We start from the raw sequence: 567671 nt of genomic DNA on the forward strand, positions 1-567671 counted from the left end.
AAGAAAGAAAGGCCAGCTATCGCGGCTGCAAATCCTATAAAGATGCCTGCAGGCTAAAATCATCTGCAGCCAAGGGCCATCAGTTGGCCAGCAAAATGGTGGCAGATTTGGCACGTAACAGAAGTGACAATGCTGCCTCTATGGCTATGACCATTAAACAACATCTATGCAACGCCAATGCTGTCAAACAGCCACAAATGCCACTGCAACAGCAACAGCAACAGCAGCAACGGAAACAGCCACAAATGCCAAGGCAACAACAACAGCCAATTAAAGTAAACAAATTGTCTAAACAGCAGCTACCACAGCAGCCATTAAAAAATATAAAGCCATATCCTAAAAAACAAAGCCAATCAACATTACTTAGTTATGCTGACGCTCTGAAAGCAAATCATCATCCTGTCCAATTGAATCAACCAATTGCTAGGCAGCAACCTCAGCCACAAGAGGCACTGCGCCAAAAACTGCCATATGATGACGTCAGTACTGATGCTGCCACTAATTACAAATATGAATCTCGTCAACGTGGAGATGTCAATACTAGCACAGACCTGAAGCTAGACATTCTTATTAGTTTGATGCTGGAGGAGCGTAAGCGTCCTGCCGCCCCAGTAGTCAACAGCAACAACTCCAGTAGTAACCTGGAAGAGAAGATCGACAAGCTGATCAATATGATTGGATTGTTGGCCACTCACCTGATGAAAGACAAACGAATATAATTGCTCTAATGCACATGATTGTGCCCAAATTGCATATGAAGATGCAAATGCGTAAGCAAATGCAAATTCATATGTAATCAACAATTACAAATATATACACTATATTTGTATAGTCCGAATTGAGAAACACACTGCCCGTACAGATGCCCCGTCTCCTTGATGTCCGATGCCAGAAGTCCGATGCCAGAAGTCCTATACCTGCAATTAAACGAAGTCAATACCAATATCATTACACACTTACCTATGTCCGATGCCAGAAGTCCGATGCCAGAAGTCCGATGCCAGAAGTCCAATACCTGCAATTAAACGAAGTCAATACCAATATCATTACACACTTACCTATGTTCCGTCCCTGGATGTCCAAGATGGAGCAGTTGATTTGCTGAATCTATAATTAACAGATTTCAGTGAATTGCCAATGATGTTACACACTTACCTGCTTTCTGCCACTTGAGGATCTGGTGATGCTGAGTAAATTGCCAATGATGTCCACTTACCTGCTTACTGCCACTTGAGGATCTGGTGATGTCTATTCTACCAGTTGACTTGTCCAAATCCTGGATGCCCCAGATGATGCTGATGGATGCAGTCGATTTGCTGAATCTGTAATTAACAGATTTCAGTGAATTGCCAATAATGATGACCACATACCTGCTTTGCCGATGGATGCAATTGATTTGCTGAATCTGTAATTGAACAGATTTCAGTAAATTGTCAATAATGATGTCAACTTACCTGCTTCCTGCCACTAGAGGATCTGGTGATGCTGGTGCTGGTATGCCAGACAGCCAGTGTATCCTACCAGTTGACTTGTCCAAAGCCTGGATGCCCCAGATGATGCCGATGGATGCAGTCGATTTGCTGAATCTGTAATTAACAGATTTCAGTGAATTGTCAATAATGATGTCAACTTACCAGCTTCCTGCCACTTGAGGACCTGGTGATGCTGAGTAAATTGCCAATAATGATGTCCACTTACTTGCTTTGCCGATGGATGCAGTTGATTTGCTGAATCTGTAATTGAACAGATTTCAGTAAATTGCCAATAATGATGACCACATACCTGCTTTGCCGATGGATGCAGTCGATTTGCTGAATCTGTAATTGAATAGATTTCAGTAAATTGTCAATAATGATGTCAACTTACCTGCTTCCTGCCACTTGAGGATCTGGTGATGCTGGTGTAGTCTCCAGCAAACTCGAGATGCCTAATATCTACCATGTGTCGCTGGTCCACATTGCGGTGCCAGCAGCCATTCATCTTGTCCTGCATAATTTCCACCGATTGTGCTGCCACTGACGGAAGCCGTCCGCCCCTGATGGTCCTGATGGTTTCCTCGCCTAGATGTCTCCTCACCTGTAAATAAAAAGAAAATAATTAGTATGATTAGCTAAGTTAATTTAAGTTTTCCTATTGTTATTTGTAAATATAGTTCTAAGTCACAATAGCTCTAAGTTCGCCATTCAAAATGATCGCACATCGATAACATTCATATATTACGATAGTAATGTCAATAAGCTTCTCAGCCCTGGCTGAGCAGCTACCCAGCAACTCGAGCCCTGACTGCTCTGCGTAGCATGTTTTCAGGCGCCATTTAATTTCTAGACAAATGATACTAGGTATCGATTGAGATATTCACAGCCCGCGCCCTGCCATGCCTGGTGGTGGTGAGTGACAGGAGTGGGCAGCCCAGCCAATTGCTAGTTGGACGGCAGCGAGATCGGTCGCGAGAGCGCAGCCGCCAGCAGGCACCTCACCTAGAAAAAACTTAATAAATTAAATATTTAAATTAAATATTCAAATTAAATATTAAAATTAAATTAAATGCAAACATAATTGTGTATTAATTGGAAAAAGTGGTTAATAAACGAAAAAGGACGTTAAACTGAAACTGAATAAGAAAATAAAATCAAGAATATAGAAAAAATTAACAAAGTTCCTCCAGTGTGTGAGAGTGTGTGTGCGTGCGCTTCATAATGTACAACGCACTCTCGGGCAGCGTCATCATTGATGAAACTAGCGACGACGAGGAGGAACTCTATGTGGACGAAGACCCAGCGCTGGATGAAGACCTGGCTGGACCTGGCTCTCATACTGACCCAGATCAAGTAGGTACCAACAAACGCCAAAGTGCTGCTACTGTGCTAAAACTTGCCATGGAGGCAATGATGGAGCAGGAGCAGCAAATGCGTGCCCACAAGCTGCAACATCAGCAGCATCAATTAAATATAAAATCCAAATCAAAGCCAAATAAATATAAGCGGCCCGCCAAAAAGGGCATCAGCCCTAAGTCGAAGAAGCAAATGGCGGAAGATATCGACGCCATCTCAAATAGCAACTCGCCATGCCAATCTAAAGCTGATTGCTGTAGCTCAGATGCAGCGAATGAGGAGGATATAGCGACTAGCAATAGTCCACTGTCCACAACTCCGCCATCTATTGGCAAATCAATAAAACCGTCAACGAAATCTGTTACATCAACAGCGTCAACTGTTAACAAAAATCGCACAAATGCAGCCATGGACTTGACTGAATTAGATGCTGCAAGCTCAGCAGAAATATCTGAAATTCTAAATCATTTATTTAGTGGACATGAATTGAACAAATCAATCCCCCCTCCACCTCCATTGTCAGCTGAGGCTAAAGAAGCATGCCATAGAATGGCAGCTTCTAGCTCGCCAACAAATCAATCACTCTATTCAATGATTGTTAAAAATAAGCTAATAGCTGAAGATGATGTTTTGGCTATTGATGACGATACGCCAACAACATCCAAAAAAGCGGCTGCCATTGCTGCGGCACGCAAAGCCACTACAGCCACGGCCACGGCCACGGCCACGGCTGATGTTAACAACAACACCAATGTTATTGACAACAGCAAGCTAGGTGCTGTTAATGCCAACCACTCACCACCAGTAGATGGCGCTAATTTCTATGCTAATGATATAGAAATTGACGACGACGACGAAGATGACGACGATCATGATCAGAACGAGGGCTTTCTTGATAGGCTCAAGAAGAAGCCAACTCCATTATACTTACACAATGTGCCAGAAATTATGCCAGTACTGCTGGACATAAATAAAGTCATTGGTGAAAATAACTACTATACGAAGCCGACTGCTGGACATGGCTTACGTATTCAATGCGCAAATATAGCTGTATATCGCCAGCTGGCGCACCACTTCAAACAAAACAATATTGAATCGCATACGTACCAATTGCAAGCTGATCGTGGCTTTCGGTTCATGATTCGTCATCTACATCATTCGACGCCAGATGCCTGGATTCGTCAACAACTGACGAATCTGGGGCACAAAGTGCGATATGTGAGTGTAATCAAGAAGCGATTCACTCGCCAGCCACTCAACATGTTTGAAGTTGAGATCGCTGCCGAGTCATCTAGTTTGAATGTGCTGGACATTACCTGCTTGGGCGGACAGAAGGTGCAAGTAGAAAAGATTCTGCGCAACGCTGATGCCGTCCAATGCCATCGCTGCCAAAAATTTGGCCATACTAAAAATTATTGCAGACGCCCTTTTGTATGCGTTAAATGCAGTGGCAGCCACCCATCCACCGAGTGCGAAAGAAAGAAAGGCGCTAGCAGCCAGCCACCACCAAAGTGTGCAAACTGCCAAGGGGAACATGCTGCCAGCTATCGCGGCTGCAAATCCTATAAAGATGCCTGCAGGCTAAAATCATCTGCAGCCAAGGGCCATCAGTTGGCCAGCAAAATGGTGGCAGATTTGGCACGTAACAGAAGTGACAATGCTGCCTCTATGGCTATGACCATTAAACAACATCTATGCAACGCCAATGCTGTCAAACAGCCACAAATGCCACTGCAACAGCAACAGCAACAGCAGCAACGGAAACAGCCACAAATGCCAAGGCAACAACAACAGCCAATTAAAGTAAACAAATTGTCTAAACAGCAGCTACCACAGCAGCCGTTAAAAAATATAAAGCCATATCCTAAAAAACAAAGCCAATCAACATTACTTAGTTATGCTGACGCTCTGAAAGCAAATCATCATCCTGTCCAATTGAATCAACCAATTGCTAGGCAGCAACCTCAGCCACAAGAGGCACTGCGCCAAAAACTGCCATATGATGACGTCAGTACTGATGCTGCCACTAATTACAAATATGAATCTCGTCAACGTGGAGATGTCAATACTAGCACAGACCAGAAGCTAGACATTCTTATTAGTTTGATGCTGGAGGAGCGTAAGCGTCCTGCCGCCCCAGTAGTCAACAGCAACAACTCCAGTAGTAACCTGGAAGAGAAGATCGACAAGCTGATCAATATGATTGGATTGTTGGCCACTCACCTGATGAAAGACAAACGAATATAATTGCTCTAATGCACATGATTGTGCCCAAATTGCATATGAAGATGCAAATGCGTAAGCAAATGCAAATTCATATGTAATCAACAATTACAAATATATACACTATATTTGTATAGTCCGAATTGAGAAACACACTGCCCGTACAGATTGCCCCGTCTCCTTGATGTCCGATGCCAGAAGTCCGATGCCAGAAGTCCTATACCTGCAATTAAACGAAGTCAATACCAATATCATTACACACTTACCTAGTCCGATGCCAGAAGTCCGATGCCAGAAGTCCGATGCCAGAAGTCCAATACCTGCAATTAAACGAAGTCAATACCAATATCATTACACACTTACCTATGTTCCGTCCCTGGATGTCCAAGATGGAGCAGTTGATTTGCTGAATCTATAATTAACAGATTTCACTTGAGGATCTGGTGATGCTGAGTAAATTGCCAATGATGTCCACTTACCTGCTTACTGCCACTTGAGGATCTGGTGATGTCTATTCTACCAGTTGACTTGTCCAAATCCTGGATGCCCCAGATGATGCTGATGGATGCAGTCGATTTGCTGAATCTGTAATTGAATAGATTTCGGTAAATTGTCAATAATGATGTCAACTTACCTGCTTTGCTGAAGGATGCAGTTGATTTGCTGAATCTATAATTAACAGATTTCAGTAAATTGCCAATAATGATGACCACATACCTGCTTTGCCGATGGATGCAGTTGATTTGCTGAATCTGTAATTAACAGATTTCAGTGAATTGCCAATGATGTTACACACTTACCTGCTTTCTGCCACTTGAGGATCTGGTGATGCTGAGTAAATTGCCAATGATGTCCACTTACCTGCTTTCTGCCACTTGAGGATCTGGTGATGTCTATTCTACCAGTTGACTTGTCCAAATCCTGGATGCCCCAGATGATGCCGATGGATGCAGTTGATTTGCTGAATCTGTAATTTAACAGATTTCAGTAAATAGCCAATAATGATGTCTGGTGATGCTGGTGTTAGTATGCCAGACAGCCAGTGTATCCTACCAGTTGACTTGTCCAAATCCTGGATGCCCCAGATGATGCCGATGGATGCAATCGATTTGCTGAATCTGTAATTGAATAGATTTCAGTAAATTGTCAATAATGATGTCAACTTACCAGCTTCCTGCCACCTGAGGACCTGGTGATGCTGAGTAAATTGCCAATAATGATGTCCACATACCTGCTTTGCCGATGGATGCAGTCGATTTGCTGAATCTATAATTAACAGATTTCAGTGAATTGCCAATAATGATGTCTGGTGATGCTGGTGTTAGTATGCCAGACAGCCAGTGTATCCTACCAGTTGACTTGTCCAAATCCTGGATGCCCCAGATGATGCCGATGGATGCAATCGATTTGCTGAATCTGTAATTGAATAGATTTCAGTAAATTGTCAATAATGATGTCAACTTACCAGCTTCCTGCCACCTGAGGACCTGGTGATGCTGAGTAAATTGCCAATAATGATGTCCACATACCTGCTTTGCCGATGGATGCAGTCGATTTGCTGAATCTGTAATTGAATAGATGTCAGTAAATTGTCAATAATGATGTCAACTTACCTGCTTCTGCCACTAGAGGATCTGGTGATGCTGGTGCTAGTCTCCAGCAAACTCGAGATGCCTAATATCTACCATGTGTCGCTGGTCCAAATTGCGGTGCCAGCAGCCATTCATCTTGTCCTGCATAATTTCCACCGATTGTGCTGCCACTGACGGAAGCCGTCCGCCCCTGATGGTCCTGATGGTTTCCTCGCCTAGATGTCTCCTCACCTGTAAATAAAAAGAAAATAATTAGTATGATTAGCTAAGTTAATTTAAGTTTTCCTATTGTTATTTGTAAATATAGTTCTAAGTCACAATAGCTCTAAGTTCGCCATTCAAAATGATCGCACATCGATAACATTCATATATTACGATAGTAATGTCAATAAGCTTCTCAGCCCTGGCTGAGCAGCTACCCAGCAACTCGAGCCCTGACTGCTCTGCGTAGCATGTTTTCAGGCGCCATTTAATTTCTAGACAAATGATACTAGGTATCGATTGAGATATTCACAGCCCGCGCCCTGCCATGCCTGGTGGTGGTGAGTGACAGGAGTGGGCAGCCCAGCCAATTGCTAGTTGGACGGCAGCGAGATCGGTCGCGAGAGCGCAGCCGCCAGCAGGCACCTCACCTAGAAAAAACTTAATAAATTAAATATTTAAATTAAATATTCAAATTAAATATTAAAATTAAATTAAATGCAAACATAATTGTGTATTAATTGGAAAAAGTGGTTAATAAACGAAAAAGGACGTTAAACTGAAACTGAATAAGAAAATAAAATCAAGAATATAGAAAAAATTAACAAAGTTCCTCCAGTGTGTGAGAGTGTGTGTGCGTGCGCTTCATAATGTACAACGCACTCTCGGGCAGCGTCATCATTGATGAAACTAGCGACGACGAGGAGGAACTCTATGTGGACGAAGACCCAGCGCTGGATGAAGACCTGGCTGGACCTGGCTCTCATACTGACCCAGATCAAGTAGGTACCAACAAACGCCAAAGTGCTGCTACTGTGCTAAAACTTGCCATGGAGGCAATGATGGAGCAGGAGCAGCAAATGCGTGCCCACAAGCTGCAACATCAGCAGCATCAATTAAATATAAAATCCAAATCAAAGCCAAATAAATATAAGCGGCCCGCCAAAAAGGGCATCAGCCCTAAGTCGAAGAAGCAAATGGCGGAAGATATCGACGCCATCTCAAATAGCAACTCGCCATGCCAATCTAAAGCTGATTGCTGTAGCTCAGATGCAGCGAATGAGGAGGATATAGCGACTAGCAATAGTCCACTGTCCACAACTCCGCCATCTATTGGCAAATCAATAAAACCGTCAACGAAATCTGTTACATCAACAGCGTCAACTGTTAACAAAAATCGCACAAATGCAGCCATGGACTTGACTGAATTAGATGCTGCAAGCTCAGCAGAAATATCTGAAATTCTAAATCATTTATTTAGTGGACATGAATTGAACAAATCAATCCCCCCTCCACCTCCATTGTCAGCTGAGGCTAAAGAAGCATGCCATAGAATGGCAGCTTCTAGCTCGCCAACAAATCAATCACTCTATTCAATGATTGTTAAAAATAAGCTAATAGCTGAAGATGATGTTTTGGCTATTGATGACGATACGCCAACAACATCCAAAAAAGCGGCTGCCATTGCTGCGGCACGCAAAGCCACTACAGCCACGGCCACGGCCACGGCCACGGCTGATGTTAACAACAACACCAATGTTATTGACAACAGCAAGCTAGGTGCTGTTAATGCCAACCACTCACCACCAGTAGATGGCGCTAATTTCTATGCTAATGATATAGAAATTGACAACGACGACGAAGATGACGACGATCATGATCAGAACGAGGGCTTTCTTGATAGGCTCAAGAAGAAGCCAACTCCATTATACTTACACAATGTGCCAGAAATTATGCCAGTACTGCTGGACATAAATAAAGTCATTGGTGAAAATAACTACTATACGAAGCCGACTGCTGGACATGGCTTACGTATTCAATGCGCAAATATAGCTGTATATCGCCAGCTGGCGCACCACTTCAAACAAAACAATATTGAATCGCATACGTACCAATTGCAAGCTGATCGTGGCTTTCGGTTCATGATTCGTCATCTACATCATTCGACGCCAGATGCCTGGATTCGCCAACAACTGACGAATCTGGGGCACAAAGTGCGATATGTGAGTGTAATCAAGAAGCGATTCACTCGCCAGCCACTCAACATGTTTGAAGTTGAGATCGCTGCCGAGTCATCTAGTTTGAATGTGCTGGACATTACCTGCTTGGGCGGACAGAAGGTGCAAGTAGAAAAGATTCTGCGCAACGTTGATGCCGTCCAATGCCATCGCTGCCAAAAATTTGGCCATACTAAAAACTATTGCAGACGCCCTTTTGTATGCGTTAAATGCAGTGGCAGCCACCCATCCACCGAGTGCGAAAGAAAGAAAGGCGCTAGCAGCCAGCCACCACCAAAGTGTGCAAACTGCCAAGGGGAACATGCTGCCAGCTATCGCGGCTGCAAATCCTATAAAGATGCCTGCAGGCTAAAATCATCTGCAGCCAAGGGCCATCAGTTGGCCAGCAAAATGGTGGCAGATTTGGCACGTAACAGAAGTGACAATGCTGCCTCTATGGCTATGACCATTAAACAACATCTATGCAACGCCAATGCTGTCAAACAGCCACAAATGCCACTGCAACAGCAACAGCAACAGCAGCAACGGAAACAGCCACAAATGCCAAGGCAACAACAACAGCCAATTAAAGTAAACAAATTGTCTAAACAGCAGCTACCACAGCAGCCATTAAAAAATATAAAGCCATATCCTAAAAAACAAAGCCAATCAACATTACTTAGTTATGCTGACGCTCTGAAAGCAAATCATCATCCTGTCCAATTGAATCAACCAATTGCTAGGCAGCAACCTCAGCCACAAGAGGCACTGCGCCAAAAACTGCCATATGATGACGTCAGTACTGATGCTGCCACTAATTACAAATATGAATCTCGTCAACGTGGAGATGTCAATACTAGCACAGACCTGAAGCTAGACATTCTTATTAGTTTGATGCTGGAGGAGCGTAAGCGTCCTGCCGCCCCAGTAGTCAACAGCAACAACTCCAGTAGTAACCTGGAAGAGAAGATCGACAAGCTGATCAATATGATTGGATTGTTGGCCACTCACCTGATGAAAGACAAACGAATATAATTGCTCTAATGCACATGATTGTGCCCAAATTGCATATGAAGATGCAAATGCGTAAGCAAATGCAAATTCATATGTAATCAACAATTACAAATATATACACTATATTTGTATAGTCCGAATTGAGAAACACACTGCCCGTACAGATGCCCCGTCTCCTTGATGTCCGATGCCAGAAGTCCGATGCCAGAAGTCCTATACCTGCAATTAAACGAAGTCAATACCAATATCATTACACACTTACCTATGTCCGATGCCAGAAGTCCGATGCCAGAAGTCCGATGCCAGAAGTCCAATACCTGCAATTAAACGAAGTCAATACCAATATCATTACACACTTACCTATGTTCCGTCCCTGGATGTCCAAGATGGAGCAGTTGATTTGCTGAATCTATAATTAACAGATTTCAGTGAATTGCCAATGATGTTACACACTTACCTGCTTTCTGCCACTTGAGGATCTGGTGATGCTGAGTAAATTGCCAATGATGTCCACTTACCTGCTTACTGCCACTTGAGGATCTGGTGATGTCTATTCTACCAGTTGACTTGTCCAAATCCTGGATGCCCCAGATGATGCTGATGGATGCAGTCGATTTGCTGAATCTGTAATTAACAGATTTCAGTGAATTGCCAATAATGATGACCACATACCTGCTTTGCCGATGGATGCAATTGATTTGCTGAATCTGTAATTGAACAGATTTCAGTAAATTGTCAATAATGATGTCAACTTACCTGCTTCCTGCCACTAGAGGATCTGGTGATGCTGGTGCTGGTATGCCAGACAGCCAGTGTATCCTACCAGTTGACTTGTCCAAAGCCTGGATGCCCCAGATGATGCCGATGGATGCAGTCGATTTGCTGAATCTGTAATTAACAGATTTCAGTGAATTGTCAATAATGATGTCAACTTACCAGCTTCCTGCCACTTGAGGACCTGGTGATGCTGAGTAAATTGCCAATAATGATGTCCACTTACTTGCTTTGCCGATGGATGCAGTTGATTTGCTGAATCTGTAATTGAACAGATTTCAGTAAATTGCCAATAATGATGACCACATACCTGCTTTGCCGATGGATGCAGTCGATTTGCTGAATCTGTAATTGAATAGATTTCAGTAAATTGTCAATAATGATGTCAACTTACCTGCTTCCTGCCACTTGAGGATCTGGTGATGCTGGTGCTAGTCTCCAGCAAACTCGAGATGCCTAATATCTACCATGTGTCGCTGGTCCACATTGCGGTGCCAGCAGCCATTCATCTTGTCCTGCATAATTTCCACCGATTGTGCTGCCACTGACGGAAGCCGTCCGCCCCTGATGGTCCTGATGGTTTCCTCGCCTAGATGTCTCCTCACCTGTAAATAAAAAGAAAATAATTAGTATGATTAGCTAAGTTAATTTAAGTTTTCCTATTGTTATTTGTAAATATAGTTCTAAGTCACAATAGCTCTAAGTTCGCCATTCAAAATGATCGCACATCGATAACATTCATATATTACGATAGTAATGTCAATAAGCTTCTCAGCCCTGGCTGAGCAGCTACCCAGCAACTCGAGCCCTGACTGCTCTGCGTAGCATGTTTTCAGGCGCCATTTAATTTCTAGACAAATGATACTAGGTATCGATTGAGATATTCACAGCCCGCGCCCTGCCATGCCTGGTGGTGGTGAGTGACAGGAGTGGGCAGCCCAGCCAATTGCTAGTTGGACGGCAGCGAGATCGGTCGCGAGAGCGCAGCCGCCAGCAGGCACCTCACCTAGAAAAAACTTAATAAATTAAATATTTAAATTAAATATTCAAATTAAATATTAAAATTAAATTAAATGCAAACATAATTGTGTATTAATTGGAAAAAGTGGTTAATAAACGAAAAAGGACGTTAAACTGAAACTGAATAAGAAAATAAAATCAAGAATATAGAAAAAATTAACAAAGTTCCTCCAGTGTGTGAGAGTGTGTGTGCGTGCGCTTCATAATGTACAACGCACTCTCGGGCAGCGTCATCATTGATGAAACTAGCGACGACGAGGAGGAACTCTATGTGGACGAAGACCCAGCGCTGGATGAAGACCTGGCTGGACCTGGCTCTCATACTGACCCAGATCAAGTAGGTACCAACAAACGCCAAAGTGCTGCTACTGTGCTAAAACTTGCCATGGAGGCAATGATGGAGCAGGAGCAGCAAATGCGTGCCCACAAGCTGCAACATCAGCAGCATCAATTAAATATAAAATCCAAATCAAAGCCAAATAAATATAAGCGGCCCGCCAAAAAGGGCATCAGCCCTAAGTCGAAGAAGCAAATGGCGGAAGATATCGACGCCATCTCAAATAGCAACTCGCCATGCCAATCTAAAGCTGATTGCTGTAGCTCAGATGCAGCGAATGAGGAGGATATAGCGACTAGCAATAGTCCACTGTCCACAACTCCGCCATCTATTGGCAAATCAATAAAACCGTCAACGAAATCTGTTACATCAACAGCGTCAACTGTTAACAAAAATCGCACAAATGCAGCCATGGACTTGACTGAATTAGATGCTGCAAGCTCAGCAGAAATATCTGAAATTCTAAATCATTTATTTAGTGGACATGAATTGAACAAATCAATCCCCCCTCCACCTCCATTGTCAGCTGAGGCTAAAGAAGCATGCCATAGAATGGCAGCTTCTAGCTCGCCAACAAATCAATCACTCTATTCAATGATTGTTAAAAATAAGCTAATAGCTGAAGATGATGTTTTGGCTATTGATGACGATACGCCAACAACATCCAAAAAAGCGGCTGCCATTGCTGCGGCACGCAAAGCCACTACAGCCACGGCCACGGCCACGGCCACGGCTGATGTTAACAACAACACCAATGTTATTGACAACAGCAAGCTAGGTGCTGTTAATGCCAACCACTCACCACCAGTAGATGGCGCTAATTTCTATGCTAATGATATAGAAATTGACAACGACGACGAAGATGACGACGATCATGATCAGAACGAGGGCTTTCTTGATAGGCTCAAGAAGAAGCCAACTCCATTATACTTACACAATGTGCCAGAAATTATGCCAGTACTGCTGGACATAAATAAAGTCATTGGTGAAAATAACTACTATACGAAGCCGACTGCTGGACATGGCTTACGTATTCAATGCGCAAATATAGCTGTATATCGCCAGCTGGCGCACCACTTCAAACAAAACAATATTGAATCGCATACGTACCAATTGCAAGCTGATCGTGGCTTTCGGTTCATGATTCGTCATCTACATCATTCGACGCCAGATGCCTGGATTCGCCAACAACTGACGAATCTGGGGCACAAAGTGCGATATGTGAGTGTAATCAAGAAGCGATTCACTCGCCAGCCACTCAACATGTTTGAAGTTGAGATCGCTGCCGAGTCATCTAGTTTGAATGTGCTGGACATTACCTGCTTGGGCGGACAGAAGGTGCAAGTAGAAAAGATTCTGCGCAACGTTGATGCCGTCCAATGCCATCGCTGCCAAAAATTTGGCCATACTAAAAACTATTGCAGACGCCCTTTTGTATGCGTTAAATGCAGTGGCAGCCACCCATCCACCGAGTGCGAAAGAAAGAAAGGCGCTAGCAGCCAGCCACCACCAAAGTGTGCAAACTGCCAAGGGGAACATGCTGCCAGCTATCGCGGCTGCAAATCCTATAAAGATGCCTGCAGGCTAAAATCATCTGCAGCCAAGGGCCATCAGTTGGCCAGCAAAATGGTGGCAGATTTGGCACGTAACAGAAGTGACAATGCTGCCTCTATGGCTATGACCATTAAACAACATCTATGCAACGCCAATGCTGTCAAACAGCCACAAATGCCACTGCAACAGCAACAGCAACAGCAGCAACGGAAACAGCCACAAATGCCAAGGCAACAACAACAGCCAATTAAAGTAAACAAATTGTCTAAACAGCAGCTACCACAGCAGCCATTAAAAAATATAAAGCCATATCCTAAAAAACAAAGCCAATCAACATTACTTAGTTATGCTGACGCTCTGAAAGCAAATCATCATCCTGTCCAATTGAATCAACCAATTGCTAGGCAGCAACCTCAGCCACAAGAGGCACTGCGCCAAAAACTGCCATATGATGACGTCAGTACTGATGCTGCCACTAATTACAAATATGAATCTCGTCAACGTGGAGATGTCAATACTAGCACAGACCTGAAGCTAGACATTCTTATTAGTTTGATGCTGGAGGAGCGTAAGCGTCCTGCCGCCCCAGTAGTCAACAGCAACAACTCCAGTAGTAACCTGGAAGAGAAGATCGACAAGCTGATCAATATGATTGGATTGTTGGCCACTCACCTGATGAAAGACAAACGAATATAATTGCTCTAATGCACATGATTGTGCCCAAATTGCATATGAAGATGCAAATGCGTAAGCAAATGCAAATTCATATGTAATCAACAATTACAAATATATACACTATATTTGTATAGTCCGAATTGAGAAACACACTGCCCGTACAGATGCCCCGTCTCCTTGATGTCCGATGCCAGAAGTCCGATGCCAGAAGTCCTATACCTGCAATTAAACGAAGTCAATACCAATATCATTACACACTTACCTATGTCCGATGCCAGAAGTCCGATGCCAGAAGTCCGATGCCAGAAGTCCAATACCTGCAATTAAACGAAGTCAATACCAATATCATTACACACTTACCTATGTTCCGTCCCTGGATGTCCAAGATGGAGCAGTTGATTTGCTGAATCTATAATTAACAGATTTCAGTGAATTGCCAATGATGTTACACACTTACCTGCTTTCTGCCACTTGAGGATCTGGTGATGCTGAGTAAATTGCCAATGATGTCCACTTACCTGCTTACTGCCACTTGAGGATCTGGTGATGTCTATTCTACCAGTTGACTTGTCCAAATCCTGGATGCCCCAGATGATGCTGATGGATGCAGTCGATTTGCTGAATCTGTAATTAACAGATTTCAGTGAATTGCCAATAATGATGACCACATACCTGCTTTGCCGATGGATGCAATTGATTTGCTGAATCTGTAATTGAACAGATTTCAGTAAATTGTCAATAATGATGTCAACTTACCTGCTTCCTGCCACTAGAGGATCTGGTGATGCTGGTGCTGGTATGCCAGACAGCCAGTGTATCCTACCAGTTGACTTGTCCAAAGCCTGGATGCCCCAGATGATGCCGATGGATGCAGTCGATTTGCTGAATCTGTAATTAACAGATTTCAGTGAATTGTCAATAATGATGTCAACTTACCAGCTTCCTGCCACTTGAGGACCTGGTGATGCTGAGTAAATTGCCAATAATGATGTCCACTTACTTGCTTTGCCGATGGATGCAGTTGATTTGCTGAATCTGTAATTGAACAGATTTCAGTAAATTGCCAATAATGATGACCACATACCTGCTTTGCCGATGGATGCAGTCGATTTGCTGAATCTGTAATTGAATAGATTTCAGTAAATTGTCAATAATGATGTCAACTTACCTGCTTCCTGCCACTTGAGGATCTGGTGATGCTGGTGTAGTCTCCAGCAAACTCGAGATGCCTAATATCTACCATGTGTCGCTGGTCCACATTGCGGTGCCAGCAGCCATTCATCTTGTCCTGCATAATTTCCACCGATTGTGCTGCCACTGACGGAAGCCGTCCGCCCCTGATGGTCCTGATGGTTTCCTCGCCTAGATGTCTCCTCACCTGTAAATAAAAAGAAAATAATTAGTATGATTAGCTAAGTTAATTTAAGTTTTCCTATTGTTATTTGTAAATATAGTTCTAAGTCACAATAGCTCTAAGTTCGCCATTCAAAATGATCGCACATCGATAACATTCATATATTACGATAGTAATGTCAATAAGCTTCTCAGCCCTGGCTGAGCAGCTACCCAGCAACTCGAGCCCTGACTGCTCTGCGTAGCATGTTTTCAGGCGCCATTTAATTTCTAGACAAATGATACTAGGTATCGATTGAGATATTCACAGCCCGCGCCCTGCCATGCCTGGTGGTGGTGAGTGACAGGAGTGGGCAGCCCAGCCAATTGCTAGTTGGACGGCAGCGAGATCGGTCGCGAGAGCGCAGCCGCCAGCAGGCACCTCACCTAGAAAAACTATCTTCCCCTCGCCATGCAGCTGCTGGTCAGCTGATCATGTATGAGATGGGAAGAAGCGGAGATCATTAATGTGTGTTCTTCATAGACATACGAACAGGAAAAGAATGCAAATGTGCCAAGCATGCCAGTGCAAGTTAGCTTTAGATTAGAGGCTAAAATAGACAAACTCATTGAGATGATGACCACCCTCACGGCCTGCCTGTTGGCCCAATTTGGTCCCAATGAGCGCTTAAATGTCTAACAATGTATCCACTTCCCCAAATGCCAGTAGACGCAGCGCTGCACTGCAGCCTGCTGTATCTCAACGTGTCAACAACATCAAGATATCTTTTTGGAATGCTGCAGGTGTCAAGAAAAAGCTTAATGAGCTCAATCTGTATCTCGTCAAGCACGATATAGACATAATGCTAGTGTCTGAGACGCATCTGACTGATAGCGATAGCATTGCTATTAATGGCTATATTGTTTATTTAGCAAATCACCCCTCAAACAGGCGCAGAGGAGGTGCAGCCTTTATAATTAAACAACATATATGTCATTATGCTATGCGCTTTACATCTTACGACTCGCATCAATCTGTCGAAGTTTCAGTCAGCCTGCAAAATGGCCGTCATATCAATATTGTCTCAATCTACTGCCCGCCTCAAGTCATCTGGTCTGGGCAAGATTTCAACAACCTGCTTTTATCCTTGGGTGACACTTTTATAGTCGGTGGTGACTGGAATGCGAAAAGTCAGTGGTGGGGCAACGCCAGATCTTGTCTCCGTGGCCGAATGCTAGTCAATAGTATTCTACAAGTGAATTGCAACATTCTGGCAACTGGGTCGCCCACCCATTTTCCGTTTAATTCACGCCAAACTCCGTCTGCCATTGACTTTGCGATATTTAAAGGTATCAGGCGAGATTTGCTGACCATCACTGACTCTTTCGAGCTCAGCTCTGATCATCTCCCGCTGCAAGTTCAGCTGGTTGAGAAGCCTGTCACCAGCAGAGCAAAAGGCCACCTGCTTGATTTGAATGCCAACATCAACAAATTTCAGAGCTATCTAAACGACAAAATCTTGCTCAACACTGAGATCAACAGTGCTGACGATATTGATGATGCGGTCAATATTTTTGTAAAAAACATTGAAGATGCTGCAAACTATGCGAATGCACAGAACCCACGCAAGATAACGAGGACTAGATTTCGTGTAGATAGACAGACTCTGCAACTTATCGAGGCCCATAAGCAAGTCAAGCGCTATCTCGCTCGAAATCGCAATCCGATGCTTAAGATGCTCTGCAACAGGCTGTCGAATCGCATACGCAAAGAGCTCATATATGCTAGGCAGAAGTATGAGGAAGAGCTATTTAGATCTATCGATCCAACTGATAGATATAGTATGCAGAAGCTCTGGCGGCTGACCAACGAGATCAAGCGGCAGCCTGCTCCAAATCTACCGCTGTTGAAGTCCTCCAGTGGCAATGGCTCTAATGCGCAAAATGTCTGGTGCAAGACAACAGCCGAGAAGGCCGAAACATTTGCTGCGAGTCTTGAGCAGCGTTTTCAGCCAATCGTGACTACGCCGCCCAGTGATCTGGCCGAGATCGAGGCTCAAGTTAGCCAGCCATCTTTGACTGCTTCAGTCTCATTTCGGCCAGTCACTGCGGCTGAGGTCATCAGTCACATCAGCACGCTAGAGAACAAAAAAGCGGCTGGATTGGACCAAATTGATAATCACACCATTAAAGCGCTGCCGATGAAGGCTATTCTGTATCTCGTCTTGATATGCAATAACTCTTTTAGACTGGGTCATTTCCCCTCTTGCTGGAAGTTAGCGATGGTGAAGATGGTGCATAAGCCTGGCAAGCCTACGCAACACGTCGCATCATACAGGCCAATAAGTCTGCTGTCTGGCCTCTCAAAGATACTCGAGTATCTTATTTTGAGCCGTATGCTGGAGCAAGATACTCTTGTAAATGCGATTCCAAATCATCAATTTGGATTCCGCAAGGCGCATTCAGCTGAGCAGCAATTGGGTCGAGTTACTCAATTTATTATTAAAGCGTTTGATGACCGCAAATACTGCTCTGCTGTCTATATGGATATCAAGGAAGCCTTTGATCGAGTGTGGCATACAGGCTTGAAATATAAGCTCAAGATGCTATTGCCGGATGCTCTCTACCGCATCCTCTGCTGCTATTTAGTTGATCGGACGTTTATTGTTGAGTGTCACGGTGGCTGTCGCTCAGGAATCAAGCAAATTCACGCTGGTGTGCCACAAGGTAGCTTGCTCGGGCCTATCTTGTACAATGTGTACACCAGCGATATACCGAGGCCAGCTTATCCGCGAGGGACTTTGATTGCCACTTATGCTGACGACGTCATCGTTCTGTCGGCAGACTTTCGTCAAGCAGATGCGCTTATTCAACAGCAAGCTTATATGGATAGATTGGCTGAATGGGCGAGCAAGTGGTGCATTACAATTAATGCAAGCAAGACTATGCATATCATGCATACGCTTCGAGTTATAGCGCCATATCAGGCTATTCGTATTGGCAACGAAACTATTGAAAATGGCACCTCACATTCGTATTTGGGCGTTACTCTAGACACAAAACTACGATTCTCACAACATGTCACTACGGTCGTTACTAGGGTCAGGGCTAGGCTTAAAAAGATAGATTGGCTCATTAACAAGGATAGCAAATTGACGCTTAGAACAAAAGTCATTATTTATAGGCAGCTAGTTGCTCCACTTTGGCAATACTCGCTGCCTGTATGGGGCGCTCTGCTATCTGAGGCGCAATTCAACCGCATTCGAGTCGTACACAACAAAGCTCTGAGAGCCATTTCTGGTGCTCAGTACTTTGTTTCGAACGCGCGCATCAGAGCTGATTTGGAAGTTCCATCTGCGGATGATATATTCAACAATCTCTGCGCCAAATACTATGATCGACTCCGGGTCCATACCAACAACTTGGCCAAAAACATTGCCTACGACCCGTTCATCCCACAGCGGATAACATTGGCTAGATACACGAGTCTCGTTAACACGCATTTAGCCAACGATATTGCTTTACGCACTCAGCGGCAACTGCAAAGAGAAGCCGACGAAGTAGCTGAAAGCAGAGAGCGATTCCTTCGCCGACGGGAGGCTCAGCAACGCAACGAAGCCGCACAAGCAGCAGCCCACCAGCCGCAACGACTACCTGTTTTCGAGGGTATTGCGCCAATGCCGCGGCCACTACCACCACCATCACCACTTGCTGCCTATAGGGTCGTATTTGGATCACATAGAGATCTAAGTTAAGTATTAACACTAATTGACAATTCAAAAATTTTATTTTCGGCACATATATATGTGCAGCGAACATATGCGACGGCGCTTGCGCCTAAAATGCACATTTTAAGCCTACTTAAAACTAACTTAAATACGCGCCCTATTGGCTATGCAGCCCATATGGCTAAGTCTCCTTGCTGTACTTCATGTATTCTGCAAAGAAAAAATCAACATTAATAATCTTTGAATGTTCTTATTAACTTCTGCAAAATTCACTTACCTGCTAGTCAACTTGCAATCAATGAAGTTCGGCCATTTCCAGCTTTGCGCCCCTCTGCACTTTGTATGGTAGCAGCTGTTTTTTATATAAAGATAATAATCAATCAATATTAATTATCAACTTTATTAATATCACGTTTACAATTTCTAATTTTTATTTTGCAAAACTCACCTGCTAGTCAGCTTGCACTTAATGCAATTCCGCTGTCTACAGTATTGCGCCCGTCTGTATTTCGTATAATAGCAGCCACATATATATAAAAATATGATAATTAATTAATATTAATTATTCATATAATTAATTTCAATTAATTATTAATATTTAAACTTACCAATTAGCAGCATAAAATTTGCATTTAATGCAATTTTCAATCAGCTGTTTTTTGTTTTTGTTTTGATTATGCACTCCGATAGGCACAAAGCCAGGGGTGCATCGTCACTTTCCAATTGCATTTGCGATACATCGAACGAAAATTAAGTAAATCAAAACTGCTAAAATGAATTGTTAAACTATTTCTATTTAATTATCTATACTAATTGTCATAAACTTTTTGTAATTTAAGTTAATTTTAGCTTAAGCCCATATTTGAGAAAATGACCAGACTTTGTCTCGACTTTTCTCTATTATTCCAATTGGCCACTTTGGGCTATTTTCTCTGTGCATCTTGTAGATGCTTATTAATGAAATAATTGAATTATATTAATTAATGCCATCTATTACTATTGTTAAACTTAAATCTTACTTATCTATTTAGTCGTTAATCAGTTACTCAAGCACTTTATTGTTAATTTGTATTATCTTTAAATTGCTCTTATATAAGTATTTTGTAAAATTAAGCTGCACTGTTATTTTTGTGCACTTATGGCTATTTAAATTGAATCATTCTATGATAAGTTTCGACAAATATTGTCCTTTTTAGATTTTAATTATCTCATAGGCGCTATTTATATTTACATAAAATGCTATTGTGAAGTATTAAATAAATAAAGAGTATCCCCGTACTCTTCCCCTCATCATGCAGCTGCAGGTCAGCTGTTCATGTACGAGAATGGGAAGAGGCGGAGATCACTAATGTGTGTTCTTTTTAGACATACGAACAGAAAAATCTGCAACATACCAACAGAAAAAATTATAGCACCTCTCGTACGGCCAACCATGGTATTAGAGTGCAGTGCAAGGACGTCGCTACTTATCGCAAACTGGTAAAGTACCTTGAAGTAAATAAAGTTGAAAACTATACCTTCCAGTTGAAAAGCGAGCGCGGCTTCAGAGCCATTATTCGTGATTTGCACTACTCCACTCCGGACCACTATATCCGTGAGAAACTAGCCAACTTAGGGCATCAAGTTCGCTTCTTAAGAGGCATTAAATCTCGCTTTACTAAGGAGCCACTTGATCTCTTTGAAGTCGAGTTAGTACCCAGTGCCAATAATGCTGAATTCTTGCAAATCACTGCCATCGGCAATCAGCGCGTTAAAATTGAGAAGCCGTACAAATCTAGCGAAGTCGCTCAGTGCCATAGGTGCCAGAAATTTGGGCATACAAAAAATTACTGCCGTCGCCCATTTGCCTGCGTCAAGTGCGGCGAAAATCATGCTTCCACGGACTGTGGCAGGCAGAAAGGTGACCAAACACCAGCGAAGTGTGCCAACTGCTCTGGCCCCCACGCCGCGAGCTACAAAGGTTGCCCTTCTTATAAAGAAGCGTGCAAGAAGCGCGAAAACGAAGGCGCCAAGCAGCTAGCAAAGATTATTAACAATCTAGCCAAGCCTGCTCCCACTGCAACTGCTCAGAGCAGTCGCCCAAATATGCCCAATTTGTTAAATATGCCAAATCTTTTACAGCAAGTCTCCCCTCAGTCACGACCGCAAACAGTTAGTGGGCCCAGCTATTCGGCTGCCCTTCGGGCGGGTTTAGAGTTTGCTCAGCCTATCGGGCCGGCAGCAATTAGCAGCAAACAGCGTCAGTCCAGACAAAAAGCCACCAAACGTAGCCAACAACAACAACAACTCATGCATCAACAACAGCAGCAGCAACAAGTACGTTTGCCTAGGCAGACAAGCGCACAGCGGCCGCTGCAGCAAATGCGTAGCCGCAGCCTGAGCACGCGCCGTAGGCGTCCACAACACATAGATGGGGGTGCGCATCCTAATAGTGGGGGTGTTTATCCTCAACGTTTCGAGCAGCCAACGAATGCGAATATGCCAAGTATGTCAGTGCAAGCTGGCCCCAGATTAGTGCCCAATCAGAATCGCGACAAATCGGATAAAATTATTGATTTGCTGACCAACCTCATAGCCTTCCTGTTGGCCAAATTTGGTCCCATTGAGAGCTCTAATGTCTAACAACATATCCACTTCCCCAAATGCCAGTAGACGCAGCGCTGCACTGCAGCCTCGCGTATCTCAACGTGTCAACAACATCAAGATATCTTTCTGGAATGCTGCTGGTGTCAAGAAAAAACTTAATGAGCTCAATCTGTATCTCGTCAAGCACGATATAGACATTATGCTTGTGTCTGAGACGCATCTGATTGATAGCGATAGCATTGCTATCAATGGCTATATCGTTTATTTAGCAAACCACCCCTCAAACAGGAGGAGAGGAGGTGCAGCTTTCATAATTAAACAAAATATATGCCATTATGCGATGCGTTGTACATCAAATGACTCGCATCAATCTGTTGAAGTTTCAGTCAGCTTGCAAAACGGCAGACACATCAACATCGTAGCTATCTACTGCCCGCCGCAACTCATTTGGTCTGGACAAGATTTCAACAACCTGCTATTAGCTCTGGGTGACACTTTTATAGTCGGTGGTGACTGGAACGCGAAAAGTCAGTGGTGGGGCAACGCCAGATCCTGTATCCGTGGCCGCACACTAGTCAACAGTATCCTGCAAGTGAACTGCAACATCTTGGCAACTGGATCGCCCACCCATTATCCATTTAATGCACGCCAAACTCCGTCTGCCATTGACTTTGCGCTTTTTAAAGGCATCAGGCGTGAATTGCTGGCCATCTCTGACTCATTTGAGCTCAGCTCTGACCATCTTCCGTTGCAAGTTCAGCTGGTCGAGAAGCCAATCACTAGCAAAGCAAAAGGCCATCTTCTGCATCTGAATGCAAACATTAACAGATTCCAGAGCTATCTAAACGACAGAATCTTGCTCAACACTGAGATCAACAGTGAGGACGACGTCGATGATGCTGTTAATATTTTCGTCAAAAACATTGAAGATGCTGCAAACTATGCGAATCCACAGAGCCCACGCAAGATAACGAGAGCTAGATTTCGAGTTAATAGACAGACTCTGCAACTTGTCGAGGCCCACAAGCAAATCAAGCGCTATCTCGTTCGAAATCGCAATCCTTTGGCGAAGCAGCTCTGCAACAGGCTGTCGAATCGCATTCGCAAAGAGCTCATAGATGCTAGGCAGAAGTATGAGGAAGAGCTATTTAGATCTATCGATCCAACTGATAGATATAGTATGCAGAAACTCTGGCGACTGACCAACGAAATTAAGCGACAGCCTGCCCCAAATCTACCGCTATTGAAGTCCTCCAGTGGCAATGGCTCTAACGCTCATAACGTTTGGTGCAAGACTACTGCCGAGAAGGCTGAAACATTTGCTGCAAGTCTTGAACAGCGATTCCATCCCATCGTGACCACGTCGCCCAGTGATCTGGCTGAGATTGAGGCTCAAGTTAGCCAGCCATCTTTGACTCCTTCAGTCTCTTTTCGGCCAGTCACTGCGGCTGAAGTCATCAGTCACATCAGCACGCTTGAGAACAAGAAAGCGGCTGGATTGGATCAAATTGATAACCACACCATCAAAGCGCTGCCAATGAAGGCTATTTTGTATCTTGTTTTGATCTGCAACAACTCCTTTAGACTGGGTCATTTCCCCTCTTGCTGGAAGCTAGCGATGGTGAAGATGGTGCACAAGCCTGGCAAGCCTACGCAACATGTTTCATCATACAGGCCAATAAGTCTTCTATCTGGCCTCTCGAAGATACTGGAGCACTTAATATTGAGCCGTATGCTTGAGCAAGATGCTCTTATAAATGCGATTCCAAGCCATCAATTCGGATTCCGCAAAGCTCACTCAGCTGAACAGCAATTGGGTCGAGTCACCCAGTACATTATTAAAGCATTTGATGACCATAAATACTGCTCTGCTGTCTATATGGACATTAAAGAAGCTTTTGATCGAGTGTGGCATACAGGCTTGAAATACAAACTCAAGTCACTACTGCCGATCGCTCTCTATCGCATTCTCTGTTGCTATCTAACAGATCGCTCTTTTATTGTTGAGTGCCACGGTGGATGTCGCTCAGGAATCAGGCAGATTCACGCTGGTGTGCCACAAGGCAGCCTGCTTGGGCCAGTGCTGTATAATATATACACCAGCGATATACCAGCTACAACTTGTCTTCATGGAGTTCGTATTGCCACCTATGCTGATGACGTCATTGTTCTTGCAGCAGACTATCGACAAGCAGATGCGCTTAACTCACAGCAAGCTTACATGGATAGACTGGCTGAATGGGCGCGCAAGTGGTGCATTACAATTAATGCGAATAAAACTATGCACATCATGCATACACTCAGGCCTATAGCACCATATCAGGCTATTCGCATTGGCAACGAAACTATTGAAAATGGCACCTCGCATCCATATCTGGGCGTTACGTTAGATTCTAGACTGCGCCTCACTCAACATGTCACTACGGTCGTTACTAGGGTTAGGGCTAGGCTTAAAAAGATAGATTGGCTCATTAATAAAGATAGTAAACTATCTCTAAAAACTAAAACTATCATATACAAGCAGCTTGTTGCCCCACTATGGCAATACTCGCTACCTGTATGGGGTGCTCTTCTATCCGAGACCCAATTCAGCCGCATCAGAGTTATTCACGATAAAGCTTTAAGAGCCATATCTGGTGCTCAGTACTTTGTCTCTAATGCACGCATCAGATCTGCACTGGATGTCTTGTCTGCTGATGAAATATTCAATAATCTCTGCACAAAGTACTTCGACAGACTACGTGTACACAGCAACAACGATGCTAGAAAGATTGTCTATGATCCGTTCATCCCACAGCGGCTAACTATGCCCAGATACACGAATCTCATTAACACTCTGCTGGCTGATGATATTGCTCTGCGCAGTCAGCGACAGCGGCAAAGAGAAGCTGATGAAAATGCTGAGTTTAGAGAAAGATACCGTCGCCTACATCCGCCAGAGTATGGCCCGATCACCTTTCGCGAGCACAGCCGACGACTAATAGCGGAGCGATTCACGAGATCGTATCCAGATCCTCCTCGCAACTCCAGTGAGAATCGACGCAACAATGCTCCACCGATCGGCCTGGCTGCACACACACCTGCTTCTGGAGTGGCTCATAATATAGGTGACGCAGCTGCTTTGCAGCCGCGCCTGCCTATATTCCAGCAGTTGGCGCCGTTACCACCCACCATGGCCCCCATGCGCCCACCCATCATCGACCTAGATGACCTACCGGACTGATTAAATCTACTCTTCTCAAGAGGCTTCTAGCCAGACACACAAATAAGTATCAAATCTAATTGTCATTCAAATTGATCATTTGTATATACAAATATCACAATTAGCAACAGGCTATTGCACTATTTACTTAGAAGAGTAACTAAACCAACAAATAACATACAATTTAGATGTCTATTTTCAGCTCAAAAGTTTATTTTCAGCACATATATACATATGTGCAGCGAACATATATAGTGGTGCTTGCGCCTACAACATATGTACAATTTGAATGAGCCTGAAACTAACTTAAATAAATGCCCTATTGGCCGCGGAGCCCACTTGGCTAGTTCTCCTTGCTCTAGTGATTGTACTCTGCAAAGAAAAATCAACATTAGAAATCTTTTAACACTTTTATTAAATTTTGCAAAACTCACATACCAGCCAGTCTGATCGCAATCTATGCAATTCCTCTGTCTTCAGTTTCTGAGCTCCCTTGCATTTTGCACTGCAGCAGCTATATATATAAAAAGACAGCAATTAATCAGTATACATTTTTAATATTATTAATTTCACTTACTTACTTATTAATATTTATACATATGTATCAATTAGCAGCATCAAATTTGCATTTAATGCAATTTGCAATCAGCTGACTTTGTTTTGTTTTGATTGTGCACTCCGATAGGTATTTACATATAACCAGGGATGCATCGTCACATGTACAATTGCACTTGCAATATATTGAATTAATACTTTCGAAATCAAAACTACTAAAACGAATTGAAAAGCTAATTTTTATTCAAATTATTAAATCCTATAAACTTATAACTATATATAATTAAATTAAAAACAATTATATTATAGCAGCAACTAAATTAAAATATATGTATGCATATGCGATACATTGCACTATTATTGCTATATATGCATTGTAAATATGTAAACTAAACTTAATAATAATTAAAAATACTAGTAAATTAATTAATTACACTAACTCTAGATCCTATCGCCAATAATTATTATCTATTGCTAATTCTTATTGTTCATAGTCTTTTACTTGCCATATATTCATGTTATTACATTCGATAACTCGCCGATAATTACATATGTAACAACTTTGCACTTTGTGTTGACAGTTGTGCAGATTCTTATAGCCATTGAAACTTAAATGTAAATATGTAAAGTATATTATTATTCTTATCAATTTTTATTAACTTTATGCAATTAAAACTATTTTTTAACTTATACATGTAATGGAGAAAATGACCAGACCTTGTCTCGACTTTTCTCTATAACTCCAATTGGCCACTTTGAGCTGATTTCTCACTGCATCTTGCAGATGCTTATAAATGAAATATCTGAATTATATTAAATAATGCTACTTCTTACTATTGTAAAATATTAATCTTAATTAACTACTTAGTCTATTATCAGCTATTCAAGCACTCTTTTGTATCTTATTACCTTAAATTTGCTCTTTATCTTTATATTTTGTAAAATTAAGCTGCACTGTTATTTTTGTGCACTTATTGCTATTTAAATTAATTCATATTATGAAAAGTTACGACAAATATCGACCTTTTGTATACTTTTAAGTATCTATAGGCGCTAATCATATTCTTAAGAAATGCTATTGTAAAGTATTGTTTGAATAAAAAGTATCTCCACTCTCTCTTCCCCTCGCCATGCAGCTGCAGGACAGCTGATCATGTTTGAGATGGGAAGAAGGGGAGATCATTATTGTGTGTTCTCTTGTAACATACGAACAGAAAAAAAAAAAGAGTTGTAATTTAAATCTATTTAAATCGGTGTTTTTGCAATTGAATTTTGCAAATTAAATTGCTGCAATGCCTAGGGGCTATACTGCAGATGACGGTGACGAGGATATGGACGTGGAAGTCGAATTATTAATCGACTCGCAGCCACTAGCGCCTGCGCCCACGCCATTAAAAGTGCCGGTGAAGAAAAGTGTGGTTACGGCACGACCAACAACTTCTCGAGCTGCGGCTCAGCAATTAAAGGCAAAACCATCCACTTCTGCGGAATCTATGGTCGCCGAATATCTTGCTGCAAAAAATGCAATTCAAAGTGCTACAAAGCCGCTCTCTAGTGAGAGAGCAGCAAAGAGGACTGCTGAAAAAGGCGACAGCCCAAAGAAGAAGACTGCGCAGCTGGACGCAGTTGATCTGGATGGCAGCGATGAGGACTGCCTGCAACTTGACGACTCTGCGCGGACCACCAGGACTGAGGACACACAGCAAGTGGCAACTGGCCTCGTTAATAAAGCTCGCACAGCTGCAAAAGTGCAAGCTATGCCACCTAATGCTGCCGCTGCAGCTGCTATTAGTGCTGCCGCCGTTACTGCTGCTGCCGCTGCCACTACAACTGGAGCCAGCCATGCGCAACCGAGTGCAAAGCCAGCGCCGCTATTTCTTGCCAACGTCACGGACATAATGCCGCTTCTAATTCGCCTGGATGATGCTATCGGCCAGGAGAGCTACACCACCAAGCCGGCTGCTAACCACGGCATTCGGGTCCAGTGCAAGGACGTCGCCACGCACCGCAAATTGGTAAAGTACCTCGATGCTAATGCAATTGAAAATTACACATTTCAATTAAAATGCGAGCGCGGCTATAGAGCTGTTATTCGGCATCTGCACTTTTCCACTCCGGATCACTATATCCGTGAGCAGTTGGCCAAATTAGGCCACGAAGTTCGCTTCTTAAGAGGCATTAAATCACGCTTCTCTAAAGAGCCGCTTGACCTCTTTGAGGTTGAGTTGGCCGTCAGCGCAAACAACGCAGAATTGCTGCAAATTACGGCCATTGGCAACCAGCGTGTCAAAATTGAGCGGCCGTATAAAACAAATGAAATTGCTCAATGCCATAGGTGCCAAAAATTCGGGCACACAAAGAATTATTGCCGTCGCCCCTTCGCCTGCGTCAAGTGCGGCGCCAATCATGCTTCCACGGACTGTGGCAAGCAAAAAGGCGACCAAACTCCAGCAAAGTGTGCCAATTGCTCCGGCCCACATGCCGCGAGCTACAAAGGCTGCCCTTCTTATAAAGAAGCGTGCAAGAAGCGCGAAAATGAAAGTGCCACGCAACTAGCTAAAGTCATTAGCAACTTAGCCAAGCCAGCTGCCACTACTGCTGCTCAGAGCAGTCGAGCAAGTATACCAAACATGTCTAATATGCCAAATCTTTTACAGCAAGCCCCCCCTCAGTCACGACCGCAAACTGTTAGTGCAGGGCCCAGTTATTCGGCTGCTCTTCGGGCTGGCCTTCAATTTGCTCAGCCTGTCGGACCGGCAGCTATTAGCAGCAAACAGCGTCAGTCGAGGCAAAAAGCCACCAAAGTTAACCAGCAACAACAACAGCAGCAGCAACAAGTCCGTTTGCCTAGGCAGGCAAGCGCACAGCGGCCGCTGCAGCCAAAACGCAGCCGTAGCCTAAGTACGCGCCGTAGGCATCAGCAACCTTTGGATGGGAGTGCGCATCCTATTAGTGGGGGTGTTCATTTTCAACGCTTCGAGCAGCCAATAAATGCGAATATGCCAAGCATGCCAGTACAAGTTAGCTCTAGATTAGAGGCTAAATTAGATAAACTCATTGAGATGATGACCACTGTCTTTGCCTTCTTGATGGCCAGAGTTGGTCCCAATGAGCCTTCAAATGTCTAGTAATGTATCCACTTCCCCAAATGCCAGTAGACGCAGCGCTGCACTGCAGCATGCTGTAACTCAACGTGTCAACAACATCAAGATATCTTTTTGGAATGCTGCCGGTGTCAAGAAAAAGCTTAATGAGCTCAATCTATATCTCGTCAAGCATGATGTAGACATAATGCTAGTGTCTGAGACGCATCTGACTGATAGCGATAGCATTGCTATTAATGGCTATATTGTTTATTTAGCAAACCACCCTTCAAACAGGCGTAGAGGAGGTGCAGCTTTCATAATTAAACAACATATATGCCATTATGCTATGCGCTTTACATCTAACGACTCGCATCAATCTGTCGAAGTTTCAGTCAGCCTGCAAAATGGCCGTCATATCAATATTGTCTCAATCTACTGCCCGCCGCAAGTCATCTGGTCTGGGCAAGATTTCAACAACCTGCTATCTTCTCTGGGTGACACTTTTATAGTCGGTGGTGACTGGAATGCGAAAAGTCAGTGGTGGGGCAACGCCAGATCTTGTCTCCGTGGCCGAATGCTAGTCAATAGTATTCTACAAGTGAATTGCAACATTCTGGCAACTGGGTCGCCCACCCATTTTCCGTTTAATTCGCGCCAAACTCCGTCTGCCATTGACTTTGCGCTATTTAAAGGCATCAGGCGAGATTTGCTGACCATCACTGACTCTTTCGAGCTTAGCTCTGATCATCTCCCGTTGCAAGTTCAGCTGGTTGAGAAGCCTGTCACCAGCAGAGCAAAAGGCCATCTACTTGATCTGAACGCTAACATCAACAAATTTCAGAGCTATCTAAACGACAAAATCTTGCTCAACACTGAGATCAACAGTGCTGACGATATTGATGATGCGGTCAATATTTTTGTAAAAAACATTGAAGATGCTGCAAACTATGCGAATGCACAGCACCCACGCACGATAAAGAGGACTAGATATCGCGTAAATAGACAGACTCTGCAACTTATCGAGGCCCATAAGCAAATCAAGCGCTATCTGACTCGAAGTCGCAATCCGATGCTTAAGATGCTCTGCAACAGGCTATCGAATCGCATACGCAAAGAGCTTATAAATGCTAGGCAGAAGTATGAGGAAGAGCTATTTAGATCTATCGATCCAACTGATAGATATAGTATGCAGAAGCTCTGGCGACTGACCAACGAGATCAAGCGGCAGCCTGCTCCAAATCTACCGCTGTTGAAGTCCTCCAGTGGCAATGGCTCTAATGCGCAAAATGTCTGGTGCAAGACAACAGCCGAGAAGGCCGAAACATTTGCTGCAAGTCTTGAGCAGCGTTTTCAGCCAATCGTGTCTACGCCGCCCAGTGATCTGGCCGAGATCGAGGCTCAAGTTAGCCAGCCATCTTTGACTGCTTCAGTCTCATTTCGGCCAGTCACTGCGGCTGAGGTCATCAGTCACATCAGCACGCTAGAGAACAAAAAAGCTGCTGGATTGGATCAAATTGATAATCACACTATTAAAGCGCTGCCATTGAAGGCCGTGTTGTATCTTGTGCTCATTTGCAACAACTCACTACGACTGAGTCATTTCCCCTCGAGCTGGAAGCTAGCTGTGGTGAAGATGGTGCATAAGCCTGGCAAGCCTACGCACCATGTTGCATCATACAGGCCAATAAGTCTGCTGTCTGGCCTCTCTAAGATACTTGAGTATCTAATTTTGAGCCGTATGCTGGAGCAAGATACTCTTGTAAATGCGATTCCAAATCATCAATTTGGATTCCGCAAGGCGCATTCAGCTGAGCAGCAATTGGGTCGAGTTACTCAATTTATTATTAAAGCGTTTGATGACCGCAAATACTGCTCTGCTGTCTATATGGATATCAAGGAAGCCTTTGATCGAGTGTGGCATACAGGCTTGAAATATAAGCTCAAGATGCTATTGCCGGATGCTCTCTACCGCATCCTCTGCTGCTACTTAGTTGATCGGACGTTTATTGTTGAGTGTCACGGTGGCTGTCGCTCAGGTATTAAGCAAATTCACGCTGGTGTGCCTCAAGGTAGCTTGCTCGGGCCTATCTTGTATAATATATACACCAGCGACATACCAAGGCCAACTCGCCTACGTGGGATATTGATTGCCACTTATGCTGACGACGTCATCGTTCTTTCGGCTGACTCTCGTCAATCAGTCGCGCTCAGTCAGCAGCAGGCGTATATGGATAGTTTGGCTGAATGGGCAAGCAAGTGGTGCATTACAATTAATGCAAACAAGACTATGCATATCATGCATACGCTTAGAGTTATAGCGCCATATCAGGCTATTCGCATTGGCAACGAAACCATTGAAAATGACACTTCTCATTCATATTTGGGTGTTACTCTAGATACGAAACTGCGCTTCTCACAACATGTCACTACGGTCGTTACTAGGGTTAGGGCTAGGCTTAAAAAGATAGATTGGCTCATCAATAAAGACAGTAAATTGACTCTAAGGACTAAAGTCATCATATACAAGCAGCTAGTTGCTCCACTTTGGCAATACTCGCTGCCTGTATGGGGTGCTTTGCTATCTGAGGCGCAATTCAGCCGCATTCGAGTCGTACACAACAAAGCTCTGAGAGCCATTTCTGGTGCTCAGTACTTTGTTTCGAACGCGCGCATCAGAGCTGATCTAGAAGTTTTATCTGCGGATGATATACTCAACAATCTCTGCGCCAAATACTATGATCGACTCCGGGTCCATACCAACAACTTGGCCAAAAACATTGCCTACGACCCGTTCATCCCACAGCGGATAACATTGGCAAGATACACGAGTCTCGTAAGCATGCATTTGGCCAATGACATTGCTCTACGCACCCAGCGACAACTACAACGGGAAGCCGACGAAATTGCTGAAAGTAGGGAGCGATTCCTTCGCCGACGTGAGGCTCAGCAACGCAACGAAGCTGCACAAACAGCAGCCCACCAGCCGCAACGACTACCTGTTTTCGAGAGTATTGCGCCAATGCCGCGGCCACTACCACCACCATCACCACTTGCTGCCTATAGGGTCGTATTTGGATCACATAGAGATCAAAGCTAATTTTAGCTTAAGCCCGTATTGGAGAAAATGACCAGACTTTGTCTCGACTTTTCTCTATTATTCCAATTGGCCACTTGGGGCTATTTTTCTCTGTGCATCTTGTAGATGCTTATAAATGAAAAAATTGAATTATATTAATTAATGCTATCTATTACTATTGTTAAACTTTTATCTTACTCATCTAATTAGTCTATGTAAGCTACTCAAGCACTTTATTGTTATTTTGAATTATCTTTAATTTGCTCTTTTTATTAGTATTTTGTAACATTAAGCTGCACTGTTATTTTTGTGCACTTATGGCCATTTAAATTTAATCATTTAATGAAAAGTTTCGACAAATATAGTCCTTTTTAGATTTTAGTTATCTCATAGGCGCTATTTATATTTATAAAAAAATGCTATTGTGAAGTATTAAATAAATAAAGAGTATCCCCGTACTCTTCCCCTCATCATGCAGCTGCAGGTCAGCTGTTCATGTACGAGAATGGGAAGAGGCGGAGATCATTAATGTGTGTTCTTCATAGGCATACGAACAGAAAAATTCAACCGCATTCGAGTCGTACACAACAAAGCTCTAAGAGCCATTTCTGGTGCTCAGTACTTTGTTTCGAACGCGCGCATCAGAGCTGATTTGGAAGTTTCATCTGCGGATGATATATTCAACACTCTCTGCGCCAAATACTATGATCGACTCCGGGTCCATAGCAACAACTTGGCCAAAAACATTGCCTACGACCCGTTCATCCCACAGCGGATAACATTGGCAAGATACACGAGTCTCGTAAGCATGCATTTGGCCAATGACATTGCTCTACGCACCCAGCGACAACTACAACGGGAAGCCGACGAAATTGCTGAAAGTAGGGAGCGATTCCTTCGCCGACGTGAGGCTCAGCAACGCAACGAAGCTGCACAAACAGCAGCCCACCAGCCGCAACGACTACCTGTTTTCGAGGGTATTGCGCCAATGCCGCGGCCACTACCACCATCATCACCACTTGCTGCCTATAGGGTCGTATTTGGATCACATAGAGATCAAAGCTAATTTTAGCTTAAGCCCGTATTGGAGAAAATGACCAGACTTTGTCTCGACTTTTCTCTATTATTCCAATTGGCCACTTGGGGCTATTTTTCTCTGTGCATCTTGTAGATGCTTATAAATGAAAAAATTGAATTATATTAATTAATGCCATCTATTACTATTGTTAAACTTATATCTTACTCATCTAATTAGTCTATTGTAAGCTACTCAAGCACTTTATTGTTATTTTGAATTATCTTTAATTTGCTCTTTTTATTAGTATTTTGTAGCATTAAGCTGCACTGTTATTTTTGTGCACTTATGGCCATTTAAATTTAATCATTTAATGAAAAGTTTCGACAAATATAGTCCTTTTTAGATTTTAATTATCTCATAGGCGCTATTTATATTTATAAAAAAAATGCTATTGTGAAGTATTAAATAAATAAAGAGTATCCCCGTACTCTTCCCCTCATCATGCAGCTGCAGGTCAGCTGTTCATGTACGAGAATGGGAAGAGGCGGAGATCACTAATGTGTGTAAAAAAAAAAAAAAAAAAAAAGGACCGCCAGGACTGAGGACACGCAGCGAGAGGCAACTTGCCTCGCCAATAAAGCTTGCACAGCCGCAAAAGTGCAAGTTATGCCACCTAATGCTGCCACTGCAGCTGCTATTAGTGCTGCCGCCGTTACTGCTGCTGCCGCCGCCACTACAACTGGAGCCAGCCATGCGCAACCGAGTGCAAAGCCAGCGCCGCTATTTATCGCCAACGTGACGGATATTATGCCTCTGCTATTACGCCTGGATGACGCTGTTGGCCAGGACAATTACTCCACCAAGCCTGCTGCTAACCACGGCATTCGTGTCCAGTGCAAGGACGTTGCCACGCACCGCAAGTTGGTAAGATATCTCGACGCAAATTCAATTGAGAATTACACATTTCAATTGAAATGCGAGCGCGGCTATAGAGCTGTTATTCGGCATCTGCACTTCTCCACTCCGGATCACTATATCCGTGAGCAGTTGGCCAAATTAGGGCACGAAGTTCGCTTCTTAAGAGGCATTAAATCACGCTTCTCTAAAGAGCCGCTTGACCTCTTTGAGGTTGAGTTGGCCGCCAGTGCAAACAATGCCGATTTGCTGCAAATAACTGCCATTGGCAATCAGCGTGTAAAAATTGAGCGGCCGTACAAATCAAGTGAAATTGCCCAATGCCATAGGTGCCAGAAATTTGGGCACACAAAAAATTATTGCCGTCGCCCCTTCGCCTGCGTCAAGTGCGGCGCCAATCATGCTTCCACGGACTGTGGCAAGCAAAAAGGCGACCAAACTCCAGCGAAGTGTGCCAATTGCTCCGGCCCACATGCCGCGAGCTACAAAGGCTGCCCTTCTTATAAAGAAGCGTGCAAGAAGCGCGAAAATGAAAGTGCCACGCAGCTAGCAAAGGTCATAAACAGTTTAGCCAAGCCTGCTCCCACTGCAGCTGCTCAGAGCAATCGAGCAAATATGCCAAATTTGTCAAATATGCCAAATCTTTTTCAGCAAGCCCCCCCTCAGTCACGACCGCAAACTGTTAGTGCAGGGCCCAGTTATTCGGCTGCTCTTCGGGCGGGCCTTCAATTTGCTCAGCCTGTCGGGCCGGCAGCTATTAGCAGCAAACAGCGTCAATCGAGGCAAAATGTCACCAAACGTAGCCAACAACAACAACTTTTGCAACAGCAACAACAGCAACAGCAGCAGCAACAAGTCCGCTTGCCTAGTCAGGCAAGCGCGCAGCGGCCGCCGCAGCCAAAACGTAGCCGTAGTCTGAGTACGCGCCGTAGGCATCCGCAACCAATAGATGGGGGTGCGCATCCTGTTAGTGGGGGTGTTTATTTTCAACGTTTCGAGCAGCCAATAAATGCGAATATGCCAAGCATGCCAGTACAAGTTAGCTCTAGATTAGAGGCTAAATTAGATAAACTCATTGAGATGATGACCACTGTCTTTGCCTTCTTGATGGCCAGAGTTGGTCCCAATGAGCCTTCAAATGTCTAGTAATGTATCCACTTCCCCAAATGCCAGTAGACGCAGCGCTGCACTGCAGCATGCTGTAACTCAACGTGTCAACAACATCAAGATATCTTTTTGGAATGCTGCCGGTGTCAAGAAAAAGCTTAATGAGCTCAATCTATATCTCGTCAAGCACGATATAGACATAATGCTAGTGTCTGAGACGCATCTGACTGATAGCGATAGCATTGCTATTAATGGCTATATTGTTTATTTAGCAAATCACCCCTCAAACAGGCGCAGAGGAGGTGCAGCCTTTATAATTAAACAACATATATGCCATTATGCTATGCGCTTTACATCTTACGACTCGCATCAATCTGTCGAAGTTTCAGTCAGCCTGCAAAATGGCCGTCATATCAATATTGTCTCAATCTACTGCCCGCCGCAAGTCATCTGGTCTGGGCAAGATTTCAACAACCTGCTATCTTCTCTGGGTGACACTTTTATAGTCGGTGGTGACTGGAATGCGAAAAGTCAGTGGTGGGGCAACGCCAGATCTTGTCTCCGTGGCCGAATGCTAGTCAATAGTATTCTACAAGTGAATTGCAACATTCTGGCAACTGGGTCGCCCACCCATTTTCCGTTTAATTCAGCGCCAAACTCCGTCTGCCATTGACTTTGCGCTATTTAAAGGTATCAGGCGAGATTTGCTGACCATCACTGACTCTTTCGAGCTTAGCTCTGATCATCTCCCGTTGCAAGTTCAGCTGGTTGAGAAGCCTGTCACCAGCAGAGCAAAAGGCCATCTACTTGATCTGAACGCTAACATCAACAAATTTCAGAGCTATCTAAACGACAAAATCTTGCTCAACACTGAGATCAACAGTGCTGACGATATTGATGATGCGGTCAATATTTTTGTAAAAAACATTGAAGATGCTGCAAACTATGCGAATGCACAGCACCCACGCACGATAAAGAGGACTAGATATCGAGTAAATAGACAGACTCTGCAACTTATCGAGGCCCATAAGCAAGTCAAGCGCTATCTTACTCGAAGTCGCAATCCGATGCTTAAGATGCTCTGCAACAGGCTATCGAATCGCATACGCAAAGAGCTCATATATGCTAGGCAGAAGTATGAGGAAGAGCTATTTAGATCTATCGATCCAACTGATAGATATAGTATGCAGAAGCTCTGGCGGCTGACCAACGAGATCAAGCGGCAGCCTGCTCCAAATCTACCGCTGTTGAAGTCCTCCAGTGGCAATGGCTCTAATGCGCAAAATGTCTGGTGCAAGACAACAGCCGAGAAGGCCGAAACATTTGCTGCGAGTCTTGAGCAGCGTTTTCAGCCAATCGTGACTACGCCGCCCAGTGATCTGGCCGAGATCGAGGCTCAAGTTAGCCAGCCATCTTTGACTGCTTCAGTCTCATTTCGGCCAGTCACTGCGGCTGAGGTCATCAGTCACATCAGCACGCTAGAGAACAAAAAAGCGGCTGGATTGGATCAAATTGATAATCACACCATTAAAGCGCTGCCGATGAAGGCTATTCTGTATCTCGTCTTGATATGCAATAACTCTTTTAGACTGGGTCATTTCCCCTCTTGCTGGAAGTTAGCGATGGTGAAGATGGTGCATAAGCCTGGCAAGCCTACGCAACACGTCGCATCATACAGGCCAATAAGTCTGCTGTCTGGCCTCTCAAAGATACTCGAGTATCTTATTTTGAGCCGTATGCTGGAGCAAGATACTCTTGTAAATGCGATTCCCAGCCACCAGTTTGGATTCCGCAAGGCGCACTCAGCTGAACAGCAATTGGGTCGAGTCACCCAATTTATTATTAAAGCGTTTGATGACCATAAATACTGCTCTGCTGTGTACATGGATATCAAAGAAGCCTTTGATCGAGTGTGGCATACAGGCTTGAAGTATAAGCTCAAGATGCTATTGCCGGATGCTCTCTACCGCATCCTCTGCTGCTATCTAACAGATCGCACTTTTATTATTGAGTGTCACGGTGGCTGTCGCTCAGGTATTAAGCAAATTCACGCTGGTGTGCCACAAGGTAGCTTGCTCGGGCCTATCTTGTACAATGTGTACACCAGCGATATACCGAGGCCAGCTTATCCGCGAGGGACTTTGATTGCCACTTATGCTGACGACGTCATCGTTCTTTCGGCTGACTCTCGTCAAGCAGTCGCGCTCAGTCAGCAGCAGGCGTATATGGATAGTTTGGCTGAATGGGCGAGCAAGTGGTGCATTACAATTAATGCAAACAAGACTATGCATATCATGCATACGCTAAGAGTTATAGCGCCATATCAGGCTATTCGCATTGGCAACGAAACCATTGAAAATGGCACTTCTCATTCATATTTGGGTGTTACTCTAGATACGAAACTGCGCTTCTCACAACATGTCACTACGGTCGTTACTAGGGTTAGGGCTAGGCTTAAAAAGATAGATTGGCTCATCAATAAAGACAGTAAATTGAGTCTAAGGACTAAAGTCATCATATACAAGCAGCTAGTTGCTCCACTTTGGCAATACTCGCTGCCTGTATGGGGCGCTCTGCTATCTGAGGCGCAATTCAGCCGCATTCGAGTCGTTCACAATAAAGCTCTGAGAGCCATTTCTGGTGCTCAGTACTTCATCTCGAACACTCGCATCAGAACTGAACTGGACGTCTTGTCTGCAGATGAGATACTCAATAATCTTTGCGCTAAATACTACGACAGACTTCGCGCTCATAGCAACAATCTGGCCAAAAACATAGCCTATGACCCGTTTATCCCACAGCGGATAACTTTGGCTAGATACACGAGTCTCGTTAACACGCATTTAGCCAACGATATTGCATTACGCACTCAGCGGCAACTGCAAAGAGAAGCCGACGAAATAGCTGAAAGCAGAGAACGATTCCTTCGCCGACGGGAGGCCCAGCAACGCAACGAAGCCGCACAAGCAGCAGCCCACCAGCCGCAACGACTACCTGTTTTCGAGGGTATTGCGCCAATGCCGCGGCCACTACCACCACCATCACCACTTGCTGCCTATAGGGTCGTATTTGGATCACATAGAGATCTAAGTTAAGTATTAACACTAATTGACAATTCAAAAATTTTATTTTCGGCACATATATATGTGCAGCGAACATATGCGATGGCGCTTGCGCCTAAAATGCACATTTTAAGCCTACTTAAAACTAACTTAAATACGCGCCCTATTGGCTATGCAGCCCATATGGCTAAGTCTCCTTGCTGTACTTCATGTATTCTGCAAAGAAAAAATCAACATTAATAATCTTTGAATGTTTTTATTCACTTCTGCAAAATTCACTTACCTGCTAGTCAACTTGCAATTAATGAAGTTCGGCTATTTCCAGCTTTGCGCCCCTCTGCACTTTGTATGGTAGCAGCTATTTTTTATATAAAGATAATAATCAATTAATATTAATTATCATCTTTATTAATATCACGTTTACAATTTCTAATTTTTATTTTGCAAAACTCACCTGCTAGTCAGCTTGCACTTAATGCAATTCCGCTGTCTACAGTATTGCGCCCGTCTGTATTTCGTATAATAGCAGCCACATTTATATAAAAATATGATAATTAATTAATATTAATTATTCATATAATTAATTTCAATTAATTATTTGTTAATATTTAAACTTACCAATTAGCAGCATAAAATTTGCATTTAATGCAATTTTCAATCAGCTGTTTTTGTTTGTTTTGATTATGCACTCCGATAGGCACAAAGCCAGGGGTGCATCGTCACTTTCCAAATTGCATTTGCGATACATCGAACGAAAATTAATTAAATCAAAACTGCTAAAATGAATTGTTAAACTATTTCTATTTAATTATCTATATTAATTGTCATAAACTTTTTGTAATTTAAGTTAATTTTAGCTTAAGCCCATATTTGAGAAAATGACCAGACTTTGTCTCGACTTTTCTCTATTATTCCAATTGGCCACTTTGGGCTATTTTCTCTGTGCATCTTGTAGATGCTTATAATGAAATAATTGAATTATATTAATTAATGCCATCTATTACTATTGTTAAACTTAAATCTTACTTATCTATTTAGTCGTTAATCAGTTACTCAAGCACTTTATTGTTAATTTGTATTATCTTTAAATTGCTCTTATATAAGTATTTTGTAAAATTAAGCTGCACTGTTATTTTTGTGCACTTATGGCTATTTAAATTGAATCATTATATGATAAGTTTCGACAAATATTGTCCTTTTTAGATTTTAATTATCTCATAGGCGCTATTTATATTTACATAAAATGCTATTGTGAAGTATTAAATAAATAAAGACTATCCCCGTACTCTTCCCCTCTTCATGCAGCTGCAGGTCAGCTGTTCATGTACGAGAATGGGAAGAGGCGGAGATCATTAATGTGTGTTCTTCATAGACATACGAACAGAAAATGCGCCAAATACTATGATCGACTCCGGGTCCATACCAACAACTTGGCCAAAAACATTGCCTACGACCCGTTCATCCCACAGCGGATAACATTGGCAAGATACACGAGTCTCGTAAGCATGCATTTGGCCAATGACATTGCTCTACGCACCCAGCGACAACTACAACGGGAAGCCGACGAAATTGCTGAAAGTAGGGAGCGATTCCTTCGCCGACGTGAGGCTCAGCAACGCAACGAAGCTGCACAAACAGCAGCCCACCAGCCGCAACGACTACCTGTTTTCGAGGGTATTGCGCCAATGCCGCGGCCACTACCACCACCATCACCACTTGCTGCCTATAGGGTCGTATTTGGATCACATAGAGATCAAAGCTAATTTTAGCTTAAGCCCGTATTGGAGAAAATGACCAGACTTTGTCTCGACTTTTCTCTATTATTCCAATTGGCCACTTGGGGCTATTTTTCTCTGTGCATCTTGTAGATGCTTATAAATGAAAAAATTGAATTATATTAATTAATGCTATCTATTACTATTGTAAAACTTTTATCTTACTCATCTAATTAGTCTATTGTAAGCTACTCAAGCACTTTATTGTTATTTTGAATTATCTTTAATTTGCTCTTTATATTAGTATTTTGTAACATTAAGCTGCACTGTTATTTTTGTGCACTTATGGCCATTTAAATTTAATCATTTAATGAAAAGTTTCGACAAATATAGTCCTTTTTAGATTTTAGTTATCTCATAGGCGCTATTTATATTTATAAAAAAATGCTATTGTGAAGTATTAAATAAATAAAGAGTATCCCCGTACTCTTCCCCTCATCATGCAGCTGCAGGTCAGCTGTTCATGTACGAGAATGGGAAGAGGCGGAGATCATTAATGTGTGTTCTTCATAGACATACGAACAGAAAAATTTATTATTAAAGCGTTTGATGACCATAAATACTGCTCTGCTGTGTACATGGATATCAAAGAAGCCTTTGATCGAGTGTGGCATACAGGCTTGAAGTATAAGCTCAAGATGCTATTGCCGGATGCTCTCTACCGCATCCTCTGCTGCTATCTAACAGATCGCACTTTTATTATTGAGTGTCACGGTGGCTGTCGCTCAGGTATTAAGCAAATTCACGCTGGTGTGCCACAAGGTAGCTTGCTCGGGCCTATCTTGTACAATGTGTACACCAGCGATATACCGAGGCCAGCTTATCCGCGAGGGACTTTGATTGCCACTTATGCTGACGACGTCATCGTTCTTTCGGCTGACTCTCGTCAAGCAGTCGCGCTCAGTCAGCAGCAGGCGTATATGGATAGTTTGGCTGAATGGGCGAGCAAGTGGTGCATTACAATTAATGCAAACAAGACTATGCATATCATGCATACGCTAAGAGTTATAGCGCCATATCAGGCTATTCGCATTGGCAACGAAACCATTGAAAATGGCACTTCTCATTCATATTTGGGTGTTACTCTAGATACGAAACTGCGCTTCTCACAACATGTCACTACGGTCGTTACTAGGGTTAGGGCTAGGCTTAAAAAGATAGATTGGCTCATCAATAAAGACAGTAAATTGACTCTAAGGACTAAAGTCATCATATACAAGCAGCTAGTTGCTCCACTTTGGCAATACTCGCTGCCTGTATGGGGCGCTCTGTTATCTGAGGCGCAATTCAGCCGCATTCGAGTCGTTCACAATAAAGCTCTGAGAGCCATTTCTGGTGCTCAGTACTTCATCTCGAACACTCGCATCAGAACTGAACTGGACGTCTTGTCTGCAGATGAGATACTCAATAATCTTTGCGCTAAATACTACGACAGACTTCGCGCTCATAGCAACAATCTGGCCAAAAACATAGCCTATGACCCGTTTATCCCACAGCGGATAACTTTGGCTAGATACACGAGTCTCGTTAACACGCATTTAGCCAACGATATTGCATTACGCACTCAGCGGCAACTGCAAAGAGAAGCCGACGAAATAGCTGAAAGCAGAGAACGATTCCTTCGCCGACGGGAGGCCCAGCAACGCAACGAAGCCGCACAAGCAGCAGCCCACCAGCCGCAACGACTACCTGTTTTCGAGGGTATTGCGCCAATGCCGCGGCCACTACCACCACCATCACCACTTGCTGCCTATAGGGTCGTATTTGGATCACATAGAGATCTAAGTTAAGTATTAACACTAATTGACAATTCAAAAATTTTATTTTCGGCACATATATATGTGCAGCGAACATATGCGACGGCGCTTGCGCCTAAAATGCACATTTTAAGCCTACTTAAAACTAACTTAAATACGCGCCCTATTGGCTATGCAGCCCATATGGCTAAGTCTCCTTGCTGTACTTCATGTATTCTGCAAAGAAAAAATCAACATTAATAATCTTTGAATGTTTTTATTAACTTCTGCAAAATTCACTTACCTGCTAGTCAACTTGCAATTAATGAAGTTCGGCTATTTCCAGCTTTGCGCCCCTCTGCACTTTGTATGGTAGCAGCTATTTTTTATATAAAGATAATAATCAATTAATATTAATTATCATCTTTATTAATATCACGTTTACAATTTCTAATTTTTATTTTGCAAAACTCACCTGCTAGTCAGCTTGCACTTAATGCAATTCCGCTGTCTACAGTATTGCGCCCGTCTGTATTTCGTATAATAGCAGCCACATTTATAAAAAAAATATGATAATTAATTAATATTAATTATTCATATAATTAATTTCAATTAATTATTTGTTAATATTTAAACTTACCAATTAGCAGCATAAAATTTGCATTTAATGCAATTTTCAATCAGCTGTTTTTTGTTTTTGTTTTGATTATGCACTCCGATAGGCACAAAGCCAGGGGTGCATCGTCACTTTCCAAATTGCATTTGCGATACATCGAACGAAAATTAATTAAATCAAAACTGCTAAAATGAATTGTTAAACTATTTCTATTTAATTATCTATATTAATTGTCATAAACTTTTTGTAATTTAAGTTAATTTTAGCTTAAGCCCATATTTGAGAAAATGACCAGACTTTGTCTCGACTTTTCTCTATTATTCCAATTGGCCACTTTGGGCTATTTTCTCTGTGCATCTTGTAGATGCTTATTAATGAAATAATTGAATTATATTAATTAATGCCATCTATTACTATTGTTAAACTTAAATCTTAATTATCTATTTAGTCGTTAATCAGTTACTCAAGCACTTTATTGTTAATTTGTATTATCTTTAAATTGCTCTTATATAAGTATTTTGTAAAATTAAGCTGCACTGTTATTTTTGTGCACTTATGGCTATTTAAATTGAATCATTATATGATAAGTTTCGACAAATATTGTCCTTTTTAGATTTTAATTATCTCATAGGCGCTATTTATATTTACATAAAATGCTATTGTGAAGTATTAAATAAATAAAGACTATCCCCGTACTCTTCCCCTCATCATGCAGCTGCAGGTCAGCTGTTCATGTACGAGAATGGGAAGAGGCGGAGATCATTAATGTGTGTTCTTCATAGACATACGAACAGAAAAAAAAAGATCGCACTTTCATTGTTGAGTGCCACGGTGGCTGTCGCTCAGGTATCAAACAGATTCACGCTGGTGTGCCACAAGGTAGTTTGCTCGGGCCAATATTGTATAATATATACACCAGCGATATGCCAAGGCCAACTTGTCTGCGTGGGATTCTTATAGCTACTTATGCTGACGACGTCATCGTTCTTTCGGCAGACTTTCGTCAAGCAGATGCGCTTAATCAGCAGCAAGCTTACATGGATAGATTGGCTGAATGGGCGAGCAAGTGGTGCATTACGATTAATGCAAACAAGACTATGCATATCATGCATACGCTTCGAGTTATAGCGCCATATCAGGCTATTCGTATTGGCAACGAAACTATTGAAAATGGCACCTCACATTCGTATTTGGGCGTTACTCTAGACACAAAACTACGATTCTCACAACATGTCACTACGGTCGTTACTAGGGTCAGGGCTAGGCTTAAAAAGATAGATTGGCTCATCAATAAAGACAGTAAATTGACTCTAAGGACTAAAGTCATCATATACAAGCAGCTAGTTGCTCCACTTTGGCAATACTCGCTGCCTGTATGGGGTGCTTTGCTATCTGAGGCGCAATTCAGCCGCATTCGAGTCGTACACAACAAAGCTCTGAGAGCCATTTCTGGTGCTCAGTACTTTGTTTCGAACGCGCGCATCAGAGCTGATCTAGAAGTTTTATCTGCGGATGATATATTCAACAATCTCTGCGCCAAATACTATGATCGACTCCGGGTCCATACCAACAACTTGGCCAAAAACATTGCCTACGACCCGTTCATCCCACAGCGGATAACATTGGCAAGATACACGAGTCTCGTAAGCATGCATTTAGCCAATGACATTGCTCTACGCACCCAGCGACAACTACAACGGGAAGCCGATGAAATTGCTGAAAGTAGGGAGCGATTCCTTCGCCGACGGGAGGCTCAGCAACGCAACGAAGCTGCACAAACAGCAGCCCACCAGCCGCAACGACTACCTGTTTTCGAGGGTATTGCGCCAATGCCGCGGCCACTACCACCACCATCACCACTTGCTGCCTATAGGGTCGTATTTGGATCACATAGGGATCAGAGTTAAGTAATTACACTATTTAAACACAAATTAAACACTCAGTTACAATTTCAAAATTTTATTTTCGGCACATACATATATATGTGCACGGAACATATGTGACGGCGCTTGCGCCTTAAATGCACATTTTGTAATTAACTAAAAACTAACTTAAATATACGCCCTATTGGCTGTGCAGCCCACTTGGCTAAGTCTCCTTGCCGTAGTTGATGTGCTCTGCAAAGAAAAAATCAACATTAATAATCTTTTAATGTTTTTATTAACTTCTGCAAAATTCACTTACCTGCTAATCAGCTCGCAATTAATGAAATTCGGCTATTTCCAGCTTTGCGCCCCTCTGCACTTTGTATGGTAGCAGCTGTTTATATATAAAGATAATAATTAATTAATATTAATGGTTAACTTTATTAATATCACTTTTTCAATTGTTAATTTTTTATATTGCAAAACTCACCTGCTAGTCAGCTTGCAATTAATGCAATCCTGCTATATTCAGTATTGCGCCCGTCTGTATTCCGTATTACAGCAGCCACATATATATAAAAAGATAATAATTAATTAATATTAATTATTAATATCATTAATTTCAATTATTTACTTGTTATTATTTAAACTTACCAATTAGCAGCATAAAATTTGCATTTAATGCAATTTTCAATCAGCTGTTTTTGTTTTGTTTTGATTATGCACCCCGATAGGCACAACGCCAGGGGTGCATCGTCACTTACTCAATTGCACTTGCGATATATCGAATGAATGTTAATGAAATCAAAACTGCTAAAATGAATTGTTAAACTATTTTTAATTAATTATCTATATTAATTATCATTTACTTTTTGTAATTTAAGCTAATTTTAGCTTAAGCCCGCATTGGAGAAAATGACCAGACTTTGTCTCGACTTTTCTCTATTATTCCAATTGGCCACTTCGGGCTATTTTTCTCTGTGCATCTTGTAGATGCTTATAAATGAAAAAATTGAATTATATTAATTAATGCCATCTATTACTATTGTTAAACTTATATCTTACTCATCTAATTAGTCTATTGTAAGCTACTCAAGCACTTTATTGTTATTTTGAATTATCTTTAATTTGCTCTTTTATTAGTATTTTGTAACATTAAGCTGCACTGTTATTTTTGTGCACTTATGGCCATTTAAATTTATTCATTTAATGAAAAGTTTCGACAAATATAGTCCTTTTTAGATTTTAATTATCTCATAGGCGCTATTTATATTTATATAAAAATGCTATTGTGAAGTATTAAATAAATAAAGAGTATCCCCGTACTCTTCCCCTCATCATGCAGCTGCAGGTCAGCTGTTCATGTACGAGAATGGGAAGAGGCGGAGATCACTAATGTGTGTTCTTTTTAGACATACGAACAGAAACACCAGTGCCTCATGGATGCACACTGGCCACGCACTAACGCTTAATGGCTGCCAATCCGGACGACGAGCTGCGCGGGACGCACGCATTCCACTGATGACAACGTATGCAGCCGCACACTGAAATATAAATGAACCACAAGCCATAATCAGCGTTAGATGACAACAAGAGGGCTACTTATCTGACGAGCTGCGACCATTCCAGCGACGAAGAAGGATGTCCACGATGACTGCCACCAATGTACCTGCAAATAGAATAAGTTAGATTAATATTAATGTTTAATGTTTATGTTAAATGTTAAATGTTAATTTATTTCTCACTTATTGTCACTGATTGTAATTGTCTTTGTACCACAAATGTCATTACGAGTTAAGTTTTACATGTGTTGTAATAGTGATGTAAGAATATGTTAATTGTAAGTAATCACTATCGGTAACGATCAAATTGTTAATGTTAGTCAATAAGATAGTTACCGATGACAAGATAGCGGCCAATAATTACAAAAACACCAACAACCAACAAGTGCCTGAAGATGCTGTGACTCCCACTCACAAAATGTTGCTCTCGAATGAGTAATGAGGTTGAGTACGTGAGCGCGTTCGGACGTGCACACCGCAGAGCGCGAGGCCGGCGGGCAATTAGTAGTCAGACTATGTAAAGTTTATATCATAAGTCAAGACTACGGTGAATAATAAAAAGAGAGGCAACTTGCCTCGCCAATAAAGCTTGCACAGCCGCAAAAGTGCAAGTTATGCCACCTAATGCTGCCGCTGCAGCTGCTATTAGTGCTGCCGCCGTTACTGCTGCTGCCGCCGCCACTACAACTGGAGCCAGCCATGCGCAACCGAGTGCAAAGCCAGCGCCGCTATTTATCGCCAACGTGACGGATATTATGCCTCTGCTAATACGCCTGGATGACGCTATTGGCCAGGACAATTACTCCACCAAGCCTGCTGCTAACCACGGCATTCGTGTCCAGTGCAAGGACGTCGCCACGCACCGCAAATTGGTAAAGTACCTCGATGCTAATGCAATTGAAAATTACACATTTCAATTAAAATGCGAGCGCGGCTATAGAGCTGTTATTCGGCATCTGCACTTCTCCACTCCGGATCACTATATCCGTGAGCAGTTGGCCAAATTAGGGCACGAAGTTCGCTTCTTAAGAGGCATTAAATCACGCTTCTCTAAGGAGCCGCTTGACCTCTTTGAGGTTGAGTTGGCCGCCAGCGCAAACAACGCAGAATTGCTGCAAATTACTGCCATCGGCAATCAGCGCGTCAAAATTGAGAAGGCCGTACAAATCCAGCGAAGTTGCTCAATGCCATAGGATGCCAGAAATTTGGGCATACTAAAAATTATTGCCGTCGCCCCTTTGCCTGCGTCAAGTGCGGCGCCAATCATGCTTCCACGGACTGTGGCAAGCAAAAAGGCGACCAAACTCCAGCAAAGTGTGCCAATTGCTCCGGCCCACATGCCGCGAGCTACAAAGGCTGCCCTTCTTATAAAGAAGCGTGCAAGAAGCGCGAAAATGAAAGTGCCACGCAACTAGCTAAAGTCATTAGCAATTTAGCCAAGCCAGCTGCCACTACTGCTGCTCAGAGCAGTCGAGCAAATATGCCAAACATGTCTAATATGCCAAATCTTTTACAGCAAGCCCCCCCTCAGTCACGACCGCAAACTGTTAGTGCAGGGCCCAGCTATTCGGCTGCTCTTCGGGCGGGCCTTCAATTTGCTCAGCCTGTCGGACCGGCAGCTATTAGCAGCAAACAGCGTCAGTCTAGGCAAAAAGCCACCAAAGTTAGCCAGCAACAACAACAACAGCAGCAACAACAACAACAGCAACAAGTTCGTTTGCCTAGGCAGGCAAGCGCGCAGCGGCCGCCGCAGCCAAAACGTAGCCGTAGTCTGAGTACGCGCCGTAGGCATCCGCAACCAATAGATGGGGGTGCGCATCCTGTTAGTGGGGGTGTTCATTTTCAACGTTTCGAGCAGCCAATGAATGCGAATGTGCCAAGTATGCCAGTGCAAGTTAGCTTTAGATTAGAGGCTAAAATAGACAAACTCATTGAGATGATGACCACCCTCACGGCCTGCCTGTTGGCCCAATTTGGTCCCAATGAGCGCTTAAATGTCTAACAATGTATCCACTTCCCCAAATGCCAGTAGACGCAGCGCTGCACTGCAGCCTGCTGTATCTCAACGTGTCAACAACATGAACATATCTTTTTGGAATGCTGCCGGTGTCAAGAAAAAGCTTAATGAGCTCAATCTTATCTCGTCAAGCACGATGTAGACATAATGCTAGTGTCTGAGACGCATCTGACTGATAGCGATAGCATTGCTATTAATGGTTATATTGTTTATTTAGCAAATCACCCCTCAAACAGGCGCAGAGGAGGTGCAGCCTTTATAATTAAACAACAGATATGCCATTATGCTATGCGCTTTACATCTAACGACTCGCATCAATCTGTCGAAGTCTCAGTCAGCCTGCAAAATGGCCGTCACATTAATATTGTCTCAATCTACTGCCCGCCGCAAGTTATCTGGTCTGGGCAAGATTTCAACAACCTGCTATCTTCTCTGGGTGACACTTTTATAGTCGGTGGTGACTGGAATGCGAAAAGTCAGTGGTGGGGCAACGCCAGATCTTGTCTCCGTGGCCGAATGCTAGTCAATAGTATTCTACAAGTGAATTGCAACATTCTGGCAACTGGGTCGCCCACCCATTTTCCGTTTAATTCACGCCAAACTCCGTCTGCCATTGACTTTGCGCTATTTAAAGGTATCAGGCGAGATTTGCTTGCCATCACTGACTCTTTCGAGCTTAGCTCTGATCATCTCCCGTTGCAAGTTCAGCTGGTTGAGAAGCCTGTCACCAGCAGAGCAAAAGGCCATCTACTTGATCTGAACGCTAACATCAACAAATTTCAGAGCTATCTAAACGACAAAATCTTGCTCAACACTGAGATCAACAGTGCTGACGATATTGATGATGCGGTCAATATTTTTGTAAAAAACATTGAAGATGCTGCAAACTATGCGAATGCACAGAACCCACGCAAGATAACGAGGACTAGATTTCGTGTAGATAGACAGACTCTGCAACTTATCGAGGCCCATAAGCAAGTCAAGCGCTATCTCGCTCGAAATCGCAATCCGATGCTTAAGATGCTCTGCAACAGGCTGTCGAATCGCATACGCAAAGAGCTCATATATGCTAGGCAGAAGTATGAGGAAGAGCTATTTAGATCTATCGATCCAACTGATAGATATAGTATGCAGAAGCTCTGGCGGCTGACCAACGAGATCAAGCGGCAGCCTGCTCCAAATCTACCGCTGTTGAAGTCCTCCAGTGGCAATGGCTCTAATGCGCAAAATGTCTGGTGCAAGACAACAGCCGAGAAGGCCGAAACATTTGCTGCGAGTCTTGAGCAGCGTTTTCAGCCAATCGTGACTACGCCGCCCAGTGATCTGGCCGAGATCGAGGCTCAAGTTAGCCAGCCATCTTTGACTGCTTCAGTCTCATTTCGGCCAGTCACTGCGGCTGAGGTCATCAGTCACATCAGCACGCTAGAGAACAAAAAAGCGGCTGGATTGGATCAAATTGATAATCACACCATTAAAGCGCTGCCGATGAAGGCTATTCTGTATCTCGTCTTGATATGCAATAACTCTTTTAGACTGGGTCATTTCCCCTCTTGCTGGAAGTTAGCGATGGTGAAGATGGTGCATAAGCCTGGCAAGCCTACGCAACACGTCGCATCATACAGGCCAATAAGTCTGCTGTCTGGCCTCTCAAAGATACTCGAGTATCTTATTTTGAGCCGTATGCTGGAGCAAGATACTCTTGTAAATGCGATTCCCAGCCACCAGTTTGGATTCCGCAAAGCGCACTCAGCTGAACAGCAATTGGGTCGAGTCACCCAATTATTATTAAAGCGTTTGATGACCATAAATACTGCTCTGCTGTGTACATGGATATCAAAGAAGCTTTTGATCGAGTGTGGCATACAGGCTTGAAGTATAAGCTCAAGATGCTATTGCCGGATGCTCTCTACCGCATCCTCTGCTGCTATCTAGTAGATCGGCACGTTTATTGTTGAGTGTCACGGTGGCTGTCGCTCAGGTATTAAGCAAATTCACGCTGGTGTGCCACAAGGTAGCTTGCTCGGGCCTATCTTGTACAATGTGTACACCAGCGATATACCGAGGCCAGCTTATCCGCGAGGGACTTTGATTGCCACTTATGCTGACGACGTCATCGTTCTTTCGGCAGACTTTCGTCAAGCAGATGCGCTCAGTCAGCAGCAAGCTTATATGGATAGATTGGCTGAATGGGCGAGCAAGTGGTGCATTACAATTAATGCAAGCAAGACTATGCATATCATGCATACACTTCGAGTTATAGCGCCATATCAGGCTATTCGTATTGGCAACGAAACTATTGAAAATGGCACCTCACATTCGTATTTGGGCGTTACTCTAGACACAAAACTACGATTCTCACAACATGTCACTACGGTCGTTACTAGGGTCAGGGCTAGGCTTAAAAAGATAGATTGGCTCATTAACAAGGATAGCAAATTGACGCTTAGAACAAAAGTCATTATTTATAGGCAGCTAGTTGCTCCACTTTGGCAATACTCGCTGCCTGTTTGGGGCGCTCTGCTATCTGAGGCGCAATTCAACCGCATTCGAGTCGTACACAACAAAGCTCTGAGAGCCATTTCTGGTGCTCAGTACTTTGTTTCGAACGCGCGCATCAGAGCTGATTTGGAAGTTTCATCTGCGGATGATATATTCAACACTCTCTGCGCCAAATACTATGATCGACTCCGGGTCCATAGCAACAACTTGGCCAAAAACATTGCCTACGACCCGTTCATCCCACAGCGGATAACATTGGCAAGATACACGAGTCTCGTAAGCATGCATTTGGCCAATGACATTGCTCTACGCACCCAGCGACAACTACAACGGGAAGCCGACGAAATTGCTGAAAGTAGGGAGCGATTCCTTCGCCGACGTGAGGCTCAGCAACGCAACGAAGCTGCACAAACAGCAGCCCACCAGCCGCAACGACTACCTGTTTTCGAGGGTATTGCGCCAATGCCGCGGCCACTACCACCATCATCACCACTTGCTGCCTATAGGGTCGTATTTGGATCACATAGAGATCAAAGCTAATTTTAGCTTAAGCCCGTATTGGAGAAAATGACCAGACTTTGTCTCGACTTTTCTCTATTATTCCAATTGGCCACTTGGGGCTATTTTTCTCTGTGCATCTTGTAGATGCTTATAAATGAAAAAATTGAATTATATTAATTAATGCCATCTATTACTATTGTTAAACTTATATCTTACTCATCTAATTAGTCTATTGTAAGCTACTCAAGCACTTTATTGTTATTTTGAATTATCTTTAATTTGCTCTTTTTATTAGTATTTTGTAGCATTAAGCTGCACTGTTATTTTTGTGCACTTATGGCCATTTAAATTTAATCATTTAATGAAAAGTTTCGACAAATATAGTCCTTTTTAGATTTTAATTATCTCATAGGCGCTATTTATATTTATAAAAAATGCTATTGTGAAGTATTAAATAAATAAAGAGTATCCCCGTACTCTTCCCCTCATCATGCAGCTGCAGGTCAGCTGTTCATGTACGAGAATGGGAAGAGGCGGAGATCACTAATGTGTGTTAAAAAAATCTTCAAAGATGCCAATTCGGACCTGCGCACTCACTGACAGCTAACACATCAATTGACGAGTAATACTACATACATCAAATATGTACAAAATTACTTGACAATTGACTAATTAACCACAATGGACGCCAGTAGAACGCAGACGAACTGAAATAAAACGAAGAAAATTAATAAACAATGCAAAAAATACATATAACATATATGTAAATACTCACCTGCCACCTTGGGATAACACCAATACACGGAAGAGGCCACTAATTGGCATATAAAATGCAAAAATATACATATTGTATGCAATGTCAATGTCAAGCCAAAACAAACTGACTGTCAATAAATTAGCTGAAAAAATAAGAAAAAAGGCTGAAAATAAGAAAAAAGTTAAAAAAATATGCTTAAAAAGGCTTAAAAAATAATAACTAGTTGCCAATAACATGCTAAAAAAGATAAAATAGCTAAAAAAAAAAAAAAAAAATAAAAATAAAAATAAAAAAAATAAAAAACAATTAAATCTGAAAAGAAAATAGCTGAAAAAATAATAAATATGCTGCCAATAAATAAAAAAAAAAAAAAAAAAAAAAAAAATAATATATACTTACCTGATTGCCATTGGGGGTCCACAAATCTGAAAAAAAAAAAAAAAAAAAAAATTACCAAAAATATTTCATTAAAATACTTACCTGATTGCCGATGCCATTGGGGGTCCTCTAATCTGAAAAGAAAAAGAAGAAAAATATTAATATTCAAAATTTCCACTTACCTCTGACATAGTTGGAAAGGGTATGCGCCAGCCGGCGCATGCCAGTGATTAACACCAGTGCCTCATGGATGCACACTGGCCACGCACTAACGCTTAATGGCTGCCAATCCGGACGACGAGCTGCGCGGGACGCACGCATTCCACTGATGACAACGTATGCAGCCGCACACTGAAATATAAATGAACCACAAGCCATAATCAGCGTTAGATGACAACAAGAGGGCTACTTATCTGACGAGCTGCGACCATTCCAGCGACGAAGAAGGATGTCCACGATGACTGCCACCAATGTACCTGCAAATAGAATAAGTTAGATTAATATTAATGTTTAATGTTTTATGTTAAATGTTAAATGTTAATTTATTTCTCACTTATTGTCACTGATTGTAATTGTCTTTGTACCACAAATGTCATTACGAGTTAAGTTTTACATGTGTTGTAATAGTGATGTAAGAATATGTTAATTGTAAGTAATCACTATCGGTAACGATCAAATTGTTAATGTTAGTCAATAAGATAGTTACCGATGACAAGATAGCGGCCAATAATTACAAAAACACCAACAACCAACAAGTGCCTGAAGATGCTGTGACTCCCACTCACAAAATGTTGCTCTCGAATGAGTAATGAGGTTGAGTACGTGAGCGCGTTCGGACGTGCACACCGCAGAGCGCGAGGCCGGCGGGCAATTAGTAGTCAGACTATGTAAAGTTTATATCATAAGTCAAGACTACGGTGAATAATAAAAAAAGAGGCAACTTGCCTCGCCAATAAAGCTTGCACAGCCGCAAAAGTGCAAGTTATGCCACCTAATGCTGCCGCTGCAGCTGCTATTAGTGCTGCCGCCGTTACTGCTGCTGCCGCCGCCACTACAACTGGAGCCAGCCATGCGCAACCGAGTGCAAAGCCAGCGCCGCTATTTATCGCCAACGTGACGGATATTATGCCTCTGCTAATACGCCTGGATGACGCTATTGGCCAGGACAATTACTCCACCAAGCCTGCTGCTAACCACGGCATTCGTGTCCAGTGCAAGGACGTCGCCACGCACCGCAAATTGGTAAAGTACCTCGATGCTAATGCAATTGAAAATTACACATTTCAATTAAAATGCGAGCGCGGCTATAGAGCTGTTATTCGGCATCTGCACTTCTCCACTCCGGATCACTATATCCGTGAGCAGTTGGCCAAATTAGGGCACGAAGTTCGCTTCTTAAGAGGCATTAAATCACGCTTCTCTAAGGAGCCGCTTGACCTCTTTGAGGTTGAGTTGGCCGCCAGCGCAAACAACGCAGAATTGCTGCAAATTACTGCCATCGGCAATCAGCGCGTCAAAATTGAGAAGCCGTACAAATCCAGCGAAGTTGCTCAATGCCATAGATGCCAGAAATTTGGGCATACTAAAAATTATTGCCGTCGCCCCTTTGCCTGCGTCAAGTGCGGCGCCAATCATGCTTCCACGGACTGTGGCAAGCAAAAAGGCGACCAAACTCCAGCAAAGTGTGCCAATTGCTCCGGCCCACATGCCGCGAGCTACAAAGGCTGCCCTTCTTATAAAGAAGCGTGCAAGAAGCGCGAAAATGAAAGTGCCACGCAACTAGCTAAAGTCATTAGCAATTTAGCCAAGCCAGCTGCCACTACTGCTGCTCAGAGCAGTCGAGCAAATATGCCAAACATGTCTAATATGCCAAATCTTTTACAGCAAGCCCCCCCTCAGTCACGACCGCAAACTGTTAGTGCAGGGCCCAGCTATTCGGCTGCTCTTCGGGCGGGCCTTCAATTTGCTCAGCCTGTCGGACCGGCAGCTATTAGCAGCAAACAGCGTCAGTCTAGGCAAAAAGCCACCAAAGTTAGCCAGCAACAACAACAACAGCAGCAACAACAACAACAGCAACAAGTTCGTTTGCCTAGGCAGGCAAGCGCGCAGCGGCCGCCGCAGCCAAAACGTAGCCGTAGTCTGAGTACGCGCCGTAGGCATCCGCAACCAATAGATGGGGGTGCGCATCCTGTTAGTGGGGGTGTTCATTTTCAACGTTTCGAGCAGCCAATGAATGCGAATGTGCCAAGTATGCCAGTGCAAGTTAGCTTTAGATTAGAGGCTAAAATAGACAAACTCATTGAGATGATGACCACCCTCACGGCCTGCCTGTTGGCCCAATTTGGTCCCAATGAGCGCTTAAATGTCTAACAATGTATCCACTTCCCCAAATGCCAGTAGACGCAGCGCTGCACTGCAGCCTGCTGTATCTCAACGTGTCAACAACATGAACATATCTTTTTGGAATGCTGCCGGTGTCAAGAAAAAGCTTAATGAGCTCAATCTTTATCTCGTCAAGCACGATGTAGACATAATGCTAGTGTCTGAGACGCATCTGACTGATAGCGATAGCATTGCTATTAATGGTTATATTGTTTATTTAGCAAATCACCCCTCAAACAGGCGCAGAGGAGGTGCAGCCTTTATAATTAAACAACAGATATGCCATTATGCTATGCGCTTTACATCTAACGACTCGCATCAATCTGTCGAAGTCTCAGTCAGCCTGCAAAATGGCCGTCACATTAATATTGTCTCAATCTACTGCCCGCCGCAAGTTATCTGGTCTGGGCAAGATTTCAACAACCTGCTATCTTCTCTGGGTGACACTTTTATAGTCGGTGGTGACTGGAATGCGAAAAGTCAGTGGTGGGGCAACGCCAGATCTTGTCTCCGTGGCCGAATGCTAGTCAATAGTATTCTACAAGTGAATTGCAACATTCTGGCAACTGGGTCGCCCACCCATTTTCCGTTTAATTCACGCCAAACTCCGTCTGCCATTGACTTTGCGCTATTTAAAGGTATCAGGCGAGATTTGCTTGACCATCACTGACTCTTTCGAGCTTAGCTCTGATCATCTCCCGTTGCAAGTTCAGCTGGTTGAGAAGCCTGTCACCAGCAGAGCAAAAGGCCATCTACTTGATCTGAACGCTAACATCAACAAATTTCAGAGCTATCTAAACGACAAAATCTTGCTCAACACTGAGATCAACAGTGCTGACGATATTGATGATGCGGTCAATATTTTTGTAAAAAACATTGAAGATGCTGCAAACTATGCGAATGCACAGAACCCACGCAAGATAACGAGGACTAGATTATCGTGTAGATAGACAGACTCTGCAACTTATCGAGGCCCATAAGCAAGTCAAGCGCTATCTCGCTCGAAAGTCGCAATCCGATGCTTAAGATGCTCTGCAACAGGCTGTCGAATCGCATACGCAAAGAGCTCATATATGCTAGGCAGAAGTATGAGGAAGAGCTATTTAGATCTATCGATCCAACTGATAGATATAGTATGCAGAAGCTCTGGCGGCTGACCAACGAGATCAAGCGGCAGCCTGCTCCAAATCTACCGCTGTTGAAGTCCTCCAGTGGCAATGGCTCTAATGCGCAAAATGTCTGGTGCAAGACAACAGCCGAGAAGGCCGAAACATTTGCTGCGAGTCTTGAGCAGCGTTTTCAGCCAATCGTGACTACGCCGCCCAGTGATCTGGCCGAGATCGAGGCTCAAGTTAGCCAGCCATCTTTGACTGCTTCAGTCTCATTTCGGCCAGTCACTGCGGCTGAGGTCATCAGTCACATCAGCACGCTAGAGAACAAAAAAGCGGCTGGATTGGATCAAATTGATAATCACACCATTAAAGCGCTGCCGATGAAGGCTATTCTGTATCTCGTCTTGATATGCAATAACTCTTTTAGACTGGGTCATTTCCCCTCTTGCTGGAAGTTAGCGATGGTGAAGATGGTGCATAAGCCTGGCAAGCCTACGCAACACGTCGCATCATACAGGCCAATAAGTCTGCTGTCTGGCCTCTCAAAGATACTCGAGTATCTTATTTTGAGCCGTATGCTGGAGCAAGATACTCTTGTAAATGCGATTCCCAGCCACCAGTTTGGATTCCGCAAAGCGCACTCAGCTGAACAGCAATTGGGTCGAGTCACCCAATTATTATTAAAGCGTTTGATGACCATAAATACTGCTCTGCTGTGTACATGGATATCAAAGAAGCCTTTGATCGAGTGTGGCATACAGGCTTGAAGTATAAGCTCAAGATGCTATTGCCGGATGCTCTCTACCGCATCCTCTGCTGCTATCTAGCAGATCGCACTTTATTGTTGAGTGTCACGGTGGCTGTCGCTCAGGTATTAAGCAAATTCACGCTGGTGTGCCACAAGGTAGCTTGCTCGGGCCTATCTTGTACAATGTGTACACCAGCGATATACCGAGGCCAGCTTATCCGCGAGGGACTTTGATTGCCACTTATGCTGACGACGTCATCGTTCTTTCGGCAGACTTTCGTCAAGCAGATGCGCTCAGTCAGCAGCAAGCTTATATGGATAGATTGGCTGAATGGGCGAGCAAGTGGTGCATTACAATTAATGCAAGCAAGACTATGCATATCATGCATACACTTCGAGTTATAGCGCCATATCAGGCTATTCGTATTGGCAACGAAACTATTGAAAATGGCACCTCACATTCGTATTTGGGCGTTACTCTAGACACAAAACTACGATTCTCACAACATGTCACTACGGTCGTTACTAGGGTCAGGGCTAGGCTTAAAAAGATAGATTGGCTCATTAACAAGGATAGCAAATTGACGCTTAGAACAAAAGTCATTATTTATAGGCAGCTAGTTGCTCCACTTTGGCAATACTCGCTGCCTGTTTGGGGCGCTCTGCTATCTGAGGCGCAATTCAACCGCATTCGAGTCGTACACAACAAAGCTCTGAGAGCCATTTCTGGTGCTCAGTACTTTGTTTCGAACGCGCGCATCAGAGCTGATTTGGAAGTTTCATCTGCGGATGATATATTCAACACTCTCTGCGCCAAATACTATGATCGACTCCGGGTCCATAGCAACAACTTGGCCAAAAACATTGCCTACGACCCGTTCATCCCACAGCGGATAACATTGGCAAGATACACGAGTCTCGTAAGCATGCATTTGGCCAATGACATTGCTCTACGCACCCAGCGACAACTACAACGGGAAGCCGACGAAATTGCTGAAAGTAGGGAGCGATTCCTTCGCCGACGTGAGGCTCAGCAACGCAACGAAGCTGCACAAACAGCAGCCCACCAGCCGCAACGACTACCTGTTTTCGAGGGTATTGCGCCAATGCCGCGGCCACTACCACCATCATCACCACTTGCTGCCTATAGGGTCGTATTTGGATCACATAGAGATCAAAGCTAATTTTAGCTTAAGCCCGTATTGGAGAAAATGACCAGACTTTGTCTCGACTTTTCTCTATTATTCCAATTGGCCACTTGGGGCTATTTTTCTCTGTGCATCTTGTAGATGCTTATAAATGAAAAAATTGAATTATATTAATTAATGCCATCTATTACTATTGTTAAACTTATATCTTACTCATCTAATTAGTCTATTGTAAGCTACTCAAGCACTTTATTGTTATTTTGAATTATCTTTAATTTGCTCTTTTTATTAGTATTTTGTAGCATTAAGCTGCACTGTTATTTTTGTGCACTTATGGCCATTTAAATTTAATCATTTAATGAAAAGTTTCGACAAATATAGTCCTTTTTAGATTTTAATTATCTCATAGGCGCTATTTATATTTATAAAAAAATGCTATTGTGAAGTATTAAATAAATAAAGAGTATCCCCGTACTCTTCCCCTCATCATGCAGCTGCAGGTCAGCTGTTCATGTACGAGAATGGGAAGAGGCGGAGATCACTAATGTGTGTTAAAAAAAATCTTCAAAGATGCCAATTCGGACCTGCGCCACTCACTGACAGCTAACACATCAATTGACGAGTAATACTACATACATCAAATATGTACAAAATTACTTGACAATTGACTAATTAACCACAATGGACGCCAGTAGAACGCAGACGAACTGAAATAAAACGAAGAAAATTAATAAACAATGCAAAAAATACATATAACATATATGTAAATACTCACCTGCCACCTTGGGATAACACCAATACACGGAAGAGCCACTAATTGCATATAAAATGCAAAAATATACATATTTGTATGCAATGTCAATGTCAAGCCAAAACAAACTGACTGTCAATAAATTAGCTGAAAAAATAAGAAAAAAGGCTGAAAATAAAGAAAAAAGTTAAAAAAATATGCTTAAAAAGGCTTAAAAAATAATAACTAGTTGCCAATAAAATGCTAAAAAAGATAAAAATAGCTAAAAAAAAAAAAAAAATAAAAATAAAAATAAAAAATAAAAAACAATTAAATCTGAAAAGAAAATAGCTGAAAAAATAATAAATATGCTGCCAATAAATAAAAAAAAAAAAAAAAAAAAAAAAAATCATATATACTTACCTGATTGCCATTGGGGGTCCACAAATCTGAAAAAAAAAAAAAAAAACAAGTAAGAAAGCTCTAGTCGAGACTGCTCGACTACGAGATCCCCTGAACCCTTGGAGCAATAGATATTTCAATAACTTTTCGCGTCTTTCAGCTTACACAAGAAACACGCACACACACACGCACGTACGCACACACAGGCATACATACACACACACGCATACAGACACACACACACGCATACACACACACACATACACACACACATACACAAACACATACACACACATACAAAAACATTTACATACATATACACACACAAGCATAAACACGCATGGGCGGCAGTGAGCGCTTACTATGAGAACTTAATTGTTTAATAACTTTTTTTGTGGACGTACGATCTTCATAAAACTTTTAGATTATGATTATAACATGGATATGCATGTAATTGCCAAAGCACAAGTCTCTAGTATTTGAAATACGCTTTTTACAAAAGTGAAGGTGAGGGGGTGAATTTAAGGCTGGGGGGTAAATTTTCACAAAAACCGAAATTGTATAAATTGCATATAAGCATACATTAAAAATTTGTAGACTCTAGCAATAAAGGTATAGAAGATATAATTTTATAACTGGTTTTCGATAAGGTTTTTTATCGATAAAAAAGATCGGGATGAGTTATCGATTTTTAATGATAAACTTGATATGCGCGCTGTAATTACGGACATTTAAAAAAAAAAAATTTGAAGTCTCTAGCTCTTATATCTTCTGAAATCGACGCGTTCATACATTCGGACAGACGGACAGACGGACAGACAGACGGACAGGGCCAAATCAACTCAGCTCGTCATCCTGATCAAGAATATATATACTTTGTGGGGTCTGCCACGCCTCCTTCTCCCTGTTACATACATTTCAACAAAACCATTATACCCTGATTTCCCATTGAAAATGGGTTCAGGGTATAAAAATTACCAAAAATATTTCATTAAAATACTTACCTGATTGCCGATGCCATTGGGGGTCCTCTAATCTGAAAAGAAAAAGAAGAAAAATATTAATATTCAAAATTTCCACTTACCTCTGACATAGTTGGAAAGGGTATGCGCCAGCCGGCGCATGCCAGTGATTAACACCAGTGCCTCATGGATGCACACTGGCCACGCACTAACGCTTAATGGCTGCCAATCCGGACGACGAGCTGCGCGGGACGCACGCATTCCACTGATGACAACGTATGCAGCCGCACACTGAAATATAAATGAACCACAAGCCATAATCAGCGTTAGATGACAACAAGAGGGCTACTTATCTGACGAGCTGCGACCATTCCAGCGACGAAGAAGGATGTCCACGATGACTGCCACCAATGTACCTGCAAATAGAATAAGTTAGATTAATATTAATGTTTAATGTTTTATGTTAAATGTTAAATGTTAATTTATTTCTCACTTATTGTCACTGATTGTAATTGTCTTTGTACCACAAATGTCATTACGAGTTAAGTTTTACATGTGTTGTAATAGTGATGTAAGAATATGTTAATTGTAAGTAATCACTATCGGTAACGATCAAATTGTTAATGTTAGTCAATAAGATAGTTACCGATGACAAGATAGCGGCCAATAATTACAAAAACACCAACAACCAACAAGTGCCTGAAGATGCTGTGACTCCCACTCACAAAATGTTGCTCTCGAATGAGTAATGAGGTTGAGTACGTGAGCGCGTTCGGACGTGCACACCGCAGAGCGCGAGGCCGGCGGGCAATTAGTAGTCAGACTATGTAAAGTTTATATCATAAGTCAAGACTACGGTGAATAATAAAAAAAGAGGCAACTTGCCTCGCCAATAAAGCTTGCACAGCCGCAAAAGTGCAAGTTATGCCACCTAATGCTGCCGCTGCAGCTGCTATTAGTGCTGCCGCCGTTACTGCTGCTGCCGCCGCCACTAAAACTGGAGCCAGCCATGCGCAACCGAGTGCAAAGCCAGCGCCGCTATTTATCGCCAACGTGACGGATATTATGCCTCTGCTAATACGCCTGGATGACGCTATTGGCCAGGACAATTACTCCACCAAGCCTGCTGCTAACCACGGCATTCGTGTCCAGTGCAAGGACGTCGCCACGCACCGCAAATTGGTAAAGTACCTCGATGCTAATGCAATTGAAAATTACACATTTCAATTAAAATGCGAGCGCGGCTATAGAGCTGTTATTCGGCATCTGCACTTCTCCACTCCGGATCACTATATCCGTGAGCAGTTGGCCAAATTAGGGCACGAAGTTCGCTTCTTAAGAGGCATTAAATCACGCTTCTCTAAGGAGCCGCTTGACCTCTTTGAGGTTGAGTTGGCCGCCAGCGCAAACAACGCAGAATTGCTGCAAATTACTGCCATCGGCAATCAGCGCGTCAAAATTGAGAAGCCGTACAAATCCAGCGAAGTTGCTCAATGCCATAGATGCCAGAAATTTGGGCATACTAAAAATTATTGCCGTCGCCCCTTTGCCTGCGTCAAGTGCGGCGCCAATCATGCTTCCACGGACTGTGGCAAGCAAAAAGGCGACCAAACTCCAGCAAAGTGTGCCAATTGCTCCGGCCCACATGCCGCGAGCTACAAAGGCTGCCCTTCTTATAAAGAAGCGTGCAAGAAGCGCGAAAATGAAAGTGCCACGCAACTAGCTAAAGTCATTAGCAATTTAGCCAAGCCAGCTGCCACTACTGCTGCTCAGAGCAGTCGAGCAAATATGCCAAACATGTCTAATATGCCAAATCTTTTACAGCAAGCCCCCCCTCAGTCACGACCGCAAACTGTTAGTGCAGGGCCCAGCTATTCGGCTGCTCTTCGGGCGGGCCTTCAATTTGCTCAGCCTGTCGGACCGGCAGCTATTAGCAGCAAACAGCGTCAGTCTAGGCAAAAAGCCACCAAAGTTAGCCAGCAACAACAACAACAGCAGCAACAACAACAACAGCAACAAGTTCGTTTGCCTAGGCAGGCAAGCGCGCAGCGGCCGCCGCAGCCAAAACGTAGCCGTAGTCTGAGTACGCGCCGTAGGCATCCGCAACCAATAGATGGGGGTGCGCATCCTGTTAGTGGGGGTGTTCATTTTCAACGTTTCGAGCAGCCAATGAATGCGAATGTGCCAAGTATGCCAGTGCAAGTTAGCTTTAGATTAGAGGCTAAAATAGACAAACTCATTGAGATGATGACCACCCTCACGGCCTGCCTGTTGGCCCAATTTGGTCCCAATGAGCGCTTAAATGTCTAACAATGTATCTACTTCCCCAAATGCCAGTAGACGCAGCGCTGCACTGCAGCCTGCTGTATCTCAACGTGTCAACAACATGAACATATCTTTTTGGAATGCTGCCGGTGTCAAGAAAAAGCTTAATGAGCTCAATCTTTATCTCGTCAAGCACGATGTAGACATAATGCTAGTGTCTGAGACGCATCTAACTGATAGCGATAGCATTGCTATTAATGGTTATATTGTTTATTTAGCAAATCACCCCTCAAACAGGCGCAGAGGAGGTGCAGCCTTCATAATTAAACAACAGATATGCCATTATGCTATGCGCTTTACATCTAACGACTCGCATCAATCTGTCGAAGTCTCAGTCAGCCTGCAAAATGGCCGTCACATTAATATTGTCTCAATCTACTGCCCGCCGCAAGTTATCTGGTCTGGGCAAGATTTCAACAACCTGCTATCTTCTCTGGGTGACACTTTTATAGTCGGTGGTGACTGGAATGCGAAAAGTCAGTGGTGGGGCAACGCCAGATCTTGTCTCCGTGGCCGAACGCTAGTCAATAGTATTCTACAAGTGAATTGCAACATTCTGGCAACTGGGTCGCCCACCCATTTTCCGTTTAATTCACGCCAAACTCCGTCTGCCATTGACTTTGCGCTATTTAAAGGTATCAGGCGAGATTTGCTTGCCATCACTGACTCTTTCGAGCTTAGCTCTGATCATCTCCCGTTGCAAGTTCAGCTGGTTGAGAAGCCTGTCACCAGCAGAGCAAAAGGCCATCTACTTGATCTGAACGCTAACATCAACAAATTTCAGAGCTATCTAAACGACAAAATCTTGCTCAACACTGAGATCAACAGTGCTGACGATATTGATGATGCGGTCAATATTTTTGTAAAAAACATTGAAGATGCTGCAAACTATGCGAATGCACAGAACCCACGCAAGATAACGAGGACTAGATTTCGTGTAGATAGACAGACTCTGCAACTTATCGAGGCCCATAAGCAAGTCAAGCGCTATCTCGCTCGAAATCGCAATCCGATGCTTAAGATGCTCTGCAACAGGCTGTCGAATCGCATACGCAAAGAGCTCATATATGCTAGGCAGAAGTATGAGGAAGAGCTATTTAGATCTATCGATCCAACTGATAGATATAGTATGCAGAAGCTCTGGCGGCTGACCAACGAGATCAAGCGGCAGCCTGCTCCAAATCTACCGCTGTTGAAGTCCTCCAGTGGCAATGGCTCTAATGCGCAAAATGTCTGGTGCAAGACAACAGCCGAGAAGGCCGAAACATTTGCTGCAAGTCTTGAGCAGCGTTTTCAGCCAATCGTGACTACGCCGCCCAGTGATCTGGCCGAGATCGAGGCTAAAGTTAGCCAGCCATCTTTGACTGCTTCAGTCTCATTTCGGCCAGTCACTGCGGCTGAGGTCACCAGTCACATCAGCACGCTAGAGAACAAAAAAGCGGCTGGATTGGATCAAATTGACAATCACACCATTAAAGCGCTGCCAATGAAGGCTATTCTGTATCTTGTTTTGATATGCAATAACTCTTTTAGACTGGGTCATTTCCCCTCTTGCTGGAAGTTAGCGATGGTGAAGATGGTGCATAAGCCTGGCAAGCCTACACAGCACGTCGCATCATACAGGCCAATAAGTCTGCTGTCTGGCCTCTCAAAGATACTCGAGTATCTTATTTTGAGCCGTATGCTGGAGCAAGATACTCTTGTAAATGCGATTCCCAGCCACCAGTTTGGATTCCGCAAAGCGCACTCAGCTGAACAGCAATTGGGTCGAGTCACCCAATTTATTATTAAAGCGTTTGATGACCATAAATACTGCTCTGCTGTGTACATGGACATCAAGGAAGCCTTTGATCGAGTGTGGCATACAGGCTTGAAGTATAAGCTCAAGATGCTATTGCCGGATGCTCTCTACCGCATCCTCTGCTGCTATCTAACAGATCGCACTTTTATTGTTGAGTGTCACGGTGGCTGTCGCTCAGGTATTAAGCAAATTCACGCTGGTGTGCCACAAGGTAGCTTGCTCGGGCCTATCTTGTACAATGTGTACACCAGCGATATACCGAGGCCAGCTTATCCGCGAGGGACTTTGATTGCCACTTATGCTGACGACGTCATCGTTCTTTCGGCAGACTTTCGTCAAGCAGATGCGCTCAGTCAGCAGCAAGCTTATATGGATAGATTGGCTGAATGGGCGAGCAAGTGGTGCATTACAATTAATGCAAGCAAGACTATGCATATCATGCATACTCTTAGAGTTATAGCGCCATATCAGGCGATTCGCATTGGCAACGAAACTATTGAGAATGGCACCTCACATTCGTATTTGGGCGTTACTCTAGACACAAAACTACGATTCTCACAACATGTCACTACGGTCGTTACTAGGGTCAGGGCTAGGCTTAAAAAGATAGATTGGCTCATTAACAAGGATAGCAAATTGACGCTTAGAACAAAAGTCATTATTTATAGGCAGCTAGTTGCTCCACTTTGGCAATACTCGCTGCCTGTATGGGGCGCTCTGCTATCTGAGGCGCAATTCAACCGCATTCGAGTCGTACACAACAAAGCTCTGAGAGCCATTTCTGGTGCTCAGTACTTTGTTTCGAACGCGCGCATCAGAGCTGATTTGGAAGTTTCATCTGCGGATGATATATTCAACAATCTCTGCGCCAAATACTATGATCGACTCCGGGTCCATAGCAACAACTTGGCCAAAAACATTGCCTACGACCCGTTCATCCCACAGCGGATAACATTGGCAAGATACACGAGTCTCGTAAGCATGCATTTGGCCAATGACATTGCTCTACGCACCCAGCGACAAATACAACGGGAAGCCGACGAAATTGCTGAAAGTAGGGAGCGATTCCTTCGCCGACGTGAGGCTCAGCAACGCAACGAAGCTGCACAAACAGCAGCCCACCAGCCGCAACGACTACCTGTTTTCGAGGGTATTGCGCCAATGCCGCGGCCACTACCACCACCATCACCACTTGCTGCCTATAGGGTCGTATTTGGATCACATAGAGATCAAAGCTAATTTTAGCTTAAGCCCGTATTGGAGAAAATGACCAGACTTTGTCTCGACTTTTCTCTATTATTCCAATTGTCTACTTGGGGCTATTTTTCTCTGTGCATCTTGTAGGTGCTTATAAATGAAAAAATTGAATTATATTAATTAATGCCATCTATTACTATTGTTAAACTTATATCTTACTCATCTAATTAGTCTATTGTAAGCTACTCAAGCACTTTATTGTTATTTTGAATTATCTTTAATTTGCTCTTTTTATTAGTATTTTGTAGCATTAAGCTGCACTGTTATTTTTGTGCACTTATGGCCATTTAAATTTAATCATTTAATGAAAAGTTTCGACAAATATAGTCCTTTTTAGATTTTAATTATCTCATAGGCGCTATTTATATTTATAAAAAAATGCTATTGTGAAGTATTAAATAAATAAAGAGTATCCCCGTACTCTTCCCCTCATCATGCAGCTGCAGGTCAGCTGTTCATGTACGAGAATGGGAAGAGGCGGAGATCACTAATGTGTGTTATTTTTAGACATACGAACAGAAAACTGTCAGTCAAGGCAAAGAAACTGCCAAGTCAGCAAAAACAACAGCAAGAACAACCACAGCAATAACAACAACCACAGCTACAGCAGCAGCAGCAGCTGCCACAAATGCAAAAATAAAAGCTAAAGAAACAGAGTCAATCAATATTGTTTAGCAATGCTGATGCTCTAAAAATTGGCATAGGTTCCACGCTATTGAGTCAACCGATTGGTAGGCAGCAACAGCATCTACAAATATATACATATATGTATATATGTATATATATATAAATAAGTCTCAAATGTAAAAAAAATAAATAAATCGAATGTAAAATAAATAATTTATAGAATGTAAATAATGCCTGAAGGCCTTTGTCGCTCTGGCTTAACTAATTGTTATTTAGGATTAATTCTTGATAACAATAAATAAATAAATAAATAACTTACCACATAAGTGAATTGTAAATAAGCTGCCAACTAATTTCTGGAAAGTACTAACGCAAAGAACTGAGAAATGAATAAAGACACCCTGTTTCCTCTTCTCTCACCTTTACGCTGCTGGGCAGCCTAAAGCTTGAGGCGAAAAGAAAAGCAGGGCAATTGTGTATGTGATTCCCTCGCATGCAGGCTGAAAAAGCACATTATTGTTAGTTTGTATTATCTTTAATTTGCTCTTTTTATTAGTATTTTGTAATATTAAGCTGCACTGTTATTTTTGTGCACTTATGGCCATTTAAATTGATTCATTTTATGAAAAGTTTCGGTAAATATTGACCTTTTGTATATTTCTAAGTATCTTATAGGCGCTAATCATATTCATAAGAAATGCTATTGTGAAGTATTGGTTGAATAAAAAGTATCTCCGTACCCTCTTCCCCTCGTCATGCAGCTGCAGGTCAGCTGTTCATGAATGAGATAGGAAGGGATGGGGATCATCATTGTGTGTTCTCTTGTGGACATACCAACAGAAAAAAAAAAAAAAAAACTGATGGTTGATGTCTCGGCTTTCGGCTGCTACTGAGGCTGCTTTTAAGGCCACTACAGCTGCTGTTGCTGTTAATAACAGTGGCAATGCAGCTGCTAAAAAAAAAAAAATATTTTACTATCCACTTTTAGTATTTATTCAAAATTCTTCCTCATTTAACAGCCTGGGAGGGTCCCGACCTTGTGACAAATAGTTGGCTTTTAATTTGTTATTACTAAATAAACCTAGTTGTAATATTTCATATTAAAATTTCAACTCAAAGAATTTTGGCCACCATTTCCATATAGCAATGTCCACTGTGTGACACTAATAAGATTCACAATCATTTATTTAGTGGTCATGAGTTGAATAAATTAATCTCGCTTCCACCTCCATTCTTTGCCAAGGAAGTTAAAACATGCCGCAAAATGGCTGCTACGGGCACAACAGCCAATCAGAACCTTTTGGCACTATTTGCAAAAAAAAAAAACTGATGGTTGATGTCTCGGCTTTTGGCTGCTATTGAGGCTGCTTGTAAGGCTACTACAGCTGCTGTTGCTGTTAATAACAGTGGCAGTGCACCTGCTAAAGCCAGCGCTGCTGTTGGTGCTGGTCACTCGCCAATAGATGGCGCCTATTCCAAGAAAATGACAAATCGATGTTGATGAGAATGGCGTCAATGATGTCAATGTCAACAATGACGGCAATCTTGAAAGGCTTAAGAAGAGGCCTACTCTATTGTATCTGCCCAATGTCACCGTTGCCAGAACTATTGCCGCCGCCCGTTTGTGTGCGTGAAATGCGTAGGCAGACGCCCATCCACTGAATGTGAGAGAAGGAAAGGCGATAGCTGCCAGCCGCCACTAAAGCGTGCCAACTGACAGGGGGAGCATGCTGCCAGTTATTGTGGCTGTAAATGTTTCAAAGATGCTTACAGGCTGAAAACAACTTCAGCTACGGGCTATCAGTTGGGCAACAAAATGGTGGTTGAATTGGCACGCAGCAAGAGTGACAATGGTCAAGCAAGCAACAAGTGGTCAAGCAGTGGTCCAAACAGCAGCTGTAGCAGTTATTCCAACTGTCAGTCAAGGCAAAGAAACTGCCAAGTCAGCAAAAACAACAGCAAGAACAACCACAGCAATAACAACAACCACAGCTACAGCAGCAGCAGCAGCTGCCACAAATGCAAAAATAAAAGCTAAAGAAACAGAGTCAATCAATATTGTTTAGCAATGCTGATGCTCTAAAAATTGGCATAGGTTCCACGCTATTGAGTCAACCGATTGGTAGGCAGCAACAGCATCTACAAATATATACATATATGTATATATGTATATATATATAAATAAGTCTCAGATGTAAAAAAATAAATAAATCGAATGTAAAATAAATAATTTATAGAATGTAAATAATGCCTGAAGGCCTTTGTCGCTCTGGCTTAACTAATTGTTATTTAGGATTAATTCTTGATAACAATAAATAAATAAATAAATAACTTACCACATAAGTGAATTGTAAATAAGCTGCCAACTAATTTCTGGAAAGTACTAACGCAAAGAACTGAGAAATGAATAAAGACACCCTGTTTCCTCTTCTCTCACCTTTACGCTGCTGGGCAGCCTAAAGCTTGAGGCGAAAAGAAAAGCAGGGCAATTGTGTATGTGATTCCCTCGCATGCAGGCTGAAAAAGCACATTATTGTTAGTTTGTATTATCTTTAATTTGCTCTTTTTATTAGTATTTTGTAATATTAAGCTGCACTGTTATTTTTGTGCACTTATGGCCATTTAAATTGATTCATTTTATGAAAAGTTTCGGTAAATATTGACCTTTTGTATATTTCTAAGTATCTTATAGGCGCTAATCATATTCATAAGAAATGCTATTGTGAAGTATTGGTTGAATAAAAAGTATCTCCGTACCCTCTTCCCCTCGTCATGCAGCTGCAGGTCAGCTGTTCATGAATGAGATAGGAAGGGATGGGGATCATCATTGTGTGTTCTCTTGTGGACATACCAACAGAAAAAAAAAAAAAAAAACTGATGGTTGATGTCTCGGCTTTCGGCTGCTACTGAGGCTGCTTTTAAGGCCACTACAGCTGCTGTTGCTGTTAATAACAGTGGCAATGCAGCTGCTAAAAAAAAAAAAATATTTTACTATCCACTTTTAGTATTTATTCAAAATTCTTCCTCATTTAACAGCCTGGGAGGGTCCCGACCTTGTGACAAATAGTTGGCTTTTAATTTGTTATTACTAAATAAACCTAGTTGTAATATTTCATATTAAAATTTCAACTCAAAGAATTTTGGCCACCATTTCCATATAGCAATGTCCACTGTGTGACACTAATAAGATTCACAATCATTTATTTAGTGGTCATGAGTTGAATAAATTAATCTCGCTTCCACCTCCATTCTTTGCCAAGGAAGTTAAAACATGCCGCAAAATGGCTGCTACGGGCACAACAGCCAATCAGAACCTTTTGGCACTATTTGCAAAAAAAAAAAACTGATGGTTGATGTCTCGGCTTTTGGCTGCTATTGAGGCTGCTTGTAAGGCTACTACAGCTGCTGTTGCTGTTAATAACAGTGGCAGTGCACCTGCTAAAGCCAGCGCTGCTGTTGGTGCTGGTCACTCGCCAATAGATGGCGCCTATTCCAAGAAAATGACAAATCGATGTTGATGAGAATGGCGTCAATGATGTCAATGTCAACAATGACGGCAATCTTGAAAGGCTTAAGAAGAGGCCTACTCTATTGTATCTGCCCAATGTCACCGTTGCCAGAACTATTGCCGCCGCCCGTTTGTGTGCGTGAAATGCGTAGGCAGACGCCCATCCACTGAATGTGAGAGAAGGAAAGGCGATAGCTGCCAGCCGCCACTAAAGCGTGCCAACTGACAGGGGGAGCATGCTGCCAGTTATTGTGGCTGTAAATGTTTCAAAGATGCTTACAGGCTGAAAACAACTTCAGCTACGGGCTATCAGTTGGGCAACAAAATGGTGGTTGAATTGGCACGCAGCAAGAGTGACAATGGTCAAGCAAGCAACAAGTGGTCAAGCAGTGGTCCAAACAGCAGCTGTAGCAGTTATTCCAACTGTCAGTCAAGGCAAAGAAACTGCCAAGTCAGCAAAAACAACAGCAAGAACAACCACAGCAATAACAACAACCACAGCTACAGCAGCAGCAGCAGCTGCCACAAATGCAAAAATAAAAGCTAAAGAAACAGAGCCAATCAATATTGTTTAGCAATGCTGATGCTCTAAAAATTGGCATAGGTTCCACGCCATTGAGTCAACCGATTGGTAGGCAGCAACAGCATCTACAAATATATACATATATGTATATATGTATATATATATAAATAAGTCTCAAATGTAAAAAAATAAATAAATCGAATGTAAAATAAATAATTTATAGAATGTAAATAATGCCTGAAGGCCTTTGTCGCTCTGGCTTAACTAATTGTTAACTAATTGTTATTTAGGATTAATTCTTGATAACAATAAATAAATAAATAAATAACTTACCACATAAGTGAATTGTAAATAAGCTGCCAACTAATTTCTGGAAAGTACTAACGCAAAGAACTGAGAAATGAATAAAGACACCCTGTTTCCTCTTCTCTCACCTTTACGCTGCTGGGCAGCCTAAAGCTTGAGGCGAAAAGAAAAGCAGGGCAATTGTGTATGTGATTCCCTCGCATGCAGGCTGAAAAAGCACATTATTGTTAGTTTGTATTATCTTTAATTTGCTCTTTTTATTAGTATTTTGTAATATTAAGCTGCACTGTTATTTTTGTGCACTTATGGCCATTTAAATTGATTCATTTTATGAAAAGTTTCGGTAAATATTGACCTTTTGTATATTTCTAAGTATCTTATAGGCGCTAATCATATTCATAAGAAATGCTATTGTGAAGTATTGGTTGAATGAAAAGTATCTCCGTACCCTCTTCCCCTCGTCATGCAGCTGCAGGTCAGCTGTTCATGAATGAGATAGGAAGGGATGGGGATCATCATTGTGTGTTCTCTTGTGGACATACCAACAGAAAAAAAAAAAAAAAAAAACTGATGGTTGATGTCTCGGCTTTCGGCTGCTACTGAGGCTGCTTTTAAGGCCACTACAGCTGCTGTTGCTGTTAATAACAGTGGCAATGCAGCTGCTAAAAAAAAAAAAAATATTTTACTATCCACTTTTAGTATTTATTCAAAATTCTTCCTCATTTAGCAGCCTGGGAGGGTCCCGACCTTGTGACAAATAGTTGGCTTTTAATTTGTTATTACTAAATAAACCTAGTTGTAATATTTCATATTAAAATTTCAACTCAAAGAATTTTGGCCACCATTTCCATATAGCAATGTCCACTGTGTGACACTAATAAGATTCACAATCATTTATTTAGTGGTCATGAGTTGAATAAATTAATCTCGCTTCCACCTCCATTCTTTGCCAAGGAAGTTAAAACATGCCGCAAAATGGCTGCTACGGGCACAACAGCCAATCAGAACCTTTTGGCACTATTTGCAAAAAAAAAAAAAACTGATGGTTGATGTCTCGGCTTTTGGCTGCTATTGAGGCTGCTTGTAAGGCTACTACAGCTGCTGTTGCTGTTAATAACAGTGGCAGTGCACCTGCTAAAGCCAGCGCTGCTGTTGGTGCTGGTCACTCGCCAATAGATGGCGCCTATTCCAAGAAAATGACAAATCGATGTTGATGAGAATGGCGTCAATGATGTCAATGTCAACAATGACGGCAATCTTGAAAGGCTTAAGAAGAGGCCTACTCTATTGTATCTGCCCAATGTCACCGTTGCCAGAACTATTGCCGCCGCCCGTTTGTGTGCGTGAAATGCGTAGGCAGACGCCCATCCACTGAATGTGAGAGAAGGAAAGGCGATAGCTGCCAGCCGCCACCAAAGCGTGCCAACTGACAGGGGGAGCATGCTGCCAGTTATTGTGGCTGTAAATGTTTCAAAGATGCTTACAGGCTGAAAACAACTTCAGCTACGGGCTATCAGTTGGGCAACAAAATGGTGGTTGAATTGGCACGCAGCAAGAGTGACAATGGTCAAGCAAGCAACAAGTGGTCAAGCAGTGGTCCAAACAGCAGCTGTAGCAGTTATTCCAACTGTCAGTCAAGGCAAAGAAACTGCCAAGTCAGCAAAAACAACAGCAAGAACAACCACAGCAATAACAACAACCACAGCTACAGCAGCAGCAGCAGCTGCCACAAATGCAAAAATAAAAGCTAAAGAAACAGAGCCAATCAATATTGTTTAGCAATGCTGATGCTCTAAAAATTGGCATAGGTTCCACGCCATTGAGTCAACCGATTGGTAGGCAGCAACAGCATCTACAAATATATACATATATGTATATATGTATATATATATAAATAAGTCTCAAATGTAAAAAAATAAATAAATCGAATGTAAAATAAATAATTTATAGAATGTAAATAATGCCTGAAGGCCTTTGTCGCTCTGGCTTAACTAATTGTTATTTAGGATTAATTCTTGATAACAATAAATAAATAAATAAATAACTTACCACATAAGTGAATTGTAAATAAGCTGCCAACTAATTTCTGGAAAGTACTAACGCAAAGAACTGAGAAATGAATAAAGACACCCTGTTTCCTCTTCTCTCACCTTTACGCTGCTGGGCAGCCTAAAGCTTGAGGCGAAAAGAAAAGCAGGGCAATTGTGTATGTGATTCCCTCGCATGCAGGCTGAAAAAGCACATTATTGTTAGTTTGTATTATCTTTAATTTGCTCTTTTTATTAGTATTTTGTAATATTAAGCTGCACTGTTATTTTTGTGCACTTATGGCCATTTAAATTGATTCATTTTATGAAAAGTTTCGGTAAATATTGACCTTTTGTATATTTCTAAGTATCTTATAGGCGCTAATCATATTCATAAGAAATGCTATTGTGAAGTATTGGTTGAATGAAAAGTATCTCCGTACCCTCTTCCCCTCGTCATGCAGCTGCAGGTCAGCTGTTCATGAATGAGATAGGAAGGGATGGGGATCATCATTGTGTGTTCTCTTGTGGACATACCAACAGAAAAAAAAAAAAAAAAAACTGATGGTTGATGTCTCGGCTTTCGGCTGCTACTGAGGCTGCTTTTAAGGCCACTACAGCTGCTGTTGCTGTTAATAACAGTGGCAATGCAGCTGCTAAAAAAAAAAAAAATATTTTACTATCCACTTTTAGTATTTATTCAAAATTCTTCCTCATTTAGCAGCCTGGGAGGGTCCCGACCTTGTGACAAATAGTTGGCTTTTAATTTGTTATTACTAAATAAACCTAGTTGTAATATTTCATATTAAAATTTCAACTCAAAGAATTTTGGCCACCATTTCCATATAGCAATGTCCACTGTGTGACACTAATAAGATTCACAATCATTTATTTAGTGGTCATGAGTTGAATAAATTAATCTCGCTTCCACCTCCATTCTTTGCCAAGGAAGTTAAAACATGCCGCAAAATGGCTGCTACGGGCACAACAGCCAATCAGAACCTTTTGGCACTATTTGCAAAAAAAAAAAACTGATGGTTGATGTCTCGGCTTTTGGCTGCTATTGAGGCTGCTTGTAAGGCTACTACAGCTGCTGTTGCTGTTAATAACAGTGGCAGTGCACCTGCTAAAGCCAGCGCTGCTGTTGGTGCTGGTCACTCGCCAATAGATGGCGCCTATTCCAAGAAAATGACAAATCGATGTTGATGAGAATGGCGTCAATGATGTCAATGTCAACAATGACGGCAATCTTGAAAGGCTTAAGAAGAGGCCTACTCTATTGTATCTGCCCAATGTCACCGTTGCCAGAACTATTGCCGCCGCCCGTTTGTGTGCGTGAAATGCGTAGGCAGACGCCCATCCACTGAATGTGAGAGAAGGAAAGGCGATAGCTGCCAGCCGCCACTAAAGCGTGCCAACTGACAGGGGGAGCATGCTGCCAGTTATTGTGGCTGTAAATGTTTCAAAGATGCTTACAGGCTGAAAACAACTTCAGCTACGGGCTATCAGTTGGGCAACAAAATGGTGGTTGAATTGGCACGCAGCAAGAGTGACAATGGTCAAGCAAGCAACAAGTGGTCAAGCAGTGGTCCAAACAGCAGCTGTAGCAGTTATTCCAACTGTCAGTCAAGGCAAAGAAACTGCCAAGTCAGCAAAAACAACAGCAAGAACAACCACAGCAATAACAACAACCACAGCTACAGCAGCAGCAGCAGCTGCCACAAATGCAAAAATAAAAGCTAAAGAAACAGAGCCAATCAATATTGTTTAGCAATGCTGATGCTCTAAAAATTGGCATAGGTTCCACGCCATTGAGTCAACCGATTGGTAGGCAGCAACAGCATCTACAAATATATACATATATGTATATATGTATATATATATAAATAAGTCTCAAATGTAAAAAAATAAATAAATCGAATGTAAAATAAATAATTTATAGAATGTAAATAATGCCTGAAGGCCTTTGTCGCTCTGGCTTAACTAATTGTTAACTAATTGTTATTTAGGATTAATTCTTGATAACAATAAATAAATAAATAAATAACTTACCACATAAGTGAATTGTAAATAAGCTGCCAACTAATTTCTGGAAAGTACTAACGCAAAGAACTGAGAAATGAATAAAGACACCCTGTTTCCTCTTCTCTCACCTTTACGCTGCTGGGCAGCCTAAAGCTTGAGGCGAAAAGAAAAGCAGGGCAATTGTGTATGTGATTCCCTCGCATGCAGGCTGAAAAAGCACATTATTGTTAGTTTGTATTATCTTTAATTTGCTCTTTTTATTAGTATTTTGTAATATTAAGCTGCACTGTTATTTTTGTGCACTTATGGCCATTTAAATTGATTCATTTTATGAAAAGTTTCGGTAAATATTGACCTTTTGTATATTTCTAAGTATCTTATAGGCGCTAATCATATTCATAAGAAATGCTATTGTGAAGTATTGGTTGAATAAAAAGTATCTCCGTACCCTCTTCCCCTCGTCATGCAGCTGCAGGTCAGCTGTTCATGAATGAGATAGGAAGGGATGGGGATCATCATTGTGTGTTCTCTTGTGGACATACCAACAGAAAAAAAAAAAAAAAACTGATGGTTGATGTCTCGGCTTTCGGCTGCTACTGAGGCTGCTTTTAAGGCCACTACAGCTGCTGTTGCTGTTAATAACAGTGGCAATGCAGCTGCTAAAAAAAAAAAAATATTTTACTATCCACTTTTAGTATTTATTCAAAATTCTTCCTCATTTAACAGCCTGGGAGGGTCCCGACCTTGTGACAAATAGTTGGCTTTTAATTTGTTATTACTAAATAAACCTAGTTGTAATATTTCATATTAAAATTTCAACTCAAAGAATTTTGGCCACCATTTCCATATAGCAATGTCCACTGTGTGACACTAATAAGATTCACAATCATTTATTTAGTGGTCATGAGTTGAATAAATTAATCTCGCTTCCACCTCCATTCTTTGCCAAGGAAGTTAAAACATGCCGCAAAATGGCTGCTACGGGCACAACAGCCAATCAGAACCTTTTGGCACTATTTGCAAAAAAAAAAAACTGATGGTTGATGTCTCGGCTTTTGGCTGCTATTGAGGCTGCTTGTAAGGCTACTACAGCTGCTGTTGCTGTTAATAACAGTGGCAGTGCACCTGCTAAAGCCAGCGCTGCTGTTGGTGCTGGTCACTCGCCAATAGATGGCGCCTATTCCAAGAAAATGACAAATCGATGTTGATGAGAATGGCGTCAATGATGTCAATGTCAACAATGACGGCAATCTTGAAAGGCTTAAGAAGAGGCCTACTCTATTGTATCTGCCCAATGTCACCGTTGCCAGAACTATTGCCGCCGCCCGTTTGTGTGCGTGAAATGCGTAGGCAGACGCCCATCCACTGAATGTGAGAGAAGGAAAGGCGATAGCTGCCAGCCGCCACTAAAGCGTGCCAACTGACAGGGGGAGCATGCTGCCAGTTATTGTGGCTGTAAATGTTTCAAAGATGCTTACAGGCTGAAAACAACTTCAGCTACGGGCTATCAGTTGGGCAACAAAATGGTGGTTGAATTGGCACGCAGCAAGAGTGACAATGGTCAAGCAAGCAACAAGTGGTCAAGCAGTGGTCCAAACAGCAGCTGTAGCAGTTATTCCAACTGTCAGTCAAGGCAAAGAAACTGCCAAGTCAGCAAAAACAACAGCAAGAACAACCACAGCAATAACAACAACCACAGCTACAGCAGCAGCAGCAGCTGCCACAAATGCAAAAATAAAAGCTAAAGAAACAGAGCCAATCAATATTGTTTAGCAATGCTGATGCTCTAAAAATTGGCATAGGTTCCACGCCATTGAGTCAACCGATTGGTAGGCAGCAACAGCATCTACAAATATATACATATATGTATATATGTATATATATATAAATAAGTCTCAAATGTAAAAAAATAAATAAATCGAATGTAAAATAAATAATTTATAGAATGTAAATAATGCCTGAAGGCCTTTGTCGCTCTGGCTTAACTAATTGTTAACTAATTGTTATTTAGGATTAATTCTTGATAACAATAAATAAATAAATAAATAACTTACCACATAAGTGAATTGTAAATAAGCTGCCAACTAATTTCTGGAAAGTACTAACGCAAAGAACTGAGAAATGAATAAAGACACCCTGTTTCCTCTTCTCTCACCTTTACGCTGCTGGGCAGCCTAAAGCTTGAGGCGAAAAGAAAAGCAGGGCAATTGTGTATGTGATTCCCTCGCATGCAGGCTGAAAAAGCACATTATTGTTAGTTTGTATTATCTTTAATTTGCTCTTTTTATTAGTATTTTGTAATATTAAGCTGCACTGTTATTTTTGTGCTCTTATGGCCATTTAAATTGATTCATTTTATGAAAAGTTTCGGTAAATATTGACCTTTTGTATATTTCTAAGTATCTTATAGGCGCTAATCATATTCATAAGAAATGCTATTGTGAAGTATTGGTTGAATGAAAAGTATCTCCGTACCCTCTTCCCCTCGTCATGCAGCTGCAGGTCAGCTGTTCATGAATGAGATAGGAAGGGATGGGGATCATCATTGTGTGTTCTCTTGTGGACATACCAACAGAAAAAAAAAAAAAAAAAACTGATGGTTGATGTCTCGGCTTTCGGCTGCTACTGAGGCTGCTTTTAAGGCCACTACAGCTGCTGTTGCTGTTAATAACAGTGGCAATGCAGCTGCTAAAAAAAAAAAAAAATATTTTACTATCCACTTTTAGTATTTATTCAAAATTCTTCCTCATTTAGCAGCCTGGGAGGGTCCCGACCTTGTGACAAATAGTTGGCTTTTAATTTGTTATTACTAAATAAACCTAGTTGTAATATTTCATATTAAAATTTCAACTCAAAGAATTTTGGCCACCATTTCCATATAGCAATGTCCACTGTGTGACACTAATAAGATTCACAATCATTTATTTAGTGGTCATGAGTTGAATAAATTAATCTCGCTTCCACCTCCATTCTTTGCCAAGGAAGTTAAAACATGCCGCAAAATGGCTGCTACGGGCACAACAGCCAATCAGAACCTTTTGGCACTATTTGCAAAAAAAAAAAAACTGATGGTTGATGTCTCGGCTTTTGGCTGCTATTGAGGCTGCTTGTAAGGCTACTACAGCTGCTGTTGCTGTTAATAACAGTGGCAGTGCACCTGCTAAAGCCAGCGCTGCTGTTGGTGCTGGTCACTCGCCAATAGATGGCGCCTATTCCAAGAAAATGACAAATCGATGTTGATGAGAATGGCGTCAATGATGTCAATGTCAACAATGACGGCAATCTTGAAAGGCTTAAGAAGAGGCCTACTCTATTGTATCTGCCCAATGTCACCGTTGCCAGAACTATTGCCGCCGCCCGTTTGTGTGCGTGAAATGCGTAGGCAGACGCCCATCCACTGAATGTGAGAGAAGGAAAGGCGATAGCTGCCAGCCGCCACCAAAGCGTGCCAACTGACAGGGGGAGCATGCTGCCAGTTATTGTGGCTGTAAATGTTTCAAAGATGCTTACAGGCTGAAAACAACTTCAGCTACGGGCTATCAGTTGGGCAACAAAATGGTGGTTGAATTGGCACGCAGCAAGAGTGACAATGGTCAAGCAAGCAACAAGTGGTCAAGCAGTGGTCCAAACAGCAGCTGTAGCAGTTATTCCAACTGTCAGTCAAGGCAAAGAAACTGCCAAGTCAGCAAAAACAACAGCAAGAACAACCACAGCAATAACAACAACCACAGCTACAGCAGCAGCAGCAGCTGCCACAAATGCAAAAATAAAAGCTAAAGAAACAGAGCCAATCAATATTGTTTAGCAATGCTGATGCTCTAAAAATTGGCATAGGTTCCACGCCATTGAGTCAACCGATTGGTAGGCAGCAACAGCATCTACAAATATATACATATATGTATATATGTATATATATATAAATAAGTCTCAAATGTAAAAAAATAAATAAATCGAATGTAAAATAAATAATTTATAGAATGTAAATAATGCCTGAAGGCCTTTGTCGCTCTGGCTTAACTAATTGTTATTTAGGATTAATTCTTGATAACAATAAATAAATAAATAAATAACTTACCACATAAGTGAATTGTAAATAAGCTGCCAACTAATTTCTGGAAAGTACTAACGCAAAGAACTGAGAAATGAATAAAGACACCCTGTTTCCTCTTCTCTCACCTTTACGCTGCTGGGCAGCCTAAAGCTTGAGGCGAAAAGAAAAGCAGGGCAATTGTGTATGTGATTCCCTCGCATGCAGGCTGAAAAAGCACATTATTGTTAGTTTGTATTATCTTTAATTTGCTCTTTTTATTAGTATTTTGTAATATTAAGCTGCACTGTTATTTTTGTGCACTTATGGCCATTTAAATTGATTCATTTTATGAAAAGTTTCGGTAAATATTGACCTTTTGTATATTTCTAAGTATCTTATAGGCGCTAATCATATTCATAAGAAATGCTATTGTGAAGTATTGGTTGAATAAAAAGTATCTCCGTACCCTCTTCCCCTCGTCATGCAGCTGCAGGTCAGCTGTTCATGAATGAGATAGGAAGGGATGGGGATCATCATTGTGTGTTCTCTTGTGGACATACCAACAGAAAAAAAAAAAAAAAAAAACTGATGGTTGATGTCTCGGCTTTCGGCTGCTACTGAGGCTGCTTTTAAGGCCACTACAGCTGCTGTTGCTGTTAATAACAGTGGCAATGCAGCTGCTAAAAAAAAAAAAATATTTTACTATCCACTTTTAGTATTTATTCAAAATTCTTCATCATTTAACAGCCTGGGAGGGTCCCGACCTTGTGACAAATAGTTGGCTTTTAATTTGTTATTACTAAATAAACCTAGTTGTAATATTTCATATTAAAATTTCAACTCAAAGAATTTTGGCCACCATTTCCATATAGCAATGTCCACTGTGTGACACTAATAAGATTCACAATCATTTATTTAGTGGTCATGAGTTGAATAAATTAATCTCGCTTCCACCTCCATTCTTTGCCAAGGAAGTTAAAACATGCCGCAAAATGGCTGCTACGGGCACAACAGCCAATCAGAACCTTTTGGCACTATTTGCAAAAAAAAAAAACTGATGGTTGATGTCTCGGCTTTTGGCTGCTATTGAGGCTGCTTGTAAGGCTACTACAGCTGCTGTTGCTGTTAATAACAGTGGCAGTGCACCTGCTAAAGCCAGCGCTGCTGTTGGTGCTGGTCACTCGCCAATAGATGGCGCCTATTCCAAGAAAATGACAAATCGATGTTGATGAGAATGGCGTCAATGATGTCAATGTCAACAATGACGGCAATCTTGAAAGGCTTAAGAAGAGGCCTACTCTATTGTATCTGCCCAATGTCACCGTTGCCAGAACTATTGCCGCCGCCCGTTTGTGTGCGTGAAATGCGTTGGCAGACGCCCATCCACTGAATGTGAGAGAAGGAAAGGCGATAGCTGCCAGCCGCCACCAAAGCGTGCCAACTGACAGGGGGAGCATGCTGCCAGTTATTGTGGCTGTAAATGTTTCAAAGATGCTTACAGGCTGAAAACAACTTCAGCTACGGGCTATCAGTTGGGCAACAAAATGGTGGTTGAATTGGCACGCAGCAAGAGTGACAATGGTCAAGTGGTCAAGCAGTCGTCCAAACAGCAGCTGTAGCAGTTATTCCAACTGCCAGTCAAGGCAAAGAAACTGCCAAGTCAGCAAAAACAACAGCAATAACAACAACCACAGCTACAGCAGCAGCAGCAGCTGCCACAAATGCAAAAATAAAAGCTAAAGAAACAGAGCCAATCAATATTGTTTAGCTATGCTGATGCTCTAAAAATTGGCATAGGTTCCAAGCCATTGAGTCAACCGATTGGTAGGCAGCAACAGCATCTACAAAAGGGACAGCGTCAACAGCACTAATTGCAGCAACAGCTCGAACAGCAACTAAAACAGCAGCAACGACAGCACTTAGCTGATGATGATAACGATGTAGTATTGATGATACCATTGAGTATAAATCTCGGCGACATGGAGATGCCAATACTAGCGCAAATCAGAAACTGGGCATGCTTATTAGCTTCATGCTGGAGGAGCGCCAGTGTCCAGTAGTCAGAAACGCCAATACATATTTGTAAACTGCAGGAGAAGATTGACAAGTTAATCAATATGATTGGTCTATCATCTCTATTTTAAATGTTTAGGTTACAGTAGCTATTAGATATTATTCACAATTAATGTCTGTCATTTTAATTTGTTTAAGCACTCTTGTAATATATACATGTAATGTTAACAATTTGCTCAGCCCTGACTCAGTAACTCCTCCGCAAATCGAACTCTGATATGCTCTGCGTAGCATATTTTTAGGAGGGATTCGCTAATCTGCTACACATGGACAAAGTACGCGAGTTTCTTTTTTACCTAAGCTAAAAGTAGCACTAACGGTAAATTTGGGACGCTGTGCCAACGAATAGAAAGGGGAGTGCGACAAACTACATTCGTTGCGTTATTACCGCTCTCCGTGCGCGACACTGCTCAAGAGCAGTGTTGCCAGATTAGCTATTTAATAGCATTTTTAGCTATTTTTGAACCCTTGAACGAATACACTTGACTTTGTTGGTGTTTAGTTTCGTATTGATTCTTTATTCTGCTGGGCCCGGGTTTTTATACCCAGACTCATGTATAATTTTAACCATTAAATCTAGTGCTTCTATTGCTGAGTGTGTAAGGCTCAGCATTGGTCTATTACATATTATTAACTTATCGCGTAGTTTGTAAGACTCCGCATTGGTTTATTAGCTATTATTATTTTATTGCTGAGTTTATAAGACTCCGCGTTGGCTTATTAACTATTCTTATGCTATCGCTGAGTTTGTAATGCTGAGCGCTCGCCTCTTACGTATTCTAATCGCTAAGGGTCAGGGTCATAATTTTGACAGTTCACACTTGAAACATATGTTATTTATTTTATGCTAGCTGTCGAGTGCATAGCGCGTACGTTCCCCTACTTATCATATTTTTATGTTCATGCATGTTCATGAACAACCCTAAATGCTATGAAAATTTTGAAAATGCTATTAGCTATAAATTTACCTATTTTACAAACGAATATTTTGAATTTGATTTTAGTATTTCAAGCCAAAAAAAAAAAAACATTTTTCGATTAAGTCCCAAATTGTACGTAATGATCTGCGCGATACTACCACCACGACTTTATCGTACTTATACTATCAGTTGTGAATTTACTCCATCGCTAATTCTTCTTGGCGCGCTTCTTGGCATTAATTGTATGTGATGAATAAAAAATATAATCAGAAATTTCGTGATTCCTGGAAAACAATCACCGAATTTAAGAATTGGATTATTGTATATACTGCAAATGCAGTGTTTTTGCCAAATTGCACGATATTAAAATGCATGCCGCGACAAAAAAGCATAACACATTTTCCATGATTACATTTAAACATGATTCCAGTTAATCAAAAATATAATTCTGATGATGATTTGGATGTGGACCAAATTGTAACATTATTAAATAACATTTAAAAATAAAATTTTAAGTAAATGCATAATGCATAAAGGTTTTAGCTATTTTGTAAGCTATTTTAAAATTTGTTTAGCTATTTAGCTATTTTTTAGAGACGATTTTGCTATTTTTATGTCTCAAAACCTGGCAACACTGCTCAAGAGGGGCAATAAACGCCGCGCTTATCAGTTCAACTGATGTTTTGCTGCGCAAATATGTATATAAAACAATAATAAGTAAAACATTCTCGGTTTATAAGTGCAACTTCAACTTTAAAGTTGCTAGACTAAAGTTGCTAAACTACCGTTAGATCTCGCAGATTATGCATGAACCTTTTTATATACATATATATATATATGTACATACTTATATTGATTTTTCTAGACCGTGAACGAGAATTATACAGTACAGTACATTACAGTATAGTAACAATATTATTTTTGTATCATTGAATTGTTTGTTTTATTGAAGCATGTCAATAAACAAGAGGGTCACAGATTATCATTATCAGCGTCGGAATGTAAATTATAAAAATTGTTCCATTAGTCTGTTGGGGACGTTGGACTTTGATAGATCGCGAACATAATTTAAAGCTTACTGAAATGTTGATTGCATTGCTTGTAAATGCAGTATTACTGGCAGTAGTGTGGGCGCTACTTCGATACATTAACAGAAGATACTATATTCTTTCTCTAGCTAAGCGCATTAAGACAGTGGATGGCAGTCCTTTAAAAGGCAAGGTAGTTGTACTACCGGGTAAAACAAGATTTGGTAATAACTTTGATGTACTGAAGATGACGCCGGGTAAGTCCGGCCTATTTAATGATTTAATTTGAATAAAATCGGTATATGCTTACCACAGCAATGTTATTTCGTTTTGTCCGTGATGCGTATACTAAGGCCAACGGACAGAGCTATCTTTGGTATTTTCTATTTGCCCCGATGTACAATGTAGTATCCGCTGAGGATGCCGAAGAAATCTTTCAAAGTACAAAGTTGATAACAAAAAATGTTGTTTACGAATTGCTAAGGCCCTTTATGGGAGATGGATTGCTTATTAGTACAGGTAAGGGATTTCACGTCATATAATTATGTTTAATTTATTTGCCTTTAACTTTTAAGATCGGAAGTGGCACATAAGACGAAAAATGTTGACACCTGCATTTCATTTTAATATCCTACAGGAGTTTTTAGATATTTTCAAGTACATGCATACCGCTTAAAAAGATTTCAGTGCACTAATTGGTAAGAATATTTTAGGGAAGAATGCAATAAATTTGTCGATGTTCTATATCGAAATGTGGATAACGAAGTGGATCTCAGTAAGCTTATTCCGCAGTTTACATTAAATAATGTTTGCGGTTCGTATATATACATATATCCCAATTCAATTAATATACATAATTATTGTGTTTGCTTTTAACAGAAACTGCTCTTGGTGTAAAGCTTGATGATATGATCGAGGGCGCACAATATCGTGAAGCAATACATGCCTTAGAGACTGTCATGGTAGAACGAGCTTGTAATCCTTTAATGTACTATTTGCCAATATTTTATCTCTATGGTAGTTATAAAAAGCACACAACAAATCTAAAGTTGGCACACGACTTTGCTAGCCGCATTATCAAGCGTAAACGAAGTCAAAGCAAACAACAGACTGAATTCAAAAGTGATATTGGCAAAAAGCAACGATATGCGATGCTAGATACCCTATTGGAAGCAGAGAATGAGGGCTTAATTGACCATCAAGGCATTTGTGATGAAGTAAACACATTTATGTGTTGGATGGAGACTCTTCTCTATCCGAGTTGCTGGAAGTTATCTATGTTTGAAATATAGAAATAATAAAATGCCGCGCTTGTGTGCTTTCGTAGCAAAGGTTTATTTGTGACTAACTTACTTAGAGGTGGTACCTATCAGCTAGATATGGTACACACGTTTATCGATATATCGTGTCGCATTGTAACAGATGATATTCATTAACACCCTTCCTCAATGCGATCATGATTACAAATTCAGTTTACATAATCCATTTCAAATTAACTTAACATTTAACATAATTCATTTCAAACTTAACATTTCAGTAAGTTTAACATGCTTGTTCTTACAAAGATTCTTTGTCATGATATCCGCAATCATATCTGTTGTACAAGCATACTTTAAGTTAATTTGACCCTCGTCAACCACTTGACGTACAAAATGATACCTAATATCAATATGCTTAGTCCGCGAATGGTGAACTGGATTTCTGGCCAACTCCTGTGCGCTAAGATTATCGCCATACAGAGTAGTTGACGTAGCTTCATCTCCACAACCAATCTCGATTATTAGTCGTCGTAAGAATAACGATTCCTTACAAGCCGCAGACAGTGCCATATATTCCGCCTCTGTGCTGCTTAGTGCCACGCTACGTTGTTTTTCGGACCGCCAAGAAATCGGTCCACCTGCCAGAAAGTATACATAGCCAGTATACGACTTTCGGTCAGTTCGGTCTCCACCCCAATCAGCATCTACATATCCAGTGAGAGGCTGATGACTTCCTGTGTAGTGCAATTTGAAATTTAGCGTCGCTGCCAAATACCTCAAAATGTGCTTTACGCCAGCCAAATGCTCGGCGTGCGGATCTTGATTCCTCTGGGACAACTTTGCAACTGAATGCAAAATATCTGGCCTGGTCGTGAGTGCCAGCCACATCAGCTCACCAATCATCGATTGATATTTGACAGGATCAACCTTTTGACACTGTCCACTGGCACAATTTACTTGGAATCCCGCATCCAACGGAGTTGCTACTGGTCTACAATTGTCCATACCATGAGTTTGCAATAATTCCTTGATATATTGCGAATGGCCTATGGTGATAGGCCCAAGCTCATCTTCACGCATCACCTCCATGCCCAAGAACAATTCAGGCACGCCTTTATCGACACATTCAAATGAATTCGAAATCGCCGATTTGATGCTGACCAGGTCCTCTTTGGATTGACATGCTATCAGTAAATCATCAACATATACCAGGATTAAAGACAAATTATCCTTCCCTATATGTTGGTAGAGACAGGGCTCGTTTTCGCAGCCCACGAAACCCAAACCAATCAGGACATCATTTAGTTTTGTGTTCCACTCCCTTCCTGATTGTTTCAATCCATATATCGCCTTCTTCAGCAATAAAACCTTATCTGGTTGAGCCCGATCAATGTACCCTTGTGGTTGCTTCATGTACACTGTATCGCTCAGGTCGCTGTTGAGGTATGCCGTGCATACATCCATTTGGTGTACATACAATCTTAATTTCGCTGCCAGTGCAAAGATGAATCGCACGCTCTCTAGTCTGCATACTGGAGAAAAAGTTTCTGCATAGTTTATGCCATACTGCTGGGAGCAACCTTTTGCCACCAATCGTGCCTTAAATCTGTCTACTTGACCATCTTTGTCACGCTTCAGACTGTATACCCATTTACAGCCAACAGCTCGCTGCCCTTTCGGCAACTCTGCCAACTGCCATGTCCGGTTGGCCATCAGTGCGTCATATTCCCGTTTCATCGCATCGCACCACTCTGATGCATGAGCACTCTTCATCGCCTCCTCATAGGATGATGGAACCTTTACGTCGCTGGCAACTAGAGCCCCAAGTACGTTGTGCTGCTTTCGAGGTCGGCCTGGCTTGCCGGTTCGAATCAGCCTTGGTCTGCCAGGACCAATGCGAGGAACATTTACAGATTCGTCCACGTTTACTTTGTCTTTGTCGCTGCTACGCCCATGGCTGCTGTCTCGATCGCTGCTGCGTCCACTGCTGCCAGAGTCATCATTCCCGCTACCACGCTGACTGGTAGCATTCGAAATTGGCAACACACATACAAATGAATCGTCGTCGTCTTGAGTCTCGTCGAAAAGAACATCTCGCCTCTCAACCACCTGGTGAGTTATTGGGTCGTACAAACGATAGCCCTTGCTTGCTACCGAATACCCAACCATCCGGTATTCCTTGCCTTTTGGTTGCAGTTTGCTCTTTCTTGGACCCTTGTCCAAAGCCAATCTTGACATCTCCACCAGAGTGCGGTTTGCTCTCTCAGCTACGCCATTTTGCTGTGGAGTGTATGCTACTGCCAGCTGCCTCTCGATCCCTTGACCCTTCAGGTATTCATCAAACGGCTTATTGACGAATTCACCTCCCTTGTCGCTCCGGATACATTTGAGACGCTTGCCTGTTTGCCGTTCAACCAACGTTTTGAACTCGACGAACTTCTTGAAGACTTCATCCTTCCTCCGAAGGAAATATACGAAGATACGCCTTGACTTGTCATCAATAAAGGTTAAGAAGTACCTCGATCCAGCCAGAGACTGTGTGCTAAAAGGCCCGCACACATCTGCATGAACCAACTCCAATATGCCTTGTGCTCTATTGGCAGTTGCATCCGGAAACGGCTGCACATGAATTTTGCATAGCATGCAAGTTTTACAATTCATGTTCTCATTGAAAACCATATTTTCAATACCGCGCACCATTCCTTTCTTGATCAGGTCTTTCAAGCTATTTACATTCAAATGGCCATATCGTTTATGCCATAGCACACCATCTGCCTTGACCGCAGAATTACAGCCATTTAGCTTTCCTTGAAACATGTACAAGTCGCCAACTTTATTTGCTTTCACAATGCAATCACCCTTTTGCATTACTTTTGCATACGTTTGCCCAAACGTAATAAAGCAATCATATTTCACAGCGCTGCTCACTGAGAAAAAATTGCCGTTCATTTTCGGCACATAGAGAACATCTTTTAACAGCAACGTGCATAATTCCGTCTCTAGCTTTATTTCTCCTCTTCCCTCTGCTCTCAGCAGACCAGAGTCAGCCAGACTGATCATTTCTGTGTGTTTTTCAAACTTTGTGAATAACCTTTTATCACAACACATGTGGCTTGTCGCGCCACTATCCAAACACCACATACTCTTTTTCAAATGATCTGCGCTCACCGCATTAAATAAACTGCACTGCTTGTTCTCTCTTCTTCCTGCCTTTTTCTCACTTGCGCTCTCTTTCTTACACTCAGCCTTCATATGCCCGCGCTCGCCACACTTGAAACATACCACATTTTTGTTTCTCTGCTTTTGCGCTCTCTGCGCGGCTGGCTTGTAAGTTGCACTATACGCTTTTTCGCATTCGTTCTTTTCTTCTGCGTTCTCCCTCCGCTCGCTCTCCTCCTTCACTTTGATGCATAGAGCGTTGAAGGCCGGCAGACTGTCGCGCGTCTCTATGGCGACAACGAAATTTTCGAAACTTTCTGGAAGACTCGACAGCAAAATAATACTGCGCAATTCGTCGCATAGCTCAATTCCTACTGTCCCAAGGGCATCCAGAATTCCCACGAATTCATTTATGTAATTCGAAATGCTTTGCCCTTGCTCCATGCGCTTGAAAAGCAATTTCTTGTAGAGCTGTACCTTACGTGTTGCTCCAGTTGGCTGATGGACATCTTTCAACCGATTCCATGCCTCGGACGACGTCTTGCAATCCTTCAAATAGCCCAATTGTGAAGCATTCACACTCAATGTGATCACTGCCAGCGCCTTCTCATCTTTGGCCTGCCGATTCACATTCTCCGGGGCATCCGTTGGTAGCACTTCACCTGATGCTACACTCCATAGCTCCTGGTGTACCAACACACTTCGCATTTGCACGCGCCAAGTGTCATAATTGCCTTCGTCCAACTTTTCTATTTGATAAATCCCGCTCATAGCTTATTATCAATTAGTCCTGAGTCACACCAATGTTAATAGTTCATAACTAAAAACAAACACTATATTTCAAATACATAGATCTGCAACTGGGCCCATAACCTGTTGGATGGAGACTCTTCTCTATCCGAGTTGCTGGAAGTTATCTATGTTTGAAATATAGAAATAATAAAATGCCGCGCTTGTGTGCTTTCGTAGCAAAGGTTTATTTGTGACTAACTTACTTAGAGGTGGTACCTATCAGCTAGATATGGTACACACGTTTATCGATATATCGTGTCGCATTGTAACAGATGATATTCATTAACATTATGTTTGAAGGATATGACACAACTTCCACCTGTCTTATCTTTACCTTGCTTATGTTAGCTCTCCATGAAGATGTTCAAAATCGTTGTGTTGAGGAGCTGCAGCATATATCCAGAGATCATAATGAACTACATGTTTTCAATTTCAATGAGCTCGATTATCTGGAATGTGTTATTAAGGAATCATTACGTCTTTTTCCACCAGTTCCTTTTTTAGGACGCGTCTGTACTGAAGATACAGTTATTAACGGTTTAATTATGCCAAAGGGGACTCAAATCAATATACACGTGTTTGATGTAATGAGAGATCCTCGACATTTTTCAAATCCCTTCCAATTTCAACCAGAACGTTTCTTGAAAGAAAATTCGTTGAGTCTGCATCCATTTTCCTTTGTTCCATTTAGTGCTGGACAACGCAATTGCATCGGGCAAAAGTTTGCTATTTTAGAGATTAAAGTTCTACTAGTCTCTATATTGCGAAACTTCAAACTCTTTCCTGTGACCCAGCTAGAGGACATAAGTTTGGAATATGGTATTGTTTTACGTTCCCAACAAAACGTGAGAATCAAATTAAAAAAACGTGAAGTATAAAATATTACTAACATGTGGCTTTGTGAAATAATTGTTGTGGAAAAATTTTTAACCAAATATATTTTTACGTTTGTAAACAAATCGACTTAAAAAAGTATAATAGCAAGAAATTGTTTTTATACCCTGAACCCATTTTCAATGGGAAATCAGGGTATAATGGTTTTGTTGAAATGTATGTAACAGGGAGAAGGAGGCGTGGCAGACCCCACAAAGTATATATATTCTTGATCAGGGTGACGAGCTGAGTTGATTCGTCCCTGTCCGTCTATCCGTATGTATGAACGCGTCGATTTCCGAAGATATAAGAGCTAGAGACTTGAATTTTTAAAATGACCGTATATACAGCGCGGACGTCGAGTTTGCTTTTAAAATTCGATAAATCATCCCGTTATGTTTTTATCGAGTAAAAACATTCAAGTTCAAATCAGATGCCACTATAGCTAATTGTGAATGATTTTTATTTTTTTTTGTGGAAAAATTTTTAACCAAATATATTTCTACGTTTGTAAACAAATCGACTTAAAAAAGTATAATAGCAAGAAATTGTTTTTATACCCTGAACCCATTTTCAATGGGAAATCAGGGTATAATGGTTTTGTTGAAATGTATGTAACAGGGAGAAGGAGGCGTGGCAGACCCCACAAAGTATATATATTCTTGATCAGGGTGACGAGCTGAGTTGATTTGTCCCTGTCCGTCTATCCGTATGTATGAACGCGTCGATTTCCCGTTATGTTTTTATCGAGTAAAAACATTCAAGTTCAAATCAGATGCCACTATAGCTAATTGTGAATGATTTTTATTTTTTTTTAAATTTCTCAAATATTCAATATAATATGTAGATCATATGCTGAAAGTTTCATTAAATTCCGTTCAGTCAAAAATTAATAAAAAATAATCAAATATTTGGCCAATTAACAAACGCACGTGCAGCAGCTACAACAGCATCGTATGCGTGTGCACACATACACTCAAACTTCTTCTGTTAGTTTCGTTTAGTTTTGGTAGATGGCGCAGCAGCAGTGAATCTATTTGAGTTTTGCCAGCGCCACTAGCAGGAGTGGGGTGGCCTAGTGTGTTAGCTGCATGACGCTCGATCGAGAAGTCGCGGTTCGAATACTGATCGATGCAACTGGTGTTAATTTTTTTAATTGTTTCAAACTATTTTTATATTTTCATAAATGAGTTTTCTATTTTATATTTTTAAATACACCGAAATTGAAATTTTAACTATACTTTATGTGCGTTTTTAATAGTTTGGTTATTCTAGCAGATTCTTAGAATCACATCCGCAGTTAGTTTCGTTTAGTTTTGGTAGATGGCGCTGCAGCAGTGAATCTATTTTAGTTTTGCCAGCGCCACTAGCAGGAGTGGGGTGGCCTAGTGTGTTAGCTGCATGACGCTCGATCGAGAAGTTGTGGTTTGAATCCCGATCGGTGCAAATGATGGTTTTTTAATTGTTTCAAAATATTTTTATATTTTATTAAATGAGTTTGGTATTTTATTTATATTTTTAAATACATCGAAATTGAAATTTCAGCCATACTAAATGGGCATTTTTATTTGTTGGGTTCAGGGTAGTATCTAGTCGAGCACTCTCGACTAGAGTTTTCTTACTTGTTAGCAAGTACTCTTTTGCGAATTTTACCCTAAACGCCTTGTTCTTAGGGCTAATATTGGGCTAAAGTATATATATTCTTGATCAGGGCGACGAGCTGAGTTGATTTAGCCCTGTCCGTCTGTCCGTATGTTTAAACGTGTCGATCTCAGAAGATACAAGAGCTAGAGACTTGAAATTTTTTTCTAGGTCCGTGTATAGCACGCGCATATTGAGTTTTGGTTTAAATATCGATAAATTGCCCCGTTATTTTGTTATCGATTAAAAACATTACCGAAAACCAGTAATAACTTTATATCTCCTACATGTTTAAAGCTAGAGTCTCCAAATTTGTCATGTATACTTATATGCATTTTATACAATTTCGGTTTTTGTCAAAATTCACCCACCACCTCTAATTCACCCCCTCATCCTCACATTTGTAAAAGGCGTATTTCAAATTCTAGAGACTTGTGCTTTGGCAAATACATACATATCTATGATATAATCACAATCTGAAAGTTTCATGAAGAAACTACATCCACAAGAAAAGATATTGAACAAGTAAGTTCCCTTAGTAAGCCACAACTGCAGCCAATGCGTAGTTATGCGTGCGTGCGTATCTCTCTGTGTGTGTGTGTATATGCCTGTATGTGTATGCGTGTGTGTGTGTGGGTGTGTGTGCGTGTGTGTGTCTTGTGTAAGCAGAAAGACGCGAAAAATGATTGAAACAGCTATTACTCGAAGGGTTCAGGGGATCTCGTAGTCGGGCACTCTAGACTAGAGCTTTCTTACTTGTTCCCTCCTGGCTTTTGTTAATTAATCTTCCATCTTCCCGAAACTTTTTATGATATCATGGACGGTATATTTGCTTCTTCCGACCAGCTCTGCTATTTCCCTAACAGTTTTGCCATCAAAATGCAGTTTTAATATTATTTGGCGTGCCTCAACACCAGTTTGCTTCCTACGTGGAGCCATTTCGCAAAAATAATTTGTGTTACTGTACTCTTATGAGCTTGAGAATATAACGAAATGCAATAAGCAAAACAAAAACGAAAATCTCTGCCAAATAACGGATCTTTTTCTTGCAGTTTTCTTTTGTCCGATTTGGCGTTGGACCCACTGTATACATATGTGCATATATAAAGTATGCTTCTCTTCGAGGGCCAGATGGACATGAAATATATCGACAGGCGTCAGCAAAAGACGGCGTTGATATCTCAAAAGAATTTATATGCCAATTCATTCAAATATGAAAATTTTGTATATAAAAATTATTTTCTCATTTTTGCGCTTAGACCGTGTATTACTAAACAGCTAAAGGAATACATTGCAGTAGAGGGTCGTTCGCAGGTGTATTGATCTGGTGCGCAAACTGATCTGGTGTGCTGCAAGGGATGAGCAATAATAATGAGCGACGACATTGTAATCTACGACGCAAATGACGACGCCAATCTATCGGACGAGAAAAGCAGCGACTATGAGCCTGAGCCTTTGGAAGATGGTATAACCATTGGCGTCTTCACATTACTCTGCACTCTCGGTTCATTAATCTAGACGTTACTTTGCTTGTCATTGATGTATGTTGAGTGCACATGTTGTCGATGTTCAGCTACATTCTGGGCGTAATGCTGTAGTCTACACGTCGCACGCTATCATTTATCTACGGCGTCATCCCTCGCTACCACAGGTGTACTGGTATTTCCATATATGACGTCCAGTTTTAAGATTAATCTTCGTTTTAATCCCATAAACAATGTAATATCTAGTTCAATCGTGGGGATAACCGAGTGTCCGATTTGCCGTGCCTGTTTACCAGGTGGGACAACTGCTGTGTACATGGCGAAAGCATTTAAAAAGTAATCCTGAGCGCTAGATTTACAGCATTAAGTGGCAGCGCGTGATTAAGACGCTCAATACAGATACAGGTCACTTCACACTGAAGAGTTGGAATTGGTATGAGTACAAGCTGCTCGTTCAGCAGGCATCGACAAGTCTGTTAGGAAGTGCCACCTTTACATCTGATGTAGAGCTGCGTGCTCATCATGACTCAAGGCGATCGGATCTCGTTCCATGGCAGTCTCCACAATTTACGCCCGCTGGCTAAGAATGCACGCGATCACTTCATTCTTGGTTCTCCGCCGCAAAGTGGATCCGAAAACCATAGTTCTTGGACAATAAGTCTTCGTATGCCAGATATGATGCGTTAAAATACTTGTTGCATTGCCTTTGGAGTCTATTGATAACATTTAGATAGATACACAAATAGAAAAATAAAATTGTTTATATTAATTAAGAGTAATGTTTATTGTCACTTGCAGTAACAGTTATTACATTAGCTCATTAGTGGGACAAGCGAATTACCTGTAGTCAAAATTTTAATAGTATCAACAAAGTTATCGCTATGCCGATGTGTAATTAACTTTATGGAACTAGTTCCAGTGTTGGGCAAAATACAATAAAAAAAAAATACATATATAGAGACAATAAAATGGAAATGGAACTAGTTCCAGTGTTGGTCAAAATACTATTAAAAAAAATACATTTTTAGAGACAATAAAATATACCAATATGTATTTAATCTTATTGATATAAATATCCATATGCTGATTGATATTTATTTACTAAAATTGAATGAAATATGCAGTAAATATTGTTAACCACATTAAATAAATAAAAATATATGAAATTTCATTGTTTGGTATAAAGATATAAACAGTAATTGTGCAAATGACTTGTGCAATTGTCAGTAATCGATTTGAAAATATATATCGATATTTCGTGGTAACATCGCTAGTGCAAAGTGTATTTAAAAGCCGATGCACACGGTGTTCGGGGCTAAATAGTAACAGAGACTGGCAAGTGCGATAGTCGGGGCAGTTGCAGGCAATCACTTATCAACAAACGAGATTATTAGCTTGAGAAAAAGGAGCAGCAATATCAATATGATACCAACAATAACGAAAAACTACCAGAACGTGGTCATCAGCACGGGCAACATTATCAATAACGAGCTGGGACAGCGCAAGTCTAACGAGGAGCTGTACGATGGGTTGAAAATCACCCTGCACAACAATCCAAATTCAGAGAGCGTGGTGGTTGAGATTGACAAGCGGCATGGGCGCGTGCTCTGTGCTACGCAGGAACTGAACAGTCGATTGACAGAAAATGGACGCAATGAGATTAGCATTGGTGCAAAGATATTCCTCAACAAATATTCGACGGAGTGCATCAATCAGGCCGTTGAAGCGTTACTCAACATACTCAATGTGACGCATGTAGACAACGTGGTGCTCGCTTACCATCCGAATGCTTCGACCGTTGCCAGCGCAACAACATTAGCCACAACAGCTCAAAGTCCCTGCTCTGAGGTGAACGAAAGCGGAAGCAGCACCAGCGTTAGCGATGCGGCCAACAGCTGGAGTGCACGTAATGGTGAGCAGGGTATAGAAGAACTGAAGTTACTCTATAAATGCTTGGAGAAATACGCACTTAAAGAGCAAATCAAACAGTTGGGCATTGCCGATCTCGATGCAAAGACTTTGGCTGAGTTATACAAATCGGCTGAGGTGGTGCCCACCATAGCGCAGGTAAATCTGGCCACCTGCTGCGTAGTACCAGCCGAACTGCATGAATTCTGTCGCGATCATGAGTTGGTACTTAATACACACAGCGATCCGGAGCTTCTTTTAGCTGAGGAGCAATTCGCATGCTTGGCCCCCGGCTATACAATCGATTGGTCTCTGCGTTACCAAGTGCATGTCCGCTGTCGCAGCGTCCTCACAGCCAAGGGCTATATAGTGGGTGCCTCCCAGTCGAGCAATGATAATTAGAAGTGGAACGAAAGGCTGACAATACCTAAATTTAAGCCGAACTTCTGATATATATATATATATATGTATCATTGTATGTATGTATTCATGAAATACTGTTTTTTATTGTTTGTTATACAAAACTCAAAATCGAGATGAGAACAGAAGTGAGTGATAGTCTAGCAGTGAGTGAATACTTCAAACGATTTGATTGTGAACAGTTTTTCTTGTTTTTCTTGTTTTTTTTTTTTTTTTTTTATAAACAGTTATTGAAACCATTAAATTGCTGTATTGTTTCTGTAACTGGTAACAGGTTTGTGTAATTGTAATACAATATAAATATAAATATATACATACATACATGAGTGTTATTCAAATCTTTTCAACAGTAATCATCAATTGTTATCGTCAGCGTAATACGAGACTTGAGGCAGACTTTCCGCATTTGTTTTCTTTGTCTAGGCTTATGTCTAGTCTGTAGTCCCGTATTGATCACGTGACTTCGCTGCTTGTCATTTAGTTTTTTAGTTTAGATCATCATGGAAAGGTATTTTAAATATATTGTTGTTGAGATGCTATCTGATAGGAAGTCGAATAAGTGCCACCGGCCGACACTTCAATATGCCATAAGAGTTAAAAAATAAACAAATAGCGAAATACTTACAATTAATAATAACTCTAATAATTTATGCCGAGCTAAACTAGCAATCAGTTGAGCATTATGGCGGTCATAAATTATAATGCCATATGAGGTGTAGCGCATGTATTCGGTCGATCTGACTACATACTGGGTGTATGGGAAGGCGCAGATGAACATGAGGCACATGTATATATGTATTGTGTGTTCATACAATGTACTATGTATGTACATACTATGTACCTCCTATTACACACGCATACACACAATCTTACATGAATGTACATTCTTAAGTATACATACATTCATATGCCTATATATATATATGTACATACAATTATAGATTTAATAATTTCGCAACAACTTCAAGTGTCTAAAACAATATCATTATAATAAAATTACTGCTGCGCTGTTTGTAGCGACTGCGATGTCGTCATGACTTGCGATTCCAACTTATAAGTTGAAGGGAGTCCGCTATATAATGAGCGCGTGAGTCAGGCAAATATTAATGATCTTCGTGGGCGCTTTTGTGTGTTAGTGTAGTGCAGCTCCAGGCAAAGGGCCTGAAAGTAATGCAACTAATTTCAGAGGTTGTAAGTGACAAGTGAGTATAACAGTGGCATTGGCCATTTTTGCATATACATGCATACGAATGTATATACTAATGTATGTATATTTAGCTATAAAATGAGGAGTTTGTGTAAATTTTTTTAACCTGAACTCATTGAAAATGGGAAATCAGGGTATAATGGTTTTCTTAAAAGTATGTAACAGGCAAAAGGAAGCGAAAGCTAGTTATTTAATTATATCTCCTACACCTTTGAAGCTAGAGCTTCCAAATTTAAAATGTAGACATACATATGTATTTTATCCAATTTCGATTTGTGTTAAAATTTACCCCCAGCCCTGTATTCACCCTATCACCCTCACATTTGTAAAAGGCGTATTTCAAATACTAGATACTTATGCTTTGGCAAATGCATGCATGTTATAATCATAATCTGAAAGTTTCATGAAGAAAGTACATCCACAAAAAAAGTTATTGAACAATTAAGTTCCCATAGTAATCCACCACTGCAGTGCACTGCAGCCAATGCGTGTTTATGCGTGCGTGTGTATGTCTGTGTGTGTGCGTGTATGTGTGCATATGCGAATAATTATTGAAATATCAGTTGCTCGAAGGGTTCAGGGGATCTCGTAGTCGAGCAGTCTCGACTAGAGCGTTCTTACTTGTTCATAGACACATATGTATGTATATGTATACTCATGTATAATTAACTACATATAAATCAATGACTTTGTGTTAGTGCAGAATCATCCGAAGGGTAAGGAAAATTATTTTGATAGTTTTGCGGTCTGGAGTACGCATAGTCAAATAAATTAGCAAGGCATGTAAACTTCATTGATACAGTGAAAATTTGAATCAGCTTGGGCAGACGACAGCTTGGTTGTGCTTACTCAATAGTTGCATAAATTCTTTTTGTTTAATGTTTAACTGAATGATCATGGTTATACACATATATGCATGTATGTATATGCTGTTTCTTTATTCATGTTTGCAATGTTAAATAATAATTAGATTTTACTCTCTTGGATCGAAGATTCAGAGCTTTCACTGTATAAACAAACAATTTACGGTAAATCTCGAAATTAAAGAAAAAGCAACCATTGATAGATAAATTGCATAATTGAAGTATACATATCTTGATAATCAAATAAAAAAAATAAAAAAATAGGAGGGTATATTTTTTGATCGCCAGATAAAAACAAGTAAGAAATCATTAGTCGAGATTTTTACCAGATATAACGGACATTTAAAAAATTTACCAATATACCCTGATTTCCCATTTTCAATGGATTCAGGGTATAAAAACAATATGCTTAAGTCAAAGCCCACCAGGTAAATCAAATATATGTACATATATAGTTATTTTTATTTTAATACATAATAATTTAATAACACCATTAACAGTTGTGAAGTCTTTATTTAAATTAATTGAATCATTTCTCTTCATCATCTTCCTCGCCTTTACACTACTCTTCTTAGGTTCTTCTAGTACATTTATTTGTTCAATATGTCTGAATTTTTTATTAAAAATTATATTGTATATAGTTAACGGACACCAAAAGTGTACATGGAGTAGTATAGAATATATACATCTTTTTTAATTTTAAACCATCATTTCATATAGAGTTTTACTTGATTAGACCTTTTGCTAGGCTGCCTTTATTTAGCAACGTTTACTGAACACTAGATATATTATATATTTATTTATGTTTATGTATATAATATATGTTTATATAAATATAAGTATATGTGCTACATAATCGTATCCGACATTTAAAACCTTAATCAATTTACAATTAGATTGCGTAATAAACAGCTATTCTACTCTGTAAACAATCTTTTGGGGAACGGACGGCGGTTTTTATACTCATTTTTGTTGAAGTACTTTAATAATTCTTTACTAAATAACAAATACAATTAATTTTAGCTAACACAATTCGTTGCAATTTTTTTTTTCTTTTTACTCTATTGGAGCGTTGGGCATTTGGGATTTCAATTTCAAGTTATGTTCGTTGATTTGGGGCTTTTGGTTAATCCAAAAATAAAAAGTTTATCAAAAAATGTTTAATAAATATTTACAAAAAATGTTGTACATAATTCTCTCTCTGTTTTGTTCTTGTTGGTCTCATCTTAAGTGATTCAGGATTATCATATCTATGTTTTTATAACGAGATATATATGTATGTATATACGTAAGTATATTATTACATTATGATGGACTCTTGTTTAGGAATTTGTTCCGTAGCTGTGTATAACTATGTTGGACAATTTGGATATGTGAGTGTATTCAAATCTAGAGTAAATAGAATAAGCTAATACACTCACACCTAGAATATTTGAATAACATATATTTATGTATTTATTATTTGTATAATACTCCTGTCTATAAACACATACCACGGGAATGAAAAGTAACAAAGGCCAACAGAACTTTAACCTGTTTATTTTAACTTTCATTTTATAAACACAATGCAATTGCTAATATCTTTTCAATTATCTTTTTCTGAAAAACACTAAAAAATATATATTTGCGTTTATCAGCTTTACAATCTATAAAGTAATCTTAATGTTATATTAATATTGTTTAATTAAAATTGGAAATGACTTATTATAATTATTTAACACATACAATACGCACATTGGGGGAGTCTACAATTTTATGGTATATATATTTGTTAATATTTTTAAAAATTATTTTTGCTTCCTTCAACATTTAGATTTATATATTAAAAAAATGTGTGCACCTAAAAAATTGCCACAAAAATACAATCAAAACATTTAGCTTGCTAACCTACAAAAATTGATTATATCAAGTATATGTATAATATTGGTGTAATCTGTTTCACTTATATCTAAAACAGCTCTAACACAACTAACAACAATTTTTCGCTTTATTTACATATTTATGTGTGAATAGGTGTTCGTGGCTGTCTGTGCTAAGCTGCTTAATATATAATACCATTTTATTACAGTTTCTTAGATATACATATACATATGGGAATTTCTCCGGAAAACTTTTTTTTTTGAAGCGTGCGAGCCCCTTGGTTTTTTTTTTTTTTAATATCTTGAAAATTTACCAAATATATTGCTAATAAAAAACTATAAAAGTCATTATTATTAAAAAAAATATATATATATATTTTGGCATTTGTTTAGCACATTGTTTGCTGCGTTTTCAAGATGATGAAAAAACTAAAGGGTTGGCATGCTTCAGATTTTCTGTAGAAATAACCAATAGACACAATCTTATCTTTTTTCTCATTTAGCATACATATGTAAGTGATTCAGTCTAATTTGGGGAATTGGTCGTCAAACTTGTTTGGGCACAGTGAGCACCCATTAAAGCAAACACCAAAAAAAAGCCAACAATAATACTCATGTGGGTAAATTGGCGTGTGTACAAGTACACATTTTGGTCGGTATACCAATATCTGTTAGCTAATTATGTTAAAATAATCTACAACGAGCCAATTGCTTTCGTTTTTAATAGAAGATCGAGTTCTTGAATCCTGTGATTCAATAGGAAATATTTCATGTAACGCATTCTTCATTCAAAGATAGAAGTAGTTAGAAAGTAGTATTTTAAAATAGTTTTTTGATTTTCGCATTGTTTGCTTTGTAACGTAATGTTATTTTTGGGTAGTAGGTTATTATTAGTTTAGTAGGGATAAGAAGTGTTATATGTTGAGCCACGAAGCTATATATTTTTAAATTATTCCTTTCAATTCAATCTATGGAAAAATCAAATTGAATACTGTGCAAACGATATTGTGGTAATATGTACGTATAATTGTAGTGTCTCTAACTGATCATAGAATATACATACATATAAATTTTATATACAAACTTGAAGGTATACCAAGCTCGCACTTTTGGTGGACAGTTACACTTCTACGGACGCTTTTTTACCTCTTAAATCAAATGGGATTTACGATTAGAGTGCTCAATGGCTGCGAGTAGCTCATGCTTTTGTCTCACATATAAGCGACCCTTCTTCCAGGGACTCTGCAGCTGGAGAGGCTTAAAGTCATCACGAAGGCATCGCTCTCGAGCACCAATAACTGCTACAAGGCAGAAGTTGTCGAGCATATCAGTATTATAAATGGGTCCTTTACTTCCCTTTAGCACGGCGGCCATGTTAAGCTGCTTGACAACCAAATTGATCACCTCTCTAGCTGTTGTCTTCGGCGTTACATGAAGCTTGAGGCTTGTTCCGCTGGCCAATCCTGTGTTGTAGGCGGTATACACCTGAATGATGCCCGCCCCTGTAGTACCGACTGCCTGCTCGGCGTTTAAGCTGGAACAGCTGGCGGTATCCTCCTCGCTGCTTTGATGGGTCAGACTCTTGGTTGAGGATGCTTTCGAGGTGCTGGGAGCTATGGAATTTAATTCATTGCTGCTTAGTGGCTTCAAATCGGGTTGAAGGGCAGACAGAGAGCTTTTCAAATAGAGTGCACTCTCACGCAAATTGGCACTGGATGCAGCCTTCAGCCTGTACTCCGCGCCTGACGGCTTCAGCGCCTTGTGTTCCAAATCTCCAGAAAAGGCAGAGATGCTTCCCGCTAGATACGGTACTGAGCTGGAGCAGTGCACGGTGATGAGGGGTGTGGGAAGAGGTCCAATGTGGGAACTGGTGCGCTTACGCTGTGCCGCTGCAGCTGCTTGTGAATGACGAAGTGCATCCGCCAGCGTATCATCGGATCGGGAGGGGGGCAAAGCAAACACACAGTTACTGCCATCGGAGGCAGAGCTGCGTGCCGTATACGCAGAGCTCACAGAGTCGCCGCTGTTCTTACGTAGCGAAACATCTGAACAGGTTGAAGCAGTATATTCGCTGACTCCCACGTGGAGCAACTGTGACTGCTGTTGTTGCTGCTGTTCAGTTGATGGCTGCTTGTCAGCTGCCTCGAGAGATGTAGTCTGTGCGGAGGTGGGTGTCAGTGCGCTCTGCCCCAGATTCGTTTCGGACTTGGAATGCTCTGGATTGCTGTTTGGCTTGTCACCATCCTCATTAACACCAGGACCTGGCCAGCTCCCGCGACCTGTCTTGCTGAATCTGGAGTCGCGAAGCGGTAGTTGCAACAATTGCTTATCCTGCTCCTCAACAAACTTCAGTATTTCACGCATGGCTAATGCTGGCTGAGCATGCTTATTCCGAGCATATGCAACCACATCCATTAACCAGCGCACGCTTTTCCATACGAGCGAGAGGTTTGAGTTGAGGTTCTGCAGTGTTGCTAGTCGTTCCTTGGCCGCCTGCAATTCACTGCTAGAGAAGGCCTCGCGATGCGAATGGGTGGCCAAGGCAGTATCCAGATCCAGGATGCAGGAGAGTCGCGCATATTTCTGCACTATGGCCGGCTGGTAGGTACGTAGATGGATCATCTCGAAGGCCTGGATGCTAAGGCTGACGAACTCATTGCGCTGTAAGAGCAACTCCGATTGACCTGGTACGGCGCAAGATGCCTCCACCGAGGGGCAGACAATAAGAAAGCTAATGTCGCGACTAAGCTCGATTATTTCCACATCGTAGAGGCGATGCGTTGCAGCTTCCGTTGGCTTAATGCTCATACCATCCAGCAGCTTATGCATTGCTGTGCTGAGATCGTGTAGGAAAAGACACTGCACCTCGTTAGCTTGGCCATCGCCATTGCCATTCCTATCGCTAGGTGCATTGAAGTCGAGATGTAGTCGAATTGATTTACTATTTTTAATGCGATGCAATACTTGCCACTCATCGGCGGTAACGTGGCTATTCTCGCGCACCTTGCAATGGGGCAGTACATTGGGCGTCTTCACCGGCACAACCACCTGTATCTGATCCATTGAGCACTGCATCTTCAGATAGCCCAAATAGAGCCCTGGATCAAGTCGTTGTAGCGCTGCCTGTTGATAATCTATCTGCTCCCCAATGCTTGATATCAGCAGCTCATTAATTGTGTAATCCTCATGCAAAGCGCCCAGTTTTTTTTGCAACTTGCTAACGGGTAGCCAGCGTGAGTTTATAATAGATACAGCCTTCTGACTCTTCACCGACTGTATGCAGGTGAGCACCACTGTGCCCTGTGTGTCTCGAAGGGGTTTATAATACAATTGGCCGAGATCCGTAATTCCTAGCGCAGATTGCATCTGACAAACGGCTGACAGCAGCTTGGTGCGAAAGTGCACGGGTGAACTGAGATTCCGTTCCATGTCTGTACGAAGGGACTTCACATCCTCCCATGTGCACGCGACCTTCATCAGCCAGTAGTAGTCCATGTGTAGGGCACTCGGATAAGACTCATCGATTTCGATAACAGGCGGAAAATCCTCGCTGGTGACTAGCACTTTGTCATCACAGTGAACGATGCACGAGAAGTAGATGCCACTATTAAATATATTTAAGTTAGTTAGTGGCTCCTGGTATTACAAATGCGTGTTATCTTACCGTCGCAACGTCTTTTGAAACTTAGAGGTGACAGAGAATAGTTGCTTAATAGCAGTCTTCTTTTTGGGATTGCGTCGTTGTACGTTGCTGGGATCCAGGGTAAGTTCAGACACATCTGCAGGCCGAGCTAAGCGCACAGCCGTAAACAGATTGTCTAGCATGCATTGTCGACCATAAAATCGATCCTCCCGATTTTCTAGGTCACGCCATGCTATTCGAAAGATAATAAGCATGAAATTAAGAGATTAGAGATTAGATCTACATATAAGTCCAAACTTCAGCCAATACGTGTTTATGTGTGCGTGCGTATACCTGTGTGTGTGCTTGTGTGTGTGTATGTGGTGTTTTTGGTGTGAGTAGAAAGGAACGAATAATTTTTGAAATATCTGTTGCTCGATGGACTCAGGGGATCTCGTAGTCGAACAGTCTCGATTAGAGCTGTCTTACTTGTTATTATACCCTGAACTCATTTTCAATGGGAAATCAGGGTATAATGGTTTTGTTGAAATGTATGTAACAGGCAGAACGAGGCGTGGCAGACCCAACAAAGTATATATATTCTTGATCAGGGCTGAGTCGATTTGGCCCTGTCCGTCTATCTGTCCGTCCGTCCGTCCGTATGTATGAACGAGTGAGCTTTGCTTTAAATATCGATAAATTGCCCCGTTATTTTGTTATCGATTAAAAACATCGAAAACCAGTAATAAATTTATATCTGCCACGTCTTTTAAGCTAGACTTACCAAATTTTTTATGTATACTTATATGCATTTTATACAATTTCGATTTTTGTCAAAATTTACCCCCACCCCTAATTCACCCCCTCACCCTTACATTTGTAAAAGACGTATTTCAAATACTAGGGACTTGTGCTTTGGAAAATACATGTATATCCATGTTATAATCATAATCTGAAAGTTTCATGAAGAAACTATATCCACAAGAAAATTTATTGAACAATTAGTTTCCTATAGTAAGCCACCACTGCAGCCAATGTGTGTTTATGCGTGCGTGCGCATCTCTGTGTGTGTGCGTGTGTTTTCACAGTAAAGAAAAACAATAGTATAAAGTGGACCCTCGGTTATCAAGCTCCTCGGATACGGAATATTTTGCATAACAAACAGATATTTTTGGGAAAATAAGTTTCGCTTAATGTAATTAATGATCAATGTTTCACATAATGATCAACAAAATTTGAAAACATTTATTGTTCAATCTGTGCTCAACAACAAAATAGGGGAAACCCCAAATACACATTATAGTGCTGTCCATTGACCGTAGGTTTTTTGCATGAAATTTAGCTACAAAATTTGTGGTTTGGGTTAACGAACGTTTTTATCTAAGAACTTCTATATGATGTTTATTCTTTTGATACTAAGAATATGTAATAAGATTGATACTCACTTGACGGCACAACGCTTGCAGGTACCGAATTGCGGTAATTACCCCAACCTTTGACATTACCGCAGGCACCACGTAGAAAGTAGCGACGTCCTTGGGTAAGTCCTGTTATGGGGCAGTGAGCGCCCATGGTGCCGTGAAAGCTAATCCACTCGAGAAGCTCGCGCTCGCCAACAATGTTACTAAAGTCGGCACGGGTTGACCATTGAACTGGTTGAATAACGAACGAATAAATGGGGAGCAAAATTAAATCTAAAATAAAGCCCCCTGTGGACCTTTTGCTACTTACCTTTAAATTTGGTAGCTATGGCTCCCTCGTAGGGCTCGAGTATTTGCAAGCTGATGGAATTGTCACCGGTAACATCGACAACAACTGAGGCAGGAGCATCTGGTGGTCGGGCCTGGTCCCAGCCGAGCAGCAAGCGACGTAGTCCCTTGACCTTACGTTCCCAAATGCCAATCTGTTTATCCACCTCGTTGCCCGTACATCCGGTGACTGAGGAGCCCGTATTGCCTGAAATCAAAGCCAAAATTAAAGTAAAACATGTAAGAAAGCTCTAGTCGAGACTGCTCGACTACGAGATCCCCTGAATCCTTTGAGCAATAGCTATTACAATAATTTTTCGCGTCTTTCAGCTTGCACAAGAAACACGCACACACATACACACATACACATATACACACATACACACACACACGCACGCAGGCACACACAGGCATACATACACACACACGCATACACAGCCACACACACATACACAAACATTTACATATACACGTACACAAACACATACCCACACAAGCACCCACGCATAAACACGCATGTCTGCAGTGTGCGTGTACTATGAGAAATTAATTGTTTAATAACTTTTTTTGTGGACAAACGATCTTCATACAACTTTAGATTATGATTATAACATGAATATACATGTATTTACCAAAGCACAAGTCTCTAGTATTTGAAATACGCCTTTTACAAAAGTGAGGGCGAGGGGGTGGATATAGAGGTGGGGGGTAAATTTTAACAAAAGCTGAAATTGCATAATAAGCTCGATATCCGCGCTGTAAATACGTAAAAATTTGAAGTCTCTAGCTCTTATATCTTCGGAAATCGACGCGTTCATACATACGGACAGACGGACATACATTTCAACAAAACCATTATACCCTGATTTCCCATTGAAAATGGGTCCAGGGTATAATAATTACGACTGACGTCGAAAGTAGGCTATAATTACCAATTATAATGCTAGATATTGAAGGGCGCGAGCTAAAGACGGGTGTACAAAGACCTTCTGGTCCACTGAGATCATGAATACGACACTCCGCGTCTTTGAGCAGGCCGTTCAGCTTGGTGCCAATGCTATCCACGGAAACTGTTCATGTTATAATAGGAACAGGTTAGTCAATAATAAATATGGTTTGTTTATCTAATCTTACATTGTGAGCCATCTAGAGCGCCATGCTGCAGCAGCATCTTGGTCATGGAGCGATTGTTGCTTAGGACTGCCACATCGAGTGCTGAGAGGCCATCTATATTGATGCTGTAGGGTAGAGATATAATATACATTGATTATCGGAAGAAAAACAAGTAAGAAAGCTCTAGTCGAGACTGCTCGACTACGAGATCCCCTGAACCCTTGGAGTAATAGCTATTTCAATGATTTTTCGCGTCTTTCAGCTTACACAAGAAACACGCACACACACGCACACACATGCATACATACATACACACACACACCCACACACACATACACATAAACATTTACACACACACACACACAAGCATAAACACGTATGGGCGGCAGTGTGCGCTTACTATGAGAACTCAATTGTTTAATAACTTTTTTTTGTGGACATACGATCTTCATGAAACTTTCAGATTATGATTATAACATGGATATGCATGTATATGCCAAAGCACAAGTCTCTAGTATTTGAAATACGGCTTTTACAAATGTGTGGGTGAGGAGTGAATATAGGGGTGGAGGGTAAATTTGAACAAAAACCGAAATTGTATAAATTGCATATAAGCATACATTAAAAATTTGGAGACTAGCAATAAAGATGTAGAAGATATAATTTTATAACTTTTTTTATCGATAAAAAAAGATCAGGATGAGTTATCGATTTTTAATGATAAACTCAATATCCGCGCTGTAATTACGAAATTAAAATTAAAAAATTTGAATTAAAAAAAAAAATTTGAAGTCTCTAGCTTTTATATCTTCGGAAATCGACGCGTTCAAGCATACGGACAGACGGACAGACAGACAGACGGACAGGGCCAAATCAACTCAGCTCGTCGCCCTGATCAAGAATATATATACTTTGTGGGGTCTGCCACGCCTCCTTCTCCCTGTTACATACATTTCAACAAAACCATTATACCCTGATTACCCATTGAAAATGGGTTCAGGGTATAAAAACAAGTAAGAGGACTCTAGTCGAGACTGCTCGTCTAGGAGATACCCTGAACCCTCTAATCTGATATTCACTTTGCACTTTTCGGCACACATACACACGCACGTACTAGAACGCGCTCTGCTAACTGCGCAGTAAACAGCGACTTCGCTTGGGCTGCGCTGTAGTGTGGGCAACAATTTAAGAATTTATTTGTTTAATAATTTAATTTCTACACGTAATGAAACTTTCAGAACATAATCATAATGTTGTAATGTATGTACATTCCAAAGCACAAGTCTCCAGTACTTGAAATACGCCTTTTACAAAGGTGTGGGTGAGGGGGTGGATATAGGAGTGGGGGGTAAATTACAACAAACACCGAAACTATATAAAATACATATAAGTCTACATATAAAATTTGCAAGCTCTAGCTCCAAAGGTGTAGGAGATATAATTAATAATAATTCGGTAAGGTTTTTGATCGATAATAAAATATCGGGAGTAGTTATCGATATTTATGCGCGTGATATACACGGACCTAGGAAAAAAATTTCAAGTCTCTAGCTCTTATATCTTCTGAAATCGACGCGTTCATACATACGGACATACGGACGGACGGACGGACAGGGCCAAATCGACTTAGCTCGTCGCCCTGATCAAGAATATATATACTTTGTGGGGTCTGCCACACCTCCTTCTGCCTGTTACATACTTTTAACAAACCCATTATACCCTGATTTCCCATTTTCAATGGGTTCAGGGTATAAAAAAAAAAAAGAAATAATACATATAATGAAAACCAAGAATGTACTTCGTTCTAAAGATTGGAGCTCAATAATATATTCTTAAAGGACAAAAGTTACTTGCTCAGGTCCTACTGAGCAGGTTAAAAATCGGTGTTAATTGATTTGTATTTACTGATTTACATATATAATCTTAAGCTGCGTTTCAGAAAAAAAGGTTTGGCAGGTCATTGTTGACAAACTTCGCTTCATTATTATTCCATCTTCATATTTTTTTCCGGACATACCTATTCACATCTACATCGGTGGATTCTAGTATGGTTCGTGCTTTCTCCAAATGTCCATGCTCCACCGCTGAGAAGAGAGCTGTCAAAAATCAAAGTGTGAATAATTATGTTGGATATGCAACAAGCTAAGAATCTTCGTATTTGAGCTAGTAATTAGTTGGGAGTGCAAAGAGCGAGCAGAGCAGAACTGTGTTTACCGTGCAAATGAAGATTGCTTTGAGTGAGCTTGTCTAGCTGCGCCTGGGCAAGCTTCACTTGTTTCTTAGACATTTTGCTGACACGCGGATGTGGTGTATTGCCAGCAATTCTATTGCGCAGCTGTACAGGAAGCCGATGTATCGATAATTGTTGCTGTTGTCCATTTGTTGAGGAGTTCTCATCAATGTCTTGTCTCTGATCCTCATCGTGCTGGTCCCGGAGCTTCGCACTCTTCACACTCTTCTGGGAGTGACGAGAGATTAGCAGCTGTGGACTGGACTGTGGTTGAGTCTGCTGTTGCTGTTGAGGCAGCAGGAATTCCATTTCGCGCAGATCTTGGCCGTGACATGTAATGGCGGTTCGGAGTTTGGCTACAGTTCCATGCTGGTTAAGTTGCTCCGACCAACGAAAACTGGCAGTAGGATGATAGACGTGATAGCTATCCTGGTTATTGTTAACCTGACAATCAAAGGACTGCTTCAAGCGTAGTTTGACAGCCTCTTCTTCACTAGAGTTTTGCAAAATGTTGTCTATGTGCACAAATTAAGAATTGAAGATTGGGGTTTGGAATAAAAATTATAAGTTTCAAATTAAATGAACATCTTATCAATTGTGAAATGAAAGACTAATTAGAAATTATGCTTAAATAAATGAATATATATAAAGGTAAATAATCCAAACCAATGCGAGTGATATATATAAATACACATGTCTGTTTTGAATGCAATTTTCATTGATGAATTAATAAACCGAAATATTTGCTTTCGTTTTTATATTTTTTGTTGAATGACTAGAAGCCAATTTTAATTAATTTTGCAGCACTCTGAATGTATTTATGTGTATGAGAATGTGTTCTAGATGTGCGAGTGTTTGAGATTGTGTTATGTATATGTATGTGTGTGTTGCATGTACTCAAGCACCGCTGGATTAGATCGCCTTGGCCGTCAAGCAGCGTAAGTATCACCCGAGCAACCACCGGTAGCCACCCAACGACCCACTCAATAAAAAACCCATCAAATTATATATAAGACTTGAACTGCTTGAGAAGACTATGTGACTTAATCTACAAAGAGACTGGACGGATTTACATGGATGTACTGTTATTCCGTAGTATACGATTTTGTATATAGCCATATACTGCTATATATGTGGGTGGGCTGAGTGAATCGCCGGTGCTACTTGCTTACCATCGTTGGCAGAATGACCGCGTTGTGCTATGCACGTCGACGTCGCTACTGCCGTCGCAGTCGGCGTTTTGAGCTGGCAAAACTTGGTGAGCTCGTTGAGCGTATGAAACGATTTTTGGCGTATGAAATGCGCAGGCGAACGCAAACAGCTGCCCATCTGAAGCTTCTGGGGAACGTGGTTATTATCATTGAAGTTGCTATCATTGTGGCTTTGGTGGCATCTGCAACATCAGACAACACATCCACAAAATTGTTTGTATTTAAAACTTAATTATGTAATTGTAACAGGACGTTTCTCTATTATGACCATTTAGGAGCAGCCTTAGTCCAGATGGATTCAATAGTATTAATATTGCCCTTTTGAAGCCACATATTTCATACATATATACTCGCTATACTCAATATTGAATACAGTCATACAAAGCTTGAGACTAGTTATATATATATATATATATATATATATATATATATATATATATATATATATATATATATATATATATATATATATATATATATATATATATAGTATAGTACAGTATAGTAATATTGTTTAGTATATTCACAATGATTATCACAGCAACAATATTTACTGAAAAACTATATATAAAGGTAACTTTTTTTTATACCCTGAACCCCGTCCGTCCGTCTCGACTAGAGTCTTCTTACTTGTTTCAAATTAAAAAGAAGACTTATCCTTTCCCACTTCCCTCGTTCTCACTTATGAATATTCACAGCCTAAAGTTAGACACCTACGAATGTTTAGGTGAGGCATCGGCTTTCGGATTGTAGCCGTGCGCATCCGTGTAGTTCCATAGATGCCCTGTGAGGCGTAGCACGTGAGGTCGGTCTGTACTGGATCTGAGTGAGATTTCTCCGCCGTATTAGTTGTGGCTTCTGAGTAGCTCTCAGGTATTTGCAGCAGCTTACAGGCTTTGCGAGGGAGTGCTGCGCCAACAGGCAGTGTGGACATGAGGTGGTTAATGCCTAGAACGTCATCCTCATGTAAACGCTCTTGCAACATGATTTTGTTTTTGCTTTTGGTCAGCACGGCCACTTTGTCAATTTCATGCCACATGGACAGAGCTTGGACTGCCATCGATTTGCTGACGGTTCTGCAGCTGCGACTTCGCGGATGCAAATGCGGGCGAAGTTTAAAGGGTGATTGTAGCGGTAGGGCTGGGCTATGCAGCTTATTTTTGAGGCGTCGCAACGAGGCGCGCACCGAATGCGAGCGACGCAATGCTGACGGTTGATCAGGATTTTCATCGTGCTCTCTGTCGTTTTCTTCTAGTTCTTCCTCTTTATTTTGCCGCTGCTGCTCTTTAAGTTTGGCATAGGAGCTCATTGCACGCCGTCGTTCCATTCCTTACCACTTCTCTTTAAAGTTTTTATTTCATCATATACAAAGTAAACTATTTTAATATTTTTTTTTTTCGTTAGTTAGACGAGATTCTGTAGCGTTCGTCGCGGTTACAAAATGAAAACTGAGATGTTTTTCGATTTGATTTCATTTTACTCCACGTTCAGATATTGTTATCTCTTTCTCATATCCACGTATACATATGTATATTTCTCTTTTTCACTGTCTCACTCACTTAGGTAGTGAGTTGTACACAACGTTGTTGTTATACATCGGGGTTGATATACATATATGTAGTTAGGTAGTTCGCTTTACTCTCTGCATGGCTCTCTCGTTCTATTCCCCTCTCTTTCATTCTCTCTGTCTAACCCCTATATGAGTTCAGCGGAATTGTCTTGGAAATATTTCCGACTGATCCACGGGATTTTTCTTATATATATATAATTGTTCACAAACAGCTAACATTTTTATCAAAGCGAATCGAAGAAAAGTGTAAAAGATATTCGAAATACATTTATCATTTAAATATTCATAGAATACAATTGGCAAGCTGATCTTTTTAACATTTAAAATAAACTTATTGATAGTGGCCGCGAATATTCGCCTTGCAAATATGGTTCTTTGAACCACTGAAAACACATTTATATTAGAGGGAAGTATTCATAATTGTACCTGCGGCAGGGCATGTGCCTTTTCAAAGAAATTCCTCATCTTTTGTTTGTGATTGCCTGTCGTTATCATTGTCTTTATCTGTCTCTTTCTTAACGCTAATGGATAAATAAGCAAATATATGAAAATTTTGAAAATATACGAAGCTAGTTACTATAAATATTAATGCTCTTAAACTTTAAAGCTTAAATTAAATCTTTTTGGTATCTACAGTAAATACATAAATCTTTAGTGTTCCCTAAGTATCCTGTGGCTCAGCTGCATATCGTTGCCTAGTTTAAAATGCACACATCGCAAAATTGGCATTGCTCGACATAAATCAGAGTACATAGTCAGCATAAAGGTCAGTTTTTTCGCTCTCCCAGAAAAATAACTTAATTAAGGTGACAGCAGACAACATTGTTGATAGGATAGGACTCATTTCCAGAACTCTTTAGAAAATGTATTCTGTCATAATTGCCAATTATAAAACACATTAAATCCAAGACAAGCGACGATTTCATTTAAATAAATATGTCGCTTCCTCAATAAAAAGGCAGTTTTTGAAAATTCACTGTAGACTTCTAAAGAAATTGATTAACAGTGTTCAAATTGTCTCTGTGGGTCACCCTATTGCTACTCCAAGAACAAAAAGCATATTTTCTGTCTGTCCAATATGAAATCGCATTGTAAGTGCGGAGACCCTCTACAGGCTCTGTCTTGTGTGAGCTTTAGCGGAAACGCCAATTGAATTTAAGTAACCCGACATTATGAATATAAATATGAATATATCTCTATGTATATGTGTATATATAAAGAGTTATATAAGGAAGTGGAGCAGAGATTGCGGTATAATAAATTTGTGTTTGGCGTGTCCCTTGACTGAGGTTTTATTGAATGCAGTTATGCTATTATATTTATCGTTATCGTTATCCATTCTATTTGTTTAATTCTGTCAAATCAAGAAACTTCTGTATTCATATTAATCAGAAATGCAAATTATTGTAGCGTCCTTTTTATACCCTAAACTCATTCAAAATGGGAAAAGTTATTTAACAAATAAAATCCCGTAGTCAGCCCACACTGCATCCCATGCGTGTATTTGCGTGCGTGCCTATGTGTGTCTGTGTGTGTATGCATGTATTTGTATTCTTCCTTCCAGTTATATATATGGTTATATAAGTTAAGCTTCCACACTAGAGCACTAGTGATTGGGGACGCTGTGTTGGGTTCTTGTGAATATTAACAACTTTGTGTTCAATGAAATAATATATTTTATATAATTTCATTTATGTTATAGAATTGTCTAGTGCACCAACACTTGCTAGAAATTATGTCATTATTTATTTTATTATATTATGGCGTGGACTTTAATCCCATTATTTTGCAAATCACAGAAGTACTTTTTTTATATTTTATATAATTTAGTAGTTTAGTATTTTATATAATTTAGTAACAATAGATCTAAACTCTCTCTCTAGTCCGAATATGAACTGCCCCAAATCATTTTTACTGGTTGGGTTCTCCCCTTGAATGTCTGACTGGACTTTCCAGCCTCCTTAGATTGTCGATAGTCTTAACTTATATACATATATATTTATTTACACAATTATGTGTATAATAATATACCTTACCGGAAATAGTTTAAATGTGTTTAATTAAAAGTTTTATTCCATCTTTTTCTTTTGTGTTTGCCTGTAATCTAATTCCAATCCAACATTTATATGTCTACCACCTAGCCATCCTCTAAAACCAATAGGCTGACATTAAAAATGATATAAGTAGCAGCCGATTTGTAAAAAATTTTTTTGTCGCTTCCAGGGCAAAAAAGGGCAAAAGTGAACGGGAAGGGGAATATTTGTGGCTTGTTCTCTTACCTTTGCGACCATTATTTGCAAACACGAAGTTAATTTTGTTTGTGCTACTTTTGACATACATATGAAGCAATGACTATTGTACATTCGCCCAAATTTGTGTGGGTGTGTGTGCATGTGCACACAAAATTGTGTGTGTAAATAAAAAGCCTACCATGTGGGTGCTTAATATAATGCTATTCGGCAATATGATAAGTTCAAACATTAATGGCTAAATGAAGCCATGGAAGAAAAAGCTGAAAAATGAGGCAGCTAGTAACTAAGTACATAGACTTACTAATGCATTTCACTATGATAGTATTTTATTGGTAATTGATTTAAAAACTAGTACAATTTATACATTTTTCAGTACACCCATTTTTCTATGAATAACTGATTGAATTTTTCATTGCAGTGACATTCATTTTAAGAACCCGTATTTTAAAATAAAATGCCTCAAAATTTTACGTGATAAATACGTCCATAAGTCCATTTTTATCACGCAGGATTTTTAAAGCAATTGTTTCGTTTAAAATTCAGTCTGGAATGTGTTTGTTTTGGAATCGTTTTGCAAAACTACACTGCTAATGGTTGCCCTGAAAGCCCTATGGAATGTGGCCAAGGGTAGTAAGTTCAAAGCCGCCAGTCAGCGCTGAAGAAATGCAATTGTAAAGGATGTTGAGATAGACAGTAATTTGCTAACAAAATATCGATGCGGTTTCGTGGAAATGTGAATAAACTGGTTGAGGGTAAAAAACGCATCTGCGAAGGCGTCTTGCAACAGAGTCATACAAATTTTGCAATAGTTCAACTTTTTCATAGCGTTGCATATTTTAGCCAGAAAGCTGAACACAGCCTGTGTGTGTATCTGTGTGTGCCTGTTATGGTTTTGCTTACCTGTTCATCGTGCGACGTACTTCAAATTGCAACACAAACAACTTTAATAAAACCGAAGACGCGATGGCTACAAAACTGCTGCAAAAACAACAATCACGCAGAACATCAAGAAAAGCGAAAAAAACACGGTGAGCAACGCGCAAAGATTTTTACAGCTATAAGTACATGTATGTATATGTGCATGTGGTGAGAGAAACAGATGCCACTGTATGGAATCCCTTGAGAATTGCTACGTTGTCTTTTCTGCAGTAAGTCACTTAGATCATTCACTTGTTTCAATTGTTGACTATAACATTATCACATAATCGAAAAACTCTCTTTGTCGGTAATTACATGCATAATGCTTTTTCATTTTCATTACTGATTATTAATATTACATTTTCGATGTCCACTTCGTAACGTTTTATCTTTGCGAATAATTTCATTAAACATTAAAGAAGATCACTGCTTGGGAAGCCGATGATGATGCGGCGCATCTCTTAATGCTTCCGCTGGTGTTGTTGCCCGCGCTAGCCGTGTGAGAGAGCCGCGAGTAAATTAGTTGCGCCAAGTTTATGTCTCGCACAATGGAAAAACAAAAAAGTTACTAAACAAAAGATACAAAAATAAAGAAGCAAAAGTTAACTTTCGCTGCAACTTGCAGTTGTGAACATTGTACATTTTACTCAAGATCCTCGCGTAAATAATAACAATTGGACACGAAACGCAATTACAGTAAAATTTGTGAGGCTGCATACACTGCTGTTTTTCTGGCACGTAAATTTAAATTAACATTGCATTTGCAAGCTAGCGCCAGTAGCAGAAGCCGAGCAGCAGCAGAGACAGCAGTTAGTTAATTTATGTAGTCCCGCGGGTGTTTGTTGTTGTAGGTTGTTGGCTCAACGTTACTTTTTAAAACGAAAGCGGCACGTTCAGTTTTTGACACCACCAACTTCAATAATAACGAATGCACAACGATCATTCGTTAAATTTCACTCTCAGCTTTTCAGTAACACTCTCTTTGTTAACAGCGCTCTCTATATCGTCTGCAAGTAACTTAGTTGTTGCGTGCTCTTTTTCATTCTCTCTCTCTCTCTATCTCTACCTGCCTCATAGCACACACATATACGCTCACAAATACGCGTCTGCAAACAGGTAGTTGGAGATACTCACACAAACACAACGAAGCAGAAATAAATGTGCGAATACGCGTCGGGTTTTTTATAATTTCTTTTTCGTTTTTAAGCAACTTTTTATTTAGCAAAAATTTTATTAATCAAAGGCCTGATTCATATCTAACAATTTTTTGCAGATCACCTTACACTGCACAGCGTGTTTAACACAATTTGAATTTACCAATGGATTGGGTTTTTATTTGTTGCTATTGTAATTTCGATCCGAAGATGGCGTACCGCGCGCTGCGCTTCCAAGAGAAGTCGTTAGTCAACTGAAACCGAAGTCGCAGCGACAGCGACTGAGATAGCGCCAGAGCGTAACGTCTTGGACGACTAAACGTCGTATTCGTTAGCGCTTCGCTCACATTGCTCAGTTGACGCTCTCAGCTGACAATAACGTTGATGTCGCAGTTGCCATTTCGTAGCGTTGTGCAGCGAGCAAAAAATGCTGACGATCGTTGCTCTTAAGCTTATTATATTTTTCTCTGATATCAGCGGATCAAACGAGCTTTGGATACCAAAGCGGCAGAGCTAGCCTTCAAAACAAAATAAATATACAAAGGAAAAATATTGCAATCAAAACCGCTTTTTTGCGGAAGTCGTTGATAAGCCTAAAGCAAATGGCTATCAGCGTAGGAGTGGAGGAGTGGAATAAGCTTGAATGTAATGATATGAATTATTGAACACTAAGAGAAAAACTAACGGACAAGTTAACTACTAAAATAATTTTTCGAATACTCCATTTTAAAACCAAAAAGACAATTTAATTTAATACGAAAGCTTCCTTTCTGATATTAAATTATTAAATAAAAATATGAATAACGTAACAACTTAAATATATAAGTATTAGTTCTTTGTGTGCATTGTTATCATAGAATTAACCAAACAAATTGATCTGATCAACTGATTTTTTAATATTGTTTGGCAAGGGTTGCTATTTTTTGGGCATTTTGATTTCTTTTTGGTTCATTAAAATTCCTTTTGCAGTCTTTTTGCCCTATAGAGAGTTACTTCTTTTCTCACTTAATTTTCTGAACATCCAGGAGTTTCAGCAGCTTGAGCTTAAGTACACAATTGAATTTTAAATAGGCTGCCAGCTTCGTTGCCGAATGCTGTGTTTTTCTGCATAATAAATAAGCCGTTCGTCCGTCCCGTGAGCTACTGCTACTTCTGCATCAGATACTATCAATCTAATGTGACTTAACTGCTGCCCTATCAATAGGGCACGTAAATAACAGTGCATTACGATAATTTATGATAGGCGTGACACGACTAACTGTGATGTGCTCGGCTCACATAGTATTGTAATAAATCAAAAAGAGTAAGCTTATATATATATGATATATTAGTAGTTTAGCTAGATATCCAGCAAGTGCTCCGCTCAAGATGTACTCGTTCTATTTACATTTTCTTTGCTCTTTCTTTTCACATCCTTCACTTACCATTTATAATGCGGGATTGCTTGTTGCGTCGCGTTGATGAGGGACTCAACATGCTCTCGCGCCGGCTGTTGGCGGTGCTGGTGCTACCGCTGCTGCAGTTACCTGGATGCTGTGCAAGTTGATGCTGATGCGAATATGCTGTTAGGTCGCCATAATTAACATTCAGCTGAGCATGCACCTGTGCGGAGGCGGCCGTAGCGGCCGCAATGCTACTGCATGTTGAATACAGGCTACTTGCCGATGGACGCTTACTGAAGGGTGTTGGCGTGGCGACCACACTGCGTGGTACATCCAGCGATGACCGTGGCAGGTCGCTAAACACAATTTCCGCAAACGAATCAATGCTGGCCGAGCGCTGCAACGCACTGCTGTCCTTACGCCTATGATAGAGGGAGATTGAGGCAACTGTCAAAGACTGGGACGAATAATTGTTCCTTTTGCAAGTTGTAAACTATTTGCAATTACTTTAGCTACACGGCGTATTAGATACAATTTACTCAGGTTGTGCCAAGTTTCGCGGTCAGTGTCCCGCCCTAGTTACCATTGGCATTATCATTAACATAATACAACACAAAGTTTTCTTAGTTAAAGGTATGTGCCTTCATTGGCTGCAACATCTGTCGAAGCTTCTGCTAGCATTAAAAGAATATATGATAAAGTTTTTTGGACGTGTAGCTATTTTTAAACGAGGATCAGAAACTTTATGCTACAGATGAACGGGTAAATTTTGTGATCCGCCTTTTGCAACGTACGCATCTAAAAGATTTAAGCACTAACATGTAAGAAGGCTTCAGTCGAGCTGCTCGACTGGGAGATACCCTGAACCCTTCAAGCTGATATTCGATTAATTTGCTCTTCTTTTATGCACACATACATACCCATGCATCCACACGTGCGTAACTACGCATAAGCAAACACTGCGCTTGGGCTGCAGTGTGGGCAATATTAGGAGAATTTATTAGTTGAATAATTTCTTTTGTAGAGGGTTAATATGTGTGAACATTCTAAAGCACAAGTCTCTAGTACTTGAAATACGTTGTTTACAAATTGGAAGCGAAGGGGGCGTGGTATCCAAAATCTTAAATAAACAAATCTTTGTATTCATCAAATGTATATACACAGTAAATCTAAAGTTTCCAGGTTTAAAAATGTTCAAATTGGGCTGAAAAAAAACAAAATCAATTTTTCGATTATTCTAGGCTTGTACTACGTATAGTATACACGAGTCTATATGCAAAAGTTCAGCTCTCTAGCTCGTATAACTTCCGAGATCTAGGCGTTCATACGGCCGGATGGACGAACAAAAGGACAGGGCTATATCGACTCAGCTCGTCGACCTGATCAAGAATATATATACTTTATCAGCAATTTAGTAATTAAGCTTCGTTCTAATACTGTAGAAAATCCAGTTTTTCACGATTTGTCACGCCCCTTCTGGGCGTAGACACCTAATTTTTTGTCAGTTCTTAAAACGAGCTAACGGTACTCTAACTGCAAAATTTAAATGCTTACGCTAAAAAAATTTGAAAATTACAGCGTATTTTTCGATATGCCCCTTAAGGGGCGAAACAATTATGTTTGGGTCATCGATAGAGGAGGTTACTAGTAACTTAACTATCCAAATTTGAAGTTTCTAGCTATTATACTTTAGGACATATTAGCTTTTGCGGTCTTCCACGCACCCTGTGGGCGGACATATATCCGACAAAGCTTTTTGGTCTTGGGTGGTCAGCCCGAGTATATACACAAAATTTAGCAGAATCTAAAAAAATCACTTTATCTTCAGGTCCGCTTTTGGCACGCGCCTAATGGGCGTAGACATATAAATTTGTCATTCGACTTTATAGAATCATAACATTAGCCTACTTGCAAAAATTCAGTGTTCTAGCTGAAAAATTTTAACACTTTATAAATTTATATAGATATACACGAGTATGTGTTTGAAATTTCAAGTCTCTAGCTTCTATAGTGCCGAAATAAACTGTGTTCATACAGATAGACGGACGGACAGCAAGACGAATATTGCACAAAACCAATATACTAATTCACTTCCGTGAATGAGTATATTAATTCACTTTCGTGAATGAGTATAAAAATTAACGGTATGTGTATACATACAAGCTTATGCTCCAAATTTAAATGATAAAGACAGACGGAAACATTAAAAAATTATATGGCTCGCCCTTGGAGGAATGCCTTCAAATGAACGATTGTTTTATGAACGGCCACTGAATATACAACAATTATTAACAGTGTGAGCAAAAGAGCAAAGAGATCGAAAGATGATTATTTACTGTTGGACCTGTAAAAACTAAAAGTAAATAGTTGACAAATAGAAATATCTAGAGCTCTGCTTTAATATACCGTTACTTTGAATAAATCCGTTTGAGCCTTGCCAGAAACTCAAATGCCCGTTTTTATTAGCTGCTAGCCTACGAGAACAAATGAGTCAATTCTCAATTATAAGCACGCGCATACACAGCTACACTCCCACACATAAACATGCATAGTTTGCTAAGAGCAAAATACGCTTAATCAACGTCTTCGAATATCCTATAGTATTCGCACTGGTTTTAGTTGTGCCCCTATAAAACGAGCCCAACATGACAGATAATATTTTAAATGCAAGTCAAAGGGCGCAAGCTACGTAGCTCGCTGACGTTGGCATTGAGCCATTGTTATGCCCATAGTCATACGTTGTCAGACTGGTTTTTGTATTACACATGCCGTATACGCAATTTTTCTTTATACTGACCTGTCTGTCAGTTTTTTCGTCTGTTTGCAACAGCAGCCCACAATTGCACAAAACTTAAGTTTGCACGATACTTTGGCTGTCGCCGTATAGAGACTGATTACACTAAACCGCCAAGTTGTAGTAGTCCCAGTTTTATTGGATGGATTCGCTTGTTCTTTGCCGTGTAAAAACATATGCACAATACAACGTGGATTATAAAACAGTGGAGTCTCGATAATTCGCACCCCGCTAAAGCGAAAACCTCAATAATTCGTAAAAAACTGCTGGTCCCTTGAAAAAACTTCGCTAATTCGTAAAAGTCCCATACATGTTTCCCTCGTTAATTCGTAATTTTTCTTCCTACTCGGCCATGATCTTGCCTCTTATAAATCGTTTCGAAACCTCTTATAATTCGTAATTTCGTTTCGTAACCTCTTGTAATTCGTAATTCTTGATTTTTCTGTTAAACTACCATTAGGCTGCAAACAGTGCACGCCAAAACGCTGCTGTTTGGACAACCAATCCTTTTTGCACTATGCAACTTGTCTTGTCTCGTCTCAGCGCGCACTATGTTTGCAGCCTTACATATGTAGATCTCGCAGACTATTATGCATGGCGTCTTTATGTCACGAAATTCCGTTGTTCCCTCTAATGGATTTACATTAGTTTGCTCATTTTATTTCAAGCGTGCAGACGATTCGTAAAAATAGCAAACACCGTTCGCATAAAACACTATCAATTTCACAAAAACAAGACATAATAGCAGCCATTGATATTGGAGCCAAAAAAATTCCGAATAATGTATTTGATCGTTTAATAAGTTTGGAAAACGCAATAGAAACAAGTAAGAAAGATGTAGTCGAGACTGCTCGACTACGAGATCCCCTGAACCCTTCGAGCAATAGATATTTCAATCAATCATTTTTCGCGTCTTTCTGCTTACACAAGACACTCACACACACACACAAACACACACACGCATACACACACACACACACAGATTACATTAGTAGCCATTGCCCACTACAGGCTTCACGCCGTGGTAGTCGGAGCAGAAATGGATGCCATGATGGAGGACGAGCTGCAAGCTTTTGCGCGTCGTTCCTCGTTGCAGCGATCGCCGCAGCAACAACAGAGGGCGTTGGCGCAGCCGTCGACTTCTAACCAGGTTCCAGTGGCTGAGTGCCAGGCACCCAAGTCACTAAAAGAAGCGTTAGCTCAAATAGGAGCTACACTAGAGGGTTTGTCTGCCTTATTTGGGGGTCAGCGGCATATAAATGCCTTAATGAGAGAGGAGCTGGCTAGGCTGGTCAGCCTTCACAAAACGGCCGAAGCGTTCTGCAACCGTTCGGTTAAAAACTGTGAGGTGCAGACCACGCCACTCAAAAAAGTAGGCGAAAACATTAAGGCAGCGAGCATTAGTGCTACAGTAGGTAGCAATACTCCCAAGCGGTCGAGGGAAGTTGCCTCCGAACAGAGGAAAACTCCCTCAAAAAAGCCGAGGCCCAATAGAAGTGCAGCGAACCCAAAAGAACCAATGGCTCTACGGGCTACAGCTGAAACTGAAACTTCAAACCAGGCCGCTCGACAGACAAACCAGAGCAGCTGGACAGTCGTCAAAGGGCGAAAGCCTATGCAAAAACGTCCCAGGACTGACGCGATTGCGATTTCAGGCGTAGGGGGTTGCAGCTATGCGGACATGCTTCGTGTAGTTAAAAGCGACCCAAATTTGAAGCATCTGAGCAGCGACGTTCAAGGCATTAGGAAGACAGCTAAGGGGGACCTTCTATTGCAACTGAGTAGGAAGCCGGAGCATAGCGCTGAGGCTCTGCACGAAGCTGTAGGCAAGGCCTTGGGAGACCGAGCGGTAGTGAAAACACTTACCGAATCGGCTCAAGTTGAGATTCGCGATCTAGATGAGTTAGCGACCAAAGAGGAGATCTTGGAAGCAATTAGGGTGGAGTTGAAGGATAGCTCACTCCCCATTGAGGCTATCAAATCGCTTCGGCCAGCTTTTGGTGGACAGCAAAGAGCTACGGTTGCTCTTCCAATTGGGAAAGCTAAAACTCTGCTCGAGCTGTCCAAAATTAGAATAGGATGGGTAGTTTGCCGTATCCGAGCCGTGGAGCAGCCTAAACGCTGTTTCAAGTGCCTCGATTACGGTCATATGGCAGCAAACTGCGGTAGCGACTGTGACTTAAAGGGCGCCTGTTTCAGGTGTGGAGAGATGGGTCACAGTGCCAAAGCATGCACCAAGCCACCAAAATGTAGCCTCTGCATCCGGAAAGGTGAAAAGCAGACGGACCATTCAGCAGGCAGCTTCAAGTGCCCATCTTACCGTGAAGCTGCTCGTAAAATGAAATGTTAAGGTTTTTGCAGCTTAACTTAAATCATTGTGTTGCTGCCCAAGATCTTCTAGAGCAGACCATTAGGGAAAAATGTATAGATGTAGCTTTTCTCAGTGAGCCTCACCACTGTAGAACCAGCTGCCCTAGGACATGGTCAACAGACGTTAATGGCAAAGCTGCGTTGTGGGTATGCGGCAACTCAACGAACGTACTTTCGAATGTTAAGTCATTCAATGGGTTCGTACGTGGCCGATATGGTAGCTTATGGCTTTACAGTTGCTATCTGGCCCCCAGCATGCAGCTCAGTGAATTCACGACGGTGCTCGACGAGCTTGCCGAGGATGCTAGGGGTCGGAAGGCCATTATAGCTGGAGATTTTAACTCCTGGGCGCTAGAATGGGGTAGCCCCACAACAAATGCCAGAGGTCGTATCCTACTGGAGATCTTCGCGACACTAGATGTCGCACTGCTCAACACTGGCCATGAGTACACCTTCAGTCGGGCGGGATACGGGTCTGTTATCGACATTACTTTTGTCACTTCATCCCTCTTTCGGGGAGCAACATGGAGCCATTGCGATAGCTATACAGGCAGCGATCATACGGCACTTCTGTTCACAATAGGTGAGCCACCTGCCAGGGCGTCAACATTGTGGAGGGAGTCGTATCGGCTAGATACTTTTGATCCCGCGGTCTTTTCAGAGGCCATTCAGTCTCTGGGTACAATTGGTAATGCTGAGGCCAGAGCATGCCAAATGGTAGCCCAAATACAGTGTGCCTGCAATAGCAGCATGTTACGTCGCAAGCAGTTCACGCGACAACATGAGCCTACGTATTGGTGGAATACGCAAATAGGTGACATTCGTCGCAAATGCATCCAGGCGAGAAGAAGCTACCAACGGGCTCGCGGTAGGTCAACGTTTTTTGAGAAACAGTTAGCTTACCAGGCAGCTAGAAGACAGCTGAAGAAGGCCATTCGGGCAAGCAAAAGAGAATGTTTTTTACAGTTGTGCGACTCAGCCGAATATGACCCTTGGGGCAGGGCATATAAGATAGTAGTTAAAAGACTATACGCAGGTAGGCAGGTGCAGCCTACGGATCGTCTGGAGCTTAAATCGATTGTGGAAACACTCTTTCCAGAAAGTCTAAGCTCCATTCACGCCCCTGAGCCCGAGTCTGCTGATCAGGGCTCAACGAGCACTGAAATTGTTTTAGTTACAGATGAAGAAATATCAGTAGTTCTCCGAGGTCTTAGAACCAACACAGCTCCAGGGCCGGACGGGATCCCAAATCGTGCGCTAAAGCTAGCCCTCGCCTTGCACCCAAGTACGTTCGCCGAACTATTTAATGAATGCCTGATCCAAGAGACGTTCCCGGCAAAATGGAAAGCCCAGAATCTGGTATTGCTACCCAAGGCTGGCAAACCACTAGATGAGCCATCTTCGTACAGACCGATCTGCCTCTTAGACACCATGGGAAAGGTGTTTGAGAAACTGATCTGCTCTAGGCTGGAGACTGCGATTGCAAGCGCCGGAGGCCTGTCACCAAACCAATTTGGATTCCGGAAGGCCCGGTCAACAACGGACGCGCTTAACAAAGTTGTCGGTCTGGCCACTTCCGCTATTCAAGGCACCAGATGGAGGCACGGGACGAAGGAATACTGCATCATCGCGACCCTGGATGTAAGGAATGCCTTCAACACAGCTAGTTGGGATATGATACTGAATGCGCTGTAACAATATAATATCCCTAAATATCTAAGAGAGATAATAAAGAGCTACTTCAGAGGAAGAACACTGGTATACAACACGAGTGAGGGTCCCCAAACTCATACAGTGTCAGCTGGAGTACCCCAAGGCTCAGTGCTGGGGCCTCTCCTATGGAACATCATGTACGACGGCGTACTGCGCTTGGAACTACCAGCAGGCGCGCACACCATTGGCTTTGCTGATGATGTAGCTGTCGTAGCCATAGGAAAGGAGCTAAAAGATACAGAGGATATGTGCAGCGAAAGTATCAATCGCATACGAAGCTGGTTGACAGGAGCTGGGCTCGAGCTTGCGGCACACAAGACCGAAGTTGTACTAGTCAGCAGTCGCAAAAGAGTGGAAACTGCCAATATAAAGATCGGCAGCGTCACCATTGCGTCCAAGAGGGCGATAAGATATCTTGGTGTCATGATAGACACAAGATTAACTTTCCGCGAGCACTTAGAATATGTGCATAAAAAGGCAGCTGATTCTTGTAGAGCTCTCTCGAGAATCATGCTTAACACGCGGGGACCTAAACAGCAACGACGTCTCCTCCTAACGAGCGTCATTAGGTCTGTCATCCTCTATGCTGCGCCAATATGGGCAAGAGCGATGGCAACGCCGAGCTACAGCCGAGGCATTTGCGCGATCTACAGGCTGAGCGCAATCAGAGTCAGCTGCGCTTTCAGGACTATCTCCGATGACGCGGCGCTCGTCATAGCCGGTATGGTGCCACTGGAGTATTTGGTCGCCGAAGCCGTGGAGCGGAATTCGCACGGGCCTACGCGACTCAACGTTGTCAGGGCGAACAGCATCGCACGTTGGCAAAGAAGGTGGAATAGCTCAGCTAAAGGGCGGTGGACGCACAAGCTCATCCCGGAGCTTGAACCATGGGTTAACCGCAAACATGGCGAGGTTAACTTCTACCTTACGCAGATCCTCTCGGGTCATGGATGCTTTCGGAGCTATTTGAAGCGCTTTGGCCACGAGGAATCTGACGAGTGCCCCTGGTGCGAGCGAGGGCATGTGGAAGACGCCAACCACATTCTTTTCGAATGTGGACGGTTCCTGGAGGAGAGGCGTCGTCTGGAAGAGGCAGTGGGCCGCTCCATCAGAGCGGACAACTTAGTCAACGCCATGCTGGAATCGGAGGAAGCTTGGGAACTAACAAGCACCTTCGCGGCCACGGTGATGATGGAGCTCCGCAGAGTCGAGCGATCGAGAAGACGAGCTGTCCCAGGCTAAGGTAGCGCATAGTGCTTGCGAAGCAATGCTTTACGGCCGTCCCGCAAGCACCGCGCGCTATCCTAGCCACCACGCAACTTGTAATTTGCTATATAATTTTGTTAATAAATGAATATAAAAAAAAAAAAAAAACACACACACACAGACGCATACACACACACAAGCACCCACGCCTTAACAAGCATGGTCTGCAGTGTGTACGTGCCATGAGAACTTAATTGTTTAATAACTTTTCTTGTGCACATACGATCTTCATGAAACTTTTAGATGAAACTTTAGATTATTATAATATGGATATGCATGTATTTGCCAAAGCACAAGTCTCTAGTATTTGAAATACGCCTTTTACAAATGGGAGGGTGACGGGGTGAATTAGGGGTGGAGGGTAAATTTTGACAAAACCCGAAATTGTATAAAATGCATATAAGAATACATTTAAAATTTGGAGACTAGCGTTATATACGCGCTAAACACGGACCTAGGAAAAAAATTGCAAGTCTCTAGCTCTCATATCTTCTGAGACCGACGCGTTCATACATACGGACGGACGGACGGACGGATGGACAGACAGACGGACAGGGCCAAATCGACTTATCTCGTCACCCTGATCAAGAATATATGTATATACTTAATGGGATCTGAAACGCCTCCTTCTGCCTGTTACATAAATTTAACAAAACCATTATACCTTGATTTCCCATTGAAAATGGGTCCAGGGTATAAAAATAAGTATCACGAACATGAAATAATAAAAAATTACAAGCTTTTTTAAATCTTTATAAATTTTTCGTCAATATAATTTTGTTTATGTTTAATTTTGTTTTTAATTACATAATATTGAAATGAATGTGTATTTTATTTATTTTAAATAAGTCAAAATTGTTGAAATGAAGTTAAATATAAAAACCCCTTCAATTTGTATTTTGATTTCTTACACCCCATTAAATGTAAACCTCGGTAAATCGAAAACCTCTATAATTGTTAAAAGCATCGGTTCCCTTGCCATTATGAATTATCGAGACTCGGCTGTATATTTAAAACTGATCTTATAAATTGATTATACAATTATCTCATTAATTAGTCGATTGGATCGATTCAATATATCATATATGCAAAACATATTCGTCTTTTAGAGTATTTTAAGTGCCGCTAGGCTTATGTTTCTTTTCGGACTGCTTTCATTGTTTGTATTTAAGAAATTTGTTGTTAGTCTTTGTGGCTTATGAATAATGCATTCACAATTAAAATCGTCTGGGTCAGGCGAAATACTGCTCAACTTTTTTATCTTTTGCTTTCAGCTCTTGCAGCTAACTAAATTGTTGTTATTTCTACTGTGGCTATTGTTGTGCTGTTTTCTCCTTGCAAGCGCAGAAACATTGTCTAAATTTAGCAGCAAACACAGCAAAAACAAGCAACAAAAAATTTATTACATTGCACACATACACGCACACACAGACATACGCACGCATACTATGCTTACTATGGAACTTTATTGTTTAATAACTTTTCTTCTGGATGGACTATCTTCAGATTATAAATATAACATAGATATGCATGTAGTTGCCAAAGCACAAGTCTCTAGTATTTGAAATACGCCTTTTACAAATGTGAGGGTAAGGGGAGAATTAAGGATGGTGGTAAATTTTGACAAAAACCGAAATTGTATAAAAGGCACATAAGTATACATTTAAAATTTGGAGACTCTAGCTTTAAAAATGAAGGTTATATAAATTTATTACATTTAACAAAACCATTATACCCTGATTTCCCATTGCGTGCGTATCTCTGTGTGTGTGCGTGTGTGTGTGTGTGTGTGTGTGTGTGTGTGTGTGTGTATGATGTGTGAATATATGCATGTGTGTGTGTGTGTGAGTGTGTGTGTGCGTGTGTGTGCGTGTGCGTGTCTTGTGTAAGCAGAAAGACGCGAAAAATGATTGAAGCAGCTATTGCTCGAAGGGTTCAGGGGATTTCGTAGTCGGGCACTCTCGACTAGAGCTTTCTTACTTGTTCTTAGTTGGGTTCAGGGACTAGAGTTTTCTTACTTGTTTTTTATTTTATAGATGCTATTTATAGATGCTCTGTTTTTGACTACTTTTCCTACCCTTTCCCAGGAAATACTTTTAATGGGAAGTCTCCTAACAAACAAAGCGTAAACTAAACTAAAATGACGCGCACGCAAATTAAACCCAGAGCAGCCTCTCCATCCATCATTCTTCCCTCTCCTGCTCCTGTTTTGTGCCTTAACAACGACAAAGTCCTTTAAGAGTCAAACTTCTCGTCCCCTCTTGTGGTTTTGTTGTAGATAAACTGGCTGTGAAGGCAAGTTTAGCAGCGTGCTTCTAAATATAATATAGAGATAAATTGTGTTGGTGCTAAGTCATCAGCAAATCATACATGCAAAGCAGGAACTGATTTGCATATAAAAATAATCGCAATTTGATAACCATATTCATTACTTCACAAGTCGAAAAAAGAATAATTCAGGTTATTAATTTTATTCATTTTATCTGAGTAAAAATTCAGTCGCATTAGCTCTGTGAATCCTGAGAAGCTGGCGAAATCGTTAACTAAACTACAACGCAAAGCGTAGCTAATTAGATGGTCAAGTTGGACATGTGTCTAAATTTGTTGTAGAGGGGAAATGAGACAAATTAAATGAAGATAAATGCGGGGCACTCGAGTATGTAGCGTCATCGGATCCCGGCGTACCAATCTCACGTATTCGCATGCAGCCAGCAATTAAGTGGACACACACGTGCACGTTGCACGCAACGTTGCTGCCACCTGGCTAAAATATGGAGCAACTTTGTCGCCAGAAATGAAATTAACTAATTGCCAAAGCCAAGGAAAGGTAAGCTGACACGCTGGCAGAGCTAATGGCTAACAGCTGGGTGGATAGATAGCGCCCTGCATGCTGCAAGTGCCATGTAAATTGCATACGAACCTTTCCCAAGACAAACGACGCGGTGCATCCTCGCCGAGGCCCAATACAGATTTTCTGTTCACCTGTTGTGCCCCTGGTCCCGCTTCGATACCGAAATTGTCGCCGTGCATCATCGGCGGCTGTGGCAATAGATTGGATCTTGATTGATGCAGCAATTTGGCCAACCGTGTGAAGGTCGTATGCGCACCCGAGCCACTGCTCTCGGCCGTGGAAAAATCGTGCAGATGATGGTGCTCTCTAGTCATAGGTGTTGTTGCCTCTGAGCATGCTGTGGCACGCTTCTTCCCACCCAGACGATACGGATAGCCGCGTAATGCTGCCGCGGAATGCGGCGAGGGTATCCTGTGGTAAAGAGTCAAATGAAGTGATTACAGTACACAGTTAAAGTTCACTGGAATAAAAATTGAGTGTCTTGTATAGTCGGTGAACAGAAGTCTCCAGATAAGGATGTATCATTTCAGTACTCCTTTTTAATCATTGGGGAGCTACCGATGTACTCCCATGATGATTCTTTCTGTTTAAAAATCTTGGCTTCACATTTATTTTAGTCTTAACTCACCGAAGCAGAAGCGACCCATCCGCATGACATTCAAAATCATCGCATAAATGATAAGTCGAACTATCAGGAATATGTTGCTGATAGAGGTGCAAATGTTGTTGTGGCGCATGCTGTTGTATAGCCGCATGTGCGGCATGAGCGTGTGGCGAGCTGCCCGACGATTTCCGCCGATAAATCAGACTGCAATCATCTTTTGGTAAATTCAATGACTTCACAATTTGCGTGTTGTTATTGTTGTTGCTTAAATTGGTATTGTTGTTGTTATGGCTGCCACCACCACCAGCTGCACCACCAGCACCAGCTCCACTAGTTCCTCCACACGCACCGCGTGTGAGCAAAGACCAACGATGACCACTCGCGCTGCCACTGCGGCTTTTACAATCTATGGATACAAATTTAGAAATATAACAAATATTATTTATGACTGTTTCATTATGCATGAGCGGTGTGTGTGTGTGCTGCAAATACGCTGCGCTCAAATGTTATTGACTTAAAATTCAAAATTGAAAGCTTGATACAGTGATTGAATTAATTTTCTCACAAATGAAAACATTTATGGTTCGTAACCACACACCCAAAATGTTTGTATGTAATCTAAGTTTAGTTTCTTGAATTTATGGTCCCCGATATTGCCACCTCAAAAAGCGTCTAATGAGAAAAAATCCATAGCATACTTTTATGCCCACACTTATGGTATTAAATAACTGGTTTAAGTGTTTGTAGTATTCAATTCTAGTTGTATTATGGATTGTGTCAGTGTAGACTTACAATCATTTTTTAGAGGTATCTTATGTTAAGACAAAAAGCTTGCAGAGAACTTGCTTATAAATATTTCTCTATAACTTTTAAATAGATTACACACCCAAGTGAAATGGTTTTTTATCTGTGTGCAGTGAGACAACCGGAAGCCCTGGTACAATGATGGCGGGCAGGGTGCGTGACCGTAACAATGGCGGCGGGAATTTGCGGCTGCCGCCTTGCGATTGTTGTCCATTGCTACCCAAGACCATGCATCCGCTGCCACTCTGCTGTGCCCTGCAATGAGAGAGAGAGAGAGAGAGGGATAGAGAGATAGAAATAGATTGAGAGAGAGTATAGAGGCAGAGAAGAAGAGAGTGTGAATGATTGTAAGAGAGTAAAATAAAAATTAACTCAATGCAATTATTTATTGATGACAATTAAAGCAGCAGCAAGAAGATGTAATTACTTGGGGTGGGCTAGGCTATCTGCTTTATTTCCGTTGCATTTGCATGATGCTTGCAGAAAAGTAAGATGAGGGAAATGAAGTTTGTCAGCTTCGAGTTACATTTGATTGCGTACAATAAAATCTGATTTTTTAATCCTTTTTCCGCCTCCCATATTCAATTCCCATTTGAAACGTTTACATAAGGCCATCAGTCTCCTTCTAACCTCCGCTTTCTCTCCTCGATTTTTAACAGCTGTACGCTGTCAACCCAATCACAAATTGCTCAACTTGACGTATGATTGAATTTCTGGCACTCGATGCTGGCTTTGCCTCTATCTCTGACACTGCCTTTGAGTTGCATGTATACGATCGCTATAATTACTAACTACCAGTAAAATGGTTTAACTCTTATTTACATCATGCATTATTAATTAGCCTAAGTATATATAATATTTCGATATTGCAATAACTTCAATGACATTCTTCATACAAACAGACAGCATCACTACGGAGTGAGACAAGAAATGAAATAGAGAGAGCAAACTTGATCACCCGCGAGCTTGATGTAGCTGCACGGCTTACAGTGACGCCCCGGAGAGGCAACAGCCCTACTGCAGTAAGTTCGCCTGTCAGAGTCCCTTAAAACACTCTCAACCCAATTTTATCACCGCGGGCGCTGTGCATTTCGTCGACTTTTTCGCAATTTGTGCTCGTCCTTGTCACAGCAGTAGCGGAAACAAAAATGTGAAAAAAACTGCTGTCGCACATACACTAACAAGCACGCAGACACACAACACATATTGTTCACAGAAGTTCACACAGTGCCTAAAATATCACCACATGTAAGCATGGCACACGATGTGTACATCGAATCTTAAGCAAGCCCTTCACGCTCAATGAGTCAAGATCGCATAGCGCAAAACTAGCTAAATGCGTATTCCTACAGAGCTCAGCAGGTCTCAGGACGTAAAATAACTTAATAGGCGTTAGGCTGTCGGGCCGCCTGTTTCTTGAAAGTATGCTCAATTGCTGTGGCTTTTAGAGCTGGCTAAAATTATACACCATCGCCTCTCTTCAGCCTTTTCTCTTAGCCCGCCCTCGCATAGCTTAAAACGGATCTACATAATTGACTCACAAACATAACAACGTGGCACTTGGCAACAATTTGTATTAGAAATAAATTACTTAAAAATACTTTGAATAGAAAGTGACAAACTATTAGATAATATATATGTGGGTAAATAAGGAATTTTGTGTGGGGACGAGTATAGGCGAGTATAGTAAACTGAACCATAGTTCAAAGTAAGTCTTAGGCTCGAAACGAAGTTCCAGTATTCAACATAATACCATTAATAAATTGATATGAATAAAATATAGGCTTCTCGGGAATTCCCATATCTCATATCATAGATTCCAGCATTCAGAAAATTTTTGTTGTTTGTTACCCAGACGTTTTTCGAATGGAATATAACTTTTTCCAGTATAAACTCATACATATGTACATATAAAGGCGAACACATAATCACACGCATTTCAAATAAGCAAGTTACAAGAAGGGTGAAGGTTATGCCTCGTATGTCCAATTACGCATACGCATTGTGTGCTCAACAATCTATCCGCTGCGAGTGAGTCGCTCTCTGTCGATGTGGGTGTGTGTTGGTGGTTGTGTAATTGCATTTGAATCTGTGTTTACGTGCGCGTACATAATTAGAGCAAATGCTGCCCATGTAATCAAATCAAGAAGAGCTGCCTTAGCGGCAGCATGAAAATCCAAAAATGCTGCGCTAAAAAAATGTCAATTATTCTCGAATAGGTGATATGTACCTTCTAAGTAAGTACTCCAGTTAATCAAGGTATAATCAGAATATATGTACTAATTTGAATTCTCATAACATTCTATGATCGGCTAAAAACTGGAAGCTGAAAATACGTTTATCGATATTTATTAATTTAACAAATAAAAATAAAACAAATATTTCAAAAATATATTGTAATGTATAATATATAAAAGGTAAATTATATCACGGCTGTGGTAATTGACATGTCTTAAGAATAGATATACAACTAAAGAGTATTAACTCACAAACTCCATGCCCATTTTGAGGTTAATTTGTGTTTAAGCTCTATAATGAACACAAGTCGCGTCTTTTAAGAAAGAGCTTGTGGGTACAGATGCAGGCAAGATCGGAAACGTTCTACTTTAATGAGTTTGTCAAAAACTTTAGTATTTTAACAAGCGTCACGCTCAGTCGCCGCATAAGCTCCACATTTTCTTGCTTTTCCTTGTGCCTAATTGAGTTTTTCCTCGACTGCAGTAATTTTTTACAGTCTGCTCTCCATTCTCCATCTCTCACTTCTCACCCACCACTCTCAACCTCGTTTTTCTTTCACTTCAGCTCTAGAAAAAGCTACGAAATTGCTAAGCATGTAAATACCCAAGCACAAAAAGCATATTCATTGCGAGGAAGCAGTGAGGAAAATAAAATTCGCTTTACAGCAAACTTTTAAGCGAAGTGAAAGCAAAATCAAATAAAACCTGTATAATATAATATATTGTGTACCGGTTGCTCCAATGGTCTTTTTATGAAGTTTTCATTTTTCTTCATTTCAACAGTGTTGTATGAAAATATTCACATGTGTATAAGTGCAAAATCATAAGCTCATATAGTGTGTAGATGTGTATGCTAGTATATGTACGTGAGTAACGCAGCGCACGCTCATGCTGCAGCAACTGCCCCTGTGTTATTGCAAGCCCATAAAATTTCCATCGCATTTACCACAATCTGCTTAACAAACATTTTGAGTGAGAACGCCACTAGCAGAAAGCCGTTTCTAACAGCTATCGGATAGACGCTATTAAATCAAAATCAAAAGAACTTGATAAATGCGATAAATTCAATACACTTGGAATTACGGCGGCCTAATAGGGAAATCTTTGTTAAGTCTCAAGTTAAAACAAGTTTTAAAAAACGAAAAGGCCAAACAAAAAAGTGCTGCGGAAAATGCTATTCAGACAAAACAGAAAATGAAAAACCAATTCGAAAGCTTAAACATGAAAGGAAAAGAATGTATGGGACGAGGGAATTTGAAGAAAGGCGTGGCAAACGGACGGTTTTAACTTACTGTCGATCCTTGCGTTGTTGTCTCTTTTTCTTGAATGCTTTTTTCACGCGCAGCAGAAGAAATGCGGCACGATCTACTGACAATGTACTCTTTTTTGCTGCTGGAGTTGTTCCGCTAACGTCCTCCATAGTGTGGCTTAAATTGCTGCAGTCGCTGTTAGGGTAGCTCTTGCTGTTTCGCTGTATTTAAATTGAAATGTCAATGGACGCAACGCGCTCATACAGCTGATAGCAGCGGGTTGACGTTGCAAGCATAATGCTCTCTACCCTCTATTTCTGCCGACAATGCAGTCAGTGTTGTCCGTGGCTGACATTTGTATGCACTAAGCGCCGTCGTTGTTGTTGTAGTCGTTGTTTAATTTTGCCCTTTAGCTTCTTGTGCGTGCTTTGGGTTGTCATTCTTGCTCATGCTATTTTCGCCTTTAATGCTACACTTTCTTTTTATTTGAGGTGGCGTAGTATGTTAGCGGCATAACGCTCGATCCAAAGGTCGCGGTTGAAATCCCGATCGGTACAACTGATGATAATTTTTTTAATTGTTTCAAAATATTTTTATATTTTCATAAATGAGTTTTCTATTTAATTTACACTTTTAAATACACCGAAATTGAAATTTTAACCATACAAAATGTGCGTTTTTAAAAGTTTGGTTATTCTAGCAGATTCTTAGAATCACATCAGCAGTTTGGTTTAGTTTTGCTAGATGGCGCTGCAGCAGTGAATCTATTTCAGTTTTGCCAAAACGGCTTTCGAAAGTGAGGTGGCGTAGTCAGTAGCTGCGTGACACTTGATCGAAAGGTCGCGATTCGAATCCCGAGCTGTGCAACTTATATTAATTTTTTTAATTGGTTCAAATTATTTTTATATTATATTAAGTGAGTTTTGTATTTCATTTATATTTTTAAATACATCAAAATTGAAATTTTAGCCATACTAAATGGGCATTTTTATTAGTTGGGTTCAGGGTAGTATCTAGTCGAGCACTCTCGACTAGAGCTTTCTTATATACTCCAAATTTTAAATGTATACTTATATGCATTTTATGCAATTTCGGTTTTTATCAAAATTTACCCCCACCCCTAATTCACTCCCTCACCCTCACATTTGTAAAAGGCGTATTTCAAGTACTAGAGACTTGTGCTTTGGCAAATACATACATTATTAAACAATTAAGTTCGTTGCAAATTTACGATTTTATGCATTAGAAGAAGCAGTTTTGTGTGGCTGGCGAGACCATTATGCTCACCGTGTTTGGAACTTGAGACTTAAAAATCAGGCACAGATCCAAAGGCATTTGTCGTGTGGCACATTTTACTATGGCAGAAATTGAAATTCATGCAGTTAGGTTACCCTACTCACTTAGACTGACAAATTCATGAAAAGCTCAATTGCTACGTTGACACTTTGCTTCTGATACCCTGCATATGGTAAGGTAATGGGCATGTGGATACATAGACAATGTTATATAATGTTTAACAGGATGTCTGTCAGCTGTAAACTTCCTGTCCTCATGGCAGATTAACTCTCCCGACTCAGCTAAAGCTGCATCGGGCCCTGCTCAGCAGATCAATTACGGATTAGCTGTCAATTTCATTTGTGTGTCAAATGTAAGCTATATCAAGTTATATTCACTACCGAAACACACGCCAAGATACTTTCTCCTCACCTTACCTCACCTTTCTCTTTCCGATACCTTCACATTCATAGCCCGCAACATTCTTTGTCTATTTTCATTCTGTCAGCTTAATTAAAACAAGTAAGAAAGCTCCAGTCGAGACTGCTCGACTAGGAGATACCCTGAACCCTCTAATCTGATATTCTAATCATTCTGCACTTCTTTTATGCACACATACATACAGATGCATCCACACGCACGCATAAGCCTGCGCTCTGCTAACTGCGCAGTAAGCAGCGACTGCGCTTGGGCTGCGCTGCAGTGTGGGCACTATTATGAGAATTCATTTGTTGAATAATTCCTTTTGTAGACTTACGATCTTAATGAAACTTTCAGAGCGTAATCATATGATTAATATGTGTGTACATTCCAAAGCACAAGTCTCTAGTACTTGAAATGCGTTTTTTACAAATTGGGGGAGAAGGGGGCGTGGTATTTTAGCCTAATTTTAACATTTTTAGACCTGGAGTCTTCAAATTTGTGTTGTATATAAAGTTAATCGATACAAAGATTTGTAATTTACAGATTTTTGTAAATTACAAAATCTTTGTATCGATTAACTTTATATACAACACAAATTTGAAGACTCCGGGTCTAAAAATGTTAAAATTAGGCTAAAAAAACAAAATCAATTTTTCGATTATTCTCGATAAAAAAGTTATCGGACGATTTATCGAAAAAAATAAATCAAACTCGTACTGCGTATGGTACACACGAGTATGCATGCCAAATTTCAGCTCTCTGGCTCTTATAACTTCTGAGATCGACATATATATATATATATATATATATATATATATATATATATATATATATATATATATATATATATATGTATATAGGGTCTTCGATTTATTAATTTATATATGAATTGATTTTTGTATTTATCAATTTATATAGTTACATCCTTTTGTAAGCAATTCAATTATTTCAACGAGTATTTTTATACCCTGAACCCATTGAAAATGGGAAATCAGGGTATAATGGTTTTGTTAAAAGTATGTAACAGGCAGAAGGAGGCGTGGCAGACCCCACAAAGTATATATATTCTTGATCAGGGCGACGAGCTGAGTTGATTTGGCCCTGTCCGTCTGTCTGTCCGTCCGTCCGTCCGTCCGTCCGTCCGTCCGTCCGTCCGTCCGTCCGTCCGTCCGTCCGTCCGTATGTATGAACGCGTCGATTTCAGAAGATATAAGAGCTAGAGACTTCAAATTTTTTTTAAAATGTCCGTAATTACAGCGCGCATATCAAGTTTATCATTAAAAATCGATAACTCATCCCGATCTTTTTTTTATCGATAAAAAACCTTATCGAAAACCAGTTATAAAATTATATCTTCTACACCCTTTTTGCTAGAGTCTCCAAATTTTTAATGTATGCTTATATGCAATTTATACAATTTCGGTTTTTGTTAAAATTTACCCCCCACCCTTAAATTCACCCCCTCACCCTCACTTTTGTAAAAAGCGTATTTCAAATACTAGAGACTTGGGCTTTGGAATATACACACATATTCACCATATGATTACGCTCTAAAAGTTTCATTAAGATCGTATGTCTGCAAAAGAAATTATTTAACTAATAAGTTATCATAGTATTGCCCACACTGCAGCGCAGCCCAAGCGCAGTCGCTGCTTACTGCGCAGTTAGCAGAGCGCAGGCTTATGCGTGCGTGTGGATGCATGTGTATGTATGTGTGCATAAAAGAAGTGCAGAATGATTAGAATATCAGCTTGGAGGGTTCAGGGTATCTCCTAGTCGAGCAGTCTCGACTGGAGCTTTCTTACTTGTTTATTTATCAATTTATATAGTTACATCCTTTTGTAAGCAATTCAATTATTTCAACGAGTATCTACACCCATAAATCAATATTATCTAATTATTTGACATGTTCTTCAATTCACATTTCATAATTCGATGTTCAGTTTTGTGAGTCGCATTTAATTAGAGGAATTTCCATTCTGTAGCCGAACTAATTGCGATAAGGCATCGAGGCGAGTCCTTTGATCTTGTGTGTGACTGCCACCATCAACAAAGGCATGATAAAGCTTAAGCTGGGCTGGGACATTTAGTTGATTGAATGGAATACCACTGTCACATATATCCTATACCCCAACTGCGTGTCAGGCCATATGACTGTCAATTTCAGCTTTATACTTTTGGTGGGTCTCTTGCTAGTCATTTGCAGCACTCGGTCACGCCTAGCCCCATAAATTGTGCAATATGACATTAGAGTCAATCATTGTAGACAAACAATCAGCCCCGGCACCGCACACACACCACCACCTATTTTCAGAATTTTTAGATGTGATGTATTTTATTTTTTGCCATTATACTACTCGTGAACATTTGGGGTCAGCAGAGAAGAGGATGCCACAATTAACCACAATTGGGAAAAAAGGAGAGGAGTATATAGCAGAATAGAAAAGGACCTGCCCAAAACTCACACAACCAATTCATTTGACTTTTGTCTTATTGCAGCTAAAACTTGTCAGAGTGCAGTCAACTGTAAACATTACGTGATTTTATTAAGGATATCTCAGAGTACGCACATAGGCTTAATCCTTGTTGTATCGTTCTCCTTTTTAAAGCGGCGTAGATTTTGGTTCAACGTAATTCTTGGAAACTGCTTTGCATAATTTTGTTAAGTTAGTGAAATCTCTCACGTTTCTAAAAAAATTTTGTCATTTCCGAGACTCAACTAGAACTTACCCTAAATATACGCATAGCCTGAGATCTTTCATGTCATATCAAAAAAAAAAGGACATAAAACAGGAGGAATGCTATAGATTCAACTAGAACTTACCCAATAGGTATAGGTAGGTAAAATATACGAATAACCTGAGATCTTTCCTGTCATATTTTCATACACCGAAATTGTGTGGTATTAAGCGAGAAATCTGACCGGCCTGTCAACTGACCCAAGTTAAGATCGACTTAGAAAAAAAGGAAATAAGTGCAAATTTATGCAGCAAGTAATTAAAAGTAGCTTTGTCCTCGACCGCTGCTATCACGCCTCCTTTTCTCTCATCTCGTCCTTTGACCGACCCATCTTGTACTTTTGGCTTTTGTTTCGCTTTATCCGCCTTACCTCATTCACAACGGAGAAGTGACTTTTTGAGATGACTTCACGATTGCCATAAAAACCACCTTTGGCATTCGCTACACCGCCAGCACTCCAACCTCTAACAATCGCCTCAGTGATTTCTGTTTGCATAGGAATAATTGAGGCCTTAATCTACCTATCTCCATTTGGCTTCAGTTGCCTGTTGGTAAATCTTGACAAACACCTTGAACCAACGGGCTGTCTAGCTGGACAGGAAGATAACCTGTGCACTATGCCTTCAAAAGAGCTGATATACCTCACAGCACATTATAAATGAATATGAACAGCACAATCACTTTTATAATTGTCCAATAATTTGCTAGTGGTCCACTTTCAGTTTCAGCATGAGCTTAAAAGCATCAAACAAAAACTGCATCAGGTCTTAATTCTCGACATGCAGAGCCCTGTCTGTCGGTAATCCCGACTAGCCGGTACGCTGATTGTTGCGTTAAGCTGATTTTTTATGAAACTTAAGAATGAGACAATAGCTACAATACGGACGGAGAGATGGTCGTGACTATATACACCTGTTGTTCTGATCTGCTATTTGTTCTGCCATACATTATAACTAGAATTTACATTTGCAAAAGATTCGGTAATTTTTAGCCGTTGGGTTACATTCGTCACTGCACAGATATTTTCACAACGGACGCACGGACAGACGGTCAGAGCTAAATCGACTCAGCTCGTCGCCCTGATCAAGAATATATATACTTTATGGGGTCTGCCACGCCCCCTTCTGTCTTTTTCATACATTTAACAAAACCATTATATCCAGATTTCCCATTGAAAATGGGTTCAGGGTATAAAAAGGCACATATACACCCATCCGCACACACATTTCTATTATGAGATTTTTTTTGGGTCTGGTTGGCAACATTTATGGCTTAAGCTGTCAAGCTTTGTTTTCATTAGCATCTTTTTGTTCAGTGCGCGACGCACTGGAAATTTCATGTCGCCATTGACTGGCATACAAGTACACACACACACTGAAGCACTCCCAGTCGCAAGCAATGTATATGCATGTATATTAAAGTTTATTTTGCTAGTTGGTCGTTTGTTTTTGGCTGACTGGCTGACTGCCAGCCTTGGCCGTTTGGCTAATGCCAAATAGCTTTCGGGCGAGAGACAATTGAGACAGCCACACACATCAACACTCGCAGATACACACATACATAGCGATATTTCTGAAATGAGTAGGGGATAGTTATTCAACTAAGCGAGGCACACACAAAAGGTTACAGAAATTGCATGCCCAAAAGCATGTAGCAGAAAAACTAGCGCCATTGAACATCACACACACACGCACGTATATGTACATCTGTTGTTTTGATGAAATGGAGCAACAATCGCGTAATACCAATAGCCAGCCCTGATCTAATGAAATTTCCCAAGTGCAACATGCAAAAATCAACTCTGACAATTGTACCTACAGTTTTGGTTTTGTTTTTTTCTGGGAGCAATATGAGTTTGCATATTTTATATAAATAGTATTAAAGTACTTTAAATTGTTTTTAATTTTCTATATATTAGCTATTTGTCCCTCGATTTTGAATACTTTAATCGCCGCACAAACTAATCCTATGGCAGTGCCTCAGGAAACTTGATCCAACAGCTCGTTCGATGCGAACCTGGAAATATTGAATCCCGAAAGTTGAAAAGTAACCAATAAGCCTGCTCTCGCCCAAATTTGTTTAACCTAGATTTTTTTTCCGAATGGAACAAGGTAAAAAATAGCTATTGTATTTGTGAAAAGCAGGAATAAGCAGCATAATTGGTCATTGTTCAAAAGAAGCAGGCGTCTGCATATATTTGCATAACGGCCTAAATTGGTTTGCTGCAAGTTGTGCAAATAATTTAAGCCTCTGCTTCATGTTGGTGGGCATTTATTTCTGACCTAATATAATTCAAATAAATAAACTAATACGAATATATTTATAAAAGTGAAGGCTCAACTGTTTGTCGAGTTTTACTTTTATGGCTAAGAAATTCTAGTCTAGAACTGAGCCACAAATCTGTGATCTGTGTCGAACCGATTCTTTGACCTGGCACATAGATAGACTAACCATTCACATATATCGCACATACGTACTCCTACTAAATGGCAGGCAAAATGCTTTGCGTGTGTGAGCTTTACGATCGCCGAAACACCACTTCGCCATAAATATTTATATCACGTGTATTGCGCGCCTAAAAGCACGCAATACACAAATTAGTGAGCTAAACTGCAATAAGCCCTCCGAAGTTATGACTTCATTTAGACAAAAATTTCGTCAAATCTTATTATTATAGTTAGTAAAAATAAAGAATCAGTGATACCCCCGGAACAGTTAATGAGGACTACGGCAAAGGTAGATTACTTTACCGAAGATATCTATGAGATTCAAATCCGTCCGACTTGATAAGTTAATGTGGTAATTGAGATGCTGTTATATTTATTCTTCATTCTTCTTTGATGATAAAATCTTTATAAGTCTCAGCCAGTGATCTTGATTTGCTATTATTAGTCGAGTAGAAACGTAAATCAAGGAAATCGAATTCGAACATTAAACCATTTCAAAGCCAAGAGAGCATACATATATATATATATATATATATATATATATATCTATATATATAAAAGAAAGTTGTGTAAAAGTGAAGACTGCTTATAACTTGATTTAGGCTGAACCAATTTTCATGGTTTTTGATTTGTTGGATTTGTCTCCGCAACGAGTTTAGTATAGGGTCTTAAAAATACTGAAAAAATTTGCCGAATACTTGAAAAACGCGGTTTTTTCCCCAAATGTTCAAATTTTTTTTATACCCAGTAGGCTTGGTAACAGTGACAGTTTTGACAATAGTGTAGAAGTAAATAAACAAATGTAGTCAGTCAGTCTACGGTCCCCTGACCTCGAGCAGACCTGACTATTCAAAAAAAAAAAAAAAAAAAATTTTCAAATCAAAAGGAAAAATATTTCAAATCAAAAATCTGCAAAAAATCAAAAGATTAAAACCTGACTGTTCAAAAAATAAATAAAAAATTAAAAATTCGAAATTAAAAAAAAAAAAAAAGGTAATTATTAAAAAGTGTATTTTTGGCTTTTTATATTTTCGGACTTTTAAACTTTATAAATATTTCAAATCAAAAATCTGCAAAAATTAAAAAAAAAATCAAAAGATTAAAACCTAACAATAAAAAATAAATAAAAAATTCAAAATTCAAAATTCGAAATTAAAAAAAAAAAAGTTAATTATTAAAAATTGCATTTTTGGACTTTTACAAAAGCTAAATATCTCGAAAGTTCAGGTATTTGTTTGTCTCAAACATAAATTTGTGTAAATTATTTATATTTATATTTCTCGATTGTTTTATATGGTTTTGTGCGAGGGCAGTATTACTATTAATAAAAATGCCGCGTCCTAGAAGATCTAATCTTTCCCGGCGGACCCATAATGCAATTAGGCATAGCGCGAGTCAATTATCTGACGAAGAGCGAGAAATCGCCCGAGAAAGGCTCCGCGTTAGTACCCAGGGAAGAAGGGTCTTAATTCGTGCTTCTCAAAGAGAGGCAGCCCGTGAAATGGCAATAAGAAATGGTTCAAGGATTGATTTGAATCGAGCAGCGTTTCGATATGATTGCACCATTGATTACAGCTTGAATCGTTTAGTTTGCATTGGTCCAATGGACGTTGTTTGCTAGCATTGTGGCGCATTGAAGTTTGCTGGTGAAACGCCCGGTTTGTGCTGCCTTAGTGGTAAAGTGACATTGCCATTAGCGGTCACCATAGCCATTGCGTTCCCTGCTTTATGGCGAAACACTAGAATCACGACATTTTCTAGCGAACACTCAAAAATACAATGCCTGTTTCCAAATGACATAATTTGGGGCGGAAAATATTGGAGACGGATATTTAAGGTAATTTACGTTAAAAATTTTATTTTCTATGACTGCCAAAAAAAAATTTTTGAATAATGTAGTTTGTTAGATTTCTGTAAATAGTGTTTGTAAATATAACTATAACTATGGCTTTGAATTTAAAGATTCAAGGCCAGATTTGCCATCGCATTGGATCATTGCAACCTATTGAAGATGCACAGCAAAAATTCTTGCAAATATACTTCATGGGCAATATGGAAGAACAACTTGACCGGCGTCAAGAAATGAACACAGCTATGAAAAGAGCAATTCTCCATGATTTGCATGCTTAGAAATTTAAACCAACCAAAACTGTGCAATGGAACGCGTTTGGTGATAAGAAAACTGATGAGCAATGTGATTCACGCGTTGATACTCAAAGGAAAATTTAAAGATGAGGAAGTTCTTATTCCTAGGATTCCGATGAGCTCAACAGATATGCCCTTTGAATTTAAACGAATTCAATTCCCGCTTCGTCTTGCCTTCGCCATGACGATCAACAAGTCACAGGGCCAATCTTTGACTATTTGTGGCCTCAATCTAGAAAATGCGTGTTTTTCTCATGGTCAATTGTACGTGGCATGCTCACGTGTTGGCAAACGATCCGCATTATTTGTTCTTGCACCCGACCAAAAAACGAAGAATGTCGTTTACAACAAGGTGCTTGAATGAAAATCCGATTAATAAATTTATCAGTGTATCCCAGCCTGAACAACATAGCTTTCAACAATTTTTTACCTAGAAATAATATAGAGGGCAATGCAACGTTTGCCGGGCCAGCTAGTATATATATATTTGAAGATGTATATATAAACAAGTAAGAAAGCTCTAGTCGAGACTGCTCGACTACGAGATCCCCTGAACCCTTGGAGCAATAGATATTTCAATTATTTTTCGCGTCTTTCAGCTTACACAAGAAACACGCACACACACACACACACATACACACACACACAAACACACACACACACAAACACATACACACACAAGCACCCACGCATAAACACGCATGGGCTGCAGTGTGCGCTTACTATGAGAACTTAATTGTTTAATAACTTTTTTTATGGACGTACGATCTTCATGAAACTTTCAGATTATGATTATAATATGAATATGCATGTAATTGCCAAAGCACGCATTTTACAAAAGTGAGGTTAAGGGGTGAATTTAGAGGTGGGGGGTTAATTTTAATAAAAACCGAAATTGTATAAATTGCATGTTAGCATACATTAAAAATTTGGAGACTCTAGCAATAAAGGTGTAGAAGATATAATTTTATAACTGGTTTTCGATAAGGTTTTTTATCGATAAAAAAAGATCGGGATGAGTTATCGATTTTTAATGTTAAACTCGATATGCGCGCTGTAATTACGGACATTTAAAAAAAAATTGAAGTCTCTCGCTCTTATATCTTCTGAAATCGACGCGTTCATACATACGGACAGACAGACGGACAGGGCCAAATCAACTCAGCTCGTCACCCTGATCAAGAATATATATACTTTGTGGGGTCTGCCATGCCTCCTTCTCCCTGTTACATACATTTCAACAAAACCATTATACCCTGATTTCCCATTGAAAATGGGTTCAGGGTATAATAATAGATGAGTGGAGCAGCCGAAAAGTTAAAGCAAAATGCAAATCGAAACAAGAAAAATCAGAGTCCAGTCAGACATTCAAGGGGAGAACCCAACCAGTAGAACTGATTTGGGGCAGTTCATATTCGGACTAGAGAGAGTTTAGATCTATTGTTACTAAATTATATAAAATATATTATTTCATTGAACCCAAAGTTGTTTATATTCACAAGAACCCAACACAGCGTCCCCAATCACTTGTGCTCTAGTGTTAATACCAATCCGGCACATTCAACAGAATATAGACAAGAGCACACCCACGCACAGTCATAACACAGAGTTACACATACAGCCCACCGAATTGGCTCTAATTGCAATTGAGATACACCCTGAAATCGAATAGATCGATATAACATTGAGCATTAAATTACGCGACAATGTTGGAACAGAACAGATATTTTTGCCACAAAGGAGTGCACGCTCTAAAGATAGGGCAAGGGTCTGGTAGGGTAGGGCGTGGCTGCTCTCAGGCGCCTGTCACTTGGACGCTGCACAGAGCGAGAAAAAAAACAAGTAAGAAAGCTCTAGTCGAGACTGCTCGACTACGAGATCCCCTGAACCCTTGGAGCATTAGATATTTCAATAATTTTTCGCGTCTTTCAGCTTACACAAGAAACACGCACATACACACACACAGGCACGTACGCACACACAGGCATACATACACACACACGCATACAGACACACATACACACACACACACGCATACATACACAAACGCATACACACACACATACACATAACTACACACATATACACACACATACACACACATACACAAACACATACACACACAAGCACCCACGCATAAACACGCATGGAGCATGCAGTGTGCGCTTACTATGAGAACTTAATTGCTTAATACTTTTTTTGTAGACGTACGATCTACATGAAACTTTCAGATTATGATTATAACATGGATATGCATGTAATTGCCAAAGCACAAGTCTCTAGTATTTGAAATACGCTTTTTACGAAAGTGAGGGTGAGGGGGTGAATTTAAGGGTGGGGGATAAATTTTAACAAAAACCGAAATTGTATAAATTGCATATAAGCATACATTAAAAATTTGGAGACTCTAGCAATAAAGGTGTAGAAGATATAATTTTATAACTGGTTTTCGATAAGGTTTTTTATCGATAAAAAAAGATCGGGATGAGTTATCGATTTTTAATGATAAACTTGATATGCGCGCTGTAATTACGAACATTTTAAAAAAAATTTGAAGTCTCTCTTATATCTTCTGAAATCGACGCGTTCATACATACGGACAGACGGACGGACGGACAGACGGACAGACGGACAGGGCCAAATCAACTCAGCTCGTCGCCCTGATCAAGAATATATATACTTTGTGGGGTCTGCCACGCCTCCTTCTCCCTGTTACATACATTTCAACAAAACCATTATACCCTGATTTCCCATTGAAAATGGGTTCAGGGTATAAAAAAGAGACACTCGACTATTCGGATGGCTATTCGAGTACCATTCATATAGTCATCAGCAGAGCACACATATGTGCACGAACTCAATCATAAACACACATGTACACGCACAGACACCCACGTATACTTCTATTTGTTTTGTCTTGCTGCGCTGCGAAAATGCAAACAGCGTTTGCCGCCGCTTATTAAGCTATTTTTAAAGCAGTCACACACACATACATATACCCATACGCTTGGCTTAAGTTGGTCAAGGTCACACGCACACACAATTCGCAAAGGAGATCATTGAACTGAATTTGGGCCACATTTTCAGCACTTCATTTGTTTATATTTTTTTCAAGTCTCCGATTAAGATAAATAATATTAGCACGCACAGTGTCCAAAGAAAAAGTATGCACTATAAAAAAAACTTATTTTCGGAGAGTTCAATTTTAAACGCCAATGCAAAATACAACAAGTAAGAAGGCTCCAGTCGAGAGTTCTCGACTAGGAGATACCCTGAACCCTCCAAGCTGATATTCCAATCATTCTGCACTTCTTTTATGCACACATACATACACATGCATCCACATGTACGTATAAGCACGTGCTCTGCTATGAGAATTAATTGAATAATTTCTCTTGTAGTAAGATAATATTTATGAAACTTTCGAGGCGTGATCATATGATTGAATGTATGTACATTCTAAAGCACAAGTCTCTAGTACTTGACATACGTTTTTTAAAAATTGGGGGCGTGGTATCCAAAATCTGTAAATTTCAAAATTTTTGTATTCATCATATGTATATAAATCTGAAGTCCGCAGGTATAGAAGTGCTAAAATTAGGCTGAAACAAGTAAGAAGGCTCCAGTCGAGACTGCTCGACTAGGAGATACCCTGAACCCTCTAAGCTGATATTCTAATCATTCTGCACTTCTTTTTTGCACACATACATACACATGCATCCACACTCACGCATATGCCTGTGCTCTGCTAACTGCGCAGTAAGCAGCGACTGCGCTTGGGCTGCGCTGCAGTGTGGGCACTATTATGAGAATTCATTTGTTGAATAATTCCTTTTGTAGACATACGATCTTAATGAAACTTTCAGAGCGTAATCATATGATTAATATGTGTGTACATTCCAAAGCACAAGTCTCTACTAATTGAAATGCGTTTTTTATAAATTGGGGGAGAAGGGGGCGTGGTATCCATAATCTGTAAACTACAAAATTGTTGTATCGATTAACTTTATATACAACGCAAATTTAAGACTCCAGGTCTAAAAGTGTTCAAATAGGCAAAAAAAAAAAAAAAAAATCAATTTTTCGATTATTCTCGATAAAAAAGTTATCGGATGATTTATCGAAAAAATAAAGCAAACTCGTACTGCGCATGGTACACACGAGTATGCATGCCAAATTTCAGCTCTCTAGCTCTCATAACTTCTGAGATCGACGCACATATACGGACGGGCGGACGGACGGACAGGGCTATATCGACTCAGCTCGCTGCGCTGATCAAGAATATATATACTTTTTGGGGTCTGCCACGCCTCCTTCTGCCCGTTACATACTTTTTCACAAAACCATTATACCCTGATTTCCCATTTTGAATGGGTTCAGGGTATAAAAAACCAAATAAATTTTGAGAAACTCGTACTGCGTATGGTATACACGATTATATGAGTAGATTTCAGCTTTCTAGCTCTTATATCTTCTTAGATCTCGGCGTTCATACTGGCAGACGGACGGACAGAGCTATATCGACTCAGCTCATCGCCCTGATCAAGCATATACATATATATACTTTATGGAGTCTGTGATGCTTCCTTCTGCCTGTTACATACTTTTTCACAACATTTCCCATTTTCAATGGGTTCAGGGTATAATTAATTAAGCAACAAATTGCTAAATTCACATAGTAGAAGAGAAACGCTGGAGAGCTTCAATTTAAATTTAGGCAGTGGATGCTGCCCATTGTATACCGACTCTGTATATATTTTATTTCGATGGTTCTTTGCGTGTCCAAAGCTATATATTATAAATGTTAAGCGTATTTTTTTCTGTACTTCGTCTGCTTTAATGTGTAACAAATTGTAGACGAATATTAACATTCTCTTGCATTTATGGTATATACAATGTAGAAGGTACGAAAGTCCAACTTTTACGACTTACTTATGACAGACAGGGCCAAATTAAAGTTGAGAAAAAAAAAATAATAATAAAACAAGTAAGAAAGCTCTAGTCGAGACTGCTCGACTACGAGATCCCCTGAACCCTTGGAGCAATAGATATTTCAATAATTTTTCGCGTCTTTCAGCTTACACAAGAAACACGCACACACACACGCACGTACGCACACACAGGCATACATACACACACACGCATACAGACTCACATACACACACACACACGCATACACACACAAACGCATACACACACAAACGCATACACAGACACACATACACACACACATACACACACACATACACAAACACATACACACACATACACAAACATTTACATACATATACACACACAAGCATAAACACGCATGGGCGGCAGTGAGCGCTTACTATGAGAACTTAATTGCTTAATAACTTTTTTTGTGGACGTACGATCTTTATGAAACTTTCAGATTATGATTATAACATGGATATGCAAGTAATTGCCAAAGCACAAGTCTCTAGTGTTTGAAATACGCATTTTACAAAAGTGAGGGTGAGGGGGTGAATTTAAGGGTGGGGGGTAAATTTTAACAAAAACCGAAATTGTATAAATTGCATATAAGTATACATTAAAAATTTGGAGGCTCTAGCAATAAAGGTGTAGAAGATACAATTTTATAACTGGTTTTCGATAAGGTTTTTTATCGATAAAAAAGATCGGGATGAGTTATCGATTTTTAATGATAAACTTGATATGCGCGCTGTAAGTCTCTAGCTCTTATATCTTCTGAAATCGACGCGTTCATACATACGGACAGACGGACAGGGCCAAATCAACTCAGCTCGTCGCCCTGATCAAGAATATATATACTTTGTGGGGTCTGCCACGCCTCCTTCTCCCTGTTACATACATTTCAACAAAACCATTATACCCTGATTTCCCATTGAAAATGGGTTCAGGGTATAAAAATCAGAGAAAAGAAGGCAGCGCCATTCGCAAAGTTGCCGGGCACTTTTCGATTGGAAAATGCTTTCAGATCGATTTTGGCCGAACAGGGACATAGGGATACGAGTGAAGACTTTTATATTCATGATTTACGATTCATGTGCCGTCCTAACTCTATTCCTTCTGCATCAGATGAAAACAAGTAAGAAAGCTCTAGTCGAGACTGCCCGACTACGAGATCCCCTGAACCCTTCGAGCAACTGATATTTGAATATGAGATTGATTTGGAGAGTCTAGCTTAAAAGATGTAGCAGATATAAATTTATTACTGGTTTTCGATAACGTTTTTAATCGATAACAAAATAACGTGGTAAGTTATCGATACTTAAAGCAAAACTCGATATGCGCGTGCTATACACGGACCTAGGAAAAAAAATTTCAAGTCTCTAGCTCTTGTATCTTCTGAGATCGACACGTTTAAACATACGGACAGACGGTCGGACGGACGGACAAACAGACAGGGCTAAATCGACTCAGCTCGTCGCCCTGATCATGAATATATATACTTTGTGGGGTCTGCCACGCCTCCTTCTGCCTGTTACATACATTTAACAAAACCATTATACCCTGATTTCCCATTGAAAATGGGTTCAGGGTATAAAAATCGGAAAAAAAACCGATATGATATGATGGTCCTCAAACAAAAGTGTTAAATTAACTGATCAATTATATTTTATTAAAAGATTGCGTTAGAAAAGTTATATGGGGATTTCTTGAATAAATTTACTCATATAAGATGGATATAATATAAAAATTAATATTTGAAATTAACTCATACTCTCAAATTAATTAATTAGATGGCAAAATACGTTCATTTATATTATTTCGATTCTTGATAGTAGTAAAAAAAATTTGATACCTTCTTATACAACTTGAAAGAGAATATTGTAATTATTTGTGTATTAATTAAAAATCAATGATTTTTCATCATATATATTTAATGATTTTACTGCAGTTAATGACTTAGCTCCTTTGACTTTTCTAAGCAACCACCAATTTGTACGCTTCATATACTCGTATATACGGTTCAACGCTCAGGGGGGAGAAAAAGTACGTATTCTTAGTTTTACAAGCTGCCGTTCAGAAATTTGTGACCTAGTTGTTGAAAAATCGGTAAATCATATGTATTCACTCATATATTCTGAGCGAAAAGTCAAAGCTGAATCCGCTAAGAGTTGGCAACTAATTCGTACAATGTTTTAATCCTACGGCAAATCCTTTGTCCAGAAATATAAAAATATGAAGGAAACAGAGAAACGAAATCAATGAGAGAGTGAGAAAGAAAGGGAATAAGGGTCTCTTGAAGCTCCACAGGGAAACTTAAGTCGAAGTAAGTGCAATAGCTGACAAATTAACGTCATCCAGGAGCCAGGAAAAAATTTCATGTTGATATTAGAGTCAATATTTAATAATTAGTTAAATATAATTGTTGCACACTAGTTATTGAACGGAATTGAATTAATGATTCATTCTCATTATTCATAATTAATTAATTTAATGCATAGTTAAGAACATTTGATATTTGTCGTTTTCAATCGAATTGTAACAGTTTAATTTTAGTTTGGCCTGGCTTAAGCTTCGCTAAATCTCAGGTTGAATATACATATACAATGGTAACCACTTTCCGTTAGCATGTATCGGAAATACATACATACATATATGTACATACTATAAATATGCATAATATTTTGATGGATATTGTGCTTGGTGTTCCAGTTTAATGAGCGATAAATTAATTAATGCTCGATAAAGTTATTGTCGCTATTAATTACTTTACACGATGCCACCTCGAACGGTCTTTTAATAGTATTTCGCATGGTCCCACACACTGGCAATTAGCTGCAGCACGCACAGGACATCATGTCACGCCCTCGGGTATTCTCCAGCGACTGACTGCCGAAGAGTCTTTACGACAATGTTTGCTGCCTGAATAACGAACTGATTCTGGGCCATGAATTTAATATGTTGCAACAGTTAATGGTTTTAGTGGCACTTGACGTGGCATCAACACCACCCACCCCACCCCATTACCCCAAAGCATGGCCATACATTAGCCACGCGTCGAACGAGAATTTATGATTCAAGCTCATGAATATTGTCAATACCTTTAAAACAGTAGCCACAGTCATTTACTCGGCAGCAACGACACCAAGATGGAAATTCGATGGTCAAAACATGCTGTAAGTGAAATCTTTTTAATGGTTCGCTCATCTTAAATGCCATTTCAATTTGGGAACTTCCGTTTCCGCCCGACACTGCACCCCCGCCACTCGCCACGCCCCGCCCACCATACGTCACTTGCTGGTGTTACTCTTTGTCCGTAATGTCCTTGCCCAACGCAGAGCACTTCTTCATTTACATCACGGACACATACATGAACATATCCACACACAGAGACAAGACAAAACCTCACATTTCTACAGTTTAGAAACGCTTTTGGTATTTACATCATTTAACAATCAATAAATTTGTAATTGGAGTCCTATACAGCTTCACAGTTCACTTGGTGCGACTTAAATAATATAATTCGATTTAAAAAATATCAATCAGCAATCAAGTGATTCCGCTGATTTACTTTCTGCCGAGCGCGTCCAATAGGTTTGAAAGTTCCGCTGTAACTGAAGCAGTTAACGACATCTGCCGAATGTATTTATGTTAGCCAGCTCGCAAAAGCTTTGTAAAGGACTTTATAAGGACGTTAAAGCTCGCACATACTTGAGTTTTAACCAAATGCGCCAACATTTCTATGGCACAAAAGATAGATGCTATGGCACTCAATTTCACTCACGAACTAAGTAGTTCCGACAGCTAAATAATATTGAACTACTGTTCAATAACAGCTGGCACTCTCGACGAGTGAAGGAGTGAAACGGCTTTCATTAGGCGAAAATAAATATTAATATAAATTAATATTGTATTTTATTTAAATAAAGGAGTTTCAACAATAATTGATGGCCCACTACAAGGGTGCCGCCAGCGAGGCTGGGCGCGCTGCTCAACTAATGAAAAAGCGCGAGATCCAGCAGCAAGAAATTGAGTTCCGGAAAAAAAAAATCGAGGAGGAGCTGAAGCTGGATAAGATTGAGAACAAGTTTGCGACACACTACGATGCTGTTGAGCAACAGCTCAAGTCGTCGACCATTGGCCTGGTCACTCTCGATGAGATGAAGGCTAAGCAAGAAGACATAGTGCGAGAGAGAGAAAAGAAATTGGCGCAAAAGAAGGATGAAAAGGATCGAGAGAAGCAGCGTGTTTTAGAAGCCATACAAGCAGAGAAGAACAAACAGAAGCGTCAAATACAAGCGTTATCCTTCAATATAGATGATGACGAAGAAGAGGAAAAAGACGAAGACGATGGAGCGACAGAGGAAAAGTTTGTCAAACCCAAGCCAGCCAAGTGGATCGATCAGTTAGATGTGCAGATGCCAGTCAAAAGAAAGAAAATTTGTAAGAATCCTGATGTGGACACGTCCTTTCTGCCAGATCGCGAGCGTGAGGAACAGGAGAATCGCTTGCGGGAACAATTACGACAAGAGTGGGTTATGCAGCAGGCGGAACTCAAAGACGAGGACATCTCCATTACGTTTAGCTACTGGGATGGCTCCGGGCACAGGCGAAATGTGCTGATGAAAAAGGGTAATTCCATATATCAGTTCCTTCAAAAATGCCTGGAGCTGCTACGCAAAGAGTTCATCGAGCTGAAGACTGTGATGGCCGATCAGCTAATGTATGTGAAGGAGGATTTGATATTGCCGCATCACTACTCCTTTTATGACTTCATCGTTACTAAGGCTCGCGGCAAATCCGGCCCACTATTCCAGTTCGATGTGCACGACGATGTTCGTATGATAAGTGACGCCTCCGTCGAGAAGGAGGAATCACATGCTGGCAAAGTGCTGTTGCGTTCGTGGTATGAGCGCAACAAGCACATCTTCCCGGCCAGCCGCTGGGAGCCATATGATCCCACCAAGTCGTACGACAAATATACAATCAAGGATAACGACAAAGACAAAAACAAAAAATAGAACTTCGATTTTATATACTTTAAATGCTGGTTTAAAACTGATTAAATTCATTTAAATTCAAAACTATCTTCTGTTTATGGCGAACGCTTTGGCTATGAAAAAAAAAGATCGAATACTAAAAAAGTAATATATATTTTTAAAATAGAGCAATAATAATAGCACTTACCATATAGCATCTTGTATGGTTAGTGATAATAGTCAGTGAGTCAGCGGTAGGTCGGCGCAGCTAAAAGTTAAACAGTTTTCTGTTACTTTCAACGTAGCGTTTTGCAGCACTATTGCTGTTACAACATCTGTTTACTGAGGCGGACGACAATCTTTAAATAACAATACAAGTGTCTGAAAACAATATTTGGTGCGTGGGTTTCAAAGTGCTTGGACGTGAGCGACTCCATTGGTGGGTGAGAATAGAACTGGCATTAAGTGCGCATATTACTAATATAAACTGACTATTTGCGTGTACAATATATACATCAGTGCGTGTGCAAATAGTAAATATTAACGGCTTTTGAGTAAAGGCCATAGATTGAGTGCAATAATTGTATTTCTTTTTAAATAAGGCATAAATCCGACTACGTTTACAAAATGCTAAAAAGTGACTGGAATTTATTTTGAAAACTGGTTTGTTTTTTTTTTTCGCTTTCACTCTCACCAGCTGAACTGCTTTGTGCTGTCACTGCAGTAATTGTTTGTTTTGCTTCCAATAGGAATTAGCAAAACTGCTGCACATGCATCCAACTCGGATTTCGTTTTTATTTTTGTGCTTAGATTAGCAAATTCTAATGACTAGATAAGATTGTGTATGATGGGTATACGTTTACCATAGTATTTGTTATTTAATTGCAGGTTTTATACAAGTTCCCCGTTACACGGCTCAAAACTAAAGTATTAAAAATTAAAATGAGATATTTTGGCGGCATTGAAGGGTAAGTAAGGTTGTTCGTAGTTGCTACTAATAGGTTAACTTCAGTATATATATTATATATATTAAATTCATGTATCTGTAAAATGCGCAAATGTTTAATAATGAGATAGATTATGTGTTTTTTTTATTTTTTTTTTTTATTATTATTGTTGCGCACGACAATTACTTATTGATCCCCTTTAATACAAGCAATCTTATATTAATATATTATTTATACATACCTATACATTTTTTAGGTGCATTGGATGCAAAAATATTTGCATATGATAAAAATCCTAACAACTCTACTTAAATATGCAAAATTAATGAATGGTAACATATTACTCACTATATAGTGTGTGTATTTTATGCACGTACGTATTTATTTAATTAGGGAAACTCGTGTATTATTTATTTATTTCATATCTCTTAAATGCAGAGCCTAAGCTGTTTTGATAAACTTTACCAGCTTAGTCTCAGGGACCTTTTTATTCTTTGTTATCGTACGCTGTTCATTCATAAAGGGTACTAATACCTCTGGTATCTGTATGTGATCTCCGCTCTGATATGACTCAGTTAGAGCGATCAGTAGCCGTGGAATTGCCGTGGCGGTACCATTGAGAGTATGAGCATATACGACCGCTCCATCACAGGCGCGTTTATACGTGATATTCAGGCGCTTGGCCTGGTAGTCCGTGCAGTTACTGCAGCTTGATATTTCACCCCACATCTGGCGACCTGGCATCCACGCTTCTATATCATATTTCTGATATGCGGGCGCACCCAGCTCACAAGGCGGCATGTCGAGCAGTCGAAAGTTAATGCCCAATCGCTTAAACAAATCTATTTCAATGTTCTTGAGCTCCTCGAGCGTGGGCTCCGATTGATCGGCCGTCGCAATGGCAAACATTTCTACCTTGGTAAACTGATGCACCCGGTAGATGCCCTTCTCCTCGTGCAGTCCTGAGGTCTCTGCTCGATAGCAACGACTGACGGCAGCTACTTTTAAAGGCAACTCGTGTTCCGTCAACTGCCGGTTTGCAAAGTAACCAGCGAGAGCCATTTCGGAAGTGCCCGACAGGCATTCTCCTATGTCCAACTTATAGACCTGTGTCCGTTCGCCTTCGGTACGCATGCCACAGCTCTCGATAATCCCTCGGGGCAGTACGTCAGGCACTGAGATAAGAATAAATTTATTTCGAGTCAGCGATTTCAGTGCGTATTGTATGATAGCCTGCTCCAGCATGGCCAGCTGACCCATCAGGTAGTAGCTCTTGTGCCCCGTATAATTGCCCAGATGCTCCATGCGGTACAGGTTAAGTGTACGCGCCAGTTCCGAGAACTCTTTGGCTCGCTCAGGCTGAAGACGATGTTCAAACTTAGCCAGCTCCATTGCCTCATTGTCGTATGTGAGCAGGCGCGGATGAGTTGCGTTCGGTAGTTGCTGGAGCTCAGCAGCCAATTCCTGGCGTGTGTCCTCCGCTCCTTGCCCTCTGTTCACCTGCATGCTTTCCACAAGCTGCCGAATTCGTGGTATATTGTTCTTGTGATGCCGCATGAGTACATTTCGTTCCAGCTCATCCAGCTGTGCACTGGTTATTGCCGGTTGATCATGCGCCGCCTCCTTTGTTGTTGTTTTTATTAGTCGGTGGTTCATGCTATTGCGGCAATTAAGCAACAGCAGTTTTTGTACATTTGTTAAAAGCTTCATGTCAATTAAAATTACGTTTCTATTCTTCTTTTGTTGCGTGAAATTTTTGTTAATTAGCACGCACTTTTCGACTTCTCGTCATCTATTAAATTATCAATTAAAAATTTTCATTGTGCAATATGAACAAATTCTGTGCGATGATATGGCAGCGCCATTTAGTTTAGTGCTGCCACTAAGCGAAGAGAGTCTTGACGTCACAAATGTCATGCTCCAATACACAGCACTATGCAACATATATTTTTTCAACTCATACAAATCTAGCTAATAATTCAGATTACAGATAACACAATGGCACATAAACTGTTTTTCCTCATTTCATCAGGCTTTTATTTGAATTGAATTGCGTTTAAATTGCTGATAAACAAGCTTGCATCCAGCGCGCTCTATAACGGCAATTGTCGCAATAAATATACATAAATGCAGCCTAAGGCGTAAATACCCACACACATATACATATGTAAATATATTTAGAGAATGTATACATATGTATGAATGTAGATAAATGGTAAATGTATGTATGTATGTTAAAGTTATCCGTATTTAACTCTATTTAATGTTAGATACATACAATGTATAAATTAAGACAATTGATCTAAAAATATATCAAAATCTAGGTCATGTAATTCAAGCTCAATAATATTCTGAAAATAATTCCTGTAATTCAATTCACTACATTCAAAATTGATGGGGCTTGTGATAGCAGCTAAAATATGTTTATGTACATACATATGTATATCTTTCAGAATTTTGATCAATTGAATAAACTTCACTAAATAAAGAATTTTATTAATTAAATTAAGTCAATTGCTTTAATTGAATAACCATTGATAAAAGCATTCTTAAATAGGTCTTAATAGTCGAACAATACAATCAAACCGATTATACAGATAGGAGATATTCATATGTACATACATATATACTTTTTTTGTTTGTGTATTGCAGTGGAGCGACGCACTCCCATTTGATCATCTGTGATGAAAGCGGTGCCTCAGTGGGCACGACAAGTGGTCTGGGCACAAATCATTGGGGCATCGGAATACCGACATGTGCGCGTCGCATCGCTGATATGGTGGAACGGTGCAAGGATGAATGTAACATACCAAGAGATATCCCATTGGCGAGCCTTGGTCTCAGCCTGAGTGGCTGCGAACAGGTAACTTGTAATAAAAGTTGAAGCCCTTGGTTTATCCTCTTGTACACAATAGGAAGCTACCAATCGCGAGCTGGAACTGGAGCTGCGACGTACTTTCCCCACTCTGGCAGAGAACTATGCCGTCTCGAGCGACACAATGGGCAGTATGTTCACGGCCTCCTCTATTGGTGGGATCGTCCTTATCTCGGGAACCGGCTCCAATTGCTTGCTGCGAAATCCTGATGGCAGCATGGCTAATTGCGGTGGTTGGGGTCATTTTCTGGGGGACGAAGGCAGCGGTGAGTGCTCTTACATGAAAAATGCATTAATCATTATCAGCTTTATTAATCCATTAACATCAGCTGATAGCAATATGGATAGCAATATAATTGAAGATGAGTTTTTGGTTGCTTTTTCAGCCTGGTTTATATCTTATCGTGCAACTAAGGTGGTCTTTGATCATATGGACAACTTGGTCAAGTCACCTTTTCCCATTGATCGGACCTGGGCGCTTATTCGTGAGCATTTCAGCATAGAGACACGCTACGATTTACTACCTTATTGTTATGCCAAATTCGATAAGCCCTTCTTTGCCAATTTGTGCGAGAAGCTAGCGAGGAATGCCGAAGCCGGCGACAAACTGGCCTTATCGCTTTTCCACGAAGCTGCTATCCATCTTGCGCATATGATCAAGGCAGTGCTGCCTCAGGTGCACGAGGACCTGGTCAAGTCCGGTAATCTGAATATTGTGTGCGTCGGATCGGTGTGGAGCAGCTGGAATCTGCTGCAGGAGGCTTTCATCAATGAGATCTCGAAAACGAGCATCGATTATAATCTCAAGCTGGTGCGTATCACCAAAAGCAGCGCTTATGGCGCCTGTTACCTGGGTGCCGATAGTGCTAAATTCGAGTTGCCCCGCAACTATGCTGACAACTTTGTCGTGTTGCACGTCCATCCAACAAGCACTCCGATTAAAAATGTGGTCACAGCGAGAGCTTCTGGCTATTAACTAAATAAAATGTATTTTTCAGTCATTCCAAGAATTATCAGTAAATAAAACAATATTACCGTATCTAGTAGCTAATGTATTCCAAATCGAACTATTATGTAAAAACATATCTATAAATGTCCATATGGTCATTCCCGAAGTTACATGAGTATATTGGTTGTGCATAATGTACGTATTTCTGTCCTGTCTGTCCCGATATACTGTTAGTAAGTTCTAATTAAGTAGTTTTGTGTCGGAACATCTATTCGTAAGTGGGGCTTACCACAAAGCTGTATTATAGTTCAAAATTGGTTTAAGTTAAAATAAATATGCAATATATAAAAGAACTATTCGACTTATGTGTATAAACTGAAAAAACGGAGTTTTCTAAAGTTTATTAGAAATACGTATGAAAATTTTATTCGATAAAGTTCATTGTATTAAGTTTGTATGTGTATAAACATATTTATATTTATATGCGCGCTGGCTAATTGTCTGATTTATTTTTATTTAATACACTTTCCATTTAAATTCTTTAAGCTTTTTTTTTACCGTTAAAACCAATGTAATTCATTGCCCAATTGTCGATTCTTTGGCTAATTTTGCTTTTGCTACTATTTTTGATTGTTTTGAATATAGTACTCAGCTCAGAAATTACAATGTTTAAAATTAGGCTTGCATAGAAACTGTCTAAATATCCGAATATATTGTGTGTGAGTAGCTAGTTGCGTTATGATTAAATATATGTTATGTTATATGTTACGAGTCTATGATTAGCTTAAACACTGTATAATTCTTAATTGTTCATGCTCTGGCGTAGCTTTTGTGGATCTTGATAGTGTGACGATGAGGATATGACCGATGGATGCTGTGGTGGCGGGAAACAACGCACATGCTCCACATTTGAGCCTTCACCGTCGCCTCCCTTCAGATATTTGTTAAGTATTGAAAAGATTTGTGAATTTAATACTTGAAAGCGTCTTATGCGATCGACCATTCGTTTCAATTGCTGCATTAGGAAGATATTACTAAAATTTGTAATTTAGTTAGGGGAATGCCCACTTACAATGCCCTTCACATCCTCGTCCTTGCCATCAACGCGTTGCACACGTAATATGTGATAACAAAAGTCGAGCGCTTCAAAACGTCGTTGCTGACCAAGCAGTACGATCATAACGCAACCAGCCCAATTGAGACCCTCGCCAAAGAGCTCCTCAATGGTGTACTCGGTGCCGCGCACTGGTATACAATAGACAAATTGCAATGCAGACCAGAGACGATGAAATTCAGAGCATTCGTCAACATGGATGATACCATTAGCAGGCGGTGGGCCACACCAGACAGGATCATCCAAATAACTTTTTACTCGATTTAAAATGACTTCAAATATGCTCAGGCCGCAGCAAAGTCGCTCGCGTGTCAGCAGATCTCCTTCACGTGCTATCATTGCTTGCTGCGTATTATAATTATTTTAAAAAATCAGAAAAAGTATAAGCATTTATTTATCTATTTACTAGATATTTACCTTGGCAGTACCAATTTTCTCTACATTAGACACAATTTGCAGATTGGCAAACTGAGCTTCCAGACGTTTTTGCTTAGCCTCCGGCTTTTCGTTCTCTATAAAAATATATGGTAAACATATAAATATAAAAATTGTATCAAATTGAAAGACTAAAGCGCACCTTTGCAAAAGGGACGCGGGAAGATGTTTTGAAAGAGTGCTGCATGGAGCAGATCGCACACCTCCTCTTGCGACAAAGCTTGCTCGATTAAGAGGCAAAAGATTATGCAGTTGCCAAATTCTCTAAACGATTGAAATAATTCCGTTTTAGTATCTGGATATTGCACAATGTCAGTAAGATGTGCCTGATAATAGCTGAGCACACCGGGCGAGCCATATTCGCAACGGGGCAATTTGCAAGATTTGGGCATAGCAATCATCAGCGTTTTAGTGAACTGTAGCAACGAGCCTTGTATCAGTGGCTTAACAATGTCCTTTAGTATTATGTCCATTACTACGGCGATGCCCTGGTAGCCTAATAGACGGCACATAGCATGGAAATGTGGTGAGCCAACAAACCCCGTATACTGGCCGTACTGTGTGGTATATGCAGCATTCAGCTGCTTTGAGCCCCATAGATAATAATGCGACATCTGGGGCGGCTTCTCGCGCTGTATGGCCTGTGAAGACGATAAATTGACCTTCGTACGAATAAAGCTGTAAATTAAATAACACAAATTTTATAGAATTCTGATGCAATGTAGTTGACCAGAACATACCGATTCGTAGCTGCATTGTAACAGTAATTAACCAGAAAGTCATAATTTAATTCCACAAAAACATGTAAAGTGATGCGGCCATACGGAGCCAGGACATTATGATTTGCCTCCTTGACCATGCCTTCAAAATTATCTAAGGCCAAATATTTGCTTAGCATTTTGTGACAAATACGGTTGGCTTCCAAAAGTCCCTCGAGTTCCTTCAATTGACAGTACATGTTCAATTTCTCATTTATTTTCTTGTGGTGCATCTCTCAGATTTTGCTTACCACAATCCCAGTTATATCATTGCCCTCGAAACGACTGATGGCCAATTCTATACTCTTGTGCATATTTGCATTGATACGTTGTGTAATTAGTTTGTTTAGATCAATGGAACGACCTGGTAAGCGGCAAAATGTGTTTAAGTATATGTTTTATGCGCAACACTATTATCTTTACCTAAGAGCTGCACGTGCCTTTGCTTCAGTAATGTTTCATAGCGATTGTTGCGTGGATATGATTGGAAATTGAAACCTAAAACTTCGCACTCCAGACGAAAACGTTTATCTAAGAAAATGCTAGAAGCAAAATACGATCACAGAGTTAAAAGTATGCACTTAAAGGCTTGAAGGGTGCAAATCATCTAAGTACATATATCAAACTTACCTCCCAGCCAGTTGCTTGTAGTGAGCAAATATTTGCTCACTTAGTTTATATACAAACTGATCAAAGCATAAATTGACTTCGGCCTCCACCTCGTCATAGAGGAATTGCTTGCGGAACACTGTAAGAGCATAATGTGCTGAATCGTTGTACAAGTCCAACGGATACAGCACAAACCTAAAGCAATAAACACGAATTATAATAATACTATACGGCTCAATGGACAGAAACTTACTCCATCATAGATGGCTCCTTGGTTTGGAGTATGTGATCGGTTAATATCCATGGCATGGACATTTCAATAGGAAACTGAATACGTTTCTCCATTGTAATTAAATCTTTGCATTCTTCATTGTGTTGATGTCGAACCATGCACTTGTTTACTTTGCGGCCCATAGTCATTTCCAAGTAGAATTCGCGATACCACAACTGGGACAGGTCGCAGCACTTTTGCAGTGTATCGCTCAGATTTAGCAAGTAACTCCAATAAAAAGATGTCTTATGAAAAGTATCAATCTGCATTAAATAGTTGCCATCAATATCTTTGCGTAGAGTACGCTTTCCGCCGCTTTTGTCAGCAATCAGGGACTCGAGCATTGTGCGCACCATGTACAGCTGTGTAGAGGAGGGCCCCACATTCAAGCGGGGCACATGTATACGAAAGCCACCATCGGGATCCTTCTTGCCCTTGGACACTGGATCATCAGTGGGCTCATAGCCTTTTTGCCAATCCGCGGAAGTTTCACGCACCGACATAATAATGCTCCGAATCAAATCCTTTTTGTTTTTGACTGCCTTGCGAAGAGGTTCACGTAGCGTTAGCTGCACAAAGTCCTGCAACTCAGCATAGATATTGCGTCTGATTGCCTCGCAAAGTACTGTTTCAATACGTGCCATTAGAACCTGCAGTCCCTTGATCATGGCAATCACCTCGATCAGTGCAAACTTCTCTTCGGATGTGTAATTGTAGCGAGTAGCACGCTCATATTCCTCCGCTTCCACGGGACAATCTTTGTTCTGATGATGATCAGTGGGATGCAGCAGTTTCCACGAGTAGAGCTCGGTGACGACGCTGGTCCACTCAGATAACAGCTGCAGACCGCGCAATGCCAGATCTGCCGTAATTCGATTCTCAGCATCCGTTGGATTCTCTTTGACGGTGGTGGTCACCTCATTTGTGTATCGTGCCAGCTCGGATATGTATTTCACATGGTCCTCGCGTATCTGAGGCAAATGCACCATCAAATCTGCCTGCGGGCTGATGGCATTGGAGCTAGACAAGGGCCACTTGCTAGAATCAAAATGTTTGCTCCGTTTTATATAGTTAAATGGAGCTATTTGCATATCGCCAAAGAGAGGCACCACCTCTAGATTCTTGAAGATGCGATCAATGCGATCCAGACGTATTTTTTTTTTCTGATCTAGTTTGTTGATATTGCACGCGTCACTGTCCATGAGGAATAAACCGAAGCCCATGACTTTCACCAGCATGTGCTTCTCCTCGGGCGTCAAATACATTTTCGTTTCAAACATATGCACGCAAATGTTGACAACGTCAGATAGCAAATCCTCGTAGCCAACGATTTTTTCCAACGTATCCTTGACAGTGTCACGTATTTTGTTTTGAGTGGCCAAGAACATTGAAAGATTTTGTGATTCTTGAAGCGTATGCGAATCCGACATAACTTTAAGGAACTGTGCTGCGCGTCTATATGTCGAATAGTCGTTCTTTACGCTTGACTTCATATTCTTCAATTCGTCCAGCACGGCAAACATATTAATAAATTTTCCGAGTGTAAGGAGATATGCCTCCGATACGAAGTCCTTGCGTTTCTCAGTATGACATAGACGTTTTATTTCTCCCGAAAATGCTTCGATAGCTTTGCGTTGGAAATACATAAAGTTAAGCAATTTATTTACCTCCGGTGCTAGAACTTCCACGGTTTTTTCATAAATTTCCACACGATTTGGCTGCTCGTTTGATTTTGGCTGCGGTATGGCCCGGGAGCAGCAGCGCCAGGTATACAGCATAACAGCATGCTTTTGACCCTCGTCAAGTAAAACGTTCTGGAGCGAATATAAAATCACATTCAATTATCATTTTCTAAAATACTATACCAATCGATTCTCAAGAACTTACCAAGTTTGCGTGTGTTGTCGCTTCTTCGATGTACTTGGCAATGCCCGTAACGAAACCATTACGATCCTCGAAATTCGTATCAAAATTTGCTTTGTAAATAATGGAACAGGGTTGGGCTTCAATACACGGCTGCTCATCGGGCAGAGGTATTTCGTCCAGCACCTCTACATTAGACAGGGCATCAGCTAGCGTTATCTTTTCGGTCATTTTACTATTTTCATCACTTTTAACTTAGTGACGGAAATTAACAGATAAACTCGCACTGAAAGGCGGGGCTATGGCGGTCTGTTTCTCTGACAGACGATTTTTTCGTCACAAATACACAAACATAATTTTATGTGCGTGAGTCACAGCGAGGCGCGTGCATGCAGTGTTGCAAGTTCCAAAATGTGTGTGAATGTCACTATAATATCGATATGTAGTAATCGTTGGCGCCGGAATGCCATTACACCTTTTCCAGCACTTGCAACTTACCGGCGTCAGACGTTTATTTGAGAACGGTTTCTTCTGTCGTGCACGTTTTTTTTATATCTCTCTATTGCGCTAAATAAAATACAATCTACAAAATGTCGATGTTCTGGGGTAAGTTTTAATTGTTTGTTAAATGTTTTAATATTTTTAGATGCGTCAATTCATAAATACTTGTGTGCAAGCTGACGCTCCAGCAGTTCGTGGAATTTTGCGTATACCACGTGCTTGCGGCCGTCACAGCGTGGACTTGTTTTAGGGCCTTGTATTTTTTTTTTTTTAATAAATAATAAATATTTATTTGTGTTTGCCTTATATACTCTTGTAGGATTAAGTATGAAACCCAACCGGAAATACACACAAACCATTGTGAAATCGTTCCATATTTCGGGCGTAGCACTTGATGAGGGCGACTCCGCTAAGGTTTACATTACCGCAGATAAAACCAAGTTCATTGTTGCAACTTTATCTAAAAGCTTGCCCCAAATGACACTCGATTTGAACTTCTGCAAGGGCGATAAGATTATGTTTCAAACAACTGGTGAGGCTCTATTTAATACATATATATTTATATACTACGTATACATATACATACATATATTTATATTGTAATATTTTTCAGGAAATGCTGTGGTTTCATTGATTGGCTACTTGCATGATACTGATGAATCTGATGATGAGTTCGAAGACGAAGAGGAATATGAGAAAGTTGTGAACGCTTTGAAGAAGGGTCAAAAGGCTAAAGGAGGTACCGACGCCATTCAATCTGATGAAGATGGTGGAGAGGAGGATGAAGACGAGGACGATGATGATGATATGGATGATAGCAAGCTCGCTGCTGAGTATTCATCATTGCTCGAGGATGAATCTGGTGATGAAGACGACGAAGAGGATGACTCTGACGAGGACGAGGACGAGGATGACTCTGATGAAGAGGATGAGGAGGAAAATAACGCAGCTCCCAAGGCAAAAAAAGCCAAAATAAATGAGACTGCCAAAAAGCCAGCTAAGGATCAGAATGGAGTGACCAAAAAACAGGAGAAGCAACAGCAGCAGCAAAAATCGAAGAAGGAAAACAAAGTGGTAGCTGGATCTGAGTCGAAGAAAGAGCAGGTCAAGGCAAAGGAGGGTAAACAAAATATCGCTGCTTCTACTGTACCTGGTGGGGAGCGCACCATAGCGGGTGGTGTTAAGGTCCAGGATATACAGGCAGGCAACGGGCCAGAGGCCAAGCAGGGTAAACGCGTGTCCGTTTACTATGTTGGACGCCTTAAATCCAATAACAAAACATTCGACAGCATGCAGAAAGGAAATGGATTTAAGTTCGCCTTAGGCGCTGGAGAAGTTATTAAAGGCTGGGATGTAGGCGTTAGTGGTATGAAGGTGGGCGGTAAACGTCGCATTACTTGCCCAGCTCACATGGCATATGGTGCACGCGGCCATCCGCCCACTATTCCGCCAAACTCGACGCTCGTCTTCGATGTGGAGCTGAAGGCTGTACACTAAGGAAGCTTAAAGAAGAAATTAGGCATCTAAATATAGAATTAAATATTACTATGGATTATCAATATCAGCAGATCGTTCGGTTAAGAATGCATACACCATTCATGGATATATATAACATATGTGCTCATATTATTTTCTTATAAATTTATAAAATCCACTTTTCGTGCGATTTAATGTTGATTTCAAATAAAGCAGATTTATAGGAAAGACTATATGACTTATATGTATATGTATATAAGATATATTCATTTAACAGTTGGTTTTTGAACATTGCTTGTTGGTGCCTCGATTTGGCTTGATTCGAGCAGTGGCTCTGCTGGCAGCTTCCAGTGTTCGAAGACATAGGGCAAGCGTTCGCTCGGGTCAGTGCTCCAGTGATGAATGCGACATTTGAGTGTGGCCTGTTCCAGCTTGTTAATTGTTATGATACAGCTGAATTCCTTATTCTCCTTTCTTAGGTCGGGTCCTTCAATGCGTTCTGTGGGTAGCTTTATGCATTCCTCTTTGCAGTGAAAGCCCGCCTTGCGTAAGGAAGCTTTAATGTGCCATGGTTCTAATACCCAGGGCTCATCCTTGTTCATTATAACCGCTAGAACGATTGACTCTAGCATGTTGACAGTGCGTTGTGCATATGCCGAACTATGCTGCACAGCCGACTTTTCGGCTTCCGTCTTCGAATATTTGACAATGTTTTCGGGTGTTTTATAAGTCGCCAAGCCGGGCAACAACAACTTGTTGTACACGAAATATGGCTTCATTGAGACCACATCGCCCTTGTCGCCAACACCCTCTACGAAGGTTTTCAGCACCACTTCCATGTTAGGGCGTTTTTTTACTTGTGTATCCTCCACAAGCTCATAGATGAAGTGTTTTGCGCGTAGGCGACGGGGCTTCTCGTTCGTCTTGTGTAACAGCGGCTCATATTTGCGCTTCAAGACGAAAGTGGTCTGCAGATGTTGGGATATATTATTCGATTTGCACTCACTCTATAAGACATCAGACAGCTTACCCGCACTTGTTGCTTCAAATTGTTTGCACCTTTTAATAGATATAATTGTGTTGTACATAGGTTTTTCAACATCTTATTTATTTAGCACGGATAAGTAACCTTAGATTATTATTCGTAAAAATATCGATGTTTAATTGGTAATTCTATTTAATGCAAACCACTCTGGTTAGTGTGCAAACTCAACATTCATCGCATGCTAACGCAACAAAGAGATTCCAGCAGTTGCTGCTAATATCGATAGCAAGTGACAGAAGCAGCCCTGTCGATAATACAAATACTAAAATCTCAAAAAAGTATTTTGCTATTTATTTTTAATATTTTTTTTATTTATTTATTTATTTTATTTATTTATTATTTTTTTTTTTTTTTTGTAATTTTAGGCTAAAAGCTATAGCGCTGATATTCCAGTATAAAATATATATACGAAAAATTGATCAACAATCGGTTTATAAAATCTAAAGCATCAATTTTCCGTTTTTATGCTCTTATCGTTGCCTCAATCCAATCAATGTAGGCAGATACAAGTGTGTATACGCCTGGCCAGCCGGCAAGACCGCAAGGTGTGGGTCCATATGAGACAACGCCAGTCAAATAAAAATTGCTGTAACCGTTATTGGACTCCTCCATGACTAAAATGGGAAAGCATTGAAAGATATTATTGATATTGATGGTTATATATGTTACCCAATGGTCCGCCGGAGTCACCTCGGCAAGAATCGATGCCTTCTACTCCACCAGCGCACATTTGATTCGATGTCAGAGTACGTCGCTGGGACTGATATCGGCGATTACAGTCCTCTGTAGGCACAGGTTGCAGTTCAGCCTTAAGCTTGATATTCGATGTGTTATTCGTTTCGGTACGACCCCAGCCAGCGACAAACATTTTACGTCCCAGGAAAATCGTATTCCTTTGCTGCGGCAGTATCGGCAGACAAACAGGCGAAATGAAATTCGTGAAGGCCACTTCCCGACTCAAACGCAGCAGCGCAATATCATGAAATTGATCCCGCGTGTTTCCGGGGTACTGAGGATGTGGTATTCTCTCCGAAACACCCACATCGACATACGGATCATTGCAGTCCGTTTTGCCATTTCGCCCGGTGATACAGTCTGGATTGGATGTGGTGTCCCAATCACCTAAACGGACGCCCGTCAGCCGCCAATCACTTGGTATGGCGGAAACGCAATGCGCCGCTGTTAGAACATAACGGTTGTTGATCAGCGATCCCCCACAGTGGTGTCCAATATCATTGTTGGCTGCGAAAGCAAACGCATTAGTGCAGTTTCGGCTGGACGACGTTCCACTTACGTTTTGTATACTCGATTAGAGCCAACCAGGTAAATTCATTAATGGCAGTATTGATACCACCCACCACCCGATCGGCGAAGTTATCGCCACAATTTGGAGCCTGGGGTAGAAGCCCAGAGCGACTAATGGGCATGCTTGGTTGCGGCTGGGGCTGGGATTGTGGTTGCTTTTGGCCCCAAATGGGCTGTTCGCTTAGTTGGCGACTATTTGCGCAGCAAATCTGCAAATAATTTCAAATGTACAGTATAACTTCAGCTAGCCTACTACCCACCATTTTTCTTTGTGGATGGGGTAAAATAATAGTTAAAAACAAGTAAGAACGTTACAGTCGGGCGATACCGATTGCAGAAGACTCATTCACAGCCCAAACGCTGTCAACCAGAGTATATAGTGCAATTTTCAAGTCTAGTGCGCAACAAAAAACACGGCATGATGCCATTAAAATTGGAAAATCATCGATAGCTATTGCATTCAAATTACATACATAAATAATTTATACAATTTTGATTTTTATTACATATTTATTCTATGCATTCAGACAGAAGCGCGCCTTTTCTCACATTCTTAGAATTTCGATTGATTTCTGGACTTTCTAGCCCTTACTGTAGTTTTGCCTGATGACGCTCTCTTAATAAGCTATTCTATTTTAGCAACTAGCTGGTTAAGCAAAGCAGTGGTGCGGGTGCTAAAGGCGACGCAAGTAATGTTAGAGTAGGGGAGGTTCGGACCTCTACTATTTAATTTTTTTGTTTTTTGTTTTCATACATATTTCGTTTTTTATAAAAGAGATATTTTATTAGAAAGGTGCGAATTTGAATGAATGGCACTTAATACTCTTCCTTTTCTTAGTCGCATAATTTTATTTTATAAGTTTAAATTTGTTTCTTCTTATACACGCGCTCATTTGTATGTGTGTATGTATGCTCACATAAATGCGTACTTTAGCATATTCTAAGAATCTCGTTGCGATTGATTTGTCTTTGCATTGTTTTTGAATTTCCAGCCACCATTCTGGCTTTTCTTTGCTATGTGGCATCATAACAATAATGTGATTTCGTTTTAACTGCTGTTGATCGAAACGCGCCGGCGATCTTTATTTCAGATATTTTGACATGAACATGCTATTTGGCTTGGGTGCGAGTTCAAATACCGCGGAAAACACTTTTGTAAATTGCAAATTTTTGTTATTTTAAAAATAAAATTATTTTTGGGGAATCGATAGAGGAGGCTACCAGTAACTCAACTGTCCAAATTTGAAGCTTCTAGCTCCTAAACTGCAAGATATATAAACTTTTGTGGTTTGCCACGCCCCCTATGGGAGGACATATATCTGCCATAGCGTGTTGGACTTGGGTGGTCAATCCGCGTATATATACCAAACTTCAGGTCTCTAGTATCAATAGTGTCCAAATTATAGCCGATATAGATATAAAATGACCCATCTTTATAGAATTAAAACATCAGCTTACGTGCAAAATTTCAGCATTTTAGGTTTATAACTTTAGGAGATACAGTTTTTTCCGATTTGTCACGCCACCAATAGGCGCATATATATCCGCCATAGCTCCTGATCTTAGGTGGTCGACGCGGACCTACATACCAAATTTCAGCTTTCTAGCTCTTCAACAAACATGATTTCTGGTATATCGGAAAATGCATTTTCCGATTTGCCACACCCCTAGTGGGCGGATCGGGAAAACTTTAACACTATAAATCGGAGATATACACGAGTATGTGTTCCAAGTCTCTAGCTTCAATAGCGCCGAAATAGACTGCGTTCATACGGACAGACGGACAGCAAGACGGGCATTGCACAAAACCAATATACTCTTTCACTTTCGTGAATGAGTCTAAAAAACGCTTTAAAAAACAAATAAGAAAGCTCTAGTCGAGACTGCTCGACTACGAGATTTTCTGAACCCTTCGAGCAACTGATATTTCAATAATTATTATTCAGATTATGATTATAACATGGATATGCATGCATTTGCCAAAGGAGTAGGAGATATAATTAAAAACCTAGCTTTCGATAAGGTTTTTAATCGATAATCAAATATCGGCGGTAACTATCGATATTTAGAGAAAAACTCGATATGTGCGTGATATACACGGACCTAGGAAAAAAAGCAAGTCCCTAGCTTTTATATCTTCTGAGATCGACGCGTTTATACATACGGACGGACGGACAGACAGACAGACCATCAAAGTCAAGTGTATTCGTTCACCCACCAGGTGGGTTTCACGAGTTTTCATTGCTGTCACACATATATAAATATCTCTATTTATTGATTCATACTCACCAATACCTGACCATTCCGATAGCCGCATTGGCTATTTTGTAGGAGGCTGCGTTCAGACGACGATAAAGTCCTCTTCTGGATCAGCTCGAATAGATAGGTGCAATCTCTGAGATAAATACAGGTGCCACTTTGCTCAGTAGGCGTAGTACAATATCCGAAGGTTTCTGTAGAGAAAATAGTAATAAAATTAAATATAAATTAAGTACAAAGTTAAATTAAAAAAAAAAAAAAAATAAATAAATAAATAAATAAAAAAAAAAAAAAAAAAAAAAAAATAGGAATGAACACAAAATAAATGAAAAATGACAATGCCGAATATTTGAAAATGTAAACGACGCGTCGTTTCACAGATTTCATTGGGTCGAGTTCATAGCTGATAACCAGTTGATTACTTCTTGTTTTTTATTCTTGTTAGTCGTTCTCTGAATCAATTCTGGGAATCTACCCAATGATTGTGTGAGCGGCCATTGTCTTTGCTCACCTTGCGCGTAGCTATAAAGTAACCTTTGTAGCATCATCAAAACCAGAAGGATTTTCATTTTGAAATTATAAAAATGTAAATTAAATTTTAAATACAAAGCCAATTTATTCGATAACAAGATTTTAAATATAGCGTTGCAACGTGTTCTTCCCGTTGCCAGCTCAATCGCACTGAACGCGCCTTATGAAGATCAACCTGATTCTACTTATAGCTGTCAGCGAAGCCTCTGAGAGATAGAGGGCAGATAGCAGATCGAGAGAGAGAGAGAAAGAGTGAGAGAGAGAGGTAGAGAAAGAAAGAGAGACAGAGAGCTTGAGATATAGGAGAAGGGATAGGGAGTGTGAGAGTGATTAGTTGTATAAGTAAAGAGCTCATAAGTTAATACGTATAAGACGATTGTGAAGTCTCTGCTATCTATGTATAAAGATTTTCCTTCTTTTATATTTATTTTTCCCCATCTACCGCGTCATCAATGCAATTTTTAGTTGAATGGCGAGTTTATTTCTCTTCTACTTCACTTTGACAGTTCTTGGCCGGTTTTAATAGCCACTTCCACTCGAAAGCGCTTGCAGTAACTGCAGCAGACAACTCGATTGAGCGAAAAACTGAAGTTCACTTCTAAAATTTTTTTCTTTATTTTCTGTACGAAGATGTATACATATGTATGTATATGTTTACAATGCGTATTTATGTTTTCGCTTGAGTGCGCTCACTTTATAATATGTACATATGGGCAATTTTCTAGTGGCGAATATGACATTCGTACGTTCTTGAGTTAAAAAAAAAAAAAAAAAACGAATGCCAAAATATTTATTTATTTTGACGAATAGTGAATCCTTTAGCTCTTGATTAGCTCTATATTTGGTGCTAAATCTGATTTTAGGCAAATGTTAGTTTTCAAGATAATCACAAAAAACCAGGAGGTTCGCAGCCTACAAAAACGTAAGTCGCTTTTTAAATGAACAATTCAACCTGAGATTTTAGCGAAACCTTAAGTGACAATTTATTACGAATAGTTTTAAAATTTTAGAAATTGGCACATCTTTACAATGTTTTTTATTTGACTCAAAAATATAGAGTATTTTTATTTTTATTTTTTAGTTTTAATTAGGGTCGAACAAGATATTTTTTCCACCATACATTTTGTTTTTCTTTTCTTTTAATTTTTTTTTTGTTTAGCAATTTCACATGAATAAAAGTATTACAAATGATTTTCAATATATTCAATTTATTAATTATAATAAAATAGAGAAAATTCGAAGTATCATATTTAATTGCATAGTGTCTCAATTATAAGAACAAAATGTGCAATAGAAATGCTCATAACAGAACATTTGCACTTATTTGGCTTTGTGTCGAAATGTATTATGATAAAATGTAAAATTGGTTTATATTAGTTAGATTTGATGGATTGGTTAAAAAAAATATGTTAGAAGAACATGCTTTCATTGACTTTGAATGTTTTGGCTGCGGTTGACCTTTCTGGAGAAATGCCCATATTCATTCATTTCGAGTGTTGGGAAATTTTTTAGTATTGAAGTATCCACTGTCTAGGATTCTGCATATAATTTGATATATTGTATTTTATAGGAATTGTATCAGTAGCCTTTTTTTGTTTTAAAGGCTGTTACAAACATATATCTGAACTGGAAATTAAGGGAACTGAATTTTTGATTTATTTAATTCGTTATAGCATTTTATATGTTATTAATCTATCATCCTTTGTTTTAAAAGCTGTTACATATATGTATCTGAACTGGAAATTAAGGGATCTGAAATTTTTATTTATTTAATTCGTTAAAGCATTTTATATGTTATTAATCTATCACTCGGTCAATTAGTTTCTTAATCGAAAAAAAAATAAATATATTTTTGGGAAATGGTTTACTTTGAAGATATTTACATTTGTATCCCAGTAGAACTGTCTACGTGTTATAGAAATTTATACAGAATGAGCAACGCTTCCAGTAGAGATAAGCTTTGTCTCACTCTATAAATTAACAGTAAATACAAGGTGGTTTTACCTGTGCACAGAAATGCCCAAATCCCAACTACTTATTGGCTATTCGCTGACCAGGCGAATTTGAAAGACCCACATTAATGTGGACGACGGGGCTTGGCACATGTACACCTGTGTGTGTGTGTGTGTGCGGGTGGGTATGCAGGAGTGTGTAGATGTGAGTGCAAATGAATGCGAAAAGTAAGATGAATGATTTCAATTTGTTACAAGTGCTTTTAACTTTAGATCCTGGTCGAGGCAGCAACCAACATTTGCTGCTTACGTGTGTGTGCTTGTGTGAGTGTTTATTTAGTGGCGGTTAGTTTGCTGATTTAATGCGGTTGGGCACTTTAGGAAAGAGTGGACGTCGTCAATTTTACCATTTCATTTGACAATGCATTTCATTAGGGCATTCCCTTGCTGCTTCGTATTACATTAAAGTGTAACTTTTGCCAGAATATACAAGCATATACAGACCAACACTGGGCTTGCTTGCGTTTGTTTTGGCTAATAAACACGACTCTTTACACTTGGGTGAAAACAAAGTGTGTGTCCATTTATTGGTGCTTGGGGAGGGGACACCTGGTATGTTTGTATAATTAAAAGGTATTTGATGCATTATTTATGAGCAAAGTTCGCAAAGAAAAACAAGTAGGAAGGCTCCAGTCGACTGCTCGACTAGGAGATACCCTTAACCCTCTAAGCTGATATTCTACTCATTCTGAACTTCTTTTATGCACACACGCATACACACGCACGTATAATCCCGCGCTCTGCTGACTGCGCAGTTAGCAGCGACACAGCTTAGGCTGCGCAGTGTGGACAATATTATGAGAATTTATTTGTTGAATAATTTCTTTTGTAGACATACAATCTAAATGAATCTTTCAGAGCGCAGTCATATGTGAAATGTGTGAAAATGTGTGTACATTCCAAACCACAAGTCTCTAGTACTTGAAATGCGTTTTTTACAAATTGTGGGCGAAGGGGGCGTGGTATCTAAAATCTGTAAATTACTAAATTTTCGTATCTACTATATATACACAGTAAATCTGAAGTCTCTAGGTCTAAAAGTGTTCAAAATAGGCTAAATAAACAAAATCAATTTTTCGCTCATTTTCAATAAAGAAGTTATCGGACGAGTTGTTGAAAAAATATGATAACCTTGTACTACGTATGTTATACACAAGTATGCATACCAAGTTTCAGCTCTCTAGCTTTTATAACTTCTCAGATCGACGCACTCATACGGACGGACGGACAGACGAACAGGGCTATATCGACTCAGCTCGTCGAGCTAATCAAGAATATATATACTTTATGGGGTCTGCGATGATTCCTTCTGCCCGTTTTATACTTTTTCACAAAACCATTATACCCTGATTTCCCATTTTCAATGGGTTCAGGGTATAACAAGTAAGAAGGCTCCAGTCGAGACTGCTCGACTAGGAGATACCCTGAACCCTCCAAGTTGATATTCTAATCATTCTGGACTTCTTTTATGCACACATACATACACATGCACTTATAAGCACGCGCTCTGCCAACTGCGCAATAAGCAGCGACTGCGCTTGAGCTGCGCTGCAGTGTGGGCAATATTATGAGAATTTATGTGTTGAATAATTTCTTTTGCACAAGTTCCAAAGCACAAGTCTCTAGTACTTGAAATGCGTTTTTTACAAATCTTTGTATCCATTAACTTTATATACAACGCGAATTTGAAGTCTCCAGGTCTAAAAGTGTTCAAATTAGGCTGAAAAAACAATGTCGATTTTTCGATCATTCTCGATAAAAAAGTTATCGGATGAGTTATCGAAAAAATATGATAAACTTGTACTGCCTATGGTATACACGAGTATGCATGCCAAATTTCAGCTCTCTAGCTCGTATATCTTCTGAGATCCTTTTGCTTATACGGACGGACGGACAGACGGACTATATCGACTCAGCTCGTCGTCCTGATCAAGAATATATATACTTTATAGGGTCTGCGATGATTCCTTTTGCCTGTTACATACTTTTCACAAAACCATTATACCCTGATTTCCCATTTTCAATGGGTTCAGGGTATAAAAACGTGTAATAACCCTGCGCAGACTGCTATTCGAAATATTATTCGTTTCTTGTACATATCCAGCAGTTAAGCTTTGTGTTTCATCATGTGCAGTTTATGTACATATATTCGAAATTCATAAGAAAATATATGAACTATATCCACACATTCGCACAAAACGTATATCCTTTCTGCACTGAGAAAAATGAGCTGGCACATTAATGTCGTATTTGACTGCTAAGCAGCCCTGTCGATATGTATGTTAATAGTGCGGATAAAGCTCGCATTAAGTGACAAGCGGAACTAAACGCATTAAAATGTCAACGATGTCAACTTAGGAATCAATTGTTTGGAAACATTGCGGAACTTTTTTAATTAAAGGAAATATGCCAGAAGCAAAAGGGAGATAGCGATAAGTATGAGCACATTCTGTATTGATTTGTAGTACGTGCAATAGTCAACTGCCACCCCCAATCGAATTCCTTACGCCTCGTTGTCGAACAGCACAAGGATGAGTGCGAAGCAGAACCAGGACCAGCCATGTCAGAAGGCAGGACGAGCAGTTTCATAAATTCCAAACACTTTGGCATTTGATCTTTAAACAATGCGGCCTCGCATAATGACAGCATCATGAAATGCCAAACCAAGAGTCTTACCAAATACCAAATACCATTAAAAATATCCTGGATGCTTAAAAGCAAGCCTTATTTATGTTTGAGTGGTGGGCTGTAATAAATAAGTCACAAAATAATATTTACAGTTTATCTTGTTGAGCCGAGACCCGTTGAAGTCTGCTTTAATCGTTTTTGCAAGACTGCTCGACTACGAGATCCCCTCAACCCTTCGAGCAACAGCTATTTCAATCACTTATCGCGTCTTTCTGCTTACATAAGAAACATACACACACACACACACGTATAAACACGCATGGACTGCAGTGTGCGCTTACTATGCGAATTTAATTGTTTAACAGCTTTTCTTGTGGATTGACTATCTTCAAGAAACTTTCAGATTATGATTATAACATAAATATGCATGCATTTGCCAAAGCACAAGTTTGTAGTACTTGAAATACGTAATTTACAAATATGTGGGTGAGGGGGTGGAAAATGGGGGGAGGGTAAATTTTAACAAAAACCGAAATTATATAAAATGCATATAATGCATGGAGACTCTAGCTTTAAAGGTGTAGGAGATATAATTTTATAACTGATTTTCGATAAGGTTTTTTTTATCGATGCAAAATAACGGGATGAGTTATCGATTTTTTGTGATAAACTCGATATCCGCGCTGTAATACGGACATTAAAAAAATTTTAGTCCCTAGCTCTTATATATTCTGAAATCGACGCGTTCATACATACGGACAGATGGACAGGGCCAAATCGACTCAGCTCGCCGCCCTGATCAAGAATATATAAACTTTGTGGGGTCTGTCACGCCTCCTTCTGCCTGTTACATACATTTCAGCAAAACCATTATAACCTGATTTCCCATTTTCAATGGAATCAGGGTATAAAAATCTAACAAAAATTTTAACAAATATGCCTTATTATATCAGCTATCCAAATATAGAACGGTAAAGTGGTTAGAGAGAAGTTGGCTGCAACAAAATTCATTAAAATCATCTGATCTTATTAAACGAAATTATTTAGTGGCCGACCTATTTTATATGTGCATATGTACGATTTAAACCAATACGATTACGAAATGAGTCTCAAGACAAATGCCTCACGGAAACAGAACATTGACCAACGAACACATATGAATTTTTTAATTTTGATCAATATCGAGGGACACTCTGTCTTGAAGCACTGACTCCTCAGTGTAGCCAAGATATATACGAGTATTTTCTATTTATTACTGATCGTAGATATTTATGCTGCAATAGCTAATAAAGGAGCAATTGAAAAGCAGGAGTTTTAGTTGTATTTAAAAACTTTTTATTGGAAATTAACACTGTCTATATATATTAAAATACAATTCAACAATAAATACAACACAACATATTAAAACGCAATGCAGTATAATATATAAACGAATGCAATACAATGCAGTATGCATATGTACCTTTGTATATATATGCATGGGCGCCTATGTAGAACGAGGGTCTTAAGTATCATTATAAAAATGCCTGAATATATTTATTTATTAGTATCATAATCGCTATTATAATAATTATTAGTTCGATTTCTTCTTCTTTCCTTTTATAAACCGCTGAAGTTTTTCTCTTATTTATTTTTTTTAAACTAGTCTTCGATTTAGTTTGCATTTTGACATTCACGAGCATCAGGATATAGATATAGATTTTCAAAGTTAACTAAGATAAGCTGACAAACACTCGTTTGCAATTTTATATAGTTGACAAACACTCGTTTGGTATTTTATAAAAGTAAATAACAGCTTTATCTTAATTGACTTATTTTTTATACTTCCTTACGATTTCATTTTAATTTTAATGAATTTTTAGATGCTTATTCGAAAAGTATTGTTAGAATCGTAAATTTTTGTAAATGACAATACAATAAATTATTTTTAGGATTTGCTCAACTATCGCAATATATATATGTATATGTATGTATATATTGTATATATTGAATCGCAAATTTCTGATTGATAAAGGTATAGAAACTTTAATATATATTTCGTTTTCATATTATATATATATATATATATATATATATATATATATATATATATATATATATATATATATATATATATATATATATGTATATATATATGTATATATATCTGTATATATCAAACTTTTAACAATAATTTCAGTCGGTCGTTATATATATATATATATATATATATATATATATATATATATATATATATATATATATATATATATATATATATATATATATAAATGATACTTAGACTACATTCGATATCAACTACGTTTACATTTTTGAAACTTTTTTGTATTATAATATAAAAATCATTTAATATTTTTAAATTAAGACACGAAATTTTATAGGTTTTAGATATGATTGTTGCTCTTCTAAATGATTGATGTGAAAAGTTTCACTAGCATGCCTCTAAAAAACTAAAAGAAAATATGCCATTTTGTTCATCATTACCAATCATTATAACGTATTATATATGTATAGGCTTGAATAATCTGTCTGCTTCGGCTGACCGAAGTACGGAAAATTGTTTTTTAACTTTCTTGAAATAGTTATTAACTAGCTTCTATTCCTGAAAATATAGAAGATATAACTATGTATATCTGAATAATTATGTAAATATTTTGAAGAAGCTTAACCTAATTTTTTAGACTTGCATTAGCATATTTGGAATTTCAGGTACATTAAAAATCTTATGAATTATCTAGGCAATGAACGAAAACATTTTAAACCGTCTACAAGCTAAATTGAACATAATCGAAACGTTTTGAATATTACCAAATCAAATCGAATCTTAAGAACCGCGCACACGGTAAAATATAAAAGACGATTTTTTTTATTCTGGTTGAACTTGTTTGCTCTAATTGCTTTTAACTAATGTCTTTGTTTATTAAATTTCGAGTTCTGAAATGCTATAATCTATTCTTTCTAATGCTTCATCGTTGTACTTATTCGATAAATAAAATATTTCTATCGATAAACAGAACTTCAAAAACAATTCACCAATTTGCTCAATACTGAACTCTAATTAAAATTTAGTGCAGCAGCTTATGCGTTCCAAGGGCACATCGTAAGGTTGTACAATTATTTATATAATATTTATCGATATACATAGTTACTTAAGTATATCAACCGCTTCTTCACATTTATACGCAAATAGGAGTTTTTCTTGGCACTATGAATAAAGTTTAGAAATTCTAAACATAGGCATGTGTATAACTGTTGATAGAGCATGTCGGCTTATAGCCAGCTTGAAACCGAAATTATGCAATGCTAATACATCTTCTGTGGAATCGGGGATAGACTGGTGTTTCAAAACAAGTTTCTCAGTGGACAATGCTTAAAAGCATCGCTGAGACGTTTTCTTAATTTCGCTGAAAGTACAAAAATGAAAAGAAATTAATTTTTATTGAAAAATTGTTACAAGTTCGTCAAATTGGCTACGAAAAGAAAAATAATAAATTAAAAGAATATATCACATAAGATAAAGAAAAATGTTACAAAATGAAAGAGTTTTTGTGGACAGTTTTTGATAGTTTTTTGTTCAGCCTAGAACACACAAGACACAATAATGAGAAATTGTCTCAACCTTTTTTTTTTTCATTTGCTTAAATTTTTTTTTTTTTTTTTTTTTTTTTTTTTTTTTTGCGTCCGTATTGCTTACATTAATTTTGTATTTGGGAGATACCTACCGAGCGGTGGTGCTGACTTTAAATGAGTATTAAGAGTGCAACGGAAATTAAGAGAAAAACGTTGGTACTCACGTTTTTAAAGTGGCATCTCGTTTCAAAGATTTTTAAAGACACAACTCACCTTCTACCTTTGACTTAGTGTACAACAAATATATCTGAGTGTCAGCTCAGAATGTATGGAGATGCAGATGCAGAGATGCATGGTATACGAGTATGTGCTTAATACTTAGTAGAAAACGCAGCACATTCCATTAGACAACGTTTTTAGGGATTAGGTATACTTAGCGTTTATAATAGTTAAGATAGACAATAGACAGTAGCACCTGCGTTTTTTTCAATTAAAAAAGGAACAGGAAATTATAGGGAGTAAAAGGAGGTACAGGGATAGAGAGACAGAGACAGATAAAGAAAGAGAGAGATGGGCACGAACAGATACACATATAAGGAATTTAAGGTAAATGGAGAAACATTTAGACTAACATTCATGCCAAATCAAGAAGGCTAAACGTAGACAGAGAGAGAGAGAGAGAGAGAGAGAGAATATAAGAGATATAGTGTACTTGGTTTGTTGGGACGAGAGAGAAACTCAGAGAAAACGAGTTCGAGATTATTTGCCCAGACGTACACAAAAAAAAAAAAACCCATTGTATTATTTGTGTTTTTTCTCATATAAGTATATATTATACATATATATCTTGTTTTTATTATTCATTTTTTTTTTTTTTTTTTTTTTATTATATTTTGTCTTTTCAAATGTTTAAAGTAACAATATAATTAATCAACTATTAACGATTTCTTATGTTTTTTATTAACTTTTTAATTTTTGTTTTTTTTTTCTATTTTTTTTTTTTTTGTTTTTTTTTATAGAGCTGCTTTCACATCTAATAATGACGAATGATATAATTTTCAACATTATATTGCATTTTTTGTTTGGTTTGATGTTTTCTTTTTTTTTTTTTAATACGTTTTTTTAAATTCATTTCCCTATTTAGTTACACAAATACCCAAATATTTATATATATATAAATATATATATATATATATATATATATATAGCGATATATAGATATATATACATATATGTGGGAATATATATAAATGGGTATATGTATTTAATAATATTCAATAATAATTTGGTATCTCTAAACTTTTCGATATACATATACATATATATTATATCATAACTATCTGTAATATTAAACGTCAAAACTAAAAAAAATTCATCTGAACCATTTTAAACATTTGCAACATTAATGATTTACATTAAAATCTTTCGTTATGATTAAATATAATGTTCTTCCTTTGTTGTGTATATACTTGGTATAAATTTTGTCTTTTTTTTCTTTTAATTTTTAGTAATCAATACAAGTAAACTTCAATATCATATATATGTTTTGAAAGAACGCAATAGATATATATTTCCTTTATTAGAATCTAGTTAAACATGTTGTTATATTTTGAAAGCATTTTCCATTTACTTGTAAGAGCTAAGAGGAAAGAGCATAAGAATTGGGTTCGGTAAAACTAGAAAAATTAAATTTGGACATAAATAAATAAATATATATAGTTATGCTAATTGTAGTAGTTTTTGAGTAGAGTTTAGAAGTTAAAGATATTTTAAGCAATTGGATAGTATCTTGAAGCGACTTTAAGGCAATATTATCGTTTATAATTTTATCGAGCGAGGGTCACTAGGGAATTGTTTTTTTGGGATTGACAGCGAGTAAGGTTTAGTTGTTGCCTTCGAAGTCAAAATATGTAAAACACAGTGTTAGGCAATTATAGAAAGAAAAAGGTAGTTATACTACGAAAAATTCCTGACTTTCGTCAGGATCAGAATGGGCTATTGTTGATGCCCAAAAGTGTTTAACAACACACAAGCTTCCGGTTAGTCACAAGCTTTTGTAACTCGTTTAATTTTTTGATTTCATAAATATTCACTAATTTATATATATCTCATATATTAAGTATTGAATACACTTTTTCCACTATTCGGTATTTTTGACTGTGTATGTAAGTTGAACATTTGTTTGTTTTGGTATTTCGGTCTGTTTTTGTTGAATCTGTACATATAACTTTTAACATTTACAACACCGTATATATTTCTTTGTCTATATGCATGTTACTATGTATGAGTGTGTGTAAGGGAGTGTGTGTAGGTGTATATAGATATGCACTATACTAAAGAAGGAAAAATAAAAAGAAACACAACAATTAGAGATACTGTTGAACTATTTTTTGGTTTTGTGATATAATGATTAGTTGTTTCATTTAGTATTGTACATATAAGATAACTTCTGTAGATGTTGTTGTTGTACTTGTTTTCTTGTTGTGCTGTTGTTGTTGTAGATGATGATACGGGTGGTGTACCATATATTTTAACACCGAAAGTACATATGTCTGAAAGAGACCAGCGAGTCGTTGTTGTAGATGTTGTGGTGAAGATTGTTGTTGTTTCGTGTGGTTGTTGTTGTATTTTTAGGCAGAGTAGTAGTAGTGGCGCAAGTTAAAGATTCAAAATAGTGTTTCAAATCAAAAGAAGAGAGAGAGAGAGAGAAAGAGAGAGAAAAGAGACACCAGAGAAAGAGAGAGAGAAATATAGAGAATGCAGTGTGATTAAAACATTTATTCATATGTATTTATATTCATAATATATATATATAATATATAATATATATATATATATATATATATAGATATATATATATATATATATATATATATATATATATATATATATATATATATATATATGTAAAGTATATATATGTAAAGTATATTGCATAAACTTAAAAACAAAAAGTGAAAATGCGAGCTTCGGTTGGCCGAAGCTGAAATGTCCTTTCCAAATAGTAATCTTGGATGTGTATTAATTTTTTTTAAGGTTATCTCTATAAGGCATTCTACAGGCAGATATAAAGACGAATCTAAATTCGGATTTGGAAAGGGCACATAATGAAGGGAAAATGTGATATATATACATACATATATATATATATTTATATATATATATATATATATATATATATATATATATATTGTTAGCAGACATACGAGTGTTGAATCGCTTATTAATCGATTAACAATATACTACAATTTCACATGTAATTGATATATACTTGACTCCTTTATGTGCATAGCTCAAATATGTACATTCATGCATAGCATTCTGTACCAGGGTATTGTTTTGTTATTGCGTGAAACATCGTATTATGTACAATTCAAATGTTTTTTTTTGTATATATATTTGTAGTATATATGTTTGTGGATATTGAATGGGATGTACCCAAGTACCTACCCTTGAGACCCAAATATTAGAGAGTCAGATCAGACAACAGAGTTATATGTATATAAAATATATAAGTTTATATAAATTTCCGTCTTTAATCGCTAGCATTGTCTGCATGTATTATGTAATTACGTATTAAGTATGTGGTTATATTAAGGTTTGCGCTTTAAAGCATGCATCATTTTTTAATATTTATTATTATTACTTTTTTAAAAGGGGACGTGACAAAATGGATGCTAAATGTATCACAGCATTATGCTCTCGAACTGCCTAGCGTTTTCTTAAGAACTATTGTCCTGGGCTAAATGCCTACAATATAAAGTTTTATCTAATTTTCTATTTTTTGTTTTCTGTTTATCATACAGTATGTCCTATTTGATTATTTTGTAACTTAATAAATATATATAAGTTTTAGTTAAGAAACTGAAAGTTTAAAAAATATTTAATGTATAGTTTTAATTCTAGGTATAGGAGTTGGTTTTACTTACATTTTAGAAGCTTCAATCAGTATGTTCAGTAAGTATCTCAAATAGCTTAGAATGTTCTCAGTTTGTTGTGTGTATGTATTTATCATTTGTATAGAAAAGAAACAAAATGTTACAGTTGTTAAAGGAGACTTTTAAAAAACAAAACGATCATGAGATCTTGGGTTTGGTTCATCATTCTCATTTCTTCAATCAGTTCAAAAACCAACGTTGATTTTGTAGTCCACATTTGGGAAAGTTTAATTTTAATTTCTTTGGAAGTATATATCTAAATATATCATTTATCGCCGACAGAAAAAGTTCGAGAGTGTTAAAAATGTATGCTAGATCATATCCAGTTTCCATAGAGATTCGTGTATATATAGGGATGCATGTTTATGTAATTATGTTTCATTTAAGTCCAAAAAAAGATTCTTCAGCAACGTATTTCGACGGTTCGACATGATTCAGCAACCTCTCCATTATAACTGTTTTCTGACTCTGTCTCTGTCGCACCAATCGCAGTTATGTTTTAGTTACGATAACGACTATATATCGATATCGTTTCTGTTATTTTTATCGCTATCAACTAAACAACGGTTATGTATTCTTTTTGTTTCTCTTACTTTTTTTTGTTTGTTTTTCTTTTTCTTTTTTATAGTTTTGGGGGCATTGAGTATATTACATTATCATCGAAGCAAAAGTGATTTGAATTAAAGGCGTTTACTATATATTTCATTTATACATAATTTAGTTTATGTTTTAACTACTTTTAAAATTCAATAGGATTTCACCGTCCTGTTTTTCATACATTCAAACGAATGTATATTGTTTTAGTCATTATCATTTCGGTACTTTTATTTTGTTATTAAAATTTTTGTATTATTTTGCAGTTTATATAATTTTTTCCGAGTTACTGTGTTATATATATATATATATTCAAATATTACGCAGAACGTTTTTGGAACATAATATTTATATTATTTGCATTATCAACAAATTCAAGTGTTAGAAATCAATTGTATTTTATAAATGTTTCGTTTTAACTCGTTCAGTTATTATTATTTGAATAATTTTTTATTATTATTGATATAAATATCTTTCATGATGACTGACATATCACTGCATGACACATTTTCCCTCTATTTGAGTTTTTAGCTCATTTACTTGCGTTTCTATTTGATTTTTCAGTTCTGTAAAAAGAAATTGAGTATGGAAACAGCAATAAATAAGCATACTTTGTAGAGTAGACTACAAATTTTATATGTATTTTTACTGGTATATGTATATGTATTTTGCATAGATGCGTATGTTAACTAACATAGCGCAATTTTCGTAAAGTTACGTTTTTGAGTGCAACTGATAACTGTACGGTAGCCAAATATATATGTATACATATGTATATGTAATTGTTCTAAATGAATATTGTAAAATTTGTTTGATCAAGTTATTGCTAAAAATGCGTCACTCAAAATGCAATGCAGCAGGTGAAGGCAGAGGGGTTTGGGCGGCAGTTAGAACATAAAACATAATTCTTCTGCTCGCGGCATGAAGCATTCAATGAAAATACCAAAACAAAAAATTTTTATTGAGGTCTGTAATGCAGTTCGTATACGAGTATTCATGTAACAGTAAGTACTAATATAATTAGAAAATAGAGATGTAAACAGATAGAGAGCGAGAGAAAGAGTCATAGTAAGTCGTGTATGTGCGAAGCGTGTGATAGTGAGATTTCAAATGGTGTGTAGAGTAAGAGAAATACACATACATAGACAGCATATGCACTATATATATTTTACACAGATTATGTAAAATACATATATTACATAAGGCGTAAAGGAGAAAAAGAGTAAACAATTGCAAGAGGGAAAAAGTTTAAAGGAGCGTTTAGTTAGTTTTGTTATGTTTTTGTTTTCGTTTTTGGATTGTTTTTTTTAGTACATTAGTTTAGCATAAAAAAAAAATCAGTAGAAAGTTTCCTTCGGGCTTTATAAATATATATTTGTGGTTGTTATGCGTGTTTAGTTTTCATAGATGGAAAGAGCGTTTTTTTAGGTTAGTTTTTGTTATAGTTTGAAAAGAAATCATACAAAGTTATTAGTTAGTTAGTGCACTTGGTGAGTATTTCTTAATTTATGTTGTTTAACAGAAAAAATAATTTTCTTGTAAAAGATAAGTTTAATGTAAGTATAACTAAATAAACTATCTAGCCTTAAAAATAAAAAAACCCAACTAGAAATAGGTTCATCCTAAACAATTTTCTAGACTTGTGGGTTGTTTTACTTATTTATTTATTTATTTTTATTTATTTTTTTTTTTTTTTTTTGATTTTGTGGAAATACTTGAAACATTGTAGACATTCTGACTAAGCTGTCATTGGATTGTACGGTTTCATAGTTTTAACAATATTCAGAAACAGAGCGAGAGAGAGAGAGAGAGAGTCACAGAGATAGTTAAAAGGGTAAAGAATAAGACAGGTAGAATGGATGAGTTTGAAATGCAAAAATCTTTGCAATTAGATTAAAACACACAGAAATTATAATAAGACATTTGTCGCACTTACCTTAGTCTAATATACTTTAACCCAAGAATAAAACAATCTTTTGCCAACTAAGGTCAATTATTTAATTATTTCAACCCATTTTTCGAATACAACACATATTTTCCATAGTTAGATACCGTTAAAAATAAATTAAAAACAGGAAATGAATTAATAATAAAAAAATTCTAAATAATAGTTAAATGAGATCGAATGGGGGTGCACACTTCATAGATTCTTTCAAACGTTGCTTTAAAATTATATTAATTTATAGATTTAGAGTTTAGTTGAGCAGAGTTTACATTAGCTTATATTTGATAGTAAGAAGATACGATACGATCTTACGCACAGGAAACATAGCATACAGATAGATACACACATATAGCAGTGAAAATAGTCGTGGTAGTCGTAGTAGCAGTGGATAGAGATAGTTAGGTTAAGTTGGACAGTTTCATAGGCACTTCTGTATAATGTTTTGAACAAGTAACGATACAAATATACACACAAACACACACATAGTACTACTTCTGAGTGTGGCTTTGTTGTTAAAAATTTTGTTCTTTATATATATATATATATATATATATATATATATATATATATATATATATATATATATATATATATATATATATATATATATATATATATATATATATATATATATATATATATATATATATATGACAGCTGCTTGAAAAAACGTTCAATACACTTAAAAAATAAAAAATTTAAATATGCAATGTACATAATGAAAGTGCTCATATAAATATATATGTATATAAAGAAAAAGGAGCGATACTGATAGACACTTGTTATCCGCGACATTAGGTATTTTGGCACTGCATATTGAATACAGCGAATATAGATGAAGGGCCAGTTATATACATATACTAGATACATATGAGTACGAGTACTATATACACACAAACATAAGATATTTTGTAGAGGTATGTGGCTATGGAAGGGATAATCTCTGACTTACTTGTAAAATCGTCGAGCTCCTCCTGCTCAGCCTCGGCGGCCAACTCTTCAGGGGTCTTTTTTTTCCGCATTAACGGGTTGGGCTCCTCCTGCGGCGCAGCCTCCACAATTTCTTCCTTTTTCTTGATATTGTACTGCAAGATAGGTTATATATAGATATATATATATATATATTTATATATATATATATGATCGACTATGCTTAAGAAATTAGCCTGAAACTAAAAATATAACGAACGTGTATTCAGTTATATTAACCACTGTAAATTGGATTCACTTATAAATTTTGTATTCCACTGTATACCATTATTTGCGTTTGTGCTCGCGCTTCTTCGTTGTCTGGGTCCTCTGAAATTCAATCTGACTCCGTTAGGGAGTCGCTCAAAAAAAGGACTCCCTACTAGAGTCAATTTGAACTGCAGGAGGAAACTCGTAGCGTATATGTTTGTATATATATATATATATATATATATATATATATATATATAAGATATATATATATATATAGAAAAAAGATTTTTTACCTTATCGCGTATGTCCTGTCTCATTTTCTCGCGTTCCTCTTCCATTTTGCGGTGTTTCTCCTTGCGCCGCTCCTCGGCCTCACGTATGGCCTCCTGACGCTCCCTCTCCTCCTCCTCTGCCTTTTCCTTATCGTCACCATCATCGCCGCCATCACCTCCTACCGCGCCTGCACAAAGATCAATTGAAATCCGTATTAGCCTACCGCAAGATAATCTTTACTCTATTTATGTAGACTAAAGCGTATATTTACTGTACTATAGGCACTAGTTGTCTAGACTTTCAATGCTGCTCTGTGTTCTGTCTGTTTCAATCAAAATAGGTCATGACCAATTTAGCTTGACACTTTGACACAAAATCAGAGATTACCAGCTCTACACAGTAATTGTGTGTGTGTTTTTTTTTTTTTTTTTTTTTTTAATTTAAATGTTTAAGCTTTAAAGTTTATAAATTTATAATTAATTATGAAACTCATTGTAGACAGAAAATTCTTACATTAAATTTATGAGGATTTAGTTTTTTTTTTCAAATTTCGCTTCTAAATTATATTATTTATTTATTTTCATGTATATTAGCTAAACACATTTTACTTGAATTGAGAGTCCGGACTTATTTTTTTTTGTTAAGTGTTGCCGTGCTCATCGAAGTAGGTTTGAGACTGATGTCTACGGCTTATCTGGGCTATATAGAAAATAAGATTAGTTGGCCGGTAGCATTGAATGCGGCATGACGTGCCACAAAAATAGAAAACTGTCGCGGAAGAAGAAGAAGAATTGCTAGCAATTTCCGGTAATTTGTATGCACTGCAACCTTTCAATCTCCTAGCCTCTAATCGTCTAAGGTCAGTTACAGTGCGAGCCAAGTTTACAGTTGGCAAAAGCATTCCAAATTTATAGCTCGTGGCAAGCAGATCGCTGAAATGTTGGTGCCATTGTTTTGCGTGTTATGGTTAGTTGGCGCTTGCCACAGCATATCGATTGTGGAACAGGATGTTTTGCGCTTTGGCCAAGAGCTCGAACAGCTGCTGAACACAACATATTCGCCTTGCCAAGACTTCTTTGGCTATGTATGCGGACGCACCGCGAATCAGACACTGCGCCTTCAACAGGAACAGCTGCGCTTTCAGCAGCTACTGCGCTTTAACAATCCCGATAAACTTCTGGCCATGGAGCAAAAGCTGCTCAACTTTTACAAATCGTGCCAGAGCGGTCGCAGCCTGGACTCGCTCAAATCCACGCAGCTGTACAAGAGCAGCGGTGGCTGGCCTGCACTTGAATCCAGCAGCATTAATCAAACTGGACTCGGTTGGTTGGGACTGCTCAGCCAGTTCCATGAGATGGGAGCCCCGTATTTCTTCGTGACTCGCATCAGCATGCAGTCGAACAAACGGCTGGTCACATTGCAGCCAGATGTCACCAGGCGCCACACGTTGCGAAAGTTTGAGCAGCGTGTGGGCGAGCTGCTCCAGAGCTTTGGTGTCGAGCAGAGTCGGGCCCATATCGTATCGCTGGAGGTGCTCAGCCTGGAGCGCAATCGCCGCGATATCGTTAAGACGGAGCGTATTGATGATCAGGTGCAGTTCAGCTATGCGAATTTCAAGCGAAGCTCGTTCGGCAACTTCTCGATGTCTCGCCTTGATTGGGATGCCTATTTTCGCAACCTGCTCGGTGGCAAGATGTTGAAGCCCACAGACGCAATTGTTGTTAGGCAGTTGCCCCGCCTTGTAGACTATATTCAGCTATTGCAGAATACGAGCATGCATCGACTGCTTAATTGGATTTGGATTGATTATTTGATAGGTACGTATACCTAATGTCTTAATATATAGTGCAATGCTAGTCTTAAAAGAGTTAAATTCTTTACTGAAATTTTGCTAGTTGCCAACTGTAAGCTGTAGCTTTCTTAAATTCAACTCAATTTTTTACTTATACTAATATTTTGTTGTTGTAGACATTGTAGCCGCCGACTGTCAGCAGTTGGCCGACATCTATGCCGGCGATGTCTATGCGCATCTGCTGCAGCGCTTGAGCACGGATCGAGTACAATTGACACAGATGTATGCGAGCATTGGAAGAGCCTACAAGGCGCAGTTGGTTGGCAGTGTATGGATAGACGAGATCTCCGAGCAGTCGTCAAAGCGGTTTCTGAGCCAGGTGATGCACATAATGCTCAATGGAGATGAGTACTTAGATGCTGCCTACCAGGACCTACAGCTGGGTCGTCGAAACTTCTATAGGAATATGGAGAAGCTGCGGCGCTTCCAACACAAGCGACCGCCACCTTCACCAGCTGCGTTGCAGCTCCGCCAATATGCGCGAGGCTTTGAGACCATCTATGGATTGTTGCCAAAACAGCAACACCAGAACTTGACAGCGCCGCTTGGCTATGTGCTGCTTGCGGAACGCTTTGCGCGTCATCTGGTGGCTGCCGGGAGTAGCAGTCGCACACCCGGCGCCTGGCGCAGCATGGACTCAGATCGCCAGTTCGCCCAGTTTGTGAACTGCAGCAAGACGGCGACCAACACAAATGCCCACGAACTGTTACTGAATACGCTGGCTCAGCGCCTGGCCGGCAGCAGCTACAGAGAGTGGTTGGGTCAGCAGCCTACAGCGAACAGAGTGAATGTGCTGCTGGCTGCCGGTAAACCGCAGTTATCGCTGCAGCGCCTGTACTTCATTGGCAATCTGCTCATGGAGTGCCCAGAAGGACAGCAGGAGCATAAACGTCTGCTGCAGCACACGCTCTTGCGTAACACTGCCGAATTTAGCGAGGCGTTCAACTGTCGCTTCGGCGATGCACTTTATGTGCAGCCGCAGCGTTGCCACCTCGCTGAAAATCTTGAGCTCAGCGTTGGTGCATAACAAAAATGAATCGAAACAGATAAATGTGAGTGTATCAACCTTGAACTTTGTTTTTTTTTCCTGTGACAGGAAATCAATAAACTGCAAGCACATGGGGTTGTTGGGGATTAAGTCAATTGATTTTTGCTTTGTTCGCTTCTTGTTTTTGTGGTAAAGAGCACATGTGTGCTTGCATTTAAATTGTTTGAATGTATATCTATGTAAAACAAAGTTAATTTTTATGACTTACATTTAGCAGAGTACAGTTGTGTTAGTATAAACAGCGAAACACACACAGAGAGCGAGAGTGAGAAAGAGTTAGTTAGATAGATAGTGAGAGCGAGAGAGAAAGAGAGAGAGCGAAGAGTTAAAATGAATTTAAAGTGCACACAACAGTAAATTCTCTTTTAGATTTATGATTTTTGTTATTGGTTTAACTGTTGTTTCCATACCAATGAAATTCATGATTTCGTGACGCTTTTAGGCCAATGCTATCTCTCCGTGCTGCTGGCTTTTGTATAAAACAAGCGACTACGTCAAATGCAGGCACTGCTGTCCCTGCCGTTGTGGTTACGACTGGCCAGTTAGTAGCGTAGCCGCATCGCCGCTTCGCACTGAGAATGGCCAGGCCCCAGTCGTCCGCTGCAACTGTGACACACTGACGCTGCGCTTTCGTCTTCGTGTTCGCCGTCGTTTTGTTCGGTTTCGTGCCCAATCGTATTTGGCATCGTTTGCTGTGGTCCGTGTGTCCGTTTCCATGTCTATCAAATCGATTTGCACACACAGCGGCATAGAAAACGAACTGCGTACCCGGCCACGAGCGCACACGAACTGAATGCACAAAAATTTAACTTGACTGTTGCCGACTTTTGAGCGGCGACGCACTCGGTTACGTCAGCAGCGTGGCTACGTGAGTGAACTTTATTCGCAGAAGTGCAAAGATGGAGTAGGAGTCAATCCAGCAGTTGCTGGGCTTTTTATGCCAAAACGCCACTGTCGCTGTCGCAGTCGCTGCCGCAGTCGAAGTCGCTGTCGCAGCGCTGGACCATATCGTATTTGACCCAAGTGCTTGGGGTTGACTCTGTTAACTGTTAACTTGTGCAGCGCCTGCGCAGGTTCAGCTTTGATTGTGGTTGAGACATTACCTCTGGTAACAGAAGCAGCAGCAGAATCTATCTTCGCAGTCTCGCTCTAATTATTGTTGTCGCACTCGGGCAGCGCTGCCGACGTTAACGGCACTATTTGCACAGCCTCCAATGTGCCGGCGCAAACGCAATAGAAAATTCCCACGCGTTGCTCTTGAGCGTTTTTCCTAGCTACTATAGGGGGTTAGCTGCTAGCTGTTGACCACATTTTTCTACTGCTGCGTTGACAGCGCTGCCGCAGCCGGTACATGCCTCTGCTGATGCTGCTGCTAAAAGCAACGCACATTAAATTGAATTTATAGTCATCAATTTGCTGAATAGCTTCGTGTATTAACTTTTTCTTATTTTGATTGTAGGGTATTCGCATTGAGTTGGACGCCCATTTATTGTTTTCTTAAATCAGTTCAATGTATTTTATAATAAAAACTGATTGACCCCGCTCAAGCAAAATGATGTCAAATTGTTTTGAGCTAAGCAATCCATATACGCCGAATCAACCCTTAGTCCAATTTCACCCTAACTCCATCCAACCTCTCTACGTTTGTTGCGCTTTTATGAGACTTTTGTAATTTGCTTTATGAACTTTATAAACTTCCTTTTATGCCATTTGACGCTTTCAGTTATTCTCCAGCACCTCCTACTGCCACTTTACGTCTCTCTTTTATTTGTGCCTGTAATTGACGCTTAGGAGCACCTCTACATATATATGTATGTATATACCACTATATATATGTACTGTACGCAAAATATGAATCGACTCCCCAAAGAAATAGCACATATATACATATATTCCTGCAATTTAATAGCTATATTCAGATTGAGGAATACATTCAGATTAAATATATCAAATACAATTGAGAGAACAATTTATTGAAATCCTAAACCCTTAAACAAGCTTATTTTTTAAATAAAAATCTAAATGAAGCTTTGGAATTTTAAATCAAATAAGCTTCTTAAACTTGGAAATTCGCTCACAATGTTGGCTTAACAAAGTTTATTTTCCATTTAAGCTTCAAAACTCATTCATATTTTCTTTGAGTGTCTTTTATGTATGCGCGCTCTCCTCTCTCACTTTCTTTCTCTTATGTTTGAAGTTGTTCGCAACTCGTCGCAACTCAATTAAAAACTAATCAAGCCTATTGTAATATAATTATCGTGACAGCCTAATTAACAGTGCTTGTGCATGTAGCTGCAATCTTCTCTTGGTCAGCCGGCTTTTCTTCATTTTCGTCAGCTTCTCTTCTTCATACATATATATAGATGGTCCAGGCCGATGGCCATTGGTTTGTCCATTACAAAATAAACGAAATAAACAAAATAACCAATATATGTAAAACCGACCCCTCGGAAGTCCTCAATGGCGTGCAAAATTTGCTTGACAGCTCCACCCACATTTTTGTTGTTGTTGTAAGAAATCAATTTACATCTAACACTGGGTATACAAATTGGTTGTTCTTGGCAACAATTTTTTCTTTTTTATTGTTTCTTTTTTCCTGCGTGTCCTAGCCGTAATGAGGGTACTTAATACCTAGCCCTGCGGCCAAGCTCTCTCGTTTTATACATTCCCGCTTTCTCTCTCTCTTTCCATATATATATATATATATATATATTATCATCCCTTTTTTGATTCCGCCTAAGTGTTGGGGTCCCAGTCATAAGTCTGATATACGATCCAAAGACCGGATAAATAAGACACTCGCTGCGTTTTATTGCTTCGAATGCTATTTTGAATACTAACACGTCAGGCGTCAGGAAGGGAGTTGATAGGTGGCTGAATGGGACAGTGGGGGTGCCCCCTTGGAATTGTCTTAGGCTTTGCTGAGGCATCTGTATATGGATGAGTGGATAAGGATGACTGCGAGCTGGTGACATTTATGCGACTTACTACGCGCATGCTGGGGGAATACTACATTAGAGTTCCATTTCCATTCTTATTGGCAGCACACATACGCAGTTCCATATCCACACAAATGAGAAGTAAGTGCTAAGAGAAACCTAAAGGAAGCGCAAGCCATTTGTGCGAGTGTCTCACACACCCATCTCTCCACTACACACTCTCCATCCTCTCTTCGTCTTCCACTTCGTCTCTTTATTAGTGTGTGTGTGTAATTTTTTCTGTTCTTTTTTTATTGCAAGGAGTTGCTGAAAAGGCACGAACGTCAAATTATTTTCTTTCTTAATCCGGTTCAAGACCGCCGAGCTTTGTTGCCCTCTGCCACCACACACGCTTCTATCGGGCTTTGCATCCGCATCTGGGTCAGAACTGGAGAAGACGGCGGCATTTACAAATGACAGGAAGTGGGTGTCTCGCAATGCTGTAACTTTTCTAAGATGCTGGCTTAAGCAGCTGAAACGTTGCCCCCCACTACGGCCCAGCTCAACGTTGCCACAGTCCTAAGTCGCTGGTTCCCCTAGAGCAAATGATTTCATTGTCATAGTCACTAATAGCAACTACCATATTCCCGACGTAATTATATTTTAACAGCCTCAAAGAGTCCTGGATATTTACTTATGGCCACACACCCATTTGCACACACTCGTACACACACCCCCTTCACAATTTGGCCATGTACCTTTAAGTTATACAGATGTATATTTTGGCTTTAATTGTACACTTCACGAAATGATATCGAATGAATTCAAAAATGAATCATTTTTCGTGAATTTGTATAGGCAATGAATTTGTAATGACCATGGTAATGAAAAAGCCGGTTATTGAACTTATTAGTAATCGTAGGAGGAACAGTATTTAAACAAGCCATTTATTTAATAACTTTGTAAGCTGAATGAAAAATGATTTTAGGTTCTCTATTTCGTTGAGTGTATTTTCGGCTCGGGCCCTAGTATCCCTTTGAGCAGATGCTGTATCTTTGAGCTGTGTCGCTGTGGCCATATGCGTGTGCATAAGTAAGTCGAAAAGTGGGCGTGTGCAAGTGTTATAATGTTGTCCTGTACTTGTGGCAAAGAGTGTCTCGTTCTTTTCTGTGTGGGCCCCGTTTGGCCAAGCCTTGGCTTATGGCTCTTCATAATGACGCAAGTAAATCTCATTGCCATTTCGCTGGCTGTACACTCAATTCTTTTCTCAGTTCTTGAGCTATAGCAATTAGTTGTTAGCCAACAGCACTTGCACACACTCATACATCCACGCACGCACACACACACACTAGCACACCCACTCACACCTCTAGCCTCTTGCGCAACCAGCGTTGTCTCTGCTGGGAATGTGCCTTCCATGTCGGTAAATGTTGGAAATTTGACAAAAATGTGGCCGCGTCTACAGCTCTGACAGCTGATAAACTGCATGCAAATATTCTTCGCAGTACAGATATTTAAAGAATTTTTAATATGCAGCATTTATGTGAGAGCTGCGAGCTTTACCCCGCTCTTTAACCACTCGCCTCGCCCATTAAATGCGTCATTTAGCACTTAGTTTTCTGGTCTTTTGCGCCCACAGAATTAGTTATGCTGCGCGCCTGCCAGAATGTGCTGGTATGTCGGCTCCAGGCTCATTTTATTCGATGACTGAGCTTGAGCGAATCAAATTGACAGCTGTTTAGAGGATTTCGAATCTGTCGTCTTTAGAATTAAATTTTCTTTATTGGGAAGCAAACTAAATTAATTGCTTAAAAGACGGAAATCAGATTATTTATTTCATTGTAGTCAACAACATACGTCTGAAATCACCATAAGTCTAATTCTAATTCTCTTAATATATTGAAAGGATCTCAAATGGTTCAAATAAAGTTATACTTTTCCGCCTTTTGACATTTGTTACCAATTGGAGCATAGAAATCAATTGATCTGTTTAAATAATGAATAGATTGGAAAGAAAATTGAAGATCCGCACCGTAATATCAGGTGGAGTTAAGTTCCAATTTTCCTTTGTGCTCGTCACAAATGTGTCAGACAAATTGAGAAAAACGAGCGACATTTGCATTTGGACGCTAAGTATATCAATTGCAAACGTTGTGGACAGCTGCAGCTATCTGTGTCCGTGTCTGTATCAGTATCTGCATGTGTATCTGTATCTTTAGCCGGAGCTATAGCTGTCATGTAGGTGGTGTTGTCTTGCTTGTTTGTGGCATGTGTCGCATGTGCCAAAATGTTTACTCGTCAAAATACGAATTGAAAATGGCAACCTGGAAGGTCATATCCTACATCTATTGAAAATAGGTTAATCAATATTTTATTTTTTATAAAATGGACGAGGTATATTATGCCTTACAAATATTTCTCTATTATACGTAGTTTACATGAGCTAATGACATTAAGTTCTCAAAGGGTATAGTATAGAGAGATTTTAAGTACTTATCTTTTAAGTACTTAATTTTCGGTCACTTCCGTCAAGAACATGTTTGGTTATGTTTGGTTTTATTGTGTTATTGACAGGATTGGCTAAATCAAGTGCAGGGCCACAGTAGTATAGAGTTAACAAAATATAGATATGGATAAGGGTATAGACAGAGATAGAGATATCTGTGTATATAGATAATATATATGGTCATAGATATAGATACAGATATGGATATAGATATATATAGATATACATAAAGAGAGCGTATAAAGATAGTTCAGATAGCTCTGTGTTATATACATAGCGTTAATAATTACTTATACTTTACCTCATTGTAAATACGTTGTATAATAGTTGTAGAAATTGTTGTTGTTGTAGTTAAGAGTGGTTTTATAGTAGTAGTAGAAAATAGATGATGTAAGTTGTTTTATTGTAGTTAGTATGGTTCCATATATGGTTGTAAGTACAGAGTAGAGTACGAGAGGTTGTTGTAGTTTTCATTTTTGTTGTTGTTGTTTTAGTAATAGAAATTAGTAGTAGTTAGAGAAGAAGTAGAAGTAGTAGTAGATATAGAAGCAATAGGTAACCAAAGATAATAAAATAGATAACATTTTAAAATACGAAAAATAGTTCGATGCAAAATCAATATTCATATAGTTAGTATTTACTTTTTTTTTGTCTTGACTTAGAAGAAACAAAAACTTCGAATGCAATGCTAACTATGCAAATTCTTATACGTTTTTCTCAATTTTGGTAATCATATATAGTTAGTATAAAGTACAAATGCTGGACAACTAAAAAATGTTCAGGTATTTTTGGTGGGCTAATTACAAAATTAACCAAAAATTGATAATTTTCGTTGTAAATTATTTGCCTTTTTAGTTCAAAAAGTTCATCGGACCAAAGTTTTGTTATGCATAGTTATTGGTACTAACGAAAGCTGTTTTTTCTTGTGCAAACTTTTATTCGATTTGTATTTTAGAAAGAGAGAGAGAGAGCGGGAGTTAGGTTCGTGCGCCAAGTTAAATAACTAAATTATTTATTTTATTCAATTAAAAACTATGGAAATTTAGCCTAATAAATCGAGTAGAAACCGTTCTCTATAATCAAAATACCCATATATGTATATATGTATATATTAGGAGTTTTATAGAGTACGATTGTATATGATAATAAATTCAGATTTTATGTGGGATCTAATTTGAAATTTCGCAAAATTCGAATCCAAAATGCGTGTAATTCATACAAAACTTTGATTGGGAAATATAAAGAAACGAGATTATACTTTATTTATATATATAAATATATAAATAAATAAATGTAAATATAAATATATATATATATATATATATATATATATATATATATATATATATATATATATATATATATATATATATATATATATATATATAGTAGTGTTATATATAGGTATTATTTCTTGACAAATTACCGCCTGCAGCATCTGTTCAGCGTGTGGGGTCGAGGAGAGTAAAGGGTAAATATTCATTAATACGCCTGCCTGTTTGTTGTCTTTTTAAATTTAGTATTGTATTGCAATAGATATAGTCACTAGATGGCTACATTTCTAATGATATGAGGCATTAAGCAAGTCATGAGAGTATGAGATTATAGTGAATAGCTTGGCAAAATATGTATATATCAAAAAAAGAGGGAGAAAGAGCGAGGGGGTTGGAGAAGTATAATAGTTGAATAAGTTAAAAATTATAGTTGATAGAAAATAGTAGTAGTTAGTAAATAGTTTTGCTTGTGTAATTGTGAGATATTAAATGAGTATTATTATATTGAAGTTTGTTTCATTGCCGTTGAGTTTGAAAAATTAACTGCCAATCCGCGATATACGTATATATAGATAAAAATTAACTATTGAAAAAGGTGTATTGAGTTGTGTTTGCAACTTAAGAAAATGAGTAAAGTTAGAGATCTTAGAAAATATCTGTTAGTCAGCAAAATATGCGTAGCTTTATTTATATTACTTATTTTACTTATGTATGGCTGATCTAACGTTGAGAGCTTAAGTACTAATCGCTTCTGGATCTATTTAAGATTGAGAAGGGGGAATTCGTGTGAGATAAGGTTGAAAATCAAATATTTGTGTTCGTAGTGTTAAAAAATAGGCGTTTATTGCGAAGCTTAGTATTGATACTGAAGACTATTTTTTTAGAAAGTCAGCCTAGAGAAATATTCGATACTGAAAGTATTAAATTTCCGGCATCGTCTTACAATACGGATCATGACGAGGCGTGAAATTCATGTTAATATCAGAGAAAACAAAATAAATAAAAGCATGTAAAAAAAAAAAAAAAATTAAATGAAATGAAAGAGCCTTATCAGAAGAAGGCAGGAAGAGATTGTAATAGAAAAAATTGAATTGTGTTTTTTCTTTATATTTCGTATAAAGGCGTTGGCAGCTGTGTTCATTCTTGCCGGCCGTGGAGGCGTGGAAAGTAGGGCGTTTGGGTATTGTTGTATGTTTTTTGTGTGAAGTGCATGGAAATTTCTAAGGATTGCTGTGCACTTGGGTATCGTTTTGAAGGTGGTTGTGGGTTTGGCTGTTTGTGAGTGTGTGTTTTTTTTCGAGTTTTGTATTTTATATCTTCCTGTTACTGGTGTTTGTCAAGCTCTTGTGTTTAGTATGTGTTTTACAATGAGGTAAAGTTCGGCCGTGAATAGGTGCAGAGGGAGGAGTGTACAAATATGTACATTTTATTTCATCTTTAAGTTAGTTGTGGGCGGTGTTCATGATTTGTGTGTGCGCTTAAGCTTAAATAGATTTGTATATAATATAATACGTAGTTATCAATTGACTTGTTAATGAAAACTGCGAGCCAAAAATTATTTCTGATGAAAGTGTGTGTGTTAGTAATTAGAGTAGTTTACCGAAATCAAAGAAATAAACTCAAAGGTGGGTATTCTTGAAGTGCAACGCTATGCTTAGGAGTAATAATATTTGTTTGATCTTAACTTCAATTTTGAACGAATCCATGACGCAAAATGATCAAATCGATAAATATAGTCTAATGGTTTTTTATTTTTAATCATGCTTTAAGGCCAATTAATAACAATTTTCTGTTTCCTCATTCAAAACTGAAAGTCAGGCTCAAATCATAATCGAAATATGTGCCGCATATATATATTTATATATATATATAATAATGTTCGATATGGTATTGATATTCACTTATTTATATATATGCTTATTTTCATGTATGCAACTTACGCGCAGAGTACGAGCTCGACTAACTTGCACAAACAAAACGCTTACCTGCAAGAGAAGAGGAATTAAATTTGATTACAATACAGTATGGCTACTTGTTCTTGGATTACATTGTGCTCCATATATCATGGAGTTATTAGCTATCTACACGTTTGATACATTTATTACGCTTATTTCCTCCCAACTGGATAAATCCATATATATTATCCTCGCATAAGACAGGCAATAGTAATAAAGACTAACACGACAGCAACTCAAATAAATTCAACGACAATGGAAACGCATTAGCTGTCCATGCTCTGAAAGCACACACACATACACCCACACCCTCTGTTATTGCTTTTGTCTAACAGGGAGGAAAATGTTTTACAGATTGAAAACTGTAAAGCTGAATTTCGAAACAATGTTCCATTGCAGGAAAACATTCAGTTTCAGCTATTGGCCGGACGTTGCAAAAAATATTTTATGATTTGCTCCTTACTTTTATTATGCCCAATTGAAAGTGTGTTAAGAAATATATGACATTTTAGAGGTCATAAAACCTTATCGATTCCAAATCAGTCAAGTTCTGTCCTTCAAAAGCAGTATACTAGATACTCTATACAAAACGAAATTGAATTGAGGCTGGGCTTATCTTGTTTTTCAGCAAGTGTTGCACCTAATTGAGAGTTTATAAAAACTGCTAAGCTTCTTATCTCGACACCAATAAATTAAGATTGATATAATCTTATATTATAATATAGAGCAAACTCTATGCTGCGTACAGGATATCTTGTAGTCAGTCAACCATTGCTTATACAATTTTTATATAATTTCTTTCCCAATTGGAGCAACCGTAAGTGGCTGGCGACAAAAAAGGAGGATACAGAGAATCTGAAGTTTTGTGGCTGGGTATACAAATATATACATATATATATATGGCACTTCGATTTGATTTCTCAATTTTTATGGTCATGCTAATAGCATTTTCATGTTTTTCGACCAGTCAATCAATGCCGACTTGCAGAGCCGCAGTCGACAGCTGAGCAGTGCGAAGAGGCAAGTGGCGTGTGGCATGTGGCAAGTGCCTGTGGCAGGTGGGTGGACAAGTGGGTTGGCTAATGATTGAGCGCGTTCATTCTCACTCTATCTATCTAACTAGACGTCTATGCTCTGCATGCTCCCATTCTTTGTAAGTGGTATTATGGCTGGGCCAAGTCATTGCCAGAGCTCTGTAAATTTAGCATCAATCTACGCAATTAACTGTATCAATTTGTTAGAACCACTTGGCGACGCATTCGTGCAGAATTTCTGCGCTTGATAAGAGGAAACCATTCGATCCGGGGGCCCGTCCCACTTCGGGTCGCAAATGGAAATGGGGTTGGGACGCGGCATAACCACTCGGCCTTTCGGGCAGTAGCACCAGACGCTAGCGAATTGTGAGAGCCTGCTTCATACCTAAAGCGACACAAATACAGACGCCTAGATACACAGATACACATTATATAGTGGCTATGTAAATGCTTGCCACATGCCATATGCTGCATTGTGGTATGTCGCATGCTTTCAGTTGATAAGCGTTTTAAATAAAATATTCTAGCGCCGCGTTTTTGAAAGCATTCAATGATTTTCCAAGCGATTGCGCAGCCAATGATTAAACAAAAGCAGCAACAACAGTTGAAAGGGTTAAGACGAAGAGACGCCGGAGGTGCGGGTATGGTAGCTAAAAGCGTTAGCCACTTTCATGTGTGGCATGTTACTTGTACTTGCCTCCATCTGCTGCGATGTGCAGTAGCTTGAAAATGAATTATGTATGTTTATCGATCGGGTATGCCAAAAATATATGTATGTATATATGTGTGTATGTGTGGGTACGTATTCACCCCTATTAGTTACCTATATTCATGTATACATGAGCATAATCATATAAGATCAAGGTAAAGTCGCATATTAAGTCCGTTTGCCTGGTGATTTCAGTTTCTATTTACCTGCGAATCAGTTACAGATTACAGAAATAGAAAACAGCAAGAACTTGAGCCTTTATGAAGCTAATTAATTTAGCTCTCTGTGAATTGTCAACTTTTATACAACATACAAATATATTTCTATGGATGGATATACATAAATCCTTTTACCATACTTTTTGTATTTAAATATAATACATAGAATTGTCTTTCTGCTCTTATTTCGATTTTCTTCATCTTATTTAATAATACCAATTTCAGTAAATAGTTGTTCGCCTGGAACTTTTGTTTATAGATTTCACTTACCTTTAACGGCACTTAATTGGTTTCCAACCATCTGTTTCGCAATAAAAGCCGCCATTGTGTTTTATTACTTGCTATCGCTTGTTTGTTGGATCTGTGTGCGTGGATGCTGATTCTACTGCTGTTGGTAATGAAAGGTGCAGTCACGGTTCTCGTTCTAAACTCCGCAACTGAAAGGAAAACCAAACTCTGAGAGAAACAGAAAAAAACCAAGCAAATTAAATTGTGTTCAAACAGAACAATGCTTAGGACAGAGAACCCCAGAGCTCTCCTTCTGCATCCTACAGCCAACTTGTCCTGTCACCTGTGCTAGTGGATGTACCCCTGATACTTTAAGCCGATTAGCTTAAATGCCGCCGACTGTCCGAGAGCGCTTCTCGACAGTTCCCAGTTTACAGCTGGGCTCTGTGCGTGAGAGTGTGAAGCACATTTCTGGAATTACTCGCCCAGCCCAGGCCAGCTGGGCGGCCCTGTCTTCCTGCCTGCCTACTTGCCTGCCAGTTGTATAAGTACACATAATCTAATATTATCTGAGGCCCCACACAATAATGTCCTAATGAATGTGGGCGCAACAAAAAATTAAATAAGAACTTCGTAGTTGCCTGTAGCTGGGGAATTAATACTCGCTCACAGTTCAAATGCCTCGAGTTAAGTAGCTAAAAATGTCATCCATATTAGAAATTTCTTAACTATCGACGCAAAAGCTTTATTTACTCAAGTACAAACACAAAATATATCAAATCTTCGGATAGTATGAAGAAAGCCAATATACTTTTTTACTCAGCAGGAGCGAGAATCGGAAGAGAAAATTTGCAATTTTGCAAAATATTGCGGCTACGGATTATATTTATTTTCATTTGCATTTTCATCTAGTACCAGCGGCTTCATGGCCATGTATTAATATTTACTCAAATTGGGCTAACAAGCTTCATCTAGGGGCGTGACTGGTATGGGAATAGGGCTGAGGTTGGGGCTGGGGCTGCAACAAATTAAAACAGCGCCCAGCTAAACGAGCAACCAAATTAGTTTGACATGAAAAGCATACAGCTGGCAGGCAGACAGGCAGAGCGAATATACAGATAGCCTGTCAGATCGTCAGGATGTACAGAGCTCAGGACTTGCTTTCTCTTCCAGTCTCCCCTTCGCTTGCTGCCTGCCTGCCTGCTTCCTGCGCAAAGCTAATGAATTAAGCTGGCACTGCAAAGAATTTTTAGCTTTTCAGGCGCCCTGCGGCCACGCGTCAACAGAATTGTTTATTGGGTCCCAGCCCCAACACCCAGTCCCCCACTTTGCTCCAGGACCCGCCCACAATAAAAAACAAGAAATAAATTGTCTTTCAAAAAAATGTACTTTGAGCATACCCTATGCGTTAAATTTCTATATCTACACGGTAAGTGATAATCGAGCAAACCAAACTAGCTTCAGGCTGTCAGCTTACGAACTTTACTAAATTCACTTTAATTTTTGAAGCGAAAGCTGGCAAGCTGCTCAAAACAGAAGGGTTTTAAGAGCCTAGTCAAAGCTTTTCTGCTCCTACATAGTATAAAATATGTAAATAAAAGGCGAAAATTTATGGGCTTCGTGCTTAGAATTTGATGGGGAAATAGCAGAAACAGCAGCTGCCGCTGTTTCAGGTGTGCCACAACAAAAGCCAATTCGCATTTCTTTTGCTGGGCTATCCAATTACGTTTGAAGCTGTTTTTCTGATATGAAAAACTAAAGCCAATAAACACGCAAATAAGCCAAAATGAGTTTTGTTCGTTCCCATACCGTCGCAGTAAGTGGAGCTCCTTAACAGGAGGACGGGGTCAAGGGGTCAGCAGCGATATCAAGTATACGCGCCCAAATCCTGCCCAAATCCCAATGTCAAGTAGAAACCCTTTTGCCAACTGCGGGTCACTTGTACAATGGAGTAAATCAAAACTTTTCGCTGGCTGAAACTTAGCATAATTTGTAAGCCTGACTGATTCGAAAGTAAGAGTGACGATATTAACTATACGCAAAGTATTCCGAGGTCACTGGCTATTAATTGGAAGAAACTTGCCTACCTTTTCGAGAGAGCTTAGCAAGGATCAGTAGATCACAACTATTCTTGCGAACAGTAATTTATATTCGGTGTTTCCTTATCAAAGTCAGCAGTCAATTTACGATATGTTATTTTTTTGAGAGAAATATATATTAATTATATGTAGCGTTCTTTAGCATTTCTATTTTTACGTTTGATAAGTTATTTTGCTGTCCAATAAAAGCTAAATGTAAGGCGAAATCAGTTTCCAATAGGGTCTATAATGAGCACAGAAGTTTTTACTGCGAAACTGTTGGCTGAATTGGTAGCTCGAGATCAGGAACCTTGGAGCTTACCTTAAGAATAAGACGTTATAAAGTTTGAACAGCACAAGCCTTGTCAAAGTTAACTTTTGGGGCGAACTTTTTTAACAGTGAACGTGGGCACAAATCAAAACTTTTCATTAGGTGACTGTTAGCTAAATCGGCAGGGGTAAATCAGGTAAATCAGGTGTGCACTGCGGTGCCTGGCCTTTTCACGCATAAAAATGCACAAAATTTATGCAGAGTTTTAGTGGGTTGCTTGCTTGAAGGGTACTTCTCGCATACTTTGAACGCTTTGAGATACTCTTGAGATACTTGTAGCTACTTTTAGATACTTTTCAGCTGGGCATCTGTGCAATCACTTACCTTCTGTTCCGTAAATATTCCGCTTAGATTTGCGTGTGTTGATGTGCGTGTATATTGTAGTTGTAGATGGTGTGATTGTTGTTGTTGGTGATATAGTTGTAGGTGTAGTTGTAGATGTAGTTGTAGTGGTCGTTGTTGTAGAAGTAGAAGCAAAGTTTTAGAAAGTTGTTTGTGTTGTTTTTAAAGAAATCCTCTAAGAGCGAGCATCAGACAGAAAGAGTTTGCTGCAAAGTAAACACAGATAAAAAGATGAAAAATACAACTGGATGAATTCACTGCTTCAGAAGATAAAGCCAAAAAGAGGCAGAGAAAGAGATATAGAGGGAGAGGGGGACTGAAAGAGATAGAGACTGAGAGAGAGAGATAAAGACGAATGGTTGGGTAGATAGTAGATAAAAAGAGATGGCGAAACGATTTTAATGAGTTTGCTTTGGGGGTCAGGTCTATTGAACGCAGAACCTATTGACATTGCAGCTAATTTAAACAGAAGCACGCAAACACATACACATAGACTCATACACACAGAGACAGCCTTTTGCGTGTGTCTCTTTACTGTTATTTAAGAATATATTGTTTTGCAAGGGGTAACTTAGCTGTGTTACGAAATTTCTGACTTGTGTGTGCATCGAATTGCTGAGTACAGCCAAGTCATTTTCACCATGAAATTTTTGCCTTGTTAAAGCTATGAGTTCCTGTTCTGAAGTTGTGTAAATAATATACATAGATACAAGACGAAGTAGCATAAAAAGAATCATATCATATTTGAGCTTTACATATGATGTACATGTAAGTGCGGAAATGATGTCAGGAAGAGAATTTAATATTCGGCGATGTCATATACAGTTATTTGTTTTGTTCATAAATGTCTTCGTGTTTTGTTGTTTTTATCGATATTTCTTTATTAGGGTTTCTTTTATGTGAGCGTGCACGTAAGGGCCCATTACGAGAGTGAGCCAGGCGTGTGTGCGGCATATAAGTAGACACATACAAATACAAACACATACAGACAACATTTTTACATAACAATCGCTGTAGACAACTCTGTTTTGATAAAATTTTTAAGAACTTTGACACTTTTGGCCCGCTGATTACATAAAAAGCCATCGCCGCCTCAGCTACCAATGCAGATCAGCAAGCAGCTATATAAGCAATATAATTGTTTATAATTGAATTAATTTCTTTATTGTTAATCGATTTGTAAAAGCTGTGTTTGCGGGTTTTCCTTATGTATCTGAGTATTGTATTATTATATATCTGTTAAGCGAGTGTTGATGTACACGCACAGGCACACACATATACATATATCTATGTAAATAACATATATATATATATATGTGCTACTTTATTTTTCTCTTCGTTTTATTTAATACTTTTGTGTGCACTTTACATTCGTATTTAATACGGGCGCTTCTTACTTCATGCTATGTTCGCACTCTTCTGTGTCGCACGGCTGAGTCGCCTACATGGAAAACTCGGGCCTTTACGGCGCGCAGCGAGCAGAGCAAAGCAGAACAGAGGCACCCAGACAGCCAGCTGTAGGCAGCTGCGCCGCCAACGTCGACGTCGCAGCCGAAACGGCGCCTACATTTACAACAAAAACCGACAAGCAAAAGCGCTCACTCACACGATTCCACTCGGTAGCAAACATTTTTGCCAAAGCTTTCCGAAATTTCCCCGCCTAATGTTTTGAGTGAGTCCCCACTAGCTGTGCTGCTCTAACACATAATGGGAGCTTGGGCTGATTACTTCAATACGCTCTTCGAGTAGGCTCAACGAAGCGCTTCGCACATGTATGTACATTTATGCTTTTGAGCGTATGTGTACATGAGTGCGTACATAATAGCTTTTAGCTTTTTAACTAATAATATATTTATTTGCCGTCGCCTTTTATCTACTTTTATTTGTATTATATAATTTGTTGTACGAACTGCTTACACACGCATTCTCTTTCTCCCTCTCGGTCTCGGTCTCGTTCTCTTTTGACTTTTTGACTTTGAAATAAAAAATGTTGCCTACTTATTTGTGGCCGGCGCCTGCGCCACGCAAATGAGAGAAGTCCGTTGGGGAATGTTGAGTTTTACGCTAAGCATTACATATGGGCAAATTATGCGTTATTGATTTGTTGTTGATGAGATAGCCTGCCCTCAAAGAAAGAAAAAAACGTAATAGAAGTGATGTACCCAAATGGCACTGATAAGCTCAGCATATGGCACACACAGCTGCGAAAGAGTTATGCCTGACGCCTTTGTTCTCCCTGTCACTTGCCATTAGCTTAAACACCCTCATACTTACACACACACACACAAAAGCACACACACATACAAAGCTAACTTTTGTGGTTCAGCGGAAACGCACAGCTTGAATGTAGGAAATTGCAAAGTTCTTTGCCACGTCCGCTGCTCAGTGGTCAGTGCATCAACTGCCTTTAGGGTGAAGTGTCTGCCTGTCTGTCGCACGAATTCTAATTAGTCTGATATAAATCCAACAAATGCTCTCCAACTTCATTGTCTTGCACTTTATCAATTATAGTTTCTTTGTCTCTGCTTTATATAGCAATCAATTATATTTTCTTTTGCTTCTATTTATTCTCATCTTTCTTTTTGTAGCCACAAATTGCTTATTACCGTTGAGCAGCTCCTCACCTCTGGCTACCTGCGCTAGGTCTGCTTGAGATGAATGTCACGTTCTGGCCCTAGGCGAATTGCGTTTTCCCCTGGGTAATAAGCGGGCAACGCGGATGGAGCTTACTTTGTTTTCAGTGCGGGCTTTTCGTTTTTTTTTATTTTATTCGTTGATATAAAATGTAGAAAAATTTGTGCACTTGTATTATTGATGGGCCGCAGCGGGATTCGCTTACCTACAACCGTTGAAGGCACCGTTAAACACACTATGCCACAACAACAACAACAATTTTGTTTTTTTAAATTACTGTCTTCTTTCGCACTTAGCTCTGTTCGCGGCGTGACAACAACAAATCTGTTTCGTCACTGGCATACACAAAAACCCTTTTTTTCGAGCCCAACTACAAGGAAAATACCAAATAACTGTTATTCACTGCACACAGTTTACAATTCCAACATGCAAAGAGCGGACAACTAGCCTGAGCGTGAATATGTAAGCGACTGAGTGAGAGAGAGAGAGAGCGTGTGAGAGAGAAACTGTGCTTTCTAGCAGTTGCACGGCTGCCAGAACGAGAGCAGCTATCGAGTGGCTCTCAATTCAGTCACCAACCAGTGGGTTGACTGGCTGACTGGCGGGCTGACTTTCAGTTTTGACAGTTGACCCCAAACGAAAGCTCTTGGCCGAAAAAAGCTTGCTTTAAATTGGCTAGCTGAAAAAAGGCTGATAGTGCAGCAATGCGACAATAAGATATATGTTAACTTTTAAATGTGTTTGCCAGGTGCTCGTACAGACAAATTGTTGGCCGATTACAAATACGCGGAAATGGTAACCGGCGACATCTGTGTGTGTGCATGTGGGAGTGTGAGTGTTTTCTTGTTTATCGTCTGCTTTTTTATAGAAATGTTCCGATTGTAAATTTTTAGCACACGCACCGGAAGCTGTCGAGCGTACACGAAGCGCTGATAAAACAGACTAAAGCCTGACTGTCTTGCTTACACCCCAAAAAATATAGGGAAAAGTTACTAAAATTTTTACAGGCGAGGTAGCAGCACCTGACTCACACACACATACACAGACCCAAACGTAGAGAATGCGCGCGCGCTGTGCGCCTACATTTGTAACTAATGTACGTATGTGTGTGTATGTGTGTCTGCGAGCTTGTACGGGGCGTATAGGTAATTTATATAAATTATTTAATTAAGCCATGTACGTCAGCACGCGGCGCAGAGCCCATTATTTAGATTAAAATCACACCCATTACGTTTTATGCCACCTGTCTTGAGCGCTTCCTTCCTTATTCTTTTCGCTCCTTTCTAAGCTTCCTCCCCCTCTCTCCCTCTCACTGTCTGTTTCCGTCTCTCTCTCTCTCTCTCTCTCTTTCTCTTCCGTTAACGTCTATTGGTTTTGTTATGATAGTTCTTGGCATTGCCCTTAGCCGCCCCTCCCGTCCTGCCTATGCCAGCCAAATTGGCCACATTTGGAGCGTGCCTATGGTTTTCGGCTTTGTTGGATAATTTAAAGACTGATGAGAGAAAGATTGCAACTGCTGCTATTGCTTATGTAGCATATTTCCTCTATCCTTAGGAAATAATTAAATAGTATTATATATACTACTCTGTGTGAAATATAATACTATTTAATTATTTCCTAAGGATAGATGGGACAAATAAATATCATTATCATTTTATAATTATCATTGACTCAGGACCCTAATATATGAAGATTTAAGATATGATATTTATTAATTTTTTTTTTAAATTTAAATTTATTCTGATTTTCATATTTAAACAAAATACAAATCAGAGATAATTCTTAAATATATTGTGTTAAATTTTAAAATAAGAAACTCATTCGGAGAAGGATTCAATTTCACTGCGAATATTCTATCTCTCCTACAAATATTTATTTCATATTCCATTTTATATTGTCTTGTAGCTGGAAAATCATTTGCTTTGAATCGCGATGCCATTGAAAATGCAATGGAGCAATCGCACTTAGCGTTCGAAATTGATTTCTTTTACAATACCAAGCCAAATGATAAAGTTAATTTACCCCTCACTGGTATCTGCCAGCTGAAAGCCATGATATTTAATACAAACTGCCCGCACCCCTAACCGCCACCCCTCCCTCTCTATCCAGTCCCTCATTTCCCTGGGGCGGCACTTGGCGGTCGTTGTCAATCAATATGAATTCAAGAGCTGCCGCAGCCGCAGCCGTAGCCAAAGATGACAACTAAACTTCTCTTCAGCCGCAGACAAAATGTCATTTTTTAGGTGGGTAGAGAGCGGCGGGGCGTGAGGCAGCAGAGGCGCGGTCGGATGTACACGGCGGAGTGGATTAATTTAAAACGGTTTCATGTTGTGATTTTGACAAATGATAATTTTTTTTGAATGCCCTGCTGTGTGTGCGCGTGTGTGTGCGCGTGTGGGCGAGTGTTGCAGGCAGGCTGTGTGCGATAGCTTTTGTGTTTGCTTCGTCATCCCAGCTGCGAGTACGATATCTCTGCTTCCCTTTGTATGCTGCCTTTTGAGTCTGCAATTTTGTAGTGGTCGATGAGTTGGCACAATGCGCGCGACAGATAAACGATAGCTGCCCTAGCCCCACTCGTAGCCCCTATCCCCTATCCGCTGAGCCCTATCCACATTTGCAGAGTGTGTCAAAGGGTCGTTAAGTATGCAAGCTGCCACCCACACATACACTCGTACCTATACAAACTCAGACATTGATATAGTACTGAGAAAAGTTTCAGTTTCAGTTTCAGTTTTGGTAGATCAAAAAACTATGTACATCTGGGCTGACTGCTACATGCTCCAGTCTCTATCTCTCCCTCTTTCTCTCTCTCTCTCTCTCCCTCTCTCTCACTTTCTCTCCTTCTCTCTTGCTGTCTCTATTCTTTCCCTGTGTTTCGCAGTACTCCCCTGGTTACAGCCTACACGGAAATACATTTGAGTCCTGCTGCAATAGACAGCGAAACGGGCGGCAGGACAAGCAATCAACAGCTAACAGCCAACAGCAACCAGCAACAATTTATTGATTTAACAACCGGGTATCTTAAATTTAATGCTTTTACACTCCTTATTTCGGGGCGTAAACTGAACCACAGAAAATTTTTCAACGAAAACTGGTTTCAATACAAACGGATTTATTCGTGTTTCCATGCTGGATATTATGCACGAAGAAAATTATTGCGCTACAACGTGAAGCAAATGGTTAATGGACTCATTGGGAAGCATATAAGAGAAGGGCAATCTAGCTGAATTGCGGGCAAAGTTAAATCGACAAAGCCAATTTCCTTGATTTTTGTTGTTGCTGTGTGTGTTTCTGCTTCTGTTTCTGTTACTGTTGTTCCGTTTCTGTTGATTTTACCAGGGAAATAGGCTCAGTCGGCATGTGGCCCAACCAATAAAGCTGGCAAAATGTGTGCATATACGGCTTGCAGCATGTCCGAAAATATAAACAACAATGAGGATTCGTGCCAGCCAGAAAACACGAGCAATAAAATTGCAATCCTATCGACTTCGATACCATCACTTCCCATCGAACCCCCATTCCCGTTGGTGGCCGCTTGGCTCGGTTTCGAGGCACGCATCTCGAAGCAGACGGTAAGCAGCGTCTGTATCGACTGGACACCTAGCCCGGAATCCGTTTCTGTGTTCAGCATCGAAAAGTTCCACAGGCGACACGGCTGGCAGCAGGTGCTATGGGCGAGCTCGAGTCCCCAGACCATTCACCATCTGGAAGAGAATTTCGGCTATCGAATACGCATCCGAGCTCTACGACCCGCTTCGGATGGCAGTCAATACGAAACTCTGGCCATTTCACCGGACATCATTGTAAAGCGCTGATTGCTCTTTTTATATACGTATATAAAATATTTTAGTGTAGTCGAGCCTCTTTTCAAATTTTTGTTCTTTTAAAGCTTTTACAGAAATCTCAGAAGTCGTTTGAGGAAATTGTGGTGTAAAGATTAAATAAAGCTCGAGTATGTTTGCATACGGTAATCAGTTCAACACTTAGGGCCTTGAGAATCATATAGAAAGGCATTATCTATTGGCGAACGTATGCTTATTTGTATATGCATTCGCTAATGCAACCATACTTATAGGTATATGTGTATCACTTTTGACCACAAATCCTACAAATTGTCAAATGAGATTGAAATCTGTGTGTTTGTGTATTTGCATGAGCATGCATTCATACATGCCGGAACGTACACATGAGTACATATGGCCATATGCATGCATGTGCATGCAATGCGCATAAATACATTAAAGTGTAGGCTATTTATACCCTGTAGTCACTATATTAATTACAAGTATTAAATGATATAATGCTTTGTAATAATCTAGGCAACCACGGAAGCAGCGCTACCATCCACAAACTGTTTGTATCGAGCCATTCGCAAGTCACAGCAATTTTTGGTCAAGCGCATGCTGCGCCGGCGCCCTAGCCTAGTGGACTATCCCGGTCCGAACGGATATCTCCCGTTAGCAAATGCCATTATTCAGGGCGAAATGTGCGTCATTGATGTCCTCCTCTCGGCTGGCTGCAGCGTGCATCTGGGCAATCCACACAACAAGCGCAGCCCGCTGCATGTGAGTAGAAAGGATCACGGGACGCTTCCACTAATCACTCACCTGGTCATTGCAGCTGGCATTCTATCATGGTCATTTGCCGTCGGCCCGTATTTTGCTGAACAAAAAAGCGCAGCTAGAAGCGATTGACTGCAATGGAATGACACCCGCGCACTGCGCCGTTGATGCCAATCAGTTTGAAATGGTGAAGTTTGCGCTGGAGTCTGGCGCCAACCTGGAGGCAAGAGATGTCTGCGACTGGACACTGCTAATGCGGGCAGGTAACTTTTAGAAATGGCTCTTCTTTTGTACACACCATATATTATGCATATGGTACTTGGTTACTTCAAAATCAAACTGCTTTAGCCTTAACTGCCTTTCATTCACACCCCGCAGTGGTCATGGATGCTGGACTGGAGCTTATCAAGCTTTTGGTTACACATGGAGCCGAGATCGGAGCTCGCGATGGCCTAGGCAAAAGCTGCTGCGATTTGGCCAAACTTTATCGCCGGCAGCAGGCAACGGATTATTTCGACAAAGTGCACAAGTTTCGCCAGGAGCAAGCAAAGGCTGCGCAAGCTTTGGACAACACACCACCACAATCCGGCCAAAAGGATTTAGTGCAGTCGGCCGGCTAACAGGATGAAATCTGTCGAAGAACGTGCTAATAAATGTCTCTCTCAGAGCTCAGCACATGCTAACTACTTGCAGATAGGTATGTTGCGTCATAAATTCGAAGAACACTTCAGACTTCACATTTCAACAATTAAATATACATACAAATATTACAAAGTGTATACATAGACAGGTAATGAATTAAACTTGGATTATAAAAAACATTAGGCTTTAGATATTATTTTAAACACAATTCCTTGTGATTTCCGTCTGATAGCCGCAAGAGTAAGTATTAAAGAAATCCGCGTTTTCCTTGAGACCCAGGTAAAAAACGTGCTCGGCCAACTCCTTGCCAAACTCACAAAAGTTCTGGGCGAAGAGAGTGAAGAAGATTCGCTTGTTGCTCAACTGGTAGTGTCGAAGTATCTCGTTTTCTTGGTCGTAGATCGCGCGATGCTTTGTCGAGGACTGTATCCAATCGCTATACTCTTGCCAAGTGTGCCTAAAGCTCTTTAGATATATGATAGCTAACATGCGAGCCTCGCTTAGCACGTTTACGTACTGGGGCAGCTTGAGACACTCCGCCTCCTCCCGGAAGTGCGTTGAGTCCCGTTGCCGCTCGCTAATGTTAAACATGGTCATGTACAAATGCACGGTGAACGTAGGATAGAAGTAGGACATGGGCTTGTACCGACTCTGGTATAGATACAAACTCCAGTCGAGCATCGTCCGCTGCACACCCAGCTCGAAAGTAGAGTTACGCTTCCGATGCATTTCGAGATTCCGCAAATTGTGCTCGTAGCTCTCGCGATAGATGCGCAGACCGGCGTACTCTCGGTTCAGGTCTCCGGCATAGAAATATATACTGGGCGTGGCAAATTTCTCCTTATAGGTTTGTAATCGGTTTCTTAATGGATGGGAGTCGGTTCCAAAAACTGATTTACTGCGGTCCACAAAGCGCTGGATTAGATCCCGAAAGTCACGCAACTCATGCGAGCTGCCTTCGACCAGGTCTTTGGTAATGATGTAGCCAAAGAGCGGTTTGAAGTACTCAAATGTTTCGCGATAGCAGTCCTGCAAGGACTTCAGGGTGTTGCACGATATGAAGAAGTCGATTAGTTTCTGCTTTGCTTCAAACTGCTCCGGATCGTTCTGAAGCTTAGTCAGCAACTGAATGAGATCGCTGCTTGGCGGCATATGACCTGTAGGAGATTTAATAATTCAATGGCAAACCAGCTTATGATTTTCTTTCCAGTTGATTGATAAGCTGTATATATAATTAGGTATCCAATATATTCGTACCCACCCATAACCGAGAAGAGAGGACGATTGCGACTGCAGACGTGGTCGTAGTAGCTGTCGCAGGCGTATTTGTGGGCATTGATAGACTGCTCCATGCGCATAGCCAACTGGCTTAGTTCTTTGATGCGCAGCTCGGATAGGTGGCCTGTGTATGCAATCTGTGCCTCCACAGCGCCCAAGTAGGCGCAGAGGAGAACACACAGTGGAGCAGTCCACATCTTTCACTGTTGCTTAATTTTGATCTAAGAGTTTTGCTTAGTCTTCAGCTCTTCTCGCTGTTGTTCCCTCAACGCGTATTCGAATACACTAAGCCTCGAGCTGTATAGCCAGCTATGTCGATGGCATCCGCCGTTGCCCAAGCTCAAGCGCTGATAAGAGCTGATGTCGAGTGGTATCAGCAGCAGTTCTATTGCTCTCCCGCTGCTTGGATGACTTAATTATACCTCTTACGAAAAGGAAAACTCTATAAGGTATTATGCTCCAGCTATTGTACTAAAACTATGCTATGGACTTGTTGTTGCACCAGATCTTAAGTCAAGCCCAAGAAGTAGGACAATTTAGGGACCATACATCTATTGGTGATTACTATAGATCATCCAATTTCCCTCCTAATTATGGGTTGCCGATTAGCATATCTCACACAGTTGAAAGTCATTGTTTCGTGATTATATATTATTGTACAGCGAGTATAGGGAATCTACTAGTCTCACTTAAAAATTTAATGCGTCAAGAGTTGCTCACATTTTCAAGACGCTTCCCAGTTTTTAAATATTCGCTCTGGCTTGCTCGTATATATCAGTGCGCCGCTGCTTGTAGATGGGAATCTGGCGACGCACTTCAACCACCGTGTCGAAATCTATTGAGAAGTGGGGCATTTAGTAGGTCTCTTCGCGGATAGAAAACCACTTACCAATTGTTTCTACAATCAGTTCATGTCCCTGGCCCGCCTCGCGCAGCACTCTAGCCCAGGGATCTACAATCATCGAGTGTCCGTATGCCACATAGCCGGACATGTTGTTACGGGCGGGAGCGCAGGTGACCACAAACAGTTGATTATCCATCGCACGGGCTCGCTGCAAAAGCTCCCAGTGCATGGGGCCCTGGCAGATGCAGAAAGCCGAAGGATAGACAATCATGGAGCACCCTATATCGTCATTTACATATTTACAGATATACATATATGTATATATAAAGTATAAGTATAATATTTTTTAAAGGCTTATCATAACAGAAGCACTTACCCATAATGCGATAGAGACGCGCCAGCTCCTCGAACCGCTTGTCGTGGCAGATGCCGATGCCGACTTTTTGCGCTCCGATTTGCACCACAGTCAGCTCGTTGCCTGCGGTCAATGCCTCACCCTCATCGAACTGCACACCGCCGAGCTGTTCCGCTTCGATGTTCATATTAAAGAGATGCAGCTGAAAGCAACAGGGGGAGGCTGCAGATCTGCTTAATTATGTGCAATGCACTTACCTTCCGATGTCTGCCAATTAGCTGGCCATTGGGCGCCCAGATAGTGCACGTGTTGTACAACATATTGCTGTCATCCCGCTCAATTATGCTACCGCCAATGATGTAGATTCCCAGCTTGCTGGCCAGCTTGGACAGCGCCTGACAGGTGGGGCCATCCGGTACCGGCTCAGCATGCCGCCTGAACTTTTCAACGCTGTAGGGGCCATTGAAGCTCTCCGGTAATATGGCCAGTTGTAGCTGTGGATTGTCAGCTTTTAGCTGCGTTATGCTTTCCAGCGCCCGACGCACATTATCCGCCACGTCCCTGCCTACGGGTAGTTGCAGCAAACCCAGTGTGAGTTCTATTTACAGGTACAGATTTTAATTACGACTTCAGAGACTTTATACGTTTTACTTACTGTTACTCATCATATATTTTGTATCGCTCGCAGGTTCGAGTTAATCGCACAACAGTTGCTAATTGACGATTTGTGCAAAACGTTTTTCCCTTTTTATAGCTTGGTTTTCTAATGCACCTATCTGGGCCTAACAACCTTGTTATACACTGAACCGAATGAATGGGAAATCAGGGTATAATGGTTTTGTGAAAATGTATGCAACGGGCAGAAGGAATCATCGCAGACCCCATAAAATATATATATTCTTGATCAGCTCTACAAGTTGAGTCGATATAGCCCTATCCGTCTGTCCGTCCGTCCGGCCGTCCGTCCCTCGTTATAAGAGCTAGAGAGCTGAAATTTGGCATGCATAAAGTTTATAATATGTTTTCGATAACTCATCCGATAACCTTTTTATCGAGAATAATCGAAAAATTTATTTAGTTTTTTCAGCCTAATTTGAACATTTTTAGACCTAGAGACTACAGATTAACTATGTATATACAGTTGATCGATACGAAGATTTTGTAATTTACAGATTTTGGATACCACGCCCCTTTCGCCCTCAAGTTGTAAAAAACGCATTTCAAGTACTAGAGACTTGTGCTTTGGAATGTACACACATTTTAACCATAACCATAACAAATAAATTCTCATAATATTGCCCATGTGTGCATAAAAGAAGTGCAGAATGAGAGAAATGAGAATGAGCTTGGACGGTTCAGGGTATCTCCTAGTCGAGCAGTCTTGACTAGAGCTTTCTTACTTGTTTAATTGTGTTATCAATCAAGATTCGATTTATATTTTTTTATTGTATTTCAATGCCCCCTTCAAGTATTTATAATCAATAGAAGCCTTGTTACACAAAGAAAATGCACATACACCCTGCACCCTGTATTCATGCTTATTTTCTACGTTTAACGTTTATTTATTATGGAATATATTTCACATCCCACAAAAGCGTATTTAAATTTTGATGTAGCAAGAATATATAGCTCAAGCGCCTCCAGCTTTTAACAAATATAATATGTATATTTAAATTACTTATATATTTGAGTTTTTATTTTTGCTTTGCGTATTTTACTCTATCGACTGAATCAGCGTTATAAACGACATGGCAGCCCGAAGAATCTGTATCAAATCAAAGTAAGTTATCAGATGCACATTGACACCAATTCAATCTATTACTTACCCCCAGAAAGTTGGCCAAGGAAGCCTCGTAGAATCCCGCCTTGATGAGCACCTCCCGTTGGGAGCGATGCATGATAAAAATCAAGAAACGTCTTTGTGTGTTGGAAGCTGAATGCCAATTGGATGTCTGGATAGCCACTCCAACTCGTAGGCCCTGAGAACATATACAAGACTTCGTAAAAATATAAACTGAATAAAAATATGCTCAGAGACACATGCGAAGATTTAGACTCAGATACAAACATATGTTGATAGAAATACGAATGCAGGTACCTCCACTTTGATAACCTCCCCACCATAACAGTATATGAAGAGCTGCAGCATTATGGAGCAGAAGAAAGAAAAGTACACAAGGAGAGCCATGATGGAATCCAAGTGCTGCAAAAGTAATCATCGCTTCAGCTAGATGTGTAATATTTATTATAGTGTATATAGTCACCGTCACGATCTGGTAGATTATGACACCCACCTCCAGCGAGGTGATAAAGAACTGTCCAAACACGATGGGCGTGTAGATGTGGCGCAGTTGCCTGGACAGGCTAAGTAGCTGTACATGGTAGTCAACTACATCGGCCATTTGCTTATCTACCAGCTGCTCCTCCTGCCCAAAGGCCAATAAGTTAATGTCCTGTTGCAGCGCCTGGAAATGGGCGCGCAAATTGATCGCAAACGATATGAACAGCCCATCTACAGCCGAGGCATACAGCACCACAAAAATAGTTACGAACAGTATATAGATAAAGCCAAACTCGTAGCCCGGACTCTCGACATCATTGAAAGGCAATCTGATAATAGGAGCAACAAAACGAAATTAATATGGAGTTTACCAGAGTCTTATTCTAGTAGTTGGGAAGTTACCACAAATGAAAACAGATTGCTGAAAGGGAAAAAGTGAATATGTAAAAAAAAAAACAAAATAAATAAATAAATAAAAAGTGTTCAAAGTTCATAAAAGGAAGCTTACTGGGTCACATAAAGCCTAATACTTATTTAAAAAAAAGAAAAAAAGAAAATGAAAAACTTTTTGTTGTTTTATTTAAACCAAAAATGTTGTTAAAAAATAAAAATTGATTTGTATACAGATTCAAAAGTCGCACAGACAAGTGGACTAATATACCCTTCTTTACTTCGCAAGCAAAGTATAAAATGCCAGTACCCTTGTGCATACATTTCTTAAGAATGTCATTTCGAAATTGTGAAAAAATAAAAGGAACTAAGAAGACCTTCCTTTCCTTTTATCTTTACTTTCTATGCAAAGCAGCTGTAAAGGACAAAGGTTTCAGGGCTTCCATATTGCTCCCATCTCAGAAGCGAATATCAGCTTAGCCAAACGGAGACGGATTACCCCAGATAAAGCGCTAATAAAACGAAGAAAAAATAAGCTCAGTCAGGGCAATAAGTGTTCTTACTTCATGGGCATGGGCAGCTCCCTCTCATAAGGGACTCCCCGCCAGTTGTTGGTGACAATCTTGATGATGGGTCCAAGCATGAAGTAGAGTCCAGTGAAGCCGCAGGACAGGCTATACGCACGGCCCAGAAACGTGGCCAATTTGTTACCGTGCTCCACATACCCATAGCCTACTGTTCCATGTTGAGCTGTGCCGAGTTTGTAGTTTAATTAGTATCAGAAAAAATTACACTTTTCAACAAAATAATGCCTATATTAACGGTTAGGTAACAATTTAATTATTATTATTTACGGATTTCAGAGAAGTTTTTTTTTTAGTAATTGAATAGATTGTAATATTATTTTTAAAAAATTGTCCAAGTAAGCATATGTGTATATAATTTAATTAAATTCTTTATTAATTTGCGATAGCCCTAGAAATCAATTTCTGTATTCATTTTGATTTAACAGAAGCAGCAAAATATATAAGTAAGTAGCACCCAATGAACCTAATAAATATGATAATAATTGCTGCCTTACCGTACTTTGGCACATATTGTAATTAATGTTATTTACATTTTGAATCAAGCTGCCTAAAACTCTGCATCATTTGAATGAAGCTTTGTTTGTAAGCGAGGAACGTCCATATCTTGGTGACAGTCACCAAGTTGGTGAATGCGACGCTCAGACAGGCCGTAATCAGCTCCATGTCATCCCGATTATAGACGACATACGACAGCATAGGATACTCGGCGGACAGTACGAATACTAGCGATACAATGTGCCGAAGGCCAAGGGGCGGACTCCTCTCACCAGAACTCTCCATGTTGTGGCCCATCAGGCGTAGACAGTTCTCCTGCAGCTGGAACAGACGAGCCATGAATTGACCTCTCGAAGCTTTCTGTGCTCTGTTTAAAGAGCTGAAGGCAGCTAGTCTATATATAGAGACAAGAATCAATTTTAATTGGCGGCCTGTGCAGTTAATTGTACATTTGACATTATCCTCTCTAATAACTGTGATTGTGAGGACATTCGTTGACATGTTGACATCATAAATTATCATTGCTGACACTAATTGGTGTGGGAGTCCCATAGTCACCTTTCCACAATCCACGCTCACCTCCTAGCTTTAAAAAGAAAGTTCGCAATCGTATTGTGCGCAGCAACTTTACTATCTATACCCTGAACCCATTTTCAATGGGAAATCAGAGTATAATGGTTTTGTTGAAATGTATGTAACAGGCAGAAGGAGGCGTGGCAGACCCCACAAAGTATTTATATTCTTGATCAGGGCGACGAGCTGAGTTGATTTAGCCCTGTCCGTCTGTCTGTCTTTCTGTCCGTCCGTCTGTCTGTCTGTCCAGGCCGTCAGTATGTTTGAACGCGCCGATTTCAGAAGATATAAGAGCTAAAGACCTCAATTTTTTTGTAAAATATCCGAATATCGAATTTTGTTTTAAAAATCGATAACTACTCTTGATATTTTTATCGATAAAAACCTTATCGATAATCAGTTATAAAATTATATCTGCTACATCTTTTAAGCTAAAGTCTCCAAAATTTTAATGTAGATTTATATGCAATTTATTCAATTTCGGTTTTTAAAATGTAAAATGTACTGCCCACTCCTATATACACCCCCTCACCAACGTATTTGTAAAGGGCGTATTTCAAATACTAGAGACTTGTGCTTTTGCAAATGCATGCATATCCATGTAATAATCATAATCTAAAAGTTCCATGATGATAGTATGTCCACAAAAAAGGTATTAAACATTTAAGTTCTCATAGTAAGCGCACACTGCAGCCCGCGCGTGTTTAAGCGTGGGTGCTTGTGTACGTGTATGTGTGTGTGTGTATGCATGTTTTTTGTGTGTGTCTTGTGTAAGTAGAAAGACGCGAAAAATAATTGAAATAGCTACCTTTCAGGGGAGCTCGTAGTCGAGCAGCCTCGACTAGAGCTTTTTTTCTAGCTCTTATATCTTCTGAGATCGACGCGTTCAAGCAAACGGACAGACAGACGGGCGGACAGACGGAGAGAGCGTCGGCCTGATCATATACATTCTTGATCAGGATGACGAGCTGAGTCGATATAGCCCTGTCCGTCTGTCCGTCTGTATGAGAGATCTCAGAAGTTATAAGAGCTGAAATTTGGCATGCATACTCGTGAGTACCATACGCAGTACAAGGTTATCATATTTTTTCGATAACTCATCCGATAACTTTTTTATCGAGAATAATCGAAAAATTGACTTTCTTGTTCTTCTTACTTGTTTTTTTAAAGGTTATTACTGACATTCACCGAAAATATGGTCTTCATGAATAAAGACTTTGCTTGGCTTCATCCCTGACCTCAAACAGCTTAAAGACTTAATTATTTCGCTCACGCTGAAAATTAATTAATTATAATTATAACAAGTAAGAAAACTCTAGTTGAGAGTGCTCGACTAGATACTACCCTGAACCCAACTAATAAAAATGCCCATTTAGTATGGCTAAAATTTCAATTTTGATGTATTTAAAAATATAAATGAAATACAAAACTCACTTAATAAAATATAAAATTATTTTGAACCAATTAAAATATTAACATAAGTTGCACCGCTCGGGATTCGAACCCGGGACTTCTCGATCAAGTGTCACGCAGCTACTCACTACGCCACCTCACTTTCGAAAGCCGCTTTGGCAAAACTGAAATAGATTCACTGCTGCAGCGCCATCTAGCAAAACTAAATCAAACTAACTGCTGATGTGATTCTAAGAATCTGTTAGTATAACCAAACTTTTAAAATTCAAGTTCGGTGTATTTAAAAATATAAATTAAATAGAAGACTCATTTATGAAAATATAAAAATATTTTACAACAATCAAAAAAATTAACATCAGTTGCACCGATCGGGACTCGAACCGCTAACTTTCGATCGAGAGTTATACCGCTGACACACTATGCCACCTCACTTTTGGATGTTGCGCTGACAAAACTTTAATGAAACTCTCAGCATATGATCTACATATTATATTGAATATTTGAGAAATTTAAAAAAATGAAAAATCATTCACAATTAGCTATAGTGGCATCTGACTTAAACTTGAATGTTTTTATTCGATAAAAACATAACGGGATGATTTATCGAATTTTAAATGCAAACTCGAAATCCGCGCTGTATATACAGTCATTTAAAAAAAAACACACACACACACACATACACACAGACATACACAAACATTTACATACACAAACACACACACACAAGCATAAACACGCATGGGCTGCAGTGTGTGCCAAAGCACAAGTCTCTAGTATTTGAAATACGCTTTTTACAAAAGTTAGGGTGAGGAGGTGGACATAGAGGAGGGTAAGTTTTAGCAAAAACTGAAATTGCATAAATTGCATATAAGTATACATAACAAGTTTGGAGACTCTAGGAATAAAGGTGTAGTAGATATAATTTTACACCTGGTTTTCGATAAGGTTTTTTTTATCGATAAAAAAGATCAGGATGAGATCGATTTTTAATGATAAACTCGATATCCCCGCTGTAAATACGGATATTTAAAAAAAATTGAAGTCTCTAGCTCTTATATCTTCGGAAATCAACGCGTTCAAACATAAGGACAGACGGACAGACAGACAGACGGACAGGGCCAAATCAACTCAGCTCGTCGCCCTGATCAATAATATATATACTTTGTGGGGTCTGCCACGCCTCCTTCTGCCTGTTACATACATTTCAACAAAACCATTATACCCTGATTTCCCATTGAAAATGGGTTCAGGGCATAAAAATACTTAAGAAAACTGATTAGGTTTATAATTAAGCCCATTTGGATATAAGAAAGTAAAAGTATTTTTTTTTTTTTTTGCAAAAGTTTTAAAAAGCTCTGAGGTGAAAGCCCCGATGCTTAAGGCAGGTACAGAATAAGGAATAATTATGAAACTTGTAACAAAAATTAGTAATCCTATGAGTGATTATGAAACCAGGTGATGATGTTGACTTTAGTAAATGCAAATACAGAATAGACAGCATTGAGAGACAAGAGGGTATCTATTAAAGCTGGTCACATATTTAAGAAACAACAAGAGAAGGTAATGACGAGGTAATCGTTCTATCTATGTTTATATAGATAAAAGATCTAAATAATGATTTCAATGATCAACGCTAATAGATAGAACAAAAGTTTTTTTTTAACAATAATTCAAATTTATTAACAATCAGTTTGAGGGGATACAATTAAAGGTTGAGCTCAACTACTTAGAAACTGGGCGGCAGATATGCATTGCTTGTGTGGCCATGTCCACTGGTGACAGCCTGATGGGAGATGGCTTGCCCGGCAGAGGCACCAATGCCCGTGCTGCCAACAGCTGTGGCGCCGGCATCACCACCAGTTTGTCCACCGAGGGCGCCGATGACAGAGGTGACGGGGGCGACACCCTCATCGGTCAGTTGGCTAGTTCCACCGAGGGAATCATATTGGGCCTGGATCTGTTGTTGGGCATGTGCCGCCTCCTCGTTGGTCTTGTACTTGATGAAGAAGACCTCCGGCTTGCTGGTGGAGCTAGGCTGCTCGACGACCTCGGCATGGATGTCGGAGCTGTCGGTCTTCTTGCTCAGCACATAGATGACAGTCTTGTCCTCGTTGACGGCGGGGCTGATCTTGATGGAGGTCTTCTTGTTGGAGCGCTGTGGAGACTTGATGAAGACCACATTATAGTTGCGCTTGGGCACGCCCACTGTAATGTGACGTTCCTTGTACTCCTCTTCAATATCCTCGGGCGCCGAGTGAATGAAGAAGCGTTTGGACACAATCGGCTGCTGCTGCTGCTGTTGATGTTGCTCTGCATGATACTGCTGATTTACTCCGGACTGTTGCTGGAAGAACGTCTGCTGATGGGGCTGTTGAAAATGGACCTGCTGCTGCTGTTGCTGCTGAGCTGCCTGGAAGAAGCTGGCGCCACTGCCACTGATGCTGCTCAGGCCTGCCACAGCTGAAGGGCCAGGATTATAGTTGTAGCCTTGTGGTACGGCCAACGCCACGGCAGAGAGACACAAGACCTAGGGAAGAATAAAGCGGGTATATATAAGATGTCTGAGGTTACTCCTGCTTGAGTCTATTCCTTACAATGAATCCACGCATTTCTGTACTTGGTTGAGCTGTCTGGTTGGTTGATTAGTTGGTGGTTTACTTGACTGTTCGCTGTGAACTGTATGACTCTTGCCATCTTCAGCTGACTTTTATACGCTCTTCGCTTTCGACAACTTAATAAGTGAAGTTCAGCTTCAATATTTTTTTTTACATTTTTCTATTTTACTTTAGTTTTTTCTTTCCCCTTTTACGTTGCATGTTCATTGTTTTTGTTAGACTTCGTCTTCATCTACTTTTTTGGGTCTTAGTTGTCCGTCAAATCGCCTTCGCCGTCGCCTTCGCTTTTTAAAAATTTCTCATTAAATACCGCGTCTTGCTTGTAGTTGGCCTACGATACACAGCCAATTAGCGTGATTCCCCTGCAAGCTTTTTATACTCGCTCATCACTTACGAAACAGGAATATTAGTTTTGTATCAAGTTCGACTCTGAGCGCTATTGAACAAAACTTTTGAAATTCAAGTACATATCAGATGATAGCACATCTTATCATCTTATCACAGCTTATGCATCTAAGCCTCAATTAAGTCTAAAATATGATCACACAAGAAAAGTATCTGCCTAAGCGAGTATCGTACGTCTGTTACTCATCGACTCTTAACTTTCGGCATTTTGGCCACATTTGCTGCAGAGCTCTTAATTGTTTGCCACAGTCCAAGTTTCAGCACCCGAGCTGCCATTATGCGGTTGGACCCTTTGGGCCACGCATCGATTAAATGTTATTAAAACCAGGAATTACATAAACACCTAATCAATTTTTAGTACATCTCAAACTAAAATATTGCTTGAACAAATTTGAAGCCCTAACCTCTATTCTCCTCTGTACCCTCTGTTGATGCTCTTTGCCATGCTTATGCTCATGCTCATGTATTTTCAGGCTTAATTAATGACCCGTCGAGCTTCGAAAATTTTGCATGTGAGGTGGACGCCTCTTCGGGGCCCCATTTATCATGGAGTGAGATGCAATGAGAGAGCGAGAGAGAAAGACTGAGAGATAAAGAAAGAGAGACATAGTTCCATTCAGTGGAACATATCTCCAGCTGTCCGAGCTGGCCAAGATTAATTTACTTTTGATTATTTGGACAAAAGCCCTTTGTCAATACATGAAGACGGCAGCAATTGTTGGCCTAAACGAGACGCCCATCCAACTATTTGCGGCTGGTGTAATGATCCGTTTACTCCGCAGCCGCGCCAGCCGGCTAACCATAGCTAACCCAGGCTAATGAACATGCAATGCAATGCTCCCTCAACGCTTCTCATTACCAAGTTCCTCAGTCGAGTGTCAGCGACTGGGTCGGGGCTAAGCCACAACTTGAGGGCGTTGCACAATAAGACATCGCATGCCTCGTCGTGCAATATCTGAGAAATATTTTGTGTTGTAAACCTAGTCTGAAAAATTATTAAAAGGCTATAATATATGTTATTGGTAAAGACTAAGTACGCGAAACATTAATTATAATAAATACACATTAAATGATTTTCTTTCTAGTAAACAATTTAACGTAAACATCTCCACTACGGTAAATAAACCCATAATAAATTCAAAGCTTTTTGTCAGGTTTGTATTTTAAATGCATTTTCAATTGCATGTAAAAAAGTACAAACAAGTAAGAAAGCTCCAGTCGAGACTGCTCGACTAGGAGATACCCTGAACCCTCTAAGCTGATATTCTAATCATTCTGCACTTCTTTTATGCACACATACATACATATGCATCCACACGCACGCATAAGCCTGCGCTCTGCTAACTGCGCAGTAAGCAGCGACTGCGCTTGGGCTGCGCTGCAGTGTGGGCAATATTATGAGAATTTATTTGTTGAATAATTTCTTTCGTAGACATACGATCTTGATGAAACTTTCAGAGCGTAATTATATGGTGAACATGTGTGTACATTCCAAAGCCCAAGTCTCTAGTACTTGAAATGCGTTTTTTACAAATTGGGGGAGAAGGGGGCGTGGTATCCAAAATCTGTAAATTACAAAATCTTTGTATCGATTAACTTTATATACAACGCAAATTTGAAGACTCCAAGTCTAAAAATGTTCAAATTAGGCTGAAAAAACAAAATCAATTTTTCGATTATTCTCGATAAAAAAGTTATCGGACGATTTATCGAAAAAATAAAGCAAACTCGTACTGCGTATGGTACTCACGAGTATGCATGCCAAATTTCAGCTCTCTAGCTCTTATAACTTCTGAGATCGACGCACTCATACGGACGGACGGACGGACGGACGGACGGACGGACGGACGGACGGACGGACGGACGGACGGACGGACAGACGGACAGGGCTATATCGACTCAGCTGGTCGCGCTGATCAAGAATATATATACTTTGTGGGGTCTGCCACGCCTCCTTCTGCCCGTTACATACTTTTTCACAAAACCATTATACCCTGATTTCCCATTTTCAATGGGTTCAGGGTATAAAAATAGCTTATTTATAGTTATATACTAGAAGTAGGAGATACTTTTTGAATATACCCATATAATCTATGCCTTTTCTCTGGTGGAGATTAAATGAGATCCAATATCACTATCCAGCTAGAAATCTAAATTTACTAACGTTAGGTCAAATTTGTATTTTTATCGGCGTGAGTTTGTAGAAAATATTTTACAAATAATATGTTCCCTTATAAACGTTTCATTTTAAAGCAACAAATTAAATGAGTGCTGCGCGCAGAGCTTTTAGCTTGAGCAATAGCTTAGTCAGCAACCGTTATTATGTATCGAAACCAAAAGTTGACTTAAAGACGTAGAGCTTTGTATTTCTCGATTCAGTAAGCAATTGTAAAAGACTCAAGAAGCAAGTTTTTGTTCATTGCTAAGCCGCGGTAATTCGTACTCATATGGTTAAAGACTCGAAATATTTTAAGAGTCCCTTGAATTTCGAAATAATGAGAGTCAACTATATATATATATATATATATATATATATATATATATATATATATATATATATATATATATATATATGCAGTATTTTATTTTACTATTTTGTTATTTGCAGTATTGGTAATTGCTGCGTATTATCGCAAAAACCTTGACCATGTTAATTTCCTATGCACGCCATAGTCGCAAAAGTGAAAATTGTGGTCGTCGAAAGAGATTTAAATATAATATATTATATATGTATATAAAGATGACATAGCAGGCGTAAAGTAATTGTTGTTGAATTTTGTTTCACTGATGTAACAATAAGTCGCTAATGACCAGTTGAGCTCCGTTACACAATCACAGCAGCAACAGCAACCAAAGTACATAAAGGACCATCGAGTGCTTTGAAACAAAAGAACAAAAATACATCGACTGTTATGTTGAGCATGCGAGCGATATTATAAGTGTATATAAAAATCACATACAAATACAATTTATAAACAAGTAAGAAAGCTCTAGTCGAGACTGCTCGACTACGAGATCCCCTGAACCCTCGGAGCAATAGATATTTCAATAATTTTTCGCGTCTTTCAGCTTACACAAGAAACACGCACACACGCACACACAGGCATACATACACACACACGCATACAGACACAAACACATACACACACTCACATACACACACACATACACAAACACATACATACACATGCACAAACACATACACACACATACACAGCCACATACACACACAAGCACCCACGCATAAACACGCATGGGCTGCAGTATACGCTTACTATGAGAACTTAATTGCTTAATAACTTTTTTTATGGACGTACGATCTTCATGAAACTTTCAGATTATGATTATAACATAAATATGCATGTAATTGCCAAAGCACAAGTCTCTAGTATTTGAAATACGCTTCTTACAAAAGTGAGGGTGAGGGGGTGAATTTAGAGGTGGGGGGTTAATTTTAACAAAAACCGAAATTGTATAAATTGCATGTAAGCATACATTAAAAATTTGGAGACTCTAGTAATAAAGGTGTAGAAGATATAATTTTATAACTGGTTTTCGATAAGGGTTTTTATCGATAAAAAAAGATCGGGATAAGTTATCGATTTTTAATGATAAACTTGATATGCGCGCTGTAATTACGGACATTTTAAAAAAAATTTGAAGTCTCTAGCTCTTATATCTTCTGAAATCGACGCGTTCATACATACGGACAGACGGACAGACGGACGGACGGACAGACGGACAGACGGACAGACAGACGGACAGGGCCAAATCAACTCCGCTCGTCGCCCTGATCAAGAATATATATACTTTGTGGGGTCTGCCACGCCTCCTTCTGCCTGTTACATACATTTCAACAAAACCATTATACCCTGATTTCCCATTGAAAATGGGTTCAGGGTATAAAAAAAATGACGAGACACAGCGTTTGATTAATCTCCGATCATACATCAAAACATCATCGTCATCATTCAGGTAAATATCTGCGCCAACCAAATTATGACCCACATATTCCAAGTATTTGATAGACATTGATTGATTTTGAAACAACGCAAAACAAAATATAGAAATTATAATTTTATTTATAATAACTATTATTAAGGCAATACTAGATATATGCTTTGTGTCAATCATATTTTCGACCCAATGATGGACATTGATTAATTATAAGTATGATGGCACTTTACTAAAAACAATTATTTAACGAAAATATTATAAGAATCTGCATTAAATTTGCGCATGTTAATATCAGTGCAAGGAAAATAAGAATAATGATTAGTATATCATTATTCTTATTTTCCTTGTTAAGTTATCAAGTTAATTTTTACATAAATGCGAATTGGACAAAAGTAGATTGCGCCAAATGTCAAAAGAAATTTATTTGAAATTTTCATATTTGCTTTTCTAACCAGATTTCGTCATTGGAGACTGCAAAAACCATCTAGGTAATATTTTCCCGATTTTAATTAAAAGTTTCAGAAAGGATATTTAAATAATTATGCAGTAATATAACTTCCAATTTGCTAAATTGGTAAAAATAATAATTTAGCTGCAATAAAATTACTTGAGTCTACTTCAGTAACATATTCGTTATAGTGATCCCCGCAAATAATTCCAATTTCTTTTGGCCATAAAGAAAATTATATAAATAATGATGATAATTTGAAAAACCAAAAACACGTGGACGTAACGTCTAGTCTACTGGGCGTTATGTAACGCGAGCGCACAGCCCAATTAAACGCCACGATCCGCAAATTGAACTGGGTCTTTGGTCAACTGGGTCAGGCGATCGGCAATGGCCATCGAAGCGATTTATGAATTGGCCAAAAGCTGTGCAATTTGGCGCGTCACTAATGACAATTTCGCGCGATTTGTGCAAGTTATGTTTAATTATTGATGCGATAATGCGGGCAGCTCTCAAAAACAAATCCCCCTCAACGATCGTCAGCGAAATTAAATTGTGTATGGGGCCCTAAACAATGAATATGCTAATTCATATATGACTTCCGGCGAGTCAGATTGTATGCGTGTATGCATAAGCCCCAAAATATATTGTCTGGCAGATGACGCAGCCAATTGCCTGTGTGAGTGTGGAGAGTGTAAGTAGTAAAGACTGTGTCTCAAGGTTGCTCAAAAGAAAACTGGTAAGAGTGATAGAGGCGACTGCTAGACTCTTAGGTGGCCTGTAAAAAGTCTTTAAAATTTTTATATTATCCGCATAACGCAAAGCGGTGTCTCAGTTGTATGTCATCTTTCAATTGTATTAACATATTTTATATTAAACACGTTTCGAGCAATTTTAATGCAAACATAGACAAACGCTGTTAGGTTTCAACCAGGCCACTTGCAGTTGCTCAGAAGTATAATACCCCAAAATTTCTTAATGCCTACAGGGTATTACAAAGGTAAGTTGCTTTAGTGGCGTTTGTGAGATCTTAGTGGAATTTGTTGTGGTCTTTGATGGTTTCAGTTTCATTTGAACTCTGCTTCGTCGCTCATCAAGCCAAACAGCAGCAGCTCGATCATCATCACAATAGATTTGGGTATCCGCTTTATAAGTGACAGCCGACCACTGATTAGCATTTAGTTGGTTTCTGTTAGCCGAGAGACCCGGTGCTGCTCTTCAAAACCCAACTTTCAGTCGAACAAACTCGAGCCGAAATGCGTGCGTTTATTGTAAGATATTGAACTCAGTCCACGTAAGCTTGATTTCTCATGTGTTTACCATTAGGTTACGTGCCTCTTGGGCATGTCGCTGGCCAAGCCGCAAGGATACAATTACCAGGCGGGACGCATACCCGGCTTGGCGGGACTGCAGCAGCAACAGCAGGGTGCAAGCCTGGATGAGCAACGGCTGCTGCAGCAGGCGCTAGAGGCACCCAAGGTTCAGCAACTACTGAGTACACAGCCGACACAGAGCCAGCAAGTCTTCCAGCAGCCCCTGATTCTCCAGCAACCACAGCCGCAGCAGCAGCAGCAGCAGCAGATCTACCAGCAACCTCAGCAGCAACACCAAATTTTCCAGCAACAGGCCTCAAACTTTGGTTACAATCAACTGGCGCAACACCAGGCCTACAGCCCAGTCGTCTCCAAGGATATCTATGTGCATGTACCACCCGCCGAGGAGCCCGAGGAGCGTTATCCGCAGCCCGTGCTGCCTGTGGGTCCACCTCGAAAGCATTACCGCATTGTGTTCATCAAGGCACCCACACCCAGTGTCAGTAAGGCAGCTGTGCGTGTTCAGCAGGCTCCTGTGGAGGAAAAGACCATCATCTATGTGCTGACAAAGAAACCTGATCCTCTCGAGCTGCAAACAGCCATTGAAGAGGCAGCGCCCAAACCCATAAGCAAACCAGAAGTCTTCTTTATAAAGTACAAAACGCAGGAGGAAGCGGCGCATGCGCAACGCACCATACAAGGTAAGTCAAAAACTTTGCATAAGGCCGAGACCTTGCAGTTCACATTTTGAGCCCCCAGAAATGTTTGAAGATTTGTGTGAGTTGGAGGTCAACCTGTATACCTGTATGGTTTACTTATTACGGGTTTTATGCTCGTTTGTGCACTGCTAAAAACGGAATATTGGTCAGTTTGTGTGATCAGCACGAGTGTGCATGCATCTTTTGGGACACGTCTTTTACACATACATATGTACTTTATATAGCAAGGAGATTAATGAAAATATCTATCATAAACATAAAAGCGGACTACGCAATCGATTCTCAAATGGTTTTTATGATTTTCCAGCTCAATATGATCAGCTGGGCGGCACTACGCAAGTATCTGATGAGGGTGTGGCACCGGTAACATCGGTCATCGGATCCTTGGACAATCAGAGTGGACGTGTCTCAGTTGCTGGAGTCGGAACAGCTGGAACTGGTTCCACGGCCTCCATAGGGGGTCTGACAGGCACCATACCCAACAAATATTTGCCCGCCCATTTGCGGACATAGAAAATTGACTGAAATGAAAAGAATCGTTATTGTTGTAGTTAACTAAGTAAGAAATTGTTATTATGTATGTATATGTATGTACATATATCTAGCTAAATAAACATATCCCCTTCTTCTCCGACCTTTAAGCGTGTCTTTCACAACTTTTCCCATTAACACAGCCAATTTGACAAAGGCGAGCACGAATTGAAATCAAAGAAAAAAGACGAACTCATTTATGCCTCTGTATTGCCACATTTGTTTAGCCGGTCGGGAAAACCGGTCGGAGAGATTAGCATTTGATTAGTCTTGCATAACTGCCATCTACATATGCATAATGAAGCCACTGACCAATATCTTGATTACGAATGCAGCCGCTAAGTGGTCACTCACTCTTGACGATCCTCATATAAAAACACATAAGATATTATATATATATGTGAGCGAACATTCCAAATTTATTACCTATATGATAAGGAAGTATATATGTTATATTTAAAATGATTTGAATTATGATCGTAGCTCAGTCCATTAAGATATTCATTTCGGCTTTTGGTTGGTATTACAAAATTTCTTAAGCCAGCAAACACATTTTCTTGCAAAGTGGAAGGAACAGAAATTATGAAGCTAAAGCAATAATTAATATAAATATAGATAATGTAAGTACGTCCAATCATAGGGCAGAATCTTTTATTTCTTTTACTCTTTTCAAGGCCCGAAAGTAAATGATAAATAAATATCCCAACAATCTCATGGAAAAAATATGTTGATTTGGCAATTATGTTTATAACAATCTTAATTATTTAATTTATAGTGTCTACCTATTATCATTATGATTATATTATTAATTAACAGACAAGGCTATATGTTAATATTTTATAAGAATTAGGACTCTAATTTAGTAATTGGAAGAAGATGTGTTAGTTACAAGTAAATGTTATTACAATGTTAGGTTGGAGCTATGCAGAACACCTTTCAGAATCCAGCTATACTGATTGCTGAAGACCTCAACGCTTCAGCATGATGCTTTCATGCATATGAAAAAATCAACTCAGTTAATTTTATTTATCTATATAGTAATATATTTCGATGTCTTTTTCTATGCACGACAAAACCTATATCTGTATAATATATAATCATGGCTTGAATTGGTATTTCTGGTTAAAATATATATTTGTTTTGATGTGAATATTGAATTGACAATAAATTAGAATTAACTACAATCGAGCGATTCTTTAAGCTGAATACATGAAATGCGTTAGGGATGCTTATTTAGTTTTGGCTGGGATGTAGCGCTTGGATGGCACGTTGACGCCAAAGCTGGTGCTCGTTGACACCGAAGAGGTCTGTAGACCGCCCTGGATGCCAATATTACCCCCACCGATCGATGGCACAAATGAGTTCGGCTGCTGGATGCTTTGGCTTAGGATTCCCTGACCATTTTGGACAACTGTCTGAGTCTGCGGAGGATGAAGTTGGTGGTGCTGCTGCTGGATAGACTGGGGGACAATGTTGCCCAGGTTGAGGGAGCCAGTGCCCGAGAAGCTAGTGATGGGAGCCACTCCCTCATCGGAAATGTGTGTGGCACCGCCCAAAGCATCGTACTGCGCTTGAATTTCTTGTTGGGCGCGCTGGGCCTCCTCAGAGGTCTTGTACTTGATGAAGTAAACCTCTGGTTTGTGTACCTTGGGCTCGGTCTGGGCCAGCTGCAGATGCTGATGGATCTCATTGATATCGGGCTTCTTGGACAGTACATAAATGACGGTCTTCTCCTCGTTGCTGGCCTGGGCACGTTTTAAAACTGCAGCCGTGTGCTTCAGATTCTGTGTGGGTGCCTTGATGAACACAATGCGATAGTTCTTGCGAATGGGCGTGTTATCCAATTGCGGTGACGACTGCAGCTCCTCAGTGTCATCGGGAGCTGAGTGAATGTAAATGTCTTTCGTCACGATCGAGGGGCGCTGTACGTACTGCGACTGCACTAACTGCTGCTGTGGCTGAGACACAATCTGTGGCTGTGGCAGATTCAGGACCTGTTGCTGTTGATAGTTCTGCACAAACTGCTGTTGCTGCTGCTGCTGAGGCTGAACAGGAATAGAGGGCACAAATTGTTGCTGCTGCGGCTGCTGGAAGACCTGCGGCTGCTGGGGCAGCGGCTGGGATAGCGGCTGCGGGGCCTGAATCACATTATTAATCACAGGTGAGATGGGCTGCGAGAGGGACTGCTGGCCGGACACACTGTATATTCCACTAGTAGAAATCGGCGTCTGCGGACGCAGATTGCCAACTGGCAGAAGCGGCGTATTTTGCTGATATTTGTAGCCCTGTGGAGCAGCGACGACGAGTGCCACGCAAGACAAGTACTGCAAATATATACAGATATTCCAATTTAAATAGCACTTTACTCCTAGAAGCATGCGACTTACCACTAGAAAGCTGAACCGTTTCATTTTGGTAAACTGAACTTCTGCTCGAGCAGTTTGAGCTCAACTGATGCCCCAACAGATCGCCAGCAAAGGTTTTTATAAGATGATCTTCCTCACCGTCGGCTGGGCATCAAATTATTCAATCTATTGTCCAGCTCCAGCTCCATCTACATAGTTGGCAAATCACGGAACCATATTCGGAAATATTCAGATGAGCGCATTAGAGCTGCATCTCGCATAGTGAACTGTTATATAACGATATCCAACTTGATATTTAAATGTGTATAATCACATAATATTTCAACGAGCGATGCGGAATTAATGCGAAATATTATTGGTTAATACGACACATCAATGTATCAAACACTACCCCCTCCAAAAGAAAGTCATTTCATATGCATATGCAGCTGTCCAAACCCAGTCCCAGACCCAGACCCAGACCCAGACCCAGACCTGGCCCCAAGCCCAAGCTGAAGCTCACAGACCCAAAACGTTTACGGATCGGCAAATTAGTAGTTCGTTAAGTTGTTCGGAACAAACTTTATGCATAATTTAGTTCAGCCCAAAAAAAAAAAAATAGACACAAGTTAACCAAGTGACAAAAAAAAAAAAAAAAAAAAAAAAAAACATGTAAGCAAATTTTTGTTTTTAAAGAAAGCAGTTTCAGTTTCAGAGGTCTACACATTTATTTTCTTCTCGTTTCTGGTTTGACATGCCTTAACTTGTTTGTCTGCTTCATTTTAATGTGAATCTTTTACACAACCCTTGGGTGTCGTTAGCTTTCGAAATATATAACATAACAAAGGCCCAAACTGTCATTGTCTTTCATTATGCTAATCAATTCAGCATCCAAATAGTAAATAGCGCGATAAAGCTGGAGTAATAATTATTTACAATTTGTTGTAAGTCTTCCGAAAAATAATATATCATGCATGAGGTATGTGGGCGGAGAAAAGTATAAAATGCACAATGCACGATTAAATGTGACATAAGATTTAAATCTTAATTAATATTAAATCTGTAGCATTCGATTTGACTAATATTGTTTTACAATAATGCATACATTTAAATTTAAATTTGAATTCAATTTTGGCATAGCCCCCCATTCTATTTTTACACCCTGAACCCATTTTCAATGGCAAATCAGGGTATAATGGTTTTGTTAAAGTGTATGTAACAGGCAGAAGGAGGCGTGGCAGTTTTTGCTAAAATTTACCCTCCACCTCTATGTCCACCTCCTCACCCTAACTTTTGTAAAAAGCGTATTTCAAATACTAGAGACTTGTGCTTTGGCACACACTGCAGCCCATGCGTGTTTATCAAGCATAAATGTGTGTATGTGTTTATGTATGTAAATGTTTGTGTATGTCTGTGTGTGTGTGTGTGTGTATGCGTGTGTGTGTATGTATGCCAGTGTGTGCGTGCGTGCGTGTGTGTGTGTGTGTGCGTGTTTCTTGTGTAAGTGTAAGTCAGTGTAAATTCTTAACTCTACTACAACGACGTCTTGACAGATATCATATAATTTCCAATTAAGATTGTTCACATAGAACTTCTTTGTATGTAATAGGGTTTTAAGACGAAGATTCTTCACTAGAGCAATTTTACCTGTTTAGTATGCAGCCCTGCTTATAGTCGCATCACAACTGATTCATCTGACAATTTGGCAAAAAGCTAAGTTTCACCAAAATCCAACAAAATCGCGTGTCAAAATATTATCCCTAGAAGCATAAACTAGACACTTGCAAATTATGTTTGAAAATCTAAATTATATTTGTTAGCAATATTTACTAGCTATGATTTTGTTGCTTAAATCTAAAACCTACGACTTGGTGGCAAGTACGCGCTATTCGAAGGCAGCTCGGCTGCAGTTAATCCAACAACCCCTGTCCCGCTCTTTGTGGTAAAGTCCAAGACGGGAGATGAGGAGCCGGCATTATGATTGGTCGAGCGGCCGGGAAGCGAATCGTATTGGGCTTGGATAACACGTTGAGCATTCTCGGCATCGCTGGGAGTGCGATACTTGACGAAGTGCACCTCTGGTTTGTTGTTAGTCTGGAGCTTGATGTGGTTCAGTTTGTTGGCCAACTCACTGACATCGGCCTGTTTGTTCAGTACATATATGGCTGTGCGATCATCGGAGGCGGAGGAAGCCAATTGTAGTGCAGCATGCTCCAGACCCGTATTTTCGGGACCCTTAATGAAGAGAACACGCAGATTCCTCCTCAGACTATTTGCGATCTGATCGTTGATGGGACTATTGTCGAACTCTTGTTCCGGTGCACTATATGTGTAGAACTCCTTGTTAAACTCGTTGACCTGGAGTATGGGCTCTGACAACTGGGCCGAGCCACCATGCACAAGACCGCCATCAGAGGTGGCGATCAATCCGCCACGCCCATCGCCAGAATGGGATTGGGGTGAATAATCATATTGGCCTCGAGCAACGGCAATGAAGCATAGCATCTGCAGCATGGGTCGATTGACAAAGCCGTTTCTTGCAAAGATCATATATAGACTTACCAGAAAAGCGCGCATCTTGAGCCTGGGCTAGTAGGTTTTTCTTGCCAATGGGGTATGAACGTGTTGGGCAGCTGCTGAGCTGTGTCTGTGTCTGCCAATTGCAAGTCTGGCCTTTATTTATATAGAGGCTCAGATGCATCCGATCCCATTTTTGGCTGCAAGACATGCAAATGCGCTACATTAGGCAACAGTACAACATTAACTGCCCCCCATATTCCAATTAAAATACCAATCGCCCTTTAATTGGAACATATAGCTTTGCATGAAAAATAGCGACTTCATCGACTTTAATAAGTCGGAAAATGTGTAAATGTATTCAAATGACGTCGCGGTCTTTATTTTGACCTACAGATTTGTGGGTTTGCCCAACTTGCAACCCGCATGGAATGCGACATTTTGTCGGCATTGCATTTTGTCTGGATTCATCTGAGACAAATCGGTCGATGAATTGCTTAAAGTTGTATATCAAATTTGCATAATGGGAAATTTACCAAAGTTTCCAAATATCTTCAATATAAGACCAGATGAGCACACTTAATTTATTAAGCATTAGATATTTATTTTCTAACTTAAAACAGAATAATCTATGACTCTAATTGAAGGATATCAATAAAATAAACAAGCCCAAACACCTGGATTTTAAAACTCTCAATTTTATATTTTGCCTACAAATATGCAACAGTCTTACAATACCTTTTTGTATACTTCTAATAAAATTTTTGTTATACCCTGAACCCATTGAAAATGAGAATCAGTCCCATATTGGCGCAATAATCTGTTTATTAATTTTCACCTTATTAGTGAGTGACATTTAACTAAAATTTCATCTAAATTCTTTATTTTTGCACATATTGTCCATGTGTGGCGGAAAATTTAGAAAATATGGTATTGTATATAGCTTTATGTTTACGGATCCAAAATATGTAATTATTTGCATACTAAAATCTCCATGAGAGGTCGACATTCCTTGTAACGAAAATTACATGAAGTACATAATACAATACAAAGATATAATCGATAAAGTTTTCGGACAATATAGTCGTAATATTAAACATTCTAGAATAGAGTAATATTATTCAAATATTCAATTGCTTCGTACAATTCAAGCTTTGTATACACTTCACTGAGCTTTTGAAGCTATTACGCCTATGACATCATAATGAAACTGGAGCATTGAACTGGTTTTATTATATGGGCAAAGACAACGTAAGCGAAAGCTTTATTTTAAAAACAAACTAGTTGTCCCGATGAACTTCGTACCGCCTAAAAGTCTCTATATATATAAAACAAAGTCGAGTTTGTTACAAAACTTATAATTCGAGATCTGCTGCACCAATTTTCATGGTTTTTGATTTGTTGGATTTGTCTCCGCCCCGAACAGCAAAATATATCTTAAAAATACTGAAAAATTTAGGAATAGTTGAAAAATACGTTATTTTTCCTAAAAGTTCTTTAATTTCGGAGCTGTCAAATTTTTTTTATCGAAATCAGTATGTAATGTCATGTTACCTTTTAGCTGAACTAATTTAGGCTTCTATGAACGTAATGCAAAATTACAAAAAAAATATTAATATAGATAATTGTCAGAATTTTCACGACTCATTAAACAATATGCGCAATAATTCATCGAACTAACCTTCTTGGCAGTTTCCTCACCTGAAACAAATACAGTAAAAATTGTATTTTAGAACCCCTTATAGGTTTCCGACTCTTACAGCTACTCTCTGCTAAATTAAGAGTGATAACTTTTTTTGTGTACCAAAAGCAAACAGAATGAAATGTATATAAAGTTAAAATGAAAACAATGATTGATTTTACCATTTAATGGATTAATCATTTTGATATTAAAGTGATATCCATCGTCTCCTTGCCAAAACATCAGCGGGTATTGTAAAGCGTCATATGAACGGTGCGTTTCAGATATTCTTTGTAGTTGCTCATTACTGCGTTGTGTAAGCACAATATCGCGTGCTTCCAAGCTTTCACCAACGATCAGGATTGCCACTTCATCAATTTTTGTAGCATTAAATGTGCGTTCATGTGTTCCAGCTGGTCTTTTATCTGCTCTGATTACTACTTTATAGTCATCTCTTGGCATGCGCTCTAAAGCAGTCTTGAACAGCTTGACCAATGCATGATGTTCGTGAAGCATTTGCTGCAAACCTGGGAGAATTGCTTTTTTTCATAGCTGTGTTGATTTCTTGACGCCGGTCAAGTTGTTCTTCCATATTGCCCATGAAGTATATTTGCAAGAATTTGTGCTATGCATCTTCAATAGGTTGCAATGATCCAATGCGATGGCAAATCTGGCCTTGAATTTTTAAATTCAAAGCCATAGTTAACAAACTACATTGTTCCAAATTTTTTTTTTTTTTTTTTTTTGTTTATCATTTTTTTTTAATCATAGAAAATAAAATTTTTAACGTAAATTAAATGTCGGATTATATCCGTCTCCAATAATTTCCGCCCCAAATGGAGTAATTTGGAAACAGGCATTGTATTTTTGCCATAAAGCAGGGCTCTGGTGGCGGGACCACTAATGGCAATGTCACTTTACCACTAAGGCAGCACAAACCGGGCGTTTCACCAGCAAACTTCAATGTGCCACAATGATGGCAATCAACGTCCATTGGACCAATGCAAACTAAAGGATTCAAGCTGTAGTCAATGGTGCAATCATATCGAAACACTGCTCGATTCAAATCAATCCTTGAACTTTGCTGGGTACTAATGCGGCGTCTTTCTCGGGCGATTTCTCGTTCTTCGTCAGATAATTGACTCGCGATATTCCGATGCCTAATTGCATTATGGGTCCGCCGGGAAAGATTAGATCTTCTAGGACGCGGCATTTTTTATCAATAGTAACACTGAATATGCCCTCGCACAAAACCACATAAAACAATCGAGAAATATAAATATAAATAATCTACACAAATTTATGTTTGACACAAACAAATACCTGAATTTTCGAGATATTTAGCTTTTGTACGCACGTATTATTTTTATCAAATATGCTTTTTTTTATGAATAGTCAGGTTCAGGCTGTGCCGTAGACTGATTGACTACATTTGTTTATTTACTTCTATACTATTGTATAATATGAGAGCATGAGAGCAGCATATGAAATGCATGACATAGTTATGGATTCTTAGCTAATTATCATTCCAGCAACTTCTCTTTTACTAATATTGCCCATATTCTATTTAAATTTACATATCAAAAAAGCCTGTTGAATGATCTCACTTTCCCACAAAACGATCTCGTTTTCAGTTGAACACAAAAGCACACCGAAATGTAGTTCTTTTTTTATTTATTTATTTTTTTTTTTTTTTATGCAAATAATCTTAAAATATCAATGCCTTATAAGCAAGTAACAGCGACTAACTGATGGCCTATAAACACCTGAAGTTGGATAAGGAAATTTCATATTCCGCTTTCACTTCAATGTGAATAAACACATATAAACGCAAATAAGATCATATAAAATAAACAAGATCAACAGTTCTTGAGATCATATTCATACATAAAACATATGGGTATACTACCAGATTTGAATCAGTGAGGGCATTAAGTAAGGAGTCAGATTTGCGATTACTAGAAAAATGCAGCGGTTGATATTGTCTCGTCTGCTCGTGTGGCCGACCGGCTGTGGATTATGTTAAACGAATAAAGTTTAAAACTCGTTTCGGTATTATTTCAAGTCGCTCAAGTTCAGATAGTTGCAAATTATAATTTGATTATGAATAGCATGATAATACAAAACAAGTAAGAAGGCTAGTCGAAACTGCTCAACTAGGAGATACCCTGAACCCTCTAAGTTGATATTCTACTCATTCTGCACTTCTTTTATGCACACATGCATACACACGCACATGCATAATCACGCGCTCTGCCGACTGCGCAGTTAGCAGCGACTGCGCTAGGACTGCGCTACAGTGTGGGCAATATTATAAGAATTTATTAGTTGAATAATTTCTTTTGTAGACATACAATCTTAATGAAACTTTCAGAGCGTAATCATATGGTGAATATGTGTGTACATTCCAAAGCACAAGTCTCTAGCGTGGTATTCAAAATCTGTAAATTACAAAATCTTCATATCGATCTACTGTATATATGTACATAGTAAATTTGCAGCCTCTAGGTCTAAAAGTGCTGAAATTAAGCTGAAACAAGAAAATCAATTTTTCAATTTTTCTCGATAAAAAAGTTATTGGATAAGTTATCGAAAAAAGATGATAAACTTGTACAGCGTATGGTACACACGAGTATGCATGCCAAATTTCAGTTCTCTATCTCTTATAACTTCTGAGATCGACGCACTCATACAGACGGACAGACGGACAGGGCTATATCGACTCAGCTCGTCACGCTGATCAAAAATACATATACTTTATGGGATCTGCCACGCCTCCTTCTGCCCATTACATACTTTTTCACAAAACCATTATACCCCGATTTCCCATTTTCAATGGGTTCAGGGTATAATTACAATAGTATTTTATTTTGTGGGCTATAAAAACGCTTGTGAATAGGCACGCGCGTTTTAGTTTAGCTCAAGGAATCGGCGCAAAATGAAGACTGTTTGCGTAAGTCCTTCTGAATTTAATATTTCTAGAGAAATATTTAAGTCTCAACATGTTATTCAGTTGCTTGTACTCTTCGCCCTGCTGGCTGTAGTCTATGCTGCTCCGGCACCCGCAGCCTCTCCCGATGAGCCCACCGTATCCATTTTGCGATATAGGAACGATCAGGAACTGGAGTCTATACAGCGTGCAATAATTGCGCAATACGAAGGTCGACTTGGCGGCACCACACAGATTCATGCACCACGCACCGCAAGTGTCGTCAATCCCCGGACCCTCGGCATCCACATTTAAATACCGATAAGTTTAATAAATTACAAATTGTTGTGAATATTCGGTGATAATTTACTGATAAGCTGATAAGGCGCAGCCTCACCGCGTCTCAGATCGTCAGGGCTTCAGTCGCGCCTTACCACTTCAAGTGTAAACAACCCAAAAATTATTTGTATATATAAATTTATATTATTTGTATAAATAAATTTATATAATGAGTTGCTTGCTGGCACTTTTATCGGCTGCTCTGTTTTGTTTGGCTGGAAGCCAGCGATTGCCCAAGAATCAGCCGATGTTCTTTCCCAAGGAACAGGACATTGTCTTTCCAGATAACAAGCAATACAAAACACCATTCAAAATCAGTGACTTTTACTATAATAGTAAGCTAAACACTAAGCTCGAGCTTCCGATGCCGCCGCAGCGTGAACTCAATCCGACTCGCTTCAGGCCGGGGCAACCGTTTCCACCTCCGCCAAATGGGCGACGATACAAGAAAAGGCGCACGGGGCAGAATAGACGCCTCTGCGAGCGCAGTGAGTTCTTTTCACAGTTCTCATCTTTAGCGTAATCCATTGACTGAAATCTTCTTATTAAGAGTACTCTGAGTATGTTGAGCGAATCTTTCCCAACGATACCGCTGTTTCGGAAGACGCAAATGACGAAGATTTCGATGGCCGAGTTCTTGCCCGGCCTGGTGAATACCCCCATATGGTATGTTCTTTTAAGCTGATAATAAACTATTGTACACTCCGAGAAAATATCGAAGGTTATGAGCTCAAGCAAAAGTGTCAAGTGCTGGTCAACCTAGGAACGGATTAGTTGTATATCTCTTTATTCCGTTCATTCAAAACATACGCTCAATTCAGTATATATGTACATAAGTACAACATTTTTCTCTGAGTGTAGCTTCCCATTATCGTAAGTGACCCGCATAAAACCGGAACATTTATTTTGACAGGCGGCTGTCGGCTTTGAGACTAACTCCGACAAAATCGATTACAAGTGTGGAGGCAGTTTGATAAGCGACAATTTCGTATTGACGGCGGCCCATTGCACCGAGGTGGACGGGTGAGTTGCCGAGTCAAGAGGACGCGTTGTCGAGAGCGAGTACTGAGTCGATGATTCTCTGATTGCATCCGGCACATTTAACATTTTTGTAGAGATGCGCCGAAATGGGTTCGCATCGGTGGACTGAATCTTATGATCGATGAGGTTACGGTTGAGCCTCAGAACTTCGTCATCGAGATCATCTTCAACCATCCCGATTACAGAGTTGAATTATATTATAATGATATAGCACTGCTTAAGCTGTCTAATAATGTAATGTGAGTATTCACGGATTTCGAAAATGCTAATTTGCAGTTGTGTAAAATAGGAATAGATACTCTTGTAATTCAAATCAACATAAATTAATGGTTTCTTTCAGACTAAGTGAGTTCGTTCGCCCCATCCGGCTGTGGGTGGATAAGGAGATACCTACTTCAATTGCATTCGCCATGGGCTATGGCTCGACTAGCTTTAGCAAGGCCATGACATATCGCCTGACCCATCTAAATGCGACCATAGTACCCAACGATGAGTGCACCCGGGATCTGCCTGTATTTGCTGAGACTCCCAATGGCATTATAGACAGTCAGATCTGCGCTCAGGATTTCCTTCAGAATCGGGACACTTGTCAGGGCGACTCAGGCGGTCCGCTACAGCTGAATTTGCCTGGTCGCAGACGCAGCCTTATTCATTATCATCTTATAGGAATCACCTCCTTTGGCGTATTCTGTCGCAGCAGCTACCCAAGTGTATATACACGTGTGTATTCGTTCTTGGACTGGATCGAAAATATTACATGGGGTATGCCGGAAAACTGAACGTCACTGAATCATAAATTATGTATCACAGACTGCAGCTAACAATAGCTGAGGAATGCAAATATGTAGAAGATATTCTAGAATACAATATGTTCATGTATTTCTTAAAATAAAATTAAAACTTACAAGAAAAAAAAAATAGAACATTTATTACCCACAAAAATTGGAAAACGCATGGAATATATAAAACAGGTCAATGAAAGTGTACTACGATTAGGAATTTGACTACAAAACATTTACATGTAATACAAACAATTAATTGCAAAATATATTTTATATATTCTATATTTTTTTAAGGAAAAAACGAAAGAAAATTTTTGGTCAAGTTTGCTGAGTATTCTAGCCGAGGGAGTATTAGACCTCATTGTTGGCATCCAGAACCTGACGTTTGATGTCCTCATAGGAAGGCAGGGTCTACAAAGGGAAACAGAATTCAAAATGCATTCAGAGATAGTAGAAGAAATTGTTGAATGATATATGATTTATAAGCATTAGGCGCTGAAATACTCACGCACAATATTCAGTGGAGTATTTGATATTAGACATGCGAAAACAGAATTATGAAAAGCAGGCGATTGTTATGTTTAAATGTGAAGAGCAACGAATTGATTTTATTAGAGTTTTACCAACCTGCCAGTAGTTGTCGTCCCAAGAGGGGAACATGCGCTTGAAGACGCGAGGCTCCTGACTCTGGGTCACCCGAATAATGCTAACAGTGTCTACGGTGCGGGCGGTTGGCTCCGAGCTGATGTAGCGCTATAATCGAATGGATAAAGTGGGTCATTAAGGAATTTTTACTAAGATTGCAGTAACTGGAGACCTGATTTTGGTTGTGTTGAACACTATTTTACCTTGGCCATGTCCAGTATCCTGCCATTCTCCTCGGCTGTGGCGCCGGAGCCGACCCACATGTAGATCTCATCGCCAGCATCCAACAGCATGACATCATCCGTGTCGAGATCCTCCTGCTGGTAGTCGGCGACCTCCTCGACCTTAGTACGCCCAGCGCGTGTCAATCGGCAGTGGAATAACCGTGGCTCGAGCAGTGGTGGAGTTTGATCGTCCAGGCTACGGTCGTACTGACCCTCGCCGTTCAGATCTTCCCAGAAGTCGTCGGGCTCAGCTCCCTCCTCGATTAACTCCAGCTCCGCATCCTTCCAGTAGTTCGCAAAGCGTGACGTCGCCGCCTCCTTCTCAAAAGTAGAAGCACCCAGTCCTTGCCAAATGAAAACCTTGTGCGTCTTGGTGGAAGCTAGAGCAAACGCGTCTCCAGAAGCCAGCGAAGAGCTATCAGCAGGCACTTCGCTTGCGTGGATATCGCTCTCGACCGTGCCGCGAATGCGAAACAGCTGCGCGGACACAGGTAATGCCGTATAGGAAGTCAACAGCTTGCCCTTGAAGATCTTGTAGAAGTGACGAGGCTCATGGCCCTGTGTGGTGCGCACCAACAAAGCATTCTGTTCGACGGCCAAGGCCATTCCATCCTCGAAGGCACGCTCCTTGACAGCCGCATTGGCCTTGGCACCCTGCCAGACATAAACAATGGTGCCCTTGTCACCATTATTGGCCTCATAGTTGTAAGTAAGCACGTAGGAGCCGAAACCCAGCAGCGGCAGCTCCTCCTCCAAAGGCACATGGTTGCGGAACACCTCGTTGCTGCCCGCCTTGGACACATACTGGGTAATATCCTTGATGCTGTTTTGGCCATGATCGGGCATGAAGCCGATGGCGCGACCACCGCTTTTCTTCAACTTCTGCACGACAGCATCGATCTCATCCACATCGAGAGACTCATCCGAGCCGATGTCTAAAGCGGAGCGTATCAGACGGGTATGAGACATACCCACATCGCGCCAAGTGTCGAAATATTGCTTGAATGGAGCCGACTCGGCGCCCTCGACAATGCGATGAATCTGGGTCCAAGCTGGGTATTTTTTGGTGCGCAAGAACTCTTGTGCCTTAGCCATGGCGTCGGACTTTTCTTTGGGAGTAGCGCCACGTCCCACCCACACAAAAATGCCGGAGCCAGTGTCCAAAATGAAGCAATCGCGCGTATCCAGCATGGCTTGACGTAGTGGCTTCTGAGCAATGGTATCCACTTGGAGATTACCACTGGCATCGGACACCTTGTATAGTGTGACTGCGGCAGCATCTGTGCGCTCGAAAGCACCATCCTCATCAGCGGACGACTCCTCAGGAACCTGGTCGGCTGAGCCAGAGCCTAACACGTCGAAGAACTGCTGCTTATCCATCTCCGTGCTGAACTCATCGATGATCTGCACACGGGCGCGTCCATTGTGATCCTGATCCCTGATCTGGTTAGCTGCGCTAATAGCTTTCAGCTTTTCCACGCGCTTGGCCTGGGCACCCACGTAGACATAGATGTCATTGCCAGCATCCAGAATGAAGCAATCACCCTTGTTCATCGAGGAGACTGAGAGATTTACCTGCCGCACGCGCACATTACGCTTGCCCTTCACCTGGAACAAGCGCTTCTCGCCCTGGGCATTTGTCTGCACGTGCTTGAATCCGGTGCCAACGCCACCCTGTTCATACCGCACACCTGTACAGGGGAAAAGAGTTCTTCAAAAATCATCTTGACACACTACACAATATTTACCGTTCTTGAAGTAGCTGAGGAACAGCTGTGATTCGTGATCCTGCACCTCGCGATGCTGCACGGGACCTCCATTGAGGATATCGTCTAATTGCACTGTCAGAATAGCCGCAGCTCCAGCCTCATCAGTGGATGTCTCCGAGCCCAGCCAGAAGTGCACATCCCATGTGAGTTGCTTGTCCTTCGGGTTCTGCTTGGTCTACAAATTTAATTGAAGCAAGTAAAGTCTTAATATTATTATTATTATATGTATATAGTAATTATCTATAAAAACAAGTAAGAAGGCTCCAGTCGAGACTGCTCGACTAGGAGATACCCTGAACCCTCCAAGCTGATATTCTAATCATTCTGGACTTCTTTTATGCACACATACATACACATGCACGCATAAGCCTGCGCTCTGCTAACTGCGCAGTAAGCAGACTGCGCTTGGGCTGCGCTGCAGTGTGGGCAATATTATGAGAATTTATTTGTTGAATAATTTCTTTTGTAGACATACAATCTTGATGAAACTTTTAGAGCGTTATCATATGGTGAATATGTGTGTACATTTTTAAGCACAAGTCTCTAGTACTTGAAATGCTTAAAAATTGGGGGAGAAGGGGGCGTGGTATCCAAAATCTGTAGGCAACAAAATCTTTGTACCAATTAACTTTATATACAACGCAAATTTGAAGTCCCCAGGTCTTTTTCGATTATTCTTATTATTTAAAAAATATGATAAACTTGTATTGCCTATGGTATACACGAGTATGCATGCCAAATTTCAGCTCTCTAGCTCTTATATCTTCTGATATCCTTTTGCTCATACGGACGGACGGACGGACAGACGGACAGGGCTATATCGACTCAGCTCGTCGCCCTGATCAAGAATATATATACTTTATGGGGTCTGCGATGATTCCTTCTGCCTGTTACATACTTTTGACAAAACCATTATACCCTGATTTCCCATTTTCAATGGGTTCAGGGTATAAAAATAAAAAGATCTTCACTATGTAAGTTCACAAAGGACTTATTGTTAGTCATAAGTCAATTATAATGAGGCTTTTTAGTTATTTTATTATTAAAGTGAATCATAAATTGAGATCAAAATACGACAAATCAATTAACGAATAAAAATAAAAGGCAGCAAAAATGATTCATTATAGATAATTACATTAACAAATCTTCTTTTAATTGGTTAACATTTTTAGTAACACGAATTCAACATAGGAGATAGTATACCCTATTATAAATATTTTTTATTTTTAAATTTTTTATTCAACTTATTCTCATATTATTCTCATATAAAAAGAAAATATATTCATATATTTATCATTATTGCACTATTATTATTCTTTGTATTTTTATATTTTACTTACATTCAGTATGATGAAGGAATCTCCAGTGTAAAATTTGCCATAGTTGTTTGGGGGATACGGCACAGGCTCGAAATTCTAGAACACCAAAATTGCACAGACATGAGTATATAAAGGAATATGTATATATGTATATATATATATATGTATATATATATATATATATATATATATATATATATATATATATATATATATATTAATGTTCTATTTCGGGTGCTGGAACAATCAAAATATTTATTTAAAAAAAAAATAAAATTAAGTCAATATAAACAAAGGCAAAATAATACAAAAACAAACATAAGGAAAAGTTGTTGCCATTTGCCAGCAGGAGCTAATAAATTATGCTGTTTCTCAGTAAATTAACACACACTGGTCGTATTGACAGCACAGACACATACAGTGAAGCTTCGCTGGCCAAACATATGTTGTTCATATTGCGTGTCAGTGAATAGAAACCAGCATCAGACACCAGTCAACAATTCCTTTAATGCAAACACGTGTGTATATATGTATGTATTTGTGCGTCTCTATAAGTAAGTGTGTCTATGTGTGTGTGTACTAGCACTTTGCATGCCAATGGCTACAGCTGCCGCTGAGGCGCCGCTCGCTGAACAACGCATTCGAGCGTGGGTGTCGAACTTTCCCCCAAACGATGTAAACATGCAGCGGCAACAACTATTTATTTACTCTTCCCTCGCATATGCAGTGTATAAAAGTGAAATTGCAAGCGTATTCTAAGACACCTATACACGATAGAAGACTATATATGCCAAACTTATCGATAATAAAAGATTAAGAACATTTAAATATAGAATATTTCCTCATATGAATTTTCACTTTTTTCATATATTGGGTCGTTCCCTAAGTATTTTCGTTTTATTTTCTTTTCTTCGGTGAAATTCAAACATTATTATTAGACATTGAGAATACACTTGTTAAATGGCCTTGCTATGTTACAAGAAATGTTCTATTTGATTTCTCATAAATATAAATATTAATATTACAAACTTCGTTAGAAATTTAATGATCAGATATGCGAAAATGTTCATAGTACTTTTTTTTATAAATAAATGTATAAATAAATAAATAATTAAATGTTCCTTATACTATTTTTTTATAAATATACTTACTTCAATGCGCCAGATCTCTAGGCCAGGTGCACGACCGGCATTGGCAAAAGCTGGATGCATGATGCGTCTGGCTGGCTGCTTGTTGGTGCCACTAGCGGGTTGAACGTCAGCAGTTGGGACTGGGAACGCGGGCCGAGTGTTGAATGTGCCGGCTGAGCAGAATCTCGTAGCAATGCCGATGAATACGACCAAACTGCTAAAAGTGAAAATAATTCAGTTTCTATTATTCAACTAAACGGCTTTTTCAGGCAACAAGTTGACCTATCTAGCTGAACCGGACTGTCACAGGTTTCAATGTCAGTGAGTCATAACCATAAAAGGTTGTTCAAACGCGGAGAGTCTCACTTGTCGTTTGATGTACTGTACTCGAAAAACTGGCCAAACATATACATAGTTGACAAGCATGAGAGCATGAACAATTGATATTCTTTTAATGAACGCGCTCGCGGCCTATGAGTAATACACTATTTGCACTATTTATTTACCTAAAAAGGTAATCTATGAGAGTTGTCTAATAAAACTTATTAAATCAGTCAACAAATAAGGACGTCGTTAAAACTTCGATTCAAAGTGACTATTATCAGAACAATAAAGTCTAAGATTTTTGGCACATTCTAGATCAGAATTTCAGTCTGATAAAAATGCGGAAAATCTGATTAAGACTTACAATTTTGTATATGTATAATTGCGTTATTTATGAGCTCGCGCCGTATAAGTAATATTTGCACTAGAAAATAGCTTTTTTTTACACTTTGCTCTGCTCTATTCAAAACTGGGAGCTTATTAGCTAGCGAACCACTCGCTTGCATTACCTGCAGATGACTGCCAGATGACGGGCGGCGCTTCGCTTTGCCATTTCGTGGCGGCGTTGGCTTCTGGGGGCGATGGAGCGAGCGACAGGGGATGAGGCTACTCGCTGAGCGCCTTTGTTTATTGTTGCTTGATATATATAAATATATATGCGCTTGTGTGTAGCAGCTTGTGTCGGTCGAATGGTTGCTATTATTATGTAGTATTCGTCTTTGTTTTTATCTTTCCCAACTTAAACACAGAAAAGAGAAGAATGAACTGTGAATGAGAAAGAACAACAGGTTATTAAAGCATTGATAAAAACATGAGACATAAACATTATTTGATATGAAACGCACCTTACTCCAAGTCAAACAAATTAAATTCACAAGATATCTATATCATGATATCTATATAATAATAATTTATTATCTGTACAATAAATCAAATGAAATAATTTTCAATATTTAAATATCCACTCTGATATAGACTAAAATATTATTATATTATTATTATATATTATATACCAGAGCATTGATAATATCATATGTGATATAGGGCCCTATTTGTCACATGTTTAATAACACTTAATATTAGTATTCTTTTCATATACAAATATGTTATATATTGTATATGATATTATTACATTATTATATATATTATATTATTATATTATATTATATTAAAAATATACGGTGTTGAAATAAGAACCGGCTCAGGATTCCCACAGACTTCCTTTAACTGTTGTTCGTAAGCTTGATTTCATTTTTTCAGCGTTAAGCAAGCTTAAACGTTTTATGGTGCTTAGATAACAACATGTAGTTTTTAGTTTTAATATCACTTATTGAAGCTGCCAATTAAAACGCGTCACGCACGTTTTACTTTTTATACCCTGAACCCATTGAAAATGGGAAATCAGGGTATAATGGTTTTGTGAAAAAGTATGTAACGGGCAGAAGGAGGCGTGGCAGACCCCACAAAGTATATATATTCTTGATCAGCGTGACGAGCTGAGTCGATATAGCCCTGTCCGTCTGTCCGTCCGTCCGTCTGTCCGTCCGTCCGTCCGTATGAGTGCGTCGATCTCAGAAGTTATAAGAGCTAGAGCTGAAATTTGGCATGCATACTCGTGTGTACCATACGCAATACGAGTTTGCTTTATTTTTTCGATAAATCGGCCGATAACTTTTTTATCGAGGATAATCGAAAAATTGATTTTGTTTTTTTAGCCTAATTTTAACATTTTTAGACCTGGAGTCTTCAAATTTGTGTTGTGTGTAAAGTTAATCGATACAAAGATTTTGTAATTTACAGATTTTGGATACCACGCCCCCTTCTCCCCCAATTTGTAAAAAACGCATTTCAAGCACTAGAGACTTGTGCTTTGGAATGTACACACATATTCACCATATGATTACACTCTGAAAGTTTTATTAAGATCGTGTGTCTACAAAAGAAATTATTCGTCAAATAAATTCTCATAATATTGCCCACACTGCAGCGCAGCCCAAGCGCAGTCGCTGCTTACTGCGCAGTTAGCAGAGCGCAGACTTATGTGTGCGTGTGGATGCATGTGTATGTATGTGTGCATAAAAGAGGTGCAGAATAATTAGAATATCAGCTTAGAGGGTTCAGGGTATCTCCTAGTCGAGCAGTCTCGACTGGAGCCTTCTTACTTGTTTATTTTCTAATTATAATTTTAAGTAATTAAGTTTGCAACATGACGACATGTGAGTCTCGGTTGATGTCACGATTAAAGAAATAGCACCATCGGCAAGCCCTTTTCTCTTTTCTCAACTGGGTCACGAGTTTTATAAACATTATACATATTTATGTATATATACGATTTATGATAAGCGACAATGCTCACATTGTTTATTTGCCTTATTCATGTATTTTCTCTGTGATTTTCAAGTTCGACCTGTTATTGGACAATCTGTGTACATATATATTGTAGTATATATAAATGCGACGTGTTTTGATTTTCAACTAGCTCTTAATATGTATTCCAAGTGTTGTACCTCAAGCACACGTCATCTTCCTCAACAATTGTTAACTACAATGGATAGAAAAGAAGCAGCACAAAAAGAACTCACAAATTCATGTTTAACAACTCATTAACAAATCGTACTTCAAAACGCGTTAACTCATAAAAAATATTTACTTCAATATATATGCATTTTAAAATAGACAAGAGTACAGCGTTTTAATGTCATTTTAAATGTGATAAATATAAACAATAATTGGTAAATATTTCTTCCTCCTATCTGTGTACATAAAATTACACATAGAATATATAATGGTTACAAAAAGCGTAGTTCTTGAAATAAGAATTTAAATGCAATTACATATTCTCAAATGAGGGGACAAATATATATGTATATATTATTCAAATATATCTTTAGGTCCTCGAGATACTAATCCTTTGAAGTTTCTAATTTTATTGTACTTTTTGGATTGCTTATTTTGCTTTTCTTTTTCGGAAAAGACTTGAGTTACATACACATATGTATATATAGATATGTGTATATACATACAAGTCACTATTACGCATTTGAAGGCTTTAACCCAAGATAAGCTCAGCTCACAGCAGTTGATAACCCTAATCAGTAAAACATATAATATGTATATACACAAGTACAATTGATCAATGATTCGATTTTGCGAGCCACAGGTTATCAATTGGTGTTTCATGCTTTTAAGTCATTCATATGAAGTATATCATGTACATACAATATTAAATTATATAGTTTCTAATTTTGTATATTTATCTAGATTTCACACAATTTTAAGCAGAGCAGCTGATCTATTCACTCTATCAAGACAACCAAACACATACATATACACTAAGTAAATAAATCACTTACGCTTCTCTGTCAACGAGATGAACTGAAAGCTTACAGGCTTTGGAAGCAACTAAACAAAATCGCGGCACTCGTATGTAGTGATCGAAGCAACGCAGCTTTAGACACTGAACGAAACTGAACAATTGTCGTTGACTTTATAAAAGGCCGCTAGAAAGCAAAGCGAAATCAAGCACAGTCGCCCTCTCCGGTTTGATAAGACAGACGATCAGATAGTGGGAGCTTGGCTCAGATTAAGTACAATTCGCAAAACATAACTGTAAACAATTGAAAATCACAATTTAAGCTTTCTTAGAAACCGGGTTAGAGATCACAGAGAATACCCAGCTTTTAATTCTGCGAACCTAAGTCCAACTAAGCTTTATTACACTGTTTAACAGGTGACAGATTATCATATGCAAAGAGCAGTGCATTTACTTCTAAAATTTTACCCAATTTGTAAAATACCCTAACTGTTTTGAAAGCTTAACTAATTTGTTGATATAAAATTATTATTATACCCTGAACCCATTAAAAATGGGAAATCAGAGTATAATGGTTTTGTGAAAAGTATTTTTTTTTGACTCAAATTGTTTTTCATTTAGATGAATAAACATTAAGCTCATGGATTTTTCTTATTTTGTAAAATAGTGTAAATATTGTATTTTCTAAAAATAATTCTGTAGAATTGTTGTCTTATTATTTAGATGCTATTTTTTACATTTTAGTAATCGGCAGCCGTATTAGACAAATAGTCGCGCCTGCCAATATTCGAGGCCTGTTTGCTTTGCACCGCCTCCAATTTAGGGCATTCGGTTATACGATGGCCAAGACCACCGCAGTAGCTGCAGCCATGCGAGTCGCCCAGATCCAAATGCTGATGCTCCGCCTCAGGCGCCAGTTCGTCAAGAAAGTCGGGTACCTCCTGCTTGGCTTCCAGGAGAAGGTGCTTCAAATCCAGTAGTACAGATTGCTCGGTTATCTTGTTGATCAGTGTAGTCGCCAATCCCTTGGTATTAGAGCGACCTGTGCGACCAATGCGATGCACATAGTTTTCAATATCGTCGGGCATATCGTAATTGATCACATGCTGAACATTGGGAAAATCTAGACCTTTGGAGGCCACGTCTGTGGCAACAAGAACATCTTTTTTGCCCACACGATATGCGTCGACAGCACGTGAACGCTCCTCCTGATCCTTGCCGCCGTGTATGGCCACAGCCTCGACGCCCTTGAGCAGTAGATATTCGTGTATAGTGTCTACGTCTTGTTTCTTCTCGGCAAAGATAAGTACTGGAGGAGCCGTCTTTTGCAGGCACTCCAACAGGTAGACCACTTTGGCTTCCTGCTTCACATACTCTACTTGCTGGGTGACATTCATGGAGGCGGCACCAGCACGTCCTACATTGATTGTCACTGGTTTGACGAGCGCAGAGCGTGCAAAGTTCTGAATCTTCTTGGGCATTGTGGCAGAAAAGAGCAGCGTCTGCCGCTGACCCTTAAAGAACGAGAATATAGTACGCACATCCTCCTCGAAGCCCATGTCAATCATGCGATCCGCCTCGTCCATGCACAGATACCGACACATGTCCAATGTAAGTATCTTTTTGTCCAGCATGTCCATGAGTCGTCCAGGAGTGGCCACCACAATGTGCACTCCACGCGATATCACATCTAGTGCCTCGGATACGGGCAGTCCGCCCATAGCCAGGCAGGAGCGAATCTCAGGCATACCGCACAGCTGCAGATGCTTACTGTAATGTTGAATGATTTCGTGCGTCTGTTTGGCCAGTTCACGTGACGGACATATGATGAGGCCATATGGACCCTCGTTGCGTTCGAAGGGCAGACGGAATTCCTGTTCCAAGGCAAACATTACAATCGGTAACACAAACACCAGCGTTTTGCCAGAGCCCGTGAAGGCAATGCCAATCAAATCGCGGCCAGCAAGTACAGTTGGCAGACCCTGCACTTGTATGGGCGTTGGTTTCTTTATTCCCTTGGCAGCCAGACCATTGAGAATGCCTTTGTGAAACTTCATCTCGCGAAAGCTGCGAATGGGAGGGCTAACATTTTCGCCTTCCACCAAGATTCTCAGCTGCTTACGTATAGCCTGCCGCTCCGACTCGGGCATGGCTTCTATATAGCGCGGTGGCCTCCATGATGTCTTAATCGGTTCTTCATACTGTATACCCTTAGCCAATTCCGCTACACCCATCAGTGCCTTCTGCTGCGCAATGCTCTCCATGATCTTTTCCTCCTCTCGAAGCTGTTTCTCCACGGCGCTCAACTTTTTGGCTTCCGCAATTTTTTTAAGCTCTGTATGCTGGTCCAGCAAACTGATGTTGTATTTGCGACCCCAAGTCTCTGCATCCTGGGTCCCTTGTGCATCATCTTCGTTTTCATTTTCGCTAGAAGATTTGGGATGTGTTGTTTCAGTGGCGAGTTGAACGATGCGGCCTAGTTTCATCAAATGTTGCTTTTTCCGTTCTTTAACAGGTACATAGGGCACATAATTGTCTTCCTTCTCTTCTTCATCAGACGATTTGGAGTTACGTCTGTAACGTTTTATAGATGTACTCATATTTATTTATTTACATGAACGGAGTTTTTTTGCTCTGAATCCAAACGTTTCCAACAGCAGGGTGCTGCCACATGGGTCAAATCGATAAGCTCAAAATTTTAATATCAGCAGTTTGGCAGCACCATAATATTTTTAATTTTCTGCTGCCAGACCGTTTATGATTTGATATATCTGTGGACACTGACCAGTCCTGCGGAACAATGAGTTGATAGTTTATTTATTCGGTCGGCACAATTTTCAAATAGTGCAACTAAAGTTTTGTAACACATTTAAAACAACTTTAGTACTATAAATATAAAAGTGGTTAGTGGTTTTACCCAGCTGTCAGCGAGCGTTACCGCTGGCTAAGTCGATATATATCGAGCTATCATTGCAAATTATCGAGAAATCATTTATTTCTTCTTAGACGTCAACTCGAACTAATTACGAACCACTTGCAAACTGAGCAGTGTAATCTTGTATAGTAATTGAGTGAATATTAATTTTCGTCATCATGTCTATGTCAAAGACGACAAATACATATAATCGGCAGAATTGGGAGGACGCCGAATTCCCAATCCTCTGCCAGACCTGCCTGGGTGATAATCCATACGTACGCATGATCAAGGAACGCTTCGGCAAGGAATGCAAAATCTGCACCCGGCCTTTTACCATATTCCGTTGGTGCCCAGGTGCGCGAATGCGCTTTAAGAAGACTGAAGTATGTCAAACGTGTGCCCGGTTGAAGAACGTGTGCCAGACGTGTCTGCTGGATTTGGAGTATGGTTTGCCCATCCAGGTGCGCGACGCAGCACTGAAAGTGGCAGACACTATGCCACAGAGTGATGTCAATAAGGAGTTCTACATACAGAACATTGATGCCCAGCTCCAGGATGGAGATGGTACTGAAGCAGCTGGTACCGTAGGACGCTCATTGGCTGCAAACGAAATGCTATCGAAACTGGCACGTACAGCGCCTTATTATAAAAGGAATAGGCCTCACATCTGCTCTTTCTGGGTGAAGGGCGAATGCAAACGTGGCGAGGAGTGTCCCTATCGGCATGACAAGCCCAACGAGCCGGACGATCCACTATGCGAGCAGAACATTAAAGACCGATACTACGGACGCAACGATCCCGTTGCCGAGAAGATAATGAAGCGTGCCGCTTCATTACCCACGCTGGAGCCGCCGGAAGATCGTAATATAACAACACTTTACGTTGGCAATTTACCTGAAGAAATCACTGAGCCGGAAATACGTGATCAATTCTATCAGTATGGAGAGATACGTTCCATTGCGCTTGTGCCGCGCCAGCAGTGCTCTTTTGTCCAATACACCAAACGCAGTGCCGCCGAGTTAGCTGCCGAGCGCACCTTCAACAAACTGGTAATTCAGGGTCGCAAGGTTAGCATAAAGTGGGCCCATTCTCAAGCCAAGCAGAGCACCGCCGCCAAGACAGATCGCCGTTTCGATGTTGCAGGCATACCACCTCCGAGTGCTAAGCCAAACGACTACTTCAATCTACGCCAGGAACAAATAAATGTCATGCCGGCAGGTATGAAGCTTCATCAGCTGCCTTCCAATCTAGTGCCGGCCTCTGCATATCAGATGTACGCCCAACCTAATTTTGCAGCGCCCTACAGTGGACTCCCAAGCAGCGGTAATAGTGGAGCTGCTTCGGCCCCAAATAGCACAACCACAAGTACCTCTGGTGTGAATCTCGATTCGATTCCACCACCGCCTGGACAAATGCCGTATCCCAGCCAGGATGCTAGTCGCATGGGCGCCATAAAGAAATAATATTCATTTTATATCAATATATCATGTAGCTAATGCTACCTCAATAAAACAAATAAAAGGACGTCTTAAATAAAAAAAAAGTTAATATTATCTTCCATTTGAACTAGCTTTGAGATCGATCATGTATTCTAATTGACTATGAACGAAATCAGCCATTTCCTATAGAAACATTCAACTGCAAACATGACACAGATTTATATTTGCTTTAAAAATTACACTTTATGCCTATTGTTAGCTTAATCACAGATATAAAATACTTGATATATCAAATTAGTTATTATCCGGCGTAATTACGGAACGTTTCCTTTGTATTAGACGCTGAGCACGTTGCGACTTTTGCCGCTCAATGAAATGAGCCCGAAGTGCAGAAAAGTCGATGCCGCTCCTGTACTCCAACGAGTTGCGCTCATCACTGCAAGTAAAATCATTATTTGTATATATATACCCCTTTTTTTTAGGGTATCTCACATGGGCTCTCGACTCCAATAGGTAGGCACACATTGGAGACGATTGCGGAGAGTTTCAAAGGCAACAGTTTGTGGCAGCAACATAAGTATGCCAAAGAGCGCATGTGCCAAGTATTGAGCATCAGCACACTTATTCGATTTGGAAACAAGTGTTAGGCGCAGGGCAGCAAAAATTGGAGATTCAATGAGCTGAACAAGCTTGTCCAATTCGCAGAGCAGCTCCAGCGTAATCTCTACATCCGAGCTGAAAAACAAGGCATTACATATGATAAAGAGAAAATGATGAGCTTGTCACTTACAATAGAATAACTAGCTCAGAGACATGCTGATAACACTGAGCGATCAAACAAAGCGACAACGTGGACACTGGACAGCACACCCAGCTTTTGTAAAGGCATTGGAAGAGGTCTGCTGATTTTGGATCCGAAATCTCTCGCAAGCTAGTGCGTAACTCAAACAGTTCTGTTGAAGTCAGCAATATATTGTTTAAGAGTCGCACAAGCGTAGAAGAAAACTTCAGATTGAGCACTCCTTCGGCAATGATCTCAGCAAAGGTGCGATAGACATACTCGGCATTCAGTAGAACACACAGGTTTCTAAAAATGGTTAGTGTACATTTGTGTATATGTATCGAAGCAATTGTCTTTGGCTATGGGTGCTGTCATACACTAGCCCACAGTTACAATGCATTTATTTAATATGTGTTATTTTACCTAATAATAAGACTGGCTCGGTTTTCCAATATCAGTTTGTCCTCGGTGAACAGATTCAGCAGGCTCAGCAAAAATTTACGATAATGTGGCTTATTAAAGTCATCTAGATCTAAATAATTACCATTATTATTATTAAATTACTGAATAAGTCAAACACTGAGAGACCCACCCTTTGTATCCTGCGAGTTGATTATCTCAGCCAGCACACATAAACTTTGCAGAACCACCTCATCCGAGTTGTCCGATAGCGTGGCCAATAGATTGTTGTTCAGATTGCTGCCGTGCAACGCCATTTCGTTGGGAAAATTTAAAAAGAGGTGATGTATCCATTTAAGTACTGCAATCTTTGTGTGCACTGAGTTGTGCGTGAGGTATTGCGAGAGCACTTCCATAATCGAACGTAAATCAATTTTGGCTACATTCTGGGTTTTGAACTCCTTTGAAGATACCAGCTGCATCATTGAGTTGTTCACAGAGACAGCGCACTCCTTGATGTCTAAATTAAAACATTTCAATACTTACACAGAGACATAATCTCTGCTTGAATGCACTCACTGCGCTTGGACTCCACATTGTATTCAAGGCATGGCAAAATAGCTGTGAATATGCCACTCGCATAGGGCAACACGTTTGGGCCAAATATTTGCACGAATTCTCTTATCCATGAAATAGCAATGGATTTGATTAATTCGTTCAAAGATTGTGCGTGTGTTATCAACGTGTTGATTGTATCCTCCATACGCACTGAGGAGGAATCATTTCGTATAGACTTTAAGAACTGACTAATCGTGTTCTCGCACATGGGCTGTATCTCCGGCGTATTATCCTCTAGCATGACGAAGAGACCATCCAATATTTCAGTCAAATAGTTAACCATGTTAATATCGGGTACAGCATTCAGGATTGAGATCCACGAAATGACATATTGACGTGCGAACAGATTGTTCACATACATGCGCTCCCTAAGCAGCGGAATGAAGGCTTCTAGATTGAAGGTCTCATACGATTCCGTGACAATGTCCTGCAGGAATAGATCAGTAAATATCTCTCTCTCTATTCGCTATTTTGTAATATAATGGTTTCAATAAAACCTTTAGCAAGCGATCCAGCAGTTCACTGCCGTCCTTCACCATTTGATCGGAGTCGGTGACCAAACGCGATAGAGCGGCGAATAATTCTGGGAAGTACGGTATAATGGCTGCACGGGCTACTTTAACCACATTGTATAGGGATTCACAGGCAAAGTAACGTACGCGCAAGTCTGGATCGGACAAACAGTTCATTATGGGTGTCACCAGCTCATTCACGTATTTATCCGAATCCTTAGCAAAAGGTAACGATAAACAGAAAAATGTGATAATGTCATGCATTCATGATAAGTGACAGTTGAAGCAATAGATATCTAGATATCTCCCGGTTACAAATCAAAACAGAAATTCGTTATAGCATATATAAGGGTATATTCATGATTAATACATAAAGTTTTTACCTTGCCTAGCCCTAAGCCCGTTGCAGCCAACCCAATGAGCGCTCCTTTGCGCCGATTAGCATCGCGTGATGTGGCATAGTCGTTTGAGAGCACTTCGATCAGCTTTCGTATTTGTGTTGCATTATTCTTATTATTAAACTCACCGACCATTCTGTAGAATTATGAATAATTAGTATGTCTGTTGCAGCTGCAAAGAGGGCGTTTTCTTTGTAATATTTACTTCTCAATTTCTTGGGAGGCTACTTTCCGCTTTTCGTAGACTTTGTCGCCCAGCGCTTTAGCACAGGACTCACTTAAAGGTGCATACGGGGGCTCCATTGTTTTATTTGTATTTTAAAATAAAAATATTTAAAGCTTGTTCTTTTTTCGCAGTGTTGCCACTGTTATGTGCAGCTGCTTGATCAGTGTTGCCACTATGTCTCGCACAGCTGTTTAGTGAAGCTGCCACTAAGCAATCAATTGTGGACAATTGATTAATATTATTAAATGACCATACACAAAATTTCCATCCCATTATTTTATTTACACAAAAAAGTGTACGCAAGTAATGGATTAACTGGAAATCAATAAAAACGTGTATATATTGCCATCCTGCTATATATATCTAATCCCTACATTTGAGTTACATTTTTAAACTAATCGAAACCAATTCAAATAGATAATTACAGCAATGTTTTGTGAGAATTAACTTTAAGTTAAGGTTTATGTGTAAGGGAGTATAAAAAGTAACATAAAAGGGAAAACAAATAAGTTTACGCCTGCGCTGTGATCCCATCTATTCTATGATCAGTGGAAACTTTTCCACCTCTGAGCACTCTTGATTGAAGCTCGTGATGAACTGCTGCAACTTGGCCTCATGTTCTGCATCTCTGCGCGTTCGCTTCTGTGGTGGCATTGCCCTTTTGGGCAATTCGTCACTATTGTTCTTGGAACCGTGCTCGTTGGCCTCGTCCTCATTTTCGGATGAATCTGAGTCGATGAAGAGAACACGCACACGCTGCTTCCGCTTCCGCTTCGGTTTCTCCACCACGTAAGTCCGACGTGGCTTCTACAGAGATTCAAACGGATTTCATTAGTTTTTTACTTAAATTGGACTAGCTATTAAAATTTAACTTAATTTTGTACGAGCTGCTTACTACCGCTTGAAGATGAGCTTAAATCTTAGCGGCCCTGTTGGCTCACTCAAAATATATAGTCATTTTGATTTTGATTTAATTTAGCGCAGCATCAGCAAACACAGATGCTTCAGACTAAAAAGCGTCGTGTGTTTGTCAAGCGCAGAATAGATTCGAGAATTTTAACACTCACCTTTTCATCAAAAGTTGTCTCTGGTTCGATATCTTTAAATAACGCTATTGATTCATTCGTCGGTTCCTTACCAATCATTGTGGAGCACAGCATATCTTTGATGTTACGCTGCCGGGGCTCCCGTGCGTTCAAATCATCGTAAGCATGTCGCATAGGGGCTTGCGATACCTGGGGTAGCTCCTGCTGTACAGGTCGCAGCTTCTTCAACCGCTGCAACTTTTCGTGTAGTGTTGTCTCGGTGCAACTTTTCGTCACGCTTTGGTTAGGCTCCCGGACGCAGATTTCATCTTCTTCACTGAGAAAATCCTCGAAGCCAAACAGATCACAGCCTTGTCGCTGCTGCTCCTGCTTATCCCGTGCACACTGATGTTCTGGACTATAACTATTGAGTTCCTGCTGCTCATACCGGGTCTGGTATTCTTTTGTGGGGTTCTTGCTGGTTTGTTGTCCTGGAATATTGCTGTTGAATTCTTGCTGTTGATTGCTATTCAGGGACTCTTTTGTAGGGGTATTGTTTTTTTGTTGAACATTTTTCTTCCACGATGGCAGTACAACTACATCCAATATATTGATGTCCTTTAAAGGACTACGATATTGAAGTGCTCGTCGCGGATTAGGTAATTGCACAAGATTCGTCACATTTTCGTTATCATCCACTGGCTTGATTGTCGTCAATGACTGCGGCCCAGTGGCTGTCTCTGCTGTTACTGCTGATGGCGGAACATTTTCCCTATCTGAATCGTTGCCAACGGAGCTAATGTCCTGTTCAATAGAAGCAGAGCACTCAGGATCACCGGGTAAATAGACATGCCGCTTGCGTATAAAATCACTCGAGTAGGAGGGTAATTGTGATGTGTTCAGGCCAAACTCAAAAGTGTTAGGCAGCGGCGTCTCGTCAGGCACCCGCCAAGGAGAACTGACGCCACTAGGAGTAGCCGCTGAAGGTAGCGGCGACATTTGTCTTGTGTCTGAATTCCCTCGCACAGGAGAAAATATAGCTGTATTTGCATCTAGAGCTGTATTGCTCCTACCATTCAGCGGTGTGCTAATACATTTCTTGGCCATATGTAGCAGTTCAAGGCGCCTGTCCGTGAATTGCTGTGCCTTGGTTTGATTGAGCATGAGAGAGCGCGCTAATGGACTATAGGCGCCCTCAACAACTGTTTTATGTGCCACTGCAGTCGTTGGTGGTAGCTGGACGGGTGTCTCTGCTTGCTCAGGTGCAATATCTACTCTTAAATTGTTTTGCTCCTCGCAGAGGGGAGAAAGGTGTGGTTGCTCCGCCTCGTAAGCAATGATTGGATCCTTTCCAGCTATGTTGCGAACGGAGCACTGCTTTCGTTTGCCCACTGGACGCACTTTTTTACGTACAGCGCGTGCACGTGTTTTGCCCGTTTTTGAGCGAGTCATCGCACAGGCTCGACCATCTTCAATCATATTTTTTATTATATCCGCCGCCGGATCGGGCTTTTCATCGTCTTCGATTTGGGACTGGGAAAGAAAGTCATAGACTTGCCTTGTCACCGAAGAACGTGTTCTGGCTGGTGGCTGATCTCGATGAAAAAATCGTGGCATACGTTGTGGCATACTCAACTTCTCCTGCCCATTCTGGCACGTATCCTGAGTATTTGCGTCACGTAAGATACGTTCTTGACTTGCTACGGTGACAGTACCTTAAATGTTGTGAGTGGTTAACTGATCATTAGGCGTTTCGTTAATTGTTTACCTTGATGCTGCGGACAATTTCTTGCCGGCTTGGCGCCCGGGTGCTTCTTGCCAACATCTACGAATCGCGCAGGTGGTAGGTTCTCTAACTGCTTCTTAGCAATATCTTGAACAGTGGAACAGCGGCGTAAACGTACGCGACAGGGTTTTATCGAAAAATCTAAGGTAATATGTTTATTTCGATCAGATAAATATGGTACTTTTACATATTTGTCTACCTGAGTGCTGTCTGCACGTGCTCTAAAATTTTTGTGAGCGGTTAACGTAAATTGCTTACCTTGGTGCTGAGTGCAATTCCTTAGCGGCTCGTCGCTCAGGTGCTTCTTGCCAGCATCTGCCATTTGAGCGGGTGGTGGGTTTTCTAGCTGCTTATTGGCGAAGCGAAGTATGCGTACTCGACAAGGTTTTATTGAGAAGTCTAAAATATTGTGCATGATTAGGCGAATAGGTATATTAGGTAAATACACTTTATAGTTTACCTGAGTGCTGTGTGGACTGGCAGTTGCTCAAACTCTTTGCCCTTCGGTCCACATTTTTCTTGTCCGTAACTGTTAGTTTGAAGTTTCGCCTGTCAGCATTCTCGGGCGCCTTCCCCATACCCTGCAAATTACCTGTAGTAATAAAGTTAGAGTGTCGAGATTATGCGAATAATGCGCATTTATTTGCTTGCCTGATTGTAATGAGTAACTCCTTGCCTGTGCATCGTCCCGGTTTTCCTTGTTCCCATCTTTTAATTGCGCAGTTGTTAATGTATTATTTACATCGTATGTTGTCGGATCCCTTGCATTTAGTTTAAGTCGTTTAATTCGCACAATGCAATTGCGTACTTGGACTAAGTTATTGCGTTTTAACTCTTTACTACTGGGAGTTATTGTTGCCGTTTCCAAAATAGCTTTATTGTTTAGCTTTGTTAAAGTTGTTCGGGTATTTGTTGATATATTTGATTTGTTTCCAGCACGCACTGTTCGTGCTTTTATTTTATTTGATTTCACCATTTTGGTTAAAACATGTTATAATTTACTAAATTAAACGCCATTTACATCCACTAAATGCTTTCCCGCCATTTTTGTTACTTTGTTGTTACACAGGGCCGCAGCTGCTAGCTAATCGTTAGACATGTTATCGATAAGCATAGATAAGTTTCGCAAGCAGCAGCTGATAGATGATGTGACGATAAATATAAAAAGAAAAAAAATTTCGACGTTTAATTAATATGTAACACAACAGCTACGCTACGACGTTTGATTAAAATTCCAAATTTCCAAATTGTGGTGTGTTTGTGTGCTCGCAAATAAGCAGACTGTGCGTTCAGCCACAGTCCAGCAAGGGCAAGTTCAACCAAATTTGTTGTTTTGTTCCAATCAAAAAAAGTAAAAAAGCCCCAACGAGTGAAAGTTTTCTCGTCTTTGTTTTGTAATTGTAATTGTTTTTTTTTCTTGGCTACCATTTTCGAGCCCATATTCACACGGTATGAGCGCTACTCGTGGTTGACATCAATTTTGCTCACTTATTGTCAGTTTTGTTATACATGTATACATCTGTATATAAAAAAAATATATATACAAAAATCGCGTCGTATCCCCTGAATTGGCCTTGTATTATTTGCGCCAGGTACCATCAATAAGACAGAAGAAGAACATAGAACAGAAAAAACTCGCGCGAAACTATTTACATCGAACATATACCCAAACCCTACCACCCTCCTCTCCCACAAACACGTTGCAAACAAGTGCAGGCAGCCCAGCAAAATGAAGGCTGTTTGTGACGAGTGGAGAAAGAGAGAAGAAAAGAGTTCGAATATTGAATACCCTATTTTAAACTTAATATGACTTTTAAAGCAGATGTATGCTAAATTCACTAAATTCACATTCAATCTAAAAAACCCTTATTATGAACAAAAATTATAATTACCCTAAAAAATAATCAAATCATCTAGCGAATTATTAATATCTAGTCTTATATCTCGTTAGGAGGGGGATTGGGGATTGGGGATTGAGGATTGTGTGTTCAAGGTCATTTTGTAAGCACAACTGAAGCACATTATATACTGACATACACAAATTTGCTTGTTATATATAATTTTAATATCTAATTTACAAAACAGTTGGCCGTCCAAGTCGAAAGTTTTGTCGAGTCGAGTGAAGCCTTTGCGGTGGAAAAGTGGAAGTCCGTAATACGTCGGGAGCCAGAGCTTAAAGCCAATTTGTTTGTCGTTGTCGCCGCAAAAGATGTGCGATACCAGCGACAAGGCACAGAAATGGAAATGTGAAATTTGCACCTATGAGAATTATCCATCGTCCCTAAAATGCACAATGTGCCAGGCATCCAAGCCGTTGCTGAACGAGGATATTTTTCGGTAAAACGTGTGATATATTTAAGCGATTGGTAAATAATGAATTTTTCATTCGTTGGAACAGTCTCAGTCCAGCACAGACAATACATGACAACTGCAACAACGCCGAGGAGGCGGCAGCTGGTCTGCCTGTCGAGCCCACATCCACATGCTTTGCACGTCAATCAGCGCAGCCCCAGCCGCAGCAGACGCGGCACAGCAACGTAGCTGATAGTGAGAAATGGGCTTGCAAAGTGTGCACCTATTTAAATTGGCCGCGCAGTCTGCGCTGTGTGCAATGCTGCACGAAACGTGGAGCTGCGGATAAAGAGACCAACGAGGCCGGCGAAGCACTGCAAGCTTTACGTATTAGCGGGTCCGATACGGAGCTCAACGCCACGGAACATGGAAGCAGGCTAATTGGCGCTGTTGCTTCCAATTCAAATCGACGTAATGGCAGTCCCAGCTTGGAGCAGCAGCAAATCTGCAGTAATTCAACGCTTCTCAATAATATAGCCAATACATCTCAGAGCCACCAACAGCAGCAGCAGCCACAGTTAACAAACCAACAGCAATTGCAGCAGCAGCACCAGAATTTGTCAACGCAGCAGAAGCTGTGCCACGTAGCCAAATGGGCGTGCAATGTGAGCAATTATAAGTCATTTTATGTATCAGTTTATCTAACAATTTCATGTATCCTTAACAGTCCTGCACATACGAGAACTGGCCCAAGAGTCTCAAGTGCTCCATGTGTGGAAAAGCGCGCGAATTGAGCAACTCTGGCTCACAGTCCGATTTGCATGCGTGTGCTAGCAATTCCGGCAGCAACAAGCAGCTAAATCAGCAGGAGGAACAGCAACAGCTGCAGCAGATAAACACGGACACCGTCAGTGTTAACAATTCGTTCAATAAGAAGCATATTTACCAACTAGGTGAGTAGTAAATCATTTATCCATTCTATATAATGTATTTCTGTCTAATTATGTATGTGGTCTTCTTTTAAACAGGTTCTTCGGAAACTATCAACAACTGTGATACGCTACAAGAGCGCCAGGAGCGGCGTCAGCGTCAGATCAGGCGGCAGGTCGATTGGCAGTGGCTTAATGCCTGCCTTGGCGTTGTAGAGAACAATTACAGCGCTGTGGAGGCGTATCTCTCGTGTGGTGGCAATCCGGCTCGTTCATTGACCAGCAATGAAATAGCCGCCTTGAATCGTAATTCGGCTTTTGATGTGGGTCACACACTCATCCATCTAGCCATACGTTTCCATCGCGAGGAAATGCTGCCGATGCTCTTGGCACAGATCTCTGGCTCTGGGCCGGGTATTAAGCGTGTACCGTCATATGTGGCACCCGATCTGGCAGCGGATATACGTCGCCACTTCTCGAATACGCTGCGCATACGTAAATCTGGCCTACCCTGCCATTATGTTCAGAAACATGCTACATTCGCGCTGCCCTCAGAGATTGAAGAGCTGCCCATACCTATACAGGAGCAGCTTTACGATGAGCTGCTCGATCGTGATGCACAGAAACAGTTAGAGGTGCCGCCGCCGGCACTCAACTGGTCTTTGGAGATTACAGCAAGGCTGAGCTCACGTCTCTTGGTGCTTTGGAATCGCAGTGCTGGGGATTGCCTACTCGACTCAGCAATGCAGGCCACTTGGGGGGTCTTTGATCGCGACAACATTCTTAGGCGCGCGCTGGCTGACACTTTGCATCAGTGTGGACACGTGTAAGTGGGTCTAATAGCAGCTCGTAGTGAATTCCCTCATAGTTTGATGTATATTCCATAGTTTCTTTACCCGCTGGAAGGAATATGAAATGCTGCAGGCATCAATGCTGCATTTCACTCTAGAGGACTCACAGTGGGAAGAGGATTGGAGCACGCTGCTGTCCTTGGCCAGCCAACCGGGCTCTTCATTGGAGCAATTGCATATATTTGCCTTGGCCCACATATTAAGACGTCCAATCATTGTGTACGGCGTTAAATACGTGAAGAGTTTTCGCGGCGAGGACATTGGCTATGCTCGTTTTGAAGGTACGTTTGGCATGCAAAGTAAGGAAGCTCTAGTCGAGAGTGTCGACTACGAGATCCATGATATGCATGCATTTGTTAAAGCACAAGTCTCTAGTGTTAGAAATACGTCTTTTACAAATATGTGGGTGAGGGGGTAGGTATAGGGGTGGGGGTAAACTTTAGCAAAAATCGAAATTGTATAAAGTGCATATAAGTATACATTTAAAATTTTGAGACTTTAGCTTTAAAGTTGTAGGAGATATAATTTTATAACTGATTTTCGATAAGGTTTTTATCGAAAAAAATATCAGGAGTAGTTATCGATTTTTAAAGCAAAACTCCATATTCGCGTGGTAGACACGGAAATAAAAAAAAAAATTGAAGTCCCTAGCTCTTATATCTTCTGAAATCGAACATACGGACAGACTGATGGACGGACAAACAGACAGACGGACAGGGGGAAAATCGACTCGGCTCGTCGCCTTGATCAAGAATATATAAACTATGTGGGGTCTTCCACGCCTCCTTCTGCCTGTTACATACATTTCAACAAAACAATAAAGAAAGCTTTAGTCGAGACTGCCCGACTACTATGTATATCCCCTGAACCCTTCAAGCAACTGATATTTCAATAGTTACTCACACATGCACACACACACGCTCACTCACAGCCATACGCACGGACGCATAAACACGCATTGACTGCAGTGGTGGCTTACTATGGGAAGTTAATTGTTTAATAGCTTTTCTTGTGTATGGACTATCATGAAACATTCAGATTATGAATGTAACATAGATATGCATGTATTTGCCAAAGCACAAGTCTTTAGTAGTTGGAATACGCCTTTTACAAATGTGAGGGTGAGGGGGTGAATTAGGAGAGGGGGGTACATTTTGACAAAAAACGGAATTGTATAAAATGCATACATATAAAATTTGGAGACTAGCTTTAAAGATGTAGGAGATATAATTTTAAAACTGATTTTCGATAATGCTTTTAATCGATAACAAAATAACGAGGCAAATTATAGATATTTAAAACAAAACTCGATATGCGCGTGGTATACACGGACCTAGAAAAAACAAAATTTCAAGTCTTTAGCTCTTATATCTTCTGAGATCGACGCGTTCAAGCATACGGACAGACGGACGGACGGACAGGGCTAAATCGACTCAGCTCGTCGCCCTGATCAAGAATATATATAGTTTATGGAGCTGCCACGCCTTCTTCTGCTGTTACATACATTTCAAGAAACCCATTATACCCTGATTTCCCATTTTCAATGGGTTCAGGGTATAAAAATGAAATAGGACTGTCAACAAGCATCTACTAATATGATGTCATTAAGTGCATATTTGCTTAATTAGACGAAATTCGTCCGTACCTATATTTTTAACTGTCGTAGATTGTTAATAGCAGTCGAGTATTATTTTCTATTCATATATATTTGTTTCTAGGTGTATATCTACCTTTATTCTGGGAACAAAACTTTTGTACAAAATCGCCCATTGCACTGGGCTATACACGCGGTCACTTTAGCGCTCTGGTCCCAATGGAGCCGTTCTCTCGCATCGATGGACGTCGGGATGATGTCGAGGATGTTACTTATCTGCCCCTAATGGACTGTGAACTGAAGCTGTTGCCCATACACTTTCTTACACAAGCGGAAGTGAGTGCTAATCAACAGAAGATCAAATCTATATGAAAGATTTCACTGTTGTTCGCTTACAGGTGGGAAATGAGGAAGCAATGATGCGCCAATGGTTGGATGTGTGTGTCACCGATGGAGGACTACTGGTGGCACAACAAAAGTTATCTAAACGACCGCTGCTGGTGGCACAAATGCTGGAGGAATGGCTGAATCATTATAGGCGCATTGCGTGAGTCCGCCAAATTCAATGATATCTTATTGATTATATTTATATATAAATATATATTTAAATAGTTTGATTTATTGATTTGACTTGTAGACAAGTGATAACTGCACCCTTTGTGCGTCGGCCGCAGATAAGCCACTATTCGAGTGATGGTGATTCGGATGAGGAATAACGGCGACAAAGGTCAAAGGTCTTCTTTAATTGAAATTTCACGCATGGTTAATGGATTGGAAATTAATTGGTTATGAAAGCCCATACATATACAGTGAAAAAAAAGAAAAAAAAATATATTAAAAAAAGTTATATATATTTTGATTTGGTTGCAGGCAACAATTGTTCTCGACCGATTCTATGCACGTGCAATTAGCAAACGTGGGTGTATATTTATATGAATATATACATACTAGTTAAGCTGTAGTTGCAGGCAAACTAAACTTCAACAGCAATGTAATAAAAATACATTGAACTATACGTATATATATTCAAACATACAAATATATATATAGTTATATATGTATATATATTTATCTGCACACATATTTCCACATTAACTTCAGTGGATTTTAGTCAAATTTATTCGCGTAATTCGGATTTGGAGACAGGCTAACAGATATTGTCAACATTATAAAGCAAAAAGAGAAAACAAAATTATATTTCAATATTATAAAGTAGTTTAAATTACTTTAAAAGGAGAATCTTTTAGAAATGCGAATGGAAATCGAGAAATGAGAAATATTGAAGAAACATGAGTAAATTATATATGTATGTATATGATTCTTATAATTAACTAAGTATGTATGTACTTTTAAACTATGCAAAATCTCGATGTACTATTAAATTTTAACTTGTGAAAGATTGCACCGGATTGGGTGAATATGAATTATGAATTTTATTCTAATTGTAAAAGTTTTGTTAGTAATGTTATTATTATTATTATTATTACCATTATTATTATAATGTTTAAGAAAGCTTATTGTGCAAATGTACACGCAAAACGCATTAAAAAAAATATCAAAACAAATTTTCCGCCTTTTCTATCGATAGGTGATTATCGATAGTCTAATTGGTTTGCTCATCTCTACTTGTATCTGAGATATTCTCTCATTGCAGCTCATTTAAAAGATAGTCGTTTTGTTGCTGCCGTCGTCGTCGCTTGGTGCTGTTTGTTGCTGCGCGGGGTTTTTTTTTGGAATAGCTTAAATTGGAATTTATATTTGTTAAGCAACTGTAGTAAGAAGCATACAAGAAAAGCCAAAAACAATTTGATTTCACTGTGATTTTCTTGGATTTTGGGACATAAATATAATTTTGTGAATGCAGAAAGCCGAATGCGCATCGAATTTGCGTCAAACACATACATACATACACACATACACGCAGAGCCCCAGCCACCTACAATTGATACATAAATACACGTGAATTGCGAATGCATACGGAAAAGATACAAATAGAAAAAAATCTAACAGAGGAAAAAATTTTTTAGTGAAGTGAAGTGAAGGGGCTGGCTAAATTAGTAGTGGTGACCTGTGCACCTATACCATTCTTATTGTTGCTTTCTACTCGTGCGTGTGTTTGTGTGTGTTACCCTCCCCCCTATTGCAGGCGCTAGAGTGAAGAGCATAGCAGTATCTCTCGCAATGGGTAAGTTGTTTGTAGTAGTAGTGCCGACACTGAATACGGTTGACTATATATGTACGTCTGATGTGTGTGTGTGTGAGCGAACGAAATTGTGCAAAGCCGAAGACCATGAGTGTCAGTAAAAGAGGGTGGCCAGGGCCACTCTCTTTCGCGCGCGGTCTCTCTCTCTCTCTGTCCTTCTGTCTCTCTATTGCTCTATCTAGTACTCTTTGTGTTGGCTCTCATATTTTCGAATGTATGTATGTGCACATGTGTACATATAGATTTAGTTGATGGTATTAACGCATTAGTATCGTATTATGGCACGGTATAAGGAAACCAGTAAAATTTCGCTAAGTGTGTGCATGTGTGTATGTGCGTGCAATTGTTAATCAATACTGGCCAGCTGGTTAGGCCCATCGACTGAGAGCGCAGTACTAAAAGACCGTACTCTGATACTCACACACACACATATGATTGCTTTTCATCGTCCACTCCCCATTTTGGTTCTCAGCTGCGATGACGTCAGTGTGGTTGTAAGAACGAGTTTTTTGGTTAAGTACCTTCCTATTAACTAACCCACCGTATCCCACGACAGGGCCCCAAATTGGCGGCCGTATAAGCGAATCAGATTTAAAATGCAACTACAATTACACACGTTACCGTTAGGGTGTCGTCATCGTGAATACCTGTTAATTTACCGTTCGTCTCGCTCCCTGGGAACTAAACGCAGCTGGGAATCCATTGGAAACCTAAGTCGTTCGCTGTAATTGCATAGCCCTCCTGCAGTTGCTTTTTTGTCTTTATTTTTCTTGTGCTTCTGCTGTTGCTTCTGCTTCTACTTTTCCTACAGTTGTTTATGATTAATTGCTTTAGCTCGTCGTCCGGTGCTCTGGCCCTAATTAAGTTCATGTGCTTAGCCCTCGGCTCTCAGTTTTTGGACTGCGCCAGCGAACACTTGTAGTTGTGTGCGTGCTTAAAGTGCCTAATTGACTTGGGCAGCCGTCCATCGCTCCACCCTACCCATGGCCCAATATGGAGACAAGTCCATAATGTGCAGTGCTCGTTTCTCGTTCAACGATCTCAACGCAAAAGGCTTAACAATAGTCAGAGGCAACAGCAGCACTAGAATTACTAAAATTGCCCGACCGGTAGATACCCAGCAGCAATAAACTAGGGGTATCTATCTATTTATATGCAATAATATAACTCTTCAATAGCTAGTAATAAATTATTAACGAACTTAAACGTCACGTTCTATAAACTATTGATGATATTGACAATGATATACTTTCAGCTGCAACACAACTACCTGATTGCGATGCTTACAATGCTTGCAGGGTATAACAACAACAGCAAATTCTCAACATGAATTCATGTGCAGAGCATTGACTTCGTATTGGGCCTCGTTTTTGGCTGTGCTTTTTGATGTTCGTTGTGGTTTTTTATTCGGTTTCCTTTTTATTTTTGTTTTGTTTCTGTTTCATGTTTACCCCGTTGCGCTCATAGCACAAATGAAAATGAAAGGGGCGAGATGAGTTGCAACTGCCACAGTACCCTCCCCAAACCAACGCAGTCGCCTCTTTACTTTGTGGCACTTTTCTCATTTACTTGGTCGTTGATTTGTTCACGTCGTGCACTCGCCTGCATCTCATTTGCTCGCCCCCTTTGGCTGGGACGGGTTATATAGGTCAGAGCACTTGCATGAGAAAGTGGAGACGTCCTCTGCGTCGCGACGTCTGTTCGACTAATTGAATGCTATTTTCGTAGACGCAGCGTCATCATCAGCTCTCGCATTCACGTACTTCGTTGCGCTGTGCTTTTCTTTTTACGTCTAATAAGCATACAGGAAACACTCTTACCGCGGACGCAAACAACCAAAAATATGAGCCGCTAAAGTGGCCGCTGTGAAGAGTGTGCGACTAACAATTACTCTATTTTAAACTACGAGCTACTTTCTTATCTTCGGCTACATTTTAAAATTTTCAGTTTAGTGGAATTTTCAAGAGTTTGAGTTCGAATGGATAAATGTATCTCCGATCTCACAGTTTAAAATTACTTATTTATTCCACAAAATGAAAAAGAAACCTTATTTCTTCATTATATTATTCTGTATTCAACCATATCCTGTATTTTCATTCTTCTGTGTTTCATGACAGATTATGTATACGCCAGGTTAAGCTCATAAAAAAACACTTGCCAAACAATTTCGATTTGATGAGTAATTCGTTAAATATACACATTTATAAATATATATTTGTGTGCGTATGTGTATATGTATTTGATTATGTTATGGATATTTACCATAAATATAAATACGAATACATTTGGTATTCGTATGAGTGTATGAGTATGACACGCCCACGTCATTCATTTTGGTTGCTTCTCCAATGTTACATTTTTTTGTTCTCTTCACAATATACTATGTTGTCAGAATGTTTGCTGTCATTCGAATGTGGCCTAGCTTTCAAATGCCTTGTCTCGGCGTTATCCTGTCAAGGATCTGACGCGCATTTCACTCACGAGCTCGGGCAGGGCCAAGGACAGAGGCAATGCGTGCTCCGATTGACTGTACTTGCTGTTGGCATTGGCATTTTCAGGGTCGTCGTGCAGATCTTATACCCTGTATTCACAAGTGAATATAGCTATTTGGTTCTCAACATAAACGACGTTGACATGTCTCAAGATAGAGTGCAGTCAAATTTGGAAATTCACAAAAATCAATATTTACATTTCTGCTACCTTTTAACTCACAATAAAACATGCTCTCTTTTTCTCTCTGTCTCTCTCTCTTTCTCTCTCTCTCTATCTCATCGTCTCTCAGGTGGTGCAAACAGAGTATTGCGCTGTCGATGACGTCTTGCTGCAGGTTTTCGACGAAGTTAGAGACTTTGAATGTTTCGGTAAAGTAGGGCGCGGCTTAAATTAATTAAATATTTGGCCTGCAGTTGACCTCTCTGCCAGCCAGACAATTTAACCTTGGTTGAGTCCCTCTCTTACGCCTCCGTTATTGTTGTTTTTCTTTTTTATTTCATTTTTTGTTTAGCGTTACTCAAATTCAAATTCGATGCCGAACGCTATTCTTTCTCATAACCAGTTTGTGAGGTTATGTCAATGTTTTTTTGTGGCACAACTCCAATTCGTGGTAGGTCGCCGACTCTCTGACGACGAGGATGACATCATCCCAGAGCGGAGGCACTAAAATCGCTATCGCAATTACAATAAACATGTTCTCCAACTATATAGTCGGGGACCCGTCGACCACAGCGAAGCTGATCTGCCATGAAAACTACAAATTTTCATAGCGAAAAACTCATTGAAAATAATTTTGAGTTGTGGCCATGTATTTAACATGGATCTGTTAATGGAATAGGCGGACGGAGGAAAGCCGTTGATAAACAAAATGCCAAATTAAATGTGCGAAACGCTGAAAAATGTCTGTGATTGCATAATAAACGAGCGACAAAAAAAAGTTTAATTGAAACGAAATACACGTATGCGTAATGTGTGTGATTGAGTGTGTGAGTATATATGTGTGTGTATGTGTGTGTGTATGTGTGTGTGTGTGTGTGTGTGTGTGTGTGTGTGTGTGTGTGTGTGTGTGTGTGTGTGTGCGTGGCGGGACTGTGTTGTTTTCTGTGTGTGTTTCTGTCTGCGTTAGCTGCTGGCTTCATTCATACGGGCATACGTCACCGTTATAATGCGACGAGCTAACGGCATTGTTGCTTCTGCTTCTGCTGTCATTTGTTACCCGGCGCATTGCTTATCAATAAATTCTATTTTGTCGGCAGAATGAGAAAGAAAAGAAAAAATGATAAAGAAGAAGCGCCACAAATGAAAACTCCAAAGGAAACAAAAAACTAAACCCAAAAAGTAAAGATCATTAAAAAAGTCTACAGCAATTTTGAAGAATATACCCAAAATTTATGAGAAATTACTAAAAATATGGGCTCGACTAGCAAGTACCCTGTAGTCACTAGACAGCAGTTATGCCTCTATTGTTACTTTTATTTGTATGTTTGTATTTATACTCAGTCAGATACTGCGCGCTTCCATGGAAGTTGTAAATTGGCTAAAAGTTTAAAATGTTCTCATATATTATATTTGAGTGCGGTGTTTCCTTTTTTTTATCTCTTAACAGAATCGACGCTTTGTTTAGTTTGGTTTCGTTTTGAGCTGGCGACCTGTTTAGGCCCTGTTTCTTCTCACCCTCTTCCCCCCAAAATGCTACGGAAGACCGTCTTTCCATAGAAAATAGATAGAAAAAAACCCTTAGCTCTCGGAAGAACATCTGCTGCATTTTGTATGAGTTTGTTATGAGACTATTTCTTTATTAGTCATTAGGTCGATAATCTTTCGGCCTGAAAAAGCGTAGCAAAAGTATCAAGAAACAAAAATTAGTAAGCTTTAATAAATGTAGTTTTTATATTATTTAAATATAGTGTGCTATATCTTTATTTTATTTCCTTCTTTTATTTATATATCTCACTAATTCAAAAAATGTCTTTCGCACGCGATTTTTACCATTCCTTATGGTCTTTTCCTCTCACTCTTTCAATCTCGTTCTCTCACTGTCTGTCCCCCTGATTATGAGTTATATTTCTTGATAGACATCAGTTAAGCTTTGCCTCCCAATATTTCTTTCATTTCCTCTTTCTCTCTCTCTCTCTCTCTCTCTCTCGCTTTTTTCTCTCACTATTCGCCATCACTTATCACTTATCAATGAATCTGCTTGCTTTATCTGTTTTCTTTTACCTCTTATCATTACACCCCAGTGTCACCTTGTTGACTCTCTATCTACAAGTCTGTGTATGTATATAAGTTATAAGTGTTTATCGTATATAAGGCAACCACTGAGAAATTTCACCTTTTCTTCCCCACTTGTGCACACAAAGAACAGATAAAGAGAATAGGCACTTGAATTTATAAGGTATATACATACATATATATGCTACATAAGACATTTCGATATACTGAGACATGTTGCTAATTAATAGCTAGTAAATGCTTTACAACTTTTTCAGCTTACTTAAAATGTTCAGTTTATTTCAACACATAATGATAATTTTATCATTATCTATTGTCCTATATGGAAAAATCACGTTTTAGTCAAACAAAGCCGATATATTTAGACTTGCTCTGTAGGATATAAAAAGTTTTTCACGGAAACTATTTGAAAATTCTTAGTGTGGTCGGCTGTAACGATTTGATTTTCCCGTGCTGCTATGTATACTACAACTTAACTTCAAATAGAAAATCATAGTTGAAAGTATTTCCTGAAGCTATTCGAAAGGGAAACCCTGTTAGGTATTGCGTTGAGAGTGTTCTTACTAAATGTCTATTAAATGCTTTGCCCTTGGCCTTATCTATGATAAGATTAATTGCATATGACTAATGTGCGTACGTACTCACATATCTGTGTGTGTGGGCAAGTGTGCCTAGACTTATATTATATACATATACATAAATAGAAACATAAATATATTTATTATACACAGACGAACTGTCAATTAAGCTACATATATACACGATTCCTTCATACAGCTATATATTCGAGATTTTTGAATACGACACGTTGAACTGCGCTCAGACTAATGTCGGGCAAAACGGCACAAGGTTGGGGCATTATCACATCACATGCATATGACATCAGCGTACAACTTTGCGAATACGTAATCTGTGCCACATTATGAATACGTAAACGTTGAACGAATTCCAGCTCTAACCTCCCCCTCTCTCTATCTTTCTCTCTCTGGCAGGTAAACAAAAAATCTATTGTGCGAAATGCACAAAAAAGTGCTCTGGAGAGGTTCTGCGTGTGGCTGACAATCATTTCCACAAGGCGTGCTTCCAATGCTGTCAGTGTAAAAAGTCCTTAGCCACCGGCGGCTTCTTCACCAAGGATGGCTCCTACTATTGTATACCGGACTACCAACGGCTATATGGCACCAAATGTGCCACCTGCCAGCTGTATGTGGAGGGCGAGGTGGTCAGTACCATGGGCAAGACGTACCACCAGAAGTGCTTCACTTGCTCCAAGTGCACCCAACCATTCAAGTCCGGCAGCAAGGTGACCAACACCGGCAAGGAGGTGCTCTGCGAGCAGTGCGTGACGGGTGGTGCGCCTGCCTCGCCGGTGCGTAATGCAGGCGTACAATCGCCTGCACCGCCGGCAGAAAGTCCTACACGTGCCACCGCGCAGCAGACAACTAGCGGCATTTTGTCCCATAAGGCGCATCTGAAGGAGGACTATGATCCCAATGATTGTGCCGGTTGCGGGGAGCTGTTGAAGGAGGGCCAGGCTCTAGTGGCCCTGGATAGGCAATGGCATGTATGGTGTTTCTGCTGCAAGTCCTGCAATGCAGTTCTAAATGGCGAGTATATGGGTAAGGATGCGGTTCCCTACTGCGAGAAGTGCTACCAGAAGAGCTTTGGCGTCAAGTGCGCCTACTGCAATCGGTTCATCAGTGGCAAGGTGCTCCAAGCTGGCGACAACCACCACTTCCATCCAACCTGTGCCCGCTGCACCAAGTGTGGCGATCCTTTCGGCGATGGCGAGGAAATGTACCTGCAGGGCAGTGCCATTTGGCATCCACGCTGTGGTCCCGGCCCCTCCGAGTCCGGCATTATACTCAACGGTGCTGGTGGTGGCGTTGTCGGTGGTAGGCCAGGCACCACCTCGGTCACAGGCGGCGTCTCCAATGGCAACTTTACAGACACCGAATGCGATCGCATGAGCTCGAGCGCGCTCAGCGACATGGTAGGTGGAGACAAAATAAGTGCGGGTTGGGTGGGCCTCAATTACTGCACCAAGAAGCACTGCAGCTGCCATCCAGATCCTCCTCCTGCTCCTGCTACAGCTGCAACTACTAATATGAATGCCTAGCTATCTTACACTCGTGCGCACAGAGAAAAATCCAAAAGTTAAATTTTAAAGCGAACTAGAACTGTGTTTACTCACATTATTTTGCTTTATGAGAGGACTATTTTGCTGAACGTAGACACATACACGCATAGACATGTACACATTAACACACGCACCCGTTACCGACACAGAGAACACACCTGCCTTTTGCACCTATTTTGCAATTTATTTTGAGTTTGTACTATGATTTGATTTTGTTTTTTTACTGCTTTTCATTTTATTTCTTTCCACCTATTTTCGAGCTTGCCTTTTGATTTATTATCGTTCGTTTTGCAGTACATCCGTTCCAGAACACCGAGTTTTAATGGTTCACTTTATTCCTCTAGCCGCAAGGTTTGTTGTATAATTTTATTATAATTTCCTTTTTTTTTACATTTATTTATTCGTTTTTATATCTACATAAGCTTATCCAAAAACCCCATGCACCTCACGCTAGTGTCTGGCATATAGCCAATAGATCCTATATATAAATATATATACCAATATACCTATATTGCAGCACTATCGCACTGTCAGTCCGGGGCTGATTCTGCGCGAGTATGGTCGACCGATCGGAGAGGATATATCGCGCATCTACACCTATAGCTATCTGACCGATGCGCCCCACTATTTGCGCAAGCCAATCGATCCTTATGACAAAACACCGCTGTCGCCTCATTTCCATAGACCCACCTCCTATGCGACGACCAGCAACGCCGGGTCCGTGGCCGGCAGTCGTCCACCATCGCGTCCACATTCGCGAACGCGCAGCGCCATGAAGGTCCTAGTGGATGCCATACGGTCAGAGACGCCACGCCCTAAAAGTCCCGGTATGAACAACGAGGAGCCCATTGAGCTGTCGCATTACCCAGCTGCCAAGAAGCCACCACCGGGCGAACAGCCCAAAATAGAAAGAGACGATTTCCCAGCTCCTCCATACCCCTATACGGATCCGGAGCGCAGGCGACGCTACAGTGACACCTACAAGGGTGTACCCGTCTCCGATGACGACGACGAGGAGAACGAGAATGGCAAGCGTACCAATGGAAAGGTCAAGAATGACGAGGAGCAAACGTAAGTTGACTTATAGAGAAGAAGAATAACGAATCGACAGGGTATTATTAGAGCACCTACGACTACGCGCTCTAGTCGTAGGTGCTCTAAAACTGACTCTTAATGCAATTCTTAATAGTCGCCTGCAACGAGAGGCTGAGCAGTTGGAGAAGCTCAAATCTGGCATAGGCTCGGCTATTGCCAAGGACCTGAAGGAGCATGCCAAGTACAGGAAATGGAAGCAAAATAACCTGGATCCGCGCAATGCGTCGCGAACTCCTTCAGCCTCGAAGGAACCGCTGTACAAGTTGAGGTATTAACTCAGGCATAAACAACAAGACAAGCAAATTTTCTCAAGCTGGTTTCGTTCATAGATACGAATCGCCCATTGGCGCCTCGCCGTCACGCAATCTGGATCATCAAAAGCCCTTTTGTGAGGACGAGATGTTCGATCGATCCACTAGCTATCGTGGCTCACTGGGAAAATCGTTGGGCAATGCGCCCAGCTACAATGGTAAACATAAGATATGTGCTAGTCAAGGCTAGAGACCCCCGAGGGTGGCTGTCGGATAGAACCGACTGTGTAATGCTCGTTCACGATTAAAAATGTAGTTAGTTGTATCAGGTAAAATAGGATCTTAGACGAATGTACGCACAAGCGTAAAGGCAAAAAAAAAAAAAAAATTTTAGAGTTTGAACGAGTATATACAAACAAAATATAATTTTTCTTTTGATCCTCAGTTCGCTTTAGTTTTAGGTAGTTTTGGCCTCTCTTAAGGCGTAGGTACGGAGACAGACGACAATCTCATTAAATAGTCTGAATATGCATAGTCCATATGCAGGTCTGTATTGATTCAACGTGTCTTAGACCTGGCTTTGCAGTCCCAATTTGTCAATGTTAGTTATAGTAGCTTGGCACAGGCGCGTCCTCATTAAGTTTGTCAATTCGTATTATATGTATGTGCAACAATTACGTTTATAGCCATACATTCCTATCGCTCGCCGCCGAAGCCCGGATACGGATTCAAAACAACAACCTTGCCGCCATACATACGCAACGGCTACAGCTCCGTAAGTGCTGAGACTCAGTTACCCGTTGTTGCTGTTCCTTGGTGACCGGTCAATTGACTTGTAGTTAACATTATCTGCATATGTGTATCTATAGCATCTTAAGTAACATTTAACATCTTCTTAACCTCTTGGTCATTCACTAAAAGAATACAATCATTTGTCTCTTTCGGCTGCTCCTGCTGCTGCTGCTCCAACTCCAACTGTGTTTTTCGGCTCGGTCCCTTGGATGTAACTCAAACTCACTAACTTGAAATCTCAACTGGTTGGTCTGCTGCTTCCTTGTGCTGTGCCTCTAACATTTTCTTTCCAACTATTTATGTGTGTTTGCCTATGCTATATGTTTGCCATACCTGCCAACATTCTGTAATTCACTAACTACAATTATGTGGTGACATATATCATGAATACATTTTCAATCAACGACATCATTCCACACATATCTACAACTTACATCAATCAATCACACTGCATTTATTCAATCACACACCCATACATCATATACAAACTCGGCTCAGTGGTGAGCGCGCTGCGTCACGTACCGAAACCCGGATACGGATTGGCTCCACGCTCTCACACATTCAGCTCAACAACATCTGCCGCAGCCACGATGCATGGTGCCACTGTAAGAATGCTTGAGTTGATTTTCCGTTTTCATTTCATTTGCACTTTCTTGGAATGCCTAAGCTGTTCTTTGTATTTAGTTGTTAAACTTTTAACACACACACAACAATTACACCCATATATTATGTAGATCTGTTTCAATTGATTTTTGATTTGTTATTATTTGATTGGTTTTGGCATGCTTTCACCTTTATGATGTACATTAAAGTAATCAATTGCACATTTCCCTATTCCATGTAGGACTTTTCCTATGGAGGCCTGGGAGACAAAACTCACAGCACAGACCTGAGCTGCGGCAAATCAGAGGGTAAGTTTCGGCAACTGAGTCGTTTAGTGGTTGATTGACTGACTGCTGTTAACTTCTAACACAACCCAAATAGTAAGCGAGGGGAGACTAAACTGTTCAGAGAAGCTACATTATTGTTAATAACTAAAAACTAGTGCTGCTTTGAGCTCGACAGTGAATGATTAATAGACTGATCGCTGATAAGTTCCGCTTGTGAATTTTTTGATGCACGACTATATTGATAATGATTGACTGTTAATCAATCTATTGTGTACAGTGTTGGAGGTATCTATATCTAAAAAGTTATTCTTTGCAGCATCGGTGGACTCAATCACGGAGGGCGACAGGCGCGCTCTTATGGGCGGCGATTTGCCAGCTTCGAGCACCTACTCGGGCGCCTTGTCCTACCACTACCCGCAAGCGGGGCTCATACGACGCAGCCTCCCCAATATGGCGCACTCGATGCTCGTGCACGAGCCAGCTAAGATCTATCCGTATCACATATTGCTTATAACGAATTATCGTCTGCCATCGGACGTAGATCGCTGCAACCTGGAGGTAAGCCTTGCCAAATAAAAGTAATTGTTCATATACAAATTTCCATTTTTATTGCAGCGTCATTTGTCGGACATCGAATTCGAGCATATTTTGCAGTGCACACGATCGGAGTTCTATAGGTTGCCGCAGTGGAGGCGCAATGAACTGAAACGACGCGTGAAGCTCTTCTAAATAGCTGGCTGCATCCTCGAGAGCAGCTGCTTGTGACGAAACCAAAACAATTACCTAAATATTTTGAGTGGTTCTTAACTACATATTAAAAGAGGCCCCCAAACCGTAAACAACAGAAAAACTATGCTAATTTCACAGCCAGTTTTCGAAACACGCTTTAAACAAATAGTTGACAAATGAGGAAGATGAAAAAACGTATATAGAAGAGATAGAGATAGTTACATTTGAAGTATGGACTGCCCAGCTGGCAGCTCCAATTTATTTTTTTAAGCATTAGTTGCGCTGATAACTATTTAAATTCTATAAGAAACCAAACAAGAAACGTCGGCTCGCCGACCAGCAAGTACCACAGCAGAGTATAATCTAAGCATTTAACATTTAAGATTGCCATCAGAGTCCGATATTGTAAAAGGCTTTAACGCATCCTCCCTCCGTTCAGGCGGTACTAATGGCGATCTGCGGGTATGCAAATTTCAATTAGTTAATCGGCCAGTCAAAGCTTTTTTTATATAAACAAAATACAACGGCTAATGGAGAATCGCATAAAAGAATGAAATAAATGTACCTACTACTTACACAGAAAGGAAAAAAGTAAAACAAACAAATCGCACAGAAATTGATTCTGAATTAGATGCGATGTGCAAAGCAGCTAAACACACTTGCAACATTTATTTATTAATATATATTTTATTTATTAAAATCAAATATATTAAAAATTAAAAATCAGGACAAATCGAAAGCAACGTGTTTTCTTCTTATACATACAAAATAAATAAATTCGCGTGAGTGGAATGTTTATACAAATAAAAATAAACATAAATAATTGTGCTAAGTGTCACAGTTTTGTTTTCCCGAGAGATTTTATATTCTTTTTTATATTGATGTTATTCCTTATATATCCCACTAATTCTGCTTTTGCAGAGCACCGTCTGTCTTTAAATTATATGTTAACTGAGTCTTCATCACTGTCAGTGTGCTGCCAATGATTTGCTTGTGATATATTTGTCGTGTTACAAAACCAAGATCGTCGTAGAAGTCTCGTTCGCTTTCTTGCCATTCGGATATGGTGCATTCCAGCGAAGCGTAACCGCCGTTAATGCAGTTCTTCGAGACCAAATTTATCATGGGCTCCATGATTTTTTGATGCGGATAGTGTTTGGCAATCGCAAAACGGTATATCCAGGCGGCATTGTAGACAGCATGATGATTCTTAACGCTTACAGTGGCTACAATTCGCCGCCGAAACTTGTTTAAATAGTTTTCATCATATGGTGGCCTATCCATAAAAATCTGATAGCTAGCCTCGTTTGGTGCACAACGAAAGATGAATGGTTCGTAACACTCAGCTACCAGTGATTGTGAGGGCTTCACCTGAGCAATGTAAGCAATTAGAATTATTGGCACTACTGAGAAACTTAGTTACCCTCATTAGTTCCACTGCCTTGGCATAAAAGGAAAAGTAGGTGCTGGTGAAGAGAAAAAACACACAGCCGGGTATGGTTAGCACACAGAAGAGCAGCGGCACACCCAGGAATATGAAAAACACGGCCCAAGTGATGACTATAAATTGCAGTGTAATCTGAAATAATGATGACCCTATATAAGTGTCAAATGCATCATGTGGTATGAGGGAGAGGCACGCAACAGATGCAGCGACTATTGAGCATCGATAAGTCACGCATTAGTCGGCGGCTTACCTCACGAAAGCAGAGCGTAAAGAAAGACTTTAAGGAGAATGACATGATGTAATCTCGCACCAGCTCCTGGCACTTGAGCTCATCATCTTCCCGATAGTTCCGTATTACAATAAATGGTTGCATTTTTTATCACTTTAATTTTTTTCTTCTTGAATTTAAACGAAATCAAAATAAAAACACTACAAAGCAGTGCGACCGTAAACTAATTTCCATAAAATACTAGTAGGGCAAGTACCTCAACAAGTCTATAATTGGTATGCGATTTATCGAAGATTAATCGATATACTAGTATTTAATATCCTCGAAAATAGTAACAAAAAATTAAAAATTTCTTTATTCAGATTTTGTTTAACAAATAACATTCATTATCACCTATATATTTAATATAAATTTAAAAATACTGTCAGCTATTGTTAAAAAGCCGTGGCCAAAATTTTTTCTAGAAAAAAGAACATTCACATATCCTTGTATTTTTTTAAATTTATCTTAGCAAGAAGCCCTATCATTTATTTTAAACCTATTCCGTATGTACCTCAGCCGGGTATTAATTTCTTAGCATAACCATCTTTTGATACTTGCTTGAGTCTTTCAAGTAAAATATTTTGAAACTCCAAAATGGCTTCAAAATTATTGAGCGCTTAATACTAATCATACTTAAAATGAGTTCATAATGGTGCTACGTGTATATACGTTTACATACATATATAGAAAAATTTATATTTCTGAATCTAACGGTTAAAAACAAAAATAATTTTTCGATTGCTTACTTATCGACGGAAATTATTAATCGAAGCTTCTCTATTTGATAGAATATTTGCATATGCGAGATTCGGTCACACTGATTAATGGCCACCAATACGTTTGCCGCATTAGCGATTGTGATCTGAAATTAATAATCACTTAGCTCGCCATCTATCCTGATTCTGTGAAAATGGAAGACGGTCACATGAGAGAAAAATGTGAAACTTTAGGACATGCAACTGAAAATCTACAACGTCAATTCATTTGCGGTGTAATCGAAGGATTTTACGGCCGACCATGGACGACCGAACAACGAAAAGATTTGTTTCGCAAATTAAAAAAGCTGGGAATGGACTCGTATATGTACGCACCGAAAGATGATTATAAGCATCGTGCGTACTGGCGTGAGCTCTACACCGTCGAAGAGGCTGATCATCTATCAAGTATTTATTTGCGCTATTTCCAACAATTGCTTGCGGCTTGTTATTCAAAGACAAATGTATTATTTATTTTATATATTAGGTCTGATTACAGCTGCTAGGGAAGCGGGTATTGTGTTCTACTACGCTTTATCGCCGGGTTTGGATATGACGTACAGCAGCCAGAAAGAAATTGCGACGTTGAAGCGCAAGCTAGATCAGGTATCACAGTTTGGCTGTGATGGCTATGCTCTTCTCTTCGATGACATTGAATCAGAGCTGTCCAAAGCTGATAAAGAGGTATTCCAGACGTTCGCCAATGCTCAGGTCTCGGTGACCAATGAGATATTCACGCATTTAGGTAGCCCCAAATTCCTTTTCTGCCCGACTCAGTATTGTGCATCGCGTGCCGTGCCCACTGTTGTCGATTCGGAATACTTGAATACGCTCGGCTCTAAGCTTAACAATGAGATTGATATTCTCTGGACGGGCGACAAGGTGATATCAAAGGTTATTACGATTGAGTCGATACGGGAGATAACCGAGGTACTGCGGCGTCCGCCTGTCATTTGGGATAATCTGCATGCGAACGATTACGACCAAAAACGTGTCTTCCTAGGCCCATACACCGGTCGTTCGCCAGAGCTTATTCCTTATTTGCGAGGTATTATGACTAATCCCAATTGCGAGTTCTATGGAAATTTCATAGCAGTGCATACGTTGGCCTTCTGGTCGCGCTGCAGCATGGACTCAAAGATGAATAGCTCATTGAGCGCTGATATAAAGCTGGAGACTGAAAATGAAGACGATTTACCAGTGGAGTGTCTGTCAAAGAACGTATACCACCCGCGCTTGGCTCTTAAGTAATGCAACTTTTGTAACTACATAATGTTTAGTAGCTCATGATTATGTTTAACCCCATAGAAACGCCATCAATGATTGGTTGCCGGAGTTCTTTGTGGAGAAGGAAGCCTGGGGACCGATTGCTAAGCCTCAGCCGCAAGTTGAGATGGTTATGCCCATAATACCTATAATACCCTCTATCAATACCTGCATGACACTCACGACAACAACAACAACATCTACAAATTCCCGCACAGTGCCCGAGGTGAATACCACCCAGCTTCAGGCTCTAGCGGATGTGTGCAGCACAGTGAGCTCCACTCTGACTCCAATTTCCAATCCGGTGATGAACTCTTTAGTATCACCAACAAAAGTTGTAACCAATGATGAGATTATAAATCCCATACCTACAACCGTTGCATCCAATATTGAACTGCCTAAGAAGATACCCATATCGATTGTGCCAGCCCCCATAATGGAAACTAAGAGCGTTGAGGAGACTATCAAGTTGACCTGTGAGATTTTCGAGCCTCTAGTAGAAACCAATAAGGATGAAACAGTGGAAAAGCGGGAACAGGTTGTTAATTTGAGTGTGGACCCGATGCTGGACGAGCAAAGTTTGAGCCCAGGCATCAACGAACCGATGGAGTGCAGCAGCAGCGTCAACTCGCAAATTTCGCCAAAGGAGGCCAGTAAGTTGGTAACCGATGACGTAATCATGGAGGAATCTGCCAATGATATGAATGTAGGTGAACTGTAATACCAAACCAATATTTTACACCAAATTACATTGGTTTTTTTTGTAGAGCATGAACGTAGAAAGCCCTTCATCTTCACCACAATCTAGTGCCGAAATGCAGGAGCCGGGAGAATTCGAAGATTTATTAGTCAAGTAAGGTCTCTAGCTAATTTTAGCTACAACATTTTCACATATATTCATTCTTTTGTAGAACGACTGCGGATCGAAAAAAGATAACTTTAGATGATTTAAACTTTCTCTGTGATCTATTCTTTTTACCCTTTGAGCATGGCAGTCGTGGCCTGAAGCTGCTAACCGAATTCCAATGGCTTAAAGTCAATGCAAATGTGCTGCTCCAGGATCGTATCGTTGATCCAGATGCGACAAAGGCCGTCAAGCCAGAGGTTAGCGAATGGTTGCAACGTGCCGAACTCTTCGGAAAAATATGTGGCGGTGTCCAGGAACTGCTACTCAAAATTGCCTACTGTGAGAATAAGGAGATCTGCCATGACTTGTATTCGTATGTATGGGATATTTCTGGTGCGGTCTCGCTGCTCAATGGCTATGTCAAGTGGCTGGCCTTGGGTAAATTTCCACCGAACATGGCCACTTACACGGAAGGCAGCTACACATGTGAGTAAGATCATATTCTCTTTGCATATATAAACCATCTTTCTTGGGTTTCAGGGTTCAGTAAAGGCTGGAAGGAGGCCTTCATGTCTGGTGAGCAGGAGCCTTGGGTATTTCGCGGTGGCCTTACAGCGGACTTGCAGCGATTGATGCCCGTCGATTCCGGCAATGATTTGTTCGTATACAAGTTGCCCGAACAGCCAACGGCCAATTATTACCTCTTAAGACCATATCAGAGCTCGGATGAATCGGACGTTAATAGGATCTGTACACGTACTTATTTGCAATGGCAAAGCGAGCCGGATGGAGACGAGATATTGATGCCCGCGCAGTTGGTCGACATTGTGGCAGATGTATTGGTGGGCGCACATTTAGTTCTACATCCGGAATTGTGCTTGGTAGCCTACGATAAGAGTGACTCGATTGTTGGCTATGCGTGTGCTGCCCTGGATGTTAATGTCTTTATGCGGAACACGGAAATTTGTTGGTTTACAGAGCTGCGTGAAAAGTATCCCAAAGATTTGCTAGATGTTATAGGTAATGGCAGCAGTAGCAAGTCTCAAAAGGTTATTGCGCGCTTTGTTGAAAGCGTGCACAGCAAGGTGGATGAGGCTTGTCCACCTGAAGTGTGTGCCTCATTTCCAGCTGTAATATGCACAGCCACCTTGCGGGAGGCGGAGCAGCATGATAATGGAATTACTAAGCGTATGCTGACCGTATTGCTAGCCGCGCTCCGTGCCAACGGCTGCTTTGGCGTACACGCCCGAGTGCCGGAGCACGATAGAGAGCAGTTAAATTTCTACACAAAAATTGGATTCATTGAGATCTACCGCGATGATGGCAAGAAGAACATATATTTGGGGCGACGTTTCTAGCAGGCAAGACTGAGCTCTTGGCTACTTGAACACTACCTTCATCATTGATATTGCTTCTTCTACATCTGGTCCATGTGGTTTCCTAAGTACATGTTTAAGATTTTATTTAATTGACTTTGTATGTGCATTAATCGTTCTTAATCTATTTACCTTTTTGTACTCTCGTGAAACCTCTTCTTACACAATCCTAGTATTTAACCAATTGGAGATCGATTCATGCGTATGCCGACTGCTCCATTCTCTAGCATTTAATTTAAGTATACGCAATAAAAATTGACAAAATAAACAAATAAAATCAACTTAGTTTATTCTGCTTGTTAAGGTCGTAGAACCAAACCGTGTTGACCCCCTCCTCGATGACACGAGTCGGCTGCAGCTGTGGAAGTGGAAAACGACACGCTATAATCTTCGCATTGTGTGGACATTCTGAAATCAATTTGTGTTCTAGATCCTGCATCATTTGCTCCACTCCAAAGATTATCACATAGTTGTAATCTTTGATGTTGAACTTCCACAGATCGCGGCGAAAGAAGCTAGTTTGCTGGCCAACACCATGACGAATTGCAGCCAACCGGGAATAGTAGATCAACCATGGATTTAACTCCACGCCATCTGCTTTCAATCCTTGGGCATGTTGAGCCGCAGCTGGAGGAGATTACATAACTGTTTACATCGGTGCGTAAATCACTATTCAAATTTAGCTCACCCACAACGATGCGTCCATCTCCTGAGCCAATATCCAGCAGCTTGCCATTGGCATTCCTAGGTAGGAAACGTAAAACATTTTGTATTTGTTCCGTTGTCGCTGGCACAAAGGGCAAACAGAACTTGCGAAAAGCGGGCGCCACAAATGAGGCACACACAATGGACAGTCCAATTCCTATACCACCAGTAAGGCCTATCAGGAGTTTACCCCCCGTTGAAATACTCTGTTTTTTAACTGATTTGTGCACGTTTTCATTTAGAATTTCCATTGTAAATCAATTTTAAATAGGCGGATCTTGCAAAGCTGGCAACAACAAAAAACAGCTGATTACAAGCGCTCAGGGTTGACATACAAATCAAAATAAATTAAACCAATTTGAAATTTTAATTGCGAAGTAAATATTCTCAGCTGTTAACATTACACCAATTTATAAATATAATTGTGAAACAAAATTGCGTTCATCAACAAATTATCACTAACATTTTATCGACATTGCCAGGGCTGACAGGCTTCTCGTATAGATCAGAGTTGTGTCGACAATTTACGCGCTACGCATCATGAGTACACACTTATCTATATCTTGTGGCAACACTTTTTTCAGTCGTAGCTTCCTATTACAATTTTCCACGGGCATTTCGTGTGTGTGTGTTATTTTCGTCAAAACTAAAATATAAAACGAATATTCATTGAAAATTGCGCTGCAATAAGGTGATCGACCGTCGGACGTGCTAAATTTTATGTGCGCCGTGTGTGTTTACGCGTAAACGTAAAAATGGCGAACGTAAGGGACAGCGACACATCACTGTGGCTGCATAATAAACTGGGCACATCAAATGATTCTTGGATAAATGGTTCAATATGCTCGCAATTAAACAAAGAAGTTTTGCGCAACATCAAAGAATGTTTTCCCGACTTGCAGACGCAGGTTAAATTAAAATTGCTGCTCAGTTTTCTGCACATACCGCGTCGACTGGTTGAAGAGGTAAATCTCGTTGGTGTCATACAAAGTGGAAAAAAGTACACCAGCATGGACACGCATACATACTCACGCACACAGACAAAGACGCGCGCGCACTTACACATGCTGTGTTGATGAAGAGTTTGTAGTACTGAGAACCCTTAAGTGCAAATAAATCTGATAATTAACGTAAAATAAAAATGTGAAACGTATCGTTTAACTTGAGTATCTAATTTATTTGCTTAATTGCATGCGTACAAGTGTTAGGTGTTTATATGCTGCCTATCAGCGAAATGAAATATTTCCCGCCACTTCTGCGCGATCGATGTATTTATACATGTGTGTGTGCGTGGGTTTGTGATTTTATGTTCAGTAATGGTATTTGTGTATGCGTGTGATTGTATTTATGGGCGCCAAGGGTGGTGAACACAAATCTGTTGAATATGTGTCGTCATTTACTGTTATTTGATATTTATATTTCAAGACGGAAATTTATTATTCCAAAAGCCTACAAAATTTGGGATAGTTTAATTGTATATATAAATCGTATGGATTTAGTGAGGAATTTATTATTTCGTTTGAAAGATTTTAAGTATATGTATGTTGTTGCTGAACTATAGATAAAAATATATTAATCATTTAACGCTTAGAACATTTTATAAACGAATTATGGAATTGAATTGAAACTAAAATTACAAAATTCAATAAGAATGCTGTTATCAAGATATTGGTCGTCAAGTTGTTGTTAAAAAACAATGAAAGATGCATCTAGTTCATTGCTGTGAGAGAAATTAAGTGTGTAATTAACTTGTCCAAATTAAATTTACAGTGGAAGAGCGAATTAGAGGAGGTCATAGAAGTCGCCGGCCTAGACTCCGAGTTATGGGTATCCATGCTGGCAGAGACAATGAAAACATTTCCGGCGACTAGTTCGCTAAATACAGAAATCTCCGATTATGAGGATACGCGACCTATATTCACCGACATGGTCAACGATCTTCGCAAATTGGTTACCAAGCATTCGGATCTGGGGATGTTGCCGCTTGAATGTCAATACCTAAACAAGAACGCACTGGTCTCGGTGGTAAGTAGGCAGATCACTTGATTTTTTGCTTATGTATGCAGAGTATCCATAATATATTGTTTATTATTTCAACAGGTTGGCCAACAGCCGGTGCCCGTTAAGCATTTCACGCTGAAGCGCAAACCAAAAAGTGCTCAGTTGCGCACAGAGCTGTTGCACAAGTCGGCCGACGCGCAATCCTCGCTAAAGAAGTCGTCGGCACCTACGATTCCATTGCGCTCGCGTGGTATGCCACGGAAAATGACGGACACAACGCCGCTGAAAGGCATACCATCGCGTATGCCCACCACAGGCTTTCGTTCGCCCAGTGTGCCGGGTAATGCGCAACGGCCCAATCTGAGTCGCACACCTGCTGGACGCAAGGATGGAGGCATTAAAATACTCGAATTCACTGAACAGCCACTGGGCTATGCTGCCGCCAAGAAGCGCAAGCGCGAACAGCAGTTGGAGGAGCAACAGAAAAAGCAGGAACAGAAACAACAGGCTGCCGCAGCGGCTGCTGCTCAAGCAGCAGCAAACACAAACAACAACAGCGATAGTCCACCTGCAGAGTCTGCAGCTAATAACGTTATCGGAGGAGAGACACCAACTACGCCAACCACATCAGCAAATAACAGCTTTGAAATCAAATTGGAGCCACAGCTGAACCAAAGCAGTGGCAGCATAGATGAGCAGCAGGATGAGCAGGAGTTCAAAGCTCCAGAGCTAGCTACAAAGACGATGCAACCAGATACGCCGAGCACACCAGAATATGCAGCAGCTACTCTACAATTCGCTCAAACTAATACAGCGGCGGCGCCGACTACGCCCAATCGCAAGACAGAGAGTAAAGCAAGAGCTAACAAGTCGGCGGCTAAGGCGAATAATAACAATAACAACAACAACAATAATAATAACAGCTACCATCAGACGCCGAAACGCATCAAGCAGGAGATTGAGATCAAGAGCGAGGAGATCATTGTGCCGGCCAGCATTAAGCTGGAGAAAATAGAGCCTACTATCGCGACTACTCCAACAACGGCTAAGACGCAGCTGACAGCGGCGACCACGCAGCGAATCATAATACAGCAGCAGCAGCCAGTGCAGCGTGCTCCGCATTTACTCATACGCAGCACGCCGCAGCAACAGAAACGCCTCAATAACAGCAACACTTTAGCGACAACAACAGCAGCTACAACGGCAACAACAACCGTCGGCAACACAACTATCAAAATGGAAAAGTTGGATATAAAGCCCTTGTCGCGAGCATCAGCTACTCCCAGCGGAAGCAGCAGCAGTGCCAGCAGCAACACCACCACAACCACCACCATATTAACGCCGCAACAATTGCGGCAAGCGACCAGTCCGCTGGCCAATCTGCCGAACAACATTTCGGTAAAGATAACATCGGCAAAGGCCAAGGTTGCAGCAGGAAGCGGTGCAGGCAGCAGTGGAAGTCAGGCAGCATCAGGAGCTGCCGCAGCACAGCAGCAGCAGCAGCCCATCCTGATTAACAGCTCCACGCCCGTCATATTGGCTTCTACGCCCAGTGCTCAACGAGCGGTAGGTGGCTTTTATATATAAATAATAGATTTTACCTAATTATATATTTTATTTACATTTTAGAAACCGCAGTTGGCAGCCAGCACCAGTGGCATTGGCAGCACTACCACCACAATACCATCGCAAGCTATTAAGACCATGCCGCTGAGTCAGCTAAAGACGGCAGCAAATAGTGGGCCGGTTATTATCTCGCAAACCATAATTCAGCCGGCTAAGCGTGCTCAGCAGCTACAGCAGCAACAACAACAACAACAGCAACAAGGTGCCACATCCAGCGTAGCGGCAGCTGCTTCTCAGCAGCATCAACAACAATTGCAGCAGCAACAAGTGGTCGTTAATACGTCACAGCCACAAACCACGCAGTACATTCTAGCTGCACCACAGCCGCAACAGCAGCAACAGCCTGCATTACCGACGCTTACTTCCTTCACACAGACGCGTCCGCAGACAACGACACTGTACCAAACAGCAGCGGGCGGCAGTGGTCAGACGCCAACGAAAATACTGCTGAAGACCACGGGCACCACGGGAGTGGTCATGACACCGCTGCGACAGCATCAACAAGCTACAACGTTAGTATCTACTAATCCGCCACCGTTGGTGGCTACGACGGCAGCCGTGGCTGCTGGCCAGCAAACGCTTAATATACAAAATGTACAGCTACCGAATCGTCCCGTCACCATACAGCCCGCTTCGCAGGCGGCGCAACAGCAGCATTTGCAGGCGCAGTTGCAGCAACAGCAGCCACTGCCGCACCCGCAGCACACGATTGTGTCCAACACGACTGCCACACAACAGCCAAAGCTATCCCAGGTGCTAATGCAACCTGGTGGTGCCATAGCGGGTGGCACACTAAATGTCTCACCGACGGCGGCTAAAAGCAAGACGATCATACTCACCCAAAAGGGCGTCATATTGCGCAACATTGGCGGCGACATGTACCAGATACCTATTAGCAATGTAGGCGGCTTATCCGGACTCAGTGCTGGGGCCACCCTTATGACAAGCACGGCGGCCGGTCCGCCCAGCCTGGTGAAGACGACGACGTCAACGAGCATACAGCCACATACGTTACAGCAATCACAGCAGCAGAGCGTGCAGCCTGGCAAGCAGTTGATGCCTACCTTAATACCAACCAACCCCATTGGAGGCCAGCACGTCATCGTCCAGCAACAGACGCCCACGAGTGTAATTGGCAATGTAAGTGGAACTGTTTCGACTGTTTTGACGGGGGTGTTTGTTAAGGAAGGAAGACAGATAGAGAACGGCTTTGATTTGATCAAAGAGTTAATATGTTGCCATATATTCTGTGCAATTTTTTAATCTTGGCTTGGTTTTTTCTTTTCATTTGTGTACAATACTCGTTCGTCTGTCCATCTGCTTCGATGTAAGCTAATCCAATAGTGAAGTTAGTTTTACAATCGTGCAATGATTATGGATTATATATATATAACTGGATATATATAACTTTACCTAATTTTATTAATTTTAAATGGCGTTTTAGTCCTCACAGCAGACGATAATTCGGCCTGTCATGACCAATGTAGGCGGCGGGTTGACCACGCTGCCGCAGGGCCTGACATTGATTCAGCGTCCTGGGCAACAGCCGCAGCTGGTGCAGGTGCAGGCAGCGCCGAGCAGCACGCAGCGTACGATTATAACGCAATCGCCGGCTGCATCGGCGCCGCAACAGCAGCCGCGCCAGCAGCAGCAGCAACAGGCACAACAGCAGCAACAGATATTGGTGCAGCATAAGCCAGCCCTGCAGCAGTGTTTGGTCACCTCGACGAGCACACCAGGGAACAATGCGACCATACCGCGCACCGTGCAGGTGCAGGTTACTCAGCAGCAGCCACAGCAGCAGCAGACGACAGCGCCGGCGGCACAACAGGCGCCACAGCGACGTGGCCTCTCGTTATCAGTAAGTCCTAATACCTACTTGCTAAACAAGCAACATAAATCTCATTATTTATTTATTTTTTGTTCAGAATGAGCACGTTCACAAGGCTCATGAAATGTTCCGCAAAGCGAATCGCGTTTCTCGTCCTGATAAGGCGCTCATCTTGGGCTTTATGGCTGGGTTGCGCGAGAATCCGCGACCCAATTCCGAGAATGTATTGGTCATAAAGTTGGGAGAAACTGAAGTATGTTTTATTTTTTTGTTTATCAATTTGAACATATGCTAAATACTAAATCTAATTGTTTAGGAAAAAGTGCAACAGGAAGATGGCAATACGGCGTTGTGTCAGGTGGAATCACATATTCGCTTGGACTACAATACGGGCGAGTGGAAGACATTCCAGAACTACAGGCTGGTGGATCAGACTGGTGCCTCATAGTCCACAAGGGTTATACGCATAGTACGCAAGTAGCCTATGCGTATGCCCTAGACTTCACTTGTTTGCTACTGGGCTTGTTCTGTGCGTCCATGTCGTTCTGCATGGCCAACAGCTAGGCTTATCCGCTAATTAGGCTACTAACCAGTTCTCCCATCCCCTTTATATTATTAAAATCCGCTTTCCACGATGGAAATAAATGAACTATAAAACAATTAACGTAAATTAGTAGTTGTACAGTTCTTAGTATATATGTATGTAGTATATATGCTAGCGCTTTAAACGTTTAGTAATGATGCCACAAACACACACCCATACACACGGCAACACATAAACATTACATACACCCAAGTATATACTTTATTATGATTAGCACGCTTGACTAGCGATAGAGAGATGAATTGAATGGGAAATGCAAATAATCATACATTAACACACACCCACATATATATTCACGTATGTGGTCATTTATATGCAAATATATACAAGATATATATGTATTTACACAAATTATATATATGTTATATAAATATAAATATGCATAATTAGCATTATGTAATTAGTTCTCGAGTAAAGACAACTGTATAATTAATTTAGCAAGAAGCATAATAATACTTATTTGGAGCCACGCGATGAAATGCAACGGTCACCTTAACATTACAAAATTATAAACAAAATCTAAAATATGAATATTATAAGTGTATGTAAAATTAAATTAAAAAAAAAAATAAAAAAAAAAAAAATGAAAATTATAGCGAAGCAACCGCAGCAAAAATTTAATATTAATCTTGAGAAATGTGTAATAGTCTAAAATAAACCAACCATATTTATGGCTTTAATGTTTAAACCAATACTTGTTTAAATGAAAGGTGGCAGGAATAGCTTAATATTGCAGCCTCCTTTTAACTCAATACTTTGCAACTCAACTGTTATTGTAAATGTGACTTCGGTTCGGATACAGCATTAATTTAAAGATCTCGATTCTGGGTCCTCTGGGAATTCAATTTTACCTTTTTGTCACTCAAGCAAGCTTCATAAATATTTAGGACGATTCTCTAATATCTCCAACTTACCAGCTCTTACTATTACTTGGTCGCCTAATCATCAATAATAAAAGAAACGTGAATTTGAATACTTCGTTGTTTTCGTTTAATTGCATTGAAAGCTTACAATTAGTCAACATAAATTGATCAATTTTGATTGGACAATGCCTTTGGCTAATACTAGAAGGTAAATCTATATGCAATATATTAGAGACTATATTATATATATGTATATATACATATATATAAATATACTACATGCTACGAGTTACATATAACATACATAGGTGCGCCTTAAATTCGATTGTACTAATGGAACCTATGGATACATTCTACTTGCTGGCCACCTCCTTCCAGTGGACGATGGCGCGCTGTTCGTCTGGTGCATCCCGAAAAGGCCGACTGCCATTAGAGCTGACATACTCGTTGACCTGATAATTGAGCAACGTCTTGTAATGGTAGACATCGGCCAGCTGTTGCGTCAGAGGGCTAGTATTGGTGGTGAAGATGCCGGCGAATTTTTTATTGCGTGCCACGTTTAGCACCTCGTACTCCATGAAGTGCATGCAAGCAATATTCTCGCGAGGATTAAGATGTTCGGCGGTGCCCATCATGAATGAGTGTAATATCTGATTCAAGCCCTTGGGCAAATAATTGTCTCTAAAAACATAAATCAAGATGTTGGCTTTGAGGTAAATGTAGTGGAAGCCAACCAAGTGACGTACCGTATGGGTCCTTCACAGAACTCTAGAAACTCAAAAATAATGATCAGCTCGGACTTTATGTCCACCTCAGGCTCGGCGCGCGCGTCAAAGTTAAGAGCGGTGCCGATGATGCGTTCAGTATTTCGATCGTATACCACAAAGCTGAGTTCCCTCTCCACTAGAACGGTCCAAATTTCCTGCAACAAAATTAATGGATAAATTACTAAAGCTATTGCTATTGTGAATTGCTCTCCACTTACATTAAGCAAATCACTGTAATCTGTGCGCAAAACACCAGGCTTCAGCCACTGTTCCAAATCTGCCTTGTTGTAAAAACTGGATACGATTATGCTGCAGAGGCAAGGATTAGAAATTATGGCATATTAAATGAACTCAATTGAACTACTCACTCAATCACAGCCTGACGATGCTCTAGTTTGAGAGGTACCGCTTCCATTTTAAGGTGCGGGCATGCATTGAGCGTCTCCTCTTCCAGTTGTACTGAATCATGGTTGCTAGCCATCTTTTCGATAATCTCTCCCAGATTTTTCGCCGCTATGAACTCGGAGATACCAATGTTGTAGCCTTTCTCCCTCAGTAGGGTGACGGTAAAGATGGAGTTGAGTGAATTGCCACCCAGCTCGTAGAAGTTGCTACGAGGCGAAAGACTTGCTCGTGTAGAGCGTCCAATGACACCGCCCACCGTCTCGAATAGGTCACGTGCCGTCAATTTCAGCTCCTCGGGCACCTGGCTGTAGTCAAAGTCGAGTACGATGCTCGAATCGCCTTCGTTATTGTTGGCCGTCTCATAGGTTTTGAGCAGGGCCTGGCGATCCACCTTGCCATTGACCAAGAGCGGCACATGCTCCAATATGATCACCTGTGGTGTCATATAATCAGCCAACTTATCCTTGAGCCTGCCTTCCAGTTGCATCTCAGTGACCACAGGTGAATCATCGCGCAGCTTGACAAAGGCGAGGATGGCCTGATCCACATGTCCGGCCCGATAGCAAAGTACTATGGCCTTCTCTACCAGTGGCAGCTCGGCCACGATCTTCTCCACCTCAGACAAATCGACCCGATGCCCGCGTATCTTCACTTGCGAGTCAGTGCGTCCTTCATACATGATATTCCCATTCTTCAGCGAGCCATAATCACCGGTACGATACAGACGCGCATATTCTGTAAAGCTGATTGATTAGAAATTCATTCAGCAGGATGTTTCAAATGTCCCACTTACTCTTCTCCACAGCTAACGGATTCTCGAGGAAGCGTTCCGGATCACGACCATTCACATAACCCGCAGCCAGATTCAAACCTGAAGCAAAGATTTCGCCTATTTCTCCATTTTTGACCGGACGATAGTCCGCATCCAGCAGATAGATAACAGTGTTTGATACGGGTACGCCTGGGGAAATATAGATACATAAGCACAGAAAAAGTAAGAGGACAGAAAGAGAGTGGAGAGCTCACCTATGGGCACATTGTCGTACATGCTAAGCTGCTTCTTGCTCTCGCAGGCGAAGTAGGTCACATCGCCCATCACCTCGGTGGAGCCGTAGAAGTTGTACAGTCTGTGCACTCCCTCATCAAAGTAGTCGAAGAAGCTGCTGGCTAACGGCACGGCCAATGGCTCACCTGAACAGACCCAAATCTGCAGATTGTATAGCAATTTCTGAGCCGCACCACCACCCTCCATCTTCAGGTACATGAGCAGGGAACGCAACAAAGTGGGCACCAGAACTAGACGACGAATTTTATACTTCTCAAGAAGTGATACAAGCCGGTGAGGATCTTTGGTGACTGCTTTGGGCACTACTAGAATGGCCAAGCCACACATAAGAGGACCCCATAGCTCCGCAATGGAGTCGACAAAGGTGAGCGCTGTCTTAAACACGCCTACCTGCTCATTGGCCGTGTAAGGAAAGGTGGCCCACTGCCACTGCAAGCGATTCAATATATTCTCATGGGGCAGACGCACGCCTTTGGGCACACCTGTGCTGCCCGAGGTATACAGCACGATGGCAATGTGCTCGTTCCCACCGCGCAACATCTCCTCCGAGAGCAGATTGCCGCCGCTTAGTTGTAACGACTTCGCATACAGTTCAGTCAACGATAGCGTGGGCGTGCCTTGGAAACGCTGAGCATCGATGTCATCATCACGTAGTACTAGAATCGGTCTAGCCTCTAGCAATATGTGATGGACACGATTAGCCGGGAAGCTCGGATCGATGGGCAGATAGGCACCGCCCGCCTTCCAAATGGCTAGTAATGTGGTGACCAGTGCCTCCGATGGCTGCATACAAACGGCCACAATGAAGTCACCATCGCTGTTTGGCTGCAGGAAACGTCCGTGGGCTTCCTCGACGAGTAGGCGTGCGGCACGATTCGCACGCTCGTTCATCTGACGATAGCTGCTCTGGCTGGGTGCCAGGGACTGACCCTGTCCCTGGTGATATATGAGCGCCACCTTATCGGCATGACGCAGTTGCTGCTCTTCGAAGATGCGATGCAGAGCTCGGGGCACGTAATCCTGCTGCTGGCCCTTCACAATCGATAGCTGTGGAAGCGAACCCATATCGATAGCTGCTTATAAAAAAGAGACAACAATTAGGTGACTAAAATTTATAGAATTTACTATATGCATAAGAATAGGCTGAAAAGACAGCGTACATTCAACTCGACTACTAGCTAGGAATGACTACACAAATGACCCAGCACAAAACTTTTTGAAATATTTAAAAATATGTTTTTTTATATTCGAGGGAACTAATTGCTATCATCGTCTGTATCTGTATGATTGTAACTATTGGATTTTCATCTATACTCAGCTATAATTGACTGTGTGCAGGCATTTAATGTATCTTACAACCGTTTTAATTGAGTGCTGGACATCGAATTCAATTTACTACGAGTGAAGTCAATTATAAACTAATTAACAGTAAAACAAATAGATTTAGATAAGTTCCTTATCTCCAGCTGCCATAAAATACGAGTTCGAGCTGTTTAGTGACAATCGTATGCTTACTGTGAATACTAACTAGGTCGGCAGCTTCCGATGTACAGCATAAGCCACAGCTAAGCCACAATCATAAACTATATATATACTACATATATTCGATTATAGTTATATTCTCTCATTATCCTATTACTGTTCATACGAGGATCAGTTCTATTTGAAGTTCCTTTCTTCTTCCAGGAATTCACAGCTCACCTAGATAGTAATTAACGTATTTTCATGTTTAACGGTTAAGGAATAGTATTTAAAATATAATATTTGCATTTTGTTGTTTATGACGTGCAGCAATAGCGCCATGAGCAAACAGAACTCTTAAGTGCTTGTATAAGCTTAACAAATGCAGCTGGATTCGACTGAAATCTATTAGAGCCATTTGCATACCGATAAAATCTAGATTTAATAGATGCAGCGTTTATGAGCTAAATATTCATACAAGGCATATATTTTCATTTACGTTATTGGACTTAATAGCATTTTAGTATTCTGAATCTGAATTTAAAGTGAGTTCTGATCTGAAATAAGAGACTTTTATGGTCGCTTTCAGGAAATTTACCGATCATTTACTATGAGCTAAAGCAGAGTGCTCTTACCCAGGAATCTCGTGAAGTACGGAAAGACTGAGCGTGTGATAAATTAAATGAATAGTTCCAATTCCAAGTGGAATTATTAAATCTCATTTAGCAGACGGTCTTGGTTACTGCCGGAGGTCTTTAAGCTTCGCTTTATTATGTCATTTAATCCAACAGAGTGTCATTGAGCAAACAACTTCTGGTTGTGTACAACCATCCGATTTGCCGATTCTCTGATTCTACAATTCTCTGGCTCCAATGTCATGCATAAAGTGGAAATAGTTTGCGCTATAAAGGCAATTACCCGTCAACTTGTCCTTAGTCTCGCCACATTTCAATTTTAAACGAACTACTAAACCAACAAACGACTCATTAAAGCAGATTAACTGCCGAGTCTTGTCTTGTTTTATGAAATATGTCGCTCAATTACATTGGCATTGCCACAGTCCCTGGCTACAATCCAATTCCGACTACGATCCAAGTCCAGGAAACAAAACTCTTCGCACTGGGTGTCGTCTGCCTTTGGTACAAGTGCATTATGAATTATTTATTCCGTTAATAGGTCCATGATTTTCAGTCGGGCCCAGCTGACAAGTGCAAAGAAAACGCGGCCAATCGCTTCGTTCTAAACAAGTTCCACACGCGATTGTGAAACATTTCTGTAATTATATTTTATTTTTTTATTTTTTATACTCGTTCACGAAAGTGAATCAGTATATTGGTTTTGTGCAATGTCCGTCTTGCTGTCCGTCGTCTGTCCGTCTCTCCGTCCGTCCGTCTGTCCGTCTGTCCGTATGAACGCAATCTATTTCGGCGCTATTGAAGCTAGAGACTGAAATTTGGAACACCTACTTGTGTATATCTCCCATGTATAAAGTGTTACAATTTTCCCGATCCGCCCACTAGGGGCGTGGCAAATCGGAAAATGCATTTTCCGATATGCCGGAAATCATGTTAGTTAAAGAGCTAGAAAGCTGAAATTTGGTATGTAGGAGCCATGGCGGATATATCTCCGCCCGTCGGGGGCGTGGCAAATCGGATAAAACTGTATCTCCTAAAGTTGTAAACCTAGAACACTGAAATTTCGCATGTCAGCTAATGTTATGATTCTATAAAGTCTAAAGACAAAATTGTAAGTCTACACCCATTAGGGGCGTGGCAAATCGGACCTGAAGATATATTGATGCCAGAAACCTCAAATTTCATATATATACTCGGGCTGATCACTCAAGACCAAAAAGCTTTGTCGGATATATGTCCGCTCACAGGGGGCGTGGCAAACCGTAAAAGTTTATATCTCCTAAAGTATAATAGATAGAAGCTTCAAATTTGGATAGTTGAGTTACTGGTAGCCTCCTCTATCGATTCCCAAAAAAATAATTTTTACGCCTCTTTAGAGGCGTGGCATATCGAAAAATACCCTGTAATTTTCACTTATCTTGAGGGTAGGCATTCAAACTTTGAAGTTAGGGTACCGTTATCTCGTTCTAAAAACTGACCAAAAATGAGGTGTCTACGCCCAGTAGGAGCGTGGCAAATCGGAAAAACCTGTATATTCTACAGTATCAGAGCGAAAGTTAACTACTAAATTGTTGATGGGATGTGAATGAGTATTCCGCAGTCGGTATCGCCCGACTGCAACGTTCTTACTGGTTTTATTTTATTTTTGTTTTTTGCCAAATGCTTGGCATAGCTTTATGCGAGGCGTTTGGTCGAGTCGTTTGGCTAGGCGGCTTGGCATACATTTTTCGACAGCTTTAGGCGCTGTCCACAGTCGTTGTATGGGACGTATAAGTAATATGGCAAGAGGCAAAACTCATTTCCCAAGCGCGCATTACGTATGCCGTGTGCGCCCAATTAGCTGGGCATGCACACACATGCGCAAGCTGAATGAAAACTTTAAACTTGTACATTGTGCATGGCCGTGTGTGTGTGTGTATTCATATGTACGTATATCTGCATACAATGCCGTGCTGTTATCTCTCTATCCGCATCTTTGTCCATTGTCCATTGTTGTGGTCGGAGTAGATCGCTTGCATTCTTGAGTACAAGTTCTTTTCAACTGTTTTACATCTAAACAGAGGAGCATATTTCTTAAACTATGTGTGCGGTGCTGAGCCTCCAGCTAGTAGCAGTTCTTATCACTTTCCTATGCATCAGTAATGCACGAGATGAATCATATTCTTTGTGTTTGGAAAGTATATCAGTATATCAGTTTCACATTTTGAGGCACAAGCTGCAATTTATGGTAGAGATTACAGGGCATCAGGCCGTCTGTCTTGACATGATTTGTGATTAGTTGGTAGCTGCTGGTGGCTTTTCACATCATCGATTTAATGTACCGCATCGCATCGCTGCTTCTGTTGATGAGGTGAAACCCAGCAATTGCCATAAAGCTATTAATGCTCTATTCTGTGCAGCTTTGTGCTGCCCGATCCAACGATCAAGCAGCGTTTAGATAGACATCGTATATCGTCTAATATTGCTTATATGTACATATGTATGTGTGTATATTACTTAGAAGTTAAGCTTTATAATTTTCCGCCCAAGGTTGCATTTAACTTTGATTGTTTTCATTATATTCTTTTTTGCTCTTTTGTGATTTCTTTGAGGCTTTTGGAAAATCGTTCCATAATTATCAGCGTGCCATGTAATTTGTAATTTGTAATTTACATAATTGCCAACAGAATTGATACTTGGCTAAGGCGCTAGGTGACTGGGCAGCTTTTCTGTGGATCAACAACATTGGATAAGGTCACCAAATTCTGGTCTGAATTTGGTTTCCGTTGTATGGTTAATTCGAGTCAAACTAATTAAGCCGCCCGATCTGCAGCCATATCTCGTAATCGCAATCGTAACCAAAATCATATCATTGTTTGTATCGGCTCTTGTTGCTGCTGCGACTGTTGATTTGCTTAATTGAGTAAAAAGTGTCCAATTTGCGGCCTGGCAGGGTGCACTGCCTCGCCTGACCTAGGTCTGCTTAACCACCATCACGAGAAGCGACCCTCTCACATTGTGGGTTTTTTTTTCTTTTTTTTTTTTAGAATTTCCGATTGTGAGTCAATTGAATGACAACCAACAATTGAGTGAGCGTGTGTGAGTGACTGTGTGACAAATACGTGCTGAGATTTTCAGCATACAAATGCGATCTAACAAATAAGAACGACTGCTCAATACATGTTCATGGTCAAAGCACATTTATGAGGAGTTATCAGCTTAACACTCTTGGAAACATTTTTAAGAAGGTCGCACAAGCATTCATCTCAGCCAGCATTCAAATGTTTATGTTTATGTAGTCTGAAACATTTGGTATCTGTCTTGGCTGAGATAATGCTTAAAAAATGCATTCTAAATTTGAAAAAAAAAAAAAAAAAAATGTTTTTCAACGGTCAGACAGATAGACAGTCGATACAGACATCATTAAAAAAACTAACAAATCGTTTCGCAAGTTCATTACAGCAGAAGCAAAAGCCCCTCCTAAGCAAGTGTCCAACTGGGTAGATCTTATTTAAGACTAATATCAATGCAAGACTTAAGCATATATTAATTTTTCACAATTAATGGTCGACTGCAAATGACTCAATTTTAATTTGCAGTGCGCACAGCTCGAATGCAATTAAAAAGCCATCAAAGCAGGCGAACAAAGTACGCTGATTATGTATACGCGGCGTCGGACGAGCGATCGCTTGACACAAATTAAATGTCAATTGCGCGGATAACATAAATCATAATACCGATCGCTGTCTAATTCGACAAAGCCGTTTTCCTAATTGTTTGCATGCTGAGCATGCAGACCAGTCGTAGAAGTGCTGCCAAAAGTTGTTGCAACTCGTTTGGCCATTCCACTTAAGTTTCTAATGCTCTGATTGAATTTGTTATTAGTACACAGCGGATACCCTTTTTCAGGGCACTATGATTTTGTCACAATTCGAGTGTGTACATAATAAATGTTAATGGCCTAATAGCGAACGTGTTAATTTGTGCTTCGGGGATTCAGTTGGGGCTTCAAAGAAATTTCGCCCATATGTCTGAAAGGTATTTAATGTTCGTTTAGACAAATTTGGTCTCAGCTATCTTTTAGCTATTAACTTTTCATGACATGTTGGCATTGCATTCAACTGCAACGGTTGCCAGCAAATTGTTAATTGAAGTTTATTTTCCGTAGGCCTCGCCTCGAGTTGTGTTTGCCTTTTGCATTTGACACAAGCATTTTGAAAAGAATGCGCTTATATACCCTGCATTGTCGTCAGTCGACTTTCCTTTTATACTCAGTCAATTACGAAACACTTTCTGGCATGCAGTTCCTCAATTTTCGCCTCAGTTCGAGTTACCTAGTCATAGAAATTGCATTAATAATAATAATAATAATTAAAATTTTAAATACTTTTTGGCTTTTATTGCATCGAACTAAAATCAATAGAGTCCGTTACGCTTAGTCGAAAATTAGTTGCTATATCAATTCGTTTAGAATTTTCAAATCAGAATAAATAACCTGATCTCACGAATATTTAATTGCGACTTTATATTACCTAATCGTTTGTTGAGCTAGTGCAATGAACCAAATATGCAAATTGAAAATACTTGGCTTGCGTTCTTTGTATATTTAATGGCATTTCGGGACCCGTTACTCAAGAAAATGTTTGAAATTTGAATCGATTTTCGATGAATATTGGTCACTTATATTTTGTAAAATTACACTTTATGAATATAAGCACCTCTATAAATTCTTTCTGTTAAGATCAATATGGTCCGTGTAATTCATTTAATTAAATTTTCATGGCTTATAAATTTTGATTTTTTTAGACGTTTCTAATGAGTATCTCGTAGTAGAGCTGTGCAATTTGAATTTCACTTATGGCGAGCTTAATTATTATTTTTTAAATAGCTAAATGAGATTGGCGGCAGTCAGCGATCAGCGAGGGTATTAGGGGCTTGGCTAATTTGATGAGCTGTTGCCCATCATGTTGGGCTTTATTAAATATTACGTATACGTACTTTTAGTTACTCAAATTTATGATTGTTTATTGTATTCAAGTTTTTCTCTTGTTGTCGATGGTTCCGTTTTCTATTAATTCTTAGCACGCTTCAATTTTCCGAGTTAGTTTTTTCCAAAAATTTGCAATACGTTTGTTTGTAATTTAAAATTTTTGATCTTTAATAATTTGTTTTTTGTTTTGTTTTTTTTTTTTTTGGGGGGGGGTTTCCAGCACTTGGCTCACACTGCACATGCGATTCACTATGCTTTTAAAGGCAGCCCAAAAGATAAACTTGGGTTTTTTTCTTTTTCGATTTCAACGTACTACGGAACTCGAAAGCGGCGTTTGCAGACTAATCAGAATAACAGCGCTCGCTTAACTTTTATATGCCGCAGAATCGAGTATGCAATCAGCAGCGCAGTCGGCGCTAGCGTCGTCGCCGTCGTTGACGCCGATGCTGGCTTTGCTCTTGCTCGTTGGCTCGGCTGAAACTAAAACCAGTTCCTGCTCTTCGAGCACCTGCAGTTGCCTTTCGCAGATCGTATACTAAATATAAATGTATATGCATTCGTATATACTCGTATATAAACGAGGGTGTGCATATATACATATATATATACTGATGTGTCTGTGGTTGTGTGTTTTGTTTGTTTGTTTGTTTTGATTTTTGTTACAGCTGAAACGCCTTTTTACGTTAGTTTCGCTTAATTGAGTCGAGTTCAGTGACGTAGGAAATGAAACGAGTGAATTCCTGGCAATGAAAAACGCTAATTTAGTACACACGCACACAGACACACACACAGACGCAAATAAGTGTACTTGATATGGCTAGATTGATTTGTTAGAAAGCTTGGAAATCCCTTGGAGGCAAAGCCGCGAAATATGACGCATAATATTTATGGCAAATAAAAAGTACGAAAACAACATAGGGTATCCAATTCAAAGAAACTACTTATTGGTTCTAGCATTTGTGAAATTGTTGATCGCCAATTAAAAACAAGTCAGATGTTCTATGGGGTTGTGCTTAGCTGGCAGATACCCTAGAGTCTACGGAAATAACAGACTCAGACTCTTGGAGCATTTGTGTTAATAGGATAGGATAGTCCTTGTCACCAATCAATTTTGATCTAGGAACGTATGAAATATACGATAATAAATGTACATAGTAATAATAATAATAATAAATTCTTAAGTACTTCCTTGCTCATCATTCCTTCGCTCTGTACGATAGCTGCCAGGGTATTGACATCTTGAATTCCATTCGAATATTGAATGAAATTTCAAATTGTGAACTGGAATTGTCGGCGCGCGCCTTTCTGGGGGAATTTTCATTTACGATGCTTGCAATTTGCAGTTCGTATTTGTAAGTAGTTGCCGTTCAGATAATATAGTAGAATATCGTAGTATTAACATGGATTAGGTGAATGTTTTAAACATATTCCTACACCAGTTGACCTTATGTCCGGATCTCTTATTATTCGGTGCATTATTACATGTGAGAATAGTGTGAAAAATTAGATGCCGCATCAAATGAGCTGACTTCACATAGATCATAAATTATGGCATATGCATATGTATGGCACATTATAAATCTATAAATAATACATGTATATGTATATATAATAAATACATCCATATTCAAGAAAATCCAATCGAAGACAAACGAATAACTATAAATATGTGTGTTGCATTTGCATAGACTCTTGATTCATTAGTTATCCGAGATTGATCTGATGTGCTTTGATTTGATGCGATTCGTTTCGGATATATGTATATACATATTATATTATTATTCTTGATAAGTTAAATCTTATGTATATATATTATACACATATTCCGACGACGTATTCTGCGTTAATTTGATCACAAACTCAGGCAGATTGAATTTCTGAAGTTGGCACAGAATATCTGCAGGTTGGTCCGTTACGATCGTAGTGCTGTTGAATATGATTTAATTAAATGAAATTATTATTGATCGATTGATATTGTTATCTAATTACCATGTTACACAGCAAAGACCATTTGCATAATATGTATTTCCTCACATCATTCGGCTTAGCTTGCTTCTTGTAGGTTAAAATAAGCCAACTACTAATAAAAATAAAAAATATTCTAATACATAACAATTGTAAAAACAATTAAAAAAAAAAAATAAAATAAAAAAATCACTAATAGTGTAATTGCTTGCAATTATAAAATTTCCAGTTCAGTTTATTGGCCATAAAACTCTGTGAATTTTTTATACATTTGTGCTAACAAATATGCGCTTCCTTTAATAGTTTGAATAAATTGCATTTGGAAAGCAATTACGATTTATTGCCACCTTTGTTTTACGAGAATAGGATATAGTTGTTAAATAGCAGTCGGACTTATAAATGGCTCTAGCCTTCGGCCTGCTTCTCATTGGATACGCGCGGGAGAGTGTGAGTCTGGTTCTTCCTCTTCAGCTGGCTCATTTCGATGGGCTTCAGTGATTTTAGACCATCCATGTTACGAAATGTATTAAGCAATTTGTATAATAACTATATTGTATTTGTTCCGAGTTCCTGCCTATTACAAATTGGTTCGAGCTAACTACTTACATTTTAACTTCCTCAACTAATTATTTGTTTCATTGAATATTTTGCCACCTAATTTAATGTTTATATATAATATTTATTTTGTTCTGGAATTTTTAGGCTTTTCCACTTTGGCAAGGTTTTGTTGGTTCGCTTTGCGAAAGGTTTCTTCTGCTTGTCAGTTACCGGTTAATCATTAATTTGTAAATCAATTCATTGTTAATACGACACAAAAGTAACGTGCGTGTCCAGAATCGGGGTAACCGCCTCGAATAGTCCATAAACAACATCTAATTCCAGTTTGATCATAATCTGGTTCGCTCGTGACAAAGTCACGTTTCTCGACTCTCCGACTTCGTCTGGAGTTCCCCAAAGAAAGTGACGCATTTGTTTTTATATTTTTTTTGCGATAGTTCCACGAATTTTTATAATCTTCTTCTTCATCTTTGTTATTATGTGATTTTTTTATAGCGGACAGTTTAGTGACGTATTGAGTGATGAAACAGAACAACTTGTTTCGAATGTTCCTCCCAAGTGTTTCCCTGAGCAAAGTGAGTTCCAATTATAGTAACATCAACAACATCAACAGTAACAAAAACAGCCGTAATGAAACATGACATGAAACATTTACAGCTAAAGATCAAATGCAGGTAAGCCACGGTTTTGAATACTCTTACGAAGACCTTGCTGATTTCATTGTGATCTTTGGCACATCGCCTCAAGTCAAATCAGGGTATGGCAAGCTCGTCAGTCTCAGTGATAACTGTTCTTTTAAGTTTTTATTTACACAAGCATTTCGACGGTGTTAAACGCCAAACGGCCGAGCCGAGCTGGTTTTGTGTTTGGCTATTGTCTTTGTTGTTGCCCGTGCCAAATTCGAATTGTTTTGATTAGCTGCACATATCACGCATACGTCATGTTGAACAACAACAGCATTGACAGTGACAATGACAGTTTCTTTTGGGATATCTAAATCTTCATACACATGAGAATTATCTATTGTACGTACGACAATATATATTTATATGTGTATCCATACGTATGCGGGCGCCATGACCGTCAGCATTGACTACGATTACTTGCAAGAATTCGCAGATATATATTATTGATTCTCATACCCTAAGATAAATCTACACTGAACTAGATTAAAATGCTTTGTGGCTGGCGACAGAGGAATTAAATATAGCACAAGAGAGGGATAGGTGAAGGTGATTTAGATAGAGTTAAATAGAGACTAAACGCGGCTTGACTTTGAGTGTGGTAATAATTTTGAGCTATTCATTAAAGTCTAAAGCCTAATATTTACAGTGAGAGAGTTCCTTTAAGGCGGTCGTTCAATTGGATTTTAGGTGACACAGCTTTGGCTAAGGGTACCTGTCAGTCGTTCACGCCCGCCTCGAGCATGCTGAATTGTTTGTTTTGGGCGGCTTGCGGAAGTGTTGTAGCTGCCGACTTGCTGTTGCGCCATCGAAATGGTAGATTGATCGAATCGTTCGATCGACTTTAGCGACATGTAGGTACTTGTACATGTAGGTGCAATTAAATTATCATTAAATTCGCACTAGGGCCTTAGTCTGGTTGTAATTAATGTGGGGCGGGCAGAATCGCATAATTCAATTGCAATTTACTTTAGTCGAGCGTTAAGCAGGTGCACCAGCTGTTGTTGCTCAACTACTTAATGGCTGCTCCCCATACAACTTTCAATGCGATCTATGCAAAACTGTCACTAAATGTTAATGAAGTAATTAAAATGCCCCAATCCGAACTCTATCTATATCTTATCTTATATGTATATAGTTCATAACTTCACACAGAGTAATTCCTTGGGTATGGCATGCTTCTGTGGAACAGGTTCGATAACATTTGCAAATCGACTTAGTAGAGCTCTAATAGCAGTCGCTATCGTTTAATCACTTTCTCAACTATGCCACGCCCCACCCCGCCCGGCTCTCTATTTGCTGTCTTTTATATCCGATAAGTCTGGTGGGCTATAAATGACTTAATATAGCATTTGTGCTACTTTATCTTAATAATTTATAGTTTTACCCGATTTGTTACGCCTTTGTATTGAGTTTATTTATTTATTTTTTTCTTCTAAGTGGATCTAAAATTGATTTATTGTGCTTTGCATTATATATAAATGTATGCCATAAATACATTTATATTTTTAATCAGAGAGAGTGAGTAAATGCTCCATCTTGAATATCCTGTTCTTAGTGTCAAATGCATGCCGGCCATATATGTTTTACTTTAAGCTCGTCTCTAATGTATGTATGTAATTTAATTTATCATTCATTTACTATGCAAATATAACATCTTAGATATCAAATCATAGCAGCCTGCCAATTCAAAGTCCATGATTGATTGCCTGTCAGCAGCCACGTATAAAAAGCATGAAACACCCAGTAATCCACACACATTTTGTTGAGGCTCTTTTCTTATTGCCTGAACCTTTCCCTTGCAATACAAAGGCATTCGATTATACTGCGTATCACGCTCAATTAGCGCAACGTTTCCTTGCACTCCATTCACAAAAGCTCGGACGGCGCAGAACGGAACAGAACACTGTGGCAACAGTGCGGCTCAGAAAATATGTAAGAAAATGTTCGTGTGATCGAATTATACACCAGTTGTTATTCAGATAAAGCCAATTATACTGACTAATGAGAACCCCTAGTAGAGATACTATGAAGCCAAAAAGATATAAAAACATTGTATTAAAAATATAGTTTTGTACTTGCTAAGTAAATAATCAAGAAGCAAAAAAGCTCTTGATGTAGTTATAGATTTGCCTGACACTGTCGGTCGAGCGGATGGTTCCTACTTGTTGGCCACCTCCTTCCACTGGACAAGGGCGCGCTGCTCGTCTGGTGCATCCCGGAAAGGTCGACTGCCATCGGAGCTAACAAACTCGTTCACCTGGTAATTGAGCAACGTCTTATACTGATTTACAGTGGCCAGCTGCTGCGTCAGTGGGCTGGTGTTGGTGGTAAAGATGCCGGCGAAATTTTTATTGCGTGCCACGTTTAGCACCTCGTTCTCCATGAAGTGAATGCAAGCAATATTCTCGCGCGGATTCAGATGCTCGGCGGTGCCCATCATGCCCGAGCGTAGGATTTGATTCACACCCTTGGGCAAATAGTTGTCTCTTAAAATGCATTGCAAGAGGTTATTTCGGAGCTGCGACTAACAGTAGGTATTTTATGGTACCGTATGGGTCCTTCGCAGAATTCTATAAGCTCGAAGACTGTTGCCAGATCAGACTTGATTTCCACCACGGGCCCAGCGCGAGCATCATAGTTGAGCGCGGTGCCGATGATACGTTCCGTATTTCGATCGTATACCACAAAGCTCAATTCACGTTCTACCAGGACGCTCCACATTTCCTGCAAAGGATTAATGAATAATTAACTGAAGCTTTCGTATATTACTCTTAACTTGCATCGAGTAGATCACTGTAATCTGTGGACAAAGCACCAGGCTTTAGCCATTGCTCCAGATCACCTTTGTTGTGGAAACTGGATACAATAATGCTGCCGACGAAAAGATTAGCATTGATTTTCACACTCAGTTCACTCAACCAACCACTCACTCACTCACAGGCTGATGATGCTCTTCTTGCAGCAGCACCGCCTCCATTTGAAGGTGCGGGCATGCATTGAGCGTCTCCTCTTCCAGTTGTACTGCGTCATGGTTGCTAGCCATCTTTTCGATGATCTCTCCCAGATTTTTCGCCGCTATGAAATCAGAGATTCCAATTTTGTAGCCTTTCTCCCTCAGTAGGGTGACGGTAAAGATGGAGTTGAGTGAATTGCCACCCAGCTCGTAGAAGTTGCTATGAGCTGAGAGCGTTGCTCGCCTAGAACGTCCAATGACAGTGCTCACGGTTTCAAAGAGGTCACGAGCCGTCAATTTTAGCTCCTCGGGAACGTGACTGTAGTCAAAGTCGGGAACACTAGCCGAGCCTCCTTGATCGTTATTAGCCGTCTCATAGGCTTTTAGCAGGGCCTGGCGATCCACCTTGCCATTAACCAAGAGCGGCACATGCTCCATAATGATCACCTGTGGTGTCATATAATCAGCCAACTTATCCTTGAGCCTGCCTTCCAGTTGCATCTCAGTGACCACAGGTGAATCATCGCGCAGCTTGACAAAGGCGAGGATGGCCTGATCCACATGTCCGGCCCGATAGCAAAGTACTATGGCCTTCTCTACCAGTGGCAGCTCGGCCACGATCTTCTCCACCTCAGACAAATCGACCCGATGCCCGCGTATCTTCACTTGCGAGTCAGTGCGTCCTTCATACATGATATTCCCATTCTTCAGCGAGCCATAATCACCGGTACGATACAGACGCGCATATTCTGTAAAGCTGATTGATTAGAAATTCATTCAGCAGGATGTTTCAAATGTCCCACTTACTCTTCTCCACAGCTAACGGATTCTCGAGGAAGCGTTCCGGATCACGACCATTCACATAACCCGCAGCCAGATTCAAACCTGAAGCAAAGATTTCGCCTATTTCTCCATTTTTGACCGGACGATAGTCCGCATCCAGCAGATAGATAACAGTGTTTGATACGGGTACGCCTGGGGAAATATAGATACATAAGCACAGAAAAAGCAAGACGACAGAGAGTGGAGAGCTCACCTATGGGCACATTGTCGTACATGCTAAGCTGCTTCTTGCTCTCGCAGGCGAAGTAGGTCACATCGCCCATCACCTCGGTGGAGCCGTAGAAGTTGTACAGTCTGTGCACTCCCTCATCAAAGTAGTCGAAGAAGCTGCTGGCTAGCGGTACGACCAGTGGCTCACCTGAACAGACCCAAATCTGCAAATTGTGCAGCAGCTTCTGTCCAGGATCAGGAGTTTCCATATTCAGGTACATGAGCAGGGAACGCAACAAAGTGGGCACCAGAACTAGACGACGAATTTTATACTTCTCAAGAAGTGATACAAGGCGGTGAGGATCTTTGGTGACTGCTTTGGGCACCACTACAATGGAAAGCCCACACATAAGAGGACCCCATAGCTCCGCAATGGAGTCGACAAAGGTGAGCGCTGTCTTAAACACGCCTACCTGCTCATTGGCCGTGTAAGGAAAGGTGGCCCACTGCCACTGCAAGCGATTCAATATATTCTCATGGGGCAGACGCACGCCTTTGGGCACACCTGTGCTGCCCGAGGTATACAGCACGATGGCAATGTGCTCGTTCCCACCGCGCAACATCTCCTCCGAGAGCAGATTGCCGCCGCTTAGTTGTAACGACTTCGCATACAGTTCAGTCAACGATAGCGTGGGCGTGCCTTGGAAACGCTGAGCATCGATGTCATCATCACGTATTACTAGAATCGGTCTAGCCTCTAGCAATATGTGATGGACACGATTAGCCGGGAAGCTCGGATCGATGGGCAGATAGGCACCGCCCGCCTTCCAAATGGCCAGTAATGTGGTGACCAGCGCCTCCGATGGTTGCATGCAAACGGCCACAATGAAGTCACCATCGCTGTTTGGCTGAAGGAAACATCTTTGAGCTTCCTCGACGAATAGGCGTGCGGCACGATTCGCGCTCTCGTTCATCTGGCGATAGGTGCTCTGGCTGGCCGAACTCTCTTCCTGGCCGTGGTCATAGATGAGCGCCACACTGTCGGCGTGGCGCAGCTGCTGCTCTTCGATGATGCGATGCAGCCCCCGGGGCACGTAATCCTGCTGCTGGCCCTTCACAATCGACAGCTGTGGCAGCGCAAGCATAGCGATAGTGCTTAGATGGCAGATGGGAATTAGGTGACATGAGTGGCGTTCATTAAGCTGGAAGAAGAGGTGCTCCTCTACCGCAGTACCAAGTCGCTTACTATCCCTGGCGATAACAAAGAAGTCACATACTACAAATTTTGGGAATTACAAATACGAAAAGTGTAGTACTTAAATTTATATATTTTAAGTATTACAGCTTTCGATATATGTCACATCGATTTTTCCATCTTCTAAGAGGAAATAAAAAAAATAACAGAAACAAACATAACGTGTCCACAGTTCAATCAAATCTGTCTGCACGAAATTTGGTTTATTGGTTACACGCGGCAATCCAAAACTGATTGCAGTTAAGTTCAGGAAGCTAAGTGATCTAGCCAGCTGAAATTAGCATAGGGAGCTGTTATATAGTGTGAATGTTACCGTGTGCGTGTGTGTGAGCTAAGCCCATATGAGACGGGGTTCGAATACTTCGTTTGGCTTATCCAAGTCAACTCAAATGCAACCATTATCAGAGAGATTCAGAGTATATTTTTGTGAAAATGTGTATGTAGAACATGCATTAAGAGGCGCGACACACCTCATCAAAATTCATCAATTCATGATCACATCGCAGGCTGAGTAGAACTAGTCTGGGCCGGGAATATTAATATATACAAATATACGACAAGCCTACAATGATCGGAACAGCTGTCTTACACAGTGTTCAGAGTATTTCCTAGTCAAACACTCAAACAGCGAAAGAGAACTCTTACATGCTTTGCACTACTTGTGATTTATGGCAAATCTTTCTATTCATAAAAGTGCTATGCATTATTAACAGAGTTGTCAACAAGATTGAAACCTGGCTAAAGTGTTAATTGATTCACATTCTGGTCAAGAGTCAGCTTCCGTTTTATGGATGATTCACGTCCACTAATCCTCAAGTTTGTTATCTGGTCAAAGCGCTTGCTCAGAGAGGCAGACATACAGTTAGATAGATCTCAAGCCTCATATACTAAAGGAGAAGCAAAGTCCATCCTAAGACAAGCTTCAAACTGGCTAGATTTTTGCATAATGTTATAAGCGAGTTGCCGCATCATATGAGTTGACTTAAAATTGATCATATATTTATACTATAATACTATGTACATTAATAATATGTTATTAATTTATAAATAATGAATAAATACATAGATAAATCTTCTTTCAAGATAATAACACTGAAGATCGGCAAAAGTCTATGAATGCGTGTGAGGCATTTGCATAGACTCTTGATTTATTAGTGACTCGATGATTTGATTGGATTTTATACGATTGATGGGTGAGACACAATGGCTGTTCTTTGGCATGTAAGCAACGTATTCTAAAACATTTATTCTTGAGAAGGACATTGTAACGAATAGCTGTGCCGTAATAAGACATAAATAGAGAAAATAATAAACCTCTATAAGTAACAATTGCACACATAGCAATAAGGAATAACTGTTTGTTATGCTCACATTTATTAAATTTTTAATATTTTCAATAAAGTTTTTTGGCAATACAATTCTGAGCATTTTTAACATAAAATCACTTTCTTATTTGTTCACAATTGAGTCTGAAATGCAAGCACGATTTATAGCTAACCATATTTTACGAGAATAGGATATGGTTGTTGGCTATTAATCAAGTTTTAAATGGAACCGGCCTTGTGCTTGGCTGTTATGGGACGCGAGAGAGGGGAGTTTCAGCGCGATTAGAACTCAAACCCGTCTTTTGTGGTTTGAAGTTAGCTTGTTTAGCTAATGAATATATGTATTTATACCCTGTTTAGACATAAAAAAGATTCGTTAGATAATTGCAATCATAGGATTAAGGGTATATTCTAGTCAGGCACTTCCTAATAGAGCACTACATACAATTGACAATCAATTGCATGACAGTTATCAATTTGACAATCAATTAATTGCTAATGAATTAGTTTAGCACAACACCAATTAAAATGGCTACGGTAAATGTGTTAAAAAACTGGCGTTAAAATTAATATCCCATAACGCACAAATAACAAATAACCTAGATCCAAAGAGATTGTAATCTGTTTTATTCCCCTTTCGTGATTCAATTACGTTTCCAGAGACTCGGGCCAATCGTGAAGTTCCCCAATGTGACGCATTTAATTATGCTCAGTTTGCGAATCATTGTCTTATTCCGAAAGTTTGAAAAATCAAAACTTCATCTTCTTCAACTTTTAGTATTTTGTGGGATTTTTAGCAGCAGTGACGTATTGAGTAATGAAGCAAAGCAACTCGTTTCGAGTGTCGCTGGCAAATGTTTCCCTGATTAAACTCCACTTATAGCAAAAATAACAACAACAGCAACAAAAAACATCTATACTCATGTGGGACAATTTACAATTTACACTTGACAGTCAAAAACGAGCAAGTAGCTGTTTGTACACTCTTGCATGAAGCTTAAGAAATTCGTTGTGAATTATTGACGATGGCTAATGTGATCTATGTCATAGATTAGAATTTTGATTAGTACCTATGTATAATTTTATCATTTCCATTTAATGAAAATTATATTTCTCATCAAAGTAAGGTATCACAGCTTCGGTAGTTTACCAATTGAACTTGTAATTAACAATGAATTGATTCTTTGAGACGCCTTGCGGAAGTGTTGTAGCTGATCAGATGGCCTTTTCGAACAACTCTAATGGCAGCAGTTAGTTTTAAAATACTTTCTCTACATTACGGAGACAATTATGGGGAATAAATCAGTTATATCTGGTTGTTTTCATATGATTTAATACAGCATTATTGATAATTTATATTCATAATTTATACAGGCATTTATGTATAGCCAAATTGTAATTCTTAAAGCCACCAGCTCCTTGTATATCAGCAATAAGAAATTTAATGGTATGATCAGAATTAATTTGATTTGTGAAGCTTCAAAGCCTCTTAAGCATGATCAGTTGGAGTATACATATATTTATCATTCTTATATAAAAACTTAAACTGGGGGAATGTGGAAGCCTTACAAGGAAAATTCGATAATATTTGAATGCTTGTCATTAATCGCGAAAGAGTATTCCGCAGCTCTTCAAGAGCCAGTCACTCGAAGCACCCTGTATTCTAATCAGACAAATTCAATTTTTACGCACGCTTTGTTCAAGCAGCTGGCCTACCGCTCGAGCCCCTCGCATGGCACTTGGCATGCTCAATTAGTAAAACGTTTTGTTGTTCGCCATTCACAAAAGCTCGTGCCGTGCTTTGCGCGCCACAACGAATGAATAGCCGAATGCAGAGCTGAATAAACTTTTCGTCTAAAGCTCTCTAGCCGCTAAGCTTTTTGGTTCGGCCGAACGCACAGTTGGGCTAACCGGCGAAATGCGTGAATGAAAAATTGTGTTGCGGATAGAAAAATTGTGTTTTCAGTCTTATGGAAAACTTGCCGGCGAGCGGTTGACTGGATCGCGAGCAAAGCAACGAAAAGCAAATTGTAGCACATAACGGCATTTCGTCGTCTTGTCGGCAGCCGCGCGCGCGTTTTGAGGAGCCGGCATTGTTGACGGCACATCTGTGCATTTGATTGACAAGTGCAACAGACAGCTGCAGCTCACTTGTCATTTGCCAGTTTGTATGTGTATATGTGATTTTGTGTGAGTGTGAGTGTGTGTGTATGGTGTGCATATCTCTTATGCGTCTCTGTTTATCTGTTTTATTGCATTGTGGACCGCCCTGCACTTTGTGGCTGGCATTAATGTCAACGCTCTTGTTGTTCCCCCTGTTGCAGTGTCTGTCGTGTTGTCATTGTTGTTGTTGTTGTTGTCGTGTTAATGTTTTTTAATTACATGCGATACATAAAAAATGAACTCGACGTTGCGTTAAGTGTTGCTCTGAAATTCGACAACAAAAATTAATGCACTAACCAGCCCCACGGCAGCTGCATGAGACCTAAGTGATAAATGCAAAACCAAAAACTCAATATTACCTAAACTATTTTCCACAAAAATACAAATGTATTCTTAGGACAGTCTTGCATTTTATCTTATGTTTCGAACTTGTGTGTTTGCATTGACTTTATGAAAATAACTGTCCAGCTGATAAGCCTTTACGTTAAACAAGTTTTATTTTCACATTGGCTTGCCCGTGCAATTCGATTCATATTAAAATGTGTTTGAGTGGAAATTACTTTAATATTTTAATTAATTTTTAATTAACATTGTTTAATTAAAACTCAAAATTAAAATAAGTATACTTTTATATTTTAATATTTTTATTAAATATCAAATAACATAGCAATTATGAGCCACACACTCTGTAAAAATATGAGCTTATTCCATAATTAAGTAGATTAAATTTATCTTTTCATGTGTTTTATTTATATTAAGGTCAATAAGAGTCCGTAATGAATTCTTTCAATTAAATTAATAAAAGTCATAAATTTATAAGTTATTGTTATTTTGTTTTAAATTTAGTTTGCCTTGTTTCTTAAATATTAAAAATCAGTTTCACAAACTTCTCACTGTGTATCATATTTTTAGCTATATAGAAACTATTCAATCACACCTCTCTCTCGCAGAAGCTGGCGTTGTCACATTTGTTGATACAAAATCTCATTAAATTCACGGCTCAGCGTCATTTGCATATCTATATATATATTTATACGTGTTTTAATCGTTTTTCCCCTTTCCCCGGCTTCTCGAACTCGTGGCTAACGCGTTTTTGTTTTACTTTTGCTTAGACTTAAGTGGTTAAGCATCATTATTAATGCATAATGCTGACGTTGTTGATAATATTGATTCGAGACATAAACATAAACATAAACATTGACAAATTAATGCCAATGCGAATCCGACTGCAAGTCCCCATTCCGAATCGCCCAGTCATCATCCTCTCTCGACTTGAATAGCTCGAGCTGTTGTTGTTGCTTTTGTTATACTTGAGAGCTGGGGCAGCCTTATCAGACCTTGTGAGAAACACTCGAGTTGAGTTGTCCCACATACTAGATACTCTCTATATCGTAACAAGCTTCAAAGGTGATATATATCATTCTATATGTTTTATAAGAAATTATTACTTGTAGACTCGAATAGGAAAACACTCGCTTATCATTCCCGAATTCAAAGAGTCTTTCATTGTCAAACAATATAACAATTCATGCTTAAAATTAATATATAAATATACTGCTATTTTGATAGAGTGACCGATTTCCCTTTTCTTTCCGTTGCTTTCTGATAAAGACGTTCATTAAATAATTGGATCCATCTGCCATATGGGACTGTGTAAACCATGGCATTGACTTAGTGACAGGCAACAGTACTTGGGTAAATATTAAGTACATACCTATATTTAGAAGCAAGCCATGGTATTTACCCACGAGCAGATCCTCAACGTCATTCAGCTCCACAAAATTATATAGCCGTGCTCAAATGTAACAGATGTTAACGCTCGTGCAGTCTTTTGTTTACAACGAGTAGTATATTTTATTGTTTATAGGTATTTTCTCTATGCGCTAATCTGTACAGGCCGAAATACTTAAGTGACGTCACACGCGTATGAATATGTAAAGAGTGCAGCGTGAATGAGAGGAGCAGCGTGGCATGTGGCATGTAGCGTATGAAATATGAAAATTTATTGCGTATACGCCGCGCTGGCCGGCGCTTCGTAGCGTTTGTTGTTCTTTATGGATATTTGGGCACATTTGATTGGGCTTCAGACTGAAACGCCATGTATATGTATGATATATATCTACAGAGGCATAGGCATCCCCGTTTCAAATCATGATGTCTTTATTTATATAAATGCTGATTTATGCGCTTCCCTTTCATGTTGCAAATTTATCTTTGTATTTTGCTTTTATTTCTCCGCTTTTTGGCAACGTCTCATTTTTTATTCCTAACGATTTGGCTAATTACACTGGAATAGCTAAAAGAAATAGAAACAACTTATATTGTTTATTGTGAGCAATGCTCGACTAATAGATACGATGTAACCACCGCGAAAAGTTTGTCTAATATCTCTCTCGCTTTCTTTGTAGGTATACCTTATATTTTCCTTCCACTTTGAATTTATTTTTACATAGAATATGTGTGTCGGCTAAGTCTTGTGTCAATCAATCAGTCAATCAATCATAAATTACTTCCTGTGGCATTAATTTGCTCCAGCAAATATACCCAATTCTCGCTCATAATGGTTTAAAACGAAAGCAAAAGTCTGACACGAAAAGAGGGGTGTGGGGCTGATCATTTAGTCCGGCTGTCCCGTTTGATTTGCCAGACATGTGTGAGACCTTTCGAATATGTGCGTGAATATTTGGCTTTTGTTTCGGGGACGATCGCTGGGACGCCGTTTGAATAAGCAATTTTTTTTTTGTTGCCATTATTATGGTCGTTGTTGGTGCTCTTCTTCATCTTGCTTAATGTGAGTCACGAATTCCAAAAAACTCAAAACAATAAGTCACAAAATTTGTTGGCTGCATTTCGTTTCCACAAAATACAGCTCGACTGTCAACTACGGCTATGCAAATAAAAGGCGTGTTGTGCTTTTTTATGATATGGAATGAGTCGGCCCATTACGCTGGGGGTGGGCCTCGATTATATAGGTTCCGTATTTAGGTCCAGCGCATGTACAATGTTTGCGTAACCCAAAAGCTGGCCTATTCCTAGTGCAAAGGGTATTTAGGTTTATGTTCAAAAGGAAATGGAAGCTGAAATGGATTTGAATATATAGAGATATTCTTCTGCCGGATATTATATAAGTATTTATAAATATAATAATTCCGAGTCCAAATATCAATTGCAGAAGTGTATTTTGTATTGTTGTCCGCATCTTAGGTTTCTGCAATTATTTGAGGTTGGTGAAGAGTGATCTAACAAATCAGCAAATTTCTCAGCTAAGGATATCCAATATTCGACTATTCATTTCGCACTTTCATTCATGCTTTTCTATAAAATATTTTATTTATTTACCTTTGCATTTAGTTTAACTTTTTTGCGATGTGCCAAATATTTTTATGGCTCAGTTTTTCGATAGAACTTTTGGCGCTTGCGTTCGTAATAGCTGTTGCTAAATAAACAATAACAATATGATCGACTTTCGGTTTTTATGACTGCCTAGATGACGAGTCGTGCAGCTTGGGAGAGTACTAAAACAAAACACAAAAAACCGCCGCATGGAGAACTTTTGAATTTTCCCAGTCAACGCGTGCCTAATTTACTGTCAGCGCAATTATTGATCTTTAATGGGCGCGGAGCAAGCAGTGCGAGAGGAGGCCAGAAATAGAGAGGTGGGGGTGTTAATTGTTCAGCATTGAGGCTCGTTTCTAATTGGATTGAAAGCAATCCGCAGGCAATAACAAATTATTATATAATCAACTCGGTAGCATGTGCCACTTGGTGTTCTGTTTACACTCGAATCGGCAGAGGCGCCAGCGAAGGATTTCTCCAGAGGCCCCTTTTACCCCGCTACATCAGTCCCCTTCCTTGTCTGAGTAATTCATTAGACTATATTGTGCTCCAAGGGGGAGCATTTGCATAATTATGCAATCACTTTTGGCACACTTACACATTAGGCGCAGACGGCTGATAAACAAGACCCGCCCGACCTCTCTCACAGCCCCAGCCACGCTCGGGGGCTTGCTGTTGGCATAGACAAAGGCGCAGACACGGACTAGACCCAATTTGATTAGCACGCGCATACCGAATGAAGGCCAAGTCGTAGGGCGGTCTTCCCAGCAATCCACCTTCACCACCTCCCCTACGCAGACCTAGCACACACCTAAATCTGTGTTTGAGATGACCTCGTGTGCAAGTAGCTGCACAAGTCGTGACACGAACTACAAAGCGAAACAATATATACTCCGTAGATACGGCAAGTAGAATCGGGAGCTACAAGTCTGAGTATTTTCTTTTCCTTTAAATTGTTTATATCTAAATAGAGTCGTACTACTTGCTCAGCACAAATGCAAACATGAGTTCGAAAAAAAAAAAAAAAACACGAAATTCCATCATCTCTGATTCACATTTGATCTCCCTCGCTCTGCTCTGCTTGAGTTCTTACCGTTCTATATGCTCTATGCGAGGTGGAGCACTTAATCATCGTAGTGCGCCTCGTTTGGGCGTATGTGTAAAGGTATTTGTATGTTTGCCACCTCTGCCTCTTGCTCTTGTTCCCTTCTAATGGTGGTTTAATTTTTGTTGGCGCTGCTGCTGCTGCTGCCTGCTCTTTGCTCCATTTGTTGCTGCTTCTGTTGGTCTTTTGGCTCTTAATTAGAAGTCAAATGTTTTCTCCAACAGTGTTTAGAGCGTACTGTGGCATATGTGTGTGGGTGTGCGGAAATGTGTCGGTGGTTGTGTGTGTGAGCCATTGTGATATGTCTTATTGGCCATTTGAATGCAGCCAGCTGAGTGCCAACAAATGAATTATTAAGTTTGTGACGGGACTCACGATGCGCATACGAATCCTGGCTGCCGGAGTTCCTTTGCTAGGAAATAGCTCCTGAAAAATGACTTGCAATTTATTAACTGAAATCTGCCTGAGCAAAGTGGAAAAGCCATTACATTTGTCAGCCCAACTGTTGCCAGCAAAAACTGATCTACATAAGACTTCCATGAAATTAATCAACTTAGCTATTAGGCTCTATATATATGTATATATAGATATAAATCTACTTCTTCAGCCAATCATTATGCATTCAAACTGCTAGCAACTAAAATTTACGCAATTAGGCGCTATTGTACCTGCTGGATATAATCAGGCATATATGTATATAGTTGAGTACTCCAGGTTTATTGATTTAGGCCTTCAAGCTTTTGGTCATCAAAAATCAATCAGAAACTTTTCAGGCAGCGTGGGCACTACATAGAATACTTAGCCGCAAAGCCAGAATAAACACTGAATTATTAAACTTTTTCATATAGGACATCAAACGATGGAAAATTCCTTTGGTTAACGCCTATTTAAGGCGTTCTGCATTAAATTTATACATATATATTTTTGGTTTAATGTAAGGTTAAGGGGAAGTGAATTGTGGGCTAAAAATGCTTTTACTCATATGATATACGAATTTTGTAAGCCTAATTAGACAAAATAATATGGGATATACATATATTAGAATTCCATTGAATTGTTCAATATTTTATGCATAAGCCGTAAGCTTGCGTTTACAATTGCCTTCCTCTGCCGTTGACAATATTAGCCCAACATTATTCTCTACTACATCGAGCCTTGGATAATTCATTTCCCATTACTCTATGCAGTTTTCATACATATATCTATATTTGTATATATACATAAATATATATACTTTTTATTCTATCACGCACAGTTAGACACAGTTAAGCCCTCTTTTATCAATCCTGTGCAAATGTATGTAAATGCAACAGCAAACAAATTCATAAACAAATATCTAAGAGTAAACACTCGAAACTTGTTTTTTTTTTCACGCCCATCTTTAAAATTTATGCTTGGTTATTTGTTAGAGCCACTTGGGATATAATCCCCAGTTTCCACAGCTCAACTCGTCGCAGCTCGTCTCCCAGCATCTTTTTGTCTTTTTCTCATCTCAGCTCTGAGCAATCGCTGACAAATGAGGCACAAGCTAAGTAACAACTTTCTTCCTCATTACCTTCAAATTGTTTCTGGGCGCATTCAAATTGGAAAATTGCCAAAACTTCGACGGCGAACTACCCTGTACGCAGTTTAATCATATATCATGATTCGAATGCGACTGTCGAAAGCATATTCTGAAAATATAAAAATAAAATCAAGTATCTATGATCTGATAATCCCTGGTATTTCCAGGTATATATTGATGAGAGGACAGACGACTATACACCGTCAATAACCAGCAGAACTTTCTTCACTCTACATATGTGCAGCTGCATTATACCCCTTGCTTACGTGTACAGAGCACATTAAAGTACAAAATGTGCAGCCTACGCAATACTGGAAACCTCCTCTCAGCCACTTGTGCGGCATTTTGGCGCCAGCTTCCGTTTCCTTCCTTGAATGTGCTTCAGCTAGACCCCACCTGCTGTCTGCCCCTACTGACAGACTTAACTGTGGTTTTCCCGACATACGTCCCGCTCCCTTCCCTTCCGCTATCTCAGCTGCTGAAATCGGGCTGGGAAGCATTTGCAATTCTAATTGCAAACAGATGCCGGTTTAATTTATAAAGCAGAGGCCCTCATCGCTCCCACCTGCCACCTCCGCAACAGCTCGTAATAACTTTGTTATTTTTTGTTAAAAAATACCATTTCCTTTTTTCGGCAGCATATTAACGCGTTTTTCTGGTTTTTATTTTTGCATTGGTAACAAAAATAAAAATAAATAAATAAAAAGCAGGAAGAACATGCCCGAAACAAAGTTATATAATATATTTTTGCTGTAAGCCCAAGCCGAAACAGGCATACCCTTATTAATTTCCTAAATGTTGAATTATTTGGAATTTATTCAGCATTATTGAATAAATTCAGGCGTTGATATATGGACTGTCCTTAAAAAATACAATAGCATAAATTTAGTTATTATTGAATGTAATACCCTTAGTATAGACGGAATGCTCTGATATTTAGACATTTATAAAAGGAATTGTTTTGCAGATATTTAGGCATGTCCTTAGTAAAATCTCAATAAATCTGTATAGATTTATAAACCTAGATATTGCTACACATTATTGGAAACATCAACTTTAATATTCAGTTTTTGTTGCTCCTCACTTTTTCATGGACGTTTTACAATATTTTGCCTTGCCTCTAAAGTGTATTGCAGTCTGAACAAACTGGGCCCCATTTGCCCAGCTTTATGAGGTTGACGTGGCGAGTGTGGCTTAAATATAGCCTGTGGGATTAGTGAAAGCATCTGAAGGTTTCATGAAGCAGTCTGAAGTCCAGACTCTGGACACTCACGCTTCAGCCGGTTTCGAAGCTGGTCAAAGTTCTGTATTGGATGGGCAAAGTGTTTAATTTACTGATAAATATTTTTATGCTACAATAAATAATACAATTTTCATGGGTGCCATAAAAAGATGGTGATGGCCAAAAACGAAATACACTTTCATTTGCACTCGTGTCCTGCGGACAATTACAGTCTTCATTACCAATACTCGCCCAAAACTTGAAGTTAGAGTATAATGGCTTCTCGCATTGTGCTATAAGCTATAAGTTAAAGCTCTTATGTTAAAGTGAGGAATCTGTACACTACTACGGGACAAGTCTAGTTGGACAGTAAATATCTCTATATCTACTTTAAAAAGTAATACTCAACACTTTTTATGCAAGTAATCGATTTTTATAAGTTAATGTAAATAATTTGATGTTTGTCCCATATTAATATAGATTCGAACTCACAAGCTTTCCATTTAAAAATAATCTATGCAGATCTCCATATATGTACTTCACCAACTCGAGCGAGTATTGCGCAGTTGGGTGCATATGGCAACATTCTTAACTTGGCATTTTTTGCATGTACTGTAATAGGAGAAGAATGGGGGCGGAGTTTATGAGGGCTACGGGGTGTTGCCCCGGTTGGTTCAGTGAACTCGTAAAACGATTTTCTTTTCTTAATTTTTTTTTTTTTTTTTTTTTTTGCAATGCCCAAAAGTGAAAGTGGCTACGAACTATGCAGCCAGGCAGCTCATTAAATCGCACCAAATAAAAGGCAACAATTACGAGCCAGTAACTTGTCTGTGTCTTTAGCTCTTCTGTGTGCGTGTGCGTGACAGTGACTCAATATAATTTGCAGCTTTCAATCTCGCACTGCACTCAAATTCAGACTTTGTCAATTTTGGTGTCAAGTGGGGCTAAGTAAGTCACAAGTGGCACGCCCCCAAGCGAAGCCACTTTACTGGTTGTAGTTATCGTTGTGAATTATCAACAGCAGCTGCAGCTGACCACGCCTCCCTTCTAGCACTTCATGGGCGTGTGCTTTTCGTTCTTTATGGTGACAAATTAAATGGAATGTCAAGCAAGTGCAAACCCCTTCTACCTCCCCGCCTCCCCCCCCTCTCGCTCCACACCACTATGTTATTTGTGGTTGCGGTTACTGGAAAGAGGCAGGAGTGGTAGGAAAGTGGGCCAGGAGCTGGCTACTTGCAGCCTTAAGTTAACGACACGCTCCTCAATAATGCGAACGGAAGTGCGCCCAGCGCCATTTGCGCCATTTTTCAATTTGTACACGCCGGAAATGGTAAAGAAGTCGAAGAGCAACTTTTAATGCTTAAGAACCCAACTGCATTCCGCCTGTCAAAGACACTAACAGTAAAGAAGGCATTGCTGGTGTGTTTCTAGTTGACAGAGTTTGACAACCAGAAAGCTAATACAGTAGAATCCGGTTATAACGACTCCGCTTAAAGCGTCCAACCGGTTTGTCGACGAAAATTCGATGTCTTGCTTGGTCCACATACAAACTTATATGAAAGAACCTCCGCTTAGTATGTCTCCGCTTTTAACGACAATCCGCTTATGCCGACGATTTTTTTCATATTTTTGAGTCAATCACTGGTTATTACGACGTGATAACAAAAAATCCCGAAATAATGACAACAAATTTCAGCCTTAAAAGGACTCTGTTAGAAATGTATACATGTATGTATTGATCAGTGATCAGTATCCTGGCTTGTGTGCGTAGCAACGCAACAAATGCTGCTAAGACCGAGAGAGGGAGAGAGACAATGTACAATGCCGACGTCACAAAAATGTGTTTTAAACCGTGATATTAAAATAAGTTTATAAAAAATGGTTGTTTTGATTGAAAATTTTAATTACGAACATGGCAACCGTAAAAAAAAATGAAAAAAATATTTTTTACTCTTTCTGGATAAAGCGTTCTCCGGGTATAGCGACGTAAAATCGACTGTCCCTTGAGTATCGCTATAGCCGGATTTTAGTGTATATTGTAAATAATATAAATAAGAAATAAACAGCAGACCAACAGATTCTAGCATATATGTATAGATCAAGAGAGACACCAGCTGAATATTCAATTCAATATGCCCATTAATAAGCCATAATATGTACAGGGTATTAACATGGATGCGGGTAAGAAGACAGCTTATTGCATTTCCCACATGTCTGCGGATCAGGCGCAGATTGCGACCTGCCCAGCATCCGCTGCTGTTGCTGTTGCTGCTGGAGTGAAATTCGATAACTTTGAAGGTCAGCCGAATGTGAAAGCCACATTAGTTATGCACATAGATAGGCCAGCAGACAAGCTGACACACATGCACACACACACATACACACATATATATATTTATATAGTTATATACAAATCGAAGCAATTAAAGTGTCTTTAGCGTCGAGTGTTACGAGCCAAGCGCCCATAACTGATGTTGACTTTTTTTCTCCTGATTTGGTATATATATATATATATTTTTTTTTTCGCTTTTTTTTTGGTGCTGTTTTCAATTTCCACGCAATCGTAAAACAATAGCGAGTGCTATCTTTGCTATATGGTCGTATATTTCTTTGTGGGTGTATGTGTGTGTGAGTGTATGAATTCTCATAGCAAACAAATAAACAAACAGTTTGCAGACAGCGACAGCAGCTGCCGAGTTTCCCGGCCCGCAGCAATGGTCGCGTCTTTCAACAGCACCCTCCGCACTCCCCATTTGGTCGCGATAAAATGCCTGCCTGCGGGGGTAAGCGTAGGGGCAATGCCTTATCAATGCCAAGCCACGTTAAATACTAACAATGCGACATGGCCACAAGCAAAAGGATACCATTTCATGCAGCTTCACATGGCGCGGCAGACGCGGCGTATGCGCAACTTCAAGTGAACTTTCGCGTTAAAAACGCAGGCAAACGAATTGTCGTTCACTGATAAAGAAGGACGAAGACCACAGCGAGACTCAGAGAGAGAACGTGATACATAGATAGAAGGAGTGAGCCTAAGCACATTAGTGCTGCTCCTGTATGCATGTATATGTGTGTGAGTTGCAATGTGAGGGAGGTGTGCTCAAAAAATTACAAAAGTTTCATCAGAACGTAAATTATAATTGATTAGGGATTTATTAAATAAAATAAAACGTTTTATTTGCAAAGAACAGGCGCTTGCATCCGTTTAAGAAAGCTTGAATGTTAGATAAATTGTGAATTTTAAAAACATCGATAATTTATTGAGATCCGGTCTGTGCAAGATATTAGATAGAGTATATAATATTATCTGTTACTTTTCCAGCTCACCTCGCTGAGGTATACTACATACATATATATGTATATATGTATATAACAATGACATTATTTGAGAGTTGAACAAACAGCCAAACACTCGCTGTAAATGTTACTTTAACGGGCAGAGACGAGTTGGAGGGGTTAGGTGGGTTAGATGATGTTGGCCCGGCTGCAAGCAGCCTCCCAAGCTGGACAGAGAATTCACATAAATAAGCGCAAGCTGAGAGCTGAGAGCAAACATTCTTAGACTGTTGCAAGAGCTGCCTCGTCAGCGGCTCGACTGGAATTTAAGGTATGAGAAAACAATTGAAAACTGCGCAAAACTTAGGGGAAAAAGGATATCTAAATATATACATATATAGCTCGCTTAGAAATGCTTTCTCCTTACTATAAATAATTAAAAAAAACTCAATCAATAGAAAAGTATTAGGGCGTAGGTCCAAGGGGAGCAAAGCCCGGGAAACGCGCACCATAACAAATATCGAACATAGTTTTAACTAATTGCTATTCAGCGGGCAATTACCAGGATCTTTTCGAAGGATATGTCAATTCAAGGGGTTTTTCCATAGTCAATTTTCTGGCCCATCAGCCACTGTGACCATTCGAGCCACCGCAGCCACTCGGAGGCAACAATTGAAGAAGCAGCTTTTGGTTTTACGGCACTTTGTTCGAGGAGTGCTTTGGGTATCCTTTGTCGGTTTCACACCAGCGCTGTCCCGGCATTCCAACTAGCTAGATTAATTTAGCTTGAGTCACAAATACAATTACGAAGTCATTTCAATTTATTTAGCGTATGGCACCCCAGAACATCAACAGCAACGAAATAAAGCCGCAAAGTCGAGGGTGCTAGAATCGAATGAGGAATAAGCCAAAATGCGTGCGGGAGACGGAACTATACGAAGTCAGTTGCCTTAGAACAGCCACTCATTAAAGCCATCGCTTAACAAAGAGCTTGAAACCAATTTATATTTCGAGTTTTAATTTAAATTTATTATGATTATTAATTGTTGCAATCTAAATTCACTTTCGTTTGAATTGTCGATTTTATACTTAATCTGAACTTGTTTTTTACATCATCAGAATCTGTACCGGAAGCTAAAGATGTCATCGTCCTGAGCTTGTTTGTATAAGCCTGAGCTGAAACTAATTGATTCGACTAACGCGTTGACGTTTAAACAATTAAATGTAATTATTTATGTCAGACAACATAGATCTCCAGGGGGTACCCCTAATAGTCAACATTTCGAACCAATCGAGCTTCGCATTCTGTGGAACAGGCTTAGGTGTCAGACTAAACATATTCGTTCGTAGAATAATGTTACAAAAAATACTTCTAGCCACCGTATGATAAATAACATCCTTTTTGGTTTGGTAGCCGAACAGTTAAAAATGTGGCAGGGTATTCAATCTTCATCAGGCCTCAGATACCTTCGCTTGCTTGTTTTATTTTTTAAGCCAACTCGGCGATTTGTCAAAGTGCCTGCCAAGTGGCCCACTAACTCGAACCATTATTGAGCGATAAATTGATTAGATATGCGAATATTTATATAGTATGTATCTTAATGTGTGTTCGTGTGTGTGTGCACACTTGATGTTGCTGCTGCTGTTGTTGCTGCTGCTGATGCTTATTGCTGCCTCAAATTGTCATTTCAATGTTAATTTTATTAGGGTGTCAGCTATAAATTGCCTTCAATCTTAAATACCATAAAAAGCGTTACATTTACTACACACTCTCTTGCACACGCATGCCTGTGCGACATATTCACAGTGTGGCACATACTCTATATGCTATAGACTATCCACCTAAATACCAAAATCGCTCAATTTCCATTATCATCAACAGCTTTGAACCTTATTCAAATCTCTGCTAAATTATATCAAATTCTAGGGGTGTGTGTGGGTGTGTGTGTGTGCGTGCGTGTATTTGGAGCCACCCCTAACCTGTTTTTGGGCTGTAGGCCACAAGTTATCCATCAAAATGCCGCTGCTATTCGCATTCGTACCCGCACTCGCACTCGAGCCAACATCAACACGCTCCGCATGTAAGCAGTTGGCATTTGGTCGTAACCATAAACCGTTTGAGATTTACATGCACGCCGCTCGATCCATGTATTAGCGGTCGAAGTTTTTCGCATTAGAGATGGGAGTGTATCGCATGACACGGACCTAAGAGAGGTGTTTGTCAGCAAATATGAAAATAAAATGGGCTCAGGGTGGTAGGATGCACGAGAAGAAAAAGAAAAAGAAAACTTAATGAATACTCTTCATGTTCGGTTGTGTTTATAATTGGACGCTCCCATCTCTAGCTGCAGCCCTCTGCTGTATTCTCAGTCACAGCGCTGCGGCAGCTGTGCTGTCCATGAAACTTAAACTGTAATTGAGTCCGAGCCGAGTACCATGTTTGTTTTGAAGTATTTATGATTTTCAATATTGATGTCCTAGCACACACACTGGCACCCTAACATCTATGTATTAATTTATATAAGTAAGCTGAACTTCTGAGCTCTTCATTTGTCTTTCTTTTCGAGAAAGTTTTAAAAACAATTATGAGAGCATAAAATGTCCACTAGCCACGAGTATCCTTTGTCCTTTGGCCAATTTAGCTTTATTGTCCTGCACTGAGTCATTCGTGGAGCGGCTCCTGTGGCTGGTCCTCGGTCTTCAGTCCGCCTGGTGGCTATTGTCAACATCGTTAAAGTCGCATTTTTAAGCCAAATGTGGCACAAACTGCCTTGTTATGTCATTTGGGTACATTGAACCCAGACTCCGGACAACGCATGACAGGACAACACAGCTTGGGCGAAAGGACATGCGAAACAGCATCCGCATCACAATCTCCATCGAAAAGGGGAGCGAGCGCGGGGTCGGAACATAACCAATATGGTGTGCACATAATGAATTTATCAAATTAATCAAAATAGCGCTGTCACTGCAAAGGGCAGCAGACACAGGCAAAACGGAAGTCCTTGCTACTGTCCGGTCCACTCTGTATGTGTATGTGAGAGTGTTTTTGCATGTTTGCTTGTATGTGTGCGTGTAATACAATTAAGCATCATAGGGACTTGCGCAAAAATGGAGATTTAATAAAGCCATTTCGAGTGATAGGCAGAGCCTTGGCAGAGTGATAATCGTCAGTTAGCCAAGAGTAGAGATTGCGGCCAGGGTTGTCATCTGTCTATAAAGTAGATAAAATAGTTAAGTGGTTATATAAATAGGAGAATATTTTTCACAGCTCAACCAAACCAGCAAGGCGAAGTAATGTATATAAACTAAACCATAGCTAAATATTGAAATAAACAATTTGAAATCATTGTCCCACAATTGGGCTTTTACAAAATCATGGCAGCCCTGAAGGCAATTAAAATCCAGTCAAAGACAAACATCAAGTATATGCGAGGGGAGAAGGGGACGAGACAGAGAGGTGGTGATAATCGCATTCCACGGAAGCTTTAATGTTATGTAAATGGCAGGGCCTAATGAACTTTCCACTCATTATCGTTAGTTAGTTAGCCGGACCGGGTCCGGGTGCGTGTCCGGTTAGTTATAAGAGGCTGCCAAAGGCTACTTAAATGCTAATCCTAGACACTTTTGCTGCCACAGGATATAATCCAATTGGCTGCTGCTGCTGCTCTTGCTGTTGGCGACAGGGACAACCACAAAGCCCCACTGATTGATTTGTTTAATGTCGCCGCGGGGCAGCGATGCAGGAAAACAGGCGGAAGGAGACTAAAGGAGCTGCAACTGGAGCGGACATCGTAAATTTAACGAACTCTTAATTTCATTAGCGCATACTTAAGAAGTACAGCTCGAAGGAAGGAGGGAGACGCACGCTTGGTCCCCCAACCCTAAGCCGAGTCAAACAGCGGGGCGCTGCGTAAACGGTAAAGTCCACTAATGTTAACTTTAGTCATTTTCTTACTGTTGCTTGAATTCTTTTAGTATCGAATATATCTTTTATTCACATAGTTAACTTGTTTAAGAAAGGTTGCGTAGAGTTAGCTTTATTCCTTAAGAGTTTCCTGCAGTCAGCCAACAGCTAAAAAATGTCGAAATTTGCAGCAAATATTGGACGCCCTTGACGCAGGACGACGACATTGTTAAGCGGCTGCCTCGGCGTCGCTGCTGCCTCACAAGCTGTGGCCAGGCGCAGGCAGCAGCCGCGGCTGATACTGCTGCTACTTCTGATACCAATAACTATAACAGTAGCAGCAACAACAACAGCAATAACAACAGCAACAGCAACAACAATATCACCTCAAGATGCTGCTGCAACAAGGACGACGACGCAGCACGCTGGGCTATCCCGTGGCGCTGCTAGTGGCCACCATGGCGCGTACAACACAACTAATAGTATTCCAGCCTACAACAGCAACAACAATTACGACATTAGCAACCACAACGCCAGCGACAAGGGCAATGCAAGCGCCAGCGATGCGTTCGCCGAAGGGGATGCTGAGCAGATGCTGCCACAGATTCCGTCGTATATACGCACAACCGCCATGTTCTTCTGCATAATCATAATGCTGCTGGGCGTCATCGGGAATGTGATGGTGAGTTTGGTGATTGATTGATTGACTCACCAAATGCCTGTGACTTACTGACTGACCAACTGAATGGCTGCTGACTGAGCTGTGTATAGATGCACTGACTGCTAGCTGCTGAAGAATTGAGTGACTGACTGGCTAACAAATAGACTGACTGACTGACTGGCTGGCTGCCTGACTGACCCATCGATAACCTGACTAGTTATCAGACCGTAATGTTTGGCCCATTTCTCCATTCCCTTCGCAGGTGCCCATTGTTATAGTGAAGACAAAAGATATGCGCAATTCCACAAACATTTTCCTAACCAACTTGAGCATTGCCGACTTGCTGGTGCTGCTCGTCTGCACGCCCACCGTCCTCGTCGAGGTGAACACACGTCCCGAGACGTGGGTGCTGGGCCACGAGATGTGTAGGCTCCGATCAATTTATCATTTTGTTTCGATAATATTGAAGTTTCTTTGGTGTACAGGCAAGGCTGTGCCTTTCGTGGAGCTGACTGTGGCACATGCGAGTGTTCTCACCATTCTGGCCATTTCCTTCGAAAGATACTATGCCATCTGCGAGCCATTGAAGGCAGGATATGTGTGCACCAAGGCCCGTGCGATTCTCATCTGTGTCCTTGCCTGGACCATTGCTGCGCTCTTTACGAGGTAAGTGTGGGCACTCTCTACCTTTCCCATCGGCTCGCTTACAATAATTCATATTTTATCATTATTATTATTGAATCTGTCGAGTTTCGTATTCTTAACATTTTCTCTTGCATGTCTCCATATTGCTTCTGCTTGGCCTATTTATATAATATACTTGTATTAACAGCAATACTAAAGCCAATTCCATTTCCATTTTCATTAACGTTTCCATTTCCCATTTATGTGCGCTGTGTCTATGCAGTCAGGCATTAAGTTCCATTTACTCATTAATTATAAGTGTCAATCGCGGCCATTTTTAATGTTTTGTGTTTTGTTTTCCATTCGGCCTTTTCCTCTGTCCTTTTTATGGCACTGCTTTGGGTATCCTACCTTTTCGTCACGAAATGTAACGAAACACATAACTAGAGCTGACGTGAATTCTTTTTAGCCATGTAAATAGTTTCAATAAAAGATCTATTCTATAATATACTCGTAATATCAAAGTCGGAGAAATCTTTGTTAGTGTATTTATTATTCGATGTGACGACATCGCCAGTTGCTACTGCTGGGGCTTTGTTTCTGGTCTTTGTTTAACTTCGACTCCGACTTCGACTTCTCCATTTACATGCTAAGCATTGACAGTTAGTGTTACGTCCCACCCCGTATACCCGGCTTTCTTCTCATTACGCATCCTCGCAGTTTGACCTTGGGGTCTTCATGATTTTTTGTTCGGCCTCATTCAGCTTGTGACTGCCCATTGTGGCCCATTGGCTGTCATTATCTGCCCGCTGTCATCTTTAATAAGCATCCGGAAATGTGGGCTATCATTGAAGAATTTACATTTCATTGATACTTTCTGTTATTGCGGGCGTCCAAAGGGACGGTCAACGACCCTTTTTAATTTCATAAATCCTGCAACGCAGCGTGTGCCTAAGTGGGCGGTAGGTGGTGGGCGTGGCTGTTGGAGGCGCCTAGCGCCCATTAATTAGGCTAAGCTAGAATCTGTCCCAATACGCCCATCGTCCAGAGGAGATGCAAGCACATGATTCCAGCGTGTACGAGTTGAGTTTGCTTCATTTCTTGACCTAGCAATACATCTTAGACAGCTCCATATCTCTCTCCTTACCTGTCGCTCTCTCTCGCTCTCACTCTCTTTCTCTCTCTATTTATCTATGTGTATTTGTGTTGATCTATTTTCTTTGTCCTTCTTTGTCTCTCTCTCTCTCTCTCTCTCTCTCTCTCTCTCTCTCTCTCTCTCTCTCTCTCTCTCTCTCCCTCTGCCTTTCTCTCAATTAATCTGTCCTATCTCTCTCTCTCTCTCTCTCTCCCTCTGTCTTTCTCTCAATTAATCTGTCCTATCTCTCTCTCTCTCCCTCTGACTGTACATCTATGACTGATTTCATCTCTCTTTTTGTGTTGTTTCATCTACGTATTTTTTTTCTTCTCTATTCCCATTTCCATGTGGTTATATAGGCACATATAACACATATCGTAAGACTGCTTTCTCTTTTTGTTTATCAATGTAATATACATTATTCTTCTCTCTATTTCTCTATTATAGACAGCCACACCTCCACTTCCATTTCCATCTTTCTCTCACTATCTCTCTCTCGCTCTCTCTCTCTCTGATTCCATGTCTTCAGCATATACTTCGTTACCTTGCTTCACGCCCTTCAACGTGATTTCTCTCCCTCTCTCTCTCTCTCCAAATATCTCTCTTTCTCTCTCTCCCTCTTATAGCCCCATACTTTGGGTGGCTGAGTACAAGCTGGTTGAGTATATTGATGGATCATCGGTGCCCGTTTGCCTGACCCAAGCGATTGGCGTGTCGACCGTCGGTTTCTTTCTGATGACTATTTCCGTGTTCTTCGTGCTGCCGTTCCTCATGCTGATTGTACTGTATAGCATCATTGCACGGAACCTTATCTCCAACCAGGGCGCCATGCTGCGTGCTCGACCCACCAAGCCGGAGTTGAGCTTAAAGGCGCGCAAGCAGGTGGTGCTCATGCTGGGCGCTGTGGTGATATCCTTCTTTATCTGCCTGCTGCCGTTTCGCCTGCTCACGCTGTGGATCATACTGAGTACGGATCAGGCGTTGCACGACATGGGCCTGGTTCGTTATTACAGCTTACTCTACTTTTGCCGCATCATGCTCTATCTCAACTCAGCCATGAATCCCATACTCTACAATCTGATGTCCACCAAGTTTCGCAAAGGCTTTGGTCGTCTTTGCCACGACGTGGGACAAATGCTCTGGCAGTTGCTCACTCTGGGAAGCAGGCGGCGCAACGCTAGTGAATCACGTGGTCAACAATCCACGGGCTCGGGCACCAACACGAACTCCTCGAATGCAACGGCTGCCACAAACTCGAGCATCTTGTCACGTAGCTCGAATCGACGCAGCAGTGAAGAGATTAGTCGCACGCGTTTAAAGATCGAGCTTCACTTGCCCTGTGGCAGCGAGTTGGAGGCCATGGCCATGCTTCAGCATTCCACGTTGCGTAGCAAGCGACGTCCAAAGCAGCAAATCAGTTTCGACGGGGATACAGGCCAAGCAGTAGCAACAGCAGAAGCGATGGTCGAAGGAAACAAAGGAGCAGTAGCTCGAGCTGTGTAGGCATGAAAAATAGTGTGTAACCCGTTTGCACTTACGCTTCACTTAGCTGGCAAGCCACGCCCATAATGGATGCCATCGAAATCGTTGACAGGACCCAAGCTCAATTGTTGGCAGTTTCTTTCCATTCACATATTTCCGCACACACACAAAAAACAATCAATTTCTCGAGCTATTAAACTCGAATGAATGTGCCAAAGATAAATAACAGCAACGACAGCCAAAGCTGGATAGCATTGAGATTGTGGCGGGGGGGGCGTGTCAGAGCTATTAACTGGAATGTAAAAAGCAAAGCAAATGGAAATTTCGGCATATGCGTTTTGCGTACCCATCAGCACGCCGGATAAACCTGATTTAGTTGTATTGAAATACGCTCTCCCAGAAACTCGTTTTTTTGGTCCACCCCAAACCTAGAGAATTAGTGTTGCCTACTTTGCGGCTAAACACAATTCAGCAATGCACTGCTCGCATGTGAACACACACACATACACATACGCATAGCTATATATATATATATATATATATATATATATATATACATATACTCCCACATGTACTTACCTTGTATAGTAGAAGTGACCAATTTGTCAGTAAATAAACAATTTTTGTATTACAACTAAGCATATTTGTTTATTCCTATGCAATGCGTCGTCCAATTTTTTTTTTCTGATTATAATCTGCTCGAATATTTGTAAATAGTATATGTGTACAGTGAACGCGACATAAACGAAGAACTTAATCTTACCATGGTTTTATAGCCACTTATTCGACATTTTAGAAAAGAAATTATTATTGCACAAAAAAAAATCGATTTTTAATTCGCTCATAATCTTAAATTTTATTAATATCATTTAATATATACAAAAAGGACTTACGATTTTATGATGATTAATTTGTATTTACTGTAAAAAATTGTGGTTGTTGCGTGCTGTCTGATAACGAGCTCTAGTTTACCTAATTTAAACAAATTGTGATAATTACTACTGCTTAAAAAGATTATCATTTGAATATAAGCCTTTATTATAGTTATTTTTTATGACTATGCCAATGAAGCATAACTTTCACTTACATATGTACGTCTTAAATCGAGTTAAGGAGCATTCACTGTGGCTTGCAATAAGTTTGCTTGCGTAGGGACTTCCTTTTACATTGGAAACTTCGAAAGTTTCAAGTATGCCCTAGCTTTCACATTAAATCTTGTACATATGTATTACAGTTATATATGTGTATATAGTTGTGTATAAACAACTGTAGAACAGACGTTTCCGTTTTCGTTCATTGATTGAGTTGACTGCCGACAATTTGCTCAAATAATATATAGCTTTATCGACTTTGTTTTTGAATGCTCAAAGTTTTCAGACATCTTTATCAGCACATAGATACATACATATACACATGATTATAATTCTTGCAGTCCCATTATTGCCATCTCCAGCTACAGTGTGGAGCCTTATGGGGATGGCACAGATGCCCCTGTTTGCACCACGGCCGCGGATGGCTTTTGGCCCATCGTCTACTTTGTGGGCACCATTACACTCTTCTTCTTTCTTCCCTTTGGCATCCTAGTGGTGCTCTATGCAGCCATCGCGTACAAATTGCTGCGTCCAAACAGCGCATTCCACAGACCCACCTCGCCGCAGCTGCAGGCAAGCCAACAACAACAACAGCAACAGCAGCAGACGTCTAGCTCAAAGGGCAGCAGCCATCAGCAGAGCAATGGAATGAGGAAGCATCGCAAGCAGGTGATCTTCATGTTGGTGGCCGTGGTGTCCAGCTTCTTCGTCTGCCTTTTGCCCTTTCGCGCCTTTACCCTGTGGGTGATCACGGCCAGCGCGGAAGATGTGCAGCATCTGGGCATTGCAGGCTATTATAATCTACTGTATTTCTCACGCTTTATGCTCTACCTTAACTCGGCCATGAATCCCATACTCTACAATTTGATGTCGTCCAAATTTCGCAGCGGATTTTGGCGTCTGCTGCTGAGTTGCTTTGGCCAAGGGTCGCATCATCATCATCATTATCATGGATATTATCATTATCCCACTTTGCCCGGACGCAGTCAGCGGAGGACCGCGCATTCCCAGAACCAAGGGGCTAATGGGGAGGAGGATGGTGGCACTGCTCTCAACGCGGGTCAAGCTCAACGGGTGCGCCGCACACTACGCCGCGAGGCCACCTTTCTAATCAACTCCATATCCACGTCGTCGGGCACTGAACGAAACACTTCCTCCACCTGGCGCAGCAACAGCCTCTCCACCTCCATAGGACTAGGTGAACGAGAGCGGGAGAGGGACCGCGAACGCGGGCCCCTTGGAGCCGCTATAATTGGCACCACCGCTGCCACAGTTACCACTGCCTGTCTGCATGAGCGAAGCGCTAACAAAATCTGAACTCAAATGGTATTTAGTTGAATTCAAGCACATTTAGTCAATAGTCATAGTTTATAGAAGAAATTTTATTTGTAAAGACTGAAGTACCTCAGAAGAAGTCAATAAACGTCTAGAAAAGATTTGTTTTTGAAATCAAAAAAATCTCTAATCCTTCCAACTTAGACATCACTCTGAAATTGGGTAAGGAATATACATGTCCAAGAAGTCTTTTATCGGAATAAAGTGGATATTCCAGTCAAGTTTCTAAAATACACTTAACAATGATATCAAAATTTTTAATGCCGTTCGATGGGCTTTATGCGATTCAAAAAATTCAGATAAATAATATCTGCATCCGAGCTAAGCAAAGTTCGAGATGATTTTTTCTGATTCGAATATTTTGAAAAATTGACTTTAGACTCAATATACAGTGACTTAGGCAAAAAGACAGATGGAATATTTTTCTTCAAAGCCACAGAATCCTAAGTCCCCGCCATAATATGCTTCGTCTTATGAAATAAAATGAAATGCTTAAGAAATTTTATTATACATCTCATGGTCAATGTTATCATCATCAAATATTAAACATTATATATGTAATTATATATATATATTTTATTTTTATTTTTATTTTATCTGCCTAAGCAAATCCGTGTTAATTCCTGTCGTTAATTCTAGTAAATTTTTATCCTTTTCTTGATTTACATTATAATTACAATATGACAAACAGGCGGCTGAATAGTTAAGATGACGTGAGAATATGAACTACATATAGCTGGTAACTACACATAACTACATATAGGGTCTAGACTATAAGAAAAGCAGTTTTTGTTTGCTATTTTATTTTTTGTTTTTTGTTTTTTTTTTTTTTCAATAACGTGTTTGTGGATATAAGTATTAATAGTAATCGGTATCGATATCGCTATCGCTATCGCCATCGGTATCGTTTTGCGCTGCTATGGTATGTAACTCTTAAGTTTAGTTTAAATTTAGATTAAGTTAATTAATACACCAGTTTTTAAGTTTTGTTTTTTTTTTTTGTATTTTTGCACTACTTATGAACATAACTATAGAAACAGAATGCTAATAGTCAGAGGTATAAGGGTAGTACATAGCAGAATATATCCAGTGTGTTTGTGGGATTTAATTGCGAAAATTGTGAACTGCCGTATCAAAGAAAGTACCGCTTTTTCTCATACTCTTCAATACTCATTATAATTATTATATAATTCCATTCCTTGTTTTTTTTTTTATTGTTATGATTTGCATGTTTATTATTTTTGCCGTGGTTTTTTTTTTTAAATTTATTATATTTAAATTTTGTTTAATTGTATAATAAAATAATGATTCACAATCAGAGTTATTCAGCAGCAACCAGATCTGGTGTTCTCCACTGGACGTCCCTGATCGATTTTCACTTTGCTTGCATTGTCGGTGGCGCTGGACGGCGGACCGACACGATTCTTAATCTCGGCAGCCATCGTCATGAATGCCTGCTCCACATTAGTGGCGCTTTTGGCCGAAGTTTCAAGGAATGGAATGCCTAACTGATGTGCGTACTCCTGCGAATGTAACGAATTATAGAATAATCAATTGGTTTCACAAAGTTTCAGTAGGGGATTTTTAGTCTTACCGCAGCTGTTGTATGATCAACAACTTTCTTAGTGGTTAAATCACTTTTGTTGCCCACCAGCAACTTGTTAACATTTTCGCATGCATATCGCTCGATTTCTTCCAGCCATTGCTTTACATTATTGAAAGATTCCTGGTCCGTGCAATCGTAAACAACAATAATGCCGTGTGCGCCACGATAGTATGACGATGTGATAGTACGGAAGCGCTCCTGCCCAGCAGTGTCCCACTACAAAGTATATGATTTAATTTTGATTTACTCTCTGCATTGGCTGACGCACTTACAATTTGCAATTTAATCGTTTTGCCATCCAATTCTATGGTTCTAATTTTCTGTAAGAAATAACGGGTTGAGTATCATATATTTTTTGGTGATTACGAATGTGGTAAGACTTACAAAGTCCACGCCAATCGTACTGATATAGCTCTCTGTATATGTGTCATCGGCGAATCGAAGCAGCAGACAGGACTTTCCAACGCCGGAATCGCCGATCAACAGCAGTTTGAAAAGATAGTCGCTGTAAAAGCAAAAATGTGCGTTTTAATAAAGGTATATATTTCAACATCATATCGCTTAGCTCAATAGCTCTATTATAATTGCTTATCTTATCGCGTACAACCTGCTAATATTCATTGTTTGGCAATATCTATAAATGTTACTCTCACGCTTCACCACGAATGCAGCTGCACCTACAGTGAAAGTTCTGTAGAGCGAAAGTGAATTTTGTGGTCTTGTTTTTATTTGTGGCATTGCTCTGGGACAAATACAACTTATTTAATTTTCATACATTTTATAGATAAATAAACAAAATAGGAAATAAAGAAGCATTTTATCAGTCTTACTAGAATTATATTAAGACACAAATCGATTTCCATTCAAATGTATATAGAGTTCCTAAAATTTTAAAACTTGTTTGTCAAGTTTAAAATAAGATTTACGCTAATATAAAAAGAGAAACCCATTGAGCTGTGGTACAAATTCAATTTTGAAGTTGTAAGGACAAAGTTTGAATTATGAATAATAAAACAAATAAAGGAATCTTTCTCAATTACGTGTGAACGAATCAGAGAATTTCAAGTTCAATTACAATGAACGAAAACATAAAACACTCAACATAGATGGGAAATTGATTACGTAGCAGCAGCAGCAACAGCAGCTACAGAAAAAAAAATAAAAACAACACAACAACGGCGCAGCGTAAAGCAGTCAAACAACAACAATGTGTACACAAGGAGGGGGTTGGAGACGCTGGGCAGGTGACTCATCCGCCCCACAAATCAGCAGCGCAGCCAAAGCTGACATAGAGGCAACGACAGCAGTAGCGGGAGACAGAGACAAAGGCAAGGGCTTGCGGGTTGGCTGGCTAGCTAGCTGGCTGTCAGCAACATTCGCAGCCACTCGAAACAACAACTAAAAACGCAATCAGAAAGCTTGATTTTCTTCACTTGTGTCACAATTATTTAAAACACTACTGTCTACAAATATGTATGCTATATTTGTTTGTATTACATATATAGTTTCTATCCCAATTCAAAATCGTATGTTGTTTTTAGTCAATGCCATTAATATTCAGTCAAATTACTCGTTTAGAGGGTGTGGGGCCGCGGCAACTACCAAAGAGTCGTCGTGGACGTCGCAAAAATGACGTCGCAGAAACGACAAAAGAATAAAAAAAAAAGGTGACCAGTGCTGCTTATGGAACGCGGATGAGTACAAGGTTTTTCATTGTACATATCAATACATCTCAATTACGCGCAATTAACTTACTATTCTGGATTCATTGATGACATAGTTTTTAGTTTCGGGTTGTTTTCTTGTTAAAGATTTACTATTTCTTGCCACGAACGAAATATTCAATTTCGTTTGAGCTGCTCGGTTAAAACTGGCGAGTCTGACGGATGTATCTTATATCGATTGGCGGCCTTTGTTGTGATATAACACGCACTGTGCACTCTATACTCCAAAATTGTTTATTTTTCTAACTTCTATTTGTATTTATTGCAACGAATTTAAAGGAAATTCGATAATTTCCAACAAATTCGACAGCCGAGAACGAGAACAATGGCGACTGAAAAAATGACGAAGTGGCATTAGTGTGGCAGAGTGTCGTCAGTTGTGCCAATAAAGTGTTGAGTAACGTAATAACCAGGGCTGCATCAGCCAGTGCTATCTGAAATCTCCTTTGTGGGCGGTAACCACCAACAAATATACATACAGAAATATCTGTACGTCCGTTTGTATGTGTTTATGTATATTAATGTATGTATATGTACTCCCCTATCAGTAATGCTGATTGGAATATTCTTTAATACTTGCATCTGCATATAATCTCTTATAAATCATTGGACTCTAAACACAAATTATTTAACATTTGAGAGTTGTTTTGCTTGCATATATAGAACACATGTAGATAAATAGTATTACAATATTATATTATTTTATGTGAAGATTCGATAAGCGGGCAATGGGGAATGCATCATTTTAGTGCGTGGAAATCTGTCTATTCCAATGAGTTTAATGTTAGCAGCTGTTTGAGCACTTTTGTCTGTGAGGTCTCGCGTATCTCCCCAGCCAAAAACATCTCATCAACGACACTATACACCTTGTAAAAATTAAATACGAGATCCAACTCGCACACATTATGGAAATACTCGTTCAGCACCTCTACAAAGTTATGTATGGCCTCCAGATAGCAGAGATTATTGTCGTTAACGTCCACGCAAATGCAAAAGTAGAGACCTGCATAGCGTCTATACACAATTTTGAAATTACGAAACTGCAAAAGATGCACAGTACGTTAGTCAGTAGAATTGTAGGTGTATCTATTTAAAATATATTGCTATTACCTCTACAAAATTAGTGTGCTTAGCATCTCGAACTGTGACCACAGCGTGCACCTCTTCGATCAATTTTTGTTTTTCGTCGTCATCAAAGTTCATATACCACTTGGCCAGGCGAGTTTTGCCTGCACGATTTTGTATGAGTATAAATCGGATCTGCGCACATATTAGACGAATGAATATTCATACTCAGATTGATTATAAATATTAAACTTACCATTTTGGAGTATGTGTATAGGTAATTACTTAAGTAACTACACTGCTATTTACAATTTTCAGCTATGGACGCAGCGAATATATGATTATGAGTAAATGTGTATCACTGTTGCGAGGGCTGGAGCAGCTGGCGAACAGCTGTTGAACGTGACCAGTGCTGTCTAACATAAGCATATACACGTCAGTTGGCAACACCAATGATTTAATACCATTACTACGTTTTCACTTTTTATACATATTTGTTTAGGGCCGAACTTGAAGCTAGTCATTAACACCTCAATTACCAAATAATGTTGACGTCGCGCTTTAACCTTTGGTCACGTACTCAGTTGCTGCGTAAATGCAGCACCATATCATTGAGCCAACAGAAGCATGCGAATATCGAAATACATGATCCTCTCCAGGCGCACGCCTTAAAAGAGCAATGCATCCTAGTGGACGAGCAAGACAAGCCCATCGGTGCTGCTACCAAGGCCGACTGCCATCGCGTGCACCCTGGTACGGGCGATGTTAAGCTGCATCGCGCTTTCAGTGTATTTCTATTTAACTCCAAGGGCGAGATGCTCGTACAAAGGCGCTCCGTGCACAAAGTAAGGATTTCGAAATCTAGATTAAATCTCATTAATATTAATGACCAGCCCATTTCAGATAACATTCCCAGACACATATACGAATGCTTGTTGTAGCCATCCGTTATATGACATTGAGCAAGAGAGACAAGAGTCGAATGCTCTGGGCATACGTTTGGCGGCACAACGACGCTTGAACTACGAGTTGGGCATACCCACGAATGAGGTTGAACCAGATAACTTTAACTACTTAACGCGCATTCACTATGCAAACACGGGGGACGGCGTCTGGGGCGAGCATGAGATTGATTATATACTTTTCCTTCAAAAGGATGTAACTTTGAAGCCCAATGCCAACGAGGTCAGTGAGGTGCGCTACCTAAAACGAGAAGAGATCGACGAGGCGATAGCCAAGTTCAGTGCTCCATTGACACCTTGGTTCGCCTTGATACTGCGTCATCGGCTTAAACAATGGTGGGATAATTTGCATAGACTGAAGCAGTTTGAAGACTTGAAAAACATTCAACGCTTTTAAAAGCAAAAATATTGCTGCAATCAAACCAAAAATATATTTGTTGGAACCTCAGATTTGTTATACCCTACTGAATGAGGATATATTTTAGCTATAGCATGAAATGTGTGGCGCATGGGAGATACCTCCACAGGCATAGTCAAATTATATCTATACATCTATCTGTTTCTTTGCAAACAGCTGAAATCACAAACATAAGTCGAGCCGGTCGAATTGTATTAATTATTATCATTGGAAAGCCTGGTATTTCCAAATATGTGAAATATAAATTCTCATCAAAATCGAATTACTATATTAAATAGCTGCCGTAGAAAATAGAAAGTATGTTTTTATATAAAATAGAAAGGCATGGTTTTTATATATATATATAAAATATAAATTTATATATAAGCACTGAAATATATTGCATGAAAGGGTATTCTATTGTCAACATACACCAAAAACTGCTGTCTTGTAATTCATTTAAATTCGCTTTATTTTTATTCAAATGGAAAAAAGTGTGTGTGTGAGTGAGCGAAGAAGGGGCTTAAAGCGATTTTCAGAGCATCACATATTGTATGTTTGTTGATAAATGTATGTAAGTTTAACAAAATATAGTTTTTCTTACATATATATATTGTGTAGGTATACTCATAGCACTAACTAAATGTGAATATTATATAAATATTTAGCTCATAAAATGATCACATCACGTTTACCATAATAATCATCATCATCATCTTCACAACGAACAACAAAATAAATATTTACAAAAGTATTATAAAACTAAATGAAACACCTACAAGGTTGGTATACAAAACAGGAACCCTAACTAAATAATGTATCTTAAGAATATAGACAAAATATCTTATGAAAAAACACAATGAAAATAACTAAGAGCTGCAGCATTTTAACAGTCACGAAGCGCACGCTTCGTATGGTGTGAAACAGAGGAAAACAGGTGCAAATTGAGTTTGCGTATCTGACAATACCTCTGCTTCACTTGGCACCACCTTGGCACCGAAAATCGGTTGTAAACAGAGTCATTGCTTACCAAGCAACTTAAAGCTAAAAAATTTTCACGTAAACAAAAATTCGCAGTTATAATATAAAATATATAGGAGGGAGAGTTATGAAGTATTTCTTGCAAGTCGCATGCGAATGCGTCGTAGTTATGTGAGTTTGAGTGTGGAGTTCGCTTGCGTATGTAAGTGTTCTCAGGGTTTAGCACATCCTGAATTCGGTTAGAATTTAAGGCACATGGTGTGAGTCTTTCGTGTGAATCTCAGGCTCGAGAAATTATGTATATATTAAGCCGCTTGCACCATACTTAGGACAAGCCAAAGAGCTTTAAGGCATTAAAGGCAGTGGCCAAGGCGACCTCGTCCGGTGTTTTCTTCATAAAAGCAGCTATCATTTCCACAATTGCTGGCAAGCTGCAGGGCTCGTTGCGTTGAAAGGTGCAATATCTAAAATGTATACATAAATATAAGTTTAATTTCTTATTAAAAAAGAGTCCCACCTGTGTAAATACAACAACGAGCGTTCTGTAATGCCACTTTTCACATGCTGCGGTAGCTTTGACGCTCGAGTATTGGGATACATAAATGGAGCATCGGTTTCCACCAGCAGCCTGTCCAATGGCAACGTTCCATTATCGAGCAAGCGGCGGACACCTGTATCAGATTTATCCTTGCACAAGTACCCAGTTAAGCTGATATAGAATCTGCGATCTAGATACTTGAGTGCCTCCTCAGCGGTGCCCATGAAGCCTCTGATGATAACTGGCGGTAGATTCTCGAATCTGCAATGAGCAACAATGAGTATCAACACATATTTTAACATATATACATATTATTATAATAGATATTTGATTTGATATTTGATCTTACTTGTCGAGTATTTCGAGTACATCATGCTGAGCCGATCGCTCGTGTATCAGCAGAGGTTTCTTTAGATGAATTGCCAAGTGCAGTTGCTTGGCAAAAATCTGTTTTTGCACATCTGGCTCGGAGAAATCGCGCTGATAGTCCAAGCCACATGGACCAATCGCCACGCACTCCTGTGCCTGTGCAATATGCTCAAAGTCGAACCATGTGGACGGCTCCTCCACAATCGACTTTGAGTCGTGCGGATGTATGCCAGCAGTCGAATAGATAATGTCGGGGTAAATACGCGATAGACGCAACGCTTCCTTACTCGATTTGACCGAAGTGCCGTGTACCATTAGCTTCTGAACACCTGCAATATATAATGTAAATATTATACATACATACATATATGGTTATGAATGAATGTTCCATATTTACATATATTTATAGTTATACATAAAACATATAGTTAAATAATTATGCATCACGTATATAAAATCTAATGATGCAAATGGATTTTGAAATATGCAGATATGCAATCAAAAGATAAGTATGCCTGCACATTCGATTATTATTTGATTTAAACAGCGGTTAGTAAGCAGAGCTTTCACTGTATTTGGTGCACTCGCATACGAACATTCTCAAATACATAGGCATTCACGCAAACGCATACATGCACGCACATCCAATAATCATTCACACATGTTGCACGCTTATCGCCTGTCATCCGATTGACCTTCTTCAATGCGTATGTGTGCGCTCTCGATGACCATTTGCCGCGCCCAATCATGTCTTATTATTTAAGTTGTCACAATTTTTATAAACGAACCTGCGTCTCTGGCTCTTTGAACAACGGAATCCAGATCACGGCTATACTTCTTGTTGGTCAAATTTGCGCCTACATCGATGACAATAAGGTTCTCAAAGCAATGCTTCATGCTGTCCTCGATGTCTAGTTGCTCTTGTGCCACTGGCGCTACTTGTTGTTGTTGGCGTTCCATAATATATGTATGTATGTAGATAGTAGTGTTTGTACGAAAATAGCAATGACGTAGACAGACAGACGGACAGACAAACAGAGAAGATGTCGTCTTTGTGTAATTTAATTAGCTTTCGTTAGCACAGGGCAACGGATGCGGTTATGAGTACCCCAGCGAAAAATTCTCTCTTTTATTGCAATATATAATAAACAGTGGCCAATTAAACAATTAACTTATCAAACTTTGCAAATTAATATAAAATAAAAACAATTCCCGACACGAACTACGACTGCTGGCAGATGATATCGATGATAGTAGTGCAATCGACTACGAATTTTTAAAGATTGCTTTCGATGTGTGCACATATCGATATATCTGTATAGATAATTAAAAATTATATATAAATAATCGGTTTTTTAATTTCAAATGATTAAAAGCATCGGCTTAGAATTGTTCTCCTATGGGCTTGATAATTAGCTCATGGATCTGCACATTGGGTGGCGTCTGAATACAGTAGCTGACAGCATCGGCCACATTCTCGGGAAGTAACATGGGCATTTTGGCCACCACCTCGGGAGAGTTTGAGTCAAAGATTTCAGTATCGACAACACCAGGACTTATGCTCTGCAGGTAAAAATTTAGGTCACATTGTATTTCCAAATAATCAGTACAGTACTCACCGTAATCTTAGTCATGGTGCCTTTGTTCCGAAATTCCTGGCGAAGCACTTCGGTGAGTGCAGTGATAGCATGTTTAGATGGTGCATACATGTTTAAGCTAAAGCCTGGAGCTTTCGGTACTTCGTGACCAGCTATACTATTGATGATAATCACGTGCCCATCGTTTATTTTGCGACGGTTCATGGAGTTGAAGGCTTGTCGTGTGCACCAACTAACGCCCAATACATTTGTATTTAAAATATCTCGCAGATCTTCCCCATTGCCCTCGTCTGTGATGCATGCACGACGTATAATGCCTGCGTTATTCACCAACACATCCGCACCTCCCAGGGCTTCGTCTATCCAGGCAAAGGAGTCGATTACCTGTTGCTCTACCCTCACGTCACACTGGTGGCCATAAAAACGAGCTGACTGCTCAGTGGGAAGGTCTGCCTTCAGCTGTTGAAGTTTATCTAAACGACGTGCCAAGCCTACAACAACCATGCCCTTTGCCACGAGATCCTTGGAACATGCAGCACCAATACCCGAACTGGCGCCGGTAACAACAGCGACACGATTTATCCAGCGGTTCATTTTTCATTGAATCAAATTCGGATATTCAAATATAACTAACTTACAACACACTGATAGCAATTATATATTTTTACAAAAATAAACGCTTACATAAAGCCGATAACGATAGTACTACTTAGAGTCTCCAAGAATTTTAAACAGCTGCTCATACACTTGCAGAACAACAACAGTACTATAGAAAAAATAAAACTATATCATTTTTCTTTTTTGTTTTAATATATTAATATATATTACATTTATTTCTGCTAATATACGTGAATCTTTGGTGTTATTTGTAGTTTATATACGTAAACATATATATTGATATTAGTATATATATATATTTATATATATAAATATATAATGTGAATATATGGTTATTGTATAGCTTGGTAACATATCGATTCTTGTTTTATTTGTTTGTATATATTTTTGTCATACAATAGTATTAAACAAAATCTCACGGGAATTTATGTCATTAAACCATTTTCATTCTTCTAATATATCAATTTATTGTAATTTTTAAACATAAACTTCATTTATAACTGTTAATGCATACAACTTATATATTAATGCCGATTTTATGATGAAACGCTGGAGTACACCATGCAACGAACATTTTGCAATTCGATTCGTAATATTTTGATAACTTTTAAAAAAGAAGTCAAATTTGTTTAATTTTTGGAGCGGAATGGGTATTTGTTTTCTATCAGCTTATTTTGTTTGTTTGCTTATTTATTTTTTTTTTTTTTAGATTGTTTTCGTCTACCGTTAATTTAAATCAATTTTAATGATCAACTGTTTTTTAATAGCTGCTTAAACAGTTCTAAGGATTTTTTATTAATTAAATATTAAAATAAAGTGAAAAAATAATATAAATTTAATAAAATTTAATATATTTAATTAATATTTGAAAACTAATAAATTTAATAATATAAGACAAATGATCCTTAACCAGTTGTATAGTGTAATCGTGATAATAATAATAACGACATTTTTGTATATAATTTATATATATAACATATATAAAATATATTATTATTATGGATATTTATCTATGTATTTGTTGCTGCGCTGGGGAAATATTTTATCTTATCTGTTATGCTCGTACACAAAGTACTTATATTTTATATTGGTTTAAGATTTGGAATATATGCATGAATGTATATCCTCGCTTGATGGCGTTTCAGGGTTTCTTTTTATCCATAGCATTGGAACGAGCTGGCTTTATGTAGTTTTGCATTTATAGTTGTAGTATCTTTGGCATACTAAAACTTGAAGCTGTATGCTTATTGTTTAAACCAAATGCTGGATTAAAATAGATTTTGTCAAAAGCGTGCTACGGGAACAGCGCTATATATTTACTCTTTAACTTGATAAGAATATATATTATAATATATATTATATATATATGTATTTATATATATATATATATATATATATATATATATATATATATATATATATATATTATACATATATATTATATATATTGTAGTATATACTTTTCACATATTTCTCTTCTGTATATGTATAAATGTTTTGTTTACAGTTATTACTTGACATTTATAAAATTTTGGCTAACAATAAAATTGCATAGTTTTCGTTATGTAAATGTATGTATCAATATATATATTTAAATATATAGATATATATGTATCTTTGTAGCTCCATAGTTATATTGTATAGCTTATTAGTTAGTCATTGTTTAAAATTGTTTTAGTGATCGTATTCGTTATCGGATTGGTGTTTAGAACTCAACGAACTATATTTCGATATTCGATATTCGATTATTGTATTTGTGTGTGATACGTTTAGTGCGAATTCTCGTTCGGACAGCTTTAGTTACCGTTATCGACCTATATTTGATATTTAGAGCTTAGCGAGTTTTGTTTCGATATTTGATATTCGATTATTGTTTTTATTTGTGATACGCTAAGTGCGAATTTCCGTTCAGACAGCATCTACCGACTGCCTCCCCTCTACTTGACTTAAGTATGTAAGTATACTTATCTAAACCGAATAAAATTCAAATTAAATAGTAGCATATTATTATAATATGTATGTATATTAACTGCCACGTAAACATTTCCAATGGTCGACTGTTGCTGCTTTGTGCGCTTTCCACTGCTTACCCCCATATCTTTGATCGCAATTCTATTCATGTTCTGTTTCTGTGTAAAACTCTAATAAAATGGATTATTGTTGTTTGGTAGATGCATCTGTATGTGTACATATATGTGTTTCTATATATGTGTGTCTGTGTGTGCGTGTGTGTATTGCATATATATTGCTTATTCCAAAATCAATACAAATATATATATTTCATATATATAGATGCATGTAAATATATAAATTGTAAGAATTGTTCATACAAAAATTTAGTAGGTACGTTACTTTAGACCTCGGTGTTTCTCAAATTTGTTTTATTTGTTCATTGATACTTGGACACTTGCCTGTTTGTTTGTTTTATTTTTCACTCTTCACTTTTCGTAGAAAATATGTTTACCCAAATAAACGTTTGAGTAGAACTCCCCCAACGACTGCTAGTAAAAAATTGCCTACCCCCTCAACACTCAAGTACATTGTGGTGTCTTAGTTCTTAAGCCAAGCAGCATTTCGATATAAATAGCAAAGATGACGAGTATAAACAATCTTAAAAACTGCGTGCCCTTATACTCTACGGCATATTCAAGAGTAGTTTTTGATGCACATATACATATGTTAATTATATATGTTCTATTGTACTGATGTGAGTGTGTTTATGTATATAGAACTATTGGAACACGTATAAAACATCTAATAACTATTTTAGTTTAGGTGCATTGCGTATGACTCTTTCGCTTCCTCATTTTCTAACTTTTGCACTTTCTGTTTGGTATTTTTGCCTGACTAAGGGAGCCCGCCCGGTTGTGTAGTATACCCTTGCAGAGGGTCATATCATGTATCTCTTATCATCTGTATACATATTTATATAAACAGAACTGTCATAGGAACAATTGCTCGCTAAAAGATTTCTGCTTGATTCTCTGATTTGCACATCGCGTGAGTACATTGTATCTATATTACATCCGATGAAAACAATCTATTGATAGTGAATTCTTTTTCCATTTTGCTATAATAATGCGAAACCATTTCTGCATTTAAATGATTACATATCTCTTCATTTCTGCAAGGGTATCCAAACTTTGTGTAATCTAAAATATCTGCGCTTTCTCAGCTTATTTACGATATATTTATGTTTAGCTATCCCCGCTCATTCTGTTAACGAATTGGTCCAACTCATGCCCTTGGCCTCAGTTCACGGCTTCGACTTCTATCACAGTCCCTCTTCCTGCTCCCTCGCTCACTCTCCGTTCCATCGACTGCTTCGCCATCTACTCTCCGCTTTCTAATTTTTAGTGTTGATAGCTTATAAAATATATATTTATGAGTATGTGTAGGTGTGAGTTATGTGTGAGTGGGTGTGTAGTTGTTTATTTCGCTGTTTACTACTCATAGAGCTCCACATTGCGTCGGGGCGAGCAGGTGCCATAGCTAAGCTGCGAGTCGGTCTTCTTGAGTATGGAGACATGATGTGTGGGTGCATCTCCCGATCGATTGGTCATAAGAGAGTCCTGCTTGTGGAGCAGGCCACGTCGCTGGTCGGCGAACGAGATAACCGAGTCTTGTTTGACCAACTGATGACGGCGCGGCTCTGGTCGTTGGTCCACAAAGCTAATCACCGAATCCTGTTTGACGAATTTCTGTCGCTTATCGAGCAGGGAAGATGACGCCGCTGTGCCAGCGAGGCCACCGATTCCTCCGATGCCGCCGATGCCAGTGATGCCACCTATGCCACATCGACGGGAATCAACGGAAATTGTGTCCTGTTGAGTCAGTGTGGAGTCCACAGAACGTTCCTGAGCGCGACGCGCCTCCATGTACGAAACAATTGAGTCCTGCTTGGAGAGCGAGATCTTGCTACCATTGCTGTCCTGCTGGCAGAGTAGACGCCGATTACCGGAGGCATCGCTACAGGAGCTCTCCTGCTTGATGAGAAACTGTCGAGAGCCATGCGAGTCCTGCTTGAGCAGCATCTGCTGTGACAAATTGCTGTCCTGCTTCATCATCAGGTTATGGCGGCGCAGCGAGTTGTGCTCATAAATGTATGACACGGCATTGGTCTTCCTCAAGCCCGGACTGCTGGGACTCTTGCGTGAGCCATGTGGATGGTAATGCGAGGACTTGCGAGTGCTCGTAGTGGACGAGGCTATGGCCACATTGTCATAGTATCTAAGTGTGAGGAAAAGAGAAGGAAAGAATGAATGAGTCCACTGTTGCGATCTAGGTGAATCCCACTTATGAACCCACCTGAGTCTTCCGCAGCAGCTGCGAGACTTGATGATCGCCGCAAAACCCCGTCGATACTTTTTGTTCACGGAGTAGAGTATGGGATTTATGCAGCTGTTGGAGGATCCTAGCCATTGAGCAAGCGGCATTACCTTCTTCAATATCTCGAACTCCTCCTGCGATATATCCGAGCCAAATTTGATACGCGCGAAAATCACGTAGAGCGGCAGCCAGGATAACACAAATAATATGACAACGGCCACCAACATTTTGATGACCTTCACCTTGCTCTTCTGCTGCATGCGGTCCAGCTGAGCGTCCTTGGAAAGTTCGCCAGGTATGCTGCGCGTGGAGACCTTGATCCAAATGAGCACATAGCACAATGTTATCAAGGACATGGGTAGCAGATAGCAGGCCACCAAGTTAGCCAGCAGAAAATACAAATTGCCATCGGTGCCCGGTGGCCACACCTCTTGGCATAAATACTGCGGCTGCGTATAGCTGGAGACGAGTGCATCCGAGAAGACCTCCTCGGCAGGCACTAGATCGAAGAACAGCAGCCACGGTATGGTGGTTACCAATGCGATGCCCCAAATGCCGATTATCATGATGCGTGCTCGTCGCTTTGTCATCTGCTTCAATGGCCACCAAATGGCAATGAACCTGCAAGAAAGAATTTTTCAACAGCTGCTGCTGCGACGCCCACTCCATCCCCAACGCCATTGCAATGCCGTTGCTATGCCATTCCCACTCAAATCGGCACCTCGTCAAGGCTAATGGCAATCGGGATGACGATGACGACATGCAAATATCTTAGCCTGATTAATTCGCACACGCAGGATGCCTTGACTGAGACCAGAGACTGTGCATCCTTAAGCCTTTTTCTGCTGACTGCTCGGCTTTCCAATCTCGACGGCTCCGTCTATTGAACTCCCGTCGCAACACGTGCGCCTCCCCTCGCTCAGCTGGAGCTGCCCCCATTTTTTACTTGGCCTGCCATAATCAAGCGTAATTTGAATAAGAGCAGCAGTTACTAAAGCGGGGTGCGGAGCGGCAGCAGGGGCAGTTTTTTGGCAGTTTTCATTCGGCTTAGTGCTAACCACTTATTATGGCATCCTATTCAATAGACCAGCCACAAGACCGCACTCGTTGCAGTCGGCGTCATTCACAAAATAGAGAGTGCTTGACTACAAGGTATCTAGATGTGCACTGATTCCAAGTCTATATACGTCTATACTTTAGCCAAGATACCCTTTGTATGCCCTAGTATCCAAATACGTATATCGATGATGGTAGATATTTTGTGATAAATATGAAGTGAGGACTCACAATATCCAGCAATACTTTCATTTCATTTATATTTCCTATACTGACTTGTACTTTGTAGTCCTCCTGTTATGTTTCAAAAACTAATTCTAAATATTAATACACATCGATATAATGGGTAAATAACAGGAAGATATCCTATTTATAAGGATACACATTTTTTTCTGTTCCATACACTTGCAGAAAACAGTACACCCTTTTCGAAACATTCGCAATGGGTATAATAATTATGGGGCTAGCCACGACTCCAGCCACAATTGCTCAACCTCTACCAATCTCTCCAGCCATCCTCTACCTCTGTCCCTTGCTCTGTTCTCTAGCACCCATTGTATGTTTTTTTGGCCACTTTGTTGTCGTCTGGGCGGGCAAGCGTTTTGCTGATAACGAACACAACGGTAATTCCATTAGGGCCCAGCCACAACTTTTCAAAGCCAATATCAAATTGTCATAATGTTTATTTATAGACCCATATATATATATATATATATATATATATATATATATATATATATATATATATATATATATATATATATATATATATATATATATATATATATATATATATATATATATATATATATATATATATATATATATATATATATATATATATATATATATATATATATATATATATATAAAGGGAGCTAGATATATATTTAGATATAGCGATTGCATTAACATAATTTGTCTGCGGGATTTGGTTGCCAGTCTAATTAAGTTTCACGTGCTGGCCAAACATGGGGTCTCCTGACCGATCTGTGACCGGGATAACCGATTATATTCTGAGTTATGACTAAACGGAAGACAACATTTCTCGTGCTCCCAGGCTGCCCCGACTGAACAAAAGTTTTCACAATATTATGCGCACAGCAAGTTATTTCCATAAAGAAAGAACAAATTTAATAATTGGCACACACATTGGCATACACTGGCATACACACACACACAATCACAGCTCGAAGTTTTGTACTTTTATGACTTTTTCCCCTAGTGACAAGAATCTTGAATGGTATAACAGGAGGTTACCCGACTACAGCTACCCTGTAGCTTAGTGATTACCTTCTTCATTCCAATCTCTCTCTCTCTCTCTCTCTCTCTCTCTCTCTCTTTCTGTTTCTTTTCACATGAATTCAAATTGAATCCAGATTGATATCGTTATGGCCGTTTTCTTTACATACTTGATTCTCAATGGTAATATCAGTGTACCCATTTCCCATTACAGGGTATTAGAGCAAAAGTAGACAAGACAGATGAATGAGAAATACTTTTTCTGCTGCTCACATTTTAGGGCAACTCTCATGAAAATTCCGGCAAACACAAAAGCCGCACAGTCGTTGGCATAAAACTCGAACCCACAGACGCACACACGTTGGCTTATCCATGTGATAATATTTATGTTATGAGCGGATGGGAGCCTGAGAGGCTGACGATGCATATCTATAAAACTAAGAGCCCTAATTAAATAGCATTGGCTAAGCAAGTGATAAGCAAGGATGTGCGTACGCTTGCGTCCAGGACATTGCGTGCCGATTTAAGTTTCATGTTACAGATAATAAATCTTAAATTTCGAATCGTTTTACGAGCGCTCGTAAAATACAAAGAAATACAAAACAACTCAGAACGAGATTGACATGAAGCATGGGCTTGCGCTGCAATACGTGCGGGCAACCAAACGATCAAATGATATAGTGTCCTGCTGTTCTTCTTCTGCTCCTCTCGCTCTTATTCCGCTGAATAATGACAACAGCAGCAGACGCCGCCTCTGCTGCTGTGCCTGAGGCAGCTGTCGCTGAGAAATTGATATAAATGAAAGCTGCACATAAATGCGGCGCCTCTGTCTTTATCCTGCTGGAGTGCCCCACAGCTCAGCTGCTGTCCTGCTATGCTGTTATCCAGTGGCACGGGCAGTGCCACACGTCAAAACGTTGTCAAAACGTTTTACTGCCACTTGATAAATCAACTGGCCACAGCATATCTGACTTTATGCGCATAGATTTAAGCTGTCAAGATATCTGTTGTATCTTTTTTATACGCAACACTCCTTGAGTAACGCTGCTAGCGAAGTTTAGGGGCACCAATGGACAGTATGGGAAGCTGCATTGATAATTGAATGACAGCCCAGTTTGATTTATTCCTCCATAACTTTCATCAATATCTATAACTATCGATTATGTTAGCAGAAATTGACAAGTCTGCATAGTAAGGCTAAGTAACTTAAGTACTTTTCCTTAGACACCATGGAATGATAAGTTAGAAAACTGATAGGAATTATAAAATTGACAGACAAAACTCAATATAGGGGAATGCTGATTCAAAAGCAATGTAAAGCTGAGTTCAAAGAATAGTCGAATCTCTTGAGTGAAGATTCAACTGTTCCAAAATCTAGGCTAATTTTGTCCTAAGCTGACTACAGGGTATGTACTAGGTGACCTTTTGCAGACCAAGTTTGCTTTAGTGCAGCAGGAAACACAAGGCGAACATTTGACGGAGAGAACGTATCAAATGCAGCCCAAGGCAAACGCTATAAAATTCAGCAAAAATTCTACATAGATAAAAAAAATGTTTGATTAATTCCAAATATGGGCAAGGCAAGCTCTGAACTTGATCTTGAGACAGCCTCCGAGTTAGTCTCAACCTCCGACTCTGGCTGTGACCAGTTTTCCTAGCCGGCTTGCATTGAGCTTGAGTCGGCGTTCACTTTTGCAATTGCAGTCAGTATTCTCTGGCTGCTATAAAAGCAGCACTCGAGTCTCCGATTGACAACAGTTGCAAATCATTTGCTCAGCTTAACAAATCCACCTGAAACACAACAGCATAGTCACATTCAAAATGTTCAAAGTTGTGAGTATATTGAAGTGGAGCTAGGTCTGATGGTGGAGCTGATCCATTAGCTGACAGCGTATCTCTCTTTTGCAGCTGTTCGTGCTCGTCGCTTGCGCCGCTGTCCAGGCCTATGCCCATCCGGGAGTAGTCGCCGTGGCTCCGGTGGTGCACACACCAGTGGTCGCTGCGGCTCCCGCAGTTGTGCACTCACCAATCATTCATCACGGCGCCCACTCGGTGCACTCGTAAGTAATCAGATAGTGAGCACTTGACTTGAATATTACATTAATCTTTTAAAACGCCCACACACTTATCCAACAGGCACGTTGTGCATCATCCCGCCCCTGTAAGGGTGGTGCATCCAGTCGTCGCCAAGCCTGTGGTCGCTGTGCATGCCGTGAAGCCCATTGTGCCCCTAGTGCCAGTGCATCATGCTGCTCCCGCTGTTGTGGTGCATCATTAGAGAGCCTACCCGATTTCCGATACCCGCTCCTAACCCCTAACCCATCCCGACCCATCTCCCAGCACATTCCAATACCACAATAAAGGTTCATAGCCACGTAAATTTAAAGAGTTGTCATTTCTTTGTTGGCTCACTTACCTGTCTAGCGACACGGCAATTAAGCTGTAAACCGAAGCCGCGACCGAGACACCCTGTATGTAGGGCACAAACTTACACATCAGCCAGCCCAGCATCCAAGCTGCAAGAGAAAATATAAATAGTTAGAGGAGCGTTTTTCATTGAGCCTCAACTTTGCAATAGCCGTTAACTTGAGTATAGCCAACTGCTGAATACGCGCTTACAAACTAAGAGCACGAGGAAATAATTTTTTACGAGCGAACACCTTTTGAATTGAACAAAATATGGTTCAAAGCGAATATACTCAGCTTAACATCCAGGGCCAGCATCAAAATTATGCTGAGTAACTTTCGGTCATGTCTGTGTCTGTACTCCTGTTGTTGTCCTAGTCGCGGTCGTGGTGGCTGTGGTCATAGGCGGAGTCCTGTTTGCGGTCCTGGTTAGCGTTCAATGCATTATGTTCATGTTTTTTTTCTTTCTAGTCGGTCGTCCACGTCGCCGACATCGTTGTTTGCTGACTGAGATTTATGTTCTGCATATCATTCATAATTTGGTGACAAGTCTCAGATTGCCAAGAAGCCAGCATGAGGCGTTGTTTGCCAACGATGCCAAAAGCACGCAGCTGAGGGCTGCTGGCCAAGTTAATTTGTATTCCCTTTATTCTATTTGATGAAAGATGGAAGACATGATTCGCACTGTCTATAAATACGCACACATATACATTGACAGTTAAAGAAAATACACTCGGAAAAGAAAAGAAAAGAAAAGAAAAGAGGAGCAGTTCACTTAAATTGGGGATTTCAAAATAAAAAATCTAAAATCTGGATATGGACTAAAATATTCTTCACCATCTCACTCCCACAACAAATGAAAAGTTATCCAAAGCCAATCAATACTTTATACTAGACTCTTTCTTTCAGTGTCTAGTGGCTCTGCCTTTGGCTGTTGAGTTATGACTTGAGATGCCAACAGCAAATAACTTAGTCAGACACAAAAGGCTCTAAAATACACACGCACACACGGAGGACTGAAGGAGTAGAGGGTTGGCGAGGGGCGAGGGGCGAAGGGCTAAGGGCGTGGCAAGGAATGTGCCCTGTGGCACATGTCATCAAGGTTGATGACAGTGCCAAACGTGTTTGCGGCATGACATATCGAATGGCAATTAAAAGGTGCTAATAACCACAAGAACAACCGCATCATTAACTCAGTGCGGGAGTTCAATGCACCAGCCTCAGCCCCACCGCTGACCCCTCTCTGAACCCAGCCACCCACACAGTCAGGGGTCAGAGGCATGCTGCGCAAATATATGCTCATATGTGGCTTCTGTCTAATTTCCTGTCTCGTTCGCCTGTCTTATCTCGTTTCGGTATATTATGCATACGCGCCGTGCACCGCCGAGTCGGGCCAATAATAAAGCGCAAAATTTAATGTGATTTGGCACATAAAAATATAAATATTATTATTATTTCTGTGCGCTTTGTGTGCGTTTTGACCAAGTCAACACACTCCAGACGACCACTCAAAAGACATGAGCACAGTTGGACAGTTGACAGCTCTGGACAGCAACTTAAATAGATTTTGGTTACTTTTCTCAACTCTGATACCCTGTAATTCATGCAACAAGGCGTATCATGATAATTCTATATATGTATATGTTATGTTTCTTTTCAGTAATCTGTTTTCTACCTACATTTAAGGTAATTACTGAGCTGGCTTGCTTTTGCTCGAAGACTATACGAATTGTAGACATCAAATTATTTATGATGGATCCTATACAGTATTATAATGGATCAATATAAACTTTTGATGAAGGTATCTGCAAGTCGAGCACTTTCACTTCTATTCTACTCGATTCTATTTTTGCAACTTCAAGTGCAACAGTCTGTGATATATTCAAGTTATATCCGTTGCTATTAATATTTAGCTATTTATTTTGGCGCTGGCCTTCGGTTTGATATATCGCTTACACAAAAGTTTGTCTTCGTTCAAAACTTTGCCTCGAAGTTTCAATGTGAACGCAATCAAATTGAGTCCAGTCCGAATTAGTGAGCTCTTCTTCCTCTTACTCTCCGATTGGCAGCATATGCTGCTCGAACTTAGCTTGAAGTTTGTATTTGTAGGCACTAAGCGGATGGCCGCAGAAAATATTGATGGACTGCAGCTGATAATTCCAATCGATATTTACAGCTTATCACCACGACCTTCGCTCCTGGATGGATGCACTCTGACCCGCAGGCAAATGTCAAACAGCTAAAGACAAGCCAAGCCCTTAGGATTGCTGATTGCAATACCCTTTCGTTAAGGATATACAAATTTTAGCAGGCATTGTGTAACGTGGTGGTTTCCTAATTGAAAGTGCTAAGTTCTGGGACTCATCTCTTTAAATACCCTACATAAAAGTGTCATGGGGAGTTTATATGATTCATATTTATATATAAATTTTAGACTGAGCAATGGAACAAGAAATAAGTGGAGAATCGATATTCATCAACATAACAGATGTTTCTGACTGCCTATATAAGGGTATTCCAGGCTTCGTCATTTCATAGGACTACAAGCTTTGTCTCCGTTTCTGAGCCATGTCAGCGCAAAAGTTAGCGCGAACTTATATCGTAGGCCACGCTAATGGGATTTGGTTTTGCATTGTTTGCGACGCTTCGCTGATTTTTGGTTTGAGTTCTGGGGCCATAAAGTTAATAAAATAATCGGGTGGAACAAATCCGACAATGTGGCTCGACAAGATTTCGCTTCGATTGAAATGGGCGTGAAATATCCATGGATGGGCGCATAACACTTCAAGAAAATGCGTTATTGTTATGTTTATCGCTGCTGTTGCTGCTGCTGCGTCACGTCCTGCGGTGACTGCTGTCACTTGGTCCTAAATTGAATTGAAGGGGCCGAAGGACTCAGGCCAGCAACTAGCACCAATCGAGTGCTGTGCCACGGGCACGTAGCATCTAAATTAAAATACAATCGGAAAGTGAAGAAAAATTACTTCATCATAAAGAGCAGCCGCATCGGCATCAGCAGCAATAGCAATAGCATTCCAACAGTGCTCTGTAGCCGCGTTACGCATACACGCCGTGAGTCAAGAATATCGCAAATCAGTCGGCGCTATTTAATGAAGTAACCAGCAAGCATGATTTTAAAATACGTGACTTAATTCCACCAATACGACGTGCGAATCGTACAGCCAGCGAACGCTGAAATCATTTAATTGAACATATCGTAGGATACCAAAATTATTCTATTTCCATGATTTTCAAATTTGTCGGAAAGCAGATTACCCATCTGCAACTATTCTTTGGTAAAAATATTCTTGCATCAGAGCCAAGTAGTACAATGATTTATGCTTAACCAATTATTAAAATTAATGTTTCTATTTCTTCTTATAAATAGTGTTTAAATATTGCTAAGGTCTGCCACGGCGTGGGGCGAAACGTATTTTCTATTCCTACATATACTCGAAAATTACAGGTTCCTGTTTGGGTATGTTCCCGATAGGCGAAAGCCTATTGTTGATAACAATCCCGTTTTTAGTGAAGGTTAGCCCTACATATAGTATATTCATTATTAAAATCCTTACTAAATCATATAGGTGTAACATTTCTTCTGCTTAAATTTGCATATAATATATAATTAACTGAAGTCGTTTTATTGATTAGTCTTAATCTCAGATTAGAAATTAGCTTAACTAAGGACTCTTCTTTTGTGCAAACTCTCGCAAATGCAATGCAATTTGTAAACCACTCACGTAATGATAAGAATTTGGCATTGCTAATGTCTAAAGGAGTCACACAATTGCCACATAGAATCCAATTAGAAAGTACGCTAAGGACATGCTGGTGTAACGCCTCGTCTCAAGGTAGCATCGCTCGGCAAATCAATTCAATTCGCATTTTATTGGTTTTTCGAAACACACATAAATAAAGGCTCAGCTCAGCCCAGCCCAGGTAAACCAACACACACTCACACTTACACACTCACAAACACACACTCATAACAGCGAGCGAGTTTAACCCTGAAGAGGAAAATATTTAGGTCAATTCATCCAGCCAGCCGCACAGCGAAAAGGTCCTTGAATGCAAAACAACCTTCCATTGCAGTGCTGAGGTGTGCTTAGGTAATGATAGCTCCAAAGCGTAAGAGACCCCCTTGAAGCCTCTTCTGAAGAGTCGTGTGCACACACACATAAATACAAATGTATGTAGGCGATAAGAAGTAAATATACATCATGCCTGTTGACCAAATTCGGTATTGAAGGTGGAAATGGACGCTCTCTTAGCTAAACGTCCTTTCGGCCATTTGCTTTAACGTGCCGCAACTTTTCACAAGTCAAAATGCCAAGCAGCCAGCATTCAATATGTGCCCAAGGGCTGTCGCAATTTATTTATTGTTGTTGCTAGTTGGGCCTATTGCAGTGGCAGCTGCGTTTGCCACTGGGTCTGGGTCTGGGTCCGTGCCTTCCCCCAAACCCAAGTCAATACACACACACACACACAGACATTCGTACACACACAAGCAAATGCGGAGTGACCCACTAAGCACTGGGCAGCCCGAAGCACCCTGCGCCTATGTTGAATTTGTGAAATTAGGTCAGTTCTGTGTCGATGATCCTTCAGGCCGCCCCAAACGGCAGCCAGCACGAGAACGAGAACGAGAGCGAGAGAATGGGAGAGTGGGAGAGTGGGACAGTGGGTGCCAGAGAGACAGCGCGAGTGCGCACTAATACACACTGCACCACACAGACACACACAAACACACAGCCCATTCAGTTTTTCAATCGTCTCTTGCCTTTCGTTTCGTTTACTATACCATCTCATCCCCTCTCTCACACTCACTGAAGCGCTCTCTTCTTTTCACTCCCTATCTCCCTCTCTGTCTCTCTAGCCACCTTTGTGCATGCATGTCTTCGGGTCGAGCAACATTTTCTAAGGCGGGCGCATTTAATTGGCAAACGTTGGCGCCAGCTGCGAGCCTCTAAATGCTAGCAGCTGAATATATGTTGGGGTAGCTACTACTTATACTACAACAACCATACAGGTGGAGAAAAGAAGGCTACTGGTGTGAGGTGAGGGGCGCGGGAGTCGTGCCCTGACATGTCAGGCATTGCAATCACTGTTTGATTTCTGAAGGATTTTGATCATTTTTTCATGTCGGCGCCGATTTGCATGCAATTTCTCAGCTGCAAAAGCTTTGCGACAATCCATTTACCCAGTTGCTATTTGACAGTTTACACACACACACTTAGAGTCTCCACAGACACACATAGAGCATGCAGGTGATGTCAATTTATTAAAACTAAGTCAATTTATTAAAACGCGTAGCCTCGTTTATTGGGGCCAAATATAGAAAAGAACATAAATATATAAACATATATTCTATAAATATTCTCCGATGAAATTGTCTCATTTACGTAATTATTTTATTGATTTTAGCCGAGCATAATTATTTTTCAATAATAAATTGATAACTTCATTAAAACTTCTGAGCCAAAAGTTAAGCAAAGTTAAGCAAAGAAATATTTACAAATACATATATTCGAATACACTGTATTCTCGCTTTACTGTAAAATAAAAGAACATACAATAAACACAATGAACATAAACACAAGAAAATTAAATAAACACAATGAAGGAATCAACTAAAATTTTTATTGTTTAGATCACGAATGAATATTATAAAATATAAATAAAATATTCTGTTTAAAACGATAAAAAAAGTAAAATTTAATTAATTACCATAAGTATTATAATATATTTCCCATAGACTTTTACAAATCTCATATTTCAGTTTCGACCTCCGAAGCATAGCCTTGTAGCCGACTCTCGCCCTCAGCCAAATTACTATCAAAGTAAATGATTGCCAATATGAAAAGGCAACCATGTTCGTTTGCTGTATTTGACATGCAACATGGCAGAAGTTTTCAGTTAGATAAGAGAGAATCGGATACGGTTAGATGAACTCATTATAGTCGGACGTACTTCGTTTCCTATATGTACTCGCAAGGCTATAAAAGCTGATGGTAATTGCATAACAGTGTACCCTCCGAGGATGGATGGATAGATGGGGTTGGGGCAGCATGTTGGCTAAGAACCCATAAAACATGATGATAATGCACGATAATATTTCAGTTTCATTTACTTCATTTCAGCAGATGTATTTTGCTGGCATTAGCATTAAGAAGAAAGCATTAGGCTTGATGCTCCTTCCCGACAAATTGCGCATACGTCACATGTCGCTGGCGTGGGGCCTAATCCAAGTGCCGATTAATTGCTAAACATAAATCCAGTCAATATGCGTGGCTCGCAAAAGTACCGAATAAAGGAAGCGAAACAAATGCAAATGAAAGGAACTGAAAAAAACAACCGAGACGTGCTAATGAGGACCAACTGAAACTCCGCTTAGGTATATATGTATGTATATAGTTATGTATATAGTATCAATGTAAACTATTCCATCAATCAATAAGACAATCAAACAAACATTGTATACAAAGTATACACATAACGGTTATAAAATATACGATATTTTGAACAGATCTGTAATTTTTGTAATCAATCAAACTGTCATCAATCCCTCTGGCAATCAGACCAATCAAACAATCGGAAAATGGAGAGCCATGAATATAAATATGGTGCAGCTCAATCGGAATGTCTACTTACGCACAAAGATGTTGCCGATGAGCGTGGCGGGCAGGCAGAACACAATGACTAGGATGTCGGCAATTGCCAAGTTGACAATGAAGTAGTTGGTGACCGTGCGCATACGAGGAGCTCGCAGGACGACGGCGATAACAAAGCTGTTGCCGATGAGTCCCACGACGAAGACCACGATGTAGGCCACACAGTACACAATGGACATGGCCAGCGAGTGGCGATAGAGCGGATCGAAGCCAAAGTCCACACTTCCGTCCAGTTGCTCCCAGCGCAGAATGCTGTCGTTGTAGGACTTGGTAGCAGCAGCGGCTGTGATCAGGCTGGTCGTAGCTGGCGACATATTCAGCAGGCTGGCATAGTAGGTGGATGAGGTTGCATCGTGGACCAGTGCCAAATGGGAAGTGCTTGTTGCAGCCGTTGCTGATGTTGCTGCTGCAGCCGCTGCCGCTGTTGCTGTTGTTGTTGTTGCCGCAATGCTCGAGATTAGGGATCTGGCAGCGGGCGCCACTGTGGCCGTTGCCGTTGTTAAGATGGTACCCAAAAGAGTGTCCGTAATGGAGCCGTTAGTCAATTTAATAGCACTCGATGTGCTCGACAAGTTGGCAGTAAGAGCAATATTGTCGCTGCTGTTGTTGTTGGAGTTGCTGCTGTTGCTGCTGTTGCTGCTGTTGCTGCTGTTGCTGCTGTTGCTGGCATCCTCATTGAAATTCAAGAGATTTTGCAAATCCAAGAAATTATGCGTGAAATTATTAGCGCTGGCATTCGAGAGTAATTCATTCTGCCAGTACCTAACCGCCTCTGGCGTGGGCGTGGCATCTCTGCTGTCAGTTACTGCTGCCGTTGTTGTTGCTGCTGCCATTGCTGCCGCTGCTGTTGCCGTTGTCGTCGGCGTGTCGCCAGCTATGTGGCTTCTGTGCTTGCGTTTGCGAATTGCCATCCTCCAGCTAAGTCTGGCTCCGATTAATGTCAGATATAAGCTATGTTCCTTAACTATTCCTGTTCTAGTATATGTTGCTGTTGTGTATCTGTTGCTGTTGCTGTTGCTTGCTGTTGTTCTTTTTATAAAAAGTCTATAAAATTGGCGTCACTTGGCATGTTGTGCTCACAAAAAATATATGTATTTATATGTATATACGTTTTATAAAGGTTTCGCTCTTCGAGTTTGAGTTTGAGTTGGGGTTTGAGTTCGAGTTCTAGTTGGGTTCTTGCTTTGGATATGTTGATATTTTCGTGGCTGTAGCAAATTATACAACATTCAATTTAATTTAAGCACAGCGAAGTGTGTAGCATGATGTGTAACATAGAAAGGATACTCTGTTAAAGCCTTAGCCATGTTTCCGAACGACAAGAACCGCTCAGTGGTTAATGACTTTCGGACTTTTAATTGGGGCCTACTATAACTATGGCATAAGTAAATCTAAAATATTTAATTTCTTATCAATTCAACACAAAACTTTAGGTCGCAATATTTGGTTTTGTTTTGCCCTCACTTTTAGTACGAAATTGTAAAATAAATAATATATTCTTGTCTTTTCATAGTATCGGCAGATATCAGTCATGTGTCCTTATGTGTCTTTATGTATTCACAGTAATAAAAAAAAAAAATGTGTTTTAAATTTAAATCACGAAATTTCTGATAAAATTTTAATGAAAAAGCCGTTTGCTGAGTAACTTTTAGCTGTTTATTCTCTACAAAAGCACTTTTATTTTGTGGGTTAATTGTTGTTGTTTTTGCTATTGTTGTTGTTGTTCCTGTTGTTTTCACCCGCCAAGGTTGCAATGCAGTTTTTTGTGCAAAATATGTGTAACTGCATACTAAAGCTGCGATTGCACCTATAAAATGAGTTGTTGTTGCGTTTGTTAATGTTCTTGTTATTCTTGTTGTTGTTGCTGCTGTGGTTGCTGTTATTGTCGGGTATTGAGTTATTCGGGTTGTTCGTCAGCTGGCGTTGCCTTGAGTTGGCATTACGAGTGCCCCAAGGACTTGTGTGCATATTTTAGATAAGGCCAAATGCTGGGTGCCCTGGACTCAGTGCATCTCGCAAGGTACCTTCAGTGCGCCCCCACCCCTCCCCCCAAAATGTGGGCGTGGCATAGGCTGCAGGCTGGACGAGGCGGTGGCGGACGCGCAGACGGAGGCTGAAGCTCAGGGACAGGGACATGGCCACAGCACGCACACATGCGCAGCCAACTGTTATTAACTAATTGAATTGTGATTATTCTTGTTGCACTTTGACCTCAAACGAGGCGTGCCAAATGTGTAAAGAAAGGCCACAAAATAATAGAAGTGCCAAAAGCACGAAACACATTGATGAAGTGCCAAGAAAGAACAAAATAGATAGAAATAACAAATAAATAAATACCGAAATTTTATTCCGATCATTTTTCGCTTCATTTATATATATATATATATATATATATATTTTTTTTTTTAATTTCAATTTTTGCGTGGGGTGTGCCAACAGGCGGACAATAGACCCATTAACCGAATGCCAATACGCTCAGCGTAAAAGTACTTCACATTAAAGTGCGCTTATACGCCGTGTGCGTATGTATGCGAGGAGGTCCTTAGAGTCCTGACAGTCCTTGCACCAGCGACAAAGACAGCACTAACAATAACAACAAGCTGTTGACAAATCGTTTGCAAGCGAAGACCAACTAATTAAGACGCAGGCTGCATTCGGGTTAAAGTTTAACTGCAACACTTTACAACTCTAACACAAACAATGAACACACACACTGGCACACACTTAAATTGGCATACACAGACTCCCACACACACCGCTACACCCAAACAAACACACTCACTCACATACACTCGCGTATTCGTTTCCGTGTTGAGCGCTCGACCTTTTTAAATTTGTTGGTTCGTTGCAATGCGAGTCGCGCGAGCTGCTCACGACTTGGTGTCTGGTTGGGCACTGCTGCAAGTGCTGCACGGCCAGCTCGTTTTTGTGGCAAACAGAGTTCTATATGCCAAACACACACACACATACAGAGAGACATGCTAACAGAGCCGAAGTGGAAAAACGACTGAATGTAGGTCCCTGTTGTCAAACTGCGCCCGCCCTCAGCTGCCAGCAACGTGTGTAAGCGCTCAAATGCGAGTGGGTGTGTGTGTGTGTGAGTGGGTGTGTGCGTGTGTGTGTGGGCGACTTGTTGTCCTTGTCGCCTTTCTACACTCAAAAAGTGACAAGTACACAGATACCCGAATATCCTCAGAGCTACAATATATGAAATAATAATAATATTATATATGGCATTTTGAATATTATCATTGATGAATTGAGTTTCAGAGTTGAGAGGAATATAGTATTGTATAACAGCAACCGACTGCGGACGGGTATAATAGTTAAGTTGTTGAAATGATTTGCTGAACGCCTTTCAGACTATGAGAAAAACATCCCGAACTTAAATTTTTCTCAGTGTATAAATTGGAAATGGCCCTCAAATGCATTGACAGAGTTATGCTACAACAGTTGTTGTTTTTCTCTAGCTTTCGCAATTCGCAGGCTCGGAAAACATACAAGTTTGTAGGCTCAAAAATTGAAGGACTACATTTGGCAATAACCAAGGCTAAACGATTCCAAAATGTCAGGGAACGCGCGTGAGGAACCCTGAGCATAGCTCAGATGGCACAGCAAAACACTTTACTTAACCAGGCTCTGTGCGAGGCTCATAATAAAGCTTGCTGTTGTTGCGGCCTATTCTTTGGTAAATACGTTTATTATGCCATTTGAATGTTTCTCCCTCTTTGTATATGCGGGGATGTGGTTATGTGTGTGTATGTTAGGCTGTGTGTATGTGGAATTGGGTATGGGTGTGGGTGTATATCTGTGCATGTGCATGGGTTTGGGTGTGTGTTTGTCTATTTCTATCCAAATTGTTGCACTGCCGCAGGAAGCAAAACACAAGCAACAAGCCTCGCAGTCTAGCTGGCAGCAGGCAGGAGGTAGCGACTAGCTCTTGCCTGTCATCATTGCAGTTACACACGGGCGCCCATGGCGTATACGCAATTTCCGAAAGCTTCTGTCTTTATCATTGTGTTTGTCCTGCCAATTGTCGTTATGTGAATAGATTCCCTCCATGGCGAACCGTAGCTTTATTGCTATATTTCCTTTAGCCAATGCGTCTTCCGCTCAGGACATTCGCATAAGTTGCGTAAAGCTGATTTAAGCCTGGGTCAGCAATTACCGACCCAACTTTGACCTCTCTCGCTCACTCGCTCTTTTGTTCTTTCTCTTTAAAGTTTAACGGCAGTTGTGCAGTTTCAGTTTTGTTTATTGCTTTGCTCGTTAGCATTCATATTTAGCGCATTGAAGTCCACTCCACTTATAGCTCAAAACAACTCACTCAATATGAGTGAGAGTAAGATTGAGAGGGAGAGTGAGAGCGAATACCCACCCTTCATGAAGCGTTAAGCATAGGATGCGCGCGCGCTCTCTGCGAACAGCTGGCTTTCCTGCTCTACCACGCAAAGGTTCAAAAACCTTGTGCCTGGTTCGATACACACAAACAATGCGAAACTGGCAGGTACACTGTACGAATAACATTCCAAAAATTCATTCATTTAAAAACAAAACAAGTCGTATGCCCTGAGTAAAATTAGGACGATTTTGGACCTAGGCACCAACCCACAATTTTTAATATTTTTAAAAATATATATTTTTTTTTAACTTTTTTTTAAGCCATCTTGATAACGAATAGTTTTTATTAATATTACATGAACTGGTATTGTTCTGTATTGCTTGATTATTTATTATTTAAAAACAAAGTCGTTCTAAGGCATAACAAAATTAAATAAAACATTGCCTACAAATTTCTGGTAATCTTGACTATACCAATTATTAATAATTTCAAACAATTTGTATATAAACATATTATTTTATTATTATTATTTATTTATTTTTCTTTTTTTTTAATTTTTTGCATACATCAAAACATTTGTACAATTCGTCTTTAATTCATTCATATTGGAACTACACCTACGTGTATAACAAAGTTAAGTCTACCGTTATAGTATAACAGAATTGAACAGCACATTCGAATGACGCGCGCATTACTAGAAATTTCCACAGCCCCGTCTGGCAAGCCTGTCAGAGTGTGTGTTGCTATCCCCCTCGCACAAAAGATGTCTGGCAGCACAAAAAAAAGCATATATGTGTACATACATACATACACATGTACATACATATGTAATTTATAAATGGAAATTTGCCTGTCCACTTTAATAAACTCGATCTATAACCACATATGAGTTTAAAAAAATGCATATTCATATGTACATATATTTTTGCTATGCATATGCGCTGATGTATATACATACATATATATTTCAATCCACCCTAGAATGTGGTAAATTCTAGAACGAAAATTTGCAGCTTGGGCAAGAGTATACCAAGCAGTCAGCCAGTCAACACTTAGCAGTGTATTCACTCACTCTATTGATCAAATTGTAAAGAGCACAAGGGAGACAAATCGATTTCTCTAGAATCATCCAGAAGGCAGCAGACTCTGGGTATAAATACAGGCGGACTACTCACATCGCAGTCATTCGAAAGTAATAAGTGTTAAAGTGAAGTTCTCCAGTGAAAGTAAAAAAGTTTGATAGAGAAGATTCTCTTGAAGTAGTGCATAGTTGCTATATATAGATTACTCAACTGCAATGAAAAAGTGTGCAGAATCTGTGGGAAAGGCAAAACTGCGGAGCTATATTATGGCACGTCGACTGAAATAGTTGATAGCGCCCTTTGAGCTTTTTGCTGTGAGCAAGGAAAAGATAATCTGCTTGTCGTCATCGTCGTGGGCACTTTTGAGGCATTTTCACAATGAGGAAATGGTTAAACAGGAAATCAATGGCCAAGTTTTTCCCCACATTCGGCTAGAGAAATTACACTGTAGGCAGGCAGAGGCAGATGCCAGGAGCTTGTAACAAAATTGCTGAGGCAGGCAAAAATTATAGCCAGACCCCGGAGTGTATGTTCTGACCTGGAATTGAGGAGTTTGGAGTTTAGGAAGACAGGTATAAACCGAAACAGCGAAACCAGCTTTTTACTTGTTATACGTAAGCGAAATATGCATAAGGCCTAGTTTTATTTCTCACGTATTTGAAATTTGAAGCATTTATAAATGTGACGTCAGCGTAACTTTTACATTCCAAAGTAAGCGTTTACTCTTATATTGGCAAATATTGTGTAATTTTTTTAATATTGAATTCTACTGCGTAATACATATACTGCTTTCGAAGCTTCTAGAACAATTTTCACCCCATCCATCCGGTTATGTATACTTTTTCGGCCACATCAAGCAAATTCTCTACTGTTCGTTGCTTAAACCCCTGAAAGGAAAGCAGCTGGCCTGCTCTAACATGTAACAGCATTGTATTTCATGTACATACAAAACTCGTATACACGTATTTCTATCTCGCTTGCCCTTACGCAGACACCGTTCCGCAAGGCAAGGCAGCAGCTGCAATAAACTCACCTCGTGGTGGGTTGTTTGTCCCACCCATTTTCAAGTGTATTTGTGTGTGTTTCCATCTCTTTCTTTACGTATACATATGTATATAAAAATGACATGTATATAAGACGTCTTCTTTAACTGTCGCTTATAATTGGTAATTCTTTTAGTAACTAAGTCATAAGTTCTTTAGTCGTTTATAGCCTTAGTTGTTAATCTTATTTATAAACTGTCACTTTGATCATTGTTATACACGTTAACCAAGCAATATGTATTTCTTTCTCTAAACTTTATAGTTGGGCGTTGAAAGTTGATACGCGATCGAACTTGATCGCAATGCGTGAGAAAAACCTTACAATTAGCTCAAAATGCTGCTTGTTCGGTCCCATGTAGCCGTGAGAGTATATCTAAACTAAACTGCGACCAAATGTGTGTGTGTGTCGCGGCCTACACAGGGGTACTAAACATCGTTTTTATCAGATTGTGATTGCGTGGATTGAATATATATAGGAAGCCGTATCGACTTCTCTGCTCTGCTAAGACTTGTTCGAAAGAAAGGCGCCCAAATACATACGTTATATAAACGGTCGTCTATTATTCACCTACCATCGACCGTTATCTCAATACTGATCGAATAGATACAACACTCTACTGACATCGATAGATATACATATATATCTAGTATCTGGAGTAGCAACCGATTGCGCGTTCATTTCGCGCAAAGCCTAAACTGTAGAAAATATTTTATTTACTTTATATTTTTTTTTTCTTTGTTAACGTAAACATTTACGAGCACACGACAAGCGTGGCTTAACTCATAAAATACCCGAAACTGTAAAAAAATACGAAACAATTTATTTCTTCTGTTTTTGTTTAAATCCAAGATTTAAGAAAACTTGTCTATTCTTGTAATTACATTTGTCCAACTCACTTAAAGAAAATGAGAAGAAAAAAAAGAAAAAAATATGAAAGAGCTCACCAAACAGAAAAGAAGCTACAAACAAAAAAGAATAAATGAAATCTGAGATCAATAAATTTCGAAACAATTGTTCGCCATATTTTTATTTTAAGCTTAAATTCTAAAAGAAATTTCAGTCGAATCATCATAAGCGGAGGAAGGGACACAGATCTAAACCTAAATAAACCCCCAGGTTTATTCACAAAATAATTAAAAATCTAAGGAAGCCACACTCACATGCTTTTTCCGACGTAGCATATACAAATCCTCTTATATATGAATAAAAATCTTAAATATATTTTAGCGACTCAGTTAAAATATTAATAATTCATATATTATCATAAAATATTAAGGAAGATTTAATCTTTAAACCAACATTATTGAAAATATGTCTAAGAAAACATGCGTATGGTACATTGACGTTATTCAGAGCGGTATATAAAATCATTAATGGTAAAAAGAAAATTGATTAGATTTCAAAAGCTATGAACCTTATTTGAACATTTTCTGAAGCTAAGAAATGAAACTTATAAGATTTCTAGTTTTTAACTATCTCAACTAATATTTATCCAACATATTCGAGTTATTATAGTAATATGTACTCCTACATATATGATGGTTAAATAAAGTCGAAATTTAAACCAAATATTTCACGATTTTTCACAATTCTCGACGATTTTGTTGAAATGATTATAAAAGGGTCTATTCATACATCTTTGGTTTTTAATTATATCACAGACGGAGTTTAGCGCCCAAAATATTTCTAGTAAAACTTAGACAATTCTTACAATTGCGATCGCAAATGTTACTGAATTATGAAACTTCAACATCAATAAAAAAAAAAGTAATATAAGCCCCCCTACACATGATCCTGCATGAGGATTTCTGCAGCTACTAAAAACACGTTTTCTATACACCAATCCGTAAAAACCTTCCTAAGTTCTTCAAAGGTTCACAATTATAGTCAAATTGAAACTGCAGCTGCCACCATTTGTGACGTCTGCATCTTGATTTTATAAAAAGGGCAATATTTCTAAAGATTTATTCAAAATTTTGAACAACCCTCTTAATGAATTATTTGGGAAATTACAAATCTATATAAAACCTCGTCAAATTACGAACGAATATAAAAAATTCTTTTACGTGGGAGCTTCGAGTGAAAATACTAAAAATACTGCCTTTGGGCCAAGAAAAATATAATAGATGAGATATGATGTGCATTATATTTGACAACTATTGATAACATGGCCTAAAGAGATAGGCTTTATCCAAAACTTGCGTTATAGAAAAACGGCCCATACTATATTTACTTAATATCAAGGAATTTATAATACCACCGCCAAAATAACGCATATATACGTGAAACACAAAACTTATTTATTCTGCGGTATACAATACGAGTTCAATGAACCGAAAATATAAAAATTTATAGGTGGTTTAAAATATTAATTTTCCTTGTGAACGGAAACAGCATATTATATGGTACACTAAAACTAAAAGATAAAATGTAGATGAAAAAGAAATATAGGAACGCAATCTGCGACAAAGTGGGAGATAATACTGACAAACTATAAACATTACCCAGTGATACAATAAACTTGTAGAGTTTATGAGCACTAAATTCCATACAAGGTAGGTGCTACACTAAATATACGTAAAACTAAACTTATTAAATGGTACACTAAAACTAAGTAAATATAAAGAGTGTGTAAAGACACAATAACCCTATTATGTAGGAGGTACACAAATACTGCGTAAAACTAAAAAGTGTGTAAAGATATAACTTCCCTATTAAACGGTCCACACTACGTCAAACTAAGGAGTGTGTGACTACATAATGTCCCTTTTAGGTAGGAGGTACACAAACAATGCGTAAAACCGAAGAGTGTGTAAAGATATAACTTCCCTATTAAATGGTCCACACTACGTCAAACTAAGGAGTGTGTGACTACATAATGTCCCTTTTAGGTAGGGCATACACAAACACTGCGTAGAATTGAAGAGAGTGTGTGAAGACATAATATTCCTATTAAGTAGGGAGTACACAAATACTGTGTAAAACTAAAAAGTGTGTGAAGATATAATTTCCCTTTTAAACGGTACACAAACACTGCGTAAGACTAAAGAGTGTGTGAATACATAATGCCCCTATAAGGTAGGACATACACAACTTCCCTATTAAATGGTACACATAAACTACGTAAATCTAGGAGGTACACAAACACTGCGTAAAACTAATGAGTATGTGAATACATAATGTCCCTTTTAGGTAGGAGGTACACAAACACTGCGTAAAACTAAAGAGCATATAAAGATATAATATCCCAATTAAATGGTACACAGAAACTACGTAAATCTAATGAGTGTGTGAATATATAACTTCCCTATTAATTGGTACACATAAACTACGTCAAACGAAGGAGTGTGTGAAGACATAATGTCCTTATTACGTAGGTGGTACACTGAAACTACGCAAATATAAAGAGTGTGTAAAGACACAATAACCCTATTATGTAGGAGGTACACAAACACTGCGTAAAACTAAGGAGTGTGTAAGGACACAATATCCTTATTAGGTAGGAGGTACACAATCAATGCGTAAAACTACGCTGTGTAAAAACACATTCCCTATTAGATGATGCGCAAACACTGCGAAGAATTGAAGAGAGTGTGTGAAGACACAATATCCCTATTAGGTAGGAGGTACACAAACACTGCGTAAAACTAAGGAGTGTGTAAAGACACAATATCCCTATTAGGTAGGAGGTACACAATCAATGCGTAAAACTACGCTGTGTAAAAACACATTCACTATTAGATGATACGCAAACACTGCGAAGAGTTGAAAAGAGTGTGTGAAGACACAAATAATGCGTAAAACTAAAAAGTGTGTGAAGATATAATTTCTCTTTTAAACGGTACACAGAAACTACGTCAAACTAAGGAGTGTGTGAATATATAACTTCCCTATTAATTGGTACACATAAACTACGTCAAACGAAGGAGTGTGTGAAGACATAATGTCCCTATTAGGTAGGAGGTACACAAACACTGCGTAAAACCGAAGAGTGTGTAAAGATATAACTTCCCTATTAAATGGTACAAATAAACTACGTCAAACTAAGGAACGTGTGAAGACATAATGTCCCTATTAGGTAGGTGTTACACTGAAAGTACGTAAATCTAATGAGTGTGTAAAGATAAAATTTCCCTTTTAAACGGTACACAGAAACTACGTCAAACTGAGGAGTGTGTGAAGATATAAAGTCCCTATTATGTGGGTGGTACACTGAAACTACGTAAATATAAAGAGAGTGTAAAGACACAATATCCCTATTAGATAGGAGGTACACAAACACTGCGTAAAACTACAGAGTGTGTGAATACATAATGTCTCTTTTAGGTAGGAGGTACACAAACACTGCGTAAAACTAAAGAGCATATAAAGATATAATATCCCAATTAAATGGTACACAGAAACTACGTAGATCTAATGAGTGTGTGAATATATAACTTCCCTATTAATTGGTAGACATAAACTACGTCAAACGAAGGAGTGTGTGAAGACATAATGTCCTTATTACGTAGGTGGTACACTGAAACTACGCGAATATAAAGAGTGTGTAAAGACACAATAACCCTATTATGTAGGAGGTACACAAACACTGCGTAAAACTAAGGAGTGTGTAAGGACACAATAACCCTATTATGTAGGAGGTACACAAACACTGCGTAAAACTAAGGAGTGTGTAAGGACACAATATCCTTATTAGGTAGGAGGTACACAATCAATGCGTAAAACTACGCTGTGTAAAAACACATTCCCTATTAGATTATACGCAAACACTGCGAAGAATTGAAGAAAGTGTGTGAAGACACAATATTCCTATTAGGTGGGGAGTACACAAACACTGTGTAAAACTATAAAGTGTGTGAAGATATAATTTCCCTTTTAAACGGTACACAGAAACTACGTCGAACTAAGCAATTTCCATTTTAAATGGTGCACTAAAACTACGTAAAACTACGGTGCGTAAAGTCACATTCCCTATTAGAGGATGCGCAAACACTGCGAAGAATTGAAGAGAGTGTGTGAAGACACAATATCCCTATTAGGTAGGAGGTACACAAACACTGCGTAAAACTAAGAAGTGTGTAAAGACACAATAACCCTATTATGTAGGAGGTATACAAACACTGCGTAAAACTAAGGAGTGTGTAAAGACACAATATCCCTATTAGGTAGGAGGTACACAAACACTGCGTAAAACTAAAGAGCATATAAAGATATATCCCAATTAAATGGTACACAGAAACTACGTAAATCTAATGAGTGTGTGAATATATAACTTCCCTATTAATTGGTACACATAAACTACGTCAAACGAAGGAGTGTGTGAAGACATAATGTCCCTATTAGGTAGGTGTTACACTGAAATTACGTAAATCTAATGAGTGTGTGAAGACAAAATGTCCCTTTTAAACGGTACACAGAAACTACGTCAAACTGAGGAATGTGTGAAGATATAAGGTCCCTATTATGTAGGTGGTACACTGAAACTACGTAAATATAAAGAGAGTGTAAAGACACAATAACCCTATTAGGTAGGAGGTATACAAACACTGCGTAAAACTAAGGAGTGTGTAAAGACACAATATCCCTATTAGGTAGGAGGTACACAAATAATGCGTAAAACTAAAAAGTGTGTGAAGATATAATTTCTCTTTTAAACGGTACACAGAAACTACGTCAAACTAAGGAGTGTGTGAATATATAACTTCCCTATTAATTGGTACACATAAACTACGTCAAACGAAGGAGTGTGTGAAGACATAATGTCCCTATTAGGTAGGAGGTACACAAACACTGCGTAAAACCGAAGAGTGTGTAAAGATATAACTTCCCTATTAAATGGTACAAATAAACTACGTCAAACTAAGGAATGTGTGAAGACATAATGCCCCTATTAGGTAGGACATACATACGTAAATCTAGGAGGTACACAAACACTGCGTAAAGCTAAAAAGTGTGTAAAGATATAACTTCCCTATTAAATGGTACACAGAAACTACGTAAATCTAATGAGTGTGTGAATATATAACTTCCCTATTAATTGGTACACATAAACTACGTAAAACAAAGGAGTGTGTGAGGACATAATGTCCCTATTAGGTAGGTGTTACACTGAAATTACGTAAATTTAATGAGTGTGTGAAGACAAAATGTAAAGACATAATGTCCCTATTAGGTAGGAGGTATACAAACACTTCGTAAAACTAAAGAGTGTGTGAATATATAACTTCCCTATTAAATGGTACACAGAAACTACGAAAATCTAATGAGTGTGTGAATATATAACTTCCCTATTTATTGGTACACATAAACTACGTCGAACAAAGGAGTGTATGAAGACACAATATCCCTATTATTTAGGAGGTACACAAATACTGCGTAAAACTAAAGAGTGTGTGAAGACATAATGTCCCTGTTAGGTAGGAGGTACACAAACACTGCGTAAAACTAAAGAGCATATAAAGATATATCCCAATTAAATGGTACACAGAAACTACGTAAATCTAATGAGTGTGTGAATATATAACTTCCCTATTAATTGGTACACATAAACTACGTCAAACGAAGGAGTGTGTGAAGACATAATGTCCCTATTAGGTAGGTGTTACACTGAAATTACGTAAATCTAATGAGTGTGTGAAGACAAAATGTCCCTTTTAAACGGTACACAGAAACTACGTCAAACTGAGGAATGTGTGAAGATATAAGGTCCCTATATGTAGGTGGTACACTGAAACTACGTAAATATAAAGAGAGTGTAAAGACACAATAACCCTATTAGGTAGGAGGTATACAAACACTGCGTAAAACTAAAGAGTGTGTGAAGACACAATATCCCTATTATTTAGGAGGTACACAAATACTGCGTAAAACTAAGGAGTGTGTAAAGACACAATATCCCTATTAGGTAGGAGGTACACAATCAATGCGTAAAACTACGCTGTGTAAAAACACATTCACTATTAGATGATACGCAAACACTGCGAAGAATTGAAAAGAGTGTGTGAAGACACAAATAATGCGTAAAACTAAAAAGTGTGTGAAGATATAATTTCTCTTTTAAACGGTACACAGAAACTACGTCAAACTAAGGAGTGTGTGAATATATAACTTCCCTATTAATTGGTACACATAAACTACGTCAAACGAAGGAGTATGTGAAGACATAATGTCCCTATTAGGTAGGTGTTACACTGAAATTACGTAAATCTAATGAGTGTGTGAAGACAAAATGTCCCTATTAGGTCGGAGGTACACAAACACTGCGTAAAACTAAAGAGCATATAAAGATATAATTTCCCTGTTAAATGGTACACATAAGCTACGTCAAACTAAAGAGTGTGTGACGACACAATATCCTTATTGCGAAATTGAAGAGAGAGTGTGACGACACAATATCCCTATTAGGTAGGAGGTACACAAACACTGCGTAAAGCTAAAAAGTGTGTAAAGATATAACTTCCCTATTAAATGTTACACAGAAACTACGAAAATCTAATGAGTGTGTGAATATATAACTTCCCTATTAATTGGTACACATAAACTACGTCAAACGAAGGAGTGTGTGAAGACATAATGTCCCTATTAGGTAGGTGTTACACTGAAATTACGTAAATCTAATGAGTGTGTGAAGACAAAATGTCCCTTTTAAACGGTACACAGAAACTACGTCAAACTGAGGAATGTGTGAAGATATAAGGTCCCTATTATGTAGGTGGTACACTGAAACTACGTAAATATAAAGAGAGTGTAAAGACACAATAACCCTATTAGGTAGGAGGTATACAAACACTGCGTAAAACTAAAGAGTGTGTGAAGACACTATATCCCTATTATTTAGGAGGTACACAAATACTGCATAAAACCGAAGAGTGTGTAAAGATATAACTTCCCTATTAAATGGTACAAATAAACTACGTCAAACTAAGGAATGTGTGAAGACATAATGCCCCTATTATGTAGGACATACATACGTAAATCTAGGAGGTACACAAACACTGCGTAAAACTAAAGAGCATATAAAGATATATCCCAATTAAATGTTACACAGAAACTACGTAAATCTGATGAGTGTGTAAAGATATAATTTCCCTTTTAAACGGTACACAGAAACTACGTCAAACTGAGGAATGTGTGAAGATATAAGGTCCCTATTATGTAGGTGGTACACTGAAACTACGTAAATATAAAGAGAGTGTAAAGACACAATATCCCTATTAGATAGGAGGTACACAAACACGGCGTAAAACTAAAGAGTGTGTGAATACATAATGTCCCTTTTAGGTAGGAGGTACACAAACACTGCGTAAAACTAAAGAGCATATAAAGATATAATATCCCAATTAAATGGTACACAGAAACTACGTAAATCTAATGAGTGTGTGAATATATAACTTCCCTATTTATTGGTACACATAAACTACGTCGAACAAAGGAGTGTATGAAGACACAATATCCCTATTATTTAGGAGGTACACAAATACTGCGTAAAACTAAAGAGTGTGTGAAGACATAATGTCCCTGTTAGGTAGGAGGTACACAAACACTGCGTAAAACTAAAGAGCATATAAAGATATATCCCAATTAAACGGTACACAGAAACTACGTCAAACTGAGGAGTGTGTGAAGACATAATGTCCCTATTAGGTGGGAGGTACACAAACACTGCGTAAAACCGAAGAGTGTGTAAAGATATAACTTCCCTATTAAATGGTACACAGAAACTACGTAAATCTAATGAGTGTGTGAATATATAACTTCCATATTAATTGGTACACATAAACTACGTCAAACAAAGGAGTGTGTGAAGACATAATGTCCCTATTAGGTAGGAGGTATACAAACACTGCGTAAAACTAAAGAGTGTGTGAAGACATAATGTCCCTGTTAGGTAGGAGGTATACAAACACTGCGTAAAACTAAAGAGTGTGTGAAGACACTATCCCTATTAGGTACGGAGTACACAAATACTGTGTAAAACTAAAGAGCATATAAAGATATATCCCAATTAAATGGTACACAGAAATTACGTAAATCTAATGAGTGTGTGAAGATATAATTTCCCTTTTAAACGGTACACAGAAACTACGTCAAACTGAGGAGTGTGTGAAGACATAATGTCCCTATTAGGTGGGAGGTACACAAACACTGCGTAAAACCGAAGAGTGTGTAAAGATATAACTTCCCTATTAAATGGTACACAGAAACTACGTAAATCTAATGAGTGTGTGAATATATAACTTCCCTATTAATTGGTACACATAAACTACGTCAAACTGAGGAGTGTGTGAAGACAAAAAGTCCCTATTATGTAGGTACACTGAAACTACGTAAATATAGAGTGTGTAAAGACACAATAACTCTGTTAGGTAGGAGGTACACAAACACTGCGTAAAACTAAGGAGTGTGTAAAGACACAATATCCCTATTAGGTAGGAGGTACACGATCAATGCGTAAAACTACGCTGTGTGAAAACACATTCCCTATTAGATCATACGCAAACACTGCGAAGAATTGAAGGGAGTGTATGAAGACACAACATCCCTATAAGGCAGGGAGTACACAAACACTGCTTAACACTAAAGAGTGTGTGAAGACATAGTCCCTATTATATAGGTGGTACACTGAAACTACGCAAATAGAAAGAGTGTGTAAAGACACAATAACCCTATTAGGTAGGAGGTATACAAACACTGCGTAAAACTAAGGAGTGTGTGAAGACATAATGTCCCTATTAGGTAGGAGGTATACAAACACTTCGTAAAACTAAAGAGTGTGTGAAGATATAACTTCCCTATTAAATGGTACACAGAAACTACGAAAATCTAATGAGTGTGTGAATATATAACTTCCCTATTTATTGGTACACATAAACTACGTCAAACGAAGGAGTGTGTGAAGACATAATGTCCTTATTACGTAGGTGGTACACTGAAACTACGCAAATATAAAGAGTGTGTAAAGACACAATAACTCTATTAGGTAGGAGGTACACAAACACTGCGTAAAACTAAGGAGTGTGTGAAGACATAATGTCCCTATTAGGTAGGAGGTACACAAACACTGCGTAAAACCGAAGAGTGTGTAAAGATATAACTTCCCTATTAAATGGTACACAGAAACTACGAAAATCTAATGAGTGTGTGAATATATAACTTCCCTATTTATTGGTACACATAAACTACGTCAAACAAAGGAGTGTGTGAAGACACAATATCCCTATTATTTAGGAGGTACACAAATACTGCGTAAAACTAAAGAGTGTGTGAAGACATAATGTCCCTGTTAGGTAGGAGGTACACAAACACTGCGTAAAACTAAAGAGCATATAAAGATATATCCCAATTAAATGGTACACAGAAACTACGTAAATCTAATGAGTGTGTGAATATATAACTTCCCTATTAATTGGTACACATAAACTACGTCAAATAAAAAAGTGTGTTAAGACATAATGTCCCTATTAGGTAGGAGGTATACAAACACTGCGTAAAACTAAAGAGTGTGTGAAGACACTATCCCTATTAGGTACGGAGTACACAAATACTGTGTAAAACTAAAGAGCATATAAAGATATATCCCAATTAAATGGTACACAGAAATTACGTAAATCTAATGAGTGTGTGAAGATATAATTTCCCTTTTAAACGGTACACAGAAACTACGTCAAACTGAGGAGTGTGTGAAGACATAATGTCCCTATTAGGTGGGAGGTACACAAACACTGCGTAAAACCGAAGAGTGTGTAAAGATATAACTTCCCTATTAAATGGTACACAGAAACTACGTAAATCTAATGAGTGTGTGAATATATAACTTCCCTATTAATTGGTACACAAAAACTACGTCAAACAAAGGAGTGTGTGAAGACATAATGTCCCTATTAGGTAGGAGGTATACAAACACTGCGTAAAACTAAAGAGTGTGTGAAGACATAATGTCCCTGTTAGGTAGGAGGTACACAAACACTGCGTAAAACTAAAGAGCATATAAAGATATATCCCAATTAAATGGTACACAGAAACTACGTAAATCTAATGAGTGTGTGAAGATATAATTTCCCTTTTAAACGGTACACAGAAACTACGTCAAACTGAGGAGTGTGTGAAGACATAATGTCCCTATTAGGTGGGAGGTACACAAACACTGCGTAAAACCGAAGAGTGTGTAAAGATATAACTTCCCTATTAAATGTTACAAATAAACTACGTCAAACTAAGGAATGTGTGAAGACATAATGCCCCTATTATGTAGGACATACATACGTAAATCTAGGAGGTACACAAACACTGCGTAAAGCTAAAAAGTGTGTAAAAATATAACTTCCCTATTAAATGGTACACAGAAACTACGTAAATCTAATGAGTGTGTGAATATATAACTTCCCTATTAATTGGTACACATAAACTACGTCAAACGAAGGAGTGTGTGAAGACATAATGTCCCTATTAGGTAGGTGTTACACTGAAATTACGTAAATCTAATGAGTGTGTGAAGACAAAATGTCCCTTTTAAACGGCACACAGAAACTACGTCAAACTGAGGAATGTGTGAAGATATAAGGTCCCTATTATGTAGGTGGTACACTGAAACTACGTAAATATAAAGAGAGTGTAAAGACACAATAACCCTATTAGGTAGGAGGTATACAAACACTGCGTAAAGCTAAAAAGTGTGTAAAGATATAACTTCCCTATTAAATGTTACACAGAAACTACGAAAATCTAATGAGTGTGTGAATATATAACTTCCCTATTAATTGGTACACATAAACTACGTCAAACAAAGGAGTGTGTAAAGACATAATGTCCCTATTAGGTAGTTGTTACACAGAAACTACGTAAATCTAATGAGTGTGTAAAGACAAAATTTCCCTTTTAAACGGTACACAAAAACTACGTCAAACTGAGGAGTGTGTGAAGATATAAAGTCCCTATTATGTAGGTGGTACACTGAAACTACGTAAATATAAAGAGTATGTAAAGACACAATAACCCTATTAGGTAGGAGGTATACAAACACTGCGTAAAACTAAGGAATGTGTGAAGACATAATGCCCCTATTAGGTAGGACATACACAAACACTGCGTAAAAGTAAAGAGTGTGTGAAGATGATATAACTTCCCTATTAAATGGTACACAGAAATTACGTAAATCTAATGAGTGTGTGAATATATAACTTCCCTATTAATTGGTACACATAAACTACGTCAAACAAAGGAGTGTGTGAAGACATAATGTCCCTATTAGGTGGGAGGTACACAAACACTGCGTAAAACTAAAGAGTGTGTGAAGACATAATGTCCCTGTTAGGTAGGAGGTACATAAACACTGCGTAAAACTAAAGAGCATATAAAGATATATCCCAATTAAATGGTACACAGAAACTACGTAAATCTAATGAGTGTGTGAAGATATAATTTCCCTTTTAAACGGTACACAGAAACTACGTCAAACTGAGGAGTGTGTGAAGACATAATGTCCCTATTAGGTGGGAGGTACACAAACACTGCGTAAAACCGAAGAGTGTGTAAAGATATAACTTCCCTATTAAATGGTACACAGAAACTACGTAAATCTAATGAGTGTGTGAATATATAACTTCCATATTAATTGGTACACATAAACTACGTCAAACAAAGGAGTGTGTGAAGACATAATGTCCCTATTAGGTAGGAGGTATACAAACACTGCGTAAAACTAAAGAGTGTGTGAAGACATAATGTCCCTGTTAGGTAGGAGGTATACAAACACTGCGTAAAACTAAAGAGTGTGTGAAGACACTATCCCTATTAGGTACGGAGTACACAAATACTGTGTAAAACTAAAGAGCATATAAAGATATATCCCAATTAAATGGTACACAGAAATTACGTAAATCTAATGAGTGTGTGAAGATATAATTTCCCTTTTAAACGGTACACAGAAACTACGTCAAACTGAGGAGTGTGTGAAGACATAATGTCCCTATTAGGTGGGAGGTACACAAACACTGCGTAAAACCGAAGAGTGTGTAAAGATATAACTTCCCTATTAAATGGTACACAGAAACTACGTAAATCTAATGAGTGTGTGAATATATAACTTCCCTATTAATTGGTACACATAAACTACGTCAAACTGAGGAGTGTGTGAAGACAAAAAGTCCCTATTATGTAGGTACACTGAAACTACGTAAATATAGAGTGTGTAAAGACACAATAACTCTGTTAGGTAGGAGGTACACAAACACTGCGTAAAACTAAGGAGTGTGTACAGACACAATATCCCTATTAGGTAGGAGGTACACGATCAATGCGTAAAACTACGCTGTGTGAAAACACATTCCCTATTAGATCATACGCAAACACTGCGAAGAATTGAAGGGAGTGTATGAAGGCACAACATCCCTATAAGGCAGGGAGTACACAAACACTGCTTAACACTAAAGAGTGTGTGAAGACATAGTCCCTATTATATAGGTGGTACACTGAAACTACGCAAATAGAAAGAGTGTGTAAAGACACAATAACCCTATTAGGTAGGAGGTATACAAACACTGCGTAAAACTAAGGAGTGTGTGAAGACATAATGTCCCTATTAGGTAGGAGGTATACAAACACTGCGTAAAACTAAAGAGTGAGTGAAGATATAACTTCCCTATTAAATGGTACACAGAAACTACGAAAATCTAATGAGTGTGTGAATATATAACTTCCCTATTTATTGGTACACATAAACTACGTCAAACAAAGGAGTGTGTGAAGACACAATATCCCTATTATTTAGGAGGTACACAAATACTGCGTAAAACTAAAGAGTGTGTGAAGACATAATGTCCCTGTTAGGTAGGAGGTACACAAACACTGCGTAAAACTAAAGAGCATATAAAGATATAATTTCCCTGTTAAATGGTACACATAAGCTACGTCAAACTAAAGAGTGTGTGACGACACAATATCCTTATTGCGAAATTGAAGAGAGAGTGTAACGACACAATATCCCTATTAGGTAGGAGGTACACAAACACTGCGTAAAGCTAAAAAGTGTGTAAAGATATAACTTCCCTATTAGATGGTACACATAAACTACGTAAATCTAGGAGGTACACAAACACTGCGTAAAACTAAAGAGTGTGTGAATACATAATGTCCCTTTTAGGTAGGAGGTACACAAACACTGCGTAAATCTAAAGAGCATATAAAGATATAATATCCCAATTAAATGGTATACAGAAACTACGTAAATCTAATGAGTGTGTGAATATATAACTTCCCTATTAATTGGTACACATAAACTACGTCAAACGAAGGAGTGTGTGAAGACATAATGTCCTTATTACGTAGGTGGTACACTGAAACTACGCAAATATAAAGAGTGTGTAAAGACACAATAACCCTATTATGTAGGAGGTACACAAACACTGCGTAAAACTAAGGAGTGTGTAAGGACACAATATCCTTATTAGGTAGGAGGTACACAATCAATGCGTAAAACTACGTTGTGTAAAAACACATTCCCTATTAGATTATACGCAAACACTGCGAAGAATTGAAGAGAGTGTGAAGACACAATATTCCTATTAGGTGGGGAGTACACAAACACTGTGTAAAACTATAAAGTGTGTGAAGATATAATTTCCCTTTTAAACGGTACACAGAAACTACGTCGAACTAAGCAATTTCCATTTTAAATGGTGCACTAAAACTACGTAAAACTACGGTGCGTAAAGACACATTCCCTATTAGATGATGCGCAAACACTGCGAAGAATTGAAGAGAGTGTGTGAAGACACAATATCCCTATTAGGTAGGAGGTACACAAACACTGCGTAAAACTAAGAAGTGTGTGAAGACACAATATCCCTATTATTTAGGAGGTACACAAATACTGCGTAAAACTAAAGACTGTGTGAAGACATAATGTCCCCATTAGGTAGGTGGCGTAAAACTAAAGAGTGTGTTTTTACAAAACTACGTTAAACTAATTAGTATGTAAAACCGAAATTCCTTTTTTGAACGATATGCAAACATTGACTAAGAGTGTATAAACACATAATTTTCCTATGGTACCTAAAAATTGTGGAAAAGGGTGTGGTGAAATATGTATAGTCGTGTGAAAATAATAATTTTGTATGACGTTGGAGGTGTATTTATACTGGCCAAAAATTTAGATAGGTTGTAATAACATTAATAGCTCCCTGTTATATAGATTGTATGCAAACACTAATTCTTTACACATCCACAATATTAAATGTTTTGGGTTTTAATTCTTTCGCTTTAGTTTAAACATAATCAATGTTCTATAATATATCCTTTCAATGCATGAAATACATATATTATTTTGTGTGTCTTGGCACTTCTTACTGAATTTGTATTGACATTGCTATTTATAAATTATACACTATTCATCTGGATGAAAAAATTTATTTTCACTAAAAGCCTACTTCAATTATATGGGTCACATTCGAAGCTCTGTTTAAATTCCTAGAGTTTCCTTAACGTTCAGCTTTTTATCAGTGGTGAAATTAATTGCATTTGTATATAGATTTTTTTTAAATCTATAACACAATACTTTAAAGGTATTATATATATATATATATATATATATATATATATATATATATATATATACAGTCATGGTCAAATTAATAGGTGTGACCCAAAGATTCTAGCATATTTTAGAATAATTACGGTTTGACAACATCTATCAGCACGAAATTTTTTTTGTTAGGTATGGCCACACTATTTGAAAAGGAAATAGGTAAATCTTCCAAAAAAATTTACTCGCTAAAAAGTTTTGGCTGTTATACATTCTCTACCTCAAAATTGACCTGGACACATTAATAGGTGTGTTTAACTTAACAAAAAATTATTAAAATATTAAAGACTTTTTGAGTAAGCAAAGGTAGTATTTTTATTGAATATAATTTGATTGAAGCATCAAAATTTTCATTTGCAACATTTAAATAAAATTAGATGGGTCGTGGAGTTCACTGCAGTGCTGAAGAGAGAAATCTTGTTCTCAAGCTTCGTGAAAAGGGTAAAACTTATAAATGCATTGCCTCACTAATGGGACGATCGGAAAACTTCGTTACAAATGCTCTAAAACCAAAAAAAGATAAAAAGAAGCCGGGTGCCCGGAGGAAAACCACCGTAAGAGAGGATTCCCGGATAGTCACCTTGGCTAAAAGGGATCCTTTTAAGTCTTCGAGAGCGATTGCCATCGAAATGAGCAATGTTGTATCGGCACGAACTATTCGTCGACTTCTATTAAGCTCGAATCTACCTGGGAGAGTTGCTCGCAGGGTTTCTCTATTGCGTAAATCAAATATTCGGATGAGGCTTAATTTTGCTCAAACTCACAAGGCCTGGTGTGGTTTAGAGGGAGAGCGTAAATGGAGGAACATTCTCTGGAGTGATGAAACAAACAAAAATTTCTTTGAGAATGACTCAAATATAAATGTTCGAAGACCTAAAGGCAAAGAATTGGATCCTAGATATACAAAAAAAAGGCGGTTAAGCACGGAGGAGGTGGCATAATGGTTTGAGACTGCTTTTCATGGCATGGTTTTGAAATGCACCATCGACCATTTTCATAATAAACAGATTTCTGTAAAAGGAACTATTGAGTAGTGTTTTATGCTACCATATGCCCACGACAACATACCTCTAAAATAGAAATTCCAACAGGATAACGATTCTAAATAGGACTCTCCAGTAGTTAAGGATTGGTTTCATGAAAATATAATTGAAGTTTATGAGTGGCCAAGTCAGTCTCCAGATCTCAATCCAACTGAGAACCTTTGGGGACACTTGAAAAGGCTAATTTTCAAGACTACCTGCTTCAATTACACCCAATTATTGGAAAATACTCAGGAGGAATGGAGCACCATTCCTGTGGAAAGGTGTAGAAGGTTAATATCGTCTATGCCCCAAAGAATCAGCAAAGTCATTGCGAATAAAAGCGGATATACAGGGTATTAACCATACTTATCCAAATATATTCTAAATATTCTACAATATTTCAGAATTTTTAACTTTTTTTTTTTTAATTTGCTGGGTACACCTATTAACCTGGCCAGCAAAAATTTGAGTTTTTTGTGAAGTATGCCAAAATTATGCTAAAAATTATTATTTTTTAAACTTGTTTTTTGTTGTTGTTATTCTATAATGTGTCTATTTTTTAATATAAATTAAATTTTTTAGTTACATGAAAAAATATAGACGTTATTCTCATTTAAAAAAAAAAAAAATTTCACACCTATTAATTTGACCATGAGTGTATATATATATATATATATATACAAATGTATTCATTTGTATTGTGCTTGCCTTGCACACTAACAGAGTTGATTATGTAATTTATATTTATTTACATTTTATAATATTGTTCATGTTCTTAACGCTTCATTATTAAAGCCATATTATCTTTTGAAGTATGTTAAAGAAAATTTATTGAAAATTTATACAAAAATACCTGACGAGGCTCCTTATAGCTTCGGTAAAAATCAAATTATGAATTATGAATATTTTTGTTTGAAAACTTCTGCACTTTGGAAGACAATCCCATAAGTTGTAAGCCAAAATACTCACGCCATAATATAGTCATTGACAATACATTTAATTTTTAGTTTTACTACGACAATATTTTACAATACTCAGTAAGCGAATTAATCCGCACTGAAAACACACTTGAACAAGCTTGAGTGACAATAAAACGAAAGCCCAAACATGATGCTCCTCAACAATTAACACAAGAGTATGAGAATTTCCGCAGCTACTGAAAACTATGATTTCTACACATCAATCCGAAATACCCCTAAGTTCTTCAAAGATATTCAAAAGTATCAATCAACTACGATATAATTACCACTGGCGCTGCCATTATTTGTTACGTCAGACTCTTCATCTTGTTGACATGGGCAATATTGTTTCAATCCGATTTATACACGATCTCTTTAAACAATAACTTTTAAGTCAATCAACAGTTTTATAAAATTGCAAATCAATATAAAACAACGTTCCATCGGAATATAAAAATTTTTTCTTATTATACGCAAAAGGGTATACAAAAAATTTTGTTTATTTTTTAAAGGGGTATTATAAACCAGCGTCAAACCTAACGAACGGTTGTGTGAAAACATAAAAACTTCACTATTATTTTCTCTATGGCACTTAAAGCACTTAAAGAGTCATAACAACATACCACAATTTCAGTACAAACACTTAGTTAAACCGAAGAATTTGTAAAAACATAATTTGTTTGTTGTTCAATGAGTCTGTCTAAAATTTTGTGGTGTGTAAGCTACGAAAATTGCTCAAACCTTCAAAAGCGCACCAGGGCTTTTTAATACACATTCCAATGTTCCTAATACATGTATGATGCTATAAAAATAATTTCCTTAATACACTCCATTTCTTCTTCAGTTTTGTTTGTTCATTTTCGTCATTTTAACTGCAACATTAGCAATGAATGTTATATACGAAAAACTATATAAAATAACGCTATATATACATATCCATGCTTTTCAATTTTGTTTTCTTTGTGATATAGATCAATAACATTAACATTTTATATGCCCCAGCACTTCTTATGTAATTAGCATTGACATTGCTTACTGCTAAATTTGAATTATTTATCTGGGTGACGAAAATCGTTTTTTACCTTTTTATTCGGAAGACTACTCCAATTTCTAATATTTCACTAACTTTCAACTATTTATTTTAAGTTAATGTTACCCAAGTTTTGTACTCTACTGAAAATATTTTAATTAAAAAATATGATTAATCCGCATTCCCAATAGTATTGGCATATATATTTTAATTTGAGTAGTCTTTCATACAAAAACTAATATATATTGCTAACGAAGAAATTGATATACATGATATACACATATAGCACATGTTCTCGTCTCTTAAGTTCCACATATCTACTGTCTTCTATTACCCACTTAAGTCTAATCACACTGACTTATCAACAAATTCTCGTATGTTCACTTCGATGTATTCATAACTGAAATGCTGAATACATATTCATATCATATCTTCGCACAGCATTGAAAGCCCCACTTCGATATAATCATATATATATCATATCATACTTAACTGGAATACTGGATAATTATTTGCAAAATTATATATAAATTTTATATATTTTAATTACATTTACGAAAAAACATTTCTATTTATATTTATTTTTTGGAATCGCCTTTAATCATATACATGATGGATTTCTAATATTCACATAAAACAGATATACAATTTTAGTCCACAATTTTATGGCTAAATAAAAAAGTATAACATATATTTTGTAGAACTGATGGAAAGTATAAATGGCAAGACAACTGATAGACCATCAGATTATCAATTATGGACTCTAACTTCATATCATCTACTTATGGTCATAGTATCTACAAAGAAATACTACACACGCATGATGAAAACGACTGCTTCGGAACAATTATAATCAAATGCAACGTAATATTCGGTATATATGTAATATTTATATTACATGACCAAAGCCAGAAGCCAACAAACAAACACATCTTAAAAATATACAAAATATAAATAAGCCTAGACTAACTTTTTCTTAAAAGATGAGGAGAATGCAAGAATTTTCGCTCAGCAAAATGAGTTTTAAAGTACTTCAAATGGTCAAACCTTCTGATATTAATCGAAACTATTAATTGAATATTCGATTTTAATAAAATATATACATCAAAAATGTAAAAAATTTAATAATTTTCATAATACATTTCAATGCCCATGTCAAAAATTTGAACACATATTGGCCGTTACTGACAACAAAAACAAATGTACTCTCGTACTCCCTTTTGAATTTTTTCACAGTCAAATCTATTGACGTAACTGTTATTTTTTGTTAAACGTTTTGGTATTTTTTAATTGACATACACCTGTTAATTCTACTTTTGAAACGGAACATCAAGAATTCCCTGAATATATATATCATGAATATATAATTTCATACTAAAATATTAAAAAACAAGTAAGAAAGCTCCAGTCGAGACTGCTCGACTAGGAGATACCCTGAACCCTCCAAGCTGATATTCTCTTCATTCTGCACTTCTTTTATGCACACATACATACACATGCATCCACACGCACGCATAAGCCTGCGATCTGCTAACTGCGCAGTAAGCAGCGACTGCGCTTGGGCTGCGCTGCAGTGTGGGCAATATTATGAGAATTTATTTGTTAAATAATATCTTTTGTAGACATACGATCTTAATGAAACTTTTAGAGCGTAATCATAAGGTGATCATGTGTGTATATTCCAAAGCCCAAGTCTCTAGTATTTGAAATACGCTTTTTACAAAAGTGAGGGTGAGGGGGTGAATTTAAGGGTGGGGGGTAAATTTTAACAAAAACCGAAATTGTATAAATTGCATATAAGCATACATTAAAAATTTGGAGACTCTAGCAATAAGGGTGTAGAAGATATAATTTTATAACTGGTTTTCGATAAGGGTTTTTATCGATAAAAAAAGATCGGGATGAGTTATCGATTTTTAATGATAAACTTGATATGCGCGCTGTAATTACGGACATTTAAAAAAAAAATTGAAGTCTCTAGCTCTTATATCTTCTGAAATCGACGCGTTCATACATACGGACGGACGGACGGACGGACGGACGGACGGACGGACGGACAGACAGACGGACAGGGCCAAATCGACTCAGCTCGTCGCCCTGATCAAGAATATATATACTTTGTGGGGTCTGCCACGCCTCCTTCTGCCTGTTACATACTTTTAACAAAACCATTATACCCTGATTTCCCATTTTCAATGGGTTCAGGGTATAACAAGTAAGAACGTTGCGGTCGGGCGTTACCGACTGCGGAATACTCATTCACATCCCATTACCAAATTAGTAGTTAAGTTTCGCTCTAATACTGTAGAAAATACGGTACTCTAACTGCAAAGTTTGAATGCTTACCCTCAAAAATATGAAAATTACAGTTTATTTTTGGATATGCCACGCCCCTACAGAAGCGTAAAAATTATTTTTAGGTCATCTATAGAGGAGGTTACTGGTAACTTAACTATATAAATTTGAAGCTTCTAACTATTATACTTTCGTAGATATGAACTTTTGCGGTTTGGCACGCCCCCTTTGGGCGAACATATATCTAACAAACCTGTTGGGTCTTGGGTGATCAGAACGAGTATATATACAAAAGTTGAGGTCTCTGGCATCAATAGTGTCCAAAAAATAGCAGAATTTAAAATATCACAATTAATTTTGTATTTAGACTTTATAGAATCATAATATTAGCTGACGAGCAAATTTTAGCGCTCTAGCTGATATATCCGCCATAGCTTGTGATCTAGGGTGGTCGACGCGGACCTACATACCATACTACATACAATTTCAGCTTTCTAGCTCTTCAACTAACATGATTTCTGGCATATTGGAAAATGCATTTTCCGATTTGCCACGCCCCTAGTGGGCAGATCAGGAAAATTTTGACACTTTATAAATCAGAGATATACACGAGTATGTGTTCCAAATTTCAAGTCTCTAGCTTCAATAGCGCCGAAATAGATTGCGTTTATACGGACAGACGGACAGGAAGACGGACATTGCACAAAACCAATATGCTAATTCATTTTCGTGAATGAGTATAAAAAAAAAAACAATCTACATTTCTCGACAATCATTTTAATTTATTTTTCTCAATGTATAGACTAAATATACTATGCATATGTATATCCGTTTGTTCATTTAATACTTTAACCAGCCATTCTAATATACTGTTTTTCTATACTCCTTACCGTACATATATGTATGTATGGCAGTATAATATGTATGCTGTTGATGCAGAGATACTTTCACCTTCCTCTCTCCCTCCTCCCAAATTGTACAACTTGTGAGATGCATCAGATTTTCGGGTGAGGTTTTATGATGCAGTACTCATTGTCCCATTCCGAATACTAAAAAAGAATCCTTCTCCCATTTGGTATTAAAACCACCCACCAAAAAACCTCACCCACCAAACATATGAACAAAGAGATACAAAATATTCAATACAGCAACGATGAAAAACTCAGTCTGGAACTGGACCTGGAACTGGAACTGGGACGTCGGTTCTATAATGCTGCCAGAAGAAAATAGTCTAAATATGCTGCCGAAGAATTCATTGGCGATTTTGAGGAAAAATGGCCTGTACTACCCACCAATTCATGGACTCGTCAGCCGCTTGATCTTGACCTGTTGCAATAAATATTTGCTGTCACACATCAATGTCAAAGTCAATTCAATTGATACATCAGTTTGATCATGAACACAATATATTAAGTATGAATTGTAAATTGAAATGTCAAAAGAAATTGTTTGAATAAATTAAATTGTATTTAATAATTTATAAATAATATGAATTTTCGTTCAATGATTGCAAACACTATTTGAATTTTATTATTTTAGATTCTATTGAAAACAAAACACGTTTGGTGATATATTTGTAATTAGTTTGTATTTATTTATTTATATTTGCTTAAAAAATTTGAAACAATTTATAATACAAAGGAATCGAAAACATCGAAAACGTTATTGACAAAAATTGCAGAAATATTTTCACACACATTCAACTAAACTAATTCATTTCCGCATTGTTTATATTTTGCATTTAAAATAGACAATTAAAATGATTTATAAAATCGCTTTACGAATATATACATATATATTCGCATATATAAAAATCCCTTATGTCTAAATGCTTTAGCGTTCACATTCAAATCGGGGGCGGAGAATCCACATGCGCCTGCAAAAAGGGTGTGGTCGTGGCCTCATACACAGGAATAAATCTTGGGATCAAAATTCAAGCATTTGCTTTTAACTATTTACAAAAATATGAATTTCATTATTAATTTTTATTATATTTTCTTTCGTGTTTTTTTTTTTTTTTTTTTTTTTTTTTTTTTTTTGTTACGAAATATCGAATACATTTGTGGGTGACTTTTCTGATAGCACATTTAAGAATGAGGAGAACTACGGCACATTGGCTGGAGCTAATTGGACAAAAGTGTAAACGATTGTATAAATATAAATTTTTTCGAATTACAAATCAGAGAGCTCTTATTGAGGGGATCCGAGTGGGAGATGCCTATAACACGCGTATGTTACTTTTGAGTGGCTCTCCACAATTTTAGAAAAAAAAATTTTTGAATAACGTCAACAGATATAATGCTATGTCCGATCTGGGCGAAGACTTTGTATGCATATGGAGAATAGATGATTTTAGATAAAATAGTTTTCGAGTTATGGGAAAAAAACAAAATCTCTATATAGGAATAGTCAGACGGACTGATAAAGCTATGGGGCACATCGTAGTGCCCAAATATTCTTTTGGATATTGGTCAGGATGTTAAAAGATGGCTATTTAAGTTTAAAATGCATTCGTATTCTTTTTTGTTTTTTGTATTTTTAATTATTTAGTGTGTTGTTTATGTTTACTTAGTAAAAGCTGACAACAAATTTGAATTTTACTTATTTGATAGGTACACTCAAAAATATGTATGTTATATTAGTGTTAGCTGTTGTTGTCTTTCTTTTGGCGCCCTTTTTAACCATTATACGATATTGCTATTTATTGATTTGTCTCATTCTGGGAGGTGTGTCGACGCTCTATAAGTGGTGTTACGAGCGCCTCTCCTAACTATTGCATAAGTGAATGAGTGGAGGAAACTTCGATGCCATAGAGTGAGTGTTTTCTTAAACTGTTTTTGCTGTCGTTTTGTTGCATAGTATCTCCGCTGTTATATGTGTGTATATATTAAATATATCGTAGTCCTTATAATGTAACCCTTATACAGTTAGCCCACTCTATTACGAACCAAACACCCCCAGCGTTTTGCATAATGTCTAGATATATAATTTAGTTCATATATGGTTTGCTCAAATACTTTCTTTTTAGCTAACTAGCAATTAGTTACAATTTCGATTTCGTGTGGAATCAATTCGCATAACATTCGCTATATACATGGTTTTTACGTTTCTCGTTTTCATTATATCGCTTAACGGGAGAGGGGGCCTTACAAAATTTTGACTAGTTATTTATGCAAGTGCCTGGAAGAGGCCTTCGAATTGTTAATTAGAGAAATCGCTTGGACTTTTGTTTTAGGTCATAAATGTTTTTGTTTTTCTTTTTTTTTTTTATCTTTTTTTCTCTTTAAGTCTATGTAATCGAAGGAAATGCTAATTTCTGAAATCCTTTGGATGCACTCAATATTTAGGTTTATCTCCAATGTCTGTCCGTCTGCCAGTTCTTTTACAGTTGTGTTTGTTTATTCTAGACCTATATCACCGCTTAATTGCCTTAAACACTCTAATTATTATAAGCATTTCTTGCTGATTCATTGTTGTCTCGTCCTTTGTGTATGTGTTTGTTTTCATTTTGGATTGATTGATTATGAACATATGAGTGCCAGCTACTTAATAAAGTTCAAAGTTTATAAAACTTTACAATTTCTTATGCCTTCAGCTATAATTATGAATCATACAATATATATATTAGTCTATATGTATGTATTATGTGCTTAGTTTTGCAAGGTATTAATTATGTATGTATGAAACCAATGTGATCCTATGCAAAATTGTATTAAACATACATATATGGATATATATATATATCCATATATATATGTATATATATGGATTTAGCTTAGGTATGTTTATTGTGAAATATTTTGCACTGTACAACAAAATATGTTTTCTTTTCATTTTTTCTTTCATTTTTTTTTTCTTTTCTTATTTTGTACAATTTGAAAACTAATTTATACTTTCACATACATATGCGTAGTTGCTAGCAAATTGCGTTTACTTTCTTGTTCACTTAGCTTCACACTTTAGGTGTATGTGTGTATATATTGTGTACTTTAGTCATAGGAAACGTTTTTATTTTTCGAAATGATATAGAAAAATAAATGCAGAGAACACTATTTAGCATACATAATTTTAAGCTTTTAGCTTCTTTTCGTATATGTAGTCATTTTTGCATTAAAGTTAATTTGCTTTTTCAAATAAATAGCAATTGTTTTTTGCATGTGTTTTTATATTTATTTAGATTTTAGCATTCAGGCGCGTTTTACTAGGCCTAAACAGCGCATGCTCTAAGGCTTTCTTGCAAACCATTTAATAGTAATTTTGGTATATATGTATATATATATATATATATATATATATATATATATATATATATATATATATTGATTTGAATATTAAGCACTTACAACTAAACAAAACAAGATAGTTTCAATTCAATTAATAATAATAAAAAACAACTAACTTATATACAGCAAAAGATATTTCAAATTGTTTATGATCGCGTAGGCCTTACATATACAATATGCAATGTACAATTAGTCTTAAATGTGTGTCTTGTATACATGTTTCGTCAGAATGGGAATTGCTTGGGTTAGTGAGCAGATCCTTGGCTTAACCCATCTACCAAATTGCTGAAGTTGTGCAATTCTAGTAACGTTGGCCACATCAACATGACTAACAGCAACAGCCAGCTGGTCAAGTGAGCTGAGGAGCTGGCACTGGACCCCGTTTCACCGCATTTGCCTGAAAATTAGAGAATCAAAAATGAATTCGATAATATATGAAGACATATAATAGAATCAATAAATGGAAGCTATTATAAATAAAAATGTATATAATAACTGATGGTGATGATCAGAATCCTTATCTTTCTTACTACGGCACTCTTATATGATACAATTTACAGCGGGTAAATATAAAACTATTATATGAATATCACAAACCAAAGAAGGATAGGTTGGCCACTAAATGATGATCGGGAGGCTTTTGAGTGCCTCGATAGCAGGCATCTCCCACGACCAGCTTAGCAGCATTGCCATCCGAGGGCCTGTAGCTGATGCAGACGCCATGTTTTGTGCCCTTGTGCCTGGCAATGATGTAGACGGTGCTGTTCTCGCTCCAAGAACCATGACAGGAGTACTCTGCGTAAATGGGAAACAGATTATATTGGTTGCATCCATTGCAGTTAAAGAGACTCGCTCGTGTGCTTACCCTCCTCGCCATCCAGGCTGCACAGTGGACTCACATCGATGACATTGGGTGCCGTGCAGCCCACCCAAAGCTGTCGCTGTGCATTGTAGTTGGTCACACAGCCAGGCGCATCACGTCGACTGCGCGTTGCTATGAAACCTACACTAGTATCATTGGAGCTGTTCAGCACTAAAACCTGCTGCAACCGATTCGAAGACTCCTGCTGATGGTCTGGCCTCGGCTCTGCAGCATTGCGGCGACTGCGCGCGGGCAGGCCCCGTGTGTTAGAATGCCAGGAGCCACGCTCCGTGCGCTCGGCATTGCGGAAGCTGAGTGTGCTGCGCCTGCCACATAACACAAATAAACAAAGCACAAATTGAGCTGTAGTAGAGATGTTTCTCGTTCTCGTTTGTTGTTCGGTAAACATACCCCTTGTGGCCAAAAGAGCCAGTCTCCAGACCATCGTTCTGATGATGATGATGACCATGTCCAAGATGCGATTTGCCATTGTGATTACGCTTGTGGCGTGTGACCAGGTACGGTGGTCCAATTGCCCCACGCAGATTGTACAGGCCCTCCATGGGGCAAATATGCGGCTCTGGATTGCTAGCTGTGAACGGGGTTTTAAAAAAGGAGCATCATCGCAATGAGTTTAAGTGTACAGCTCAAGAATGCCCTTTAAACTTCCTAGCTTACTCCTGTAAGCTCTTGCTCTTGCTGTAAGCTATTGCTATTAAGCTCCCTATTATTTTCAAATTGTCTTTACCATAGTACTTTAGTGTAGATATACTCTTTGACTTGCTCATGAACCAAGGCTATTTTTGTAGAACTAAATTGTCATTGACTCCGAAAAATATTACAAATTTGGCCAAATTACGATATAATCGTTAATATATTTCAAAGTAACTTCTTCTGCTAGATGCTTCCATCGGACAAACACCCTCAAATCTACCGCATTCAGTACTCAGTGGTTACAGGGTATAAACAGTACACAAACAGAGCGCACACAAGCTTACCCAGCAGCGTTATGTAGGCCATCTTATTGAAGTCAAAGTGATCCGGAGCACAGGCATCCTCTAGTCGAATGGCCGGCTTGCCTGTTTGTATCTCAATGACGTGTGTATCCCGACGGTAGAACATCATGCACATAAAGCCCGATTGGCTGTAATGTTGAAGGGAAGGGGATAGGGGTGGTAAGACAACAGAGCTACGGAATTTTTTTTTTTTTTTTTTGCTTACCAGCCAGTGGTGTAGTGCACCACAGCCATCATTTCGGTTGAGGTCTGTTTGTTTATCTGCTCGCAGAGGGCACGTGTCTCCATGTAGCCGTTGGGCTTAATAATGTGCACAGAGCCATCGCTGTAAAGAAAATTGGAAACGTTTTATTGGCTGTGATGTGTTGCCCTCGGCGTTGTTGTTGCCACTCACTTGGAATGATAATTGTAGACAGCATTCCCCATAAGTGCATGCCAGTGTCGCGGACCCTTGAACCAGGCGGGAAAATCGCAGCGCTCCGCCGCCGGCGGTTTTCGCAGCGACATTATTCGCGAGCCAACCTGGCAGAGCGAGTGAAAAGAGGGATTTGAATGTTGACACTTTGAATGGGGTTTGACTCACTTACCTCGGCGCTGTCTAAGCCATTGCAAGTGGCGTCGCCGGATTGTGCCAGCTTATACTCGGCATCCTTCGAGCTGAGCATGCTTGGGCCACCTGCAAGGGTTATAAAACAAAAAGGATGCTGTAGAACAATTTTCCAGCTGTTTGTTTGACGATTTTCTTACCCATCAGCGAGGAGATTTTCTCGTAAACAAAGCAACGATAACGCTCCTCATTCGAAATGGCATGATGATGTGAGACAAGACCCACCAGATACCTTGAGTTCCCGTCCTTCCATGTGGCCAGACACGTTAGTTCCTCAACTGCAAAGGGTTTGTAATTTCAGGTTTCTTAAACAATGGCGATACTTTAATTTTGTACAAATTTGGTGAAGTATAAGTAACCTGGAACTTCTTGAAAGTATAGATTAAGTCCCATTCTACTACATACAGTACTGCCTTCTTACATTACAGTTGAATATTCCTCATTTAGCAGAACAATTCGCTCATTAAAGAGTTCTTACTAAATTCTGTGGAATCAGCTACAATGTGCACTTACCCGTACTCTCTGTGCCTTGGACATCGGGACAGGCCTGAAAACTTAATAGCAGGCGACTCTCCTCGGTGCAGCTCTCAATGTTCGACACGGGGGATTTGCACTCCCCATGGCCGCGATTATAAGTGAATATAAAGGGACCTGTGGAAGGGAAGCAACTCAATGATAATGATGATGATAATAATGATGATGTTGTTGATGTTGACCATAAAGCATTGCATTGAGATAAATGAAAGTTGGAACTCACCCTTTAGTGGGCACTTGACCGGTTCAGCGCTCTCACGGAACAGCGAATAGAGCAGAGCATCGCCCGGAATTTGATCGCAGAGATTCTGTAAAGTCTCACGGCCCTTGCAATGGTCTGGGGGACATGATTATTTGAAAGCACACATAGGAATACAATTAATGCAAATCGCTAAACAAGTTGAAAAACAAACAAACACACAGACGAAGACAAAGGAAGGCGAAAGAAATAAGTAGAAATTGGGAATGGGAATATGTAAGTAGTTTGGATGGACTTAGTAGAATAGCAAAAGTATAGTAAGATATATATATATATTGTTAGTTAGAGATAGAGAGATAGAGAGAAGCAACACATTTAGGTGAATCGATTTTTAGTTTTCGTAGGGTATCAAATGATAAAAACAATGCTACAAAGTTCTAAAAAGATTGGTGCAGCGCACTGAAAGCTGGCGACGCCTTGCCCATGATCCAAGTCAACGTCATGATCCAAGTCAATGCCACTTAAATTGCACGGATCTTTTGGTTGACGACACTTGAAACTTGGAAGAAGACCTTGGAAGAGAGCTCGGCAGCTTCGAGTGCACCACAACGTGAAACAGCAACAATTTCTGTTGAAATGTGTGTTAACAAATAAAAAATGAGAACAAAAAAATACAAAATAAAGACACAAGTATATCTTCTGTATCAGCTGAAACAATGCTTAATGTTTATAGCACTGCTGAACTGAATTTATTAAAATCACTTGAACGTATTATTAGGTTGTAATATTTGTTTTTATCGAAAAGGAAAGAAAAAGAACACATAGTCGGTTCCGGCTCTCAACACAAAATTGAAAGTTCATTAACATGGCAAAGAAAAGTTTATTTTCTTGCTAGATTGAGCAAAAACAAAAAAAAACAAAAATAAAATATATGTAAGTTTTAGAAAGATATTAAATTATTTATTATAAATACTCATATGCTAAGGAAATAAATAAATGTTAAGTACTTTGATTTGCTGCTTCGCAAATATATATATAATCGTAGTCAAGTTTATTTTTTTTTTACTTTTTTTTTTTTTTTTTTTTTTTTTTGGTATAGGGTCCTCTCTTTTTAGCAATATTGGAGTGTTTTCAACGTATATGTACGTTATGCTTCTAATAATAATAATAACGATAATAACAATGATAATAATAATAATAATAATATATTTAGATATGGTTAGGCAACCAACAAACAGGCAGAGTTATAAATACATCTAAAAGGCGAAAGCCTTTGGTTAAAGCTCTAAAATCAAATTCTTTAAACAAGCACACGCAGAGCAGTGTTGGTAAACGAAATTTAACAAAAACTATGTACAAATGCAGGACACATGTGTGTGTAGGTGTTTGTGTCTGTGTATGTGTGGGCCAGCTCTTATGACCTCTTTGAGTAATGATTGTAATTAAGTAGCAACTAGAGTTGATGAAAAGCATAACGGTATAACAAGCTAACGGTATACGTTTGGGTGTGGTGTATCTATGTCTGTGTATATGTGGGAGTGTGTGTATGTATGGCAGCAACAACTACGGCAGCGAAGCTTTATATATATATATATGTATATATATCATGACCAGGCACAAAGTACAACAGCACAGACATTAAAAATAATCTACTTTTGCTTTTCGTTTTTTAGGTTTTAATATCTTTTGTTCGGACACTCACACATACATACAAAGATAGAGATTTACACATATGTAAAGTGTAATATTTATATAGCTGAACTATGATACGGACTTTGTAGTAAGTAGCCCATTGTAACGCAAACGCACGCATACAGAGAGACAAATACACAACATTTAGTACGAAACGGAATGAAAACGACACACATCTATGAAATGGGAATGGAACATTATGAAATGGAACCGAGAGCAGAAATTGTTGAGTTTCATGTTTAAATTACATTAATTAAGTGACAAACACACATAAATAACCGAAAGAATAAGTAAATGTATTGGTATTACAGTAACAACTAACTAAAAGGTACAAACAGGTACACACACATATTATTTAATTAAAAACGGAAACAACAACACGGTTGGGTAGGGTGAGGTGGGGCGGGTTCGGGTTAGGGATAAAGTGTGTAAACTCAAAGAGCGAATAGAAGTAGAAGTAGTAGAAATAATAGTAGCAGTAGATGTACAAGTAGTAGTAAGGTAAGTAGTAAGATAGCAATAGGTATTGTTTAGGTTAGGTTAGGTTAGAATGTAGTAAGAAGAAAGTACAAGTAATTGGATAAATGAGAGACAATTATACTAGCGGTCACCGGGCAGCCCATCCCAACATTTCTTTATCATCATGTACAATATGTATACAAAATATATATATATTGCCATATATTTTTTATTTTAAATTTTTCCTATGGCAAAAAATTGTATTTTTTTTTTTTTTTTTTTTTTTTTTTTTTTTTTTAATTTAGCTGAAATCCTTGAATTTTTATGAAAAAACAATATGTAATCAAAATTATATTGGATGGAGAATTTTTCTTTATTTTATTTTATTTTAAAATATATGTGTTTATTTTATTTTATTTTTTGTATTAACTCAAAAGCGAAATAAAAAGTTGGAGTTTTTTATTTTGTGTGCGAAATTGGGAGGCGGACAAACGTATAAAAGATGCGAAAGAAGAAGAAACCCGAGTTGTTTTGATAGTTGTTTATGGCATAGGCTATATGATTTCCGATTTGAGAATATTATAAAAAATAAACGTCGAGGAATTAGTGTATATATACAAATGTTAAGCTGTTAAACTGCCTGGGGGAGTCAGCTTCATCAAATCGGATAAACAATAGAAAATGTACTATATTTATAAATCATGCATATCGGAAATCATATTTCAGTTTCGATCTCGGCCGAAACTTGGGAGAAATGAGAAATTTTACTCGCTCGGTTGAAGAAGAGGAACTGTACAAAAATTGAGGCGATGATGATTTTTTTTTTTTTTTTTTGGTTAGCAGTGGATTAATATAAAAAACATTAATAATTATAATCATGTACAAAGAGTTATTTTTAGTATTATTATTATCGAAAAGAAAATGAACGGAATGAAAATAATGAGTTAATCGAAGCACTTCAATTGGTGACAACAAACAACAATCAAATCATTTCAAATCATTAATTCAACAAAAATAATAAACAATACACAATTAATATTTATATAACTGTACAAGAGATATTGGAGGAAGGAGTTTTATTTACAGCGTGTGTTGTTGTTGTTTTTGTATTTGTTAAGTGATTGTAAATATCCTTAGTATTCATTATAATACATAATTGACTTATGCGAAATTCTTCTGTACAATCCTTGACTCTTGTCAAGGAAAAACATACTAAAATGATAAAAAATAACAGAAAACAAAATACGAAAATGGAACGTAAAACAAATTAAGATGAATGAGGTTTATGACACGAATTGTCTATATATATAGCCTAACGGAACCGAGTGACAACAAATTAATAGAGGAGAAAGAAACAAGAGAACCAAATTGAATGAATGGGCACATAAAATATTGCATAAATAAATGAAATGAAATGAAATGGCTATATATATATATATACATACATGCATGTATGTATATATATATATATATTTACACATATACAACTGCGCCAACAAACACAACAGTAGAAGAGGGGGCGTGGCAGCAGTAAGAGACACGCGAAATTGTTTCGACACCCTGGTCGCAAAACACGCGACTCGCTGGGACTCGACTTCACCACTGTCCCGCTTCCTGTGGCTGCTTCGCCCTGCCCTAGCCTAGGTAAATACGAAATGCCCATTTTTTATGCTCCACATACATATATATGTACATAATATGTATGGTATGCGAAAATTGTACCAACACACGCAGCCCTAGGGGACGGGAACTGTGTTTCATATTAAAATGCCCAAAAACTATATAAAACAGCGAAAGGAGTCCACTATAGTCGAGCATACCAGACTAACGTATGCCCTGCGCCTGTCCTTCACTCTTAAGGTCTGCATACTCCGATATTTATAGAATCGGATAATACGTCCGATATGGGTGGATAGCTTTGACTTCATTGGCGTTTCTTTCAGAACTCTTTTTAAGACACCCTATAGAATATTTCGTTCTGCCTTCAAAAAATAATATGCCCAAGCTTGTAACAGCTTGAATGGAAATAGCATACATATAATAAAATAAAATTGGCTGTTGTCCTGACCTGTGTTGCTTGTGCTACTGTGGCTAACAAATTACCCAGTCAACGTACCAAAAGCAGGTTGTGCCGAACACACACACCTGCACGCCTACACTCCTGCACGCCCCCGCATAGACGCTCTGATGTGCGTAATGCTGCTGCTGCTGCTCTTGTTGTTGTTTTTGATGCCCAGTTGTAAAAGGCAGGGTAAACATTTTTACAGACATTTGATTAAATTTAAATATTCTCACACGAAAATTGCCCAAAGCTGCTTACGTTACGTGTTTAAATGCCGAACTACGTAAAAAATACATGAGCAGAACCAGAGAATAAACTGATAACTGTGCAAGTGCGAACTGAATATCCCTCATTTCGCTTGGAGATTCGGGTACCTATGGACTAATCATTATATATTGAATAAAAGGATATAGAACTTCCATGAGTTTCTATTAAGATGAACATAGACATCTTAGTTTATATATAAAATACTTTATGATTCTTGAAAGAGGTCATCCAGCGAATATAAGAGAGAAGTACAATCTATATAACCCCGAAATTGCAGTTTAGAAGGAAATGATAACATTTCTTCGTATAACCTATCAATAGATATAGTCACGATATCGTACTTATTTAAGTAACAACAGATTACTATTTGGAATTCCTATTATAACATGAGAAGAAAACTCCACAAATCTGTAAGCTCATTAAAGGTCAGACGCTCTGCGCAGTCCATAGAAACTCTGTTGAAGGAATGAAAAGCAGAAATCTAAAATTGGGATTGAAAAGAAAAGCGAACGAAATGCGAACGATGAGCGCAATAATAAGAAATGCGGAGGTAGTCACTGCAACAAGGTGAAAGGCGTGCGGAGCATGGGGCAGGAGCAGGGGCTGGGTTTTTCGAGGGGCTGTCGGCGATGGCGCAGTTTTGCGCTTAATTATTTTAATTATTTTTTATGCTGCCTACATTTGTGCACTCGTCTCGTCTCCTCTCAGTGCGCTGCATAGCAATTAAAATGTGGTCACCGCCCCCCATGCACCCCCTTTCCTTCCCTGTAAGCCCTCCTAGCATGTCCTTCATTGAATGCCCGCAGTGCCAGGCACTTGCGAAACCTGAGTGGTATCATGGAATTGGTATGCAAATAGTACAAAATATCCACAGCTGCTACGCAAGATGCTGTTAAACGGATCCTCACGAAAATATGAAAGAAAAAAAACATTCAAATAATTATTTCAGAAACCAAGCGAAGGGGGCGCAGTGAGGGAGATAGTTGGGGCGTGGTTGGCTTTAGCTTGCTAGCTTGGCACTGTCTCTAAGCCGTATCTAGAGTGTGGTAAATAATTGACTACAGCTAATGATAGTTACACATTGCGCTTAGTAAATTAACTAATTAGAAAGGGGGCTAATGTAGTATCGCCATAGAATGTTGAAGGAACTATATATTATATATATACTTGAAGAGTATGAAGAGCTGAAGAAAATCATTTTAAGGCATTTGCCTAATGCTTTGATATTTGAAACTTAACTTCATTAACAATAACTGTATAGCTAAACACTATAACTTCCACATAGATTCAGTCTCGTAAGTTCTAAAATTATGCGGTTTGCCCATTTGGGAATTGGTTATTGGAAAACATTGATTAACATTTTAATGTATTAAGCTGTAGCTTGTTGTACCTTTTGTACCTTTTGGTTGTGTCTGTGAAATTGCTGATAAAATAATAGATGGGCATTTGTTGGTAAGTCTATACTAGTTGCCAGTATAACATAGCTTGCTCTTTGTCTTGACCAACTGTGAAAATTGAGCATAAACCAAATTCAATTAATACGCATGGCCAATGGCACAAAATTTTGTATTTCAAGTGAATTTAGTTCATGTATTTGCATAGAGTTTTTCGAATAATTTTGCTCATTTCAACAGAATGCCTTAGGGCAGGAATTTGTACATGTGTGTGTATGTTAGTTTAGTGTAGGTGTGTGCGTGTTTGTGCGTATGACAGTCAAAACAAATAATGACATAAACCTAATAATGCCATTGTGCCATTGAAGTGATTGTTTTATGGGCGGCTAATCAAAATAAACAACCACCCATTGACAGACCTCTCGCTCCCGTTGCCACTGCCGCCCACGAACACGAGCACGCCCACTCCGTCGCCTACGCCCACACCAATAGCAACAGGACTCCACTTCAGTTAATACGCCTGTCCTTTGAATTATAAATGAGATCTAAAACTCTCGTTTAATATTTAAACAAAATCAAATAAAAATAAAAAAAATAAATAAAAAAAAAAAACAAGCAACTTGAGAGGGAGACCCAAATAGGGCGAGAGAGATAAAAACAGAGTGGCACACGCTCAAAGACAGCCTGACAGACATGTCACTCAGTGAGTCAGCCAGCCAGTGAGTCCGAGATAGATTAAACTGGAGCACAGTGGGTTGAGCGTCGGCTACATGAGTTGGCGCTTTCAAATCGATTCAAGTTGACTGGTTCAGCTTGCACAGCCAAGAAACCCTAGTCGGAGCCGCAGTCACATATCGGAGCCATAGCCATAGCCGGAGTTGTGGTCGTAGTCGAGGTCCCGAGCCGTGGCTGGTGTTTGCAGCACTTAAACTAATTTGATTTCTATTGAGGCAAACAAATAATAAATAATGAATTTACATTTCTATGCGTACGCTCGTAACCATGTCGTAAGCCAACCGAGAGAGATAGACTGCGAAGGACATAGAGGGAGCGAGAGCTTGTGGAGGAGAGACTACTCTAGATACTTGTATGCAATTAGGGACTTAGCCTTACAATTAGTTGACTATAATTGCAGCAGACCCAGAGACAGGCGAAAACTTCAGCACTAGACATGCTAGTAAGCGGATTAGAGCAATTAACCATTGAACTCCTCGGGGTCTCCTCTCTTTCTCCACATCGTATAGATGTATAGATGTATATATATATATATATATATTTAGTTGTGCATATAAGCCTTTAAAAATGGGAAAACATAAAAGCCAGCACAAGGCGGGGGTAGAGCTGCATGCCTGTGTACACTTTCTGTAGCACTCCAGACTGCACTCAAAAGGATTGGATAGCTAAAACCATTCACACAGACAAATTTAAACGGAGCACCGATGGAGAGAAAAGCTCAAGGAGAGCTGAACCTGGACATACCCTAGACAGAAAAATCGACCAAGCCTGTTGTGAAACCAATTTTGTAGCTCGACTTTATATTTATTTATGCAAGACGTCAAAGTACAAGCAGAACCCGCAGCAGAAACTACCCAATACAACAAATCATTCAACTACAGAGCTTCACAATGTACCCGTCAAATGTTTAATACACGTAGAAGTTTTTCATTTGAGTTTTTTTTTTCATTTTCTGAATTTAAAGCTATGTTTTTTGTACCCGTTTTTAAACGGATATGGCTCCATGTTGGGGCTATTCGCTATTCGAACCATTGCGTGAAGACATATAAATAAATAACGAAATGAAATAAAATGCATAAGTCGGTTCAAAATAATAGGTGAACTTTAATATTAAAACACGAAACAAAAAACCTCAATCCACTTAATGGTTTTTCATATGGAATTCTTAATATGCAGTGAGCAATATATAAAATACATATTTATACATATTTTTTCATAAATATTGCGAGCATTTTTTGAAGTTTTTTGTGAGATGAGCAAATGGAATTTTACAGTGAGAGCGCTGTGAGTTTTTCTTGGTGAATAGTTCCATTCGAATACCACAATTATGGATTGATGGCTTTATAAATAGTATAAAGGTGCTCTTGACCAGAATAAAGTTTTAGTTAACTGCGTGTGCTGCCTTTAATTGCGTTTTCATACTCGTTCACGATGTCTGTCTGTATCTATTTGTTATAATACATATTTTGAATTTCCCATTTGAATTACATGAAATAGAAAGTTTCGATAGTTTTTATAATGTAATCGACCACATATACAGTTAATTGGTATACTTTTATTGTCCTCCTCTATAAATAAATAAATCAAGTAATATGCTTCGCCCATTTGAGCTTTTTTGGACTGTGAACGAGTATTAACAGTCGATTTGGCCCGACTGCAATGTTCTAACGTTCTTTTGAATGACTTGGTGAATGAGTATTTTTATTTACACAATGAATCGAAGAGGCCGAAAAAAGACAATTTTGGTCTTTATATAGAGAGCTCCATGAATACAAAATATATATCATATATATAAATCGTAATATGTAGAGTAAGTAGTCATTGGAAGTGCGTATGTACAATAAACTAGACAAGTTGCGCAATTTAACAACAATTTCTGCATACGGCGGCCTTGAAAAATATATAAATTAAATAAATTAAAAAACAAGATATTAATTTAATCTAATTCTCTAATGCAAAAGTTTGCAAAAATCCAATGAAAAGTTGTATTTTTGTTTGAATTTTCTTTCTCTCATATAAATGCGATATAGAACTGTACAAAGCACTCACACTCACACACACGCAAACGTACGAAAACAGAAAAGTAAAATCAAAATATATATAATATATATTTTGTACATATTTGAGGAATCAATTTGTATGGATGTTTGTTGTTGCTGTTGTTGTTGTTGGGAGTTGATTTTAATTTTGTTTTTTAAATATTTGAAGTAAAGGAAAAATATACATATCATATAAATATTGAATAGAGTTTTGCAAATATATATATAGATATATATGTAAATGTAAATGGCTTTTGTTTTGTTAAAAAATATATATTCGGAACAAACAATTCAATTGTTTAAGAAAAAATTTTATATATATATATATTTACACAATTTGTTGTCGTTTTTTTTTTTTTTTTTTTAATTATTTACAGTAATGAAAACTTAAGAAAACTAAAGTCAAGCAAAAATCAAAAAGGAAAACTAAAAACTTTTTTTCTTAAATTGTTTTGCGAAAATTTCTTTTATTTTTATTTTGAGTTTAAAGCTGACGCGATTATTTTACTTTATACAAATCATTTTAAAGCTTTAATTGAGTTGTTTTTTTGTTCTTTTGGGTTCTGTTGGGAGGGGTTAATCTGCTAATCCGCTAATACGCTTCAAGAATCGCAACTAAGTAAGTTAATTGGATTGATTTTAACGATATATATAGTAATTGGATACTGATAGCTGTAACTGTATCTTGAGAAAAATTGCTTTATCTATATATACATATATATATATATATATATACATATATATATATATATATATATATATATATATATATATATATATATATATATATATATATATATATATATATATATATATATATATTGTATATATAAGTATATATATATTTTTTTTTATTAATGGTTTCTAGTTTAGAGAGACAGTTAGAGAGAGTGAGAGAGAGAGGACCCTTTGCCATGACGGGATAGAATTTTATTTTATATATATATATATATATATATATATATATATATATATATCATTTCGTATGCAGAGTATTTTTGTGGAGACTATTTACAAGTTTTGTTTGTATTTTTTATTTATTATTATTTTTTTTTTTTTTTTTTTTCAAAGTAACTTAAATTGCTTTTTAAAAACAGAAAGTGAAAGAAATAAATAAAAAAAAAATAAAATAAAAATATGAAGAAAATTAAGTGAACGTACTTTAAGTATATAATAACAAAATTTTTTAAATACTTAAAATATTAGATAAAAATACTTTTAAAAATTTGGAAAAAAAAAAGGATTAAATTAAAGAATCCTTCAGTTAATGTGTTCTTTTTCCTTTCAAATGCAAAAAGTTTGGCATTTTTCACTCTTTTCTTTTTCTGGGTTAAAAGTAAAAGTGAAATTAAAATTAAAAGAAATGCGCATAAATAAAAATATTAGATGGTTAGTAATGTTTGGTTGGAACGTAAAACTATGAGGTGATTGAACAGAAGTGGGTAATAATGAGATATATAACTGGTATAACTGGAGATAGCGAGTTAAGAGATAGAGATTCGTTGTTGTGTCTTGGGTTGATCTTAAGTTTAGAATTAATTGGAAAAAAGTATAAAGTTAATGCTTACAATCATTCATATCGTCATTGGATCTCATTATGTACTGATCCGATGATGATAGTCTTGAATGCCCGTTCGTATTGGGATGAGCTCCCCCCCTATGATCACTTTGTTTTATAGAGCTACGCATCGCCAGTGCAGATGGATTGTTCGACTGATGCATATACATACTATCACCTTCGCACTCACTTTCTTTATACTGCAGCACATTCTTATGCTTCTCATAGATAACCAGGCAACGATGACATCCTTTCCTAAAAAAAGTTTGTATTTTGGTTTTTTGGTTTTTTTGTTTATGTTTTTGGATTGCAAATGAAAAGTTCATGTATTTTGTATTTGTTTTCTTTTTTGTTAGGATTGTAAATGATATATGTTAATAAAAGTTTATTTTGTGTTTATATTCGCGAAAAAAAAATCTTTTGGCTTATATTTCTGATCTGTTGTTGCGTTCGACATTGAATGCCAAAAGGAATATGTAAACCAATACTTTTCTAAACTTTAAGTTTGGAAAAGTATATATAATATGGATGCGAGTGTCCCAGAGTTATTAAAGAAATGTTACATCTTATATATTTGTTTTTTGATAATCCCAAAAACTGAATTAACATGTAATATATGTAGTATATGCATATATACTATGTGTGTGTTATTTTAAAGCCAACCCAGTTTCGATGTGGGCTAAACTATATTCAATTGGAAGCTAAATATATGTAGATTTGGTAATATTGTTGAAAACTTAGAAATGATATCATAAAAACGAACTAAAAGGACGCACACTTAAATAACTTAAACAGTTAACAAAATATATGTGATGTTTAAAAACAAATCTGTAAACATTTTAATTGAATTTTTTCAAAATCAAAATAGATGTAGATTATATATATTGTTTTTTTTTTTGTTTTGTTTTTTTTTTTATGCAGTTTGTGGGGAATTCCTAGTTGATAGATGGTACTTAAATCTATTTGATTTCTTTTATATATATTACGATAAAAAGTCGAAAGTTAAGATTATGGAGTACACGACAAAAATACTTACAAAAACATTAAAAATAATATTCGAAATATCAAATAGATGTTAAAAGAAACATCATACCGGGATTTCGTTTTTTTTTTTTTTTTTTTTTTTTTTTTTATATATATATCAAAAACCAAAAGTTTATACACATATCAGCTACAACCAAAAAATAAACTTCGCAAGACTTATGATTATTTCTTAAAGTTTAATGTATTTATACATATAGTTTAATTAGAAACATGACAAAACGCAAAAGTTTCAAAAAATCATTTGTAAAGTAGCAGCCCAGCATTAATGTCTTTTGGTTGTTCTTAATATATTAAAAAAATAAAAAAAACATTCAAAATGGAAACAGCTTCTCTTGATTTTTTTAAAATTATTATACAAAAAGCAAAATAGATGCAGATTTCGAGGTACTTTAACCTTTAAACCTATAAAAAAATAGATATCATTTAGATTAACTTTACAGCACTACCAAAAAAAAAAAACATATATGTATATATATATACAGTTAAATTGGCTTGATTCAGCGTTGAGCCTGCGCGCTCCGTCAGTCACACGAAGACAGAGAAAAAGACAGAAACGAAGAGAAGGAGAAAGACAACGAGAGTTGTACAAACTCGTTCCATAGGCAAAGTTAACAGCAGATGTCTCAATGGACAGGTTTGCAGTCTGCTCTAATATATCTAACTATGCCTCTGCCTGTGTCTCTTTGACTCTGTGTGAGAGCAACTGGCGCCAATGTTGCAGCGTTTGATGTTCCTACTTAATCGGTTTACAGCTACACTCAGAGAAAAAGTAAACTCTCTTCACTTACTTAAAGCGATATGTTCTTTTAAGGAATTTGAATGATTTTCATACCCTGGAACCAGTGGCAGAACTTTTTAAAATGTTGATAGATATATCGCTCAAAATTAAATTGAAGACAAAATCCTCTTTATAAATATCATATTGAAGAAAAAAAAATGATCATCATTAATTATCATATTAAAAAAATTAATTTTGCTTTTAAGTTGAAGTTAATTTCTTACTTGTTTTTCCAGACAGCTGTCTGGCTTTTCTCTGAGTGTATTGCTACTGCCTGCTGCTAGCCTACCGACTGTTTGAGTATGTCTGGTGCCTTAGCAAAACGAAACTTTATTCAATTATTGCCACTTGGCGCACACTCAAAAGTCAAATGCTACAAAACGTACCCGAAAAAATAAAAGCGAAATAAAAAGGAAAAAAAAAAAATAGGTAACATAACCTACAAACAGGAAATAAAAACGTCGAGGGGAGCTACGACAAGCTACAGGCAGTACAAGTTTAAGTACAAGTGCTTTTTGACGCCTGTTCTCCTTTATCGGCTACTTCATCAGCTGCTTTCATCTTCATCTGTTTCATCTAGTTCATCTACTTGAGCATCTTCAACATCTTTCTTCATTCTTTTTTCTTCTTCTCATTTTCATTCAATCTTTGTATTTACCAGCCAAGCATATTTTGAGCCAAAATGTTAGCATATATAAACTTTTATCGGTGAACTGTATTTGATGGTACTTACTCATCCACAATCAGATATTTGTTACCATCATAGGCGGCGCACCTGCCCCGGTAGCTGAACTGTGAGCCCTTAATGTGGATGGATTGCTGGTAGCCAGATAAAAACCAGGAGCCCTCCCATCGGGCAGGAAACGTGCAGTTTGTAGGCGCTGCAAGTCGAAAAAGTATGCAATTTATTAATAATATCAAACCAAATAAACCAAAAGCCAAACGCAGTCGAATAAATTATTTATGTAGATTTTAATAGCCACATGCATAAGTGAGTTATATACTTAAATTCCCCAATTCTGAATCTGGGTTTGTGTGTGTTGGGTGTGAGTAGCATGTGACCTCAATTGTGGTCCATTGTTCATTTAACGACACCAACAACAACAACACAAATAACAAGAAAAGCAAGCTGCACCATAAAAGAGCAATTGTTCAAAAAATATATTTTAACAATATTCAAGTAATGAAGAAAAATGTATAGCCCAATAGAATCGACTACCGAATACTCTACTCGTAGTTGCAGGTATTAGAATTTGTTCGGCTGATTGCTTGACTGATGACAGTGCTAATAGGAGCTTGATAGGATTAATGTCTGTTTGGTTGACTGAGCGATATATTCATTGAATGACTTACCGATTAAATGAATGATTCCTAAGGGCAAACTGATAGTAAACTAATTGAATACCGACTTGATTCACTAACTTGGTTGATAGGTTGATGATCAAAATAATAACTTGATTGATCGATAAGTTGTTTGATTGACTGTCTGATAATTAGCTGATAGATTGAAGATCTGACTGTCTGACTGATTGGCTGACTAATTGATTAATTGATTGATGAGCACCGGTTAAACATGAGAGCTAGAGACTCAAGTAAAACAAAAACGAAATAAAAACCAATCTACCCTCTATCAGCTAACGGTATAGAGTATAACAAATTAGAGTCTTATACCTAACCAAAATAAATAATGCCATTGTTCGCAGTCTTCGTATTTCTGTTCTAATAGTAATGTCAATTCTGATGCCAAGATTTGTGGCTTTTTAATTTATAAATTGTTTCAATTATTGTTATTATGATTGTATTTAAGTGCGTGCGCATAAGTGTCAGCTTGCCATAGTGTGTGTGTGTGCTTGTATATATATCTATATATATGTATGTGTGTGAGTGTGGCTCTTAGAGACTAAAAATTTACGACCCTCTGCCACGACGCAAGGGCTCATAAATAAGTTGAACAAGCAGCAAAACCAGAAAACGGCTCGTAATAATAATAATGTCGCACACAGACATAGAAATATACATATATATAATGTATACACATATAAAAACTACCGAAATGGCAATTGTGAATATTAAAAAGAGCATAGAGAGAGAGAGAGAGAGAGAGAGAGAGAGCGAGAGAGAGCATGGAACAAGCCAATGCATAGAGTAAGGCAAACGAAAAAGGAGCCTTTAGCTTAAGGCATGCCACGCATACTTACATACACACACGCAAACACACACACAACACAAACAATAAGTATAGCCAATGCAATACATACAAACGCACACATACAAGGCTAGAAAATGGTAAAACCACCCTCGAATAGCTTTCTGCCAGTGTTGGGCTGGGCTGGGCTTAAGGGTGGACCCAAAAAACACAACCGAAGCCGAGTGCTATACGCATTCAAATGCACAAAAGTCGCAAAAGTAGAGACGAATGTGCGCACGAATCAACACACACACATAGACACAGCACACACTTACAAACACAACACACACACTCACACATACATACATCAAGCTATACACATTTTATTTTATTATTTCTTTGCTTTCTTTTATTTTGTTTTACTTTACTTTATTTTATTTTACTTTTTGCTTTTCTTTTGTTCTTTCCCATTTCCATTTTTTTTTCCTTTTTCATTTTGTTGTTTTTCACATTTGTGGCAAACAAAAGGTGCTCCTGCGCAGGATCAGCGAATCGCTGTGAACTCTGAGCCTCATTGAGAAGCCGCCCGTCCGCCCGTCCGCCCGCTAGCTCACTCCGCCTCGCCTCTGCTCCAGGTCCCCCTTTTCGCTGACTGTTTCATTGTCCAATGACTTGTACATTTGTTCAGCTACCGATGCTGTTGTTGCGGTAGCTGTCATAATGTGTCCCCCTTTTTCTCTCTCTCCCTCCTCTATCTCTTTCTTTCTCTATGTGCTCGCCCACTCACGCACAGTGGGCGTGTGTGTATATAAAGTGTAGCATACTTTGCCGTGCGACCCATTGTAATTGTTTCGCCAATTTCAAGTGCCGTGCATAATGCTCCAACATGATTCAATACTTTTGCTAGCAACAACATAGCTGTCTATGGCAGCAGCAGCTACCCCCGATATATAGCCGCAGGACAAAAATCCAGCCAAACTACACGCTTAAAGTAAAAATACAAAAATAAACCAATGGACGGGTGGACGAAAGGACGAACGTTGGAATTGAGAGACAGACAAGCGTGCAAATACGTATGGACATGAAATGAAGGGCGCATGCATGCAAATATTTTATTTTTTTTGGATTACAATGGCTCAAGTACGCAGCACCGCCTGTTAGATTGGGCCTGTTGGATTGGCAAATATTAAAGTAACTCGGAAAAGAGTTGCGATTGGCATTTTAGTCTTATCAACTGACAGTAATCGCCTGGCGTTAGGCTTGTATCGTGGCTGTAAGACCCTTATCAGCCACATTAACGGTGTTTTCTAAAGCATTTATGCGAAGAAAGGAAGCTGAATTTGTACAAGCAAAGCTTTATGTCTTGGACCTTAAAGAAAGTAAGTACAACTATGGTTGTGTTTCTTTGCCTAATCATAAACAAAAGCCAGGGATTTGGCCCGATACAAATTTTTGTATTTTTTGAATCATTAATTAATGAGTGAGATTGAACAACGCAATATTTATATATCCGATAAATCTCTCCCAAAAATATATTTCCATGACTTTCTACGGGATTCAACTCATGAGTCAGTGAGAAGTTATATTTTTGGGTTTTAAAAGTCTAGTAGAAACCAAGTTGCAACATTGAAGTAAAGAACTTTAGCCCTGCTATAACTTGATTTCCTGTTAATATAAATATTGCAGCTAGGCTTCTAGTGAAAATAATTATCCTCCATCAGAAAACACTTAATTGGTTCAGCCACCTGCCAAATGTTACTTATTATGACAGGCAATTTTTCATTGTGGACCTATAAGCAGTTGTTAGGCATGTGTGTGCTTATCTCTCAACGACTGTGTCTAGATATCTGTAGTGTAATGACAGCTTTAACGCGCTAACAGCTCCTTAACCCAATTAAAACGCCCCCACTCCACTTCCGCAACCCTCGTGTGCCCTGCACCTTCTGGTGGGTGTGGACCCATTAAGTGCTTGGCGTTGAGTACTATCAGGGCGCTATGCTGGACCACCCTTATTGATGGGACAATGGCTACGTAGCACACACAAACGTGGAACTCACATACTCACACGCATACACACACACACACACACACACATGTAAGGGCAGCTCAAAGAGCATGACGCTTCGTTTTAGACTCATTTGCGTTTGCATTTGGAATTTTGGACTTTCGTTTCGGTTTTGCTTAGCAAACGCAAGTAGGGGTAGTAGGGGTAGTAGGAGGTAACAGATAGAGCGTTGGTGGGGTGTACGTAATGCCCGAAAATGCTTTTGTCTAACTTGAGTGAATTATGGTCAGCGGTCGGTGGTCGGATGGCGGTTGCTGCCTGTTTGTTTCGGGCAATTTCCGTACAATTTGCCATTTGTTGTTGTTATTGTTGCTTCTGCTGCGGCGGCTGTTGCCGTTGTTTTCTTATTGTTTTCAACCAAAACAAAAAAAAAATTGTTTTTTTTTTTTTGTATACCCTGTAGTCATTGATGACAGATAAGTGTATATTATAATGTGAATGGATGAAAGCCGACATACGGATAATCCAATAATATCATCAACGATAACTATCGATTGATAGCCAGGAATTATAAATATATAAGACAAGAGATTAAATAATATCAAAATAAAAGGATAAATAAGGATTTATAGAATATGTTCTTTAAGCAGATCTTCAATTCTATCAGATTTACGGAATATGTCTGAATAGATATAAATATATGCCAAACCTAAATACTTAAATCGGATATGTACTCATTATCTGTGAGTCCTTGAATGTATATTAAGCCACTTCAAATGTAATTGCGGGGTAACTCCTAGTCAGACATCAATGACTAAAGTACTCTTACTTGTTATACCCTGAACCCATTTTCAATGGGAAATCAGGGTATAATGGTTTTGTTGAAATGTATGTAACAGGGAGAAGGAGGCGTGGCAGACCCCACAAAGTATATATATTCTTGATCAGCGCGACGAGCTGAGTTGATTTGGCCCTCTGTCTGTCCGTCTGTCCGTCCGTCCGTCTGTCCGTCTGTCCGTCTGTCCGTCTGTCCGTATGTATGAACGCGTCGATTTCAGAAGATATAAGAGCTAGAGACTTCAAATTTTTTTTTAAATGTCCGTAATTACAGCGCGCATATCAAGTTTGTCATTAAAAATCGATAACTCATCCCGATCTTTTTTTATCGATAAAAAACCTTATCGAAAACCAGCTATAAAATATATCTTCTACACCTTTATTGCTAGAGTCTCCAAATTTTTAATGTATGCTTGTATGCAATTTATACAATTTCGGTTTTTGTTAAAATTAACCCCCCACCTTTAAATTCACCCCCTCACCCTCACTTTTGTAAAAAGCGTATTTCAAATACTAGAGACTTGTGCTTTAGCAATTACATGCATATCCATGTTATAATCATAATCTGAAAGTTTCATGAAGATCGTACGTCCACAAAAAACGTTATTAAGCAATTAAGTTGTCATAGTAAGCGCTCACTGCCGCCCATGCGTGTTTATGCTTGTGTGTGTATATGTATGTAATTGTTTGTGTATGTGTGTGTGTGTGTGTGTATGTATGTGTATGTATGTGTGTGTATGTATGCCTGTGTGTGCGTGCGTGCGTGTGTGTGTGTGTGTGTGTGTGTGTGTGTGTGTGTGTGTTTCTTATGTAAGCTGAAAGACGCGAAAAATTATTGAAATAGCTATTACTCCAAGGGTTCAGGGGATCTCGTAGTCGAGTAGTCTCGACTAGAGCTTTCTTACTTGTTTTTTGGACAAATTCGCTCATGGAGAAACAGTTGAAACGCATTATACGAGCACGCAGATCTGTGGTCACAAACTACTTATGGATTCAATTGAGCATGACCGAGCAGAGGGCGCAAATGAAGAGAGCGGGGGTGGAGGGAGGTCGGTTGGCGGAGGCAATCACTCGCAGGGGTTGGGTGCAGACACAAGCTGTGGCAGGCAGCTGACGCTCGGGCCACTAAAAATTATGCTCAAAATTAAATGAAATGCTGTTGTCGTTCAGCAGAGGAGTAGGAGGGGCAGAATGGCCACTTGTAAGGGGACGCTGTGGACGGGGGTTGGGCCTCTAAAGATGGCGGGGCAATTGGATAGATGGAGGTGGCATTGTGGCGCAAGTCAAATTATAAATTCCTATCATAACGCTACTTAACGGCATGCGTTACGCGCATTTTCTGCGACTTTTCATCTTGACTACAGCTCTAATGCAGATACCCTGGACAAACACAATGTAGGGTATATGACACTCTTGTGTAACACTGTCAGCTGCGAGGTGAGGTACAGACAATTATAAAATGCGTTTTGCCAATAACTTTCCAGAATTAAGGTTGATTATGAATACATAAGGATTGGCTGTGGGGTTAATTCCTTATATGTTCAAGCCATGAAGGGTATCTGTACAGCGGCCACTTATTACTCACCATCTTGACGTCCTCCCCAGCCGCTAACGGACGTGGCCAGCAGCAGCGTCAGCCACAGTGCTCTCAGCCAACTTTTTGTCGACGTCATGCTGTTGCTGCCGCAGCTTCTGCCCCGACTCCTGTCAATTGTTGTTGTTGTTGCTACTGCTGCCGTTGTTGTCGTTATATTCGTTGTTAGCGTTGTCGCATTGGCGAAGTTGCTGGCGTCGCTACTGCTATTTCTGCTGCTGCTGTTGCTGTTGCACAGTTGCTGCTGCCAGAATTTTAGCCACGTAATGCTAGGAAGCTGATACCACTCAGGCAGCGTCTGCTGCTGCTGCTGCTGTCGTTTCAGCTCCAGCTCCATCTCATCTTGCGGTTGCTGTTGCTGCCTTTTCTTTAGCGCTTCCCGCTCCTTCTCTTGCTCTAGACGTTCCAGCGCACTAATATCACCGTTATAGTTATAGCACCTACATTTATCATCCTCATCATCATCATCATCTTCATCTTCATCCTCATTCAACTTCTCTTCGTCAATTTTTGCCGTTGTCGTTGCTTGCGAACTATTTGTTGTTGTTGTTGCTGTGGCTGCAAGTGTTGCTGCTGTTGTAGTTATAGTTGCTGTTGCACTGCTGATTGGTTTTATTGTGTCCAGCTGCGTTGCCCCCTGACTTTGTCGCTCGATTCGCATAAGCTCACGTCGCTGGCGCTGGCGTCGCAAACATTCCGAGACGCTACCATGGCTGTTGCTGTTGCTGCCACCTACAACAATTGGCATAACTAATTGCGTCGAGCGTCTGAGAGCGTTGCAGCTAGGCGCCACGCTAAACTGAATATCACGCTGCAGGAATTTGTGCGCCAGCTCCAAAGAAGTTGCTGGCGAGGATGAGGCTGAAACTGCCACTGCGACTGAGGCAGGGCACAGTACAGCTGCTCCTGCTCCTGCTGTTGTCACCGTCGGCATTGTGGCATGTTTATCATCATTTTTATGTTCCCTACTGCTACTGCAACAAAAACAACAGCACCGAGAAGTCGTAGTTGAGGAACAGCTGGTGGACGATACCGATGCCCGTGCCGCCACTGCTGCTGTTGCTGCTGTTGCCGCAGGCACGTGTCCACATGGCTGACAGAAAGGCGGTAAATAGATTAACGACGTGGCTCTAGCTCTCGCCTTGGACGTGGCTAAGGTCCTGCTCCTGTTCGTGTTGGCCCTCGTCCTGACTGCGGTTACTTCCAGCTGCATTTGCTGCTGCTGCGGCGTCCCCTCCTCCTGCTGTGGCTGCTGCTGCGTATTCTGTGTGGGTTGCAGAAGACAAGACTTGAATATTTTATGTTTATTATATATACATAATATATGTGTTTTGTACATAAGAGCATAAATATGAAAGAAGGTGGCAAATACTGACAATTGCCGCATTTGAATTTAAAACAAGCGAGAAATCTGTTTGCTACGGCTGGCTGAAGCCTGAATACTCTTTCGCAGATTTAGTTAATCATCAGCCAGTCAAAAAGAAGCACCTAAAAACATATTGTACACTCTTATTCTTTAATGGATTAATTGGCCAATAATTCTATATCAAATCGAATCAAAATATCACAAATATATAATATTTTCTGTGCACATTTCATGACAATATTAGATTAGATATTATACCCCTTAGATTATACCCTATACTATTTCTCATACTCTACAATAAAGCGCCACCGCTGCGTTGGCTGTTGCTGCCTGCAGCTCAGTTGTACGCAGACACATTTACATACAATATAGAAGACACACACCCGCACTATATCACACACATAGATAATCCCGAGAAAATTCATTGTTCAACAATCCACACGCACAGCGCCTCACATAAAACGATTGGGGGAGTTGCAGTTGCCTCCAGAAATAAAACTTCCTCAGCGGCGCATTAAAAAGCAATAAAAATAAATAAAAAAAAAAATAAAAATAAAAAATACAACGAGGGAAAAAGAGACAAAAAATAAACATGTGCTCTGGGAAACCAAACACTCCAATCCAAATAAAATGTCCAATGGCGCGTAAATCAAAAATCACGCGTTATAAAAGAAAAAAAAATGAAACGAGGGAAAAAATTAAGACAAAATTTATAGATTTCTTATACAAATTTCTTATGTCTCCGGTGTAGCGCGGCCTCTTCCGTTATTTCTTTTTGTTTTCCTGCATTTAGCGCCTCCGGGCAAAGGGCAATGAGGCGGGGGAAATCGGCTGCCAAGCAACAATATCAACAAGAGAAACACCAACAACCACTTGAAAGATTATAATTTTTTGTCGAGACGTGCCGCAGCAGCTATTAAAAAAATAAGAAAATTGCCCAACTAAAATTGAAATTAAGAAAGAAAACTTAGACACATAATTTAAGATGGAAAAGCCCGGGGCACAAAATTTGTGGAATCAACAATAAAAAAGGAAGCAATAATCACGACTATAGAAAACTCATTAATTGGGTGTGTAAATCTAGCTAAAATAGAGCGAACGAAACTATCGATTGAGTGATGGATGAGTGCTTCATTGACTGACGGTTGATTGAGCAGTGATTAACCAACTCAGAGCTCTAACCATAAAGACAATTTTAGAACATTTGATTTGATTGACGGATTATAAATCAGCTGCAAACCAACGAAAGCTTTGAATGGCTGATTTATTATAATCAAGCTTTTTCACACTAATAATAACACTAATTTATGAATTGTCTCATAAAAGGAACTTTTATTACAGTAGAAACAATTATACATATAATAGTTTTCATTGATGCTGGAAAAATTGAGAACAAACCCGAAAACATGACAAGCTGAAAACATTCTGAAATATAAAGTCTGAGCTCAGGTAGGAAACTTTGCATATAATCTTTACTGTTCATCTGTCTATGCGAATACTCAGTGTAGATGAAACGTGAACCGCACGTGAGGTAACGCTAGACAAGGTTTTCTACGGGCCTTATAATATATTTACCACAATGGCTGACGAAATCGGAGTGGTGCTGGTTACTCAATTGAAATGTTTTTAATTAGTATAACCAATTAGTAGGTTAGATCTCAATGAACACAAGGAATTCTAAATCAGCTAAGGTGTGGGGGAGGCATTTAAGTACGTCTGGTGGTACTTAAAAGAGCAATCGCTTCGTATAGCTGTCGAGCACATTATGCTTATAATGAGGAGTATGTGAACAGAAGCGAGCTTCTCCTGAGTAATTTACAGGGCTGCCATAGCCAAAATCAAAAGGCCAGAAAACCGAGTTCGCCCGCCCTGTCAACTTTCCCATACGAGCTGATGGACAGTGGGGACTGGGCACAGTGTGGGGAAGGCGGCGGGAAAGCATAATGCAATTTCCATGTTATGTAAGCGCTGCTCTTCTTAGCCCATCATCTATGCTAATTAAGTTAATTAAAAAGTACGAGCAAAGTATTTGCACTTGGCCAACTTCACGTCATAATCAAAGTTGAGAGAGCGCATCGCACGAAAAGCGAAGCCCAAGTCACGTCAAATGCTCTTCAAAAAGCGAGCCAAAGAAAGGCCCTGATGTAGATGCGAGCTAGAGATTGTGATGAAGATTGAGATGGAGCAGGAGATGCTGATGAAGAGGCAGATTGAAATGGGGATGAAGCTGACGTTGTCGCTGCCATTCACACTGTAAAGTGTCCATATAAAAACCAAAATGAATAGAAGGAAGCTAAAAACCTAAAACGAGGCCAATTATAAGCCTCATCATTAATTTAAATAAAATTAAATTTCCATTGGCTGCTGCAAAAGCATAAAGTAAACAATGCAAATGCACGACGAAAAGATACCCTGTACATAAAGCCAAGCAGTGCACCAATTTGTAAGATGAACATTTCTTTTGACAAACAGAGCTGCCTGCTTTCTCAATAAGATATGGACAGGGTATATGCTCACAGAGGGAGAGTTGGACAGACAGACAGACAGACAGACAGCAGTCGGTGGCCAATAAAACATTTAGGCGGAATTATAATTTTGTTTGGTGCTTTATATATAATTTACGTTTAAAATGTGAAACACCTGACAGCTAAAAAACGAATTTATGTTTGCATGTTTCCCATTAATTTATTTTTCCAAAGCGCGGCAGGAAAATGCAAGGCAAGGCAAGGCAGCACACAACACAGCACAGCAGGCATTGGGAAAAGCCCGGGGAAAACAAAAAAGAAAATGAAAATATATATGCAGCAGGCAGGCACATTTTGCCATCACGTTTGGACTATAAAATAGAACACAGCAGACAACAGTCGGAGCCACAGTTGGAGCCGAGGACGGAGACGTGGACAGAGAAAGGAGACGTAGACGTAGACCGACTCCGAGACGCAGAGCGAGGAGATGTAGATGATGTTGTTGATGACATGCAGCGCCGGGGTCTGCACTGCACTGAAATGGCAAAAGACGCCAAAAGCGAAAGAGACCCAAGCCAAGAGGCAAGACGCAAGACGCAAGACGCAAATGGCAGCGGGCAACTGTCGAGGCACAGTCGAGGCTCCTGCGAAACTTGTCAAGTAAATATATAAACGAAATATGTGGCACGGCCGCCCATGCCATGCCACGCCTCCTGCGTCCCGCGTCTTGGCGTCTGGTGGCATTTATTATTCGCTACTCTGCCGATTGGGTATTTCAATTTCGTTAGAAAATCTATAAAACAAAATATTCTAGCAGACGGTTATATATTGTCGATCTGCTATATAAATTAGAATTCTAGACTAGAATACTTTAAGATATTCGTTATCAATATAATATTAATGTTGAAACTCTCTTCAAAACATGATTTCATATTTCAATGTATACCTCCTTTCATCTTTGGCGGACAATCAAGATCATTCTAAGACTTTCTCTATATCCAAAGGGTATTCCAGGTTCCCAAGGGTATTCCAAGTCTTCGAAATATTATTTTTTGTTTGTTTTATTTTATTCGCATTTTATTATTATTTTCGACCCGGCGAGACGAAGACGCGAGCGAAGATACATAAAAAATATTTGTGTGTGCAACATTTTTATGATTTCCGTCTGGTTGCGGTTGCGACAAAAGGCTGGACTCGCCGCAAAGAAAGATGAAGCTGGCTGGCTACCCAGCATCCAGCATCCAGCATCCATCTTCCAGCTTCCATCTCCCATTTTACATTTGGCCCCGAACACCTACTCCACCTGCTTTCAATTAAATGACACTTTCCCCTGCTCATTACGATTGAAATGTTGCTGTTTCGCTCTTTGTTTGCTGAGAAAGGAACCGCGAGCGACCGGCAGTGGGAGTCGAAGTGAAAATGGTTTGTGGGGTCGGGTTCCTCCCCATCTTCATCATCTTGTTCTTCTGGTGTTGATGTCTGACATTTCGCTCCCTTGTCTCACTTCATCAATCATTAATTTCGTTTATTTTTAGTGAAAATAATCACTTTGAGCAACATATGCGACCCGACATGGCTTTCGCATGTGTTTTTCGCAAAAGGGGGATGGGCCGTGACAAACTGTTCCAACTGGGGACTGTGTACGCGCGTGTGTGTGCGTGCGTGGAATGGGTACAGCTTTAAGCAATTATCAAATGGACCCACAGTCGGCAGCTCAGCAAACAAATACTATAATTTTAACTGTGAAATGACTTTATTGGGTTTTGGTGGCAAATTGGGTAAGTTTCCAAAGGGGTTGCTAAAAGGCCCATATATATTTGTATATATGTATTTGCACACAAATATATATATATATATATATATATATATATATATATATATATATATGCGTGTATGCGACTGTGTGTGGCTGCCTGCACAAGACAAAGAGCTTGGGTTACGCAAGGTTAAGCTGGGATAATAAAGTAGTAGACAAGCCGTAAGTACCGCATAAATTGCCAAGGAGCCAGCAGGACTCTGGCACTTAGCTCAGGTAAGCACTAATTTATCAATAATACGAGTTTTCATTAGGCAAGCAATGAGGGTAGGTTCTCTCAAGTAAGCGTTTAATACAAAAGGTCTACATATTTCAGCCGGAACGCTATCTTAATTAAACTCGACATAAATCCCTTATGTTGCAGCTGGCATAAAAAAATAAAAAAAAAAAAGATTTTAAGGCTGCATTAGGGCAATTGATAAATTATTTATTTAGTTATCAATGAAAAAGAAAAAATGTTTTAAATGTTTGACTTTTCCGAATTTTCGGAAATCCCAGCAATTACATCAATTAGTGGGTTTACTTGTTTAGTTCCTTGATGAACTCCACCTAGTTCGAAATTAGCTCATTTGCAAACAAGCGGTCAGCAAAACCAATGAATTTTTCGTTCTTCTTGATTGTTGTGATAGTGATTCCTACTAACTTCCTATATGAAACTAGTTCTTTAAATTCATATATTTTATTTTCTTTTCATTTATGATTTTTTGAGTGTAAATTTTAGACAACTATATTTATTTATCGAATTGGCAAACTTCCTATGTGAGTAATTCTGTTATATATCTATTAACCATATTATTTATAGTTATGATCTAATTTGAGTTTTATAAACTTTGCATGACTGTAGACTGAGATATGAACCAGCTTTGCACAACAAATAAAAGATTTAAACTATATTTTTTCTTGAGAATTACGTACACTCACACATAGAGATCTTATCTTAGTGCTATTGTAGTAATAATTTTTCATTCGCAGCACCCACACACACGCAGAGTGAGAAAAAAAAATTAGTCAACACTGTAAATAACCCCTGGGCGGGAGGTGAGGCGAGGTAAGGGTGTTTCGATAGGGCGATGAGAAGGGAGTTGCGTAATTCACTTAATGCAACGCATTTCCGTTGTGCTGCGGGTTCGAATCGTTATCGCTATCTGAAACACCCAGACATGCCAACATGATTTCAATCTAGCAATACAAATGCATACACAAGCATGTATTTACTATATACAAATATTGTACAGTGAAAGCTCTATCGGGTGGACAGCGAGGGTACCATTTACCCCTAAGGTCCTGCAACTCCGTTTTATCCGTTTTGTTTTATATATATATGTATCTTATTATTCCAAAGTCAGAATAAGAAATTATTCTTTAAGGACATGCGATTGGGCTTATATTACGAATTAACTGAATAAGTGAGATAGACTACTCAAAGCACAGCTTGCGGGCTCGTTAGTAGGAGTCTTCACTGTAAATATGTCGATAGCATAAATATGACAGAATGGCAGCTAGCTCTACGCCGGGCTGAAGTGGACGGGAACGAAACGGGACGGGACGGAACGGAAGGGGCCGAAGTGCAATTGCAGTGCGCGCACCTCATTGAACTTTTCAGACAAACACAATTTGTCCGATAAGGGAAAAAATTCCACACGACAACGAGGTGAGGTATAGGTGGGGGCGTGGCAGCATAACGTACGAGCGGCCGGGCGATCGGGCAGACGGAAGAGCTGACGGACGTCGCGCACTAATGGCCACCATTAATAATTGAAAAACTGAAACAGTTGAGCATGTGTGAGAGCAGAGGCAGAACCGGGGGAGAAGGAACTGGGAACATGGGTCTCGGTTTTTGGGATGCCAAAGCATAGCTTAGTCTTGGGAGGATGGGCAGGTTGGGTGGTTGACAAAAATCTATAACCAAAAAAGTTATGAATAAGCGAACGAAACGAAAACGAAGCAACGAGTGGAGCAAGAGAATGAGCTGAGGCGACGGCAGCGAAGAGATGAGAGAAAAGGAAAAAAAAAAGAAAAATAACGAAAAAGAAATGTTAAAGCTACAAACCTGTTCTATGCTGGCGTCGCTGTTCCTGTTGTTGTTCTTGTTTTTGTTGTACATGGCGAGTCCGAGGGGCTGGCGATGCTGCGGCGCTGCTGGCGACACGGCGACAATGTTGAAGCTGCTGCCGTTCTGCGTATAGTTGTTATTGTTGTTGCTGCAGCAGCTGCAGCACTGGCCACAACCAAATTGTAGGGAATCGCGTGCAAAGCACAGCCAAGCAGCATTGGAAAATTACAACAACAAAAAATGTTGCCTTTTTCTTTGTGGCAGCGAGTTTTCCCGACGAATTTTATGCTGCTGCAGTCCAAAGAATCGCACGAAACGATACTGAGACAGCGACTGCGACGGCAACGGCAACACCGATTGAGTCGTGCGAACGCTAGCTACAGAGCAGCGCAACGCAGGGCAGAGCATAAGCCAGGCAAAAATATTGGAGCAAGGTGTTTCCAAATAGCGTCGACCGAGCTGCAACTGAGCAGCGCTCACAGACACGGCGAATTCGCAGCGTTTCTCTGCGCAAAAGCAGAGCTGAGAGTAGGTTTGGCTCTCCTTGTTGTTGTTGCTGTTGCTGCTGCTATTGCTATTGCTGTATTGTATGTGCGTCTCTCCCACCACCAACGAATGAAGAGTGGGCAAGTTAAGTCTGTCGCCTTATATTCTGTTGGGGCTGCTGCTGTCGCCGCTGCTACTGCTGCTGCTTGCGCTCGCGCTCTACCGCCTGCCTCTGTGTCAATCGAATTAAACTGAGAGCAAACTGAGTAATTGGGTTTAGATATTTTTCCACAGATAGATTGAGACAATGTTATATATTTTCTTATTGTGTGTACATTTATTAATTCAATAATAGCACTGGCCCATCGATAAAGCAAAATGCAGCAGTTACATTTGCTAACACACACACGCACACACATACGCCGCAGAGTGTATACAAAAATCTGCACAGCGTTTTAAATTTAGTTGTGTTTGAACTTCGATTCAACAGTAAACCTTGAACTTAAGTGTATTTTACATTGTTCACTCTTATTTGATATCCTCAGCACCTTTCTTTGTTACATATTAGTTTTGAATCTTTACTCTGCGGAGAATTTCGAGCAGCGCGGCACAGCCTGTGCGCACTGAAAACTTCTGCTGCAATACACAAATTTCTTTCTTATTTGCTGCGCGCACCACCTACCAGAAGCTGAGAAAATAATTAAAAATACGCGACGCGCGGCAACGTCCGTACGCAACAATTCTGTGAGAAAGAATGAGCATAACTAGTGTATCGATGCTACGATGTATAAGAGCAACCACAAGCAATGTGTCGATATATATCGATAGCTGAGCGCTGGTTCTTTTTAAGCATGAACTAAGTAATTCGTTTATTATTTGATCATAATTTTCAATGAAAACACACATGACATAAGCAATATTATATACCTATTCGAACTAGAAAAATAATTAGTTACCGAAATAGTTAATTAGATCTGACTAGGCATATTTAAAAATTGAAATCAAAAATGAACCAGATTTTACTTGAAAACGGAACTTTTGTAACGTTCCTTTTGGTTTTAATTTTAAATTCTGATGAAATGCTTCTCAATAAAAAGGAAAGGCGATTTCGCAGGTATTATATTTAACTAATCACAGACATTCTCAGTTAGTCATTCCAAGGCTTCAGCTCCAAGAACCCCGCACACAACTGTCTCTTTATACTTACATATGGCTATGTATGTACATACATGTATCTGCCACTCGGTCTGAAACTTGTGAGACAGACAATTGAAGTGTCTGAAAATCTGAATCATGCTTGTCGTCTCTTTTGTATAAACAAAGCAACGCTTACCCAAGAAATTAGCGGAGTGCCGTATCAATTTACGAGTTCAAGAACATACACGTATATGTGTGTATGTATAAACAGATATATAGTATGTATATGTGTATGTGTAAAGCAGTTCGACTTCTTGACTGATTGGTGTTCATTAATCAAACAATTGCTCTGAAATGCTAAAAGATATTTGTGCCTTACTTCTTGAGTAAAATATTGAGTTTATAATGTAAAGCAAATGAACTGTAAATCATATTAATTTATACTGAAAGAACTTGCATCGTGTAATGCCGATTAGCACAATCGCATTGGAACAGTAGAACTTACAATCTTAATAACTTCGGCATTGGATTACTTCATAGAACAGAATTGTTTATCTGCCCAGCTGTGCAAATACCAAGAGATATTTACCTTTAGTCACAGTACTGATATATGCATATGCGATATCGAAATACGAGCCTATATGGCGCAACTAATGGAAAATTCTTTATTGAAGGGAAAACTTTGGTACGCAGTTGCAACTAACGCTGATGCCACCGCCTCTGCCGCTACCGCTGCTAATGTGAGCTGTTCGTCGTGTCATTCGCTTGTTTTTTGTTCTCGCCCGGAAATTGTGGGTCATGATTGTGTTGCTGGTTCTTGACCACCAGCTCACCTGTGCTGGAGCAGGTGATAATGCGAGCAGCACAGCGCAGGTAACGGTTCCGAGCACAAAGCCAATACGTCTTCGATCCTCGGCTATTGTTCCGAAAGTACTCGAAGCCGCCCATCAACAGCTTCGGCTTACCCTTGGTACCTTTGACGATCATTATGCCCTGCTTGCGCACAAGTTCTGCAAGGAGAGATAGAAGGTTGATTTAATTAGTTAACCAGAATTCAATACAGGTTGATACTAAGATATAACGTGCACTATGGTACGACAATTAGTTCAGGCTTTTGCAAAAACATTTTTTTATTAGGCTTCGAAACAGATCCAGATCTTAAACTAGTTGTTAGCTGTTTGTAGACGCCGCTTACGTCTCCAAAATGCGACACCTTGGCTCTGTTTCCTATCTGCAGTAGTATAAGAGGGAATTTGATATATGTGTTATAAAGTAGATGTGCCATGGATTTACATTTAATTATATATGTGAAGTCTTAAAAGGTCTACGATTTTTCATTTCTCTTTTTGATCAGACCTTAGCTGGATTACATCTAGGTATAATTTTATATATATTTATAGAAAAAGTATAATCTAGATACTAGATTATAAGGTAGTAGCCACATCTCAACAAAGCTGAATCGAATAGCAACTAGGTCTATAATTGGTAAAAGTATTTTTAAAAGTATTTGCGGACTGGATCCACTTTAATCTGTATCGCGCATCGCAGCTCCCATAGCCCCATAGCTGCGATGCTCAGCTATGCGAGTGATTGGCATATTTGATCCTGTACACCTCCTGGCCGCTCTTCAGCTCGTGCGTCGTCGCCCTCACTTTGCAGTTGGCGCTGCGATATCTTGCACAGCGCCAGTTGATGCTGCTCTTCAGTTTCCGATCCATGACGAATTCGTGTTTATCTATCAACAATTTGCGCTTCTTCTTGCGCGTGCTCGTAAAATTGGCCAACAACATGATATCTGCAATGAGAAGCATACAAATATATATAATTAGTGATAACAAGTCTATTTTCGAATCAATACTGAGCTTTTAGCTTTATCGAAAACTTTAGCAGAACATTTTTTCATCACTTTATTTACTAAAAAAAATTTTGTTTCTCTTAATATTAAACGTTTTCAAAAATTAGTTGAAAAATGTGTATTATAAATAAGTATAGAACATTTTGTATATGGTATATACATATATTTAAATGAGCGCTAAAAATCCATGGCGAATAGTTTCAAACTAAAATTATACCTAAACTTAACTTGCAAGTTTTTTAACAAAAATATCATCTTTTACCTTCAAAAAAATTAAAATATTAAGATAATATATATGGATTAGTTCTCCATCTTATGCTTGGGATCAGCAGCTCTTCCAATTAAAACAACTTAACAAATTTCAATCGCTAATTTTAAAAATGTATCTAGAGAGCACTTTAAGAATTACTTAATATATTAATAGAAATATTGTGGAATATTATTGCACAATATTTCCTCAATTAGCACTGGCTAGAATAATTGGGGAACAATTAGTAACGTGTCCAACGTGTCCTTTAATACTGTCTGATATCTAAACACAAAAAGTTTATATACCTACAAGTACATAGATTTATATATTATTGAGTTTTGAATGAAATCTGGATTTCGTCCAGGACGCGAATCCTATTTAACACTTTATCTTGTCTATATTGGGTAAGATATTATTCGTTTTATAAGATGCAAAAAGTCGAAGAAACTTATTAAAATCAATTGTTTAAATTATAGCAAAATAAAGTCTTGTATTGCTCTGAATGATATGCTGGACAGAATGTCACTTGCAAAATATATAATGAATTTCCATAATTTAAAAATATTGATACGTCTTACTAAATAAACGTGGTAATAGATCAGGGACAAATGAATACAATGCAAAGAAATAAATAGAATTTAGATAGTAAAAGGTGGTATAGGTACCGCCATTGACCTAGTTGCGCCCACGTAATGCGTTCTTCATCTTCCGTCCGTATTCCTCCTGGCTGTGATTGTGCTTGCAGAAGTGGACAATGCTTCCATTCAGAGTGTGAATGCGTCCGTGACACTTGAGTATAGTCGTGTACTGAGTGCAGCGCCAATAGGTCTTATTGTTGATGGCCTTCTCCCGGACATAGTAGAAGCCCTCATGCAGCAGGAGAATGCGACCCTTTTGGCTGATCACATAGCAAAAGTTGGGCAGATCTAAAAACGATATAGCAAGATAGATATATAACATTATTAGATAGTTTCTAGTTCCATAAATCTTAAGCTAACTTTATTCAGAAACAATAAGGAGCAGTTCTTAGGTATATACAGACGAAGTTAGATGGTGCATTTGCTGCAGTGGCTCGCATGCGAAATAGTTGTCATATAATGTACACTTTTTGAAACTTTATTCTTATTCTTATAGAGTTAAGCAGATCTGATCTATACAGTTTGAAATTCTATCTTTAGATCGCATCGTCTGTCAGCTCGTGCAGCTCCTGCACCTCCTCCTGGTGCAGCTCAAAGCTAACCGCTCCCTCCATCTCGCGCTCCAGCTTGATCTGGGCAGCGTCCTGGGCCTGGGTCATTGAATGCGCCTTGCTGGAGCTATACTTATTTCGCTTTAGCTCCGCATGCATGTGCTCCGCCTTGTTGATGATGAATTTCGGTGGATTCTCCTTGAGCATAGTTATTCTCGCGGGACACTTCAGCTTCTTGGTTGCCATCGAGCTGCAGCGCCACAGGATTTTCTTCTTGTTCTCGCTCATAATTAGAAATCGTATGCCATTAGCCATAATAGCTGGACGACCGCGCAGCGATTGTGTGAAGAAGACCAGAACATCCTCCGGATTGGGCACCTCCTCATTAGCCAGCACAACTGCAAGGGAAATGTTGAACGATAAAGCAATTAGTGAGCGTTGGGTTGGAGAATTGAATTATTATAATCGATTAGCCAAATGCCAAGTACTGTCACAGCTCTGCCTGGTTTTTGTTTTCTTTCATTTTATTTACAAGCCAAAAATAGCACTTAAATTAGATTCTAAACGCGTTTGCTTTTGCTCGACGGTTGCTGCTGCTGCTGCTGCTTCTCCTTGCGCTCCGGTCGCACATGGCAATGCTCGTGGATCTGTCGGAAGTCACTCGAATCGAACTTATTCATGCAAATTAGCACTGGGCAGCGTACGTGGCGGTAATACCAATGGCAGCGCCAGAAGAAGTTCGAGCGGTTCTCGTTGTTCCTGAAGAACTTTAGGCCGTCCAGCCAGAGCAGCTGGCCGCCGCGTTTTGAGACCGAGAATTGCACCTTGGGCTTATATGGAGCAGCAGCAACAACTGCAAAAGAAATAGAAAGAGTAAGATTCACAATCAATTAGTTATAGTTATAGTTAGTTGTGGACGAAGGGGCTTCTCGTTTTGAATGCTCTTTGCACATTGAAAAACTATGCGGATATTTGCGTACTTTAATACATCGATTCTTAAGTCCTTACTAGCTAGCAAGTTAACAGTAAAACTAAAATTCGTAGCTTTGCTTCGATTTGTACTCGTGGAGCGGTGGAGGCGGGCGACTGGACAAAATTCTAGCTGAGAGCAGCTCGGGCGAAGCAATCTCACGCGACTGCAGCTCAACTTCAGTCTGCTGGTCCTGATCTTGATCAAGCTGCTGCTTCTGCTCCCGCTCCCGTTCCCGCTCAGTCACCCGCTCGTGCTCCTGCTCAGGCTCCTCCTCTTTAGCCATGGACGGCAGCGGCTTTATCTCAATGTCATTACTCTCCATGTGCTGATGCTGATGGCAGAGCCGCAGGATGAGCGTCGACTCATCGTGAATAGCTATGGCCGGGCAGCGCTCCTTGTAGTAGTTGCGACACTTCCAATATTGCAAATGCCCGCGTTTCTTGTTGCGGAAGAAGCGAAAGCCATTGATCACCAAGAGCTTGCCGCCGTTCTTCTTCGAGTCGGCAAAGTCTATGTGAAATGCTGCAAGAGAAAAGCAAAATAAATTAGAAACAAGTTCAAGGAAAATCATTTAATCGAAACTTATTTGCGAACATCATAATAATAAATTTGTATGCAAGTCCTATCAAAATGTTATTTATTAAGCTTCGACTAACTACAATTTGTTGCAGAACAGTTTTAAGCCTAGCTTAGGTCTAGGCTGATTTGCTAGTCAGCGGCAGCGGCAGGCTGCATTTGCCCTTGCTCTTCTTCAGCAGCGCAGATCCCTCAATTATGGACAGCTGATGGGAGAGGCTGACACCTCTGTGCAAGAACTTGGGCTTGTGATTGTGCTCGAAGTTGCGCTTGATAATTCGCGACTGCCCCGAGCTGTCCAGAGCAGTAACCACTCGAGCCCGACATATCGTCACGTCCTGTGAAAAGAAAGTCATATACAATACATATATAGAGGGAATGCTAGACATGATCTACAGCATAATACATATAAGGCTGTCAGAGGCTGTTTTAGTCAACGCTTGGGGTTCGCCAAATTAGCTCTCAGTCATCCAGTTACTCCAGTTACATCAGTCACTCAGTGAACATCATGGAATGAGGAATCGTTCCACTTACCTTGCGAGAGCATATCCAATACGTGCGCGAGGCGGAGCTGCGATTCTTGACAAACTTCTGATCGTTGTGAATTAGAACTGTACGTCCTCGCTGGCCCGTCCCGAAGACCGCGATCTCTGCAAAAGATTGAACAGACATTAGTAAGCGAGATGAAAGATATACATGATCAATATATGATATATAACATAAGAGTAGTGCTATAGTCATAAGGCTAGCTACGTTGGGGATTGTGCGAACATTTATTAAGAAATTCAGAGATTCAAATTCATATATATTCAGTAACATTTGCAATTTATGCGTGGTTATGAACGCCCGATATGGCGACATAGGTGGGCTTGTTGCTGTTGGTAATCATATACACTTTACAGTTTAGACGCTTTTGACTGCACGACCAATAGACAGTGTCCTCGTAGTAGCAACGACGCGTAAAACGCTGGTCATCATAGATGAGCACATCCCCACTGAGAGTGTGCTCATAGCGCACTCGATCCCAATCGTCCAGGGTGCGAGTGAGTTGGCTCTTGTTGGAGAGGCCACAGCGTATATTCTGCTGGCGACGCGATCCACATCGAGAACGTGATCGGGGCAGAAAGCTCTCGTTGCCATAGTCACCCAAAATATTCGGATCCAGCGGAAACAGCGCTGCAAAAAGAAAGCGTGAGATTAATGGATGTGTTGGAAGCAAAAAGGGTCCGGAGACAGCAGTATAACAAGAAGTAAAAGATTCGATTCATTGATTTTAGTAACTTATATTTGGTGGAACTTAAAATAAAAACCATTGTAAAATACAAATAAAAGCTGACACGGCCATTGGCTAAAAGTAAAAAATATGTGAAATAAATTAGGAAATGCCAAGGTAAAAGTAAATAAGTCAAGTCAAAGCCTTACCTGCTCTCAGTGATAATCTCTCCAGTTAACTAATAAGCTTTGATATACTCTGATTAGTTAATATAACGATTAGTTTAGTGATTATGCATGCCGCTGAAGGCGTAACGCGTCTGTCCAGTGCCCGTGGTGTTGGTTATGATGCGAGCTCGGCATTGCTTGCGCCATTTGCTGCACTTCCAATAGACCTTGTCCTTGTAGGCAGCATTGCGCAGGTATCGGTGGCCGCCGCTGTGAAGGACGCAATTTCCTGCTGGAGTCTTGATATATTGTATGTCATCCATGGGCTTGGCCTGCCGAATACGCTTGGACATCGGCCATGGCAGCGTAGCAGCCGAAGCGATTCTGCGATTCTGCACTGCAAAGGACACGCAAAATATGACAAGTTAGTGTTAGTTAATTACAAATGATTAGATCTATTTTAAGGTACAATAAATTGGGCATATTCTCCATACAATTTCTTATGCACTGCAATTTATTTTGAATTAATTAGTAAATTGTCTTAGCCTAAGGTTATCTAGCTACTGCAGCTGCTGCAGATCCTCAATGCTGAGATTAAGCGAACGCAGCTCCAGCGTCAGATCCTCCTCAGCTTCAGTTTTGACAAAGCCCGATGCAAGGGCTGCCTTGATGGCCGACTTGTGCTCCGTCTTGAGCAGCGGAGCGACCAAGGACAAACGCTTCTTGCGATCGAAGTTGAGGCAGGTATGATGGCAGGACTCCAACACAATCTTATGCACGCCCTCAATCACGTTGGTAACAACGCGTGCGCTGCACTTGGTGCTGCCCTGCATGATCGATAGAGACAGACTGTTAATAACTGCTTGAAAAGTTACTTTATTGAACTATCGCCTACGAACTTACCTTTTTGGAACAGATCCAGTAGGTCTTCAGGCCGCTGCGTCGATTCCGCACGTAGTTGTGTCCATTGAAGGCCAGCAGCTTGCAGCCGCGCTGGCCTCGCACAAAGGATAACAGTGAGTGTTTGATTTCGCCCCGATTAATCTCCTCCAAATCGTCTGTGAAGGGAGTTAGAGAAACATTAGTGGGACTGGCAAAGATATTAGGAAATTACGAAGCTTAGCTTAAGTCAAATTTAACAGGCATTTCAAGTGAATTTTTGTTTTATTTAATTGCTTTCTGCTAAGGACTAAAACAGGACTAGTATGGCGGATGGTTGTGCTGGCTGCACTTGACAATCACATCGCGATCCTCCACGGTGACGACACGCGCTTTGCACTTGTGAGCGCCAGCGCGTGCACAGGACCAATAGGTCTTCAAGCCAGTCGCTTTGTTGCGGGTGAAGGTGAACTCGCCGATCTTCAGCTTCCGACTGCCACGAAAGCCCGTTATATAGGAGTAATAGTTGGGATCTACAATAAGGTAAGAGAGAGAGAGAATGTACAAGCAATTAGTAAAGATCATAGAGTGGAAAAAATATATATAATTGAAAAATTACAGGCAGTATATATACACATTGAGCACGTCTCTAACTAGGCATTTATTTAACACATATTGAGAGTATGCGATATATATATATGCATATATATGATTATATATGCATAGCGTGTCTTTACGTATATACAGTTGGCTTAAGACTAACTAATTCAAACGTTTGTCTCCACTTTCACGTCGTCCTTGTGCGCTCGAGCTGCTGCCTCCGCCCGCTGGCGCTTCAGCGAGCCATATTTGCGCGCCTTCGAGATGACCTCGTGGTTGTGCTCGCTGTTGAGAATGGTGAGTGTATCCAGCTTGGTCTTGAGTCGGGCACGGCACCGCAGCACTGCAAACTGGCTGCAACGCCAGTAGGTGACATCCTCGCGAGTAATGTGCCGGTTGAAGGTGTGATTCTTCAGCATTATCTGCTTGGTGCCATACTTGCTGACGATAAAGAAGGGCGAGCTGTTCTCCCCGCTGCTGCTGCTGGTGCTGCCTCCAGTACCGCTAGCGTTGCGTCGGGTCTGACACTCGAGCTGCGAATCGTCTTCTTCGCCGTCCAAGCTGATCGGATAGTCGAACTTGACTGCAATTAAACAAATAATGGGTTCAGAGAGTTGCATCTAGTTGCTGCTGCTGCTACTGTGGCTGCTACTACTGCGGCTGCTGCTGCTGCAGAAATAAAAGACAAGGCTTGGCTTTTCGATTACAACTTTTCATTTCAACCAGTTACAGTTGCTTAGTCTAAGGCTAAGACTATGCTTAACTAAATATTTGTATATGCATATGTATTTGCAATCCGTTCGAGCTAGCGGCAGTGCGGCGCATGCCCATTGTGCTTGGTCAAGCGTGGCCGGCGACTCAGCTCGACATGCACGTAGTGCGCCGCGCAGTTGGGCGTCACGCAATGGTAGTAGGTGCGATATTGCATGGCACGCGTTTTCTTATAGCACCGTCCATCGATGAGCAGAAACTCGCCGTTGGACGTGCGCCTGAACCTCACAGATGCATCAGCTGTGGGCGACGTGGATGCTGTGGCTGCTGTTTGGTATGGGGATGATACAAATTTCAAATTACGTGTTTTTTAGTGCAAGCGCTTAGGTATACCTTAAATACTATGAGAAGTCTTAGCTTAGACCGCACAGTGAAACTATTAAAAGCGAACAGGGTAGAAGATATTACTACTTTTCATACTTGCGAAATAAATAAATAAACAATTGCTATTAAAATTGGTGTAAAGCAAACAAAATTAGGGAAAAATACTAGGAATGACTTGGCTAATAAATGGATTATAGCAGGTGCGCTTAGAGTTTTCACTGTACAGTGGTACACAACTAAATAAACTACTAAACGCGGTTTTTTTTATATTGCATTGATTCTTTAGAGATTTATCTATTTTAATATTGTTGTAATAACATTTCCTTGGTCATGAGCTTAGGGGGCAACGTGTTGCCTGTGAACCTGGGTGGATGATTATGACGGTTTTTGCCCAATTTGATGCCCCCCTCAAATTTGGTTATGGCACGGGCGGAGCATTTGTTCTCGTTGAGTCGCTTGCCATTGCCATCGGAGCAGATCCAATTGATGGTGGCGCGAAAGCTCGCCTCCTTCTTGTACATGTAACCATTGAAGATCAGGTTATAGCCCTGCTTCTGGTTGCGCGTGAAGAAATAATCGTATTTGGTTATCCAGACACTATTCGGGAGCTCCGCTATAAATTGTCCATTCTGGGCGGTGATTGCGCCTGCAATGGCATATGAAAAAGGGGAAATTTGTGTTTGGATCCTCTGACTTGATTCTTGATTTTGTCCTTAAAATCACTTAGCTTAGAGCAAAACACAACATTTGAAGGCAGCAAATATTTTATTCAGGGTATATATACATACATATAGACAAATATACGATAGACTAAAACAGTTTACATTGCGATTCGTAGCATCTATGGTAGTTAGAAGAGTAGGAGCACTTACCGTTGCTATTCCTTTAGCTCAAGTCGCTTGTTTAATTCAAATTAACTGACATTTTTGCCAAAATAAAAAGAAATTTGTTGTTCAACAACTCTCACAACACTCGAAGAACGCAAACGATAATGTGCGCACTGCAGCCAGGTTTCGGCGTTTCATTGACATTTTATCACATTTTACACATGTAGCACATTTAGTACAACTGCACAAATACACTTCAGTTATTTGGCACATTTTAAATAAGAACTTTTCAGAACGGTTTTTGTAAAATTTAATAGCAAGCAAAGCCAAGCGTAGCTAATCGCGGCGAAAATCACTAGAATGCGGCGAAATAATAACAAGATGGCTGACTCGTGATTGTGTTGATACAGCAACGCTACATTCAACACTTACCGATGCCACTTAAAACTGCCAATATGTAGCGAAAATTATATAAATTTACAAACAAATTTATACTTAATGAATTCAGCAAAAATTTTCAAAATTGACTGATATTACTCAACAAAAATGGTATATTACACATATGTTAATATGAGTGCTTACTGGTTGGTCCAAGTTTTGTAACATGTCATGTGCTTTGAATATATATTAATATACAACTAACCAATAATTTATTATATATTAAGTAGTTTTACTAAAGTTCCTCCACAGTTTATTTATACTGTAATCAGTTGATTACATACATGAACTGTACCAAATTTGGTACATTTGTAGTGCATGAGTGGCAACTATGTGCTTTATTGCGGGCAGGTGGCAACACCTGAAACGCAAGTACAGTAGCAGTGTTGCCGAAACTTTTTCAGCAAAAGTAGCAAAATCGAAGGCTGAAAGTAGCTAAAAGTAGCCAACTTTCTTCTAAAATAGCTGAAAAAGTAGCAAACAAGAAAACAGTGCCGTTTTTTTTTTTTTTCATAAAAAGTCAACTTTATTAATTTAATTATTATATCTCATCTATGACCACCAACTCGTCATTTTCACCATTGTCGCTTTTATAATTTGCCTTTTTAAGGTAGTTGGGTGGAACGCTATACTCATAACAAAAAAAAAAAATAATTCTAGATAAAAAAAGTTATCGGATGAGTTATCGAAAAAATATGATGCATGCCAAATTTCAGCTGCGATGATTCCTTCTGCCCGTTACATACTTTTTCACAAAACCATTCCCATTTTCAATGGGTTCAGGGTATAAAAACTGATAAGAAATGAATTTTGCATAACATTTTAGAAAGCTTATATATATTTGAAAATAGCCAGATTTGTAGCTAATAGCTGTTTGAAAATTTGTGTAGCAATCGGACTCAAGAAGTAGCCAGATCTAGCTACAAAATAGCTGATTCGGCAACACTGTACAGTAGTGCTGCAAAATAATCGATATTCCGTAATATCGATATTCGCGATATTTTCAGAGACAAAGATCGATAAAAACGATATATCGAACACTTCTTTTAAATGTTAATTTTCTTGCTTAGAATCTATTATAATATTTATATTAATTATGACTTCTTAATGGATAAAATGGCAACCATTTCAAGATTAAAATAAAAGCAACAGCATCAAACAAAAACAAATTTATTCAACCGAACAAAGTCGTATAACAAATTATTTTTCATTAACTTAAACCTAAAACAGCAATTCATTAAAGCTTAAATTCACTATGCTCCTTAAAATTATATTATAATAATAACAAAAACAATTGCCTCCATGGCAGTTTGAAAAAAAAAGAAATTAAAACAAAACCCATTGGTTTTTATTTAAAAAAATTAGTTTGTTTACTGTTTCCGGTTTTAATGACGCCCTTCTGGAATTAGCAATCATTCCAGCTTTGCTAAACATCCTCTCGCTCTCAGAGAACGTTGCCTCATATTTTTTATTTACGAAGTGCAAAATGCTACCGGACTTGGGTGCCAATTCACTCTCTTGCAGCGATGGATGCATGCGTGTTAAGTGATTTTTAAGGCTTGTGGTATTTCCACTTGTTTTGCAGACCTTAAAGCAATTTCTGCACACCGCACAACCATCCTTTCCTTTTTCAAAATATTTCCACACTTCGGATTTTTTTGGGGCTCCCACGGTCTTATTTTCTTCATCGGAGTCAACCCTCGCCGCGCCTAAAACACACAAGCTATGATTCCAAGCTTTTCCAATAGTATATATCAATTGTACTTACGTTTTCTTCCCAATAACTGATCCATTTTTTTCTTTCTATTGCAATTAAATTAAATCAATCAATTTGTATACAATTTAGCAAAATTAAATAAATGCGCTTCTTACACAGTTAAAACCAACGCCAAGAATAACCATTTTTTCGATATATCGATACTAAGAAAGCCATATCGATCTTTTGCCAAAATTCGAAAATATCGATTATAACGATTCCGATCCGATATTTTTGCAGCACTAAAGTACAGTGCTTCTTCTTAATTTGTGATTTACATTTACAGCGCATTTATAATTTTTTTATTTTAATTTTTTATTTAATAAATTCCCTTAAACTCTTATACTTGTGTTTTATTTTATTTTCGTTAAGATGTTTTAATGCTGAGCCGAATTTATTTAACCTCGTTTCTCTATCACACCTCGTATAGCTACAGCTACAGCCACATCTACATCGGTCGCCCCACAGGTAATTCCTCCACGTAAACGCGGTCGCCCTAAAACAAAGGTTGACGATGCCCAGCCGAAACTCAAACTACTCGATAAGCTCAAGGCTGCCACCGAGAATCAAGCTGCCAGTAGGCCAGCTGTATATGCCTCCACCACTAAAGGTGAGTCCACTTGTTGCATCCATTAAAAGAAAGTCGATATTAATTAGAAATTTACTCTTGCGCAGGTGGCGTGAAACTGGTCTATGAGGGGCATCTGTTTAAGTTTTCGTTCCGCAAGGCCGAATTCTCGGTGTTCCAGTGCTGTTTCAGAGAGCATGGAGAGGAATGCAAAGTGCGCGTAGTATGCGACCAGAAGAATGTCTTCCCTTTCGACGGAGAGCATGTGCACTTCATGCAGGCCAGCGACAAAAGCGTCACTTCCTCCCAATTTATGCCTGGCGAGGGAATTGTCAAACCTGCGGAGCCCAAGCCAGAGGCAAAAGTAGAAATACTTTTACAAAAGAGCACAATGAATGACGAGAACGTGGATGAAGAGGAGGAGGAGGGCGAAGTCTTTGAAATACATGAAATTGAGGAGGCTGAATTGAGCGAGGCTGCAGCTGACGGAGGAACAGAGGAAAACTCGACTGCCAAACCCGCTCAGACCGAAGAAGTCGATCCAACCGATTTCCGTGAGCGGATAAAACGTCGACTGCAGAAGGCCCTCCAGAACAAGAAGAAATAACAAATGGGACACATTCTGGATGCTTACCTATATAGATTCGATTTCTGCAATATGTTTTACACTATACACTATATGCAACTACACATATATATAATTATTTACTTAATAATCACGTTTTGAGGCGATTCGCAAGCTGCTTGTTATATAAAAGCACAAAGCAATACAAAATTCTTTAAGCAAATCATTTTTTGTAATAAACTTTGAGGACAATAAAGCCGAGATTCCAATTTAAATAGCAAATAGCACGTAAGCGATACACCAACTCTAGAAATTTTTTACAACTCTCCATGTTTTGTAGCCATTGATAGGAGTAAATTTATAATTTAACTTATATACATATCTCTTACTTCCTTTGCAGTGACGCAGCACGTCCACAATTGCGGCCCCCAGACGTTTCTCATTAGCCGCAAGGGAGGCACCTTGCTGACCATCAACAACTTCGTCTATCGCTCCAATCTCAAGTTCTATGGCAAGAGCAATGACATATTGTACTGGGAGTGCGTTCAGAATCGATCCATGAAGTGCCGCAGCCGATTGAAGACCATTGGCGATGATCTCTATGTAACGAATGGTTTGTGTTAAATGAAAATGGAACTGCCAAGAGCTCACTGATTATGTTATTGTGTTTCTCTTGTAGATGTGCACAATCACATGGGCGACACGAAGCGTATTGAGGCAGCCAAAGCTTCGGGCATGCTCATACACAAGAAGCTGAGCTCTCTAACCGCTGCGGATCGCATTCATGGCTGGAATCGCGCCGATCAAATCGACCAAATGGTTAAGTTTGAAGGAACGTAAATATGTCTATCGATCGTATTATATTACTAAGAGTAAGCCTTGACCCACTTGGTCAACTAAATACTTACGTCAAGTCACGTGCCTGAGATTAACGAGGAGCGAGGAACTTTAACTTAAAGTGCTAATATGTTTATTTGGAGAGATCGTTACATTACATCAGATATTTATATGAAAATTATTATAAACTATTTCTTTTTTATATCTATAAAGTATTAAAAAGACATACTTTTAGTTTAGACAACAAATTTAACTAAATTCTTTGCATAAACAATACAGTTTCTCTATTTTATTATTATAGCCAACATTTATTTGTATACCCTAGAGGGGTAGTCAATATAGTCAATATAGCTAGCAAAGCATGAAGAAACCTGAATAATACTTGATTCAGTATATGCAAATGCTTAGAAAATATCATCTGCCAGTGTATAACTTCGATTCATTGACCCATTTCTATTATATTCATATATGTATATGATATTACACTATGATTGCCAATCGAAATGAATCTACTTAAATTTAATTTTTGGAGCTTTTCATTTGATGTTAAAAACGGTAACTTTTTCGAACAGGGCTGTTAAAGTTCGACAAACCCATCTGGCGAATGCCAGATATTACTGGGCAAAAAGTAAGGTGAATTTGATTGTAAAATGAAAAATCTTCATATATTCTTGTAAATCAACTTCATCTCCTTCAAAGTAATCCCCTCCCGATAAAATACACCTATGCCAAAGTTTTTTCCAATCCTTGAAGCATGTCAAATAATCTGTTCCAGTCTAGCCATCAGCGACTTCTTCGATTCAGCTTTTATCTCCTCAATCGACTCGAAACGCGTGGTCTGGTCTTTTTAGACGAGTTGCTTCACGCAAACGACTCATAACGCTCAAAAGTGGAAGGAATTCACAGTACACCACACCACAAAATCGAAAAAAAAAACTGTGATAAAAACCTTGATTTTGAACGACGTGCTCTTTTCGGTCTGGCCTCACTTTTAGCAGGATATTCGCTTGATTGGTCGGTTGTTTCAGGGTCGTAAGCATAAATCCAAATCTCATCTTCGGAAACGAGATTTGACTTTTCGTAGACTCAAATGGTCTTTCAAAATGGTTTTCATAGATCCTTCTTTTCCAGCCGAAATGTTAGCCATAACTATGGAAAATTCTGCATAGCGGGCACAAAACGCCTTTAATTCTTAATGCCCCCATTTGAGAGATGCCTTATTCAAAAAGTGATGTCAACAAATCTACTTGAACCAAATAAAATGATAATTTTAGTAAACATAAATATAGTAAACAGAAAAAACATGGGTCAGTCGAATATGGATAACCCCGTATATATGCGTATATTACACTTGGTTAAATCATATTACTGTATCATTAAGCACTTTCAATTTACTATCCATTACACTTTTCGACATTTAAATATATGTAGGTAAAATTATGCAGAGACAATACGAGGACAATCAAGAGCAAAATAAAACATTGAACATACTATAAATCGAATGTACCTCAAATATGGCTAAGCACTTCTTGTACTTCTTATTCCTGGCTAACGAATTGCTTGGGCTGCTTCTTCTTGGAGTAGGATGACTTTGTGTTAACATTGCGATGTATGTGGGCGGCGCACGAGAAACGGTATTTGATCTCTGTGCCCATGGCAAAGGTGAAGACACGCGCCTTGCATCCCTTCGAGTGCTGCGAGCAGCGCCACGTTCCAATCTTGCCGACGCCCCGGTGAGATATGAACTGGTTTTGGCCAATTATCAGCTTGGGATGATTTCGAGCGGTGGGCACGAAGACTGCAGTGCCGTCGTAGTCCCTGTACTTGCGCCTGCGAGAGCGAGCTGAAATGACAAATTTTTCACTTTTGATTAATTTCAACATATTAAGCTCAAACTCTATTGAAAGCTTAATAAAAATGAATCAGTGAAGTTAACATATTTTTATTGCATTCCACCTTACATTTTTGGTTCGATTTGACAAATTAAGGATTACATCTAGAAATACAAATCCACTTTGCCCCAATTGACTTTTGACGGTCTCGATGCTTTCTTTGATTACATATAAAATCACAGATTTTGTATAACCCCATTTGTACTGGGTGTTCCAGCACAAAGGTCGGTTTCTGATATTCGTTATTCCATCTGACCTTATCCTTGCAGGAGTGGGCCTTGAATGACTTGTTGGCATTCATCCAATTGGTTACATCATATTCTTGTCTTCCGGTTGCAGCTGCAAGAGATTGAAAAGAAAAAGCTTTTGAGACATTAAAAGCAGATTTTAAGTTTCTCAATAGAGAAGTTGAGGGCTCGTTGTATTGCTGGCCGGTGTATATATAACTGTATACAAAGAGAAGTTAACTTAATTGGTTACAACTAACTCTAAGTCTTAACTTTAAAATTAAGCCTCATACAAATGAAAGGTGTATTATTGACTTTATTATATACAAGCATCTTCACTTTGCAACTAGACTAAAACTAATTATATACAAACATCTTGAACTAACTTTAAATAGAAACTTACTCAACTAACTTTGATTTTGCATTATAACTAAAACTTAGATTAATTGACAATTTATACAAAATATATATTTATCAAAGACTTTGACAAAGTTGCACTTAGGTATAGGTACTCAACGACTTCCAACGCAGCCTTGGCTAGTATTCCTTGCTAATGTAGACGGCGCCGTGGCCAGAATTGATGGTCTGCAGCTGCGGCAGTGCCGCGCCTGGCTGTTGCCGGTGATGCTGGTGGTGCATCAGTGCCATCATTTGCGGCGCCTGCACGGTCACCGGCATGGATAGCGGCATAGGCAACGGCATGGGCACGGCCAAATGAGCTGTGCTCGTGGCATACGCTTGCGGCACAGGCGGCGGCGGTGGCTGCTGTTGCTGCTGCTGCTCCATGGCACTAGACATTGCATTGTGTATAGCAGGCTTGGCATTCAAACCGTTCCCACTGACATTGCTTTTGGCCTGGCAGTAGAGCTGACAGAGCGGCAAGAGCTCCTTGTGGCGTCGCTTGATATGGCTGAGGAAGTTGCCCGTCGACTTAGTGGTTCCCGAGATCAGGCCATAGCAGCTGGTGCAGGTAGCCTGTATGGCGCCGGGCGTCTTTTGATTGGGCTGTATATTCTTATAGAACTTACCATCAAGGATTTTCGGCAGTGTATACGGCTTCCTTATAGCCATGGTGTCGTCGTCGCTCAGATACGCAGCAGCGAAAGCGGCCACACAAGCGTCGGTCTCCAACACAGGCGTAGGAGTCGCTGATGCCTCCGAACTGAGCTCCACTTTGACATCAACTGAAAATAGAAAGTGCAGAAGATTAGTAAATACGCTCGCTTAACTGATGCGTGCGATAGTGAAACGAGAACATGAAGACTTTCATGTGTCTAAATACATTTATTTTCAGTTATAGATGTCTTAGGCTAAACAAAGATGAGTGTCAAATATTAAATATCATTTTATTGCAGCTCGGAGAGCTCATCAATAATCTCTACAGTGAACTCCGGCGAACTACACTCGTCGGCCTTCACCTCTGGGCCATGGGTGTGGGGAGAGCCGGCAATACGCAAAGTGACGTCGTTCACCTTGGACGTGACCAAAGTGGCACGACAGCAATGCTTCACATAGCGCGAGCAGCGCCAGAACACGTTTTTCAAGCTCTGCCTGTTCACCACATATCTGTAACCGTTGTAGATGAGCATTATGCGACCGCGCTGCGTTGTAGTGTATTGTATATTGGTGCTGGTGTTTTTATCCTCGAAGAGCGCCTTGATGGACTGCATTACACCTACAAGTAGAGAGAACATGTTGAACAGATGTTAGAGGCAGGGTTAAGAGTTAGAATACACATATGGAGAGACAAGGTTTACACATCACAAACGGGCTGGATGATATATATAGTAGGGTATTAACAAATTCATCTACAACATTTTATTTCAGTTAAAACAGTTAAACATACAAAGTGGCAATTCTTGTGTAATATAGAGAGAAATAGAATCTTCTAGCTACTGCCTGAGTTAGCCAGGTTTACTTTGATCGTGGCCAATTTGTGATCGATGTACTCCTGGACATTGGCTTCCTTCAGCTTGTCGCCGCGCCGGGCAAACACCTGGCATACATGGGCTGTGGACGGAACAGAAATCATATACATAAATACATATTCACATAATAATGCGGTCTGTTCTCTATATACTTATGATGGCATGGAACGTTTCCTTTTCTGGCTGCTGTTCGCCCAGAGCAATGCGCTTCAGCTTGTCCTTACCAATGACCAGATCGGTAACACGTGACGTGTATATCGGCGGAATGGGCACATAAAGCTTAGCTAAATCAGTTTTCGACACAAACACGTTGCTGCCGGCAAATAGTGGTATCGGTGCATCCTTTTCTAATTTTATGGTTATATCCGTTTCCTTTTCCTTTGATTTCTTTTTCTTGCCTTTGTTTCCTGCAAGTGTACACGAGATATTGATATTATTGCATCATAGATATTGTCAACAATAAACATAAAAAATAATAATTTAAGTTATAAAAAAAAGAACACATTTAACGTTTCCTTCAGTTTTTATTTAACATTTTATAATAAATATGTTTATAAAGATATCCTACATTTACATAGCGAACGTGTCTGTGTGCACGCGACGTGCGTATTATTTTAGTAACATCAATGCACATTATGGCAATAAACGAAATATTAATTACATAAATGCACAATTTAAAATACAATGCAAAATATTTTTAATAATTCACATTTCAACAAAGTTGAAAAAGATATCTGTCTTCTGAGCAAGCTGCTGTGAGTACACACACACCCGTACAAGCAATAAAAATGCTACACAGGGTTGCTTAGCGCGGGAAATGGGTGGCAGCGCTGCCAAACTATGTGGCAACGCCAAGATTCGCCGCAGTTGAGAAAACAGAATTGTAGTAATTGCTCCAAGAAATAATTGTAACTTTGTTTAGAAAAAAACATACAAATTGAAACCCGTACAGAAAATATCGATGTACGCTAAGCAAATCGAGTAAAAGTGCAAGAGTACGTAGTACTTGTGTAATAATGAAGTCAAACGAAATATATGTATGTGTGGTATCTTTGTGTTTGTGTTGTTTGTAGAATAAAAAAATGTTTGTGTACAAATTATGGCATCGCATCTGCGAAATTGTCTGGGATCTCAAAACGAAACCCTAGGAGTGCCATTGTTTATGTGTGGATAATCGATAAGTTAATAAAATGCAATTTACACACTATTTACCTCATTATCCCCCCTAAATTAAATGCAAATAGCTTGGTCGTTCAGAATTGAAATGGTATTACAAAATGCTTAGGTCTTTAGCGCCACGATTATGATCTCCCTTATAACTTCGCTGTAAACTACAATTATTTAAAATGTCAGCAACATTACGGTGCGACTGCATCTAAACGAGCTTGTGCTATAATATTTCTATGCGCCATAATAATGTTTATGGTAGCCGCAGTCATGCTATTCATATTATTGCACATTTTGTCCACAGCGCTATAAAATTTGCATATGTTAATGATAATCAAACCTTAAATCAGAAGTTCTATATTAATGCAAATGAAGGGCATCTCACGAATACTACGAATACTATGCTATACAAATTTGATAATATAATAATTATAGTGCACACTGTGTGTAAAGTTACAAAATCGCGAAATACTTTTTAAACGCTCATAAAAAGCGCTGGGCAGCTGCCATATAAACATGATATAAACACGTCGCATTATTACATCAATTAAAATATATGTATTAAAAGGTAAGGTAAGATCATAATATATATATCATTATGCATAATCAATTATTATCAAAACTAAATTAAAATGAAAAATTTTAACAACAAATGTTATTGTTAAAGTAGATTTAAGTTTATCTAGAATCTAAGTATGTATGCTTGAATATATAAAAGAAATCAATAAAATCAAATAATTATTGAATATAGTGGATGGAATTTTGATTAATCCTAAGGCCAGTGAACAGTCTTGAATAGATTCAACGCTAACTGTAAACTTTGCATTTTCAGACTCATTAACGGACTATAAGATCCAGCTGCCCTTGCCGAAACGTAAACTGGGCCGAAAGGAGAGCTTCGATCATTTAGACGTTTGCTTCACGCGCAGCAATCGCGGCAACAACTTGCTGACCATCAATGGGAAGCCCTTCACTCTGAACCGCAGGATCAAGGACGCCTGCTATTGGGAGTGCGTGAAGCTGCGCTGCAAATACATCAAGTGCACGGCTAGAGTAGTGACCAAATCCAATCAGATATCCGCTCTGCGTGGGCAGCACAATCACCCATAGAAAGCAAGACACAAATAAATCTGATTTTTGTTCAAATTTAAAAGAAATGAACTTCAATTCTTTATGGTCGGAGGCACATTCTATGTCAACCCAAAGCTAACTATTTCCGGTCTTTGCAGGTGATCCTCGGCTGGCACGCTGCAGCAGCAGCAGCAGCAGCGGCAGTGGCTATCGCCTTGTGGCCAATCGTCGAGGAGGCCAGAATCTCCTGTACAATGGATATATGTACACCGTGGAACGCAAGTATCTGACGACCATCAACTGGGTCTGCGCGAAAAATGGCAACGTGAAGCTGCGCTGCCCGGCGCGGTGCGTGACCAACTCGAATCGCAGCATCAAGCTGAGTCACCGCAAACACAATCATCCCAGCAATCTTTACCAAATGCACAAGTCTCGAACTAGGCCGTAATAAACAGCAGCTCTGTACATACATAACTCTAAGCGATATTCAATTGTAACAGTCGACAATCTCGATCTATATATGACTAACTTCCCACGTGCTGCTCATCATGCTTTACTAATCCATTCTCTTTCGCTCACTTCTTGCCTTTGCATGACGCAGCTGCCAGGCGACGAGGCATCTGCATTAAGGGGCGCGCCGGCTGTCTGCTCATCGATGGATATCGATTTGTGATCAGCTACCAGCAGCGCTACCGCTGCTATCTGAAGTGCTCCAACTTCCGCAGCCAGTGTCGAGCCCGCGCCATTCAGAACAAGCTGACGGGGCAGCTGCAGCTGCGCAACGCAAGTCACAATCACAAACGCACGTCGTTAATTTGAACAAGTACACTCTCACATACAGACGCACACACACATTCACACACATGTATAATAAATCGTTTTTCGTATGCAAATTGAGTCGCCTGCTTTTCACTAATAATATACATACCCCCATCAATAATATAAATAATAATAATACAACCATTTAAAGTTAAGCATTTGTTTAACCATTTTCACTCTCTTGCTGCTTTTAGGCACGCCTCCTGCCAATCTGGCCCAGTATGTGAGATCGAGTCGCGGCACGGATCTTGTATTCTTTGAGGGCAACACCTACACGCCCAACGAGAAGCTGCGCGAGGGGCAAAAATCACGGGACTGGAAGTGCTCCATGTACCACAAGGCCAAGTGTCGTGCTCGCCTGAACACGCGGATCAGCGACCTGGGCGATCTGATTCACATGACCAGCCACAAGCACACGCACACGCCTATGTATCTGCTGCAGCAGGAGGGGGCCGCAGGAGATGCGAGGAAACTGTGCCTCACTCGCAATCCGCAATGCGAAGGCCTACGCACCGCCAAGGGTGGCAAATCAAACTAATCTTAGGTGGCGAAGACACAAAATAAAATGTGATTTTCCTTCATTTGATTTAATTTCATTGCTGATTAATTGATTTACGATAGCGACTACACCAGTTAATTCCTTCTACTAATGTATTTATCTCTCTTCGATTTGCAGACGAGCTCTCTGGCTACCTGACCGTGGAAATAGTGACCAATGCGCAGGGAAAGCGCTCGCCGGTCAAGTCCCCTAAACTGCGCTTCATTCGGGGCCAGCGCAAATCCGTGCAGCTGCTCTACAGCCAATACGCATATGCGAAGAACAACGAGCACGGCCCGACTACCTATTGGAACTGCCGCATACGACGCACTGGACTGCCGCCTTGCAATGCTCGGCTGTCCACGACGAAACTGCTCAACGGCAGCTACAAGGTGTGCCTGACCCGGCCGGAGCATAATCATCCGCCCTCGAAGCGCATCGCACGCATGCTGCAAGATTCTAGAGTTTAAGCTGAGAACGAAAATATATGTACGCCCTAAGGCGAAACGACTTGAATAAGACTTATTTCATTATATTACTAGGTTAAGTTTATTTGCAATAAGTTTAACTAATTGATTATTTGTTTACTTTCGCGTGTGTAGAGAACAGCGTCGCGATATATTCGGCCACGTCGCGGGGTCGCATGCAGCTCATCTATGGCGGCCAGCCATTCATCTTCGAGAAGACTCTGAAACTGTCCACGGGCGAGGAGAAGCGCTACTGGCGCTGCAATCAATGGTGGAATCAGAAGTGCCGATCCCGAGTGTTCACAATCAACGACATTGTCTGTCCACTGAATCGATTCCACACGCACGAGGAGATTGTGCGACGGAAGAAGCGAGTGAGGCGCATCCAACCTGCGCAGGAGCAGAGCAATGCGAATGCCAAGACGTATTCCACAGCAGCCGCATCTAGGCAAGAACAGCAGCAACAGCAGCCACAGGTGCAGGTGCAGCACGACCAACAGCAACAACAGCAGCACCTTCACCACACGCAGCAGCTGTCGAGCGATGCGATGCTGGGCACAGCGCTGAGTGACGAGGCAGCGGGCACCATCGACGTCAACGATCTGGGCATGCATTTAAAGTACGAGGAGATCGTGGCCGACGTGACGGGCATTGTGGGAGGACATACGCATGCACGCGTGCTGAGTCGCAAGAAGTGAGCACGAACGGGACGAGCACAAGCAAAAGCAGAAGGAGAAGGAGAAGGGTGTCTGTAGTTCGTAATAATTAAAGTGTCTATTAATACATTCTAGCTTCTATAGTGCATGTACACATTACACATTATTCAAGTAAACGCAATTTTAATAAACTTAGCTAAGGCTTCAACAGCAACCGAGTGATTCGATATACATGTATAATCTACAACCCAACCCAATGTAAACCCCACTTGCTTTCCTATGTCCATACACGCTCTCTCTATCAATTTCCGTCTCTTTCAGCGGCTGTCTTCTACTACACCAAGGGCCAAAGGAAGTCCATCAAACTGAACTATGGCGGCCACAGCTATGTGAAGTTCATGGAAAACAGTCGCGGCACCAAGTGGATCTGCGCCACTCGTTCCACTACCAAGTGTCGCGCACGCGTCCGCACCAAAGGTGAAACTCTGGAGGTGCTGCACGGCCCACACAATCATCAGATCTGCCGGCGACATAACGAACGTGCCAAACAACGACAAACTGCGAGCCAATCTTAAGTTGAACGAAGTATATAGGAATCCGATTTCTACATGAACAAATGTCTATATTTTATAAGGCCTATTTATACGAGCTGAGAATAAGAATTAGGATAAGCCAAGAAGAATATACATACATATATCGGAATCTATAAATATATATTGTGCAATGTGAACTCAAGACAAGTCAACAATTGAGATTAGAATCGAGAGATTATGTCCTCGTTTTCTTACTGAAAATATATTTTATTTAAAATTCACAATCAGCTTATTTAATACATGAATTCAAATAGTAATCGAACAGAAAGGTTATGAAATTATTGAGCTGCAAATATCTCGGAATACAAGAACGCAAATAATGGTAAAGCAAAATCCTATTGCCTGCATATACTATATATGTACTTAACTATAGCTTCCTCATCAAATCAAATATTGATATAGACACACAAACATAGTTCTGTAATGAAACTGTTTCGAGTATATATAGCCGAATTGTGTGGGCAGCTAATGAAGCTCCTCGAAGCATGGCTCGCACATCCAGTTGCTGCCGGGGCAGGTGTCACAACAGGTGGCCAGACGTTGCAGATTGGATATGCCCTTCTTCAGGCAAGTCACGCATTTGCCCTTCATACGGGGCACACCCACAAATACAAAATTGTGCTGATTGCTAGATGTACGTAAGATGTTCTCCGGATTGCTTAAGTTCAATTTGGCTCTCACGGGCTCCCCAACGTGGACAACAGATTTAACGGGACTTATATTCAAACTTATAGTTGTTGGCGTAACAGTCCGTCGATTAACAGCTCCTGCTTCTGGCAGCAATTGCTTGATGTTCACCCGCGGCACGGGCACACGCTGAGGATCACGTCGTACTACAAAGGTGTTGCTCACATTCGGAGTTCGTGTTCTGTGTGTGTAAGTGTATTCTGCAAGAGACGAGTTCTTAGTTTAGAATTATGTCTGGGAATGGATATGAATTTATATTCTATCTATAGTTAAACTAGGTCCCATATAGGAAGTGTGTAGGATTACATGACAAAGTTTATGTAGACAAAGATTTTATTAAGTACGAACATAGGGAATTCAATATATAGCATCTGCCTCTCAATCTTTCATGTCTGTTATCAAGCTCTCATGTCGAAAGGATCTGACAATTCGTAGGACAGTCTCTGTAAGAATTAATATTACAATATTTATCCTTTGAAACTTCTATGCATAAATGTCCAGCACTGTACTTATTAATCCTAATGATTAGAATAGTTTCTTCCCTGTTTTTACAAAATCATTATGCAAATTTCTGCAGTCTTGTTTTAATGTAGACTAAAGACGAAATTCCTTGATCGTTGAAATTATCAAAGAGTAGCCATAGTGAGAATCTGCAAGAAAAGGAACAACTCTTTAAATCAGTCCATAAACTATTAAAGGCATTTACTATTACACAATATCTATGGCGTGTAAACTCTGGGTATGAACGTTCTTAGTGGCTGTGGTGCCGCATGATTGTGGCTGCCTCGCAGCCCAGTGATTGCCTTCCTCCTGGTAGTCAGCGCAGCATTGCAGCCCAGTTTCTTGTGGAAGCTGCAACGCCAAAAGGCCATGCAACGCGGCACATTCTTGGAGTGGCAGCTGTACGTGTGAGCCTTGTAGACTAGCTGGCCACGATAATTGTAGCTGAGCTCTGTAAAATAATGGCAAGATGTGAGTTCGTTGGATAACATTAATTATAGCTAGGCACTTACTACTGGAGAGCACAGAGAGTGACTATAAATCTTGAACTAAGGTCTACAACATGTAGGGCTTTATTTTAATTCATGCTTAGAAACTAAATTGCACTCGATATAAACTAAAAGCCGTGGCCGCCTCTGCCTAGTCCTGCATGAGCATTAGTGAGGCGTGCATTAATTCACGGTCGGTTAGCTGCACGTCCGTGGACAGAAAGCGAAGCGGCTGTGGCTGCTGTATCAGCAGCTCCTGCTTAGGCTGTTCCACCTGGTACTGGGCTATGCAAGGCACGCGATTCAGCTTCGTGCGTGACGTGGTGCTGACAGCGGCCAGACGATTGCGTTGAATGATCTTCTCAATCTTCTCGGTGTGCGGCGCATGATTGTGCAGCCCTCCGGTTATACTCTTTAGTTTGCCATTTTCGAGGACGCAGCGGGATCGACAGCGCTGCTCGTGCACCTTCTTGGAATAGTTGTGGCAGCGCCAGTACTCCTTGCTATTCTTTCTACTGTGGCAATTGTACATAAAGCCATTCAGGACCAGGCACGGCGTCGACCAGGGGCTCTCAATGAAGAGCAGTTCGCCATCATCTGCAAAGGAGGGAGATACAAATATCTAATTAGCAATGATATTTAAATAAAGGGCGAGAGTTCATGGTGTATATGTGATATATATATCATATAAGTGCTAACTAGTTTGATTTTAGCTTGACTTTTATTGACGAGACATTTAATATAGTATAATTTAATTTAAAGGTTAATTTGCTTTATGGTTTGGTTAAGTTTAGCATCTGCTGCAGCTTCACTTTCTGCATGGGCTTCAGCTCGACGACCTGCTCGATCATCTCATCCTCCTCGTCGTCGGCAGCGTCGACCAGCGCTTGCATCTCGATCTCTGTTGCCTCCGAGGCGGGCACGTACAGCTTGCACTCCTTGCCATCCTTGGCGGTCATGATGCTTATGTTGCTGCTGCTCAAGTACTGCGATATCTTTGGGTTCGATGTGCATATCTCAATGTACTCGTCCAGCTCCTCCTCCACATTGTACAGCTGCCTCTGTCCTATGCGACTCACATGGGATTCGTGATTGTGCTGACGTCGTGCGTCAACGAACTCTCCGTTCTTTGTGATGACGACCGCCTTGCAACGCAGCTTGAGCACATCTGCACACCTCCATGTGGTCTGGCCGTTCGCCTGGGTTAGCTTCTTGTTGTAGATGTAATCCTTGTAAACTAGCTGCGCGTTCTTCTTTTGGCTGCGTATAAATTTGATTTTGCCAGCTGCATTAGCGCGTATACAAAATGTAAATACAGAGGGTGAACAAGAATTGTAGAAGAGTGTGAGTTAGATGTCTGCCTTAAAACTAAATGCAATAAATTTACGAGTTACAGTTTAAGCTTAGCTACTTGAAATAAAACAACGCACATTAAACAGTGTTGGCTTTAAGCATTTTATTATAGCAAAGAACAACCACCCAGCACATACACAAAATTATTTGTAGGCAAATATTTATCAAGATGCTACTGGGTATATGGAATGGCGGTTTAGGAGCAATCCAACTTACGGCAAGCCACAACAAAGCTGTCAACAGAAAATTATACATATTTTTGATTACAGTACAGATTCACAATTATTTCACAGAAAGCATGCACACAAGCTTGGCCTTAATTTCACAGAAAGAAAACACTCATAACACTTTTCACTTAGCGTTGCACTGCTGCTTATGCACATTCAATAAGAGAAACAATCGTAAAATTGTGTATATGTACGCACGTATAGCAAAATAAAAATAAATTAACGAACCAATAAAAATATGTATTTAGCTTGGTCTTCCAAAGCATCTCTGGCGTTGCCACCTTTTGTGAGCAGAGTTGCACTAGCATAAAACATCCATTAAAATAAAATGATCTGGCAACACTATTTATCTTAATCCCATTTATTTCATCATATTAAACATAATATAACATGTATATTAATTCAATTATAATAAACTTGTACGTACCGGTCTTTTATGTTATGTAATAGTTGAAATAAATAACCACGTATGCCCAGTGCTGAAATTTATCATTATACTACCCACACAATTATTCCACATAGAAAACTTAATAGCTTTCCAATTTCTAATAGTCGTGCCATAATCATCGACGGTAATTTCACGAAAAAATCAGCCATTTTGACAATAAACCAACATGGTGGCAACTCCAAACGATAAATGCGTATTGAAAACGTATGCTATGAACAAACGTGCCACAGAACGAAACTAATTTGCTTGGCCTTAATGTACTAATCGAAACACCAAATAAATTTAGCTCCATTTGAATTTCTTCACTTCCGGAAAACGATAAGCCGCACAAATTTTAAGATTCGGCAATCAATGCCGTTGCTCGAATCACCGTCAGCAAGCTTTTACGTTGCTGCGGCTATTCAAAGCAACATCTTATTTAAACAAGCAAAAATACCACCACCGACGACGCTCTGACATTTTCCTTCAGGTGGCAACGCCCCATCGAAATCCGTTAACGATGGCTACAAATTTTCAGGGGTTTCAGCTTTGGTCCTAGCTAAGAACGTTAATGAAATGCAAAATACAAATACAACAAATCTAACAATATAGAATTACCTGCATCAACAGAGTACCTTTTGATTACAGCTCCAATAAGAGTTCCAGTGCTTAAGCTCCAAGATCTAGCAGTCCTGGGATACGCTCTTCGAAATCCAGGGAGGTTCAGCTGACATCGGATTTTACATGTATTTTTCACTCTACTTACCTTCGCGATAAATGCAAACGAATCACAAACGCGAGAGCAGCTACCTTAGCAAAATGACTTTGCCTCGGTCTGCTGCTCGACCGCAAACTCTTTTCGGAAAAATAGAGCGGCGACCTAGCAGAAGCTAATCTTATCTTAACTAAAATGGCTGATAAAACAGCTCTTAAATATGCATTGAATGTTGATGAAGCGCCGATAATATCGCAGCGTATGATTGAAGCAGATTTAAGGGCTCTTTTATAGCCATAAGGCCAAAGTCGAATTCTGAGCTGCACGCCGAATAATAAGCCAACACATGGACAATTTGAAAAACAGTTACAAAGGATTTTGCCAATTAAGTATGGAAAATCTGTGTGCAATTCACAAGTCCGACTGCCTGGGGATTATATACTTTTTCTATGCCTAATGATAGCCCATCGACAGTCGATGACTGGATTGGGCAAAAGTAAAAATGTCAACCAACCTTGAGCCTCTGTGTTGCCTTGATCCGCGCCGGTGTCGACAAACGAAGAGTCACTGTAGCTCTGCGACTGCTGCTTGACAACGGCCTTTGACGTGGTGGCTGCGATGCTGGTGCTCGTGTTACCACCAGTTTGATTGCCTGCATCTTCGTTCTCGGTGAAATAGCTGTCATCATAGCGCATGTCGCCGTAGGCATCATCCTCTACGTAGGGCGTATCGCCATCGCCCGCTACCTCGGCATGCTCTTCGCTATAGTCCGGCTCTGACTTTGTGGGCAATTCCATTGGGAGATCAATATATTCAGCTTCCTCTTGAGCGGCCGCCTGTTGCTGCTGTTGTTGTTGTTGCTGCTGCTGGCGCACCTGATGCACTTTCGTGTCTGCGGCCACCACAGTTGTCTGCACGGTTATCTGTTGGGTTCCCAGCTGCTGTGTGCTAGTTGTGGCATTCGCAGACGTATCCGTTGTCGATTCCAGTGGGTCAATTACGTTGGCGGCGGCGGTGCTGGTTGTGGTGGATGTCTTTGAGCGCTTTACAGCACCTGAGCCAATCAGACTGCCCCGTTGGGCCGCGCGTTTGTTTGTCGACACCAGCGTAGCTGTTGTTGTGGTGCCCGTCTGCAGCTGCTGCGTTTGTATGTGCTGCTGCTGCTGCTGTTGCTGGGGCTGTTGTACGATGGTGGCTTGTGGTGCGGCTGTTGTCTGGATGACGATTTGTGTGGTGGCCTTGTCATCGCCCAGAACATCGTCAACGGTCTCAATCTTGTACCGGGCAGAGGTACGAGGCTGTTGACGTTGTACACGCTGGGCGGGGATTTGTTGTTGTTGTTGTTGTACATGAGGTGCGGCTGGTGGGGGTGTGGGTTCCTGTGGGGGCTGCGGCGCAGGATCATTCTGGAAAATTCAACAATGTTTACATATGGCTGGCACACATGAGAAGAGAACAAGGGTTAACTGTGCGCCTAAATATTCTAACATTTGACATACATTTAATATACAATAGAGAAAACCATATGAACCAATCCAAATACTCATATAGCCACTACTTTTTGTAGGCTATTAAATTATAGTTTTAGTTGACTAGTTATATCAATATCTTTAAATAAATATAAATATACAGAATTTACCCTCATATGTATTGCAAATAGCAATACAAATTTAGAATGATATTTCTTATTGCATAGGTATAGCAAAAATTCACCAAAACGCGCGCACGCTTCTGCCACCTACTTGTTACATATTTCAAGACAAAAGCGCGATTATCTCTCTCTGTTAGGGTATAGCAAACAACCACCAAAACGCGCGCATATTGATACCATCTAAAGCTGGCAAAGAGAGCGAAACAAATACACAGTCAACAGTGGCATACTCATGCCATCTCTGTCGCGCGTGAACGCTCTGTATGTAGCGTGTTTCGTTTTATAACTGAGTACAGTCAAACCAGCTCTTATACAGACAATTCCTACTGTGTGTGTGTGTGTGCTTTGTATGTATTGCGCGCGCGAACAGCGCTTGATGTTCTCTTCTCGTATAATGCTAAGGTATATGGGTTTATACTCACATCTGTCAGCCCCTTTATTTGCAGCGACTCTGCTGTGCTTATGAAGGCTGGCAATGCGTCCTGTTTAACGTTCACTTCGCCGCAATACATAAACTGAATCAGATCCTTTAATGCCGAATGACTGACATTATTTAAGAAAACTGCAAATTTCGAGAAATATGTAAGAATTTGCTTGCATGGCAACTGCTTCCTAGTTGCTTTCTGTTTTTTCTGTTTTGTTTCGGTACTTACCGATGGCATGGGTATTCGATGGCATTTGCGTAAACATTTTGCGGAAAAAGGGCGAGCAGACGGACAGCACCAAACGATGCGCCTTCACGATTTGCCCCTCCGCAGCCAACGAAACATCCACCAGATCCCCACGACATAGCGATTCGTGGAATCCAGCAGACAGATTTGTGTTGAAATTGTTCCAGCACAAACTGAATTGCTCGTCGTCCGCCATCTTGGACGAGCGTAGAAATCAATAGAATTTTCTGTATCTGCTTTGTGTGTGTGCTGATGAAAAAAAATTCAAAGATGGGAAAATCAGTTTAAGTTAGATTTTTTGCAAGCAAGCTGGATGCGGTTAGATATTTGTTTACAAATGTCAAACCACATCAAAAATGCAGACGCATACAAAATTTAGAAGTGAAAAAAACTGGGAAATTTTTCACGCGTGCCGAGGCATCAATTTTTTAGTTATCACATTGATTATAATCAACGTAAAAATACGAAATTCAATAATTTACTATATGCAAAGGAGCATAACTTACCTATCTCAAATGTATTTTATTATAAAATACTTAGTTTAAGCACAAATTAAAAATAATTACTTTTACTGCGCGGATGACGCGCAGTTGCGTCCAACTTTTACAACGAGTACCACGAAATAAATGTATACTAGCTAGGGATGAACGACAGTTTTATACTGGGTAGGTATGCTGCAAGATAATCGATATATCGATGCGCAATACACGCGATAGTTTTCGCGTATACATCACTGCTTAGTGCTGGCAAAGGCAAAAAATAATTTAAAAATTCAAAGTAACTGACAAAAAATACAATATCTGTTAAATTTATATTATATATTATTTGAATAAATGAATAATAATATGTAATGTTCTATTCGTACTTTTATTTCGTTATGGTGTGGTTAAATTCAAATTATTTTTTCCTTGCACATTATAATATTATTTGAATAAATAAATAATAATATGTAGTTATAATATTTATATTTTATATAACTCATATTTTCAATTTTTTTTTTAAAACTTATTATTTTATTTATTTGTAGCTACAATACCTCATTTTTACCGTGACACTTTAAAACTCATTCTACCAAAGATTTGTTTATTGAGTCAAGTGTGCGAAATTCTGCACTTGAGCTCCACTTGAAATCAGATCAGTGATTCAAAAGCGCCAATTAACATGGAATATTATTTGTATGTATATTTTTGTGTAGAAAAATGACTTAAGGACTTTGCAGTAATAAATACACATACTTAAGTTCAAGCAGCGAAATTAAATCTGCATGAAGAGGCTGTGAACAAACAACAACAACAGTAAGAGAGGGAAGGGACAAGACAAACACGCGCACACACACACGCACGCGGCTCACTAGCATTTAGCTGCTTGGCCTGTGCTGCGCTGTGATTGGCTATAGATCCGCCATTTTCTTGAGGAGGCAACATAGATGCGTATGTGTGCATGCGAGTTTGTGTGGGTGTTTGGCCAGCGCCTGCAAAGATTCAATTTTCATTCAGTACGAAAAACGCGCTGACAAATTGAGGACACGCTCGAGTGCGCAGCGGAACGGCGCATCGTTGAAGTTTACACAGCCAAATAAGACGAATACGTTAGCACCCCAACCCCTGGCACCTAGGCATTATCGCTGCTGCCCTCCCCCTCTCTCTCGCATCGTCAAGTGTCGCTCGAGTCCGTTCGAGTCAAGTGCATTTTGGCAAATTGCTGTATTTATTTTAATTTAAAGTGCGACCCACTCGAGTGATTTAAATTGTGGCAAAGCCAAACAAACAGAGAAACCAAACCAAAAAAAAAAGGAAGAGTAAATAATACAAAAATTTAAAATCAAATTCAAAGAAATGTTGCAACATCATCAGCACCAGGCACAATCTACCGTCTACTATGACTACAATCAAACGCCCAGCCCCAGCAGCCTGACCAATGCGGATGCGCTAAACACAACCCCATTCTCGGTCAAGGATATACTGAATATGGTCAATCAAACGGAGGCATACGATGGCGCCTATGGCCATCTAGAGAGGTAAGAACATACAGTTCGCAGAATAGGAGAATCCTATGCTGGGCATGAGATTGTCTAACAATGTAACTGGAATATGATACAGCTTTAGAAAATATATTCAATCATAAAATATGATATTTTTCATAATTGGGTAAATATTAGTTCTAATTAGAAGTTGAAATATTACCTTTTATTTAATTGTTTGTTGTAGCTTTACTAGATGATGATTTCGAAAAAAAAATATAACATAATATATGTAAAATTATTTATACTATTTTATACAGAATTATAAAATATCTATAATGTTGTACTTTTAAAATGTTTCTGTAAAATCTCAAAGTTTCTTTGGTTTTGCTCTGATATAATATAGTATGTGAGACAATGGACTGTTTAGATGATCATGATAAGGCATATATTCAGTAGAAAAGCTATAATATAAGACATAATGGAAGACAGGTCTTATACTACAATAGTAGTATATAAGAAAAGAAGTATCTATAGCATAATAAGGTCTTGGTGCATCTACCTGTTGTCAGCGAACCTTTCTACAAATCTGCGTCTTGGACAAGCCAAATTTGGTCTTGTGTATTTTATATTATTTATTTTTAATAAGGCTGCCAAGGAAATTAATTTCTACCAATTTTCCACGAAACAATAATATTATGCTAACCTTTAGGCTGAGGAAACGATAAGCGAGCGAAGAGATAGATAGGAGAGAGAGCGAGCGAGAGAGTTATAGTATAAGAAATCCTATAAAAACATATGAGCAGCATGAATTGCAAATAGGACTAAAAGGACAAATCATTGTTATTTGTACAAGAGGCCAGAGACGGGAGACGAAAGGCGATAGACGGAAAACAAAGACAAAATGCAGCCGCAGCCGCAGCCAGGCAAAGTTTTAACAATAAGAAAAACAAAGTCAGAGTCAGAGAACGAGGCAGGCAGGCAAACGAAGCAAACGAGACAAACGAGGCAGGCGCCGCGCCGGACCTTGAGCTGCTGCCTGCGTCCTGGCCAACATGTGTGATTCGCATGTGCAGTAATTGTGATGAGGCATGAAATGATGTCACCAAGGGGCCGGATATGTAGAGCCAGCAGGACACGCGGCCGGAATGCAACATGTGCTAAGCAGGCCAATAGAACTCAGCATTCACTTTTCGTTTTTTCTTCCTTTCGTTGTCCTGCAGCGCCTCCGCGCTCTATGGCGCCGCTGAGTACCAACAGCAGCAGCAGCAGCAGCAGCAGCAGCAGCAGCAGCAACATCAACAGTTACAGCATCCACTCGAGCAGGCCAGCCAGGCGCAGCTCGCACAGCTTCAACTCCAGCAGCAGCACCAGCAGCAGCATCATCTGCAGTCACATCTTCTCGAGCCAGAGCAGGATCCGTTGGCAGCATCCGCGCTGTCGCCGCTGTTGCCGCCGCCGGCGTCGTCGCATGGACACCATCAGCTCTACGCCAGCTATCACCAGGACTATGGCATGCCCAGTCACATGCTGCAGCATGCCCACCCACATCCACATCCTCATCCACATACACATCCGCATCCGCATCCCCATCAGAGCTATCAGCCACCCTACAATGTGAGCGCCTCTCAGTTCTATGCCACGCCCACTGCAGGGGGCTACCAGAGCAACTACAACTACAATTACAATGCGTCGGATGTGTACGCCAGTCCCTCGGCAATTATTGCGCCCAACACGGCCATCAAAAGCGAGTATATACCCACGCCCTATGTCACGCCCTCGCCCACACTCGATCTGAACAGCTCGACGGAGGTGGAGTCTCTGGCCCCCACCCACAAGCTGGCCAATGGCAACGGCCTAGCACAGCGACTGCTCGACCCGCGGCACATGAACGCCACAACGGAGTGCGCAAAGAAAAGTGAGTACCCTGAAATACCCTGTAATTGAGTGAAATTGGGTAGATCAAATGTAGAAGCTGGTCAGATTGTTATCCTTTAAGGATCAGCGTCAGAAATCAAGTATTTTTAAATTTATCATAGCATTAGTCTATCATTCTATTCCAGATCTTGATTATTATTATTAATATTAGATAGATAAGCGCAATCAAAATAGAATTTTGTTTTATTCAAATTGTCAATAGCAGTCCGACTTCCGTCAAACGATCACTTTTATAATTTAGGGGATCCAAGCGATTAAGTACAGAACCAATGCACAGTAGGATCTGGATATAACGACACTCAGAGTACTGTAGTTATAGCCGAAAGACGCTTGTAGGGGGACTCGAATAGATGTTTCATCCATTCTTGATAAATTCATATTTCAATTTATAGATTGCTTTCGATAGTATATTTATTATCGTTATCTCTATAATTTCCTCTTCCTTAATGCCTAACACTCCTTTCAATTTTCCATTTTCAGAGGACAGCCAGGTGACATCCTCCCGCTCCGAGTTGCGCAAGAACAACAATAATAATAACAACATCAACAACAACAATAACAACAGCACCAGCAACAGCAATAACAACAACAACAATAGCACAAATGCCTCTGGGAAGCCCCGCATGAAACGCAAACCGCGTGTCCTCTTCTCCCAGGCGCAAGTCCTGGAGCTGGAGTGCCGCTTCCGCTTGAAGAAATACCTAACTGGAGCCGAGCGAGAGATAATCGCGCAGAAGCTGAATCTATCCGCGACACAGGTGAAAATCTGGTTCCAGAATCGACGCTACAAATCGAAACGCGGCGACATCGACGGCGAATGCTTCGCCAAGCAGCTGAAGCTCAAGCCAGAGTCCTCACAGTCGCAGACGCAGTCGCAGTCGACGTCGCTGCCACTGCCGCCGCCACCGCTGGCCAGCCACATGATGTGGCCACCTACCGGCCAGCAGCTGCAGCTGCAATAGCAGCCCTATCAATAGAGAAAATTCTAACTTATTGCAACCTATGCAGATCTTACGTTTTAGCCAATGGAAATGCCTCATAACTCTAGTACCTTCTTGTATATATATAAACATACTACTGGACAATAAATAAAGTTTAAGAACGAAACGGAATATGAGGACGATTTTTGGGCCTGAAGAACATTTTCCATAAGGGAAAACCTGGTGTTGAACTAACAGTATATTAATATAGGCATCTATACTGTCTGATAAACCTCTCTGACATTCCTGTTCAGCTGCCGCTCTTTGTGATTCTCAATATGAGTATTATCTTTTACCATACTCAAGATTCGAAAGGATCTTTCTGCTCTACATCTACATCATAAGTTTGTTCCTTAGCAAGACGCTCTCTGTGCTTTGCATTTGGATTAAAAGGAATACTCTCTCTGTCTTTCTCTCTCTCTCTCTCTCTCCCTCTCTCTCTCTCTCTCTCTCTCTCTCTCTCTCTCTCTCTCTGTCTCTCAGTGATTCTCATTCAGCAGCTTTTCACTTTGATCTCAATGAGGATCAATTACAGAGCATCAGCTGCTGTTGGGTTGCCTTTGAGTTTCATTTAATAATTGCCTGAACAAAGTGCTCGCCCATGCCAGTTCCACGATTCCTCGATATATACATATACGTCTATATACATATATAGTTGGATGTGTGCTGGAGGCGAGCAGGCGAGTAACCGAGTAGCTGCCACCGATCCATTAGGCACCGCATCTGCGTATAATTGTTGTCGATCGCCGCATAAATCAATTTTATCAAAACGCAACGATCAGTTTTATGAATAAATGAGGAAAAACGCCAAAAACAATTTCCGTTTTTATTTTTCGAGAAACCAACACGAAAACCACAATGAAATGTTTTCCTTTTGCAAAAGGGTTGAGCGAGCGGAGAGAGGGGCTAGGGTACGGGAAGAGTAGGCAAAGGGAGAGGATTGGGGCGCTGCATCGCAGACATTACAAAGGTTGCTTTTATGAAACGTTTAAGTGGCAGCCAATGCAACTGTAAAATGTTTTACAACAGACACAGCCACAGCCACAGGCAGAGCCACAGCCACAGATACAGATACAATTGCAGTGGCAGCTACAGATACAGATACAGCTAAACAGAGACACAGATACACAGATACATTGGCAGACATTTATGACAGGGCGGGCTAATATTTCATGGCGTGTGTGCTTGGGGCAAAGTTGCCGCTGCCACTCGGTGGTGCAGTGGTTGCTGTGGTGCTGTGGTGCTGGAGTGCCACATATCAATTACTCCACAAACACATGCCACACAGGCCAAAGGGCTGGGGCAGGGGCAGGGGCCGGGGGCAACGGAACAACGGGGCAACGAAGCAAGTGCAGCTGATCACACTTTTTGTTTCCTCTTTTTTGTTTTCTTTGCTGCTGTGAAGCATTTTTGACAGGCTGAACTTTTGGGGCGGCTTTGGGGCGCTGTCCCGGGTCAAATGTCAATCAGAGAGCATCAGTCGTGGATTTAGATAAAATTATGACAGGCTGCCAGCACATATAGGGCCAATCATAGGGCAAACTCCGAGAGATCGCCCTCTGGTAATATAAACTCTATCACTTTGATAACTTTTGAAAGGTATACAGCATGGAAATGAAAGTGATCTAAGTAGATTTAATGATAAATTCTTAAATATCAATCACAATGAGATATTATTATACTAATTTTTTCAGCTCTCTCGATGTTTTTTCTTTCAGATTTGGTTTGTTCATTTTCTTCTATATTCAGACTCTTCGTTGTTCACATGTTTCTATATTCAGATACTTATTCAAGTATTCCATGTCTCCATCATTAATTATTATTCTCATCGTTCATTCTTAAATGCTTTCAAGGAGATCAATAACTCTCGCGGGGGCGTGGTCAGCACAGTGGCAAACAAAACGCCCCCAAAGGACATGTTGCGCCCTGCTTGGGCTGAACCGAGGCATGTCAAGTACCTCTAAATGTTGCCTAATGGACCACACTGACCAGAGCAAGAACAAGAGCAAGAAGAACGGATCGAAGCTGGAAATAACGCTGTGTACATTAAGGTTTCGTCTTACAATATCTGCGACGTCTTCGTCTTCGCCGACTTCGTCGTCGTCGTCTGGAGTCTAGACCGTGGCTCAAGTGGAAAATTTGTCATTTACCCATATATCACATGGAATCTGTGAGATAAGCGATGGATGCGTTGTGGTTGGGCTTGTAGCGCCGTTTAATTCATGTTGCGTCAAAGGATCAAAGGCGCCACAAGCCGCAGACGCAAGCCGCAGCTACCCTCTCTCTCTTTCACTCTCTCTATCTCTTCCTCTCTCTGTTCCTCTCTCTTTGGCTGCTTTCACCGCTTTCATTTGCATTTCCTCAATTAAAACTGTGCCGCGAGAAGCCGCCAAAGTGAGCGTTAGGTAAGCAAATTAAGATTTATTAACAACAATGGCATTCGAATTGCGTAATTTTCCAATTGATTTTCCTTTGGCTTTTCCTTTGCGCCTTTCGGCTGTCAGTGGGCGCCTCGTCTTTAATCTTTGCTCTGTCAAGTGGATTCATCCCAAACAACAAATATCCCAAAGAGTTTGACATTATATCAAAAAGAAAAGAAAAACAGAAGAAGAGGAAGCTGAATTTATTCATTGAGTTGTTCATTTCCATTTGATGTGGACATAAAAACCGCGAGCTCATTTTACATTTTCCACTCTATAGAGTCTCTACTATGTATATATGTATACCACGTATACATATATATCGGGTTAAATGTTTCTGTTTTATTTCCATCAATTCTGCTGCGCGGCGTTTCAAGTGGAAAATTGTGACAATTATATTCAAATTAATTGAGTAATTGTATACGAAAAGTGAAGATCGTGTCGTTTAAAAGCATTTGATTTACGGCCTGTGGAAAATACCACTCGAGTGACTCAAATCCCGGCTTCAATTTGAATTTGATTTCGATTGTCGTCTTTTCGTTTCGTCGAACAACGTCTGCTTGAAATGGAATTTGATTTCCTTCCGCCTTCAATATCCTATTGCACTTCAAGCACCTGTAAACAGAGTCTAATGGGTAGATGAAATACACACCTATACCTATAAATATTATATATACAGAGGGAAGTATGGATCTATCACTATCGATATAGATGTATAGCAATAGATTAATTACTTTAATTTAACTTCTTATTTACTATTAGGAAATATGTAAACAATATCAGTTTATATATTGAAATCGCTGGAATCGTTTCACTATATCATATCGTATTCCAAATCATTAGTTTTATATTAAGTAAAGCACACATATATGTTCGCCTTGTGTTGATCATCTGTCGGGACGCAAGCAAGTATTTCTCATTGGTGCACAGCAAATTGTAGAAGTTTCAGCTCCTCTACAAGTCCATCTATAAATTCAATATTGAATTCTTACCACTTTTTCATTCACTGCTTCGTTCATTCAGTCGGTCATTCTTCACTCTATTCTATAATTTTCTATTTTATATATTATTGTTTATATATTGGTTTGATTATTAAGACGTAGCTCTAATCGAATAGTCGATTCAAATCATTTTTTTGTTTGAATTGTAACGGAATAAATGCTGAATACTGCTTGTTCGCCAAGCATCACGTAAGCAGTGCAACACAAAAGTGCACAAGCAGTCAAAGTGTGGATGCTAAAAAGCAGTGCAAGCTGAATGCAAGCAGAGCATAACCGCCTATGTGGATTGTGCGCATAAATTGAAACTTCGGAAATATGAAAAATTATTTTCAACAATTAAAGCGTATTCATTTATAGTTTTCTCTTATCCGCCAAAGCTGTCTCTCCTCGAGTAATGCAATTAAACAAGGAAATGATGAATCCATAGCTCACTCAGAGATGTTAGCTTTGTGTCCTCAAAGCAAACACACGGAGGAACACTTGCCGAAAATCAATCAAACGACGAGCGAACGCAATATGGCTCAAATTTCATAATATTGGCTTAAAGAACGCTTTAAATATTACTTACAAAATACTCTCAATGTTAATGCACAAGTAAAGCAATGCTGAGCAAACAATTGAAGTGCTTTTTGATAAACCATTAAAGCGAATCGAATACCAACAAAATCGACAACAGAGCTGACAGCGAGGAAGACGAGCCAATGTCTCCTGCCGAGTGGTGGTGGTGGGTGCACGAAATCAAACAAACTCCGTCAAGTTAATTGAAAATCTCTATTCATCATTCGATTCAGTTCTTTGTAATCTAATACCTGTTTGGTGTGTCAATAAACTATTTGCAGATAATCGCATCAGCAGTGCCAACAAAAAAATGAGCTCTGCCATTCAGTGAATGTGCTGGGACAAAGGCGAACGCGTGGCAAGCATCATTATACTAATTACTCGAGTATTATTGAAATGCATTCAATTGAAATCATTATAACGAGCATTCCCCGCACTCAACCCTCAACCCACCAACTATCCAACCCGCAAGCCTCAACCCCTACTGCAACACTTTGAGCGCACTTGAAAATTGGTTACTTACTTACTCAATTCTGACCGCAACGACAACAACAGCAACAATAATCGCAGCAGCAGGACATGTGAGCGTGCTCTAATGGGGTAAACACGACTAGAAGATACCAAAGAAAATTCGTGCTTAGAGTATTGCTGAACCCAGAGGACAGTTAATTTATATTTGCTATGATTATAGATTTATAAACTTAAGTCCTGTTATTATATAAAATTAATTTTAATAATTCTGAAGATTTGTTGCTTGATCTTCTTTATATTTCCCTATTTAGACACTTTAAATGCTCCTCTGTTACATACCTTTGCACTTTATACCCTGTTCATCACATTTTCGAGGGGTTCAGGCTCGAGCCACACGTTGCTTTTGCTTCCTTTTGTTGCGACCGCCGTCGCTGACTTTGACTTCGGCTGCCCGAGGCGACGGCAACAGCAACGGCAGCAACGGCAGCAACGGCAGCAACAGCAGCGACAGCAGCCCATTGGCATTAAGAGTCATTGAATTGGCAATAAAAAGATTATAGCCCGAAGGTGTGAAGTGTAGCAGAGAATAAGCGCAAGCATCCCCCACCCGTAGCGCAAGAGAGAGCATCTGTTCCGCTCTGACATCCATTCACTCGCTCCTCGCACTCGCGCTCTCTCTCTCTCTCTTCGGGAGCATCTCACTCAAGCTGGCGAGCTTGCTTTGTATGCGCGCAGCCATTTTGCCGCTCGGACCAATCGGAAACCATTGTGAATTTGTGACGGCGGCAATTGGCCAATGGCAGACGTCCTCTTTGAAAATGTGCTCAAACGGTACTTTGAAATGAGATTTTAGTGAGCACAGCCACATAACTGTTGCCGCTTTTTAAGGTACTATAAGAAGAGCCTGAAAAATGTGAAATAAGTGTCTAAGACATGTTGAGTATTTATAGAGATTTGGCTAGACTTTAGAGAGTTGCTTTTGGAGAGTTGATATTGGTTTATTATTTTAATCATTGAAATGAAAAGAAGGCATAAATTGAGTAGATAAGACATCAAATTTGACAAATTATCAAGGGAACACATTTTTCTAAATCAGGCATAAGATTTTATCAAAAAGTCTTATCTTGAATGGACAGAATTCTGGGTACCTGGTAATATTTTAATTACAATAAAATTTTATTATATTGTTGATACTATAGAATATAAAATGATTTATAAACCGCATTTAAAATGCTATGGTTAAAACTAAATAAATACAACTTTAAGAAAATGTAAACATGTGAAAATACTTGGAATTGATGAGGCACCATTAAATTTACTTCAAGTCAGTGCAGTGTGTTTTTTTCCCTTTCAAGACATTTCTGCATAATTCTCTGAAATCTAAACAAATCAAACGTGAAAAGAAAACTGCGTCTCAGAGCCAGCTCGAACTGTACCTAGTTGAAGCCTGAATCAATTACACAATAGTTAACACATTTATAAACAATAAACAGGATGCAGGCACTACCAAAAATAACGCAAAGATTTCCAGTCTCATTTGTTTACAATTCACTTGAGAGCAAACTCAAATGTGAGGCCCAACGGCCGGCCAATGGGCGAGCCGAGCGGCAACTAGCTCAAAGTCTTAATATAGAACAGAATCCACCACCAAGAAGAGCAATAACGGCAGCAGCAGCAGTCGCCGCACTTGAGTGTGCCATATGGAGCAGCATGTGAGTGATTCTCTCTCTGGGATGATCCATTCAGGCTGCAGTTATTTAAAGAGCGCTCGCGGCGCGGCAGTCGAGCGCATTTGTGACGCAGCCGTCGAGACGAGCAGACGAAAAAGAAGTGATTAATATTACATAAAGAGCAGATAGATATATATCTGATATATATACAACATATATAGAGTTGGTGTGTTAAGTGAATCATGTTGAATATGGAAAGTGCGAGTGCCGGCGCCTCATTAGCGGGCTTGAGCAAGACTCTGACTACGCCCTTCTCGATCAACGACATTTTGACGCGCAGTCAGCCCGCGCGTCGCATATCCGATCCGGAGCCCGAGTTGGAGCTGCAAGTGAGCAATAAGTCGTGCTGTCGCGATCTCAATCTCTACAAGCTGGCCCAGGAGCAGGCTGCCAGTGCCCAGCCGTCGAGCTACTTGCAGTTCTATGCCCTGGATAACAACAACCCGACCAGCTCCTCCTCCGGCAGCCCCACTGCCAACTCGACCGCCTCTGCCTCATTGCAACGCAAATTGAGCTACTTTGGCGCCGCTCTGTCCGCCGCGGCGGCACCCCTTGACATGAGACGCTGCACGAGCAACGATTCCGGTGAGTTTTAGCCTTTCCTTTGTTAGCTAATGGACTCTATTATCGCCTCACTAATGGCCTCCATGGAGCTTTGTTTGCAATTTCCCTCCTAATTGAAGTCCTTTGTGTTAACTTTTTGCAAATTTGTGGCTTTCCTTGCAGACTGCGACTCGCCGCCGCCGCTGAGCAGTTCGCCTGCCTCCTGCGGCGCAGGCGGCTATGGACGTGGCGGCTCGCCGCTCTCCCACGATGATAGCCTGAGCGGCGCTGCACTCAGCCGCAAGAAGCGCTCGCGTGCTGCCTTCAGCCACGCCCAGGTCTTTGAGCTGGAGCGTCGCTTTGCCCAGCAGCGCTATCTATCTGGGCCGGAGCGTAGTGAGATGGCCAAGACGCTGAGGCTCACCGAGACACAGGTGAAGATCTGGTTCCAGAACCGCCGCTACAAGACGAAGCGCAAGCAAATCCAGCAGCATGAGGCAGCGCTGCTTAGCGCCACCAAACGTGTGCCCGTCCAGGTGCTGGTGCGCGAGGATGGCAGCACGGCCTACATGAGCCCTGGAGCAGCAGCAGCAGCAGCAGCGGCTGCCTCTGCCTACCCACATGGCCTGGATCCGGCTTTGCTCAACATCTACCGGCATCAGCTGCAACTGGCCTATGGCGGCTTGCCCTTGCCCCAGGTGCATTTTCCGTATTTCTATCCGCATCCAAAGGTGCCGCAGCCCATCCCGCCGCCAAGCAGCCAGCCGAGCGCGCTCTCCACCAGCTATATCAACGGCTCGTCGGCATCCTCCTCACCGGCTCGCAATCCCAGTCCCGGACAGACGGCGCAGGCGCTGTGCGTGGAAAGCGGCGCCGACAGCAATCACTCGGCCACCGAAGACTGCGAGGAGAATGTGGAAATCGATTGAGAGTATTGAGTATTTCTTTAATTTTGCTCTTTGTGATAGCAATCGATGTGGGTTCTCAGTGGGAGAGACTGAGAGAGGAGAGTGGGTGGGAGAGAGGGAGGGATAAAGATAAAGATTCCCTATCGAGAGAGAGTGTTAGAGCGATTCTCTAGCTGATAGCTTTAGTAGCTTTAAGTTGTAGTAGTATGTAAATATATGTTAAAATCTTTATGCAAATAAATATGAAAATAATCAAACAGAATTGAAAACAGTTTTTCCTTAGAAGTCAAATTTTCTCGAGTGCTCGAGGGTGACAAAAAATATGAAAATGTGACAAAAAAGAGAAACAGTATCAAATTATATAAAGAAAATAATATATAATAAAATAAATACATACGACACATACGAGACACGTCGTAATCGCAAGTTTTTTAAACGTACTTCGTAAAACGAGTTGTTTGTTCATCTCAATTAAAAAATTTTCGACAGCGAACGCATTATGAACACATTTTCACGAATGAAGTATAAAGTTCTGTTAATATATTTTTTATAATCATTCACGAAAGTGAATCAGTATATTGGTTTTGTGCAATGTCCGTCTTGCTGTCCGTCTCTCCGTCCGTCCGTCTGTCCGTCTGTCCGCATGAACGCAATTTGTTTCGGCGCTATTGAAGCTAAAGACTTGAAATTTGGAACACATACTCGTGTATATCTCCGATTTATAAAGTGTTGAAATTTTCCCGATCCGCGCACTAGGGGCGTGGCAAATCGGAAAATGCATTTACCGATATACCAGAAATCATGTTAGTTAAAGAGCTAGAAAGCTTAATTCAAGATCACGAGCTATGGCGGATCGGATCAAACTGTATCTCCTAAAGTTGTAAGCCTAGAATGCTGAAATTTGCACGTCAGCTAATGTTATGATTCTATAAAGTCTAAAGACAAAATATACGTCTACGCCCATTAGGGGTGTGGCGAATCGGGACTGAAGATATAGTGATTTTTTATATTCTGCTATATTTTGGACACTATTGATTCCAGACACCTCAAATTTATATATGATATAATATATCCGCCCACAGGGGGCGTGGCAAACCGCAAAAGTTTATATTTCCTAAAGTATAATAGCTAGAAGCTTAAAATTTAGATAGCTGAGTTACTGGTAGCCTCTTTAGAGGCGTGGCATATCGAAAAATACCCTGTAATTTTCACATTTTTTTGAGGGTAAGCATTTAAACTTTGCAGTTAGGGTACCGTCATCTCGTTTTAAGAACTGACCAAAAATGAGGTGTCTACGCCCAGTAGGGGCGTGACAAATCTGAAAAACCTGTATATTCTACAGTATTAGAGCGAAACTTAACTACTAAATTGTTGATGGGATGTGAATGAGTATTCCGCAGTCGGTAACGTCCGACTGCAACGTTCTTACTTGTTTGTTATTAAAATAAAGCAGATTAACCTTATTGATTCCATTTTAAGAATACTATATATATATTATGGCTCTGCGAAAGAATTATAGATAGATAGAATTTGAGTGATAGAGAGCCATGAAGCGTATACACTGAATGAAATCAATATGACCCAGATATTTTCGAGATACTAAGGTATAGAATATTAAATGGGATTTCTAATATATCCACAAAACGATTAATGGTAATGCAAAGTTCTGCTTTGATCATCTAAGCCATTTAGCATTACATTTCTGATAGCATAACATTTCTAGCAAAAGAAAGTCTTGATGCAAAACTAACCTCATTTTGAAATTGAGCTACGTTTGGCTTTTCAAACTCTACTTCAGAAATGACAGGCAGATCAAGCGGGAAGTGCCTCAAGATCCGTTCCACTGAAGTGTTCCACGCGTGTGGGCCGAAAGAATTGCAAAAAAGAGCCAGAAGAAGAGGAAGAACATCAATGATGATGATGATGATGATGATGATGACGATGATGACGACGTCGGCGCTGGGCACTCAGTGTCGGCATAGAAGTGCTTCAATGTGTCAGCCTCAGACGGGCGCACAGTCTCTGACCCACAAATGTCGGACTAAAACGCACACACACACACACGCACACACTCAAATGCAGTTTGCAATGCGCTTTCGCAAGATCAGCGGCTGGAAGTGTAGCAGGGACTTGTCTGTGGCTATGTCCTTAGCCGCACAGCTGGTGGCTGACGACAACAAGGACATGGCTCAAGTGCCAAACGGCGACAATTTCCACAATTCATGTTTACAAACAAACAAATGGCAGAAGTCGGACGATCAGGCAATCGCCTGATCACAGCAAACACTTTAGGAGCAACAAATTCGGCTCGAGTTACAAATTGTGTTTTCATATCTATCTGCAATATAGATCGATGAACTGAGCCTCAACTCTCGGCCTGCCTGCCTCTCTGCCCAAATAGCAGCCCTTTCTCTATGTCTAGCGTCTGGCAACTGTGTCAACAATAGATCCGACTCGATGCTCGCTCGCATTCTCTAGCTAAAAGCCCAGAGCTGAGAGCTACGACCACGAAATTGGGGACACTAAAATCAATTGACAGTTGTAATTACTTGTGTCAATATGTGTCTGGGCGGGTATCTGCGAGCCAAGACACACGCGTGGCGCCCCCCGCCTGCTGCCCTGTTTGCCATAATTCAGTTTTCGCGCCAGCACAGGAAGTGCTCCAGATACGATCAATGAAATGGATCATTCATTCTTTTGCCCAACTAGCGAAAGATAAATAATATGCTGAGCATTCGAGTTGTCTAAGCAAAAACACAAACTTGCTATATTGAAAATCCAAAAAACAAGTGATTTATTTAGTTCAGTCTAATCGACAGCTGCTGGAAAAGTGTTTAGATGCAATGCAATTATGCAATTTTTAAAATATTTTTTACAATGTAGTATTTATTCTAAGATATTGGTAAACAATATTGGAAATTGAAATGAAAATAAGAACGATCATGATAATAGTAATAACATAATAACATAACGTAATAACATAGACTCCTTAAACTATGGACATTCTTGATCAGGATGATCGGTTGAGTCGTTTAAGCAATCTATCCGTCTATCCGTCTGACTTTCATTGGGAACAGACGGCATAGGTCTTGCGAAAGGTTTTTCAAATAATATGCACTTTCACTTGGTACAATAATCATATGTCGATGTCGCTCTGGAAAAATGGATTAAGAAAGTTCATCAAGAACCAAATTTCTTCAAAAATTTAGCACCCATTAAAGTCCAAGCATATTTTGCGTATGTGTGCGTTTGTATATGTATTTGTCCGTGCATGTATTGTCAGCTATGTAGAAACGTAGAATAATTAGAATAGGTGCACTGAACAGTGTTCAGGATATGCACTAGTCATACAATCCACTCCAGAAAGAACTCAATCTTGCCCAGTTAGAGATGGCTATAGCTACAATAGATTTTTCACTAGACTAAGGCGTGATTTTGAATTGCTTGTGATAAACATGTTAGATCATATATGAACTATATGCAGCTCTCATTTCTAAAATACTTTGCTCAATTATATTCTACTTTTCGCAGCTCAACTTTTCTCTCTCCAGTCTAAATATCGTTCAGAATTGTTGAACGACAGCTCTACTTATGGCCGTTGAAGGCTTACGCTGCATGTGGCATATATCCGATTGCAGGATCACTGTTTTTATATCTCACATTGCTGCACTCCTTCATTTGTTTATGATGAGCGCCGTTAAAGGATTTGTTTATGTAGTCCCTTCTTTCTGTTCTTTTATGACACTGTCAGCGGCAGCTACTACTTCTACCACCACACACTACTTGAGGGCTAATCCTTTCAAGAGGCCGCTCCTCGCCGGTTCACAGTGAGTGCAATTGAATGCGAATTAGTCACGGTTGCATGTGGCGTATGCGCAATCTTTGAACTGCAATTAGTCGTCGGCTGTCGCTCTGTCGCTCTGTCGTCTTGTCGCCTGTCGCTTTTCGCTTGTCTGAGCTGAAAATGTTGTATAAACAAATATAAAATCTTTGCTTATTTTACGCTATTTGGTTAAACAAATTTTTTGGGGCCTGCATTCTTAAGCGGCTATTGAGAGTGCATTTAATGGCAGCATGCAACTAGTTGGCCATATATATATGGCCCGCCGATCGGACAGATTAAAGTATAAACAAAATGTTCACTTAATGCTCAAATTGAACAAATTGCAAAATGCATTTGCCCCGCCTTGGGCCCGCTTTGCCTCTTCTTGGCCCATTTGCATGCACTTTGCTTTAGCGTTTTTAGCGCTGTTTGTCTCATCGTTTACCCCCTTCCTTTGCACCCCTTACCCCTCACCCATCACACGTTGCCTGTTGTCTGTTGGCTGATGCTGCTGCTACTGCTGCTGCTGCTGCGTCTGTTGCACACATGTGCGCCAGCCATAAAAGGAGCTGAGAATGTGAATGGGAATGGGAATGGGAATGAGAATGAGATTGGGAGTGGGCATTGTATAGGGATTGAGGATGAGGCGACTGACACTTCGATTTGCAGCTAACGTGCTATTGTTGTTGTTGTTGTTGTTGTTGTTGTTGTTGTTAATGAAAATATCAATGACACAGCTAATTATAACGCTTGTGAGTAAATCATGATTTTAAAAATGACTGTGAAAATGCTAATTATAATGACCATGATGCTGATATTAACAATGTTTAATTTTTTGAAGATGATGCCAATTATAATGAAAATCATGTCAATAATGTTGCCAATGACAACAATGAATAAGAGTTAACGATTGACAATGACTTTTGAACAGGGTATCTTTCAGTAGAGCACTCTCGATGCAGAGCACTGCACTCTGACTTATTGTTTGGCTGAAGTTGTGCTCTTGGTTTTATGGGATCGACGACCACGGGAGGAGCGAGTGAGAGGGCAAGAGATGCAGATAAGAAGAAAGGATTCGAGATGAGAGCAGGTCTAGTGCGATTGCCTAATTGCCTGGATGCGCCTGGAGGGGAGCAGCCCACGGCAGCAGCACTAGATGAGTTAATGAAATGTTTCGCCCCAATAAATGCCGTAAACAAAACAAAACAAAGCGAGGCAAAGCAACAACAAAATAAAGTATAAGAAAATGATGCGCTGTGCTATTTCTGTTTATTTTGTTTTGAAAATTGTGCGTTTAATTTATAGTTAATTGTTTTTCAGCATTTCATTAACCAACCAAAACCAAGAAGCAACGGAACAGATCGGGCTGACTGTGTGCGGTCCCCCAAAATTTCATGAGAAGCCACATACACACACACACACTCCCCCACACAAGCGCACACATTGACACACGGCAATTGTTGTCTGATGATGATGATGCTATTTGCGCAAGTTGTTGATGGTGTTGCACCCACACAGACTCACAGACACACATACCCATACGCACACATATATATATGCTGTGTGCATGTGCGCCGCCCAGTCATATATAGCGGCACTCGCCCTCTAGCCAAATCAAAATGGCCACCCACCTCAAAAGTCAACCTCAGCGCGGCAGCTGTTGAAATCTTTGCGTAATGCGGCGAACCCCCTACCCTGCGCCACGCCTCCCCCGCCCCTCCACACACTGTGCGCCGCTGTAGGCACTCCTCTGCTTATTTGGCTTGAAATAAAAAAGCATTTAAATCAGATTTTGTTAGCTCCATCAGCAAATCAAGTTTGCAATATGCAATATCCGACTGACAGATACTTGTCAAGGACTGTCTTAGCTATATAGTCATTTAGACTATATTTATATACATAGTATATTTCTACTATGTGACTGAAATAGACAAAAACTCATATCTCAATATTCTATTCAAATTAGGAATATTCATGTATAGAGAGAGGTATTATATAGTTGGATCTCTTCTACAGTTCTATATACGATTAGACTTACAGAGCATGACCCTCTTCATTGCTCAATAATCAAGCATCAGCCCAGCTAATACGCTCCTCTTTCCTCCGCTTGAGCCTGCATAAAAAAGAGTAGAAATTGAAATGATAAATGTTTTGGTTTTTGTGATTTTGTTTATTGTTCAAATTTCGCCTAAAAAATTTTCAAATTTTACCGCATGTATAAAACGAATCTTTTATAGGCAGATCCTAGATACGAGATGCTGAGACGTAGTCGTCGTCGTCGTTGTTGTTGTTGTTGTTTTGTGAGCTGTTTAGATAAAAATTTGTGGTGTAGCACACACATGTGCCATTGGGGCAACTTAATTAGCATTTTTAATGGAGCTGCCGACTCGTAACGCTCGACAATTAAAGCGAAGGAAAAATCGAACAAAAAAATGAAGAAATGAAAAACTGAAAATCAATTTCGATGGAAGTGCGCGTGAGATTCTTGCCCAATGGATGTCGATTTCACACATATACATATATAACAAAATATATATATACATATATATTTTTGTACTTATTTGGGGTCGCATATTATCAGCTGCCGGGGCGCTACTAATAGGGCAGCAAAAAGCACTTGAAGAACTCGCTATTAGCTATTCGCTTTTCGCTATCAACGTAATCTCCAGTGGAACCATCGCAGCTGCCAACCACGGGAACATTTGGCAGTGTAAAGTAAGTTGCTGCTTGTTTTTCTGGTATATCGAGTGAATTCCTTTCAATATTGGTATATTCTAAGCACGATGATTCAGTTATACTTTCGGCTGACTTGTTATTGCTCATCTCTGCTCACCTTTGCTTGGGGCACTTTGTTAGCTGTTGTTCTTCTCATTAATATTTATTTGGAGCAACATAAAAAGAGCAAAGCGCTTAAAGTCTGTTTAAGTGTTCATTGCTTAGTGTAAACAACATTATATAGCTGTGAGGTACAGTGAAGCTTACGTATGTGAGATGTCTTCTGTAAGGGAAGAGCAATCTATCGAGTCTAGCCGTGACTGGCGAAGGAACTAAATGCAAAGCACAAGACTTTAAAAGACTTTATAGTCCCTAAGACTTCAGTTTATTGCCTACTGCAGGGATCCTCTTCTATCAATATCTAAAACTTAGTTCCCTTAAGAGTAGCTCCCATCTCCATTACTGACAAAGCCAAAGTTTGTGGCAAGTGGAAGATCGTACAAAATGAGAATAGAGTATGCAGAACTCTTAGCTTATCTCTTCCACTCTCGCACATTCCTACACACGCTTGCATGCAAGACATCCTGCCCTTGGTGCCCCAGGACTCGCATCGGCAGCTCCAGCTTCATGTGTCGGCAGCTAATTGGAATTTGAACACACGAATTAACACAAATATATTACGGCATGCATAAATCAGCTCGATGAGCAGGTTTTTGGGTCCATTGTCGTCGTGTCAGGCGCTTCCTCTTACTTCAGTTTTCAGCCTTGTTAGCATCTTCTTAACGCTTCGTTAGATCTTCGGTCTTGCAAGAAGCGCAAATTGCGATTCAAATGAATTCCGCCCACATTTTCATAGTGTCATTTCTTCATCTGTATATATATATCTACTTTTTTTCATAATCATTAAATTTACTTGGTATTTTTTGTGCAGCTTTCGCTTCTTTACTGTGCCTGGGCACGCCCACTAGCCCCCGTGGCAGAGCCATTAGCAGCAATTTTCAATTTCCTTTCTGATGAAGCACATGGCAAGAGAGCAAATTACATGGCACACAGCACACAAGATGAGAAATTCACCTTCCCATTCCCCTTACCCTTTCCCTTCCTTTTCCCCTTGCCATTTCCATTCGCATTTCTTCTGCCATTCGATTCAGAATTTTTTCATCTTCGGTGTCCTTAGTTGTGGCTCACGTCCGCAATTGTCCTGAAGAAGACGAATTTCATACAATTTCCAGGCAGCAGCGCAAATGAACGGCCATTATGTCGATCTCAAGTGAAAGCGGGCACTGAAATGAATTTGTAACGAGTCTTGCGACGCAAGTCGAAAGTCGAACGTCGAAAGTCGCAAGTCGACGACTAACTCAGTGCAACGCACTGACTTGTCCTTATCCGGGCCCATTCTGCGACCCCAAAGGACATGCTTCAATTGAATAAGGAGAAAATTACACTTAAACGTTGCGGCGTGTCGCCAACTACCAGCTGAGAGACGGTGAGAGAGAGAGAGAGAAAGAAAGAGACGGAGAGGTGATGTGAGTGAGTCAGGGGTTCTCAGCTATTATTTGCTGCTTCTGGTCAGCATTTGTTGGCTAACTTTGATTGAATTGCATTCATCACAGCTTACCAAGAGTTCTTGGCCAAGATAATAACCCGAGCTAACTCAATCTATTCAAGGAATCCTGCTAATGTTAGCCTTTAAGCATTTGCATGCATATAAGGAATTAGTTACCCTAAGAGATGATGATGTTTGGACTGTGTTTAAGTTTTTTTTTTTTTATATACATAATGCAGGTCGCTTTTGCTCATTGACTTATAAATATTGTCGAAGTTAAAACAATATAGGAAAGTCAAAATGTATGTTATGGGTACTAAGAGCCGTTGCACACTCCATCACGATCAGGACGATGATGACGTAGATCTAGCTCTGTCCTTCTGCTTGACTGTTCGTCTGTCTGACTGTATGCCATTTATCAATACGTTTGTAGTAAAAGTAGTTACAGATACAAAATCTCTTCTACATTGCTGTAGCAGCTACATCCTTTGCAGCGTACTTCAGCATTCATCTTGAGTTGAGTAGCTCCAATGCGGCGTTCACTTTGCTGATGCACTGTCTGCCTAATTGCCAGTCACTCAGCCAACAAATTCACTTTGAAAGCCCATTTAGCAGTTGGCTACAACAACTCAATGAACTTCGCCACCCACTTTAATGTCAGGAGCAACATTTCCTCTGCTTTCACCTCCTCCTCCTCCTCATTCTGCTGCGGCTCTAGCATGTCCGTCTCCTTCCGCCGGCAATGCGAGTTGTTTATAGCGCCAAACAGAAATTCCAGCCAGCGACAAATAAGCCCCAAATGAAGTTTATTTGCTTAAGCCGTTGACAGACAAACAGTTGCCTTCACTGACACACGCACGCACACCCGCACACACACACACACACACACACACACACACACACACACACACACACACACACATATACACATCGAGCACTCATACGCAGTGTGCGCCATGTGCATTAACATATCATTAGAGTCGATGCTGCTCGCATCCGTATTTGCATGCATGCGCCTCTGCTCGTCTGTTCGTCTGTTTGTCTGTTTATCTCAGTTTTTGTTTACAATAAAGCGTAATCATGTGTTACTAATACCAATAATAATGCCAATGGGCAATCTAACCCTAATGCGCACATGAACTCTCCCTTTCACAGTGGCATGCCTATGGAACTGCTAGCTGGTACGGGGACTGCTGATGGGACTGGCGCTGGCGTCGCCATCCACTTCAATGTCAGTTCGTGCATGCATAATGAGCTCCAAGAATCTCCACCCATCCCAAAGTAGCGACTCGCACTCGCCTCAAGTGCACTTGTCGAGGTCGAGGAGGTCAGCAGGAGGAGAAGAGCAGCGTGGCTACCAGGGTTAACAGGAAGCAACTATCTTTCGGGAAATTCTGTTTATTAATTGAGATTGGTTCTATATTGTTATGAGAGTTCAAGATATATATCATATTCTATTTTAATGTGATTTCAACGTGAAGAATTTGTGATAGAACTTAGTCAGTTATTCCATGTTGTAGTAAGAGAAATCTCTATATATATATTTGATATCTGAAGGAAGAGATTAAAGATATTTTACATAGATCACATGTGTAAGAGAGACAACATTGAGATCTAATATACCTTATATAGATATTTATAGATTTCTTGGATTGTGAAGTTAAGTTAAGTTTATATAGTTGACAGATTCTAATCGCATTGAGTGAACAGAGGAACTGATTTATAGATTTTATATACGAACTAAACATATATATAAATATACATATACAGAGATACATAGAACACTGCATACTTGATGATTTGGTAAGCCCGCACTTAAGTTCATATTTTCTACATATTCCGATCAAGATGTTGAAATCAATTTCAGACAATGATGAATATGATCTCTAAAGAGTTCAAAGATTTTATATTTTTTTTACTTTTGGACCAAAAAGCTTTGCATTCATTTTGTTCTTTTTCTCTATTTTTTGCTTAATTTCTTAAGAACACTTGGACTGGCACTCTGGCGCCTTAAGTAGACTTTGTCTATACATACATACACACATATATGTACATATGTTTGTGTATATATTTATGTATGTATTCTGATTCATTAAATACTTAAGTATACGACTCAAGTGCCAAAGCTTAAGTGTTTTGGAGGCTTTAATATTGCAAAAATACGAGTAAGACAATGAAGCATATGTTCATGAAATCTTTTTTATATATAATACATATATGTATATAATATAATACAAATTATATAAAAGATTACAATTTTATGTAAATTAAATTAAATTTGTTTACCTTGAAGAAATTGAAAGGTAATGAATGAAAGATCAAATCCAGTTGAACGAATCAATCAAAATGTAAATCGGTTAGAATTCACAAAAGAAATTCAAAATTTTGTTTTATTAATTTTATTTTAATTAAAAGCCATTTTGCTTTGACTTATTTCTAATGCTGCTTACGCTTAGTTTTTGGCTTCAACTTAGAATTGCGTAGGCAGACACATAAAATCAATATGGGCAGGAGAAGGGCAGCCGCAGCGATGGCCACTATGTCGAGCAGGTAGAACTGATACCAGGCTAGATCCATGCCGGCTGACACCATGTGGGGCGCGCCGCGGTGCTCGATGACATAGTCGATCCAAAACATGGCCGTGTCCATGGCGCCCAGTGGACGTTGGCGGAAAATGCGAGACGATCGCTTCATGGTGTCCCGATACTTTGGATTCTCGAGCAGCTCGAGCAGCGCGGAGCGCAACTGCTCCGTCGTGATTGTGCGATAGTCGAGGCCTATGGCATAGCCATTGGCCTTGCCCTGGTTGATGTTGAAGTGTTGGTCACAATAGACGGGCATGCCCAGAACGGGCACTCCATAGTGCAGCGCCTCTTGCATGCCGAAGAGCCCGCCATGTGCTATGAACACCTTCACATTGGGATGGGCCAATATATCGGCCTGAGGCAGCCACTTCTGTATCATCACATTCGCTGGCAGCTCAGCGAAGCTGTCCTCCTCAAACTTCCACAGGACACGCTGCTTCAGGCTGCGGAAGGCATCCAAGAAGACTTTCAGCTTCTCTGCAGGTAGATCTGCGCTGCGCACCTGAGTGCCTGAAATGTAAGGATGCGATTAGGGAGAGCAAGGTCCTATGTCCTTGCGTTAGTTCCGCTGTCCGTCTCGGTCACTTCGCTGCTTACCCAGACTAAAGTAGATGGCGCCATGTTTTGCCTCGTCCAGGAACTTCTGGAGATGCACGGGTAAGGCTTTGGGTGGCTGTATGTGCAGTCCACCCACGGATATCATATTGAAGGAGATGGGCCTGGGAGCATCCAAAGGCATATAGTTGTTCATCAGGATGGCCGATATATTGCGCTCCAATTGCTTGGTCGTGGGCACCACGTCGAGCAGTCCCGAGAAGTGTTTCCTTAGCACTGCATCGTGGCTGGGATAGTAGAGGAATGTGCGCATCAAGTGCTCCATTCCGCAGACGAAGACGTTCACGGCTCGCTCCCATAGGTTCATCCGGGTGGTGGACGATATAAAGCTGTGCGGGTTATATGACCAGGGCGTAATGATGCCCACCATTTCGGAGAAGTAGTTGGTGTTGCCAAACGAGGAGAGCGTGATCGTGGGTGTCTGATAGAGATGGCCCAGTATGAGAGCGCCCTCGTTGTAAAACTGCTCGGCGATGAGCAGGTCGTATTTGCCCACCTTGTTCTTGGCATTGATCAGGGCTTTGATCTCCGGCTGCTCGAAGGCAAAGTCCGTGCTTTGCACGCCCATCACATGCAGCATGCGTACAAATTTGAGTGTCGACAGATCGGCCATATCCAAGATAATCTCCCTATTTGACATTCGCTTCACTGTGAAGCAGACAGAGATAAGATTAGAGTGATGTTTCGTCTATCACTGTGACATACTTTCTGTCCAGAAATCATAATGGGGCAGCACAATCTCTTTGTAATTGGAGCCCAAGTTCTCGCTGGCCAAGGAGAAGGGCGTGATAAAGGTGACCTGTAGTAAACTGTTGTTAGATTTGGAAATTCACATATATATTTTGATTGATTTGCCAGCTTACCTCATGACCACGCTTAACCAGCTCTCGTATGACAGCATTTGTCATCATGAAATGACTCTTGCAGGGATAGAAAAACGCAGCCAGGATCCTCGCACCAGCTGCAGATGGACATTGTTGAGCGGCGAGCAGAGCTAGGAGGAAAACTCCTAGAGCCCATCTTGTTGTCTGAAAAATAGAAAAGAGTCAATTCAATATGCTGAGATTGCTCGACTAAGAGATACCCTGATGTCATTTTCATTATTGATGACTTGATGTAAAGCTTAAAGGACAGCTGAAAGAAAGAACGTTTGAATACTTACAAATTTCAGAGCCATTATCTTCTGTTTGTAAGAAACAACATGCGAATAGGTGGACGGGTGGATGAATGAATGAGGTAACTTTTAAATTTCAACTCTATTTCTGTTTCTCTGGGGTGCACCAGATAAAGACAATATATTTTATGGCTAAGCCACCTACAGCCGGTTTCATTCATTCGCGAACACAAAAGAAACCAACTGTCTACACATATTTAATTAGCTTAGGAATCCAATTAGGTGTTTCATATAACAAAATGTTATACATATTATCTATCTAATATATACACATATATGCTTGTATATATAGAGGGCCTGTTTCTTGATCTGTCAACAACTACTCTTATTTGATTGAGTAGAATATATTATATATGTTGACCTAGACAAAATCGATTAATAGAAAGTTATTGAAAAACCGGTATCCATGCTTTTTACCATTTTTCGCTTTCCGCTGTTCCACTTGCTACGTCAACGCTGGCTCCAATACAACTAATTCGCAAAACAAATGTATGTATACATTTTATTATAAGTCTTGCACCGACGGCCGAACTGATAACAAAGCTAATGAAACAGACTTTGTTTACTTTTGCGAGAGCTTGAGAGCTCTCCTTACTCTTTCGCGCTCTTAATGTGATAAGCAGTCGAAAGTTAATCTGAAAAAGAGATTTCATTAGCATTAAAAAAATTAAATTTGAATTTTTGCTTTGGCGAATATTATTGATAGCAAATTCAATAAGTTTAAATATAGATATAACTTTAGTATTATTAAAAAATAAATCATTAAAATCATGATCAGAATATTCACAATTGTTATATTGAATTGAATATTTAGTTACAGGGCATCTCTTAGTCAGGCACTCTTTTTGGGCTACTCTGTCTTCTGTGCTGATCTCCAACTACTGTTTTTTATGAACTTCCCAGACAAATTAGGCGAAACGTTGGGAAATCGTAAATAAATCATGGGCATTTTGTCTAAATCAAATATTTGTTTGCCGGCTAACTGTAAAAATTGCCACCCACACGCAGAGCAGTTGGCTCTCAAGTGAAGGATCGGAAGGGAAGGAGGGGAGAGCGGGGCTGGCTGTTTTAGTTTTAGGGGTTTGCCCTCAACGGCAAATGCTTCGTTGCTCCCATTGTACTTTTCATGCGAAACGCTTAGCTAGTGGCGGTGAGTACACTTGAAGAAATCAGGAAGCTTTTCGAAAAATGGAAATAAATATTGAATACAGATAATAATATCTATTTCAATATTTTTTCATCAGCTAATATGCTAATAAGCTGGGCTCTAATAAATAAATACAGTATTATTGTCTGGTTAAAAATATAAATACATATGGGTTTTAATATGAAACCAAGCTATTTATGAGTACTTTAAATTACTGTAAAAGCTGGTCATAGAATTCACTATATAGAATCCATGAATAGAATATTTATAGGACAATATAGCACTTTGACTCAATTAATGTAACTTCTATAAAGTTTTCAAGCTTTGAATCGAACTAATATTAGTGTTTTTTAGTAAAGTATGTTTTCGCTCAGTGCACGATCGTGTCTATATGGTATATATATTTTTAAAATGCAATAAAACTCAACGCGCCAATTTGTAGGCAATTAAATTTTATTTTCTTGTAGGAATTTTGATACGAACTCGGACTCTGACGTCCGGGTTCCGCTAGAAATTCGCATTTGGTTGAGCATCGGGCATCGGGCATCGGACATCGGACATCGGACATCAGACTCCGGGCATCGGGCAGCACGAGAATTGCGATCATGTCGATGATTGGGCTTATTATTGTTTACATTGTCATATTTACCAAATGTGTGTGTGTGTGTGTTTTTTTATTGTTCTACACGATCCATCGAATTCGGATCTCTCTCTCTCTCTCTCTCTCTCTCTCTCTCTCTGTTTCTCTCTGTCTCTGATTAATTTGAGTCTATTTGTTGCCACATGCCTGGGCGAATGATACTTTGTTTATTGGCACGAATTGGCCAAATAAATGCAACAGCCGTTCTGTGGTAAATCATTTGAGATTGAGGCGAACCTTGAACGGGGCGAGGGCTCAAGTGGTCTTTGGTCGTCGTTTCTATATTTCTAAACGCAAAATCGCATCCACTTTGCAATCGTTGCAATTGATCTTCAATCTCAATCTCAACAGCTGCAAAATGCAGACATAAATTCCAGTTGGGGCCAAGTGTTCCATCAAATTGAAGCTTTTAAGTCTCCTGGCTGAAGTGCTTTCGGTCTAATTTGCATTTCGACTGGGCCAACAAATGCGCAATTAGCCGCTATTACATTAATAATACGCGTACTTGTCCAGGCCCAATACCCAATAGCCCATAATAATTGAAACTATTTGGTAACCAGCAAATGGAAAATGGAAAAATCAAAAACCAAAAGCGAGCAACGGCAAACAAAAAGCAAAAAACCAAATTGAAATGAATTGAAAACCGCACATTGGCCAAAGTGAATAGCCAGGCACTTAAGAGCTCAAAAGTAAGCGTAGAGGCCAAACGATTCAGCTGCAACCACCCCGTCGCATTCCCCATGTACCCAGGTCCCTACTGACCTTCACCCGCAATCAGAATGACCGTGGAAAGAGAGAGAAAGAAAGAGAAAGTCTCACTACATTCACTGTCTACCCTAAGAGCTCTATGAGCGTGTTATAAAAGCGCAGAAGTTGGGGTAGGCAATGAGTTCTGTTCCAGCTGGAGGCAAACAGTCAAAGTTGATCTCTTGAGAGCGAGAGAGCGGGGGAGAGGGAGTGAGAGCAGAGTGGAGCAGCTTTTAGAGCGCACATGGAATCTGCTCTCCCAACTTAAAAAATAGAGTCAAATTAAAACAGAGACAGAAATATAAAAATAAATAGATAGATAGATAGAGAGTGATTCTTACATTTGCTTATAGAAAAGAAGTCGGAGAGAAGACTAACACCTTTAGCTTTAGCCCACTAATCCGTCACAAAGCCGCGCAGCACAACAAACTTGTCCGAAAATTCCCTCAGCCCGCCAACAGCATCATGCAGCATTTAAATTAGATGTCGTTTGAGTTCAATCTCGGGTTTCGTTGGCGCCGGTGGCGGGCAATTGGAAACCGTGGACATGGTGGCACAGGGCATAAGCGATCTTCTGATCATCTAATCATGCGTGTGGCTTTGTTTATAAGTAACGCCTGCGCCGGCTACTACTTGTCGGCCAGACAGGACATGAGACACAGGACACAGGACACAGGACGCGGCTGCACTTGAGTTGTGTGTGTGTTGGCAGGACATAGTGAAATATGTGTGAACCTCTGCCTCAAGTGGCAGCGTGGCAACATGTCAGCGTGGCAGACATCGATTGCTTCAATATTTTGACTAGTTCGTCAAGTGGAAAGGTGGCTCTAATTGGTTGGTTGGTTGGTCAACTGCCTGCAGCCCGCTGCCGCCAAGTCATGTCTAGACAGATGGACCAAGTTGTTTATTTTGATTTGCACCACAGGACACGTGGCGGTTGCCCACAATTGCGACACACATACATAAACATTACCTAATGCCAATGACAATGACAATAACAATGCTTTGTCGCCCCTGAGTGGAACTGCCCGTCGAGCCGCGACAACTTCAACTGCGCTTGGCTCACTGAGACCACACAGAATATAGGAAAACCAGGCAGAGCAAAATAAGAGAACCCAAATTTAAATTAAATATATATATTTAATTTTTAAGGTCGTTCATTAATTTCAATATTAGTTAAGATATTTACTGAATTCCTATACTGTTTATATTGGCTACGCAAATTTAATTATAACGGTTATTACATACGGTTGCTACTCCTCGCCATTGATCCAATTGCTTTTGATGCTTTGGACTCCGGTCGGAATGTCTCAGAGGCAGAGGAAAAGAGACATATGAATATATCCTGATTGCAAAGCTTTGTAATGGAGGACTCAGTATCAGTCATCCTGCGTCTGATTTTTCGGTTGATCGTTTCCTTGTCGGTTGAGTGTTTATGATTTCTTTTTAATTAAATCAAATTGTATTAAACATTATTTATTTATATTGTTTATTTATGTGATTGCGTGTAAGGCTTGTATAATAATGGCATATATATGTATATAAATAATTCTTGAAAATGCAGATGTATATGCATATGTATGTATGTATGTGTACATGTCTATATGTATGGGTATATGTATATACGTAAGTTTTTATGTAGGTATGATTAGCATATAAATGAATGTTGTTATATATTTATGTGTATATGAATTCAGGTGTATATACATATGTGTGCATGAATGGGCAATATACACATACAAATATATTTATATATGTTGTGTTTGTAATTGGTTCATTAAACTTCTTCTAATTGCATCTTTTCGCTCAGTCTTTAAGAAATTTATTTGCTTAAACTCGTTCGAGTCCCTTAGTGGTGCATATGCTCCGACTAGTTCAATTATAGTTCGGTATACAATGCCGCTTCCTCCAGACAAGTCTCTCTTCAGTAGCTCAGTTCCTTAAACTCAAACAAAGTTTGTTGTGAATGCCATACAAATATGGAAAACCATATTTCAAACAAGCAAATCTCTAAACAACAACAAACAATGGAACTAAAACTGGGGAGGCTGCTGCACCGCCAACCGCAACATCACGGCACGAGATGAGGCATGTTTAATGCACTCTCCATGCAGGTCCATAAAATCCCTGTCACTGTTTGTGTCTCTTCGTCTCCACATTAGCCCCATCAGGTGTTGCCACGCCCCCTACCCCCTCTCGCATATTAGAAGCTGGAAGCTGGGCGAATTGTTTATGCTACTTTGTGAGCAATAAAAGCCGAGGAGCGTGGAGCATACAGTGCAGCGGGCCGTGTGGGTGGTCCGAGCAACCGCCCCCGCTCCGGCTCTCGCTCGGTTATGTAAATGCCGCAAGAGCTAATCACCCTTAACTCAGCGAAGGCGCTCGTGTGGCATTAATCAAGGCATTGTATTTGTGCAGCAGGGCGCGGTATGTCCTTGCCTAATCCCTGTGGGAGCCAGCGCGACGAAGTTGAGTGAGAATTGAAATCGAATTGAAATTGGTTTTTGGTAGAGGCCAACCACTTGTAAGTGTCCAAAATTGTGAGACTGAAGTGGAGCCGCAGCTTCCACACAATAATTGTAATAATTCGACTAATTGTCTCATTATGTGGCGTTATCTAGCAGAGGGCTCGACTCGGCTCTGGGAAGTGCTCCGTGCTCCCACTCAAGTGGATGTTAAAGCTGATCTTGCTGCCGCATCAATTTCGGCTGCAGTTTGTTGACCTTTGACGACTTGTTGAGCTGGATGCGTTTGCCCTCAGCTGAAATTGGCGTTGGCTTTGTTGTTTCTAGTTGGCTTTTTATTTATTTTCACTTGTCAATAAAATCGACGTAATTTGCATTTTGATTTGTGCGCCTCGCATCAACATGGAATGAAAACAAATCGAACGCTAAATCGTTCCCCATATCGTCAATTTGCCAATATCCATATTTACGTCTTCATAATTCATAATTTGCACTCAGTCTTTGCAGTTTCACAATTTTATGTGCCGCCTCTCTCAACGATTTCTATTTTTATGGTCTAAATGCTAAACAGAAAGCAAACGCTAAATGAAATTAGGGGAAAAGTCTTTATACTCTTGAGATTATTTCAAGTAAATGTTGAAAACTTTTTATATCAGCTTGAAAACTAATTTGAAATTATATAAGCATTGTTCTAAGGGTTTTTATTTAAAATTGTATATGAAGTAAAATATTGAAATTATTATTTGAATCCTAACTGTTTCATTTGGTTGATATCTAGGCTAAATGTTTGGCTGTGCTTATTAAAAAGGGTGTATATTGGTGCGCAACTTTGGTAGAAATAAGCAGTTGCACTGCTTATTACCGACCAGTATTTTAGTCAGCAATTCTGAATTTAGCATGGCTAAGCACCATTTGGAATTGAACACTGCTTGAATTCTGTCAATACATCAAGCAGTGTGGCCATACACTATCTGAGACCTAAACCAGCTCGCATCTAGTTAGGAAAATTTCCCTATACCCTTATTTTTGTGGATTCTAATTGGAGCTATGCATAGCATATACACCAACCAATTGTTGTCCGAAGAATTTAAGCAGTTCAACTGATACGTATGGCATCGTCGTCGGGTGTCATATAATTTATATGACACATACAGCATACCAAAAATTGTTAAAAATTGTTTGATATATACAATGATATACTCGATAATGTGGACATTAATTTCTAATATTAGAAATATCTCCAAAATTATGTTAAAAAATTAAAAAACTGAAATTGCTTTTTTCGATATGATTCTAGAACTAAAATTTATTTTAAATTGCAAAACTTATAAAATACAAATGGGTTAACACAGTAAATACATCTCTATGCACACTCTTTACTATAGATACACTTATCAATTATGTTTACATAGACACGAATCACAAGCAACTAATACGAAATTTAATACTCTATAATTAGGAAAATCATTAAAAAGAAAATTGTTTTTCACATATTAATTTTTTTTGGCAAATTAGAAGTCGCGTGTGTGTGTGTTTGTGCGAGTGTGTGTTTTTCTTTTTAGCAATTTACAAATTGAGCTAATCTTCAGCTAACGTAACTCCGGCTGGGGGTAGAGCAGCTTCCCATCAGAGTAGCGCATCAGGGTCATCATCTTGAGCATGCGCAGCTCCTCCTTATCCCGGCTGTTGGTGGTGGTGCTGCTGCTGCCACCGCCGCTAGTGCTTTGATGGGGATGATGCGGGGGCGGGCGATCTGCTGACTGGTCGGGTCTTTAAAATACTCAAGTCATTAACATTCTCTAAAAAGCTTTTGTTCGCTGACAATTGTTTCACGCTCTGAACGTCCTTTTTCAGCTCCTCCATGTCGCGTTTCAGTTTGGCGCGTCGATTTTGGAACCAGGTGATAACCTAAGTGCACAGAGAGAATCATTTGAATATTGCGGAAGACTCAAGTACACTCAGAGAAAGTCGAGGCAAGTCAATTACTACTCTATAATGAAAAGGCGAAATTTTGTGTATTTTGAAAATTTACTAATTTATCTACCAAATGTATTCATACTGTTTATAGAGAAAATGCTATAATTATATGGAGTTTCCCTAAAAGACGTTTTTTTTTTTAAACAATACAATTTTAAAGTTTTCTCAATTACTTTTAGTTTTTGGCTTTTGATTTCTCTAAATGTATTTAATTTCTTGTATTGTCAATCCCAATTTCTCACACAATGTTTTTGGCTTTCTCTGAGTGTATCCCGATCTTTATGATCATAATTTCAATATACTCACCTGCGCATTGGACAAGCCCAAGCCGGCGGCGATCTCGTCTCGATCCGCGGGCGAGAGATACTTCTGGTAGAGGAAACGTTTCTCCAGCTCGAAGATCTGTTGGTTCGTAAATGCGGTGCGAGATTTGCGCTTCTTTTTCGGGTTGGATCTGGTCGCAAAGATGCTCAGCGTGGCGGGATCTGTAAAGTGTGAAATGTATCATAAATTATGACGGGAGATATACAGACCGACCTCTTATTATGGGCAATACAAAACCCAGAAAAAAGGTTTTCAAGCGAAATAAACTATTTAAAGTTTGAGTGCCTCTATTAAGTTTTATCTATCTCACCATTATTTATAGACTCTTGTTCCACTTTCAATTCAAGTCTAGTTAAAACAATTTCAAAGCGAAATCGAATTCATAATAGAATACCCCTGTACCGTCCCCTCCCCCTCGTCTCATAAAAAGGGCGTGGAATTTGTAGCTTCTTTGTTTTATATCTATAAATGTGTATATAGCTTGCGTTTGCTTGATGTGGCCCGATCATCAAGTTTTTATTACCCGATTCACTCGATACTTTTCTTCTTCTTCTTGTTCAGCTCTTCTATTTTATAGTTGATTTCCTTTATGATTGTTTTCTTAAGCGTTTCGCGTTTCGGATTTGTTTTGTTAGCATGTTTAAAGCTAATAGATGAATGCCTGCCTGGGCATCACATTTAAGCTTTGTTTATTTATTGACCCACGTATCTGGATGAAATGTTGCCGTGGGCCTTTATTAATGCATAAATTGTGCCCCAGACATCGGCCTGACGAATGAACGCATTGGAATGAACGGAAATGGCGCTGCTCCGTCTTTTTGGCAATGGCAGCTGCTTGGCTCAAATTGTTGTTAAACAACGCAACGAGCAATTAACAATTGAGTACGCGAGCAGCTAAGGGTTGCTGCTGAGTTAACCCAAAGCCATTTTGACACCCTTGTGATGTGTTTATCGTCAAGTTCATTTATCTAGACTGCTCGGTCAATCGCTCTGTCTGTTGGTCGGCCGGTCGGCCGGTCGGTCGGGCCAACACGCCCTTTACGAGTAGCGCTGCCGGCTGAAGGAAGCACGCGCATTAGCCTTTACCTTGATAAACATACGTACATAATACTATATTATGTATGGATTGTCGTGTAAGAAGTGCTTCGTATTTTCCGAGTCACGATATGATAAACTTAACATACTTGATCTGTTAAGGTTGAGGAATATGCATGAAGTACATCAGTAGATTAGTATCAAAGCAGCAGATAGGGTAGCATGGGGAAATCTATATTGTATAATATATGAAAGGTCAAATAAAGAGTGTATCTTATGCATGATATTATTCAGTCAGGAAAAGTTTAAGCGGACGATATATAAGAGATCGCCCTCAATATCAAGGTTGGAGTCTATATAGTTATGTTTCTCTGGCGTAAAGCAAACTATCGATGGTTAAACTTTTAATTAAAAACAGAGAAAAAGAGGGGTGAGAGAGTGCGTGGTCGTCTATCGTCTATCGCCTATTATTCAATAAATGTACTCTGTACACCAATCAATCAAGTTTTGGCCAAAAAATGTAAAAATCCGATGGAAAAGCAGGCATTACCGCTAGTTGCCAATTAAACTTTTGGCCAATGAAGTACGCCTCTTGCTGCCAAAGCTGGCAGTAAGCCACGCCCCTCATTAGAGTGTTTTCGCGGCTGCACTTACATTTACATTTGGGTGCGCGTGTCTATGTGTATGAGAGTGTGTGTGTTGGCCATTTGTTGCGCTTTATTAATTATGACCAAGTCGTGCTTCTAGTCACACATTCGCTGCTCAAATTGGCCAAATGAATTATGAGAGTGTGTGGGCGGGAGTGGGAGTGGGTGTGGCATGAACCGAACAAACAATGTCATCAGCATAACTAATCAGAAAGACAGCCAAGTGACAGAGAGAGTGGGAGAGAGAAAGAGAGAGAGAGAGAGTGGGTGAATGGGACAGAGAGGAAGGGAAAGACTAGACTCTTGCTGCTGTTGTTCGTTCCAAAATAAGCATAAGTTATGTCAACTGCCCAGCGTAGCTAATTGAGAAAACAAACTAAACAAGCACGAGCTTATTTAAATAAGGTTGACGAATCGTATATACACTTATTGAAAATAGATGTAGAGTATGTACTATATATATTGCTAAAGCTATTTAAAGGTAATTTCAAACATAGATTTAATGGTAGTACTATATACTATTATCTAATACTTCCGCAATTATTACTACTATTTACTAAATAATAACTATATTATAATAAATACTACTAATTACATTTACTACCTAAGAGATGAAGGAAAACCATCTTTGCAAACTTGTCATAATTATATTTGTAGCACAAAAACCTTATGATTTAACATGCAATGCCACATGTCTTAAAATTATGATATTCCCAAAAGTAGAGTATAATGTGACATTGTGTAGGAGGAAGGCAGAAGGGCTTGGTTCATCTAGTTTGGCTCAGCTGTATTTTCGCTGCGCCAACTGACAATCGCTGTATTGTCTTGTATATATATGTATATGTATGTGTTTATACAACTCTATAGTATGTCTGTTTCGTGCCTTATCGTGTCGATCAAGCATTGGCCATTAGGCGTTGGCGGTAATTAGTTAAATTAAGTAGCTGCAACGTGCGCGCCAACAAATTGAAGGCAATTCATTAAAGGCAGAGCACACTGTGCAGGCACAGGTCGGGCAGCAGCTGAGCTGATCTCGCAAGAGTGTCAAAAGGGGGAAAATGAAGAGCCGCGCAGAGGCGCGCAGCCGGACAGGCGGCTATTATGTTAATTAAGAATCGAGAGCAGAGAAAAACGTTTCAATTAAAGCCAGCTACAGATCAATCAGGCATCGAGATCAAATCTGGCTGCAATCAGGCCGCCAGCTAAGCCGCAGCTAAAAGCCTCGAGGAGCATTGAAGTGCTACCTAAGATCTTTATCGGGGCTAGGAAAAGTGTTTTGATTTCACATGGCACAAGGTGCTCTTTCACACGCTCATCAAATGTGTGGAGGAGCGCGAGAGACTGTAAGATGAGCTGCAAGGTTCGAATCCCGCATGACTCGAGGAATTTGTTGCCCGACTGTGTGAGAGAATGTGCTTGTGTGTGTCGGGTACGGAAGACTCAATTAGAAGCCGCTTGTGAGGATTTATGAGCAACAGGAATTCGGGCAGCTTGTCTTCTTCTTAGCCCGGCTAAATAGCTGCCAATAGCTTTATAAGTTTCGCCGACAAACGCGGCTGAAATTATGACAAACCGTCGACCTTCGAATGGGATGCAAAAGAGCCGCGTTGAGTCGCAGCGACAAAGAGTTTGGCTAAAAGCGCTAATTATACGCCCCTGGCCCCCGATGCAGAACAGAGCCCAAAGCCCCAAGCCCCAAGCCCCAAGCACCAAGCACCAAGCACCAATTCCCAGTCGGCCACAAATTGCGTTGTCCAGAAGCTCGAAAGCGTAATCAAAAACTAATTTTAATCCTGTTTGGGGCCACGCTGATGAGGGATCAGATTAATGCGACGCACTCACGAAGGGTGAGAGGCAGCGGGAGTGCGGGAGAGAGAGGAGAGAGATAGAGAGAGAGATGGAAAGAAACAAAGGCAAACGGAACTCGGCCTGAGTCCATCGACGATCAGTTTTAGCGGTAGGTCCACGTTAATTTATTCTAAATGGCTTTTTGAAATCTCCCGAAACAACGCAAAGAAATTTACTTATGACGTTCGCAGCGCAGTCGCAATTCCAGTGAACAAAAATAGGGAGTGCTTGACTAGCTAGATGCCCTAGAAATCGGAGAATTTCTGATCAAATTTTAAATTAAACATTTATTTTAACAATTTGTTAGTCATATTAAGAATGTTTCTTAATATGACTAACAAATTGCTGAAGAGTTAATTGAAATGGGAAGTATGTATAAAAATAATTGATCCAAGATATACAAATATTGTATTAAAATCTCTTTTCATTTCCCTCTCAAAACTTTTGCCTCGCTTTGAAATAATCCTCAGTCGAGCCCAAAATGCAATCACCTTAATCACCTTAAAGCTGCTTACAGGGTATATAAACGTAACTTAACCACAAAATCTCAGATCATATAAGCCAGAGAGAGAGAGAGAGAGAGAGAGAGAGAGAGAGAGAGAGAGAGAGAGAGAGAGAGAGGGCAGAGTTAGCTGCTGCTGCTGCTGATGATGATGATTCAGTCGAATGGCAGGCCGTGCTGCATACCTTTTCTCACTTTTGGCGTGTCTGCGTGTTGTTAGCAACGAAATTGATGAGTTCGAGCAGGTTATAAAACTCGATATCTTTTGGCTACCTTTGTTATGGCCACAGCCACAGCCACAGCCACTATGGCTGTTGTTATTGTTGCTGTTGTTGCTGTTGTTGCTACCAAAGAGCCGAAATACAATAACACACAAATTAATATAAGAAGATGAGACAAATTTAGCCGCCAAACAAAAGAGAGTCGCTGAGAGAGTCGATGTGAGGCAAAGGTAAAAATTAAAAAATAAAAAACTCAAAAATAAATATATGTATGTATATGTAACATTTATGTATATGTATTTATAAATAAACCTTAAGCGCAACGCTCCATAACGAGAAAGTTATAAATTTCGGTATTTTCATTTGGTCTTCGGGCTTTGAGGCTCGCATTCAACTCGTGGGGTCTGTAACTGTCATCGTTGGCTGCTTGTTTACACGCTCTTGTACAACTTCGTGGTAGTCGATGGGTAGCAGGAGGTGGAGGAGGAGGTGAACTAGTGGAGAGGGCGTCAAGGTAACTAGCTTGAACTAAATGCCAAACGAGACCCAATTCTCGAGCAGGCCATGAGTCTGCAATCTGAATTTGCTTCTTTTGCCAATTGGTCAACTAACAAATTAAACAAATAGTGGTATGGGTATTACGGAAGTTTATTTACTGTAATGATCTGCTCGAAAAAAGTGTTGTAAACAAAAATAGAGCAAAGTAAATGTGAGTTAAGAAAGTGCGATTCCTGCTTCCAGTTGCTTGGCTTCACTTAGAGAACATTTTTTATTGACCTGTGGATGATATTCTAGATAACTGCAATTCGAGTTGCATTCTCCAACTGTCGGATCGTTCTACCCGCAGAGTTTCCATTAGGTGCTTTGCATATTGACTGCTGACATGGCTTTCGCCGTGGAGTCGGTTCTGTGCGCTGTTCTTTGGAGCTTTCTACTGCCGGCCCTTGCTTGTCGAACGTTCTCGGGGACATGTTTGCCCGCAGCTATTTTGATTGCCGAGTCTTTACATCTTGTAAACATAAACATGTTCAATATAATTGTTCGATTGCTGGCAATTTCGGCTGCCAGAGAACATGTCAATGGGCCGCGGGGCCTGTAATCAAGAGCCTCATCGGAGCTGCAGAGCTGCAGAGCTGCAGAGTTGGCTTAATTTCTTCATATTGTCGAGTGACTTTCTTTTCTTTCTTTCTGCATCCTGCTAGGGTATGGGCATGGACATGAACGGGTATATCAAACAAACCGTTAGCATGCCATGTTCCTTCATTATTGATGGGCCGCCTCCCAAAATGAAAGAGGAGGAAGAAGCGAGCGCCAGCAATTCATCAAGCAACAGAAACTGCTTTCACATACAAGCACAATATATAATTACAAGCTTATACATGTGTATGTATGTTCTTCTTCTCTGATGTTTTTTCTTTTTTTTTTGATATTTTGATTGATTTTAATGGCTGGCAAATCAATTGCAATTGCATTAATTCAATAATGAATACGTAAAGCTATTGCCCAAGTCGCAGCCATTGGACCATGGACCATGGGACAGACGACCACACACTGCTCCCACTCTGCGGATGCGAAGCTGGGAGCAGAGCTTGAAGAGGAAAAAATACCCAAAAGAAACAACAAATATGCGACGTCTTCGTCTGCGTCTTCGTCTTGGTCTTCGGTTTAGCTTCGTGTCGGTGCAGGCACAAAGCGTCGGCGCTCTTTGATCAGCATATATAAAATACTATGGCCACGCCCTTTAAAAGGTAGATTAAACGAGATGGCGCTCGGCCAACATATACTTATGTTTAACGTTACGTAAAGAGCAATGAAGTCAGTCAGACGACGGACGATCGACGATGGACGATGGAAGACGACGACGATGACGACGCCGGCAACGGCGACGGCGACGAAGACGACCTTAACTTGGACTTCCATGGTCTGCATGACGCTTACAGCCCGAGGCGCATTTGGCTGCAGTCGCACGATTCGCTCAGACAGTGGGTCGAAATCAATAAATGCGAATTGGCATTGGCTAGATTAAAGCCGGGGAAATCTAGAATAGAGTCCATTTACTTGATTTTAGCTGCCGAGAGTATCGGAAAAGGATTGCAGAGCAATAATAATTTAATTATCAATTAACAAAAGTCGAATGAAAGAAGTAGGAAATCAGATTTCTAACTAGAACTGAGGGAATATTTTAAAGAGAGTTTTCCTAATAAACTTTGGGTGTTTTAGTATTATTCCCATGTTTAACTCAACCTTAAATCTAGTTTAATTTACGAAATTAATGCTGAATGAAATCGAAATAAGTTGAGATAGTTTGGAAGATGAACAAACAAGATATGAGTTCAAATTCTAGGCTAGTCTTATATATAGTAGTCTGAATCGATGCATATTCAAATTTAATAGTTTTCAGCGCCGTCTACCCACTGCCTTAGATGTAATAATATGTAATGATAAAAGCTGATTATGAACTGTTTATATAATTTTCGTGCCACAGTGCGAGCAACGTTTGGTCCAGAGCAGAAATAATAAAAATTATGTAGCGTTGCAATTTGGCTGCAGAAAAGATTCTCCAAAAGGGGGTAGAGGTAGAGGAGGGGGGAGATCAGACTCCCCTTGTGGAGCGAGTGCTGGTGCACTTGGCGGCACTTGGCAACATTGGACAGCAGCCACTGCCGTTGCCCGTGCTACATCATTTTTATGTTTGCACGGCTTTTACGGCTCTGCATAGGGAGTCCTCGGGAGCGGGGAGTGGGAAGTGAGGCAGGCTGTGAGGGCAGCGAGAGCAGTGTGGCGGCATTGTTAAGTGAAAATCTGGATGTGCAATCGCTAACATCAGCTAACAATGGTCATCATCATTAAAATGCGATCAAAGCGCGGCGCGTTTGGAAGAATGCTCGTTGCGCGATCTTGCCTCCCAGCCTCCCAGCCCCAGCCTTCCAGCTCTCCAGCTCTGCAGTGCCTTGACTTGTCCTGGGCACTGATTGAGTGACCTTCCCCTGTGCTCAGCTGCTCGGCTCAATGCTCAATGCCCAATGTAGGCCAAACGGAGGCTGAACTGGGCCGGACCGATGTTAGTTGGCTTAATGTCTTTATAAGTAGCATGTGCACGTTCATGTATATGTATATATGTATGGGCTATGGCTACTATGTAGTTATGTAGCTTGCAGCTCACAGAGTAGACGATGAAGAGGAAGAAATAAGATGCTTGTAATCAAAACCGTTTAAAAAACTACACACTAATTGAGTTAGAAGTTCGCTGGGACTTTGAACTGGCCGCCAGATGAAAGAGGCCGACTTTTTATTGGTGGCACAACAAAAAGCGTTGACAACAGCATAAAGCCAACAACAATGGCCCCCGGGCCGTTGTAGACGATCCATAGATGAATGATTCGATCTACAGAGCGAGAGCAAGAGAAAGAGAAAGAGAAAGAGAGGGACAGGCAGGCGATGATGATGCGTTGTTGAATTAACCACCGCTAACATGGCCCAGAGACATTGTTCAATAAACTTCGGTAACTTAGCTCTGTTGCTTAATGAGCATTCACTCAATTCGTATTACAATAAAGAAGAGGAAGACTAAGAGTGAGAGAGTCAGTGGAAGACAAAGCGTTGATATTATGACAAGCTGTCATAAATTACAAATTAATGAATCGCCGACTTGCTTTAGCCAGGATCGTTTTGCCATTCACTCTGACTGTCTCTCTCTCTCTCTCTCTCTTTCCTTAGCTCTCTTTCTTTCACTCTCCCTTTAAATCTACATGAGTTGTTGTGGTCGCACTAGAGAGGCTCTAACCCCGGCTCAGTTGACAGCGCAGCTGGAACTGCAGGTAGCCGGATAGCTAACATTCCATCTAGATCTTCGACGATCTTCGATTCACATCAATTCGACTTTATGCTGAGATGGACTCTAAAGGGTATATTGAATTTGCAGTTAATATGTAACAGGAAGAAGGAAAATAAGAATAATGCAATATTTAAACCGATCTGTCTATAGGTTCATATGCACCGATAACGGAAATTTGGAATGAACAAATTACGTAAATAGATAGGCTAAATCTAATATAGATATTCTCCGCTGTTCATATCGATAATGAACTATCTATAAAACTATTTCTGTAGCATAATTCGAACCGCTTTCAGGGGCAGCATCGTGTGATGGATTTTCATTGAGAGCCCATTGACCTCTTCAATAATTTGCCCAATTCTTTTAGAGGGTATCTACCAGTTGGGCTTAGCTCAGTCATACGGTCTGCTTATTGTGCTGCTGCTGCCTGGCTTCGGGTGACGGCTTTGCCACCGCATTGACTTGCCCACCTTACACCTTAGAGTGGAAGCCAAGATCAAAGAGCGCACTGCCGACTTAATAACATAAATTAATCTTCTCATTGTTAAGCGGGGAGAGTGAGTCAGAGGGGCAAAGAGTGAAAGAGTAAGAGGGAGATAGAAAGGAGAGGGGCTATATATAGGGGAAACATGTTGCATGCGTGCCAAAAAGCAAAAACATAAAAAAATTGGATTGGAACACGCAAATGCTATGCAAATCGGCAGTCGATCCTTAGCTATAACCAGATCCACTTAACGCACAGCCAAAACGGCATTTAATTTGATTTCAAATTTCATCTCTCAGTTTTAATTTGAATCTGGTTTGGATTTGGCTTTGATTTCATTCATTATTTTATGCTTAGTCGTGGCTGTGGTGTGAATGAGCTATAAGAGCGAAGTTCATCAAAGGCCGAGGTCGTTGGGCAAATCGAATTAGTTTGGCCAAAGTTAGATTTTGAATACCCTGTACAAGTCGGAATGTGTTAAAAGGGGTATATTGATTAGAAAGCGCTGCTCTAAAGAGAGGAATTTCTTTAAATAATTTTGATGCAGAGAATATATAGTCAGGTTGTCAAACAGTAATTTCGGTATTTCAATGAATAATACCGTAATGTCTAACATGTCTCTATTGTATACTTGAATTCAAAACCAGAGTATCTGATAGTCATGCACTCACGATTGAATCAATCTTTTCTTATACTCGTAGTTTCAGTGGATTTTCTAAATTTCAAAATTGAGCTAGATTCTGCATAGTACCAATCCCAGGGCATCTACTAGCCATGCACTCTCTACTAGATTAACCTTGTTTTATTTTCTGATATCTTTTTTGGTGCGATGCGTGAGATCAAAGTAAACACGCCGGCAAGCGGCAAGCGGGCAAGCTGCGGAGCTGCGGCAAACGTGGCAAATATGTAGAAGTAGATTTTGATCGAGCCATGATCATGAAGATCGACTGAGATGATCAGCTTGATCTGCAGTTAGGCAGCAGCATAGCACCCGAGCAGCACCCGAGCAGCAGCAGCAGCAGCAGCATCAGGCATAAAGTATTTGAAATGACTTTCCGGCATCGAGTGGAAAATGAAACGAGCGCAGCAAATTAGCTAATCAACGCCCATTAGTAGGCAAGGGTATTGGAATTTATGATAAATTTCCGTTAATGCGCCGGCACGAGCAGAACTCACAATTCAAAAAACAGCAAAAACAAAATCGAAAGAAAAGAAAAAAAAAAACAAGTTAATTTTGAGCCTGAGCTCAGGTCAGCAATCGCTGCTGTGATAAAGCTGGCAATTTTATAACGCCGCAGCAGGACGACCAAATGTCTGGCTATAAAACAAGTGTGTATATGCGAGTGCGTGTGCGTGTGTATGTGTGTGTGCGTGTGCTAATAACACATAATTTTCTTGTAAAACAACCGCTGCGCATCGTTATCGTTATCGTTATCATTATTGCGAGTTTTTATGTGCGCCTGCATGTTGACTGCCAGTTGGCAAAAAGGCGTTGGCCAGCAGAGCTCCCCCCTCTGCCCACTTCTTAGGCTGAGCCAAGTTGGTTAAGTCGTGGGTCGTCGACAATATTATCTTATTTATGTTTATCGATATGGCCCAGCCAGATAAGCAGCCAATCGATTGTATTACTTATGGAGTTGGGCTCGTAGCTTGCCGTTTTAGTGGGCGCCATAAAACTAATTGACGTGCGACGGACAAGCGATTGAGAGAGAGAGAGAGAGAGAGACAGAGAGAGAGAGAGAGACAGAGAGAGAGAGACAGAGAGAGAGAGAGAGAGAGAGAGAGAGAGAGAGAGAGAGAGAAAGATCGAATTTAATTTGATCAACTTAAATCCACTTCTTAGTCGCATTTTTTAGTTGGTGAAAAAATAAAATTATTTTTAATATCTTAATTATATTTATAGAAGCTGAAGGCATAGGCTTGATATTTTATCTATGCTATATCTATCTACATATATATATATATAGATCATGATCAGCACTTGGCAACAATTTATGTGTCTTTATACGATTATAACAATTTAAATATATAAAATATGAGTTTTAATATCCATGTACCTACTTTATCTGCCAGAATCGTTCATTTGCTTGATGGATAAATGAATGATCGTTGGCTGATAAGATATATCGTGTCCGTTAGCGACTGTCCTTATGCTAACTAAAAGTACAGTAATATATGCATATATAATATATGCATGCATGTTGCTTGGTAACAAGTTCCCATTCGCACTCCGAACTGGACATTGGCAGCGACTTTTTGCGAGTTGCATGTGAAACGCGCGTGGAACTAGTTACAGTTATGGCAAGCTTGGTCGATAGCCATAAATTAAAGTATCAAAATGCGTGCAGAGAGAATGAGAGAGAGAGAGAGAGAGAGAGAGGAGTGAGTTGGGTAAACTGAAAGAGAGAGAGAAAGAGAGAGAGAGAGAGCGCCGAGGTGTTGGAAGAAGGCGTTGGCCACCTGACGACATGTCTGAGCCAATTGTTAAGCCGTTGATATATTTGGCTAAGAAGCAAAATTGTTAGTGTGTCTGTGTGTGTGTATGGTACATGGCACATGGCATAGCGCGAACGCGAGCGGTGGGCGTGTCGCGCCTTTTGCGTGTGTAATTGCAATGCTTGTTGAGGCAGGCAAAAAACAAAATGCGGCTGAAAAACAATAAGTGCTGTCGTTGGTGTTGTTGTTGTTGGTGTTGGTGTTGCAGCTGCAGCAAACAACAAGCAGATTTATTTAATTGCTAGAAACACACTCACACACACACACTCGCACCTATACAGGCACATGAGTTGTGTGCGCGAATATGAAAATGCGACAACTTTTTTTTCAGTCATTGCCTCTGTCGCTGTCGCAGTCGCAGTCGCTGTCGCCGTCGCAGTCGCCGCCGATGTCGCGTCGCGCTCTTTGGAATTTATTTAATTAAATCTACGCCCCGTTGACTGCCGGCCGAGGCTCTGATCTGCCAAATACGCATAAATTGCGCAGTTTATGCATTTATTTATTCGTCTCTCCCATCGCCCCTGCCCTGCCATGTCTTGCCCTGTGGCCGTGGGGCATTACGCATACGCCGCGCTCGCCGGCGCCCCGTGAGTCGCCAACGAGCGTCCGCAACTGGGCAGCAAATGATGTCTTATGACGATTTCGTTGTCATTTACAAATGCTGCGCTTGCAGCTGCAATGCAACGACAGCAGCAGCAGCAGCAGCAGCAGCAGCAGCAGCAACTGCGGTGCCTCAATTCAATTGGCTTCGAAAATGCCATTCAATTGCCTTCACCTGGCCAACTGTTCGCAAATTGACTTAAATTGTTCGCTATTGGCCATAGGAAAGTGCGTTTGATAGGTGCTTGGGAATTGAGTTATAGTAACTGAATTACAGGGTATAAACATTCCAGTTGCGCTTCAACTTTATATCTTAATTTATAGGCCCAAAGCGGGTTTGGTAATGCAATTTTCACTCAATTTTATTTTCAAGTTAATTGGGATTCCAGCTACCGTTAATTGGATTTATATACATATATTATCTCTGAATCTTTATCTCTTAATCGTTTTATTTATATATTTGTTTTTTGTTTGTTTTTTGTCTTTTTGTTTATTATTATTATTTTTTGTATTAAACAGTTAATGATTACATATAATTAAAGATGTAAAATGCTTTTTCGAAATGCAGAAAGAGGCGTAGCAGGGCTCATAAAGTAGATGTATTCTTGATGAGCTATGTCGATCTAGCATTCGGGTCAAGCACTACCTGCAATAGTATTTAACATCTTTTTCTACTCAACCTTATATTTATTATAGAATATATTCTCCAAATATTTCAAATACTTTCAATATTTTTCAATTTACGCAAATATTTTATTAGTTAGGGCATATTTAGTATATTTCTCGATATTGTGTTGCATCGAGTCTAAGGATTAGGAAATGCTTTTGTATATCGGCTCCATGCTCGATGAAGCATCGTAAATCCAGGCGAATATGGTCCGTCTTGTCCAATTTAAATGGTAGCTGGATGCCGCGTGTCCAGTGCCAGCTGCCTGGCTGCAGAGGCCTGGCTGGGACTCGCTCTCAAGTAGCCTGGTCATTGTAAGGCTTGATGGCCAGCGAGAGGTACTGGATACAAGCATAATGGGGAATACACTGTATGTGTGTCTGGAGGGCAACAAAGGCGCATAGTTAAGCATAATTTAATAGATACGCGGCCAAGTTTTGCAGTCGCTTTATGGTTGACACTATTGTCTAGGCCAAGTTTGTGTGTGCCTGTCATAAAGTGATGAATGCATTATTATTATTATTATTATTATTGCTATTATTGTTATCGTTGCTGTTGTTGTTGCTGCTGCTGTTGTTGCTGTTGTGCATAGTTTGTTGAGTCTTTGTTGAAAAGCGTTAATTGAGTGTTGCGAATGTGCAACGGCAATTGAAATTGTTTATGACTTGCAGTTGTTGTTGTTGTTGCTGTTGCTCGACTCGCTGCCTAACAATGTGCAGCAATTGCGCTCAGACTGAGACTGCGCTAATGGAACACCGGCATTAGTTAAGAGTTGATCAGCGGTGAGATCTAATTGAGCGACATTTTGTACATAGTTGGAAAATATCGATAGTTGACAATACGAGAATAGTCATAATAATATTCACAATAATGGCTATGAGTACGATAACTATAATTTGAATGAGAATGATTGAATGTGATACTAATAATAATTGAAATGACAATGATCATTTAATCATAATAATAATAATATTAATACAAAATATTCAATTCGCTTCAGCTTGCATTGAACAAATCGTCGAAAATGCTTGTTAATTTATTTTGAGTAACCAAAGAGTAGCAAAAAGCGAAGCAAAGGAAAGTGCGTCCAGTTCGTCTGTTGAGTCGACTCCACTCGACTCATTCACATTGCCTAACAATGGGCTTGCAGTTGCTTGCAGACAGAGGCTAATGGAGTACCGGCATTACTTTGAGTTAATCAGCGGCGACATCTAGCTGAATGAGATCCTGCACAAAAGGATTGCCGCCCTAGGCAGACGCACACTCGCAGACACACACACTTGACAATTTCGATCTAATTAGAGCCTTGGACAATTGGTTTGTTTTTTGTTTGCTTGTAATTATTTCTGAATTGAGTTGAAATGGAGGCACTTGGGCAACTGCAGCCGCAACTGCAACTGGCGCTACCGGCAGCCACTTGAAGGCGACTCATTGATTCGTTGCTTATATTTAGTGCATTTTAATTGCCGTAATTAGCGAGAGGCATTCAAGTGGATTCTCAAGAGCTTCAGCTGCCGTTACTCTTGCTGCTGTTGCTGTTGCTGCTCCCAGCTATTGGACTCCAACATGGCCGACAAGGCGGAAGCGATCGCCCCGGCTCAGTCATAAAGATACGCCATAAATTAACACCAAACCGATTAGTGAAAAGTGCCGATCCATATCGGGGGGACACATGTTTTTTGTCTGCACTCGGCATATTGGCGCATTAAACTCAATTAATCCGTCGACTTTGATGGTCAGCCTCGATAGCGGACCAGCGGCTATCTCTAATGAGGTACTCTCTGGGAGACTTCATTCGGTTTTATGGTCACAGTTTACAAGACATTCGAATGCTTGTTAAAGTCGTGTAATGTCCGAATCTCTTTAACATGCTTGCTGTGATCGTAACTCTGCTCTAATTTAATTGTTTGACCAGTCTATTAAGTGTCTAGTGGAAGCAACTGCAGAGAGTGATCTTCAGTGCTTCTTCTTCCCAGGGAACGTAGAAGAAATGTTTGTGAATTGGATACGAATATATAATCGAAGGCGAATATATGTAGTCTTTGGCTTACTTCTTGACTCTATGCTTCTCACCCTTTATAACGAGGACGGTTCAGGTGTGTGTTTCTTAACGAGGCATTACTGTACTTACAAAATATGATGTTTTTTTTTTTTTTTTTTTTTTTTTTTGTGATTTTTGTATACTAATTTATTTAGCATGTCATGTCAGCTCGTAGACATGCCACTAAAATGATAAACTCCCAGGCACGAGTTAAGCCCCAACTTAAGTGGCACTCGGGCAAACCCTTGCGAAGCTTTTTTTCGGCTAGTTGGCCCCTGGCATTTATGTTTAACACTTTAATTGTGATTACAAGCTACAATCAAACAACAACAAAAGCAGCAAAAGTATTGGAATCGAGCGCTCTTCGGGTCTTTGACTGGCTTTATATAAATATATGTATGCGAGTATATACCTACATACATATATGAATGACTAACTGACTGACATTGGCAATCGAGCCGGCGGCTTTGACTTCCACTTCCATTTCCACATCGAGACTCTGGCTCAAGTTCTGGCTTATGTTGATGCATGTTTAAGCAACAACAACAAGCGCGTCATGTCGCTGGCTTTATTAAATTACTTGTCAAAAGTGCATACTCACACTCACACTCACACACACACACACACACACACAAGCACTGAAAGGCACGCGAGTCGTGCCTCCTGAGCTGGCTTTAACTGCTGCCCGGTTCGTCTTTGCGTTCGGTCGTAGAACATGAAACAGCCCGACGAGGTGACGCCTGCACACATAAGCTCAACTAAGCATCTGAATACGAGGGTATGCACTGGGCAGTTGGGTGTGCCGAGGGTGTGCAGGGGCTCGGCCAAGGGGGCGAAGTATGCATATCGCATAAGCATATGTATATGTGACGCCTTTCGTTTGCCATAACAAGACTTGTCACAACAATTGCGCTTGAAAGTCAAGCGAGTGAAAAAGGAAGTAAGGGGCTACTTAAGGAAAGTGTGTGACTAAAGTATACCCTGTACTGAAATGGAGGGAGATAGAAAATAATGAATATAGTGAAAGTGATGAATTGATACATAGATACGGATTGTAATGAGATATAGCTAGATAGACAAACAAGTGGACAGACGAATGGAGGTTACATTAGAAATTACGATATATTGGTTCTAGACAACACTTGATTCGAGGAGGTGTATAATGGTGAGCGCTATAGATATATGTATATCTCTATCTTAAGTACAGGGTATATGAAATAAAAAAAATCAATTATTGCCAATGGTTTTTTGCCGAGACGCAACACGTCTACGCGTCGTGGGCAGCGACACCCCCCTAGATAGTCCGCTCCACCCACCCGGCAACGCGACAGCCAAATAGCCAAACAGCTCAGTGGGGATTAATTAATCTTGTCAACGACTGCAAGTCATTTACCAGCAACAGCCACAGCCACAGCAACAGCAACAGCAAAAACAACAACAACAACAACTGCAGTCGACAGTGCATCAAATAGTCAAATTAATTTTCTTCACACTTTTATAAACGATTAAGCAAATACACAGTGACTGCTAGCTATTTATGTACGTACGCCCTTTGGGCTGCTGTAGGCGGATGAAGGTGTTAAATGTTTTGTTGACAATGGCAACGGCAGCAGCAGCAGCAGCAACAACAATAACAACAACTCGCATACCTTTCCACAGCTCGTCGTCCGCCTTTTGTGTGTGTTGTTTCGGTTTTTATGTGTCGAATATTTCGGGGAAGAAACATTTTTCACAGCTTCCTTTGAATTTAGCGTGAAGTTTGTCGTTGAAACTGAAATTGTTGTTGTTGTTGTTGTTGGTTGTCGGTTGCTGCTGTTGTAAACAACTTGTGCACTTTTCCAAATCACTGAATTTCTTTTCAATTTACGTTTTTGAATGCTCGAAATTGTTGGAAATTCGTTATGCTTTTTATTATGGCATTTGGATTAGCTGGGGCAAGCGCAGCCGGCTGATTGTGTACTTATGTGTTATGTCAAAGGGGTTGAATGTGATTGGAACATGGACTTGACTCGACATGGGGGAAGGGGAGTGTAGAAGTAGCATAGATGGCCAACTGGGGAAGGAAGTGAAAGATGGTGGGGATGGGAGGGCGGAAGCGAAGGCCAAGTAGATTTGAAAATATATTTATTGACTGAACGAACATGTGAGTGATGCAAGTAATAAAATTAGTCAAACAATTGGATTAATGTTGTCGATTTATATATGCCATAATATATTGATATTCATAAAATAATATTGGTCAAAATAACAGCATAAAATCTTTAATGAAACATTCTCTAGCTTCATTCATATAACAATATTCCATTTCCTATCAGACTGCCTCGCTGTGAGCGATGCCTCTACTGGCTGTCCGAGCTAATCAACTGAAAACGATATCACTTTCCATTTATATAAACAGACAGTTGTTATTGATGTTGGCTCGACTGCAGGCGCAGCTAATTGCGGCTGCTTAGCTGTAAATTTTGCATTACAAAGCGCATTCATCTTGCATCAAACGCTGCCCCGTCCATCAGCTGAAGCACCTGCCAGCGCATCGAATGGCCTCGCCACGAGAAACACCTTGTCTGGGACACTTTTGGCTGCGACTTCCTTTTGGAGCACTTCACTCACTCTCGCTGCTCCTTAATGCCCGGGCTGCAGCCGTAGCTGTGAATAATTTGCCCATCCGCTCGACTGCTCGTCCGGCTCTTCGCTCTCCACTCCCCACACTCCACACGCTCGTTTGTTCGGCATCGTTGCTAATGATTCGAATGCTTTAATTTATGCTGCCTTTCTCAGCATTTATCATCAAAGGCTCCAAGTATATGTGGCCCGACCTAGACAGCATTACAGTGGGCCAAATCTACAGGGTATTCATATAGATTCAACTGTATCTGTATCTGTATCTGTATCTGTATCTAAATCCAAATCTACAGGGTATTCATATAGATTCAACTGTATCTGTATCTGTATCTGTATCTGTATCTGTATCTGTATCTGTATCTGTATCTGTATATGTGGCCCGACCTAGACAGCATTACAGTGGGCCAAATCTACAGGGTATTCATATAGATTCAACTGTATCTGTATCTGTATCTGTATCTGTATCTGTATCTGTATCTGTATCTGTATCTAAATCCAAATCTACAGGGTATTCATATAGATTCAACTGTATCTGTATCTGTATCTGTATCTGTATCTGTATCTGTATCCAAATCTACAGGGTATTCATATAGATTCAACTGTATCTGTATCTGTATCTGTATCTGTATCTGTATCTGTATCTGTATCTGTATCTGTATCTGTATCTGTATCTGTATCTGTATCTGTATCTGTATCTGTATCTGTATCTGTATCTGTATCTGTATCTGTATCTGTATCTGTATCTGTATCTGTATCTGTATCTGTATCTGTATCTGTATCTGTATCTGTATCTGTATCTGTATCTGTATGCTTACAGATGCTAAATCTCATGCTGCATCTGTTTCTTCAGCTGTACCTATACGTATCTTTAGCTTTCTGATGTATCTGCATCTCAGTGTACCTGTTTGGCGTAGAGGTGGGCTAATTGCCCACACCTTGTTGGCGGGAAAACTGGTTTCTCTATGCCAAGGCGCCAAGTGACCCACATAATGCCCCCGCCCATCAAGCCCCAGCGATAACGAGCTCCAGTCAGCCCGTCAGTTAGTCAGTTCGTCAGTCAGTCAATCGAAGCTTTTCCAGTGCGTTTTCCAGCCCCTTTGCCCGGCTTACTTTGCTGTTTTCGGGCCTGGGCTGTCTCTGAACACATCAATCTCCTCACTGCTGACTGCAATTGCATTGGGCCATGGCTTGCCGCGGGGTCAACTGTTGGGGCAATGCAGAAAATGCGTTTTTAAATGGCTTTTTATGTGCGTGGCGCGGGCTTTTGATGTTCCTCAAAGCCAAACACATGCCCAAAAATTTGCAGCTCAAGTCTGCAGTTGCTGCCGCTGCTGCTGCCGCCGCTGCTGTTGATTAATGTTTGGCATAAACGCGAATGCGAATGTGAATGCCAATGCGAATGAGAATGTGCGAATGTGAATGCGTTTTTAAGAGCTTTGACAAGGTCCTGACTCGCCAAGGGCCGCCCATATGTCTGGCAATGGAACGGACTCCGACTCGAACTCCGAACTCATTTGTTTTGGCTTCCTTCTCTCTGGGCAACAGTTGGGCCTCCCATATGGTTTGTCCTGATAAAGTTATTACCACTCTCACACACTTATTCTCTCTCGCTCTCTCTCTCTCTCTCCTTCGTTTGCTCTTCGCTGGCAACTGTCGATGCCTGATTTTCGCTTGTCTCTCGAGTCTTTTATTGGGCCGGCTCGCCGGCTTTGATCTTGACGGCTAAGAAAAATGCAACTTGAGCTCAATTAGTGCTCATCAAAAGCGTGCAGGTAACACCTTCAGTGCGTTGCTTTTGCACACCTTTTATAAGACCGGCGTGCGAGTGTGTGTGTGTGCATGTGCATGTGTGTGTGTGCTGCAATTTGCTTAAAGGCTCTGCGCGGACCACCCATTTGTGTGTGTGTGGCATGCATCCCCGCGGCGGGGGCAGGTTGCGCGCAGTGAAAGCAAATGGCAAAAAGGAAAACTGAGCAAAACAGAATCTGTTGCCACGCAAGTCGCAAGTCGCAAGTTTTTTCTCTCGCATTCTTAATGGCCAACTAGAAATGCAAATCTTTTATGGCCACACAACACGCGAATTTTCTCAAATAAAATTCTTACTAAAATATTTTTGAATTTTTGATTTTTTCCTTTTTAAAGTTTTTAACTGTTTGGACATTTGGCGCAACTGTTAATTAGTGAATTTATGCGAGCACCAGCTTGTCAACTTGTTTGCTAGCCATGCCCCTCGAGGCATGTGCCCACTTTGCATACCCTGTTTTATATATGATTTAGTAGGGTATATTCAACAGGAGGGTATAGTCGATAGTTGTTGCCTACTTGTTACTCTAGCATTCTCTCTGCAAGTATTTCTAGTGAAAATACTTTTTTCTGCTTCTCACATCGTTTGTACAGGGTATCTGCTAGAGAGCACTCGTATGTGTTTCTTTAGCAATTTTTCATGCCATGCCGCCGCTCTCAAGCACCGCCCATTGATCGCACGTTCTAAGAATGTTGTTTTTAATTTTTTTCCGCTTTTTTTTTTGCGCCCGAAGTCATTTTATTAATTTTATTGAGGCAATCGCAAACGATTCGCGGTTTTTACTTTGTAATTTTTATTATAGCCATATTTCTGTTGTTGTTGTTGTTGTTGCATCTTGTTGTTGCTGGCTTTAATGTCATTAACAAATTTTTGTTGAAACGTTGCGCTGCTATTAATCATTCGAAATTAATTGTTTTTTCTTTTGTCTATTGGATTTTCTTTTTGTTTGCTTGATTTATGTTTGGAAATTGCTGTTGATTTTTGCCAGCTACTAGTTTATGATTGCTCAATGGGCGAAAATACCGCGTGATGCGCTCACCTTTTCCCGTTAAGCATTTAAATAGCATGAACTTGCATTTGCACTCGAAGGCCGCGATTCTCAAGTGTGTTTTTGTCACTGATTCGATTATAATTATTCCGAAACTATTTGCCAATCGAAGCATCGATTAATTATATTGCAGAGAGTATCTATAGCCTTGAAATTCTGTATAGAGATTTGGGTTGAGAATTGTGTGATCCTTGAGTCAAAGGTAAACAGAACCTGCACTATTCTGCATGCATCTCTCTTAGAGATTCTCTAAGCGATCTTTATCGATGTTCGAAGCGAGCAGCTAATCATCATATTATTCAATTTAGATACAGGGTATAATTAGCGATTGTTTGCTGTTTGATTTGAACAATTGCAAAGCGGAACTGCTCTCTGCTCCCATTATCTATTAGGTCTATCTGTTATTTGATTTGCACTAACTGCTTATTAGCTTATCCAAACTACACACAATTTCCATATTAATTACACACACACTCATGCACAAACGTACACACACAAATACTATCCTTATCCGATTTTGAAATGCGGGCAAATAATGCAAGTGGAAATTATAAATCAAATTGCTACTAATATGTCAGATATCTATCTGGCTAATGCCCATGCAGACATCGCTGTGCATTATATCATATTTGTATATATGGGTCTATGGGCGTGGCAGTTGAGGGGCGTTCGATAATCATGGCACGCCATTTTAAGCTGTCACGTTTCTGGCGTGTATTGGTGTACAGTGCAAAAAATTGATTGAATTTCTTTTAATATATATGTATGTATGTATCTATATATGTACTTATACATGTGGTATATATAATTTAGTCTGTCAAGAATGTATTGCACTGATTTTTAGTTCACTCGAATCAAATTTATATGTCATTCGACTGAGAATATGCTGAGCATTGTGAATCGTGGAACAGAAGTAATCGGATCTCGATTGAAATCAGTTTTCGATGGATATTAATGTGCTTAATAGCCGTAGCAAAGGCATAACAGAATACATTAAACACCTTAAACTTGAAAAATATACGATTGCTATATATCATTTGTAGTCCAAGTCCTTCGTTTCTTTTTTTCCCTTTCTGTAAATATGTCACATTCTTCTTTATTCATTCAAGATAATTTAAATTGAAAATATGCATAATTTTTTACTGTGTATTTATATGAATGTGTTTGTGTGAATGACCCTCTCCTTGCAGAGCTGTAAACAAGGCAACGCCTCGTTTGAGTTACATGTCAAAAGAGAGAAGAGACCAAAAGCCAATTATCCACAATCAAATATTGTTAGGCACTTGATGTGCTACAAATATAACACACACATATATATATGTGTATATACACATATATATGATAGATAGAAAAGACTTGACAATTGACGCTGACGTGACGAAATCTATTATTCTAACGATGTTTAATGTTAAAAAGCAATTTGCATTTTTTTGCTTTAGCAATTATATGAATTTATGCTAAGCACTTCTTCAGGTCTTCAGCCAGGTCTTCTGCATCTTCTTTCTCTTGCATGTGTGTAGTTAACACGGCCTTTTTGGCAGCAGCTTCAAGTGGGACATTAAGTATACGTCTAGTTGAACTAATTTGTTGGGACTGCCCGCATGATGTAAAATGTTTACACTGCTATCTGTCAAATCGACTGACAACTGAAGATCTTCTCTTTGTTATTGTTGTTGTTGTTGTTGTTGCTGATGTTGCTGTTGTGGTTCACACTTGGCTGCGTCTTTGTCAAGTGGGAAAAGTTTTTGCCCTTTGCAGTAATTAAATTGTAATTAGGGCTGCATCCGCTAGGCCTGGGCCGCCCGCTTCATACTCCACTTCAATTGTCTTGGCAGCCCGTGCCTCGGCCATTATTAAGTATTACTTTGTATATATATATTTATTTGTGTATATACATTTAGTTGATGAAACTGCGCCTCTTAATTGACGAGCGCCTAACGACAATTTCATTGTACCAAATCGCAACAACTTTTCAGCCATTTTCTCTCGCTCTACCCCTCTCTCTCTATCTCACTCTTTCTTTTTTCTCTCTCTTTTATGCTGCCTCATTTTCCATTTCCATTTCCATTTATTAAAGCTTTGTCGCAATGAGGGTTATTCGGCTTGTAGAACTCCTCCTAATTGCAGCCGGAAGCAGGCAAGATTCACGGCGAGTCGGCGCGTTGCGCTTTTGATCAACTTCTTATTAGCCAAGATTGCCAGCCGGATGGTCGGCTTGGCCCATGGGAAAAACTCATCCCATCTCGCAGGTCCGAGCTCCAAGCTCGTTGCGAAACCCCCCACTGCATAACGAAACAACAGAAAAATAAGAGCTCTGCATCTCATAATCACAATCATAATCGTAAACAGTCAATGCCAGTAGCTGTGCCATAAGTAGCTATCGCTTGCCGTCTGTCTGCCACAATTTGTGGCAGTACGTGCAGCGCGTAAATTCAATTTCAGTAGCTGTTGCAAGACTCGCTGTCTCTTGGCCTGGTCTTAACGAGAAATCAACGCCGCCAAGCAAATTATTGCCGAACGATACGCATGTGCCGCAGCCATCATCAGAGATCAGAGTGGTAATCATCAAGGTGTCGAGGAAGGGGCAGGGGGGCCCTGGAGGGGGTGGGTAAAAACGAAATCGGAGTCGAGTCGAAACCGTGTCGAGCAATGGATGAAATTGATTTAGCCACCTCGGCGCTGGCGCTGGCGCTGACCTCACTACTGTTTTTACGCTTTAAGCAGAATCTCATCAAGACGTAATGACACTGGGCAACAAGGAAGATTTTTCGATTGGACGACTGGGAAATAGCCAGCATATTTACTTCTTGGGGGTATGCAAAATGAAGTGAAGTTTTATATATACATAGATATTTCAGTCTTTGAATATCGGATATTCTGATATTTTTGATCAATATCAATAGAAATAAGCGATAAACGTAATACACGATTTTTTCGGTTCCTGAAAACCTTTAAGCTCCTACTACTTTTAACTTTAACTTATTGACAAATAGATTTAACTTATTAAGAAATTGATTGATTGACGATTGAAAAATCGATCAAGAAAAAATGGTAAGCGATCAAACTTCCAATCACTTTTGATTGATATAATCATGAATTTACACTAAACCAATATACCCCACTCTCGCACTGCCAATGCGTACAGCGCACATCAATTGATCAAGTGAATGCCAAAGCTGATTCAGTAGCAAATCGATTTATATTAAAATGTAATTTACTTGCGGTTGCCACCAATTGTTGCACGTTGCACGTTGCATGTAGCACATTGCACTTACCCTGCTCCTCATCGAAGTTTTTGGTCGATAGCTGGAAAAGCGCATCGAGCGGCGTATCGGCGCCTGCTGCCTGCTTTTGCTGCTGCTTCTGTTGATGTTGCTGCTGCTGCTGTTGTTGCTGCTGCTGCTGCTGCTGTTGCTGGTGTTGCTGGCCGGGCTTTGCTGCCTCCTCTTTGCTTTGGTTGGGCGTCGTGCAGCAGTCGGTGCTGCCGTTGATGCTGCTACTGCTGCTGCTGTTGGAGCGCTGCGAGCGATCGGAGCTGCCATCATCGGATGGTATTGGTATGATGGCGGGATCCATGCTCATTTGGCGCAGCAGCTGTGCCTGGAAGTGCTCCTGCAGCTGGCGCTGATAGTCCCAGGCCAAGCGCTGCTCATAGCTGTGCAGCAGTACGGGCGGCAGAAACGGATGCAAGCCGGGATGTGGCAGCAAGCCAGGTGCGGGGACAGTAACAACTGTTGCTGGTGGCGCCACTATTGCAGCTGGCTGCAATCGCTCCTCGGATTTACGCTCATCTGCCTGACCCAGTATATCGGCTATGGAAAAGCTTTTGATGCGCTCACCTGCGCCCGCTCCCGCTCCCGATCCCGATCCCGATCCCGATCCCGATCCCGACCCCCCTCCCGATCCCGATCCCTTCCGGAGCGTTGCTGGGCTGTGCAAGAGGCGCAGACGTTTGATATTGAGTGGACGCATGGTTAGTGGCGGAGGGCTGGGCGAGCCCACGGAAATTTCTGAAACGGCCGGACTGCTGCAGCTACGCGTGCCTATCATTGCAACGGGACTTGGCGTTCGTTGCGGCATCTTTAACACTAATCAAAATTTAACGTTACAATTACGATTTAGCGTCAATTTTCGTCTCACACAAAACGTTCGATAAAAAACGCGTCGGCAAAAACGCGGCAAGTACGGCGACTGCGACTGTGACAGCGACAGCGTCTGGCGCTCAACGTGCAACGTTCCACATTCAACAAAGCAAACGCGCGTTGCCGCTGCGACTGCTCTCGCAGCTCAGTTAAAATGGCTCTGGCTCTCGTTTGTTCTCTCTCTCCCACTCTCGCGCGCTCGCTCTCTGTCGGTCGACAAACAAGTTTGATGACGTCACAGCTGCAGCTGCGCAGTCCGCCTTCTAATTGGAATTGCCGCACAAGCAGAGGCGTGCTTTGAGTGGGCCAATCAGCGCTAAGCATACGCTCTTTGCCACATCGCTCGCACCCCCCGTCTCACTCGCACGTCAGTGCGCTCTCTGGCCTGTCAACGTGCGAGCGTCATCAATATTTACAATTTGACATGCGCTCGCTCGCTCACACGTTCGCTCTCTCATTGTTATTGCCTCTTTCGTTGGTTCCTTTGTGTGTGTGAGTGAGTGAGTGTGCTGTGTATGTGTGTGGTGTGGAGTGAGGGTGCCTTTCCGCGCCGCTGACTGTGTTAATTATCGTAATTGCTGGGGCTTCACTCTCTGTCCTCTTCACTCGCTCTCGCAGCACACCTACCACGCGCGCTCTTCTTCTCTCCTTTTTCTCTTGCTCCTGTCCAGCTGCTCGCTGGCGCACTCAATTGTCATCAATAATGATGTCTAGTTTTCAGTCGCTGCTTGTACCGTTTTAGACTCTTTTTTTGTGTCGTTGCTTGTTTTGCCTGTTCGCCGCTTGCCTTTTCGCCTTTGTGGAGTGCCTATTTTCGCCGCTGATGTATTTGCTGACTGCGGCAATTTGCGCAAAAGTCTTTAAAATCAGCTTTTGGAAGGTGTCGCCGTTGTCGTTGTCGTCGTCGGTTGTTGTTGTTGTTGTTGTTGTTGTCATTGCCCCATTCTCATTCTTATAGCCAGGCATACAGTTATACAAATCTGCATATGTGTATTTGTTTGTATATTTTGCTTTGGCATATATTCGTTTTGTCTTGGAGTTGCGCTGCCTCCATCTCTGCTGGGCTCTTCTGCCGCGTTTGTGATTGCCACACTCGCTGTCCCTTTCCCTGCGACCAACCCTTCACACTCCTCGCTCTCGTTGCATTGCATTGCATTTAAATTGATTGCAGTAAATCACATTTGCTCAGCTCAGCTCAGGCGCTGTTACGTATGTGTGTATGTATGTATGTGTTTCTGTGTTTGTGTTTTATTCAATTTCTGTTTCGTTGTTTGTCCTGGTTTTTTCCGACATATCTTTTGCATGCAAATGTCTATTTAACTGCAATGCGCTTCCAACTCCACTCGACCACGTTTTCAGCTAAGTGAAATGATGCAACTGTTGAACCGGAATCGAGAATACATTTTATATACCCTAACCGGATGCACACAACTTAGCTAAGTCACTTGAAATGCGACAAGCGAGGATATAAACGTCAAATTGAAATGTTTAACACTTTTGTTATATGGAAAATTCTGGATTGGATTGAGCTAATGTATCATATAGTAAGAGTATTAAATGTGCGACAACTTATGCTCAGTTTCGTTCCTTCTTTGTTTTTGTTATCTTTCAATGCCGTTGCTTGGCATTTGCCGTTAGTTTCTTTCGTTTCATGCTGTTCTATTTTGCTTATAAGATGGCCGTGTGGCTTGATAAATGCATTGCACTTGACTGACTTAAATGTGGCCATTGTTGCTGTTGTTGCTGTTCTAGATGTTGTTGTTGTAGCTTCTGATTTATTGAGTACGTGTAGTTAGGGTATCTCAGTTATATGCTGAAATATGTTGCAGGCATAAGGAAGATTGAGATAGTTCATTATATGTATACATTCGTAATCATCATGATTTTTGGGAATTGACTCATATCTATTTGTCTGTTTTGTAAACTGCAGAGGCAAAGTTCTTGCAGCTCGACTACTTCACTTCAGTTTGTTCATCTCATTTACTACATATAGGGCATTCTCTAGTCGAAACGATCCACCTATAATACCTCTCAGTTATTGTTCACTTCAATTTAGAAAAGTTATTGCGGCATAGCAACTATGCGTTCGTCAGCTTTGCCTTTGCCTTTGCCATCCAAACATATTCAAAATCAATTACAAAATGCGACTTAATTGGGCGCCTCAATAGAGGCGACACGCCCTGTCAATCATAATTAGCGCGCGCCCCTAGCCCGGCCACTCGAGTCACATTCGCCACGCCTACAAAAAATTTGTGCAAATTCATAAGCCAAATGCATGTATCGGTATCCTTTTCATTAGTCAGCACAAGATGGCGGCCCGAGCCCGAGTGTGTTCATTAAAACCTCATAAATAGCTAAAGTGTTTATTGTCACACAGACAGACAGACGGACGGAGGGACGGGCAGCCAGATACAGCTGGCGGAGTCCTCAATCCCCTTGGGATGCAGAGAACGAGCTCCTGGGAGTGTTGTATTATATACAATGGCAACGGGAAGGGATGCGACATGAGCTGTTAGAAGCCAGCCACGAGTGTCACATTGGTAATAAAGTCATTGCCCATTGTTGTTGCTGTTACTGTTGTTGAATTTGTCACGCCCCTTCGGCGAGCAATGCATTAATGTCGCCTCTTTTGTTTGCTGCGGCTCCCGATGATGAAGTTGTGCCACGTCCGTTGTCAAACGGCACAAAATGCATGCCAATTAATGAACAGCTCGCAGCGATCCTCAGCCTCAACCTCTGCCACAACCACAGAGAGTCAGAGTGCCTCAGTCTCAGCCGTAGCTTCAGCTGTGCCCAAAAACTGTGACGAATGCGCTTATGAGTGCCCGGTTTTGGTCACACTGGTTGACAGCATGCAGACAGAGGCAATGACCACAGACACAAGGAGACAGAGGCACACACACACACACACACACACCTGTAGCTGTCAACATTTTGGCAAATAATTATGCACAAACCAAAAGTACTTTGCATGTAATATCTATAGCAGTTACCAATGTGAGCCACACTCGAAGAAAAAGCTAATAGAATCTGCAAAAACTGAGTTAAAAGGGAAGGAAGCTGAATTGAAATATATCCATTGCACGGAGAGAAAAACGTGGCTAATATCAGCTGAGATTGATCTAATTAATGTTTAGGCAAAACATTTAAATTACACAATAAAAAACAGCAAAACGACCCGCAATTTACGCTCAGTGTATGCTTAGATTGACGCTCTCAAATGGAACCGAAAGCCGCAAGTGCTTAAATGAAGGTAACAAGAACAAAGTTGTTGCCACTCGTATGAAGTTGCAACCGCATTCACATTGACAACGAGATGAGGAAGAAGAGGAAGCTGAACATACAGATGCACAGCCTGGGGGGCAAAAGAAGTCACATCTCATCCTCGCTGCGAAACGCAATTTGTCTGCCCGAAACCTGTGCGGAGATAAATCAAAACATTATCAATAATAAAATCGGTAGCTGTTTGGCCCTTGGCTGCATTTAAGATGGGGATTTTTGTCTTCGATTCGGCTCTTTGTTGTGGTCGAGAAACTAAAGCCCAAATACCCCATAAAGAGGGGGAAGAAGAAGAGAAACAAATCTCTGGCTTGAGTGCTCGTCGTCTAATTTGTATGCAAATTGGAGTTAAAAGTTGAAAACTCTGATGAAGCTTAATGTCAGCGGCGTGTGTGCTGTGTGTGTGTGCGTGAGTGTGTGTGAGTGTGTGTGTCAGTGTGCGTGTGTGTGTGAGTGTGTATCGTGTCGCTTACTTAAGTGACAGACATTAACACTTTTGTAGTTGGAGCTGTGAAACTTTTGATTTCCACAATATCTTTGTCTGGCTACCTCAGCGCTGTTCCACTCTCCCCCTCTCTCTTCCACACATGCTCCTCTTATCGATGATATAGCGGTATGGCGTCAACGTCAATTCATTGGCATCAAACGAATTAAGTGGCCATAACGACTTTTCGAATGGATCCCGACACGGGCGCGTTCATCAAATATCAAAGAAACAAAGATACATACATATGCATATACACGGGTATATATATACATACATATGTATGCATATGTACATATCTGTGCTGTATATTTGGTAGCTGGAGGCTTTCTTCGTGTGTGTTCTGCCCGAGAGTCGACTAATTGATCGTTAGCTGGCAGTTGGAACTGGATATGCTTATGGATCTCGTCGGCATTTTTCTGTCTGTCTCTGATCTTCAGTTGGCCAAAGCTTTATCTCTGTTCTAAGTGGAGCAGCGCATCTTAAAAGATAAGCAATACGGCTGCTGTTGTAGTAGCTAGAAACGTTTGACTAAGCGACGTTTCACTATTTCCTCTATATAGAACAAGGTAGAACCAGAAGAATAGGCAGACAAAGATCTATCATCCCACGCTTTCAAATGATGTTTATTATCGAATCATTTTCTTCTACTTTTATCACCAAGATTAATTTTTTATTTGCATTTTATTTATACTGGAGTATACAATATTTGTGTTAAGCAAGTAGTCGGGAGTGCACGACTAGGAAGCACCCTAGACCTTGTATTGATCTTCATTTCTGTCTTAATGGTCCCGCACATAAATATATAAAACAAGTAAAGTTTGCACCGACTTTGCTCTGAGAAAAGAATTTTAGAATAAATATTGTTTTGGATGAACTATTTTAAGGAAGTTTTCATAATGAGATGATATATGCTATCTGAAACTCTAAATATTTTCTTCTAATTATTTTTTCTAATTATTTATTCATTGTATTTTCCTTAAGAGTACATTTTTGCGTATGTAGATGTAATTTGTTAACGAAAAAATGTATAAACCAGCCTTTACTTTTTGTAGCCTACGAGATACGTTCATGTGGACAGAAGGATGTAAGGTCGGAAGGACGAACATAGCAATATACATCCGGCTCATTGTCTTGATCAAGTACATATTTACTTTTTGGATTTTGTAACACATACTTCTTCCTATGATTTTAGATAAATCTATCAGTAAGCTAAGATCATAAAAAGTTTCAATCTCTGTCTAGCTCTGTAACTTGATGCCACTCTTATTATTTACGCTATTTAATTACATCAATTTATTTACCTTTTGTGCCAGAAATAGCTTCTCTGCGATTCTTTTCAAAGAGTTTTACTCGATTTAAATTTGGCTTTTCATAATTTACAACTTCATTAACAATGCGATCGATTCGAAGCGAATCATGAACATTCATTCATGAAAACAGATAAATTTCGGAGATTTTTTCTTCTGGGGAATGAATTGAATTGGATTGGAGCATAGAAATGCGCATCATCATGATCAAATGGATGGATGAATGAATGAATGAATGAAACAAATAGCTTTGAGTGCGCCTCGCTTCGCTTCGGCTCGCCTTGCTTTGCCTTTCCTTGCCATTTTCTGCTGTATCATTTCCATTTGCCCCCTTCCACCCTTTCCCCATCTTGACTGGATTTTTGGATATCCTTTGTGGGGAACTCTGAGCGGACTCGAGGTGTCGGCCGTGTAGGCTAATTGGCAGCGTGTTCAAAGGTGCCGCCAGCAAATTAAGTATGAGTTACCAATTTAGCTTTTATATCTCTATTGCACACACAGACACACATGCACACAGACACCTATACATACAGACTCGAATACACACTTGTTCTCAAAGACGGCGCTGCGGATGCGTTGATCATCGCATTGGGAGGGCAGTTTGTACAGCCTCTCTTTCCGTCACTCTCTTTACTCTCTCTCACTCTTTCCCTCTCTTAACTGGTTTTGGCTGGAAGTAATTGCAGTCCTTTGATTGCATTTGTATGCCAAGCTGAATTGTTTACATTTATCATAATCAGCAGCGAGCAAAAGTCGCGCCTCGGGGTCGGGCCTTTGCAAGCTTTTCTCTTCTTTCCTTTGGGGGGCGCCAGTTAGCTTGCAACCTGGCGTTGCAAGTGCCGCGCTGTGGCAACATGATGTAGGTCGTCTGCACAGGGCACTTGATCGTGTGAGCTGTGCGCATAATTGCTGACAATGTGACGGAGCAGGAAGTACGCAAAACAGTTTAACAAGCAGCCGAATGAAATGAAGCGAATTGAAGTCTGTTGATGATGATCAGATACCCTGTAATATATGGAAAATGCAAATATAGGTATGATAAGGAAATGCATCTATAGATACTCTGCAGTCAACAGTTAGAAGAAGACGTGGGTGGACTCACAGATAATTTATATTCCAAACCACGAATACGAATTAAGGTACTTTAGCTATCTCTATTCTAGTCTATTACACTTTCCCTACTTTGTACAGGGTATGATGCCACGAACAGAATTGTAGGAAGTACAAATGATATGGAAATAAGAAAAGCCATTTGAGCTATTTCCGTTTGGACTCGAACCATTTTGTGCACTAACTCCTAGCTTTTTCACTTAGCAAAAGACAGAGCGAAAGAGAGCAGGAGAGAGAGAGAGAGAGAGATAGTGAAATAGAGCGAGAGAGAAAGGGAGAGAGAGAGTTGCTGTGACCGCTCATGAGCTGCGTTCATTAGTCATTTTTAGTTGATGCGATTAATGGGTTTCGACAGTTACGCATGATAATAGCGAGCTCTAAATGCTTTTCTATTTGTTTTCACGGAAGTGCTGGGAGTTTTTTGTATTTTTTTTTTTCACTCTTGCTTCCCATAATTAGAGTTCGCCTCAATTTGGCTGAGCAAATTTCTCAGCTACTAAAACTAAATGCCAACGGTAATGGGCAAGTCATTTGTGCTCCATAGCCATAAAGTATATCAGCTAGCTCTTTCGCACAAGCACAACTTCCGACTTGCTCCCTCTCTGTCTATTTCTCTCTCCCTCTCTCTGTCCGTCTGTAGCCAATGATTTCAATTAAACATTTTCCAGCCGCAACTTTCGCCCAGAGCACTTTCAAAACGCATTAATCACGCCCAGCTTCATCTGACGGGGAGCCTAGAGAGGAGAGGGAGGAAGTGTGGTAGGTTGCTAGAGCAGGCGAACGTAGGTAGCTCTAAAAAGTTTCTTTATCTCGAACGCATGCGTCGCATTGTCACACATTTGAAAATGAAAATAAATTGCTTTCCAAACTACAGATATGGCCGAGAAAGATCTCGCGTCCAGCTGGCTGCTCATGCATATGTAATGGGGTTTTCCGCCTAGTTTACGAACTGTTAGAAGACAATCGAATCGGTTCGTTGGCGGCGCGATAAGCGCCAAATTATACTGAAGCTCCAACTGGAGCTGCCTGGCTGCTCAGCTCATCTCAGCTCTCCTCGGCAATCGGTCGGCATCATTAGCAGCGGAATTGATAGCTTGATTATTCAAATTATTAACAAACGATCGACTGCTGCTGCTGCTGCTGCTGCGGCTGCTGTTGTTGTTGTTGTTGTTGGCGACGATTGATGGCGCGCTTCAGTTTTTTAAAAGTGCTGCCAGGTGCCTCACAGGTCACAGACTCTGAGGCTGATGAAGAAGAAGCAGCAGACGCTCAGCTTGAGAGTGAAAAATGTGTGCGCCGGCGGCGGCGTTCCGAAAACCCTTTGAACTGGCCCGCAAAACGGTAGCCAACGCCGGCTATGTCCGTCCGCTTCACTTTGAAATATTCGGAAACCAGTAAAGCAATTTCTAATCAGACTGTTAGACGATTAGATACCCTGTAAGATAAGCATCCTCTGAATGCAATGCGATGCTGCTCCATTTTCGTTTATCTGCACACAATTCATATTTTCAAATTTCCATACGCCCATTTTCCAAATTTTCAGGATATTTTGGTTTCCCGCCCACATTCCTTTTTTGTCTTAGCTCAAAATGACATTCTAATACAATTGTATGCTTTTCTAGGTCTTGCTATAATACCCGCACTAAATGCACATAATTTACGAGGTATGCTGATTGCTTGAAAATTAATAAATATTGAAATAATTTAAGTAAATTTTATATGCAAATCGCTGACGTTCGTTACTTTGCGAGCTGCAAAACGCGCTCGGCTTTAAACACTTGGAGCGGTTCATTTTGATATTTAATACCCTGTAATCATGATACTATGTTGAGTCTCTTGAGTCCAGAGTGTAGGAAAGAATGGTAGGTATACAATTAAATTGAACTAGCTTGTTCTTAGTCCATCAACTTGATATCGATAAATATCGATTGTGAGACTTTGTGTATATTTAGGCAAACCTCGATAGCTTGAGATAGAGGTATAATGTTTAACTTGGAGATTCGTAGAGCTAACTAGACTCGACAGGGTATCTTGCTAGTCAGGCATTGCCCGATCGAGTACCCCGTCGTGTTACTTTTATGTGTATCCAACTCGTTTTTGATTTTGTTCACTCTTTGTTTTTGCCAAGTGATTAAATTAATAATTAATTAGTTTAAATTTTGAATAACGGTTGTAAATAATCATTAATAAAAATTAAAAAAGATTTCTTTTATTTTAAGAGCTCGACGAAATACGCAGCACAATTATCAAGAAACTTTGTCTGCCACAATCCAAATTCAAATGCAAACCGATTCAAGATCAACTGAAGAGTAGGTAAAGAGGGGGAGAAGGGGAGAATGCTAGATGGAGGGAATGGAGAGGGAGGGGGAGGGGGCAGTGGAAGCTCTTTCAACTCGTTTCCTTAATGACCCGCGACTTCTGCGTTGTTTGCTTAAATATGTTAAAATTTATTGGCAACGGTTTCTCAATTTGCATACCATAAAATGGGTTAAAAAGTGTATAAAAAACGAAGCTCAGCCAAATTAGTAAAATCGCAATCATCCGATCTAGAAGCTAACGCAACTAATTGAGCATTTTAGAAGCTGGAACGCGTTCATTGATCTGCAGCAATTTAAAATGGCATCCAATAAAAAATATGAATATAAATGAAATATTATAGTGCTATTATTAAACGGGAGATCTAGTTATTCGATTGAGTTTCTATCGATCTAGCATGGTCGATTATTATCGACTGTGAGTTACAATGTAATTAAATAATAATCAATAAAAAGAATTCACACACATTTGTATTCGTCATCATGAATCAATCATGAATCAAGGCACACGGTATGATTGAATGCATTTGAAACTCTTTGAGTGTTGCTTTGGTGGCCCTGAAAAGGGCCGTTGGGTGATTCTTGTTATTTATCGCCTTTGGGTTGGCTCTTTATGTGTCGTCGCTGGTGTGGGTTTGTCGATGCCTGCTGCTGCCTGGCCGAAAGAGGCCTTGGTCCGGTTAGCTTAAGCCAAGAGGCAAGCCACTTATTGTGCGCGTGTGTGTGTGTGGCATGCCTCATTGAGAGTCTGCATGGGTTTGAATCGAGCCTTTGTCGTGCATCATTTGATTGTCTCATTTCTGTTAATTCAAATCTCTGGAGAGTCGAGTATCAATCATGCTATGTGAGTGTCTAGCTGTGGTTGAAGTGATCTTTTCGTTTTTCGCATGAATGGTATAGGCAATGCGAATGAGTCAATCAGTCAATCGCTTCAAGTATGGAGCTGCTTCTTCTTGACTTGGCCTGCATCCAAAATTTGTCTAAGCTGTTCCTCTAAATGAAAGTCTCAATCGTTCAATCAATCCGTCAATCAATCATTTGTTTCAAGTGTAAAGCTGCAGTGGAATAGGGCTGCCTCCCCTTACACCTGGTATCCAAAATCAATAAAATCTTCTCACGAATGTCTTGATCGTCAATCAATCAGGCATTCGCTTCGAGAGTGGAGCTGCGGCCGGATCGGCCTTGCTGCTCGCATCCAAAAATTAATATAATGTCCTCCTCAATACTGTGCTCGCTTTTTGTACCGTTCATCGGGTTGCAAGTGCGACGTTGTCGCCGCCGCTGCTGGCGCCCGCTCATTTGGGAGGCGTGGCCATGGCCTGGGCAGCCGAGACGGGCACTGGCACCACCATGCCAGCGGCAGCGGCTGCTGCGGCCAGACCCACCATGTCCGCCTCGTGCATGGGCTTCTTCTTCAGGATGCTCAGATCGTTGACGTTCTCGAGGAAGGATTTGTGGGCGGAGAAGACCTTGACGCTGTCGAAGTCCTTCTTCAGCTCCTCGATGTCGCGCTTCTGCTTGGCGCGGCGGTTCTGGAACCAGGTGATCACCTGGGCATTGGACAGACCCAGCGAGGCGGCGATCTCGTCGCGATCGGCGGGCGAGAGGTACTTCTGGTAGAGGAAGCGCTTCTCCAGCTCGAAGATCTGATGGTTGGTGAAGGCGGTGCGCGACTTGCGCTTCTTCTTTGGCTGCGGCCGGTTCGAGAATATGTCCAAGTGCGATTTATCTGCAAGGCAGAAGAGACAGAGAGAGAGAGAGATTAGTTGACGCTGCAGTTGAAACCGGTTGGGATCGCTTAAAGCGTAGAGGCGAGTCGAGTGCAGTCGACTACACGAGTGTTAACAAGCGCACTTCTAAGTCGCATTAGAAATAATTTTTAATTGGCCGCGACGAGTGTCTGGGCGATTGTTAATTAAAGTGCTTTGATTTATGCATTTAAATGATTTAATTGCAAGCATTTGCCTATGTGCTGAGAATACACTGTTGAAGTAAGTAAACATTGGGCATATTGGTTTGTGGAATTGATTATGGTATCAGGCCAAAAGTATACACTGCTTCAGTTATGTGAGAAGGAAAGGGTGTCACAGTCTTCTTCATGTCTGTCTCATTTACTTGCTCGCCTCTTTACAGTGTATTCTGCCAGTCAGTCGTACTCCGTTGACTTGTTGCGCTTGATTAATTGAGCGAGATGTGGGCGTCACTGACTTTGTCTCTGTGCGGACTTTGGCAATCATTTGTCTCGTTTGTTGCTTGATTTATGCCGCATAATTATTGACACCTACAAATCAGATGTGTCAGGTGGGCAAATTGCAAAAGTGAAGCTTGTATAATGCTTCCTGATCACAGACAAAGCAGAGAGAAGGGGCCACACAGAGAAAGAGGGAGAGAGTGAGGTAGAGAGGGGCTGCATGCTAATTTATAGTTACGAATCTTGCAGTTGCTACTGTGACTGCCCCCAATTTGGAAATGCTTGAATATGCATAAGGCGTATGCATGGAGTATAGAGTGTGTGCGGGGTATATGCCTCTATTGTTGTTGTATCTGAACCGGTCTTCACGCCCCATTCCATTCCATTTCGATTGCTTGTCAAACAAACTAGCCTCGGCATTAAAAACTAATTAAACGCTTCGTGTTTCCAAATGCAAATGGCATTAATTTGGCCTATTTGTTATCTCGTGCACGTTTTGTAACCGAAAACCCATTAGGCACTTGAGCACACACCCTGCATACCCTCTCTATCCCCTCTCTGTCGCTCTCTTTATCAGAGACTCATTAAGTAATTTCTGTGACTTATCTAAAACATAAATACTGAAGGAACGAAGAAATACTCTAGGGCTAACCACTTGGGTCCTGTCCCTGTCTCAGGTATCCACTTAGGGCGAGTGAGAGTCAGGAGTGAAATGTGCCCTTTCTTCTCGTTTCAGTCAAGGGGTGGTTTGTTTTGGTTGCATCTACACAAAACATAAAAAATAATGTAGGAGTGGAAGAAGAAGAGGAGCAGAAGAAAACCTTTCTTCACAGCAAATGTATGTTTTCAGTTGTAATTCGAGTTTAACTGCCCAATGCCCACTGCCAACTGGCCACACACTTTCCAAGGAAAGTGCAACAGTTGTTAACATGTTTCAACTTGCTTCCAATACGTGGAATCAGTTCGAACGCAGACAGTTTGTCTGGCTTGTCAGCCAGAGGAAACGAGAGCAAAGGGGAGGTAGTTAAAATCGAAATATATTTATTTTCGTTTTATTTAGGTAGACATCTTGACTTAGTTAAGTTTATCATCGTAGTTGTTATTCAATCAAGCAATCGCTCCAAATGCATCCTCGAATCATATCCTTCATCTTCAGCTATCGCTTGAATGTCATCTGCGCACTTCCTGCGCTCATCGAGTGCTAATGACATTAATGATACACACACACACGCATACATACAATTGTCATTCGATAGTGGCTAAACACATAATAGATATATGTACACACATACATTAGTACTTATATCTATGTGCATATATTACATGTTTATCGGCTCGACTTCTACTCGTTGCTGACTGACTAACGATGCCAGCGCACATAATATGCCATAAATATTTCATTTTACAGTTGTACAATATTTGATAAATAGAAACATATTTGAAGTGCTAAAAACAACAACAGCAACAAGAACAAGCGCGTTTGCCTGTCAGCGACTGCAACTGCGACTGCAGCTATTAGCTACAATAGCAATTTAGCCAAATGACAATGGCAACAACTGCGAAATGTATTCGTAACTCAATTAGGCAATGATCATGAGGCGCTGGCTAATTGTTGCTAATCGCCGCAGAATCGACACGAATGCACAAAAATAAATACATATATAGCATATACACATGGGCAGGTTACACTTGGAGAAAAGTGGGTGCATATAAACGAGGTAAGTTGAGCTGTGGGTGGGGAGAGGCACTCGAAAAAATAGTCGACTGAGTTGTGGGAACATTGAGCAGAAATAGGAGCAGAGGCAGAGAGCATGAGCCAAATTGACGTTTATGTTCAAGGATGATGTAGTTACACTCAGAGAAATATTTTAAGGGAGGGAACTACACTGAACGAAAATTAAACTTATGTCAAAGAAGGAACAAGCTTGCTGTCGATTAGAACGTATTTTTTCTCAGTGTGCGCTATAGCAATGCTTGACAATAATTAGCATGAAATACACAATAATCGAGCGAGGGGCAGAGCTTTGGAGCTGAGCACTAAAAAACGCCCACTTAATGCAACAGACGAGTGCAAAGATGAACTGCGACTGCCATAAATCGAGAATGGGAGATATATGCTGTAGGCTACAGATAGAGAAATTCCACTTATGAATGTGCCCAATCAACATTGAGTTATCTGCAATTTGTTTTAGCTCTGCTTCTTGGCACATGCCGCAAATTAATTGAAAACACAAAAAAATAACCCAACTGAGAATTAGCCAAAGCCATTTGCATAACAAAAAGAGATAGAGAGGCAGAAGCTGAAACAAAAACAAATATCGGAATCGATATGGGAAATGAGAATGGCTTCGGCTTCTGAATAATGTTTCGTTTCAATTAGGCTAAATTCAAAATCTACGCAAACAATTTTGTTGCAGTCGCTCAATTGGAAATTGCCACAAAATTAATTACGGTTCGGCTGTCTGTCTAATCAAACAAGATTCTCTGCATATGCACGACTGGGTGATACCCTATACCCAAATGATAGAGGAGGTATTCGAAAAGTAAAGTATCTTTAGTATGATTTTGGGAAACTATGGGGAACCATGCATCAAATTTTATATTTGGGGCAACTGTATCATGTTTCGTTTATTTCCATTAACACTTGCTAGCATTGCAGGGTATATGGGCTTCGAACAAATGTATCGATTTCGATTTCGAAAAAAAAAAAAAAAAACAAAAATTGAGACATTTATCAATGAAACATTTGTATGCTAATCGATTGAAAGTTCAACGATGAAGCGCAGCAGCAATTTATGGCCACGCTAAGTGAGGGAGCACGATTGAAATTGGAATCGTTCTACATGTATAGATATAGTATAGGTACAGATACAGATACAGATATAGATATATGGATGTATTTACCTTGCGACTCATCAAAGTCCTTGGTGGTCATCTGGAAGAGCGCGTCGAGCGGCGTGCCATTGGCCTTGGCCTTGGCCTCAGCTGCGGCGACGGCGGCGGCGGAGCTGGCGTTGCCACCCGTCTGGGCGGGACTGGAGGCATTGGCATTGCCTGAGCTGCTGTTGCCCATTTGAGCAGAGGATTGTGGACTGTGGCTGCGACGCAGTGCAGCGCCTGCAGCAGCAGCAGCGGCGGCAGCTGCAGCCGAATCGCGGGCTATTTCGGGCGAGCAGCAATCGCTGGCAGCGGAGCTAGAGCGATCCGAGCCACTCTCCGAGGGAATGATGTCCATGCTCATGTGGCGCAGCAGCTGCGCTTGGGCATTGAAGTGCTCCTGCAGCTGGCGATGATAGTCGAGGGCCAGGCGCTGCTCGTAGTGCAGCAGAGCTGAGGGAATGAACGGGCGAACGGGCATGGGCCCGAGCAGATGATCCCATGGACGCACGATCTGTGCCCCGGGCAGCAGCATCGCAGCAGCGGCAGCTGGATGCATGTCCAGGGGCTCGGTGCGGGGCTGTAGCAGGCCGGAGACAGGCCGGGCGGCTGGTGGGGCCAGCAGCGTGGCAGCCGGCGGTGGGGATGTGGAGGCCGAGCGTTGCTGCTGCTGCTCCTGCTTCTCAGAGTGACCGAGAATGTCCGCAATGGAGAAACTCTTGACGCCTTCAATGGCGGACTTTGTGGTGGCCGTGGCCGTGGTCGTGGCTGTGCTGACAGCGGCATTAGATGTGGGCGGTGCAGGAGGACTTGGCGTCTGTTCACGCGTCTCCGATGAGCTGGAGGACATACGCAAGCGCTTCAGCGGCTGGAAGTAATCCTCCGGCAATGTGCCGACGGCATTGCGCGTCAGTCCGGCTGCAGCAGCTGCGGCAGCGGCGGCGGCAGCAGCGGCGGCATGTTGCTGCATCAGCAATTGCTGTTGCTGCAGCAAATCGCGTTGATGGTGCAGCTGGTGCTGCTGCTGCTGATGGTGATGATGGTGCTGGGTCGGCAGCGGGCTGGGTGCACCGCCGACGGAGATCTCGGATTCGGCAGGACTGGCCGGACGCATTGTGGGCGGACAGAGCATTTAAATACTGATCAAAAATTATTACACACTTTCACACACACACAGAGAGAATTTGTCTGGAGCGGAATTTGGTTGCACTTTGTGTCTGCGTCTGGTTATTAAATATATTTAGTATTTATAGATATATTTGCTTGAATATATACTATATCAGTTGGTAAACATGCGACGCGCAACGATAAACTATAAACCAAAACGATAAGCGATAAACGTTAAACGACAAACGACGCTGATCCAATAGGAGGACCTCTCAACTCGACGTTTCACAGTCAACTGTTCGAAACTAGATTGAAGATTGGTTTGCTAACTAGACACGTCGATATTTCTTCAGTTCTTTTGCTGCCCGCGCCGCAGCGCTCTCCGCGCTGCTCACTTCAGCTCGTCGTGTGCGTGTGTGCGTGTGTGTGCCGTCTCTTTAACATCGTTTGCTCTCTCTGTGTGTGCCGTCGTGTCGTGTCGTGTCTCGTTTGTCGGTGGTTAAACTCGGCAATCAAATCATAACTGCACAACAAGACGAACGCTCTCTGCGAGAGCCAACCAGTTTGGCCTTTGGCTGTCTGCGTTAGAGTGAGCCGGCAATACTTGTGCGCTCTCTTGCGCGCTGGCCAATCGGCGGGCTGAAAGGCAATGTTAACAAAAAATAGCAATGGTGGCGTATACGTAACGGTAATTATGGCGTTCATCATGCGCCACGCGCCAAAGCGAGATAGCACCAACGTAAACGCTCTGCACACTGGTGTAAGTGAGTGTGTATGTGAGCGAGGGAGGCAAAGCGAAGTGAGTGAGAAAAAACAAGTAAAACCCCAACGAAAGGCGACGCTCCTCAGCTTGTAACGAGACTGTATTTAGTATTTTCAGTCTCTGCTAAAGTTTTCACAACTTCGGCAGCGACGTCGACAGTGACGTCGGCAGCGACTCCGACCCGACCCCGTTTAATGACGCATACTACACACAAGCGACCATCTACATACAGCCGCGCTCCTCCACAGCGGCATACGCGTTTAATTGTAAAGCGTTTGCATTTAATTTGTTGCAACTAAGAACATTTCATTAATTCAAGCAAGCTGCAAATGAATTTGAGCTTCAAGAACTACAATTGGGTCGGAAATATAAATAAATAAATTTCAGATTGTTTGATGGAAATTTATATGAGGTTCGAGTGTTAAAGATGGGGAAGTATTTTTATTTTTTAATTATCAAAATAACGAAATAAAAATGGAAATTCTAGGTATCTCAATTATTTTATTTCAATTTTTATTTTTTATTTTTTGTGTGTTGTACTCAAGTTTGGCGGCATAAAAAGGAGAAGTATAATTGCAGAAATAATCAGATATATATTTATTATTTTTTAAATTATATATTGAGTATATGAAATATGAAAACAAATATGGAAGGAGAAAGAGACTTATACATTAATTATTTTTCAATTCTCTCAATGTTTTTGACAATACCATAAAGTCCTTTCGTTTACTTATTTTTCTAGAAACTCATTTCAAAACTCATTTGTGTTGCTTGGAAATCTGATATGTCTGTTGTATGTTACATTAACTAATTGTTGACACAATTTGTTCGACTTAAACACATTGCTGACATGGCTGGGCCATAGAGCTCGGCTCTAATCCTTTTAATTGAAACAAATGCGAGGCCCAAACAAAGGAGGCCCACCGAGCGGCAAACAAAAGGCGTCAAGGCGTCTGAAAGACAATAGGCCCAAAAGGCACTTAAGAAACAAGAAAATCGGAGAATCGGAAAAAGGGAAAATCGGAAAATGGGAGAATGGGAAAATAGGAAAGCAATTGCTGTCGCTGCAGGATGCTAAATGAAAAAGAAAAGGAATCGCCGGCAGCGCTCGACTTTAGCCGCAGTGGGTCTTCAAATCCCACCAGGTAGCCTTACCTGGACAACAACTGTGGCGGCTGCTGCTGCTGCTGCGGCTGTTGTTGATAAGGACTAATCACACAAATATTTGAGCATTTGGTTTCTGATTGAGTTTAGCCGCGAGGGCAGGGGTCAAACAAAGCGGCTCGTTTGATTTACCAGTTTAGCGCTTCTGTATTGCCCCCTTTTATTGACCTTTATATCTATCTATCTATCTCACTCTCTCTCTCTCTCTTTCCTTTTCGTTCTTTTACTGATAATTCTAATTTCTTATTTGGATGGTTCATTCGCGGCTATTAGAGAGCCGCGGCGTGGGAAAAGCCTGCGGTGTTAATTATGCCGCCAAAGTCCTTGGAAAATCCTTTAGACTAAATAAAAGGAAAGTCAATTTACACCTGTTACACCCTTCATTCCATGTGCTTGTGTGTGTGTGTGGCTTCATTCACACGCTGATAAATTGTGTCTCGCCGGGTGAAAGTGCTGGCAAAGGCTTCATTAATATTCAAATGCTATTTTCATTGATTTATCGCCGGGGAGCAGCTGAGGGCAGCTACTGTCGGCAGCTGCAGTGGCAACTGCGGCGGAAACGCGGCACCACAATTTAACTCATTTAACTTATCTAGCCAGCTTATCCACCAAGCTAATCGAAACGATTTACATTTTCAATATATATCGCACAGGCTGCCCACGCCTTCAAATTATTTATGGTTGTGTGTGTGTGTTGCTTGAGGCCAAACTTCATGGCCAGAACCAACAGCAGCAAAAGCACCAGCTACAGCTAAGAACGCTAAAGTCGGGCGTAAGCAGCTGCATAATACTTACCCACAATCATAAAATGAGTTGAATTCTTTGAGGTAAACTAACTTCAGGGTCTGTTTGATGCTAAAACTGGAAGAGATTATGATTTTCTTGTTTACCAACTCTCTACCGGGCAAAAATACAAAAATTCTGATATTTCGATATGACATTGTCTGTATACATTTTTATACTATATTTCTATACCATCATTTATAAGCCCTATACACCCATTTCATATCGTGAGCAAGTCTAGCAACAGCATCAACTGGACTGTAATTGGCAATTAGCAAGCTTTCAACAGGCAGCCACAGTCACAGCTACCAATTCGAGTTGCTGTTCATTTTCAACAATTTTGTGTGGCAGCTGCCAATTTGCATAACTCAAGAGCTCCACAAAATCCGCTAGTTCCACAGATCAGCCCCAGCCCCAGCCCACGCTCGCCATTGACACCTGGCTGTCAGCCGAAGTTAAGTTGATTGTCGCCTCCGAGCTGTGATTTCGATTAGAAGCCGCCAAAGTGCTGACGATTGGTAGCAGATCGAATTATACATGTGTCTATATATCTATGTACATATATAATAGTTTATTTTTATTGGAATTCTAATTTCTTATGCTTGTGCTGCAATTTGGCATCAAGTTCTGCTTCGATTTGAATTGATCTTGACGTTTGAACTGAGAATTTCGATTCTGCATATAAATGATGAAATCTATATAAAATAAATATTTTAGATGACAGATAAGAAGAAATCTCTAGCTGAACTACTAAAGCAGCAAAGAACATAAAAGAATAAACTCGAATCTTAGACCTTATCAACTCAGCTAACATTTCTTACACTCCCTTTCTCTCATTCACTTACTCTCTCTCTCCCTCATATATACACTGAAAGACCTCGCTAATCCTTGGCATGCGTAAGAGTGGCACAGACTTGTGGCATTTCACTTATTTTGTTTAGTAGCGGCCCAAGCCTTGTGCATTTGACATACAAACTTTAGACCTCAAAGAGATCAGAGCCACTGTCTCGGAGAAAGTCTGAAGTGCTGAAAGCTAAAGAAAAGTCATTAGCAAAGGTAGTTAGACGCAAAGCAAAGGTATTAAGCATTGCCAATTTCACAGTTATTAGCCGTGCGAGTCAGAGAGAGCGAAAGAGAGAGGCAGACACGAATAGTAGCAAATCGACTTAAGCCGTTTAGGGCCACCCACATCGAGAGTGGAGCAATGCGAAGCGAAGCGAACCAGATGCCAAGATGTGGAAGCATGTCAAAGAAAATGCAGCTTTCAGGTCAAGTTTTGGTAGCATCACTCGGCTACGCTAATCAAACCACTACGCTCTACAATAGTCGGCCAAAAGTTAAGAGCTCGAAAAGTCAAAAGAGCTCGAAAACTAAAAACCGATAAACAAAGACAACAAATCAAACGCTCACTGAAAATGGAAAGCACGAAAAAACAGTGGAAAACAATGAACAAACGAATGCTAATTAAAGCGATGCTCAAATTGAAATGTTAAACTTTTAGTAATACCCATTGAATGGTAGAGTGATGGACGTGGGATATGATAGGCTAGAATCTCGAGTTGTATGCTGAAATAAAGTTTAGTTGAGATTGTGATGGAATGGGATTGAAGAGAAAGAGAAAGAGAGAGATAGAGAGAGAGAAAGGGCGAGAGGGAGAGAAAGCGAGTGAAGGATCACTCTCACGAGAAAGAGAGTAAGGCAAATATATACATTTTGATACAGGGTATAAACTAGTTGAAGTTATATGAAATCTAAAATTCATTCATACTTACGACTTTATCGCGTGTGGTTCATCAGCGGTGAAAAGCAGCTGAAATCGAGCTGCCACTGGCCAGAACCAGAATCAGAGCCAGATTCACAGTCTGAGGCAGATTCATAGTCAGCTCGATTTGGATTTGAATTTGAGCTTGAGGTTCTTCTTTGGCTCTCAGGTGCTGCTACTGTTGCGAGCTATATCAATATTGACCCTTGATCTAGCTACTCACACGCTCTACTCGCCGCTCGCCACTCGCATCGGCAGTTCTTTGAGAACTCTTGTTTAGATACTTTTTCGACTGAATGCCGCATACAAATATTTGTCCGCTGGCCTCTTAATTGAGTTGGCTGAGCGCTCGGCTCTTGGCTCTGGTCTACGCGTGGCCGGCGTTCATTTTTGACCGATGTGTGATAATTACACTAGCATCGATGCTGCGGCCCCTTTGATGGGAGGCGGCGGGTGGGGGCAGCGGCAGGGGCAGCCTCTGAGGCAGCGGCCTTTTCTCTTTGACTCCAACTTTTGCGTTGGCCGTGCGCAAACAAACGGTTCACTGCATTTCTTTATTGTTGCAGTTGCACTGTAAGTTGTTGTTGTTGTTGTTGTTGTTATTTCGGCGGCTGCTTGTTTAAATATTGAGACTTGTGTTTAACATAATTAATGCAACTGGCAATTACAGTAGCCGCGTCCGATCGACCAAAGGAAATAACAATGTTGCTTGTCTTTAATGTTTTTTCTCTCTTTCTCTCTCTCTCTCTCACTCTCTCTATCTGTGCACCTTTCCTAGGCGTAAATGCAATCAACATTTGTATGCAAAGTACACTAATTATACGGCCGCACATTATTGTGCCAAGACACATCAAGTTTCAGAGGGCATATTAGCAATTCCATGTGCTTAGAACTAAGATGGCCAATGATAATTATAGTCATGCTTGAGGTCTGCTATGAATATGTTTAGTTTTACATGAGTGGTGCGTTGATCATCAATCAGCATATGCGTTCATCAGTCTATGGCAGTCAGTCAATCAATCAGGCAAGTTTTCTAACACAAGTATAGAAATCGGTCAATCATTTCAAGTTATAAATTCATTTAGCCAATCTCTCAGCTCATCAGAGTAACAATCAAAAAGTATACTAGAAAATCTAAAATCCATTGCATCAACTGAGTAATCGGTCAACCAATCTTGGCCAAGTACTTAGTCAGTCGCTCCATCAGCCAATGTAGTAGTTTGTCCATCCAACTTATCAATTATTATTAAATAGTCAATCGATATCAATCACGTATAGTCAATAACTCAAGAAATCCTTTAGAGTCAACTATATTGCCTTCTTCCAAAACCATTCCGTTGATTAAGTTTTTCTCAGAGTGAAAGAGTATTGACTGTTCGACATCTGCCTTTCAGCTTCTCATCTTGCAAATTGTTGTTACTAAAGAGCCTCACACACACACATACGTACACAGCGCATACATTGAGAGCGGGACGGCGGAGAGGCTGGAGCTGCGGCACGTATGAATATCAAATCAACTACATTGCAGTTAAAAAGCGCATTTCAAACACCTCGCAGTCGCTCAATGCGCATCCCAGTTGCTCGTTTGGTGGTCCACAACGCCCCGAGTGAGCATTAAGAGCTGCTGCCCAGAACCTGGCCCTGACTCTGACTTGGGCCCGGGCTCTGGCCGTGGTCGTGGCCGTGGCCCTCTGAGCAGCGACCCAAACGAACAGAGACCACATTGCTTGATTGCCGCGCGCCGCTTGAGATGACGTTGCATTTGCGACGCTGCCTCGAGACGAGGCAGGAAGCGAGGAAATGTTCTTTTTTCCTTCTTCGTTCTACTCTTTTCTCTTCTTTTTGTTTTTTTTTTTTTTTTTTTTTTTTGCGCGCGAGCCCATATGTGGAAATAACAATTCCAGAACTGGCTGGGTTAAAGGCTGAGGGGAGGCAGAAGAGAGGAGAGGAGAGAAATGCGAGCCGAGACGGAGGCTGTTATTGTGGCTTGTTGCTGTGCATGAGGAAGCCAAAGAAGTTGCAAGCTCAAATCTATTGCGGCTGCTCCTCGCTTCTGCTCTCCTGCCGACCCTGTCTGGCCCTCTGCCTCTCTCTCATTCTCTTTCCCTCTCTGCTGTGCTCGCAGGAAGCCAGAGCAGAATTCTATTGCTGCTGCTGTGCTCCTCGCTCTCTCTGCCACCCTGCCCACCCCTCTCTCCCAGTCGTTCTCATTGTCGCTCTCTTGTTGCCTGGCTGTGTGTGAGTGAGCGCCATCTCGTTTAATGCCTTTAAGGCGTGACCATAGTATTTTATAATATGAACTGATCAAAGGATGCCGACACGTTTCAACTTTGCCGGCTAGCAGCCTGACCCCCCGTTCGACCCCGCCCATCTGCCCACCGCCCCTCTGTTTAGCAGACTCCAGTTTTGCACGCTGTTCTCGCCAAGGAGGGAGAGAGAGAGAAAGAGAGGGCATCGAGCGCCTGCAACAATAACAAATTGACCAAATCGATTTGTTGGCTTCGCTTTTAGCTGTTTTTGTGCTAGCTGCTTTCCTCTACTGCCCTGCATCCTCTTCTTCTGGTTCTTTAGCGGCATTTTCATTTAGCTTTATTGCTCATTAGCTGCATGAGTGTGAAAATGGCGAGTGCCAGCAATATGGATGATAATACCTGTACAGGCAGCACCGGAAATGAAGGCATGGCACATGCGACATGACATCAACACTTTTTCGGGGCATGCCCCACGTGCATCACGGCCCCTGTGCACCCTGAGGGCCGAATGCACTCAACTGTACTTGAATTTATGGCATTTTAATGTAAGCAAATTAAATCCTGGCAATCGAGTGGAAGCTAAAGCAGAGCAGGACAGGGCTGGGCAGGGCAGGCCGGAGTTGGCCGAGCTGAGCAGACAATATGCTCATCGATTTGATATGGAGGACACACCTAATCGAAAACTCATTAGAGCCTTTAGCACTTCGAGTGCAATCAGGACACTGAAGAGCGGACAATGAATTCAATTGCTGCAGCTGGGCGTATAAAATGTTTCTATTAACTTCCCTCGGGGCTGATTGACAGCGCGACCAAATGCCTCAGTTATTTATGAGCACAGAGAGAAACGAGAGAGAGAGAGAGAGAGAGAGAGAGGTTCTATAAATCTCTAGAACAGGCTAAATTTGAGTGAGCAGTCGCAGCAATGAGTTCACTTTTGCCAGCCATTGGCCTCGTCTCGTCGCTGCTATGGTTTTTGCATTCATTAATTGCCTGACATGTCCATTAATTCAAATCAATGATATACATGCATATGTATATAGTATATAGCCATATATACAAACCTGCTTCTCATCCACAATTAACATAATTTTTCGCAAATTGCAGCAGCATAAATCTCATCTTCATTTTTATTTAATGGCGTTCAGTCAATTAAATCTCTACATTATTAATTGCTCAGCATCAAAATGGTGGACAAGTACAGTGGAGACTCATTGACGAACGAATGAACAGCTGCCTTAAGAATAATGCCAAATATAATTATTGACATGTATTTCGTGTATTCTTTTATATTGTACAATACTTTTACCTCACGATTCGATTCGTTCCGAGATATTTTTTTACTCTTTCACTTTAATTCATGCAGTGCCAGTCTCTACTGTACTTACACAGCGCCTGAAATTTGCTGTTGATGACTTATTTACGATGTCTGATGGCAATTTATTTATTTCTATATAAATATTTTGATAGTTGTGGCAGATGACAGCTTGAGTTGGAGCTGTCACAGCTGACAAGCAACAACAACAACAACAACAACAACATGGAGATGAGCTATAAATGTAATAAACTATGTTTTGTGGTTTGCTATTGGCTCATTGGTGTCTTGTGGTGCCTAATTTTGGATCGTTATATTGAATTTATTAAACATGCATTTATATACATTTATCGTTTTGAGTGTATGTGTGAGTGTCTGTATGTATGTGTTGTGCTACCGTTGTAGCGGCTTCTTTGACTCTTAGAGCAAACACTTAATTAAATTGTATACCCTAACAGTCATGGCAAACGTGTCAAAGGGTATAATAGAAAATACATTAATTGAAAATGGAATTAGTTAATTCCTTGGCATGAAACTTATAGAATAATATTAAATATAATATATATTATATAGAAAGTCCCAAAGATTGTCACATAGGCAAACATCATAGATATAGTTCAGAAAAGACCAATTGGAATTCTGCATGTGAATGCTTTTAAACTCTTAATCTACTCTATGCTCAGGTTATTTTCTAGTCAGGTACACCTGGCATTAGCTTGCGCATGACTGTCAATACCTTGGACACTATAACAGATATGGGTAAACCCTACATCTATCTGTGAAGCCCTACAAGCACTCTACTGTAAGTTTCAGGGTAGCTCTCAGACAGGCATACCCTATTCTCGCTTGCGTCCCACAGTCAGTGGCATTCGCTGGCTTGAGTCTGATCTTCGTTTGAATTAATTTTAATTTAATTTATTTTAAATGTCGAGCTGCGCTGAGTCTCTGCTCTGTGGTCGGTCGATCATGAATATTCAGTGGCAATGAAACGAATTATTCATTTGCGTAAACATTTTAATTAGCAGTTGAAAATTGTTGATTTCTGATTAATTTTTCAATGATTAGTTCGTAATTTATTTGCCCCCACACACGCTCACTCACACTCACACACACTTGCGCACACACACAAACAATCATAGACAGTTTTGCACAGCAAATCGGTGCTATTTGGAGAGCTCATCAATCAGACGATCTACGGCCCACATGAGATGGCAGATTTGTCCGATATTTCGGCATAGATCATCTCGACCGGAACAAATTCCTAAATTAACATTTGTGTCGAGCAGGCGAGAGACCAGGGATCAGGAGAGGGCTAAAGTGGAGGAGGAGGCTATTTTAATTAGCAGCAAACGGGAAACAGTTTTGGCCAAAATTTCCTCCCCTTTCTGGGAAACGCTTCAAAGCCGCCGTCGTCGACAACCACGAAATTTCCACGAATGAAAATCTCAACAACAGACAAAAACCGCCGACTCGGAGATAAGTTCGAAGCGGAATCAATGCAAACAATGCCAGATCCGAGAATGCATCCTAACTAGCTACCGTTTAATTTTTTATTACCCACAGAAGAAACAAAGGCAACGCAGGAGCCGGGAGACGGGAGAGAGGAGAAGGCAGCGGAAGGGTGTGAAGCTGGCGGTGTTTCGTTTTTTACGATTTGTGGCTGCCTCTTTGATGGCAGCCTTTGGCTGCGACTATTTGATGTTTCTATTCACGAGGAAGAAGCCGGCCCAATGCGCAATGCCCAATGCCCAATGCCAATGTCAATCTATCTATATTGGGTTCTCTTCTCTTTTTTATGGCCAGAATTGGCCACTCACACGACGAAGGCGGAACGGCTGTGCATCATAAAAAGGCAACTGAGTTTCAGTGGAGTGACTTGCAGATACCCTACATCCAGGGCCTAGGTCTCTTGGAAGGTGTTTCGAATACTCAGCAATGCACTCATATAATGGGGCAAAGATATTAATAATCTGGTAGACTTTAGGGATTGTCTATGGAATTTCAGAAGTTTGTCTCTAACAGTCTCCGAGATATGCTTGGAGAGCGAAGTCTCAAATTTGATTTTGCATGAAATTATGGTATCACTTATTTACAAAGTCACCCCGTCCTAATATGAGCAATGGGTATATGCAGGGATCTCACAGCTCGAATTGCTTCCACCTCTCGCTCCTTTTTGGTTATTTTGACGTTTATAAATATCCCACAATTTGTTTCTATTGCTCCATCTCTCCTCTCTCGCTCACTCAGTCGCTTCCTCTCTGTCTGCTGCCGGCTCTGACGTAATGCTGATGGACAAAGGTGCCGCGTGTGAGAACATATGTCGCTGCCGAATAGTCTTCGCTATCTGTTCGACTCTCCGACTCTTCAGTTTGATTGCTTTATTTGTTGTTTTAGGCTGACAACTGGGCACTCGAGTGGGCGTTGCAAGTGTGTTTTGATTGTTATTGTACGTTTGTTGTTGTTGTTGTTGTTGTTTGCCTTTTGTTTTTTATTATTTTCCTTAGTGCAATTAGATTCGTCTTTGGTGGCACCTGCGCTCAAGCATGGGAAGTGCATGTCCTGCACTTCCTCTAGGATGTGCCTCATTTTCTCTACTCAGCGACAGCAATTAAAGTCCTCGAGGAAGTCGAGATTGCGACTCGTTTTTCAATAACAAATCACAAAGAGAAAGATGAGAAGAGATGGGAAGAGAAGTGATACAGAGTTATGCTTTCCTGATGCCTTTGCCTTGCTCGCCAATTAGTCGTTCAGTTATGCAGTCGCCTATATATAATAAACGTCTGATGTTTCCTTTGGATTCGTTGATCGTTATTCATCCAAAAATTTGTCTGCTTGTCAGCGAAGCATGTCACGTTCAGTTGAGACGCCACAGCTCAAGACTCTTCTCAGTTGCATCTTTGCTGCCTTTTGACAGTTATGCTAATGATAGTATGAGTCGGGATCGCGATGGGGATGGGAATGGGAATGGGATTGGGGATCGGCATTGGCATCGGTATCGGGCTGGAGCTGGGGCGCTGCCGACTTGAATGACTTTAATTTGACAGAACTTTATGCTGTGTCACTCTGTGGCATTTCGCATGCGAAATATGCGCCCAAATCAAAGGGCAGAGGGAGGCAGCAAGAGAGACGGGGATGGGGCATCAGATGGCGGCGTCTTTTGACGCCACTCGGTTTGCCACTTCCGCTGACAATCGAGGCGAGTCGCATAGATGTCATGGGAATACGAGTCTGGGAAGACAGCCGACTGATGACAAATATTCACATTTGGCTGGCCGACAACGAATCTGGAAGCAGAGGCAGAGCTTTTATTTGTGCTCTCTGTTGATTTCCTTTTTTTGGCTTGGCTATAGCATCGGCATGTCATTTGGCTGCAGCGTCAGCTACCTGCCAATTACCTAGCCATCATTCTAGCCCAGCTACTCGGCCACTCAGCCACTCTGACAATCAGGCAGTCAGCCAGGCAGTCCAGCAGCCAGCCAGGCGACCACCAAGCTAGCCGCATCTAACAGCTAAAGCGCTCTTTGATCTTCTGCCGCCTGGCCAATGGCCAAGCAATGTGATTAAGCCTGCTTTACACACAAACACACACAGAGACACACACACACACACACACACACACACAATTACTCAGAGAATCTCATTGAAAGTCTTTGCTGCAGCTTCTCTCGCAGCCTGTTTACATACCCTATAAGAATTGACTGTGTATGGGCTGCGTGACCGGCTATGTAGCATGTGAAAGTGAGCTTATATAGACCATTTATAATATATATATGTATATAACATGTAATTTGTGTACTCTATAGTTAATTCATATGATTTGCTGATGTTAAAGTAATATTATTATTATTATTATTATTATTATTATTATAACTCTCCTCTCCTCCTCTGGCTCAGCTAATCAATCAATCATTCCTGACCTACTATCGATCGCTCATGAACGATTTCATTCTATTGAGGTGTTTAATACTGGTTCACTAGTTCATCTTCTCATAAACAATTCGTTCCGTTGAGCTATTCAACTGTCTCATTTGAACTACTAAATAGCTCATCAATACAAATAGTTATAACCTCATATTTTAGATGTTTTATATTGTGTCAAATTAGCTATACTGCTCCCAAGTAAGATGAGCTCATACCCGATTCTAGGGTATATTCAAGTCCTCAATACTTTTGCTTAGAATGTTCTGACTCTTTTGTTCGTTATTCTTCAGTTTGTGCGTCTGTCTGCTCATTTATCAAAGCTGCATCTGTATCTGTATATGTGTGTGTGTGTGTGTGTGTGTGTGAATCTCTGTATAGGCTTCTCTCTCTCTCTCTCTCTCTCTGTTTGTATCTGTATCTTTGGCTGCGTTAAGCGGCTCATATCCGCGCCGTCCGATTTTGGCTTTGAAGTTCGGCGCAGCTGCGTGATTGGCCGAGCTAACTTGGCTTTTTAAGGCGCAACTAAAGTGTTTAACTGGCTTCCACTTGGTCAGCATTCGCAGCTACAAGAACGTCGTCTCTTGGCTCTGCTCAGCTGCTGCTTCTGCTGGTTCATTAGAAAAATGACGGCTTTGTCTTTTTTATGGCTTACTTTAACGCTTACTTTGTGCTGGTGTTGCTGCTGCTTCTTGTTGGCTTAACTCATTTGGCCGCGAGGCCCCTTGCCATTAGCCATAATGGCTACATTGCCACCTGTGTTGCTGACACACACACGCGAACTCACGCACACACACGCACACCCAATTCGCTGCATACCTTGCGGCGTTTGGCCAACTGCAATGCAGTTGGCTTTTGTCATTGAAGTCGCGGCGTAGCTTTGTTTATTGATGTTTGCTAATGATTTAGTTTTTTCTTTCTCTCTTTGTCTTTTGCTGTTTTTCAATTTTTCCAATTTCTGTCGTGAGAAAAACGCTTTTTGGGAAAGTTGCGATGCGATGGGAATTCGTTGACACAAGCTTCCGCATTGCCAAATTCAGACTAATCATGGCCATAATTTATTGTCACTCAAAGCAAAGCCAAACAGTGCAACGAATTGTGATAAAGCCAAGCCAGAGTCGGCCAGAGCAAGGCAAGGCAGGGCAGGGCAGGGCAGGGCAGGCCAGCACCCCCACAGATACCCTGCTGGCAAATAGAAAAGTCCAGAGTCAACAAATCGAAATACATACGGGGAAAAACTAATGGATTGATTTATATGCTTCAGCACCTGGAGTGTTGAAATTTATTGTGGCTGAGGCCATAAATCAGCGCAGGACAGCTTTTGCGTGGGCAGCAGGACGCACACAAAAAGAGCGAGACAGAGACAGTGACAGTGACAGAGAAAGAGAAAGAGGAAGAGCGAGTCGGAGAGTGGAGAAAGTTTGCTGAAATTGAAAAGGGATAAGAATTCGCCATGGCAAACGAACAGAGTTTTCGACACTGGGCACTGGGAACTTTCGGTCGCCTGCATTTTGAGTAATTAATAGCTCCCAGCGGGAGTAGTCTCTGCCCGGCGACAATAAAAATATGTTTGTCGATTTGTTTTGCCTTTCGACTCTCGGGGCATCACAATATTAGATCAGACCACGAACCCGAAATTAATTGCTATCATTAACATGAGAATTAGGCGAATGTCTCAGATCAGGATGTTAACGAAAAGTAATTTGAGTTTTTATTGCTTCCGCGTTGAAAGAGTGAGATTTTCGGGACCCCTCGAATAATGGAGATTAATATGGGGCGTGAATGGACAGATACAGATGCAGATGCAGATGCAGACGCGGATATTCAGATTAGATTGGGGTAGAAGTGGCAGTCGGAAGATGGAAAATGGAAAACGAAAATCGAATCGAATGGAGGCAGGGTGCGAAGTGCTACAATTATCGCTGTGACTCAACAATTTTCATAAACTGCAGCGATTGGAAATTGGTGTAAAGCTGGGTTTAATGAGTGTGTTGAAATCCGGAATATAGATAAGCTATTAGATCTGGGATAGATGGGGCAGATTCGTGTGAATGTAGTTAGGTATATTTGAACCCATAGAGCACAGATTCTCATGACTGAATATAGATATTTATAAATTCTATACTTATCGAATAATAATCTTTAATAAGATCAAAGGAATTTGATTGAGTGAAGAATATACAACATAATATATTTTCGGTATTTTTTATCTTTTAATGAACCACCGTAGCGTAGTCTAGGGCATCTATTAGTTGATCACACAGCGTTCGTCTCGCTCGTCCTTGCTTTGTGTAAAACGTGTAAATTAGCTTAAAATTTCAAAAGTAAATAGTTAAACGCCCTCAGCCTGAGATCAGATGAGATCGGATCGGATTCTCATGAAATGTGAGCGCGAGTTTCGTCTTCTTCTTTTTTAACACAATTATAAATCGCTGGCTGCATCAAGATTTCCTTTTGGCTGCGTATTAAGAACTAATTGCGGCCTGGCTATTGGCTATTGGCCAAGTTTTCATGCTGTTCGGCACCTGTGCACGTCGGCAACTGATCAAAGGTTAGGTAGACAAAAGGATCGCGTCGGATCGGATCAGCTCGATTCTTGTTCTCTCGTTTGCGATTCTTCACGCTCGGCTCAAGGCCTGGGCACAGTAGAAGTAGAAGTAGTAGGAGGTGTGAAAGCCATTGACCAAAACTAAAGTGCTCAGTCCATTAGCCACCTAGGCCGAAGGTCCTGGCAGATCCTGGCAGATCGTAGCGCTAACTACGTGTGGCTAATGTGTCCCATTGTACTCGCTGACTGTGGATTATCACACGCTTTTCTCTACAATGAGTTTTCCATTCGACCTGCTGGCAAACCTGTGCCAATTCCCATTTGTTATGCATTTAGCAGGACAAAGCAGACGAGTCGAACTCCAAAATCCTGTTGCACATGCAGCATTTGTAAAGCGTCATTAACACACGCGCTGACACACACACAACAGCAACAACAACAATAACATCGGAGAGTATATTAAAACTAAATCGATTTAAATGAACTGACATTCAATTTGTGCACTGCCTTTCATCAAATCTGTAGGGTATACACTCACATGCATACACACACATATACACACATTCTATTTCTTTTATTTGATAATTTGAAAAATCGAATTTTAATTTGCCACACAAGTCGCTGGGCGCAGCGTAGCTAAAAGGTTTTCCACCATTTTTTCGATAAGCGCGAGAAAGCATAAATGGAAAATTAACAATTGATTCTATCTAAATGGATCTCAATTTCGTTGTCTTCGTGGGCAGCGCCTTAGATAGATGGAGTTTCGGGCTAATCTCTTGATTGCCATTTATCTTAATTGATTTAATCAAGAAGTGCTATAATCTTGAGCATATATTTTCGATTTATACTTGTCTGGAATGTGAAAAGCGAGCATATTGAGTTTGTATATGTAACGATGATATTTTATATATCAACATGGAGTTTTCTTTTTAAATATGCCTCAGACAGATAGACTCATTAGATAATCCATTGAATGATTACCGATGCTTGAACTATAAGATAATAAACAAAATGAATATAAATAGGAGACAAGTCGAAAGATTTTGTCTGTCTGAGAGATGAGGAACAATCTAGTTTTCAAGACTCTCCAGCCCGTATTAAATTTGAAGTCTGGACATAGCTCTACTCATATTTAGTATACATATCAATACATAAGTCACATACGTAACGAAACTTTAATTGGAAGTCTCCCAAAAATAAATTCTCTACATTCTCAGTTTGCATGCAAATCGAGCTTCGAGCATCGCACACCGAACATCGTATATCGAGCATCGTACAGCCAACATCGAACATCGTATATCGAACATGTTGCATCGTGCAGCAATTTCGTTGCCTGCAACTTGTTTAGGTGCTCACGCTCTTGCTTGCTCTTTCGTCTCGCTCCGTCGCTCTTTCTCTTTTGCACGCTCCCACTGCTGCTCTGCTGTGACCGCCTGTGCAGCCGTGTTGCAGGCGTGTCTTGCATGCTGCTTGCAAGCGTGACGTCACGTCACGTCCGAGCAGCCAATCGGCGCTGGCCATTCAGGCGCTTGCGCTGCGCGACGGCGCAAAGGCCAAGGAGAGCTGACCAAGTGGCGGCGGAGCATTTAGCCAAATTAATTGCAGGATAATAACTTATGAGCCGACACCGCCCGACTGTGACAGCCGCAGGGCAGGGCAGGCCGCGTCTCTAATTGGTTTTTTTCTCCTACTCTACTCACCCACCCACGCCCTCGCCAGCTGCACAGAGGTAGGAGGCGACGGAGAATGGGAGAGGGGGAGAGAGTAAGAGGGAGATGGAGGAAGAGAAAGAGAGAGAGAGGGAGAGGGAGAGAGCGGGGCCCGTCGGCCATTATGCTGAATGAGAGAGTCGTTCGCTATCTTCATGCCATCTGCATTTCATTTTATTTGTAATTGGATGTAATTCAATTTGAAAATAATTGTTGCTATAATTTCAGTGTAATTTTCTGTTGTGGCTGTCGTCATTTTTATGCACACACATTGGTACGTGGCTACAGTAGAGCCCTACTCAAGTGAACTGATGAAATGCAACTTAACTTTTAAGCATTTTGAGCATTGCTCATACAAATCGAACTAAATCTAAAATTTTGTTCTCCTTTTTTCAGTTTTCTCATAGCGAATGCCTACTGTAAGTGTTTATTTCACGTTTTGTGCGCCTGGACACTTGAGAATAAATTAATGCAATGAAAATGACAAAGCTCGAAATTTATTTGAATGCATTTCAATTTGTATGAGGTACGCGTGCGAAAGAGAGAGACACATGGTTAGACAGAGACAGCCATATCTACAATTTGTGTGCTCTCAGTTATAAAGGAAGGGAAGCATACATTTAGCTAAATTATAATATCATATTATTATTGTTAATTGTGCTTTTAGCATTCAGCTTTCATCATTCGCACTCAAACTTGAATTCGAGCTCGAATTCGAATTGTACTGAAGAGGGCCTCAGCTGAAGTTTATTGTCTTATTAATAAGCTCTGTCTCCCTATATCTCTCTGTCAGTCTGTCTGTCATAAATTAATTAACGCCACCTTCAGTACACTGAGAGACGAGCGTACATCCATTAGGCCCCATGCCACATTGCATTCCAGCTTTCGTTACCCATGTTGGCGTATTCAGTCATCATTCACCATGGCACGAAACAATCATTCTCTATTCATAATTGAAAAAGTAACATTCCACTACCGTTTGACAGGCCAAGTCTCTAGTGTATAGCAAATGTCACTGAGAGAAAAGAAAGATTAACTTTTACTTCAAAATATGAATTAAAGAAATATTACCAAATATTTTAGAGGCTGCACGTAGTATATGATATGAATCATGTTACCGTAATACAATTAATAAAACAATATGAGATATACATGAATATATGAAAATTAGAAAAAATATTGCAAAACATAAAACAATAATAAAATTAAAAAAAAAAATTTATAATCTTTGGATTTTCAGTCCTAGATAAACTTGAAACTTGATTCCTGACTCAGAAATTCGAGCTATGCTTATGTAAATTTGAATAATATTTTCGGCACTTACACATTTTCTGACAGTGTACACATATAAATTTGTCTATGTCGGGATCTACTAATCGCCAGCAGTTAATGGCGCAATTTGATTTTCAAAGAGCGGTTGGGGCTTCAATCATCAATGACAACTTTTGTCAGCAGCTTTTCAATTGAGTTCGGGAATTGTTGGATATATATGGATACATATATATAAATATGGATAAGTGTGTGGTTATTGTTGTAGCTTTGGGGCTTGGGGCAAGTGAAATCAGCCATCAGCTCAACTCAAACTGTGGCAAGTGGAGTATAAGTGCGAGATGTGGTCAAAGAGTTTAACACGAATGAAGCTCCCTTCAATTGAGGGTAATTGTGGTGCAGGCACCGCAGACAGTGGAGCGAGTGGCCGAGTGGCCGAGCGGCCGAGCGGCCGAGCGACCGAGCCAGGGAATGTGGAGTACGTGTGGATAATAATATTTCAAACTAATTGCGTCTACAATTTCGATCTGGGCAACGGTAGCCGCAGAAGTGACATGCAGCTGACAGCTGAGTTATGATGAGGGGCAATGCGGATCGCTATAGAGCTACTTAAATTAAATTTCGGGTTATGCATCGGCCGCAACAGCCGGCGGCCATTTTGCTTTGTGTTTGGGACGAACAAGTGCGTACAAATTTACTGCGAAGCTTTCACTGCCAAACTGATCACCGATCACTGAACACCAATCCTTCTTACCCTTCGCAGATGTGCGATCACTGATCACTGGTTCCGAAAGGTCCCAAAGGGCAGTGCCTTAGCAAAGAGAGTTTAGTGGGGAGCAATGTAGGCCCGAGAACCTTCAAAGCAATCGCCGATCTTAGATAATCATCATTGCACCGTTTCAATAGAGCTCTCAGTCCAGTCAGACCGATTCGACCGGAATATCATATATAACATATATAAACTGATCACTGATTAGTATAACTAATCACTGATCACTTACCAATCACCGATCACCGATCACTGAGCACTGATCACCGGTGATCACTGATCAGCGACAGTTGCTATAGGACGCTCCGCTTTAGCAGCAAGCAAAAGAGCCCAGTCAGAACGATTTGGCCAACTGACTCGGCCAAGAGCCGAGCCAAAGCGAGACATAATTACCACCTTTAAGAAGATGATGGTGGTTTTTCGCGCGCTTTGATCTCAGCCGCCGCAGCCTCAGAATGTGCCGCGGATCGCCTTGGTGCGCGCTGCCTTTCGACTCCGCTCCGAGCTTCGTTGGCGACCACGAGGCGTCGCCTGGTCCCAGTAGTTGGCAGTTGGCTCAATCTATCTATCGATTTTTAACGCGAGGCTGACGTTAATGGAGCTTCGGTGACTGCGTTCCCTAACCTACCCGATGCGCTTCTCGTAAGTAATGAGAATGCGATTTGCTTAAGTTGCAACAGCGTCGACGGCGACGACGACGACGACGCATCGCGTCAGCGGTAGACAACAATGCGGGCTATATAAATAAGTCACGTAAACAGCAACAGCAAAAGCAACAACAATGGCCGCAAAGTTGAAACCCTCTCGCAGTTGTTTGTTGATTGTTTGTTAGTTGCATGCAGCCGTTATTTGTCGTATTTGTGTACACTGCCAGAAGAGCATTCAAGTTTAGCTAGAGAAGTTGACAAAAAATCATTCGAATGAATTCATTTTCATATTAATGATAAATTCTCTGCTTTTATTACAATCATACGAATAACCATTTAGTTCTTCAAGCCTACCTTACATATTCCCCATCATATATGTGTTTTGTATATTCCATTTTCTGCAAGAGTATTGCAACTTCGTTTCAGTGGTCAACTTTTTGTCTTTTTCTTTATCTAGAAATTTTTCGTGTGCGTTGCAGCAATTAGGCGCATGCGTCATGGTTCGCACCTCTAGACGCTCGACTCTCTTCTCTGGCGTGCTGGCATGTAGTCTGCATGTGTGTGTGTGTGTGTGTATAGAGTAGTCTGTAATTACGCTGTACTTTTGCTTTTAAGCTAAAAAGCTGCAATTAAACTTTCTCGCTCTTTTATCTGTTGATTGCATTGCCATCAAATGCATCGTTTGCGCTCATTAATGAGCCACTTGGGCGGTTCCACCACTTCCAGCGGTTCCAGCGGTTCAATGGAGAGCGAAAGCAAGGGCGGTTGGGCTAGATTTAGGGTCTGGTAAATCAGTCAACTATGTTGTGCAGCTGTAATTGAAATATGGCTGAATATTATGGACGATAGTTGCAGTGTAGGTTATGGCTTATGAGTCGTTGAGATGTCCAATTTGGTTAGCGAGGCAAATGAAAGACACTAATGCAAACGCCAATGCAAACGCTAATACTACTGCTAATGATAATGCCAAGAATTATAATAAAGACATTCATTGTCAACCCATAGCATCGATGCGTCTAGCAACAATTCGTGTTCTTCATTCGGTTGTAGGCTACATGCGAACGATACCTAATCTTCAGTCACGGCACGTTCATAAATCACTTGACTTTCTAATTTCGAATTTCACCGCACACAGAAAAGTGCGAGAGAATGGAGAAGCAGAAGATGAAGAGAGGGAGAAGGGAGGTAGATTGTATGGTGGTAATAAATGTTTGAAATTTCAAGTTCATTAAGTTGTGCTAATAAAAATAAAGTCACTTGACTGCATTAAATCGGATTGGACACGCGCACTTGTACCACACACATACACACGCACAGAGAGACGCACTCACATACACTGTGTATACCTTATATATAGCCAAAGACAACCCCCAGGCCCTGCGCCTGCTTCAGACTCGACTTCATTATGCGGCAGACATAAAAACTGACAGCTAAAACTTAGTTACGCATACCAAAACAACAACAACAACAACAACAACAACAATAGTAGCAACTGTGATACAGGATAATGAATGCAGGTGCAAATGGGAAACGGAAATACGTCACGCTCTTTGTGCGCTGGGCGGTGCAGGGTGGTGCAAACACATAAACTGGAATGACAACCTCCCCTCCCCCTGTTCGCACCTCTCCCATCTAACGCCACTGCGCACTGCTTTGATGACTTTGAAGAATTTTCAATTCCAAGAGCTGGCCAGCCTGTTAGCTCTGCCAGAGCAGAGCCCTGCTTCCGTATTCCTGTTGAGGTGTTTGCCATATTGTCATAATGCCCATGTCCTGCCGTCGCATTTTTATGATATCCTGCCTGCCTGCCTGCCCGCCTGGGCGGGCATTTAATGAAGTTTTCCAAGTGAATGGCCACATTCGTTTCAATTTGTCAATCTCGCTTAACACATACATACACACACACACACTCACACACACACACACAGGCCAACCACCCGCTCTGTCAACTAGCAAGTGGTATTGGGTGGGGCAGCTCTTTACACATGACTGTGTGCCCAGTGCTGTTGCTGCGGAGGAGGTGGGTGTGGAGGACAGGCAGGCAGTGGGCGTGTTTTAATTCTGCTAAATGCCGCAATGCAATACGAGTATAAAATATGCATGACAGCTCATTTCAATTGCACACACACAAACACACACACTTCAGTATTTTATGTAGCTTTTAATACCCTGCAAACACATAAATGCGTCAGATGAGTGGTGCACAACAAAATTGCATACTTCAAGTTGTGCTCAAGGCAATGTTGCTTTCAAACTTTCATTGTATACGGAGAGTTTTCAAATATCCTTAAATATCTGGCTTCCTTAAATACCTTGAGATGTTCCAGTGGTTAAGATTCAGGCGATTCAATACTTAACTGTATATAAAACAATGATAATATTTTTAGGTCCATTAGAATAGCCGGATTCGTTCACACATAGGGTATCCGCTAGTCGATTACTCAAAAGATTGAAGGTAGAGTGATTACTGTCTCGAATAGGCCATATAAGAACTGTAAATCAGGTAAATTTAAATATTTGCTGCCACAAAGGGTATCTGCTAGTCGATCATTACCCATCCCTGCACTTCTCTCTTCTTCTCATTATCTGCGGCACTATTTGGTATTTAAGTTAGTTGCGGCCATTTTGTGGCTAGCTTTGGTCGCTTTTTAGCTCAAATCGTGGCATGATTGACGTCGCTCGATCGATATCGATCCCAGAGTCGGGCAGAGCCAGCGCAGAGCGATCCAATCAGGCGCTGCTGTAGGTCGCTGTGGGGCATTAAGTCGACGCCGCTGCGCCATAATTTAAGCGAATTATCTATGAAATAAAATCGAACGGTGATTTTTTTTTCTGTTTGCCGCGGCGCCCGCCGACGAGAAATGGAGTATACGAATGGGGGATTGGGCATTGGGGAGGCTTGGGGCTCGGCGCTCGGGGAATGGCCATGACACAGCACACGTTTCATTTTCAAACCATTTGTAATTAGAGTTGGAATTGATATTTGGAAATGGAACTCAAATGCGGGCAGTGTCTAATTGTACTGGCCTCTCCCTTTCTCTCTCTCTCTGTTTCTCCTTCTCTTTCGCTCTCACAGTGTCGCTCTGTTATCGCTCATCATAATGTCTCAATACTTCTCAATTACGGACAACGCATATAATTTGTTGCTGTGCGCGATCTCCGCCAGATTGGCAAATTGGCCAACCGGCAGCTGTTTGCAAACCGGCAGCTGGTTGCGGCCTTTGCAAACGTACAAATAACTCCATCGTTGACTCCAATCACAGTGCGAGCCACAAATAAATACACACACTCACAGTTGGGGCTTGCCAGCTGGGAGGTCTTCGTTTCTCCTCCTCTTGTCTTTTGAATCTTTTTTAGCTGTAGCTGGAGCTGCCAGAGGCTTGAACTCGGATCGTGCGCCGAATGCTTCACATTATTAGATGCGGATTACCACGTTGGTGCAAAGATCAAATCACTTTGCTGCACCAGCGTTGCTGTAGGTAGAGCGACTGAGAGAGAGAGAAAGAGAGAATCAGATAGAGAGAGAGGGAGAGGTGGCTCCAATCACGTTTTTTCGCGCGCCTGTTTGCCTTTTACGATTTGTTTGATCTGCCTCCCCGCTTGAAAATGAATTGCGCAGTTTTAATTTGAATTATGTTGCGGAGACAAAGAGAGAGAGACAGAGAGAGAGAGACAGAGAGAGAGAGAGAGAGAGAGAGGGAGAGAGACAGAAAGAGAGAGGGAGGATCACATGCTGTGTGAACAATTGCAATTGAAATGTCATTTGTCAAAATAAAATTTGAGCAGCCTTTCAAGCTGCCGCCAGTTGCTTAGCCGTTGCCGTTGTCGTTGTCGTTGCCGTTGCCACACCTTGGCTGTGCGTGTGCAACACGTGTGCTAATCCCATTTGCCCGACTAAACGCAACAAATCAACCTTCAATCAAGACAATCGTAGCACCACCTCGATCCACCTCGATCCTTGTGCGGCATCATCAAACTGGCATAAATCTTTAATGGAATTCATTCATTATGGACAGCAGGCGGCGGCCGCTCGATTTGACCACAAAGCGAGTGAGAAACGAGGTATGATGTACATAAAAATACCCTCATTCGTATTTCGGTAATTTCGTACAAGATATAATCAAGAGTTATATACTTAGCTTTCATCATTTTATAGTTTTTTATAAGTCTTTGTAGCAACACCGAATCGACATATAGAATCAGATAAACTTTACTTCTGCTCTTCACACAAATTCTCTGCAAACTAATATACCCTGTATGTTCTCTTTGACTCAACGTAAAAACGCTGGAATTGGCACTGCCAACAATGGGCCTAGAGGGGCAGATCTTGCCTTTATTCTTGTTCTTCTTCGACTTGTGCCCGTTGTTGTTATCGTCGTCCTGGCGGGCATTGTAAATTTAGCCTTTGTGTTCGAGGGGTTTTCGGGCCTGGGTCGAGCTGCTGCAATTAGGTGCGCGGCATGCGAAGACCTTTGCCGACTCTCGGCTGCCGATTTTTGTTGGTTGTTGGTTTCTCATAAAGCGAAGGCGCTAAAGGATAACACCCTCTTAACGCCTACCCGGGCCTACATTGTTTGCGTTGCGGCACACACAAAGCCAACGAATTGCGCAAGAATCAAAGACTCTTCGGCAATCATTGATGAAAACAAACAACAACACAAATTCTATGAAATTGGTAAATTTCCTTTCTGCAGACTTTCTTTTCGATTGAGTGAATCGAAATGAATCGAACTCTGTATAATGAGTCAGTGTCGAATCAAAATCGAAATAATGTATGAATATATAGTATAACTTAGTTTAATTATATGGCAATTTATAAACACACTATAGACATTCTAGGCTCTACTAAATAAATGAATTAATATTCAACTTCTTTGTCGTCGATTTCAAAACTCCATAACAATTTCCTCAAAATTAAACCGATTTCATGATTCGAATGATTTTCTATTTGACAACCAATAAAAAAAATTTCCTTTATTGTTGATAATTTCCTTTAGTTTTTCTACGCTCTTTGCTAACTCATTCTTTTGCTTTGCTAACTATCAATGCATCGATGCATTGGATGCGCATTAGTCCTTAGTTAGTGCTGCGTGTCTCTCAGATACATGCGTGGCTCAACTATAATTAAGCCGTTGGCTCTGCCTGTGCCTGTGTCTGTGCCAGCCCCTCCCTCTATCTGTCTCCCTCTCTCTCTCTCTCTGTCGCTCTTTGTTACTCTTTCTCCCGGCTGCTGTGATTTTGAGGCGTGAAATAAATTGATAATTTTGGCTTTATTGGATTCTCCAGCCTCGCATTCCAACACATACCGCACTCAGCACAGATGCTGCTGCGCGCTGCTGTAGGTCCCCAGACCCTGGACCCTGTGCCTTGGGCCCCGGACCAACCCCTGCCCCCCACCCCAAGTCAGGCTGCAACTCACAGTCTGGCGTCTGGGCAATTAATCTGGGAGCGAGCGTGCGGCTGGGCGGGCGCTGGGCGCTTCATTGGGAGCTGCCCGGTTCGACAACAATGCAGCCAAGGATTAAATCGCTTTATTTTTTATACAATTTACCCACTGAGAGAGGGTAGGCTGTGCTAGTGCAGATGTATGTGACAAGCTGAAGGAAGCAGCTGTAAATTTTAGTTTTTCATTGAGCTAAATATAATTTGATTTGAAAATTTGTTTTCTTAAAGGTAACTCTGAGAGTTGTCGGGTATGGTATATAACATATACGCCCTCTTCAGCGGCTTACTACTGCTCTTCAGTTGAGCTCACCCGACTAGAGCAATCTGATGATTTTTGGTTAGTTTCAAATTATGAATTCGTGTGGCCCGTTTTTGGTTTGTGGTCGGAGTTCTTACGAAAATTACAGTGCTCGAGGCTGCAGTTTGCCCGCAAAACGGTAGCCAGGCTCTACCCCCTCCTCGGCTGCCCCTTGGCGGTGGCGAACAGTTTAGCGCTTTTGTTGTTGTTTATTATGGCTCTCAAATATTGTTTATTGATGGGCTAAGCGGATCTATATGTGTTCATATGTTTATATACACATATATATTCGTGTGCGCATCTGCATAAATTGGCTTTGAGCTGCCGCGCGGCAGAAAGACTCTTAAAAATCAATAAATTTCCAGTCAAATTTTCTGAGCCGACAAAAAAACACACGTTAAAGTGTCATAAACAACTTTGTCATAATTTTGATAATTAAAATTGGCCGCCCGCAAGCTTCCAGCTTCCAGCTTGGCGTTCTCAGCTGTCCAGCTGTCCAGTTGGCCAGATTGTCCAGATCGTTGAGATCTGTGCCTGATTTATCGTACCGCTTTGAGGTGTGACTTTGTTGTTCAGTTTTATGATGCCGACGTGGGGCTACCTCTGCCTTCCCCTGGTCGCCTCGCCTCGTCCCCCTCGAACCGCTGTCCGAAGTACATTATAAGACCCTAATGACGGCTTTTACAGTTAATTGAATTACGAGTATACGAGTTCTTGAAAGCCTTTTGGTGAGTAACATCATATTAGCTCATGCTTTGTCCGTTTTGGATATAAATTATATGCGTCTATATATAGTATAAACCAGCATTTTCTTTATTTTCTTAATAGCCAAAAATAGCTTTGTGGTTCTATAGAGAGAAGAACTATAATTGCTCTAAGCTATTGTATCTCAATGAATTTTTTTTTATAATGAAGATTAAGTCGGAAGTTAACATCGTGGAAATTTCTCTAATCATTTTCAAAAATTCTGTATTTTAAATCCAATGAAAACTTAGCCAGGTTTGATGATCTTGGTCAATCACTCATATAGTCTCACCAAACTGATTTACTAGTATTGGAAGAATATAAGAATATTCCATCATTCTTATCCTCTTCTCGAGACTAATTAGTTTAGAAGGAGTATAAGCTCTATTACCTATCTAATCTCCTCAATAAAGCAGCTTTATTCTCTTCTCGAAGGAGTTTCTTCTACTGTTTACCTACGTCATACAAGAGAAACCCCAAACCGCAAAACTTTCGGTTCAATCATTCCCATTCATGCCATCATTCTTTGAATACTAAATTCAGTTTAGTCAAGTATTTCACACGTAGGCTTTAACCAGGTTCTCCAAAAATATTGTTTAGCAACTGTGGCGAACAGCTTTTGTTTAAAGTCATGCGAATAGGTTAAGCATCGTCTTCAATTAGCAGATCCTTCAACTGGTACCAGTTGATATAATTGCCAATCCGAGCACTAATTAATGCCAATCAATGGCACGACGTACAAGTGTATGTGTATGTGTATATCTATCATACGGCAACAGTTGCTGGAGACTTTGGCCCGAATCGCTAAGCGCTGGGTGCAAACCGCAGGCCAGCAAACAGACAGAGACGCAGACGCAGAGATGAGACAAAGAGACAGAGAGATTATTTTGGCCAACATACAACTGTTGGCAATAGAAAGCGTTTAGATACGCTCGCCGGATGAGGAGTATAAACAAAAACAATTTAAAAACCATTTGGCAAAACAATTTTCTAATGACGCTCATATGTTGTGCATTTTCGTTGCGGTTTACGTTCTAGAATACCATCAGGCAGGCAGGCGGGCAGCCAGGCAGGCGGGCAGGCAGGCAGGCGCAGTCTGGCAACAGGCAATTAGATGAGCCCGAAAGAAATCCTTTATCAAAACAATAGCCACAAAAGGGTTCCCCTCTCTCGCTCCCTCGCGATGGGAAAGTGCTGCCCGCTAATAGATACATTTTAGAGGCCAGTGCCGCGTGCTCGGAGGCCATCAAATATTTTCCTCGACTTTTGTTTGCTGCCATCAAACAAACAATAAAAAATTTATTAAAGAAAGGCAAAGGCAAGACGAACAAATTAGAAAATTACAAAAAACAGAGAAAGAATGAAAGAAAGAACCGCTTAGACAATGGGCCGAGCAAAGTGGCCCTGTCATATGGCCAATGGGAATCTAGGGAGCCGCAGGAACACCCAGAAGCGAGAGCTGAGCAGACAAATTGAAATATCGCTCAGCCAGAGCGATGCAGAGTAGCAGCGGGGTAATGTATCAATTTAGTTCAGGCCTCAACTTTGGGCTGGTGTATGCCCTATGGCCCTAATCTCATGGCAGGGTATATGGGTGAGATGATAATGTGATTCGTGTGGAGGAAGAGATACCATCCAGTATGCAGGATATTTCATAATCGAAACTAAGTTTCTTAAAACATAAATCACGAGACTAGAATAAAAAGTCAAGCCTATAGACCTACATACCTTAAGTCTACACAGATCTCTAATATCTCACTTGTGCTTAGGCTGTGTATACAAATACTTGGTATATATGGCTAGCCGAAGTAAGAGGAATTTCTTATCTCAAACGTGGATATGGAGCAGAGAGTATCTCCTGGTCGAGCACACGCAATTAGAACACTCTTAGTTTGTTTTTCTGGGTTTATTAGGCTATTGATAGGGCCTTCAACTATATGCATGTGTGTGTGTGTATATAGAGTCATAGCTATGGACGCGTACCACACGCTAACAACGATTATAAACAAATTTCCGCTTTTGACGCGCGCCGTCCGCTAGGGAATGAGGGGAGGGCGTGGAGATCCAGGGGCACGCATTGTGGTTTAAGTAATTCCAAAATGGACTGTTCAGAAACGTATTTGTGCAATTAACGCCAGGGAGCAACAACAGCAACAACAGCAACAGCAACAACAATCAACTAAATAATGGGCATTTGGTGCGCGTGTACAAAATTTATTAATTATACGCCATGTTGTGCCAGCCAACGCCCAAGAAAGGCAAGGGAACCAAGTGGGGGGTGAGTGGGAGAGTGGGCGAGTGGGGGAGGGGCAGGTACTGTAGTACCATTTTATATTGATGTAAATGCTAATTGCAATTGCTGCCAGAGTCAAGTGTGGCGCCTATTATAGCGATTCCTTGACTTCATTCCATATAATTAGATTTTAATGTGAGCCGATGTAATCAGGCTATATGTGAGATGCATTACACGAATCATTAGAGATGCAGGTTTGCCATCATTAGAGTTTACCTACATGTATCGAGTGTGGCACACATGATTCTTGTGTGTGTGGGGGACTCGCATGTAACCCAAGTGGCGCCCACCCACACAGCTCTGACAACCAGCCCACCAAGCCCAGCCACGGGCACGTGCCGCGCCCCAAAACGGAAATTCAAAACTCCGCATGTGGCTGCGACTATTAATTGCGAATCAAAAGAAATCGATCCAATTTTGAATAACTGAAATTGAGCTAATTCATGGCTCGAATCGCATTTAGGCCACATTGAAAACAAAACATTTTTTAAAGCCGACGATTTAAAGCCGCCTCTGGGCGTGAAAGTAGAAACAACCACCGAGAGTGGTGGCCGAGTGGTTGCTGAATGGCTGCCGAGTGGTTGCTGGTACCGGTCAATGCTTGCCACGACCTCTTCCTCCCCTCCCTCCCCTCCTTCTCCGCACTCCAACAGGGCAGTTTTTCCATTAGTGTCCAGCGAGGCGAATGATGCGCGTTAGCCCACCCTCTGCCAGGGCGCCGCCTTCCCGCCTTTCCGCCTTCCCGGCTTTTCGCCATATTCTGTCACAAAACATTTTGTTGACAAAAACCTGACTTGCATATAAATAAACCACGAAACAAACGACAAATAACAGCTCTGCAGATACTCTATGCCCTGCCTCTCCGCTCAGCCGAAAACATCCTTTGCCCAGGATACCAGAATAAGCCTGTGTCTGGTAAACAACCACAAAAGCAGATAAAGTTAAACTCATTTTACACTGTGCCAAATTGTAAATATTTATGTTTTCTTTTTTTTCGCACCATCTAGTACAATGGTTGCGATCGGCATGGAAAGGAAGCTGAATCTAGTATTTGTTGAGAATCAATATTTGTAATCGATTGAACATAATATAGATAATATAGGTAAATGCAAGAAGTCATATATATTGACATTCTCCAATATCTACTCTACTAATGTATCGAGCTGAATTTGATCAGAGTTTCATCTAGTTGTTCCACTGTCTCTTCCTACCCGGTTGTCACCCAATGATGGTGACGCCATATTTGTTTGTGGCTGTTATTGTTGTCTCTGCTGCTGTTGTTGTTGCTGTTATCCTTACGCATCGGAGGACTTAATGCGGATAAATGGTCTGACAATTACGTTTATGTCAACAATAAAAATTAAATTAAATCGTTTTTAAGAATGTCGCTGAATCTGCTCCCATTCCATGGCCCGATCCGCCCCTCCGACAGATGTTGCAAATAGAAGCGAGGTGAAGCGTCAGCCGAGCAGAGAGGAGTGGGGTCGACATAGATATTATGGAAAAACAAATGAGAGAAGTGTAGAGTAGTGTGTGCGAGAAAGAGATAGAGAGTGGGAGACTGGGAGACTGGGAGAGAGACTGGGAGAGAGGGAGAAGTTTGTGTCATGCCACAATGCAAACTGTCAAACGGGATGTCAGGCAAGTGTCAGCGTTGGCGGCCTCGCGGAGACAACTTCAAAGTGCTCCATGGCTATGGAACTTGTCCGATGGGAGCTGAGCAGAGCCACGGGTGCAGTTGAAGAGGTTGACACAACATGCGTGACAATTTAATGAGCAGACGCTGGGCCAATGTTTTAATCAAAATTAAGCGTAATGGATTTTGATTTTATTAAATGCGACTTAAATGAGTTGCGACATACAGACTCAGTCCCACTCTCTCTCTCTCTCTCTCTCTCTGTCTGTCTCTCTCTTCCAACTATATGTAGATGTGTTTGCTCATATCTGTACTTATTTAGACTGAGGCAGACTAATTAAGCAGACGGCACTTTGCTCGCGGCTACGCAACATCTACAGCAGCGCCGCTTGCATACGCAAGAGGGGCGAAGGGCGGGCCTAGCGGGGCATGGGGCCTTACGAAATGGGGGTGCGACTGCTTGGCGGTTTTGCTTGAGTTCCACTCGGCGCTAATTGCGTTTATATCCTTCAGTTAATGGCACTTAATTAACAACTGTGTGCCGCTGCATCGAGGCGTGCCACGAAACGCTCACAGAGACCTGACTAGATGCAAATTTATTTATGAATTATTTTCAACTATTTACACCAGGCGAATTCCGACTCGTAATTTGACAAATTTGCTTACCGAATAATTTATTAATATTTCCTACTTGAAATGTGCGACTGATGGCCATTTGCTGTGGGCAGTCATTAAATATATTTGATTAAAGCCAGCGGGAAATGGGAATGGAACTCAATCCTATAGCTACGGCAGTGTTATGGCTATAGTTGTTTTCTACTAAACAAGTATTACTATAAACGCTTCTCAATAGAAGAGTATTAATTTTAACAGATGATATTAAGCGGGCTTCGAGCTCTTGACCAGTTGATATATGTGCTTGTAATTGCCAATCAGGCAGTACATAAAAAGTAGATAAGTGGCACTAAGTGCATAGGGTCCGAAGTGTGGTATGGAGAATGGAGTTCGAGTCTTCAATAGTCTGTATTGGCAGTCTGTCTTCGTGTCGTTTAACTGCAACTTTAAGCAGTAATAACTGTCAAAAGAAACGATCATGCTAAAGATATTACACTCGCATATATTAGGCATGCAATTAAGAAAATAAGTTTTTTATTTATGTTAATGAAAGAGATTCGCATGAAAAAGTGGGCGTTTCCGACTAAAGTGAAATTGATGCCAGTTTGAATACAGCGCGCGAAACGAAACAAAAGGCACTCAGCACTCATACGAGAGAAACAAACACAGAAATGACAGTCCAATTAGCACAAATAATAACCCACTCCATATCTGTGCCGGATGTGATGTGCCTGAAAAAGCTCAAATATACTCACAAACAGACACAGGGAGATATATATCGAGCATACATACACAGCTTTTTAAGTGCCGCCAACGCCAACGCCAAAAAAAAGAGCTCCCAGGCCCCCAGCCAAGCAGAAAGCCGACCTCTGCCCCCTCCCCTGGCCTGATGCCATCTATATCTTTTTAGCATTTTGTCATTTGGCACGGATCGCTGGCAATTCGCAGAAATTATATGAAACATTAAGTTTTATTAAGCAGACATCAATTGCTTTGCATGGAACTCGAATGAATTTATAAAATAATCAAGCCAAGCGACGCGACGTGACGTTTGCTCGTACAGTTGGCGCCAGAGACTTAGCTTCTAGTTACCCCCTGTTCCCGTTCGATATCAATGTTAATAGGCGTTGGCTCCGCTCGCGTCCCTCTCATCGGCTGCCATGACTAAATTATGACAATTGCTGACTTTGATTGCTTAGCTTAATTAAAGACACCTCGCTAATGAAACTCAGGCCCCGAACTGCGGCAGCAGCCGCAGCAGCAGCGGACCGGATTGCCCACTAATTGATTTGTGTCTTATAATAAATCTTTGCCAGGCCCCACTAAATTCCCATTACAAATCTTTACTCATATAAGAAAAACATTTGATATTTAATTTGATTATTGATTTTTTAAATGCGAGCTCGAAACGATCTAAGGGAATTTTTAAGGACAAGGCATGTTGAACAAAATATACAAAATAAGATCGTGGATAATTTGCGCTGTCTACTTTCCATATGTTATTGGTCAAGCAACCAGTTTGCCTTTCAGAATGCAAGAAAAATCTCCTCTCGCATAATTTTTGCTCATTGCGCCCAGACTGAAGACTTCCTCCGGTATTCGTGCGGCCATCACCATAGTTGGCAAGCCATACTCTTCCATTTTTATCAATATATGTATATCTAAATATATCAAATGTCTTCAGGAATCTAATATCCTATACGAACTTCTGAATTCCCTAATCTGTTTTACTGAAGCCATGTCCGTTCTGTTGAGAGAAGTTTTGACTGTTGATTGTCGTCGCACTCAAACTGATCCAAATGTGTATCTTCTATGTCAATAGCTGCAGTATTTCTAGCTCTACCCTTAACTTTGGCTACCATGATAAAGATCTATAAATATGTTAATATTTCATGAGAAATCTTCCGTAAGAAATCATCATTGGAAAGCTTCAATCATGGGATCTGTCTCACTCCCTCTCTCTCTCTCTCTATCTATCTCTCTTTTCAATTAGTTTGTCCCATTTTGAAGACTGCTTAGTTTTGGTTAAATCTTCCTCTTATTTGGTTTTTGGCACTTATTAAGTCGATTGCCTGATGAGTCGATCACGAACTCAAATGTTAGCTGGGTACTTCGGCTGCTAATTAACTTGATTTGATTTGATTTGATTTGATTTGAATTGATTTGTTATTTTGTCGATAGGAATGTGATTTCAGGCCCCGCTTCGAGGTTTTTGGACTCGATTTGGATGTGATTTGCGCAATACGAAAATGGGGTTCAAGTGGGTTTTAACTAATTTCAATTAGCAGCTTCTTTGTAGATGCTTTGTGGTTGCTTTTGCGTGATATCATTTTTGCGCTGTGCAAATTAAAGTCATATACAGGTATATATGTATATTGGATATATATTATATAAAGCCGTAAAACTGTTTTGCTACTCTAATAAAATGAACGAAAAGTCAGCGTTATCTATGGTTTATCATTTGCGATACGAAATTACCATAAACAAAATGTGTTAATTGGTGAAACCCAAAGCGAATTAATTGACATCGTCGAGCAGATGGATATATGTATGTATACATATGTATATAGGGTTTCCGACTGTTTTGATCGCCAGCCACTAATTAGTCTAGTCAGCCATTAGGCCAACGCAGTGCCAGAGCTAGCTACGAGCTAATTGATTTATTTTTCTGTGCCTGCTTTGGTTAGCAACTCAAATGGCCGATCGCCATTATATCGCCTCTGAGTCAACGTCTCAGCTTAGCTTTCCAACTCCAACTCCAACTCCAACTCCATCAAAGTCGGAGTCGAAGTGGAAGTCACATGCGCATTGATCTTAAAACCTCATATCAGACTCGGCCCAGACTCTGGCCCACTCGATAATTATGCGGCTGCTGATGCTGAGGCTGCTCTGTGGCTGTAGCTACAAAATTAACACTTTGGCTTTTCACATGGCAACAAACAAAAGCGCAATTAAGGCAATTAGGCGAATGCAATGCAGCGAAGGCTGGGACAGAGATTTGAAGATGTCGACTGAGCAAGAGGACTGCAGCGCGCATGCACTGAGCGAAAAGTGCAGTTGAAATGGGAATGACGAAGGGAATGAGCAGAGCCACGAGTAGAGAAAGTTTAAGGCTCATAATAATATTATTATTATCAGAAATACAAATATCGATTGAATTGTTAAATAGAATTGAACTGATCTCAAAACGATATATAGTTTAATATAATTTGATATTCATCTATGACAATGAAGAGGTCCAAGGGCAATGAATTCTCACTGATTGAGGGAAAAAGATGGCTTAAATGTGATGACAGTGACTTCCGTTGGGATTAATAAGAAGTAAGAAGAATGTTTTGATCATTTACTCAGTTGATTCTCTGAGTGTATGCCTCAACGACGAACAGCAGTGCAGACCCAGTGCCAAAAGCTAATGATGCACAATATGGCGGCGGGCCATAAACAAATTTCGAGCACAGTTGAGTTCGCTAAGCCGCGCTTCGGCTTAATCGCAATGGCCGCGCCACTGACCGCCACGCTGGCCAATCAACGCGGCCCACTTTCCAGTTGCCAGTTGCCAGTTACCAGTTTCCAGTTTCAAATTGTGGAACCTCTGCGCTATGGCCAGGATTTGCAATTGCAGAGCCAATTATAAGCCGCGCGATGGCCCGATTTGCATAAACACAATGTGAATGCGAATGCGAATGTGAATGTGAGTTTGGATGTGAATGTGAATGTGGGACTCGAGCTGAAGTTGGAGCTGGGAGCAGGAGCAGCTAGTGAATCGCCTGACACATTATGTCATTATATTGTTGCAACGTGTAATTGGAAGAAAACTTTTGCCGCCAAATGACAAATGCATGAGCCGAAATAAGAGAGCGGAGCGCATTGCAGTTGGGTGTTACCGGCTATGGCATACTCTACATTGGGAATACCAATCAGCACTCTGAAATACTTGTAAGTCAGTTCTTATGTTAAGCAAAAATATCTAATAATTAGAAATATTGTCATATATAGTGCCAGCCAATATACTCCATTTACCACAAGTGAACAGGGTATAGCAGAAACATCAAAAAGCCGCCGTCAAGCTTATGAATTACAAATAAGGCTCGAAATGGGGCTGTGGCTACGGCTATGGCTACGGCAATGGTTGGGGCCGTGGCTGGGGGCGTGGCACAGGCATCTGCATACATACACCTAAGACAAGCCGCGAAGGGGTTGGTTGGTCGGGGCTATCGAGCCGTTTGGCAGCTTGACAGCTCGGCAATTCGTCACGTGCGTTCGTCTCGTTGCGAGTTGAAGTTGAAGTTGAAGTTGAAGCCAAGGCAAAAGCACATTTAGCCAGCTAATGCGCCAATTTCAAAGGCAAACAAAAGACAAGGCGCACAGACACAAATATGCAAGTTAAATGCCAGTTGGAGCTGCATTCGAATTGCAATTGGAATCGAAATCGGAATCAGAGTCTGAGTCGGAGTTGCTTTGGCTTGTGGGCAATTTGTGAAATGAGATACTTTTGCCAGGCTTTGTCGCGCTATAATTATAATTAATGTGATTGCAACAAATGACAGCAACAACGCGTACAACAATAACAACAATAAATAGAACCGCAATCAGATTTCGCTGGCAACGTTTCAAAAAAAAAAAAAAAAAAAAAAAAAAAAAAAAAAAAATGGCGGCAACATTGTCATTAAAATTTATCTTTTATTATTTTAACAACAAAGTTGGTTGTTATTTGGGTGGTATAGTGTCGTGGGTGTGGTGCGGTGGCTCTTGTCTGTTTTTATAGCACTTGAATTAATTGCATTTCACATGCATTTTTCATGCGACAATTTTTTGTATTTTACATGAAAATTAATTGCGCCGCTTATTATTTTAAAATGTTGAAGCATTGCGATAAACAAAAGTATATAGTACATAGATATATATAGCCTATATAGTATATATGTGCAGTATGTAAGCATATGTATTGTAATGTATTGGGTGAATCATGGGAGCGACAAAGGTAACTGATATAACATTTTTCTGAGAGATCTTGCATTGTTCGACACGAAAAGATCTTGAAATATTTATATGTGCATATTTCGCAGGTATTATAAAGATAAATATACATACATGTACACTAATTGTTGTAAATCAAAACTTTTATGCAAGTTAATACTAAGCATTGAATTTAATTATAATTAAATTATCATTAGTCTAGAGCGCTTTATATTTGATTTTTCGAAAACATCAATAAATTAATATTTTATTATTTTTATTTTTGTATGTATATACTACTACCACTAACTTGAAAGGCAACCAAGAAAATAAATCATGCATTTCATCAAGCATTTTGTCAATACCCAATTAAATAATTGTTAAATTATAATTTACGAAACAAAAAATAAAATTTTATAAAAATCGCTTGTAGTAATTGAAGTGTGCCACGCCCCTTTAAGGCACCTCGTGTGGTGCTTAACCCTTGATTACACACTGAAGCCGCAGCTAATAGAAACTAACAAAAAAGGCTAAAGAGAGAAAAAAGAGCTGAAAACACGCTAAACTAACACGCAACTGGCTCAATGGCTGCGTTACAAGCTGCTTAAAGCAGCTAATAAGCGCCCAGGCGAGATATATTGCCACGAAATATAGCTGCGATGCGATACGATACGATATTTATATATGTATGTATACGTGAGTAAAAAAGAGTCAAGTCACAATTACGCGACGAGACGAGGGGAGGTGGCGACTCGGGCAGGCGACACCGGCTGGCGATAGTTTAATGACCAACAAACGCCTTCTCATTAAACGCTAAATTACACAGGCGCATGACACGAATTTCAGAGACATGTCCAACAACAACCATTGTTACTAAATATTACACTGCAGCAACAACAACAGCTGTAGTAATAAGAGCAAGTGAATCGGTTGCATGCAACACTCAACTCTGGCATTTGCATATACGAGAAATGTTGTCGAACAAACAAAGTCGAAGTCGCAGCTGAAGGCAAAGTCGAAGTCGATGTGGAAGAGGAAGTGGAAGTTGAGCTGGTCTCGGCGCAGGCTGAGGAGACTTTGTTAGCTGATTTCAAATAGAGCAGGGCCTGCACAGTGCCTACAATTGTAGCAGCTAAAGGGACGGATGTGCACGACTAGCAGTTGCCCTAGACTTATTCCGTATACTACTATGAATTGACTGTTCTCTTTATATATTTGCACATATAAATATGTTAAGCTGTGAAAATCAACGACTAGCAGATGCACTGTAAATCGATTGTGTATATCCAATGTGCGACTGGTTAAAGCTCTGGACTAGAAACATAATAGATCAAAGCTAAGTGGGCATGAGGCTTAAAAGAATTTAGTTGACAAACAATGAGATGTCGATAATCTAGTATGTGATAAACTAGTAAATGGGACGCTGTTAAAGGCCTAGAAGAAACTCCATTAGCTAATAAATTATTTCTCATCATCAGTCGATATAAAAAGAATCGATTAGATATCGATAACTGGCTTCTTCTATTACAGGCATTAAGATCTATCTCTCTCTCTCTATATATATATATTTCTCTATTTCTCTGACCCATTACCTCATTCACTTATTTACTGCAATCAACCCAAACTCCTCAAACTATGCAGGGTATTCTAAAGCATTGGCCCCTCCGGCTATGGCTATGGCTGGCAACCAGGAGGAGCAGGACAAGGCGTTGAATCCAAACGAACTAAAAACAAAATACAGAATCGGGCTAATAGATGCTTGACGTTTTGACGTTTTGCTGCGCCAGCACACAGCGCATTCAGGCTCTATCATTAGCCGGCCAGGGAAGGTAGGGGCGTAGGGACCGCTCTCTATGGGCATGGCTGCGACAACATGCGATATGCTGATTTCTGTTTTGCATGTGCCACAGCCGAGCCACGGCCTGGTTGACGTTGCTGCAACAAACGAAGCCGTCAACGTCAGCCAGCAGCCTGCAAAGGTAATTGCCAAGAGGCAACAGCAACAGCAACAGCAACAACAACGATTGAGGCAACAATTGCTGCACTGCGGCAGCTTGTAGTTAGCTATAGTAATATGCTAAATTAATTGGACAGTATGAAGTGCGTGATATTGGCTGCTAATTAAGCAAGTTATGCCCAGCTTAGTGGGCGCAAAGCACGCGCGCGTTTTCGCCGCGTTTTAAAACGCGCGCAACACATGCAATGCTGTAGTGGGACGCAATGTTAGTTGTGAGTCTAGCAACAACTAAACGACTATTGTATGTGAGAGCATTCCGATTGGTACAGATCGAGAGTCTCTGCGTGTTCCGCGCGTTTTAAAACGCGTGCGAGTTTTGGAATCTGCAAGCACTCAGACAGGCAGCTGCTGCACCACACACTTGTGTAGAGTGCACATCAAGCTAGTTAGAAGGAAACACATTAGATCATTCATATCATTCACTTCGCTTGATAATGCCACACCAACTCGCGTTTTCTGCGCGTTTTCTAACGCGCTCGTGTCATTCTATAAACTGGCAGTTAGGCAATCAAACAGGCAGCTGCAGCTACACCCAATTGGCCAGTTATATAATTAGATCACAATGGATGCATAGAATTGTTATTGATATTAATCGATGTAACCAGCGAATTGAGCGTTTTCTTGGCGTTTTAAGACGCGCCCTGCTCTGCCCTGCATTGCTGTGGCAGGCAGCTGCAGCCACACCCACTGCCACTCGGTCTCGCACTCGCCTTTGCACTCGCATTCAAACAGATCAAAGAGCGAACAGTTAGGAGTATTTCAATGCCATCAATTTCAATTGACCCTCGACCCCTGTGGCACTCAGGTAACACAGTAGCTGATGGCTGGAGCTGCAGCAGCAGGAGTTCCTAGAAGGATCCTGCTGCCGCAATATAAATTGCATATAATTATGCAAGGCGCAACACTTAGAGGCAGCGCAGCTCTTCACACCTCTCGCAGCGCTCGGTCAGGCCGTGTCCAATTCAAATGAAAGCCTTCGGGCAGCTCAGCCCATTAATGGCTGGCCAGGACGCCATTAGACTGATAGCATCGAGGTTCGCATGGCTCGCATGGCTGGCAGCATTTAGAGACGCAGCGAATTGGGATCCGCGTTTAACCATGACAACAGGTGCGGCACGTATGCAAAAGGATTGCGCTGCGCCGAAAGAAAAGGATAATCGATTCCCGGCGCCTGCAGCTGCGCCCTAATGTGTTCAAGATGATCAAATTGTTATGAGTGTGTGTGTGTGTGTGTGTGTGTGCCTTGGCTATTGCTTTTATAATCAAATTGTGTTGACCAATTTGTTTTAATTTGCTTGCCTGCGCATCCTTTCGCCGCCGCTGTTCCACCTGTGAAAGTGTGAACTGCTCAGGGGGGCGTGGCCAGGGCAACAGCTGGCGGGCGAAACCAAACTGAAGCTAACTGCCTACTGACACGACTCAAAACAAACAAGCGACAAGAGACGAAAACGAAAAGGAGAAGAAAAAGAAAAATCAATGAAACTGCAGTCGAAATGGCAAATGCGACTTCGAATGGAGTTTGCCGCAGGGGCCGACTGCCACAGCCATGGCTAATAAATGAAATGTTTTATTGCCCAGACAACAGACAACAACAACAATTACAACAACAGCTAAACAAATATGGCAGCCGCGTTAATTGGACGCCATTTTTTGTAGTCGCATTTCTGTTTCTGTTTCTGTTTCTGTTTCTGTTTCTCTGTTTGCTGGCGACACGCGCCACTGCACACTTGCAACAACAACAACAACAAGAACGGCAGCGGCAATGGCAACTGCAGCAGCAGCAACCACAACAACTGCAACTGTAACTGACAATTGCTGAAATGTTGATTACAACTGCCGCAGCAACAACAACAGCAACAACAACGACAACAACAACAGCAGCAGCTGTCGATGTTGCACCCAGCGAACGAGTCGAACGTAGCCCGCAACTGAAATCTAAGCCCATCATTTCCGCCTGATACTCACGCTGCACTGGGAGAAAAAGCAGAGCTACTCACACAGGTAAGAAGAATACAATTTTCAAATGTACTTCTGATTTTGGAAAGTCATCAATGGAGAGAATAAGAGAAATTAGGCAAAGAGCTCCAAAGCTTAAGAAATATTTAGCTGATAATAATCATACGAATATAAATCATGAATGAATTTATCTCGCGATTGTCATAGGTGACCCCCATGAGATCGACGCCTTTGTAATTGAGACTCAACTAGTCGATACCTGACCAACAACTGGGTCGACGAAGAGCTCTACGTATATAGCAGCGACACGAGAGACATCTGAAATGAGTTTTCAATCAATATATGTTTTATGGAAATGTTTTAAGCTACATGTAAACGAATGTTATGTGTATAGATATATGATATACATATATATTTTATCAAAGCAACTTACGATTGCTACTTATTGATTGTAAGGCAATGTTTTTTAAACTTTAAGATCCTAATATCGGAAGCTGAATTAAGCTCTACTTTGAGCTTGTAAGTAAAGAGCTAAAAAAAAAAACGTAGTTTAACTGCGTTTCTCTCAGTGCACTTCGAGTTCTGCCTTTGACTGCACTTAGTTTTAATAAGTGCTAATGAGTTGCACAATGAGCAAAGGCAGACAGTGAAAGGGGGAGGGAGAGAGAGGTAGCCCGCATTAAATGCTTGAGCACTTTGCATAAATGGCTCTTTGTGGTGGCTGCTTCCGCTGGCGTTGGCAACATTGTAGGCCAAAATGCTCGTTACCAAAGCCAAAAGCCAAAAGCCAAAAACCAAAAGCCTCAGCCACTGACGTGGACTTCGTCAGGTCGTAAGAATTGCTGGCTGATGAAACCGCAAGAAGTGTCAGCCAGGCAGGGTCATAACTCAATACGTTTATGTTGCAGCAGTCAGTCAGTCAGTCCGTCAGACGGTCAATCGATCAGTCAACCATTCAATCAGTCCATCAGCCCATTGCGCGGTCGTATCTCTGCTCGTCTCATGGCTCAATTTTGTAGCTGTGTCTCATTAGTGGGGCAGCCAATTAATAAACAAAAATAAATAATTGCACAATTCATTTGGTAATTAGACATGGCTCATAAACTCGAATTAGCTAAAAGCCAAACAGTCAAGCAGCCAAAAGATGGCCAACAGATACGAGCTGGCCAAGTTCTAATGCCTCCGCCCAGAATCTCTCGCACGCATTCAAATCAAATGAAATTGGCTAGAAAGCAAAAGAGAAACAAATTGACTGTAACCACACTCACACACACACACACACACACACATACATATATGTCTCTCTCTCTCTCCCTCTCTCTGTTCGTCTGTGTGTGTGTATTATACGCGCATATAAACAATTCATTTGTCACACTAAATTTGTTTCAATTCATTTGCTCGAAATGACAAATAATGCGATATAATTACATTATGTTGGGCTGCTACCAGGGCACAGATAGCCGAAGGGGGGATGGTGGGGGCTTATTCAGCTGCTGTAAGCGCTCATTAGGCAGCCCTTGCCCGTAGATTTTTTTAATGAGATTCTGGCTATTTACGTACGTTTTTCCACAAAAATTTGCCATTGTGTGCGTGTGTGTGTCCGGGTGTGTGTGAGTGTGTGTAATTATCATTTCCCTTCATCAACAGCAACGGTGCGTATGAGTGTTCTGCTGCCAGCGTCGCTGTCGCTGTTGCTGCCGCTGCTGCGCCGACGTCAACCACATTTACCGTTCCACTTCAATTGCCGCACAAGTTGTCATGGGCAGAGCGAGGGGCAAATGTAGTGGGGGCTTGAGGGGACATGGGCGCAGTCTTCATTGACATCGCCTAATTTAAAGCAATCAGATGAAGAAAAGCCAAAGACAAAGGCAAAAGGGAAGGCAGAGATATAAGTATAGGTAGAGACAGAGGAAGAGGCAGCAACTGAAGGCAGGCGCATCGTCCGGGCGGTCCCTGCAAAACTGGCGGCTATTAATGAGGCTTGACTGTAGTGATTTTACTTTTATATAGTTGCAGATCGTTGAGGTATGCAACTCGACACAGCAAATGAAAATATATTTAACAAAACTATAGTTATCACAATATGTTATACTATTACCCCTTGATGAGAAGCAAAAAAAAAATAAAATACATAATTTTAATTTTCAGATGATTCAAATTTTATAGGTATCAAGTTACAATTTTTGTGTCATTTGCACTCCGTCTCTTTCTTTCCCTGTCTTTCTTTCTCACACTCAGACAGTGCGCACTCTATTGTTAATTTTGCAAACCAAAAATCAAAAATTCAACGACGCTAATTTTTTCCTACTGTCGTTGTGTTATTCGGTCATTCTTGTCGTTAAATATAGACTCGTTAAGTCTAATTCAACGATATAGCGAATACATAAACCACTACATTTGCGCCATCTGTCGGCCATCTGTGCTTACATTAAGCACACTGCTTGGGAAACTGCTTTGCTGCACACTACTTGCTTTTTCACTGCTTATTCTGAAACGCGCCTAAATTTGAAATTATGTTCAAATTTTATATCGAAAGGGTTAAGGCAAAAGAAATAATCATGTATGTATATACATTATTATTTATGGTTTTCCTTTTTATTTATTTATTTTTTTTATGGGACACTTTATTTTTAATCAATTACTGCATACAAATTTATGGTTTTCATTGAAAATATATCTATTTGAACTCTTTTGAAGAGACTACAGTTAAGATTTTGCTTACAGTTTCCCTTCCTATTTGTTAATATATTGTACATGAGTATAAAATATGCAAATATATGAATATAAACTCTATGCGAAAATAAAATCAACGATGCTAACATTTTTCAGCTTGGGTATTGCCGCTGCTGCTGCATAATCAATAATTTTTAATTTAACATCAATCGCACAATCGTTTCTGTTTCAGCCTAATGACTATTATTATATTTTCAGGCATTAACAGGCAATATGCCAACAACAACAGCAACAACAACTACACCAATAACAACAACAAAAAAGTCAATTCAATTTTAATGGAGTAGCAATAAAAACAGAAAAAGCGCAAAAAATTGATATAGTCGCAGCCATGCGGCAGGCAGCAGCTGCCCCCTGTCTCCACCGCCCCTTCCACACCACTAACGGACCTCGGGGCCGGGGGGTTGAATAAATCCCCATCTATAGGCAAGCTGCAGCCGAAGCCCGTTCCAAGTGGAGCCATAATTTTGCAATTGAAATAAAATAATTTAAAATCGTTTTCATCAACAACAGCAGAAAAGACTTTTTCATCATAATGACGTTATTTAATGTGAATGATGCGATGATGACGTTGCCGTTGTTGATTGCTGCTGATGAAGCTGAGATGGATGGCCATTTGGAATTGATTCGCGTTGAATGCAAATGCAATAGCCATCATTTTCATAGCCAATTGCAAGCATTTGACCTGCTCTCTCTCCCTCTCTCTTTCTCTCTGTCTCGCTCTTCCTGTGTCTCTGACTGGCTTTTGTTAATATGAAACGTGCCTGCCTGATGCGCCGTGTCCAATTATATAGTTCATTGTAGGGTATGCTAAATCGCACACAGCAAACTTAACATTTGCTCGAATTAATCTTTTCTTATTTTTATTTTTATTTCCTTTGTGCATTCTCAGCTCAACTTAGCGCTGCGAGAATTCTCATACGCGCCGCAGTTTGGGGGTCTATGGGTCTATCGCTTTGAACGTTTTAGCCGCTTTATCCGATTTGTGGTTAAATTGTCGGGCTGAAGCAGAAACCAATTTCAATTTCAAACAAAACGTTTTCAGCAAATTACGCAAACTTTTTACTCCCAACACGTTGAGCCGTCCACTCCAAGATGGCAGTTGAAAGAGCTCGTTATACCCTGTACGCAGTGGTGGAAGGGTATGCGAGAAATAGCAGTAGGATTCCTTACCATACCATACCGTTTATGTATATCTAACTCTTTTTAGACAGGCTCATCCAATTCTCTGAATATGGTTCATTAGTAAGATCTTGTGCCTTTTATAAATATCTCTTAAAATAAAAATTAAACTTCTCCTCAACTTTTCTCGTTTTCACGAAATCAGTAAACGAAGATTAATTCTTTAACTTAATATATAGGTATATCTCTTAGAAGTTATTTGCAGTCTCTCTTTTGTATTACAGGGTATATGCTGGTCATTCTCTGCCGCCTCGAGCACACGTTACACGTTCTCGCATCGGAAGTGCTTTTGCTGATTGTCAGTTGCTTAGCTTGCCTAAAGATCTGTTTCTCTTTCTCTCTCATTCTTTGTCTGCCTCTCTCACTCTTTGTCTGTCCATCGATTCTGTGGAAGCAATCATCGCAAATGATTTATGCTCGTTCTAATGATCACAAGTAATACTCCTCCTTTGCCATATGGCTTGAACTATAACCCACCCTCCCTCATACTGTATCTCTCTCTCCTCCTCTCACTATCTTTTTCTCTCTCTTTATAACGCTCTCGCTGACAAATCGATTCCAAATTGTTGCAGTCTGTCGCTCAGCTTGTAATTAGCACTATAAACAATGACGCCCACCAATCAGCCTCGGCTCACTCTGCCTTCCTCCCGCTCCCACTCCCTCTCTCTCTCACTCTCTCATATCTTTTGATAAATTACCTAAAACAATGTTTTCGATATGTTTCTAATGCTTTGTTTATGTGCACAGCCCACAATTGGCCGCATTATCAATCGATAATTTTCCCCTTTGTCAACACAATTTTGATCCATTCAATGGCCGAAAGACTTCTCCTAGAGATGAGCAGGCTGAGGCGAACAGTTGTCGGACACGCATGATCAGACGTGCATTAGAAAATAGTTTGTCATTTTTTAATTATGGGTGCAGGACGATAAATTGACAGAGCGCAAGTGTTCGGCAGCATAGTGCATATAGATTTCTAATCAGGCAGTCGAATTGAGTCCTTTTAGCCTTTTCTGTCTGCCATAGCACATGCATAATGCTAGGCTTAACCCCGCTCAGAGTCTGGTATGTGAGCACTCCCATGTAATATTATACTATCGTTTGCTACCGTTCACCTTACTCCTCCTGCCCAGTTCTCCATACGAATATCCCTGCTCTCGTGTCACGACACGTTCTCCGCTTTAGCTTATATGCCTATGCAGCACATCCGGTGACGCCTGCTCACCTCTTCTTCTTCATCATCTTCTTCTCCATCTGGTTGTCACTGACTCTGATAAGTTCTTGAGTTGTCTGTCATATTGTGGCGACGCTTTGCTCGCATGGGAAGCGCCAGGCAATTATTATTATAAATCTCGCTAGTGAAGTGCTCGGCTATTGTGTGTGGGCCGCATCAGCTGGGCCTTAGACTTGGAGCATCAGAGATGGGCCTTAGACTTGGAGTTGGATTTCCACTTCCACTTCGACTTCGATTTGAATTTGAATTTGGTTATTTATGAGCTTTATGGCTGCTGCGCGCGTTGATTAATGTGTGACAGAGTATGAATATGAAAGACTTTAGCTGGCCATTTAAGAGCGACATCAATTAGCCGACGCATCGGCTGAGACCCAAATCTAAATACATTAACACAAATCGCAGCCGCATGTGGAGCTGGGCCGTTGCTCCCCCCGTCGATCGATCGGCCGCTCTGTGGAGGTCTCCTCCAGGTGCCACGGCGCAGCGCTGGCGCTTATCGATGCTTGTAAATGTCTCAACTATTTGTTAAATGCTAAAGCGACATGCTCATAATGGAAATGACAACTTAACAGCAGTGGAGCGGGAGAGGCAGACGGCGCAGGAGAAGGCCATGCAGGGGGGGGAACTGAACGAAGAGACGACGGGTAGAGAAATGGAGACGCCAAATGACAACCAGCAGATGCAAGAAACGAAATGAGCAGTAGAGCTTGACGAAGTCCAAATACACTTGCAGAAATTGCGTGACCTTTCTTATGTATATCTATATATTTTGCTGATCCAAAGTGACAAAACAACACGTCTCTCCACTGTAGTCCACCTGCACAAATAAACAAATTGACATAGTCTTGGCGTTGAGCACTCAAGTAAAAGGCTTTTCTGAACTCTAGTCCCAAATTTGCTTCTATAATGCCCGAAATCAGTATATTTGATTGGGCTTTATCATATTGTCATAACAATCATATTTTGTTATGCGCATGGCCATCGATATTCATAATCTACAGCATTGTTTGACTAGAAAGGAATTCATCAACACTTCATTATCAAAAATTATCACAAATTATCAAATATGATAAGAGTAAGGGGTAATAATAATAATAATAAATCATAATAATTCGAAAAAGAATAATTTGCTTAGATAATGTGCGAAGATAATGTGAGAGAAAGTCTAGGCTACAATTAGTTTTCATAGAAAATTCAAATAACTGCAATTCATCAGGCAGAAAAGAGAGAGAGAGAGAGAGAGAGAGAGAAAAGGAGATAAGTATGTCATACTTCAGAGCATATTGAAAATACCAACTCTTTGTTAGAGTGTGAGAACAAAAGCTCTGGCAGAGCACGGTTAAAAGGCTCACTGAAGTCCAAATTGCCTCCTACCCTTCATTGTACCACACACCTCCCCCTCCAACCCCTCCATCAAACAGATATCAGCGTAGCTGACGCCGCTTCGATGATAACTGTATTGGCGAGTGTCATTAACATTTTGATTGGTTTGCCAGACGATGCGAGCGAAGGCGAATGAAACAGGCAACAGGACGAGCGAGACAGAGAGACAGAGAGACAGAGAGAAAAAGAGACAGAGCTGGCGCTTCGCATTATCGTCGCAGAAGGCATGCACATCATTTGTTAAATAAAGTAGAGTCGAAGCGGAATTGAAACACTCTCTTTTCCTCAGCCAATACACACACACATATGTATGAGTATGTGTATATCTATATCCATTTGACTCTGCTTAGCAGTCGCTGCTTGTGCGAGGCAATTAATCAAGGCGACGTTTTTGTTTTCGTTTTTTTGGCTCTGCTTTGTTTTGCATGCAAAATGAAAACACCTTTTTAGTAGCAGCAAGAGCAACAAGCAGAGCAACAGCAACAACCACTTGAGCAACATCGTCAATCAGGCCAGAGTTGACAACAGCAGCCAGCAGAGGGGCGACGGGTGATGGGTGATGGGCGAGAGGCGACAGACGTGGGGGCACATGGGGCGTATGCGTGATTCGTAATTCGTTAATTCGTTATTTTGTCATTTTGTTATTGGCGATTCGTCGTGTGGCGCTTTGCGTTTATTTTTAAAGTGGTTTCGTTGCTGGTGGTGCGGCGGTGCGACGGTGCAAGCGAAATTAAAAAGCGTCAATTTGTCACACGTGGCCAGGTCAGCTCAGCATCCCATCCTCGGCCGGAGTCGAGGCCTCGTCATCGCTTGTGGCTGAGTGTTTAATTGGACGGCAGCTGGCAAGCCATTTCAGGCCACACTTGCACCACTTCCTGACCCCAACACACACTCACACTCACACACACACACCACCACATAAGCAGTTGGCACAGTTTTGTGTGTGCTCGAGTTATTAACTGCGCTCGCAATCCATTAGCTGAGCAATTGGACAACAATATATACAAACTGCGAGTGGGTGTAATGGCAATGCACCACTGATAGCTGCGTCCCCTCCCCCACTCCCCCTCCACTCTGTTGAGGGCATAGACACTGCCTTGAGATTGTCACTTATTTGGTCTCTTAATGGTTCTTTATGGGCTTCCAAGCGACGCACATAAATCCATTTCAAATGCTCAAGCCGAATGCTGATATGAATGATCAGCGAAGTTTTCAGATATGCAAATATATAGACAAATACATATATATAGATGTAGATGTATGATAGAAATGTGTAGGCAGCGAATTGATAAAATTATTTTATAAAGTAAGTGAAACTGGAGTTGAACGATGGGCGAGAAAGGGAGAGACAGAAAGAGTGCGGGAGCAAGAGGGATAATAAGAGAAATAGAAATAATGAGGGAGAGAATGAGATAAAGAGCGAGAGGCAGAAGGATAACGAGACAGAGAGAGAATGAGAGAGAGAGAGAGAATGAAAGAGATAGAGAGATAGAGAGAGTCACATCAATATTAAATTGTGTCAGCATATTGCGTTTAAAACTAGAGATTCTTTTTTAGTTTTACTATATACTTTATAAGGGATCTTGACAAGAGCGTATTACATACAACGTAGTATAGTTGACGTATACATTGTAACATATATGAACAGTGTTGCCGATTTGGCTTATTTTCGGCCAGATCTGGCTTATTTTCAAGTGCGATGGCGGAAAAAATTTGAAAATCGCGGATAGCGGAAAAACTTGCTTATTTATGAATTGAATCAGCTAATACATATTTTGTTTAATATCTGATATTAGGTACCGATTAATAGACAAACTAACAAGCTGGGAACTTTTAAAGGCTAACATAGCTAGTTCTGCGATACTTTCATCTCTAACTTATACTGGTTAGATAGATTTGCTGTTGCGCTTCGCATACATTCGTGACCTTGGTGGAATGCCGAAGTTGAAGGATTTTTAGCCAAGTCAATTTAATAAAATATTAAATAAGAAATAGGATGAGCATTGATACGTTAAACTCAATATCAACTATATGGTAAAGTTTTACAGAATTACAGTCTCATTAAAATAAAAATTAATATATTTTTAAATTTACATCCGAATTGAGCCGAGATAACAGATGATGTTTTGATTACAGAGTTTTTGTAAACTGCCTCAAATCGATCGCAACCGAGGAATATTTAAATTATGAGACCGAAGAGTCTGTATACTATCTATTGGCAGATTTATTATCAATGTAAACATTTAAAATATATAATGTTAAAATCTTAATTATTTTCGTTTTGTTTTTCATGAATATGAAATTTTTGTTACCTATGTTTGTTATCTATCTATTATAATATGAAAAAACAATTCTAAAATGTTAGCTTATTTTTTAGCTAATTGTTTCTGGGATTTAGCTTATTTTTGCTTATTTTTGTTCTGATTCGGCTATTTTTTCTCGGAAAAAACGGCAACACTGTTTATGAGCAATATTGCCCGTAAAACTTGATCAACCTGCAGCATACGCATAATACTCTAAAGCACTAGACATCGGCTCAAGCAACGAGGAACATCGTATTATTGCCAAATACTCTTGCCAGTCTATCTAGGCAGATTTGAATTGTAAACAATATTCAGCAGGCGAATTAGTCGAGTCATGCCGCATTCAGAGTTTTGAGGGTAATTCCTACGACTAAAGGAAAAGCACCGTCATGCTCACAAGTACAAAATGAAATTATCGGGCCAAATCACGAAATAATGCTGAAAGGCCTAATGAAACTGACTGCATGATACTCGTGCACGGCTAAGAATAGCCGAATTCAGCTGTGCTGATATTTACGGATATTTATATGCCCCAAATGGACTCACTCTGTACTCCGATAAAAGCTATATTCGCCAAATCTTTGAGAAAGAGCGAGTGAGCAACAGAGAGTGAGAGAGGGAGGAAAAAAAAGCGCCAATATACCCTATTTTCAAAAGGCGAGCGAGTATTCATTCTTGAGAGATAGAAGGCATTGGGGCGGGGGGTCTGCTCTCTGCAGCCAGCTGATTAGGCTACGCTCTGATAAGGTAACAAGAAGCTCCTTATCTCGCCAACTGACCTGCCAACAGTATTTATAATTGGGCATAAGTAAGCAGCCAGCAATCGAGCTACGGCTGTCGCAATGCTCACTACGTTGGCTCTACTGGCTCTGGTAGCCTTGCTGGGCTACGAGTTTCTCATCTGGAACTACAGCTACTGGCGCAAGCGCAAGGTGCCCGGGCCGAAGCCTGCCCTACTCACTGGCAACTATCCCAATCTGTTCACAATGAAGCAGCACCCCATATTCGATCTGAATGAGATCTACAAGTAACGCCAGACTCTCTTTTGTGTGCTCGACTTCAGTCTGAATAATTCGCTTCCCCTTTCGGCAGCAAGTACAAGCAACAATACGATGCAGTTGGCATCTATATGTCTCGGATGCCTCAACTGCTGATTGTCAATCCGGAGCTGGCGCATCGCGTATTCGTTTCGCACTTCAAGCACTTCCACGACAACGAGATGTCCACCTTGATGGACGAGAAGACCGACTTCCTAATCGCCAACAACATATTCTCGATGGCGGGCAACGCGTGGAAGGAACGTCGCTCTGACTTAACCCCCGGCCTAACCATAAGTCGGGTAAGCTCTAAGAGACACCTATGAGAGTGGGAGCACAGGGGTGAATTGATATGATTTTGAAACGAGCTATACTGAAACGAACTACTATACTATACTGAAACGAGTATACTGACTGCTACATACATATATATGTAGTATATACATTTTACTACTCATAACTCCTCCGTACCTTATCGGATGGTAGATGTATTTTAAAGAAAATCGAAACTAAAGAAAAAATCATATCAGTTTATAGAGATGTGTCAACTTTCTTTCCCTCTCACTCTATTTCTCTCTCTCTCTATATATTTATCTATCTTTCATTGTCTCTTTATATCTATTATACATTGATAATCATTTCCAGATCAAATCGGCTTATCCAGTGACAATGAAAGTGTGCAAAAAAATGAA

The 567671-nt window shown here is 40.2% G+C and overlaps 65 protein-coding genes and 11 long non-coding RNA genes across 182 annotated transcripts in view; 41 read left to right on the forward strand and 35 right to left on the reverse strand.

The window, feature by feature from the left end:
• Positions 1-17: 17 nt before the first annotated feature.
• LOC149270141 (uncharacterized) lies at positions 18-2556 on the forward strand. Its single transcript, XM_089462761.1, has one exon. The coding sequence runs from the start codon at positions 96-98 to the stop codon at positions 717-719; it is 624 nt and encodes a 207-aa protein (XP_089318887.1). The 5' UTR covers positions 18-95; the 3' UTR covers positions 720-2556.
• Positions 732-5298, forward strand: LOC149270142 (uncharacterized). Its single transcript, XM_089462760.1, has one exon. It carries the CDS (start codon positions 2697-2699, stop codon positions 5076-5078), a length of 2382 nt encoding a protein of 793 aa, XP_089318886.1. The 5' UTR covers positions 732-2696; the 3' UTR covers positions 5079-5298.
• Positions 5299-5545: 247 nt separating this feature from the next.
• On the forward strand, positions 5546-11717 carry LOC149270143 (uncharacterized). The gene has a single exon (XM_089462763.1). It carries the CDS (start codon positions 7498-7500, stop codon positions 9877-9879), a length of 2382 nt encoding a protein of 793 aa, XP_089318889.1. The 5' UTR covers positions 5546-7497; the 3' UTR covers positions 9880-11717.
• Positions 11718-11849: 132 nt separating this feature from the next.
• LOC149270144 (uncharacterized) lies at positions 11850-15999 on the forward strand. The gene has a single exon (XM_089462764.1). It carries the CDS (start codon positions 11858-11860, stop codon positions 14237-14239), a length of 2382 nt encoding a protein of 793 aa, XP_089318890.1. The 5' UTR covers positions 11850-11857; the 3' UTR covers positions 14240-15999.
• A 9258-nt stretch (positions 16000-25257) lies between these two features.
• Positions 25258-26024, reverse strand: LOC149270145 (uncharacterized). 2 transcript variants are annotated; one of them, XR_016268654.1, is made up of 3 exons: positions 25648-26024; positions 25501-25580; positions 25258-25438 (listed from the first exon to the last, which is right to left on the reverse strand). It is a non-coding gene; the product is annotated as an uncharacterized LOC149270145 (long non-coding RNA). The 2 variants fall into 2 exon arrangements; XR_016268653.1 differs by having other exon boundaries at positions 25505-25580; positions 25648-25840.
• Positions 26025-26089: 65 nt separating this feature from the next.
• LOC149270146 (uncharacterized) lies at positions 26090-28924 on the forward strand. The gene is made up of 2 exons (XM_089462765.1): positions 26090-26236; positions 26337-28924. The coding sequence occupies exon 2, from the start codon at positions 26914-26916 to the stop codon at positions 28747-28749; it is 1836 nt and encodes a 611-aa protein (XP_089318891.1). The 5' UTR covers positions 26090-26236; positions 26337-26913; the 3' UTR covers positions 28750-28924.
• Positions 28925-41463: 12539 nt separating this feature from the next.
• LOC149270147 (uncharacterized) lies at positions 41464-42797 on the reverse strand. 2 transcript variants are annotated; one of them, XR_016268652.1, is made up of 4 exons: positions 42037-42797; positions 41872-41925; positions 41701-41775; positions 41464-41633 (listed from the first exon to the last, which is right to left on the reverse strand). It is a non-coding gene; the product is annotated as an uncharacterized LOC149270147 (long non-coding RNA). The 2 variants fall into 2 exon arrangements; XR_016268651.1 differs by lacking the exon at positions 42037-42797 and having other exon boundaries at positions 41872-42020.
• A 1158-nt stretch (positions 42798-43955) lies between these two features.
• Positions 43956-45566, reverse strand: LOC149270148 (uncharacterized). 2 transcript variants are annotated; one of them, XR_016268656.1, is made up of 4 exons: positions 44532-45566; positions 44368-44421; positions 44197-44271; positions 43956-44129 (listed from the first exon to the last, which is right to left on the reverse strand). It is a non-coding gene; the product is annotated as an uncharacterized LOC149270148 (long non-coding RNA). The 2 variants fall into 2 exon arrangements; XR_016268655.1 differs by lacking the exon at positions 44532-45566 and having other exon boundaries at positions 44368-44525.
• A 435-nt stretch (positions 45567-46001) lies between these two features.
• Positions 46002-47570, forward strand: LOC149270149 (uncharacterized). The gene is made up of 2 exons (XM_089462766.1): positions 46002-46311; positions 46956-47570. The coding sequence occupies exons 1-2, from the start codon at positions 46054-46056 to the stop codon at positions 47439-47441; spliced, it is 744 nt and encodes a 247-aa protein (XP_089318892.1). The 5' UTR covers positions 46002-46053; the 3' UTR covers positions 47442-47570.
• Positions 47571-81499: 33929 nt separating this feature from the next.
• LOC108621746 (putative cytochrome P450 4ac1) lies at positions 81500-91506 on the forward strand. 2 transcript variants are annotated; one of them, XM_089462423.1, is made up of 6 exons: positions 81500-81782; positions 81841-82044; positions 82101-82182; positions 82239-82339; positions 82405-82752; positions 87024-91506. In XM_089462423.1, exons 1-6 carry the CDS (start codon positions 81581-81583, stop codon positions 87611-87613), a joined length of 1527 nt encoding a protein of 508 aa, XP_089318549.1. In that variant the 5' UTR covers positions 81500-81580; the 3' UTR covers positions 87614-91506. The 2 variants fall into 2 exon arrangements, with proteins under 2 accessions (XP_089318549.1, XP_089318523.1); XM_089462397.1 differs by lacking the exon at positions 87024-91506 and having other exon boundaries at positions 81643-81782; positions 81879-82044; positions 82405-82856.
• Positions 82837-91745, reverse strand: LOC149270150 (uncharacterized). Its single transcript, XR_016268607.1, has 2 exons — positions 91575-91745; positions 82837-91446 (listed from the first exon to the last, which is right to left on the reverse strand). It is a non-coding gene; the product is annotated as an uncharacterized LOC149270150 (long non-coding RNA).
• Positions 91746-92009: 264 nt separating this feature from the next.
• Positions 92010-93387, forward strand: Gclm (Glutamate-cysteine ligase modifier subunit). The gene has a single exon (XM_018000165.2). The coding sequence runs from the start codon at positions 92156-92158 to the stop codon at positions 93041-93043; it is 888 nt and encodes a 295-aa protein (XP_017855654.1). The 5' UTR covers positions 92010-92155; the 3' UTR covers positions 93044-93387.
• Positions 93388-95575: 2188 nt separating this feature from the next.
• wake (ankyrin repeat and fibronectin type III domain containing protein wide awake) lies at positions 95576-149341 on the reverse strand. Of its 22 annotated transcripts, none has more exons than XM_089462032.1 (14): positions 149231-149341; positions 130122-130637; positions 126675-126847; positions 125813-126194; positions 125254-125595; positions 114233-114612; positions 105688-106218; positions 105491-105569; positions 103495-103598; positions 103293-103430; positions 102344-102568; positions 102058-102264; positions 100655-100865; positions 95576-100594 (listed from the first exon to the last, which is right to left on the reverse strand). In XM_089462032.1, exons 2-14 carry the CDS (start codon positions 130247-130249, stop codon positions 98140-98142), a joined length of 5355 nt encoding a protein of 1784 aa, XP_089318158.1. In that variant the 5' UTR covers positions 130250-130637; positions 149231-149341; the 3' UTR covers positions 95576-98139. The 22 variants fall into 22 exon arrangements, with proteins under 22 accessions (XP_089318158.1, XP_089318157.1, XP_089318156.1 ...); XM_089462031.1 differs by lacking the exon at positions 149231-149341 and adding an exon at positions 147615-147671; XM_089462030.1 differs by lacking the exon at positions 149231-149341 and adding an exon at positions 147487-147662.
• LOC149270151 (uncharacterized) lies at positions 137099-139519 on the forward strand. 3 transcript variants are annotated; one of them, XR_016268543.1, is made up of 3 exons: positions 137482-138190; positions 138277-138800; positions 138885-139519. It is a non-coding gene; the product is annotated as an uncharacterized LOC149270151 (long non-coding RNA). The 3 variants fall into 3 exon arrangements; XR_016268542.1 differs by having other exon boundaries at positions 137483-138190; positions 138926-139519; XR_016268541.1 differs by having other exon boundaries at positions 137099-138190; positions 138277-139519.
• On the forward strand, positions 147854-149127 carry LOC108609277 (protein FAM50 homolog). Its single transcript, XM_018001031.2, has one exon. The coding sequence runs from the start codon at positions 147991-147993 to the stop codon at positions 149062-149064; it is 1074 nt and encodes a 357-aa protein (XP_017856520.1). The 5' UTR covers positions 147854-147990; the 3' UTR covers positions 149065-149127.
• Positions 149342-149399: 58 nt separating the features above from the next.
• Nagk (N-acetylglucosamine kinase) lies at positions 149400-153883 on the forward strand. 2 transcript variants are annotated; one of them, XM_018019152.2, is made up of 5 exons: positions 149400-149461; positions 149911-149990; positions 152622-152832; positions 152885-153110; positions 153231-153883. In XM_018019152.2, exons 2-5 carry the CDS (start codon positions 149965-149967, stop codon positions 153818-153820), a joined length of 1053 nt encoding a protein of 350 aa, XP_017874641.1. In that variant the 5' UTR covers positions 149400-149461; positions 149911-149964; the 3' UTR covers positions 153821-153883. The 2 variants fall into 2 exon arrangements, with proteins under 2 accessions (XP_017874641.1, XP_089318170.1); XM_089462044.1 differs by lacking the exon at positions 149400-149461 and adding an exon at positions 149541-149685.
• SerRS-m (Seryl-tRNA synthetase, mitochondrial) lies at positions 150322-151826 on the reverse strand. The gene has a single exon (XM_018019149.2). The coding sequence runs from the start codon at positions 151677-151679 to the stop codon at positions 150411-150413; it is 1269 nt and encodes a 422-aa protein (XP_017874638.1). The 5' UTR covers positions 151680-151826; the 3' UTR covers positions 150322-150410.
• Positions 153884-154182: 299 nt separating the features above from the next.
• Cyfip (Cytoplasmic FMR1-interacting protein Sra-1) lies at positions 154183-159214 on the reverse strand. Its single transcript, XM_018019148.2, has 10 exons — positions 158868-159214; positions 156963-158794; positions 156731-156904; positions 156524-156642; positions 156352-156464; positions 156083-156282; positions 155485-156020; positions 155325-155419; positions 154866-155252; positions 154183-154808 (listed from the first exon to the last, which is right to left on the reverse strand). Exons 1-10 carry the CDS (start codon positions 159072-159074, stop codon positions 154596-154598), a joined length of 3876 nt encoding a protein of 1291 aa, XP_017874637.1. The 5' UTR covers positions 159075-159214; the 3' UTR covers positions 154183-154595.
• A 75-nt stretch (positions 159215-159289) lies between these two features.
• On the forward strand, positions 159290-161048 carry Fkbp39 (FK506-binding protein 39kD). Its single transcript, XM_018019151.2, has 3 exons — positions 159290-159449; positions 159664-159876; positions 159958-161048. The coding sequence occupies exons 1-3, from the start codon at positions 159434-159436 to the stop codon at positions 160839-160841; spliced, it is 1113 nt and encodes a 370-aa protein (XP_017874640.1). The 5' UTR covers positions 159290-159433; the 3' UTR covers positions 160842-161048.
• Positions 160948-162064, reverse strand: mRpL9 (mitochondrial ribosomal protein L9). Its single transcript, XM_018019154.2, has 2 exons — positions 161851-162064; positions 160948-161788 (listed from the first exon to the last, which is right to left on the reverse strand). The coding sequence occupies exons 1-2, from the start codon at positions 161920-161922 to the stop codon at positions 161087-161089; spliced, it is 774 nt and encodes a 257-aa protein (XP_017874643.1). The 5' UTR covers positions 161923-162064; the 3' UTR covers positions 160948-161086.
• A 90-nt stretch (positions 162065-162154) lies between these two features.
• MP1 (Melanization Protease 1) lies at positions 162155-166125 on the reverse strand. Of its 2 annotated transcripts, none has more exons than XM_089462043.1 (5): positions 165941-166125; positions 165466-165623; positions 163160-163379; positions 162535-163107; positions 162155-162479 (listed from the first exon to the last, which is right to left on the reverse strand). In XM_089462043.1, the coding sequence occupies exons 1-5, from the start codon at positions 165996-165998 to the stop codon at positions 162328-162330; spliced, it is 1161 nt and encodes a 386-aa protein (XP_089318169.1). In that variant the 5' UTR covers positions 165999-166125; the 3' UTR covers positions 162155-162327. The 2 variants fall into 2 exon arrangements, with proteins under 2 accessions (XP_089318169.1, XP_017874639.1); XM_018019150.2 differs by having other exon boundaries at positions 165460-165623; positions 165941-166124.
• A 5787-nt stretch (positions 166126-171912) lies between these two features.
• On the reverse strand, positions 171913-202226 carry cpx (synaptic transmission protein complexin). 12 transcript variants are annotated; one of them, XM_089476296.1, is made up of 8 exons: positions 202132-202222; positions 201435-201599; positions 198578-198801; positions 195887-196053; positions 191853-191864; positions 182123-182280; positions 181600-181732; positions 171913-174004 (listed from the first exon to the last, which is right to left on the reverse strand). In XM_089476296.1, the coding sequence occupies exons 4-8, from the start codon at positions 195939-195941 to the stop codon at positions 173943-173945; spliced, it is 420 nt and encodes a 139-aa protein (XP_089332422.1). In that variant the 5' UTR covers positions 195942-196053; positions 198578-198801; positions 201435-201599; positions 202132-202222; the 3' UTR covers positions 171913-173942. The 12 variants fall into 12 exon arrangements, with proteins under 12 accessions (XP_089332422.1, XP_089332423.1, XP_089332419.1 ...); XM_089476293.1 differs by lacking the exon at positions 171913-174004 and adding an exon at positions 178683-179268 and having other exon boundaries at positions 195887-196072; positions 202132-202211; XM_089476289.1 differs by lacking the exon at positions 171913-174004 and adding an exon at positions 178683-179268 and having other exon boundaries at positions 202132-202209.
• On the forward strand, positions 182530-185097 carry Nepl11 (Neprilysin-like 11). 2 transcript variants are annotated; one of them, XM_089476284.1, is made up of 3 exons: positions 182530-182909; positions 182967-183919; positions 184071-185097. In XM_089476284.1, the coding sequence occupies exons 2-3, from the start codon at positions 183040-183042 to the stop codon at positions 184979-184981; spliced, it is 1791 nt and encodes a 596-aa protein (XP_089332410.1). In that variant the 5' UTR covers positions 182530-182909; positions 182967-183039; the 3' UTR covers positions 184982-185097. The 2 variants fall into 2 exon arrangements, with proteins under 2 accessions (XP_089332410.1, XP_017869397.1); XM_018013908.2 differs by having other exon boundaries at positions 182973-183919.
• Positions 202227-202243: 17 nt separating the features above from the next.
• flip (ankyrin repeat and SAM domain-containing protein flippy) lies at positions 202244-210877 on the forward strand. 2 transcript variants are annotated; one of them, XR_016271599.1, is made up of 6 exons: positions 202244-205032; positions 205549-205794; positions 205850-206054; positions 206170-206488; positions 210646-210690; positions 210743-210877. XR_016271599.1 is itself a non-coding variant. In XM_018013952.2 (4 exons), the coding sequence occupies exons 1-4, from the start codon at positions 204616-204618 to the stop codon at positions 206409-206411; spliced, it is 1110 nt and encodes a 369-aa protein (XP_017869441.1). In that variant the 5' UTR covers positions 202244-204615; the 3' UTR covers positions 206412-206707. The 2 variants fall into 2 exon arrangements, 1 of the variants encoding a protein (XP_017869441.1); XM_018013952.2 differs by lacking the exons at positions 210646-210690; positions 210743-210877 and having other exon boundaries at positions 206170-206707.
• LOC108618032 (uncharacterized) lies at positions 206525-208057 on the reverse strand. Its single transcript, XM_018013941.2, has 2 exons — positions 207695-208057; positions 206525-207590 (listed from the first exon to the last, which is right to left on the reverse strand). The coding sequence occupies exons 1-2, from the start codon at positions 207906-207908 to the stop codon at positions 206632-206634; spliced, it is 1173 nt and encodes a 390-aa protein (XP_017869430.1). The 5' UTR covers positions 207909-208057; the 3' UTR covers positions 206525-206631.
• LOC108618072 (omega-amidase NIT2-like) lies at positions 208342-209725 on the reverse strand. The gene is made up of 5 exons (XM_018013982.2): positions 209566-209725; positions 209168-209508; positions 208932-209112; positions 208601-208834; positions 208342-208546 (listed from the first exon to the last, which is right to left on the reverse strand). Exons 1-5 carry the CDS (start codon positions 209576-209578, stop codon positions 208455-208457), a joined length of 861 nt encoding a protein of 286 aa, XP_017869471.1. The 5' UTR covers positions 209579-209725; the 3' UTR covers positions 208342-208454.
• Positions 210556-213034, reverse strand: Or82a (Odorant receptor 82a). Of its 3 annotated transcripts, none has more exons than XM_089476286.1 (6): positions 212699-213034; positions 212145-212331; positions 211205-211520; positions 210979-211113; positions 210737-210889; positions 210556-210675 (listed from the first exon to the last, which is right to left on the reverse strand). In XM_089476286.1, exons 1-6 carry the CDS (start codon positions 213000-213002, stop codon positions 210625-210627), a joined length of 1146 nt encoding a protein of 381 aa, XP_089332412.1. In that variant the 5' UTR covers positions 213003-213034; the 3' UTR covers positions 210556-210624. The 3 variants fall into 3 exon arrangements, with proteins under 3 accessions (XP_089332412.1, XP_017869514.2, XP_089332411.1); XM_018014025.2 differs by having other exon boundaries at positions 211009-211113; positions 211175-211520; XM_089476285.1 differs by having other exon boundaries at positions 211175-211520.
• Positions 213035-216301: 3267 nt separating this feature from the next.
• TwdlV (TweedleV) lies at positions 216302-217376 on the reverse strand. Its single transcript, XM_018013993.2, has 2 exons — positions 217244-217376; positions 216302-217176 (listed from the first exon to the last, which is right to left on the reverse strand). The coding sequence occupies exons 1-2, from the start codon at positions 217256-217258 to the stop codon at positions 216376-216378; spliced, it is 816 nt and encodes a 271-aa protein (XP_017869482.1). The 5' UTR covers positions 217259-217376; the 3' UTR covers positions 216302-216375.
• Positions 217377-223139: 5763 nt separating this feature from the next.
• TwdlG (TweedleG) lies at positions 223140-224740 on the forward strand. Its single transcript, XM_018014036.2, has 3 exons — positions 223140-223345; positions 223401-224088; positions 224414-224740. Exons 1-3 carry the CDS (start codon positions 223331-223333, stop codon positions 224617-224619), a joined length of 909 nt encoding a protein of 302 aa, XP_017869525.1. The 5' UTR covers positions 223140-223330; the 3' UTR covers positions 224620-224740.
• Positions 224741-225752: 1012 nt separating this feature from the next.
• On the reverse strand, positions 225753-227185 carry TwdlF (TweedleF). Its single transcript, XM_089476288.1, has 2 exons — positions 227025-227185; positions 225753-226961 (listed from the first exon to the last, which is right to left on the reverse strand). Exons 1-2 carry the CDS (start codon positions 227046-227048, stop codon positions 225867-225869), a joined length of 1119 nt encoding a protein of 372 aa, XP_089332414.1. The 5' UTR covers positions 227049-227185; the 3' UTR covers positions 225753-225866.
• A 1585-nt stretch (positions 227186-228770) lies between these two features.
• On the reverse strand, positions 228771-229705 carry LOC108621726 (uncharacterized). The gene is made up of 2 exons (XM_018019215.2): positions 229545-229705; positions 228771-229487 (listed from the first exon to the last, which is right to left on the reverse strand). The coding sequence occupies exons 1-2, from the start codon at positions 229557-229559 to the stop codon at positions 228837-228839; spliced, it is 666 nt and encodes a 221-aa protein (XP_017874704.1). The 5' UTR covers positions 229560-229705; the 3' UTR covers positions 228771-228836.
• A 4319-nt stretch (positions 229706-234024) lies between these two features.
• On the forward strand, positions 234025-234641 carry LOC108618106 (uncharacterized). Its single transcript, XM_018014014.2, has 2 exons — positions 234025-234133; positions 234194-234641. Exons 1-2 carry the CDS (start codon positions 234119-234121, stop codon positions 234422-234424), a joined length of 246 nt encoding a protein of 81 aa, XP_017869503.1. The 5' UTR covers positions 234025-234118; the 3' UTR covers positions 234425-234641.
• LOC108618061 (venom protease) lies at positions 234618-236316 on the forward strand. The gene is made up of 5 exons (XM_018013971.2): positions 234618-234936; positions 234999-235114; positions 235362-235471; positions 235564-235728; positions 235830-236316. Exons 1-5 carry the CDS (start codon positions 234618-234620, stop codon positions 236266-236268), a joined length of 1149 nt encoding a protein of 382 aa, XP_017869460.2. The 3' UTR covers positions 236269-236316.
• A 74-nt stretch (positions 236317-236390) lies between these two features.
• Positions 236391-245193, reverse strand: Gel (Gelsolin). 4 transcript variants are annotated; one of them, XM_089476275.1, is made up of 8 exons: positions 245036-245193; positions 242192-242447; positions 241380-241572; positions 240250-240324; positions 238889-239084; positions 237120-238831; positions 236899-237024; positions 236391-236682 (listed from the first exon to the last, which is right to left on the reverse strand). In XM_089476275.1, the coding sequence occupies exons 2-8, from the start codon at positions 242233-242235 to the stop codon at positions 236623-236625; spliced, it is 2406 nt and encodes an 801-aa protein (XP_089332401.1). In that variant the 5' UTR covers positions 242236-242447; positions 245036-245193; the 3' UTR covers positions 236391-236622. The 4 variants fall into 4 exon arrangements, with proteins under 4 accessions (XP_089332401.1, XP_089332400.1, XP_089332403.1 ...); XM_089476274.1 differs by having other exon boundaries at positions 241380-241575; XM_089476277.1 differs by lacking the exons at positions 242192-242447; positions 245036-245193 and adding an exon at positions 242047-242185.
• Positions 245194-245360: 167 nt separating this feature from the next.
• Positions 245361-247773, reverse strand: abs (ATP-dependent RNA helicase abstrakt). Its single transcript, XM_018013891.2, has one exon. The coding sequence runs from the start codon at positions 247593-247595 to the stop codon at positions 245736-245738; it is 1860 nt and encodes a 619-aa protein (XP_017869380.1). The 5' UTR covers positions 247596-247773; the 3' UTR covers positions 245361-245735.
• A 176-nt stretch (positions 247774-247949) lies between these two features.
• LOC108618021 (pre-mRNA-splicing factor RBM22) lies at positions 247950-249455 on the forward strand. Its single transcript, XM_018013930.2, has one exon. It carries the CDS (start codon positions 248089-248091, stop codon positions 249373-249375), a length of 1287 nt encoding a protein of 428 aa, XP_017869419.1. The 5' UTR covers positions 247950-248088; the 3' UTR covers positions 249376-249455.
• Positions 249456-249555: 100 nt separating this feature from the next.
• On the reverse strand, positions 249556-252513 carry LOC108617970 (protein VAC14 homolog). 2 transcript variants are annotated; one of them, XM_018013881.2, is made up of 9 exons: positions 252265-252513; positions 252045-252195; positions 251647-251877; positions 251111-251576; positions 250725-251051; positions 250556-250664; positions 250142-250438; positions 249844-250086; positions 249556-249787 (listed from the first exon to the last, which is right to left on the reverse strand). In XM_018013881.2, exons 1-9 carry the CDS (start codon positions 252360-252362, stop codon positions 249646-249648), a joined length of 2064 nt encoding a protein of 687 aa, XP_017869370.1. In that variant the 5' UTR covers positions 252363-252513; the 3' UTR covers positions 249556-249645. The 2 variants fall into 2 exon arrangements, with proteins under 2 accessions (XP_017869370.1, XP_089332409.1); XM_089476283.1 differs by lacking the exon at positions 251647-251877.
• Positions 252514-252596: 83 nt separating this feature from the next.
• On the reverse strand, positions 252597-256214 carry dmt (dalmatian). 3 transcript variants are annotated; one of them, XM_018013799.2, is made up of 6 exons: positions 255748-256214; positions 255557-255688; positions 255355-255495; positions 255079-255237; positions 253353-255010; positions 252597-253092 (listed from the first exon to the last, which is right to left on the reverse strand). In XM_018013799.2, the coding sequence occupies exons 1-6, from the start codon at positions 256070-256072 to the stop codon at positions 252820-252822; spliced, it is 2688 nt and encodes an 895-aa protein (XP_017869288.1). In that variant the 5' UTR covers positions 256073-256214; the 3' UTR covers positions 252597-252819. The 3 variants fall into 3 exon arrangements, with proteins under 3 accessions (XP_017869288.1, XP_017869281.1, XP_089332397.1); XM_018013792.2 differs by having other exon boundaries at positions 253353-255025; XM_089476271.1 differs by having other exon boundaries at positions 253353-255025; positions 255557-255677; positions 255748-255888.
• Positions 256215-256244: 30 nt separating this feature from the next.
• On the forward strand, positions 256245-262951 carry trbd (ubiquitin thioesterase trabid). Of its 7 annotated transcripts, none has more exons than XM_089476278.1 (9): positions 256245-256545; positions 257182-257433; positions 257495-258053; positions 258116-258341; positions 258417-259143; positions 259205-259449; positions 260887-261098; positions 261161-261309; positions 261400-262951. In XM_089476278.1, the coding sequence occupies exons 2-9, from the start codon at positions 257306-257308 to the stop codon at positions 261476-261478; spliced, it is 2325 nt and encodes a 774-aa protein (XP_089332404.1). In that variant the 5' UTR covers positions 256245-256545; positions 257182-257305; the 3' UTR covers positions 261479-262951. The 7 variants fall into 7 exon arrangements, with proteins under 7 accessions (XP_089332404.1, XP_089332405.1, XP_089332406.1 ...); XM_089476279.1 differs by having other exon boundaries at positions 256245-256496; XM_089476280.1 differs by having other exon boundaries at positions 256245-256447.
• Positions 262811-274326, forward strand: Unc-115a (actin binding LIM protein Uncoordinated 115a). 7 transcript variants are annotated; one of them, XM_018013832.2, is made up of 10 exons: positions 262811-262947; positions 268683-269683; positions 270125-270181; positions 270348-270901; positions 271020-271193; positions 271255-271394; positions 272467-272573; positions 272813-272879; positions 273175-273416; positions 273474-274326. In XM_018013832.2, the coding sequence occupies exons 1-10, from the start codon at positions 262944-262946 to the stop codon at positions 273585-273587; spliced, it is 2460 nt and encodes an 819-aa protein (XP_017869321.1). In that variant the 5' UTR covers positions 262811-262943; the 3' UTR covers positions 273588-274326. The 7 variants fall into 7 exon arrangements, 6 of the variants coding, with proteins under 6 accessions (XP_017869321.1, XP_017869302.1, XP_089332399.1 ...); XM_018013813.2 differs by lacking the exon at positions 262811-262947 and adding an exon at positions 268386-268539; XM_018013822.2 differs by lacking the exons at positions 262811-262947; positions 272467-272573 and adding exons at positions 268387-268539; positions 271863-271951.
• On the reverse strand, positions 274255-275515 carry LOC108618094 (uncharacterized). The gene is made up of 3 exons (XM_018014003.2): positions 275285-275515; positions 275011-275166; positions 274255-274958 (listed from the first exon to the last, which is right to left on the reverse strand). Exons 1-3 carry the CDS (start codon positions 275405-275407, stop codon positions 274491-274493), a joined length of 747 nt encoding a protein of 248 aa, XP_017869492.1. The 5' UTR covers positions 275408-275515; the 3' UTR covers positions 274255-274490.
• A 585-nt stretch (positions 275516-276100) lies between these two features.
• On the forward strand, positions 276101-279826 carry Oga (O-GlcNAcase). Its single transcript, XM_018000194.2, has 6 exons — positions 276101-276468; positions 276548-277307; positions 277369-278032; positions 278094-278179; positions 278238-278659; positions 278714-279826. The coding sequence occupies exons 1-6, from the start codon at positions 276216-276218 to the stop codon at positions 279529-279531; spliced, it is 3003 nt and encodes a 1000-aa protein (XP_017855683.1). The 5' UTR covers positions 276101-276215; the 3' UTR covers positions 279532-279826.
• LOC108608694 (ATP synthase subunit C lysine N-methyltransferase) lies at positions 279822-280746 on the reverse strand. Its single transcript, XM_018000195.2, has 2 exons — positions 280238-280746; positions 279822-280176 (listed from the first exon to the last, which is right to left on the reverse strand). Exons 1-2 carry the CDS (start codon positions 280503-280505, stop codon positions 279827-279829), a joined length of 618 nt encoding a protein of 205 aa, XP_017855684.1. The 5' UTR covers positions 280506-280746; the 3' UTR covers positions 279822-279826.
• Positions 280747-280793: 47 nt separating this feature from the next.
• Nelf-A (Negative elongation factor A) lies at positions 280794-287004 on the forward strand. Its single transcript, XM_018000193.2, has 7 exons — positions 280794-281219; positions 282025-282279; positions 282355-283821; positions 283885-285021; positions 285326-285742; positions 285810-285965; positions 286029-287004. The coding sequence occupies exons 1-7, from the start codon at positions 281010-281012 to the stop codon at positions 286158-286160; spliced, it is 3774 nt and encodes a 1257-aa protein (XP_017855682.1). The 5' UTR covers positions 280794-281009; the 3' UTR covers positions 286161-287004.
• A 279-nt stretch (positions 287005-287283) lies between these two features.
• e (nonribosomal peptide synthetase ebony) lies at positions 287284-296958 on the reverse strand. Its single transcript, XM_089467256.1, has 7 exons — positions 296491-296958; positions 289378-290490; positions 289145-289312; positions 288315-289086; positions 288165-288255; positions 287926-288101; positions 287284-287860 (listed from the first exon to the last, which is right to left on the reverse strand). The coding sequence occupies exons 2-7, from the start codon at positions 290480-290482 to the stop codon at positions 287533-287535; spliced, it is 2640 nt and encodes an 879-aa protein (XP_089323382.1). The 5' UTR covers positions 290483-290490; positions 296491-296958; the 3' UTR covers positions 287284-287532.
• Positions 296959-301727: 4769 nt separating this feature from the next.
• Positions 301728-305042, reverse strand: LOC108608861 (beta-alanyl-bioamine nonribosomal peptide synthetase ebony-like). Of its 2 annotated transcripts, XM_089473228.1 has the most exons (6): positions 303681-305042; positions 303452-303619; positions 302622-303393; positions 302472-302562; positions 302240-302415; positions 301728-302177 (listed from the first exon to the last, which is right to left on the reverse strand). In XM_089473228.1, the coding sequence occupies exons 1-6, from the start codon at positions 304780-304782 to the stop codon at positions 301850-301852; spliced, it is 2637 nt and encodes an 878-aa protein (XP_089329354.1). In that variant the 5' UTR covers positions 304783-305042; the 3' UTR covers positions 301728-301849. The 2 variants fall into 2 exon arrangements, with proteins under 2 accessions (XP_089329354.1, XP_089329360.1); XM_089473234.1 differs by lacking the exon at positions 302472-302562 and having other exon boundaries at positions 302630-303393.
• A 3100-nt stretch (positions 305043-308142) lies between these two features.
• On the forward strand, positions 308143-323152 carry LOC149270153 (uncharacterized). Its single transcript, XR_016268687.1, has 3 exons — positions 308143-308385; positions 322523-322803; positions 322982-323152. It is a non-coding gene; the product is annotated as an uncharacterized LOC149270153 (long non-coding RNA).
• A 90-nt stretch (positions 323153-323242) lies between these two features.
• Positions 323243-330433, forward strand: ETHR (ecdysis triggering hormone receptor). Of its 2 annotated transcripts, none has more exons than XM_018010417.2 (4): positions 323243-323472; positions 323714-323876; positions 323937-324117; positions 328125-330433. In XM_018010417.2, the coding sequence occupies exons 1-4, from the start codon at positions 323383-323385 to the stop codon at positions 329098-329100; spliced, it is 1410 nt and encodes a 469-aa protein (XP_017865906.1). In that variant the 5' UTR covers positions 323243-323382; the 3' UTR covers positions 329101-330433. The 2 variants fall into 2 exon arrangements, with proteins under 2 accessions (XP_017865906.1, XP_017865914.1); XM_018010425.2 differs by lacking the exon at positions 328125-330433 and adding an exon at positions 325837-326918.
• Positions 330350-332822, reverse strand: Rab1 (RAS oncogene family member Rab1). Its single transcript, XM_018010473.2, has 5 exons — positions 332480-332822; positions 331109-331229; positions 330997-331044; positions 330713-330940; positions 330350-330641 (listed from the first exon to the last, which is right to left on the reverse strand). Exons 1-5 carry the CDS (start codon positions 332500-332502, stop codon positions 330444-330446), a joined length of 618 nt encoding a protein of 205 aa, XP_017865962.1. The 5' UTR covers positions 332503-332822; the 3' UTR covers positions 330350-330443.
• Positions 332823-333013: 191 nt separating this feature from the next.
• On the reverse strand, positions 333014-333910 carry AP-2sigma (adaptor protein complex 2, sigma subunit). Its single transcript, XM_018010486.2, has 3 exons — positions 333770-333910; positions 333559-333708; positions 333014-333488 (listed from the first exon to the last, which is right to left on the reverse strand). The coding sequence occupies exons 1-3, from the start codon at positions 333770-333772 to the stop codon at positions 333213-333215; spliced, it is 429 nt and encodes a 142-aa protein (XP_017865975.1). The 5' UTR covers positions 333773-333910; the 3' UTR covers positions 333014-333212.
• On the forward strand, positions 333812-337865 carry Idi (Isopentenyl-diphosphate delta isomerase). Of its 2 annotated transcripts, XM_089462905.1 has the most exons (3): positions 333812-333948; positions 334016-334358; positions 334417-337865. In XM_089462905.1, the coding sequence occupies exons 2-3, from the start codon at positions 334059-334061 to the stop codon at positions 334870-334872; spliced, it is 756 nt and encodes a 251-aa protein (XP_089319031.1). In that variant the 5' UTR covers positions 333812-333948; positions 334016-334058; the 3' UTR covers positions 334873-337865. The 2 variants fall into 2 exon arrangements, with proteins under 2 accessions (XP_089319031.1, XP_017865938.1); XM_018010449.2 differs by lacking the exon at positions 333812-333948 and having other exon boundaries at positions 333955-334358.
• Positions 335321-338024, reverse strand: LOC108615727 (uncharacterized). Its single transcript, XM_018010437.2, has 4 exons — positions 337549-338024; positions 336741-337089; positions 336371-336652; positions 335321-336317 (listed from the first exon to the last, which is right to left on the reverse strand). Exons 1-4 carry the CDS (start codon positions 337718-337720, stop codon positions 336179-336181), a joined length of 942 nt encoding a protein of 313 aa, XP_017865926.1. The 5' UTR covers positions 337721-338024; the 3' UTR covers positions 335321-336178.
• Positions 337812-338952, reverse strand: LOC108615742 (farnesol dehydrogenase). Its single transcript, XM_018010461.2, has 2 exons — positions 338380-338952; positions 337812-338323 (listed from the first exon to the last, which is right to left on the reverse strand). Exons 1-2 carry the CDS (start codon positions 338950-338952, stop codon positions 338144-338146), a joined length of 753 nt encoding a protein of 250 aa, XP_017865950.1. The 3' UTR covers positions 337812-338143.
• LOC149270154 (uncharacterized) lies at positions 338310-339035 on the forward strand. The gene is made up of 2 exons (XR_016268688.1): positions 338310-338431; positions 338629-339035. It is a non-coding gene; the product is annotated as an uncharacterized LOC149270154 (long non-coding RNA).
• Positions 339036-339173: 138 nt separating this feature from the next.
• SIFaR (SIFamide receptor) lies at positions 339174-357799 on the reverse strand. 4 transcript variants are annotated; one of them, XM_018010393.2, is made up of 5 exons: positions 357508-357799; positions 354664-355891; positions 348020-348119; positions 343285-343926; positions 339174-343206 (listed from the first exon to the last, which is right to left on the reverse strand). In XM_018010393.2, the coding sequence occupies exons 2-5, from the start codon at positions 355592-355594 to the stop codon at positions 342423-342425; spliced, it is 2457 nt and encodes an 818-aa protein (XP_017865882.1). In that variant the 5' UTR covers positions 355595-355891; positions 357508-357799; the 3' UTR covers positions 339174-342422. The 4 variants fall into 4 exon arrangements, with proteins under 4 accessions (XP_017865882.1, XP_089319029.1, XP_017865865.1 ...); XM_089462903.1 differs by having other exon boundaries at positions 357474-357799; XM_018010376.2 differs by having other exon boundaries at positions 357470-357799.
• On the forward strand, positions 347278-347983 carry LOC108615771 (uncharacterized). Of its 2 annotated transcripts, none has more exons than XM_018010522.2 (3): positions 347278-347436; positions 347512-347663; positions 347740-347983. In XM_018010522.2, exons 1-3 carry the CDS (start codon positions 347425-347427, stop codon positions 347879-347881), a joined length of 306 nt encoding a protein of 101 aa, XP_017866011.1. In that variant the 5' UTR covers positions 347278-347424; the 3' UTR covers positions 347882-347983. The 2 variants fall into 2 exon arrangements, with proteins under 2 accessions (XP_017866011.1, XP_089319032.1); XM_089462906.1 differs by having other exon boundaries at positions 347349-347436; positions 347494-347663.
• A 2738-nt stretch (positions 357800-360537) lies between the features above and the next one.
• On the forward strand, positions 360538-386718 carry LOC108615796 (uncharacterized). Its single transcript, XR_016271576.1, has 3 exons — positions 360538-360679; positions 361413-371437; positions 371616-386718. It is a non-coding gene; the product is annotated as an uncharacterized LOC108615796 (long non-coding RNA).
• aus (argus) lies at positions 386437-417063 on the reverse strand. Of its 4 annotated transcripts, none has more exons than XM_089476149.1 (15): positions 415828-417063; positions 408122-409394; positions 402300-402447; positions 399935-399999; positions 389563-389676; positions 389319-389456; positions 388946-389083; positions 388786-388874; positions 388593-388720; positions 388404-388523; positions 388181-388326; positions 387594-387774; positions 387186-387508; positions 386918-387115; positions 386437-386717 (listed from the first exon to the last, which is right to left on the reverse strand). In XM_089476149.1, exons 1-15 carry the CDS (start codon positions 415879-415881, stop codon positions 386566-386568), a joined length of 3267 nt encoding a protein of 1088 aa, XP_089332275.1. In that variant the 5' UTR covers positions 415882-417063; the 3' UTR covers positions 386437-386565. The 4 variants fall into 4 exon arrangements, with proteins under 4 accessions (XP_089332275.1, XP_089332271.1, XP_017865642.2 ...); XM_089476145.1 differs by having other exon boundaries at positions 389563-389683; positions 399933-399999; XM_018010153.2 differs by having other exon boundaries at positions 399755-399999.
• An 8-nt stretch (positions 417064-417071) lies between these two features.
• LOC149270156 (uncharacterized) lies at positions 417072-418558 on the forward strand. The gene is made up of 2 exons (XR_016271577.1): positions 417072-417430; positions 417485-418558. It is a non-coding gene; the product is annotated as an uncharacterized LOC149270156 (long non-coding RNA).
• LOC108615571 (modifier of mdg4-like) lies at positions 418105-447983 on the reverse strand. 28 transcript variants are annotated; one of them, XM_089476190.1, is made up of 7 exons: positions 447826-447983; positions 447302-447568; positions 447071-447210; positions 445512-446403; positions 435441-435695; positions 435207-435370; positions 434894-435035 (listed from the first exon to the last, which is right to left on the reverse strand). In XM_089476190.1, the coding sequence occupies exons 2-6, from the start codon at positions 447513-447515 to the stop codon at positions 435249-435251; spliced, it is 1623 nt and encodes a 540-aa protein (XP_089332316.1). In that variant the 5' UTR covers positions 447516-447568; positions 447826-447983; the 3' UTR covers positions 434894-435035; positions 435207-435248. The 28 variants fall into 28 exon arrangements, 25 of the variants coding, with proteins under 25 accessions (XP_017865794.1, XP_017865827.1, XP_017865803.1 ...); XM_089476194.1 differs by having other exon boundaries at positions 434923-435035; positions 435279-435370; XR_016271525.1 differs by lacking the exons at positions 434894-435035; positions 435207-435370; positions 435441-435695 and adding exons at positions 441602-441729; positions 441796-441936; positions 441999-442238.
• Positions 429674-430686, forward strand: pre-mod(mdg4)-T (the record flags this gene model as incomplete). The annotated part of the gene is made up of 2 exons (XM_089476224.1): positions 429674-429881; positions 429947-430686. Coding segments are annotated over 2 exons (708 nt in total), but the record flags the coding sequence as incomplete, so codon positions are not given.
• LOC108615772 (uncharacterized) lies at positions 430882-436283 on the forward strand. Its single transcript, XM_018010537.2, has 2 exons — positions 430882-431017; positions 431084-436283. Exons 1-2 carry the CDS (start codon positions 430963-430965, stop codon positions 431242-431244), a joined length of 216 nt encoding a protein of 71 aa, XP_017866026.1. The 5' UTR covers positions 430882-430962; the 3' UTR covers positions 431245-436283.
• LOC108615780 (uncharacterized) lies at positions 436106-437612 on the forward strand. The gene is made up of 2 exons (XM_089468500.1): positions 436106-436130; positions 437288-437612. The coding sequence occupies exons 1-2, from the start codon at positions 436106-436108 to the stop codon at positions 437563-437565; spliced, it is 303 nt and encodes a 100-aa protein (XP_089324626.1). The 3' UTR covers positions 437566-437612.
• On the forward strand, positions 436144-438680 carry pre-mod(mdg4)-X. 6 transcript variants are annotated; one of them, XM_089476223.1, is made up of 3 exons: positions 436144-436283; positions 437685-437970; positions 438540-438680. In XM_089476223.1, exons 2-3 carry the CDS (start codon positions 437789-437791, stop codon positions 438604-438606), a joined length of 249 nt encoding a protein of 82 aa, XP_089332349.1. In that variant the 5' UTR covers positions 436144-436283; positions 437685-437788; the 3' UTR covers positions 438607-438680. The 6 variants fall into 6 exon arrangements, with proteins under 6 accessions (XP_089332349.1, XP_089332346.1, XP_089332344.1 ...); XM_089476220.1 differs by having other exon boundaries at positions 436190-436325; XM_089476218.1 differs by lacking the exon at positions 436144-436283 and adding an exon at positions 436330-436469.
• On the forward strand, positions 438055-438495 carry pre-mod(mdg4)-AE (the record flags this gene model as incomplete). Its single annotated transcript, XM_089476226.1, has 1 exon — positions 438055-438495. A coding segment is annotated over one exon (291 nt), but the record flags the coding sequence as incomplete, so codon positions are not given.
• LOC108612886 (uncharacterized) lies at positions 438668-439489 on the forward strand. 2 transcript variants are annotated; one of them, XM_018006367.2, is made up of 2 exons: positions 438668-438912; positions 439022-439489. In XM_018006367.2, the coding sequence occupies exons 1-2, from the start codon at positions 438807-438809 to the stop codon at positions 439351-439353; spliced, it is 438 nt and encodes a 145-aa protein (XP_017861856.2). In that variant the 5' UTR covers positions 438668-438806; the 3' UTR covers positions 439354-439489. The 2 variants fall into 2 exon arrangements, with proteins under 2 accessions (XP_017861856.2, XP_089332342.1); XM_089476216.1 differs by having other exon boundaries at positions 438702-438889.
• Positions 439527-440220, forward strand: LOC108611950 (uncharacterized). Its single transcript, XM_018005153.2, has one exon. It carries the CDS (start codon positions 439527-439529, stop codon positions 440046-440048), a length of 522 nt encoding a protein of 173 aa, XP_017860642.2. The 3' UTR covers positions 440049-440220.
• pre-mod(mdg4)-U lies at positions 440207-442873 on the forward strand (the record flags this gene model as incomplete). Its single annotated transcript, XM_089476225.1, has 1 exon — positions 440207-442873. A coding segment is annotated over one exon (375 nt), but the record flags the coding sequence as incomplete, so codon positions are not given.
• tin (tinman) lies at positions 447861-452323 on the forward strand. The gene is made up of 5 exons (XM_018010563.2): positions 447861-447984; positions 448347-448494; positions 448560-449336; positions 450503-451197; positions 451698-452323. Exons 3-5 carry the CDS (start codon positions 449155-449157, stop codon positions 452177-452179), a joined length of 1359 nt encoding a protein of 452 aa, XP_017866052.1. The 5' UTR covers positions 447861-447984; positions 448347-448494; positions 448560-449154; the 3' UTR covers positions 452180-452323.
• A 1603-nt stretch (positions 452324-453926) lies between these two features.
• Positions 453927-456787, forward strand: LOC149270161 (uncharacterized). Its single transcript, XR_016270339.1, has 3 exons — positions 453927-454602; positions 454702-456374; positions 456458-456787. It is a non-coding gene; the product is annotated as an uncharacterized LOC149270161 (long non-coding RNA).
• Positions 456788-458424: 1637 nt separating this feature from the next.
• Positions 458425-460080, forward strand: bap (NK3 homeobox bagpipe). The gene is made up of 2 exons (XM_018001297.2): positions 458425-458962; positions 459104-460080. The coding sequence occupies exons 1-2, from the start codon at positions 458560-458562 to the stop codon at positions 459847-459849; spliced, it is 1149 nt and encodes a 382-aa protein (XP_017856786.1). The 5' UTR covers positions 458425-458559; the 3' UTR covers positions 459850-460080.
• A 10185-nt stretch (positions 460081-470265) lies between these two features.
• Positions 470266-472834, reverse strand: Ugt49B2 (UDP-glycosyltransferase family 49 member B2). 2 transcript variants are annotated; one of them, XM_089464065.1, is made up of 6 exons: positions 472704-472767; positions 472275-472647; positions 471976-472140; positions 471818-471911; positions 471095-471760; positions 470266-471007 (listed from the first exon to the last, which is right to left on the reverse strand). In XM_089464065.1, the coding sequence occupies exons 2-6, from the start codon at positions 472287-472289 to the stop codon at positions 470349-470351; spliced, it is 1599 nt and encodes a 532-aa protein (XP_089320191.1). In that variant the 5' UTR covers positions 472290-472647; positions 472704-472767; the 3' UTR covers positions 470266-470348. The 2 variants fall into 2 exon arrangements, with proteins under 2 accessions (XP_089320191.1, XP_017874679.2); XM_018019190.2 differs by lacking the exon at positions 472275-472647 and having other exon boundaries at positions 472704-472834.
• A 5724-nt stretch (positions 472835-478558) lies between these two features.
• Positions 478559-504955, reverse strand: lbl (ladybird late). Its single transcript, XM_089464074.1, has 4 exons — positions 502712-504955; positions 479569-479747; positions 479108-479193; positions 478559-479055 (listed from the first exon to the last, which is right to left on the reverse strand). Exons 1-4 carry the CDS (start codon positions 503514-503516, stop codon positions 478875-478877), a joined length of 1251 nt encoding a protein of 416 aa, XP_089320200.1. The 5' UTR covers positions 503517-504955; the 3' UTR covers positions 478559-478874.
• Positions 484120-502705, reverse strand: LOC149270162 (uncharacterized). Its single transcript, XR_016269058.1, has 2 exons — positions 495612-502705; positions 484120-492409 (listed from the first exon to the last, which is right to left on the reverse strand). It is a non-coding gene; the product is annotated as an uncharacterized LOC149270162 (long non-coding RNA).
• A 7667-nt stretch (positions 504956-512622) lies between the features above and the next one.
• On the reverse strand, positions 512623-518709 carry lbe (ladybird early). Its single transcript, XM_018001740.2, has 2 exons — positions 517172-518709; positions 512623-513805 (listed from the first exon to the last, which is right to left on the reverse strand). Exons 1-2 carry the CDS (start codon positions 518274-518276, stop codon positions 513372-513374), a joined length of 1539 nt encoding a protein of 512 aa, XP_017857229.1. The 5' UTR covers positions 518277-518709; the 3' UTR covers positions 512623-513371.
• Positions 518710-566747: 48038 nt separating this feature from the next.
• LOC108609278 (putative cytochrome P450 28a5) overlaps positions 566748-567671 on the forward strand; it is a 2296-nt gene continuing 1372 nt past the window's right edge. The window contains exons 1-3 of the mRNA XM_018001032.2: positions 566748-566969; positions 567035-567281; positions 567625-567671. The exon at positions 567625-567671 is cut by the window's right edge and continues 58 nt beyond it. Of these exons, the coding sequence (XP_017856521.1) occupies positions 566785-566969; positions 567035-567281; positions 567625-567671 (479 nt within the window). The 5' untranslated portion in view covers positions 566748-566784. The remainder of the gene's footprint in view (positions 566970-567034; positions 567282-567624) is intronic.

Source organism: Drosophila arizonae, chromosome 2 (assembly GCF_054131065.1).
Source record: "Drosophila arizonae isolate 15081-1271.41 chromosome 2, UAZ_ARI_1.0, whole genome shotgun sequence".
NCBI classification, from domain to species: domain Eukaryota; kingdom Metazoa; phylum Arthropoda; class Insecta; order Diptera; family Drosophilidae; genus Drosophila; species Drosophila arizonae.

Coding starts and splice junctions, on each gene's coding strand:
- Gel (XM_089476274.1), bottom strand. CDS start 242,235: ATGGCAAAGCGAAGCGCCGCCCGTCATCTGGCAGTCATCTGCAG. Junction 241,576..242,191: donor CATCTGGCAGTCATCTGCAG/GTAATGCAAGCG, acceptor TTTCACTTTTAG/CAGTTTGGTCGTATTCATCG. Junction 237,025..237,119: donor GGATACTGGACATGGCCAAG/GTAAAATAGTGT, acceptor ATTCGATTATAG/CGCTACATCAGCTCGGAGCC.
- ETHR (XM_018010417.2), top strand. CDS start 323,383: ATGCTGCCACAGATTCCGTCGTATATACGCACAACCGCCATGTTCTTC. Junction 323,473..323,713: donor GCGTCATCGGGAATGTGATG/GTGAGTTTGGTG, acceptor TTCCCTTCGCAG/GTGCCCATTGTTATAGTGAA. Junction 323,877..323,936: donor GGTGCTGGGCCACGAGATGT/GTAGGCTCCGAT, acceptor TTTGGTGTACAG/GCAAGGCTGTGCCTTTCGTG.
- LOC149270144 (XM_089462764.1), top strand. CDS start 11,858: ATGTACAACGCACTCTCGGGCAGCGTCATCATTGATGAAACTAGCGAC.
- LOC108615771 (XM_089462906.1), top strand. Junction 347,664..347,739: donor GGCGCCCACTCGGTGCACTC/GTAAGTAATCAG, acceptor CTTATCCAACAG/GCACGTTGTGCATCATCCCG.
- LOC108618094 (XM_018014003.2), bottom strand. CDS start 275,407: ATGCAACCATTTATTGTAATACGGAACTATCGGGAAGATGATGAGCTC. Junction 275,167..275,284: donor TTACGCTCTGCTTTCGTGAG/GTAAGCCGCCGA, acceptor TCATTATTTCAG/ATTACACTGCAATTTATAGT. Junction 274,959..275,010: donor AGGCAGTGGAACTAATGAGG/GTAACTAAGTTT, acceptor TACATTGCTCAG/GTGAAGCCCTCACAATCACT.
- Nepl11 (XM_089476284.1), top strand. CDS start 183,040: ATGTTGGTGCCATTGTTTTGCGTGTTATGGTTAGTTGGCGCTTGCCAC. Junction 183,920..184,070: donor TTGGATTGATTATTTGATAG/GTACGTATACCT, acceptor TTGTTGTTGTAG/ACATTGTAGCCGCCGACTGT.
- LOC108618072 (XM_018013982.2), bottom strand. Junction 209,113..209,167: donor TAATTGGCAGACATCGGAAG/GTAAGTGCATTG, acceptor TGTTGCTTTCAG/CTGCATCTCTTTAATATGAA. Junction 208,835..208,931: donor GCGTCTCTATCGCATTATGG/GTAAGTGCTTCT, acceptor ATGACGATATAG/GGTGCTCCATGATTGTCTAT.
- flip (XM_018013952.2), top strand. CDS start 204,616: ATGTGTGCATATACGGCTTGCAGCATGTCCGAAAATATAAACAACAAT. Junction 205,033..205,548: donor CCATTTCACCGGACATCATT/GTAAAGCGCTGA, acceptor GTAATAATCTAG/GCAACCACGGAAGCAGCGCT. Junction 205,795..205,849: donor ACAAGCGCAGCCCGCTGCAT/GTGAGTAGAAAG, acceptor TGGTCATTGCAG/CTGGCATTCTATCATGGTCA.
- Or82a (XM_089476285.1), bottom strand. CDS start 213,002: ATGGCTCGTCTGTTCCAGCTGCAGGAGAACTGTCTACGCCTGATGGGC. Junction 210,890..210,978: donor TCGTATTTCTATCAACATAT/GTTTGTATCTGA, acceptor ATATGTTCTCAG/GGCCTACGAGTTGGAGTGGC. Junction 210,676..210,736: donor CCTTGGCCAACTTTCTGGGG/GTAAGTAATAGA, acceptor GATTTGATACAG/ATTCTTCGGGCTGCCATGTC.
- Fkbp39 (XM_018019151.2), top strand. Junction 159,877..159,957: donor GATTATGTTTCAAACAACTG/GTGAGGCTCTAT, acceptor AATATTTTTCAG/GAAATGCTGTGGTTTCATTG.
- SerRS-m (XM_018019149.2), bottom strand. CDS start 151,679: ATGAAGCTTTTAACAAATGTACAAAAACTGCTGTTGCTTAATTGCCGC.
- dmt (XM_018013792.2), bottom strand. CDS start 256,072: ATGGTGAAATCAAATAAAATAAAAGCACGAACAGTGCGTGCTGGAAAC. Junction 255,496..255,556: donor CCAGTCCACACAGCACTCAG/GTAAACTATAAA, acceptor ACAATATTTTAG/ACTTCTCAATAAAACCTTGT. Junction 253,093..253,352: donor AGACAACTTTTGATGAAAAG/GTGAGTGTTAAA, acceptor GAATCTCTGTAG/AAGCCACGTCGGACTTACGT.
- LOC108618021 (XM_018013930.2), top strand. CDS start 248,089: ATGTCTATGTCAAAGACGACAAATACATATAATCGGCAGAATTGGGAG.
- LOC108618032 (XM_018013941.2), bottom strand. CDS start 207,908: ATGTGGACTGCTCCACTGTGTGTTCTCCTCTGCGCCTACTTGGGCGCT. Junction 207,591..207,694: donor TCCTCTCTTCTCGGTTATGG/GTGGGTACGAAT, acceptor AATCTCCTACAG/GTCATATGCCGCCAAGCAGC.
- TwdlF (XM_089476288.1), bottom strand. CDS start 227,048: ATGAAACGGTTCAGCTTTCTAGTG. Junction 226,962..227,024: donor AACGGTTCAGCTTTCTAGTG/GTAAGTCGCATG, acceptor ATATATTTGCAG/TACTTGTCTTGCGTGGCACT.
- e (XM_089467256.1), bottom strand. CDS start 290,482: ATGGGTTCGCTTCCACAGCTATCGATTGTGAAGGGCCAGCAGCAGGAT. Junction 289,313..289,377: donor GTACGACAATGTGCCCATAG/GTGAGCTCTCCA, acceptor ATATTTCCCCAG/GCGTACCCGTATCAAACACT. Junction 287,861..287,925: donor TTCTGTGAAGGACCCATACG/GTACGTCACTTG, acceptor TTATGTTTTTAG/AGACAATTATTTGCCCAAGG.
- trbd (XM_089476278.1), top strand. CDS start 257,306: ATGTGCGATACCAGCGACAAGGCACAGAAATGGAAATGTGAAATTTGC. Junction 259,144..259,204: donor TTGCATCAGTGTGGACACGT/GTAAGTGGGTCT, acceptor TATATTCCATAG/TTTCTTTACCCGCTGGAAGG. Junction 261,099..261,160: donor ACTTTCTTACACAAGCGGAA/GTGAGTGCTAAT, acceptor GTTCGCTTACAG/GTGGGAAATGAGGAAGCAAT.
- LOC108621746 (XM_089462423.1), top strand. CDS start 81,581: ATGTTGATTGCATTGCTTGTAAATGCAGTATTACTGGCAGTAGTGTGG. Junction 82,045..82,100: donor TGGATTGCTTATTAGTACAG/GTAAGGGATTTC, acceptor TTAACTTTTAAG/ATCGGAAGTGGCACATAAGA. Junction 82,183..82,238: donor GAGTTTTTAGATATTTTCAA/GTACATGCATAC, acceptor AGAATATTTTAG/GGAAGAATGCAATAAATTTG.
- LOC149270146 (XM_089462765.1), top strand. CDS start 26,914: ATGCCTAGGGGCTATACTGCAGATGACGGTGACGAGGATATGGACGTG.
- Idi (XM_089462905.1), top strand. CDS start 334,059: ATGTTGACGTCGCGCTTTAACCTTTGGTCACGTACTCAGTTGCTGCGT. Junction 334,359..334,416: donor AAAGGCGCTCCGTGCACAAA/GTAAGGATTTCG, acceptor AGCCCATTTCAG/ATAACATTCCCAGACACATA.
- LOC108608694 (XM_018000195.2), bottom strand. CDS start 280,505: ATGGAAATTCTAAATGAAAACGTGCACAAATCAGTTAAAAAACAGAGT. Junction 280,177..280,237: donor AGATGGACGCATCGTTGTGG/GTGAGCTAAATT, acceptor AATCTCCTCCAG/CTGCGGCTCAACATGCCCAA.
- Nelf-A (XM_018000193.2), top strand. CDS start 281,010: ATGGCGAACGTAAGGGACAGCGACACATCACTGTGGCTGCATAATAAA. Junction 281,220..282,024: donor CGCGTCGACTGGTTGAAGAG/GTAAATCTCGTT, acceptor TTAAATTTACAG/TGGAAGAGCGAATTAGAGGA. Junction 283,822..283,884: donor CGCCCAGTGCTCAACGAGCG/GTAGGTGGCTTT, acceptor TTTACATTTTAG/AAACCGCAGTTGGCAGCCAG.
- LOC108615780 (XM_089468500.1), top strand. CDS start 436,106: ATGGGTGGCAGCGCTGCCAAACTAT. Junction 436,131..437,287: donor TGGCAGCGCTGCCAAACTAT/GTGGCAACGCCA, acceptor TTGCATTTTCAG/ACTCATTAACGGACTATAAG.
- cpx (XM_089476293.1), bottom strand. CDS start 195,941: ATGGCGGCTTTTATTGCGAAACAGATGGTTGGAAACCAATTAAGTGCC. Junction 181,733..182,122: donor GACAGGACATACGCGATAAG/GTAAAAAATCTT, acceptor CCTATCTTGCAG/TACAATATCAAGAAAAAGGA. Junction 179,269..181,599: donor GGAGCTCGACGATTTTACAA/GTAAGTCAGAGA, acceptor TTCTTTTTACAG/AACTGAAAAATCAAATAGAA.
- LOC149270141 (XM_089462761.1), top strand. CDS start 96: ATGGTGGCAGATTTGGCACGTAACAGAAGTGACAATGCTGCCTCTATG.
- TwdlG (XM_018014036.2), top strand. Junction 224,089..224,413: donor TGCGCAACGCACCATACAAG/GTAAGTCAAAAA, acceptor ATGATTTTCCAG/CTCAATATGATCAGCTGGGC.
- LOC149270143 (XM_089462763.1), top strand. CDS start 7,498: ATGTACAACGCACTCTCGGGCAGCGTCATCATTGATGAAACTAGCGAC.
- aus (XM_089476140.1), bottom strand. CDS start 415,881: ATGTACAACAAAAACAAGAACAACAACAGGAACAGCGACGCCAGCATA. Junction 388,721..388,785: donor ATGGCTTAGACAGCGCCGAG/GTAAGTGAGTCA, acceptor TCGCTCTGCCAG/GTTGGCTCGCGAATAATGTC. Junction 387,509..387,593: donor GGCTCTTTTGGCCACAAGGG/GTATGTTTACCG, acceptor GTTATGTGGCAG/GCGCAGCACACTCAGCTTCC.
- LOC149270142 (XM_089462760.1), top strand. CDS start 2,697: ATGTACAACGCACTCTCGGGCAGCGTCATCATTGATGAAACTAGCGAC.
- LOC108609277 (XM_018001031.2), top strand. CDS start 147,991: ATGGCCCACTACAAGGGTGCCGCCAGCGAGGCTGGGCGCGCTGCTCAA.
- lbe (XM_018001740.2), bottom strand. CDS start 518,276: ATGCTCTGTCCGCCCACAATGCGTCCGGCCAGTCCTGCCGAATCCGAG. Junction 513,806..517,171: donor GGACTTTGATGAGTCGCAAG/GTAAATACATCC, acceptor TCTGCCTTGCAG/ATAAATCGCACTTGGACATA.
- lbl (XM_089464074.1), bottom strand. CDS start 503,516: ATGCCGCAACGAACGCCAAGTCCCGTTGCAATGATAGGCACGCGTAGC. Junction 479,748..502,711: donor AAACTTCGATGAGGAGCAGG/GTAAGTGCAATG, acceptor CACACTTTACAG/ATCCCGCCACGCTGAGCATC. Junction 479,056..479,107: donor GTTCAGAGCGTGAAACAATT/GTCAGCGAACAA, acceptor AGTATTTTAAAG/ACCCGACCAGTCAGCAGATC.
- Unc-115a (XM_018013813.2), top strand. CDS start 268,518: ATGTCGGGCAAAACGGCACAAG. Junction 270,902..271,019: donor AAGAATGACGAGGAGCAAAC/GTAAGTTGACTT, acceptor AATTCTTAATAG/TCGCCTGCAACGAGAGGCTG. Junction 272,574..272,812: donor CCACGATGCATGGTGCCACT/GTAAGAATGCTT, acceptor TATTCCATGTAG/GACTTTTCCTATGGAGGCCT.
- SIFaR (XM_018010393.2), bottom strand. CDS start 355,594: ATGGCAATTCGCAAACGCAAGCACAGAAGCCACATAGCTGGCGACACG. Junction 348,120..354,663: donor CATCGGCAACATCTTTGTGC/GTAAGTAGACAT, acceptor TTTCTCTTGCAG/CTTGGATGCTGGGCTGGCTG. Junction 343,207..343,284: donor AGCTGCTGCGGAAGACTCAG/GTGGGTTCATAA, acceptor CCTCACACTTAG/ATACTATGACAATGTGGCCA.
- LOC108615742 (XM_018010461.2), bottom strand. CDS start 338,952: ATGAACCGCTGGATAAATCGTGTCGCTGTTGTTACCGGCGCCAGTTCG. Junction 338,324..338,379: donor GCACCATGACTAAGATTACG/GTGAGTACTGTA, acceptor TTTTACCTGCAG/AGCATAAGTCCTGGTGTTGT.
- LOC108615772 (XM_018010537.2), top strand. CDS start 430,963: ATGAAGTGCCGCAGCCGATTGAAGACCATTGGCGATGATCTCTATGTA. Junction 431,018..431,083: donor TGATCTCTATGTAACGAATG/GTTTGTGTTAAA, acceptor TTTCTCTTGTAG/ATGTGCACAATCACATGGGC.
- LOC149270149 (XM_089462766.1), top strand. CDS start 46,054: ATGCCACCTAATGCTGCCGCTGCAGCTGCTATTAGTGCTGCCGCCGTT. Junction 46,312..46,955: donor TCGCCACGCACCGCAAATTG/GTAAAGTACCTC, acceptor AATCTTTTACAG/CAAGCCCCCCCTCAGTCACG.
- LOC108608861 (XM_089473228.1), bottom strand. CDS start 304,782: ATGCTTGCGCTGCCACAGCTGTCGATTGTGAAGGGCCAGCAGCAGGAT. Junction 303,620..303,680: donor GTACGACAATGTGCCCATAG/GTGAGCTCTCCA, acceptor ATATTTCCCCAG/GCGTACCCGTATCAAACACT. Junction 302,416..302,471: donor ATTACAGTGATCTACTCGAT/GCAAGTTAAGAG, acceptor AATCCTTTGCAG/GAAATGTGGAGCGTCCTGGT.
- mRpL9 (XM_018019154.2), bottom strand. CDS start 161,922: ATGTTGAAAAACCTATGTACAACACAATTATATCTATTAAAAGGTGCA. Junction 161,789..161,850: donor ATTTGAAGCAACAAGTGCGG/GTAAGCTGTCTG, acceptor CAACATCTGCAG/ACCACTTTCGTCTTGAAGCG.
- bap (XM_018001297.2), top strand. CDS start 458,560: ATGTTGAATATGGAAAGTGCGAGTGCCGGCGCCTCATTAGCGGGCTTG. Junction 458,963..459,103: donor CTGCACGAGCAACGATTCCG/GTGAGTTTTAGC, acceptor CTTTCCTTGCAG/ACTGCGACTCGCCGCCGCCG.
- LOC108611950 (XM_018005153.2), top strand. CDS start 439,527: ATGCAGCTCATCTATGGCGGCCAGCCATTCATCTTCGAGAAGACTCTG.
- Nagk (XM_018019152.2), top strand. CDS start 149,965: ATGAGATATTTTGGCGGCATTGAAGG. Junction 149,991..152,621: donor TATTTTGGCGGCATTGAAGG/GTAAGTAAGGTT, acceptor TGTGTATTGCAG/TGGAGCGACGCACTCCCATT. Junction 152,833..152,884: donor GCCTGAGTGGCTGCGAACAG/GTAACTTGTAAT, acceptor TGTACACAATAG/GAAGCTACCAATCGCGAGCT.
- LOC108615571 (XM_018010163.2), bottom strand. CDS start 447,515: ATGGCGGACGACGAGCAATTCAGTTTGTGCTGGAACAATTTCAACACA. Junction 446,404..447,070: donor AAATAAAGGGGCTGACAGAT/GTGAGTATAAAC, acceptor TGAATTTTCCAG/AATGATCCTGCGCCGCAGCC. Junction 434,545..445,511: donor AGGCAACACAGAGGCTCAAG/GTTGGTTGACAT, acceptor TTCTATTTTCAG/TTGATGTCAAAGTGGAGCTC.
- wake (XM_089462032.1), bottom strand. CDS start 130,249: ATGGAGGACGTTAGCGGAACAACTCCAGCAGCAAAAAAGAGTACATTG. Junction 103,599..105,490: donor ACCGATGTAGATGTGAATAG/GTATGTCCGGAA, acceptor TCTACCCTACAG/CATCAATATAGATGGCCTCT. Junction 102,265..102,343: donor CATAGCTACCAAATTTAAAG/GTAAGTAGCAAA, acceptor TTATTCAACCAG/TTCAATGGTCAACCCGTGCC.
- Gclm (XM_018000165.2), top strand. CDS start 92,156: ATGATACCAACAATAACGAAAAACTACCAGAACGTGGTCATCAGCACG.
- LOC108612886 (XM_018006367.2), top strand. CDS start 438,807: ATGCGAGGAAACTGTGCCTCACTCGCAATCCGCAATGCGAAGGCCTAC. Junction 438,913..439,021: donor GCGAAGACACAAAATAAAAT/GTGATTTTCCTT, acceptor TTCGATTTGCAG/ACGAGCTCTCTGGCTACCTG.
- AP-2sigma (XM_018010486.2), bottom strand. Junction 333,489..333,558: donor AGCACACTAATTTTGTAGAG/GTAATAGCAATA, acceptor CATCTTTTGCAG/TTTCGTAATTTCAAAATTGT.
- MP1 (XM_018019150.2), bottom strand. CDS start 165,998: ATGAAAATCCTTCTGGTTTTGATGATGCTACAAAGGTTACTTTATAGC. Junction 165,624..165,940: donor ACTTTATAGCTACGCGCAAG/GTGAGCAAAGAC, acceptor TTTTCTCTACAG/AAACCTTCGGATATTGTACT. Junction 163,108..163,159: donor TCTAATCGAGTATACAAAAC/GTAAGTGGAACG, acceptor TTGCTTTCGCAG/CCAACAATGATATTGGACAC.
- abs (XM_018013891.2), bottom strand. CDS start 247,595: ATGAGTACATCTATAAAACGTTACAGACGTAACTCCAAATCGTCTGAT.
- Rab1 (XM_018010473.2), bottom strand. CDS start 332,502: ATGTCATCAATGAATCCAGAATA. Junction 331,230..332,479: donor TCATCAATGAATCCAGAATA/GTAAGTTAATTG, acceptor TTGCTTTTACAG/CGACTATCTTTTCAAACTGC. Junction 330,941..330,996: donor AAACGATTAAATTGCAAATT/GTAAGTGCGTCA, acceptor TATACTTTGTAG/TGGGACACTGCTGGGCAGGA.
- LOC108617970 (XM_018013881.2), bottom strand. CDS start 252,362: ATGGAGCCCCCGTATGCACCTTTAAGTGAGTCCTGTGCTAAAGCGCTG. Junction 252,196..252,264: donor GCCTCCCAAGAAATTGAGAA/GTAAATATTACA, acceptor ATAATTCTACAG/AATGGTCGGTGAGTTTAATA. Junction 249,788..249,843: donor TATTGGAGTCGAGAGCCCAT/GTGAGATACCCT, acceptor TTTTACTTGCAG/TGATGAGCGCAACTCGTTGG.
- tin (XM_018010563.2), top strand. CDS start 449,155: ATGTTGCAACATCATCAGCACCAGGCACAATCTACCGTCTACTATGAC. Junction 449,337..450,502: donor GCCTATGGCCATCTAGAGAG/GTAAGAACATAC, acceptor GTTGTCCTGCAG/CGCCTCCGCGCTCTATGGCG. Junction 451,198..451,697: donor AACGGAGTGCGCAAAGAAAA/GTGAGTACCCTG, acceptor TTCCATTTTCAG/AGGACAGCCAGGTGACATCC.
- LOC108615727 (XM_018010437.2), bottom strand. CDS start 337,720: ATGGAACGCCAACAACAACAAGTAGCGCCAGTGGCACAAGAGCAACTA. Junction 337,090..337,548: donor TCAAAGAGCCAGAGACGCAG/GTTCGTTTATAA, acceptor TATATATTGCAG/GTGTTCAGAAGCTAATGGTA. Junction 336,653..336,740: donor GTACTCGAAATACTCGACAA/GTAAGATCAAAT, acceptor TGCTCATTGCAG/ATTCGAGAATCTACCGCCAG.
- Cyfip (XM_018019148.2), bottom strand. CDS start 159,074: ATGACCGAAAAGATAACGCTAGCTGATGCCCTGTCTAATGTAGAGGTG. Junction 156,283..156,351: donor ATGATATAACTGGGATTGTG/GTAAGCAAAATC, acceptor TGTCAATTGAAG/GAACTCGAGGGACTTTTGGA. Junction 155,420..155,484: donor CCCGCGTCCCTTTTGCAAAG/GTGCGCTTTAGT, acceptor ATATTTTTATAG/AGAACGAAAAGCCGGAGGCT.
- Ugt49B2 (XM_089464065.1), bottom strand. Junction 471,912..471,975: donor TGGTTAAGCGTGGTCATGAG/GTAAGCTGGCAA, acceptor AGTTTACTACAG/GTCACCTTTATCACGCCCTT. Junction 471,761..471,817: donor TTATGATTTCTGGACAGAAA/GTATGTCACAGT, acceptor TCTGCTTCACAG/TGAAGCGAATGTCAAATAGG.
- LOC108618061 (XM_018013971.2), top strand. CDS start 234,618: ATGAGTTGCTTGCTGGCACTTTTATCGGCTGCTCTGTTTTGTTTGGCT. Junction 235,115..235,361: donor CTGGTGAATACCCCCATATG/GTATGTTCTTTT, acceptor TTATTTTGACAG/GCGGCTGTCGGCTTTGAGAC. Junction 235,729..235,829: donor AAGCTGTCTAATAATGTAAT/GTGAGTATTCAC, acceptor GGTTTCTTTCAG/ACTAAGTGAGTTCGTTCGCC.
- Oga (XM_018000194.2), top strand. CDS start 276,216: ATGGAAGACGGTCACATGAGAGAAAAATGTGAAACTTTAGGACATGCA. Junction 276,469..276,547: donor AGAGGCTGATCATCTATCAA/GTATTTATTTGC, acceptor TTTATATATTAG/GTCTGATTACAGCTGCTAGG. Junction 278,033..278,093: donor AATCTGCCAATGATATGAAT/GTAGGTGAACTG, acceptor TTTTTTTTGTAG/AGCATGAACGTAGAAAGCCC.